Below are 513,240 nucleotides of genomic sequence, written 5' to 3' on the forward strand. Positions count from 1 at the left end.
TTGTGCCCCGTCAAGAACAGCCATCAAACTCTTTTTTTTATTTTGAGTCTGAAGGCCGTAATTTGGACTGGGCACAATGGGCAACAGCGGGTCCCAATGTACCCCATTATAGTCAAGCAGTAGTGATTGATAGAGTGAAAGGGGCCTTAGCTGGACTTCATACCTAGTTTGTTATAATTAAAGGGGTATTCCGGGCAAAAACCTTTTATCCCCTATCCAAAGGATAGGGGATAAGATGTCTGATTGCGGAGGGCCCGCTGCGGAGACCCCCGCGATCTCCCTTCAGCACCCGCATTCTATGCGGGCACTGAATCTCCAGTTTCGGAAACCTCCGGGTTTCCGGGACTGGGGACGTGGCCGTCACGCCCCCTCCCATAGACATAGGCGTGACGTCCCCGGTCCCGGAAACCCAGAGGATTCCGAAACTGGATATTCAGCACCCACATAGAATGCGGGTGCTGCAGGGAGATTGCGGGGGTCTCAGCAGCGGGCCCCCCGCGATCAGACATCTTATCCCCTATCCTTTGGATAGGGGATAAAATGTTTTTGCCTGGAACACCCCTTTAAGGGTAATATGCTGCTTGAAATGGGTCTATGCGTGTTCCTGTATTTATGTGCAATGTTCTGTTTTTTATGGAGATTAATTAAATGAAAGAAGATTTTATCCGTGTGTACTGGAATTTTTTTACTATTATCTATGTAAAATCTATGATACAGGAAGGTATAGTATGTGCCTCATAGGTTTAGATAGGTGATGCATTCCAGATACTTACCGTCATAGATTGGTACTTTTTTACATTAATGCACTGCATTGATCTTGGACATTACAACACATTAGAACATTCTTGAACACATAATAAACGTATGACTGAAACCACTTCATAATTCTTCCATTACTAATAGGACTGCCGTATAATTTGCATTATAATGTGACTGTCAAGTCGGCCATTTTATACAGCCTTAATATATGTTCTATATTCCCGGTATTGTCACTGCTGAGCTTTTAATATATGTATCAATCAGAACTATTGTGCTGCTGTTCACAGTTTTTGTGATATTTAAATGAGTGTTATTTACTGTTGTGCGGTAAATTGATGCTGCCTGTTGAACACATTGTCAGTCATCTGCTGGATAGAGTTATCTGACTACTCATTTGGTATTCGGTACATATAATGATGGCTATTGTTGAGGCAGAAGAGCACATCACAGAGTCAAATATCACTCAGCACATATACCTCTCCAGGTACGGGTGTTATATGGTGGTATATTGGGCAGTGCCGCCCCAGACCTCTTTTCTGTTGTAGTATGTACTCTATACAGTCATGGCCGTAAATGTTGGCACCCCTGAAATTGTTCAAGAAAATGAAGTATTTCTCACAGGAAAGGATTGCAGTAACACATGTTTTGCTATACATGTTTATTCCCTTTGTGTGTATTGGAACTAAACCAATAAAGGGAGGGAAAAAAAGCAAATTGGACAAAATGTCATACCACACTCCAAAGATGGGCTGGACAAAATTATTGGCACCCTTTCAAAATTGTGGAAAAATAAGATTGTTTCAAGCATTTGATGCTCCTTTAAACTCACCTGAGGCACGTAACAGGTGTGGGTAACATAAAAATCACACCTGAAAGCAGATAAAAAGGAGAGAAGTTCACTTAGTCTTTGTATTGTGTGTCCGTGTGTGCCACACTAAGCATGGACAACAGAAAGAGGAGATAAGAACTGTCTGAGGACTGGAGAACCAAATAAAAAAAATATCAACAATCTTAAGGTTACAAGTCCATCTCCAGAGAGCTAGATTTGCCTTTGTCCCCCGTGCACAACATTATCAAGAAGTTTGCAACCCATAGCACTGTAGCCAATCTTCCTGGGCATGAACGGAAGAGAAAAATTGATGAAAGGTGTAAACGCAGCATAGTCCGGATGGTGGATAAGCAGCCCCAAACAAGTTCCAATGATATTCAAGCTGTCCTGTAGGCTAAGAGAGCATCAGTGTCAACGCAAACTATCTGTCAATATTTAAATGAAATGAAACGTTATGGCAGGAGACCCAGGTGGACCCCACTGCTGACACAGAGACATAAAAAAGCAAGACTATATTTTGCCAAAATTAACTTGAGTAAACCAAAATCCTTCTGGGAAAACGTCTTGTGGACAGATCAGACCAAGATAGAGCTTTTTGGTAAAGCACATCATTCTACTGTTTACAAAAAAACAGAATGAGGCCTACAAAGAAAAGAACACAGTACATACAGTTAAATATGGTGGAGGTTCAATGATTATTTGGGGCTGTTTTGCTGTCTCTGGCACTGGGTGCCTTGAATGTGTGCACCGCATCATGAAATCTGAGGATTACGAACGGATTTTGGGTCGCACTGTACGGCATAGAGAAATGTCAAGGAGCAACCTGTCCATTTTAAGAACTAAGAGTAGGAGAAAATCCCCATAGCAAACATATACTGCTCTGGACAGTTCCTAGCAGAGAGCACTGTGCTCCAAAAAGAAAATATTTTCCTCTGTAGTATTCAGCCGCTAATAAGTACTGGAAGGATTAAGATTTTTTTAATAGAAGTAATTTACAAATCTGTTTAACTTTCTGGCACCAGTTGATTTAAAAAAAAAAAAAAAAAAAAAGTTTTCCACCGGAGTACCCCTTTAAGGTTGATTTAAATGTGTAAAAGAAGTCAAAGCCATTTCAGGAGAAGTGACACTTATTGACAGATGTCCTGAAGATTTACAGTTCATATTTTCTGCTCTATGTTATGCACTGTACTTGTGGAGTGTCTCTGTACGACTATGAATTACTCCTGTGTGTTACATTGGATATATAGAGTCATTGGGGGAGATTTATCAAAACCTGTGCAGAGGAAGAGTGGTGTAGTTGCCCATAGCAACCAATCAGATTGCTTCTTTCATTTTCCACAGGCCTCTTTAGAGGCCTGTGGAAAATGAAAGAAGCAATCTGATTGGTTGCTATGGGCAACTGCACCACTCTTCCTCTGCACAGGTTTTGATAAATCTCCCCCATTGTACTGTGGCCTAGATATACTAAAACTATCTAATTCTTAGACTTCAAATTTAGAAGATTAAACAAGATGATGTTTCAGTTTGTGTAATATAGATCTAGTGTATCTGAAGATTGTCTAGTCTAGTTTACACCATCTATTAGCTGGCTTACTTGAAACCAAAATTGTGCACCAAACTCTTGATGCATTTTTGACCCATTTGGTCCTCATCACTTTTGTTGGACCCAGTGAATTTTTTTCCCTAAAAAGTATCTAAAACTCAATGTTGTAGAAGTCATGTAAGACAAAATTCTGGCACATTTGTGATAGTAAATCTGGGCCTATGTGTATTTCTATCTCTAAGGCATCATTGCAGCATAAAAACAACAATGACATGTTAAAAGACAAATCGTTTATTATAATAGGGATATTCCCATCAGAGACATGTTTGGCATATCTACAACATATACTATACTAAATGTTTGAAAGATGCATTTCTCCCCTCTGGGACTTTCACTTATATATAAAATGAGGGGAGGATATTTAGGGTCCAGTCTGGCCATAGTACCATAGACTCGGGTACTATTACATCCACCTGGCCCTGCATTACATCTCCCATGCTTGCTGTGGGCAACACTATATTATATCTTTACATAAATATGTAAATTGACTCTTTAAAAACAAAGGTTATAAGTTATTGTTTTTACAGACCTCACAGAAACCATAAGGTCACTATTTGGGGTTAAAGAAAGAAAACCTTTTATTATAAAGTTTAAAGGCACTGCAGCAAAGTAGGGCACCACTGTTAAGTTTCAATGTGATAGGTGCAAGCTCCAGGGGTTGGACCCAACTACGAATTACCAATCCACATGAAGAAGACAGCAGGATGTAAATCCAAATGAAACTGTCATTTATTAATCCAGTGTGAACAGCAACATTTCAATCTTTGAATAGGAGCACATCATATGAATGGGGCCTTTTGTCATCTTCTAGGACAGTGATGGCGAACCCTCTGTGGGCACGTGGCCATAGTTCGCCATCTGACCAAATCTGGCGATTACTTGCTTAAACGGTCACCGGCTCATGCAGCAGCTCGGCCAGGCTTCCCATGGTGGCTCTGCCCGGCATCACGCGGCATCATGCACAGCATTTAAAAGCCCTGCGGTGGAAGCCGCCTCCCGTACAGTGTGCCAGGCTGTGGCTTTCTCCCAGCAGTGCTTAGCGCTGGCAAGAAGTCACTTCCTCCCAGCGCTCTATGGTCCAGCAGGAGCCGCATGGGAGGAAGTAACAGAGTGCAGGCCAGGTACATGAAATTAAGATTATTCCTCCCTATTTCATATTCAAATATTTAATAATGACAAGGAGAGGATTAGTTGTATGAAGGGAATGGGTTGTATGAGGGGGAACATAGGTTGTGTGAGGGGGGACATAAGTTGTGTGAGGGGGAACAGGGGCTGTATGAGGGGGAACATAGGCTGTATGAGGGGGGGACATAGGTTGTATGAGGGGGGACATAGGTTGTATTAGGGGGAACATAGGCTGTATGAGGGGGGACCGGGGCTGTATGAGGGGAAACATATACTTTCTGAGGGGGACATAGGTTGTATGAGGGGGGGACATAGGTTGTATGAGGGGGGACATAGGTTGTATGAGGGGGGACAGGGGCTGTATGAGGGGGAACATAGGCTGTATGAGGGGGAACATAGGCTGTATGAGGGGGGACATAGGTTGTATGAGGGGGGACATAGGTTGTATTAGGGGGAACATAGGCTGTATGAGGGGGGACCGGGGCTGTATGAGGGGAAACATATACTTTCTGAGGGGGACATAGGTTGTATGAGGGGGGACAGGGGCTGTATGAGGGGAAACATATACTTTCTGAGGGGGGACATAGGTTGTATGAGGGGGGACATAGGTTGTATGAGGGGGGGGACAGGGGCTGTATGAGGGGAAACATACTTTCTGGGGGGGGGACATAGGTTGTATGAGGGGGGACAGGGGCTGTATGAGGGGAAACATATGCTTTCTGAGGGGGGACATAGGTTGTATGAGGGGGGACATAGGTTGTATGAGGGGGAACATAGGTTGTATGAGGGGGGGCAGGGGCTGTATGAGGGGGAACATAGGTTGTATGAGGGGGGACAGGGGCTGTATGAGGGGGAACATAGGTTGTATGAGGGGGACAGGGGCTGTATGAGGGGGGACATAGGTTGTATGAGGGGGGACAGGGACTGTATGAGGGGGAACATAGGCTGTATGAGGGAGGACAGGGGCTGTATGAGGGGGAACAGGGGCTGTATGAGGGGGAACATAGGTTGTATGAGGGGGAACAGGGTCTGTATGAGGGGGGACAGGGACTGTATGAGGGGGAACATAGGCTGTATGAGGGGGGACAGAGGCTGTATGAGAAGGGGAGAGGGGTAGTAAGAGGGGAACATGGGCTACATGAGGGGAAACATGGGCTACATGAATTTCGTATAGCAGTACCCCTCATATAGCTGGTGCCTCTCCTATAGTCTATATTCCCCATCATATGACTGTGTCCTCCCCCTCCTTCTCCAAAGGTAAGAAGAAGAGAGGAGGGGGGGGGGGGGGGGTAACTGTTAAAAATAAATAAATGAGCATTTCAAAATTTATTAAAAATAAATAACCTGCAGCACCCCTACCCCCCCTCCCCACTCACACAGCACCTACCCCACACAGCACCCCATCCCCCCACACACACAGCACCTACCCCACACAGCACCCCATCGCCCCCACATACACAGCACCTACCCCACACAGCACCCCATCCCCCCACACACACAGCACCTACCCCACACAGCACCCCATCCCCCCCCACACACACAGCACCTACCCCACACAGCACCCCATCCCCCCCCACACACACAGCACCTACCCCACACAGCAACCCACCCCCCCACACACACACAGCACCTACCCCACACAGCACCCCATCCCCCCCCACACACACAGCACCTAGCCCACACAGCAACCCATCCCCCCAAACACACACAGCACCTACCCCACACAGCAACCCATCCCCCCACACACACACAGCACCTACCCCAAACAGCACCCCATCCCCCCAAACACACACAGCACCTACCCCACACAGCAACCCATCCCCCCCACACACACAGCACCCCATCCCCCCCACACACACAGCACCTACCCCACACAGCACCCCATCCCCCCACACACATACAGCAACCCATCCCCCCACACACACACAGACCCTACCCCACACAGCACCCCATCCCCCCACACACACAGCACCTACCCCACACAGCACCCCATCCCCCCCCCCACACACACAGCACCCCATCCCCACACACACACACACACACACACAGCACCTACCCCACACAGCACCCCATCCCCCCACACACCTACATAAACGCAGCAGACCCTCATACAGAACCCCTCAAACACACAACACAGTTGTGTTCTTCTTTTAAAACTAAAGATGTTAATTCGTTATGACAACTGTATGAATTGTTTTTTCTAAACTTAAACCTCAGTATTCTGATTTAATTGCTGTGCTGGCACTTTGAGGGGAAAAAAGTTGGCGTGCATTACGGTTTGGGCACTCGGGCTCAAAAAGGTTCGCCATCACTGTTCTAGGAGAAGGACAATATATAGGGCTACTTGTATTTATGGACAAGGTTGATCCAGGTATCTGTACAGTTGCCAGTAGGGATCAGGATATTTCCACTTTATGGCAAATAGTTTCATGCTATTCAGGTGTACTTATGGAGCTAAAGTCAATGTTTACATGTTAAGTTTATGCATAATTGTCTTTCACAGACAGCATTACATGATACTACTGCCTGGATGAGGCATTGCTTGTATCATAGGCAGCTACCTATAAAGGCAATGTAGGCAATAATGTTATATGTAACAGCACTTCACTCTTACAACAGGTATACACAGATAGATATATTGTATTTGTGAACGCTAAGGATGGGGTCAAGCCAATGAATGGGAGGTATATCACAAAATAAACATTTATGCCTCAGAATCTTCAATCTATCCCAGACTGATTACCGGCGACTACAGAGCGGGCGGCGTGTGACGTCACGCCCCTGCCCCCGTGTGACTTCACCCTCCGCCCCTCAATGCAAACCTACGGGAGGGGGCGTGACAGCTATCGTGCCCCCTCCTGTAGGCTTGCATTGAGGGGAGGAGCATGACATCACATGGGGGCGGGGGCAGGACATCACACGCTCCGGGGACTGATTACAAACGGGGTGCCACGTGCAAGACTCCCGCGATCAGGCATCTTATCCCCTATCCTTTGGATAGGGGATAAGATGTCTAAGCACCGGAGTACCCCTTTAAAGTTTTTTTTTTTTGCAGCCTTCAAACCCATTATGCAGAGTTAAAAAAAAACAGTGCAATATGCTTCAATTACCTTAGTGCGCTGCTTTGTCCCGATTTCACGCACAGGGCCCATACCCGGAAGTACTGTATTACGAAGCTTTTTATTTTAAAGGGGTTATCCAGCATAAGGTGATTTTAGTATGTACCTGGCAGACAGTAATGGACATGCTTAGGAAGGATCTGCGCTTGTCTTGGGGCTAAATGGCTATGTTGTGGCTTTTTGTGAACAAGTATTCCCTGTTTGACTTTTTATTTTTTGACTACAAATCCTACACTTCCATTTTCCTCCCTCCCACATATCAGCCACCCCACCCATTGAAGCATAGATGAGCTGCATCCATTTAAAAGACCTATGGTTTTCAATCAGGGTGCCTACAGCTGTTGCATTAGTTGCAGATTGATCTCTCTCCCACCAAGCGATTTCTCCACCCATTGAAGCAGACAGGCTCCCTGTCATCAGCTGACTAGTGAGTCAGGTCTCGGCCGCATTGCAATCTGGGAAAAATCTGAGAGGACAGTAATTTTGTATGCTGATAAAAATAAATATTGGAGTGAAAATCACAGAAGAATTGCGAGAAAACCGTCACACACAAGTACAGACACTATATTATCAACTACACTAACTTTATAGCCCCTGTAGCATAGTCACATAAAAAAAAATATACTGGAATACCCCTTTAATGTTGTCTCTGACCTTTTTCAGCATTCCATACAGCTGGAGACAATTTGTCATAAGTCACATGGTCTACTTAGGGTGTGGCAATCCTGCAGTGGGTGAGTGGATAGCAGAGTGGAAGGAGTAATGCTATCCACCCACCCACTGCTGCATAGCCATGCCACCTGGAGATCATGTGACTTATTACTTACTGTCTCTGGCTAAATGGAAGGATGGGAAAGGTCGGAGACAACAGTTAAATAGAAAGATTTGCCATACAGCACTCCCGAGTGTGGGTCTTATGCATGAAACAGGACAAAGCGCAGCATGGAGGTAATAGAAGCAAATTACACTGTATAGTAACTTGGTATCATGGGCACATAGGCTGAAGAGAAAGCATAAACCTTATAAAAAAAAAACATTTAACATGTCGGTTTGCAAAAGAGAAGTGCTCTTTAAAGGGTTACTCCCAAATACATCTTATCCCCTATCCAAAGCATAGGGGATAAGATGTCTGATCGCAGGAGTCCTGCCGCTGGGGACACCCACAATCTGTCATTTAGCACCCACCTTTGCAAGCTCCCGCAGCGCTGGAGGCTCCGAGTGTGCAGCATGACGACCACGGGGCCAGATTATCGTGATCTCACGACTCCACCCCTTTGTGATAATGGGGTATGTGGTGCAGGGCAGATGTTGTTACTGTAGGGGCAGATGGTATTAACCCCTTGTGTTTGTGATGCCAGGACGTGGTTTAGCCTTAACCACCCGAGGGTATGCCGCTGGATCCTGGGCTATGCATGGGGGCTAGGCATCGGTATACAACCGTAATGGCTAACAGTAGTCTGGATACCCCAGGATGGGTGGTTCTGTCAGTAGCCGTTTGAGAGCTCTGAACACTGTCTCTTGCTCTTTGGCCCATTCAACAGGTAGTCTTCCATTGTAGGTCTCCTTCGGTGTACCCCGTAAGAGAGCTGTGAGGGGTTCTGCAATCTGGGCAAAGTGGGGAATGAATCGGTGGTAGTAGCCGGCAAATCCGAGGAAGCTCCTGACATCTTTCACCGTGCACCTGAGGTTTAAGCAAGTGTCACTTTTAAGGCTTGATCTTCAGCCCATGCTTGAGCAGGACTTGGAAGACATCTGATAGATGACTGAGATGTTCCTGGTAGGACTTGGAATACACAATGACATTGTCAAGGTACAATAGGACACTGAAAATTTAGATGGCCCAGGCACCTTTCCATCAGGTGCTGGAATGTAGCAGGAGCATTACATAGCCAAAATGGTATACTTTTAAACTCAAACAGTCCCATGGGAGTCACAAAGGGGGTCTTCTCCCGGTCTTCCATGGCCATGGGCACTTGCCAATAACTCCTGGTTAAGTCCAGGATGGAGAAATAAGCAGCAGACCCGTGGGCTGTGAGTGACTCCTCGATTCTTGGCAGAGGATAATCATCCTTATGTGTGACGTTGTTCAGTTTCCTGTAGTCGACACAAAAGCGGATGGTTCCTTTTTGGATTCTTGGATAACATCTGCCTCTTTCATGTCGACAGTATGATACATTCCTGGCGCGACCGGGCGGTGTCTTTCCTTGATAGGTGGACTGTCGCCTGTGAGGATTCGGTCTTTGATCATGGACGTGTGCCCGAAATCTGTGGGGTGTTTACTAAAAGCTTCATGGTACCTTTTGGTTAATGATTCCTTTGACTTGTTCCCTTGGGGGGGGGGGGGGGTAGTGGAGTTGTGCCCACCAGAGCTCGGAGGACTCGTACTGGATCCTTCAGCCACTTGGGCAGCACACTGTCGGGCCACCATACGTTCCGTTTAGATGTCCTTCGACTCCATGAGATACAACTGGGCTACTGGGGTGTATTTTTGTAGCACAGTAGCAACTTCAGACAAGTTGACTAACCGGACTGGAACTCTCCCGTTGGTAACAGTGACAAGGCTCCTTGCAGTTCGGACAAGAGGGTGGTCTTCTAGTTGCAGAGGCTCCAGCAGGGCTTGATAGTCTCTATTCTTGACTTTGAGACTTGCACGACACCAGATGATAGTCTCTGTGTTAGATTGCAAGGTCACTGACCGGATGTCTTGTACTCGTACTCCGCAGATTTCCCTTTGCTTGTTGGCAAACTTCCGCTCCGCTTGTAGAACCTTCAAGTGGTGCTGCGCAGCCCGCTGGCCTGAAGGGGACATGTGGGGAAGAGAGGCATGCAAAGCATCTACTATCTCCACAAAACAATTTTTCATAATATAAACAATATAAACTCAGCAGACCCCTAATCTGTCACATTAGCTACAATCACTCCCTGCCCACTAAGTACATGCTCTCCCAACTGAATGTTTGGCTCCCAGTATCCATGTCTGTCGACTGGTTGCCCATTACCCCAACTACTGAGAAGTTAACACCCTCCGGTTCACACAATAAAGTAGCATCCCAATGCTGATAGAAAACTTTTTTAGTTATAGTAGACACTTGTGACCCTGTATCTATCAACGCCTCCAATGGTACACCTTCTACAATAATTTTTATATAGGGGCAGGAGGCAACATAAAGTGAGAGTCTTGACTTAGGTCGTTCTGGGATTGGACCTGACGACTGTTTTGCTGAGGGCTGGTCCGCGACAGTGATCCGTTTAAATCCCAACACTGCATTTTCCAATGTCTGGATTTGTTGCAGTGGGTACAAAAGGGGCTTTGAGTACCTGGGGGCCTACTAGGTGGAGGGTTGCGGGGGTTGAAATTGCAGGAGCAAGGGTAGGTTTTCTATGCAGGGGCAGTTCAGTCAGGTGGAGCAGACAGGGTGGTAAGATCCTTCACAGCTTTAGTCAACAGTCCTAACACTCTGTAAATCCGAGGCGGCGGTGAGTGACAAAACCGATGACACTGGGCGGGGACTGGTGATGGTGGTAGAAGAGGTCTAGTCTAGTGGTTCTTGGACAGGTGGACAAGCTCCTTCTAACTCAGTCCAGGACTCAATCATTTGGATAGCCAGTCTCTTGAAAGCGGGGAATTACATATTGGGGTTTTGGACTGCTAACATTCTCAGCTGGGCTTTGTCCCACTTATTAAGAGCCTCATCAACAAATCTGTCTAGTAACACTTTATCGCCCTACTTGGGAGTTATACCATCTAGTTTTTGGACAGTCTCTAGAGCATTCTGTAGGGCTACAGCATATGCTCTCAAGGTCTCACCTGGCTTTTGTCGCCTTTCTTACAGCCGGAGACGTACCTCTGAGGGAGAATGTTGTGACTCAAATACCTGATACAGTCTTTCAAAGATCTGCTCTACAGTTGCCTTCTTGGAGGCTGGCCAGGTGCGAACTACCTCCAACGCTGGTCCTTGTAGTTGTCCTGTGAGCATTTGCACCTGTTGATTAGGAGGGAAAGTGTAAAAGACGAACAAACTCTGGATCCTTTCCTTGAAATCCCTCAGGGTAAAGGGGTCTCCACTGAAGGTAGGGAGGACAGGGTTTCCCATGAATACCCTGCAAACACTGGAACACCAGGGTTGTTGATGTGTACTTCAGGCAAAACTGGCAACATTCCGGCAGCTACACTACTGATGTCAACTGATGCACTTCTGGCATCAGTTGTGTCATCAGTTGTTGCTAGTTTCGCCTAGATTCCAGGCACCCGATATATGTATATCTAACCTAACTTCTACAGGCATTGAAGAATTCCTGCAAGACAATAAGATAATTAAGTTTCTTAAAGGAATCATACATTTAAATAAAATGTAATATTTTGAACCTGTCCAAATGAGGCTTTGGGATGAAGTGGGGACATCCTGTTCTCATAAGTGTAGAAAAGTGTTTTCCTAACAATGGGGGAAATGTATCAATACTTCGGTCTTGTGTTTCTTTTTATCGTTTTTTTTATGCTTTTGTTTTGGCTGTCCTGGTCCAAATTCATCATATGGCGCACACCATTTGATGAATCTAGTGTATTTCTATAAAATGTGACTTTTAATATCATTTTCAATGTTCTTTTTTCTGTGTAAAAATGTTTGCGTACGACAAGGGCATCGTTCTGTATGGGTATGTAACGTCGCAATTGTGGCTTTTACCTCACAGTTCCATTTTCTACACCAACTTCTTGGTGGGAAAATACGCCAAACTTGCATGAGATGCACCCAAACTTTGTAGGTTTGTCACACATAATGAATTCATTACCACTGCAAAAAAATAAAATAAAAATAAATAAAAGATGAACACCTATCGTATTCAAGATGAAAAAACGACATAAATGGTTTGGTGCATGTTTGGTGCTCGCTGTCTGGGCATGCTGGGAGTTGTAGTTTTAGAACGGCTGGAGAGACACTAGGGATAATTCATCAAGGGTTTTTTCCCCATCTTTTTCTGTCTATATTTGGCACATATGTATTATATGTGCCAAATATAGACAGAAAAAGATGGGGAAAAAACCCTTGATGAATTATCCCTAGTGTCTCTCCAGCCGTTCTAAAACTACAACTCCCAGCATGCCCAGACAGCCGTTGACTGTCCGGGCATGCTGGGAGCTGTAGTTTTGCAACAGCTGGAGGCGTATTGTTTGGAAAACAATGGTGTAGAAGTCAGTGGCGGATCCAGGGGAGGGGCAACGGGGCAATTGTCCCCCGCCCCCTAGCATGGTGGAGCCGAAGTTGTAATCTCCCGCTCCACCAGTCACTAACCTTTCACACACGCTGTGAGTACACAGCGTGTGAGCTGCGGTGACGCGATCCACTGCAGGCCGGCGCGATGACGTCACATCATCAGGCCGGCGCCCAGAGATCCCTTCCCTGCGGCCCGCAAAATGTAAGTAAGAAGAGTATGCTCAGGGGATTAGGGGAACAGAATATATGCCGCTGTTAGGGGCACTATATCATACAGGAGGAGGGGAGGGGGATTTAAAAACTTGGGGGGCAGAGAAAAGGGAATATTTAATGTGAGGGGCTGCAGGGCAAAGCACAGGGGGCATTATATGTAAAGAGCACATGGCATGGGGCCCCCTGTGCTGTGCCCCTCACATATAATGCCCCCTGTTCTGTGCCCCTCACATATAATGCCCCCTGTGCTGTGCCCCACACATATAATGCCCCCTGTGCTGTGCCCCTCACATATAATGCCCCCTGTGCTGTGCCCCTCACATATAATGCCCCCTGTGCTGTGCCCCTCACATATAATGCTCCCTGTGCTGTGCCCCTCACATATAATGCTCCCTGTGCTTGGGCCCACACATATAATGCCCCCTGTGCTGTGCCCCTCACATATAATGCCCCCTGAGGGGACAGGACAGGGGGCATTATATGTGAGGGGCACAGCACAGGGGGGATTATATGTAAGGGCACATGATGGGGGGCATTATATGTGAGGGGCACATGACAGGAGCATTATATGTGAGGGGCACATGATGGGAGCATTATATGTGAAGGGTGCATGATGGGGGCATTATATGTGAGGGGCAAAGAACAGGGGCATTATATGTGAGGGGCAAAGAACGGGGGCATTATATTTAAAGGGCACAGTGCAGGGGGCATTATATGTTAGGGGCACATGACAGGAGCATTATATGTGAGGGGCACAGCACAGGGGGCATTATATGTGAGGGACGCATGATGGGGCATTATATGTGAGGGACGCATGATGGGGCATTATATGTGAGGGGCGCATGATGGGAGCATTATATGTAAGGGGCAAAGAACGGGGGCATTGTATGTAAAGGGCACAGTACAGGGGGCATTATATGTTAGGGGAACCGGACAGAGGGCATTATTGTTATGTGGGGGGAACAGGACGGGTCATAATTATTATATGTAGGGGCACAAGATGGGACATTATTACTATATGTGAAGGCACAGAGTGTTTTGCATTTCAGAAGTATAGTGTATATTATGAGGAATTTCTGGGGTGGTACGGTTTTTATGGGCCACAATACATTACGGTATTTTATTCAGAGGGTGTACTGCAGAGCAAGTTATATTCAGAGAGTGCAGTGTGTGGTAGTATTACATTTAGAGGGCGCAGTGTGTTGTAGTATTATATTCAGAGGGTACGTGTGTGGCGGTATTATATTCATAAGGTATAGTGTGTTGTATATTCAGGGGGTACAGTGTGTCAGAATTATATTCAGAGGGTGTGTGCCAGTATTATATTCAAAGAATACAGTGTTTGGCACTATTATAATAATTATTCTTTTCATATAGAGGATCAGAATGCGCTGACATAGAGGAGACATCTGGGCATCAAGTTCTGCAGAGAGAAGATTTAGCTGGAACAAATCCTGGCGGTATGTACCAGCTGAATTAGATAAGGAAAGACTATAGAGAAGACGTCACCTGTAGTCACTGATATCATTGTGTATTCTCCACACTATGGAGAAGACATCACCTGTAATCACTGTTATCATTGTGTATTCTCCTCACAATAGAAAAGATGTCACCTGTAATCACTGATATCATTGTGTATTCTCCTCACTATAGAGAAGATGTCACCTGTATTCACTGATATCATTGTGTATTGTCCTCACTATAGAGAAGATGTCACCTGTAATCACTGATATCATTGTGTATTCTCCTCACTATAGAGAAGACGTCACCTGTAATCACTGATATCATTGTGTATTGTCCTCACTATAGAGAAGATGTCACCTGTAATCACTGATATAATTGTGTATTCTCCTCACTGTAGAGAAGACGTCACCTGTAATCACTGATATCATTGTGTATTCTCCTCACTATAGAGAAGATGTCACCTGATATCATTGTGTATTGTCCTCACTATAGAGAAGATGTTACCTGCAATCACTGATATCATTGTGTATTCTCCTCACTATAGAGAAGATGTCACCTGTAGTCACTGATATTATTGTGTATTCTCACTATAGAGAAGACGTCACCTGTAATCACTGATATCATTGTGTATTCTCCTCACTATGTCCCATCAGAGCTTTAGTCACTTGTAAGTTCTGCAGTTATGAAGGATGAAACAACAACTCCCAGCATCCCCTTACCACTACTTAGGTCATACTGGGAGCTGTTGTTTTAAATGGTAAAAACTTCTTTAGCACTTGCCCATTCTGTGACAATTGGTATATTTGCTTATTATTCTGACATGTGAGCACAGCCTAAGAGTCTTAAACAAGGTTAGGACTGTATGATGCATTTAATAATATTGTAAGCAACATCTTATTTTCTGTCCGCCAACACAAAATACTCTAATGGTGCCCCTCCCGAGAGTAGACTCTCGATCCGCCCCTGGTAGAAGTTAATCTAGTGTTGATATACTTTGGTGTGTTAGGCTATGTTCACACTATGTTCGCACAAACTGCGGGGTGCCAGCATAATATGCCAGCACTAGGACAGCACAGGAATGCACCGTCTTATAGATGGCTATGCATTTCGTGCAGACACTGCACAAAGAATGAACTCCTAAGGAAGAGACTTCTCGAAACACGTGTAGAGGTGAGACAGGGTGCAGTAGGACTCCGGATGTCTCAATCAGGTAATAGATTGTGACTTTGCATATACAGCATTGCTATTGTATTGTTATACTATATTCAGCACATTGAGGACTGTTCTCCGCTTATCCTTGTGATGTCCCTGTCAGTGTTTTGTGGTTTATGATTTTAAGGGTGGGTAGCTTTTAAAGGGTAGGTCCTTGTTGGTATTTTGTATACATAGTGTGATTTTAAATAAAGCTTTTTTTGATTATGAATTGTCAGTTTTGTAGGTTTTTCTGTTTTTGACATTGTTGTAATCCTAGGTCTCCTAGGATATAATCCTTTTCTAAGATTAGTGCTAATCCATCTACCTAGGAGTATGTTTGTATCTGTACCCGTATTTACATGTACTTTGGATTTTTGTTCCCTCCTAGGCTAGTTTATGTTCACACATCAGAGTGTGCCCTCTAGCTAGGAGCCCATTTGGATTTAGTATTGATGCCCTTCCATGTTTGGAGTTAGGGTGTGTTTGTGTCTAGAGTGAATAGTGCTTTTGATGTCCTGACCTGTTAAGTGTTCTACTTCAGTCTATAGATATTTCTGTGTGTTGCTGTTTAGCATTTCTGTTGTGTATTTTGACCTTAGTCCTGTTTGTTGGTTATTGCATTAACCTTCTGTGTTCCTGACTTGTTCCCCAACATGTACTGTTCCATTTGTTTTGTTTGACTTGACACCCCCAGCACTTTAGCGCAGTGTAGGGATTGTCTTTGTGGTTGTCAGTCCATCGCACAGGGTGGATGGGCAATAGGAAGGGACAGTTAGGGCACACTAACTCCCTGCCCCCCGATCATGACAGTGACCTTCTGCTATAGGGTATAGTTGCCATGGAGCGAGGAACAGTTACCAGCTATAATATCTGGTAACTCCTACTGTCAACAGGTATAAAAGAGCCCAGGGTGTGCCAAGAAAACAATCCCCACACCATCATGCCAGTGTGACACCTGAGAGGAAGGGTTCATTAATTCATGCTGCTTGTGCCAAATTCTAACCCTCTGTAGGCATGATGTGATGTGGACCAGGCAGTGTTTTTCCTCTGCTCAGTGATCCATTACTGTGCCCTTTTTTTTCTTGAATCTTGCCTTTTTGTTTCCCTTTGGAGGGGCTAATGGGCTCCTGATATCGAGCATCGATTTTGGCCCTTATTTACTGCGCCTACACAAAGCTTGATCAGTCGTGTGGTCCTGAACTTCATCGTTGTTAGCCGCACATCCCCCGTTTACACAGGCATTTTCTTATTGAATTATCGCTGATAACTTTTGTCGATGAATTGATACTCTATAACTTTTGGAGATGAATTGTTTACATCTACAGGATACCCGTTTACCATTCTCAGACGATTCTCCACACTGTTGCTTGTAAACCCCACAAGGCTAGCAGTTTTTGAGGTATTGGTTCAGGTCTTGCACTAATGACCCATTACGGTCATTAAAAAACTTACACATCTTTTTTACAGTTTCATAATATGCCCCTCCTTCCCTAAGATGTATAGTCTGTCTGACAAATTAGGGAATCAGTCAAATGGGCGTGAACAGAATTTAAATAATGTAAATGAATACTGTGTGATGGGTGGGATTATACAGTTTGGGGGTATGAATGTTTTCCATTAAGGGGTATGTATGCCTAATTACCCCCCCCCCCCTTTATATATATATATATATATATACATACATACATACATACACCCTCCTCCTTTACCATGTTCATTTTCTTTATGTATATAAAAATTTCTATCATTCTCCCAAGCTATACATGTTAAGGTCCTTTAAATGGGTATTCCAGGAAAAAACTTTTTTATATATATCAACTGGCTCCAGAAAGTTAAACAGATTTGTAAATGACTTCTATTAAAAAATCTTAATCCTTAGAGTACTTATGAGCTTCTGAAGTTAAGGTTGTTCTTTTCTGTCTAAATCCTCTCTGATGACACCTGCCTTGGGAAACGCCCAGTTTAGAAGAGGTTTGCTATGGGCATTTGTTTCTAAACTGGGTGTTTCCCGAGAAAGGTGTCATCAGAAAGGATTTAGACAGAAAAGAACAACCTTAACTTCAGAAGCTCATAAGTACTGAAAAGATTAAGATTTTTTAATAGAAGTAATTTACAAATCTGTTTAACTTTCTGGAGCCAGTTGATATATAAAAAAATGTTTTTTTTTCCTGGAATACCCCTTTAACCTTTCCTGGAAAGTTTTATCCTGCAATCCATGTACTTGTTTAGTAGCTGTTCTCTGAACTCTCTCTAAAATATCTATATCCTTCTGGAGATACGGTCACAATACTCCAAGTGAGGTCTCACCAGCGTTCTGTACAGCGGCATGAGCACTTCTCTCTTTCTACTGCTTATACCTCTCCCTATACATCCAAGCATTCTGCTAGCATTTCCTGCTGCTCTATTACATTGTCTTCCTACCATTAAGTATTCTGAAATAATTACTCCTAAATCCCTCTCCTCAGATACTGAGGTCAGGACTGTGTCAAATATTCTATATTCTGCTCTTAGGTTTCTATGCCCCAGGTGCATCATCTTGCACTTTTCCACATTAAATTTCAGTTTTCAGAGTTCTGACCTTTCTACTAGTTTACCCAAATTCTTTTCCATTTGGCATATCCCTCCAGGATCATTAACCCTGTTACAAATGTTTTTGTCATTAACAAAAAGACATACCTTACCATCGAGACATCCTGCAATATCACTGATAAAGATATTACACAAAATTGGTCCCAGTACAGATCCCTGAGGTACCCCACTGATGACAAGACCTTGCTCTGAATATACTCCATTGACTACAACCCTCTGTTGTCCATCACTCAGCCACTGCCTAATCCACATAACTCAAGAATGGAAGGGTATATCAAGAAACTGTAAAAAAGATGTGTGGTCAGGGCACCCCAATCTATTTAATGACAATGCAATCTATTTTTGGGGTTGGTCACATGTTCTCTTTTATTCAGGCATAGGAGCACTTGTGAGATGAGACACTGATGTCCAATAAGAACGTTTGAGTCACAATCAACATTTGTATTAATCCCAAAGGAGTTTGATGGGTCATCCACACCAACCTCATCATACAATGTCTTCATACGCCCCACTTTGTATACAGGGGCACAGTTATACAGGTGCAGGAAGAAGTCTCCTCTAAAACTGTCCCCACAATGCTGAAAACAAACAGTTGTCTAGACAGTTGAATAACATATTATAGTGTGCTGTAGCAAGAAGAAGAAAAAAATTATGTAAATGGAAATAAGGGGCCTAGCTCTAACTAAGAAAAAGTATACCATTATTCTTCCTCCTTCATTACGCTTTTGGATAGGCAATGTTTTTGGGTCCTTTCTTTTCCATTTTGTGGCATGGCTGTGTACCTGATTTTATGCCCCTGAACTCAATTATAAGAAGGGGTGTCAACATACTTTTGCCCAAACAGAAGGGAATTTATCCTTTTGAGCCAATTGTGAACAATTTCTCATTTTTGCGACACGATGTTTGTTGAATTTGCATTTTTTTTTTTCATGCCAAGAGTTTCTAAAAGGTTGCATGTAATAAATGTGGCTTAAAACTGACTACACTTAACTATTCCCCTTTGATACTAAAGACGTGCTCCTTTTGTGGATTAGGTGTGAAAGGTTACTAAAACACAGAGAATTTGCTAATTTATGAGCAACATGAGGTATGTACAAAAATGTGTGAGTTTTTTCAGCCAGAAAACTAGCATGCAAACCTTGATAAATTCCCCCCATAGTGTATATAGGCAGATAGATAATAGCTACAGATATATACAGTGATGCAAGTATTCAATGTATTTTAACTGTGGACTTTTGCAGTGTCTGTAAAATTCCCTTCTTAGAGCAGGAGCAAGCAAAAGTTAATGGGAAATTATTGGTGTTTTGGCTAGTGTTGCCACCTGCTGGTTATTTATGGTATAGTTTTATTTTTCATTTCCTTTTTTAAAAATCTTATTTCCATTCTTCTGGGTTTGAAACAAATAGTATAAAAAAAAGCATTTTGTCTAATAATTTATATTACAATGTTTCTTATATTTGCTTGTACTATTGATCTATGCATAGTTTGTTTAAATGACAGTGCCTATTTCAACTCTCAAAGTGTCCTTGAAACAAAGAACAGAGACATGTAAAAAGTTTTGATCATTAAAATGAGCAGAGAGAAGCGTGGCCGTGCGCTTCACTCCCCTGCTCCCTGTGATCTCTGTCCAGTTGCACTAGATGGGCTCCAGAGACTTGGAGTGGAGGTCTATTGTAACTGGATGAAGATTGCACCAAGCTGTGAAGCAAACAACTTATTCATATACCGTATATACTCGAGTATAAGCCGACCCGAGTATAAGCCGAGACCCCTAATTTCAACCCAAAATCCCAGGAAAAGTTATTGACTCGAGTATAAGCCTAGGGTGGGAAATACCTCATCCCCCCCTGTCATCATCCAGACCCGTCATTAACATCCTCATCATCATCCCCTTGTCATCATCCCACACATCCCCCCTTCATCATCCCCTTATCATCCCACACATCCCCCCCTTCATCATCCCCTTGTCATCATCCCACACATCCCCCCTTCATCATCCCCTTATCATCCCACACATCCCCCCTTCATCATCCCCTTGTAATCATCCCACACCCCCCCTTCATCATCCCCTTGTCATCATCCCCACACCCCCCCTTCATCATCCTCTTCTCATCATTCGCCCTCAGTGGTCTTCAACCTGCGGACCTCCAGAGGTTTCAAAACTACAACTCCCAGCAAGCCCGGGCAGCCATCGGCTGTCCGGACTTGCTGCGAGTTGTAGTTTTGAAACCTCCGGAGGTCCGCAGGTTGAAGACCACTGCGGCCTTCAACATCATCCAGCCCCCTCTCACTCCCTTTAGTTCTGAGTACTCACCTCCGCTCGGCGCTGGTCCGGTCCTGCAGGGCTGTCCGGTGAGGAGGTGGTCCGGTGGGATAGTGGTTCCGGGCTGCTATCTTCACCGGGGGCGCCTCTTCTCCGCGCTTCCGGCCCGGAATAGAGCCGTTGCCTTGACAACGACGCATCTGCGTCGTTGTCAAGGCAACGTGACTATTCTGAGGCCGGGCCCGAAGCGCTTAGAAGAGGCCTCCCCGGTGAAGATAGCAGCCCGGAACCACTATCCCACCGGACGACCTCCTCACCGGACAGCCCTGCAGGACCGGACCAGCGCCGAGCGGAGGTGAGTACTCAGAACTAAAGGGGGTGAGAGGGGGCTGGATGATGTTGAAGGCCGCAGTGGTCTTCAACCTGCGGACCTCCGGAGGTTTCAAAACTACAACTCCCAGCAAGCCCGGACAGCCGATGGCTGCCCTGGCTTGCTGGGAGTTGTAGTTTTGAAACCTCTGGAAGTCCGCAGGTTGAAGACCACTGCGGGTGGGGGAGTTCACTCGAGTATAAGCCGAGGGGGGTGTTTTCAGCACGAAAAATCGTGCTGAAAAACTCGGCTTATACTCGAGTATATACGGTAATTGGTGGGGGTCACTGAGACCCTGTCAGATCAAAACTTTAGATATGACATTCACGTGAGGCCAAAAGTTGCTTTTGAATGACAGAGACCCTTTAAATGAGTATTCCCATCTATTCTATTTATTCTCATCTATACCTAAAAAACATGGACCCCCCCCCCCCCCCAGGTCAATTCAACAAACTTGTGGTGGCTTGTGTGCTTTCCATTAATAGTCGTTTTACACGCTTTATGTAACTCAAATTCCATAAAAATTATTGGACCAGCACTATGAGCTATGCTGTTTTTATAACCCCTGAGTTCCAGAAACAGTGTAGCTGGATTGGGGGTCCTTTTTTTCGGTGCTGGTCCCAGGAAAGACCACACATCCAGAGGCGGCTCTCCTATAAGGCGAGTAAGGTGGCCGGGCCGCCTAAGGCCTCGCGTTCAAGGGGGCCTCGCAGCCTTACTTGCCCCCTCTGCAGAGTCGGATGGTCATGGACGTATTTAACTATAAGCGTGTCTTACAGACCTGCCTATAGTTAAATGCGGGTTGATCTGCTGTTTTGACAGAGCGAAGAGCCTTTGGCTCTTCGCCCTGTCAATCGCTCTTATGACTGGGCATTATGCAGGTCATCCTTATTGCTCTGGTGCATGAGTGACATCATCATGAGAAGACAGAAGAGGCCACGCAATGGACTATGCAAAAATAGGTGAGTATCTTTATTCATTTTTTGTTTTTTTTACTAGGAGGCTGCCATTACTACTTATACCACTTAAAAAGGGCTACTACTTTTACTACATAAAGAGGGTTGGGGCTGCAGCTTTTACTACCTAAAGGGGGCTCTTGCTACTTTTACTAACTAAAGGGGGAGTGCTCCTTTTATTACCTAAGGGGGCTCCTGCTATATTTACTATCTAAAGGTGGCTGCTGCTGCTTTTACTACCTAAAGGAGGCTGCTGCTGCTTTTACTACCTAAAGGAGACTGCTGCTGCTACTTTTAATACATAAAGGTGGCTGCTGCTACTTTTACTACCTAAAGGTGGTGGCTGCAACACCTTTTACTACATAAAGGGGGGCTGCTGCTGCGCCTTTTACTACCTAAAGGGGGCTGCTACTGCGCCTTTTACTACCTAAAGGGGGCTGCTACTGTTACTTTTCCTACCAAAAGATAGCTGCTGCTGCTACTACTGCCTAAAGAGGGCTGCTGCGGCTACCTCTACCTAAAGGGGGCTGCTTCTACCACTGCCTAAAGGGGCTGCTGCTGCTACTACTACCTAAAGTTGGTGGCTGCTGCTACCATTGCCTAAAGGGGATGGCTGCTGCTACTACTGCCTAATGGGGGCTGCTTCTGCTAATACTACCTAAAGGGGGCTGATACTTCTACCACTGCATAATGGGGGAAGCTACTACTACCACCGTAAGAGGGGTTGCTACTACCAATAGCTAAAGGGGCTGCTGCTACCTAAAGGGGACTACTACTACTACCTAAAGGGGGCTGCTATTACTACCTAAAAGGGGCTTCTACTACTATATGCAGGGGGCTGCAACTATATATGGGGGTTTCTACATACTGGGAGTAAGTCCTATTTATAGGGGAAAAAATGAAAAAAGACTGGGTTCGGCATTGTGAATGAAGTGCCGGAGGTAGTGTGAACTGCAGTCTTTTACCTGGAGACGCAACATGGCATTTTCACGGTGCTCAATCTAAGCAATCAACAAATGGAAAATCCTTAGAAGAAGAATCGAGGAGGCTAAATATAGCCATAAGATTTATTCCAGTCTGATCACAGATATAACATAGGCCGATGGGCCATTTCACATGCGCTTAATAATGACCTATCAATAGCCTATCATGTGAGCGTGAAACGGCTCGTCGGCCTATGCTGTATCTGTGACCAGACTGGAAAAAATCTTGGCTATATGTACGAGTGCCTCTTCGCTTCTTCTTTTAAGGATTTTCTATTTATAGGGGGCTGCTACTGCCTACATGGAGCAACTACCTACAGAGGGACCTACCTACCTTGGGCACCTGTGTAATGGGGGAAACAAAGTGTAGGGACCAGTCTATCTTCTTGAGTGATCTGACTACCTAATGGTGGACATCCTACCTACTCTTAGCCCAACCCATTTATCGACCCACCCTACTTTGTAGGACACCCAGGGGGTAATCATTACTGTAAAGAGCGCTAGAGGTGCTGGAAAAGCCTAAAATGTTTGTCTGGCAGGTCTTGTGTAGACGAGTTGTGGCAGGATATCATCATGACAGTGAAAGTGAACAACTCCTATTAAAGAAGACATCACCAGATATAACTGTATGTAATCACTTATATGGTTTGCAGAGCCTGTGTAGAGCTAGGGTTACACTGACTGTGTACAGAGGTTTTTATTCAGTGTCAGTGTGTTGGTATTATCTAGTCACTATGTGGTGGTAATGGTAGTGATCGGGGGGTGGCAGTATTATTTGTCCCTTGTATAGTGGTGTTGTTGGTGATACTGGTCTATGTGTAGTGGTGTTATTCAGTATCAATAAGGTGGTATTAGCCAGTCACTATATCATGTAATGTGTAGTCATGGTGTTTGTCCCTTGTATAGTGGTGATATTGGTCTCTGTATGGTGTTTCATATAATAACAGTATGATAGTATTAGTCACTGCAGTAGTAATATGTCATCCTGGTGTGGAGATACTATTTAATGTTTCTAAACCCCAGCCCTTTAGGGGACACCTCCCAATAGCAGACAGTTTTTATTCCCTGGCAGTGTCCAATAAGACAATATATTTGCACCCTCCAAATAGGGGACACACCCAATAGGGGACAAAACACACCCAGTAGGGGACACCCAGGCATTTGTGCCAATTTTGTACACAGGGCCACCATCAGGGGGGTACAGCCAATACCCCAATAAGGGGCCCGGGCTCCCAGGCACCCCCCTGCAGCAGCCTCAGCACAGAATCAGAAGACCACTGTTGAAACAGTGGTCTCCTGTTTTTGTCCGTCTGCTGGCCACATCATTCGCACTGCCCCCCCCCCGATCCCCCCATACCACTTTATTCCCCATGTTTAAATCATCCCCCCTTTATTACCCCCTGTGCCACATAATTTTTCCTTGATTTCATCCATGCCATTTCATTCCCCTTTATTACCCTGTGTGCAAATTCATCACCACCTCTCTACCACCACCCCCTGTGCCATTTTATCCCTCCTGTGCCAATTCTCCCCCCCCCTTTATCCCACCTGTGCCATTTCATCCCCCCTTGCCATTTCATTCTCCCTTTATACCTCTGTGCCACTTTATTCCCCCTGTGCCAATTTATCCCCCCTTACCCCTTGTGCTATATCACTTTTCTCCTTCCCTCCTCCCCCTGTTGTTCTTCTTACCTGGCCAGCAGGCTCAGGTGCAGGGGCTCTTAGCGGGTTTGTCATTCTCCTGACGTTCTCTGCACTGCACTAACAGAGCAGCAATGGCGGCTGCGGGCACTGAGAAGTGACATCAGGAGCTTCACTAGTCACTGCTGGCAGCGGCCGCTGCTCACAGCCTCTCAGTCAGTGCAGAGGACGTCAGGAGAACTTTATACCTGCTGAACTCCCCTGCACCTGAGCCTGCTGGCCAGGTAAGAAGAACAACAGGGAGAGGAGGGAAGGGGAACAGTAATGTGACACAAGGGGTAAGGGGGATGATTTGGCACAGGGGGAATAAAGTGGCACAGTGGGATACAGGGGAAATAAAATTGCATGGGGGGGAAATGGCATGGGGGAGGAATGGAACGGGGGGTGGTAAAGAGGGGGTATTGAATTTGAACAGAGGGTAATAAAGTTATTACAGGGGAATTAAGGGTAAATGATGTGGCACAGGGAACAGGGGGAATAAAGGGGCACAGGGGGATAAGGGGGAATGAAATGGCACAAGGGGTTCAAGGGGGGTTGAATGAAGTGGCATTGGCAGGATCAAGAGGGGGGATAAAATGGCACGGGGGGATGAAATGGTACAGGGGTGTTAAGAGGTGATTAAACGGCACTGGGAGATTCTACTGTAATATTGCTTTTTATCATGTTTTATAGGTAATTACACTTCGGAGTGAATACAGTACAATATTCAGTCATTTAGAAAGATTTTTGAGTCTTTTTTCCCAATGGAGGACATGTCCCGATAGTGGAGAGTTTATTTTTCCTGTGAGTGTCCGCTAATGGGATATTCTACTGTAACTATATTCTGCGCATTTGTACAATTACACGCCCGCATGCGAATCCCAGCCCGTCACTCACCACGCTCTGCTGTCCCTCCTTCGCCGGAGCTCTGAAATTTTAAGGGCCAGTGCGCCCATAATTAGTGTTTGCACCTGACACCACATTATAAATCCCTGCACCTCCCAAACTTCCCTGCCGGATCTTCAGTGCCCCTAGCCTGAGATTAAGTGTTCCCTATTGCCTGTTTGTCTTTCCCATGTATCCAGACCTTCCGCTACGTTACTAGACTCCGCACCTTTGCCGCCTGCCTTGACCTTCTGCTACGTTTGACTACGCTACTGCCTTATCCTTCGGTACCTCACCTTGCTCAGCTACCTGTGTTGTCGAGCCGTGCCGGGGGGTAGTGACCTGGGTGTCGCCTGTTGCAGCAAGCCCATCCTGCCTTGTGGTGGGCTCTGGTGAAGACTACCGGCACCTTAGACTCAGCTCCCCGATACAGTCGGAGTCATCAGCCAGGTTAAGGGATCCACATCCAGCTCCGTTACACATAGTTCTTTTTGTTTTACTACTTTTCACAATAAAAATACTTAAAATGATCATTCTTAGGTCACCATGTTCCGAAACCCTTCACATTTAAAATTTTCCATCAACATAACTGTGTGAGGGCTTTTCTTTTCAAAAAACAGGGAACACAATAGCAATGATGAATAATGTTAGAAGTCAAAATTGCTTTATGGGCAAGAGTGAGAAAATATTCTTCGAGAGGTACCCATCAAAACAAAAATGGTACCAATAAAAACTACTGTTCACCCCACAAAAAATGAGCCCTATACAGCCCCGTAAATGGAACAAAAAAAAGTTATAGGGGTCATAATTTTAAGTAGTGTACTGATTTTATTTCACTACTTAAATGGGCACTGTCATATACAAAAAAAAAATTATATGTTGTACATCTTGGCAAAACATTAACCTTTCTAATATACTTCATAAGAACATTTTATTTCCTTTTTATAGAAATCATGGCTTATAAAACCATGGCTTTGTCCAAGCTGAAGCACAGAGGACCACTATAAGACAGGAGAGAGCACAGATGAGTCCTATCAGACAGGAGAGAGCACAGAGGAGTCCTATCAAACAGGAAAGAGCACAGAGGAGTGCTATCAGACAGGAGAGAGCACAGATGAGTCCTATCAGACAGGAGAGAGCACAGAGGAGTGCTATCAGACAGGAGAGAGCACAGATGAGTCCTATCAGACAGGAGAGAGCACAGAGGAGTGCTATCAGACAGGAGAGAACACAGAGGAAACCTATCAGACAAGAGAGAGTACAGTGGATTACGATCAGACAGGAGAGAACACAGAGGAGTACTATCAAACAGGAGAGAGCACAGAGGAGTGCCATCAGACAGGGGAGAGCACAGAGGAGTCCTATCAGACAGGAAAGAGCACAGAGCAGTCCTATCAGATAGGAGACAGCACAGAGGAGTACTATCAAACAGGAAAGAGCACAGAGGAGTGCTATCAGACAGGAGAGAACACAGAGGAAACCTATCAGACAAGAGAAAGCACAGTGGAGTACTATCAGACAGGAGAGAGCACAGAGGAGTGCTATCAGACAGGAGAGAGCACAGAGGAGTACTATCAGACAGGAGAGAACACAGAGGAGTACTATCAAACAGGAGAGAGCACAGAGGAGTGCCATCAGACAGGGGAGAGCACAGAGGAGTCCTATCAGACAGGAAAGAGCACAGAGCAGTCCTATCAGATAGGAGACAGCACAGAGGAGTACTATCAGACAGGAGAGAGCACAGAGGAGTCCTATCGGACGGGAGAGAGCACAAAGGAGTCCTATTGGACATGAGAGAGCACAAAGGAGTCCTATCAGACAGGAGAGAGCACAGAGGAGTCCTGTGAGACAGGAGAGAGCACAGAGGAGTCCTATCAGACAGGAGAGAGCACAGAGGAGTCCTATCAAACAGGAGAGAGCACAGAGGAGTGCTATCAGACAGGAGAGAGCACAGATGAGTCCTATCAGACAGAAGAGAGCACAGAGGAGTCCTATCAGACAGGAGAGAGCACAGAGGAGTCCAATCAGACAGGAGAGAGCACAGTGGAGTCCTCTCAGACATGAGATAACACAAAGGAGTACCATCAGACAGGATAGAGCACAGAGGAGTACCATCAAACAGGAGAGAGCACAGAGGAGTTTTATCAGACAGGAGAGAGCACAGAGGAGTCCTATCAGACAGAAGAGAGCACAGAGGAGTCCTATCAGACAGGAGAGAGCACAGAGGAGTCCAATCAGACAGGAGAGAGCACAGTGGAGTCCTATCAGACATGAGATAACACAAAGGAGTACCATCAGACAGGATAGAGCACAGAGGAGTACCATCAAACAGGAGAGAGCACAGAGGAGTGTTATCAGACAGAAGAGAGCACAGAGGAGTCCTATCAGACAGGAGAGAGCACAGAGGCGTACTATCAGACAGGAGAGAACACAGAGCAGTGCTGTCAGACATGAGAGAGCACAGAGCAGTCCTATCTGATAGGAGACAGCACAGAGGCATACTATCAGACAGGAGAGAGCACAGAGGAGTCCTATCGGACAGGAGAGAGCACAGAGGAGTCCTATCAGACAGGAGAGAGAGCACAGAGGAGTCCTATCAGACAGGAGAGAGCACAGAAGAGTGCTATCAGACAGGAGAGAGCACAGAAGAGTGCTATCAGACAGGTGAGAGCACAGAAGAGTTCTAGCCCACTCAAGAATAGATAAGGTGCACATCCTACTCATGCAGTAATATATATTAAGTTAAATTTAAGTAATTTAACTGAATCGCAGTCGTCCTCTTTCCTTTTCTTCTCCATCAGGCTCAGACCGCCATGACGACTTCTTCTAGCCAAAACTCATCTCTTCAATAGTAGTAATGAATCCCGGCAGTCGCAAAGTCTTGATGCAATTTCTTTTTCTTTTATTCAAGCATTATCTCATGCAAAGATGAAAGCAGCACGTATTCCAGCTAGGTAGCATTTCTCAACTGCATGAGAGTACATGCAATTTAGAAAGGCTACCGATCCGGAAGGAATGCTGCGTTCATTTTTGCATGAGATAATGCTTGAATAAAAGAAAAAGAAATTGCATCAAGACTTTACGAGTGCCGGGATTCATTATTACTATTGCATATTGTTGTCCACGTGCACCGATCTGTACATCAGTGCCGACCAACTACTTACTTGCAAAACTCATCTCTTCAGCATCTGCAGGACAAACATATTAGATTATGCATTTTTCCACTGCTCTCCACACCTCTATACAAGCTCTCCATCTATAGGTCCCCAACTGCAATAATGCCCCCTTGGTGTCCTGCACAGAAAAAGTGGGTAGGTTAGCAAGTCCCCCATTAAGTAGTTATATCCTCTACAGTAGGCAAGTAATTCCCCCTTAGGTAGGCAAGTCCCACAGTAGTTACATAGTTCACTTATTAGGTAGTCCTCCCATATGCAGGTATGTTTTAGGTAGGTAACCCCCATTAAATAAATACATCGGTAGATAGTTAGATAGCTAGGTAGGTAAATTGCTAGGAAAGTAGGTAGCCAAGTAGGTATCTAGTTATATGAGTAGGTGGGTAGTCAGGTGAGTTGGTCACTAGGTAGGTAGTCAGGTAGACATGTAGGTAGGTAGCCATGTAGGTGGGTAAGTAGGTAGGTAGCTAAGTAGGTGGCTAGGTAGCTAAATAGGGATTTAAATTTAAATAGAGGAAACATACATCGTTGCACATCCACAACATGCACCTTAATCTAATGCTTATCAGCAATATTTATTAAACTGACAGGTCATTAGTGTACTTTATGATCATGAAGTGCAAGCCCGCTAGCCACATCACGGCCACCTGTAAGTAGCGGGTCCCTAACATCCCTAGCATAAAATGGCACAGCACTGAGTGGCGACCACCACCGCCTCAACACCAGTGCCCACAGGGAACGACCCACTGGCAGAGCAGCCCCAATGGCACTCAAACCAGTCCCTGGTCCGCGCCTCCCCACAGATATGGTGCTGTGGCAGCAACGGACGCCGCACAGCACTGCACCAGTGTGAACAGGTGTAAAATCTCACCATGTGCTCTCAGTCAGAGACTGGGAGGTTGCCAGAAAGAATAGGGCCCTTTGCAGCTTCCTGCCAATTTATAAAGGCCTGGGCTGAGGGGCTGACCAAGTAAAAACAAAAAAAGAGGGGGATAGAAAACACAATGTGAGTTCAAATAGAGAAAACGGACATGGTCACACATCCAGAACATGCATCTTGGTCTAATGCTTCTCAGCATGGGATTTAGCTATCTAGATGAGGAGGTAGCCAGGTAGCAAATAAGCTAGCAAGGTAGGTAGGAAGTTAGCTAGGTATGTACGTAGCCAGGAAGGTATGTAGCCAGGTAGGTAGGTAACTATGTAGGTAGCTACAGCAGATGAAATGAGTATGAAACATGTCCCCAGATTTCTCACTAAATACTGTTTCTTGGAGGCAACAGTATCTTCTGATTCCAGGTCTTTTTGAAGTGGACCTTGGCTCTTGGACAACTCTTGTGCCAGAAATCTTGTGAGGAGTACCTGGTTGAGGTACTTTATGGTGACATGATTGTCTTTCCACTTTCATATTATGGCCACAACACTCACTGGGTCATTCAGAAGCTTACAAATGCACCTGTAATCACATTTGTTATGTTTTGCAACAATTGGTAATGAGACCTTTCTGTAGGCCATCATTTGGGACTGAGCCAACTGATGTTATTTTGCACTGACAAGGTACTGAATTGCTGTTTAAGTACTGACAGATTTCAGCTGTTGTCTTGGCTTTCCATGAATTTTTGCACCTCCCTTTGAGTTCAATACCTTTTCCTGTGGCATTTCAAATTTTTACACATAACTTAATTTCGGAGCTTATTTGTTTTGGTTTCTTGGTATTGCTTGGGTTGTTACCAACATCTGGTAAAACTTTCCTCTCAATGGCACATTTGAAATATATTTAGTGAGGGTGGGTAGCTATGTAGCTATGTAGGTAGGTACTTAGCCAGGTAACTAATTAGGTAGCCAGGTAGGTAGGTATTTAAAACCCGTGGAGAGCAGCACATAAGAAAAAAACAAGGCCAGGTGTACTCTGATAGAGTCCAGGTCACAGATTCCAAATATAAGTAAGGAAAAAAGTTTGGTAGCACTTCCATATATGGTAAATTAAAAAACTGTGGCTTTATTCAGTGCATAAGTTTACAACAGTGACGTTTCAGTTGCCTTACACAATTGCATACAACTCTCTTGGTTTTAGAGAATGCTCACACGTGGCTTTTTTTACCCTTCTAAAAATGAAAGAAAAAAAATATATAATGGATGGAAAAAATGGATGACAAATATATTCATATAATTTTTACAAAAAACACACACAAAATGCCCCTTTAACATTGATATTGAAATACCAAGAAGGATAAGTTATATGATTATGCAAATCATGGAAGTAGCAGGTGTTGCTAAGATCTGCAAATTATTATATTTACAAGCCCCTAGCTCCAATCTTTTACATGTGTGAGGGACTTCAGTGGTATAAAAGCCAGATCGAAAGCAAACTTTTTCGGCCACCTGAAACCTCAGAAATCGAATTAAGTCATTACAGTATGATTGAGCGATGGCTTCTGTTCTTTAACAGAATTCATAAACTGAGAGACCTTGGTTTATAACTACGCATGTAATTAAAGGAGAACTGCGGTGTACACGTTCCCCCGTTGCAGAGATATTGGCGTCCCGTTCCTCCAGTGCTGCTGGCTTCTTAGGCTCGAAACGTCACAGCGTAGGCAGCGTATCGCCAGCCACAGCGATGTCCCACCTTGGCCGGTGATAGGCTGAGCACACGGTCATGTAAGGAGCCCAGGCAGCAGGGATAAGGTGGGTCGGGCTCCTTACATGACAGTGCACTCAGCCAAATCACCGGCTGAGGCGGGACATCACTGCGGATGGTGATATGCTGCCTGCATTGTGACGTTTCGAGCCTAAGAAGCCAGAAGCCAGCAGCACCGGAGGAACGGGACGCCGATATCTCCGCAACGGGGGAACATTGGAAGGTGAGTTAAAGTTTGTTTTTAATGTTTTTGCAGCCTGGGCACAGGGGGACTTAAGAAATTTACGCTGTTGATCTCCTTTAATCTTCTTTTCTATCAGAGTGCAGCACTCACAAATCTCGAAAAATTGTTTTGCATTGAGCCCAAGTTGAGGAGTGCCAAAATCTAGCTATGAGGAGGCAAAAGGAACTAAATATGTGGCATAAAGTAGTATGAATATTGACAGGGAAATCTGCAACACCAATTAATGATAATACCATTTCCAGGTCTGTGGATGCAGGGAAAAACAATTTTGTTAGAAAATCTGCAACGTTTTCCAAAATTTCCTCAGACGTGGACATCTCCAAAATATGTGTGAAAGAGAACCCAACATGTAATACAGTATTGAGCAGCCGCTCTCCGCTCTGCCAAACATTAAATGTATTGGGCAGCCCATGGAGGTCTGGATATGGAGTCACACTCAAAATCAAAGTGGAAAACCACATTACAGGGTGATCCAACTTTGATGTAGTGTCCTTAAAACAAGTCAAAATGTAATGTGTGTGTGGCCTCCACGTGCTCGTATGACCTCCCTACAATGCCTGGGCATGCTCCTGATGAGGTGGTGGATGGTTTCCTGAGGGATATCCTCCCAGACCTGGACTAAAGCATCTGTCAACTCCTGGACAGTCTGTGGGACAATGAACGTAGCGTTGGTGGATGGAGCGAGACATGATGTCCCAGATGTGCTCAATTGGATTCAGGTCTGGGGAATGGGCGGGCCAGTCCATAGCATCAATGCCTTTCTCTTGCAGGAACTGCTGACACACTCCAGCTACATGAGGTCTAGCATTGTCTTGCATTAGGAGGAACCCAGGGCCAACTGCACCAGCATATGGTCTCACAAGGGGTCTAAGGATCTCATCTCGGTACCTAATGGCAGTCAGGCAACTTCTGGCAAGCACATGGAGGGCAGTGCGCCTCCCCCCCCCCCCCCCCCCCAAAGAAATGCCACCCCACACCATTACTGACCCACCTCCAAACCGGTCATGCTAGAGGATGTTGCAGGCAGCAGAACGTTGTCCATGGCATCTCCAGACTCTATCACGTCTGTCACATGTGCTCAGTGTGAACCTGCTTTCATCTGTGAAGAGCACAGGGTGCCAGTGGCGAATTTGCCAATCTTGGTTTTCTCTGGCAAATGCCAAACGTCCTGCACGGTGTTGGGCTGTAAGCACAACCCCCAGCTGTGTACATCGGGCCCTCATACCACCCTCATGGAGCCTGTTTCTGACCATTTGAGTGGACACATGCACATTTGTGGCCTACTGGAGGTAATTTTGCAGGGCTCTGGCAGTGCTCCTCCTTCCAAAAAGGTGGAGGTAGCAGTCCTGCTGCTGGGTTTTTGCCCTCCTACGGACTCCTCCACGTCTCCTAACGTACTGGCCTGTCTCCTGATAGCACCTCAATGCTCTGGACACTACGCTGGCAGACACAGCAAACCTTCTTGCCACAGCTCGCATTGATGTGCCATCCTGGATGAGCTGCACTACCTGAGCCACTTGTGTGGGTTGTAGACTCAGTCTCATGCTACCACTAGAGTGAAAGCACAGCCAGCATTCGAAAGTGACCAAAACATCAGCCAGGAAGCATAGGAACTGAGAAGTGGTCTCTGGTCACCACCTGCAGAACCACTCCTTTATTGGGGTTGTCTTGCTAATTGCCTATAATTTCCACCTGTTGTCTGTTCCATTTGCACAACAGCATGTGAAATTAATCATCAGTGTTGCTTCCTGAGTGGACAGTGTGATTTCACAGAAGTGTGATTTACTTGGAGTTACATTGTGTTCTTTAAGTGTTCCCTTTATTTTTTTTAGCAGTGTATTTTTATAGGCAGCATAAAACATTTTGCTTTGATTTTTCAAGACAAAAAGCCAGACAGGCCAGTGTGCACAAGACTATTTATCATTGTAAGTGTTACTTTCTCTGATGACTTCTTCTGGCTGTAAAATAATGAACGTGTTAATCATTTTTCTTGTACATGACAACAATATTATTCAGTACAGATCTCTTCCATTATTATACACATAGTCGTGAGAAAGAAAAGAAAAAAATGATGACTTGGAACACAGAAAATATACCGCTCATTAAAACGTGTGTCGGAATCACAATTGTTATTTATAATTTATTTATTTTCAAAGTTCTAAAAGTAAGAAACTTTTCTAAAGTATCCTTTCAAAGCCAACCCCACAGCAGTGGACTGAATACAAATCACACTTGTCAAACTTCTGGAAAATGTTTTTAGGGAGGTTTTGGAATGCTTTCCTTTATAGCTGAATGTATGCAAAGAAAAGCTGAGTGACAGCTGTCAGATAAATGATGTTATCCAGCTTTCCTGAACACTAGTTATATGCTACTTAACAACGTTACTGTATGGTTATTATGTGTCACCGTAAAAGCATGTAGGGTTATGCATATATTGTATGTTTTTACTTAATGTCTGATGTTTATCTATGCCATGATGTGTTGAACTTCACAGTATGTGTACATTGAGCCACGTTGTGTGTGTGTGTGTGTGTGTATATATATATATATATATATATATATATATATATATATATATATACTAGCTGAGTACCAGGCGTTACCCGGTTTTTCCTAACTAATCCTTGTGGGGGAGGAAAAGCAAAATAGGAGGAGCTCTCGTCCTCATATCCCTCTCCAGATATCCCAACCTCATATGCCATGCTCATATTTTGTCCTCATATCCCGACCTCATATTCCCTTCTTCATATCTTGACCCCATATCCCGTCCTCATGTCCTATTCTCATATCCCGACCCCATATCCCATCCTCATATCCTGTCTTAATATCCAGTCAGTCCTCATATCCTGCCCTCATATCCCTTTCCTCATATTCTGCCCTCATATCCCCGCCCTTATAGCCCGACCTCATATCCCTCCTTCAGTTAACATTTAAGCAACATGTGTACCAAGTTTTATCAAAATATCTTCAGCCATTTGGAAGTTATGCTGGAACATACACACACACATTGGGGGAGATTTATCAAAACCTGTGCAAAGGAAAAGTTGCCCAGTAACCCATAGCAACCAATCAAATCCCTTCTTTAATTTTAGAGAGGCCTTGCTAAAAATGAAAGAACAAAGCTGATTGGTGATTTCTATTGTGTAAGCAAAACTACAGATAAAGGATGTGTGGACATGCTGGGAGCTGTAGTTTTACAACAGCTGGAGGCAACACTGCTCTAACACAGTTATTTACAAACATTGCAGCTTCAGTTGTTACTAAACTACAACTCCCAGCATGCTGAAATAGTCAAAGCTTTCCCGGACTCCTGAATGACAAAGAAGTTGATCAGACATTCAGGAGTCTGTGAAAGATGAATGACACACATAGTGACAGCTATGATGATTAGCATCCAGCTTTACTAGGAGAAGATAAAACAGATACAACATGTATTCATAAAAATGCTGTACTTTTATCTAAAAAATCCTTGCACTAATTTTATAAAGATCTATTCTTATATTTATACATTTTATCCTGTTATGAATTCACCATAATGTCTTCTGATTACTGCAGGCAAGCAGGTACTATGCACTATGACAGGTACGCTTTAAGTATTTCTCACAGAAAAGGATTGCAGTAACACATGTTTTTCTATACACATGTTTATTCCCTTTGTGTGTATTGGAACTAAACCAAAAAAGGGAGGAAAAAAGCAGATTGGACATAATGTCACACCAAACTCCAAAAATGGGCTGGATAAAATTATTGGCACCCTTTCAAAATTGTGTAAAAATAAGATTGTTTCAAGCATGTGATGCTCCTCTAAACTCACCTGGGGCAAGTAGCAGATGGGCAAAAAAAAAATCACACCTGAAAGCAGATAAAAAGGAGAGAAGTTCACTTATTCTTTGCATTGTATGTCTGTGTGTGCCACATGGACAACAGAAAGAGGAGAAAAGAACTGCCTGAAAATTGTGGAAAAATATCAGCAATCTCCAGAGATCTAGATTTGCCTTTGTCCACAGTGCGCAACATTATTGTAACGCTGAGCGCTCCGGGTCCCGCTGCTTCCCCGGAGCGCTTGCGGCGTTACTCTGTTTGCAGCGCTCCGGTCGGCGCTGCTGACCGAGAGTGCTGCTGCCCTGTCATCGGAGGGGATGCGATCCACGGGTCGGGACGTGCCCGCTCACGGATCGCATCCCATGTCTCTTCTCACCTGCCCCGTCCTTCCTCTGTCCTGTCCCGGCCCGCGCGGCCCCGCTGTCTAGGGCACACGCTCTGGCTCTCTGAAATTTAAAGGGCCAGTGCACCACTAATTGGTGCCTGGCCCAATCAAGTTCAAACACTGTTTTCCCTATAAAACTTCACTTCCCCTTCCTGTCCCTGCCGGATCTTGTTGCCTAGTGCCTAGTGAAAGCGTTCCAGTGTGTCCTTTGCCTGTGTTTCCAGAATCTTTGCTGTTGCCCCTGACTACGAACCTTGCTGCCTGCCCTGACCTTTCTGCTACGTCTGACCTTGCCTTGCCTCGTCCTTTTGTACCGCGCCATCTCAGCTGCCAGAGAGGTTGAGTCGCTACTGGGGGGAAAGACCTGGGGGTTACCTGCCGCAGCAAGTCCATCCCGCTTTGCGGCGGGCTCTGTTGAATACCAGTAACCCCTTAGACTCCGTTCCCCTGGTATGGCCCACGCCATCACCTCTCTGGCACAGAGGATCCACTTCCAGTGTCCTCACCCTCTGCCAGTCCGGATCCTGACAGTAGATCCGGCCATGGATTCCGCTAAGGTGCCGCTACCAAGCCTTGGAGACCTTACCTCCGTTGTGGCCCAACAGTCTCAACAGGTACTCCAACAAGGTCATCAGTTGTCACAACTGACTGCAATGGTCCAGCAACTTCTGCCTCTACAGCCATCTTCTTCCCAATTCCTCAACCGCAAGCGCCAGAGTCCGTCTTTCTCTTCCGGACAAGTTTGATGGGGACTCTAAGTTGTGCCGTGGCTTCCTGACCCAGTGTTCTTTGCACTTGGAGCTGTTGGCTGACCAATTTCCCACTGAACGGTCAAAGGTGGCATTCGTGGTCAGCTTATTCTCTGGAAAGGCGTTGTCTTGGGCTACTCCACTTTGGGACATCAATGATCCTGCCACCGCTTCAGCCCAGACCTTCTTCTCAGAAGTACGCTCTGTCTTTGAGGAACCAGCCCGAGTTTCTTCAGCCGAGACGGCCTTGTTGAATCTTGTTCAAGGAAACTCTACAGTGGGCGATTACGCCATTCAGTTCCGGACTCTTGCCTCAGAATTAGCATGGAATAATGAGGCTCTCTGCGCGACCTTCAAGAAAGGTTTATCCAGCGACATCAAAGATGTTCTGGCCGCACGAGAGATACCCTCAACCCTGTCTGAACTAATCCATTTGGCCACCCGCATTGATATGCGTTTTTCAGAAAGGCGACAGGAGCTACGTCAAGAAAAGGATCTTGTTCACACCAGGTGGTTTCCCCGCCTAACACCTCTCTGCCAGCATCCGCTGCAACCTGTGACTGTGCCTTCCGCCGAGGAGGCTATGCAAGTGGATTGGTCTCGCCTGACCCAACTTGAGAGGACTCGCCGCAGGAATGAGAACCTTTGCCTTTACTGTGCGAGCTCCGAGTATTTCTTGAAGGACTGTCCTATTCACCCTCCGCGTCTGGGAAGACGCACGCACCTAGTAAACGTGGGAGAGGTGTTACTGAGTGTGGATTCTACCTCTCCACGCCTGACTATTTCTGTACGGATTTCTTTGCCTGCTAAATCTGCGTTTTCTGCCGTGGCCTTTCTGGACTCTGGTTCTACAGGTAATTTCATTAAGGCCTCTTTAGTCAACAGATTCAACATCCCTGTGACCCGTCTCGACAAGCCTCTCTTCATTTCCTCTGTGAGCGGACAGAATCTGGACTGCACCGTGCGCTATCACACAGAGCCCTTGCGCATAAACGTAGGTGTCCTCCATCATGAGGTGATAGAATTTCTTGTGCTTCCCAACTGTACTTCTGAAGTTCTACTTGGCTTGCCTTGACTCCAGCTCCACTCACCTACGCTCGACTGGTCTTCTGGGGACATTAGAAGTTGGGGTCCTACCTACCATCTGCGTGGAGCAAAAATTTTTACCAAACTCGATCTAAGAGGGGCTTATAATCTTATCCGTATTCGTGAAGGAGACAAGTGGAAGACTGCATTCAACTCCCGTGACGGACATTTCGAGTATCTTGTCATGCCTTTCGGCCTTTGCAACGCCCCAGCAGTTTTCCAGGACTTTGTCAATGAAATTTTTCGTGACATGCTATATACCTGTGTAGGAGTCTATCTGGATGACATTTTTATTTTTTCTTCTAACCCTGAGGAACATCGCCTCCATGTCCGTCAGGTTTTAAAGCGCCTACGCAAAAATTACCTTTATGCTAAGATTGAAAAATGTCTCTTTGAACGCAGCAGTCTACCTTTCCTGGGTTACATTGTGTCCAGCCAAGGCCTTCAAATGGACCCTGACAAACTCTCTCCGGTTCTGGATTGGCCAGGCCCCTCTGGATTGCGAGCTATCCAACGCCTTCTCAGGTTCGCTAACTACTATCTTCAATTTATTCCCCACTTCTCCACCATCGTTGCACCTATTGTAGCATTGACCAAAAAAGACGCGAACCCGAGGTCCTGGCCACCAATGGCAGAGGAGGCCTTTAATCTTCTCAAGGCTGCCTTCGCTTCTGCACCTGTTCTGTCCAGGTCTGACCCCTCGAAGCCTTTCATCCTTGAAGTAGATGCTTCTTCTGTCGGTGCCGGTGCCGTTTTAACTAAAAAAAAACACTACTGGGAAAAATCGTGCGTGTGGCTTTTTCTCCAAGACATTCTCCTCTGCAGAAAAAAATTTCGGACAATTTTCGCACAATTTTAAAAACTCTGAGACTTCTTCCAAATCCCCATTTTATGTGGTGTACGGCCGTCACCCGCTCCCCCCCCCCCCTCCCTATCCCCACTTCCTCTGGGGTTCCTGCCTTGGATGAATTGACGCAAGATTTTTCTTCCATTTGGCGTGAGACTCAAAAGTCGCTTCTACTGGCCTCTTCTCGAATGAAGAGGCATGCTGATAAAAAGAGAAGGGTTCCTCCGGTATTTTCCCCTGGTGACAAGGTATGGCTTTCTGCTAAGTACATTCAATTTCGTGTACCCAGTTACAAGTTGGGCCCCCGATTTTTAGGCCCTTTCAAAGTCAAAAAAACAAATCAACCCTGTCTCTTACCAACTTCATCTGCCCTCCTCTCTCCGTATTCCTAACTCTTTCCATGTCTCTCTACTCAAACTTGTTGTTCTTAACCGCTATTCTCCCAAAGTCACTCTTCCTGCTCCTGTCTCTGGATCCTCTGATATCTTCTCTGTGAAAGAGATCCTCGTCTCCAAGGTTGTCCGAGGTAAAAGATTTTTTCTTGTTGATTGGGAGAATTGTGGCCCCGAAGAGAGGTCTTGGGAACCCGAAGTCAATATCCTTGACAAAGAACTCATTTGTAAATTTCTGGGTTCCAAAAAGAAGGGAAGACCCAAGGGGGGGGGGGGGGTACTGTAAAGCCGAGCGCTCCTGGTCCCGCTGCTTCCCCGGAGCGCTCGCGGCATTACTCTGCTTGCAGCGCTCCGGTCGGCGCTGCTGACCGAGAGCGCTGCTGCCCTGTCACCAGAGGGGATGCGATCCGCGGGTCGGGACGGGCCCGCTCATGGATCGCATCCCATGTCTCTTCTCACCTGCCCTGTCCTTCCTCTGTCCCGTCCCGGCGCGCGCGGCCCCGCTCTCTAGGGCGCGCGCGCGCCGGCTCTCTGAGATTTAAAGGGCCAGTGCACCACTAATTGGTGCATGGCCCAATCAAGTTCAATCACTTTTTTCCCTATAAAACTTCACTTCCCCTTCCTGTCTCTGCCAGATCTTGTTACCTAGTGCTTAGTGAAAGCGTTCCAGTGTGTCCTTTGCCTGTGTTTCCAGAATCTTTGCTGTTGCCCCTTACTACGAACCTTGCCGCCTGCCCTGACCTTTCTGCTACGTCTGACCTTGCCTTGCCTCGTCCTTTTGTACTGCGCCATCTCAGCTGCCAGAGAGGTTGAGTCGCTACTGGGTGGAATGACCTGGGGGTTACCTGCCGCAGCAAGTTCATCCCGCCTTGCTGCGGGCTCTGGTGAATACCAGTAACCCCTTAGACTCCGTTCCCCTGGTACGGCCCACGCCATCACCTCTCTGGCACAGAGGATCCACTTCCAGTGTCCTCACCCTCCGCCAGTCCGGATCCTGACAATTATCAAGAAGTTTGCAACCCATGGCACTGTAGCTAATCTCCCTGGGTGTGGACGGAAGAGAAAAATTGATGAAAGGTGTCAACGCAGGATAGTCCCGATGGTGGATAAGCAGCCCCAAATAAGTTCCAAAGATGTTCAAGCTGTCCTGCAGGCTCAGGGAGCATCAGTGTCAGCGCGAACTATCCATCGACATTTAAATTAAATGAAATGCTATGGCAGGAGAGCCAGGAGGACCCCACTGCTGACACAGAGACATAAAAAAGCAAGACTACATTTTGCCAAAATGAACTTGAGTAAGCCAAAATCATTCTGGTCTTGTGGACACATGAGACCAAGATAGAGCTTTTTGGTAAAGCCCACCATTCTACTGTTTACCGAAAGTGGAATGAGGCCTACAAAGAAAAGAACACAGTACCTACAGTGAAATATGGTGGAGGTTCAATGATGTTTTGGGGTTGTTTTGCTGCCTCTGACACTGGGTGCCTTGAATGTGTGCAAGGCATCATGAAATCTGAGGATTACCAATGGATTTTGGGTCCCACTGTACAGCCCAGTGTCAGAAAGCTGGGTTTGCGTCTGAGATCTTGGGTCTTCCAGCAGGACAATGACCCCAAACATACGTCAAAAAGCACCCAGAAATGGATGGCAGCAAAGCGCTGGAGAGTTCTGAAGTGGCAGGAAATGAGTCCAGACCTGTGGAGAGATCTTAAAATTGCTGTTGGGAAAAGGTGCCCTTCCAATAAGAGAGACCTGGAGCAGTTTGCAAAGGAAGAGTGGTCCAACATTCCGGCTGAGAGGTGTAAGAAGCTTATTGATGGTTATAGGAAGCCACTGATTTCAGTTATTTTTTCCAAAGGGTGTGCAAACAAATATTAAGTTAAGGGTGCCAATAATTTTGTCCAGACCATTTTTGGAGTTTGGTGTGACATTATGTCCAATCTGCTTTTTTTCCTTCCTTTTTTGGTTTAGTTCCAATACACACAAAGGGAATAAATATGTGTATAGCAAAACATGTGTTACTGCAATCCTTTTCTGTGACAAATACTTCATTTTCTTGAAAATTTTCAGGGGTGCCAACATTTACGGCCATGACTGTGTATATATTATATATATCTACATGTGTGTCTTTTACTTTATGCCTGTTACTATTTTATGAACTGTTGTCTAAAATTTTTATTGTGCCCACAAATTCTGCAGCGCTTACATATCTTGTCATCGCTCTTATTGGCCCTTGTCCCCATTGAGGCTCAAAATCTAAATTCACCTATCAGTATGTTTTGAAATGGGTCAGAAAATCTGAGTACCCAAAGGAAACCTACGCAAATATTGGGTGAGCATACAAACTCTGGTCAGATGTTGTCTTTGGTGGGATTTGAACCCAGAACCCTGGCGCTGCAAGGCAACAGTGCTAGTGGGCTGGATTTACTTAGTCATCATAGCAGTGCTACTGGGCAATGCAGGGGTACACTGAGTCTTTCTGCTGCAAGGCAAACAATGAAATGACACCCCTCCCTTTCCCATAAAATGACAAAAACTACCCTCGCACTCCTGTGGTGCAATGTACATACATGAGCAGGGACTCCTGTCTATTGTTGCTCCTGTAGGTACTGAGTGAGGATTCATACAGTATTGTATGCATTGCTGCTCATTTACAGTAAAGTTTGCTGGGCTGATTGTTATGGCAAAAACAAGTAGGTCCTTGGGTTCAGCATGGAGAGTGGTTGATACTGGTTTGAGTTTCAATGCAGGGGAACAGAAGAAGGCACTTAAGAGCTAAGATAAAAAGACATGTCACATAAATGCTGTGTGGTAGCTCAGAAAGTTTGCTGTAGGCCCTCTATGTTTCTCTTATCTGTTTGTATGTCCTTGCTCTATTCAGTGAAAGTGCTAAGTAGGTGTAAAATGGTAAAAATGTAAATCTCAGGTAACAATCTACAGCATTTAAACCAAATGCGAGTGGTCAACATCAAAGGCACCAACCACACAGTGTTAGCTCTCAGGAAAGAACTCTGCACTCTCTATGCCTAAATCGTATCTCAGGAACTGTTTGAACAAAATAATAATGTTCCAGTTTTCTACTCTCGTCAATCTCCAGCCTCCAGGATTGTCTGTATGTTAAGCCCACTGCTTCATTGTCTGACCTGTTATAATGTGATATATTGTTATGGTATGTTATGTCTTAATTTATGCACTGTACCTTTAAGGGATTGTGGCAGAGTGACCAGGTGACCCTGATGCCCCAATGGGGACCCCTAAACCTCGCCCTTATGTGGTGTAAGTGGGAGGAGCAGTTCAGTTTAGTCTCGTCTAGTCTAGTCTGGACCTGTTCAGTTGTTTAGTGTGAGATTCAGTAAGGAGAAGAAAAGCGTATTTCAGCTAGCAAGCTGAGGCAAATCCTACAGAGAAGAAGTTTATTAAATTCCACCGCCATGCCAAATCTCAGGGAAAAGACCCCAGCGCTCAGGTGAATTGTCAAAGCCTGGCAGTAAGCAAAGCTCTTGGGGAAAATCTCTACTTTGGTCAGTCAGTCAAGTTGAGTCTTTAAAATCAGCATGTGCTTCTAATAATCTTAAAGCTGCATTCAACAGAAACTGCAACTTCCAGCAAGGCGACAGGCTCCCCGGGTTCCACTCTGCCCATCCCTCTGCACAAGAGACTGTATTGTTCAAAGCTGCTACTTTCAGCCACAGTAAAGATAGTTTATCTGTAACCTTGCTTCGGTGCATTCATTATCCCGCGCCTGGCTCAGGAGAAGCTAGCTAAATCTCAGACTGTGTAGGTTAACGGTGTTCTGGCGTCAGGAACTGACAATTATGGCTTACACCCCATGACTACCACATTCACATTTTTTGTAAATATTTTATTATATCTCTTTATGTGAAAACACTGAAGAAATGACACTCAGCTACAATGTAAAGTAGGGAGTACACAACACGAGGCCCTCTGCCTGCCTTCTTAAGCCCTGAACGCATCCTAACTTATGGGGAAGACCTCCCGTAAGCCTTCCACGAGACTCCCTGCTGCCAAGCATCCCCCTCCTGTGCCCTGCGGCATTCAGCACTACACCTCTGTCCATGTCCTGCTCCTGGCGCTGCCGGCCGGCCTGCCATTGCTGGTCCCGCCTCCGGCCTGCTCTCCCGCTCGGGGACTTCATCAGCGAGCTCTCAGCTCACCATCACTACAGGGAGCCGACAGTTGTGTTGCCTCCTGTGCACCGCAGGACTGCTACGGGACCTGCCTCTCAGTGTTGTGCACGCCAGCACAGTCGAGAGGCCACCTGATTGACAAGCTGGACTGGGCCTCTCCCCCCACCTCTTCTCTGGAGCTATCCTGGACTTCCCATCGGCAGGCTCCTTGTACTCTCCAGTCTGTGCTGCTAAGCCTCCCAGGGCCATGTCTACAAGCAGACCGTCTGTCAGAGGCGGACCTGGATTGCTCTGGGATCCCCACTCCTACACCTACGCCCCTGGATTTATGTCAGATTCTCTCACAAATTCCTACTAAGAAGGACTTTCGCTCTTTGATCTCTGAGGTTAAGGATGCTTGCCGGGCTGAAATCTCCTCTTTCCACCAGGATTTACAACATGTTTCGGACTGAGTTGAGAACCTGGAGGATGCACACTATTCCACCAGTGCATATATCGATCAGCTGTTGCCTTGCAGTCAGAGTTCCTCTGTGATTTGCATAACCATGTGGAGGACTTGGACAATAGGGGATGCTGTAATAATATCCGAATACGGGGCCACTAGGGATGAAGCTGGAGGCACACTGGTTGGAAAATACTGAGTTAGGTAACAGAACCTAACTGAAGGTTTTCCCACCAGTGTGCATCCAGCTGTTGCAAAAGTACAACTCCCAGCATGCACGGTCTGTCAGTGCATGCTGGGAGTTGTAGTTTTGTAACAGCTGGAGGTTTGGGTACAGGGTACATTCACACAGGCAGGTTTACAGTAAGTTTCCTGCTTCAAGTATGAGCTGCGGCAAATTTTTCGCCGCAGCGCAAACTCCTAGCGGTAAACTCACTGTAAACCTCTGCCAGTGTGAATGTACCCTAAAAACACTACACTACACTAACACATAATAAAGGGTAAAACACTACATATACACCCCCTTACACTGTCCCCCCCCCCAATAAAAATGAAAAACGTATTGTACAGCAGTGTTTCCAAAACAGAGCCTCCAGCTGTTGCAAAACAACAACTCCCAGCATTTCCGGACAACCACCGACTGTCCCAGCATGCTGGGAGTTTAGCAACAGCTGGATGCACCCTGTTTGGGAATCACTGGCATAGAATAACCTTATGTCCACCCCTATGCAATCCCTAATTTAGTCCTCAAATGCGCATGGTGGTCTCTCACTTCGGAGCCCTGTCGTATTTCAAGGAAACTGTTTAGTGCCACATATGGGGTGTTTCTGTACTCGGGAGAAATTGCACTACAAATTTTGGGGGACTTTTTCTCCTTTTACCCCTTATGAAAAGGAAAAGTTGGGGTCTACACCAGCCTGTTAGTGTAAAAAAAAATTTTTTTTACACTAACATGCTGGTGTTACCCTTTACTTTTTATTTTCACAAGAGGTAAACGGAAAAAAAGACCCCCAAAATTTGTAACACAATTTCTCCTGAGTACAGAAATACCCCATATGTGGGCGTAAAATGCTCTGTGGGCGCACCTTGTATATTTGAGGCCTAAATTGGTAATTTGCACAGGGGTGGCAGATTTTACAGCGGTTCTGACATAAACGCAAAAAAATAAATACCCACATGCGACCTCATTTTGGAAACTACACCCCTCATGGAACGTAACAAGGGGTATAGTGAACTTTAATACCCCACAGGTGTTTCACGAATTTTCATTAAAGTTGGATGGGAAAAAAAAATGCTGGTGTTACCCTAAATTTTTCATTTTCACAAGGGGAATTAGGAAAAAAGCCCCCCAAAATTTGTAACCCCATTTCTCTTGAGTATATAAATACCCCATATGTGGATGTAAAGTGCTTGTCACGACTCGGCTAGCTGGATGTGGATCCTCTGTGTCAGCGAGGGATTGGCGTGGACCGTGTCGGTGGACTGGTTCTAAGATGCTACTGGTATTCACCAGAGCCCGCCGCAAAGCGGGATGGTCTTGCTGCGGCGGTAGCAACCAGGTCGTATCCACCGGCAACGGCTCAACCTTGCTGACTGCTGAGAAGGCGTGGGACAGAAGGACTAGGCAGAGGCAAGGTCAGACGTAGCAGAAGGTCGGGGCAGGCGGCAAGGTTCGTAGTCAATATGGATAGCAGGAGATCTGGAAACACAGGCTTTGGACAACACTAAACGCTTTCACTGGCATAAGGCAACAAGATCCGGAAAGGGTGTGCAGGGGAAGTGAGGTATTATAGCCAGGGAGCAGGTGGAAGCTAATTAGGCTAATTGGGCCAGGCACCAATCACTGGCCCTTTAAATCTTAGAGAGCTGGTGCGCGCGCGCCCTAAGGAGCAGAGCCGCGCGCGCCAGGACATGACAGCCGGAGGCCGGGACAGGTAAGTGACTTGGGATGCGATTTGCGAGCTGGCGCGTCCCGCTATTCGAATCGTATCCCCGCCGGCAATGTCAGTGCAGCGCTCCCGGTCAGCGGGTCTGACCGGGGTGCTGCAGAGAGAGGAACGCCGCGAGCGCTCCGGGGAGGAGCAGGGACCCGGAGCGCTCGGCGTAACAGTGCTCTGTGGGCGAACTACAATGCTCAGAAGAGAAGGAGCGCCATTGGGATTTTGAAGAGAAAATTTGTCCGGAATTGAAGGCCACCTGTGTTTACAAAGCCCCCATAGTGCCAGAACAATGGACCCCTCCCACATGTGACCCCATTTTGGAAACTACACCCCTCACGTAATGTAATAAGGGGTGCAGTGAGCATTTACCCCCCACAGGTGTCTGACAGATTTTTGGAGCAGTGGTCCGTGAAAAGGAAAAATTTCATTTTTCATTTGCTCAGCCCACTGTTCCAAAGATCTGTCAAACGCCAGTGGAGTGTAAATACTCACTGCACCCCTTATTAAATTCTGTGAGGGGTGTAGTTTCCAAAATGGGGTCCACTGTTCTGGCACCACGGGGGGCTTTGTAAACACACTTGGCCCCTGACTTCCATTCCAAACAAATTCTCTTTCCAAAAGCTCAATGGCGCTCCTCCTCTTCTGAGCATTGTAGTGCGCCAGCAGAGCACTTGACATCCACACATAGGGTATTTCCATACTCAGAAGAAATGGGGTTACAAATTTTGGGGGTAATTTTCTCCTATTACCCCTTGTAAAAATGTAAAATTTTGTGAAAAAACATAATTTTTGTGAATTTATTTTTTTCATTTACACATCCAACTTTAACAAAAAGTCGTGAAATACTTGTGAGGTGTTAAGGCTCACTGTACCCCTTGTTACGTTCCTTGAGGGGTGAAGTTTCCAAAATAGTATGCCATGTGTTTTTTTTTTGCTGTTCTGGCACCATAGGGGCTTCCTAAATGCGACATGCCCCCCAAAAACCATTTCAGCAAAATTTGCTTTCAAAAAGCCAAATGTGACTCCTTCTCTTCTGAGCATTGTAGTTCGCCCGCAGAGCATTTTACGTCCTAACATGGGGTATTTCCATACTCAGAAGAGATGGGGTTACAAATTTTGGGGGGCATTTTCTCCCATTACCCTTTATAAAAAATGGTAAATTTGGGAAAATAAAACTGCACTTTAGTGAAAAACATTTTTTTTTTCATGTACACATCCGACTTTAACGAAAAGTCATCAAACACCTGTGGGGTGTTAAGGCTCACTGGACCCCTTGTTACGTGCCTTGAGGGGTGTAGTTTCCAAAATTGTATGCCATGTGGGGGGTTTTCTGCTGTTCTGGCACCTTAGGGGCTTCCTAAATGTGATATGCCCCCCAAAAACCATTTCAGAAAAACTCACTCTCCAAAATCCCATTGTCGCTCCTTCCCTTCTGAGCCTTCTAGTGCACCCGCCGAACACTTGACATACACATATGAGGTATTTCCTTACTCGAGAGAAATTGGTCTTGAAGATTTGTCTCCTTTTACCTCTTGTAAAATTTCAAAAACTGGGTCTACAAGAACATGTGAGTGTAAAAAATTAAGATTTTGAATTTTCTCCTTTATTTTGCTGTTACACCTAAAGGGTTAACACACTTACTGGATGTCATTTTGAATACTTTGAGGGGTGCAGTTTTTATAACGGGGTCATTTATGGGGTATTTCTAATATGAAGACCCTTCAAATCTACTTCAAGCCTGAACTGGTCCATGAAAAACTCTGATTTTGAATTTTTTTTGAAAAATTGGAAAATTGCTGCTGAACTTTGAAGCCCGATGATGTCTTCCAAAAGTAAAAACATGTCAACTTTATGATTCAAACATAAAGTAGACATATTGCATTTGTGAATCAAAACATAATTTATTTGGAATATCTATTTTCCTTACAAGCAGAGAGCTTCAAAGTTAGAAAAATGCAACATTTTCAATGTTTTCATCAAATTTTGGAATTTTTCACCAAGAAATGAGGCAAGTATTGGCAAAATTTTAACACTAACATAAAGTAGAATATGTCACGAAAAAACAATCTCGGAATCAGAATGAAAAGTAAAAGCATCCCAGAGTTATTAATGCTTAAAGTGACAGTGGTCAGAAGTGCAAAAAACATTCTGGTCCTACTGTGAAAATTGGCCTGGTCCTTAAGGGGTTAAGGCAGTGCTGGCTGCTATACTATTGGACACACAAAATATTGAAACTTTGGGCCCGATTTGAACATTTTCACTTAGAGGTGTACTCACATTTGTTGCCAAGGTTTAGACATTTATGGCTGTGTGTTGAGTTATTTTGAGAAGACACAACATTAAACACTGTTATACAGGTTGTGCACTCACTACTGTACATTGGAGTGTCATTTCTTCAGTGTTGTCTCATGAAGATAAAGGCCCTCATTTACTAAGCTAAAACCCACTAGTTTTAATACGGTTTTTCCAAGTTATTTTGGTGCACAGTGTCTGTGACATCCAGGGAAATCCAACTGACCCAACATTGCATTGTGGAAAGCTGAAAAGGGGGCGTGGTCTGTCACAAAGGGGACGTGGCTGGTCCAAAAGGGGCGTGGTTTCACAACCCGACCTATTTACTATTAAATTCACAGAAAATCATGTGAATAAATGGCTGGAAATTTCCACCTAGAAAATTTATCTGATCAGAAAATTTTCCCGACTTGTAAATCCGTGATCCCTATAGTAAATATAGTGGAATCCTGCAAGTCTGAAACAACAAGTAAAACTAGTAAAAACCCGACACTCGTAGTAAATGAGGCCCAAAATATATACAGAAATGTGAGGGGTGGACTAACTTATGTGAGATACTGCACATCTGGCTAAACAGCCCAGAGAGAATGACACTATTTAGTGCAGTGGTCTTCAAACTGTGGCCCTCCAGCTGTTGCAAAACTACAATTCCCTGCATGCCCGGACAGCCCAAGGCTGTCGGGGCATGCAGGGAGTTGTAGTTTTGAAACATCTGGAGGGCCACAGTTTGAAGACCGCTGATTTAGTGTATAGGACCTGCAGGAAGGCTGGGCTTTGTAGTGTCACAGCCTTGTCACAGGCTAAAGGGTTCCAACAGATGTTTCTCAACCAGGGTGCCTCCAGCTGTTGCAAAACTACAACTCCCAGCATGCCCAGACAGTACAGATTTTAGTAAACAGGAACAGCTTATGAGGCCAGAAGAAGGGTACTCCCTGATAGTAGAAAAGTATACAATATGGTGGTCCCTTAGTCTCTCCTGCTCAGTCTGTAGACAGATAAATATACTCTTGTTGTTACGTTTCTCTTCTCCTAAGTGTATGTTCACACGGCAGAATGTCCATGTAGAATTCAGCCGGGGGTTTGTGTGGAATAAACTGAAAGTTTTTGTATTTTCTAATTAAACAGTACATATCACCAAATAAAACTTTTAATATATTATGTAATTAGCAGTCATGTAATTAATATATTATGTAATTAGCAGTCACAAAATTGAAGAAAAATAAAAAAACGCCCTTTGCGGTAAAAATGACACCATTATATTTATTATGTAGGTCTATATGGTTACAGGGATACCCAATAAATGTAAGTTTCATTTAAGTTTGCTACTTTAAAAAATTATAACTACATGCACCAAAATTTGTATGTTTAAAATTGTGATCTTCTGACCCCTATAACTTTTTTATTTTTCCATAGTGGGCGGTATGAGGGCTCATTTTTTGCATCGTGGTCTCTAGTTTTTATTTTGTTTTGATGGGACTTTTGATCGCTTTTCATAATTTTTTTTTATTTTTATTAAAGGGGTTATCCAAGAAAAAACTTTTTTTTTATATATCAACTGGCTCCTGAAAGATGAACAGATTTGTAAATGACTTCTATTAAAAAATCTTAATCCTTTCAGTACTTATGAGCTTCTGAAGTTAAGGTTGTTCTTTTCTAAGTGCTCTCTGATTACACGTGTCTCGGGAACCGCCCAGTTTAGAAGAGGTTTACTATGGGGATTTGCTTCTAAACTGGGCAGTTCCCGAGACACGTGACATGGAGCCAGTTGATATATAAAAAAAAAAGTTTTCTCCTGGAATACCCCTTTGTGTTTACATATTTTTATATGGAATTTGGTAAAAGGGGGTGATTTAAACTTTTAGTATGGAAGGGGTTAATTCATATTTATTAACTTTTTTTTTTTTTTACATTCCGATCAGCCCGACTGAGCTGCTGGGAATGCTTTTTTTTTTTTCATTTTAGACGCAGAGATCAACTGTGATCGCCGCGTCTAAGGGGTTAATGCTGGGCATCGCCACGAACGATGATGTCAGGCATTAGACACGGGTCCCGGCAATTGACATGGGTCCCAGCTATGACGCGGGGTCAGCTCGTGACCCTGCGTCATAGCAGGGGAGCTGGGACAGGGCATTTAAATACGCCCTGCATCCTTAAGAGGTAAAAATTATGAACATAAATATGTTTAAAATGTAATAGAAAAATTACCACTAGCTGGCTCTGTTCTATTCCCTGCCACAATTAATACAGTAAATTTGGTCTCCTCCCGGCCTGGCAGGAGACCAAACTCAGGAAATGTTTCTCTGCACTGAGCTTGATTGACGGCTGCACAGAGCCTCATTGAAACATGCACAGAGCTTCCCTGAAAGTTGCAAAGCACCTCACTGAAAGCTGAAAAGAGCCTCATTGAAACATGCACAGAACTTCACTGAAAGCTGCACAGAGCCTGAGGTTTTCTATTTATCACAGCACTGCAACCATGTGAGGGCGGAAGTGGTCCCCCAGCAGGCTTTAGTGATGTCACTTTCTCCTGCTGAGAGATAGCACTATGTGAGCAAGTAGAATGGTATGATAGACAGCTTTTTAAAGCTCTGAATTTTTTTTAAGGGAATTTTAGGAGTAGTTAGGGAACATAGCCTGAGTTAATTTAGAAAAGTTTATTTGGTGACAGGTACTCTTTAACCCCTTTACGACCAAGGACGTATATTTACGTCCTTGGCCAGCTCCCGCGATGTAACAGGTCGGTCCCGGCATGCCGGGACCCGGGGCTAATAGTGCGCGGCAGGGATCGCGGTGCCGTGCGCTATTAACCCTTTAGACGCGACGTTCAAAGTTGAACGCCGCATCTAAACCGAAAGTGAAAGCTGCCCTGCTGCTCAGCGGGGCTGATCAGGACTACCGCACTGAAAATGCGGTGTCCCGATCAGCTGGGGCACGAGCGGAGGTCCTCTTACCTGCCTCCGGCATGTCCCCTCGGCGATTGATTGCTCCAAGCCTGAGATGCAGGCTTGAGAAATCGACCGCCGATAACGCTGGTCATTGTACAGCTATTGCTTTGCAGTGAACAGTGCTGGCAATCAGTGTGTGCAGTGCTATAGGTCCCTATGGGACCTATAACACTGCAAAAAAAAAAAAAGTTAATAAATGTGATTTAACCCTTTCCATAATAAAAGTTCAAATCACCCCCCTTTTCCCATAAAAAAAACACCATGTAAATAAAAATAAATATAAACATATGTGGTATAGCAGCCATCATATGGATTTTTAGGTGCAAAATTGAAAGGGTTATGATTTTTAAAAGGTGAGGAGGAAAAAACAAAAGTGCAAAAACGGAAAAACCCGTGGTCCTTAAGGGGTTAAAGACATCACATAACTTTAAAAAAAACTTGACTGGTCAGTCAACTGTATACTTAAGAAAAATCTTCACAAAATCAAACAAAAATGAAAAAATATTTTTAATCAGACTTGATAAATTAACTTTTTTTTATGGGCAGAAGAAGTTTCAAGAGGGAGGCAGGCCCAATTGTGCAAAGATTACTGGCGAGAGTAAAACATCCAGCCAAATAAAAGCTGTGAGAGATATAAATGGATCGACCGTACAGGAGGAGAATGAGAAAATATATGTTGATTATTTTTTCGAAACTTTATCATTCTGAGCTCCACAATGATCAATCTGAAATAGATTCTTTTTGGGTGGTGTCACTAGAAGAGATGGAGGGGGCTCTTAAATCTTTTATAGGGTATTCTGCCACAGGGAAAAATGGATCCCTATTCGAAACTTACAGAAAATTCAGTGCGGTTATGTTACCTATGTTAACCGAGGCAATTTTTTTTCTTGTTGTTTGTATTAATGTGTAAATTATTATATGTTTTTCAATATTATGCTGAAGATATTTGCCAACAGAGCACTGTAAGAAAAAAAAAAAAAAAAAAAAATAATAAAAAATATATATATATACAGTTAAAAGAAAAAAAAAGAATGCTGAGGGATATGAACTGATTCAGGAAGTTTCTATGATGTTTTAAATATTTTTGTGCACTCCTTGCCTTTTAACATGAGGACATAAATATTTGTGTGTTTTAATACGTTCTAGATGCTGGAAAACTATTTTTATTATACTTAGAGGGCTAAAAAGTAATTGAAACTCAATACTTTATGTATTTGAAGGGGATTGTGCATAGTTAAGTTGTTATATGATATATTCCACATGCTGTAGCTGATTATTTTCTCTGCACTCCATTTGCATTACCTACATACACCACCAGATGGCGAAAGAGTCATAGTGGAGCATCAGCAATAAATAGATCAGTGACTGTAACATACTAGATACAGTGCTGTTAGAATATTACAAATACATGTCAGAACTTGGAACAGCTTAAGGGGTTTTCTGAGCAATAATAATTCATGGTCTCTCCTCAGAATAGATCATCCATCGTTGAATGTAAAGGTGCCGACACTTGGCACCAAAGAATGGGCTCTTTTCACTGCCTAGTGACTGTGCAGGGTTACTTCTCTGCTCAGCTCCTGTTCCACTGAGGATAGGCCACCAATTGCTTTTACCTGTAAATCCCCTTTAAGCCCTTTTTTTTCACTTTTTACTCATAAATACATAGAACACTACATTGTGGGTTCCTCTATTATTCCTCCTGGCAATGTAGTTCTATTGGACAACTGGGTGTTACCAATCCCCTTGTTTATCTTGTTCTGACTGATAAAGAGGGTCCTGAGTAGGGGATTCCTCCTGTGTTGTCAATATTATATTTGTTTGCGCAGTGTTTTATGGTCTGAGAATAACACCACAAAACCTTTCCCCTATTTTCTGTCCTTTGTGATGCAGTTTTTATTGTTTACATTTGTACATTTGTGGTGTTTTCCTCCTCATTGCAGTCGTAATTCTTTCTTTATTTGAATCAAGGATTTCTATTGAACGATGAGGAAGAAACACAAGTAAAAATGCCCACATACATATACACATGCATTCTTTTCAACCTTTAGGGGTCTGTGGGGAAAGCCACAAAATTGGCAAAAAAATTAAAGGATGAAAAAATGCTGCAAAAACCCTAATGACTCCCACATCTGGTTTCAGCGTTTTGGCCCCATAAAAAATTCATAGATTGACATTTGTCTGATTTCGCCCTAAGGGTATGTTCACACGTACGCAGATTTGTTGCACAGGATTTTCTGCCGCAGATTTCAATGTAAACTAAATGACCGTACACAGCTTCTTATCTGAAGTTACAAATCCTGCGCATCAAATCTGCACAGGATCCTGTATGTGTTACCCTAAGGCAGATACTACAGATGAGCGAACTTACAGTAAATTCGATTTGTCACGAACTTCTCGGCTCGGCAGTTGATGACTTTTCCTGCATAAATTAGTTCAGCTTTCAGGTTCTCCGGTGGGCTGGAAAAGGTGGATACAGTCCTAGGACACTCTTTCCTAAGAATGTATCCACCTTTTCCAGCCCACCGGAGCACCTGAAGGCTGAACTAATTCACGCAGGATAAGTCATCAACTGCCAAGCCGAGAAGTTCGTGACGAATCAAATTTACTGTAAGTTCGCTCATCTCTAGCAGATACCAAAAGGGATTGGTATTAGATAAAAATTATATTCACTCTTTTTTATATATCATAGTTGTCATACCAGAAAATCAGCCATAAAAACTTCTATAGGACCAAACAACAAAAGGGCCCATTATAACTAGGATGTAAAGTGCAGTTAGTGATGACTAGAGATGAGCGAATCGAAGCTGAGGAACCCGAATTAGTTAAGAATTTCATGAAATATTCTCGTCATTTCATTCATTCATTACACTGCATAGAGAAAAGTTTGTTGCAGCAGCGTTTCACCTCGGCTTCTATAGGACACAGAGCACAACGTTTTTGAACATAAATGAATTTTTACTGCAGCGATTAACCCCTCAGTCACTGTGAACAGCATTGTATTACAGAGAGTGTCAGAGAGCTGTGTGTTGCCTCAGCTGCAGAAAATTTTTCACAGGAGGGACAAATAATTTTTTAGGGCAAATCTGTGTCTTAGTTCCACAACAACTGGTCTGCTGTTTATACTAGTCTGTGGACGGTATAATCCATACCCAGCAGTCCATTCCTAATAGTATTTTGCAATGTTGGGTTTAGTACACAGTGACTGTACTGTAGCGCATTTTTCTTCCCTCATAAGTGCATACCACATACCTACATCTAAGTAGTGTACTATTTTGTACCTGTTAATCTGTCAAGGGCCTACATATGGGGAAAAGACACCCAAAAGTAATCACCGGCTGGTGTTTTACTCAGATAATTTTTTAAGTGTACTGCAGCGCATTTTTCTGCCCTGTTTGTTCCATCATAGTCTGTGAAAGAGTGTAATTTTGTGTTTAGTACACAGCGAATGTGTGCTGCAGCACTGTTGAGTACTGCTGGTGTTGTGCAAAAATATGTTTTTTAAGCGTACTGTAGCGCATTTTTCTGCCCTTATAAGTGCATACCACATACCTACATCTAAGTAGTATACTATTTTGTACCAGTAATCTGTCTAGGGTCTAGATACTGTGAAAGTCCAGGCAAAAAGTAATCACCGGCTGGTGTTTTACTAAAAAAAAGGTTTTTTTTAAGCGTACTGTACCGCATTTTTCTGCCCTCATAAGAGAATACCACATATGTACATCTAAGTAGTGTACTATTTTGTACCTGATAATCTGTCAAGGGCTTAGATACTGTCAAAAGTACACACCTGCTGCTGTTCTAGACAAATACTATTTTAAGCGTAGTGAAGCGTATTGTACTCCCCTAATATATAAGGCTCTGTCATTGTGCCACTCTGCGGCAGTGATTAGAGATGAGCGAACTTACAGTAAATTCGATTCGTCACGAACTTCTCGGCTCGGCAGTTGATGACTTTTCCTGCGTAAATTAGTTCAGCCTTCAGGTGCTCCGGTGGGCTGGAAAAGGTGGATACAGTCCTAGGAGACTCTTTCCTAGGAATGTATCCACCTTTTCCAGCCCACCGGAGCACCTGAAGGCTGAACTAATTTACGCAGGAAAAGTCATCAACTGCCGAGCCAAGAAGTTCGTGACGAATCAAATTTACTGTAAGTTCGCTCATCTCTAGCAGTGATTCTAAAAGCGATGCCTGTAATCTGCATGTTATTCTGAATAACAGTATTATTTCACTACCCCAGCACACTCCCTATGCGTGTTAGAACAAAGCAAAGTATTCTACACCCTATTGAGGCTCTCTGTAGGCCAGAAATAGCCATTTTTATATAGATTCACCGCAAATAAATTTGGATCTAACCAAATTTTTTCGGAAAATTCGGTGAATCGGCCGATTCACATTTTTCAAAAGTTCGCTCATCTCTAGTGATGACTATAGATGATGGCATAGGGTGGGGAAAACAGAATGCGTCCCTTCCTATGTTTTACTATGGAACCTCATGGTTATCCTTGCTGTGTTCATTATGTCTTCTTTGCTGCATTACTTTTAGCATTATTACTAAGCTCTGGCATCATTACATTATACTTGCACTGGGGCATCATAATGCCTGTATGTGGCATTATTATATGTTTCTTTCTGACTGTTTTGTGCATGTGTAGAATAGCTTTGTACTGTGATGTCATTGTGTGCATTATTTCTGTACTGTTATATGTGTGTCCATTACCTCAGTACTGTGACACCACTGTGCACAGTATAACGGTGCTGTAACTTGACTGTACATGTTATCCTGCTGCAGTGACATCACTACATTCTTCCTGTACTGTTATGTCACTGTGGACATTAGGCCTATACATAAGGAAGACCTAAACACAAAATCCATAAAGGAACGAAGCACCTTCCATTCCTCTGTTCTTCCTGAATGTGAATTTTCCATGTGTCACACTGGTTTAGGAAAGTAAAACAGATGCAATCTTGGTTTTGTGATGGGCATCCTGCCAGTCCACATCCTTCCTCAGCAGAGTAGATGTGGAAGCAGGAGTTCGGTGAGACATCCTTTGTGTAACCTCTCAGGGCTGTTCTTCATCAGTTTTCTGGAGGACCTTGAATTCTGTCTCGGTCCGTCATCTGGCTTGGATTGTCTACATGTTCCGCAGTTACAACTTCTTATGAATTACTAGGTCATTCTCATTCCTGCTCCTTCTAAGATCCTAACCCAGACACACCATGTGAAAGGACAAAATAAACTTCTATAAGAAAGTAAAATAAATTGCCATCTTTTTTTACTTGCTACTACAGTTTATTATGGTCACTTTGATGTAGTATTTTTCTATACCATGACTGTATTTTCTCTTTGATCCACTTCATAGGAGACGTAGATGTGGCAGTCGCATATGGGCCACATGATAGGAGGGGGGCCCTGTCCTGTGCCCCCCAACATATAATGCCCCCCTCATATAATGCCCCATGTCCTGTGCCCCCCCCGCCCGTTTTTATAATTCCCCTGTACCATAGCGCCCAAGCAGTTCTCACTTTTCTCACACGCTGCTCCGTTCTTGCAGTGGGAGCCGCGGGGATGTGATCTCCGGGCGCCGGCGTGATGGTGTGACATCATTGCGCTGGCCTGCCGTGGATGGCGTCCCCGCGGCTAACGCTGTGTGAACGGAGCAGTGTAAGAGAAAGCTGAGGGAATTGTGGAGACAGGACAGCTGACAGCTCCCGCCCGTCCTGCTCCAGGCTCTCGCACTGCTGGCCCGGCCGGCCGACAGGGCGAGCTGCCGAACTGGGATGGGGGCAGGAGGACGGCCCGGCAGGACAAGCACCGGCTCTGCTCGGGGCCCTGGGCCAGCTCAGGGCCCCAAGCAATTGCTTGGTTTGCCTGTCCTATAGCGACGGGCCTGGCTATGTGGCATTACAAGGTTTGCCCTCACTGCAATGTGATGATACGGTCTTATAACTCAATGGTTGGTGATATTAACTTCCTGTTTGTGGCTCATTAGTATATGTGAGGGGGTAAACTTTTCAAGATGGGTGGTGACCATGGTGGCCATTTTGAAGTCGGCCATTTTGAATCCAACTTTTGTTTTTTCAATAGGAAGAGGGTCATGTGACACATCAAACTTATTGGGAATTTCACAAGAAAAACAATTATGTGCTTTGTTTTAACATAACTTTATCCTTTCATGAGTTATTTACAAGTTTCTGACCACTTATAAAATGTGTTCAATGTGCTGCCCATTGTGTTGGATTGTCAATGCAACCCTCTTCTCCAACTTTTCACACACTGATAGCAACACCGCAGGAGAAATGCTAGCACAGGCTTCCAGTATCCGTAGTTTCAGATGACTCACATCTCGTATCTTCACAGCATAGACAATTGCCTTCAGATGACCCCAAAGATATAAGTCTAAGGGGGTCAGATCGGGAGACCTTGGGGGCCATTCAACTGGCCCACGACAACCAATCCACTTTCCAGGAAACTGTTCATCTAGGAATGCTCGGACTTGACACCCATAATGTGGTGGTGCACCATCTTGCTGGAAAAACTCAGGGAACGTGCCAGCTTCAGTGCATAAAGAGGGAAACACATCATCATGTAGCAATTCCGCATATCCAGTGGCCTTGAGGTTTCCATTGATGAAGAATGGCCCCACTATCTTTGTACCCCATATACCACACCATACCATCAATTTTTGTGTTCCAACAGTATTGGAGGGATCTCTCCAATGTGGGTTAGTGTCAGACCAATAGCGTCAGACCAATAGCGGTGGTTTTCTTTGTTAACTTCACCATTCACATAAAAGTTTGCCTCATCACTGAACAAAATCTTCTGCGTAAACTGAGGGTCCTGTTCCAATTTTTGTTTTGCCCATTCTGCAGCACCTGAAACTACGGATACTGGAAGCCTGTGCTAGCATTTCTCCTGCGGTGTTGCTATCAGTGTGTGAAGGGTGGGAGAAGAGGGTTGCATTGACAATCCAACACAATGGGCAGCACATTGAACACATTTTTTAAGTGGCCAGAAACTTGTAAATAACTCATGAAAGAATAAAGTTACGTTAAAACCAAGCACATCATTGTTTTTCTTGTGAAATTCCCAAAAAGTTTGATGTGTCACATGACCCTCTTCCTATGGAAAAAACAAAGGTTGGATTCAAAATGGCCGACTTCAAAATGGCCGCCATGGTCACCACCCATCTTGAAAAATTTCCCCCCTAACATATACTAATGTGCCACAAACAGAAAGTTAATATCACCAACCATTTCCATTTTATTAAGGTGTATCTATATAAATGGCCCACCTTGTATTTTATATAATGAGTAGGAGAATGTTTCATTGTGTTTGTGTCGTGCTGTGTTTTTACTGTGTTTCTATTTGCTTTGCAACTATGGCAGCTTCCACCAATTCATTTATGTTTAGAGATGCTGATAAATTTATTTATTTATTTTTTTGCATTTTAACAGACATCACAAAGTCTGATAAAGCTTTTAATACCTATAACATCACCAAGACTTAAAGGGGTTATCCACCATAAGGGGATTTTAGTACGTACCTGGCAGACAGTAATGGACATGCTTAGGAAGGATCTGCGCTTGTCTTGAGCTAAATGGCTATGTTGTGAGATTACCATAACACTGTGGCTAGCTTTTTGTGAACTGACATTTCCTGTTTGACTTTTCATTTTTTGACTACAAATCCCATAATTCAATTTTTCTCCCTCACACACATCAGCTACCCCACCCACTGAAACATAAATGAGCTGCATCCATTCAAAAAGACCTGTGGTTTTCAATCAGGGTGCCTACAGCTGTTGCATTAGTTGCAGATTGATCTCTCTCCCACCAAGTGATCCCTCCACCCATTGAAGCAGACATGCTCCCTGTCATCAGCTGACTAGTGAGCCGCATTGCAACCTGGGAAAAATCTGAGACAAAAGTCATTTTGTATGCTGGTAAAAATACATTTTGGGGTAAAAATCACATAAAAATTGTGAGAAAACAGTCACACACAGGTACTGACACTATATTATGAACTACACTAACTTTAGAGCCCCTGTAGCATAGTCAAATAAAAAAAATCCTGGAGTACCCCTTTAATCTCCTAAAATGCATTTACTAACTAAGCATCAGTGTAAAAAACATATTATCAAAGAATTCAGTTAATCTGGGTCTTTCAATAAAGTATTGGTAGAGAATAGGTGATCATTAATAGACAATAAAATACAGTATTATAGACAATACAGTATTATAGACAGTACAATAATAAAAGGGGCACTCCACTAACTTGCTTATTTATTTTCTCTTTGTCATTCCACAAATTCATAATTTTCATTGTAGAAAACCGCTCCTTCCGTGATATCCAGTCACTGTTAGGACAAGTTTTAAGGGAAACAGGAAAACACCTCCTATATAAACAGCACGCCCAAAAAAGGTCATCATATGAAAAATAACTTTATTATACAAAAAATATACACAAGGAATATGTAAGGACAGACAATTAAAACCACTTAAATTAATTGGGAAATCCTTCCACAAGAGGGGGCTACAGAGCACAGCCTCTAATGAGCACCCACCCTCAATGCAGAGCAAATATGACACAACTTCCCCTGTCCTTGAATAACAGTATTGTACCTCTAGAGAATAAACATGTAGCTTGAAACGAGCAATAGGCAAACCCCTCAGTAGGGCATCTTCTACTGAAAAACTATGTTTCTCAAACTAAAATAGATCTAAATTCAAGATGCAGGTAGTAAACTGGCAAATATACTAGGAGGACAAGGCAGGACACATTTGGAGAGACAGAAAATAGAATAATATACTCAGCATGGATGTATGGGCACCACAAGTATAGCACCACAGCAACAATGGGCGACGCACAGTCCCATTCCAGAGTGAACTAAGTGCACTCTACCATGTGCTCCCTGCCAGATGACTGGGAGAAGCAAAACTAAACCAGAAAATGAGGGGACAGAATACAAGTGTAACACAAATGTATATAAAAAGACATGGAAATTTAAATATAAAGCAAATCTATGATAACGGTGTGGTGGGCTATAATGGTGTGTTGTAATGTTAGTGTTGGGGTGCAACAAACAGACACACCATTACTCGTGATGCCAGGGTAGCGTTAACCACCAGGCTCCAAGGTAAAGCAGTTCTTCTGGGCCAGGCGCTACGCAATAAAGACATCAGATGCAAGGAGTTTACTGAGGAAAATTGCAGGAAGATATTATAACCATAGCAATACAGTCTTTCCACAGCAGGGTAGGACAGAGAGTTGCAGAGGTAGTCAGTAGTAAAATGGCTGGGCACATTGGGACGTGTAGTATACTCAGCTTTTATGTACAGCGGGGCAAAAAGTATTTCTCTCACTTAAAAAGATGAGCGAGGCCTGTAATTTTCATCATAGGTATACCTCAACTATGAGAGACATAATGAGAAAAAAAATGCATAAATTCACATTGTCTGATTTTTTTAAAGAATTTATTTGCAAATTGTGCAAAAAAAGTATTTGGTCACCTACAAACAAGCAAGATTTCTGGCTCTCACAGACCTATAACCACTTCTTTAAGAGTCTCCTCTGTCCTCCACTTGTTACCTGTATTAATATCACCTGTTTGAACTTGTTATCGGTATAAAGGACACCTGTCCACAACCTGAAACAGTCACATTCGAAACTCCACTATGGTCAAGACCAAAGAGCTGTCAATGGACACCAGAAACAAAATTGTAGACCTGCACCGGCTGGAAAGACTGAATCTGCAATAGGCAAGCAGCTTGGTGTGAATAAATCAACTGTGGGAGCAATTATTAGAAAATGGAAGACATACAAGACCACTGATAATCTCCCTCGATCTGGGGCTCCACGCAAGATCTCACCCCATGGTGTCAAAATGATCTCAAGAGCGGTGAGCAAAAATCCCAGAACCACACAGGGGGAACCTAGTGAATAACCTGCAGAGATCTGGGACCAAAGTACCATCAGTAGCACACTACGCCGCCAGGGACTCAATTCATGCAGTGCCAGACGTGTCCCCCTTTTTAAGCCAGTACATGTCCGGGCCCGTCTGAAGTTTGCTAGAGAGCAGTTGGATGATCCAGAAGAGTACTGGAAGAATGTCATATGGTTAGACAAAACTAAAGTAGAACTTTTTGGTAAAAACTCAACTCGTCCTGCTTGGAGGAAAAAGAATGCTAAGTTGCATCCAAGGAACACCAAACCTACAGTGAAGCATGGGGGTAAAAACATCATGCTTTGGGGCTGTTTTTCTGCTAAGAGACCAGGACGACTGATCCATGTAAAGGAAAGAATGAATGGGGTGAAAACCTCCTTTCATCAGCAAGGGCATTGAAGATGAAACGTGGCTGGGTCTTTCAGCATGACAATGATCCCAAACACACCACCCGGGCAATGAAGGAGTGGCTTCATAAGAAGCATTTCAAGGTCCTGAAGTGGCCTAGCCAGTCTTCAGATCTCAACCCCATAGAAAACCTTTGGAGGGAGTTGAAAGTCCGTGTTGCCCAGCAACAGACCCAAAACATCACTGCTCTAGAGGAGATCTGCATGGAGGAATGGGCCAAATTACCAGCTACAGTGTGTGAAAACCTTGTAAAGACTTACAGAAAACATTTGACCTCTGTCACTGCCAACAAAGGGTATATAACAAAGTATTGAGATTAACTTTTGTTATTGACCAAATACTTATTTTCCACCATAATTTGCAAATACATTTTTTTAAAATCAGACAATGTGATTTTATGGATTTTTTTTTCTCATTATGTCTCTCATAGTTGAGGTATACCTATGATGAAAATTACAGAGCTCTCCCATTTTTTAAAGTGGGAGAACTTGCACAATTGGATGACTAAATACATTTTTGTCCCACTGTAACTGGACTTAAAGGGGTACTCCGGCCCTAAGACATCTTATCCCCTATCCAAAGGATAGGGGATAAGGTGTCTGACCGTGGGGGTCGCGCCACTGGGGACCCCGGCAATCTTGCACTCACGACTTCGCCCCGTGTGTTTCCAGGACTGGGGATGTGATGTCACACCACGCCGCCTCCATTCATGTCTATGGGAGGGGGCGTGATGGCAGTCACGCCCCCTCTCATAGACTTGCATAGTGGGGGCGGAGTCGTGATGTCACGATACTCCGGCCCCGTGGTCGGCACCCGGCAGTTTGCGAGCTGGCAGCACGGCATGCAGCTCAAAGAGGTGGGTGCTGAATGCAAGATTGCGGGGGTCCCCAGCGGCAGGACCCCCGTGGTCAGACATCTTATCCCCTATATAGGGGATTAGATGTCTTAGGGCCAGAGTACCACATTAAAGGGATAGTCCGGGCAAAAACATCTTATCCCCTATCCAAAGGATAGGGGATAAAATGTCTGACCGCGGGGGGCCCGCTTCTGGGACCCCCCACGATCTCCCTGCAGGACCCGCATTCTATGCGGGGCTGCGTCTCCAGTTTCGGAAACCTTCGGGTTTCCACGACTTGGGACATCATGCCACACCCCCTCCATTCATGTCTATGGGAGGGGGCGTGATGGCCATCACGCCCCCTCCCATAGACATGAATGGAGGGGGCGTGGCGTGACATCCCGTCCTCAGTCCCGGAAACCTGGAGGTTTCTGAAACTGGAGACACAGCCCCGCATAAAATGCAGGTGCTGCAGGGAGATCGAGGGGGGTCCCAGCAGTGGGCCCCCCGCGATCAGACATCTTATCCCCTATCCTTTAGATGTTAGACTTTAAATTTGAGACAACTTACACTGACTGGAGACTTACTACAGTGCATTCACAAAATTAACTTACTTGGACTTTAGACTTTTTGGACTAGAGCTGCCTGAGGCTTTCTAATCTGATTCCTGACATGTGCTATGGGGCCCCTGTAGGCAATTTTCCTTCTTCTCCACGTAATATAGGACTTGGACTTTTCCTGGATGGCGAAACACCTGTAGGTAGTATTGTTGCTCACTTGCAGAACGTGGACTTGACTCCACGACTCCTCTCCTCACCCTGTATAGCGCTCAACTAACTTACTTCTCTCCACACTACTTCTCTTCTCACAAACTCCACTCCTTACTGAACCCCTTCCTGCCTAGACAGGTCACTAAACCCAGGGCAGGTAGATCCTTATTGGCCAAAGCTGATCACATTACTCCTCTGCAGGTCCCTCTTAAAGGTACAGCAATCCTACTAATAATACAATATTAGTATACAGACATGATGAATATAAATTAATTATACAAAAGCATAAATAACATGAATCAAACCAAATACAATTTAACTAAGCATTCCCCTTCCTGGAGATGTGGGCTGAAATCTGCCGGACAGGACAGGCAATACCAAGACACCACAAAGGTATTAACTAAGATAGCAATTTAAACCCTCTATATCAGTGTTTCTCAAGCGCAGTCCTCAGGACCCCCAACAGGTATTTTTTCAGGATTTCTTTAGTCTTTCACAGATGATATAATTATGGTCACTGAATGAGGCATCACCACAGTTATATCACCTGTGAAAGACTAAGGAAATCCTGAAAATGAGACCTGTTGGGGGTCTTAAGGACCGCGCTTGAGAAACACTGCTCTATATGATGCTATGGCTGTAATAACCTCTACTAACCTTTCTTAAAAGAACAACACCCTATGAATAAATTATGACACCAAACTATGCAGGCAATACCTTGAAAATCAAAAATATATAACCCTCCGTGCTCTCTGATATGGGACTCCAGTTTTCTCAGTGAGGAGGGCGTGTCGTCTACAGGTAAAAGGCACGGGCTCCATTCATTTCTATGGGAGCGCCAATTAGCCCAAACGATCCTCACCGAGTCCCGTTCGGAAGATCGAGGGGGTTCCAGCGGACCCCTCGCAATCAGTTGCTTATCCCCTATCCTGTGGATAGGGGATAGGTTAATTTTCACTGGAGATCTCCTTTAACAACACCTTTAAAGCAGACCTTTGAAGTCTTCAAAAAACTTCAGCTCCCATCATCCATGTTAGTAGGCCTAACACTACCACTCAGTTCTCAATGGGGAGAGAGCTCAGGTTCACAACCAATTAACAACTGAGCTGGAGAGACTGCTCCTTTGAAAATGTATGGATATCATTGTAGTGTGTGGACTGACAAAATGGCTTCCTTCTGAGCACATCCCTGTTGAGAACCGAGTGGTGCTGATCACCCAGTTGACAGTCTGTCAGCTCCTTAGCATATCGGGTGCTGAAGCTCATGAACTAATGGTACCAACAGAGGGAAAAGAAGAAAATAAACAAAAGCTTGAGAATTAGTGGGGCCATGGTTAAGCATAACTGAGGAGGGCATACATTTTATTTCCCCTTTAAAGAGGGATATATCTGCCTAAAAATAGTCCAAGTGGACAGATTGACCCTGGCTGCAGAATATCAGTATAAAATTCTTGGCAGCTTCAGAGCTCAAAACTTGCTCTAAGACTATTGCCAAGCAGTCTCCAGACTATGATAGCAGATACCCTGCCACTGTGACCATCATAAGAAGTACCCTTACTATAATCTGGATTATGGTATTTAGATCATAGAAAGAGTTCACTTCCATTTTTTTGTTCTACTGATGTTGCTCCTTATAGACAGTGAGCGCGCTCGTTGCACTAAGCTATCCATGGACTGGTGGTGTCAGGAATTGTACATCTAAGTCAATTTCATGCTCCAGTCCTGTATAAAAGCCAATACCCGATGAAGCCAAACCAACATTTTGAACAGGATTCTAGGCAACTAGAGACATTATTTGTTTTACTCAAGTATCCCACACATAGAAGCCCTTGCTCAAAATCTGCGGTCAATTTATTGCCAACAGGATTCAATTTTGGTTTACCACCTACAGTACATACAATACTGTATCATTTCTAGGTTAAGGCTACAAACAATTCTCATATTGTCCTTTGTAGTATGGTAAAATTTATTCCCTGACAAGCTGCAGACCAATTGGCTCCAGGTAGTATTTGCTTATATAAATCACAGGTTACGCTCAGGGCTGCGGCATAAAGAAATGCTCTTAGGCTTGCTTTGCCCTTTGTGTATTCATTAGGAATAACATTGTCCGTTTTTGACCTCAGCAACATAAACGCATATGTCACAAGCTTTACTCTTAAAGTGACATCAATCAGCAGTAACCAAAAGATGAGAACATAACAACGTGTTATCCAAAATGTCCATTTGAAAGGTCCATCACATCATTCGTTATCTTTAGAAGAAAGGATGGCAGTGGCCATACGAGGACAAGGCCTCAGCATCTATGTAGGGTGGACTGCAGGTGTCTATGAGCCGTATGGACCAGTCCCTTAAAATGTTATACCAGAAGTAGTAGGTGGGGGACCTCAGAAATACATCATTTATTAAAGAAATTGTAGTGAGCTCTGGAGCTAAAGTCAACAGAAAATCCTCATCAAAGTCTCCTCATCCAACACTCTATAAGCTGTCAGTCTGAGCGCTCGCTTTATGCCCCACATGTACTAATGGTGACACTTCTGCATTACCTCAAAGCCACATAGGTATAAATCACACGTTAAATGACCGAAGAATTCACCTGTGAGGGTCACTCTATAGGGTATATTCACATTTACTCGTAAAGCCCTGCTGCTACTGAACTCTGCAATGTATACAGGAATCCAGTGGTATGTTATTTTTAATGTGGGCAACCATCCAAACCACTGTAGGTCCAGCAAATGTTTGCTTATTTTTTTTATCAACAGAACTGGCATGAATAATGGTGCAGCTACAGTAGATCAGTTTTGCAAGTGTGAACACTTTGCTTTGCATATTTTGTCTAGGAATGATCTCTCCCTAAAAGAATCTTAGAACATTAAATCCCCTATCCAAAGGATAGGGGATAAGATGTCTCACCGCGGGGGTCCCGCCACTGGGGACCCCCGCAATCTTGTGTTCGCCACCCACCTGTTTGAGCTGCACGCTGCAGTGCCAGCTCACAAACAGCCGGGTGGTGACCACGGGGACGGAGTACGGTGACGTCACGACTCCGCTCCCGTATGACGTCACCCCCCGCCCCCGCTATGCAAGTCTATGGGAGGGGGCGTGACGGCCGTCACGCCCCCTCCCATAGACTTGCATAGCGGGGGCGGGGGGTGACGTCACCATACTCCATCCCCGTGGTCGCCACCCGGCTGTTTGTGAGCTGGCACCACAGCTCAAACAGGTGGTTGGTGAACACAAGATTGCGGGGGTCCCCAGTAGCGGGACCCCCGCGGTGAGACATTTTATCCCCTATCCTTTAGGGGATAAGATGTCTCAGGACCGGAGTACCCCTTTAAAGACATTTCATGAATAATTGTTCATCCTATGGTTTGTGTCATTGAACTTGTATGGGGAGGTTGAATGAGTATAGAAGTCAATACGGATGATAATGTGTATAGGTGTATTGGTGCCTACATCTACCTGCTGCATATAGCCACCTTTATTATTGCAGTATGTAGATTGTTATCCCTTGTGGGCAGGGTCTTCTCTCCCTCTATCAGTCTGCAGTTTATACAAATGCAGAAACAATGCACAGATTAATGTATCATAACCCTTATTAATAGTAAAGTTCCCTGGGGCCAAGGGTGCTATATAAACAAACACAAAAAAATAATAGTAGTTTAGGTAGAAAATAACTTTAAGACTTTCTGTTCTAGTCCTATTCAGCGATTTATGAAGGAACCATAATAGCTTTATGATACCGAGGTACATGACCTCTAAGTAAGAATGAGTGTTCAGTGGGAAGAGACCATTGGCCATTGCACAGTAAATAAAAATAAAAGCAAACCTTTATTCACCTCCATTGTCCCACTCCGGTCCCGGCTGTTGTCCTCTTCCTTCTAGAAATCATGACGCTTAAGCCCAGAGTGACATTGGGGCCCAGAGCGCCATACTGTTTCTTAATCAATGGCTGGCCGCTGTGATGTCCTGCCTTGGCAATGATTGGCTAAGAGCAGTGAGATACTCTGGGTAACGTCGTCATTCACGTCACTTTCTGACATGAAGAGGATCACGCCCAGGGACCGGAGTGGGACACCGGAGGAACCACAGAACGCTGGAGGTGAGTAAGGTTTTTTTTTTTTTTATATTTACTCTGCAATGGCCAAAGGTCCCACCCGCCTAGGTAACCCCTTTAGGTTTAGCAGCGGATATTCACAGTCATGTAGACACAGACATGTAATTTGCCATCACAAACTGGCATCAGCAGGGTTATTCATGAGAATTATTGTTGACCTGTTTAATAAGCCAACATATACCAAGTCACACCAACAGCTGCCTATGTACCAACTTTCTATACCAGTGTTTCCCAACCTTTTTCGGCTCGGGGCATCCTGCGAAAAAAAAAATTGTGGGGTACCCCTACCGAAGTTGACGAGCAATTTATCTATTGATCAGGGGGTATGTAGTTTAAAGTGCTGCTTTATACAGCAACTCACACGTGACGTCTTCTCTGATGAGCGTCGTTCCCTGTTCTTCTATGTCTGGTCCGTACTGTCCTGACCATTTCTTCCAGCCACAATTCTTCACTGTTAAGCCTGCAAAACAAATCTATTAGGCTCCACACTTTACCAGCATTAGCCTCCAGACTCCCCTTTTACAAGTGAAGAGGAATAAAGGGGCGTATAGGTGTAAACGGGTAACAGAGGGGTGCAGAAAGGTGTACATGGGAGACATGTATGTAGAGGAGTGTACATGGGTGACCGGGGGGTGTAGGGGGTGATAGAGGGGTATACAGGGGTGACAGAGGGGTGTAGAGGAGTGTACATAAGTGGCAGAGGGGTGTAAGGAGTGTACATGGGTGGCAGAGGGGTATAGAGGAGTGTACATGGGTGGCAGAGGGGTATAGAGGAGTGTACATAAGTGGCAGAGGGGTGTAGAGGATTTTTCATGGGTGGCAGAGGAGTGTACATGGGTGACAGAGGGGTAAAGAGGAGTGACAGATGGGTGTCAAAAGGACAGAGGGGTGAATGGGGGGGTGGACATGAGTGACAGGGTAGACTGGGGTGTGGACAGGGGGGGTGATCATGGTGTAGACTGGGGGGGGGGCATGGGTGACAGGTGGTAGACTGGTGTGTGGACAGGGGGGTGAACATGGGTGAAAGGGGGTAGACTGGGGGGGCAGACAAGGCGGACATGTATGAGAGGGGCGATGGACATGGGTGAGAGGGGGATGGACATGGGTGACAGGAAGGGGGGGGGGCTGGACATGGTACAGTACCTTAAGCAAGCCATTTTTCGGCCCCATTCTTCCCCTCTCTGGCAGGGCACTCATTCACTGCGCCGCATGGGGGGAGGGGGACACTGGGGCACGGATTACTACACCAGCCCCAGTGTGCCGGGCCACCCCGGTTTGGAATCACTGTTCTATACTATACCTACTGCTGGTTTTCTCCACTACTTATTGTTTGCTTCATTACTAGCTCTTTATAATTATGTTTGTATTATGAGGGATGCCTCACATTTTCACTGTGTGGTTATATGTTCATATTACTGGTTGTTTTAGAAACCCATTAATGTTGTTTTAGAGCTTAAAGAGAAACTGACAGCAGCATCACCCGCACTAACCAGAATATACAGGGTAATAGTTGGGGGGGATGGTGTCTAAAACACATTTTACCTTAGGAAAAGCGCAATTGATTTTTACAAGTAACCTGTATTTATCCAAACATGCAAATTTTATTATCTGAGCAATGGAGGCGGTCTCTAGTCTTTTGATTAATGTTTCTCCTGCTTTAGCCCAATATCCCCTCCCCCTTAACTCTCAGTGGAGCTGGGATACATATTTATGGAGGGGGAGGAGATACCAGGCTGGAGCAGCCGGAAAAGCATTGCTCATAAGGCTGGAGGCTGCCTCCGTCAGAAAATGAAATTTTCATATGTGGCATCCCAGCACCAGAAGCTGTCCAGGGCTTTGGACTGTCTCGGGCAGCTTGGCAGCACAAGGTGTTGGGCCCACTAGAGTTTTATTGTGACAATGATTATGTGAGAGTTATGCCATATTATAGAGTTTTATAAATTAATTTTGTATGTACATAGGTGGTATGGCGGGGTGTGAGGTGCCGGTCAGATGTAATTACCCTAGGGGTAGATGGCATTAACACCTTGTGTTCGTGATTCCAGGGCATGGTTTATCTTTAACCACCTGAAGGTATACCGCTGGATTCTGGGCTAGGCGCGGGGGCAATGAAGACACAGACGCCAAGTTACGGACAATGGTAGCTTTACTGAGGGTAGACAGTTGTTACAGTCTATGCAGTATAGCCGGGGCCCAAGGAGGTGACCAGTGACACAGAGACCTCGCAGGCTTGCTGGGACTTGTAGTTGGACAGAGATTTAGATGACTTGACTGACTTGTGACTGACTTGTGACTGACAGGACGGTAACTTTAGCTTACTTGCACTTGACTTGTGGCTGCAGGACTTTACTTGAGGCCTCCATTACTCTGGACACACACATGAAGCACGACTTTACTGGACCTCAGCAGGAAGCAAGAGAGAAAAGAGAGAAGCTAGCTCCACCCAGGGATTATATGGGTCGAGACCAGCAGGGAGCCCATAGGTCACCTTTGCAGTCAGCTGGTCACTGTACACTGATACGATATATACAAATTGGGAAACAACTACAGGGGGCCCTGGGACACTGTGAGACACTGCCTGACAGGGCAGGAAAGGTACGGGGCAACACTATCCCGTATTGGGCCACCACACATGTTTTCTTGTTACTGTGCCTTTAATTGTGAGCAGTGAACCCCATGTGACCCCCCAAAAGTTTCCACTGTATAGTGAGGTGCAGGGGAAGAGCTAGTCAGTCCAGTGCTAGACATTGTTCAGTTTAGTTCCAACAAGGCTCCTGACCAACAGCTTAGCTCAGGTGTGCTGTGTGTCGTGTGCTCTGAGGAGAGAGGCCTACTTAAAGTCTAATCTCTCAGCTGGTCATCCTCACAAGTATTACTCACAAGGAGAAAATTCATCCCTCTGCAGAATGTTTTTGAGAACTTTGACAGGACCCTAACTACTAGGATTTAATCTTCAGTCTCAAGTCAGTATAATTCTGTCCGGTGAAAGCACCACAGGTCTCAGCAAGGCAACAGGGCTCCCAAGGGTTTACACTGCACTCTCACACTAAGGCCAGCTGTTTGTGTATTACCAACTGCACCAGCTCAGTAAAGACAGTTATCCATAACCTGACATCAGTGTGTTCATTTACTCCCCTTGTCAGGCCCAGGAGAAGCTGTCTCCAACCTCAGACTGTGTATAGGATAACGGTGCCCTGGCGTCACAAAGTGATCAGGTATTTTCACTAACACCACCTCATGTCACCACACATATAAGGAAAAATAAAGATTTCTCTTGAAGGCAGCATCAACATCACTATGTGGATATGTTCACACGGTAGAATGTCCATGCAGAATTCTGGGTCACCACTGGACTACTCCTTTAAGAAATTCATTACTCCATTTTGCATATCTAGGATTCCCTTGATCCATATATGTGCCCTAAATAGTCCCCTAAAGAAACAGTTTGCACTAAGTTTTTGAGTAGGAATTGGATGTGTATTTGCATACAGTGATCCCTCAACTTACAATGGCCTCAACATACAATATGTCTTTTCTGGACCATTGTAACTTGAAAGCAGACTCAACATACAATGTACAGACAGTCCAGATCTGTGATACCGGTCAATGGCTGGAAGAAACGACCAATCAGAATGGGCATTTTACTGGTAAAACTCCTGTATTACTGAAGTGTATGTACTGACTGATGTCTGGTAGCGCCCCCTACAGTACAGGGAGGTATTACATGTTCTGTACTCCTTACCTGTATTACTGAAGTGTATGTACTGACTGATGTCTGGTAGCGCCCCTTACATTACAGGGAGGTATTACATGTTCTGTACTCTTTACCTGTATTACTGAAGTGTATGTACTGACTGGTGTCTGGTAGCGCCCCCTACAGTACAGGGAGGTATTACATGTTCTGTATTCTTTACCAGTACTGCTGCTCCTTTGGACACCAGGTGAGGACGGCTCCATTTTACTTTTTTAGGACATCCCATGCTCTGTACAGGACCCCGAAGAAGCTACTGTCCTCTACATAGACCAGCGTTTCCCAACTAGGGGTCCTCCAGCTGTTGCAAAACTACAACTCCCAGCATGCCCGGACAGCCTTTGGGCATGCTGGGGGTTGTAGTTTTGCAACAGCTGGAGGCACCCTGGATGGGAAACACTGACATAGACAGTGATTACAGCTCCCAGCAGATCTTTCTTACTTTTATATGTAAGGATTTGCTTCATCTATATTAGTTATCTACTTATTTTTCTTTAATCCTGACTTTTTCCAATTACCAGGTTTCCATAGAGCTATGGTCTCAACATACAACGGTTTCAACATACAATGGTCGTCCTGGAACCGATTAATATTGTAACTTGAGGGACCTCTGTATTTGCATGACTTGACACTAGACTGGTCTATGATGAGTAAAGGGCGATACAATGATGGAGAGCTGCAGTTGGCATATGATATAGATGTATGATTGGCAGCTGTCAGACACTAGAACAGATGTTAAGACCACTGACATTTAATACCCAGAACACATAAATATGTAGAACAGATGGATTGATTGAGGATTATTAACAGTCATCCATGTCTGTGAAATTCACCAACAAGCTCTGGGACGTTCTATACGGTGTCACAGCTGTCTTCCAATTCCTGTGCATTAGGGCCAATAAGACTGATATGTTCATAGGGATTACTGAGCTGTGCAGCTATCTCATATTTAGTGTGGAAAACCCTTTACTAAACTGGAACCATCAGAAGCAGGTGGACTGTCTACTGGTCTCATAGGAGAGATACTTCGATGCACAATGACATTGAGGACATTTCAGGGATGGTATTTTGGGCTTTTAGATAATATTGGTGATGGTATCCATTACAGTTTATCTCATTATTCTCTTACTTCATATGAAAAGTATGCCCAACCAGAATACCCATCTGTGCATATGATAGGCCTAAGAAGCCCTTTGGCGAGAAGTGTAGTGTTGACAAAGATCATTTATCATCACGCTCATCAATCAGCGCTCTGAGCTTCTCATATGTTATTGGAATCAACTATTCACACATTAAAGTCCATTGGAAGCCACAACTATGCCGGCGTACAATACACTGCTGTATGTGCACACGTGCCAGCAGCGCTCTCTCTCTCTTGCAGATTTTGAAATTGCTCCTGTAAAAATACCCAAGGTATCATATTTGGTGGAAAGTAGAATAGAGGAAAATGTCTATACAGGATTGTAACATTTTAGCACTGAAATACAAACGAAGCACATATTGTATTAGTATCGCATTGTGCACCTCCAGTTTAGAGGTACAGTATTTGGGTTCATTGCTATTTAGAGTCGATCTTTCTATCAGGGCAGAAAAAAATTCACTTGGTGCCCAAATCAGTGGTCCAGAGAGCTCCTCACCCATTCTCGGTCTCTTAAAGGGTACCTCTCATCTTGCTCCCGGCAGTAGGATATGTCAGAAAATATTGGGGCCATTTCTGATCACATGACTTGCTTGTAGACTATTGCAATCTATAGGTGGAGTTACCTGAAGTCCCATACAAGTCTATGAGACTTCTGGAAACTCTGTCTCCAGATTGCGATAGTCTGCAAGCAAGTCACAGGAGCAGAAATGGCCCCAATATTTTTGGACATATTAAACCAGCGGGAGTACAATGTGAAGTCCCCTTAAAAGTTTTTTTTTTCAAAGTTGGACGTTTATCAGCTACGAACAGGATCTGTCTGATCACTTGGGGTCCCATCACTTTGTAGTGTGCAGCTTGGATTACACACGGTAGGACTTGTGGCTTAAAGGGGTACTCCACCCCTAGACATCTTATCCCCTATCCAAAGGATAGGGGATAAGATGTCTGATCACAGGGGTCCCGCCGATGGGGACCCTGCAATATAGCACGCAGCACCCACCTGTTACTGCTCCAGAAGCGCTGGAGGGTCTGGCTCTCGACCACGGGGACGGAAGTTTGTGACATCACAACTCCGCCCCGTGTGATGTCATGCCCCGCCCCCTCAATGCAAGTCTATGGGAGGGGTCATGACAGCTGTCACGCCCCCTCCCATAGACTTGCTTTGAGGGGGCGGGGCGTGACGCCACACTGGGCAGAGTCGTGACATCATGATCTTCCGTCCCCGTGGTCGGGAGCCAGACCCTCCAGCGCTTCCGGAGCAGTAATAGGTGGGTGCTGCATGCTATATTGCGGGGGTCCCCATCGGCGGGACCCCTGTGATCAGACATCTAATCCCCTATCCTTTGGATAGGGGATAAGATGTCTAGGGGTTGAGTACCCCTTTAACATGACAAGTTTAGTCCCCCAAAAACCATAAACTCTGAATAGGTGATAAGCATTTATTTTTGGAAATCCCTATAAGTTCAGAATAATTGCTTCTGGATGGTCAATTATTCATTTTATTAACCCCTTCCTTAGTAATCTATAGAATTATATTTTTTTCATCATACATGTCATGTTCACATTTTTAATACTTTAACTGTGCAATTTAATCCTGGCCCAATGTTATGTTCTCATAAGTCACTACAGAAGGGGTACCTGCACTTGCTGCCCATATAGTGCCACACCAAAATATTCAGATACTTTTAAAACAGTTTTGTGAATGCAGTTATTTTTTTTATTGATAGTTCTAGGAAAATGTTTCCAATAAAACTTCAATAAAATCATTGCATTACTCCAAACAAATGACACGTGCTGCAAAACATGTGGGTGCAGAGGATTTCAAGGTTCTGTATTCTAGAATTTAGGCAAACTGTACTGTTGCATTTAGCTTTTATACATTATACTGTAGGTCAGCATGCAGAAAATAACGTTTTTACAGATGTCCCACAAACTATCAGCATAGTCACAGGTTCTATTTATTACAATTAAAGGGGTACTCCCATGGAAAACTTTTTTTTATTTATTTTTTTAATCAATTGGTGCCAGAAAGTTAAACAGATTTGATAATCACTTCTATTAAAAAAAAATCTTAATCCCTCCAGTACTTTTTAGGGGCTGTATACTAAAGAAAATTCCAAAAAAGAAATGCATTTCCTCTGATGTCATGACCACAGTGCTCTCTGCTGACCTCTGCTGTCCATTTTAGGAACTGTCCAGAGCAGGAGAAAATCCCCATAGCAAGCATATGCTGCTCTGGACAGTTCCTAAAATGGACAACAGAGGTCAGCAGAGAGCACTGTAGTCATGACATCAGAGGAAATGCATTTCTTTTTTGGATTTCTCTTTAATATACAGCCCCTAAAAAGTACTGGACGGATTAAGATTTTTTAATAGAAGAGATTTACAAATCTGTTTAACTTTCTGGCACCAGTTGATTTAAAACTAAAAGTTTTCCACGGGAGTACCCCTTTAATACTCTTCTCAATCCTATACTGTACTTCAAGCAGAAATTTCAGCCAATGGTAATAACAAAGAAGTCTTTTTCCATGTAACAAGAAAACTGACTCCTGTGGACTGTATTCTAACACATGCATACTGTATACTCTATCCCATGTCCAACCTAGGCTAAGTGTTATGTGGCTTTTTAAGAGGAGGTCCCTCAGGGATCCTTCTGTGCAACCAGAAGAAAATCTAAGTGGTTTGGTTCTAATGCAGCATTTATTTATAACAGGAGACAAGCTCCTAAGTAGAAAAACCGCACCGTGTAATGGTGACTATGTCATTTCTTGTGTGGGGCTCCCACAGAGAAAGGAAATATCGGCTCCTTGTAACGTCCCCAACTCTGTCATATCATTTTTTCTAGTTCTCGTATTGTGCTCATAAGGCTTTGAGTTGCACGGAGGCCAAATAATGGAGCTCTCTATTTCAGCCAGGGAACCCAAAAGAAATAAATCAGGTCATGTTCCTTTAGAGTCTGCCCTGTGGAGATCATTGAATACAGTGGTCCCTCAAGTTACAATATTAAAGGGGTACTCCGGCGCTAAGACATCTTATCCCCTATCCAAAGGATAGGGGATAAGATGCCTGATCGCGGGGGTCCCGCCACTGGGGACCCCCATGATCTTCCACGCCTCACCCTGTTAGAATCAGCCCCCGGAGCGTGTTCGCTCCGGGTCTGATTACTAGCGCTCACGGGGACGGAGCATAGTGACGTCACGGCTCCGCCCCCGTGTGACGTCACGCTCCGCCCCCTCCATAGGCTTGCAAAAGTAAGTATATAGCTAATATAGATAAAGTAAGTCCTTACATATAAAAGTTAGAAAGATCTGCTGGGAGCTGTAAATCACTGTCTATGTCAGTGTTTCCCATCCAGGGTGCCTCCAGCTGTTGCAAAACTACAACCCCCAGCATGCCCGGACAGCCTTTGGCTGTCCGGGCATGCTGGGAGTTGTAGTTTTGCAACAGCTGGAGGACCCCTAGTTGGGAAACGCTGGTCTATGTAGAGGACAGGAGCTTCTTCAGGGTCCTGTACAGTACACGCAATGTCCTAAAAAAGTAAAATGGAGCCGCCCTCACCTGGTGTCCAAAGGAGCAGCTAACCCTGGCACAGGTAAAGAGTACAGAACATGTAATACCTCCCTGTACTGTAGGGGGCGCTACCAGACACCAGTCAGTGCATACACTTCAGTAATACAGGTAAAGTGTACAGAACATGTAATACCTCCCTGTACTGTAGGGGGCGCTACCAGACACAGTCAGTGCATACGCTTCAGTAATACAGGAAAAAGAGAAGTAAGGTAAGGCACAGTGAAGGGCTTGAAGTCCTAAGTGGGTGCACAGCTCCAAGGGATCCGACTCACTATCCCGAAGGTATAACAGAGAGGAAAGGATGAAGCGGCACTCCAGCGGATTACAATCCAAATGTGAATTTATTCACCCATCAGTACAGATGCAACGTTTCGTTCCACAGTCAGGAACTTTCTCAAGCTTGAGAAAGTTCCTGACTGTGGAACGAAACGTTGCATCTGTACTGATGGGTGAATAAATTCACATTTGGATTGTAATCCGCTGGAGTGCCGCTTCATCCTTTCATCTCAGTAATACAGAAGTTTTACTAGTAAAATGCCCATTCTGATTGGTCAGTTCTTCCAGCCATTGACAGGAATCACAGATCTGGACTGTCTGTACATTGTATGTTGAGTCTGGTTTCAACTTACAATGGTCCAGAAAAGACCATTGTATGTTGAAACTATTGTATGTTGAGGCCATTGTAAGTTGAGGGATCACTGTATAAGCGAGAATTGCTGTGTAAGGCTACATTCACACTACGATTATGCAATACGGCTTCCGCATCCCATTCTTCTGAATGAGCTGGCCGGAGGCAGATAGTGACTCCAGTCGGCTCATTTTTTAACCATATCCATTTTTATTGCCGGACTAAAAACTGAGCACTGTCTCGGCAGCTGTATTGCATAATTGTGGTGTGAATGCACCCTAACATGGACATACACAGAGAACCATATAAAATAATGTTACACCAATATGTACATGGTGACCTTTCCGCCTGGTAATTGATATGCCCTATTACGGAGATATTCTTCACAAGAGAGGACATGGAACATGTATACGGAGATATACACTACAGTAAGCCACTCCCCAATATGACATGGCAGCTGACAGGGAACTATAAGGTATAAGTGTGAATTCACACGTGACTGATATGTTTCAGCAATTTCTTTAGTTAATATAATCTTAAAATGTAAGCTGGCTATATATTGCTCCTGAATGCCTAATAAACATATATGGTTGGCTGAATGCACATGTTTATTTACATAGGAAGAGCAGTATAAGCCTTGGCCATACACCTCTGCCAGTAGTTTATCACCCATGTAGGAAAATCATGGCACCCTAGTATGTATGAGGTGCTTGGAGAATGTGAATAGAGATGAGCGAACTTAAAGTAATTCGATTCGTCACGAACTTCTCGGCTCGGCAGTTGATGACTTTTCCTGCATAAATTAGTTCAGCTTTCAGGTGCTGCGGTGGGCTGGAAACGGTGGATACAGTCCTAGGAGACTCTTTCCTAGGACTGTATCCACCTTTTCCAGCACACTGGAGCACCTGAAACTGAACTAATTTATGCAGGCTAAAGTCATCAACTGCCGAGCCGAGAAGATCGTGACGAATCGAATTACTGGAAGTTCGCTCATCTCTAAATGTAACCAAATCGGCTCAGGATATGCATAGAAAACTCTCCTCTTTTAACAAAGCAAAAAAATCCTTTCAAATTATTATCTATGAGGGTAGACTAATAAAAGTCCAACTACAGTGACCCCCCGACTTATGTTGGCCCCGACATATGATCATTTCAACATATGATGGCCTCTCAGAGCCCATCGTATGTTGAAGGCAGCCTCGACATATGATGCTGCTGTGTGTCGGGGCCATCATACAAACAGCTATCTGACAGCGCTGACAACTTCAGTAACTGACAGATAGTTGTTTAATGTCCCCGTGTGCCCCGTTCTGCCTCCTGTTACTCACATGCTGTCCTGCTAACTCATACAGGCTTCCACTGTGAGCTCCGTGTAAGCCCCGCCCCCCAGTGCAGCCATAGCCAATAGCCTGCAGCATCTTGCTGCAGACATCCAATGAGCTGCTGCCTGCCCTCCCCTTCCTTTCCAATAGAGCTGTAGTCGGCAGGATCGTAATGGAGGACATTCTGCCCCCCCTGAAGGTATTTAAAGAACTGTACATTACTGTATGCGATGTCACACATCACATACAATACATATACACACTATACACCCCATACATCAATGTTTCCCTATCAGTGTGCCTCCAGCTGTTGCAAAACTATAACTCCCAGCATGCCCAGACAGTCAATGGCTGTACATGCATGCTGGGAGTTGTAGTTGTGCAACAGCTGGAGGCACTCTGGTTTGTTAAACACTCCCCATACACTCCACATACAATGGTCATCCCAGAACCAATTAGCAGTTTCCCATAGAGATATGTATTCAACATACAATGGTTCCGAGGCCCCAGAACCAATTACCATTTTTACATAGACATATGTACTCGACATATGATGGTTTCAACATATGATGGTTCTCCTGGAACCAATTAATATCATATGTTGAGGGACCACTGTATTGCAAAAAATATATAAATAAATAAATATAAAAAAAAATATCCCAAAGGACCCATACACACAGCAGAGCCTGAATAGTGGCATGTGGAGTCCCTATGTTTCTGTATTATTTGTTGAGCAACCCCACATTGTACAGATATCCTCTACTAAAGGGCAATGCTGTCTGTAATGTGGCATACGATGGAATATGGCATCATTTCTATTTTTCAGATTCTGTGAGGATAAAAAGATTTGTATGTCTCTGGATTAAATTGGAGGCACACAGAGTATTCATAGACAGTGTTCTGACTTAAGGCTCCATACAATTCTGACCTTTTTACAGTGGTCCCTCAGGTTACAATATGAATTGGTCCCAGGATGACCATTGTATGTTGAAACCATTGTATGTTGAGACCATAACTCTATGGAAACCTGGTAATTGGTTCTGAAGCCCCAAAATGTCATCCAAAAAATAGGAAAAAGTGAGGATTAACGATAAATAAGTAGATAACATACATATAAAGCAAGTCCTTACATATAAAACTATGAAAGATCTGCTGGGAGCTGTAATCACTGTCTATGTAGAGGACAGGAGCTTCTTCAGGGTCCTGTACAGTACACATAAAGGAAAATGGTGCAACCTTATGTAGTGTCCAAAGAAGCAGCCAACACTGCTACAGGTAAAGCGTAGTACAGAACATTTGGTACCTCCCTGTACTGTAGGGGATGCTACCAGACAGCCAGTCAGTGCATGCACTTCAGTAATACTGGTGTTTTACCAGTAAAATGCCCAATCTAATTGGTCAATTCTTCCTGCCATTGACACATTTCACAGATCTGGACTGTCTATTGTATGTTGAGTCTGGTTTCAAGATACAATGATCCAGAAAAGACCATTGTATGTTGGAAATATTGTAACCTGAGGCCAATGTAAGTTGAGAGACCACTGTACAAAGCCGGAATATGGCCGTGCATATTACTTTCATATACCGAGTGTTATGCACATACACTTATATTATGTAAATAAGAGCACAATGTAATACCCAGTAATATTAAAGGAGTACTCTGGGATATGAAAACTCATCCCCTATCCTAAGGATAAGGGGATAAGTTTTCATATCCCGGAGTACTCCTTTAAAGAACTCCTTAAAAGTACTACTTTAAATCTATATAGTCTTAAAGTGTACCTGTCATCAAACCATATTTTGTAAACTAACTCAGATTATATTATCTAACTATTCCCCAGCAGGCACAACGTCATCGAAGCCTGCGAGAGCTGTGCCTCACCATGCCCCGCACGCACATCCTGAGTTTGGACTTCTGCAAGTCCAAGTGGAGACCTAACTAACTGTTTGACTTGCGGCAGGGAACAGAACAGAGCAACCTAGTGGCCATTTTTTTCAATCACATTAAAAACATATAAATGTTGAGAATTTTAACAGCAAGTAAATAGCAAAGTGTCTTATAATAACGTAAGGAACAATATATTAACCACATAGGCACCCAGGGCGTACAGGTATGCCTTCGTTCCCTGGTACTTAAGGATCCAGGGCATACCCTGGGGATATCTATCAGCAGGCACCCTGCAAAAATGCCCAGTGGGGTCATCAGACCCCCCCATGTCGGCGATCGACGCAAATCGCCTGTGAATTCACACTGGCGATTTGCCACGATTCCGGGTCATTACGGGTCTATGGTGACCCGGAATATAAGGGGGATCGCGGTTGTCCAGACACCCACGATCCCCCTGAAAGGATAGGAGTGAGGTGGCAGGGGTGCCACCCCTCCTATCCCTGTTATTGGTCGTCAAAGAGCGACGACCAATAGCAGATCGGGGGCGGGGGGGGTTAACTTTTGGTGTTTGCTGTGTAGGCATGCTGGGATTTGTAGTTTTGCAACACCTGGAGGGCTGCAGTTTGGAGATCACTTTGCAGTGATCTCTAAACTGTGGCCCTCTAGATCCTGCAAAACTACAACTCCTAGCATGCCCACACAGCAGTTTGCTGTCTGGGCATGCTGGGATTTGTAGTTTTGCAACATATGAAGGGCCACAGTTTGGAGATCACTGTGCAGTGGTCTCTAAACTGTAGCCTTCCAGATGTTGCAAAACTGCAAATCCCAGCATGCCCAAACAGCAAACAGCTGTCTCGGCATGCTGAGAGTTGTAGTTGCGTACCTCCAGCTGTTGCATAACTACCTCTCCCAGCATGCCCTTCGGCGATCAATACATCCTGGGAGTTGTAGTTTTGCAACAGCTAGAGGTACGCTGGTTGGAAAATACTGAGTTAGGTCATAGAACCTAACTGAAGGTTTTCCAACCAATGTGCCTCCAGCTGTTGCAAAAGTACAACTCCCAGCATGCACGGTCTGTCAGTACATGCTGGGAGTCGTAGTTTTGAAACAGTTGAAGGTTTGCCCCCCCCATGTGAATGTACAGGGTACATTCACACGGTCGAGTTTACAATGAGTTTTCTGCTTCAAGCTTTCATTTACACATCCAACTTTAACAAAAAGTCATCAAACACCTGTGGGGTGTTAAGGCTCACTATACCCCTTGTTATGTTCCTTAAGGGGAAAAGCCAAATGTGACTCCTCCTCTTCTGAACATTGTAGTTCGCCCCCATAGCATTTTATGTCCTAACATGGGTTATTTCCATACTCAGAAGAGTTGGGGTTACAAATTTTGGGGGGCATTTTCTCCCATTATCCTTTGAAAAAATGGTAAATTTGGGGAAAAAACTGCACTTTTGTGAAAACATTTTTTTTTTTCATTTACACATCTGACTTTAACGAAAAGTCGTCAAACACCTGTGGGATGTTAAGGCTCACTGGACCCCTTGTTACCTGCCGTGAGGGGTGTAGTTTCCAAAATTGTATGCCATGTGGGGGTTTTCTGCTGTTCTGGCAACATAGGGGCTTCCAAAATGCGACATGTCCCCCAAAAACCATTTCAGAAAAATTCACTCTCCAAAATCCCATTGTCGCTCCTTCCCTTCTGAGCCCTCTACTGCGCCCGCCGAACACTTGACATACACATATGAGGTATTTCCTTACTCGAGAGAAATTGGGTTACACATTTTGGGGGGCTTTTCTCCTTTTACCCCTTGTAAAAATTCAAAAACTGGGTCTACAAGAACATGCAAGTGTAAAAAATGAAGATTTTGAATTTTCTCCTTCACTTTGCGGCTATTCCTGTGAAACACCTAAAGGGTTAACACACTTATTGAATGTCATTTTGGATACTTTGAGGGGTGCAGATTTTATAATGGGTCATTTGTGGGGTATTTCTAATATGAAGGCCCTTCAAATCCACTTCAAATCTGTACTGGTCCCTGAAAAATTCCGATTTTGAAAATGTTGTGAAAAATTAGAAAATTGCTGCTGAACTTTGAAGCCCTCTGGTGTCTTCCAAAAGTAAAAACATGTCAACTTTATGAGGCAAACAGAAAGTAGACATATTGTATTTGTGAATCAATATATAATTTATTTGGAATGTCTCTTTTCCTTACAAGCAGAGAGCTTCAAAGTTAGAAAAATTCAAAATTTTCAATTTTTTCATAAAATGTTGGATTTTTTCACTAAGAAATGATGCAAGTATCTATGACATTTTACCACTAACATAAAGTAGAATATGTCACGAAAAAATAATCTCGGAATCAGAATGAAAAGTAAAAGCATCCCAGAGTTATTAATGCTTAAAGTGACAGTGGTCAGATGTGCAAAAAATGGCCGGGTCCTTAAGGTGAAAATGGGCTGGGTCCTTAAGGGGTTAAAGTCTGGTTTGGTGACAGGTACTCTTTAAAGGGGTACTCCGCTGTAAACATCTTATCCCCTATCATTTGGTGCATGGTGTGAAATCTGCTCCGTGCCCTATGACTGGCCATACTGGCCACCACGCCCCCTCCATTCACATCTATGGGAGGAGGCGTGACGGATAAATACTAGTCGTCATGACCCCTCTCATAGACATGAATGGAGGGGGTGTGGCGTGACGTCACAAATGCGGAAGCTGCAAGCTTCCGTGTTCCGGATGCCGACACTGCCGGGAATTCCCAGCGGCAGGACTCCCCTGATCTAACATCTTATCCCCTATCCTTTGAACAGGGGATAAGATGTTTACAGTGGAGTACCCCTTTAAGGTTAGATTTAGAGTCAGCAGTTTGTATGCAATGTGTCTAATAAATCACATCTACTGTTCAGGGCTTGATGGTACTTTATTTAGATGGCGGATGACAAGTCTCTTTGGATTTCCTGTCAGGACTTGGTATCTTTATGACCCCGAGAGAGGAAAGAAGTCGTTTCTTTACAACATTGATGTATGAACTTAGCGACACTCTTTGAGTTTCCAGAAGATCATAAAGTATCTCCTGGGAGGTCACTGGGATGTGACTTTCATGTTCTTGAAGAAGGCTCTGAGAAAAATACAAGATTGATAATAGAAAACAAGTCCGATGGGAGAAGAGAAATACTGGAATTATCAAAAAGGCTTTTCACACAAAATGTAAAAAAAAAAAACATATATTGGAAAACCAGAAGCTGAAGCAACAGGTAAGGCTAGTGGCACTTGTCAATTTTGCAATATCTGCTGCAACTAAATGGCAGAAAACCAATACAGTAAAACCACTCCAGTAGACCTAATTTTTAAGATCATCCCTAATTTTCCTTTATTTATTTTCCCTCTTCTTTGAAAGGACTGTACCTCTAGGACAGTGGTCTCCAAACTGTGGACCTCAAGCTGTTGCAAAACTACAACTCACAGCATAACCGGACAGCCGTTGGCTGTCCGGGTATGCTGTGAGTTGTAGTTTTGCAACAACTGGATGGCCGCAATTTGGAGACCATTGCTCTAGGAGATCATTTTTCACTCCAATTTTGAGTGATTGTCTCAAAGATTTTTTACATACTGTATTCATCGGACTTTGTCAGCTGGTTTAACCTCTGAAGAGTTGTCTGGAGACCTTTTAGTGGTGGCAGTAGTGTGGCACAGAAAAAAATCTCAATAAAACATCGCTTTTATTCGTTTTTCAACAGCATAAAAATCTTGCGCAGATAGCGCTCACAGCACACCACCTAACCAGTGATACACAGCCACATGGACGCGTTTCGAGCGCATGCGCCATGGTGATCAAGAGCGCGCATGCGCTCGAAACGCGTCCATGTTGCTGTGAGTCGTTGCGGTTAGGTGGTAAGATTTTTATGCTGTTGAAAAACGAATAAAATTGATGTTTTATTGGAATTGCTGGATCCATTCTGAATTTCTTCATACACTACGTATCAAGCTGGGCCAGGCTGAGGATCTGTGCAAAACCATTGGGAGGTGAGCGGAAGATGTTCCTTTTCTTTTCATTATAACTAGAGATGAGCAAACTTACAGTAAATTCGATTTGTCACAAACTTCTCGGCTCGGCAGTTGATGACTTTTCCTGCATAAATTAGTTCAGCTTTCAGGTGCTCCGGTGGGCTGGAAAAGGTGGATACAGTTCTAGGAAAGAGTCTCCTAGGACTGTATCCACCTTTTCCAGCCCACTGGACCACCTGAAAGCTGAACTAATTTGTGCAGGATAAGTCATCAACTGCCGAGCCGAGAAGTTCGCGACGAATCGAATTTACTGTAAGTTCGCTCATCTCTAATTATAACAGAAAAAATCTACCTGTCCCTGATATGAATTTGCAGACACCATTGAGTTGTTATCATATGAAATCAGATCTCCATGGTGCAGGTATGCTCTATACTCATCTCCGGGCAGTTGCATCTGGCTGGTTAGACTACCATCAACAGACCTCATCTGCAAAAAAAACGAAAAAAAATAAAATAAAATAGCATCATAAGGAAATAAACGTATAGGGCTCCTTGTGATCAAATTATTCAGTCCAAAGAGTACATGCGTCTTCTGCTATAGAAACGTAGGGAGCTGCCATGATGACATATGCCATGGTTACTATTGGATGTTACGCTTTTGTCGCATTACCTTTTGGGAGTCGATCGTAGTCTAAAATACTCATAATGACTTGTGAAAGGTTTGGGCTGCTGCTCATACGTTCCGCCATACTTTACACTGAAGCTGTGCTTAGATTGCTGCTATGTATAAACACAAGCCTGCTATAAGCACAAAAGGCCACGGGACACGCTCTATTACAGTAAGGATAATGATTATAAACCTCAAGTGACTAAACAAAAAAAAAAAGAAGTTTTTTTGGCATCAGTTATGTGCTTAACATGTGCTTAAAGGGGTTCTCCAACCTTGGACATCTTATCCCCTATGCAAAGGATAGGGGATAAGATGTCTGATCACGGGGGGGTCTGGCTGCTGGTACCACCCGTAATCTCCGGACCGTCCTCCCTGGCGTTCTGAACATTTATGTTCAGAACGCCGGGTACGGGTGGCCGTGACATCACGCCCCCACCCATCATGTCTATGGGAGGGGGCGTGACGGCTATCGTTGTTCATCCCGCCTCCTCCCATAGACATGAATAGAGGGGGCATTGCGTCACAACCATGACTGCCCAAAACCGGAGTTCTGAATATAAATGTTCAGAACTCCAGGGTGCCGGCCCAGAGATTACGAGGTCCCACTGGATAGGGGATAAGGTGTCATGGGCAGGGTTCCCCTTTAAGAAAATAAGCCTTAGGGTTGTATTACTGAGCCTGACTCCCTTCTGATCTGATCATTGTTCTTCTATATGGGTGCCTGTTTACTCAGCCTATTACATGGCTCAGTATTTGGTGGGCAGATCACTTTTTCGAAATAAACACGGTGGAGATTTATCAAATCCTGTCCAGAAGAAAAGTTGCTGAGTTGCCCATAGCAAGCAATCAGATCACTTCTTTTATTTTTCAGAGGCCTTTTTAAGCCCTTAAGGACCAAGCCCATTTTCACCTTAAGTACCAGGCCAATTTTAATTTAGCATTTTCGTTTTTTCCTCCTCGCCGTCGAAAATCCATAACTCTTTTATGTTTCCATCTACAGACCCATATAAGGGCTTGTTTTTTGCGTGACCAATTGTACTTTGTAATGAAACCTTTCATTTTACTGTAAAATGCAAACAAACCTAAAAAAAAAATTTTTTTTGGGAGGAAATTTAAATGAAAACCACAATTTTGCACATTTTGGAGGGTTTTGTTTTTACACTGTACAATTTACGGTAAAAATGACATGTGTTCTTTATTCTGTGGGTCAATACAATTAAAATGATACCCATGGCTAGATTCTCTTATATTTTTGTACCGCTTAAAAAAAAATCTGACTTTTTGTACAAAATCAGTAATCTAAAATCGCCCTATTTTGACCACCTATAACATTTAAATTTTTTCGTATATAGGGCGGTATGAGGGCTAATTTTTTGCGCCGTCATCTGCAATTTTTATCGATACCACATTTGCATATTTCAAACTTTTATATAATTTTTTAATTATTATTTTTTTTTAAATGTGACAAAAAAGCTGCATTTTTTTATTTTTTTTTATTTTTTACGTTTACGCCGTTCACCGTACGGGATCGTTAACATTATATTTTGATAGTTCGGACATTTACGTACGCGGTGATACCAAATATGTTTATAAAAAAAAAATTACGCTTTTTGGGGGTAAAATTTTTACTTTTTATTTTTACATTTTTCAACTTTTTTTTTTTTCTACACTTTATGTCCCCATAGGGGACTATCTATAGCAATCCTTTGATTGCTGATACTGTTCAGTGCTATGCATAGGACATAGCACTGATCAGTATTATCGGCTATCTTCTGCACTGGCCTGCTCGATCTCAGACCAGAGCAGGAGATGCTGGGAGACAGCCGGAGCCAGGTGAGGGAACCTCAGTCCACCATTACAGATGATCAGATCACCGCGGCAGCGCTGTGGGCGATCCGATCATCTATTTTATCATGCGCATTGCTGCAGATGCCGTGATCTGTACAGATCCCGGCATCTGAGGGGTTAATGGCGGACATCCACGCGATCACAGATGTCAGCCGTTACGGGTGGGTCCCCAGCTGCTGATAGCAGCCGGAACCTGCCGTGTATGACGTGTAAATGTACGTCCTGGTGTGCGAAGTACCGCCAAACCAGGACGTACATTTACGTCCGTGGTCGTTAAGGGAATAAAAAATGAAAGAAGCGATCTGACTGGTTGCTATGGGCAACTCAGCTACTTTTTCTCTGGACAGGTTTTGATAAATCTCCTCCATAGTTTTTTTGTCGAACTTGTGCAGTGATACGCTACCACATTCCAGCCACATGTGGCCAAAAGTTTGTTTGTTTTAACCCTTCAGCTGTTATTTGTCATCTGCAAACTTTTTAAAATCCTGCGATCAGATGACAAATGAGCGTTTGGTTATTCACTGGCTAACCATTGGCCCTATTACAAAGGGCGATTATTGATCTATTTGGCACTCGGAGATTGGCATCAATTTAATATAGTTAAAGTAAGTTACCACAAATGACTTCAATGGTGAATTGTGAGACAGTAACAAGAATGGTTGTCAGGGATCACTATATTTTCCCAAGGTACCTGTCATATGTAACCACCAGGTTTCAGAAAGTGCATATCCCATCCAGAGAAAGCTTGGTGACATATGGGAAATCTAGAAAATAGTTAAAATCCCTGGTGGGACTTAGCTTGTAGGGAATTTTGGTAAGTCCTGTTATCGGGCCTGGATTTTTATGGGATAAAAGGCAGGATTGGTGGTGGGGCCTTTCATCCCCTTCATGGGCCAGTCCAGGTTTTGTAGATTGGCTTCAAGTCAGCACAATAGTGTGTTGTACGTTGTTTTGCTCAGGTGGCTGGTAGGCTGTCACCTGTACAGATAGGGAACATTCTGTATAGTTTGCGCTATGACAAGAAAGATACATTTTTCTATTTTATGTCTAAAGGTAAATCCTATATTTTGTTTTATGCTGGAAAATAATGACAGGAGAAGCTAAGTTCAAACTGTATGTGTGTGCCACTGTCTCTGACTGCCGTTTGCATGTCTCTTCAGAGCCAACCTCCCATACCATCTCCTGTATATCAATGTATTCCAGCAATTCTATCATGCTCAACACATAAAAGGTGAAATAGGCTGCATGATCCTAAAAGAAGGATCTGTAAAGCATAAGGAACCATACCTGTCGCTGATCTGTGTTTCTGGAGACCCCCTTTGCATCATCAGAACTGCTATCACTTGTAGACATGTCTAGGTGACACATGCGTGCCAGGTATAAACTTGGAGACAGCTGCATCCTTCCAGTTCAACTCTTCTGACTGCCAGGACATAAAACATCAGAATCAATGGTGGGGGGGGGGGGGGGGGGGGGTAATTATTAATTATTTATTAATCTGTCTAAGACAGAAACGCACAGCCCTATGGTTCAAATTTTTTAATCTGTCCGTGACAAAAAATCTGTCTTGTTTAGCTCATAGCAACTAATCACAGCTCAGCTTTCATATCTTAAAGGGGCTTCCAGCTTTTATAAACACATCCCCTATCCACAGGGTGTGTCCTCTGGGAACCCTGCAACGTGGCTCTGCCAGCATAAAGCAGGCCTCGACTCAGCCACTACTGTCTGCATCAGTGTCCCGCCTCAGTCAGTGATTGGCTGAGCAAGCTGTCACTACCAAGTTGAGTCACAGAAAGTGGGGGCTGCAGCATTCAGTGGGGAGAGTTCTTGAGATCACGGACAGTCCCAGAGGGCAGACCCCCAATGATCAGACACTTATCTCCTCTATCCTGTGGATAGGAGATCAGTTCCTTTCACTGGATTACCCCTTTAATGAGCTCTGGTAAAATAAAAGGTGAGCTGTGATGTGTTTTTATGGTGGCCCAGTAAAGGAGTAGCACCCCTGTACCCTTGCTGTCCTGTCTGGTGGACTCTATTGTGGTGTCCCGAGTCCCTCTTTAATCTATGTAATGTAAGTGGTTAATTATACCTTGTGTTATCTATTATAATGTCTTTATACTGTTATGTGCGTTTAAATACTGTTACCAAGTGTTGTAACCAAGGAAGGTACCAGTGATCACGTGACAAATAGGGTGACCTATGGGACCCCACCAGAGTCTCCACCATATAAACCCTGGGAGGAGCTAACTAGTCAGTCTAGAGTTGAGTCTAAGCTAAGCTGAGCTACAGTGAAGTCAAGTCCCGAGAGAGAGTGTCTGGTGTCCTGAGGAGGCCCAAGGCCTACCACGCAGCCATGCTTTCACTAATCCAATGCCCCACAGGTGAACGTCAAAACCTGGTAAGCTACATACGGTGTGAAGTCAGTCTAGTCGAGATCAGTCTGTATCAAGTTAGTGTGGGCCTGCAGAAAATTGTCCTAATCCACTATAAGTCACAGCGAGCCCTAAAGTCTCTGAAGTCACTGGTCACCTCCTTGGGCCTAACTGAGCTGTCAAGACTATTACACCTGTATACCTCAGTAAAGCTTCCGTTTTTCCGTAACTTGGCGTCGGAGTCATTATTTTCCCTGTGCCTAGCCCAGGATCCAGCGGCATACCTTCGGGTGGTGCAGAGGGTAAACCATGCCCTGGCGTCATGAATACAAGAGGTTAATGGGTTAATGCCATCTGCCCCTGGGGTAATAACATCTGCCCTCATCACATCCTCCCCACATGTTGCTATGGGCAAAACTAGATTTATCTTAGATTGTTGAAAAAGCTAGGAAATAGATTTATCTAAATAACACTACAAAACATTATGGTTTTTGTTATAATTTATTTTATATGCGGCTATTGATCTCTTATATAGTGAGGAAGAGCAAACCAACAGTAGGAATAGGGGTAGCATTCTGCTTCCAATGAAAGAAGCAATCTGATTGGTTGCTATGAGCAACTGCACTGCTATTCCCCTACACAGGTTTTGATAAGTCTCTCCACATGGTTTACAAATGGTTAAACAACCATTTGTATCTTGTATTTGGTTATTTTACCTACATTTTTTTTTACACATGCTCTGAGCTGTCTGGTTTAAATCCACCACATTTTAAGTGGAAACATTAATAAATTTGTAGGTTTATTTCGAAAACATTTTTTTTATTTTTAGATATGCCTTTTTATATTTTTGGTAAAATTCTGGCACACAACATCTACTCAGAAAATGAGGCCCACTATGTGCCAATATACCTTAGAATAACCAGCCAAAAACTATTCGGTTTGAGCTTAGTAAATGAGGGCTATCTTGTCCAGTTTAGCCAAGTACCCTGCAATATTGATCCAGAGGTCTGAGCACATTTGCTAAAAATACTGTAGTTTATAAGATAAACATATAACATAAAAGGTATCTTCACTGATTTCCTAATGGCCATATGGTGGTAGATTAAAACAATGGAACAACATTTAAATAATGATTATATCAAAGAAGAAATGCACCTACCCGTCCGTGTCTTACATCTGTAGTGCTGCTGAAGACAAATTCCCTAGTATGCGCAGAACATCGATATATTGTGATGTCAGCAAACAGAACTGTGGATCTATTAAAGGCTATGGAAACATTTTTAAAGCATTTTTAGTATTGTTTTGTACTTATTATGGTGCAAAAAAATCTCCACAAATCTATATAATAAATTATGGTTACTTTTGTTTCTACAACATCTACAGTTTGCTGTATGAACTCTATTTTCTCTCTGGACTTGTACACTGTCTGTATTATTATCTCCAAAAGACTGCCTTGTATCTGCTTTCCTCTTTCTACAGCCTGTGATAGCTGTCTTACAGCCTTTACTCTCTCCCTTATCCACTATCTGAGCTGGTCTGTAGCCTTCCTGGTGTTATCTCTAACACAGAGAGCAGACGTCAGACATTGACATACTTATCTAATCTTTCTCTGAATAATAGCTACATGGAAGGAAATATTTAAACGGGTTGTGTATAGAAAGAAATATCCTGTGTATGGTGTGAAAAAGGATAATAAAGCAACTTACTAATATAATGTTATTAGCCATAGCACATAAACTTCCATTATCAGCTATGCTGTTTGGCCTGTAGTTGTGACTTCATGTCATACTCCCTGAATGCAGAGCTCCCTTGCCTGCATCCCCCTCCTGTCTGCTCAGGACCAGATCAGTGATGTGAAGTGGGAAGCTTGTATTACTGCTCATTAGATTTTAAGGCAGCAGCTAGCCTTTCTCAGTCACAGTAGTTTCCGTCAGAACAGGCTCATTGCTGTCTTATCTGAGAAAGGCTTCCTTCTGCCTTATAATCTAATGAGCAGAATGCTTTCAGAGAATGTGATGTAATGTCACAGCTACAAGGGAGAGAGCAGAGCTGATCTGGAAGATCTGTGCAGTATGGCTAATAAAATTATATCAGTAAGTTACTTTTTCACACTTCTTGACACCATATACCCGTTGTTGTTTGTTTTGTTCCTTGGACAACCCCTTTAATGAAGACCATTTAGAAAGTTGCTTTATTTTTCAGGAAACAAAATCAACAATCAGTGCAAAGGTTTCCATAAACTTTAGAGGGCCTTAAAGATTCTCATCCAAATCCCCCTGCTCTGTAAGCCAGTAATGTTACCTATGTGTAATTTAATACTGTAATTACTTCCTATTAGGATGGACTTACTTGAGTTGATGATATCACGTGGTCAGATATTTGATATATTCTGATTGACAAGAAGAGTTTAGGTGCAAGGTTAAAGGACAATACAAATGTCCCCTACCCCTAATCCAAATGTCTATAGTGCCATGTGGTTCCCTTTTCTGGTTGTACTGTGTATAAGGAGATGCTGTGTCTGGTTTTGATAGACTTTTTGTAGACTTTTGATCCACTCTTCTATATGGGGATATGCTCTAGCTGCAGCTATGTTCTTAGGACACTCAATGACAAGCACAGTATATATGGGGTACACTTTAAAATATTCTGTTAATGTGTATCCTTTTATGGGGTACTCTCTAGTAGACTTTGTTTATATGTATCCTTTATAGGGGTACTCTCTGGTAGAAACTGTTTATATAGGGGAACCTGATGGACACTCTTTACGGGGGGGGGGGGGAGTGGAAGGGGTAAATACCCTTTTATAGGGAGAATAATATGTCTTTTATGGGGTACTACAGGGAACAGTTAAAGGGGTACTCCGCCCCTAGACATCTTATCCCCTATCCAAAGGATAGGGGATAAGATGTCAGATCGCCGCGGTCCCGCTGCTGGGGACCCCGGGGATCGCTGCTGCAGCACCCCGCTATCATTACTGCGCAGAGCGAGATCGCTCTGCACGTAATGACGGGCAATACAGGGGCCGGAGCATTGTTACGTCATGGCTCAGCCCCTCGTCGACATCATGGCCCGCCCCCGTCAATACAAGTCTATGGGAGGGGGCGTGGAGGTCATCACGCCCCCTGCCATAGACTTGCATTAAGGGGACGGGCTGGGATGTCATGAGGGGCGGAGCCATGACGTCACGCTGCTCCGGCCCCTGTATGGCCCGTCATTACGCACAGAGCGAACTCGCTCTGTTCAGTAATGATGGCGGGGTGCCGCAGCGGCGATGCCCTGAGGTCCCCAGCAGCGGGACCGCGGCGATCTAACATCTTATCCCCTATCCTTTGGATAGGGGATAAGATGCCAGGGGCGGAGTACCCCTTTAAATGGCAATGTGTGGGTATGTACTGACAGATCTTGAGAAACTAAAAGTATGTTCACATGTAAACACTGCAGATTTTATGTTGTGTTAAAATATTTATTTACATTCATTTATTCTTTTAGTATAATTGAATACAGAATAAAATCTGCAGTGTATATGGTAAATGTGAACATCCCCTAAGGTGCCAAAGATGTCAGTTAGGAGTCACTGAATGTCACTGTCACATTTCCCTATGTGTATGCTCTGCTGAGTCTTGGTCCATGGGGTGTGCTGGTTGTGTTTAACAAATCTCTGGGCCCTGCTTGTCTGCAAAAGAGGATCCGCGGGGGGCACTCTGTGGATGATGAAATTAGGGAGAGAAATGGTATGTTCACACTGAGGAATTGGAGAGGAATTTGCTTGAGTATTCCACTCGCCTATTCCTCTACAATTGAGTCAGCAGTGAAAAACCCAATAGAGTTTAACTGTATTTCCACTCCTCAGTTCACACTGAGGAATTTCTGCAAGCGGAATTTCTGCATGAAGAATGAACATGGTCTTTCTTCATGCAAATCCACGTCTTTGTCCCATAGAAATCAATTAAACTTTTTTATCAGCATGATGCTGTTCCGTGAGCAAAAAAATAAATAAAAAAGGGAACTTCTAATTGGTGGTTGTCATGCAGCAAAAAAAAAAAGTTTCCTCCTATATTTCCACGCAAATTCGGTGCAAATTTCGCGCGAAAAGAAAAAAGAAATTCCGAGGCTGAATTTTTAAGCGAGCATTCCTCGCCAATTCTTCATTGTGAACATACCCAAACACAGAATTCATCAATTTACACATATTGTTAGAAATCTATATAACATTGTACTTATCATAATAATGTATACTTTGCATTTTATTATCTTGTATTTATATTCTGATTACCGTATATACTCGAGTATAAGCCGAGTTTTTCAGCACGATTTTATACTTATACTTGAGTGAACTCTCCGCCTTCAGTGGTCTTCAACCTGCAGACCTCCAGATGTTTCAAAACTGCAACTCCCAGCATGCCCAGACAGCCGATGGCTGTCCGGGCATGCTGGGAGTTGTAGTTTTGAAACATTTGGAAGTCCGCCGGTTGAAGACCACTGCGGCCTTCGTCATCATCCAGACCCCCACCCCCTTTAGTTTGGTCTCACCTCCCCTCGGCGGGAAGGAAGGGTGAGCTGGTCCGGGCCATCTGTGCTGCAGGGACCGTGCGGTGGAGAGGGATAGTCGTTCCAGGCTGTCCATTTTCACCAGGGGATGATGACAGGGCGAGGATGATGAGGGTGTTAATGACGGGGGGTCTGGATGATGACAGGGGGGATGATGTATTTCCCACCCTAGGCTTATAGTCGAGTCAATAACTTTTCCTGGGTTTTTGGGGTGAAATTAGTGGCCTCGGCTTATATTAGGGTCGGCTTATACTCGAGTATATACGGTATATAAAATATATTACATTACTGAGATAGCTTCACTGTTCCCCACAGATTCTGGTTATTTTTACTACAGAGAGTTAAGATCTCAAACAAATGTAAATAATAGAAGGCTTTGTATACTGCAGAAACACTAGGTGGCACCAGAAGACAAAGAAAATTCATTGATGAATTTATGTACTATAAGGTACTATAGTAAATGTTACTAGTACACTAACAATCCACCTTGTAATAAAAAATACTTCCATCCATTTCTTGTAAACAGGCATTGCTCTGAAATTATTGTAAAATGAAAATTCATATGCATGAAACAGACTGGGAATACCAGGTAAAGATTTGCATCAAATTCCAATGGTAAAGTGCTCAGCTATGTTACGAAGTCCTCCAGAGTATCAATGAAGGGTGCACATTGCAACTCCGTGCAATTGTGGTTCGTGGGAGTCTTTGGCGTTGAACCCCTTGATAAGCAAATTATCACCTATGTTTGAATCTTGGGATAACTTCTTAAATGTTATAGAAAAGAGAGTCACATTTGTTATATCAATTATATGCAATTTTTAAAGTGGACCTGTCAGGAGTATTTTAGGGTATAAAGTAAAGCCATGGCTGTAGAGAAGTTTTGACCATGAATCTGTACATACCTTTCTTAGTTATTTGTCCCCTCATTTATGGGATATAAAAGTTCTTCTTAATCATGTCTCTATGTGTAAAGCATGGCAGCATTAATAGACTTGCAATTGGCTTTATTTATCAAACTTGCCTGGTTGTGTAGATATCTCTTCTTCTCTCCCCTCTTAATGACATCTGGTATTGATGGCTCCTGTCCACCAGCTCTATTTTAAAAACTGTGGTGACATCACTCCCTGTGGCCACAGCTCCAAAGCGCACATCAGGCTCCCTGCTCGGGCGTATCTCAGCCCATTCTTTACGTCTGACAGCTGCAGGCATAGTACTTTAGGTTGGGAGCCTGTCCACAAGCAATCCCAGCAGTGTTAGCAGAGAACAGGAACTGACCAAAGACGAGATGAGACAACCCCTTTTAAAAGGTTGTGCAAATTAGGTTTTGGAGCCCCCTGGGCATTCCCTAGGCACAACCCATGGGCAGATATGGGGCAGATATGGTGCTGTAAGTAAGCAGCCATCTTTTCATAATTCTGTAAAACCCTTTTAAAACCCTTTTAGGGCCCATTTACACAATGGAAATTCAGCAAGGAATTTCTTTGCTGAGTTCATTAAATCACGGATCCACACTACCTGGCATTAAGATTAATATTGTGCAGAATTTGGTGTGGGAATTAAAGGATTAAAGGGTACTCAGCCCCTAGACATCTCATCCCCTATCCAAAGGATAGGACAGTGTTTCCCCACCAGGGTGCCTCCAGATGTTGAAAAACTACAAATCCCAGCATGCCTGGACAGCCTTTGGCAGCCCCTTGAGTAGGCTCGACGGAGCAAAACATATGTAGGGGTTCGGCATATACCTGGGTAAGGTTTCTTATACCATCTGGTACTGGTTTATTACATTATTTACCATGCCTGGCTATTCACCACTGTGGTGTTATATTCTGTAGCCCAGCATGAGGTATGTATCTTTACCATGAGCTTTAATGTGTGTTACTACCTTCCCTGCTGTATGCCCAGTGGCGTAGCTATAGAGGTCGCAACGGTCTCCATGGTGACCGGGCCAGTTAGCCAGGGGGGCCCGCCATCATGTTAATTAATCAGTATAACAGCCGCTGCTACCAGACCTGTCCGTCAGGCAGCAGCGGAGTCAACATGACCTGGGGTGGGACCTGAGCCACTATCCCACCCCTGCCTCTCCACCACATTGAGTGAGTGGAGGAGGAGGGGCAGAGCACGTACGGCGCCAACAGGAAGTCCAGCTTCTCTCTCCTTCCGTTATGCATGGCCGCCTGCCCGCAGGACCCTTATGCACGGCCGCCCGCAGGACGCTTCCCTTCCCTCCCGCTAGCGGATCCTGCCCGGTATGAGTAGACCCTGCGCACTATAAATGTACGGCGCTGCAGCGTGCAGCGCCGTTCATTTATGGCATGGCTATGAAGTTAGCGCAGGAACTCCTGCGCTCACTTCATAGAAGTTGCGCATAGTGACATCCTCTGACGTCAGAAGCCAGTGTTTTCCAATCATGGTGTCTTCAGCTGTTGTAAAACTACAACTCTCAGCATGCCTGGACAGCCAAAGGTTGTTTGGGCATGCTGGGATTTGGAGTTTTGTGTCTCCTGTTGTTGCAAAACTAAAACTCCCAGCATGCCCGGAAAGCCAAAGGCTGACTGGGCATGCTGGGAGTTGTAGTTTTGCAACAGCTGGAGATGCCATGGTTGGAAAACACTGGCTTTCAGTAAATGTCTTAAAGGAGTACTCCAGGATGCAGAAATTGTCATTCAGACTGCCGGCAGTAAAATAATAAATATACATACCTGCTGTTGAGAAGTTTTGACCATGAATCTGTACATACCTTTCTAAGTTATTTGTCCCCTCATTTATGGGATATAAAAGTTTAAAGTGGTATTCCCATCTTCTTAATCATGTCTCTATGTGTAAAGCATGGCAGCATTAATAGACTTGCAATTGGCTTTATTTATCAAACTTGCCTGGTTGTGTAGATATCTCTTCTTCTCTCCCCTCTTAATGACATCTGGTATTGATGGCTCCTGTCCACCAGCTCTATTTTAAAAACTGTGGTAACATCACTCCCTGTGGCCACAGCTCCAAAGCGCACATCAGGCTCCCTGCTCGGGCGTATCTCAGCCCATTCTTTACGTCTGACAGCTGCAGGCATAGTACTTTAGGTTGGGAGCCTGTCCACAAGCAATCCCAGCAGTGTTAGCAGAGAACAGGAACTGACCAAAGACGAGATGAGACAACCCCTTTTAAAAGGTTGTGCAAATTAGGTTTTGGAGCCCCCTGGGCATTCCCCAGGCACAACCCATGGGCAGATATGGTGCTGTAAGTAAGCAGCCATGTTTTCATAATTCTGTACAACCCTTTTAGATTAAGGCTACAAAATGACTTTAGCTGTAACATAGGTTACACACTCAAACATCCCCCGTAAGTGTCTGCAACCTATATCAGATCAAAGTCGCTGTTTACCAGTAGCCTTAATGTCCCCACTTATATGTGCCCCATTAGGGCCCATTTACACAATGGAAATTCAGCAAGGAATTTCTTTGCTGAGTTCATTAAATCACAGATCCACACTATCTGGCATTAAGATTAATATTGTGCAGAATTTGCTGTGGGAATTAAAGGATTAAAGGGTACTCAGCCCCTAGACATCTCATCCCCTATCCAAAGGATAGGACAGTGTTTCTCAACCAGGGTGCCTCCAGATGTTGCAAAACTACAAATCCCAGCATGCCTGGACAGCCTTTGGCAGCCCTTTGAGTAGGCTCGACGGAGCAAAACATATGTAGGGGTTCGGCATATACCTGGGTAAGGTTTCTTATACCATCTGGTACTGGTTTATTACAATATTTACCATGTCTGGCTATTCACCACTGTGGTCTTGTATTCTGTACCCCAGCATGAGGTATGTATCTTTACCATGAGCTTTAATGTGTGTTACTACCTTCCCTGCTGTATGCCCAGTGGCGTAGCTATAGAGGTCGCAACGGTCTCCATGGCGACCGGGCCAGTTAGCCAGGGGGGCCCGCCATCATGTTAATTAATCAGTATAACAGCCGCTGCTACAGACCTGTCCGTCAGGCAGCAGCGGAGTCAACATGACCTGGGGTGGGACCTGAGCCACTATCCCACCCCTGCATCTCCACCACATTGAGTGAGTGGAGGAGGAGGGGCAGAGCACGTACGGCGCCAACAGGAAGTCCAGCTTCTCTCTCCTTCCGTTATGCATGGCCGCCCGCCCGCAGGACCCTTATGCACGGCCGCCCGCAGGACGCTTCCCTTCCCTCCCGCTAGCGGATCCTGCCCGGTATGAGTAGACCCTGCGCACTATAAATGTACGGCGCTGCAGCGTGCAGCGCCGTTCATTTATGGCATGGCTATGAAGTTAGCGCAAGAACTCCTGCGCTCACTTAATAGAAGTTGCGCATAGTGACATCCTCTGACGTCAGAAGCCAGTGTTTTCCAATCATGGTGTCTTCAGCTGTTGTAAAACTACAACTCTCAGCATTCCTGGTCAGCCAAAGGTTGTTTGGGCATGCTGGGATTTGGAGTTTTGTGTCTCCTGTTGTTGCAAAATTAAAACTCCCAGCATGCCCGGAAAGCCAAAGGCTGACTGGGCATGCTGGGAGTTGTAGTTTTGCAAAAGCTGGAGGTGCCATGGTTGGAAAACACTGGCTTTCAGTAAATGTCTTAAAGGAGTACTCCAGGATGCAGAAATTGTCATTCAGACTGCCGGCAGTAAAATAATAAATATACATACCTGCTGTCGCTCTCCAGGTGCCTCCAGTAACCCGCTCCGGTCTCCGCCGCGATCCTTTTCCTGGTTGTCTGTGAGTAATACTGCACTCAGCCAATCACCGGCTGCAGCAAAGTCCAACCTTGGCCGGCGATAGGCTGAGCGGCAGTGTGACTCACCGACCAACAGCAACTAGGAAAAGGATCGCGGCGAAGGCCGGAGCGGGTTACTGGAGGCACCTGGGGAGCCACAGCAGGTATGTATATTTATTATTTTACTGCCGGCAGTCTGAATGACAATTTTTGCATCCTGGAGTACTCCTTTAAGTTAGAGAAAAAAATATATATCGTGGAAACCTCATCATAAATCATCCTGTACAGATTAACATTAGGGTAGGGTTACATGTAACAGATCAGCAGCGTATTTTATGCTGCGGATCCGCCGATGACATGACTCTATAGAGTGCCTCCTGCTGTTTTCCCCCCTATGTGCTGCTCAGAACAGCAATCGGCTACTAACAAGCAGCCACACAGGGACCTGCGATTTACCGTGGGCACATGCAGAGTACCCTGAGACATCGTGGAGCGGCAGATTGCTGCTGTAAGCTGGACACGGAAGCACAGCTGGAGGCACACTATAGGGTCAGGTCATTGACGGATCAGCAGAGTAACATACACTACTGATCTGTTACATGTGACCCTACCCTAAGGGTACGTTCACACGCGCTGATTTTTTTTAGAGGGTTTTCCGCTGCGTATTTGAAAGTGGGCGGGCTCTTCTCAGCTGTCCGCAGCCGATTTTCCACGGCGGAATGTACACTGCGGAAAATCCGCTGCAAGCCCCATTGAAGTCAGTAGGGACTGTGGCGGATTTTCCGCAGCGTAAATTCTGCCGCGGAAAATCTGCTGTGGACAGCCAAGAAGATACCGGCCACTTTCAAATACGCAGCGGAAAACCCATGCGTGTGAACGTACCCTAAGGGTGCATTCGCGTATTTTTGCTACAGATTTGCTTCAGCAGATTTTGCTGCCCATTGACTTCAATTGGTGTGGGGAGGAAATGGGGCAGCAGTGGCGGTGGTCTCTGAACGGGGCGGTGCGGTGGGGGTGCGGTGGGGGCGGTGCTAGGGTTGGGGCATTATCGGATTATCGGCAAGGTAATTGCCAATACCGATAATGTCCAAAATCGATAATATCGGTCAAACAGATAATCGGTCGATCCCTACTGGGAACCCCCTCAATCTCTTCTGCATATTATATACTTACCTATCGTGCACTACCAACTGTGATCGTATGTATGTGCCGTATTATCTTATGTCATTTGTATTTTTATCATTATATTTGTATTTAATAATTTTTTTTTTTACATTATTCTGGTAGTAGTGCTTAATTTTGGGGTATATTAAGTATGGAACACTACAACTACATGTGTTGGTTGGTGAGGTGAGATTCCCCACCGTTTGCTTGATTTGGTGTAAAATCAATAGGATTTTGCCGGAAGTATTCTCTTTGTATTAATATCGAGAGGAAAATCTGTAGTGTGCATGGGCCCTAAGAATCAGTTAAAGGGAATCTGTCAATAGTTTCATGCTTCCTGAACAACACCCAGCATGAAACACTAACAGGTCTCCCTATCACAATGATATTGATTGATTGAAAGGGTTCACTGTCTCAATGTAATCATAGTTCTTTCTATAGCCGGGAACAGGGTTCCGAGTCATCGGAGGCATGAAACTAGTGACAGGTTCCCTTTAATTCAGTATAGTGTCCTGCCATGCTGTATGCATTTATAACAAATGAAGATGAAGCAGCCGGACCGATTCACACGGCATTGTCTTTAGGGATCATTTATTATCTCACTAGCTGACAACCACCAGAGAAAGCGCTATTTTCAGGGGATAGTAGAAACATGTAGAGCCAATGTTATTGTTTCTGTGACTTTAATTGATTGCGGTAAGGAAATCTACATGAATAAGCACTGTGTGCCTATGGGTACAAAGGAGAAATTAAAGGGGAAGCCTTCTAGATGTTCTCAAACTCATTAAACTTCATGTAATTTGCTGGTCCGTCTATTACTATAGTATTTTATTACTTATTCTTTTTCCACAACATTCCACGCGTCTAACACTTCATTACATGAAATAAATAATGTTTAACTCTTAATGTTTAACTGGTAAGCTCCTCAATAGACTAGTTAACCCCTTAACGTCACCAGCTTTTTTAGTTTTTTCCCCCTCCTTGCACTTTAAAGAGCTTTAACTCTTAGAGCCTTTTAGAGTTGTATTTTTTAAAGGCACCCTTTGTTTTACCATCAATTGTAATTCAACTGCAAATAAAAATATGAGGGGTAGAATTAATTCAAAAACGTAACTGCGATGTTATGGGGCATGACATATTTTTTTTAATTTTTCACAGCTTTTTTAAAAATGTAATCATTTTAAAAAATGTAGCTGTGCTAGGGCTCATTTTTTAACGTTTTCTGTAGTTTTTATTGGTGCGATTTTAGGGTAGATTTTTATTGCTACATTTTTTTTTATTTAACAATTTTTTATGTGAGCTTACCAATTCTGGCATTGGATATGTTTTTGTTGGTAAACAGTGACATAAATCGTGGTATATTTTAATAGTCCAGACGTGTCAGCGCGCAGCAATATAAGTTGTCCTAATTTTTAGAGAATTGTGTCACAAAGGGCAGATGAAATCCCAGAAGCGACAGTTGGCTAACTGTTTGGATAAAGCCATCACCAATACCAGCAGCACCTAGATGGTTAAACGAGACTGACAGACTGTGGCTGTTAGTTGCATCCTTAGCCCCTTAAAGAAACAGCCTGTTTTGGCCTCCCGTACACAGATCATTTTCTTTTTTGCGGTTTAGTTTTTTTTTCACATTTTTTTTTTTACTTTTCTATCCACAGACACAAATGGCTTGTTTTTTGAGCAACCAATTGTACTTTGTAATGGCCCTTTACTATTAAATGTGTGTCAAAAATGATACAAATTATTATTGCTATTATTGTTAAAGGAGTATTTCGGCTTTAGACATTTTATCCCCACCCATAGACATGAAGGTAGGGGGTGTGATATGACGTCTCGAGAGGGGCGTGGTGTTATGTCACATCTCCAGTCCCGAAAACTTCCGGTTTCCGAGCCTGGAGATGCAGCTCTGCACATAATGCGGGTGCTGCAGGGAGATCGCGGGGGTCCCAGCGGCTAGCCCCCCACGATTAGACATCTTATCCCCCATACTGTGGGTCAGTATATCTTTGGCAATATCAAATTCATAAAACCTTTCTATGTTTTATTACTTTTGCAAAATTAAAACCCTTTAAAAATAATTTGCTTTTAGGTTACCATATGATAAGAGATGTAACCTATACTTTGTCTTTTAACACATTATGTGAGGGATCATTTTTTGCCATATAAATTGTTGTTTTCATTGACATCATTGTGGGGTACATGCAACTTTTTTTTAAATAGCTTTTTATTCCATTCAAGGAAGTTAACCAAAAATCATCAAATTATAATTTTTTTATTCACTCTATGTGATAAATCAGTAAATAATTTTATGTGGTTTTAACAATTAAATATAGCTTTTTTTTTTTTTTTAAACAATAGCAGAGTTTGATACACAAACAAAAATGTTTTTTTTATCTTGGATTTTTTTTAACCTTTAAACCTTAAAGGGGTATTCCGCCCCTTGACATCTTATCCCCTATCCAAAGGATAGGGGATAAGATGTCAGATCGCCGCGGTCCCGCTACTGGGGACCCCCGGGATCCCCGCTGCGGCACCGCACTATCATTACAGCACAGAGCGAGTACGCTCTGCACGTAATGATGGGCGGTACAGGGGCCGGAGAATCGTTACGTCACGGCTCTGCCCCCTCGTGATGTCACGGCCCCTTTCAATACAAGTCTATGGGAGGGGGCGTGGCGGTCGTCACGCCCCCTCCCATAGACTTGCATTAAGGGGACGGGCCGTGATGTCACGAGGGGCGGCGCCACAACGTCACGCTGCTCCGTCCCCCGTATCGCCCGTCATTACGCACAGAGTGATCCCGGGGGTCCCCAGCAGCGGGACGGCGGCGATCTGACATCTTATCCCCTATCCTTTGGATAGGGGATAAGATGTCTAGGGGCGGAATACCCCTTTAAAGGGGTGGTCAGGCGGAAAGCAACTTATTTCCTATCCACAGGATAGGGATAAGTGTCTGATCGTGAGGGGTCCTGACTCTCTGCGAGGAGCATGTGCTAAAGATGGCACATGCTCCATTCATTTCTATGGGAGCGCCAGAGATACCCAAGTTCAACACTTAGGTCTCTTTGGTGCTACCATAGAGAATGAATGGACTATGTGCCATCTGCAGCACGCGCCCATTCAGGAAATGGCAGTGGGTCCCAGTGGTTGGACCCCCTGCGATCAGACACTTACTCTACATCCTTATTCCCCGTTAAGTCGTGCTATGGTGATTTAACAGTTAACAATGCTAAATTTAAGGTAGGTAGCAAAGTTAGTGAAAAACTGGCTTAATAAAGAAATCTAGGATTTTTTTTTTTTTTTTTTGCTAATATACAGTGGGGATCAAAAGTTTGGGCACCCCAGGTAAAAATTTGTATTGTGCGTAAAGAAGCCAAGGAAAGATGGAAAAATTCCCAAAAGGCATCAAATTACAGATTAGACATTCTTATAATATATCAACAAAAGTTAGATTTTATTTCCATCATTTACACTTTCAAAATAACAGAAAACAAAAAAATGGCGCCTGCAAAAGTTTGGGCACCCTGCAGAGTTAATATCTTGTACTGCCCCCTTTGGCAAGTATTACAGCTTGTAAACGCTTTTTGTAGCCAGCCAAGAGTCTTTCAATTCTTGTTTGAGGTATCTTTGCCCATTCTTCCTTACAAAAGTCTTCCAGTTCTTTGAGATTTCAGAGCTGTCTGTCACGCACTGCTCTTTTAAGGTCTATCCCTAAATTTTCAATTATGTTGAGGTCAGGAGATTGTGAAGGCCATGGCAAAACCTTCAGTTTACACCTCTTGATGTAATCCCCTGTGGATTTCGAGGTGTGTTTAGGATCATTATCCATTTGTAGAAGCCATCCTCTCTTTAACTTCAGCTTTTTCACAGATGGCATCAAGTTAGCATCCAAAATTTGCCAAAACTTTATTGAATCCATTTTTCCTTCTACTCGTGAAATGTTCCCTGTGCCACTGGCTGCAATACAACCCCAAAGCATGATTGATACACCCCCATGCTTAACAGTTGGACAGAGGTTCTTTTCATTAAATTCTGTTCCCCTTCTTCTCCCCTTTGCTCATTCCGGCCAAAAAGTTCAATTTTAACCTCATCGGTCCACAGAACTTGTTTCCAAAATGTTCATTTGCAAGGTTCAAGTGCTGAATTTTGTGGTGAGGACGTAGAAAAGGTTTTCTTCTGATGACTCTTCCATGAAGACCATATTTGTACAAGTATCTCTTTATAGTGGAATAGTGTACCACAACTCCAGTGTCTGCCAGATCTTTCTGGAGGGATTGTGCAGTCAAACATGGGTTTTGAATAGTTTTTCTCACAATCCTGCGAGCTGTTCTGTCTGATATTTTTCTTGGGCTTCCAGATCTTGCTTTAACTTCCACTGTTCCTGATGACTGCCATTTCTTAATTACATTGCGAACAGAGGATATTGACATCTGAAAACGTTTTGCTATCTTCTTATAGCCTTCTCCAGCTTTGTGAGCATCAACTATTTTCAGTTTCAGATTTCTAGACAACTGCTTAGAAGAACCCATAAGTTTGATTGTTGAGGCAAGGTCAGATGAGCCTGGGCATTTAAAACCTTCGAGATTGACATCACCTGGTCTTCCCAGATGATGATTGAGAACAATCCATGACACTGGCAGGTCTCAGCTTTGCAAAGGGGGCAGTGCATGCTGTAAATCCTGTAGGGTGCCCAAACTTTTGCAGACCCCATCTTTTGTTTTCTGTTATTTTGAAAGTGTAAATGATGGAAATAAAATCTAACTTTTGTTGACATATTATAAGAATGTCTAATCTCTAATTTGATGCCTTTTGGAGATTTTTCCATCTTTCCTTGGCTTCTTTATGCACATTAATACAAATTTTTACCTGGGGTGCCCAAGCTTTTGATCCCCACTGTATTGGGAATTTTTCTAGGCATGCTTTGTGACCCGTGCAGACCGTGAGATTTGGACATCACCTATTGCCAATGGCATGATTCCCTCCTATCTATATAATCTCAACTCTCACTGTAATTCTGTCTGTGAAGATAATCAGGGCACTGATGGGAAGTTTTCTACACAGAACATAGTAACATAGTTCATAAGGTTGAAAAGAGACCAGAGTCCATCAAGTTCAACCTATAACCCTAATGGGTCCCTACTGAGTTGGTCCAGAGGAAGGCAAAAAACCCTCATACTAGAGGTAAAAATTCCTTCCCGACTCCAAATATGGCATCAGAATAAATCCCTGGATCAACGTTCTGTCCCTATAAATCTAGTATACATAACCAGCAATGTTATTATTCTCCAACAGGAAGTGCTGGCTTGTTATTAGGCTCAGTGGCCAGAATGTTTTAAATACAGAATAAAATAAAGGAAAATTAAAATAAATCGCCAACAATTATTAAAAATATATTTCAGATAAAAACGTGATTCAAACAATAAGTCATTTTCTGGTGACAAATTACCATTAAGGGTAGCCTTATTTTATACAATGAAAAGGCAAATGTAAAATGTATCTTAGAAGTTTGCAGATTGAACTTAAATTTCCCATAGCTGACCTTGATTCAAACCCTACATTTATTTCTAAACTTGACAGCTTTATTGCATTTTCTCAGTTCAATAGAAACAAAGTATTGTATTTTCTTTTTCTTTGTATATTACAATATTAAGGATGTGCAAATCCTCTTGACTTAAACAATGTTTGTCCAGTCTTCAATCTCTGTATTTCTTTCATTAACACTACATTTATAATCTTTCTTACACTTGCTCTGTATTGATGTATAGATCATATGGGATATGAATAAGCAGATTGTACTTTTTGTTTTATTATCTTTTTTGCCCGAATAACAGCTTTATGTGGCATTTACTTCAGGGACTATTACTTTATCCACCCCAGGGGACGTCCTTCCTTTCACATATGTATATTACAGGAGAGAAGTAATGTCAATTGCTGTAATTGTCGGCTTTGCTTGCGTTTCCTTATTTAAAGGGATGTTTATTTAATATACTTATACGCGGCCGGTAGTGTCTTGACCTTGGTAAAATGCAATAAACGTTCCATATGATGACTGAACGGAAAAAAAAAATGTCAAAACAGTGAAAATGAACAGTCACGAGAAGTATTATTGTTGTAATATATACTGTGCTGCACGTAAAAAAGCAGCGTTTAGACAGAGGAAATTATTCATTAAAATGGGTAGCACATTTATCAAGTCTACAGAGACCAGTTCCCTGAACACTTACACTTGATCTCAGGCTTGTTCATTTCCAGGCCACTATGTGAAAGCTGTCATTAACTTTGCATTGTTACCAATGTCCCCGGCATAGCTCATAAAACAGACTCTCATCGGCTCAGTTGAATTCCGTGTATGTTTTTTCCAGAGCCCCCATTCGGTTCTAGAAGTTTACATCAGTTCTCAGCAGGTTGATTCCCCTACGGATAAGATGGAGTTATTAAAACAATGGTAAATGAAATTGTCAACATGCAAGATGAATTCATCACGGTTCATTTAATGTTAGAAATAAGGCCTTTTGAACACATCATGCAGTTCATCTCACGCCGAGAACTAAGGGGGTATGGGAAAAAGTGAACCCAACATCTTATTATGTAATGTATAGTGAAGCTGATAGCTCCCTGGTGTTCTGGATGTTGTGAGCCATGGGCTTCATGCTCAATCTGAAATATGGAAATAAAAAAATTGGATGCAGATGTTGGACTTCATGGTCAATTTGTAACATGTATAGGCTCCATGCTGGTGGTTCCACTTGTGTTCTTAAAATTCTTCTTATGCCAAATTATATGTTCTCAGAATATACAGACTAAAATAAGGTCAAATTCACTCTGTCATGTTTATGCCATCTAAATGTGATTTCCCAGCTGTTAGCAGCTCCAGATACTGTTATACACTAGCAACTGGGGATGGGTATTTATACAACTTGGTTTCAATATATGAACCATATTACTGGCAGATAACATTGGGATAAGATCTATACATATACAGCGCTATTTTACACTATATGTAGAATTTTGGCTCATGATTGACAAGTGATTGGGAACCCTGTATTATGGCATGGCCTTTCATTTACAACATATAAAAAGTTCTTTCCGAGTTGAAGCATTGTTATGCAAGTATGGAGCATTACTGAAGCATGTGAACTAGGTGTGGCTGCTATCAAGGAGCTTTAGCCATGTAAATATGTGTATATATATATATATATATATATATATATATATATATATATCCATAAAGTTCTGCAAGGGGTTGGTGGTGTGAAGAAATGAGCCACAACTAGAGCAGCAGCACCATCTTTCTCTATTGCCCTCCATTCTCTCCACTAGTAGGCATTACACACTCCCAGCTACCTTGTCTTATATATCTTACTTACTCTGCCAACCTCAACAGGGCCCATGGTCCAATGTGATCCCATCCCAATGCGACTGTTACACAATTTCTCAAGCAAGTAAACTTCATGAGGTGTCCTTCAATAGTAAGAGCAAATCGATTCGAAAATGTTACCACAGGTCATTGGAGATTGTATTTTTTGGTACCGTTTGATTTTTTCTTATCCTTTGCTGGGACTTTATTACATCCATGTCATATACTGTTTTCTAATTCACTGCTGGATTCACAAATCTGTTGGCTTCTTCACATCATACATCTTCCCAGCACCCACTGCACATTCTGTCTCTGTGAAGAGTTTTCCCTTCTTTTTTGCATTTTTTGGCATGTGGTCTTTACACCAAAAACCGTCCAGTATAGGGAAATAACAATAACATTTCATAGAGGGTAGCAGAGAAAGATTAATATAGGATATAGAATCCATGGTATTCACAGCACTGGTAAAATGTCCATTTATTTAATCCATTAAAATCTACATAAACAAAGTAAGATGCAATCCAACATGTTCAAGGTCAGAAACCTCCCCCTGTGACACATTTCTGCCCTACCGGGCCTTAATCATAGATACAGGGAATAGTATTCACAAGTATTTAACACAGTTCGCTCTGCCTATACAGGGTGTAGAGATTCCACACATATTAAAAACACGGCAAATACAAAAAACTGTCAATAACTTGTAACCAAATCTAACCTATGATTCATGCCTTTCGGGTACGAGGTATTAAACATGAGAATCCAGAAAACTTCATGGTTAAGTATTTTTGCCCGTCTGTCTCCTCCTCCATAATGGTTTAGTAACCATTTCAATTCCAGTGATCACAAGGGCACTGACATCACCTGAGTGAGTGTGCAATATGCTTGGAGACATTAGAAGGATTTCTGGTAACATGAGTGGCTCCACAGATATGTTCCCGTAATCTATCTTTGATACGTCTACTGGTACATCCTACATAGCCTAAATTGCAACTTGTACATTGTATATAATAAATAACCCATGTTGTGTTACAGTTTATAAAAGATGGAAACAATGATCCCGAATTAGTTTCACTGATTTCTTTGGTCTGATTCATAAACGCACAGCAACCACATCGGTTACCGCTGCATTTAAAGCGCAACTGTCATGAAATTTTGGTGCAATAACCTGCACACAGCCTTTGTACTGTGTGCAGGTGGTGTGTATAGCAATATTTTTACCTGAAATTTGTCGGCTTTCATGACTGCAAAAAAGGCTTTTATTCAAAGCCACTGACGGTCGGATAGGTGTGGTGAGGTACGCGATGCCCCGCCGCCATTACGCCTACCCATATGTCCGCGCTGGGACCTCTGTGTGATTGACACACAGGTCCCAGCGCATGCGCCCTTCAGCTAATCTAACCTGCGCGCCGCTGTGTGCCATCCAGCAAGCCTCCTCCTCAGTGCGCCTGAGCAGTGCTAGGTGCAGAGAGCGCGCTTCCTCTCTGCACCTAGTATCGAGAACTAACCTGATTGTGCGCTGCTCTGCGCAGGCGCACTGAGGAGGAAGACGGCGGCGGGAGCGATCGCTTGCTGGATGGCACACAGCGGCGCGCATGTTAGATTAGCTGAAGAGCGAATGCGCTGGGACCTGTGTGTCAATCACGCAGAGGTCTCAGCGCAGACATACGGGTAGGCATCGGGGTGGGCTTGGTGGCGGCGGGGCATCGCGTACCTCACCACGCCTATCCGACCGTCAGTGGCTTTCAATAAAAGCCTTTTTTGCAGTCATAAAGCCGCCAAATTTCAGGTAAAAATATTGCTATACACACCACCTGCACACAGTACAAAGGCTGTGTGCAGGTTATTGCACCAAAATTTCATGACAGTTGCGCTTTAAGGCAAACCTTCACACTAAGCCACATGATCCCACAATAGTTTAGATTTTTTTGCACACATAAGATCCTCTCTACTCATAGTTTTAACTTTATTCATAGCGGAGTCAATCAAATTATTAGGATAATTTATTTGTTTTAATCGTTCTGATCGTTTTATACTCTCCGATTCAAAAATCTCTGCCGAGGAGCAGTTTCTTTTGCTACAAATAAATTACCTATAAGGCGATGTTTTAATCAGAGTATAAAACTATCAGAACGATTAAAACAAAGAAATTACCCTAATAATTTGATTGTCTCCGCTATGCATAAAGTTAAAACTACGAGTAGAGAGGATCTTCTACAGTCATGGCCGTAAATGTTGGCACCACTGAAATTTTTCTAGAAAATTAAGTATTTGTCACAGAAAAGGATTGCAGTAACACATATTTTGCTATACACATGTTTATTCCCTTTGTGTGTATTGGAACTAAACCAAAAAAGGGAGGAAAAAAAGCAAATTGAACAATATTTCACACCAAACTCCAAAAATGGTCTGGACAAAACTATTGGCACCCTTAACTTAATATTTGGTTGCACACCCCTTGCAAAAAATAAGTGAAACCAGTCATTTCCTATAACCATCAATAAGCTTCTTACACCTCTCAGCCGGAATGTTGGACCACTCTTCCTTTGAAAACTGCTCCAGGTCTCTGTTATTGGAAGGGCATCTTTTCCCAACAGCAATTTTAAGATCTCTCCACAGATGTTCAATGGGATTTAGATCTGCACTCACTACTGGCCACTTCAGAACTCTCCAGCGCTTTGTTGCCCTCAATTTCTGGGTGCTTTTTGACACATGTTTGGGGTCATTGTCCTGCTGGAAGACCCAAGATCTCGGACGCAAACCCAGCTTTCTGACACTGGGCTGTACAGTGCAACCCAAAATTTGTTGGTAATCTAAGACTCAGATTTCATGATGCCTTGCATACATTCAAGGCACCTAGTGCCAGAGGCAGCAAAACAACCCAAAACATCATTGAACCTCCATCATATTCCACTGTATGTACTGTGTTCTTTTCTTTGTAGGCCTCATTCCGTCTTCGGTAAACAGTAGAATAATGTGCTTTACCAAAAAGCTCTATCTTGGTCTCATCTGTCCACAAGATGTTTTCCCAGAAGGATTTTGTCTTACTCAAGTTCATTTTGGCAAAATGTAGTCTTGCTTTTTTATGTCTCTGTGTCAGAAGTGGGGTCCTCCTGGGTCTCCTGCCATAGCGTTTCATTTCATTTAAATGTCGATGGATAGTTTGCTCTGACACTGATGCTCCCTGAGCCTGCAAGACAGCTTGAATATCTTAGGAACTTGTTTGGGGCTGCTTATGCACCATCTGGACTATCCTGCATTTACATCTTTCATCAATTTTTCTCTTCTGTCCACACCCAAGGAGATTAGCTACAGTGCCATGGGTTGCAAACCTCTTGATAATGTTGCGCACTGTGGACAAAAGCAAATCTAGATCTCTGGAGATGGATTTATAACCTTGAGATTGTTGATATTTTTCCACAATTTTGGTTCTTAAGTCCTCAGACAGTTCTCTTCTCCTCTATCTGTTGTCCATGCTTAGTGTGGCACACACAGACACACAATGCAAAGACTAAGTGAACTTTTCTCCTATTTATCTGCTTTCATATGTGATTTTTATCATCACATGCTTTAAACAATCTTATTTTTCCACAATTTTGTGTGACATTATGTCCAATTTGCATTTTTTCCTCCCTTTTTTGGTTTAGTTCCAATACACACAAAGGGAATAAACATGTGCATAGCAAAACGTGTTACTGTAATGCTTTTCTGTGAGAAATACTTAATTTTCTTGAAAAATTTCAGACGTGCCAACATTTACGGCCATTGCTGTATGTGAAAATAAATCTAAACATAGAAGAAGCCAGAAAACTAAACAGCCGAAAGAGGAGTCAGTTACCTTTGTTACGACTTTTAGTAAACAGTACAGTAAGAATAAAACAAGATGTTACCTTGAAATCTGTTATCTGTAAAGGTTGTAGATTTTCTGCGAGGCGCCCTCCAAATCTACAATCTATTCTGGCACCCTCGCATGTACAGGAGGATAACACTAAGAATACGTGGTTTTGTGTGAAGGGTTGCTTTAAATGCAGTGGTAACCAATGCGATTGCTGTGCATTTATGAATCAGACCAAAGAAATCAGTGAAACTATTGCGGGATCATTGTATGTCATTCCATCTTTTATAAACTGTAACACAACATAAGTTATTTATTATATACAATGTACAAGTTGCAATTTACTCTATGTAGGATGTACTAGTAGACGTATCAAAGATAGATTACGGGAAGATATTTGTGGAGCCACTCATGTTACCAGAAATCCTTCTAATGTCTCCAAGCATATTGCACACTCACTCAGGTGATGTCCGTGCCATTGTGATCAGTGGAATTGAAAGGGTTACTAAACCATTATGAGGAGGAGACAGACGGGCAAAATTGCTGAACCGTGAAGGTTTCTGGATTCTCATGTTTAATACCTCGTACCCGAAAGGCATGAATCATAGGTTAGATTTGGTTACGAGTTATTGACATTTTATGTATTTTTGTATTTGCCATGTTTTTAATATGTGTGGAATCTCTACGCCCTGTATAGGCAGAGCTAACTGTTTTCAATACCTGTGAATACTATTCCCTGTAACTATGATCAACTAGCACAATAATAGATACACCTCTGGACTCTAGACCAGTGTTTCCCAACCTTTTTTTGGCTCGTGGCACCCCTCTGAAATTTCTTTTTCGCGGGGCACCCCCTACCGAAGTTGATGAGCAAAAAAAAATAAAAAAGGGAAAAAGCCGCGATGCACAATATCTATTTATCTGTGGGTATGTAGATTACAGTGCTGCATTATACAGCAACTCACAAATGACATCTTCACCAATCAGCATTGTTCCCTTTTGTTCTCCATCTGGTCCAGGCCATCATCGCCACAAATCTTCACCATTTCACTGTTAAACCTGCAAAACAAACCTATTAGGCTCCGCACTTTTCCAGCATCAGCCACCAGATTTCCCTGGGGCGTATAGGTGTAAAGGGGGTAATAGAGGGGTGTAGAAAAGTCTACATGGGTGACGGGTAAGTAGAGAAGTATACAGGGGTGGCAGAGGGGTCGTAGGGCGTGACAGAGGGGTGGACAGGAGTGGCAAGGTGGTAACAGAGGGGCAACAGGGGTGAATAGGGGGTGGACAGGGGGTGACAAGGATGTGGTAAGAGGGGTGGACAATGGGGGGGGTGAATATGGGTGACAGGGGGATAGACAGGGGTGACAGAGGGGTGGAAAGGGGGGTGGCCAAGGTGGACATGGATGACAGGAGGGTGGACAAGGGAGACAGGAGGTCAGAGGGGTGGTCAAGGGGGTAAAAGAGGGGTGGACATGAGTGACAGAGAGGGGTGGACTGAGGTGATAAAGGGACAGGGGTGTGAATAGGGGGGTGGACGTGGGTGACAGGTGTAGACTGCGGGGTGGTCAGACGGGTGGGTGAACATGGGTGACAGGGGGATGGACAGGGGTGACAGAGGGGCGGCCAAGGTCGACATGGATGACAGGAGGGTGGACATGGGAGACGGGGTCAGAGGGGTGGACAGGGTTGACAAGTGGGTAAAAGAGGGGGTGGACAGGAGTGCCAAAAGGACTGAGGGGTGAAGAGGGCGGTGGACAAGGATGACAAGGGGGATAAAAAAAAAGGGGTGACAAATAGACAGAGGGGTGAATGGGGGTGGACATGGGTGACAGGAGGGTGGACATGGGTGACGGGGGGGGACATGGGTAGGAAGGAGTAATACAGGGTTGGAAAGAGTAGAGTACCTGCAAGCCGGCATGGGAATGCTGCGCAGCTTCCACGGCCAGTTCTTCTCCTCTCCGGCAGGTCACCATTTTCGGCCTTAATCACTGTGCTGCAAGGGGGAGGGGACACTGTGTGCGCACGCACAAGCTTCCCTCCCCCCCCCCCCCTACGGCGCCAGTGCTGTGAGTCACAGGCACGCAGGCCGGGGCAGTACATTTAAAAACATATATATTTGGTGGCAAAATCCCGTGGCACACCGGTTGAGATTCACTGCTCTAGACTATAACTCAGGATAAGTACAGGGTACCTAATGCAATGTATTTACAGTGTTGGCGAACTTTTAAGGTCAACTTTATCTGGCTGTATAAAGAGGAACCGGCATTCTAAAATTGTCTCAAATGTGACGGGCATTATCTAGATAAACTCTGTCATGAACAACGCGACTGTGAATTGTCAGTGTAATGGGACATGGATTGTCATTCTGTAAAGGACCCTAGGGCTTGCATTGGAAATCCCTAAGAAAGTCCCTGGAATTCGTTTCCTTCTGTAATGAGACTATATGTGAGTCTTTATGTAAAGAGTTTGGAAACGCGGTGACAGCTGAGGAACCGTCAATGAAACATGATTGACTAGATGAGAAAATGCCCAGCGCAGGTCATTAAAATACCCAGTGTTTCTGCTCATTCAGTAGCATTGTGGGGAATTCATGGCACAAGCTTTCTGACTTTTGACAAACTTAAGGAACCTCAAGGGCCCTTCAAGTAAAAGGTTTGCTATTATTATTTTGCATGTTACAACAAAACAATTTCCCATGCATACAAGTATGAGTGTAGCCATTGTATACAGTCCTGTTAATGAGCAAGTTCTCTTCCAAAGTAGCTGCCTATTATCCCGACCACTAAGAATAGGTCAGAAAGCGCATGGGAACAGATGTCCCATTTTCTCAGGCCTCTTTCTCCTACATCAAGCATGTCAAACTCAAAGGCTAACATGGGCCAAAAAAACAAGGTTTAAGTTTATGTGGGCCGCAAAAATCACTGCACAACACCCCATGTCCCCTTTGCACAACAACCCATGCCCCCCCCCGCACAAGACCCCATGCCCACCCTACACAAGACCTCATAACCCCATGACCCCCCTTCACAAGACCCCATGCCCCTTTTTGTACAACACTCCATGCCCCCTTTGCACAAGACCCCATACCCCCCTGCAAAAGACCCTGTCCCCCTGCACAAGACTGTGCAGTACAGTTCCTCCATATTAGGTGCAGTATAGTTCCCCACATTAGGTGCAGTACAGTTCCCCCATATTAGGTGCAGTATAGTTCCCCACATTAGGTGCAGTATACATTAGGTGCAGTGACATCCTTGCGTGCGCTACCTCCCGGCAGCCCCTGCATTTTTAAAGTTAACGCGGGGCCGCAGAGAGGTAACCAGGGCATCCTTGTGTCCTGAAAAGATTTTTTGGGACACAGGGATGCCCCGAATGTGACGAGGGCCCCCTGCGCCAATGATGATCCGGCCCTGACCAGAGCAATGAATATCTTTGCCAGGCCACAAAGATATTCATTGTCCGGGCATGCTGGGAGTTGTAGTTTTGCAACAGCTGGAGGCACCCTGGTTGGGAAACACTGATCTACATGGTAGGAATTTGGAATCTTCAACATGAACCTATTAAAGAAAGTCCTTAGCATTCTATCCTTCAGATTCCTTAAAGGGGTACTCCACTGAAAAACTATATATTTTTTTTTTTAAATCAACTGATGCCAGAAAGTTAAAGGAGAACTCCGGAACATAAAAATTGTCGCCCATAGTGCCGGCAGTAAAATAAATAAAGATGTACATACCTTCCTCCGCTCCCCCGGGGCCTCCGGTAACCGTCTCCGGTCTCCGCCGCAATCCACTTCCTGGTTGCCGGTGGTCGGATGAATCAGCCAATCACCAGCCGCAGCGAAGTCCCGACTCGGCCGGCGATAGGCTGAGCGGCAGTGTGAAAACGCTTCAGGACACAAAATTCTTCAATACACTGGCACCTGCGGCCGGGGCCGAAAACGTCACACTGCCGCTCAGCCTATCGCCGTCCGAGTCAGACTGCGCTGCAGCTGGTGATTGGCTGATTCATCTGATCACCGGCAACCAGGAAGTGGATCGCGGCGGAGACCGGAGCCGGTTACCGGAGGCCCCGGTGGAAGGTATGTACATCTTTATTTTTTTACTGCCGGCACTATGGGGGACAATTTTTATGTTCTGGAGTTCTCCTTTAAACAGATATGCAAATTACTTTTCTATGTAAAAATCATAATCCTTCCAAAACTTATTAGCTGCTGTATGCTCCAGAGGAAGTTGAGTTGTTTTTTTTTTGTCTGACCACAGTGCTCTTTGATGACACCTCTGTCCATGTCAGGAACTGTCCAAATCTATAACTTTCTGGCACCAGTTGATTTGAAAAAAAAAAAAAAAAAAAAATAATAATAATAATGATATATATATATATATATATATATATATATATATATATATATATATAATAGTTTTCCATCTGAGAATCCCTTTTAAGAAACCAACTGAATGAGTGACCGCACAATTATCACATCCATATAGAGCAGAGTTGGCAGCTCATGTCACTTTTTTGGACACAGGGTAAGATGGATAACAGCCCCCACTGTTGGCGTCTAACCTGCCCTTGTATCAGCAACCATTAAATGGGCACTGTCAGATACAATAACTTTTGATATGTTATATAGCATACAAAAACAACATGTTTTGCAATTGCTTTTATCAGAAAATGTTCAGTATTTCATACTGAAAAAGCCTCTAAAAAAAGTGGCCACTAGGGGTCCCCCTGTCTCCTGGGACACAAAACAGTCCTGCAGTGTCCAGTGGTTATCGACTTGTCATGGACACCATGAGTGATTGACAGGGCTGCAGGCAGGTCCAGAGCTGCTGTGCTTGCTCCCGGCCCTTAGAGTGAGGGAGGGGGAGGAGTTATGACAGTGAGGAGAAGAGAGGGACACGCCCCATGCCTCTGTATGGACAGAAACCTCACTGAACAATGACAGCAAGTAAATAAAGGTAATTTTGAGAGAATTATAGGTCATAGACACATAAAAATTAAATGTACGTGATCAGGATGAGGTACTGAGCAAGAAATAAAAATCTTTTTGGGGGGTGGTGGCTTGGGGATGGGTTCTGACATGTACACTTTAAGAATGGCCTTTTTTCTGTGATTTTTTTTCTATAATGTTAGTGTAGGGATCCTATGTTAGTGTAAGGACCCTATGGAGTTTATATATATTTTTTATGTTGGCGTCTAGCCTTGTGATGCTGGGGAAGCCATGTGTGGAGTGCACATAAAAGAGGCTGGGCAGCCCGCCTGATCGAATAGTATGGGCATCACTAATAGGTTGTAGGCCAGCATGGTGCACTGCATGCTATCATGCAACTTGCACCCTTTGTATGCCTTATCTGTGTGCAAACTATTATATTAAGCAGATATCTCCCTCGAGAATAGTAGGTGTGGGAGTGGTTGTTTATCAGAATTTTGCACCTGTGTGACCTCCCCAATATAACATTGTGGCTGATCTGCATCATGGTGGGAATAGATGTTTAACCTGTCCTTGTAGTAACCAGTAAATATGGAATCTTTTCTGTAATTTTTGGTCTGTGGAGGGGTAATGCTGGTACCCATAGTGTTTATGATGTTAAAGTGTTTAACGGTAGCTTCCTTTGTGGTCTTCAGTAGTGATCTAGGGTAGGGAATGAATCAACACTTACATACTGACGGTGAATGGCCAACTCAGCTGTATTTAAAGGCTACTAACATCTTCGACATGGAAAAAAATATTTTTGCATATGTTGGTATCTCTACCATTGCACACAGCCCATGTGATTCTGCCCTGTAAACTTCCATGTATCTGCTTCACTCCATATTTACAGCCTGTGTGATTTGCCTTCCATGTGTGTTCTAAGAGAGTAGAAAGTCCATCTCACCAGCTGTGTTGGCTTTTTTGTCATTGTCCGGAGTTAGCTGCTTGAAATGCATTAGCGCCACATTGTGTACCAAATCTATGGACTGTGTACCAAATAAACTTAACACAAAATTTCCTTGCCACAATCTTACAAAAATTTCAGTGGGCTACATAATTATGGTCTATGATTCATAGTTTTAAGGGTTATCCACCATAAGGGGATTTTAGTACTTACCTGGCAGACAGTAATGGACATGCTTAGGAAGGATCTGCGCTTGACTTGGGGTTAATGGCTATGTTGTGAGATTACCATAACACTATGGCTAGTTTTTGGTGAACTGGTATTTCCTGTTTTAGTTTTCTTTTTTTTTTTTTTTTACTACAAATCCCATAACTCCATTTTCCTCCCTCCCACACATCAGCCACCCCACCCATGTAAACATAAATGAGCTGCATCCATTCAAAAGACCTGTGGTTTTCAATCAGGGTGCCTACAGCTGTTGCATTAGTTGCAGTTTGATCTCTCTCCCACAAAGCGATCACTCCACCCATTGAAGCAGACAGGCTCCCTGTCATCAGCTGAGACAGTGAGTCAGGTCTCGGCCGCATTGCAACCTGGGAAAAATCTGAGACAACAGTCATTTTGTATGCTGCTAAAAATAAATATTGGGGTGAAAAACACAGACGAATTGTGAGAAACACACAGGTACAGACACTATATTATGAACTACACTAAATTTACAGCCCCTGTAGCATAGTCAAATAAAAACAAATCCTGGAATACCCTTTTAAATAAACAGCACAGAAAAAACCCAACGCTGCTACTTTAGGCTAGGTTAAATGCAGCCACAGATAAATCAATAAATAAAAGCACATAATGATATAATATAACTACCTCCATGACAACAATCTTCTATGTATGATAATACTGTAAACCTCTAAATAATTCATACAATCACCAATAATGCCAGTATACATCGACAAATATTAGCACCATACAGTTTACCATCATACTGTTCCTGACCAAATCCAGTATAATGAGACCAAGATTACAATATACAACAGACATATAATACCCCTGCACCATGACCACAAATTGCCACTACATAGTGACTGAATATTACCACCATACTAAAGAAAAATCACTATCCACAGACAAACATTACAAATAGTAACACTGTAACTGAATAAAACCTTACAATTTATATACTAATATCATTTGCCATACACTGATCATAAACTAGTACCACACAGGCTCTTCAGACCTTATAAGTGATTACAGTGCAGTTACACATGGTGACTCATAGAAGACATTTTCTATGATCGCAGTCGTTCACTTTTCTTTTTTCTACTGCCCCACACCAACATGAAGACTGCTTTTGGCTACAACTTGTCTCTTGAAAATCTGCCAAATATCTTAGGCTCTGCACTTTTCCAGCCCCCATCCCATCTATACAAAAGGCAAATCAACAAACCCGCACATGGTAATAATGCCTCATTTGGTGCCCTGTACAGAAAAGTGGGTAGTTAAGAATGTCCCCATTAGGTATGTCCTCACAGCAGCTAGGAAGTTCCTCATTAGGTAAGTATGTCTCCCTAGTAGGTTGGTTCCCCAAAGGAGGTGAAAAGGCCCCATTAAGTAGGTACCTCCCCTGCCCACAGTAGGCAAATATGCAGGTATGCCCCCTATTAGGCAAGTAGATCCCCAGTAGGCAGGTATATTCCCTATCAGGCAGGTAGTTCCCCCAGTAGGCAGGTATGTAACCCATTAGGTAGGTATGTTCCCTATTTGATAGAGAGCTCCCCCAGTAGGCAGGCATATCTCCTATTAGGTAGGCTGCTCCCCTAGTAGGCAAGTATGTCCCCTATTAGGTAGGCTGAAGCACCGCCAGTAGGCAGGTTGCTCCCCCAGTAGGCAATTATGTCCCCTAATAAGTAGGCTGAAGCACCGCCAGTAGGCAGGTATGTTTCCTATTAGGTAGGTTTCTCCTATATCAGGCAGGTATGTTCCCCATAATAGCTCTCCCTTTCCCATAAATAATGTGTGCCAACATTGTGTAAAAAAAAATCATGCTTCCTCCTCCTTTCTCGTGTAGGCGCCGATGACTAGTTACGTTGTCTGCACCAGTACGCTCCACACATTCTGCTCCCAGTGTTAGACACAGCTTGAAGTTGCCTGCAGCCTACACCCTACACAGCTTTCATCTATTTGCATATAGGCATGTGTCCTGGAGTGCCTAGATAACAAGCAAACCAGCCTAGGCTGTGTCCCACTCGTTGATCATGTTTTTTTATATGACAGCTCCCATGCTAAGTGGTGCTGTCTGAGGGGAGTCCTTCAACTTTCCTCCTGGCAGAAGCACCCCTGACTGCACCCACATGGAATGGTATCGGTACCTATGAACTGCACTCACTTGAGTGGGCATCTGTAAATGGAGTTGGTCTGATGCCGGCTGACTGTTGTGTAAACCATAGATCTTCACAGGAATTGTTAATGCTCATACATACGAGGCAAGATGTTTTTGGAACCCACTACTGCAGTGCCACTGGCTAGTAATGACTGACTCAGTGAACTTCTTTGGCTAGCACTAACAGACATCGTATTGCAAAACGCACTGGATATATGTAAAAAAGCAGATAAATTCTGGCACCCATTATGATCCGCAGCTTGATGACCAGACATTAGAGAATTGTTATGCCTACATTCATTTATTCAGAAGTGTAATGTAAAGCTTCTGGGCTCCAGTGCACAATCTATACCAGCCATTCACAAAGCTTATTATACCGAAATTCATAGAATTGACCTTCTTATATGTGGCAGATAGACCTAAAGGCCCCCTAAGGTTCTCCGGACTGGATGCACCTCTGTCATTTTAGTCCCACCCTGCAATAATTTATTTTTGCTAATTTTCTTTCAAAACAACAATAAAAAACCTGCTCGAGTCCAGCAACGTGCAGAAAACTAGCAGTCCCGTTCCCCACAGTCCCCCTACTCAGGCCTGCAATGCTTCCTGCTTATTAAACGAGGCCTCATAATGACTTGCTTTGCCCTTGGATATTATCAGGTGCCTCCAAGGCCCTAAAATAAAACAATTCACATGCAGCTCCCGTGTCCTGTATGAACAAAGTGATTTGCAATGCAAAGTCTGCCGGCTAATATGGGAGGCCACTAATACAGGAGGCAATACCACTTGACCTTCATTACGCTGACCTTCTGGAGCCGCCGATAGTATCAGCGCTAATTAACTCTTGTAACTACAGACAACAAAATACATATGGGGAGAAAATCCATTGGAATGAAAAGCAGAAAATTCAAGCTGGCAGGATCCCTGCTGATAATCTAGCACCAGGTGGTCACCCGCACTCTAATACATTATTCCTATAAATTATTTAGCGCTGCCATCCATTTTTATTTGCATTTACGAGTGTCTATAATAAATTGGTGCGAGGGATTAGTTCAACATTTATTTCCGGGAACCACAAATCCAATGACACCACTATCAGCCTGATATATATCCATTTTTATATATACATATATATATATAGGCTTTAGGGTACGTTGTAAATGTAAAGGAAACTGCCTCGGGAGTGATGAATGAGCTTTCTCTTCTTTCAGCAAAACCCACTTCAAATTAGGCTGCATTTAGAAATAAATAGTGAGTAATGAGGGGGGCTTGTATGCCGGATTCCATTGTGAGTGGGCTCCCAGGGGAGGCAGAGCTCAGCCTCTATATTGGTGACAATGGCTAGTAGTGAGTGGCAGGGAGCTCCTCTCATTAGCTGCCTTGTGACCCTGGGGGCTGGGAGTGACAGCCAGGGGGGCTCTAGCAGGCTGCCAGACATGCACAGAGGGAGACCACCAGAGGATGTATGCACATGAGAGAAGGCAGGAGCAACCCTCAAGTTGAGATAGACCCCCAGCCCCCCTAGCCAGCTCTTATACAGCTACAGTATAGGCAGCAGAGAGCAGTCATGTCAGGTCCTGGAATCAATGCTCAGCACTGGAATTTCCAAAGAACTCTGCAAGTCGCTCTGTGAATCCTGACCTGCTTTTCTTTGCTCTGCAGAAGTCAGAGACCACCAGAAGCTGACTGCAAATGAGAGGGAAAAAAAACTCCATCACCCAAACTCTGGAGCAAAAGGAACCCCATAGCAGTGCCACCCAGTATGCCATGTCCTGAGATCACTGCCCTGGAGGACAACCCTTGAATTCTGACCATGCAGGCTTGAGAGACCAACACAAGATCAGAGAAGAAACACTATGTCTTGGATGTGCTGGACTAGTTTTGGGCTGAAGGATCTGACAGTCTCTTCCTGTGCCACATGCCCACCTGCTTGCCATGTATATGGAGCTGTGGGTGATTTCTAGGAGAATCCATATCTAGCTTCTGCTGCTGCACCCTGACACTTTTCTTATCCTTAGTTTGGCTGCGGTGGAATAACTATGAGGTTACTGGGATGCTACTTGATGCTTTTCTTCTTTACTTGGGGAAATGCCAGGGCACAGGGGGAGTACTGTCATGGTTGGGTGGATGCTGCTGGAAATTACCAGGCGGGATTCCAGTGTCCGGAGGATTTTGATACTGCAGATGCTACTATCTGCTGCGGCTCCTGCTCCCTGCGCTATTGTTGTGCTGCGTCAGATGCTAGACTGGAACAAGGCAGCTGTACCAATGACAGGGAGCTGGAGAATACTGGAGTCACTGCACGTGAGTATCAATGCATTACAGCAGTGTTTTTCAACCAGTGCGCCTCCAGCTGTTGCAGAACTACAACTCCCAGCATGCCCGGACAGCCTTTGGCTGTCTGGGCATGCTGGGAGTTGTAGTTTTGCGACAGCTTGTGGCACACAGGTTGAAAAACTGCACTACAGCTTGGAATAACTCTAGTGGGCACTACAAGTCCCAGCACACTAGAAAAATATGTCATAAACACATGGCTGGCCACAGATGAAACAGTATAACCAGCTTCTAATTATTGTATACATTTACACCTTATTGGACACTACTGTGCAGAAGTGATGGAGCAGATTGGTACCTACCTCTATGGCTGCTATAAAGAAGGGCATTACCAGTAGTCACCATCCAGGAGAGTAACCTAGAGGCAGATCGTTTCTTCAAGTACAGATAATAAAACAGCAATATTTTACTGAACAGCAGGAACTTACAGAAGAGTCCGAAACATATGACAGGTCTTTCTAATGGATGATCATGTATAGATAATCAGGAAAATAGAGAGACAGGAGTAAGTCCAAAACGGTGTCCAACACTCAGATTGGTTGATACATACAAGTCCAAATACTGACCAATAATTTACAGAACATTCTAATACATTTTAGAAATAAGTGAAATGCATTCATTTGATTTGATCATTCTGAAATTTTCCTTTGTCTATCTATCTGGATTTAACGCTATCTTTCTCCTATCTATCTATGTATCTATCTATCAATCCATTATCTATTTATCCATCAATCCATTATCTATCCACCAGTCCATTATCTATCTATCAATCAATCCATTATCTATCTATCCATCAATCCATTATCTATCTATCAATCAATCCATTATCTATCTATCCATCAATCCATTATCTATCTATCTACCCATCAATCCATTATCTATCTATCCATCAATCCATTATCTATTTATCTATCTATCAATCCATTATCTATCTATCCATCAATCCATTATCTATTTATCTATCCATCAATCCATTATCTATCTATCTATCTATCCACCAGTCCATTATCTATTTATCTATCTATCCATCAATCCATTATCTATCTATCCATCAATCCATTATCTATCTATCCACATTATCTATCTATCCATCCATTATTTATCTCTCGCTCTTTCTTGTATCTAACTATCTATCTTGTATCTATTTATTTAGTAACTATCTTTCTTGGATATATCTATCTATCTCATATCTACAGGTGAAACATTTATCTATTTATTATCTACAGGTGAAACTCAAAAAATTTGAATATAGTGCGATGTTAATTTATTTCAGTAATGCAACTTAAAAGGTGAAACTAATATATGTGAGATTCATTACATGCAAAGCAAGATAGTTCAAGCCGTGATTTGTCATAATTGTGGTGATTATTGCTTACACCAAAGCCCCCGCCCAATTACTATGATTTGGGGAGCCATGTCATCTGCTGTGTTGGTCACTGTGCTTCATTATGTCCAGGATCAACGTATCCGTCTACCAGGAGATTTTAGAGCACTTCATGCTTCCTTTCCTTTTAAGTTGCATTAATGAAATACAATGGAGTTTTGCACCATATTCTAATTTTTCAAGTTTCACTTGTATCTCATATCTCTCTATCGCATCTATCTATGTGTCTATCTATCTATCTCATCTATCTATGTGTTTATCTATCTATCTCATATCTCTCATATCCATCTATCTATCTCATATCTATCTGTCTATCTCATATCCATCTCATATCTATCTATCTCATATCTATTTCATATCTATCTATCTCATATCTATCTATGTGTCTATCTCATATCTATCTCATATCTATCTATCTCATATCTATCTATGTTTCTATCTCATATCTATCTATCTCATATCTATCTATCTCATATCTATCTATGTTTCTATCTCATATCTATCTATCTCATATCTATCTATCTCATATCTATCTATGTGTCTATCTCATATCTATCTCATATCCATCTCATATCTATCTATGTGTCTATCTCATATCTATCTCATATCTATCTCATATCTATCTATGTGTCTCTCATATCTATCTCATATCTATCACTGTCTAATTATCTATCACTGTCTAATTATCACTGTCTATCTAATTATCTATCACTGTCTAATTATCACTGTCTATCTAATTATCTATCACTGTCTATCTAATTATCTATCACTATCTCTATTTCTCTCTCTCGTGTCTATCTGCCTCTGTAGTACAGCTCATCCTCATTGGACAGTAGAGGTTAGGGAAGTCCTGTCATTTCACCCAGCTCTACAGCCATACAGAGTTGCGCGCTTTAAACTACTGATATATTTGGGTTTGGCCTGAAAATGAGGCCTAACAAACCATCATATGTGGTGATCAAGGGTCATAGGGAAAGATATAATAAAATCTGTTCAGAGGAAAAGTTGCTGAGTTGCCCATAGCAACCAATCAGATCGCTTCTTTCATTTTTTAAAAGGCCTCTGAAAAATGAAAGAAGCGATCTGATTGGTTGCTATGGACAACTGGGGACCTTTTCCTCTGGACGGGTTTTGATAAATCTTCCCCATAGAAACCCTGGCCCTGACACCTTGGTACCGGGTAACCCACTGTCCCCAAAAGGTTTAGGCAGCAAATATGCACGATTTTCCTATATCTTTCTATATTATTCCTGGTTTGCCTCCCACCTGCTGAACTGTTGTAATATAAAGCCGGTTCTTCACCAAGTCTATTGCGACCTAAGGTAAAAAACAAACAAAACCCATTATATATTCTAAAGAAGAAAATGTATTTTATAGCCCTCCTCCTGTATACGTGTAAGCAGTGACATCATTGCAGAGGACATTTTATGGAATGAATAGGTTTTCCGATTACTTTTCACTTCAAAATCAATGTGATACCATGCTTTGTCGTCTTTGGGGTTACATGGGACTGCTGATTTACCTAGAATTATCACTTTGCACAGTCCATCAAGTCTCAAAGAGTTAAAGGGGTATTCAAGGAAAAAACTTTATATATATATATATCAACTGGCTCCAGAAAGTTTAACAGATTTGTAAATGACTTCTATTAAAAAAATCTTAATCCTTTCAGTACTTATGAGCTTCTGAAGTAAAGGTTGTTCTTTTCCGTCTAAGTGCTCTCTGATGACACCTGTCTCGGGAAACGCCCAGTTTAGGAGAGGTTTGCTATGGGGATTTGCTTCTAAACTGGGCATTAGCCGAGACAGGTGTCATCAGAGAGGACTTAGACAGAAAAGAACAACCTTAACTTCAGAAGCTCATAAGTACTGAAAGGATTAAGATTTCTTAATAGAAGTCAATTACAAATCTGTTTAACTTTCTGGAGCCAGTTGATATATATATAAAAAAGTTCTTTCCTGGGTAACCCCTTTAAATGACAAATTCCGCTCTGCTCCTTGTGCATACAGTGCACGTGTGTATATATATATATCTGACAAATACATCATTCTGTATCGCAGATTTTCTTATATACCGCCTTGCGGTATTTATGCAAGTACTGTATATTTTTATATCTTGATCTAAATCCCAAAAATCATCTAAAAAAAAAAAAATATTATAATAATCTTTTCTTTGTGAGCCCTTGGCACAGCCTCAGTCAGTCGTAAATTTCGGTAAAAGCACTTGAGTTAAGCAATGCATAGAATCTCTTGTGCAGCAATGTGTACTGCTCTAACCAAATTACCTAGGGTGAGGCCTGTAATACTATACCCAGACCTCCTGTACAATACTTCACAGCAAAATAGTCCCAGCGGAGCGCCTTTTATGCCCCGTCTGAAGCGGATTTTAATATGTACAGTGCAAAGGGCTATTAATTTTAAGCTCAGTGACAGAAGTAGCACTATGCCTGATAATGTTAGATTGAATTTCATACAATAATATCCTTTTATTATATACCTAGAACAGATATCCAAACACACTAATGGCCTTATAACAAGCTAGGCCACAGATTCCATCGCTATATGACTTAACAGGCTACATACAGTGAGTGGAAGGGAGTCACGGATATGTCTGCGTCTAATAAGGTTGCTGTTATTAGCTTTCCTGGGGCCATAAACAACCCCCCTAATATGTAGACTGGAGGGAGAAGAACAATGTCTCACTAGTGCCACCTACTGGAGGTAGCTACCTTGTAAAGTCAGTGTTCCCCAATGTGTGGCTTCCCAACTGTTGCTAAACTACAGCTCCCAGCATGCCCGGACAGCCGAAGGCTGTCCGGGCATGCTGGGAGCTGTAGTTTTGCAACAGCTGGAGACTCGCTGTTTGCTAAATATTGGCCTGCAGATCCTTTATATAGACTTCTGTAGACTTTCTATGCTGGGAGTTGTAGTTTTGCAACAGCTGGAGACTCACTGTTTGCTGAATATTGGCCTGCAGATCCTTTATATAGACTTCTGTAGACTTTCTATGCTGGGAGTTGTAGTTTTGCAACAGCTGGAGATACGCTGTTTGCCAAATATTGGCCCGCAGATCCTTTATATAGACTTCTGTAGACTTTCTATGCTGGGAGATGTAGTTTTGCAACAGCTGGAGACACACTGTTTGCAAAATATTGGCCTGCAGATCCTTTATATAGACTTCTGTAGACTTTCTATGCTGGGAGTTGTAGTTTTGCAACAGCTGGAGACACGCTGTTTGCTAAATATTGGCCTGCAGATCCTTTATATAGACTTCTGTAGACTTTCTATGCTGGGAGTTGTAGTTTTGCAACAGCTGGAGACACGCTGTTTGCTAAATATTGGCCTGCAGATCCTTTATATAGACTTCTGTAGACTTTCTATGCTGGGAGTTGTAGTTTTGCAACAGCTGGAGACACGCTGTTTGCTAAATATTGGCCTGCAGATCCTTTATATAGACTTCTGTAGACTTTCTATGCTAGGAGTTGTAGTTTTGCAACAGCTGGAGACACGCTGTTTGCTAAATATTGGCCTGCAGATCCTTTATATAGACTTCTGTAGACTTTCTATGCTGGGAGTTGTAGTTTTGCAACAGCTGGAGACTCGCTGTTTGCTAAATATTGGCCTGCAGATCCTTTATATAGACTTCTGTAGACTTTCTATGCTGGGAGTTGTAGTTTTGCAACAGCTGGAGACACGCTGTTTGCTAAATATTGGCCTGCAGATCCTTTATATAGACTTCTGTAGACTTTCTATGCTGGGAGTTGTAGTTTTGCAACAGCTGGAGACACGCTGTTTGCTAAATATTGGCCTGCAGATCCTTTATATAGACTTCTGTAGACTTTCTATGCTGGGAGTTGTAGTTTTGCAACAGCTGGAGACACGCTGTTTGCTAAATATTGGCCTGCAGATCCTTTATATAGACTTCTGTAGACTTTCTATGCTAGGAGTTGTAGTTTTGCAACAGCTGGAGACACGCTGTTTGCTAAATATTGGCCTGCAGATCCTTTATATAGACTTCTGTAGACTTTCTATGCTGGGAGTTGTAGTTTTGCAACAGCTGGAGACTCGCTGTTTGCTAAATATTGGCCTGCAGATCCTTTATATAGACTTCTGTAGACTTTCTATGCTGGGAGTTGTAGTTTTGCAACAGCTGGAGACACGCTGTTTGCTAAATATTGGCCTGCAGATCCTTTATATAGACTTCTGTAGACTTTCTATGCTTGGAGTTGTAGTTTTGCAACAGCTGGAGACACGCTGTTTGCTAAATATTGGCCTGCAGATCCTTTATATAGACTTCTGTAGACTTTCTATGCTAGGAGTTGTAGTTTTGCAACAGCTGGAGACACGCTGTTTGCTAAATATTGGCCTGCAGATCCTTTATATAGACTTCTGTAGACTTTCTATGCTGGGAGTTGTAGTTTTGCAACAGCTGGAGACTCGCTGTTTGCTAAATATTGGCCTGCAGATCCTTTATATAGACTTCTGTAGACTTTCTATGCTGGGAGTTGTAGTTTTGCAACAGCTGGAGACACGCTGTTTGCTAAATATTGGCCTGCAGATCCTTTATATAGACTTCTGTAGACTTTCTATGCTTGGAGTTGTAGTTTTGCAACAGCTGGAGACACGCTGTTTGCTAAATATTGGCCTGCAGATCCTTTATATAGACTTCTGTAGACTTTCTATATGACCCCTCTTTTGTTACAGATAGGCTAGCAAGTAGAGGTGAAAGGAAGCAGCACATGGCTGCAGGATCAGACTACACTCAGGGTTTGTTTGTAGTCTGTAACCATGGAGACACTTGGGTCTGCCACTGTAGCAGCTGTAGCCACAAAAGGAAGGAATGTATTAAAGGGGTACTACGGTGGAAAACTTTTTCTTTCTTTTTTTTAATCCACTGGTGCCAGAAAGTTAAACAGATTTGTAAATTACTTCTATTAAAAAAATCTTAATCCTTCCAGTACTTATTAGCTGCTGAATACTACAGAGGAAATTATTTTCTTTGTGGAATACAAAGCTCTCTGCTGACATCACGACCACAGTGCTCTTTGCCGACATCATGACCACGGTGCTCTCTGCTGACATCTCTGTCCATTTTAGGAACTGTCCAGAGTAGCGTATGTTTTCTGTGGGGATTTTCTCCTACTCTGGACAGTTCTTAAAATGGACAGAGGTGTCAGCAGAGAGCACTGTGGTCATGATGTCAGCAGAGAGCTCTGTGTTCAAAAAAAGAAAAGAATTTCCTCTGTAGCAATCAGTGGCTAATAAGTACTGTGAGGATTACGATATTTTAATAGAAGCAATTTACAAATCTGTTTAACTTTCTGGCACCAGTGGATAAAAAAAAAAAAAGTTTTCCACTGGAGTACCCCTTTAAAGCCCTCTCACATGATGACGTGTCTTACTGTCTGTACGCCAGCTATGAGATGGTGTTTATATTAGGGAAAAGTTAAGACTTTTTCTAAAATGATGTTAAATCTGTCAGATTGGGGGAGGGCACTCCTGCTCCCACTAATTCAGATCAGGTTTGAAAAAAGTGGCGCAGAAAAAGTTTAACATTTCTGAGGAAACCACGGCATGCGCCAACATTTCTTCACAAGAAAACTGTTACAACCTTAATAAATTTCCCCCAAAATGTGTAAACAAATATATATATTTATTTATTTATATGGTCAGGTTGCCTTAAAGGGGTACTCCAGTGGAAAACAATTTGTTTTCAAATAAACTGGTGCCAGAAAGTTAAACAGATTTGTAAATTATTTCTATTAAAAAAAAAAAAAAAATCTTAACCCTTCCAGTACTTATCAGCTGCTGTATGCTCCAGAGGAAGTTGTGTAGTTCTTTTCTGTCTGACCACAGTGCTCTCTGCTGACACTTCTGTCCGTGGCAGGAACTGTCCAGAGAAGGAGAGGTTTGCTATGGGGATTTGCTCCATCTCTGGACAGTTCATGATATGGACAGAGGTGTCAGAAGAGACGTTGCGAGACCAGGCATACTCGGAGTTGTAGTTTCGCAACATCTGGAGGGCCAAAGTTTGTTGGGAGGCGTAATTTTGCAACATCTGTAGGGCCACAGTTTGGAGACCACTACACTGGGATCATGGTGTCTCAGTGGCTCATAGGCCCCTTTGCAACATAAGACACTAGTATTATGAATCGTACTTAGAAGATGAGGAACAGGAGAAAGAATCATTTTTGTCTATTAAGATATAGTACAACGTTTTTCATATTCACTTGCTCTATTTATCTGTGCAGCGCCTATTTAAGTCATAAGCAATAATCATGAACCCACTTTGCACTATACTCTGTCTGTATTCTTTCTCCCCTCCTGTATTTCCCTATGGGGTTCCAAACTGCATTCGGTTGATTTTTTTCTCCCATGACCCAAGTAGAAGGCATACTCCCCCTAAACACGCCGTATTGCTCAGCGGCTTATTGAAGGCAATACGCTTTCTATATAGAGCAGTGTTTCCCAACCAGGGTGCCTCCAGCTGTTGCAAAACTACAACTCCCAACATGCCCGGACAGCCTTTGGCTGTCCGGGCATGCTGGGAGCTGTAGTTTTGCAACAGCTGGAGGCACCCTGGTTGGGAAACACTGATCCAGAGGGATGTTATTTGCACAGTCATTATATAACATTAAAGCTGGTAACAGTCTCTTCTGTTCTAGTGTATAAGCAGGAGTCAGTAAAGCAGCATAGCGGTAGGCCGACTTCAGTGGGATGTTTTACTTGGAATGTGTCAAATTGGCCCTGCAAACTTTATAGAAACCAGGCTGTCTGACGTGTTTAACTCCTGTGCTGCTAGACAGATGTGGAGCGGTAGGAAGCCAGTCATGCATTCAGAGAGTGGAAACTGCCTCCATGAAATGAATAGTAGAGGCGCATGAGTTAGAATGTGACTTTACTGAGCGTCTAATACAGCGTTTAGAAATGGGAGAGAGTCGAGTAACAAATCAAAAGATTCGGTTGCATATTATGTTATAGCATCGTTAACGTCTGTGATACAGTAATACAAGGGTTAATACCGTGTCCACTATAACACGTTGTCACAGTCCTATCCATGCTGTCACCGCATTGTCCCAGGCTCAGGGCGCTTATGCCTCTATGTGCGGTTTCTTCAAAGCAGGTATAATGCATTACACCAGTGTTTCCCAACCAGGGTGCTTCCTGCCTTTGGCTGTCCGGGCATGCTGGGAATTGTAGTTTTGCAACAGTTGGAGGCTCCCCTGATTGGGAACCATTTCATTACACCATTACCTGTGTTTGCAGTGGATGCATCTCAACGACAGCAAAGGATTTGCAATGGGGATCTCTAAATTTGTTATGTAGCAGTGGTGGCTTGGCATAGAAAGGTAAGCCAACATATACCACTAGCCCATTAGCATTAATTAAAGGGGTGCGCCGGAGGAAAGAAAATGTTTTCAAATCAACTGGTGTCAGAAAGTTAACCCCTTAACGACGCAGGACGTATATTTACGTCCTGCGCCGGCTCCCGCGATATGAAGCGGGATCGCGCCGCGATCCTGCATCATATCGCGTCGGTCCCGGCGCTCATCAATGGCCGGGACCCAGGGCTAATACCACACATCGCCGATCGCGGCGATGTGCGGTATTAACCCTTTAGAAGCGGCAGTCAAAGCTGACCGCCGCTTCTAAAGTGAAACTGAAAGTGACCCGGCTGCTCAGTCGGGCTGTTCGGGACCGCCGCGGTGAAATCGCGGCGTCCCGAACAGCTGACCGGACACCGGGAGGGCCCTTATCTGCCTCCTCGGTGTCCGATTGAAGAATGACTGCTCCGTGCCTGAGATCCAGGCAGGAGCAGTCAAGCGCCGATAATGCTGATCACAGGCGTGTTAATACACGCCAGTTAGGAGATTAGTGTGTGCAGTGTTATAGGTCCCTATGGGACCTATAACACTGCAAAAAAAAAAAAGTAAAAAAAAAGTGTTAATAAAGGTCATTTAACCCCTTCCCTAATAAAAGTTTGAATCACCCCCCTTTTCCCATAAAAAAAATAAAACAGTGTAAAAAAAATAAAAAATAAAAAATAAAACATATGTGGTATCGCCGCGTGCATAAATGTCCGAACTATAAAAATATATCAATCAAACCGCACGGTAAATGGCGTACGCGCAAAAAAATTCCAAATTCCAAAAAAGCGTATTTTGGTCACTTTTTATACCATTAAAAAAATGAATAAAGGGATCAAAAAGTCCGATCAAAACAAAAATCATACCGATAAAAACTTCAGATCACGGCGCAAAAAATTAGTCCTCATACCGCCCCGTACGCGGAAAAATAAAAAAGTTATAGGGGTCAGAAGATGACATTTTTAAACGTATAAATTTTCCTGCATGTAGTTATGATTTTTTCCAGAAGTGCGACAAAATCAAACCTATATAAGTAGGGGATCATTTTAACCGTATGGACCTACAGAATAATGATAAGGTGTAATTTTTACCGAAATATGCACTGCGTAGAAACGGAAGCCCCCAAAAGTTACAAAATGGCGTTTTTTTTTCGATTTTGTCGCACAATGATTTTTTTTTCCGTTTCGCTGTGCATTTTTGGGTAAAATGACTAATGTCACTGCAAAGTAGAATTGGCGACGCAAAAAATAAGCCATAATATGGATTTTTAGGTGGTAAATTGAAAGGGTTATAATTTTTAAATTATGAGGTAAAAACGAAAGTGCAAAAACAGAAAAACCCTGAGTCCTTAAGGGGTTAAACAGCCCTTCTAGTACTTATCAGCTGCTGTATACTACACAGGAAGTTGTGTAGTTCTTTCCAGTCTGACCACAATGCTCTCTGCTGTCACCTCTGTCTGTGTCAGGAACTGTCCAGAATAGGGGCAAATGCCCATAGAGAACCTCTGCTGCTCCGGACAGTTCCTGACATGGACAGAGGTGGCAGCAGAGAGCAATGTGGTCAGACTGGAAAGAACTACACAACTTCATCTGGAGCATACAGCATCTGATAAGGACTGAAAGGATAAAACATTTTTAAATAGAAGTAATTTACAAATCTGTTAATTTTTTTGGCACCAGTTAATTAGAACACATTTTTTCTCTCCAGAGTACCCCTTTAATTAGTGGTCCAAACTTAGTCTACCAGTACACTGCTCTTTGGAGTCCCTAAAAGTATACCTTCAAGAAATGCACAGAAAATAGTCATGAGTAGACTACGGTCAGTCCATTAAACTTTATAGTATGCTAACGTGTACCACAGATGTAGAAACCTTTTCTAATTTGAACACTTCTTGTATTTAACAGTTATACAAATATAGTACATTAGAATAAATAGTTCAAGGATGAAAATATTATATCTTTAGACAAATAGGTTGTAAAGCCTCCAAGATATCATCCCAAAATGGGAAAAATAAGCAGATAATACAGATAAAGCAAGTCCTCCCATGGCTGCTGGAGATGGTAAATTGCTTTCTATGTAGATAACACGACCTTCTCTAGTACTGTACAAAAAAAATAACACGGAGACGCCCTCATTTGGCACCCAAAATAGCAGCACACTTCGGTACAGGTAGAGATCAATACAGAACATGTAGTACCATACCGTACCATACTGTACAGAGGCGCAGCTAGACCGCCTATCAATGCACATACTTTGTATACAAGGGGTTTTATTAGTGAAATGCCCACCCTGATTGGTCAGATATTCCAGCCATTCATGTGCCGCAGATCCAGACTACCTATGGCATTGTATGTATCATATGTAAAGGGCGCTACATAAATAACAAAAATAATAATAAGGACCACTGTAAGTGCAATATACAGGGTGGGCTATTTATATGGATACACCTTAATAAAATGGGAATGGTTGGTGATATTAACTTCCTGTTTGTGGCACATTAGTATATGGGAGGGGGGAAACTTTTCAAGATGGGTGGTGACCATGGCGGCCATTTTGAAGTCGTCCATTTTGAAGTCGGCAATTTTGAATCCAACTTTAGTTTTTTCAATAGGAAGAGGGTCATGTGACACATCAAACTTATTGGGAATTTCACAAGAAAAACAATGATGTGCTTGGTTTTAACATAACTTTATTCTTTCATGAGTTATTTACAAGTTTCTGACCACTTATAAAATGTGTTGGATTGTCAATGCAACCCTCTTCTCCCACCCTTCACACACTGATAGCAACACCGCAGGAGAAATGCTAGCACAGGCTTCCAGTATCCGTAGTTTCAGGTGCTGCAGAATGGGCTAAACTAAAATTGGAACAGGACCCTCAGTTTACGCAGAAGATTTTGTTTAGTGATGAGGCAAACTTTTATGTGAATGGTGAAGTTAACAAACAAAACCACCGCTATTGGTCTGACACTAACCCACATTGGATAGATCCCTCCAAGACTGTTGGAACACAAAAATTTATGGTATGGTGTGGTACATGGGGTACAAAGATAGTGGGGCCATTCTTCATCAATGGAAACCTCAAGGCCACTGGATATGTGAAATTGCTACATGATGATGTGCTTCCCTCTTTATGCACTGAAGCTGCACGTTCCCTGAGTTTTTCCAGCAAGATGGTGACCACCACATTATGGGTGTCAGGTCCGAGCATTCCTAGATGAACTGTTTCCTGGGAAGTGGGTTGGTCATTGTGGGCCAGTTGAATGGCCCCCAAGGTCTCCCGATCTGACCCCCTTATACTTTTATCTTACGGGTCATCTGAAGGCCATTGTCTATGCTGTGAAGATACGAGATGTGCAGCACCTGAAACTACGGATACTGGAAGCCTGTGCTAGCATTTCTGCTGCGGTGTTGCTATCAGTGTGTGAAGAGTGGGAGAAGAGGGTTGCATTGACAATCCAACACAATGGGCAGCACATTGAACACATTTTATAAGTGGTCAGAAACTTGTAAATAACTCATGAAAGAATAAAGTTACATTAAAACCAAGCACATAATTGTTTTTCTTGTGACATTCCCAATAAGTTTGATGTGTCACATGACCCTCTTCCTATTGAAAAAACAAAAGTTGGATTCAAAATGTCCGACTTCAAAATGGCCGCCATGGTCACCACCCATCTTGAAAAGTTTCCCCCCTCACATATACTAATGTGCCACAAACAGTTAATATCACAAACCATTCCCATGTTATTAAGGTGTATCCATATACATGGCCCACCCTGTATTATTCCGCCATTTGGCAGAATTGCTATATTTAAATTTTTACGGGATTGGAACCAACAGAATTCTTCCATTGTTTATTTTGTTCACATGCATCACAATATAGTGCATGCTACACTGTTCTTTTTTTCTCCTTTCCTACAGCATATCATTTTTTGAACCCTATTCACCTTTATGGTACTGTACACAAATGTGGATTTTCGATCCGTCTTCTGTAAGCCATAATATCTTTAAGATGCCTTTCACGAGTCATCTGGTCTTACAGCAAGTTAAAGGAACTAAAAAAAAAATAATAATACATACGCACATCCATCACTATGTTTCAAGCCCAACACAGACAATTTGTTATCCTTATATAGTGACTTTTCAGGGTATCATCCTTCATCCATATGCTCCGTCTGCTGGAATGTGTCCTTTGAACACATGGTTATCTCCACCTCCCTGTATTACATGATATCACACATAACCTATGTGCACAGCTCCTTGCTCCTGTTGTATCTAGTAGAGCAGATTCTCGTGACTAGAATGAACCTAGAAGAACAACAAGAGGTACATGATGAGAAGTCGTCCTGACCCCACAGTATCCTTACAACTCATGTCCAGGACATTAACAACCCACATGCTAACCACCAAGAAAAATCATACAAGGGACCACACGGAAGCCTTTAGAAAGGGTCTCACAGACCCAAAAATGCAGCACTTTACTTGCCATTACTTTAGCTGCTGTCAGAGTGTCATGTGACCACCTCACATGTAGTTCTTTACATGGTAACCTGCTGACATCAAGCCATGGCAGCATCAAAACAAAGGTGCAGCACAGAGCCAGCCAAGATAACTACAATTAAAACATTTACAATTTCAGATCTATGGCATCACCTGGTAAACATTCAGAGACAAGGTATCTTTATATAATTTGTATTATATTGGAAATCTTCTTTAAAGGGGTACTCCAAATGCCTGATCGCGAGGGTCCCGCCGCCGGGAACCCCCGTTATCTTGCACGCCGCACCCCATTAAAATCGGCCCACTGCTCCGCCCCTCAATGCAAACCTATGGGAGGGGGCGTGACGCCCCCTCCCATAGGTTTGCATTGAGGGGCGGAGCCGAGATGTCACACGGGGCGGAGCGTTGTGACGTCACAACGCTCCGTCCCCATGATTGACAGTAATCAGACCTGGAGCTCCGGCTCCGCCCCTCAATGCAAACCTATGGGAGGGGGTGTGACGCCACCCCTCCCATAGGTTGGCATTGAGGGGTGGAGCCGTGACGTCACATGCTCCAGGGACTGATGTTAATGGGGTGCGGCGTGCAAGATCACGGGGGTCCCCAGCGGCGGGACCCCCGCAATCAGGCATCGTGTCTAAGCGCCGGAGTACCCCTTTAACCCAAAACTGACTGATTACATTACACTTCTTAAAGACATAAAGGAGCTCTCCCACATCCCTAGTTCTTCCAGCAAACATCTGTGGAGCAAGTGTAGATCATTTTCATAGATCATTACATTCACAATAGCTTCAATCTGGTTGACACAACGGGGGAGATTTATTAAAACCTGTCCAGAGGAAAAGTTGCCCAGTTGCCCATCGCAACCAATCAGATCGCTACTTTCATTTTTAACTAGGCCTCTGCAAAATGAAAGAAGCAATCTGATTGGTTGCTATGGGCAACTCAGCAACTTTTCCTCTGCACAGGTTTTGATAAATCTCCCCCAGAGTATGAATAAGTAGGCACATTGCCCTATAGTCATTTCTTGGCAGGGATCTAGTGACCCAAACATCAGACCTCGTTTTACCTGTATTTTACTTGTCTAGAACTATCCAGAAATTCTGACAAAAATTATTCAGTATTTGCCCAGATATATCCCTACATTGTACATAGAATTCACATAAAAAAAGCTCCTATGTCATATCCCTTTTGTTTTTGTTGTTTTAATTCTACCCCTGTATTTTATACTTGAATATCTCTTGCTTTTCTCTTTGTATGGAAAAAATGTGAAAAGTTCATAAACAAACTGCTAAAATATCAGGATTTTTTTTTTTTTTAACTATGTTCCTCTGAAAACAGAAGAAAACTATAAAAACGAAATGTTTATTTTAAAGGATATATACACACACATTTGCCACTTTGTTAGGTACACCTGTTCAATTGCTTGTTAACACAAATACCCAATTAGCCAAGCACATGGCAGCAACACAATGCATTTAGGAATGTAGAGGTGATCAAGACAACTTGCTTAAGTTCAAACTGAGCATCAGAATGAGAAATAAAGGGAACTTAACCCCTTAAGGACCCAGCCAATTTTCACTGTAGGACACGGCCATTTTTTGCACATCTGACCACTGTCACTTTAAGCATTAATAACTCTGGGATGCTTTTACCTTCCATTCTGATTCCAAGATAGTTTTTTCATGACATATTCTACTTAATGTTAGTGGTAACATTTTGTCGATATTTGCATCATTTCTTGGTGAAAAATTCCAAAATTTTATGAAAAAAGTAAAAATTTCGCATTTTTTTTTTAACTTTGAAGCTCTCTGCTTATAAGGAAAATGAATATTCCAAATAAATTATATATTGATTCACATATACAATATGTCTACTTTATGTTTCCATCATAAAGTTGACATGTTTTTACTTTTGGAAGACATCAGAGGGCTTCAAAGTATAACAGCAATTTTCCGATTTTACACAAATTTTTCAAAATCGAAATTTTTCAGGGACCAGTTCTGTTTAGAAGTGGATTTGAAGGGCAAATACCCCATAAATGGCCCCATTATAAAAACTGCACCCCTCAAAGTATTCAAAATGACATTCAAAAGGTTTGTTAACCCTTTTGGTGTTTCACAGGAATAGCAGCAATGTGTAGGAGAAAATTCAAAATCTTCATTTTTTACACTCGCATGTTCTTGTAGACCCAGTTATTGAATTTTTACAAGGGGTAAAAGGAGAGAAATCTTCCTAAAATGTGTAACCCAATTTCTCTCGAGTAAGAAAATACCTCATATGTGTATGTCAAGTGTTCGGCGGGCGCAGTAGAGGGCTCAGAAGGGAAGGAGCGACAATGGGATTTTGGAGAGTGAGTTTTCCTGAAATGGTTTTTGGGGGGCATGTCACATTTAGGAAGCCCCTATGGTGCCAGAACAGCAACCCCCCCCCCCCCCACATGGCATACTATTTTGGAAACTACACCCCTCAAGGCACGTAACAAGGGGTCCAGTGAGCCTTAACACCCCACAGGTGTTTGACGACTTTTCGTGAAAGTTGGATGTGTAAATGATTTTATTTATTTTTTTTCCACTAAAATGCTAGTTTTCCCTCAAATAAATTTTTTTTTACAAGGGGTAATAGGATAAAATGCTCCCCAAAATTTGAAACCCCATCTCTTCTGAGTATGGAAATACCCCATGTGTGGACGTCAAGTGCTCTGCTGGCGCACTACAATGCTCAGAAGAGAAGGAGCGCCATTGAGCTTTTGGGAAAAAATTGTTTGGAATGGAAGTCAGGGGCCATGTGCGTTTACGAAGCCCCCCGTGGTGCCAGAACAGTGGACCCCCCCACATGTGACCCTATTTCGGAAATTACACCCCTCACAGAATTTAATAAGGAGTGCAGTGAGTATTTACACCACACTGGCGTTTGACAGATCTTTGGAACAGTGGGCTGTGCAATGAAAAATAAAATTTTTCATTTTCACGTACCACTGTTCCAAAAATCTGTCAGACCCCTGTGGGGCGTAAATGCTCACTGTACCCCTTATTACATTCCGTGAGGGGTGTAGTTTGCAAAATGGGGTCACGTGGATATTAATTTTTTTGCGTTTATGTCATAACCGCTGTAAAATCGGCCACCCCTGTGCAAATCACCAATTTAGGCCTCAAATGTACATGGTGCGCTCTCACTCCTGAGCCTTGTTGTGCGCCCGCAGAGCATTTTACGCCTACATATGGGGTATTTCCGTACGCGGGAGGAATTGCGTTACAAATTTTGGGGGTCTTTTTTTCCTTTTAACGCCTGTGAAAATAAAAAGTATGGGGCAACACCAGCATGTTAGTGTAAAAATGTTTATTTTTATACACTAACAAGCTGGTGTAGCCCCCAACTTTTCCTTTTCATAAGGGGTAAAAGCCCCCCAAAATTTGTAGTGCAATTTCTCCCGAGTACGGAGATACCCCATATGTGACCCTAACCTGTTTCCTTGAAATACGACAGGGCTCTGAAGTGAGAGCGCCATGCGCATTTGAGGACTAAATTGGGGATTGCATAGGGGTGGACATAGGGGTATTCTACGCCAGTGATTAGCAACAGCTGGAGGCACCCTGTTTGGGAAACTCCCAGCATGCCTGGACAGTCAGTGGCTGTCCAGAAATGCTGGGAGTTGTTGTTTTGCAACAGCTGGAGGCTCCGTTTTGGAAACACTGCCGTACAATACGTTTTTAATTATTGGGGGGGGGGGGGGGGGGGACAGTGTAAGGTGGTGTATATGTTGTGTTTTACTCTTTATTATGTGTTAGTGTAGTGTAGTGTTTTTAGGGTACATTCACACTGGCGTGTTACAGTAAGTTTCCCGTTAGGAGTTTGCGCTGCCGCAGCCCAAACTTTAAGCAGGAAACTTACTGTAAACCTGCCTGTGTGAATGTACCCTGTACTTTCACATGGGGGTGGGGGAACCTCTAGCTGTTTCAAAACTACAACTCCCAGCATGTACTGACAGACCGTGCATGCTGGGAGTTGTAGTTTTGCAACAGCTGGAAGCACACTGGTTGGAAAACCTTCAGTTAGGTTCTGTTATCTAACTCAGTATTTTCCAACCAGTGTGCCTCCAGCTGATGCAAAACTACAACTCCCAACATGTGCTGATCACCAAAGGGCATGCTGGGAGATGTAGTTATGCAACAGCTGGAGGTACGCAACTACAACTCCCAGCATGCCGAGACAGCTGTTTGGGCATTCTGGGATTTGCAGTTTTGCTAAATCTGGAGGGCTACAGTTTTAGAGACCACTGCAAAGTGATCTCCAAACTGTGGTCCTCCAGCTGTTGCAAAACTACAAATGCCAGCATGTCCGGACAGCAAACAGCTGTTTGGGCATGCTAGGAGTTGTAGTTTTGCAAGATCTGGAGGGCTACAGTTTAGGGACCACTATATAGTGGTCTCAAATTGTAGCCCTCCAGCTGTTGCAAAACCACATATTCCAGCATGCCCAAACAGCTGTCTGGGCATGCTGGGAGTTGTAGTTTTGCAACATCTGGAGGGCTACAGTTAGAGACCACTATCTAGTGGTCTCAGACTGTACCCTCCAGATGTCGCTAGGCAACTCACCGGCTTCCGTAGGATCCAGCCGCACGACGTCGCCGCCCGCCGATCGCCGGCCGCCGATCTCCATCGCCCGCAGCCTCCGGCTCGGTAAGTGGATCTTCGGCGCCGGTCCCTGTCGGGTTTCCCTGTCCTGTCCCGCCTATTGTGGGTGGGCAGGACGGGGAAAACGAAAGTAACCCCCCCCGCCCCCGATCTGCTATTGGTGGTCGCGTCTAGACCACCAATAGCAGGGATAGGAGGGGTGGCACCCTTGCCACCTCACTCCTATCTCTTCAGGGGGGTTGTGGCTGTCATGGACACCCGCAATCCCCCTTCTATTCCGGGTCACCATAGCCCCGTAATGACCCGGAATCGCGCAAATCGCAAGTGTGAATTCACTTGCGATTTGCCGCGATCGCCGACATGGGGGGGGTCTGATGACCCCCCTGGGCCTTTGCACGGGATGCCTGCTGAATGATTTCAGCAGGCATCCCGGTCCGATCCCCACCCGGTGTGCGCCGGAATTGTCCATGACATACGCGTACGTCATGGGTCCTTAAGTACCAGGGTGTCATGACGTAGGCGTACGACAAGGGTCCTTAAGGGGTTAAAGGGGTACTCCCTTGGATTTTTTTTTTTTTTTTTTTTTTAAATCAACTGGTGCCAGAAAGTTAAACAGATTTGTAAATTACTTCAATTAAAAAATCTTAATCCTTCCAATACAATTTATGGGCTGTATACTACAGAGGAAATGCTTTTCTTTTTGGATTTCTCTGATGTCATGACCACAGTGCTCTCTGCTGACCTCTGCTGTCCATTTTAGGAACTGTCGAGAGCAGCATATGTTTGCTATGGGGATTTTCTCCTGCTCTGGACAGATATCCAAAAAGAAAAGCATTTCTTCTGTAGTAACAGCCCCTAAAAAGCACTGGAATAATTAAAGAATTAAGATTTTTTAACCTGTTAAGGACCAAAGATGTACAGGTACTTTTTTTTTTTTTTTTAAAGCCGAGGAACGTGCTCTCGATTTACCCAAAGTCCAAGAAAAAGTGCAAACGTGTTACACTAAAAAAAAACGTGCACAAAGGATGCGGTCTATCGCAAGCCCTTCTCCGATAGGAGAGAGGCCCCCCAACAAACCTTACCCTTCGCCTACAGACCAAAAGGTACCTGCGAGGTTCCAGGTTCGATGTCCCTTTTCGCCGAAGCTACTAGGGGACCACAAATGCTCCCGGCATCCCCCTTGGCGTTAGCCAAGGTATCTGCCCGCAGAGCCGATAAGGGTAGGTACCCTGCCAAAGCAGGAGTACCCGGGGTGTTTGCAGGGAGGTGCGGAACCTAATGGCCACACACACCTCCCCTAGACCGCCAGGAGGGACACCCAGAAGGGCTACTGCATCCTGACAAATCCTGTGAACACACAACACGCAAAAAGTGACACAGTGAGACAAAAAGAAATAAATAAGTGAATGTGTGCAGATATACTGCCCGGACATCCGGCCGGATCTATAAAAATTTCTCTGATCCTAGCCAGAAGGCCGGGAATCAAGAGGTGAGTGCCACAAGGTGAAGAGATTATGGTGCCCGTGCTTCCACTCAGTGAGCCAATACTCCCAGTGAGTTTCGGCACCTCGGGGTCACCACTCCCCGAGGCACAAAAGTACCTCGGCTCTAGACCCTCTCAGCCCCATGGCGAGACCCTGAGGGAACAGGTCACATCGGGGCAGCCGTCGAGCTGATTCCTCAGAACCAGCCCCGGAAAGCCCTGGTACACCTGCATCCTCCATGCAGCACCTCCACCAGCCCCATACCGGCGTAGTTTGCCACCGGCATGAAAACTGATAAGAACAGATACTACACTTGATCTTAGCCAAAAGGCCGAGAAGCGAGTACGTCCTGAGTCCTTTCCCTTTCTATAATGCGGGGCCAGTCATAGCGTGTCGGCCGGGACCAGTGTCTAATCGCGCACAGCACTGATCGCGGTGCCGCGCGCTATTAACCCTTTAGACTCAGCATTCAAAGTAAATCACTGCCGGTTGGCTCAGGGGGCTGTTCTGGATGTCCGCGGCGAAATCGCCGCATCCCGAACAGCTCTGGGACACGAGGAGGGTCTCCTACCTTGCCTCCTGGTGTTTGATCACCGAATGAGATTCAGGCATGAGCAGTCAAGCGGCAGAATCATCGATCAATGGTTTCCTATGAGAAACCATTAATCGATGTAAAAGACCAGTGTGTGCAATGTTATAGGTCCCTATGGGAGCTATAACACTGCAAAAAAAAAAAGTGATAAAAAGGGTATAAAGATCATTTAACCCCTCCCCTAATAAAAAAAAAAGTGTAAATAAAAATAAACAAATGTGGTATTGCCACGTGCGGAAATGTCCGAATTATAAAAATATATAATTAAATTAACCCCTTAAGGACTCAGACCATTTTGGCCTTAACCCCTTAAGGATGCAGGACGTAAATGTACGTCCTGGTGCGGTGGTACTTAACGCACCAGGACGTACATTTACGTCCTAAGCATAACCGCGGGCATTGGAGCGATGCCCGTGTCATGCGCGGCTGATCCCGGCTGCTGATCGCAGCCAGGGACCCGCCGGCAATGGCCGACGCCCGCGATCTCGCGGGCGTCCGCCATTAACCCCTCAGGTGCCGGGATCAATACAGATCCCGGCATCTGCGGCAGTTCGCGATTTAAATGAACGATCGGATCGCCCGCAGCGCTGCTGCGGGGATCCGATCATTCATAACGCCGCACAGAGGTCCCCTCTCCTTCCTCCGTGCGGCTCCCGGCATCTCCTGCTCTGGTCTGTGATCGAGCAGACCAGAGCAGGAGATGACCGATAATACTGATCTGTTCTATGTCCTATACATAGAACAGATCAGTATTAGCAATCATGGTATTGCTATGAATAGTCCCCTATGGGGACTATTCAAGTGTAAAAAAAAATAAAAAAAAATGTAAAAGTAAAAGTAAAAAAAAAGTGAAAAATCCCCTCCCCCAATAAAAAAGTAAAACGTCCGTTTTTTCCTATTTTACCCCCAAAAAGCGTAAAATTTTTTTTTATAGACATATTTGGTATCGCCGCGTGCGTAAAGTTCCGAACTATTAAAATAAAATGTTAATGATCCCATACGGTTAACGGCGTGAACGGAAAAAAATTAAAAAGTCCAAAATTCCTACTTTTTTAATACATTTTATTTAAAAAAAATTCTAAAAAATGTATTAAAAGTTTTTTATATGCAAATGTGGTATCAAAAAAAAAGTACAGATCATGGCGCAAAAAATGAGCCCCCATACCGCCGCTTATACGGAAAAATAAAAAAAAGTTATAGGTCATCAAAATAAAGGGATTATAAACGTACCAATTTGGTTAAAAAGTTTGTGATTTTTTTTAAGCGCAACAATAATATAAAAGTATATAATAATGGGTATCATTTTAATCGTATTGACCCTCAGAATAAAGAACACGTCATTTTTACCATAAATTGTACGGCGTGAAAACGAAACCTTCCAAAATTAGCAAAATTGCGTTTTTCGTTTTAATTTCCCCACAAAAATAGTGTTTTTTGGTTGCGCCATACATTTTATGATATAATGAGTGATGTCATTACAAAGGACAACTGGTCGCGCAAAAAACAAGTCCTCATACTAGTCTGTGGATGAAAATATAAAAGAGTTAGGATTTTTAGAAGGCGAGGAGGAAAAAATGAAAACGTAAAAATGTAATTGTCTGAGTCCTTAAGGGGTTAAGGACTCAGACAATTTAATTTTTAAGTTTTCATTTTTTCCTCCTCGCCTTCTAAAAATCATAACTCTTTTATATTTTCATCCACAGACTAGTATGAGGGCTTGTTTTTTGTGGGACCAGTTGTCCTTTGTAATGACATCACTCATTATATCATAAAATGTATGGCGCAACCAAAAAACACTATTTTTGTGGGGAAATTAAAAAGAAAAGCGCAATTTTGCTAATTTTGGAAGGTTTCGTTTTCACGCCGTACAATTTATGGTAAAAATGACGTGTTCTTTATTCTGAGGGTCAATACGATTAAAATGATACCCATTATTACATACTTTTATATTATTGTTGTGCTTTAAAAAAATCACAAACTTTTTAACCAACTTAGTACGTTTAGAATCCCTTTATTTTGATGACCTCTAACTTTTTTATTTTTCCGTATAAGCGGCGGTATGGGGGCTCATTTTTTGCGCCATGATCTGTACTTTTTTTTGATACCACATTTGCATATAAAAAACTTAATACATTTTTTATAATTATTTTTTATAAAATGTATTAAAAAAGTAGCAATTTTGGACTTTTTTTTTTCGTTCACGCCGTTCACCGTACGGGATCATTAACATTTTCTTTTAATAGTTCGGACATTTACGCACGCGGCAATACCAAATATGTCTATAAAATGTATTTTTTTACGCTTTTTGGGGGTAAAATAGGAAAAAACTGACGTTTTACTTTTTTATTGGGGGAGGGGATTTTTCACTTTTTTTTTTTTACTTTTACATTTTTTTTTACACTTGAATAGTCCCCATAGGGGACTATTCATAGCAATACCATGATTGCTAATACTGATCTGTTCTATGTGTAGGACATGGAACAGATCAGTATTATCGGTCATCTCCTGCTCTGGTCTGCTCGATCACAGACCAGAGCAGGAGACGCCGGGAGCCGGACGGAGGAAGGAGAGGGGACCTCCGTGCGGCGTTCTGAATGATCGGATCCCTGCAGCAGCGCTGCGGGCGATCCGATCATTCATTCAAATCGCGCACTGCCGCAGATGCCGGGATCTGTATTGACCACGGCACCTGAGGGGTTAATGGCGGACGCCCGCGAGATCGCGGGCGTCGGCCATTGCCGGCGGGTCCCTGGCTGCGATCAGCAGCTGGGATCAGCCGCGCATGACACGGGCATCGCTCCGATGCCCGCGGTTATGCACAGGACGTAAATGTACGTCCTGGTGCGTTAAGTACCACCGCACCAGGACGTACATTTACGTCCTGCGTCCTTAAGGGGTTAATGGGTTCTCTAGGGGGCTTTGGACAGTCTCTACTCATAGAATGGTCCCTGCTGGGACCCCCAATAATCAGCTGTAATCTGTAGATAAATCGATCACAGACCAGAGCAGGAGACGCCGGGAGCCGGACGGAGGAAGGAGAGGGGACCTCCGTGCGGCGTTCTGAATGATCGGATCCCTGCAGCAGCGCTGCGGGCGATCCGATCATTCATTCAAATCGCGCACTGCCGCAGATGCCGGGATCTGTATTGACCACGGCACCTGAGGGGTTAATGGCGGACGCCCGCGAGATCGCGGGCGTCGGCCATTGCCGGCGGGTCCCTGGCTGCGATCAGCCGCGCATGACATGGGCATCGCTCCGATGCCCGTGGTTATGCACAGGACGTAAATGTACGTTCTGGTGCGTTAAGTACCACCGCACCAGGACGTACATTTACATCCTGCGTCCTTAAGGGGTTAAAGTCCAAAATGGTGTATTTTTGGTCACTTTTTATATCATGAAAAAATGGATAAAAAAGCGATCAATAAGTCCGATCAATACAAAAATGGTACCGCGAAAAACTTCAGATCATGGTGCAAAAAATGAGCCCTCATACTGCCCCATATGCAGAAAAAAAGTTATAGGGGTCAGAAGATGACAATTTTAAACGTATAAATTTTCCTGCATGTAGATATGATCTTTTTCAGAATTGCGACAAAATCAAACCTATGTATAAGTAGGGTATCATTTTAATCATATGGACCTACAGAATAAATTTTGTCTCAATGATTTTTTTTTCCGTTTCGCAATAGATTTTTGGGTAAAATGACTGAGGTCATTACAAAGTAGAATTGGTGGCGCCAAAAATAAGCCATCATTATGTGCAAAATTGAAAGGTAAGGAGGAAAAAATGAAAGTGCAAAAACAGAAAACCCCCTGGTCCTTAAGGGGTTAAGAGAAATAATTTACAAATCTGTTTAACTTTCTGGCACCAGTTGATAAAAAAAAAAAAAAAAAAAAAAAAAAAAAGTTTGCCACGGGAGTACCCCTTTAAGGAGACTTTGAATGTAGCATGATTGTTGGTGCCAGACAGGCTGGTTCGAGTAATAATTTAGAAACTACTGATCTACTGGGATTTTAATGCACAACCATTTCTAGGGTTTACAGAGAATGGTCTGAAAATATTGAGGGAGTGGCAGTTGTGTGGATGGAAATGCATTGTTGATGTCAAATTTCAGAGAAAAATGGGCAGACTGGTTCGAGATGACAGAAAAGCAACAGTAACTCTGTACGCACAAGCCAAGCTACAGCAGCAGCAGACCACACCGGGTGCCATATTGTCAGCTAAGAACTGGAAACAGAGGCCTCAATTCACATAGGCTCACCAAAAATTAGACAATGGGAGACTTCCATTACCTTCAGGAGACTGCAGTTGAGCATGTGTGACCACCTCAGCGGGTCGTAACCAAGGGCAACAGTTATTAAAACAAAGCAGGCCTGTGAGGGATTAGTAAGCTTATCTCTCTCTAACGAGACATTTCAGTAATGCTTGTACATTTGAAATATGTTTAATTTCGCATAATGCATCAGTTTCACATAAGTGTAGCATGTCTAAATGTCCTAGACTGACCTTGTAGCATTGAAAAGGTGCTTATAATATTATCCACTCATGTGAAACGAGCCTAAAGACCATTTTGAGTCACAATAAATCATCTTAGTAGTGACTATGTACAGTATGTGGCACAAATTACCACATGTAGTATTATATAGAGAGAATGTGATGGGTCACAGGGGCCACAGAGCAGTGTCCACAACATAATTCAGACAGCTAGTGCAGTGGTCTTCAACCTGCGGACCTCCAGATGTTTCAAAACTACAACTCCCAGCATGCCCGGACAGCCGATGGCTGTCCGGGCATGCTGGGAGTTGTAGTTTTGAAACATCTGGAGGTCCGCAGGTTGAAGACCACTGCTTTAGAGCATAGAACCTTTTTCAATGTACAGAACTAGATGAAAGGCATAAAACTAGATGAAAATATTTTGTGCAGGGACATACAAAGAAAAGAGAAAATGGACCATACGATGTAATGCCAGGTTCTAGACCAGGGACTAGAGATGAGTGAAGTTACAGTGATTCGATTCGTCACGAACTTCGCGGCTCGGCAGTTGCTGAAATTAGTTCAGCTTTCAGGTGCTCCGGTGTGCTGGAAAATGCCGAGCCGCGAGGTTCGTGACGAATCGAATCACTGTAACTTCGCTCATCTCTACCAGGGACAGAAGAGTCTGTGGTTTCCTCCTCCAATCTTTTTCCATCATCCTTTAGGCCATTTGCTGACCCCTTGTTTGCTAACAATGTACCGTATATACTAGAGTATAAGCCGACCCGAGTGTAAGCCGACGCCCCTAATTTTACCCCAAAAACCCAGGGAAAAAATAAAAAATAAATAAAAGTTATTGACTCGACTATAAGCCTAGGGTGGGAACTACATAATCCCCCCCCCCCCCCATTCATCATCTCCGCCTGTCAATCCCTTCATCAGTGGTCTTCAACCTGCGGACCTCCAGATGTTGCAAAACTACAACTCCCAGCATGCCCGGACAGCCATTGGCATGTCCAGGCATGCTGGGAGTTGTAGTTTTGAAACCTCTGGAGGTCCGCAGGTTGAAGACCACAGCGGCCTTCGTCATCATCCTCCCCCTTCATCATCACCGCCTGTCAATCCCTTCATCAGTGGTCTTCAACCTGCGGACCTCCAGGTTTCAAAACTACCACTCCCGGGCATGCTGGGTGTTGTAGTTTTGAAACCTCTGGAGGTCCGCAGGTTGAAGACTACTCCCCCCTTTTGTTTTGTACTCACCTCCCCTCGGCAGGAAGTTAGAGTGAACTGGTCCGAGCCATCTATGCTGCAGGAACCGTCCGGTGGTGAGGATTAGTCGTTGCGGGCTGTCCATTTTCCCCAGGGTGGCCTCTTCTCCGTGCTTCGGCCCCGGACTAAAGACGTTACCTTGACGACGACGCACAGGGACGTTGCGCATGAACGTCCCTGTGTGTCGTTGTCAAGGCAACGTCACACACCGGGCCCGAAGAAGAAGCCCCCCCCCCCGGTGAAAATGGACAGCCCGCAATGACTAACCATCCCCACTGGACGGTCCCTGCAGCATAGATGGCCTGGACCAACTCACCCTTCCTTCCCACCGAGGGGAGGAGAGTACAAAAAAAAAAAAGGGGGGGGGGGGCTGTATGATGACAAAGGCCGCAGTGGTCTTCAACCTGTGGACCTCCAGAGGTTTCAAAACTACAACACCCAGCATGCCCAGACAGCCGATGGCATGCTGGGAGTTGTAGTTTTGAAACCTCTGGAGGTCCGCAGGTTAAAGACCACCGATGAAGGGATCGACAGGCGGAGAGTTCACTCGAGTATAAGCCGAGGGGGGCGTTTTCAGCACGAAAAATCGTGCTGAAAAACTCAGCTTATACTCGAGTATATATGGTAGTCCTTACAGAGGTGGACTCATACACAGATTCTCCCCCCCCAGAAGCAAGGTGATGGGACAAACTGGGCCCTCTCCCACCAAGGGCCCCATGGTAGTCACATGGTCTGAATCTGTGGCAAGTAGTTAGATCTTTTCAGTGCTTCTAGCAATGATGATCAGTGATCTAGTACTTTAAGCAGCTCTGGTAAAATAAAATCATTACTTCTGATCTAGAATGAATTCAAGGCTTTTCATTCAATGTTTGAATTGGCATTGACGAAACATGCCAGTCGTGCCCCAAGGATGCAGTCACCGGGAGTAAATATGAAGGGATGTTGCAGAAGTGTTACACAGAAGAGCAGTTTGATTCTTGTGTGGGTGAAGGAGATTTCTCAGCATGTTTTATACATGTGTTTCTCCTTCTGCCGGTGTGTTGATGTTGGAACACAGCGCAGCCTCATTATTTATGGTGTGAAAGTGTTCACTTCCTGCTCACAGGCTCAGGTAGCTTAGCAGCTTGCCCGGAGTAGATGGGACGTATGAGTCAGGGTAGGGTGCAGACCATGGAGGCTATAGAAACCCACACTACTCCGTTTATTAGTGTAATATATGTAAAGAACAGGGGGGCAACATTTCAGAATTAAAATACTAAATAAAACAATACGTGCATGAATAGCGTGAATTACCCAGAATTTGTGTTCATTTCTACTATAAAAATATGTATTGATACTATTACTCCCCAATAACCTTTTTTTGTTGAATATGGTCTTTTTTTCCGACCCCTCTTGCTCCCTCATCCCACCTGCTCTTATTTTTGGTTTATAAAAGGTCCAGACTTTCCCTTATAGTTTTGTTGTTAACAGTAACTCATTTGTTTTGTGCACACTTCATATTCCTTAAAGGGGTTATCCAGGAAAAAAAAATTTCAACTGGCTCCAGAAAGTTAAACAGATTTGTAAATTATAGTAAATAAAGAAAAAAGGTGTCCTGCACTCACCGCTTCTATCCAGGTAATCCTGCTCCCATCTCGGGTCACGACTCGAACACGGAGGACATGGGTTGTGGAGCGCTCCACAACCCATGTCCTCCGTGTTCGAGTCGTGACCCGAGATGGGAGCAGGATTACCTGGATAGAAGCGGTGAGTGCAGGACACCTTTTTTCTTTATTTACTACAATTTAGTGACTACGGTCTTTATTGTCCTAGCACCTCCGCTACCAGGGTGGATTTCCAGTCTAGCGGGACGCCGTCTCCATCTCGTGGTCTTAGGAGGCCTAAGGTATCGGTGCCACTGTTGTTTCTTGTTTACTTCTAGATTTGTAAATTACTTCTATTAAAAAATCTTAATCCTTTCAGTATTTATGAGCTTCTGAAGTTAAGGTTGTTCTTTTCTGTCTAAGTGCTCTCTGATGACACCTGCCTCGGGTACCGTTCAGTTTAGAAGCAAATCCCCATAGCAAACCTCTTCTAAACTGGGCGTTTCCCGAGACAGGTGTCATCAGAGAGGATTTAGACAAAAAAGAACAACTCAAATTCAGAAGCTCATAAGTACTGAAAGGATTAAGATTTTTTAATAGAAGTAATTTACAAATCTGTTTAACTTTCTGGAGCCAGTTGATATATATATATATATATATATATATATATAAATAAAAAGTTTTTTCCTGGATAACCCCTTTAATATTACAATATCGTTTTGCATTAAAGGGATGTCCGGGATTAAAGAAACTGAGCACAGGCTGGAACCATGCTAGAAACTTTCCTCCCTTTTAATTCTGCTATTGCTCCCGTGTCCGCCACCGGGCCTGCTGATCTGCATGATCTCTGCTTGCATGTATGGCACATCAGCAGAGGACAGTGCTCACAGCAGGCCTAAATGGGGACACTGGAATAGTGACGGATTCAGGAGTCAAGTTTTTTTTTATTTATTTATTTTTATTTTTTAAAGGCCAGCCCCGGGCTGTATTTAATAATAATAATAATAATAATAATAACAAAACAAAAAAACAACCTTTTTAAATAACAAAAAAATATGCATTCAATTGAGACATCTAGAATAGGGCAAATATTTTTCATATGACAGAACCTACATGTATCCATGGCAGCATGCAACTAGGGCCATTAGTAGTTATGGGCTCAAACAAAGCACACCCATTTCTGACTACAGTGCAAATAAATATTGACAGCTTCTTTTTTTCCCTTGAATTTAATATAAACTTACATGTTTATTTTGCAGAACCTGTATATGTTCCATTCCTTGTTGTTGGCTCCATATTCATTGCCTTCATCATCGTGGGATCCCTGGTAGCTGTCTACTGCTGCACATGCTTGAGGCCGAAGCAGACATCTCAACAGCCAATGAGATTCACCTTACGCAGCTATCCTCCGGAATCTCTACCTATGATTTTAACCAGTAGTAGCCTAAGGACTCCGTCTAGACAGTCCAGCACTGCAACTAGTTCCACCTCTACTGGGGGATCAGTACGTAGACTTTCCTCCTCCAGAGCAGATCCTGGTTATCTAGTAACGTCACCTCCACCTCCATACTCTTCGGCACATTCCATACATCTCAATCCATCATCTACATTTCTGGTGTCCACACAGTACTTTTCATATCCCCTCCAAGCAGATGGAAACACAAATAAGAACTGTCCCGACTTCCGACAGTAAGACTATTTGGAAACTAGTGACAATCCTTTATATTTGTGGAATGGATGATACAGAGAATGCAGTTTGTACATTTATTTAGAAACAAATACTTTTGTTCAATATTTAGCAAAGAAACTGTCATATTGTGCAATAGAAGGTGTATAATATAGCCAACATTTACTTTCCTACCGGTGAATAAGCTGCTGTAGTAGTTGATTTGCTTCTGACTGTTGGGCAGCAAAGGTTTTCTAAAAATAAATACAATATTTGGGTTCTAATAGAACATGTTCTTTATAAAAACAAACTCAATAATGAAATGAATAATTAGTGTGGAATTGTGATTCAACAGCTGACACGATTTTATTGCACTGGTGGTCATCCTGGTGGATCCTACAATGAGACTAAACCTGACAATCTTATTTCACGTTAAAAGAAAAATACTACATATATTACATGGACATATATAATAGAGTTGTGACTTACAGTCTTACACAGGGGTAAACATTTTAAAAGCTGTTACGTCTTCCAAATTACGTATAAAATCGTGGATCTAATTTTCAATTGTTTGCAGATTTACCAATTTTTGGATCACATTGTACAGTGCCACAGATTGTGACAGCGCTATATAAATCAAGATTAATAAAAATTTCCTGTCATATTTTCCATCTGACTAGTGTTCTATGGTATGTTAATTGTCCAGAACAGTTTTTTTTTCACTTAAAAAATTAGGCATGACAGCTAGATCGTACAGCAAACATTATAAGGAATTCCTGGTGTTCTGTACCATCAATGATAACTAATGTTATGTTTGTGTACTATTCAATATATTTGGTTGTCTTTTACATGACTTAAATGAAGATCTGATCACTGATCATTGAAGAGAATACTTTTGTGAATTGGTTAACAAATTTTCTTGGCTATGTAAATGTGATAGGAATGGTTTTGTAATATTTAGAGGGGAGACAATGTGTTCAAACCTTAAAGCATTTCTGTCATTTGTATAAACTTTTAACAAGTTCTCCAAAAGTCAAAGTTCTAAGTCCTCCTGTAATCACGAGTTAAAGCGCACTTTACTCCCTGATCTGCCCCATTACAGTCTATCATGCACATTAGTCAGATCAGGTGGCCATTGCACTATTGCAACCCCATACGACCTAAACTTTTGACATGTCTGGTCAACAAGTCTAAAGTTTATACAAATGACAGTAACGCTTTAAAGGGGTACTCATGAGGAAAAAAAATGCTGTAGAAGCCTTTATCATTGCTTACATGTCTGCCCCATTCCTGAAACCACCAACGAACCATTGTTTGGGGGGGTTCCTTAATCCTGTACATCCTGGTTGAGCAGTTGCTTAGCACTACAATTGCTTCCCCTCTGCTTTCCATCACAGTTCTCCCACCTTGCCTACTTCCCTACCACAGAACTCCTGTCAGTTCCCCACCCAGAGTTGATGGAGAAAATCACATTTTACAGCAGACTATTGCACAGTATGCCTGCAAAACCGGCTTTACTCACTCCGTTTGCTCCTCTACCTGTGGTATTGGTCAGCGCTGTAAACACACCACATTCTTCCTAAATTTTCGTTTGTGTGTATATAACAGGGAGATGGTTGTATAGACTGCAGGGCTGGTCAGAGGTAATGGCATTATTCGGGGTGGGGCTAGAGCTCCAGTCATACCTTCTGAGATAGAGGATAACGCGTTGTCTTGGGAGAAAGGGAGGAGGTGGAGAGCTAGAGACAAAGCGATTAAAAAAAACTAAAAATAAAAAACAAAACCCATATTCATGTTGAAACTATAACTTTTATTAAATTTAAACAATTGAGACAAAACATTGAAAAATACTGCGTTATCCATGCACATTCCTAAATTAATAGACAACATAGATGTTAACAAAAAAAAAAAAAAACTGTGCCAATTTCTTCAAGTTGTATCCTTGCTTGCCTAAAAGACTATAAATGTGATGTAGACCATACTTCAGAAAAAAAATATAAATCACAAAACAAAACCTGAGTTATGAATAAAACATACAGAACAGACATTAGTCATGCAGCACCAAAACTTCTAGTGACAGCAGCAGGAGTCAAATATTCCATACAACCCATGGACATTCATAGAAAAAAAAAATAGAACATATAATACAAAATATACAGTAAACAAACAAAACAAAACTTACTATAAAGTAACGACCAAATCGAAAGAACGAGAAAAACAACCTTTAATGGCTTATTTTATAATGTCAATATAATTCTGTTGTTCTGCCTGATCAGACAAGTATGGAGAGAGGGTGTAAGTAGGCTGTTCTAGTTATTGAAACAATAGTGAGACACCCCAAGGAATCTCATGCAGGGGCCTTATCCAGATTAAAGGGAACCTATAATTTTTAGACAGCCTGAACCACTGTCATCCTTGATTGACAGTGCTCACTCTCTCTGGGTATAGGTAGAGATCTATTAATAAAGGCTGGCAGGGTTGGGAGAAGCGGCTTGGGGGCCACCCTGTAGGCTGGCAGGGTTGGGAGAAGCGGCTTGGGGGCCACCCTGTCAACTGGTGGCTTGGGCAGCATGAAAATGATAACAGATTCACTAATGAACAAGATTCTTCAGGTGTAGTACAGCTATCTTTGCATTATTCTTCCTAGCATGTCCCCTGGGTCTCTCGATGTCTGATGTCGTATCAGGCACAAGTGGAGGAATAAATGACCACTTTAAAAGGGGATCGGTCAGCTATTGATCAGGCTTGGAGCTGAAGTGTCAAGAGGTTGTGCTGAGCCTCCACCCTTCCCATCCTGACGTGCACAACTCAGTGCTGGAAGAGGAGAACTGTATGTCAATCAAGGCAGGGAAGGGAGGGGGAGGAAGAAGACTTGCACAGCCTCTGACACTATCTCTGAGTGTGATCAAGAGATGACAGATTCCCTCTAAAGGAAATTAAGCATTTATTCAACATTCAAATACAAGATGATTATTTTACAAAAAATTTAATGCAAGGTCAAACAGTTCAGTGCCAACGGTTAAAGACAAAACAAAGACACACACAGAAAATCACGTCAATTGGGTTAAACTATAACAATTTTTTAAATTAACATTCCCCCAACACACATAGTACTAAAGCATAGTGCAAGCCTGCATGTCAACAAAACCCAAGAACCAGGGTTTACATTAGTCAAATATTCTAAAAACATTTGCACTTAAAAATATGAACTCATGCAGACAAAACAGGTACACTCAATCTCAACTACAAGTATTTAAGTAAGTCACAAAAAATAAATTAATCTCATTATCAGGTGCCGGATGTCCATACATCCAAAAGAGAAACAGAGAGGAATGATTCGAAAACAAAGTAAAATCAGTCCAGTCATAGGTGCTGTTTACTTATTAAAATATGGATCAAGCCGTCAAATTAGAAATGCAGCTTCCAATAACACAGCAAAACACTTTACATAAATATTCAGTAGCGCATTCACCTTTCCTGACCTTCAACGTAAAATAAATAAGTTCAAAATGATGCAACAACTAGACTTTTAAACATTCGAAAAATGCTAATACATGTAAAATTCTTTAGCAGAACAAGGTGCTGATTTAACTCCAAATGACACACGAAATATAAGGGGGATTGACCTAAAATTAAAATCTATTCTGTGTTGGCACCTATTATCATATTTAGAGAAATGTGAATTAATGTAAGATGTGGAAAAGCAGTTTAAAACCTAAGGCTTTCAGAACTAATTCACAATTAGACACTGATAGGGTAAGACCGTGTATGGACGCCCCATTACCAGTGGAAATAGTAACAAACAGTTGGTTATTTATTCTTACATTCTCTAGGGGAAATGACAATGCAAAGTTCTAAGAAAAGGTTGTGCAGCTATCTTACGGGGTATACAAGTATTTACTAAAACAAAACGTGTCAGGAGAGATTGCTGCCCCTTCACATAAGCAGCTATATATAAATCATTTATCCAACACATTCTTCACTTTAAAAAAAATCCCGTTCTATTTTCGAAATCTTTGTTCATTTTTAGGAAAAAAATAAAGGGCTACCGTTCGAAATGTCTAGGCTCCATACAGTTAAAGTTTCAGGGCTCATAGGCTTCCTCCATTGTCAGTGTTCTAAGAAATCAAGAGGTAAACAAAGGTTTATAATTAATCTATCATTTAGTACAGTAGGGGGATCTATATTATAGATCAGAAATTTAGACACGTTTGCTTTATTAAAACCGGTCATGGAGGCACTTAGAAATTGACTGCATATTACAGTAAATAGGCATTTAGTTTAGGTTAGGTTCATTTTTATTTCTTTCATCTTCTATGCATCTACATAAATAAAAAATATAAACTATGAGTATTCTTATAAAATTCATAAATATTTTTATATTTAGAATCATTCTGTATATTTGCAGTCCTTGATCTTCCAAACATCCTGTTACTGTATCATTGTCTACATATATTATATTAATGTTTATAGAGATAAAATGTTTCCAAACTTTTTAGTCTAATTTTCAAGCAAATATTTGAAATGTTAAAAAAATGCATTTTGTTATTATTTCATAGTTTTTCTATATTTTCCGCAATATCTTTATAGTGATAGGTACAATATCTTATGCAATCACAAAAAAGCAGTGTAAGGCTGGGTTTATACCACGTTTTTGCAAGACAGTTCCCGTATACGTTTTTAATTTGAAAACCGTACAGAACAGAATTGAAAACAGTCTACTCTCCATTGAGCATCGTATGCCAAATTATGCATCCGGTTGTGTCCATTTTGCATCCTGTACGGTTTTGTCAGTTTTTTTCCCGTACCCAAAATCGTAGCCTACTACGGGTTTTTGGTCCGGGTGAAAAACTGTATTGAAACTTTTTTTTTTTAAACATGGGAGTCAATGGGAACCGTACAGAATTGTATGTGCATATGTTCCATCCGGTTTTCACCATATGGTTTTTGACTTGCAAAGTTTTTTTTTCTTGGAATTTCAATAAAAAAGTGAAACTTAATTCATAATGGAGTGAAAAGTTAAAAATATATGTATTTCTTAGAAGACGGATGCAACCGGACATAATTTTTCAACCGTATACGGATTAAAATTTGTACACAAGTTTTTGATACGTTTAGTCAGGTTTTGAAGAATCCATTTTTTTTATTTTTTTTTAATCAAAAACCTGATACGGGAACTGTATTGCAAAAATGTGGTGTGAACCCAGCCTAAGTAAGGCTAAAAAGTTAAGATTTTTTCTTAATTCTAGGGTGGTAGAAAGGTTATATTAAATAAAAAATTAACTTTAATAAAAGGACAACAAAAAAGTCTAACAAAACATGAATATGTAGTTTACAGTCTTGTGTTGGTTATTAAAATAAAAAATTTAAAGAAGAGAAATAAATAACAGGATGAGACCGATGTGTCATTGAAAAAGCTTAGTTCCACTAATTCAACAGGTTTTATGTCAGTATTATAGGATAAAAAACAAAAACCCCCAAAATGTATACATATCTGGCTGATTAACAAGAAATATATTAAATAGACAGAAAACAAATGTTTTTGCTTGAAAGATAAAACGTTTTCATTTTTGCTTCTATTATTGAATACCAAAAACTGTTAATAGAAGAAGACTTTCTAAAACTACAACAAACAACCATAGTGAAAATACAACAAGGATGAAATTACAATAAGATCGAACCGAACTGCAAAAAACGTGAAGACATGAAAAAGGAATGTATCACAAGACACAGCAGTAAAAGTCATGACAGTCACGGGCCCCATCGAAACGCATCAACTCTAGTGTCTTAACACATAGGCAAGCGCAGCTACTCTACAAGATAAACAGAAAAGCATGAATAAGGCGGAAGGTGTAAAATATCACAGATCATAAAAACAAGGGCCCTCGTGGCAAATGGACAGAGCCTTATGGACTGGATAACAATTTCCCTTATTGAGAAAAATGCATCTTACTGCTTCTATCTCTGAAATCTCATGGAATAGGGACGCAGGATAAATAAAAAACCCATTATGTCTTTGGCAAACATATTTATTAAAATAGTTTGACACTCAACCATCTACATCTGTGCCCAGATCAGTGAGGCAGGAGGGCCTCAGGTCTTTCGCTTCTGATTGAATTCCAGAACTGTCAACCTTGAAGACCCATGGAGGTTGCACTTCGATGGTCAGTAGAAGTAACTTGCTGGTTACTAAGGCAGCAAGGCAATCTTTCCTTCATAATACTGAAACATCTTTCCATCTACAACATTTAGTATCACAGTTGTGTTAGTCTTCTTACTGACAAGCTTAAAGTAAGAATCACAATTTTAAATGGTTAGGAACAATTTGTTCGATGTCATCTTCTTCAGTAGTTGGGAGACAGTCTGGACCACAGATCTTCTTGAAACCTGAATAGAAGTTTTGATATTTCATTATTATATCTCAAGAGAGCTGATGGACACGCTTCGTTTCACCATTCGTCTGGTTTCTGCTTCGTGGTGTCATAAGCTCGGATTACTTCAGACTGTGAGACAATCCCATTCTCATCCTGGGAGAAAGCGTATCCATCTGCGGAACATGAAAAACACTTTTTGAAATGGTAGAGCCCATTTAGGCTCCGTTTACACACAGGTGTTTTACAGGTACCATAATAAAGTTAAAAATAACTTAATTTACACTAAAGACACTGATTCCCCCTAGAGTTTATAGGCCATACTCCATAAAAGTTTATAAATGTAGAAGGCCAGACAAGAGAAAACTATAAAAGAATTAAAATAAATGAATTGCTAAATAGTCCATTAGGCATCAAACAGTCCTATAGTATGTTGTGCACTTTAAGTGATATATCAACGGAACAGGGGATAGTTACTTCGCGCAAAGAACAGCAGCTAGCTAAGGGGGTCTTACAGACAAAGCCCCTTGAAATCAGTAGGAAAATACTAGAAATGAAAACTGCCTCTCTGAAGTCCCCTATGGGTAAGAACCCTAAAACAACTGTCTATAGATGGGTGTCTCTATGTGGGATACTTTCTAGTTGGCTTACCGGGTGGCTACCTTAAAGGGGTACTGCCGTGGAAAGCTTTTTTTAATTTTTTTTAAATCAACTGGTGCCAGAAAGTTAAACAGATTTGTAAATTATTTCTATTAAAAAAGAGCTAATGTTCATATCCAGCAGCAAGTGAATTAGCATTTTCCTGCATTTTGTTACAGGTAATCAATATAAGGCTGGGTTCACACAATATGTAGTCAGTATTTTTTGTCAAAATCAGGAGTGTGCCTACATACCAAGTGTTAACCCAGTCTTATACTGCAATGTAAGTAAAGTATTCCATAGTTGCTATTGAGCATGAAGGGAACAGATTTGGACTATTAGCGCTGTGTGTTGTTGGGCTCTCCTCTAAAAGGATCTCTCTACTAGACATCACCTTTTCATAAATAGTACACCATAGTGATCAGCCGATTTCTCTGAGTTTGGAAGCTAAAATCCCTGTGGGTGACCACATATACCGTCTAATATTACATGGCAACCAAGTCCATCAAAGTTGGAACTATTCTTTTCAGTGGCTACAGCCTTTTGTTTTCAATGGGGTTTCCAGGGAAGAATTTTTTAAAAGGCATCAGAAAGTTCTCAGGGGGACGTCATTCCGAATAACTTCAAGCTCTCCGCAACAATCAAAAAAGTGGAAGGTTTACCTACACTCAGATGATAAAAAAAATTTTTAATGGATGGGCGAGGGAAAGTCCTAGGACAACCCCCTTACACAACCGTAATAATTTCAGGTAAACTTCCCTTAGCTGCAATACTTCTATTTCTGTAAGGGTATGTTCACACTACGGATTTGTAGCCTGGCAGCCAGCGGTGACGGTAGGACCGCGCGGCACTGCACAGTCACCATTGACGACTATGCAGTGCTCACGGACATCCGCGCAAAGAATGAACATGTTCTTTCTTTGCGCGGAACAATTTCAGCGGCGGAATTGTCCGCCGCTGAAATTCCGCAGTGTGAACAGGTCTCACGGAAGACCCATTCACATTGATGTTAACGTTCACTGTGCGGAATTTCACTCGCAGAATTCCGCAATGTGAACATACCCTAAAAGATTAAAATCTTAAAATTGCCTTTTAGCAGAATGTTCCAGGCTGTTATAAATATAGTGTATGGGTACTTACGAAGCAGGTTTTGTTGTACAGACTCTGAACGATACATGTTTACTGTATTTTTCTTGAAAACATTTTTCAGCAGTTGCGCTCTCTCTGTTAAACTGGAATGGACACAAGAAAGTTGTAATCATGATAAATACTTTGTAATAAAACATTTTAGCATTACAAAAAACTTTAACTCAAACACAAAACCTAAGATCACCCCTAATTCAGAGTCTGTGGTGCCCCAAAGTGGGTACAAGAGTAATCTACACTTGTATTGCATATTTTTTTCTCTCCAGGGCCTCTAACAAATGCTAGTACTTGAGGGTGTTGACATTAAATGACAGAAACTGTGACAGGAGTTGGTGAACGGGAGTGACAATTTTACCCCTGACTGCTGGTAATACAATAGCTTATGTCATTAGCAATCTAATAAAATACATAGTATTGCTACAAAAGTCCTTCTGTGGTGATAAAATAAGGGGAAAAATATATATTTGTTTGGCGCTACATTTTATTCTGGTTTATGCTGCACTTAGGGAAAATATGACAGGCATATATATAAACAGACATACAAATGTATACAGCTACACAGCTGTGTATATTTTATGTATTATATATATACACACACACACACAGCTCAAAAAAATTATGTAACTCCAAGTCAATCACACTTCTGTGAAATCACACTGTCCACTCAGGAAACAACACTGATTGACAATCAATTTCACATGCTGTTGTGCAAATGGAACAGACAACAGGTGGAAATTACAGAAAATTAGTAAGACCCCCCCAATAAAGGAGTGGCTCTGCAGGTGGTGATCACAGACCACTTCTCAGTTCCTATGCTTCCTGACTGATGTTTTGGTCACTTTTGAATGCTGGCGCTTTCACTCTACTGGTAGCATGGGATGGAGTCTACAACACACACAAGTGGCTCAGGTAGTGCAGCTCATCCAGGATGGCACATCAATGCGAGCTGTGGCAAGAAGGTTTGCTGTGTCTCTCAGCGTAGTGTCCAGAGCATGGAGGCACTACCAAAAGACAGGTCAGTACATCAGGACACGTGGAGGAGGCTGTAGGAGGGCAACAACACAGCAGCAGGACCGCTACCTTCGCCTTTGTGCAAGGAGAAGCAGGAGGAGCACTGCCAGAGCTCTGCAAAATGACCTCCAGCAGGCCACAAATGTGCATGTGTCCACTCAAACGGTCAGAAACGGACTCCATGAGGGTGGTATGAGGGTTTGATGTCCACAGGTGGGGGTTGTGCTTACAGCCCAACACCGTGCAGGACATTTGGCATTTGCCAGAGAACACCAAGATTGGCAAATTCACCACTGGTGCCCTGTGCTCTTCACAGATGAAAGCAGGTTCACACTGAGCACATGACAGAGTCTGGAGATGCCATGGAGAATGTTCTGCTGCCTGCAATATCCTCCAGCATGACCGGTTTGGCATGGGGGGGGGGGTCAGAAATGGTGTGGGGTGGCATTTCTTTGAGGGTCCACACAGCCCTCCATGTGCTTGCCAAAGATAGCCCGACTGTCATTAGGTACAGGGATGAGATCCTCAGACCCCTTGTGAGACCATATGCTGGTGTGGTTGGCCCTGGGTTCCTCCTAATGCAAGACAATGCTAGACCTCATGTGGCTGGAGTGTGTCAGCAGTTCCTGCAAGAGGAAGGCATTGATGCTATGGACTGGGACGCCCGTTCTCCAGACCTGAATCCGATTAAGCACATCTGGGACATCATGTCTCGCTCCATCCACCAAAGCCACTTTGCACCACAGACTGTCCAGGAGTTGGCGTATGCTGTAGTCCAGGTCTGGAGGACATCCCTCAGGAGATCATCTGCCACCTCATCAGGAGCATGCCCAGGCATTGTAGGGAGGTCATACGGGCACGTGGAGGCCACACACACTACTGAGCCTCATTTTGACTTGTTTTAAAGGACATTACATCAATGTTGGATCAGCCTGTAGTGTGGTTTTTCACTTTGATTTTGAGTGTGACTCCATATCCAGACCTCCATGGGTTGATAAATTTGATTTCCATTGATAATTTTTGTGTGATTTTGTTGTCAGCACATTCAACTATGTAAAGACGAAAGTATTTCATACAATTAGTTCATTCAGATCTAGGATGTGTTATCTTAGTGTTCCCTTTATTTTTTTGAGCAGTGTATGTATACATATTTGTACGTACGAGGAAGGAGACTGCAGAAAACCAGCGTATTCAAATAAGAGGTACGGTAGCTTTATTCAAGAAATACAAAGACTACGTTTCTGTGGTCTCCCCACCACCATTTTCAAGATTTGAAATCGCCTTCCTCGTACCTACAGTACTGGACCCAGGACCTGAGTCTGCTTGCACACACAACCTTGATTTGATTACCTTGGTGTGCTGCTCTCTCCTGTTTTTGCTATATATATATGTGTGTGTGAAAAATCAGACAGTGCCCAAATAAGAGTTGCCACATTATGTATAGTAGCTCAGTGGAGGTCAAAATGATTCTGTTTTAGCCTCAATTAGCTGAATTGGGCACTATGGCTATATTTTGCATATATGCTTAGAATAGCTCTTAGCACGTATTTTAAACACAGGGCTGCAAATTATTATATATATATATATATATATATATATATATATATATATATATATATATATATACACATACACACACACACACACACACACATATATACATATACACATATACATATACACATATACACATACATATATATATATATATATATATACACATATACATACACACACACACACACACATCACCTTATGCTTTAATGCAATAAAGATTTTTTAGATTTTTTTTTTTTTTTTACCTGCATTCCAACCCGGACCTCGTGATTGGTGCTGTTTCCCTGAGGGGAGAACTGTATATGTATTGTGTGTGTGTGTGTATATTTATTTATTTATTTTTTATTAAATCTACCACAGAATTTTTTTTTTATTGGATCTTTGATTTTTTTTTATATTGCATTTAATTGGGCTTTTAGATTAGTTGCTACTAAAATGTGTGTGGAATTGATGATACTTGTAGCACAAGAAGACAGAGACAACAACTTTTCCACTGGCATAACTCCTGACAATATTTTTGTCATTTTGGTTGTTGTCCGTCACAATGTCCCAGGGAACTATTAACTAGTGCATTGGTCTTCCTAATGATAATCATGTTTCTCCCATACAGAGTTTATAGAAATCAAAACAAATACAGAACCCAACTCTTACAGTCCTATGTGATTATTTGGTCACACACATCCCTTTTATAAGAACTCAACAGGTGTTGCTTATAAATAGATAGTTATGAACCTATCTTCACATTTCTGAGGTGCCCCTAGCTATATTGAACCATCCTGATGCAATACACATGTCCAATGTGGTCTAACCTAAGTTTAAAGTGCCTAAAATAATAATGTAACCCAATTTTACAAATATTTAGCACAATTTCATTATTAATTTTACCATTTGCTATTTAGTCACACTAATACATTATGTCCCCCAATAAAAGTAACTGGAAAAAGTGTCAAATACAATTTCCAATTTCAAAACATTTTTCATTTTTTGTAAATAATAAACACTTCGATATAGAAAAATGTCAGAAGTTCCAAAAAGATACATTATTGATGTATGATCTGATCACCACAAGCCCTCTACATACTGCTAAAACAAAGAAAGAAAATGATCTTGCACTCTTACATTTAATTAAATAAAAAATTACCTTTTCCCATGTACAACAGACCCTGGGTCTTGGGATTTGGCTTCAAGCTCCTGAACTTCATCGACCAAATTTTTAAAGCAGGTTCTTTTGATGCTTAAAGATAAATGACAATACTTAAATAACCTTATCATAAGTCTTTGATTAGAAGAGATAGAAAGGAACACAAAAAAAATAAATAAAATATATATAATAATAATAATAATGAACATGAGCTATGTGTATTAAAATTAAAGAGAAGTTATTTAACGTCTAGAATAATTTTACACCATAATCCTTGCATATATTTACATTATATCAAGATCTGCGTCTGTGTATATATGTGCATATTAACTTTATAACATTATTACTATGTTTAAAAAAAAGTTTAACCCAGCACGAAAACAACACAAAAACCATCAAAAAGAAACCTTCAAGACCCCCACGGAAAAGCAACAACACTTACACTTTATAAAACACATCATAAAGCAATGATGTTACAGGAATGAAAATTAGACCCATCCAGAACACCCCAGAACTGAACATCATATCTGCCTGCAAAACAAATACATCTATTAATGTTTTAGAATTCTGCATAGTACAATAAGCTACTTTATAATGCCAGACAAAAGCAATTGTGAAACACCTAAATAACAAGCCTCACATCCTTATAACACTTGTATCATTTTATAGCCTTCCTTTGCAGAAATAGTTTCGCAATCTTGTCAATAGATCTTCTATTTTCACGCAACTATACATTGAGCAAAAATAAATAAATTGTAGATTTGTTTGCAGAAGTTCCTTTGTGTTAATTGTGGACATTTTGTACATTTCTTAAAAAAAATTAATAAATAATAAAAACAAAATTTACACAAAAGCAACATAATACATTTTATAAAGCTTCTAGAAATGCACATAATCTGCAATCTGAGAGGTACCCTTCTAGAATAACTACTGGAAACAACACATTTACCTTTCCATATGCAGTCCCTGGTGCTGCAGTTTCCAGAAACAATTTAGGATTTCCTAGATTTGAGCTACCTCTCATTCCGACAAGTATAATGGAGGAGAAGCAATAATGTAGGCCTTAAGATGTTAATACTGACCATTGTAATGCTAACTATGAATGGACGGCCAACCAGAGTTACTATTCAGTCCACCAGTCTTTGGCTTTGCAAATTAACATGAGTTGGGGGGAGGTTTGAAGTTTTTTTTTCGTTTTTGCGTCATATCTGAAAGCCTGTCAGATTTCTTATTGTTCAATTGCTGAGTTAATCCAAACCTAAAAGATTTAAAGCTGACATCCGCATTTAAGACAGAAGGCTTCTTTGTATATTTTGGATCAAATAGGGGGGGAAGTAAAATCCCAAAGAATTTTCTTCTTCTTTCTGGTGGAGAAAAGGGAGAAAAAAAAAATCTACCCCTCATTCTGTAGAAACCATTTTTGTTTGTAACTTTTCACATCTCTACACACACAGGCTGGTCAATCTGGGAAATGGCAAACTCCTGCCTTTCAGACAATGGCAGAAACAGGAGCAGCCTGTTCTAAGGATGGGCTGTGTCAGGCCGGGTCTGTGGTTTACAAATTGTTCCTAATGTAAGAGATTTGCAGCTCATGCCAAGTTTCCTCTTTCTTACGAAACCAAATGAAATCTGCCACAAAAGTGGCCCTTGTGGGAATTCATAAGGGGCTCAGAAATTAGACTTGAAAAGCCTGAAATAACTAAAGGCTAAATGGAAGAAATCAGACATTGTACTTAAATCTGGATCAACCAAAACATGGCACCAATTATTTGGCACCTCCTATAGGTAGAACTGTCATCCTATAAAATATCCCAGAATATTCCTAACATTTTAGTTCATACCAAAACATACAAGTCACCGTATGTGAATTCATCATGTGCAAGGTATAAAGCCTAGAAATTTACAGCATCAGGACCCCCAGGTACCAATCCATCAGAAGGAATGAAAAACATTCCTGACAGATCTATTTTAATGGGATTGTCCAGTTTTGAAAACCCATTTCCATACACCCCATAAAGGAGTGAATAGAAGGGGGTCCTCTGTTCAGAATCCTCATTTTTTGGCCAGGATAGAATGTGGGTAAAATGTACATCTCACGAGGAAAGACCTGTTCTACGCAAACAACCCATTACATTTGGATGTGCACTATGTAATGCTTATTTTACCCTGTGGTGGCGCTGAATACTTATTGACAGATTTATCTACAGATTACAGCTGATTATTGGGGGTCCCAGCAGGGACCATTCTATGAGTAGCGACTGTCCAAAGCTCCCTAGAGAACCCATTAACCCCTTAAGGACGCAGGACGTAAATGTACGTCCTGGTGCGGTGGTACTTAACACACCAGGGCGTACATTTACGTCCTGTGCATAACCGCGGGCATCGGAGCGATGCCCGTGTCATGCGCGGCTGATCCCGGCTGCTGATCGCAGCCAGGGACCCGCCGGCAATGGCCGACGCCCGCGATCTTGCCATTAACCCCTTAGGTGCCGGGATCAATACAGATCCCGGCATCTGCGGCAGTACGCGATTTAAATGAATGATCGGCTCGCCCGCAGCGCTGCTGCGGGGTTCCGATCATTCAGAACGCCGCACGGAGGGCACGGAGGTCCCCTCACCTTCCTCCTTCCAGCTCCCGGCGTCTCCTGCTCTGGTCTGCGATCGAGCAGACCAGAGCAGAAGATGACCGATAACACTGATCTGTTCTATGTCCTATACATAGAACAGATCAGTATTAGCAATCGTGGAATTGCTATGAATAGTCCCCTATGGGACTATTCAAGTGTAAAAAAATGTAAAAGTAAAAAAAAATGTAAAAGTTAAAAAAAAATGTAAAAGTAAAAAAAAATGTAAAAGTAAAAAAAAAATGTGAAAAATCCCCTCCCCCAATAAAAAAGTAAAACGTCCGTTTTTTCCTATTTTACCCCCAAAAAGCGTAAAAAAATAATTTAATAGACATATTTGGTATCACCGCGTGTGTAATGTCCGGACTATTAAAATAAAATGTTAATGATCCCGTACGGTGAACGGCGTGAATGTAAAAAAAAAAAAAAATTCCAAAATTGCTACTTTAATACAATTTATTTAAAAAAAATTTATAAAAAATGTATTAAAAGTTTTTTAAATGCAAATGTGGTATCAAAAAAAAAAAGTACGGATCATGGCGCAAAAAATGAGCCCCCATACCGCCACTTATACGGAAAAATTAAAAAGTAAGAGGTCCTCAAAATAAAGGGATTATAAACGTACTAATCTGGTTAAAAAGTTTGATTTTTTTTAAGCGCAACAATAATATAAAAGTATGTAATAATGGGTATCATTTTAATCGTATTGACCCTCAGAATAAAGAACACATGTCAGTTTTACCGTAAATTGTACGGCGTGAAAACGAAACCTTCCAAAATTAGCAAAATTGCGTTTTTCTTTTTAATTTCCCCACAAAAATAGTGTTTTTTGGTTGCGCCATACATTTTATGATATAATGAGTGATGTCATTACAACTGACAAATGGTCGCGCAAAAAACAAGCCCTCATACTAGTCTGTGGATGAAAATATAAAAGTTATGATTTTTAGAAGGCGAGGAGGAAAAAATGAAAACGTAAAAATTAAATTGTCTGAGTCCTTAAGGCCAAAATGGGCTGAGTCCTTAAGGGGTTAAAGCAATGTCCATCGGACATGTTAGCTTTGCACACTAGAGAACCTATAAAAGTAATTATAACTTTTTTTTTATATATCAACTGGCTCCGGAAAGTTAAACAGATTTGTAAATTACTTCTATTAAAAAATCTTAATCCTTCCAATAGTTATTAGTTTCTGAAGTTGAGTTGCTGTTTTCTGTCTAACTGCTTTCTGATGACTCACGTCCCGGGAGCTGTCCAGCTCCTATGGTGATATTCTCCCATCATGCAAGGGATATTCTCCCATCATGCACAGCTCCCTGGATGTGACATCATCATTGAGCAGTTAGACAGAAAACTTCAGAAGCTAATAACTATTGGAAGGATTAAGATTTTTTAATAGAAGTAATTTACAAATCTGTTTAACTTTCCGGAGCCAGTTGATATATAAAAAAAAGTTTTTGCCTGGATAACCCCTTAATGTTCACATTATCTTTTTCTACAACAGGACCTATGTGGGGAAAATGTGGAAACACGCACTCGTACAAATCGCTATTTTATTGAACCAGTAATACAGTATGCTTTGTACGTGATCTGTAATCTGTTAATATCCAACATACTGAGATTATATACATTTTTTTAAAATACTTTTTCCCCATTAACTGCTTGGCACACAATTGAGAAACAATCTAAATAGGCAACATGTATGAAATTAATTTATAGTATTGTAAACAAATCATTGCACGCTTATATTTCTGCCGATGCATGCTTCCCAACAATCACACAACGTGCCCAACTGCTGGTGGTGGACCGGACCACCGATTGGTTTTAACTTGCATTTTGTGTTTTTTTTTTTAAATATAAAGTAATCGTTATAACTTTAAATTCTATACAATAAAGTAAATATACGTACAAACTTTTTTTTAAAGGTTTACATCAACCCCTTATTTTATTTTCTTCAACGCCTCTTCTCCCCCATTGCACCCAAGGATACTAACACCCCGCTGAATTATTCCAGGCCCCTAGGGGAGCAATATGTTCCACTTGCTATGTAGGGATAGGGTCAGCACTCGCATGCCCAGGAAGGATAGCCAATATAGGCAAGTACTCACCTGTGGCCTTCATTAGGATATGAATAAAGGGGGTAAGGCCAACTGGGGATTATGGAGAAGACACAGTTCAGCCAGCCTACTTCCCGCTTCCAATGCGCGCATGGGCGCATTAGGAATACAGCTGTTTGCATGCCTAACTCTGCACAGAAGGCAGTAAGTGATCCCTTATTTTAAAGCTGTATACTGGGTTTAGTGTAGGTGAGCTAGCTGTCAGATTCTCTAAAATCTTGAATCTCCTTAGTGTTTATTTACACATATGTATCCATTTCAAAGTTGCGACACGCAGTGTCGCAACTTTGAAATAGATACATACGTGTAAACACTAAGGAGATTCAAGATTAAATCGCGAATGCTGGGATTTCTTTTTAATCACCAATATTTTCCACTTTACTTAAAGATGCTGAAATTCTGAACAGACATATTCCTGCTCACAGCAATAATGCAAACATTTGTATCCAGTCTTTGAGAGGTAACTACATCAGAAACACAAATCGTTTTCTTGACATGAAGATTTGGCACAATGTATCAGCACAAAAAAAAATCAGCCTGGAGCACTGAGTATTTAGCTCACGGAGCATTGTCTAGACGGAATGCAAATATATCTGCTCTCAGTTGTGCTCTGGAGAATCTTCTTTTCGCTGATAGAAATCAAGGTGTCTGGGCATGCTTGATGACCTATGCAGAGGTAATTCTAGAGGAAAGGGGAGGATGATCTATGAGCAACAGCTATTGTGTGTGTCTGTTAGGGCTCGTTCACATTGACGTCTGTCCCCGTTAATTAATATCAGTTATTAAATGGATTCAGGCCTTTCACAAACGGTCTACAAACTGTTGTAAATAAATACCATTGATGTCAATGGGATTGTTTTACAATCCTTTGTTATCCTTTTGCATCCATTTGGTTTTTATTCTGGCTTTTTTTTTTATTTTATTTATTTTTTTAACAGGAAAAAAGAAAGTGCATGCAGTATTTTTTCCTCCAGTCAAAAAAATAGGAAGAGAAACTGATATTATAAATTTTACATTGAAGTCTATGGAAAACAGATGAGCCTTTAATGCATTCGTTTTTTCCAATCCATTTTCGATCAGTTATTACTTCTGAGCATTCTCAGAAGAGATGTGAGCAAAAAAAAACAAAAAAAAAACTGACACAAACGGACAATAAAGGATATAAACTGATGCAACGGGATGCCACGTCTTTTTTTTTTTTTTTTTTTTTAAATAAATAGTCTGTTAGAATAACAGACAAATGGCATCCTGTTGCATCAATTTGCATCCGTTTGTTAGGGTGCATTCACATCACGCTTTTGCAATATAGTTCCCGTATACGTTTTCAATTTGAAAACCGTATGGAACTGTATTGAAAACCGTATGCATTGATTCTCCATTGAAAACCGTATGCCAAATGGTGCATCAATTTGCATCCGTTTTAAGTCTTGTAAGGTTTTATCCTTTTTTTTTTCCTGTACCCAAAACTGTAGCCTACCAAGGTTTTTGGTCCGGGTGAAAAACTGTATTGAAACCTTATACTTTAAAAAAAAAAAAAAAAAAAAAAATTTAACATGGGAGTCAATGGGAACTGTACAGAACCACATGTGTGTACGATTCCAACCGGTTTGCACCAAACGGTTTTTGACTTTCCAAAAAAAAAAAAAAAAGTGCAATTTCAATCAAACAAGTGAACTTTATTCATAACTGAGAGAAAAGTTAAAACGTATACGTTTTTTTTCTTAAAAACTGATGCAACCTTCAAAATCGTATATGGTTTTTAACCATTTACGGGTTAAAATTTGGTCACATGTTTTGATACAGTTTAGTACTGTTTTGAGGAATCAGTTTTTGCAGGTCCAAAATTAGTATGTTTAAAATTGTCATCTTTTGACCCTATAACTTTTATTTTTCCGCATACTGTGATGTATGGGGGCTCATCTTTTGCGCTGTGGTATGTTGTTTTTATCGGTGCCATTTTTGTTTTGATGGGACTTTTTATTCATATTTATGGTATATAAAGTGACCAAAAATACACAATTTTGGACTTTGGTATTTTTATACGTGTACGTCATCGACCGTGCGGTTTAGCTACCCTTATATTTTAATAGTTTGGACATTTACGCACACGGCGGTACCACATATGGTTAACAGGCATGGAGCAGTAGATCACCGATCGGACGACGAGGAGGCAGGTGAGGACCCTCCCATTCTCCAGTAAGCTGATCGGGACATCCCGTATTCTGTCGCGATAGTCCTGCTCAGCTCCGCTGAGCTGCCGGGATAGTTTCACTTTCAGTTTAGACACCGCGATCTAAAAGGGTTGATGCCAGGCATTGGGCCCGATCGGCGGTGCCCGGCATTAATGGTGGGTGCTGGCTGCCCGTAGCAACCGGGACCCACGGGGTTTAACCAATTCTCCGCTCGTGAGAACGGTTTAAACCCAGTTAGCAGGATTAGGACGTACAGGTACGCCCTCAGTCCTTAAGGACTCGGGAACGGGGCGTACCAGTATGCCCCTCATCCTTAAGGAGTCAAGGTCATTAGCTCTGAGGTCGGGCAGCATCATTCCTGTTTTTCTGCACACATATTACTCTTATGGGAAACTAGCCTAAGGCTACGAACAGACATGTTTTTGTGTAGCGTTTTCTTGGCCTAAAAAAAATGCCACATAAAACTGCCCCTCTTTTAAAAAAAAATATTTTTTTAAAACATAGTGCAGTTTTTGTGGCGTTCCCCCCCAAAATAGTGTGTATTACGTTTGGTATTTCATATTTCCCTATTAACTAACCAGATAACATCTGTCCGCAGCACTTTTGCCCACAGTCAGATGTAACCAATCTGAGGGGAAGCTTACAGGAATTAAATCCACATCTGCTTTAAATAGTAGAACTTAAAGGGGTTGTGCAGAGAAAGATACAACCTGTGTATGGTGTCAAAGAAGTTTAATAAAACAACTTACTAATAGAATGTTATTAGCCATAGTACACAGATCTCTCCATTATCAACTAAGCTGTCTGACTTAGTTGTGACATCACGTCACACTTTCTTAACACAGAGCTCCTGTCCCTGCCACCTCCCCTCCTGTCTGCTCGGGACCAGACTAGTGATGTGAAGAAGGGAGCTTGTATTACAGCTCAGACTTTAAGGCAGCAGAAAGCCTCTCTCAATCACAGTAGTTTTTTGTCTAATGAGCAGTAATACGAGCTCCCCTATTCACATCACTCTTCTCGTCTTGAGAAGACCAGAAAAGGGGAAAGGAGCTCTCTGCATTCTGAGTGTGTGACATGATTTCACAAGAGAGAGAGCATAGCTGATAATGGAAATTATGTGCAGTATGGTTAAACGCGTTATACAGTAAGTTGTTTATCATACTTTTTGATACGATAAACAGGTTGTATTTTTCACGGGACAACCCATTTTAAAAGAGGCATTCCAACATTTATGCCCTATCCTTTGGATCTTTTTGGACCACTGTGAACGTTTATCCCCCCATCCTTTTAGAGGTTGGAATGCCCTCTGGAGATGATCCTTTAGCACTGATCAAGTACATTAAATCATGTATACTGCCACATGAAGATCCTGAGGTTAACAGTAAGACTATATCACAGTCCAGGCATATAAAGGATACATCAAACATATTTACAAGTGTAATGGTAGCAATGACTGCAATTAACTACTGCTTAATAAAAACTAAAAGCATCATACCTCTCCAGACATGTCAGGTGCTATAGCAATTGTTGGCCACAACGAAGAGTACACTCCGAAGAATACAATCCATAGCAGAATACTGCCCCATATAGCCACATGGCTGAACTATTGAAAGAGAATTAAACCGGTCATGTATTTTGAAGAGAAGCATAAATACTTATATAATTAAATTACTTTTACATATATCTTCATTAAAGAACTAAATATATAAGCGCCCGCTTTAAATCAATGATCTGCAGCGGTGTCGCCCGGGGGGGGGGGGGGGGGGGTCAGATAAATAGCCGATAACTTATACCGGAATATCGGTATAAATTATCGACTATCGGCCCTAAAAAAAAACTATATCGGTCGATTATATATATATATATATACATACATATATATATATACACACACACATACCACATACATACATATATACATATATATATATATATATATATATATACACATACACACACAGAGATATTTGATATGGTAGAACCTTAAGTTATTGAGACATTTGATCCATATCAAATCTGCAGCCACTATACTGAAAGTCCCATTCTGCAATTAAATCTTGTGTAACCACACAAAAAACAAGAATGGATAATTTATTCATGTAATTCTCTGCTCATTCAAGTCAAGTGGGCGGTCCTTCTCAGTGATTGACAGATCACTCTATATAGACACTTATTTACTGAGATTAACAATAACAAAAATGTTATGGCTCTTCAAATACAGTGAAATAAGTTTTTTTTTTTGTCCAAGAAATATTTCCTTATTGCACAAAAACCCCCAATACATATTTGACATAGCTATAATCATTCCCACTGAAGGAATTACAATTATCGGTATGATTATAGCAATGGCAAATATGCATTATTTCACACAAGCCCTTATACAGCTACACTGACTGAAGAAAAAGTTAAGGGTAAGTTTACACATAGTATTACTTATCATAGTATAGCTGCTATTTATTTTTTGCTGTGTCCACTTATTTATTGATTATTATTGACAAATTAATTAAGTTGGGGAGGGGAACATGATCACCAAAAACCGGCTATGGTTACCGGCTATTTTGCACAAAGGCGAACAAAAAAAGACACCGCTATCCATGTATATTTGGAAAGGGAGTTCAAATGATGATTTACAGGAGTATTCCGGTTAACAAAAACTTCTCTTAGCTGGTGACTCAGTGGGTTGTATGATTTACAGGGAATAAGTATTAGTTACCTGGAGTACCCCTTTTAAAAATTCTGTGTTTGCCAACCAGTATGCCTGCAGTTATTGAAAAACTACAATGCCCAGCATGCCTGGACAGCCACACTGGTCAGGAAACATTGCTCTATACATTGAAAACGGCGGTGTCGGTTTCGGCCATATTAAAGATAACAAAGGATGTTTTCATTGTATTCACATTCTAGATAAATGTTTCATCACATTTTCTTTTTTCTTACCATGGTCCAATGTGCCGTTTCTAACCCCGCTTTCAAGCAGACTGTTATTACCACAAACTAGAAAAAGAACATACAATATCATTACATCAGCTATGACAATGATAAAGCTTTAGAAAGAAACACAGGAGAATAAATAAGTGTCCAATTGCGGGTGATCCAACTGCTGAGACCCCCCCCCCCCCCCCGCAGTCTCCCATACGGTGCCCCGGCTGTCCTCATGAATGGAGCCATGCTGACCATGGCATGAAGCAGTGGCCGTGTCATGGAGAGGTGGGGGTGGTAATCGTTTTCGGACCCCTCACAATCTGACACTAAAGATAGGGGATACATTTCTCTAACTGGAGGACACTATTAATGTCTTACTCCCGGACATAATTGTGTAATACTGAAAAATTACATACAATATTTTAAAAGGATATTTGTATGTATACTGATTTATAGCTATAATAAATCTTCCACACTCACAAATAAATAAAATTAAAAATGACATAAATGGCCAATGCCCATGTTAGGTAGGTATAATGTGTTAAGAGATAGAGGATAAAGTACAGTGAAACCAACTCTGAGACGACCACCCCCTTATCCGGACCAGATTTTCAGTTCCACATTTATGCATTCTTTTGAGAAGTCCATAGCTGTATCCTCCAAGGCATTAGACTACAACTGTTCCCAAACCACAGCGCATAGCATGGGCATGCCGAGACTTATAGCTGGAAAGCAACTGCGCTAAGGAAAACAACCAGACTGTATAGAATCAGTTTTAAAGAGTAGCCCAGGGCAGAAACAAACATTTCCACTGCAGAGTAAGCATGCTCTTACACCCATAAAAGCTTGTTTATATATTGCTCCTATTTGTGCAGCTATATCCTGAATTCTGTTTACTTGCCAACTCCTGCATATGTCTACCATGGGGCATGGAAATACTAGCTCTGCTGGGTAACGTAGGATATAACATATAGTGTTTCTCATGCAAAGGCCCATGGGCTCAGTAGTCATGTGCCAGAAACAGGCAAGACCTCAAGTAGACGGAAATTTCACGAGCAAGCACAATAACTTCAGGCATAAACTAAAGTTTAAGTTTGTATCCAAAATTACACTTAGAATAACGACAACGTGTTATTTAAGGGAACGCTTTAAACTTACAGTGTAAACAATGTTTCCCAATAAAAGGTAATCCGATGTTTTTCCATTTGCAAATACATTATCTGCGTAACACATAAATAAAAAAGTTAGAGACTGACAGATAATCAAAACCATACAAACCAAGCGAGACAGAAACAATTATAATGCGAAGCTTAGGGCTATGAACACCTTGGAATACTATTTTAATATTGCATTGTATTTATTAGTGTCATTTTTTCTCCCCATAGTGCTATATAAAATTTGTTTAGTTTCTCTTCTGCAGCCTGAATGTTTTTGCAGCTGTCTGACAGGTCAGTCTCCAGCTTCTCTGTCTAGTCTCCTGAATGCGCTTCTAAGTGGATATATGACGAGACCAAATTTTACTTTTTATCTGGTTAAAAATCAGTTTAGAAGATTATTCAGAAGAGAGCGAGCTAAGGTCTGGAGACCAAGCAGTCAGGCAGCTCTTCTGACGGATTTCACTCTAAGACAAAGCAGCCCGCACAGTATATGAAAATGGAGAGGACTGAAAGCCAATAAAATGGCAGATACAGGGGATCAGGGCAGATGAGTATTATTTTTAAAATTTATTTTTAGCACCCTGACTTGCTTTATAAGGGTACATTCACGCATACAGGATCTGCTGCATATTTTTTGTGCAGCCGATTTTGCTATCCATTGAGGTTAATGGGTAGCAAAATCAGCTGCCCAAAATATGTAGCAGATCCTATACGTGTGAACGTACCCCATTACTCCCTCAGCTGGAATACATCTTGTAGTCTATCACCCTCTTTTAAATCTCCACCCAAAGTTTAGTCTCCTCTAGCACAAAAAGTCCACTCTAACATTGCAACCTCTTTATACTGTGCTCACTTATTTGTATTCTCTATATGTTGGACTATAACTTGAGTGTGTACAACTTGTAGAATTGTGTTAAAGTAAAGCGATCAAGTGAAACATGCTGCCCACGGTTTGTATGGAGCTGTCAATCACTGACTGAGGACAGGAGACTTTAGACCCAGCATACACAATGATTTCAATTAGTAATAATTTATAATGACGTGCTCTGGCAGCATGTCCGACCTGACAGCGCCACTTTAGCTTCATATAATACTGAATAATGAATATGGAGAGATTCCATTCTGAAATTTATATTCAGAATATAAATAAATATTCAGAATAAGCTATGTATTCCAAAATAGTGCAGTGCTGCAGTAAGATGTGCTTCCATTAGGTTATAAGCACTGCAGGAAACCTGGAATAAGGTTTCCTTATGAAAATACAGTTAAGCGATATTTGGACTGTGCAGTGATAGTCAGCCAAAATTTGGTTTTAGGACAAACTTCAAAAAGGAAAATCACCTGCTTCTACATTAAAGTGCTAGGAAAAAAAAAACCTTTAATAGTTGGTAATTTGCTTCATGTTGTTTACATAAATGACGCACTGGAAAGTTATGATTGTTATCACAATTGCAGGCATCAATCGGTCACTAGCTTCCCAGGGCATGGTAAAAGGATGCTGTACACTTAGGCCTAGGCTACTACAGACTTTGCAGTGCTGACTGATTTAACCCCAGAGTGACAGCCGCAGTCCATGACATTGCATGCATCTTAGTCTATTTTGTTGGGCTGTAGCTGAGGCATGTTAAAATCAATACATAGTGCTAAAAATGTCACTTTTACAATAGGGCCACACAGACTTCTTTCCAAATTCCCAATGGGTCATGCCATATAAAGCACCAAGTACTGTACATGCCAGTATGGGTGTAGCTGTGGGAAGGGAAAGGCAGACAAATGCCCAGGATAACATACCACTCTTGCATTAATCATGGTCATTACGGCTATGGCAGCACCCTTAAAGGGGTACCCCTTTAAAGCATAGGGGATAAGATGTCTGGGGACCCCTGCGATCCCGGCTGCGGCACCCTAGACATACGGTGCACTGAGCAAACGTCGCTCCATGCTGGATGACTGGCGATGCGGAGGCTTTGGATAGGGGATAAGATGTCTAGGGGCGGAGTACCCGTTTAAGTTTTGCTTGGGTGTGGAAAAGCCTGACTACGACTCTGCCTGGCAAAGCCATGTGCATGAAGATACAACTTTATACTATGTTGTTGTAAGCTTGGTGTGTGCAGCCAAACCCTACATACAGCACCACCCTGTAAGTTTATTATTAGCTAGTTAATATGGCATCCCATTGAGCATTTTGTTCTCCTGGTTTCAGATAGAATCTGACAAAATTGTGTCTAAAATCCAGACATATAGAAGTACAGTAGAGCCTCACTGAAGTCAATGGGTGCCACATTACAGCTCAGTATGGAGACTATATGAAGCTATAATACAATCATATGCATGGCAACAGTACGTGTAGGTACACTGCTTAGAAAAAGCAAACCAATGGTCTGGGATTCTAGGTAGCCCATTGCCGATATATCAGCAAACAAATGGTCTGGGATTCTAGGTAACCCATTGCCGATATATCAGCAAACCAATGGTCTGGGATTCTAGGTAACCCATTGCCGATATATCAGCAAACCAATGGTCTGGGATTCTAGGTAGCCCATTGGCGATATATCAGCAAACCAATGGAGCATTGGGTCATAGGCAGAGCCATGTGGGCTGGAGACATCCTGGGACAGTACTTTCAAAGAATTTAATAATGTGGTAAATGTAATAGTGTGGAATCTTGCTGGTCCTGATCATATCATTTTATCAGTATTTTACAGCTATGACAAACTGCTAGGACATATTACCCATGAGCAAATTATTTAACAACTTTGCACAAATCTTAAGGAAGTGCTCAAAAAATAATTGTTGGACCAGGCTACTTCATGTTCTCGATTTGTCAGAGAATGTGTCTTACCATGCTGCAGAGCTTTCAATGGGAACCAAAATAGGATAACACTATGGAAAAGACCATTCAGGCAATGAACCCAAAAAACCTGGAAGAAAAAAAAAAAAAAAAAAAAAAAAAAAAGAGATTCATTTGTAAAGATAGAAGCTGGTGAACCATGACCTCCCTTTATTTGTGTGCACAAAGTGCACACCAGCCTAAAGCTTTATCATATGGCAGGCAAATAGGAAACCCTTTTCTAAAAGAAAACAAAAAAAAAAAAAAAAAAAAAAAAAAAAAACAACCATACTAAATTATAAAAAGACTTAAAAAATCTAAGCAAAACTAAAAACAAAAAAAATCTAGAAATCATCTGCATTAACAATGATCTCTGCTATAATGACATGTGAGTTGTGGTAAAATTACTGCATTCATGCCCATAACCCTAAATTTACAGTCACTAGTAAAGTTGCAAAAATATAATACATCATAATGTAAATAATTAAATTAAATATATGGGCAAAATGGCTGGAAAAACATTGATGCCTGTTATAAAAATAAATACAACAGAGAAATCCTCTACAGCTCAGCGCAGTGACATAGCATCTAGTGACTGCAGATTAGAGGCACATTCTGACACAAATGGGCCACCATGTTGTAGGTCAGTTCCTTGCTGAGAAAATACACCCCCATGGGGCTTCCATCAATTTTTAACCAAAAAAATCCACTTTGCTCCTCTTCCATTCATTAGTGACTGAGCGAGTTCTTCTTTATTCAGAGTGTGCATTAGTGCTAATCTCATTTAACGCTTGCCACCTATTAACCCCATAACTGGCAGATGGCCGAGCAGCCGTAGACATTCCCTGCACCTCGGGTTACTGCATGGTTACCTCCACATTTTCGGAGACAGCCAGCACAGGTGGGTGCAAGATAAATTAGTTTCTGGGCCCCTTTTCTCTTGGCCACACCAGTCACATACTAATCCTGTAACCCCTGTGGGGCCTTTTTAACCTTTCACCCTTCTTTCCATAACAAGCATCTCGAATACCTCACACTATAAATGAAATGCATATATTCCCCATCCTATTCATTCGGCATAACATTAAATACAAATAATGATTGGGGAAAAAGGAGGTGGAATATGAAATTTCAAGACTCCATCCAGAGAAAACAGTTTGGGGAGCGCTGGGTGGTTTGCTGGACTTTTGATTAATTGCATCATTCCCCATTTGTCAGCTTGTGAGTTTCAAATCACTTTCACATAAAATACTTTTTCTCTTCTTTCTCTTTTTTTTTTTTTTCCAGCCCATAGCAAGTGTGTAACCCTGGAAAATTCTACATTACATAGGCCAAGATAAACAACATAATACTTTAATTTTTTCAGCATAATATTGAAGCAAAAGCATTCTGTTTTATGAAGCTCTGGCCTATTGTAATATTAGCGGTATGAATTGTATTTTTATAATATATGACACACAAGACTATTTCTTTTTAGCTCTGATGGAAAGTTCCAAAATTTTTTGTTTGTCACTTTTTCTTTGTATTAATAAAATGGTTTACTAATAAGCAAAGTAATGTCAAACAGTTGGTCAGTGGGGTAAGTGAAGCAGGGAAATAGACGCTGAGGGTTGTTTTTGTGGTTTTTTTTTTCCTTCTTTTTTCTGACCACAGTATACAGGATTTGTGTTCACGGTAAATTGTTCTACAAGAATTCTTTCACTTTCTACATGCAGACCATGAAATCCCCAGGCTGAATTTGATTGCACTGAAGTGAGCTCCTTTCTTATGTCTCCGATGTGAAATGTGTTTTTCAAGCATTTGTTTGAAGAAATAATAACAATAAATAACAAAAAAAGAAAAAAAAAAAAAATATTCCAAGCAACGTAATGACAAAGCCTAACACGCGTCTCCTCATCTTCTCTTTATTCCTTCGGACAATTCTCCAGAGCGGTCCGTAATCCATTAGCACACATAATGACAAATACATAAGGCATGACATCTAAAAGGACAGGTTATATTTGCCTATTGCAGACAGCTTCATTTGCTTCAGGAAAAGGGCCATTGTAAGTCATCTATTGTAGCACACAATATAACGTAATATTTGTTTTAATGAATCTCAGAATTTTATCTTCTTGTATTAAGATCCAACATTCTGTGGAGAATAATCTTTTAATATATTTACAATATTCAGAGTATTTTTATGAGCTCCATATCCCCGGCATACAGATAACATTAAATGGTAAAATTCTTGTTGCTTGAATTTGACACTAGAAGCTCAATTTTTGATTAATAAGTTAAATGGTCATTTAACTTTAAGCATAAGGTGTGTGTGTACATAAGGAGTAGCACTATTTCTGCCAGATAAACAATTTGTGTATTGCATTTTTCACCAGTCTTTTCCGCTGCAGGCTCCATTGTTAATATTCTGTAGTCACTGAGCTAGTGGGTATAGAGTGGCTGCTATGTTATCTCCCATACATTGCACACACACAGAAGAGGGGTTCCTGTCCACCTATATCTCTATAGCACAACCTCAGAAGCAGCAGCATGGAAAATATTATAGAGTAATATTGAACAGTGCAAGACCCTGTTTACACCTGCGCCAGAGGTTAGTTGCATATTCAGGCAAAAAATCCTGGTAAAAATAGTGCAGTTGCAGTAGTACATTGTCTAGTAAAAAACATCCCAGACATTTGACCTAATTACATCCAATAAAGTCTGTTGGGTACAGCATATTTCCTTTATTTATTGAACCTGGCACCAACAAGGCCTTTGCTGTGAGTTAGATACTCCTACTATTCTATGGGCAGCATGTAACTAGATCCCCAAGTGAGCCGATAGACCATCTCTACTATTAAGATGGATTTTTAACATTTTTTTTTTTTAGATTAAATGAAGAGTTTAAGGGGGTGGTGGGGAGGAAAGGTGAGGGTTGGGAGTCATAATGAACAGACTACACGGACCCTGTGATATTTATCTAACCTCAGTATTCTATCTTTAGTGATTGCTGGTTAAAAGGAGTTATTCAGGAAAAGAATACCAGAGCCGATATCGTAAAAAAAAAAACTTTCCTCAGGTTGTATTCTGTTACAACTTGGCTCCATTCTCTTCAATGGAACTAACCTGCAATACCACACACAACCCAAAGACAGTGTGGTGCTGTTTTTTGGAAGAAATTAACATCCTGAGACAAGTTCCCAGATCTAAAGTGGCAAACAGAAGATTTATTTTTTCTAAAATGAAGTCAGAACTGGCATGGGGCCAAATAAAATAACACTGTTCTAATGAAGCTAGGTTTGTTGGTGGTCATGGCTTTATAGATCTGATATTTTTATTGTGAAGAAGCAATTCAGAAGTTATTTATTAGGTGACTGAATGAAGCTGACACTTTCTTCAAGAAGAGTTTCTGCAGCAGCTTAAGTGTATATTATAAGGAAAATTGCAACCTATACTGTACATATTGTAATCTGCGGCTTCATGCTTTTATACACTGTAGTTACATTTTCAGTTTTGATTCTACACACAGTATATGGGACCTGGGGAAGTCTGCAAAACCAACTATACTTTCCATTTAACAGAGATAAATCATCACTGGCTTCTACACGAATGGTTTTGCTTGCCTCCTACGTGACAGGGTGAGCGCCATGACTTTAAGACCTATCACACACACGTCTCTGACAACAGCTCCTGTCACATTCACAGAAGGAACCATCAGGTGAAGAGAGAATGCCAATGTATAACCTAACACACATGGCTTGGTATTTTACAGTCTATTCATGGAACTTCTCAGATATCCTACGAACTTATGCAAAATTATGAACTAGAATGAGCTGTAGAGAAGAATAAAATGACATTCAACAAGCACATTTATATCTGATGCCATGAAATTCAACTAATCGCAAACTTTTCACAATTGTTTTGTGTCTAAATTCTGTGATGGTTACCATGTTACAGGTTCCGTTCACTTTAAAAGTAGTAGATTTTTAAATACATTTTATCTACATATACATAAGATGGATCCCCATTAGGAGTTATAGCCTGGATTCTACTACATTCATATGCATGGCGGCATTCACCATTCTGCTGACTTTGGAGTTGATCAGCACGCCCTACTTATTCAGGTCTGCATGGCTTGCTCTAGTTATTTGCATTCATTAGCCACCAATGGAAATCTTATGGTAACGTGCAATATATTTGCCTGTAACTTTTCTGGTATAGGATAAATAACAATGCATTACACAGTTTATGAAGATTATTTAAAAGTACAACATTATTCAGATATATTTGATACATTCCAACATATGCAAGAGGAAGTTTCCACTTCCTCTGGCCGTTCGTTAAATTGGTACAACCCATACACACACACACACACACACAACAGATGTGCAATACCAATAGGACTCTACCCCCGATGATAAGACCAGAGTATGTAAGTGAGGGTGTATGTGTGTATATCTATCTTTTACATGTTTCCATGTTGCCCAAATTAAATGCAGCATAAAACAGGTATGGGCTCCATTAAAATAATTCACTGTGATTTACTCTGAAATGAAGTTAAAGAATTAAAAAATGAGTCCTCTGTTTGAGAAAGATAGAATTCTAACTTACCAATAATTTGCTGTTCATGAATCCACCATGACACAATGTACGTATAGGTCTCTGGTGTCTGTCAAGTCATCATTTTGTGTTTCTTTCTGGAGGATCTGGTATGTCTACTTGATTTCAATGTGTATGATGTAATGCTGAAGGAAACTGAACACTTGCCCCACGGTTCAATTTTTTGTCACCCTTCCAGCATAGAAGGTTGATCCAAAGTGTAGCACCACAGAAGAAAGAGAAATCACTGCATAAAAGTGCACACCCACTAGAAGGATATCACAAATATAAGTATCTTTACTGTACAAAAATTAATTAACACACACATAACATTAGATGAGACAACAAGGACATCTAAAAACAATTAAAAGCTCACAGAGTGAGCAAACCACAACCTGGGGAGGGGCCATGAACCCCCTCACTCAACCTGTCCTGCAAGATCACAAAAGTCAAAGCTGCTACTGTAAGAATACACACTACAATGAATCAAAAGAAATACTAACATAAATAGTAAATACCCAGAATGATGAAAAAAAATTAACAAAATAAATAAGTGGCAAACCACAGACGAAGGAGCAGAAGTACATTAGTGCAGGACAGGACAACCAGGACCCCACGCGTTCCGTCACTGCATGCTGACTTCCTCAGGGGCTCTCCCCAGACCCCATGAAAGGCTAGGACGCCCCTGAGGAAGTCACCATGCAGTGACGGAACGCGTGGGGTCCTGGTTGTCCTGTCCTGCACTAATGTACTTCTGCTCCTTCGTCTGTGGTTTGTCACTTATTTATTTTGTAAATTTTTTTCATCATTCTGGGTATTTACTATTTATGTTAGTATTTCTTTTGATTCATTGTAGTGTGCATTCTTACAGTAGCAGCTTTGACTTTTGTGATCTTGCAGGACAGGTTGGGTTAGGGGGTTCATGGCCCCTCCCCAAGTTGTGGTTTGCTCACTCTGTGAGCTTTTAATTGTTTTTAGATGTCCTTGTTGTCTCATCTAATGTTATGTGTGTGTTAATTATTTTTTGTACAATTAAGATGCTTATATTTGTGATATCCTTCTAGTGGGTGTGCACTTTTATGCAGTGATTTCTCTTTCTTCTGTGGTGCTACGCTTTTAGTGTCGCTGTTAGTAGCACCCCACACATTATTATGTTTGGTTGAGTCCCCCTTTCACTTTCCTCTACATTAACTGGTTCATCCAAAATGGACAAGCACCTTAACTTATAGACACTGGATGGACTAAAAGGTTGATGTTACTAGTATGGGATCTGACTGAAGAAGAAACCATGATACCCCAAATCTGATTTAAGGAAATATTATTTTACATTAGTAGCTACTATCACAGAGCTCAGAGGGTACTGTTTCTTACTGAAGAGACCCAGTGGCATATAAAGACTTCTTTTTAGGCAATGCTCCATTAGGGAATTTTTTGTTGTTGTTGCAAACAACCACTTATCTAGATAGGAGAAAAGTAATTCAATACTAGCCAAACTGTAGTCAGGAGTCTCATCCTTTTGCTAGAGACTCTGTTTAGCATGAGTGTTATCTTCCATAACTGTTCATCAGTTTATTTGCATATCTGTATCACACAAAAGTTTTTTTTTTTTCCCCCCATCAAAACTGCCTGGCATAATAGTCTTAACTCACTGCACTTACCTTAGTGTTAAAGGCTAGTGCCTTCTGCGATGTCTTATATAGTTCAGGGTACTTTAACATATTCTCTTTGCGACAGGATCTTTCAAATATTCCAAGTGTCAAGGGAGGAAGTGCTGTGAACATCTAAAAAGGAAAGTGAAACAACACAACTTAACAACTGCGACTTAAGTATTGTGCAGCACTGTCATCATCCAACAAATGTCAATACAGAGGTGGCTTGAAACCTACCACATTATATAGACCAATGCACCATCGTTCAAAGAGGATCTGTCCTGAGAACCCATTCATAAATGCAAACCATATCTGGGGGGAAAAAAAAAGTAATACATTTATGTCATGCACAGGTAAAAGACACACATACACTAGTTGTAATGCACGGTTCCAAATCTTCAGATTTATAAAAAAAAAAAGCTTGAACCACTATGATAATTCTAAGTTACTTAGATTATTGAACATAATGGGGCAGAGGGACAAAATTACCCAAACTGCAAAAAATCTGTAATTTGTACAATTGTTGAGACCTGTAATCTCATAAATGCAGGTTACACATGATCATCTATATAGCAACACCTATAAACATGCAGTGTACATTTAACTAACCTAATACGGTCACCTATGTGTTGTTGCTTGGTTTTATAAATGGGGGGTGTTCATTGTTCTTAAATAGGTATTTCTATCTTTAAAGGGGTACTCCACCGGCCAGCGTTAGGAAGTAAATGTTCTGAATGCTGCTTTTTTGTGCTGCGGGGTCGGCCACACCTCTCGTGACATCACAGCCATGCCCCCTCAATGCAAGTCTATGGGAGGGGGTGTTACTGTCGCCACGCCCCCTCCCATAGACTTGCATTGAGGGGGCATGGCTGTGATGTCACAAGGGGCATGGCCATCCCCCGCAGCGCAAAAAACAGCATTCAGAACATTTACTTCCGAACGCTGGCCAGTGAGTACCCCTTTAAGCTCTTTTGGACGTGGTTAATCATGTGGCTGGATGGTAAGTGCAGTCCCTAACCTTATCGTAGGTCCGTTTACGTCGTGTGGTCAATAACATGATTTGTTGGGACCAGTCAATGATTTAGTGCTTTCTCGTTCCTCAGCTTATCAGTGGCCCTTTTACATGGGTCAGTTATTGGGGACAAAGGGTCCTAGGAATGCTCATTCATCTGATAATTGGCCCCTGTAAAAGGTAGGGTCACACACAGAGTATAAACAGCTTATTTCCCGTTGTACAGGGGATTTTACACAGCACAAGATACGCGGTGTATACGTTCTCTGTGATCCTACCCTAATAGAGCATTTACACATTTAAGGCATTACCTTAAAATATGCCAGAAATGCTTGATAAGCGTGGGTCCTGCCCAATGGACCCTCACCTATTGGGAGAACAGGTGTCCTGATTCAAAATGTTTGCTTCCACCACCGGGGTGGAGGCTGCTCTTGTACAAGGCTCTCCCCAGACCCCATGAAAGGCTAGGAGAGTTGGCCCATGTGCAATATTCTGAAGAGTGACATGAACAGCGAGTGTGAGCTTTTAGTATCGGTAACTTTCATAACATGACCGATATTTTGTTGATAGACATAACTCATTGTCGCATGTGATGACATACTGATGGTGACTATGATGATTATGAAGAATAAGTAAACCTACAACCAAGGTAACTCCTCAATATAACATTGTTGTGACAAACAACACACTCAGCTCTGCTACTTCTGTAAATTCAACTGAAAATTAAACCCATTGCTGGTTAAAGGGGTATTCCAGGAAAAAAAACTTTTCTTTATATCTACTGGCTCCAGAAAGTTAAACAAATTTGTAAATTACTTCTATTAAAAAATCTTAATCCTTTCAATAATTATCAGCTGCTGAAGTTGAGTTGTTCATTTCTGTCTGGCAACAGTGCTCTCTGCTGACATCTCTGCTTGTCTCGGGAACTGCACAGAGTAGAAGAGGTCTGCTATGGGGATTTGCTTCTAAACTGGGCGGGTCCCGAGACACGTGTCATCAGAGACCACTTAGACAGAAAACAACTCAACTTCAACAGCTCATAGGTACTGAAAGGATTAAGATTTTTTAATAGAAGTAATTTATAAATCTGTTGAACTTTGCGGAGCCAGTCGATATATAAAAAAAAAGTTTTTTCCTGGATAACCCCTTTAACAACCAACAATGGATTGTTTTCATTTAGGTAATAATTCACATTAAACCAACAATCAGCTGAGGTCTTGCAAATTTAACAGAGGAGAAAATATATTGTAGAATCCTATGTGTAACTGTCAATTATTCCCTGAATACAACATAACGAACAATAATTTCACATCCTTAAGTTACAACATATACAACTTAGTTTGGTAAATTACTGGTAATAATTCCCAATACCCTCACTGAACCAGCACAACAGATCCTGACCAGCAAGGAAAGGATTAAAGAAATGAGCGGAGGGGGAGCACACCCCCACTGGTGATACAAAAAGTGCATGACATGCTGTACAAATGAATTTTAGAAACAATGTCCTGGGCTTTGTCACAGTGAACGCTTCATTTAGCCACATTATGGAAGCATGAATTGCTACAAATTCACCGTTTATCAATATATACCCAAGCTGGCTTCCTGATGAATAGTTGCTTCGGACAAAACCGTTCTTTCACCATTACCAACACCAGTTCTTTTTATTAACAAAAAGAAAAAAAAACCTGAAAAACAAATTGCTACATGCGGACAAAAAATAAAGGAGGAAAATAAAAGCTAAAGTCACTCCGCACACATTGTTACTTATATAGTGTTGCGCACATTGTTTATTTGTAATTTATAAAACATGGAGTTATTAAACATAGTTTACTGTTTTGGGGTACACAGCTGCTGCAGCCCTTTTTGTTTTCTATGCAATGATAAGAACTATGGCAAAAGTAGAATCCTGTCTTAGGGTGCGTTCACACAGAGGAATTCACGCCGAAAAATTTACGTGCGGGAAAAAAAAAAGAATTTTTTCGCACAAAATTTGCATGGAACTGAGCGCGGAAATGGGGAAGAAAGTGAAGGGTTATCCAGCCTTTTCCAAGCGAATTCCGCGCGTAAACGATGTCGGGCGGAATTTTTTTTTACCTTTGACTTCTATTGATTTCTGCTAGCGGAAAGGAATTCAGCGTCAGAATTGTGCTAGCAGAATTTCCAATGTGTGAACAGGACAGCAGAAAAAACATTAAATTCAATGGGCAGAGGAGATGTGCATTCATTTCAAGCGGAGAATTGAAGAGGAATTACTCGAGTAAATTCCTCTTGAATTACTCTGTGTGAGCGCACCCTTATGAAACTTTTAGAGATGAGCGAACTTACAGTAAATTCGATTCGTCACAAACTTCTCGGCTCGGCAGTTGATGACTTTTCCTGCATAAATTAGTTCAGCTTTCAGGTGCTCCGGTGGGCTGGAAAAGGTGGATACAGTCCTAGGAGACTCTTTCCTAGAACTGTATCCACCTTTTCCAGCCCACCGGAGCACCTGAAGGCTGAACTCATTTATGCAGGAAAAGTCATCAACTGCCAAGAAGTTCGTGACGAATCGAATTTACTGCAAGTTCGCTCATCTCTAGAAACGTTACAAAAATTATAAATATTTAATTTCATAATATATAAGCAAATAGTATATTAACATAACCCACAGTAATGATGAATAAGGAATGAAACTTCCTAGCAATTTACATTGATTCAGTTACTCACGTTCAAATATATATCTATATATTTATATACAAAACCATGGATTTCAAGCATTTTTATTGTGTTATTTGTTCTTCTCTGAGTGATTTTTTGGTGGTGTTTTAGTACATTTGTTATCTGACATTTTTAGTTATAAAGAACTGGACTCCGGTGCATGGAAAAGAAACCAAAACAAGCTGAATTTTTAAAAAAATACAAAAAGACACTCCCAGAAAAAAACAAAAAAATAAATGCATTGCTTGTAGTTTGGTTTTATACTTCACAACAGAATTTGATGTAACATCTAAACACAGCAATTTTGGACATAACACAAAAACTGTATTGTTCCCTCTTCCTCAGGTGCCTTGTTGCTTCTGAGGACACTAGATTTATCAAAACCTGTCCAGAGGAAAAGTTGCTGAGTTGCCCATAGCAACCAATCAGATCGCTACTTTCATTTTGCAGAGGCCTTTTCAAAAACGAAAGAAGCGATCTGGTTGGTTGCGATGGGCAACTCAGCAGCTTTTCCTCTGGACAGGTTTTGATAAACCTCCCCCCCCACTGCCTTTCTTTTTTGTCATGAAGGTTTTTTTCCCTTCTGCACACTGCCAGTCAAAAAGAGCACACACAGTCTCTTCGGATGGTATTTGAAGGCACAAGAGGGGCGTAGCAGTCCAACCCCCCAGAGCCACTTTCCTGATGCAGCATTTCTGCATATTAAACAGCAGCTTACACACAGTCAGTAACTTGCTGCTCCCACGCCTGCTCAGCACAAAAAACAAGTCAAAGGCAAGAACAGTCGGTTGTCTCCGCTCTACAAACTCCTTGATGGGCTCTTTGCCTCCTCTCCCCAAGCTATAGCCCTGTCAACATCTGTAAAACGTTGTTTTACTTGGCAGGAAATGGCTAACTGGGGAAATCATCAAAATACCTCGGAATTACATCAAATCTATTTTCTTTATAGCTCTATCATTTTGGCTGTCTGATATTAATGATTTCTCACCGTCTTTTTAATGTGTTAAATGGTCTAGAGCAGCGTTTCCCAACCAGGGTGCCTCCAGCTGTTGCAAAACTACAACTCCCAGCATGCCTGGACAGCCAAAGGCTGTCCAGGCATGCTGGGAGTTGTAGTTTTGCCACAGATGGAGACACCCTGGTCGGGAAATACTGGTCTGGAGTAGAGATGAGCGAACTTACAGTAAATTTGATTCGTCACAAACTTCTCGGCTTAGCTGTTGATGACTTATCCTGCATAAATTAGTTCAGCTTTCAGGTTCGCTGGTGGGCTGGAAAAGGTGGATACAGTCCTTGGAGACTCTTTCCTAGAATGTATCCACCTTTTCCAGCCCACCGGAGCACCTGAAAGCTGAACTAATTTATGCAGGATAAGTCATCAACTGCCGAGCCGAGAAGTTCGTGACGAATCGGATTTACTGTAAGTTCGCTCATCTCTAGTCTGGAGGATAAAGAACTGATACAATAAGCCAAAAAACACTGGAGGGTGGATTTACTAAGGGTCCATTCACACCAAGCTTCGTGCTCCCCTCACAGGTAGATGTAGTTAACCCGTCGATAAGGTTCTTGGATGTATAACGTGATGTGTTTCCAGCTGGTCCCCTGACTAATGGACCAAATGTGGTCTAATAGTAACTGTGTTTTGCTCTATTTTTTGTGGTCTTCAGGACTTTTGAGTCCTGACAAAGAAACATTCAAAATGGATTGAGTGTCGTCACTATTCGGCTATGTTCACACGACAAATCTCTGTGCGCAGAGCGCCGGCAGAGCCGCGCTAGGACAGCTCAGAAATGCACCATTTCATAGACGGCAATGCATTTCCATGCAGAATCTGCAAACACATTAAACATGTTCAAGGTTTTTGCGGATGGCGGAAACAGGATTTCCTCAAAGGAAAAATCCGGCGCAATTTGCGTGCGGAATTCTTCTGCGGAATTTTGCACTGAAATTCTGCCGTGTGAAAATACCCTTAGACTAAGCTTGGTCCAGAAAAGTCTGTGGGACTGCTGGTAACACATTGCAAGGTTTGTCAGCAAATCCTGTTAATACGTTGCACAAATTGTGGTGTGAAAGGCCCCCTAAGAAGACTTTTAGCACAAATTGCACCAAAAAAAGTGGAGCACCGGTCGGTCCTCACCTTCTTCCTGTTTGTGGTCTTGCCCCTCCCTGTGTTCTCTATGTGTCCTTCTGGTTCCTTTCTTTTGCATTTCTTGTTCCCCTTCTTGCTTTTCTTTTGGTTGTCTTCACTTGTGTGTTCTTCTCTATAGCGTTGTATTTATGTGTTTTCCTTACCCTTTAAGTGGCGTGATCTGGCTCCCTGCTTTCTCCTTGGCTTGTTCTTCTTTATATCCTTGCTCACAGCTGCTGGCGCCCTGTGGTGCCTGGCTCATTTGCCCTGTTACCCTTCTCACTGACTCTGCTGCTTCCTCTATACCTCTGCGTGGAACGCACTGGGCACTTGTACCGTTTAATAATGATAACTATGTTGTTATGCTCTTTGTCCTTTTGGGCCTTTCCTGGCCTCTGGACCCTGTTGTGTTCCTCGATTACTCTTTGCACTGGTTTTGTGTAATGTTTTTGGAATGTTTTCAATAAAATTTATTTTGAATTGAAAAAAACTAAAGTGGAGCACCACCATGCGCCACATTATGCATTTTGGAGACTTTTTTTTGCCTCATCATGACTAGTTTACAAGTGCCAAGGAAAAATAAAAGGATCAGCTATCCACAGGATATGTGATAAGTATTTTATCAGAAGAAGTACGACTGTTGGGACCCTAACAGATCCGAAAGTCTAATTCCCACCAAACAAAACCATCCTGCGGATAAGCGATAAGAAGGTCTCTTGGATAAATCCCTTTAAAGGACATCTGCAGCAATAAGACAACTTATCCTCTATCCACAGGAATAAATGTCTGATCGCGGGGGGCACGACGGCTGGGACCCCCATGATCTCCCAAACGGAGCCCCCGTATTACCGCTCTATGTGGCCAATGTGCGTAGCATCGACCTCTCTCACAGACATGTCCACTTACCTCAATTATATATAGCACAATATTCTTGTAGAAACAGTACAAAATACACTTGGCCACTCGATTGTAATTCCAAGCACCATGGACCAGTAATAAATTTTTCAGGTATTTAAACTGCAAGAAAAAATAAAATAAAATTAAATTAAAAAACACAAACTGATCTTTTACTATATAACAACAAACTACTATATTCCAAACTTGAGAGTAAACAATACTTGAATATACAGCTTAAAAGAGCTGATGCCAATGATATTTTCATTGACATGTTAAGTCAACAGAGCTGCTAATGTATGAATCTAAACACATCTAGAAGTTAATGGTGCAGCCGAAATAGCAGGACACGTACTACATAACCCGCATATTTGGCATCAGGATAGACTGGGGTAAGTGAATTCATTGGGCCCATTGTGAGGCTTTCATAAGCAAGTATGGTACAGAAAAACATTTAATGCTTTACAGAACATCTGAAATATTGTACTGAACTTACACAGAATACAAGCTAAACAATCTATGGAGCTAAAAGACAAAACATTGAGCACTAATAAGACTAATAAATCAGTAACTTTTGTCCACCACAATACCTGTGCTATGGAGTAGTCTGAGGAGTTGGCCGCTTGACGTCCTTCATTACCACTTATCCCGACACCGACATGTGCAGTCTGGATCATGCTGACATCATTTGCTCCATCTCCGATAGCCAAAGTGATGACTTTCACTTGTTTTTTCACCATTTCAACCACCTCAGATTTCTGAAGGGGAGAAACCCTTTAAATAAACCATAAAATTTAGGTTAAAAAAAATTCTCAATGGTCCAGCAGCACAATCTTCAATCCTTTATATGTAAAGTTACTCAATAGTTTTCTTCTTTTTAATCAAATAACATAACAATGCACATCAATATTTTTTATGGAATGCTACTTTGTAAACACAGACTGCCTGTATTTCAATGCACACATTAAATGGTGTTATCCAGGAGGAGAAAAAAGTTATCCCTTTTCTCAATTCTGGTGCTCCACCTCCGCCCCAGTCCTGTGTCGAAAGTAACTGGAGAGGAAGTGGATTTCCGGGAGCAAGGAAGAGTAATGCTTTTCCTTTTCCAGTATAAAACCTATAAAAAAATAAATAAAAAAAAATACCCCCCCCCCCCCTCCTTCAAAAAAAATTAATAAATAAATAAATTTAAAAAATGGGCATGTTTAAGCATAAAACATGCTCTTAATGATGGCTAATAAACAATTAGTAAGCGTGTGTTACACGCTCGAAGCCCATTGGTGGAATTGTGACTGAAAAATTAAAAGAAACATTTTTTTTGGATTTTAAAAGAAACTAGTGCTGGAGCATTTTATGTGACACGTGCAAAAGTGTTTATAGCCTTTAAAGTGTACCCGTCATTAGCAAAAACTTTTTATATAATGTATAAAATAACATATGTATATTTGTAATATGCTCTGTGCACCGAGGACCAGCAGGGCTTGTGACTTATTTTATTTCATCTCCACACAGAGAAACACATGCAATAGCTGCAGGGACAGGACTTTTTTTTTACTCAAAAAGCAGCAGCAGTACAGCACTAAATGCAGTGTTTCCCAACCAGGGTACCTTCAGCTGTTGCAAAACTACACCTCCTAACACGCCCGAACAGCCTTTGGGCACCCTGGTTGGGAAACGCTGGCTTAATATAACCCCTTTTTAACTGTGCTGCGGTTTTTCATTTCTACTTACATAGCACCCTGTAACAACAGGGCATCTGTATTCCCTTCTCCATCAACATAATATCTACAGTAGTGTGATATAAATTATCGCACAGCACAGTGCCAGCCTTTCAGTTAACGGCCCTTTTGTCAGCACTCTCATATTGTATAACAGAAAAGAGTAGGTCCTGTGATGTGATTGGCCAGATAATTAAGGGAGGAAAAACCTGTGTGTGTGCGCGCAAACATCTCAGCTCTGGTCCCATCCCCTGAAATGTGAAGAATGAGAAATAGCTGTGCATCATGGAGGAGGCTCTCAGAAGCTTAAGAGCAAAAGAGACTTCTAAAATCCCCTTGTTACAAGCCTGAAGTGTTTATGTAACAAAAGCATTCATGTCTTTAAATGCCTTTTTGACATGACAAGTACGTTAAAAAAAAAATAAAAAAATAAAAATAATCATTCTGATAAGATGAAAGGAAGACATAACAGTATTGTTACCTGCAGCAAATGACAGCTTTACAGGACAGAGCAAGGTCAAGGAAATACTGTCTTACTCCAAATGTCAACGCGTACTTCAGGGATTTGCCATCGATAATTAAGGCAAAGTCATTTTCCTTCCTTAGTGATTCTCCAAGATTAGTACAGTGATGATTTAAAATTTCTCGAGTTGTCTAGAAAAGTAAAAAAAAAATATATATATATATACATTTTAAGTTAAAAATACTTGAAACTTACTGAAGATGTACTTTGCAACCAATTGTTGATGTGCCTATGAATCTATAACAAAAAAGCAACATCGCAAAGCGGCCCTAATTTAAGATTTAATACAATTTTGGGAATTCTGCCCTTTTGCAGAATGTTGTGCCTCCATGGTTAGATTACAAGCAAACCCTGTATAGTCTAAATATGCAGTCCTATTCTGCTCAATTTGCTCCCTAGGTGTTATGAAAAGTGTTTTTACACACTCTGTTAGGGAAGATGATGATAATTCGTACGGGTCCCTGTTCATCTGTTGGCCAGAGTATAGAGTGGTAAAGATCACCTCTTGCTCTGGAGGACCTGTTCTATACTGCATTACACAGACATCTTTTAATATATTGTTCTTTATGTAATTATATGACACTGTAAATTTACTTGCTGTTGAAATTCTCAACCTTTATATGTTTTTAATGTGATTGAAAAAACTGCCACTAGGTGGCTCTGTTCTGTTCCCTGCACAAGTCAAACAGTTAGTTTGGTCTCCTCTCGGACTTGCAGAAGTCGAAACTCAGGAAGTGGGTGCAGGGCATGGCGAGACAGGTCTCACAGGTATCAGTGACGTCGTGCCTGCTGGGGAACACCCACTTTCTCTGTCCGGGAGCTCACACAATGTGAGCAAGGGGAAAGGTAAGATACAGAGCTTTTTAAAGCTCGGAAAAATTAATTTAAGGGCAGAAGGGGTGTTTGGAGTAGTTAAGGAATATAATCTGAGTTAGTTTATAAAATATGGTTTGATGACCGGGACTCTAATTTGAATGGGCACAGTGTAATGCTTTATGTCCCCAGTGGTGGCGCTGCAGGAAAAGTGAATACTTACTCTCAGCTTTCCTCACAGGTAACAGCTGATCGCTTAAAGGAGTAGTCCAGTGGTGATTCAGTGGTGAGCAACTTATCCCCTATCCTAAGGATAGGGGATAAGTTGCAGATCGCGGGGGGTCCGACCGCTGGGGCCCCCTGCGATCTCCTGTACGGAGCCCCGACAGCCCGCGGGAAGGGGGCGTGTCGACCTCCGCACGAGGCGGCGGCCGACACGCCCCCTCAATACAACTCTATGGCAGAGCCGAAGCGCTGCCTTCGTCAATCTCCGGCTCTGCCATAGAGATGTATTGAGGGGGCGTGTCGGCCGCCGCCTCGTGCGGAGGTCGACACCCGCTATCTCGGCGGAGAGCCGGGGCCCCGTACAGAGAGATCGCAGGGGGCCCCAGCGGTCGGACCCCCCGCGATCTCAAACTTATCCCCTATCCTTAGGATAGGGGATACGTTTTTCACCACTGGACTACCCCTTTAAGCTCCAAGCAGATGGACACTGGGGGATTTATCAATGGTGGTGTAAGGTAGTAAATATTTTACCCGTTTGCTTGGTGTATTGTTTGCACAGTTGCTCAAAATTTACAGGTATGTGCAATGTGATGTAGGTATGTGCAAAAAAGTAGGCTTTGCGCAAAAAATGTGCGCAAATAAAAAATTTGCTGCATATGATAACTTCATGGCTATTGCATAAAGTTCTCCACTGTGCTGAAATACACTGTTTTGAAAAAAATCTAAAAATGCACAAAAAAAGCCACAAAAATGGCAACTGCGCACAATTTAGCGACCAAAATACACAAAAAAAAAGAAAAACCGTGTATATCCATTGTTAAATGTCCCCCCCCCCCCCCACTGCCATCAGCTTATTGTTACGGAAATTTTTTTTTTTTTTTAAACAAGTATTTTCTAAATACCACTAGGATACCGCTAGCGGAATTACGAGCAGTGAACTTTAACATCAGTGTGAATAGGTCTTCCGCAAGACCCTTTTACACTGAGCAATTTTAGCGGCAGACAATTGTTCTGCTCAAAGAAAGAACATGTTCATTTTTCGAGCGGAATTCGGCGAGCACTGCATAGCCGTCAATGGTGACGGCCAAAGAATTTTGCCGGCGGCTGCCAGACAATCTCTGAGCAGAGATTCAGGGAGATTTACCCAATGTGAACACACCCTTAGGTAGAAATATTGTCTGGAAGGTCTGCACTTTATACTGAGCTTTAAGTCTAAATGCAGGGTGCTCTGCTCCCTGCGGTTCTGACTCAAAAACAAAGGTATCCAAGAAATAAAAAGTAGAAGAGCCGCACTCCGTTCAAATATATGTGGTTAATCACCTATTCATATTTCAAGCAAAATGCCTCATAGTGAGGCTGAAACGTTGCACTCTGTAACATGAACAGGTGAATAAACCACATACCGTATTTTCCGGCGTATAAGATGACTTTTTAACCCAGGAAAACCGTCTCATAAGTCTGGGGTCGTCTTATAGGGCGGGTGCTGCAGTCGGCTGGGACGACCGGGGTATGGATAGAGATTAGGGCTGCACGATATATATCGCAAAAGCAATAAAATCGGGGATTTTTGCTTTTTTGCGGTATAGCGATACAGCCCCCTGGGAAAACTTGCGATTATCTGCTGCTGCAGGCGGGGGGGGGGGGGGGGGCGGCCAGAGCAGGTAAAAACAAATTTAAATACTAAAAGTCAGTGTTTCCCAACCAGGATGCCTCCAGTTGTTGCAAAACTACAACTCCCAGCATGCCTGTACAGCCGATTGTGACATGGGGGGAGAATGTGACAAGGGGATATATGACAGAGGGGGGGGGGGGGGATGTGACATGGAGGGAAGATGTGATGGGGAAGATGTGACCATGGGGGGGGGGGGGGGGATAATGTGACAGGGGGAGATCAAACTTAAATGAAGTAGATGTGAAATGGGCGGTGGATAGATGTGAAATGAAGGAGATTGGACATGAAATGGCAGGATTTCACACTTTATTATATCGCATATCCATATCGCAATATTTAGGCCCATAATCGCAATCTCACATTTTCCCCAAATCGTGCAGCCCTAATAGAGATAGAGCGGCGCTGTGCCCAGAAAAACATCTTTCACCCGTCCGGCTCACCCTTGTATGTATCTTATTACTGTATCTCTTTCTCTGCCTCTCGCTCCTGAGGACTGCAGTGAAGTGGCGCATTCAGGTGCGCATGTGCAAAATCTGACAGGCGGCGCTGGTGCGCATTTGCGAGATCAGAGAGGCAGAGAAGGAAGTACGGTAATGGGATACAAGGGTGGCACATGTGCGAGATCTGAGAGGCAGAGAAGGAAGTACGGTAATGGGATACAAGGGTGGCACATGTGCGAGATCTGAGAGGCAGAGGAGGAGGTACGGTAATAGGATACAAGGGCGGGCCAGACGGGTGAAAGAGGCATGTACCACTCTGATAGTCTTGGAGATAAGAAGGGCTGGGCAGGCAGGGAGAGCTGACCAATCCAAGCAGGCTTTGTATACAACAACCAGCCAATCATTGGTAAGGTACTGTACATCGCGGTAGAGGGGTAGTCTTATACGGAGAGTATATCCCAAACTCTATATTTTAACTTTAAAAGTTGGGGGTCATCTTATACGCCGGAAAATATGGTATATTTGAATGGAAGAGAGACTAGAGACTGAAATTTTATAAAACATTTCACATTTGAACCAACTCTTCAGGATTGATTTGTATGAAAGAGTAACAGTCCTTGCAGACTTTATACCCTATGTTGGCATATAGACATAGAAAAGAAGATGAAATTTATGAACTTTGTTGTTTTATTTATTTACCTCTATTTTTGTGAAATCATGGGGAAAGGGGGGAAAGGGGGGAAAGGGGGGAAAAAATGTCGTTTTGTGAGTTTGCTGCATATTTTTTTTGCTGGAAAAATAATGGTAAAAAAAAACCACTAACATGTGTGAATACCTTTATGTCAGAACTTGTAAGACTTGTTATTACATTTTGTTGTTTGCAGTGTGGGGAAATACCATACACAGCATTCTCTCACTTTACTACAAAAACTGAACTCTGCGTAGTGTTATCCTTAAATAATGTTATGAGAAAGATGTGGATGTTGGGTAATGTGCCTCTAACATAATCATTTCTGACATTGTTGTCCTTGAGAACTCGGCAGCCAATCTCTGGAATATTTGCTCTATGAAACCACACAACATAAACATTGGCGTCGACAAGTGGTAATGGAAAGGGAACCGCTGCAGGAGTAGGAGCACTGGATACATCTCATTTTGTATACACACTATAAGATTACATTCAGGAGCGCCATTAACCAAATGTTAAACCACAGGACTAGTTACATGTATACAAAGACAAATCTAAGAGCAAGTTTAACCTTCACCCTACTAATCTGAACATCAGATATTATATACATATATACACACACACGTCCAAATGCAATTGCATGCTTTTTAGGTGATCATGATATGTGAGTATATGTGCACACACACACACACACACACACACACACACACTATGCACTCCCAAGTATGCAATCAGGTGTAGATTTATTCACTCATGTCACAGCATTACAACATTAAAGCTCTTCTGTAGATCCTTTTTTAAACATAGTGATACACAGTATTGGACATATGCATACTCCTACGTGCGGCGCAGGCGATCAGTGATGGGACCTGGCTGTCACTCTCAGCCAGGTCCCATTCTGTGGATAGGGGATAAGTTAGAGTTATAATGTAGTAGTAGCCTGGTAACATGTCTTAAAAGGGGTACTCCAGAGACCTCCCTGCTGCACCCGGTGTTGTTTTTTTTAGAGCGTCGGGTGCAGAGTCGCAGGGCTCTGGCCGCTGGGGCCCCCCGCGATTTCTACTGTGGCACCCCAGACAGTCGGTGCACGGAGCGAACTTCGCTCCCTGCCGGATGACTGGCAATGTGGGGCAGAGGCTCGTTATGCCCTGCTCGTCACATCACGAGCAGGGCCTGGCAGTGATGTCATGAGCCTCCGCCCCGCATCGCCAGTCATCCAGCACGGAGCGAAGTTTGCTCCGTGCACCGGATGTCTGGGGTTCCACAGCAGAATTCGTGGGGGACCCCTGGGGCTGGAGCCCTGCGAACAGACATCGTATCCTCTATTCATTTGGATAAGGGATAAGATGTCCAGGGGCGGGGTACCCCATTAATGTCTCAGTATAATCCATTCCAACATTTTGTCAAGAAATAGGAGACGAGTACAAGTCAATCACTTCCAAAATGAATCTGGCAAACACTAACTATGCCTTCTTTCAACCACATAATGTACGGTAGCTATGGATCACACAAGAGGACAACTTTAACATAATATTTACCAAACAGAGCCAAACAAGCACCAGATAACAGATGAAAACCAAGATCTGTACCCGATACAACACAAAAATACTATACAGTAACAGCAAATTATACTCACATCAAGGGATCCTTCATTTATTACTATTAGTCCCATATTCTTGGTCAGCAGCCGGCATGAATGTCCTGGTAAAAGGTATAGAAATGTAGTTGTTTTTAAAGTAGGCAATTTTTAAAATAACAGCAATTTATACAAGAAATGCTTTACAACTTTTCTGAAATCCACAACATCTATTAAAGATGGATTAGGTAATGTCTTCATAGTAATAAGTAAGAATCATGTGTTTTACTGGTCTATAATAATCACATAAAATATCAGCAACCATCATGGTAAATTTCTTTAGGTCTCAGGATAAAATTGCAAGTAATAAAAACCAACTGCAATAAATTTTAGGCTGTAAAGTTTTTTTATGATTCCATGTTAATAAAAGCATAAAAAAAAGCTGTAATTTGAGATGTAGGATTTCGAAGTCGACTTTTGTAGAACATTTAACATTTTGATTAAAGACATCAGAAAGGTTATAAATGGTACAGCAAACCTGACAGTAGTCCAAAGTATGAGATTCTGCTAAGAATTTGCCTCTTCCTTTAAGATATATTATTCTCTAAATCACTTTCAGGTTCTACTGACACCAGTGCTAGGCTCTGTTCACATCTGCATTAAAGACGCCATCACAGATTGTCATAATGATTGACAACCTGACGGAACCCAATGACTCCTTTATCAGTCAACTGGGTCTGTTGGACACTGCTGCTGTTTGCAATGAATCATTTACCCCCCCACACAAATGCTGGGTTCACATGTAGTATTTATACTCTAAAAGAAATGTTATTGAAGAGCCATCAATAAAGCCTTAGCCTATGTTCACACACCAGAATTTCCGTGCGGAATTCCACATGGAGATTCTGCAGCAATGATTTCAGTGGCATTCTGCTGCACTATGCACATGGCAAATCTCCGCGCGGAAACTCAAATTCCTGTGTCCGCAGAGAAAAAAAAAAAGGAAGTCTTTTTTTTTGCGGACTCCGCATGGGAGTTTTTAAAGGGGTACTCCGGCACTTAGACATCTTATCCCCTATGCAAAGGATAGGGGATAAGATGCCTGATTGCAGGGGTCCCGCCGCTGGGGACCCCCGTGATCTTGCATGCCACACCTCGTTAAAATCCGTTTGATTACTGTAGATCACGGGGCTGGAGCATTGTGACGTCACGGCTCCGCCCCTGAGTGACATTACGCTCCGCCCCCTCAATGGAAGCCTATGGGAGGGGGCGTGACAGCTGTCACACCCCCTCCCATAGACTTACATTGAGGGGGCGGGACGTGATGTCACACGGGGGCGGAGTAGTGACATCACAATCTTCCGTTCCCGTGGTCGGGAGCCAGAACCTCCAGCGCTGCCGGAAGCAGATACAGGTGGGTGCTGCATGCTATATTGCGGGGGTCCCCAGCGGCGGGACCCCCGTGATCAGACATCTTATCCCCTATCCTTTGGATAGGGGATAAGATGTCTAGTGGTGGAGTACCCCTTTAACAGCCTGTTACTGGCCATACCAAAATCCAAAATGCGCATTCCAGTTTTCCCCTGCGGCTCCATACAAAATGGGTTATTAACCACAATCAGCAGTTTGGCTAACATTTCTAACATGATCAGCTTAAAGGGGTACTCCAGCGGAAATTTTTTTTTTTTTTTCAAATGAACTGATGCCAGAAAGCTAAACAAAATTACTTCTATTAAAAAAGTCTTTACCCTTCCAGTACCTTTAAGCAGCTGTATGCTACAGAGGAAATTCTTTTTTCTTTTTGAATTTCTTTTTTGTCTTGTCCACAGTGCTCTCTGCTGACACCTGATGCCTGTATCAGGAACTGTCCAGAGTAGCATAGGTTTTCTATGGGGATTTTCTCCTGCTCTGGACAGTTCCTGATACGGGCATCAGGTGTCAGCAGAGAGCACTGTGGACAAGACAAAAAAGAAATTCAAAAACGAAAAGAATTTCCTCTGTAGCATACAGCTGCTAAAAAGTACTGGAAGGGTAAAGATTTTTTTTAATAGAAGTGATTTACAAATCTGCTTAAACTTTCTGGCACCAGTTGATTTAAAATAAATAAATAAAGTTTTCCACCAGAGTACCCCTTTAAGTCGCACACAGCCAGAACATATTAAATCCCAGGATTAACCAATTAAGTCTATTACATCAGCTGATCCTCGGTTTTTTGGAGGGGTTCAGTTTCAGATTACGTACATGGTTACATTGGGCACATGGCCAGATTTCAGCTGCATTATCAAAGTGTGTATGACAGATGGCAAGAAGGGCGGCAAGAACTTTACAGAGAGATAGCTACTGGTGCGAGTAGTAGTCAGTTTAAAAAGTGATGACTACTTACTGTGTAGAAAATCAAACTTTTATTAGTGTCCAAGAGAGAACACTCGGCTGAATAGATCATTTTTATAGTGTTCCAGTAACCAATGAGGTTCATTTCAATGAAAGCTACCAGCACTTACAAAAGGAAAAATGGAATGAGAGATCTGACAGGAGAATCAGATGATTTCTTACTCTTCCCCGGCCGTGCTTTTTGGGCATTACATTAAAAGCAGAGCAGAAAGCGGATATATCCTCCTTGTATTACAGACTAAAAAAAAATTCCCATCTAAGCTATATTCTCTATAATACATTAGCAAATGGCTCCACTGCTTTCCTCTACACATGATCCACATATATCCTAGATCAATATTCCCCAACCAGGGAGCCTCCAGCTGTTGCAAAACTACAACTCCCAGCATGCCTGGACAGCCTTCGGCTGTCCAGGCATGCTGGGAGTTGCAGTTTTGCAACAGCTGGAGGCACCCTGTTCGGGAAACACTGTCCTAGACACAGCATATCATCTTGAGATCAGTCATTTCTGTAATTACCAATGACATATGACTGGTCATTAAATATTCACAGAAAAATAAATGTCAACAGGATTATAAAACAGACGTCTCCCAGCTGAAGGTCTCAAAGTGTCTCAGTATTAAGCTAATGTATTGATCTACAATGATACAGTATAACGTGATAAATTATTAAAGAACAGAGCAAGCGAGGCCTCCAGAGAGTTATATGTTATGGCTGAATCAGGCCACATGCAGAAGACATTGCTGCTTAGTTTAGCAGTAAGTTTATAGGCTGCAATGTTATAGAGGAACTGGCCCCAATCCGGACACCTCTGTTTTAGTAAATACTTGCATTTACCATGACATCATTCTAGAGCACATGCACGACTAGGCACTGTTCACACCAGGCAGGAGTAGACAGCTGCATCTTGAACCGCATCTGAAGCCCAAACACTAGTGGTGCTCAGTCTGAAGTACCGTATTTATTGGCGTATAACACCCCCCCCCCCCCCCATTTTAACAGGGAAATTTAAGTAAAAAAAATAAAATGTTAAATAAATGACTGACTAAATGTCACATCATCCCCCCAACTTCGTTTTCTTCTGCACCTCAGTTTGGTCCCGTCCCCTCCAGTGCCACATCATTCCTTCCCTTTTATCAGTCCCTGTGCCACATTTACCCCTCTCATCGCCACCCCCCATGTCTCCTCCTTTCCCCCTGTCATAGACTACTACTAGCCATACAGACATTAAGCCTTTAGTGCCTCCCCCCACCATCATTCCCCCCTGTCTCATCATGTCCCCCTGTCTCATCATCCCCCACCATGTCTCATCATGCCCCCCCATCATGTTCCTCCTATGCTATTCTTCCCCCTCCCTCATCATTCCCCCTTTTCCCTGCTTTTCATAGTTTTTTTTTTTTCTTTTCCTTACCTTCAGCAGGCCAAGGTCAGGCAGCGGGTCTTGTGGGCTGCGGTCAGTGAAGCAGATGAGTGACGTCCTCTGCTGGCTTCTCTGCGCGGCATCAGGGACGTCACTTCATTTCCTGCAGTCGTTCCTAGTCAGAGTTTGGCGACTACAGGAAATTAAGTGACGTCCCTGGTGCCGCGCAGAGAAGCCAGCAGAGGACGTCACTCATCTGCCTCACTTACCACAGCCCACAAGACCCGCTGCCTGGCCTTGGCCTGCCAAAGCGCAGCCAGGTAAAGGAAAAAAAAAAACGATGAAAAGCAGGGAAAAGGGGGATGATGAGGGGGGAGGTAAGAAAAATTAAAAGCAGAGCGGGGAGGAGACGCCGCTGGTCACTGATTTAAAGTGGCCACGGCCGTGCTGCTAATACTTCACAAGCTGCTGCGGCCGCTTTAAATCAGTGACCAGAAGATTTATCGGCGTATAACACGCAGGCAGGCTTTCTGCCTTAAATTTAAGTTTTAAAAGTACGTGTTATACGCCGATAAATACAGTAGGTATGCAATCCAATGAGACAATAGATGAGAGAGATGGCACTCTCCGAAAGGGTCTTTATTCAAAAGGTAGCAATAAGAGGGTAGGAGTGTCCGGGACAGACTGTTTTGCACGCTATACTACATGCTTCCTCTAGTCTGTGTATCTGTAGTATACGTGGCAAACAGTGTCCCGCAGGCCCCTGCATCTCACTTCTACCTGCCCTTATCTGTATGCACTGCAGAATTTGAATCAAGATGACCCTTTTGGCGAGTGCCGTCTCTCGTCTATTGTCTCAATTCTAGAGCATCTTTTCTTAGAATTCCGCATTATGATGTTCCTCTATTATTACTTCTGAATATTTATGAATAAATAGACAGCTGGGTGTTACCATGTTATAGGGGTGTGTCCATGTACAGTGATACTGCCAGCACTGATTGGACAAGAGTGTAGGACCCCCTTACAGAACAGGTCCATGGTAATGGTATTCTGCTTTCTGTGCTCATTACAGACACATACAATCAGGTTATCTTGTTATATGTACACTGCAGAGATAGAATTTCATCACTCTGCTATTTGTGGAGTAGGGTTTTGAAACTGTAACAAGAGAGTACCCCTTAACACAACTTTCTACCCCAATTGAGAGCTAAGGTTTTCAATAAAGAAGACCCATAGGATTACATGCTCTCATTATAAACAACACAAAGTTGTCTTAAGAACACCCCCTCCCCCCCACCCCATCCTGAGTCGAACCCCAGCAGCCTACCTAATGTGTATGGTGGTCTCCTGACTCTCCCCTAATAGAATCATGAACCTGCATGCAGCACAGATTACTATGCAGACTATACTACTAAGGGATTGTCCACACTGCCGTTGTGCTCTGGTAAATCGCGCTTTTCCGGCTAGTCCATCATAACAAGAGTTCATCAGAGAAAAAAAATTGTGCATGTCCTATTTTTCTTCTCTGCTCATACCGGATCCCTGACAGAACCCATTCAAGTCAAAGGGATATGTTGGGACCTGGTGGTGTCAGCTGTGCCCCAACACGTAATTAGTGATGATTAATATACACTCGTATTCTGCAATTTATTTAGCAGTTGAATAGCAGGTCTATAAAACAGAGTATACATCAGCAGTGCCACCTAATGGCGTCTGATATCTATTGCAGCAATACAAGTGGTGCTGAAGGTAACTTGTACTTGATATGCTGACCACAAGAATTATCAGCATTTTATATATTTTTTCCCCCAATAACTGTATAGATATAAAGAAAATAAACTCCTTAACTGATTAAGCCTGGGATTCCACACTAAGCTGAACTTCCGTAAGGCCGTAAGTTTTTTTTTTTTTTTTTAAAGATGCCTTTCTCTAAGTGCACTGTTTGCGAGACCCTAGTCACCAAGTCAGCGCTCATAGGAGAAGGGCAAATCCAAAATTGGACAAGAAGTTTTTTCGCCTACTAAAGTCTAGAGTCAGGAGAACCCCGAGTTCCATCCCAGTCAGTTTGTCAGTAGAACCTAGAAGCCCCAGTAAACCACATTTCAGATCTAAAGACAGCGATGGGAAAAAAAACACCTCCCCATACAGATGCTAGCACATCCCACCAAAATGGAGAAAATTATTATCTTTAAGCGATCAAAGAAATGATGAGCCCAGAGCAGAAGATACCGAAGAGGATAGCCGGAGAACCTACAAGACCCGGTAAGTATAGTAGTCAACAGTGTCACCTGCACTACCTATCTGTACCGACCGGTTAGTGCAGGTGACACTGATGACAGATTTCCTTTAATGTTAACTTCTGGAAAACCAGAGGTACTTGACTTGCACCCTACTGATTCCTTTTTATCCAAGTATTACAGTAAGCGTAGTAAACATTAGCCTAGCATAGAAATTAACTAGCTTTGCTTAAGAAAGGCAAAATTCTAGTTAAAAGCCAATCTTGACCTACAAATGCTTTAGTATCGTATGATGTAATATAAATACATACATTTTATTACATCAGACTCCTCTACCATATGTAATTTACACTAGTGGTAAGTGTCATTATCAATAAAGAGTCCTGATGTGGTGCAGAACTAAGAATTCTCTAAAAAACACAAGTAGAGACTTTAATATTATAACTCCCCACCACACAAACCCATGAGGGATGCACCATGTGGTGTTTCTCTGCCATTAAAGGGGTTCTCCGTTGCTCAGTGTTTGGAACAAACTGTTCCGAACGCTGGAGCCAGGAGCTTGTGACGTCATAGCCCCGCCCATTATTATGTCACGCCCCGGCCCCTCAATGCAAGTCTATGGGAGGGGGCCAGACGGCTGTCATGCCCCCTCCAACAGACATGCAGAGGGGGCGGAGCGTGATGTTGTGATGGGGCGGGGTTATGACGCCACGAGCTCCTGGTGCCGGCTCCAGCGTTTGGAACAGTTTATTCCAAACGCTGAGCAGCGGTGTACCCCTTTAATAGTCTATGATAATTCTCTTCTCGGTTGTTTATGTTTATTATTTTGCTGAATGGTGATTGTAATGGTGCTGCAGGGAAACTATTCCCTTCCAGGCAATGCATTATTAACCTACAGTGGCGAGTATATGTAACCTGCTCCGCTGATCAAACCTTGGTGTGAACGTTGTTACCTCACATTGGAATGAAGACGACAAGACGTACATGATAAATTTGCAGACATGTGACTTGCTTTCTTATGACTGAGTAACCATACACAATGGATGTGGAGTTTAGAGGACTAGTTATTCCTATGCTGCCAACTATAATGTCTTCGGACAGAGATTTTCCATTTCAGAATAAGATTCCCCTTTAGGGTAGGGTCACACAATTTATCCCTGGGGAGTCTTCCACAGCTTTAATTCCATATATGACAAAAGATCCATACAAATATATGGAAAGTATCATACTAAAGAGGTGTTCCAAAGTCCTTGAAGTGCTGATGGCTATAACGCCTCTTTGTTCCCTCTCCCATCCCTGACCCTGCTTGACTGACTCGTGGCTCGGTTTTCAGCTGACTGTCAATCATTTAAGCAAGGACAGGGATGGGAGGGGAATCAAAGAGGCCTTCCCAGGACCCTAAAGTGCTGAGGAACGCCTCTTTGCAACGAAGAATAAAAGCATACATTTACATTATTGAAGCATATAAAACCGACATATAAAAAGTTACCATGTGTCTCCTTGTCCTAACAGCAATCTGTGTGTTTAGGAAACATCTTTAAATGGAGCCTGGCCTGTAGAACTTGTAATTCATTCATTTATTAACATCTCTGATAAATCAGTACTTCGGAGTCAAGTGGGTGGTTAAAATAATGCCTGTATACATCTGTACAATCACACTCTTCATAATAATGAGTGACAGATATGTGTAGTGTCAAATCTAATACTTCTATACAATCAGTATAATAAAATTATATCCACAATTCTAGTCTAATAGCATTCATCAGGGCCAACTAATAAGGGATTAAAGGGTGTAAATGAATTGAGAAAGATCTGGCTACTTTACTACATTAATCCAACACCATCTGGATGATCTCATTTAGGAGGATTAAGAAATCACTATTGCCCTCAAATATATTAATGTGTACTTCTAATCTATAATTTAGACGGCATGATAGGTCTGTATGCATGTGTCTAAGTTACTATACCATGCCAGGTAATTTGTGTCACAAGATATGTTTTGGGCTATGTTTTGGGATAGTTTTGCTCTTCCTCAGGCTAAAAGCATACAGTTAAATTGGAGACAAAGCCAGAAATAGACATCACAACGTGTTCATAGGGCGGATTACGCTGTGTACTTACTGTGCCACAGCGCATCTGAGATAGAGTGTACAAGGAAAGTGTGTAGCTGTATCTCATAGAACTATAGAATCTGCACACAGCAGAAACATGCAGTGCGAGTCAGTGGACTATATCACTGCACTCCTGGTGTCTTAGGGAAGTGTACATGGGGGACAGAGATGGAGGGCAGAGACTGGTGGGGAGGGGCAGGGCCAGAGAGCTGCCAGAAGGGATTTGATCGAGGATGACAATGTAGTTCCCAGGAAGCGAGCCACTCTGGACAGATCCCTTCTTGTTACACATGTTATTTTTCAGATGGCCTGCTTGGTGACCACAGCTGCAAAAATGAAAGGGCCCAATATGTATGGATGTAACAGAGCTGGGATGAAGCAAATTACACTGCATTACTGGTGAGCATTATAGGTGTAAAAATAAATTCCTGAGTGCTTCTTTACATGTCCTCCTTGTAGGTCACCTCCAAAATTAGTACGGAAAACAGTTCAATCTAAATGGTTACTATGATTAGATTTGTGTCACATGCCTATGACACTCCAGTTACACTACTGTTGATTTATTCGATTTAATAGTCATCAGAACTATTATTGTTGTAGGAGGGCCACCTGTAAAATATTTAGACTGTTTCTGGATAAAGCTGCCTGATAAAGTCTAAAATTTCTAAAGGGAAAAATAAACCATTAAAATCTGATTTCCTTTCTGCAAATATTGCTCTTTAACTACATTATTTCATGTAGAAACTATAATATGAAGCTGAGCACCTCCAAGTAAATGAAGATTTTAAGAAAATATTACACAAAACAATGTGTAATGGTAAAATAACTGTACCAATGTTAATAGCCGTCTCTTGTTTATCTCCCGTTAGAATCCAAATTCTGATATCCGCTTTCATCAAGGTCTCAATGGTTTCTGGTACGTTGTCCTGTAGCTTATCTTCAATGGCTGTTGCCCCAAGTAAATGGAGGTTCTAAACGGTCAAATAAAAAGTTATATACAGTTAAAGCTTTACATATCAAGATGGATCATCGATATCAGATGTTCTATAAGGAGATGTTCTTTTAGTGGACTTGAGCCCTGAACATAAAGTCAAATGAAAAGTTATATTCAGTAAAAGCTTTACATATCAAGATGGATCATCGATATCAGATGTTCTATAAGGAGATGTTCTTTTAGTGGACTTGAGCCCTGAACATAAAGTCAAATGATATATTGGGGGGGGATTCATCAAACTGTGTGAGAAAAAGTGGAGTGATTTTTCCACAGTAACAGCTCAGCTAACGAGTTCTGGTAAAGTGAAAGCTGAGCTGTGATTGGTCGCTGTAGGAAAATAACTCCACTTTGTGTCTCACACAGTTTGATAAATCTGGGCCATATGGATTTGAAACGTGATTGAGTGTGTCTAAAAAACTCAGTGTTAAAGTGATGCGTGACCAAATACTGCATCAGGGTACGTTCCCACACGGCGTATTTTGCTGCGTATTTGCTGCGTATTTGCTGCTGCGTATTTTCCTACCCATTGACTTCAACAGGGAAAATAAAATACGCAGCAGCAAATACGCAGCAAATACGCTGTGTGGGAATGTACCCTCAATGTGTAGAAGCAGAAGCACCATTGACTTTTTTTTTTTTATTATTAGTCCTATCAAATTTAGATACACACTTCGATACAAAACAGAATATACAAAAGTATCAGAGGAGGTGCAAAAATGTAACTTTTACTGTAGTCATAAAAAGCTTACCAACATAAACACCAGACAATTAAAATATAGACCAGATAAAGTTGGCTGGTAATACCGGACAAATTCAGAAATGAGTGATGAATAACAAAAGAATACTTTGTGTTGCTATGTGCCAAGGGGACTATGGAGGATCCCGACGCATTTCAGTCACATGTAGTGTCGTCCTCAGGAGGAATAGGTAGGTCCCCAACACTAGAATAATACCATAACTTCATTACTTTAAATGTATTTATTTAATGAAAACATCATTTTATTGGTGTTATGTTAATATTCTAGAGCTAGGACCTATCTATCCCCCGAGGACTTTATTACATGTAATAGAAACGCTTCGGGACCCTCCATAGTCCAAATGGCACAAAGCCCCATACTGGTTTTGTCCAGTATTACCATCTGATTTTATCTGGTGTATATTTTAATGGTTTTGGGTACACATGTGAACTTTTATTCTGATTAAAAAGGTACGAATTTCTGCGCCCTCCCTGATAGGGTGCATTCACACCACGTTTTGGCAATACAGTTCCCATATACGTTTTCAATGTGAAAACCGTACGGAACCATATTCAAAACCGTATGCATTGACTCTCCATTGAAAAGATGCATCAGGTTGTGTCCGTTTTGCATACTGTACGGTTTTGTCATTTTTTTTTTTCCCCCTGTACCCAAAACCGTAACCTACCACTGTTTTTGGTCCGGGTGAAAAACTGTTTTAAACCTTATACGTTTTTTATTTTATTTTTTAAACATGGGAGTCAATGGGAACCGTACAGAACCGTATGTGCATACGGTTCCATCTGGTTTTCACCATACTTTTTTTGACTGCACGGTTTTTTTTCTTGGAATTTCAATCAAACAAGTGAAACTTTATTCAAAATGGAGTGAAAAGTTAAAAACCGTGTACGGTTTTTAACTGTATATGGGTTGAAATTTGTACTCACGTTTTGATACAGTTTAGCCAGGTTTTGAGGAATCAGTTTGTCATCAAAAACCTTATATAGGAACTGTATTGCTAAAAACGCAGTGTGAATGCACCCGTACTGTTGGATTTATTGCTGGAAGTATTTTCTGCCAAGCGAGGCCTATTGCAGGGCCCTATATGCATCTGTGGTGTACTTTTGTAATTTTGTGACATCAATAATCCCTCCTACCAACTTCCATCAGTGGTAAATAGTTTGGCTTGTGTGGTGACTTGTCGGTAAACCTATTGCATGTACATTGACGACAGGTTCCGTATAAAGTGGGTACCTGGTCAACTAGGTCAGTGAGTGTTAGTTGTACATAGTCTATATGCTTAAACCATTGGTCTCTTAACTGCGGACCTCTGGCCGTTGCAAAACTACAACTCCCAGCATGCCCGGACAGCCGTTGGCTGTCCGGGCATGCTGGAAGTTATAGTTTTGCAATGGCCAGAGGTCCACAGTTTGGAGACCACTGCACTAGACTGTTTTATGAAGATATCCGTACGTTACAATATACAGGAAACTATAGTGTGATTTGTTAGGGTCAGCCCTGCAAATCATCATAAAGGAAGTCTAGTCAACTCAGCCAAATACATGAAAGTGAGCAAAAAGATCTTTTTTTTTTCCATTTCAGAACAGCAGGTCTTAGCACTTTGTGTGCCGATGAAATGTCCTACATAGTGCAGACTCCTGATTGAATTACGCTTTACAATAACACCAGGTCTGCTGCGGGACGTGGAAATGAGTAAAGGCATAAGCTCAGGGCATGACAGAGTTCACACCCAGGCATAAATAAACCCACCGAATAAAGAGGAGACTGTGCCCAGATTCTCTGCTAATTATAACTTTTTATGGAGTAATAATTGTTGTACTGATCTAATTCATGCAGCTGCTTCGGGGTTTCAAAGGACCATGTAAAAGTGAAATATGACAAACAAAATTCTCACTATTACACAACATTTCATTCTTAACAAATGCTACATGCAAAAACAGGTAATAACCTCATATTCAGATGTTTGATCCTGCAAGGCACACATATGAATGAAATATTGGTATGCTTTATGAACCCAGGCTTTAGAAAGATAATATCCAAACAGCCACGGTCCTTTTATCGATTGGCAAATGATCCACCAAGACTTTGACTATTTTAAAGGGGTATTCTGGGATTTTTTTTATTTGACTATGCTGCAGGGGCTGTAAAGTTAGTGTAGGTCATAATATAGTGTCTGCAGCTGTGTATGAAGGCTGGTCTCGCAATTCTAATGTGTGTGTTTCAGGTTTTCCCAGGTTGCAGTGCGACCCGAGACATTGCATCACTAGTCAGGTGTTAAAAGGGAGCCTGTCTGCTTCAATGGGTGGAGCAACCACTCGGTGGCCATGAGATCAGTCTCCACGGAGGCTGTACTGCAATGGGTGGGGTGGCTGATGTGTGGGACGGAGAAAAAGGATCTCACATTTACAAACAAGGGATCCTGGGACTTTTAGTTGGAGGGAACGAACTCAAACAGGATATAGCCATTTCACAAAAAGATAGCAGCATTATAGTGGACTCCCAACACATCCATTTAGCCTCAAGACAAGCATGGATCCTTCCTAAGCATGTCCATTAGTGTCTAGCAGGCAAGTTCTAAAGTAACCTTATGGTGGATAACTTCTTTAGGGTTGGCAATCAATGTTAATAAATGATTGGCGTCGAACAAAACTCTGGGTCCCTCACCATTTATCACAAGAAAGGAGTCACTGCTCCGATCAGTGACTGCTGCAAATCATTTTGGAATGAGATCTGGGGAATTTATACAGTAAGTCAACACCTTTAACTCTTCGTCAGGTTCCTCAAACCATTCCTGCACTGTGGCAGAGTGCAATATCCTGCTGATAGAGCCCACTGCCATTATGGAATATATCAGCCAGAAAGGGGTGGGCTTGGTTTGTAACAATGTTTAGGCGGTACAGTACGTGTTAAAGGGTAACTCTCATTAAAACTAATATTTGTTATTGCACTCCTTATGGTAAATAAAAAAATATTTCCAATATACTTTACATTTTTTTTTTAATTTTTCTATGTTTTATTTGTGTGCCAAAAAGCTCAAGAACACATTTTCCCCCCATCTTATACACAGACTTTAGACCGAAGTCCAAACACAGAAAGTGCAGCCTGGAGTGCTGAGGGGGTGTGTGTCCAGCCTCAACCAATCGTAGCTCCTCTCACACTTAACTGCCATATGCTGTTGGTTGAACCCCCCCCCCCAGCACTCCATTCTGCACTTCCTGTGTTTTGGCTTCGGTCCAAAGTCTGTGTATGAGATGGGGGAGAATGTGCTCTTGTGCTTTTTTTTAAGCCCAAATAAAACATAGAAAACATCATTAGTTTTAATGAGAGTGCCCATTTAAAGTAACATCCACATGTATGGCAGGACCCAAGGTTTCCCAGAAGAACATTCCCCAGATGGGTGTCCATGAACCTGTCACTGGTTGCCCTGCCTATGATCGCTATTGGTAGGTACTAACCACTGCATTATGTATGGGAACACCCACAAGACCCCTATTTTATTTTTTATTTTTACTGACCATGTAGTCTAACATCACCATTTGGCCCTTGTCAGTGTCCATGAGTTCTATAAAGTTGGCAATTTTACCTGCTTTCAACACATTAACTTTTCAGGTTTACCATAAGAAAAATAAATTGTCCATTATGTGAAATTGACCATATTTGAAAATACTGAAAAAAGTAATGATCAAAAATCTATTGTTTTTATAAAGACAGCCCTACCAATATATACTGGGTGCTTTCTCTTTTTTTTTTTTTTTTTTTTTTTTTTTTTTGCAGTTTTCTCTTCTGGTCTGACATGGTCAGTCACCCTGATCTTCTCACACTCAATGACTATTCAGCCATATATATTGCAGCATATACAGCTGATACACTGGCCTCATACGTATTTTGCAGTAAATGGTGTACTTCAAAAGCTGTATGACAGTCTGGCCAAATATTTACTGGCCAGGATGAGGTAAATATACATCATAATATTATGTACAGCTATAGCTTCTACATTAGTCTGTAACACTAAAGTCACTTGGCAGAAGGAAGGATATTATTCCCTATAATAACACTGTACAATGTGTGAGAAGAGAAGAGATAATGTTACTATTATGAAGAATAGATCTCCTGATGGATGCCTCACACTCTGCAGCACAAGAATGAACATCTTCAATTAAGACTGCAGGGAAATGAAGTTCAAAGCAAATCATATGACAGAAGCCCTCTGTCCGCCACAAAAGGTTTGTACATGAAAAGAGGAGAGGATAAAAAGAAGGCAGAGAGAAGTAAATATGGTCATATCTGCATTATTTTTCAGAGGTAGGAATGTAATTTCATTCAGCCAAACAAAATATTAAGACTGCTGTGAAAAGTGAATCATAGTTAAAACCCTTAAAGGCTCGGTTTACATAGGTCAATTGTGTCAAGGTTAGCTTTTTACATAAACTGTTCACAACTGATGCTCAAAAAGTGCATAAATTGTCATCAGTCAAAACCATCAGTTGCCTGACAGGTATATGCGGCATGGACGTGGAAACAAAGCAAGATGTCAAATCATCCGATGTCTAAACAGATGCTGGATGATTGTGAATTGTCCCATTCAAAAGAATGGGATCAGTTCTGGCTTCATTTTTCCTCCTGCACATTTTTTTTTGCAGCGCCGGAGGGAAAAGAAAACTGACAACGGAAATAAGTAAAGAGGGCCTAAGGAGACTGTTTCACCGCTTCCTAATATATCCCACCTCTCTACGAACACATACATCTCTCTATGATTAGAAAACAAATTAACAGCAGCACTCAAAAAGTATGAAAAATATAAAAGCATATATGTGTGATGCTCTCTAAAATCTCTTCTAAACCCCCAAATCAATTACATAGAAATAAATCACCATGTCAAGACACACCACAGAAACCATGTAATGAATAAGGGGCTGTTTTTGAGCATCAGCAGTGTAAATCTGTGAATGACTTAATCACTAACTTGTTGTTTTAGTGATTTATGGTTCCACTACTGTTGTCCCATGTCATGGAAAACAAGATGTTAAAACCGACCCAGCATGTACAGTACAATAGGTGGGTACTCTATGACCGTGCTGATCATAAAAGCAATACTAAACAGGTGCGAAAATAGTTGACACCACTGCAAGGGACTAAAAAAAGCAAAGCGGCAGGTGTGTTTCCATTAACACACGAATCTGCAGAATAAGTAAAATGACATCACCCAGAACTTCCAGAAGAATACGTGTCCCTGCAAAAGTGCCATGCGCAAAACTCAATCTGGGGCCTAAGCAGAGTTGGTGCTAGTTCTGTGCATAAATATTTTACATTGGGGATATACACTGCACTGGCATTGGGAAATGCAGGGAAACATCTGACTGAAGAATGTTTTATTTATCCTGCAGAATAAATAATTTAGGAGGACGAGGATTTCGTGGGTCAGAGTGGGGATGTACTGAGTGCTGTCTTCAGATCGGGGGAATAGATCTCTTATTAATGATGACCCTGCACCTTTAATAGGGAAACAATCTATTTTTATTGCATTTCTTTGAAGAACCGCACGTTCTACATTCATAACCAGTATATTTAACTCTAACAAAAAACAAAGAAAACTAACAACAACAATGTTTACTGTGCTGAAAGCAACACTTATTACATTGTCATGAAGCTCACATTTAATCATCAAAAGACTAACTTTTTTCTGGCTAAAAGTGTAAGGCTCTGTTCACACTAGCACCATATGAAGTTATGAATGGTATATACTGAATAACAAAAGGGATCCTTTTAGCTGCAATTTATATTCCAAACTGCTGACACTGTAAAATAGGGGTTAGGACAAGGAGACATCTGGTACCTTTAACATATCAGTCTGTGTTTCCATAATGTAGAAAAATTATTTTATTCTCTGTTGCAGTGTTTTCCAAACCGGGTGCCTCCAGCTATTGCAAACCTACAACTCCCAGCATGACCGGGCATGCTGGGAGTTGTTGTTTTGCAACAGCTGGAGTCAACCTGCTTGGGAGACAATGCTTTGGTGCGAAGTGTCAAAGAGGTGTTCCCAGGACACCGAATTGATAAGGGCTGGAACGCCTCTTCAATCCCTCTCATCCCTTTCCCTGTTTGACTCAAAGCCAGCTGGAAGCCGAGCCCTGATTCCAAATCTCGCACCTGGGCAAAATTTGGAAACAGGGCTCAGCTTCCACATTACTGTGTATCAAACAGGGCCAGGAATGGGACGGGGCGAGGAGGAGTTCCAGATCTTAGCACTTCAGGGTACTCTTTCAACCAGAGAAGAAAAGCATTATGAAAGCACAGACATACACATACATATATACACATATTATATGTATATATATATAGGTACTATGTAACCACAGAACAAAAAACTATCCGCACTCACCGCAAAGCTTCTGACTCTGTATTCCTAGACGGAGATGCCGACAGACCCAGGCAGGTCAGGATGCATTGCGCTCGGAGGCAAAGCCTCCGAGCGCTATGCATCCTGACCTGCCCGGGTCTGTCGGCATCTCCATCTAGGAATACAGAGTCAGAAGCTTTGCGGTGAGTGCTGATCGTTCTTTTTGTTCTGTGGTTGCATAGTATCTGACACATCTTAGTATCAATTGTCTCCAGCACCTCAGCTGACTCCACACTTCAATGTCTCCTCTGCTGCCTCACTCCTGAACATATGAGTCTACTCAGTCAACCCCTGACACTCCACAGTAAGTGGTGCCATCCTTTAAGCCTTTTTACACTATATATATTAGCTTACAAAGCTGAAAATTAACAGAAGGGGTAACACACCCTTGCTGATGCCTGTAGTCAAATGGCAATGCCCTCCTACCTTCAGTCAGGTACAAAGAAAGCCAGCCTGTAAAGCTCAAGTCTAAACCCAGCATATAAGCATTGTACTGACTGGCTGGCTGCACATACAAAGGGAGCATGTAACACAGCATGTAATACACATGAACACAATCATTTACCTTTTCTATCAATTCATAGCACTCCTCCAGCTTTAGAGACCTGTTTTGTACAGAGGTGGAGGCTCTGTGGTACACATCGAGCCATTCTTCATACACACTGTCCGGAATGGAGGCCACAGCAAAACATAGCGTTCTTAATCCTGTAGACAAGATATCATGAAGCAGAATGATGTTTACAGTGCACTTTATTATATTTGCCAGGATAAATCTCCAGACGTATTGCATGCCTTACACAAAGAAGTCACCCAACGGCTACCACAGTGTAAAACACAAAAAATATATCTTTTTATTGTAAAGAGTGGTCAAAATGGTGCTGGAACGAATTCGAAAGGCGTACTTTGTTAGAATACATCAGAGCAGGCCATGGACATGGTGGGTGTAAACATCTGAAACATTTCCTCACAAATATACACTGTAAGCAAGGCCAAAGGGCACACTGGAGAGTATATATTTTTTTTTAAACAGAAGAACGTTGTTATGAAACCCAAGAAGGTTGCTCCAAATCAATGATCAAATACCTACTCATACTTGATATTTTAAGGCAATACCGCAATATATTACACTGTATCCAGTTGTCAGTAGAGGCCAGTGACACTAACCAAATCCCTATAAACCGTATGCTACTGTTTATTGGCTTGTCAAGTTGTTCAGGCAAGATCCAGGGCACTAGCTGATATTAAAGAGCCTTCCTTAAAGGGGTACTCCGCTGCGCAGAGTTTGGAACAAACTGTTCCGAACGCTGGAGTCGGGAGCTTGTGACATCATAGTCCCGCCCCCTCATGACGTCACGTCCCACCCCCTTAATGCAAGTGATTGCATTGAGGGGGCAGGGCGTGACATTATGAGGGGGCGGGGCTATGACATCACTAGCTCCCGGCACCGGCTCCAGCGTTCGGAACATTTTGTTCCAAATGCTGAGCAGCAGAATACCCCTTTAAGTAGGTGGTTTTGCCATGTGAGATATACATAGACAAAGTGGAAGTATTTCTCTTACCTTCTGTAGCAAACTGTTCCAGATGTTTTAGTGTAATCTCTTTGTACTTGGATGTTTCAGCCAGACGGTCATAAATGACTGTGTCCTATTAATAAAGAAAAGACAAAAGCACACAACATAACTACAGCTATTAAAAGACTGTAACCACCCAAGTAGCTGGAATTTAGCATTAAGCTTTATTTATGACTGCAATTTTTATTTTTAATGAGGCAGAACATCAAAAATACAAATTTTTGTCAAATACATAATGGTAATGATGAGATCAATGCAATACACGTTCCTTCACCTTCCCTATAATCTAACCAATGAAATACTGTGCAACCAAGTAGTACGTCAGTGTTAGGGTCCCATCCTATATGGAGCCACCTCAGTGCTGGTGGATGGTTGACAGAACTCGATCAAAAATGTGTTCTAACAGCGCCAATATTACTTGGCAACTTCAGTCGTGTCGAAGCTATAATATCAACTTGTCACTAGCCATAAGTACAGTACTCTTCTATTAGGATCAATTTGAGAGGAAAGAACTAGAAGAACGGAGTGGAAATCTAATCCTTGTGGCTCTATGTAGCCTGTCGGCGCAAACAGGACAACAATTCTTTAAAGGGAGAGGTTTTTATGATGGAAAGGTTAAAGGGGTACTCCGGTGGAAATTTTTTATTTATTTATTTTTATTTTTTAAATCAACTGGTGCCATAAAGTTAAACAGATTTGTAAATTACTTCTATTAAAAAATCTTAATCCTTCCAGTACTTATCAGCTGCGGAATACTAAAGAGGAATTGGTTTTCTTTTTGGAACACAGAGCTCTCTGCTGACATGAGCACAGTGCTCTCTGCTGACATCTCTTTCCATTTTAGGAACTGTCCAGGGAAGCATATATTTGCTATGGGGATTTTCTCCTACTCTGGACAGTTCCTAAAAGGGACAGAGATGTCAGCAGAGAGCACTGTGGTCATGAAGTCAGCAGATAGCTCTGTATTCCAAAAATAAAATAATTTCTTCTGTAGTATTCAGCAGCTAATAAGTACTGGAAGGATTAAGATTTTTTAATAGAAGTAATTTACAAGTCTGTTTAACTTTCTGGCACCAATTGATAAAAAAAAAAAAAGTTTTCCAGGGAGTACCCCCTTTAAAGCAACTAGCCTTGTATTCTAGTGCATGGGGACAGGAACTGTGCAAAACATGTAAACGTGTATCCTTAATGTGTGTACAGTGCCCTGGGAAAGGGAACTCCAAGATATATATGCGTTTATTTTTGTATATGTGGATAACTTTGAACATGTCATTCTACTTAAAAGGGGTTGTTCAGATAAATATTTTTACACAGTATTTAAAAAATGCTCAATAGCCGCAGTGGTGACCATGTCAGCCAGTAATTGGATGAGGGGGCATTTCCTAGGTCTTAAGACAAAAGCTTATTTTCCCTTACCATCAAAACTGTTAAATACGAAAATATTTAATTAATTAGACAGCCTCATTAAAGGCACATCCGAATACATTAATTGTCTTTTTTCATTACTTGTTCCTTTCTACCTATTCCAGTACAACACTGTTTTGCTCAGCTTCTCTTCTACAGCCTCCTCCTGTGTCCCATTCAGAGCAAAGTCTGTAAGTCAGTCTGTTTCCAGCATTTATCTCCTCTGTCCTGATCAAACATCTACATTTATTTGTGACCAGATCAAGGGTCAAAAAGTTAATAAAGCAGAAACGAAGAATCCATTCAAAATGTGTAGGCTTTATTGATGATAAACAATAAGCAGTCTCAGGAGCTGGCACAATCACAGAAATAAAAAAAACAAAGTCTACCCAAAAGCAGAGTCCTGTTTGCACATAAGATTCACAAGACAAGATTGTAAAACATCCACAGGGACGAGATTTGCTCACTCATTTGCACATCATCTGTACATGTGGGATTTAGGCTATGTTAACACCTTGGAATTTTTGCCCTATTGAATTGAATGGAATTCTGCTGCACTGTGCATACGGCCGAATTTCCAAGCCAGATGAGTAGATTACATTTACAAGCATTGCAGAGACGACTTTCTAATTATCTGGGAAGGAGATACTGGTTCACTACCTGAATTTGTTAAACTTCTTAACATCGAATGATTGGGGCCTTACTTTCCCCAGAAATAAACCTCAGAATAAAATGGAGTACCGTATATACTCGAGTATAAGCCGACCCGAGTATAAGCCGAGACCCCTAATTTCAACCCAAAATCCCAGGAAAAGTTATTGACTCGAGTATAAGCCTAGGGTGGGAAATACCTCATCCCCCCCCTGTCATCATCCAGACCCGTCATTAACATCCTCATCATCATCCCCTTGTCATCATCCCACACATCCCCCTTCATCATCCCCTTGTCATCATCCCACACATCCCCCCTTCATCATCCCCTTGTCATCATCCCACACATCCCCCCTTCATCATCCCCTTATCATCCCACACATCCCCCCTTCATCATCCCCTTGTCATCATCCCACACATCCCCCCTTCATCATCCCCTTATCATCCCGCACATCCCCCCTTCATCATCCCCTTATCATCCCACACATCCCCCCTTCATCATCCCCACCCCCCTTCATCATCCCCACACCCCCCCCCCCTTCATCATCCTCTTCTCATCATTCGCCCTCAGTGGTCTTCAACCTGCGGACCTCCAGAGGTTTCAAAACTACAACTCCCAGCAAGCCCGGGCAGCCATCGGCTGTCCGAGCTTGCTGGGAGTTGTAGTTTTGAAACCTCCGGAGGTCCGCAGGTTGAAGACCACTGCGGCCTTCAACATCATCCAGCCCCCTCTCCCCCCCTTTAGTTCTGAGTACTCACCTCCGCTCGGCGCTGGTCCGGTCCTGCAGGGCTGTCCGGAGAGGAGGTGGTCCGGTGAGGAGGTGGTCCGGGCTGCTATCTTCACCGGGGGCGCCTCTTCTCCGCGCTTCCGGCCCGGAATAGAGGCGTTGCCTTGACAATGACGCAGAAGTACGTTGGCAATGAACGCACCTCTGTGTCGTTGTCACGGCAACGTGACTATTCTGAGGCCGGGCCCGAAGCGCTTAGAAGAGGCCTCCCCGGTGAAGATAGCAGCCCGGAACCACTATCCCACCGGACCACCTCCTCTCCGGACAGTCCTGCAGGACCGGACCAGCGCCGAGCGGAGGTGAGTACTCAGAACTAAAGGGGGTGAGAGGGGGCTGGATGATGTTGAAGGCCGCAGTGGTCTTCAACCTGCGGACCTCCGTAGGTTTCAAAACTACAACTCCCAGCAAGCCCGGACAGCCGATGGCTGCCCGGGCTTGCTGGGAGATGTAGTTTTGAAACCTCTGGAAGTCCGCAGGTTGAAGACCACTGCGGGTGGGGGAGTTCACTCGAGTATAAGCCGAGGGGGGTGTTTTCAGCACGAAAAATCGTGCTGAAAAACTCGGCTTATACTCGAGTATATACGGTATTTGGATTTGTTTCTCCTATACAAAGTTTTAAGTATATTAACCGGGACACACTTTAAAACCGTTGATTGTAACAGTACTAAATTTGAAAAGTGCTCACCATAAACAATAAGGATAACATGTCACCTATGGTTAAGTCCGAAGGCTAAGACAAAATTGCACACTTATCAGATTACAATAATGAGAATCAACAAATGAGAAATAGATTTAAAGGGGTTATTCAGGAAAAAAACTTTTATATATCAACTGGCTCCAGAAAGTTAAACAGATTTGTAAATTACTTCTATTAAAAAATCTTAACCCTTTCAGTACTTATGAGCTTCTGAAGTTTAGGTTGTTCTTTTCTGTCTAAGTGCTCTCTGATGACACGTGTCTCGGGAACAGCCCAGTTTAGAAGCAAATTCCCATAGCAAACCTCTTCTAAACTGGGCCGTTCCCGAGACACGTGTCATCAGAGAGCACTTAGACAGAAAAGAACAACCTTAACTTCAGAAGCTCATAAGTAGTGAAAGGATTAAGATTTTTTAATAGAAGTAATTTACAAATCTGTTTAACTTTCTGGAGCCAGTTGATATATAAAAAAAAGTTTTTTCCTGGATAACCCCTTTAAGGACAAAAAAAGATATCCTATGGGTATTATTAGTGCTGCAAAGGGCTAGATGCCATACACAGCTTAAATGCTTAAAGCCCAGGTTTAAAATCGCACCCACAATTCATAATTTTGGACTGCACTTTATCACATCCTATTAATGTTTCTTATGAAGTACTACAAGACAATCTAACGAAAAACTGATCTATCATTCTTATTTACACGATTTTAAAACCTAGGGTTATTTACAGAAGAGCCAAAACAATTAACAGCATAGTAGCTCCAAGTCACTTAAAAACATCCATCAGTGACTCAACTACCAAACTAATACAGTCATTCAAATGTAGCATCCAGAGGTGCAAAAGCTGTACTAGCCATGGCAAAAAAAAAAACGCTGTGTGTAATCGGAGTACAGGAGAGACTTTTCCCATAAAACTCTTTAGGATTTGTGGAATGTCTTAAGTTGTCTATCTACACGACTGTTCTTGTCACTTTCAATGACCATCAGTGCAATGCAGCTTCCGCGTTCGTGATGTCACGCCACGCCCCCTCCATTCATGTCTACTGGAGGGGGGGGTGACGCCCCCCCCCAATAGAAGTAAATGGAGGAGGCGTGGTGGCTTGTATTGCCAGTCATAGGGCATGGAGCGGAGTTCGCTCAGTTCACTGAATGACGGGGTGCCGCAGCAGAGATCGCGGGGGTCCCCAGTGGCGGGATCTAATCCCGGATTTGGATTGGGGATAAGATGTTTCCAACGGAGTACCCCTTTAATGAGACTATCAAAATTAATTTTTAGGTACCTTTTTTTGATCATGTGCCCTTGTTGCATCTGGCCTTTGGTGTACAGAAAGGAACACATGGTTTTTTTCACGATTTCCATGGAGTTTGTTACAGCTGTTCTCTGGCGTTCTGATCGCATCTCCTTGTTAAAGTGTAAGATCATTATGCATACTGTATGTTTTATTGTAGGTGCGCATATTGAGCAATTACATTAAATGGGCACTGTCAGATGCTAAAAATGTTCACATGTTGTACATCTTTATAACCTTTCTAATATACTTCATAAGAAAAACGTATGGGTGTGTAGAGATATATATATATATATATATATATATATATAAAAATTTAAAGAACTTATATGTTGGACAACACTTATTTTGAATGTCTATTTTTGATGTCCGTTTGCCAGATCTGTTTTGTTACATGCCTAAGCTGGTAGTAAGCCATTGATGGTGAATGACATACCGTATTTTTCGCCGTATAAGACGCACTTTTTCTTCCCCAAAACTGGGGGGAAAAAGTCGGTGCGTCTTATACGGCGAATACACTCCTATCGCGGTGGTCCCTGCGGCCATCAACGTCCGGGACCCGCGGCTAATACAGGACATCACCGATCGCGGTGATGCCCTGTATTAACCCTTCAGATGCGGCGATCAAAGCTGACCACCGCGTCTGAAGGGAAAGTAACACTAACCCGGCTGTTCAGTCGGGCTATTCGGGACCGCTGCAATCTCACCGCGGCGGTCCCGAACAGCCCGACTGAATAGCCGGGTTAGTGCTTACAGGACACCGGGAGGGACCTTACCTGCCTCCTCGGTGTCTTCTCCGTTCAGGGATCCCCTGTATGGCCGGCGCTCTCCTTCCTCGTCATCACGTCGTCGCGTACGTGCGTCGGCGTGCGTAACGACGTGATGGTGGCGACGGAGAGCGAGGATACCCGGCCGGCAGCAGAGACGTTCCAGAGCGACAGGGACACGGCGACAGCGATGGAGCGACATCCAGGGCAGTGGTGACGGGTCTGGAGCGGCGGGGACACGTGAGTATTACCTCCTCCTGCAGTGGTCTTCAATCTGTGGACCTCCAGATGTTGCAAAACTACAACTCCCAGCATGCCCGGACAGCCAACGGCTGTCCGGGCATGCTGGGAATTGTAGTTTTGCAACATCTGGAGGTCCGCAGGTTGAAGACCACTATTGGGTTCAAAATCTTTATTTTTTTAGATTTTGCCCCTAAAAATTGGGTGCGTCTTATACGCCAGCGCGTCCTATAGGACGAAAAATACGGTAGCAATCAGAGGCACGCACATGATGCAAATAGTGTAATGTATCAAGACTTACAGCCCCTTTGCAGTACAATCTCAGTTTCCCAGCAGAGTTGCGGACGATCACAGACATACGTTTTCGATTACTGCAACAAAAGAATTACAGGACATAATATTTCCAAAGTGTTATCAGGCAAGTGTGGTAAATCATACATAATTTATATTATTTTATCAATATGGCACATATGGAAATTAAAGTTGGAAAGGGATAAGCTCACTATAGACATTTATGGCAATTCCACAGAATAAGCAAGATAAAAGTATGTCAATGTAGTCAGCCACTGAATTCAGGAGTCTATGGAAGTTCTATGTGCAAAAAAGGCAAAGAAATGGTAATCCCAGAGATGAGCTCCCCCCTACTAGACATGTGTGATGTCATGAACAGATTAATCAAGTCTTTTCTTCACTTTAGAGAAATCTGCAAATAATCTGAAGCCAAGCATTACCTCAACATTATAAACCCTAACCTCTCCGATATTTATCAGATATTTGTCTGTTCTATTAAATACAAAAAAAATTATAATATATATATATATATATATATATATATATATATATACACAAAAATTCTGTCTCAACTGGATTTTTACAATTCTCTGTTCCTCTAGGAAACGTAGGAATAAACACATAACAGAATGATAGCATTATATAGGCTTCTTTCACTAGTTTACTTTACATGTATCAGTATTGCATCTATTTTTGCAGCCTGTATTAAGTAGCTATTGTTAGAAGGGTGTTCCGGTATTCGATAATTCTATTTAAATAGAAAAACTAATCTAGTTATCACAGATTGTACTGGTTTCAGCATGTTTTTGCATGATTCAACCCTAATAGAAAGTTGTGTAGTTCTCTCATTCTCTGTGGTATTGTCTCCCCAGCTCCTCTCTTTCTCCCAAGACAACACATCATCCTCTGCTGTCTTGAAACACTTAGCTGGATCTGGTCTGAGTTCTACCGCCGCCCCCTGAGTGATGTCATCAGTTCTGACCAGTTCTTATAGCCTACATCACCATCTCTCACATACACATATACCTATATACGCTGCTCAAAAAAATAAAGGGAACCCTAAGATAACACATCCTAGATGTAAATGAATGAATCGCATGAAATACTTTCGTCTTTACATAATTTTTGTGTGATTTTGTTGTCAGCACATTCAACTATCAATGGAAATCAAATGCATCAACCCATAGAGGTCTGGATATGGAGTCACACTCAAAATCAAAGTGGAAAACCACACTACAGGCTGATCCAACTTTGATGTAATGTCCTTAAAACAAGTGAAAATGAGGCTCAGGAGTGTGTGTGGCCTCCACGTGCCTGTATGACCTCCCTACAATGCCTGGGCATGCTCCTGGACAGTCTGTGGTGCAACGTGGCATTGGTGGATGGAGCGAGACATGAAGTCCCAGATGTGCTCAATCGGATTCGGGTCTGGGGAACGGGCGTCCCAGTCCATAGCATCAATGCCTTCCTCTTGCAGGAACTGCTGACACACTCCAGCCACATGAGGTCTAGCATTGTCTTGCATTAGTAGGAACCCAGGGACAACTGCGCCAGCATATGATCTCACAAGGGGTCTGAGGATCTGTTAAGCACATGGGGGGCTGTGCGGCCCCCCAAAGAAATGCCACCCCACACTATTACTGACCCACCGCCAAATTGGTCATGCTGGAGAATGTTGCAGGCAGCAGAAAGTTCTCCTCGGCGTCTCCAGACTGTCACGTCTGTCACATGTGCTCAGTGTGAATCTGCTTTCATCTGTGAAGAGAACAGGGCACCAGTGGTGAAATTGCCAATATTGGTGTTCTCTGGCAAATGCCAAACGTCCTGCACGGTGTTGGGCTGTAAACACAACCCCCACCTGTGGATGTCAGGCCCTCACACCCTCCTCATGGAGTCTGTTTCTGACCATTTGGGTGGACACAGATTTGTGGCCTGCAGGAGGTCCTTTTGCAGGGCTCTGGCAGTGGTGCTCTTTGCACAAAGGCGGAGGTAGCAGTCCTGCTGCTGGGTTGTTGTCCTCCTACAGCCTCCTCCACGTCTCCTGATGTACTGGCCTGTCCCCTGGTAGTGCCTCCATGCTCTGGACACTACTCTGACAGACACAGCAAACCTTCTTGCCACAGCTCGCATAGATGTGCCATCCTGGATGAGCTGCACTAGCTGAGCCACTTGTGTGGGTTGTAGACTCCATCTCATGCTACCACTAGAGTGAAAACACCACCAGCATTCAAAAGTGACCAAAACATCAGCCAGGAACTGAGAAGTGGTCTGTGGTCACCATCTGCAGAACCACTCCTGTATTGGGGGCATCTTGCTAATTGCCTATAATTTCCACCTGTTGTCTGTTCCATTTGCACAACAGCATGTGAAATTGATTGTCAATCAGTGTTGCTTCCTGAGTGGACAGTGTGATGTCACTGAAGTGTGATGTCACATAAGTGTGATTGACTTGGAGCTACAACGTGTTGTTTAAGTGTTCCCTTTATTTTTTGGGCAGTGTATTTTTATTGGGACATTAAGGTAGAATAGGGTGCATTTACAGCATGTTGCCTTGTGCTGAGCAATGACACAGGCAGGGGAAAAGACAATGAATGAATACAGCAGCGACAGTAGGCTTGCTGTCTGGGTGGAGAGATAGTCCACTTTGTACAACAATGCCCTGCAGGGGCATTGGGCAGGGGACTTTCAGGAGTGCTGTGAGGGGAATGGGAAGACTGATGAAGAGCTGACAAAAACCATAGCATTTTGGGAATTGTAGTACTGAGCAACTGCTCATTATCTGACATAGGAATAGACCGACAGACACACAAAACATTGATTCCTAGTGGTTTTAGTACTGGGGCAGACAAGTAAACAATGCTATATGCTTCTGCTGCATCTCATTTTTTTTTCTACCAGACATCCTTCAATCTATAGCATAAAATCTATGCACATAGCATGAGCTAATTGTATATGTTTATCTCAACTGAAGGCTATGAAAAGGGATTCAAATATCCATGTATCCTTAGGTGTTCTAACTGCATCCGTATTACATTTGTAGTTTAGTTTTCTGCCTAAAAGACAACACATGAGTATTTACTGTGCAGAAATATGGACAACATTTTGAATTAGGATCTAAAATAACAGATTTTTACCTATACACTAGTCTGAAACCTGCCTAGAGTGCATCCCTATAAAGTCTCAATGACAGAGCTGACCGCACAGCATTCTGATATAGATACAGCTCAATAGGGGGCCTTCTCTACCCCATAGGCTGGCTTAGAAGATCAAGAACAAAAACATAAAGAATTTACCTTGTAAATTCCAGCACATTTAGCAACTCAAATCTTTCCTCCTGGCCAAGCTGCAAAAGATTGCAAATGAGAGTTATTGCTAGAATATTAAAGATACATAAAAATCTTGTGTTTCAAATGACACCCACCTAACAGACTTGTCTTTTCCATATTAAAGCTGTTCACAGCAGTGCTATGCTAAGAGATTCTGAGTGGAATGACACTGCCATATACCATCATAATGGCTGGCAAAATGTTCACTTAGCCAAAAGGTAATACATCCCCACTAGAGATGAGCGAACTTACAGTAAATTCGATTCCTCACGAACTTCTCCGCTCGGCAGTTGATGACTTTTCCTGCATAAATTAGTTCAGCTTTCAGGTGCTGCGGTGGGCTGGAAAAGGTGGATACAGTCCTTGGAGACCGGGACTGTATCCACCTTTTCCAGCCCACCGCAGCACCTGAAGGCTGAACTAATTTACGCAGGATAAGTCATCAACTGCCGAGCCGAAAAGTTCGTGACGAATCAAATTTACTGTAAGTTCGCTCATCTCTAATCCCCACCAAAGCTTATACCTGTATGCTTGTGTTGCTTATACCTGTATGCTTGTGTTGCTTATACCTGTATGCTTGGGTTGCTTATACCTGTATGCTTGGGTTGCTTATACCTGTATGCTTGGGTTGCTTATACCTGTATGCTTGGGTTGGCAGAGCGTTCATGTGTTGGTATTATAAGTGAGGAAGGAATATGCTACTTCAGGACACCTCTGGTGGTGGCCAATCCTTAGTCCGATTTCAGAATGTTCAATCCTTGGTTCTCTAGGGTCTGATCCTTCTTTCCCTAAATGTCTGCCCCCCGACCCCCATCATATACATCAGCTGTTATCGGATTTGTCTGCCATTCGTTTAAAATGTATGCCTACTTTTAAATACAGTGATCCCTCAACTTACAATGGCCTCAACATACAATAGTCTTTTCTGGACCATTGTAACTTGAAACCAGACTCAACATACAATAGACAGTCCAGATCTGTGAAACATGTCAATGGCTGGAAGAACCGACCAATCAGAATGGGCAATTTACTAGTAAAACACCTGTATTACTGAAGCGTATGCACTGACTGGTGTCTGGTAGCGCCCCCTACAGTAGAGGGTGATATTACATGTTCTGTACACTTTACCTGTACCAGGGTTACCTGCTCCTCTGGACACCAGGTGAGGGCGACTCCATGTTACTTTTTTAGGACATTGTGCGTACTGTACAGGACCTCGAAGAAGCTCCTGTCCTCTACATAGACCAGTGTTTCCCAAGCAGGGTGCCCCCAGCGGTTGCAAAACTACAACTACCAGCATGCCCGGACAGCCAACGGCATAGACAGTGATTTACAGCTTCCAGCAGATTTCTTAATTTTATATATAAGGACTTTATCTATATTAGTTATCTACTTATTTTTCTTTAATCCTCACCTTTTTTCCTATTTTTGATGACATTTTGGTGCCTTTAGAACCAATTACCAGGTTTCCATAGAGTTCTGGTCTCAACATACAATGATTTCAACATACATTGGTCGACCCAGAACCAATTAATATTGTAACTTGAGGGACCACTGTATTGCATTACTTATCTTACCCGCAGGCCACTGAATTTAATGCAAAAATAGATTTTCTTTTAGATTTTATATACAAATATACAATTCCATTAACCCTAATTGTTATTTATTGTTACCTAGCCTCCTTGTGCAGCTCTATACTTAAGGTAAGTGCCACACTATTCACATTTTTGATGTACTGGATGCTGGTTTAACAGAACTTTCCCATCTGTAATCATTAATATGAACTGCAATAATCAGTGGAACAGACTAAGTTCTGAAAAAATTGACAACACTTAATGTAAACCGACGTCATGACCTCGTTAAGCCATGCCAAGCCCCCTCAATGGAAGTCTACGGGCGAGGGGGTGGCAGTGACATCACGACCCCCACAGCCTGCACCCAGCGTTCAAAACAGAATGTTCCGAACACTGGGGCAATGAAGTACCCCTTTAACTATCATTTCTGATGACATAATAGACACCTGCAATACATAATATTCACAACAATGTATCCTCCACAGTTTAGTTCCCAGTGATTAATATAAAGAAACCTACAGAAGTAGCTTTCATCCATACTGACTGGGGGGGGGGGGGGGGGGGGAAGAGATATCCTAATATCAGCTCTGAGCTTGTAAATGAAGCTCTGAGCTTGTTGAACTTCCAGCGACCAGAGAGTGTGAGAGCGATAACACCAAATTTAAGACACCTGCTCCCCATTCACACCTGAGATCTTTTAACGATTCACATGACACCTGAGAGGGAAAATTGCTAATTGGGCCCATTTCCACTTAGGGGTGTACTCACTTTTGTTGCCAAGGTTTAGACATTGATGGCTGAGGGTAGAGTTATTTTGAGGGGACATAACATTAAACACTGTTAGGGTGGGTTCACACCATGATTTTCCTATACAGTTTTTAGATACTTTTGTTAAAATTTTTTTTTTTTTAAAACGTACAGCAAACCGTGGCCATAGACTTTCCATTCAAAACCGTATTCAACATATTGTATATGGTTGTCTCCGTTTTTCAGACCACACTTTTTTTTTTACTTTTTTTTCTGGACAGAAAGCCGTAGCCTACCACGGTTTTTGGTCAAGGTGAAAAACCGTATTAAACCGTATAAGTATTTTTATTTATTTTTTTTTACATGGGAGTCAATGGGAACCATACAGAACTGTATGTGTGTACGGTCCCATACGTTTTTCACCATACAGTTTTTGACTTTGCAGTTTTTTGTCTTGGAATTTCAATCAAACAAGTGAAACTTTATTCATAATGGAGTGAAAAGTTCAAAACGAATAATTTTTTTTCTTAAAAAACAGATGCAACCAGACATCCTTTTTCAAACCGTATACGGTTTTCAACCGTATACAGATAAAACTTTGTACACACGTTTTGATACAGTTTAGTCAGGTTTTGAGGAATCTGTTTTTTTAATCAAAAACCTGATAAAAAACTGTATTGCAAAAACGTGGTGTGAACCCACCCTTATACAGGCTGTGCACTCACTACTGTACATTAGAGTGTCATTTCTTCAGTGTTGTCACATGTAAAGATATAATAAAATATTAACAAAATTGTGAGGAGTGGACTCACTTGTGTGAGATACTGTATATGATAGCTTACCGATTCTATTATGACAGAATTGGGGGTCCTTCCCGTAAACACAAACCGCAGTTGCTTTGCTGCTCTTACTAGGGCCCCCTCATCTACAAAATGAAATAACAAATGTTAGCTAAAAGATCGCAAACATGGTCAAACAAAGCAGGACTAAAGAGGATAAAAGTACAGCGGCAAAATATCCCGCACCTCTTTACACAGTTTACTATCACTCACCTGGGTGCTGTCTCCATTGGGGCTCTTATTCTGAGTGTTTTGGGGGGGGGGGGGGTAGCCCTCACAAACACAGGGAGAACATACAAATATGATACACTTAATATCCCATAATGACGAAGTAAAAAAAAAATTTGCATGGACAACATGATGGCATATGATCTGTGTATAATTAGTGCAGGAATGGAGGTGGACGTCCACGCTGTATCTCCTGCTCTCCCATACAGATGCATTGAGCGGGAATGTTGGCCAATGCTTCATGCTTCATGTGCGGGGGTCTGAACTATCGGACACTATACTTTGGACATGGGATACAATTTAGTAAACTGGAGTACTCCTTTAAATAGGCATGGCAGTCCCTAGTACTGTACCTAAAGACCCAGCTAACCATCTAATGTGCATGGTGCCCTGGCAAATCTTCCACAATAGACAATGACAGGGAGAGAAGGAACGGACGTGCTGGATTGCAGCTGTCCAGTCCTTTTGTGCTTGAGCTGCTGCCAGGTAGCAGCTACATCCCATCCCGAGAAAGAAAAGCGGTTGTCAGCTGAAAAAAATAAATGAATCTGACCTGGACAGCTCCTTATTCAGGGTTAGGCTGGGTTCACACCACGTTTTGTACTTACGGTTCCGTATATGGCTGCGGGGAGGGGGTTGGGGGGGGGGGGAATCGCGGCGCCCGCACTCAGCCGTATTCGGGAACCGTATTTAATGTATGTCTATGAGCCGACCGGAGTGAACCACAGCCTCTGGTCGGCTGAGTTTTAGGCCGTATACGGTTTCCCGACCGTAGGCAAAATCGCGATTGACCACGTTTTTGCCTGCGGTCGGGAAACCGCATACGGCTGAAAACGTAGCCGACCGGAGGCTGCGGTTCACTCCGGTCGGCTCATAGACATGCATTAAAGGGGTTATCCAGCAAAAAACATTTTTTTTTTATATATCAACTGGCACCAGAAAGTTAAACAGATTTGTAAATTACTTCTATTAAAAAATCTTAATCCTTTCAGTACTTATAAGCTTCTGAAGTTAAGGTTGTTTTTTTCTGTCTTAGTCCTCTCTGATGACATGTGTCTCGGGAAACGCCCAGTTTAGAAGCAAATCCCCATAGCAAACCTCTTCTAAACTGGGCGGTTCCCGAGACACGTGTCGCCAGAGAGTACTTAACGACAGGAAAGAACAACCTTAACTTCAGAAGCTCATAAGTACTGAAAAGATTAAGATTTTTTAATAGAAGTAATTTACAAATCTGTTTAACTTTCTGGAGCCAGTTGATATATATATATTATATATATATATATATATATATATATATATATATATATATATATATATATATATATATATATATATATATATATATATATATATATATATATATATATATATATATACACACACATTAAAAAAAAAAAAAAGTTTTTTCATGGAATACCCCTTTAAATACAGTTCCCGAATACGGCTGAGTGCGGGCGCCGCGATCCCCCCCCCCCTCCCCCCAGCCGTATACAGAACTGTAAGTACAAATGTGGTGTGAACCCAGCCTTATCCAGTAAGAAAACAACAGTACCCGAGTGCAGCACTGGAGATCACAGAGGGTCCAAGTGGTCAATCCCTCCCCTTCCCCATTGTCTAGACTAGTGGTCTACAACCTGCAGACCTCCAGATGTTGCAAAACCAACTCCCAGCATGCCCGGACAGCCGTTGGCTGTCCGGGCATGCTGGGAGTTGTAGTTTTGCAACATCGGGAGGTCCGCAGGTTGAAGACCACTGGTCTAGACAATGACAAGCCAGACAGGCCCTGTTCCTCAGATTGGCTTTCAAAGCTGATAAATCTGTTTGTTCAAGGTGAGAATCTGTCTGTATTCTTTCATTCCATAACATTAAGAACATGACAAGGTCACTACTTCATTTACATCATACCTAAAAGGCAGACAGATTGGGGACAGGAGAGACCTGCTTACTAAAGACAACAGCCAAGTTTGTGTCTTTTCCTTACCGGGAGATGACGCCTGATATATTATCTGGTCTCCGTCACGCTCTGGAACGGCGGTATGACAGACTGCCATCATTGTGAGAAACTCGCATATGACAGGGGCAGTGGGCTGAAAAACAGATTAAAAATCACCCCACAGTTACTCATATATTATAAACCTTATTCGTCATTATAAAGCTAACACTGAGAACAAACATCGGAAAATAGAGAAAATAGAAGGATGCCGCTCTGCTGCTGCATCCGCCCTAGATTTTATCTGTATCTTGTAATATAAACAGGTCCTTCTTCAGATGAATAAGCAACAGAGGTGGCATAACAGCAATATGAAGATCATTTTCCATCAATTTCCTACCAAGTTTGATTATATCCCATTATATAGCGCAGTGCTTCCCAACCAGGGTGCCTCCAGCTGTTGCAAAACTACAACTCCCAGCATGCCCGGACAGCCGTTGGCTGTCCGGGCATGCTGGGAGTTGTAGTTTTGCAACAGCTGGAGGCACCCTGGTTGGGAAGCACCGACATAACCCCATGTTATCCAAAGCTGCAGAAATAACATTGCTACTTGAAAGCAGCACTAAGCAGCCTCAAAAGCGTTCTGTATCACAGGTCGGTTTGTATCCGACCGCCCCTGAACATGGATTGCCCGACCTTGCGGATCTAACCGTTTCGTGTCCGGGCTCTTGAGTACCGCTGGCTTCCCCCTCCTATCCTTTTAATAACTGTTTTAGTGACTCTTGACTGATAATGCTCTAGCCTTATGACTTGAAGCTGTAGAAAAGGTGCCCATATAATCTCTGATGCCACATTTTATCATGGTCTGCCCAAGGCTGTAGCTGGTCACCTATAGAGACTAGTCCCAAGCTGAGCAGACCGGTAAAGTGATGCAAGCTGTGAATCTCCTGCAGAAAAGGTCAAAATCATTAAAGAGGAACTCCGGTGGAAAACAAAATGTTTTCAAATCAACTGGTGCCAGAAAGTTAAACAGATTTGTAAATTACTTCTATTTCAAAATCTGAATCCTTCCAGTACTTATCAGCTGCTGTATACCACAGAGAAATGTGTGGAGTTCTTTCCAATCTGACCACAGTGCTCTCTGCTGACACCTCTGTCCGTGTCAGGAACTGTCCAGATTAGAAGCATATCCCTGTAAAAAACCTCTCCTGCTCTGGACAGTTCCTGACACGGACAGAGGTGTCAGCAGAGAGCACTGCGGTCAGACTGGTAAGGACTTCACAATTTTCTCTGTAGTATCACTGTAGTATACAGAAGCTGATAAGTACTAGAAGGGTTAACATTTTTTAATAGAAGTCATTTACAAATCGGTTTAAGTTTATGGCACCAGTTGGCTTGAAAACATTTTTTGCGCGACCAGTTGTCCGTTGTAATGCCATCACTCACTTTACCATAAAATGTATGGCGCAACCAAATGTGTGGGGAAATTAAAAAGAAAAACACAATTTAGCAAATTTTGGAAGGTTTTGTTTTCACAAGATACAATTTACGGTAAAAATGACATGTGTTCTTTATTCTTTGGGTCAGTACGATTAAAATGATACCCATGATAACACACTTTTCTATTATACCCATGATAACATACTTTTTCTATTACTGTTGCGCTAAAAAAACTAAAAACGCAAACTATTTAACCAAATTAGTACGTTTAAAATCCCCCAATTTTGAAGACCTATAACTTTTTCATTTTTCCATATAAGCGGCGGTATGAGGGCTCACTTTTTGCGCCGTGATCTGTACTTTTTATTGATACCATATTTGCTTAAATACTAAATACTTTTTTAATTAATTTTTTTGGAATAAAAAGTTATAAAAAAGCAGCTATTTTGGACTCTTATTTACATTCACCATACGGTATCATTAACATTTTACTTTAAGAGTTGGGATATTTACGCACGCGGCGATACCAAATATGTATATGAAATATAAAAATATATTATATATATATATATATATATATATATATATATATATATATATATATATATATTTAAAAATATATATTTTTTTTTTTACACTTTGGGGTTGAAATTTGGAAAATGGGCCAATTTACGTTTTTATTGGGGGAGGGTGTTTTCCACATTTTTTTTAAAAAAATTTTCACTTTTATTTTCATTTTTACACTTATGTCCCCATAGGGGACTTTTTATAGCAATCATTCGATTGATAATATTGATCAGTGCTATGTCCTATGCATAGCACTGAACAGTATTAGCAGTCATCTTCTGCTCTGGTCTGCTCGATCGCAGACCAGACCAGAAGACCCGTGGAAGGCAGCGGAGGCAGGCGAGGGGACCTCCGGCTGCCATGCTGGATGATCGGATCGCCGCGGCAGTGCTGCAGGCGATCCGATCATCCATTCGAAGTACAGCGATGCTGCAGATGCCGTGATCTGTATTGATCATGGCATCTGAGGGGTTAATGGCGGACATCTGCGCGATCGTGGATGTCCGCCATTACGGGCTTCGATGTCCACCATTATCGCTTCGATGCTCGCGGTTATGCATAGGGCGTAAATGTACGTCCTGGTGCGTTAAGTACCAGCTCATACATTTACATCCTGCATCATTAAGGGGTTAAAGAGTCTTTGGCTCATCCTATAAAGCTCCCTGCTCCAACTAAAGCTAGTGTTTGCCACTGGATGCTCCGCTAGCTGTTTCTATTAACCATGTATGTTGTTGACTCTAAGCTGTCATAGCCCTGGAGCTGCAGCAGAAACACTATCCCTCTTTATTCTGAAAATCAAAATTTTGTGATTGATACAACAAAACAATAATGTTTATTAGCTTACTTTTACATTGTGTTTCAACTGCTCCATGTTACAAGCCCAAACCCTGAGGCTGCAGGACTGCTAATTTATATGCAACTTCTAGGGCAGGAGTGGTGGACCTGCAGGAAGCATGCCTTTCGGCAATGGAGGCTGAGGCATAGAACATGATGACCACCTATGAAGTGACTATATACTCTACTCATGGACCACATCCACTACCTTTCTCTTCTATATTGCCACTGTCCCTTCTTTAGGTTAGGGCTTCACTGAGACTGTGTGTAAAGTTAATAAAATTATTTTAAACTACCAATACAGTTTAAAAGGAATAAATAAAGTGTAGAGCCTACATGGTGCAGCCACATGTTGATGTGACCATGCCCACATGCTGCGGCCAATGACCGCATGATTTACTGGCAAAACTGTGTTGCCATTGCATGTGGTCATGACTTTGTCTTCTTGCATCTGCTGCCACATGTGGCTCTACCCCATAAGGTACCGAGGAATTAATATTTGGCTGGCTGACATCTCTCAGATTTCTACATACACATGAACGCTCAGCTTTATGTTTATATGTTGTGTAGTGAGAGGTGGTAGGCTGCTGTCAGTCTCCTCATGCTGTCAGTCACCCTTCTCAGCTGTCAGAAAAGAGTCAGAAGGCCCCCATATACATTAGACACTTGGCTAATCCCATTGAATTTGGCAAATTGGGCAATGTAATGTGGACTACAGCTGTCACTTGATAATGCTTAGTACTTGGTGTACAGATACTTACTAGTTCATCATCATCTGTATAGTTGCCATTTTCTATACTGCAGCTAGCCAATAATAATAATACCATGATCTATACAGATCACGGCATTTAAACATTGAAATGCCACTATTCCCTGGTGTCTATTGGTCCCATAGCGTCTCCCCCCCCCCCCCCACCATGTAATCGCGGGAGGGCTATAGGTTGCTAGGGAAGCCTGGGGCCTTACCTTGTCCTCTGCGTCTTCCCTGGCTCTGAGATTGCTTAGCTTAGGGCTCCCTTTGGAGAGCACAGATTTCATGCGTCATTGTAATGCAATAGTTTATGATAGGCCAAAAAGTGTGTATATAAAAAAGTAGTAAAAAATCCCTCCCCTAAAATCTATCCCCTTTTCCAATTTATAAATAAACCACTGTACAAAAATAATATATGTAAATAAATAAAAATCGCCGCATGCATAATTGTCCGAACTATTAATTTATTATGTTTCTGATCCTGCACAGTGAACGGCGTAAATGCAAAGAAATTCCAAATGCCAAAATTGCTGATTTTTGGTAACATTACATCCTAAAAAGATCGTAATAAAAAGTGATCAAAAAGCCAGAACTACACAAATGTGATAAACTACAGCTCAAGGCGCAAAAAACAAACCCTAACACACATAAAAATGGAAAAATTAAAAAAGTTATTAGCGGTGAGAACATGGTAATTAAGAAAGTTATATTTTTTTTGATTTTTTTTTCAAGGTTTACATTTTTTTTTTTTACATCATAGAACGAAACAAAAATTATTAAAGTTTGGTATCATTGGAATTGTACTGAATGATAGAAGACAGAATGTCATATTTACTGTATTTTGAACTCTGAAAATAAAAATAAAAAATTCCCTACAAAATTGTGCAATTCCATATTTTTTCTTCAATTTTGCCCTGCATATAATTTTTTTCTGGCTTTGTAATACATTGTATGAACAAAAGTGAACCAGTGGTAAGTTCAACTCGTCACGCAGAAAATAAGCCCTAATACAACTGTCAGTCGAAAAATAAAAATGTTATGGGTCTTAGAAGATTAGGAAAAAAACATGAGCCAGAAAAAAAATTAGCTGGGTCATGAAGGGATTAATTATGGCTCAAATTTTTTTTTACTATAATATGAAAAACAAAAATCAGTGACCATGGTACACAAATACACCCTTAGACCACTGTGCCTACTTTATTGCCATCAATTCCCGGCTCCATTAGACCCTTTTCTGTTAGTTTGGGTGATCAGATCCATAGCTGGACAGGATTTATGACTTCTGTAATACGTGCTCAGAATTATGCCCCATTGCACAAATTTTAAACTGGCATTATTGTGATTATATTGCAATATATATATATATATATATATATATATATATATATATATATATATATATATATATATATATATATATATAATGTATGCACACGGTTTTTGAGTCTTTACACGTTCAGACTTCTGCTACCATATTAAAGCCATCTTTTGCTACTATTGATTCTACACAGCGTCCATTAGAGAGACCATTCCCGCTTTAGCAGTATCATTACTAGTTAACTTATTGATGAAATTATTCGAGTAACAAATGTGACTGCCCCCAGATGTACTGGGACTGGCGCACAGACCTATTTTATAACAATTATTTATAACCTCCTCTGACAGCAGCATGTGCCAGGTCCCTCTGTGCCCAATTTAATTTCGTGCCATCTACACAATGCTGAAATGTAGCTTTAGTTCAGCCCTGCATAAAGCAGCCATAACATATGATAACAGGGTGTATTAGATTATAAGTCAAGTAGCAGGAGAGTACTATACAAAATTGACAAAAAAAAGGTTGTTTTGTACTGAAAATAAATATGTCTTTTAGGCTAGAGTGGCCCTGATCTACTATGGTCTTCCTGACTGGTTTTCATCCAGCTCCACATCACAATTGTGTCTGCACCAGAACGTGTGCCAAAAAATAAACCAACTTTCACACCACAATCACTAGAAAACCCAAAAAAGTGATGTGGCTTCATGACTTTCGATCAACCCAACGTATTTCCTATTAATTCACCCAAAATCATGTGAATATATGGCTAAACACTTCTGACCTGTGTGTCCCAATTGTATATGGAGTGGAATCAAGCATGTCTGATACAACAGTACACACAAAAAAGGCTCTTAGTAAACTGGTGCCAGTATCTGGGTCAGCATTTCCAATAAAATCAGCAGGGGGTCTAAAACACAGAAAAAGGTGAAAGTCTTCCCATTATAATCAATGCCATGAGTACTATAAGCTTGGGCACCTGAGGCAAAAGAACAGCAAGATATCATAAAAGGTTGGATACAAATCTATGTCATCATCTAAGAAAAGAAATGTCTTGTTCCATGTCCCTGACTGATTTACTGCAGTCCCTTCACAACTGCTGGGATACTACAAACAGCACCTTCATTTTAGCCTAGGTAATCAAAGTGTTAACCCCTTAAGGACCAAGCCCATTTTGGCCTTAAGGACCAGAGCGTTTTTTGCACATCTGACCACTGTCACTTTAAACATTAATAACTCTGGAATGCTTTTAGTTATCATTCTGATTCCGAGATTGTTTTTTCGTGACATATTCAACTTTAACATAGTGGTAAATTTTTGTGGTAACTTGCATCCATTCCTTGTGAAAAATCCTAAAATTTGATGAAAAATTTGAAAATTTAGCATTTCTCTAACTTTTAAGCTCTCTGCTTGTAAGGAAAATGTATATTACAAATAAAAATTTTATTTAGTCACATATACAATATGTCTACTTTATGTTTGCATCATAAAATTGACGAGTTTTTACTTTTGGAAGACATCAGAGGGCTTCAAAGTTCAGCAGCAATTTTCCAATTTTTCACAAAATTTTCAAACTCACTATTTTTCAGGGATCAGATCAGGTTTGAAGTTGATTTGAAGGCCTTCATATTAGAAATACCCCATAAATGACCCCATTATAAAAACTGCACCCCCCAAAGTATTCAAAATGACAGTCAGTCAGCGTTCTAACCCTTTAGGCGTTACACAGGAATAGCAGCAAAGTGAAGGAGAAAATTCACAATCTTCATTTTTTACACTCGCATGTTCTTGTAGACCCAATTTTTGAATTTTTACAAGGGGTAAAAGGAGAAAATGTGTACTTATATTTGTAGCCCAATTTCTCTTGAGTAAGCACATACCTCATATGTCTATGTAAATTGTTCGGCAGGCGCAGTAGAGGGCTCAGAAGTGACGAGGGGATTTTGGAGAGTACGTTTTTCTGAAATGGTTTTTGGGGTGCATGTTGCATTTAAGAAGCCCCTATGGTGCCAGAACAGCAAAAAACCCTCACATGGCATACCATTTTGGAAACTAGACCCCTTGAGGAATGTAACAAGGAATAAAGTGAGCCTTAATACCCCACAGGTGTTTCATGACTTTTGCATATGTAAAAAAATAAATAAAAAAATTCACTAAAATGTGTGTTTCCCCCCAAATTTCACATTTTTCCAAGGGTTAATAGTAGGAAATACCACCCAATATTTGTAACCCCTTCTCTTCTGAGTATGAAGGTACCCCATAAGTTGACCTGAAGTACACTACGGGCGAACTACAATGCTCAGAAGAGAAGGAGTCATATTTGGCTTTTTGAGAGCAAATTTTGTTCGGGGGGCAGGTCGCATTTAGGAAGCCCCTAAGGTGCCAGAACAGCAAAAAAAAAAAAACACATGGCATACTATTTTGGAAACTAGACCCCTTGAGGAACGTAACAAGGGGTACAGTGAGCATTTGCCCCCCACTGGTGTCTGACAGATCTTTGGAACAGTGGGCTGTACAAGTTTTCATTTTCACGGAGCACTGTTCCAAAGATCCGTCAGACACCTGTGGGGTGTAAATTCTCACTGCACTCCTCATAACATTCCGTGAGGGGTGTAGTTTCCGAAATGAGGTCACATGTGGGGTTGTTTTTTTGCGTTTGTCAAAACCGTTGTAACAATCAGCCACCCCTGTGCAAATCAGCTCAAATGTACATGGTGCACTCTCCCTTCTGGGCCTTGTTGTGCGCCCACAGAGCACTTTGCGCCCACATATGGGGTAGTCGGGAGAAATTGCGTTACAAATTTTGGTCTTTTTTTTTCCCCTTTTACCTCTTGTGAAAATGTAAAGTATAGGGCAACATCAGCATGTTAGTGTAAAAAAAAAAAAAAAAAAAAAAAAAAAAATTTTTACACTAACATTCTGATGTAGACCCCAACATTTCCTTTTCATGAAGGGTTAAAAAAGAATAAGTCCCCCAAACCTTGTAACGCAATTTCTCCCGAGTACGGCGATACCCCATATGTGGCCCTAAACTGTTGCCCTGAAATACGACAGGGCTCCAAAGTGAGAGCGCCATGTGCATTTGAGGCCTAAATTAGGGATTTGCATAGGGGTGGACATAGGGGTATTCTACGCCAGTGATTCCCAAACAGGGTGCCTCCCGCTGTTGCAAAACTCCCAGCATGCGTGGACAAGTCAACGGCTGTCCGGTAATACTGGGAGTTGTTGTTTTTCAACAGCTGGAGGCTCTGCTTTGGAAACAGTGGTGTACCGGACGTTCTTATTGGGGGAGGGGAGGGGAGCTGTGTAAGGGTATGTGTATATGTAGTGTTTTTAACTTTTCATTTTATTTTGTGGTAGTGTAGTGCACTGTTTTTAGGGTACAGTCACACAGGCGGGGGATTACAGCGAGTTTCCCAGCGCAAAATTTGCTGCATCTCAAACTTGCAGCGAGAAACCCACTGTAAAACCCTCGCCCATGTGAATGTACCCTGTACATTCACAGGGGGGGGCACCAGCTGTTGCAAAACCACAACTCCCAGCATGCATGGTCTGTTAGTGCATGCTGGGAGTTATAGTTTTGCAACAGCTGGAGGCACACAGGTTAGGAAACACTGAGTTAGAAACAGACAATGTTTCCCAACCAGTGTGTCTCCAGTTGTTGCAAAACTACAACTCCCAGCATGCTCAGACAGCTGAAGGGCATGCTGGGAGTTGTAGTTCGGCAACATCTGAAGGGCCAGATGTTGCTGAACTAAAACTCCCAGCATGCCTGGACAGTCAGTGCATGCTGGGAGTTGTAGTTTTGCAACAGCTGGAAGAGCACAGATTGGAGACCATTATACAATGGTCTCCAAACTGTGGCCCTCCAGATGTTGCAAAACTACAACTCCCAGCATGCCCAGAGAGCCAAAGGCTGTCTAGGCATGCTGGGAGTTGTAGTTTTCAGACTCCTAGAAGCAGCAGTGAAGAACTTCACTGCTGCCTCTGAGGACCATATACTTACCTGACGGTCCCGTCGCTGCTCGTCCACGTGGCCGGTCCCGCGCTGCTCCTTGGTCCTGCCGCTGCTCCAGGTAAGGCCCACGGTCCCCTTCTGTTCCCCCCCCCCCCCCCCTATGCCGCAGGTCCCCGCAGCCATCGTCCCCCATTCTGCCCGACTTCCAGGGGCGGGCAGTGCGGGGGATCTGAACTTTCACCCCAGGTCACTGTGATTGGTCCACAGGGACCAATCACAGTGATCGCTGACCAGGACCATCAATGGATGGTCCTGGGGGGTGAAGCAGAAACAGCGGGACTTCTGCTGGTTAACCCGTGCGATGCTGCGCATCGCCAGGTTAACCGAATGTAATTTATAAACGTCGGGATGCGCGAACGCACTGCACAACCTGGCGTTTATATATGACATTCTGCGGGAAGGGGTGAAACTATCCCGTTATCCCAATATGCCATGTCCATGTTTTCAACCATTTAGGATTGTGTCAATAAAAAATAAAATAAGAAAAATAACACAACTTTGCAAATTGTTCTGATAAACACTTCTACCGGTTTTGTGTCAACAGCTCCGAACATTCATTTGTGTAGCTAGCATAAAGTTGGGAATCCGACTACGCAAGGTGGTTGTAGTCTGTTACCATGGAAACACTGGTCTGCATTGCAACTTTTGTTTTCAAGATGCATTGGAATAATAAAATAATAATTGTAAAAGCTGGACATTCGCTTAAAAATGCAGGCGATAAAGAGTCCTACTGGTAGGCACGCCATGCTCCCAGTAGGCCGCCAGCAAAAACCGGAGTCTGTGTACTGCACACGGCTATGGTTCACTCAGGTTAGTTGCGTAGACCATTCAGTCTGAGAAAACCTTGCTGGACTCCAGGCCATCACATCCTGCCTCTTACATTCCCAATATAGACTGTATAGAGGGTGCACATACAGTGAAAAATACATACAAGCACTGGTATAGACTCTAACATAAGAATGATGTATAAAAAGATTTTAAGCAGCAGCTGCTGCGTGACCAAGGCCTTATCTATATTTGAACCCCAATAGATGTTAAAGGGGTACTCCACCCCTAGATCTCTTATCCCCTATCCAAAGGATGGGGGATAAGATGTCAGATCGCCGGGGTCCCGCCGCTGGGGACCCCCACAATATAGCAAGCAGCACCCACCTGTAACTGCTTCCGGAAGCGCTGGAGGTTCTCTGGCTAATTCCTCCCGACCACGGAAGCTCGTGACGTCACAACTCAGCCCCGTGTGACATCACGTCCTGCCCCCTCAATGCAAGTCTATGAGAGGGGACGTGACGGGGAGTCATGATGTCACGATCTTCCGTCCCCGTTGTCGGGAGGAATTAGCCAGAGAACCTCCAGCGCTTCCGGAAGCAATTACAGGTGGGTGCTGCTTGCTATATTGCGGGGATCCCCAGTGGCGGGACCCCGGCGATCTGACATCTTATCCCCTATCCTTTGGAGTACCCCTTTAAACCTAATTCACAGCCAATAGCACTTACATGATTGTTTTCAAGATTTTCTAATAAGGTTGTGTCATGAAATCCTTGACCATCACTACTTGGTGGTTCATGCCTTAAAAAAAATAAAAAATAAAAAAATTAGTAAACAAACATTGATCACATTTCTAGAATATGAAAGCATCTCTTCCAAAGAGAAGCAGTTGCCCATAGCTGCCAAAAGGACTTTATATCTGAAATCTAATTGGTTGCTATTGACAACTACACTTTTTACTTGTACTTCTTTTCACCCATCACCCTCTGTATGGAGAGCATGGACTGTAAATACAGCCAATTTTGAGTAACCCATTGCTATTACACAATCCAACACAAGTACATGCATGCATACATACACGGCAGATACCTGCACTACAAGTAAAACAGCCTGCAGTCTGCTGAAATGCTGACAAGGCCGACAAGTAAGGAGCCCAAGAGTTTCTCTGATTATTAGACTTTTTCAAGGACAATTCAGATATTACATTATATTTAGGAAACTTATGTTCGTTAAAAAAAAAAAAAGCTGATGCTTGTATAAACTAAATGGGCATATAGACAAGGGTTGTCATTATGAGACAAAGGTTAGGGCTTCCCTGCATGGGAATCCCTTTATGACCCTTTGAGAATGCTGGGAGTCGTAGTTTTGCAACAGATAAAGGTCCTGGATCTTCATAGTAACGCCTTCCCATGCAGAAACTCTAGTGTTCTTTACGGTGCTATGTTTTTTTTTTTTTTTTTTTTTTAAACAAGTGCTGGGTACAAGACAAGAAGTGTGTCAGGGATTTTGAGACTTCAATAAATAAATTTCAAAAAAGTCCCAACAGAGGAGGATTTTGATAACATTTAGACGTTAGCATACACCCCAAAGGTCTGTCGTCTGCAGAAACTCTAGTGTTCTTTACGGTGCTATTTTTGCCATCAAAGACCATTAAAACCCTGATGAAAACCTTAGAGATCTCAGTATAAATCAATGTGGTCTGTCACGAATTCTTAGAAAACACATTTATCATAGCTTCAGTATGAAGAAAAAGACGAAAATGATGTTAGCCTAAATGTTAAACTATTTAGAGCCACGACATCTTTTTCAAGTACACGTGGACTCCACTGATCAATACTTCTGACATGTAACTAGGACATCTGAGAAGCTTGATGAAATGATAGGGACACAGAAAGGGTTACTGGTGCCAAAAAGGTAAACAGATTTGTAAATTAAGTCTATTTAAAAATGCCGATAAGTGTCATGAAGAAAAACTTATCCCCTATCTGAAAGATAGGGGATAAGTTTTAGATCGCAGGGGGTCCAAGGCTGCCATGCCCCCTCCATAAAGCTCAATAGGAGAGCAGAAGATTACTGAACGGCTCTCCCATAGAGCTTTATGGAGGGGGCATGGCAGCCTCCGCTTCAGGGGGGAGTCATGACATGCTCCTGTCCAGAGAATAGGGGATACGTTTTTCTTTATAATATTTTTTAATCCTTCCAGTACTTAGCTGCTGTAGGCTCTAGAGGAAGTTGTGTGACAACAAGTGCTCTCTGCTGACACCTTTGCCCATGTCATGAACTGTCCAGAGCAGGATAGGTTTGCTATGGGAATTTGCTCCTACTCTGGACAGTTCCTGACATGGACAGAAGTGTCAGGAGAACTACACAACTTCCTCTGTAGTATACAACAGCTGATAAGTACTGAAAGGATTAAGATTTTTAAATAGAAGTAAATTACAGATCTATATAACTTTTTGGCACCAGTTGATAAAAAAAAATAATAATAATTATATATATATATATATATATATATATATATATATATATATATATATATATATATATATAATAATTTCCACTGGAGTACTCCTTAACAGTACTAGCAGATCTTGCCATAACTAACACTATGTATTGTATGCTACATAGCAAGCAAAAAGGCAGTAAGTAAACAGATAGGACTTATACACTAGAGAGTTACTGCAGTCAGGAAAATTATACCCCGAATGCCACAAGGGACAGACGTTACAGAATCACTTTATTGTATATTTAATTTGCACAGCAAGGAGCTCTTGTTTTCAAGAAACACCTTGAGAACATATTGCACATGAATTATTTAGAAAGCGATTATAGAAATTTTACTACTGAGGTGGACTAAGGTATTTACATGCATAAAACTCCTCTCTATTAACTACAATTATTATAGCGCTTTAGCATTGCTTCTGGCAGAAAAGTATTTTTTGTCTGGTCACCGAGGGGCAAGTTAAAAAAAAATGAACGCTCCCTTTACCATTCACAGAGCAATGATCCCCGCTCTCCGGCGTGATGATGTCACTCAGCCGTACATCCAATCAGTGACCACAGCCACTGACATGAAATGCATGACATCACGTTGCCAAACCCGGGGGCACAGAACAGAGGGATTTTGAGTTCCATAATAGAATATTTACTTTCCCCCACCCCAACAAGATAAAAACAAATTTTTTTATGCCTGCATAATCCCTTTAATTCCCTATTTAACCAACTTAAATTTAACATGCTTAAGAAGAGAACAAGCACAGCATGCAGGAGGGGGGAACCTGCTCCGCTTACCAGTCATCTTCACAATACCTATTGTCCTCAAGGTCTGGACAGTGACTGCGCAAGAAGGAAAGAGGAAAAGCAGAATTCTGGGGCATTAAACTGACTGAGCAGCATCACAAAGAGAAGGCATTATCCCCCTACCATTCACACATCTACACTGTTCCAATGGTCAATTACATGTTTCCTGCTCACTTAAGCTTCAGAGCGAGCAAAAAATACAAGAAACAAATAAGGGAAGATTTATGCTCATATATCAATGTACAAAGAGATAAACTTAGTAATGACCAAAAATAAAGTGTCCTCTTCATAAAAAAAACACTCGACAAACTAATGATCGCTGTGAGCTGGGGAGTGAAGCACGTTACCCCTCATTTTACTGATTGGTGGGGACTCAGCACTGCAACCCTGACAGATCATAACTTTTGGCATGTCTCTGATCACAACTTTTGGGATGCTTTACTTGTTACCAATCCTGGAGTTTTAATATTATGTTTTTTTTTGTTTATTTTGTCTACTTGCTTCTTAAAGAGGACCTTTGGCCACCCCCAAAAATGTAGATTTTACAGGTAATAAATAGCGTAGTGTACCCTGAGCACACACTTTTTTTTATAGTTTTTGGATACTACTGGTAGTGTATACAACGTGATGGGCAGGATATGTCAGGAGATGTGTATTAGGCAGACAAGCCCCTTCGTGCACAACAACCACACCCCTTAACTGTATAATCCTGCCCATCACCTGATCAAAGTCAATCCCATTTTTAAAATTAAGCTCACGCCCTGACAGATTCCCTTAAAGAGTTTATCCAGGAATCAAAAAAATAACGGACCTAATTTCCTTTAAAGACCACTCCCTGTCTGTCTCCAGGTTAGGTGTGGAATTACAATTTGGATCCATTCACGTCAATAGAACTGAGCTGCAAAACCACATCCAACCTGGAGACTGATAGGGAGCGGTCTTTGAAATAGATTATCCCTGTTTTCTGATTCCTAGATAACTCCTTTAATTGTCAGACAAATTATAAACCCTTATGTCTCTGGAATGGAAGAGTGTATCAAGATAATGTAAAAAGGCGTCTGATCAGGGCACCCCAAGCTATTTCATGATAATACAATCTCACAAAGTCAAACAAATTACTAAATAAGCTTCATTAAAATGGTCTTCTAATGTTGCTACTACAGAGACTGGCTGTGCTGCTTCTACTATAGATCCGTCATCACTCTGCCCTTGACTGTGTTGGCTTATGGCAATCTGCACTCTTCCTCCTCTCATGGTGTAAAGGGTTGATATACACAGACAGAAATAGGGAATAAAAAACTGCAACAGTATAAAGAGAACCAACAGCAGAGTTTGCAGGAGGCAGGGAGATAGCAGTACATCAATGTAGAGGAGAGCGGGGGGGGGGGGGGGGGGGGGAAGGAGCAGAGAAACAAAAAAAGGAGGGGGGGGGGGTGTTAAGATCACACACGCAACATCAGTGTATGTGTCAGTAAAGGGGTATCACACATGGGCTGTAGTAGAAGATATCAGCCAAAGAATGAAGCTGCACAGATAAATGGGAGTTGTTGAAGTTACAAAGAACTTACATAGCTTTGGTGCAGATTAGATGAAGGGAGTTTTATAGAACACCAATCACATTCAGTAGAAAACCTAAATGTATATATAAGGGCATGCTGCAGCATTTTGTATCCACAGCTTGTTATTAGAGATGAGCGAACTTACAGTAAATTCGATTCGTCACAAACTTCTCGGCTCGGCAGTTGATGACTTATCCTGCATAAATTCGTTCAGCCTTCAGGTGCTCCGGTGGGCTGGAAAAGGTGGATACAGTCCTAGGAAAGAGTCTCCTAGGACTGTATCCACCTTTTCCAGCCCACCGGAGCACCGGAAAGCTGAACTAATTTATGCAGGAAAAGTCATCAACTGCCGAGCCGAGAAGTTTGTGACGAATCGAATTTACTGTAAGTTCGCTCATCTCTACTTGTTATATAAAGGAAAACCTATGATGTACATTTTGTGATAATTTGCAGAAAAATTTTCCAGCCATATCTGAACACACGAAGTTATATTTACAGTATAATAAGCTTAACTTACCCATAGGCATTTCCTGCTATGCTACACTTTTTGAATTGCATGACATTGCAGGTCAGCGTCCCCGTCTTGTCAGAAAATATATATTTAACCTTAAAAAAAAAAAAAAAAAAAATAATGACACAAAAATGTTATATTGGAAAATTGTGAAGAAAGCAAATACCTAAATAAAAACGGAATCCAGAAGTCAGTGGGGGAGATTTATCAAAACCTGTGCAGAGGAAACCTTGACCAGTTGCCCATAGCAACCAAATAGCTTATTTTAACCCCTTAAAGGTGTACTCCACCCTAAGATGTCTGATCTTGGGGATCCCGCTGCTGGGAACCCCCACTATCTCGCATGCAGCACTGCAGCCTCAGAGTTTGTCAGGTCACGACTAAAAGGCCGGAGTATAGTGACGTCACACACCACCCCCACAATGCAAGTCTATGGGAGGGGGCATATGCGCAAAAAAATTCCAAGGTCCAAAGTAGCGTATTTTTGGTCAATTTTTAATACCATAAAATTTTTTATAAAAAGCAAATCAAAAAGTCAGATCAAAACAAAAATGGTACCAACAAAAACTTCAGATCACGGCACAAAAAAAATTTGCGCTCTCATATGGTCCCGTACGCGGAAAAATAAAAAAAAGTTATAGCGGTCACAATTTTAAACATATTAATTTTTCTGCATGTAGTTATGATTTTTTTCCAGATGTACGGCAAAATCAAACCAATATAAAGTAGGGTATGATTTTAATCGTATAGACCTACAGAATAAAGATAAGGTGTTATTTTTACCGGAAAGTGAACTGCGTAGAATCTAAAGCTCCCAAAATTTACAAAATTGCGTTTTTTATTTCCAATTTTGCCCCACAAATATTTTCCGATTTTGCCGTAAATTTTGTAGTGAAATGATTGATTTCTTTACAGAGTACAATTGGTTGGGCAAAAAATAAGCCCTCATATCAGTCTGCAGGTGCAAAACTCAAAGAGGTACGATATTTAGAACGTGATGAGGAAAAAGCGAAAGTGCAAAAACGGAAAAACCTGTGGTCCTTAAGGGGTTTAAAAGTTATTTGATTGGTTGCTATGGGCAACTGGGCCACTTTTCCTCTGCACGTGTTTTAATAAATCTCCCTCAGAGTTTTTGCTTTTGTTTACAACACACCTGTCCCAATTCCTCATTGAGGTTTGATGTTCTGGCCATTGCTGAGGTATCTGATGGTTCATAGTGCATGTCCATATCCTAAAAGGAAGAACAGGGACTTGGATAACATGACATAACCAATGGAAATATTTGGAGGACATGGTGCTTAGATCCAATGAAGAAAAGAATGGGCGTAGACTTAGAGGGGGTCAGGAAACATTGGCCAAATGACCAGCATTGCAGCCTAACCAGAGAAGCCATTCCTACGAAGAAAGAGTTAATATTAATTTCATCTAATATGGACTGCTGGGAACATTGTCTGTCCTATCTGGTGATTCTGGCTTTAGAAATCATTTCCTTATGCTTCTAATAGCACATTCCCAACACGGATGTTCTGAGGACTAATCTGCATGTCACTAAATTCATTTATGTTAAGGTAAAGTCACCAACTATCTTATCCATGACTGTCTAAGTGAAGGAAATGTTCTATTCAATGTCATTCAGGATTAAGAGGAGGATTCTTTATTCACCCTTCCTCAAGCATTCATATAGTAGAAAAAGGTATTAATGAGAATACTAGGATAAGTTAAACGGAGCCATCAAAACTGCAGACCGCTCAAAACAGAGGTCTGGGAGGGGGGTGCTATGTTTCATAAATCCGCCATGACCTCTTCCTCTAGCAGAAAGTTCCATAGTCTCACTGCTCTTACAATAAAAAATCTATTTCTATGCTGGTGTAGAAACATTTTCCACTAGATCTAGGGAATGATCCATTGTTACTGTTAAAGTCTTTGGATAGATAGGGAGATATTGAAAAAAAAAAAAAGTAATAATTATAAATAAATAATTATAAAATATTATAAAATAATAAATAAATAAATAAATATATATATATATATATATATATTTATATATATATATTTATCTCTATATATCTATATATTTATTATGTGTGTATAGAAGGAAAGGATGACTGCAGCACTCAGTAGTAGCAAAAAAAATAAAAAAGTGACTTTATTCCAAGAGCAAACGGGAGCGACGTTTCCGTGTTCTCACACCATTCTCCCGTGTGTGTGTGTGTGTGTGTGTGTATATATTATTTTTTTTTCCGAGGGCTGATCTAATGACTGTATAAATTTGAAGGGACAGTACAGTACAGAGATCTCTTTTGAGATTGTACAGAGATCTCTTTTGAGATATATGTCTGTACTGTACCGTCCGCTCAAATTTATACAGTCATTAGATCAGCCCTCTTTCTAAATAACCCCAATTTTGATAATCTGTGTACTGTAGTCCATCAGTTACATTTATTACTCTGCCAATCTTTGAACCAGTTTGAACTGTATTAAATCTTTCTGGTGTACTGATACCCATAACTGTACACCACAGTCCCTGTGACTTGTGATTTGTAAAGCTGTAGAGCTATGCTTTAGTCATATACAGTAATGGCCGTAAATGTTTTCACCCCCATGTTTTGCTATACACATGATTATTCCCTTTGTGTGTATTGGAGCTAAACCAAAAAGGGAGGAAAAAAAAAAAATAGTAAATTGGACATAATGTCACACCAAACTCCAAATATGGACTGGACAAAATGATTGGCATCCTTACCTTTTGGATGCACACCCTTTGGAAAAAATAACAAATCAGTCGCTTCCTATAACCACCAATAAGCTTCTTACACCTCTCAGCCGGAATGTTGGACCACTCTTCCTTTGCAAACTGCTCCAGGTCTCTCTTATTGGAAGGCGCCTTTTCCCAACAGCAATTTTAAGATCTCTCCACAGGTGTTCAATGGGATTTAGATCTAGACTCATTGCTGGCCACTTCAGAACTCTCCAGCGCTTTGTTGCCATCCATTTCTGGGTGCTTTCTGACATATGTTTGGGGTCATTGTCCTGCTGGAAGACCCAAGATCTCGGACGCAAACCCAGCTTTCTGATACTGGGCTGTACAGTACGACCCAAAATCCATTGGTAATCCTCAGATTTCATGAGGTCTTGCACACATTCAAGGCACCCAGTGCCAGAGGCCGCAAAAAAAAAAAAAACATCATTGAACCGCCATCATATTTCACTGTAAGTACGGTGTTCTTTTCTTTGTAGGCCTCATTCCGTTTTCGGTAAACAGTAGAATGATGTGCTTTACCAAAAAGCTCTATCTTGATCTCATCTGTCCACAAGACGTTTTCCCAGAAGGATTTTGGCTTACTCAAGTTCATTTTGGCAAAATGTAGTCTTGCTTTTTTTTATGTCTGTGTCAGCAGACAAGCCCATTTTTGGAGTTTGGTGTCACATTATGTCCAATTTTCTTTATTTCCTCCCTTTTTTGGTTTAGTTCCAATACACACAAAGGGAATAAACATGTATATAGCAAAACAAGTGTTCCTGCAATAGTGATCATATATGGTTTGACAGCAGATGCCTGACACTAGTAGCTACGGTTACTAAATTCTGAGGAACAGGCAGGAAATAATATTGGCATATCAGGGACATCAGAGTTAAGGAAACATGTATATATATATGGCTATAAACCTACCACCACTGTTGAACAGCTTACCCAGTTTATGAAGTATGCTTGTATAAATTTCACCACTTCCAAAGTCACAAGCAAACTGATGGGTATGAGATTGTTGAAGAGTATGATAAATGTTAAAAAATTCAGTCCAAAGTTGTTAGCTCCACCATCTGTTCAGTGATTACAGATAAAGAAATATGTTACGATTGCTTCCAGACAAGTGCCTTGCTTTTCATACAAAACAATCTGCCAAACAGCCCACAGATGTGTTGTTAACTCTTCTTGGAGCCTTCATAGCAAATATACTTGGCATTCTGCATCAGAGTCTGTTCCCTTTATCAAATGAGATATATTCGACCCAGTTTATATCATGTTTTGTCTTGATCTGGTTCGTAATCAGTTTGGCATAAACAAGGCAACCGGATACACTTGCCTTTCTAGAAAGACTGGACAGCTTAATATGATGGACAAAACCTGATTTAAACATAGCCATAATATGATGGACAAAACAGATGTAAACATAGCCATAAGATTTATGCCCAACCTAATTACCATGGGGAACCCTCCAAAAGTGTCTCTACTGCCATGCCTACCTCAAAGAAGCTTGCTGTATGGACGGACAAAGCATTCTATACATTTAGAAAAGCATTCTAAAAATGTTGACCTGTGTTATAACTTTGCCCCAGTTATAGCACAGGTCATTAAAAATAATTTTGACATGTCCCAATTTTTTATTGGCCAGGGTCTGGGTGCAATGACCCCCACTGTTTGCTAGAACAAGCGGGGAGAAAAGCTCAGCTGACAGCATCTGCCCAGACTCTCTGCTTCAGAAGTTTATAGAACTCTTATTGGGAAATATTGCTTTACCAAAACCTTTAATACTAAGAGGACAAAAAAAAAAGACCACATCGTAAAAAGGAGATTTTTTTGTACCGCAAAATCTCTCTCATAACCTTCATTGGGGGACACCGATACTGATGGGTATATGCTCTTGCCACTAGGAGGTGCTGTCACTGAGCCAAACACTAGTGCCTTAACTCCTCCTACAGAGGAGAGTGCCTCAACTGCATGAGGCTCATGCAGCCAGAACCAAGAAGCAGCAGGAGATCCAGAAAGATCTCAGTGAAACAGGTCCCCTGGTGGAGGAAAAAAACAGGGGTGGTGGAAAGGAAACTCAGGTACAGACCATGCCTGGCTCCCAGATCCCCATACACCCTGAGAAAGGAGGATTGCCCAAGTGCGCCAGGTACTGTAGGCGCGGGGAAATGTCGTCCCATGGCGAAAGTAGGGAACCCTGCGAACCACTACTTGGTGCATTGTATAAGGCCCATGGAGCAACATGGGATCACGCACTATGAACCACAGCATGGCAGTGGGTTACATGAACTTCTGCCACGGTGCGGGCCATGTGTGGTAGGTGACCTGACGTAGTAGAAACTTATGCAGACAACCGTCTGGCTGACTGACTGGAATAGGTTTTCTGAAGGCACGGGATCACTCCTTTGAAGCCTCCCACAGAAAGCGGGGTACTGGAGTGCGGCCGATCCGATGTTCGACCTGGTGGTGCAGGAGACCACGCAGATGAATGTCTGGCTGACTGGCATCAGTCCAGTGTACCTTCAAAGGGACCCTGTTCCAGATTTCTCTCACCAGCAGAGAGGTACAGGACACCCCAGCCATGCACGCGGCCACCTGAAGGTGGGAGACCGACTGCAGCGGAAACCGTGCAGAAAACGGTCTGGCTTAACGATTACACCTCCAGGTGCTGGCAAAAAGGGGACAACAGTCAGACAGTTACTGTGCCCCTATAGTATACAACGGGTCACTCCTTCGGGAACCTTGCACTAGCAGTGGGGTACAGGAAAGCCAGCCCTGCATGCGGCCATGATGAGATTGTTCACTGGTGGAAAAGGGACTCAGTGTATGCACACGAAAAGAACCCTTCCCAATGGATGACCGGTGGATAAGAAAACCCCTGCTCCGGATGCCCAGTACCCTCCCAGGAATAAAACCCCCTGGCGGACTCCCTAGGCACAGGGGCGTGGTAACAGGCAATAGGGGAAAACAAAACTAAAAATAAATTAAATTAAAAAAAGTGAATCCCAAGGGTCTTCCAAAGGAGCAGACATCGCTGGAAACGACCCACCACAGCGGGTCTCATAAGTTCTGCCTGTGGACAGGGGTTCGATTACATAGGTAGGAAGAATGCAGCACACAAAGTTGCCACCAGAGGGAACCCGTTTTAGAAGAAAACCAAGAGGTAGAATGCAGTAGACTACCACAAGGGGGCGTTTGAACACAATTAAAAAAAAATAAAAAATTTATGCTGTCTGCTGCGGCTGGGGAATATAAAAGAATGTCCCCGGCTGCAAAAGCAGGGGAGAGAGTGCATCAATTTCCCCCGTACAGAGACAATGGCCGTCGGCTTACACTGTAAGCTGCGGCGGCAGAACAGCGGGCAGTGGAATGCAGGGGAGGGGGTGGAGAGGCAGAGCTAAGCCCAGAGATAATGGCCGCCGGCATATAGTGTAAGCTGCGGCGGCTAGTGCAGCGAAACAGCGGGAAAGAAATGCCAAGCAGGGGGAGGAGGGCAGAGCGAAGTCCCGGCTCCCCCTACACTGAGATAATGGCCGCCAGCTTACAGAGTAAGCCGCTAGGGAAACAGCAGGGGAACAGGAAGGAACATCCTTGGCTACCGAAGTGGGGGAGGAGGGCGGAGCTAAGCCCCGACTCCCACTGCTCAAAGACAGCGGCCCCCGGCTTACAGTGTAAGCTGCGGCGGAGACAGAAGGGAAAGTAAGAAATGGCCCTGGCTGCTGAAGCACGAAGGAGGGCGGAGCTAAGCCCGACTCCCCCGGGTCAAAGACAGCGACCGCAGGCTTACAGCGTAAGCTGCGATGGCGAAGACAGCAGGAAAATAAAACTGAGTGTCCCTGGCAGCTGAATAGTTGGGAAGTGAGGGCGGTAGCCAAGACCCGACTACCCCGGCTCAGATATAATGGCCGCTGGTTTACTTAGTAAGCGGCAGGGGGGGAAAGAATAAAATCCTCTGCACTAGTTCCCACACTGCAGGAGTGGGGACTGGGGACAGAGCCATGCTCTGTTTCCTTGCCTGACCATCATGGCCGCTGGCAAAGTGCAAGTGCCGGGCAGTGGAGAGCAGTGCAGGGTTAAGTGCAACAACCCCGCTGCTGAAGCAGTCGATTTAAGCACAGTAGAAAAGTCCCCGGCTGCCTGGGAAGGGAGGGAGGGAGGGTGGGAGAGATAAGGGAAGGAATACTCACCTACCAGGAAGATGTTACCTCATACTCACCTTATGGAGCCTTCGGCCAGCTTAACGCCACACTGCATCATGCCAGGCTGCATTAGCACGGCGAGCAGGGGCAAGAGGGGACCCGGACCCGAGGTACTTCCCTAGCGCTGGCTGTTGGCAAAAAGGGGTTAACGGTCCATACACTATGTCCCGTGCCCCTTCATCGCAGAAGGGGGAGAACAGGTAGCGACATGCTCCTGAACCCCCACTTGAAAACGGACAATAAAAGGAATAAAAAATTTAAAAAAAACTAACATCCCTAAATACACTGCTCACAAAAATTAAGGGAACACTAAGATAACACATCATAGATGTGAATAAATTAACTAATTGTCTAAAATACTTTCGTCTTTACATAGTTGAACGTGCAGACAAAAAATAAATAAAATCACAAAAATTATCAATGGAAAACAAATTCATCAACCCATGGAGGTCTGGATATGGAGCCACACTCAAAATCAAAGTGGAAAACCAAACTACAACTTTGATGTAATATCCTTAAAACAAGTCAAAATGAGGCTCAGTAGTGTGTGTGGCCTCCACGTGCCCATATGACCTCCCTACATCGCCTGGGCATGCTCCTGATGAGGTGGTCTCCTGAGGGATGTCCTCCCATACCTGGACTAAAGCATCCGCCAACTCCTGGACAGTCTGTGGTGCAATGGAGCAAGACATGATGTCCCAGATGTGCTCAATCGGCTTCAGGTCTGGGGAACGGGAGGACAGTCCATAGCATCAATGCCTTCCTCTTGCAGGAACTGCTGACACACTCCAGCCACATGAGGTCTAGCATTGTCCTGCATTAGAAGGAACCCAGGGCCAACCGCACCAGCATATGGTCTCACAAGGGGTCTGAGGATCTCATCACGATCCCTATTTGGCATTTGCCAGAGATCACAAAGATTGACAAACGTCCTGCACGATGTTGGGCTGTAAGCACAACCCCCACCTGTGGATGTCGGGCCCTCATATCACCCTCATGGAGTCTGTTTCTGACCGTCTAAGTGGACACATGCACATTTGTGGCTTGCTGGAGGTCATTTTGCAGGGCTCTTGTAATGATCCTCCTGCTCCTCCTAGCACAAAGGCAGAGGTAGTGGTCCTGCTGCTGGGTTGTTTCCCTCCTACAGCCCTCCACGTTGTTGCCCTACACATCTCCTGATGTACTGGCCTGTCTCCTGGTAGCGCCTCCATGCTCTGGATACTACGCTGACAGACACAGCAAACCTTCTTGCCACAGTTCGCATTGATGTGCCATCCTGGATGAGCTGCACTACCTGAGCCACTTGTGTGGGTTTTAGACTCAGTCTCATGCTACCACTAAAATGAAAGCACCGCCAGCATTCAAAAGTGACCAAAACATCAGCCAGGAAGCATAGGAACTGAGAAGTGGTCTGTGGTCACCACCTGCAGAACCACTCCTTTATTGGGGGTGTCTTGCTAATTGCCTATCATTTCCACCTGTTGTCTGTTTCATTTGCACAACAGCATGTGAAATTGATTGTCAATCAGTGTTTCTTCCTGAGTGGACAGTGTGATTTCACAGAAGTGTGATTGACTTGGAGTTACATTGTGTTGTTTAAACACACTAGCTAAAACGGATTAAGTCACTTCCAGTGGGCAGGTATATCCTGCCAGGGAGGAGCAGACTTTTTTTTTCCTAGTGTCAGCGCCTCCTTGTGGCAAGAGCATCTACCCATCAGTATTAGAGATGAGCGAATTTACAGTAAATTCGATTCGTCACGAACTTCTCTGCTCGGCAGTTGATGACTTATCCTGCATAAATTAGTTCAGCCTTCAGGTGCTCCGGTGGGCTGGAAAAGGTGGAGACAGTCCTAGGAAAGAGTCTCCTAGGACTGTATCCACCTTTTCCAGCCCACGGGAGCACCTGAAAGCTGAACTAATTTATGCAGGATAAGTCAGCAACTGCCGAGCAGAGAAGTTCGTGACGAATCGAATTTACTGTAAGTTCGCTCATCTCTAATCAGTATCTGTGTCCCCCAATGAAGAGCGACCGAGAAAATGTAGTAATAATCGATAGTGATACTGCAGCAATAGTTGTAGTTTCAGCTGATGAATGGAGTAAAGGTGTCAACCCCATTTCCAATGTCTCGCCAACATGGTCCCTATTGATCCTACAGACTGTCTGTGTGATGAGGTCCTAGGAAATGTGTATAAAGAATGTCCCACTGCATACACAAGCCTAGACATTACAGAGAGTTATTCCCATGATGATTTTAAGAGGATATTCATTAAAGTAGAAATATCTGGGCTGGTAATCACTTTTTCAATAACACCTACATACACAGAGTAGAGAGAAAGGTCTTGTGAGGAGGAGATGACCCTGGGGTGGGGGAAGGTGTAATCAATGGCTGGCACCATATGGTCTGCTACATATTGTAGAATAGCACAGATGGCTGATTGCCAGAGCCCAATGCCTGGCTGCAGCATTAAAGGGGTACTCCGCTGGAAAACTAATTTTTTCTCATCAGCTGGTGCCAAGTAGTAAATAACTTCTATTTAAAAATCTTTAGCCTTCCAGTACTTATCTGCTTCTGTATAATACAGAGGAAGTTGTGTATTTCTTTTACTAGAGAGGAAGTTGTGTAGTTCTTTTCCATCTGACCACAGTGCTCTCTGCTGACACAGTCAACCATGTCTGGAACTGTCCAGAGCAGGAGAGGTTTGTTCTGGGAATCTATTCCTGCTCTGGACAGTTCCAGACACAGACAGAGGTGGCATCAGAGAGCACTGTGTTCAGACTGGAAAGAACTAAACAACTTCCTGTGGATCATACAGCAGCTGATAAGTACTAGAAGGATTAAGATTTTTAAATAGAAGTAATTTACAAATCTGTTTACATTTTTGCCACCAGTTGTTTAGAAACTGGAGTACTCCTTTAACATGTATGCTTAAAAAGTGTAACTATGCCTATTACAGCTGAAGAATCCCTGTACATATTTTTTCTTGTTTGCTCACAAAGCAGATTTTAAATTTACAACTTTTACAAGAAACAGATTTTTTTTTCCTCTTACAATTCAGATTTAGATACCAGTCTTTCTCTTCATGACTGGCATTCCAGATTGAAGAACCGATCGAGCACACTAAGGAGATTGTGATGAGAGTCCCAAACAGGAGCAGGATCTGCATGTTGGTGATACGCTCCACATTGGACAACTTCAACGGAGGCCTGGTAGAGTTCTAAATAGGTGTGAAAGAAATGATTTTAAACTTTGCGGCAAAGGGTTAAATACAGATATCTATAGGTCACAATACTGATACACTGGGCGGTTTTATAAGATTTAATATGCACATTATAAATAGGACAGTAGGCCATAGCAAACTATACAATACCAGCTCTTCTATTTTAAAATCCCTTTGGAAAATATATCAATTGGGTGCTCCACCTAGTTTTTATCAATCTCACCCATTGATATAAAAATTACATAAAAAGGTATTTTCAGAAATTCATTAGGGATCGACCGATTATCGGTTTGGCCGATATTATCGGCCGATATTCACGATTTTGGTCGTTATCGGCAGTTACCTTGCTGACAATCCGATAATGACCCGCCCCCACCGGACTGCCCTAGCCAGAAACCACCTCCGCCGCTGCCCCATTGCCTCCCCCATTCCCGATTTTATAATTACCTGTTCCCGAGGCCCACGCTATTTCTGGCTCCTGCGCGTCCTGTGTTGCGCTGCACAGCGACGAGTGACTTCCTCAACGAGACGTCACCGTCAGTGCGCACAGTGACAGCTCAGGAGGACGCCGCAGGAGCCAGAAGAAGCGTGGACCCCAGGCCCCGGTAATTATAAAACCGGGGATGGGGGAGGCAATGGGGCGGGGGCGGTCTCTGGCCGGGGCAGTGTGGTGCGGCACAGTGCGATTGTGGTGGTGGTGGGGTTTGGGTGCAGTGCGGTGGTGGTGGTGGGGGGCGGTCTCTGTGATAGGACTCAGGACCCCAGGACAGGCAGGGGGAGAGAAGCAGGTGGCGGCCGCAAAAGCCGCTGCAGTTCATTGATTTAAAGCGCTTGCTTTAAATCAATCATCTGCAGCGGTGTCGCCCTGGGGGGGGGGGGGGGGGGGGATTGGGATAAATAGCCGTTAACTTATACCGATATTCCAGTATAAGTTATCAGCTATCGGCCCTAACCTCCACAGAGAATCGGTATTGGCCCTAAAAAAAAACGATATCGGTCGATCCCTATAATACATGCTAATGACTTAAAGATAACAAAGAGGTCCCCACAATAAACCATAGTGCCCAAACATTATATCCCAAGTGATCCTTCAGCATACTGTGTAACAAGTATGGACATCTGAAAATGTTCAGGTCATAATAAAGATAACAATACACATTACAGACAGACACATTCTGCCCGAAAATTGAAGTAGTGAAAAAAAAACGTTAACATGCATGACTGCCTTGGTAAAATTATTAGCAGAAAATTATTAATTAGTTCAATTATTGGCAATTATTACTACATCGCTGTCAAGTACCCTTGTACATTGTTGGAGATAAAATGGATCACCTGCACAAGCTTTGTGTCGTGTCCTGTGTAGACGACAATGCCGTGTACCCATTGAGTGTTCCTTAGCTGTGCTCCTCTCAAAAGAATTTGGTCTGGACCTAATGGGACAGTTCTAGAAGACAAAGAATACAAGAAAAATCCTGAAAAATTCAGAAATGTTGCTTTTATACTAAATTACAATATTTCCAGAAATATAATGTGTTGATTTATCAAAACATAAAATAACTTTGGATAACTTTGTAGCCCCACTTATGGGTTTTAAAACACTAAAACTGGCCCTTAAAGGGGACTCTTGTGGAAAAATTATATTTTCAAATCAACTGGTGCCAGAAAGTTTTATCGATTTGTGAATTATTTCTATTTATATATCAAACGTCTTCCTCTGTATGCTCTAGAGTAAGTTGTGTAGTTCTTTCCCGTCTGACCACAGTGCTTCCTGCTGCCACCTCTGTGTCAGGAACTGTCCAGAGCATGATAGGTTTGCTATGAGGATTAGCTCCTTTTCTGGACAGTTCCTGACACTGACAGAGGTGTCAGCAGAGAGCACTGTGGTCAGACTGAAAAATATATATACAACTTCCTCTGTAGCATACAGCAGCTGATAAGTACTGGATGGATTAAGATATTTAAATAGAAGTAATTTACAAATCTGTTTAACTTTCTGATTTTAAAACATTTGTTTTTCACCCCTTTAGATCCAGTATTGTCACATTTACAAATGTAGTTTTACAAGACAGTTAAGACCCTTTTTGTGCTACAGGTTTGTAGAGAAATGCATATACTTGTTCTCTGCATACAAAACTTGAATTATACCTGTAACTACATAAAAAATTATAAAAAAGAAAAAAAAAATAATAATTAGGATGCCCTGATCACACACCTTTTACAGTTTCTTCATATACCCTTACCTTCCCAAGATGTGGGTTTATAATTTGTCTGATGGGTGTGAATTTTATTTTAATAATGAGAGTAAACCTCATGGTCAGGAATATACAGCAAACAGTAAGACTGATCAGGAGCCCTCCCCTTTTAATTAGGGACCCCCCCACACCTCAATGAGCCAGAAAAAACAACCAGCTGCTCTCCCTCTGTAGAAGGCTATCCATGTAATAAATGGGTGGCGATGTAACACTACATTACCCCTGCAGAGGAAATTATAAGCTGACAGGGGGTCTCAGGACAGGACCTAAAGTGATCAGCTCATTGATAAGGTGATGCCTATTGATAACCCTCCTTTAAAAGGGTTCTGGAGGCAACGCCTGTTTTTCCATGGTACATATGATGCTATGCTATGGTGCTACGCCTACAGGTCTATGCAGGACATCTTTCTACTTCCGGAGACAGATACTCTCCAGCGGCAGACTACTGTAAATGGAAGGCAAGATTCCTCAAGCTGCAATGTTCTGTATTCAACTGCTAATGGTATACATGTCAATAATTATAATTCCCATGCAATCCTGCAAATACTCCGATGTTCAGATGAGAATAAAGTATTCTAAGTGACACTGCACAAAAATATACCTGAAGCATGCTTCCAAGGAAGCAGAAACTGAAAATCCTACAGGATGGGGCATGGCCTGCATGGAGAGCTGAGTGGTCACACATCGCTGTGCTCCCGCTACCAACTCCTGTAAAATATAACCCTGAGGGCTCCAACTCGCCCCATCTGGTGTCCGGGCAGTGAAGACGACGGCGAGTGGTGAGCAATCGGTGGGTGAGGGGGGCGGCATAGAGGCCTCGCTTTTATAAGGACAAGCCACAATTTTCTGGCCTTCGTGGCCAGGGATACACGGTTGCTGTGGCAACTCCCGCACCTATGCAGTGTGGCGGACGGAAGTGCTCCCCTGAAGTGTGCTGCTGCTGGGAACTGGTGTTAACTTCTGCTGTGCAGTTTACTGAATTTAGTCTCCGCCTGCGTTCCAAAGGATACAGTTATGCCATGCTGTTTCCGGCCCGCCTTAGGGTGGTGAATGGGACTACTACTTGGTTCTTCACTTCCCCGTCTGAGGCTCTGCAGTGGGTGGATGCAGCTCCTGCTGCGGCCCCTCCGGACCGAGTAGCTGACAGACTACTTCTATTGCTCTCTTATATGCAACATTGTATTAGTTAGTGTAGGGCAGCGGTACTCAACTGGGGGACCGGTGTCCAAATCCGGACCAAAGCCGCAAGTCATCTGGACCTCTGGCCGGTTCAGGGAACCGCCCTAAGGTGGCAGCCACTGTCCCGGCATTCATATGTATTGGTGTCTTTTAGACACCGATACAAAAGAATAGCTGAGCACTGCCGGAGCAAGGCACACTCTGCTCCCTGCCTGGCCATGCTTTTCCTATGATGCAGGCAGCGCGATCATCTGCTCTGGCCAGGCCTGACAAGAAGAGGCCAGAGCAGCCAGAAGAGGGACGTGGTACAAAGAAGCAGCAGGATCCAGCCGTCCGCGGGGCTAGCCATCCACATCCAGCGCTAGCAGGTGTCTTGGAGGAAGGGGGGGGGGGGGGGGGGGGGCTCTTGGTGGTGTTAAGGCAGAAGGGGATAAAAGAAGGGGGGGGTGCATAAAAGTGAAAGTAAAAATGATGCAGGGGTCTGGGGGGCAGAAAATTTAAGAAGAATGATGCAGGGGTCTTGGCAGGTGGGGAGTGTTAGTGCAGAAGGGGATAGAGGGGTCTGGGGGGGGGGACAGAAAAGTGTAGAGAAGGATGATGCAGGGGTCTTGGGGGGCAGAGGAGTCTGGAGAAGGACTTAGGGGTCAGGGGGGGCAGAGGAGTCTTGGAGAATCTGCAGGAGGAGGGGAAAGATGGGTCTGGAAGAGTACCTAGGGGTCTGGAGGAACTTAAGGCCCATCCACATTGAGGACATTCCTCCGGCATAAATCTGCTTGCAGCAGAGTCCTAAAGTTTTCAATGGTATTCTGCTGCTCGGTGCATACTGTGGAATCACCACAGTGGAATTCCCCCAGCAGAATGGAGGTAAACCCCAAGAACAAACATATTCGTTCTTTGGGTGGACGTCCACTCTGCTGGTGGAATTCCACTGGACTGCATTGTCATCTATAGAGATGGTGCAAATCCACTCAGTCCTATCGCCAATGGCTTTGGTGGTGCCTGCAGCAAGTGGACATTTCACAACTAAATGTTCACAGTGCGGAGATGCCCTTAGGGGTCGGATTCTGACAGACAGAGGAAAGAGTTTCTGGCAGTTTTATTTTAGGGGTCATGATGTCTGGCAGGGTTATAATGATTGTTGTCATACAGAGGAGGAGGATCTACTAACAAAGTAACCAATGATGTCCGGGCATCAGACTCTGCAGAGAAGATGGAGCTGAAAGAAGACAGACCAGAGGAAGAAGTAAAGAAAACAGAGACATCTCCTGTGAGTCATTATACAATTATGTATTCTCCTGACTGTCCCATCAGAGCTAAAATTAGGGATCGACCGATCTAGATTTTTTTTAGGGCTGAAACCGATAATCTGTGGAGGTTAAGGCCGATAGCCGATAACTTATACCGATATTCCGGTCTAAAATTATTGGCTATTTATCCCCTCAAAAGCCCCCCCCACCCCCCTCTCGGCAACGCCGCTGCAGATCATTGATTTAAAGCGGGCGCTTTAAATCAATGAACTGCAGCGGCTTTTGCTGTGCCAGAGACCGCCGCCGCCACCCGCTTCTCTCCCCCTGCCTGTCCTGGGGTCCTCTTCCCTAGTCCAACCACCACTGCCCCATTGCCTCCCCCACCCCCGGTTTTATAATTACCTGTTCCGGGGGCCCGCGCTACTTCTGGCTCCGGTGGCGTCCTGAGCAGTCACTGTGCTCACTGACTGTGACTTTGCGTTGAGGACGTCACTTGTCATTGCGCACAGCGTAACACAGGATGCCGTAGGAGCCAGAAGTAGCACAGACTCCGGGAACAGGCAATTCTAAAAAAAAAGGGGATGCAGTGGGGGGTGTGGTGCGGGGCATTATCGACAAGGTAATTGCCGATACCGATAACGTCCAAAATCTGGAATATCGGCCGATAATATCGACCAAACCGATAATCGGTCGATCCCTAGCTAAAATCACTTGTAATTTCTGTAGTGATGATGGGTGACACTGTACCCCAATCTGTGGCTCTCCAACTGTTACAAAACTACAACCTGAAGCTTTCCAGGCATGTTGAGAGATGTAGCTTTGTAACAGCTAGAGAGCCACTTAAACAGAGGTGATTTTAGAGTATGCAACTTATTTTATTTTAATGAGTGTCTACTGCAACACACACCCAAAAAAAAAAAAAAAAAAAGGGCTGCATAGTATAATATGCCCGGGAATATTGTTGCTCCCAGTCCAGCCCTGGAAGTGAGTGTATTACAGGAATTTCCCAACCTTTATCTCTATATAGTTGTGTCAAAACTACAGCTCCCACCATGCTCTTCTGTCTGCATGATGGCAGTTTTAGTTTTGCAACAGCTGGAGAGTTCATATGGGGGGGGGGGGGGGCACCTCATTCATTGTTTTAAGGGACACAGTGACAATATAATATTTGGGGGCCCAGCATGTGGTAGTTTTATATTCCGGGGCACAGTGTGAGTCAGCATTATAATCAGGGGCACAATTTGTGGCAGTATTATACTCAGGGGAACGGTGTGTGGCATTGTTATATCAGGGTCATAGTTGGTTATTATATCAGGGTCCATTGGTTAGTGTTAGTGTTGGGCAGGGTTTTGTTGGGGATGCATTTGTTATGCTTTGCATTTGTTTCTGTGTTTGATTTCCAGTTTGTCTGTATGCCTGGTCGTTTGTTGTGTGTGTGGTGTATGTTCCCGGAGTGCCTCAGGTGGTGGCATTATGTTCTGGGTGCCCTTTCACTACTACTCTGACATTTTAGTGGAGAGGAGGGGGTTTTCTGCTGCCGATTATTTTTCCAGGTATTGATATTGGTGTCACTTAAGATTGAGTTGGAACGTTAGAGGCCTTAACTCTAAACAGGCTCTGTGTTTGGACTTTGTTTAAAAGCAGTCCCCGCACCTTATTTTCTTACAAGACACCCATCTTACTGGTCAGAAAATTTTGGCCCTAAAAAGGGCTTGGATAGCAAGGGGCTACCACTCAACTTATTATTCCGCTGTGAGGGGGGTGTTTATTTTGGTAACTAAATCCCTCCCCCTTGATCAATGACAATTTTGGTGGGTTTGTGATTGTTCAGTGTTCATTACATGCCTTCAGTTTTCTTTTGGTGTCTGTGTCTCTCTCCCCCCCCTCTCTCTCCGTCTAAATTACTGACATTTCCCTCTTTGCCTGTTCTCCTCATAGGGGACTTTAATGTGGTCCCAGATCAGAGTGTCGGATCGCACTGGATTCTGGCTCTCCTGGACTCTCCAAAAGGATAGGGGATACGATGTATGATCACGGGTGTCCTGCCGCTGGGGCCCCACGTAATCTGTCACACGGGGGCGGATTCGTAACGTCACGATGCTCTGGCCACGTGGTCATCACGCTTCCCACTCTGAGCCTCCAGCGCTGCGGAAAGCTCACAAAGGTGGGTATGGAATTACAGATTGCGGGGGTCCCCAGCAGCGGGACCCCCGTGATCATACATCTTAGCCCCTATCCTTTGGATAGGGGATACAATGTATTAGTGCCGGAGTACCCCTTTAATAGGCAACAAAGACTTGAAAATCAATAGGTCACCAGAGCTTTACTTCTATTTCCCACATGCCTCCTGATCTACACACATTCTCATTAGACAATGTCAGTACATTATTAATAGATAGCTGGATGAGTGATCCCCCATATCTAGGCCATCTACTTTGGAAAGCAATGAAGTCTCCTGACCTTTAGAAAGTGAAACGTGAGTGATCTCTTCATTAAGGAAGACAGGAAAAAAAAAGACTGAAAGAGAAGAATATTTTTCTTCAGATGATCTAGCACCTTTTCCAGCCAGGAAGGAAGAACCTCTCTAAGGCTGGGTTCACACTACGTTTTGTCCCATACGGGAGCGCATACGGCAGGGGGGAGCTAAAAGCTCGCGCTCCCGTATGTCACCGTATGCGCTCCCGTATGCCATTCATTTCAATGAGCCGACCGGAGTGAAACGTTCGGTCCGGTCGGCTCATTTTTGCGCCGTATGCGCTTTTACAACCGGACCTAAAACTGTGGTCAACCACGGTTTTAGGTCCGGTTGTAAAAGCGCATACACTTTAAGGTAACAACAAACTGGTAATAAAACAAGTTTTAAAATAACCAAATGTTTTATTTCTACAGTTCTTATTACATGTAAACAGCTGCTTTATGGAAAATATATTGAGATTATGGAGGCAAATATTGCGAAATAATAAACAAATGGTGAAATCCTCCTCCCATTTCATGTCCAATCCCCACCATTTCATGACCAATCTCCCTCAAATATGGTGCTGAAGTGCAGGGGAGAAAAAAAACCTGATGCTTACCTAGTGCTGGTTCCCTGTTCGTCCATCACCGATCCCATTCTCCTCCAAAGAGTCTTGATGTCTTCTGTGCTTTTCTTCTGAGACAAGCAGCTGGTTGCATGACCTTCCCACTTAACCTATCACTGGCAGAGATAGGTCACCACTGCAGCCAGTGATTGGCCGACTGAGAAGGCTCTGCAACCAGCTGCTTGTGTCAGAAGAAGGGTATCACAGAGAAATCACCGGAACCACTCGAAGGCAAACGGGATCAGAGGCAGACCAATGGGGGACTGTGGCTAGGTAAGCATCAGATTTTTTTTTTTTTTTTAATGTTTCCCCAGCACCATGTTACACACACACACACACACACACACACACACACACACACACACACAGGGGACGGGTGAGAGGTAGCAGATGCCGGGCACACCCTAAAGTTGGGTCTGGGGTCAGGCCACCAAAATCCTAATGCAAGGTAATGATCGCAGGATTTTGCAGGCATGTAATCACAAGTGGATGAATTTGATTGTTTTTGCAATAAATCTTACAGCCCTTATTAAGTTATAATAAGAAAATAAGAACATTTTTACTTTGCTTCATGCTTACCCTTGGCCATCAAGCCTAATGTTTCCATTGAAATCATACAGATGTCTATTGGGGCTTTCACATTCAACTCTGCCAGATAAGCTCATTAAAGTGTCAATGTCTCTCATGTCTGCTGTCAGGGAAAGAGCCTGGAAAAAAAAAAAAAAAAAAAAGAAAGAAAATACAGATATTTAAAGAAAAAGAAAAAAAAAAAAAGGACATTAATCCACAAACAAATCCTTTAACCCCTTCAGGACCAAGCCCATTTTGGCCTTAAGGACCGGAGCGTTTTTTGCACATCTGACCACTGTCACTTTAAACATTAATAACTCTGGAATGCTTTTAGTTATCATTCTGATTCTGAGATTGTTTTTTCGTGACATATTCTACTTTAACATAGTGGTAAAATTTTGTGGTAACTTGCATCCTTTCTTGGTGAAAAATCCCAAAATTTCATGAAAAAATTGAAAATTTTGCATTTTTCAAACTTTGAAGCTCTCTGCTTGTAAGGAAAATGGATATTCCATTTTTTTTTTTTTATTATTCACATATACAATATGTCTACTTTATGTCTGCATCATAAAATTTATGAGTTTCTACTTTTGGAAGACACCAGAGGGCTTCAAAGTTCAGCAGCAATTTTCCAATTTTTCACAAAATTTTCAAACTCGCTATTTTTCAGACACCAGTTCAGGTTTGAAGTGGATTTGAAGGGTCTTCATATTAGAAATACCCCATGAAAGACCCCATTATAAAAACTACACCCCCCAAAGTATTCAAAATGACATTCAGTCAGTGTTTTAACCCTTTAGGTGTTTCACAGGAATAGCAGCAATCTGAAGGAGAAAATTCAAAATCTTCATTTTTTACACTCGTATGTTCTTGTAGACCCAATTTTTGAATTTTTGCAAGAGGTAAAAGGAGAAAATTTTTACTTGTATTTGTAGCCCAATTTCTCTTGAGTAAGCACATACCTCATATGTCTATGTTAATTGTTCGGCGGGCGCAGTAGAGGGCTCAGAAGCGAAGGAGCGACAAGGGGATTTTGGAGAGAACATTTTTCTGAAATGGTTTTTGGGGGGCATGTCACCTTTAGGAAGCCCCTAGGGTGTCAAACCAGCAAAAAAATAACACATGGCATACCATTTTGGAAACTAGACCCCTTGGGGAACATAACAAGGGGTAAAGTGAACCTTAATACCCCACAGGGGTTTCATGACTTTTGCAAATGTAAAAAAAAAGTAAAATTTTTTACCTAAAATGCTTGTTTTCCCAAAAATTTTACATTTTTGAAAAGGGTAATAGCAGAAAATGCCCCCCAAAATTTGAAGCCCAATTTCTCCCGATTCAGAAAACACCCCATATGGGGGTAAAAAGTGCTCTGCTGGCGCACTACAGGTCTCAGAAGAGAAGGAGTCACATTTGGCTTTTTGGAAGCAAATTTTGCTTTGGGGGCATGCCGCATTTAGGAAGCCCCTATGGTGCCAGGACAGCAAAAAAAAAACATATGGCATACCATTTTGGAAACTAGACCCCTTGGGGAACATAACAAGGGGTAAAGTGAACCTTAATACCCCACAGGGGTTTCATGACTTTTGCAAATGTAAAAAAAAAAGTAAAATTTTTTACCTAAAATGCTTGTTTGCCCAAAAATTTTACATTTTTGAAAAGGGTAATAGCAGAAAATGCCCCCTAACATTTGAAGCCCAATTTCTCCCGATTCAGAAAACACCCCATATGGGGGTAAAAAGTGCTCTGCTGGCGCACTACAGGTCTCAGAAGAGAAGGAGTCACATTTGGCTTTTTGGAAGCAAATTTTGCTCTGGGGGCATGCCGCATTTAGGAAGCCCCTATGGTGCCAGGACAGCAAAAAAAAAACACATGGCATACCATTTTGGAAACTAGACCCCTTGGGGAACATAACAAGGGGTAAAGTGAACCTTAATACCCAACAGGGGTTTCATGACTTTTGCAAATGTAAAAAAAAAGTAAAATTTTTTACCTAAAATGCTTGTTTTCCCAAAAATTTTACATTTTTGAAAAGGGTAATATCAGAAAATACCCCCCAAAATTTGAAGCCCAATTTCTCCCGATTCAGAAAACACCCCATATGGGGGTAAAAACTGCTCTGTTGGCGCACTACATGTCTCAGAAGAGAAGGAGTCACATTTTGGCTTTTTGGAAGCAAATTTTGCTCTGGGGCATGCCTCATTTAGGAAGCCCCTTTGGTGCCAGGACAGCAGAAAAAAAACCACATGGCATTACATTTTGGAAACTAGACCCCTCGGGGAACGTAACAGTGTTACAGTGAGTTCTTACACCTCACAGTTTTTTTGAAAAGTGGGCCTAAATTGAAAAATTTGATTTTTTTACACTAAAATGCTGGGTCTACCCAATTTTTAACATTTTCACAAGGGGTAATATGAGGAATTGGGTTACAAATTTTGGAGGGCTTTTTCCCCTGACTATAAAAATCCATCCACATATGGGGTAACGTGCTGGGCGGGCGCACAACAAGGCTCAGAAGTCATAGAGGTCACTTTGTATTTGTGGCCTATGGCATATCAGTAGCTGACGGTTACATACATTCCGAGGAAAATACAAAAATGAAACACCCACATGTGACACCATTACAGAAAGTACCCACCCTGAGGAATGGGTATAGGGGTAAAGAGGACATTTCTAACGCACAGGGGTTTCCTAAATTTATTTTCCAGGAATGGATGAAGGGTAGCTTTTGAAAATTGCAATTTTCAACCTATGCTCTGCTTCATCTTTTTGGGAACAACTAACATGTGACTCTGAATTGTCGCCTGGAAATACGACAGAGTTCAGCGAGAACTCTTCGCATTTGAGGCGGATGTTTGTTACGGACCTAACAGTTACATACATTCAGAGGAAAATACAAGAAAGGAACACCCATATGTGAGATTATTACAAACAGTACACCCCCTAGGGAAGGTGTATAGGGTGAAGTGGAGATTTGGAACAGATGGGTGTTCCCTTCATTTATTTTCCAGGAATGGATGAAGTGTACTATGGGGGGAAGAAAATTGCAATTTTAGAACTGATATGCCAATTATTTTCCCAGAATGATGACCCAGAGTACAGCCAAAAGTAAAAAGGATGCCCGCCCCAAACCCTATACTCTGAATCATCATTCTGGGAAGGGGATGTGTGGGGCCGTCCCTATTCTGTTACCTCAAATGCGCAACCCGCTCAGGTGGGGAGAGAGAGCGTTGCGCATTTGAGGCAACTGCAAACCTCCAATGCTGTTGACTCTGTGTCCCATGACCCATTTTTTAGGGGGAAGAAAAAAAAAAGATATTGGGGGTATTGAGAAAAAGGTTATTTTTTTTTTTTGGGGGGGGGGGTTTGGTATAAAATTTGGAAGACAGTGTACCCTGGACTGGTACATTGGAGTCGAATTGTGGGTAATTAAAATTAGGGCAAATTACGGAAAATTTAGTACTCCATGGAAGTGTGATACTCCCTGAAGCAGCCTATGCAGAGGCCCGGATGATCGGGGCAAGTGTCGCATTGAGTGGTGGTGTCCTTCCGAATCCCCCTCTTGCGACACACTCTGCATTTCTTCTGAGATCGTCCCTTCTTTCCAGTGTGGGGATCACACATGGAAAGTGTTGGCCGGGGACGATCCGGGGACCTGAAGTTACAGAGGTGCTCTGACCCGCTCTTTGGCGGTCACCATAGATGAGGGCCTTTAGAACTTCCTCTTGGAACTCCAGGTATGTCCCTGTGTTGCCAGCGTTCTTGTACAGTACAAAAGAGTTGTACATGGCAACCTGTACCATGTAGACCGCAACTTTTTTGTACCATATCTTTGTTTTCCGCATGGCATTATATGGCTTGAGGACTTGATCAGAAAGATCAACTCCCCCCATATACCGATTGTAGTCCAGAATACAATCGGGCTTGAGGACCGGTCCCACGGTACCTCGCACAGGGACAGGGGTGCTGCCATTCCCATGAATTGTGGTGAGCATAAGGACATCCCTCGTCCTTATACCGGACCAACAACAGGTTATCATGGGTGAGGGCACGGGACTCACCCCGGGGGATAGGAGTCTGCAGGGGATAGGAAGGAAGGCCTCTTTGATTCTTCCGGACTGTCCCACAAGCGAGCGTGGATCTGGCGGCGAGGGATGTGAAGAGAGAAATACTAGTATAAAAGTTATCCACGTAAAGGTGGTAACCTTTATCTAGCAATGGGTGCAAAAGGCCCCAAACGATTTTCCCGCTAACACCCAGAGTGGGGGAACAATCTGGGGGTTCAATGCAGGAATCTCGTCCCTCATACACCATAAACTTGCAAGTGTACCCGGAGGTACTCTCGCAAAGTTTATACATCTTCACGCCATACCGCGCTCGCTTGGTAGGGATGTATTGCCGGAAGCTGAGTCTCCCCTTAAAGCTGATGAGCGACTCATCAATAGCGACCTCCCTTCCAGGGACATAGGCCTCCCAAAATCTGGCCCCGAAGTGATTGATGACCGGCCTGATTTTATACAGGCGGTCATACGCGGGATCAGTTCGGGGGGGACATGCCGCATTATCAGCATAATGCAAACATCTCCGAATGGCCTCGAACCGGGAACGTGCCATGGCCATACTGTAGAGGGGTGTCTGGTAAAAGACGTCCCCACTCCAATATTGCCTGACACAGGGTTTTTTAACTAGACCCATATGCAGCGCAAGGCCCCAAAAGGTCCTCATTTCGGCTGCATCGACTGGAGTCCAGCCGCCGGGTCTAGCTAAAAGTGAGCCCGGGTTAGCGGCGACGAACTGTTGGGCATACAGATTCGTCTGTGTAACCATTAGATTAACAAAGTCGTCACTGAAAAAATGACCGAAAAAGTCCTTTTCAGTGAACCCGGCGATGTTAATCTTGATTCCTGAGTCGCCAACAAACTCAGGAATCACGGGCTCGTGGTCCGCTGGCTCAGCCCAGACAAGTTCTCCGGTACGAGGTACCAGTGACCTTGGCAGGGGGGCTTCACTAGTATGAGCGCCAGGGGGACTCATACTAGCATGGGGCACAGGGTCAAGGGCAGAGGAGGTTTGCGGCACCGCACGGCGGCGTCTCCGCCACCTTGGTGGCTCATCATCTGAACTAGATGATGAGGAGGACGATGAAATAAGGAAGGTGGGGTCTTCATCGTCCTCTGAGCCGCTCTCGGTGTCGGAGGCAATTATGGCATATGCCTCCTCCGCCGAAAACGCTCTGCGGGCCATTTCCCTACTCTAATGGGGATACGGGTATGTGTGTGTGTGGGGGGGGGGGAAACTTTATTGGTGTGTGTGCTGCGTGTGGTGTGGTGCGATACTACCTCCCTAACCCGCCCTAACCCGCCCTAACCTAACCTAACTAAACTAACCCGCCCTAACAGAAAAAAATATAAAATAAAAAGGGGACTTTTAAAAAAAAAAGGGGGGACTTCTAGCGCAAAAAAAACCCTGCGCCAAAAAAATAAGCGTTTATCTAATCAGTGGTGTGCGCACTGATTAGCGCTTGTGGCGGCAAGGGGCGCAGAAGTCAGAGGGGGGTCCGGCCACTCAGCCCAGAACAGTGGCTGGTGGCTTGTACTCAGACCCCCACACAAAAAACCCGAAAAATAAAATAAAAAAACGCTTAACCCCGGAAAAAATGCACCCGCCTGAACAAAAAAAAAACGCTGATCAGTGATAAATCACTGACAGCGGTGGGACAGGCTGCACACACAGGTACGGTCCGTCCACACAGTACACGCCTGCTACTGGTGGCACGGACCGCCTATGGGTGCAAAAAAAATACGCGTTAACCGAAAAAAGTGCCTTTACCACAAAAAAAAACGCTGATCAGTGATAAATCACTGACAGCGGTGAGGCACGCCACACACACAGGTAAGGTCCGGCCACACAGTACACGCCTGCTACTGGTGGCACGGACCGCCTATGGGTGCAAAAAAAGCGCTGGAAAACGCGTAAAAAAGCGCCGGCACCACAAAAAAAAAACGCTGATCAGTACTACGGGACTGATCAGCGGCGGGTGGGCTTTAACAAACGGTGGCGGACCGCTCTTTTATAACTAAGAGGGTCCGCACACACGCTTAGGGAAAAAAGAAAAAAAAAAAGATCTGCGCCAAAAAAAAAAGGCTGGCGGCAGACCGCAGCGACCCAGCAGGGCCGGGGTCACGCAGCTAAAGGTGCTACGGACCCACGGACACCCACTGAGGTACGCCGAAAAAAGAAAAAAAAAGAAAACTTTTTTTTTTTAACCCTAACCTGTCCCTACCTAAATCTAAAGCTATCCCTGGGGATTTCTGTGCCAAGGGGCCACAGAAAGGGGGCAAGGGGCACTTTTTTTGGACTCAGGGGATGGTGGGCAGCACGGGGCTCCGTCCTGCACACCAGATCTCTGTGGAATGGTGGGCAGAACGGAGCAACGTGCTCCTACCCCCCACCATCCCCTCCCATTACACTGTGATTGGTGTGGCCACTTTGGCCACCCAATCACAACTGTACTGAGGGGGGTGGCCACAATGCCAGCCCCCAGTACAGTACGGATGGTGATTGGTGGTGTATACTACACCACCAGTCACCATCTATATCCGGGTAACAGGGTCACACGTGACCCTGAGGACCCGGAACCGCTGCAGAACGCCGGTTAGTAGTTACCGGCGTCCTGCAGCGATCGCCGGTATAGGAGGTCCTCCGGACCTCCTCCGGCACACTGCCGGGATGTCTGCTGATAGAAATCAGCAGACATCCGGCTCCGATCCCCGCCCGGTGAGCGGCGGGGAACGGAATCGCAGCGCATCGCTCATCTGAATTGATGAGCGATGTGCTGCGATCGCCGACATGGGGGGACATAATGACCCCCCTGGGCGATATGCCGGGATGCCTGCTGAACGATTTCAGCAGGCATCCGGCTCCGGCGCCCCTCCGGCTAGCGGTGGGGGCCGGATTTCCCACGGGCGTATGGATACGCCCTCGGTCCTTAAGGACTCGGAATGCAGGGCGTATCCATACGCCCTATGTCCTGAAGAGGTTAAAAGACGTTGCCTAGTTTGGGTTAGGTTTCATTAGGTAAGGTTTATTACTAGGAGCAAATTATGTGCTAAAGCTTTACAAATGTGCCCCCGTTGTGCCCATGTTGTCAAGAAGTATTAACAAGATTCCTTAGTGCACAGTTATTTATTTCATACACTGCCAACATGTAATATACAATGTTTCAGGTGTATTATTTCTGTTCTTCATTCACCAATGAATTCCAGATACATATGGGAGAATGGGGGCGGTAGGACTGCTGCCCCCTCCCATCTGTATGCAGCCTTCACCACTGATGGAGGAAGGGAAATAATATGCCTGAAACTTTGCATGTTACAAGTTAGTGATGTATTAAATACAAATTGTTGTGACATCATGAGGAACACAAGTGGAGCTGCCAGTAATTGGCTCTTTAACCCCTAATTTGGCAATGTGTCCCTTGAATTGAGTAAGCAAATTGGCTTTACACCTATCACACCTGTACAAGTCATGTGGCATATACCAGCGGTTAGACAAGCATGTGTCCACTTTCTTCCAAAAACAGAGTCATACATGTCAACAGGTTACATGTTTGTATGTCCCCTCCCTATACACAGAGCACTGCTGAAGAAATCAATTCAGTGTTACCTAAGAAAGCAAGAGTGCAGTGATATAGTAGAGAAGTCCATACAATTATCTGCAACTCAATTGACTGACACTGCCTGTCTCTTTCTTGTGCAGTCTAGTATGTTCTAGTATATTCTATGAGATGCAGCTTGGCACTGCTTTCCGCTGCCTCCTGCATCAAAAGAAGACAGTCTAAAGAGCTCACATGATGTTTCACAGTGATCTGTCTTAGATATACGGTAACTAAAAGCAAGGGCAGTGATTAGACTCTACCCCTCTACAAAGCCAAGGGCACCAGGGTAAAGGTTTGCTGCTTTAAGAGAGCCATATCAGAGGGGGGAATAGGAATAAAGATAGAAGAAAGCCCATGCATGTCACATCAACTAAAATATGTATAACATGAGACACTGCATTATTATAGCCTAAGCTGAGAAAGAAATATCTAAAAAGTTGCTATTTTTCCATTGTTGTTAAGAGAAGTGCAAATTATCACATACCTGCCGAATCTTAAGATTGGTCTCCCCATCAAGGTTTGAGGTTTCAATGTAGCACATGGCTTGTGGCTCACTGGGGTAGAATAAGAGATGTATAAGGACCAATAAATATAGAAAATGCAAAAACTATGGAATTTGCTTTATTTATGTTTTAACTTAAATAGTAAACGTAGAACACACTTCTCACAAACTGCAGAGGAAGCACTCAATTACTAGATGCATTAAAGAGGCAAATAAAAAGCTAAAAGAAAAAAGCTAAACTTCAGACTAAAGCCTATAAACATACATCTAATTTACCTTAAAAGGGTTTTTTCCCCCCCAAACGGTGACGTATATGGTATATGCCATAAACGTCTAACAAAGCAGAATCCAATCTATCTCCAGAAGAGGAGTCCTCCAGCCCCCATCTCACCTGAATGGAGAGGTGGTAACTTGTGTGGTGCTCTATGGGAGCTCTAAAAAAAAATCTGAGCCCTCGGGACCCCCATTGTGGAAACAGGGATGGATCACAGAGGAACGCTGTATCTTAGCCATGTCGAAAATGAGTAACCCTTTAATGGAAATCCTGTAAGTGTTAAGTATTTCAGACTGAAATTTTATAAAAGGGACTCAAGATAAATGGTGACAAACTTAAATGTGTTCCTGTTTCATATATGCAAGTGCCCAATGCACATATCGATGGCACTACAGGGCAAGTTAGGGCCACTTTACACTAGAGGAACTGCATCACCAGCAGTGTATCTTTTAGGCCAGCTTTATACAAGTGTACTATTGCACCATTCAGAAGTCCTATAGTTAGAGCTAAGGCTTGGAATGAGACTGACCTTACCCATCTATATCTCCTACATGGAATCATAGTACACTTGTAGGAATCGGCTCTCATCCTTCTAATTACATGTATAGCGTCGATTTGGCTTATAGGTGGCCACATGGACGTTACTATATTGATAACTGTTCACAGGAATCCTAGAATAAAGCAGGTAGCATATCATAGTAAGCAGGCTAGATATACCATGCATTTAAATACAGCATGGCATGTGCCAAAAAACAGCATGCCCCCTCAAAAAATAAAATCCACAATATCTTATGCAAATGCATTTATTTTATGATTAAAAATTAGCAACAAGTGACATTAAAACATGCAAGCACATCAAACAAGACAAAAAAGGAAAAATACAATCATAGCAAACAGCCATGGGTGTGGATCAGTGAAAGCCAAGTACCTGTGCCTTATACATACATGCAAAGGTAAGTGCCAAGTCAGACTGGACTAACATGCTACATTATAAAGCAGATATCTGCTCTGTGCAAGGGATCCTCTAGATTATGTACAGAAACCATCAGACTGGTTTTAATTTAAAAATGTATTTATTTTTTGTAAGGCTATGGTCACACAATTCAGTTAAATCTGACATGTACTTTACCAGAGGACCTATGGCAGAAATACACAGTATTAGTAATTTCTGCTGTTCTGATGTGTGTGCGCATACATTAGGGTCAGATATTCATGATTTCAGAAATAGTATCCTATGAATAAAATACTGTGATTTAAAGGGGTACTCCGGTGGAAAACTTTTTTTTTTTTTATAAACTGGTGCCAGCAAGTTAAACAGATTTGTAAATTACTTCTATTAAAAAAAATCTTGATCCTTCCAGTACTTATTAGCTGCTGTATACTACAGAGGAAATTATTTTCTTTGGATTTCATTTCTGTCTGTCCACAGTGTTCTCTGCTGACACCTCTGTCCATTTTAGGAACTGTCCAGAGCAGCATTTGTTTGCAATGGGGATTTTTACCTGCTCTGGACAGTCCTTGACATGGACAGAGGTGTCAGCAGAGAGCACTGTGGCGAGACTGAAAAGAAATCCAAAAAGACAAGAATTTCCTCTGTAGTATACAGCTGCTAATAAGTACTGGAAGGATTAATATTTTTTAATAGAAGTATTTTACAAATCTGTTCAACTTTCTGGTACCAGTTGATAAATAAAAATAAATAAAAAGTACCCCTTTAAATAGGATCTCTCACTTCTCCTGACCTGTCTGTTTAATAAATCCTTAGCTTTTTGCATGAAAAAAAAATCTGGAGCATAATTTTTTACATCTCTGTGCTATTCTCCTCTGTTATTCCTTCTAAAAATGTAAATTTATAAATAGAGTGACAACTGGGTGTTTTCCTTCACACTGTAAAAAGTGTGTGTCCCTATAGGTCTGATACTGTAAGCTCTAAATGGACAGTGACAAAGAGAATAGGGACACATGTTCAACTGTTAAAGGGGTACTCCTCCCCTAGACATCTTATCCCCTATCCAAAGGATAGGGGATAAAATGTCTCATTGCTGGGGTCCCGCCACTGGGGACCCACACAATCTCCCTGCTGAACCCGGCATTCATTTAGAGCATCGCGTGCAGCGCCGGAGGCTCGTGACATCATGGCCACACCCACTTATGATGTTACGGCCACGCCCCCTCCCATAGACTTGCATTGAGGGGGCGTGGCTGTGATGTCACAAGCGGGGTGTGACCGTGACGTCACGAGCCTCCATGGCGATACATGCACAGATATCTGGGGGAGGGGTGCAGCTGAGATCACGGGGGTCTCCAGCAGCGGGACCCCTGTGATCAAACATCTTATCTCCTATCCTTTGGATAGAGGATAAGAGGTCTTGGGGTGGAGTACCCCTTTAACTCGTAGCTATCAATTAATTCAGAAATAGAGGAATGGAACAACATAGGATAATGAAGGTGATCCAGGATTGGTACATTCAGAGGAACACAGACATTTACTAAAACAGAAGTGTCAGGAAAGCTGACAGGTCCTCTTTAAAAATGACCATAACATTGCAGTGTTTCACTACAGGAAGCTGCAGCTATGCAATACATCTGTTTTTTAGTATGTAGGATGTATAAATATAAGAGGACCCCCTTGCACAAGTTCACCTCCAGTGTTTCTCTGACCTTGAGGACAGACTGATGAGGTCAGCTGGGAGATGTTCCCCATTGGTCACTTTCACTATCTCCCCTATAGCCACCTATTTGTCCCAATACGAACATAATCAGAATGGAGAGATGATGGAAAACAAAAGGAGACAGACACCAACAAAGACAGAATTGATATGTTAAGCAGGAAACTTGTAGAGTAATAAAATAAGGTTTGATGTTTCAATCTTCTCTTCCTACCTGGGTCTTGAGCATAAACGTCATGGTACAATGAATGCACTGGATATAGACATTTCTATGAAACCTCAGGATTAGAAGGCTAGTGACAGATGGAAGGATGGCTAAATTGTTTTCTAGACCCAGTGGTTAAGGTCTGCCAAGTGTTTTTTTTCGTAGGCCGTGTCCATCTGCATTCAGATTTTTGTTTTAGGATGGAATTGTAAAATGAAAAAACCAAATTGCGTCTGTTGGCTCACCCTTGAATATCCCTTTGAAGGGGTACTCCGCTGCTCAGCATTTGGAACAAACTGTTCCGAACGCTGGAGCTTGCGACGTCATAGCCCCGTCCCCTCAATGCAAGTCTATGGGAGCGGGCGTGACAGCCATCACACCCCCTCCTATAGACTTGCATTGAGGGGGTGGGGCATAAAGTCACCAAATGCTGAGCAGCGGAGTACCCCTTTAAGAATTTCCTAAGGCTCTTTTTACACTGTTAGCTGTATACATTTACTATATGCTTTCCTGGTGTATACAGAAAATGCAATCATAGACGTTCATTAACAAATGAAGGACAAAAGAGTTTAATCTTGACCTCCATTTGGGTTTAATGCATCAGAGTTTAGGTTTATTTAAAAATAAATAAAAATTGTTTAAAAACTAACAACCTCCATGGTGATAAAGGACACCAACACTGGAATCCCTCATAGGAATATATTAAACACTGGGAGCTTTTATTAAATGCGTTTTAACAGATTTAGTACCTATTCCACAGTATATGCCATAAATAACTGATATGTTTTGGAAGGCCTATGCTGTTTACACAATTCAAATTTAGGTCAATGGGACCTATGCAAAGTAAGTAGAACAGTCCAATTGGCTTTTTTGGCTTCAAGACCCCCCTCTGGTGGCCAAAATCAGGCCGCCGGAAAGCTCTTGAGGTGGAACCTGGATGTATCAGACATTTATACTCCACTAGGGTGGGGTTGGCGGAATATGACCATGAATCCTCCAGACTGCCTTGACCCTCAAGCTCTCCAGACTGTAACCCCATTGGACATGTCTTGGATGTGAGAAAAGACTCTGAGATCTACTTCTACTTCTCCAGAAAATGTTCACAAACTAATGGGGCTGCTGCAGGGGGCATGGGTTGAGTTCAGTATATGTACACCCCCTTTGTGGAATCTGTGCCCTGCAGGCTTTGGTCTAGCAGAAAGGTGGACCAAGCAGTTATTGGGTATGTATGCCTAATGCAGTGAGTTCAGTGCACACTGACTGTTCGGTCATCAGACCTTAGGCATATGATCTGGCCAACTTCCAGGCATGGTCAGGCATTTATAATAATCTTGGGAATGGTGGTTTAAAGTGTGAGATATTATAGGAACGAAGAAACAAACCAGGATGAAATTCCTACATCTATTATACAGACCCAGTTAGGAAGCAGAATCTGAAAACATCTGTTTATGAGAAGAGTTTACTTGTACCATCTTAAGGAAATAATGATGACTGACTTTTGTTACAGTGTGCTGGAAGGTATTTGACCAATAGACCAATATTTTTCTATCATTTTTCTTATTCTCTAATAGCATTTTTCAGTCAGTACATTTCCATGCTACACTGAGTTCATCCTTATTTCCTTTTCATAATGGAGACCAAAACAGTAGAGAAACCAGACTTCATAGTGTTAGCAACAGTAGGCATCTCTACCTTGATGAGAGAAGTATAATGTCTGCGGGTATATACTCTGTGCCATTTATTTTAACTATATCGCCAACATTTACCTGAAAGAAACTAGCAACCGGTTAACAATCTGTAAATTCATGTTAATAGCAAGGCTTTATATATATATACATAAAATGCATGCATCATAATAAACAGTGGAAGCAATGGCATAAGCAGGTTGAGCAGAGTTTATTGCACTGCACCCTAAAACAATGTGTTTTGTGTTATTAATTCACTTGCGGTTATTTAGATCCTTATTCAGACCAGATATTATAAGAAAGATTTTTAGTCCCACAGTCATCATCCATAGTGGCCATTTTCTTTGAGAAGACTACCCTTTATAGAAGAAAACTCTTCTACAAATTCATACGGCCATTTCAATTTTAATCTTGACTGTATGTTTCTTCGAAAGTTGATGACAACAATGTGTTTAGCTTTTGCTTATTAAGCAAGCAAGGAATGTTTGGGATCCAAGGTGTAAGATGAATAAACAAATCCAGCTTTATTAAAAAGGTTCATATGTAGGAGTACAGGCACTATGAAATCACTGACGCGTTTCATGCTAACTGCACTTAGTCATCGTACTCTATGACTAAGCCCTGATAGCGCGAAACGTGTCAGATTTTATCTTGTCTGTACTCCTACATGTGAACCTTTAATAAAGCCGGATTTGTTTATTCATCTTAATCCTTGGATGCCGGACATTCCTTGTCTGCTTGCTTGCTTTGTATCCCGTTTGAAGCCGGTAACAGCGGATCCAGGCACAATTGTCGGACAACTGCTGGGTGAGCTGTTGCTGCATTATCACATGAACTAGCTTTTGCTTATTAACCAAAACCACGACAGAGCTAAAGAACCTCATATTTAGCTGACCACCATAAGTCCTGCCTCCCTGTGATCTGCTGACAAAGAAAGCCAAGAATCAGCAGCACAACCACAATGTCAACAGCTGCTCATCCACAGGTCAGCGGTGGACATGTTGTCAGGCTCCAGTGCTCAAAAAGTATCACAATACTGGGAAAAGTAGAAAAAGAACTGCGTCACTCGCTTAAAAAATGCAGTAAAAGCTGAAAAGCTTTATTTACCATATGTCGCAAAGGTTTGACCCTAAGACAGGATTTTTTAAGCAAACAATAGCAGTACACAGTATGGTATATAAAGGTGGTATGGCATAATGCAATCTATCACAACTATGTAAATCCCTACTGGTCACAATAAAGCGACTGACAGACCTCCTCATGAAGCAAAGCAATGGCGCGGGATGTGGCCAGGCTGTTAATCACAGTGAGGAAGAGTGATCACAACCAGAGAAGACGGGACAAGGTGAGTATATCTCCCCGCCCAGGGGACTACTTACAGGGCCATGGGGGAACACTTTCTATCATCATATACTCACCATCTCTGCAGGTAGGAACGTCCCCCAGGGATGGTGAGGAAGCAGATTTTACCATATATAGCACGTTGCCACACATTATAAAAATGTAAAATCTGATGACAGGTTCCCTTCAAAGTGACTTCACGCCTATCTAAACAGTTCAAGCTTTCTTCTATATTACAATTAGTTCTATATTACATTTGTTACCAAAAGAGTATCAGAATAGACATGGCACTCAACAAGGCAGATGTCTTGAAAGTGCTGACACGTTGCGAGAGAGTCAGAGTCAGGCCAGAAGAAGCGTCATGTGATGTGAAACAGGCGTTTCCTTGCCCCCGCCCCCGCCCCACTCTCCCGCAGTGTGTCAGCACGATTGTTTGATGTCTGTACAGTGACACTATAATAAACATTGCTTTTAAGATGTCTGCCTTGGTGAGTGCCATGTCTATTCTGATACTCTTGTGGATCCAGTTTTGTTACTAATTTGACATTGAGCACCTCGATTACTTGTTAGCTGACCGCTATAGTTACCATATGTGGCCAATGAATTAATAATTGGGCTATATTCATAGTTGCAGTGCCTAGTTTTTTCTTTTTTGTACATTTTCTTTATAAAATTTTAAACTTTGCTGAGGTCTTGAACACTGAATTTCCGAGCCCAGAGCACTCCCCAGTCTACTGTTATCTAGCATAAGCCCCAAGACCAAGTGATTCCAGATAGAATAATAAAGCAGCAAGCTTTTTATTTAAGGGAGAGAAAACTGCATCTATTCAAGTAACAAAACTCAATTACGTCCCCTTGTCCTCAGGCTAGGATGTTCTGTGGGGCTGAACAGTGATGCATTATTGAGGACGGGATTGTGTCAATGTGACTAAGCGCCATCGCCTTGTTCCCATCACACAGCACCGTTGCTTTCTTGATGAGATTCTGCCAGAAAAGCACAGATCCATTTACAAAGACTGAGCAGTTTTTTGCAGACTACTTGATAGGAAGAGGTTTGTGGAAAGAAATGTCAGCATAGAGGCAAGAAGGTAAATGGCACTGGCTTGGCTAGATTCTCTTAATTATATAAATGATGAGTATCCCGCGGTAGTAGGAAATATTTGTTAAAGAAAATCTTGTAAGCCAATAGCTTGAAGATATCCTTTTAATTGTAAACTAGCTGAGTACCCAGCGTTGCCTGGCTTTTCCTTCCTAATCCTTGTTGGGGAGGAAAATCAACAGGAGGAAGGAGGAAGCTTTTGACTTCATATCCCATCCTCAAATTATTGCCATATCCCAACCTCCTATCCCGTTCCCCGGTCCCGACTCCCTACCCCATCCCCATGTGGGACTGATTTGTGATGAAGATATTGTAAGCTGAAAATAGAAGGGGACATGGCTTAGTGGGACTGGGCATGATTTGCAAGCCAGACCGATGCACAAAAAGGGGTAGAGAATAAAAGAGGTGGGGCTTAAACAGTGGGCATGTCTGTGTGAGATGGGGTGTGGCTTGCAAGCCGGACTGACATTTACCAGGAGATGCAGAGCGGAGCTTGTGGAGTAAAGTACTGGAAGTCCCATATACTTGCATTGGACTTAAAACAAAACCCCCATTTTTTATATAAGGGTATAGGTAAGGGTTAATTTAACTATCATACTTTTATTTGACATAAGTAATATGTGTACCAGGTATTATCTAAATATCTCAAACCACTCAAAAATGCACCATCTCAATAGACGTTAATGCATTTTAGACTCAATTCTGACAAAATCTGGGGTCCAGAAATTCCATGGTGGAACTTCCACCGCAGAAATTCCATAGTATGAATGGTGCAGCAAATTGCCATTTAAAAGCAACAGGAGGCTGCTGTGTGAAATTTTGCTCAGAAAATATGTAGTGAGCTCACTAGCCGTTTTTCTGAGGTCACATCATCACTAATGTGATCTCATCTGACATTTCAGTAGCACCACTCTGATTGGCTTGTCCCTTTGAGCTGTCCTAAGATAACTCTATAGCCAAGTCTAGTATTTTTATCTCAAATCAAAGCACCCTAGGACTAAGCAACTCATAAGACTATGAAAATGTTGTGCACATTGAAGGCACAGCATGAGGACAATACAAGTTACCCCTGGAGACTGCATTTAGCCCCTTGGATGCCACTGGTTGAGAACCTAGGCTCTAAGATAATAAGTGGTTAGGCTTTGTATAGACTCAGTGAAATCTGAAAGGGAAATAAACAGAGCTGCATCTCGAGTGATGGACCTGGCTATGCATTGTAGCCTCTAGTATACACAGAAACATTGCAAATGTGAAGAATGCTTATAAAAAGGGGTTATTGCTCAGCTTTTCTAGACTACTGAACATCAAATCTGCCTTGTTATGCACAGATATAAGAAATTGGTAAATAACAATGGGTAAACCGGTAAAAGGCTCTGTGGAGGTAGTAATAGCGTCTCTGTGGAGGTAGTAATCATCATATACAGAAAGTCTCAGCTTAGTTTTTGACTTAGGGGTAAAATTGAAAACTGCCAGCTCTCAGGATTATTTTAACCCCTTGATGACACAGAATGGCCCTCATTTACTTAGAAAATCGGGTTGTAAGTCTATCTTGCTTTCTTACCCGATTGCTTTTTTCCCCTGGTATTTATTATTTTGTCGCATCGTGATTGTCGCACGTGGGTTTTGTTGGTTTTGGTTTCCAACTCCTCCGAGTTGTCGGGAAAAAATCCACAACAATTCAACAAATTCGGGTTGGAAACCTTTATAAATACAGTGGTCCCTCAACATATGATATTAATTGGTTCCAGGAGAACCATCATATGTTGAAACCATCATATGTCGAGTACATATGTCTATGTAAAAATGGTAATTGGTTCTGGGGCCTCGGGACCATTGTATGTTGAATACATATCTCTATGGGAAACGGCTAATTGGTTCTGGGATGACCATTGTATGTGGAGTGTATGGGGAGTGTTTAACAAACCAGGGTGCCTCCAGCTGTTGCACAACTACAACTCCCAGCATGCATGTACAGCCATTGACTGTCTGGGCATGCTGGGAGTTATAGTTTTGCAACAGCTGGAGGCACACTGATAGGGAAACATTGATGTATGGGGTGTATAGTGTGTATATGTATTGTATGTGATGTGTGACATCGCATACAGTACTGTACAGTTCTTTAAATACCTTCAGGGGGGACAGAATGTCCTCCATTACGATCCTGCCGACTACAGCTCTATAGGAAAGGAAGGGGAGCAGCTCATTGGATGCCTGCAGCAAGATGCTCCAAGCTATTGGCTATGGCTGCACTGGGGGGGCGGGGCTTACACGGAGCTCACAGTGGAAGCCTGCGTGAGTTAGCAGGACAGCATGTGAGTAACAGGAGGCAGAACGGGGCACACGGGGCACATTAAACAACTGTCAGTTGCTGAAGTTCTCAGCGCTGTCGGATAGCTGTTTGTATGATGGCCCCGACACACAGCAGCATCATATGTCGATGCTGCCTTCAACATACGATGGGCTCTGAGAGGCCATCATATGTTGAAATGATCATATGTCCGGCCATCATAAGTCGGGGGGGTCACTGTACGTGGGAAAGCTCAGAAATGTCGGGTTACGCCCCTTTTTCGGGTTTGTGAGAATCCACATCGTGTCGCAGACTGGCACACGATGTCTGCGACATGTCGCAGACAAAGATGCGCCAAAAAAAACCCGACAAAAGAAGTCGGGTTTAGAATAGTAAATGAGGGCCTATGAGTATTTACATCCTTTGAGCCCTAAGAGGCTTTAGGGTGTGCTTAGGAGCTGAGCTCACTTCTGTCCCAGTGAACAACATCGGCCGGTACTCACCGCTAATGCTGGACATAAGTGATCATGCTGATGTCAAACATTTAACTCTTTAGATGCTGTGATCAATGCTAATCAACATTTAAAGCATAAAATTACAATTACAGTTGCTGGATATTTGAGGGCACTCATTAGCGTTATTGTAGAGGTTCAAGGAGTCAAGATCGCAGCTAAAAAATCTCTTCTTATTCACCTCAGTGCTATTTCTTGTATTGTCTGCCTAAGGCAGACTGCACAAGTAGATGGCTGATATTACTGATATTACTGTAGAGTGCTAGTACTCATATGATTACTAATATCCAACGGATAGGGGATATGATGTCTGATCTCAGGGGTCCCGTCGCTGGGACCCCTGCAATCCGGCATTCTGTGCCGGGCGCTGCCTCAGAGACGTGACATCATGGTCACGCCCCCTCGTGAGGTCAAATCACACCCAATCCATGTCTATGGGAGGGGGCGTGATGGCATCACACCCCTCCCAAAGACATGAATGGATTTGGCGTGACCTCACGAGGGGGCGTGGCCGTGACGTCACATCTCTGAGGGAGCGCCCGGCACAGAAAGCCGGGGGCTGCACTGAGATTGTGGGGTTCCCAGTGACAGGACCCCTGCAATCAGACATCTTATCCCCTATTCTTTGGATAGGGGATAAGATGTATAAAGCCGGAATACCCCTTTAAACTACCTGATGCATGTGGTACTGCATGAACGAAAAGCAATAATGTGGAAGAACCTCTATGTTGACGAACATGGTACAGACTCTTGCAGGTCTCTTGCCTCAGCAAGGAAGAATAGATACTTTACTTATGGCTGTGTAGGAGTACGAAGCAGATGATAACCGAGCCCTGTTGATTCAGTAAATTTATAGATGTTCTAATAGAAATCATTCTAAAGCCTACATGGCTGCATGTGTTTCTTCACAAGCTGCCAATATATAAAAAGATAAAGTTCAGCTGACACCCAGTCTTTACACAAGAGGCAGAAGCTATAAATACGCAGTACATCCTGTTCATGTGGCCGTGTAATGAGCATCTAGTAAGGTCAGCTACCTGGAGAGACCCCATTAAGCCTCAGCCAAACACATGGATGGAACTACTGCAGGTTTCTTAGGGGAGCACTGAGCTTTAGGACTCAACATTTTGGCAGTCTTCCTTTTTAAAGGCAATTTTCAATGTAAACTGAGCAGCTCGCGGCAGCATGATCCACTCATGTCATCTGCAGCTTGGAGAACTTTACCACAAACTCCTGCAAGTTGAATACCATTGGTCATGTTTGGTGGTGCAGCTTAGGGCAATTTGATCCAAATCTTGACTACCACAGGGAAAAACAAGCATTAAAGGGGTACTCTGGTGGAGAAATTGTTTTTATTCAATTGGTGCCAGAAAGTCAAACATATTTGTAAATTACTTCTATTTAAAAATCTTAATCCTTCCAGTACTTGGCTGTTGTTGTATAGGTCTTTTCTGTGTGACCACAGTGCTCTCTGCTGACACCACTGTCCATGTCAGGAACTGTCCAGAGCAGGAGAGGTTTGCTATGTAAAATTTGCACCTGCTCTGGACAGTTCCTGACATGGACAGAGGTGTCAGCAGAGAGCACTGTGGCCAGACAGAAAAGAAATTAAAAAAGAAAAGAACTTCCTCTGGAGCATACAGCAGCTAATAAGTACTGGAAGGGTTAAGCATATTAAATTTAAATAGAAGTAATTGACAAATCTGTTTAACTTTCTGGCACCAGTTGATTTAAAAAAATAAATAAAATGTTTTCCACCCGAGCACCCATTTAAATGGTCCTCCAGAAAGAGACTTGGTAGCAGTCTTAATGATGCCCCCCCCCCCCTAATTTATTAACTTAGAGTGCAAGATTGTTGAAAAAAAAAATTATCAGAAATCAGGAATTTAAGTCTGAAAGTTCCTACTATATTCTTTTTTGTTCCTACTATCTATTTTTTTTAATTAAAGAATTTGTCTTTAAAACAGATATTTGAAAGTAGAGAAAATATAAGTATGTAGAACAATAAAGGTCATTACACATTAACAAGACCAAGTTACAATATGGTAATCTGCATAGATCCGGCTGTCAAAATGTTGTAAAGTCCAGATTTTCTCAGGTCGGCTCTGTGAGTATCTGGGGAAGGCCCCACATTAGGGACATTAAGTGTAGATAGAAGCAGTTATCTGATAAATAATGAAGCTAGGGTTGTATGAAGTGGTATTAGTGGGTACTAGTAATATCTCTAGAGTTCCTCCGGATCTATTACACCTCAGCTGATGGGCCATAATCCAGGTAACATGCAATGAAGATCTAAAATAATGTACATAAAAGCAGGAGGTAGAGGGGTTGTAAGAGGTAGAAAGGGGGAAGTTATATAGTTCCTACTCTATTCTATGTTCCTTAACATCATTTAATTGTATACTGTATACAACTAATTTACAATGCAGTAAAAGTGTGAAACCATAGGCACTAAATAAAATCTTCTATTGACATTTCAGTCACTGACTTACTACCTTGGGCCTCCTTCATTTTTTCTTCTCTGTGTACCATGGGGGCCAATGGAGTGGTTCACAGTGAAACTTTTCCAACACTGGTCTCTCTACACAGAGGAAATGCCCATTATGCCCATCAGCCTGTTACTGGATGCTGGATCCAAGGAGGTGAAGATCAATGGGGACCTGGGCAGTGTTGGAGCAGCATCAACATGGGGAAAAGTGATCAGTAAAGGACCTATTATATGGGGCGATTATCTGCTGAACGGGCCAGTTCTTTCCCTGTGTAAGAAATCCAGTGATTCTAGAGCAACCGGGTAAATTCTTATTCATCAGCTGATACTGGGATCAGATGGACGTAAAAATAATTTATGTATATCAAGGGCCGCACGGATGATTCAGGTATAGTATTTACGGCCCTGCCAGCACAATAATAAAGCTGTGGAAAAGGCTCCTTTAACAAGTGCTGATCTACTCACACCTGTCTAAGAGAACACTGAGGCACTTTTGCTTTTTACTATCAGTACGCCATTTTGAAATAAAAAAATATATATATACTGTATATACTTGAGTATAAGCCAACCCGAATATAAGCAGAGGCCCCTAATTTCACCCCAAAAACCCAGGAAAAGATATTGACTCTACTATAAGCCTAGGGTGGGAAATACATCATCCCCCTGTCATCCAGACCCCCATATCACTGCCTGTCATCATCCCCCCGTCATCATCCACCTGTCATCATCCCCCCCCCTTCATCATCACCGCCTGTTATCATCCCACACCCCCCTTCATCATCACCGCCTGTCATCCCCAGTCATCATCCCACAACCGCACCCCTTCATCATCCCCCCCCTCCATCATCACCGCCTGTCAATGGCTGAACAGTGGTCTTCAACTTGCGGACATACAGATGTTTCTAAACTACAACTCCCAGCATGCCCGGACAGCCATCGGCTGTCCGGGCATGCTGGGAGTTGTAGTTTTGAAACATCTGGAGGTCCGCAGGTTGAAGACCACTGAGGGCGGATAGTTCACTCGAGTATAAGTCGAGGGGGGTGTTTTCAGCGAGAAAAATCGTGCCGAAAAACTCGGCTTATACTAGAGTATATACAAAAAAATATATACCACCAGTCAACCCCCTCAATTTTTATTTTATTTAACAATAACTTCTATCTGTATTTTGTTGCATTAGGTTAAACAGAACACAATGCGATTATATCGCTCCAGGCTGCAATGTCCCTTAACAATTATGCATGATGCAGTAGCCTTGTAAAATGTTTAAAAAACATCAAAAATCCATTGAAATGCCAGTTTAAATTCAGACATGCACTGTTTGTATAGGAGTGTCCGTATATACGACATCCTAATTCAGTCCAAAGCAATGACGTTTTCGCTGTTATTTATTCATAAGAACTGCTGTTCTCTTTTTGAAAAAGACAAAAAAAAAAAAAGAAGTGAAACGAAGCAGTGAAGGCAAATAAAGAGGCTACAATACTCTGTCTTAATGAATATCAATTATTTCCAGTTAGTGAACTCAGAAGAACACATTAAAGATTTATCTACGCTGCCATTAACATAGCGGCATTACCATCCGTCCGCCAGCTACATGTGTCTCATGGCACTTCCATTATAGCAAATGAACAACTCCGTAATGTCTTTGTTACTGCCCCATTAGAACTCGCACCCTCATCACAAATTCCTTTCATTTACAAGAGTCTCAACATTTCCTGGAATATGGGACATATTCCAGAAATGTATCTCCATTACCAATAAAATACAGTGTATCATTCTTCATTCCACTGTCAGATACCATTTAAAGAGGGGTATCCCTCATGGCACTGGCTTCTGAATGGGGAGAGTTGGGCAGGAGGAACTGGTAACAAGAAAGGATTTCCTAGTTGCCACTATATAAACCAACACTATATAAACCAACAGTCTATAAAGCCCCCCCCGATACAGACCTCAAAACGGGGAGTTTACAGGATCTTGTAGAGATCTAGACTTACAGGCAATGTTCCCTAAAAGAACAGCGGAAATTCCACATTCTGGATTCAACTAAAGATAGAACATATGTCTTTAAATTTTGTGGAATTCTATTCAGAGCCCCATTAACGTTAACGAGTCTCCAAAGAGCAGAATCTGTTTTGATAGCACCGAAATTCTGCCCAAATTCCGCAAAACTGCAAAAAAAATAGGCAGTCCACTTTTCTGTGCAGATTTTGAGTGGAATAGCAGAAACTCCTCCATGTGAACACAGCCTAAGGAGAACACTAAAACAACTGTAAAGATGTTAACCCCTAGTCATGGTTCAAGGGTCTTTAATAAGTCATTACTTAAAGGGTTAACTACCTATAGTGGCACTGGAGAGATCATTTTTATCCTTCTGTAGGAAAGATAATTTGCCCAGTGAACATTGCTTGTAAGACTCCTCACACCAGCTGGACCTCTAAAAGGAAAGCCAGTTGTGTTAAGGGAGTACTCTGGCAAGAATGTACCTGTCCTCCCATCCACAGGATAGGGGATAAGCAGCTGATTGCTAAGGGTCCGATTGCGAGGGCCTCCCGCAATCTCAAGGATGGGACCCTGGCGCGCTATGTGAGGAGCGTGTCGTCTACCAGTAGATGGTACACGCTCCATTCATTGCTACAGGAGCACAGATAATGCCCCAGAGCTGTACTTGGGTCTTTTCGGCGCTCCTCACCGAGCACCGGGTCCCATCTCTGTGATCGCAGGGGGCCTCAGTGGTCGGACCCCCCCTATCCTGTGGATAGGGGATAAGTTAATTTGCACCAGAGATCTCCTTTAATGTTCTAATTATTCTCATGTAGAAAGCAGAGAAAAACAAGCTCACATCCTCCCTCCCTGCCTGGATACTTGTAGAAAATCCAGCTCTATTGCAATTTAGAAGAAAGTAAGTAGACCAAAATCACACCTACACAGAGCACATGTTCACATCTTGACGCGTTTCGTCAAGATGTGAACGGGTGGTCTGTGCAGGTAAGATTGTGTGTACCTTCTGCTAACTTTGAATAAAGCTGCATTCAGTTAAAGGGGTACTCCGGTGGAATTATTATTATTATTTTTTTAAATCAGAAAGTTAAAACAGATTTGTAAAATTACTTCTATTAAAAAAATCAATCCTTCCAGTAATTATTAGCTGCTGAATACTACAGAGAAAATTATTTTCTTTTTGGAACACCGTTCTCTCTGCTGACATCATGACCACAGTGCTCTCTGCCGACATCTCTGTCCATAGCAGCATATGTTTGATATGGGTATTTTCTCTTACTCTGGACAGTTCTTAAAATGGACAGAGATGTCAGCAGAGAGCTGTGTGTTCCAAAATGAAAATAATTTCCTCTGTAGTATTCAACAGCTAATAAGTACTGGAAGGATTAAGATTTTTTCTAATAAAAGTAATTTACAAATCTGTGTAACTTTCTGGCATCAGTTTATTAAAAAAAAAAAAAAATAAATAAAAAGTTTTCCACCAGAGTACCCCTTTAAGTGCTGGCTAATCCGAATTTTCTACAGGAATGTTTGCTCTACATGCATCCATGGAGATATTAGGGCAGCACACAAGGAGTGAGGCCCTATCTATAGGATATAGCAATGCTAAACCTGCAGGCAGAACAATAAAATTATTTTGTACCCGGACATCAGTGTATTCTCTTCTTCCCAAACAGCTGAAAACATGTCCTTTTGGTGTAAGAGACACCAAGGTCAGGTCCCAAGTAGATATACAGTCTCTGATCTCAGTCATTACAAAGTGGTCCTTTAAACTTCCTCACAGTCAGGCAGATAAGTTCCTGCGAGACGCATAAGATCATAAGATAAAAAGGGATTTTGCCAGGTTTTTACTTTTCTTACACCGTAGGGTATTCTGAAAATATTTAAATTCTCAGCGATCTTAGAAGACTGATCAAATAGCTCTTGAACTATGAAAGCCTAAATGGAACTGATATGAACATTGCTGACACGGCAGTCGCAGGGCTTTTAGTATGAAAATGAGCTATCTTCTAAAGGGAAGAATAGGCAACTGTCCATAGGTGGCACTAGAGAGACCGTATTCCTTCTCCTACTAATTTGTATATTTTTTTTCTCCAGGAAATACTGATTGTAAACCAGGGTTAAAAGGAGTTATGCAGGAATGGAAAAACAGAGCTAATTTCTTTCAAAAACAGCTTCACGCCTGCCCCAGGTTGTGTGTGGTATTACAAATTGGATTCATTCACTTGAGTTGCAGAACCACACCCAACGTGGAGACAGACGGGGAGTGGTTTTTGAAAGAAATCAGCTCTGTTTTTCCATTCCTGGATAACCCTTTTAACATGTGGTATTTTGCCAAGCCATACTGGTCAGTATTTTTATCTAAGAAAAAAAGGAAAAAAAAAGAAAAAAAAAAAGGCCAAACTTTTTAATTATAGATTTTCTTTTGGCTCCACTCCTTGCTTTTGCTTAGAAGGGTACACCGGGTTAGGGAAATCTATTCCTTATCCTAAGGACAGGGGATAAGTGTCTGATGGGGGACCCCCAAGATTTCCTGTATGAATGGAAAGGTGTCTACCACTGCACGAAGCGGTGGCCATCACATCCCCACCATGCACCTCTATGGGAGAGACTGAATACGGCTCTCCCACAGAGATGCATGGAGGCGGCCCCATTCATGAGGGAAGCCGGTGTGCCGTGAGTGAGATTGCGGGTGGGTCCTAGTGGTTGTGCCCCCCGCGATCAGACATTTATCCTCTATCCTTAGGATAGGGAATAGATTTCCCTAACTCAGAGTAGTCCTTTAAAATACTGACCAGTATATAATGTGTGAACCCATCCTAAGATGCCCTACATCAGCAATATCTCTGCAAGTAGAGCCGGTACCACTCCCAGAGCTGCATCAAAGACATTACAAACAGGCCGGTACCCCGTTGTGTACTGAGGAGGGGACAGATCCTTGAAATAGCGGTCTATAAATAGAGGTGTCTAGTTTGACTGATATCCCTAGTCATATTTAAAAGCCCTTTACAGGCAACACAGACTTACATGGTGCTACCTATAGATGGCGATACAGAGACAAATCTCTGCTTTCAGTAGAGGAGACAATTTGCATATTTTATTTCCCAGACATCCTTGCCTATAAAAGAAAGAGCAGTGGTCTCCAAAATGTGGACCGCCAGCTGTGTCAAAACTACAACTCCTAGCATGCCCAGACAGCCAATGGAGAGTTGTAGTTTTGACACAGCTGGAGTTCTATAGTTTGAAGACCACTGCTAGAGGCTTCTAGAGAAGAACACAAGACCTTCTAGAGACTTTGACTACATTCAATGTTTAATTTGTTACAATTATATTTATTCAGAGGAAGTCAAGTTAATAGTGTCCCAAACCACTTGTGTCATTGCTTCTCTCAAGTGACTACATGACATCACCTGGTGCCAGGAGCCCAAAACGGACTTCATTTTGCAACATGTAGTGACAGCCGGCAATGAGGCACCAATAAAGTAGAACCCGCTGTTATGCCAGGTTATCACACACAGTATTGTGGACAAGCTGCACTGTCCTGCTCAACCTGTGGTCTCATCTTGTGTTAGGTCAGTATTTCCCAACCAGTGTGCCTCCAGCTGCTGCAAAACTACAACTCCCAGTATGCCCGGACAGCCAAAGGCTGTCCGGGCATGCTGGGAGTTGTAGTTTTGCAACAGCTGGGGTCACACTGGTTGGAAAAACACCACGTTATGTAGTAATAAAATACACTATATGAACGACAAAACAAATTTCTCAGCAAATATGTATGATTTTAATATAAATTATCTCTTCCCATCAATCTCTTTCCACGGCAATGCTTTTATTTATCATGTCTTTAAAAGGGGTACTCCGGTGGAAAATGTATTTATTAATTTTTAATTCAACTGGTGCCAGAAAGTTAAACAGATTTGTAAATTACTTCTATTAAAAAGATCTTAATCCTTCCAGTACGTATTTGTAGCTGAATAGTACAGAGAAAATGCTTTTCTTTTTGGAACACAGTGCTCTCTGCTGACATCTGTCCATTTTAGGAACTGTCCAGCAGCAGCATATGTTTGCTATGGGGATTTTCTCCTTTCTCCTTCTCCAGTTCTTAAAATGAACAGAGATGTCAGCAGAGAGCACTGTGCTCGTGAGAGATGTGAGAGAGCTCTGTGTTCCAAAAAATGGGTTTTTTCCTCTGTACTATTCAGCAGCTAATAAGTTCTGGAAGGATTAGGAATTTTTAATATCAGTAATTTACAAATCTGTTTAACTTTCTGGCACCAGTTGATTTTAAAAAAAAAAAAAAAATAATAAAAAGAAAAAAATTTCCACCGGAGTACTCCTTTAAATGCTGTAGTTTAAGATTCCCTACACAGCATCATAATGCAATTGCTACAAACAAGTTCTCCATTTCCCTTATGTTTCTAGTGCTAGAAATATGTTGCCCTTTTGTTCTTCACTGTCAGACATTTCTAATTGCTCCATAGAGACAATGGAACCTTACAGAAACAGGTAGCAAGACATGCAGAAGACACAAACCTTTTCCCAGTGCACAATCTCCCAGGCTCCATTCCGTAAAACTGAAAAAGGTAAAAATATATTCATAAAGGCTGGGTTTACACCAAATTTTTTGCAATACAGTTCCCGTATATGTTTCCAATTTGAAAACCGTACAGAACCGTATTGAAAACCGTATACACTGACTCTCCGTTGAAAACCATATGCCAAACGATGCATCAGGTTGTGTCCGTTTTGCATCCTGTACGGCTTTATCATACTTTATCATCCTGTACGGCTTACCATAGCCTACCTCTGTTTTTGGTCCGGGTGAAAAACCGTATTGAAACGTGTACTTTTTTTTCTCTTTTCTTTAACATGCGAGTCAATGGGGACCGTACAGAACCGTATGTGGGTACGGTTCCATCCGGTTTTCACCATACGGTTTTTAACTTTGCACAGTTTTTTGGAATTTCAATCAAACAAGTGAAACTTTATACATAATGAAGAGAAAAGTTAAAAACGGATACTTTTTTTTCTTAAAAAAACAGATGCAACCGGACATTTTTCAAACCGTATACGGATTAAAATGTATACAAATGTTTTGATACAGTTTAGTCAAGTTTTGAGGAATCCGTTTCCCCCCCAAAAAACTGATATGGGAACTGTATTGCAGCCTAAGAAAATGGGTGTCAGCAATGGAACACAGCTTAGCTTGAACTAGGTCAAATTCAACATCTAACACCAGGATTTAAGGGAAAGGGATGATGCAGGTATTGCAAATTAAAACTCCTCGTGAAAGCCCCTCAGGAGATATCCATCTTGTTGCTAGTATTAGTAATTTCTTCTCAACTGCACTAGAGGCGGAGTTTGCTGTATGTGCAACCTTTTCTTCCGCCAACCCCAGTGAAACCCAGCCCCTTCGGTCCAAAACTCCGCCCCTTCACGAAAAGAATGGGAGGATGAATATTTGTGAAGGGGTGGAGTTACCGTGCAAAGGGGGCAGGGTTATAAGCCGAAGTGGGCGGAGAAAATGCATTGCTCATACAGCAGCTGCCTCCAGTGCAGATATGAAGTTAAAACCACAGCAACAGGTCATGTTTTCAGAATTTCCTTAGTCTTTCACAGGTGAAATAATAGTGCTGATCCCTGATGCACTGACCACAATTAGGTTACCTGTGAAAGACTAAGGAAATTCTGAAAAAATGACCTGTTGGGGGGACTTGAGGACTGGGCTTGGGGAACACTGTTCCAGATCATGGTGTACCAATTCTCACCAGTGTACCGTATATACTCGAGTATAAGCCGACCCGAATATAAGCAGAGGCCCCTAATTTCACCCCAAAAACCCAGGAAAAGTTATTGACTCGAGTATAAGCCTAGGGTGGGAAATACATAATCCCCCCTGTCATCATCCAGACCCCCGTCATTAACACCTTCATCACCCTGTCATCATCATCACCTGTCATCATACCCCCCCCTTCATCATTACCCTGTCATCATCCCACACCACCCCCTTCATCATCACCGCTTGTCAATGTCTGATTTAACAGTGGTCTTCAACCTGCGGACCTCCAGATGTTCCAAAACTACAACTCCCAGCATGCCCGGACAGCCATCGGCTGTCCGGGCATGCTGGGAGTAGTAGTTTTGAAACATCTGGAGGTCCGCAGGTTGAAGACCACTGCTCGGGCCTTCGTCATCATCCAGCCCCCCATCCCCCTTTAGTTTTGTACTCACCTCCGCTCGGCGGGACATTCGGGTGAGCTGGTCCGGGCCATCTGTGCTGCAGGACCATCTGGTGGGGAGGGATAGTCGTCCCGGGGTGTCGATCTTCACCGCGGGGCCTCTTCTCCGCGCCCAGCCCCGGAGTAATGACATTGCCTTGACAACGACGCACAGGGAGGCAACGTCCATGTGCGTCGTCGTCAAGGCAACGTCATTATTCCGGGCCCTAAGCGCGGAGAAGAGGCCCCCCGGTGAAGATTGACAACCCCGAATGACTATCCCTCCCAACCGGACGGTCCTGCAGCACAGATGGCCCGGACCAGCTCACCCGAACGTCCCGCCGAGCGGAGGAGAGTATAAAACTAAAGGGGGGATGGGGGGCTGGATGATGACTAAGGCCCGGGCAGTGGTCTTCAACCTGCGGACCTCCAGATGTTTCAAAACTACAACTCGCAGCATGCTGGGAGTTGTAGTTTTGAAACATCTGGAGGTCCGCAGGTTGAAGACCACTGAGGGCGGAGAGTTCACTCGAGTATAAGCCGAGGGGGGTGTTTTCAGCACGAAAAATCGTGCTGAAAAACTCGGCTTATACTCGAGTATATACGGTAGTTGCTGGGATGTGAAAATTCACACTTTTTTGTATCTCCTTAAGGGAAACCATTTCTATGCAGGAAGCTCCTGTGTGTGGTTGAGTACTAGGAGCTGGATATCCTAAGAAGCCTTCAGGGAACATTGCTTCCTTGTAAAACATACTCCGGCTGCATGCCAGTAAATTCTTCTCTCGAATATAAAACCAGCTGAAGCATATACATCGTGACCTTGTCACAAGACTGGCTCCATAAACTGCTACAATCGTATCTAATGGATCCAAGTAAAAGTGTTACTTTACCCTGTGTGATCTTCTTGTTCACGTAATTATCGGCCTTGTGTCGCTTCTGTAACAACAAAAGAGGGCATTGATGGGATTAGTAACAATATTGTGTGCATAGATCTGACAAAAACTACCACTCTCCATTAGGTTTTTCATCTAGTACACTACTCATCCCAATAAGTGCAGGAAAGGGGGAGAGTGTCTAATGGGAAAGGGGTCCAACCGCTGGGAACCAACCACAATAATAGGTGTGTACTCTAACCCTGTCTCCTCCCCACTCCATTCAACTCCATGGGCTGGACAATGACAGCCGAGAGTATTTCAGGAGATATCCCTTTCAAGTGGACCTGTCGGAAGGTCAACGGGAGTAATTGAGCACATTGATAGATAGGGCTTTATATGTGGATTCCAGCCAAACTTTTGTATAAAACAGTCCTCTCCATTGGCAAGATATAGGCCATTTTGTTATTATGCAAAGTAGGATTAAGGGCCCACGGAGCATTCCACAGCATGGTAGAAGCCCAGGTAGGTCCAGCCCATGTCCTCTTTACAAATGCCCCCTGGCCGCATTCACCCTGACTGACAAAAAAGAAATAGCCTGGACTTTGCTGGGGAACGCCACATCCCCCCCCCTCCCCCCTGTTTTGGAGGCACAATATTTCAGTAGTTGCACCATTTTTGCATGAGATAGTTTCAGGAAGAAAAATGTGTTTTAAATCTTATGTAGAATGCATGACCATGATTCGTTTAGCACAATCTGAGCCAAAGCAAACATCTTTCTTGTCTTCCATAATATTACTAGGTCGAAAATAACTTTTAATAAACACTGCAATGAGTCAAATACTAACCAATACCTACAAAAAGCCCCACAAAAGGAGTAAATAACAGCAAAAATGGATTTTTAAGCAATGAAAGACCCTACAAAATATGTTACTACCGAACATATTACATTTCAATACTAATACAAGTACCTTGCAATTACAAATGAATATATAGTGGTAGGTGCAGCCCAGCAATTAACCTAACCCAGATATACATTATTAAGGTACATGTGACAGTGTGCCACTAAAAATTGTGAACACCCCCATTGATTCATACCCATATTAAAAGTAGTATAACCAAGCTCCATTGGTGATGTGAAACCCCATGCACATTTCACCTCAAGGTTCTTCAGGGGGAACTGAGGTAGATGCTGTTGGACCAACAACTACTGAATAGAATTCGGTTCACTGCACTGCTGCTGGTGTGTCATTGCAATTGTGACATTTTATTCAGGTACCAGAAAGTAAAAAGGACCCTCCAAATTTAGAGGTGCTGATGTAAAGAGCCTTTCCCCCCAATAAGACATGACTATCATATAATGTGGCACCTATGGCTGCACTATAGGGGGAACTACTCTATAGTTGTTTCACCCATGCAGTTTATTTTAGGCCATTATAACCTGCCTTACACTACATATATACACATATATCCTAAAAAAAAGTCAATAGGTAAGGGACGGCTTCTCTACTTAAGTAAAAGCGATGCATCTTTGTGCATTCAAAGATCAAAAGGATGTTGTAGAAAAATCCATACAATAATGGAAGGTCATCTATTAAATAAACTGCTGTATGCAAAGGCACAGGCCGACTGACAAGCCTGGCAGCAACACGCCATCGTCCTCCTCAGGTATTGATTATGTGAGAAGCATAGGAAGCATTGGTGAGTAATTCTGGCCAATAATCACACCACAACAGGGAAAAGGCATAGAGGCTTCCTAAACCCAAGCAGCAATAATATCAAGAGCTTGTTCTAGTACATAATAAGCATCGATCTTAAATAAGGAAGTTCTGTGCTTGCAGGTTCCCTGACTGGGGCTCCTTCACTTTTATTTACTGCTCAATCTCCGTTTATCACAATGTCAGGCTACCCCAACGTTAGAGATGGTAAGTCTTCCTTTAGTGCTCAACCCGACTGTCCCAAAATACATTTTGGCTTATGCTAAACTGGCACATCTTCCTGCTCTTTGATTTTGAAAGCAGCAAGAGCAGAGCCTTTAGGCCATTTTACACAAAGTATCAACCATATGGGGCAAACATTACCCCAAAATAAGGCACAAAATTAAAAACGAAAAAATGCATCGACTGTACAAGCCTATAAATCATTTGTCAGCAGCTCCTGGTGTAAACAGTGGATGTGCTTCCAACAATATGAGAAGTGCCAACCAACACCTCAATCCAGAGGTCATTCACTAGTCATATGCTCCTAATACTTGGCCAGGTCCTTTCATCGTGCACCAAATTACTTTATCAGCACTTGTACCTAGCATCGGTCTGCAGAAGGAGCCCTACAGTGCACAATGAACCGTCTGTATCCATTTTCATATCATTCTTGTATTTACTTGTTTATAATACAAAAATTCTGATGAAAAGTCACTGTAGTCATCTGTGAATGTTCAGGAGCTGTAAGACACCACGTGAAGGCTGGCACTGAACCAGGGGCTCGGCTGCAGCATCATGAGGTCACTGCAGTCAGGATTAGGTTACCGGATAATTGTGCAATGTGAATGGAGTAAGCATTCAGGAATAATACTGGAATAACACAGATCCATCCTCTCGACTGACTTCTGTTCCCAGACCTGACACATATGCACACAAACAATACAATGGATATGCATATAATATTACTGCAGACAGGATACTTTGACTTTTAGCAGTAGCCATTGATTGAGGAACCCACCAAAGTAGCAGTCAAATGTCCTAAAAGACAATTAATTGCCCTGTACCTCTGGGGCTGGGAGGGGAGGGCAAACACTGGGGTATTCCACCCTTAGACATCTTATCCCCTATTCAAAAGGAGAGGGATTAAGATGTCTGATCGCAGGGGTCCCGCCGCAGGAGACCCCATGATATCTGCTGTGGCACCCCAGATATCCAGTGAAGTGAAGTCACGGTCACACCCCGCTCGTGAGGTCATATCCATGACCCCTCAATGCAAGTCTATGGGAGGGGGCCCGTCACGCCCCCCCTCCCATAGATTTGCATTGAGGAGGCGTGGCTGTGAAGTAATGAGCGGGGCAAGGCCATGATTCCATGAGCCTCCAGCACGAGGTCATGAGCCTTCGGCACCTGACGCTTTAAACAAACGGCAGTGCTGCATGGGTCCCCAGCGGCAGGACCACCTCGATCAGACATCTTATCCCCTATCCTTTGTATAGGGTATAAGATGTCTAGGGGCGGAGTACCCATTTGAAATACCTTAGCCCCACCTCCTTGACACTTCGCTAAAATAAAAAGGCAATTTTATAAGTTTGGCAACTGCCCTCAGCTCCACGGAGGGTACAGTTTAGTTTTATACCCAAACGTTATCAAATTGTGTCTGCAGCTCCTAATAGCAAATGCAGCTGACAGCTTCCTTTTAAAACTCAGTTACAAAAAGTGTACACCTACACACTATACACAAACGTATATTTATTGAGAGATATTTTTAAGAGCAAAGAGTAATGGCAATGGCAGGTAAAAGGATCCACTTTATTGAAGCATAAATATAAAATACAAGCTGAGCACAGCAGCCTACGGGTTTCGGACAAGCATGTCCTTAGTCATGGCATGACTAAGGACATGCTTGTCTGAAACGCGTAGGCTGTTGTGTCCAGCTTGTATTTTATATTTATGCTTCAATAAAGTGGATCCTTTTACCCGCCGTTGGTGGCGGATTACTCTTTTCTACTTATACTGAGGGAGGTGAGGCGCTACCCCACAGACTGAGCACAACAGAGGTAGTGAGGTTCGGAGCGATCACTTGCTATATGGAAAATATTTTAAAGGAGCATTGTAAAGTTATCCAGCCTGGCACATGTATCAGAGTTTACAAAGTCAGGACAAGCGCACATTAATAAATCAGGAGGGAAAATCCACAAGAAGACAAAGGTCTCCCAGAACGCCCAGCGACTGGCAGGAAAAGCTCTGCTCTCAAAAGCATTCTCTGCTGCCGCTACCTGAGCTGCATTCATTATGTGAAGATATGCAGACACATTTACAACAACAACATCAGAGAGAACATTGCAGTACTGAATCCAGCACTGAAGCTCGGGAAAGGCTCACAAGACAACAATGAGACGGCAGTCAGGTTCAGGCTGGAAAATCACACTCCTCTATATACCGCATGAAGTGTATAGATAATGTTATGGGAGAGTCATGGGTGGGGAGATCAAGGTAGAAGAGCGAGAAATATTTACTAAATGTACAAGGATTTGCTCACAAATTGTTTAAAAAAAATAAAAATAAAAAAAAGTGTAGTATGCCTATTTGTATGCCTACTGTGCCAAGAATTATTATTTTTTTTTTTAGATGAAATGCAAGAAGCTCTACCTACTCAGGGAACATATTTACTTGTGATGTACACAAATTATGGCTGTAAAATACATACAAGTAATGGTGTGGCATAAGGGAAAGTGTGCCCTAATGGTTTGCCAGCCCACTACTGATCGACTGGTATAGGGAGGGTAAAGCATGTCATAAGGAAGACCAGATTTCCCCATACAGAGTCCAGAGGCAGCCGATTCTTGGTAAATTAAAGTGGTTTTCCATTAGTTTTAAGTACAGACTGGAAACAAACCTCAGTGTCCTAAAATGTTATAAGTGGCAGAAAACCTCATTAACCCCTTAAGGACCGGAGGTTTTTCCGTTTTTGCATTTTCGTTTTTTGCTCCTTGCCTTTAAAAAATCATAACTCTTTCAAATTTACACCTAAAAATCCATATGATGGCTTATTTTTTGCGCCACCAATTCTACTTTGTAATGACGTTAGTCATTTTGCCCAAAAATCTATGGTGAAGCGGGAAAAAAAATCATTGTGCGACAAAATTGAAAAAAAAACGCTGTTTTGTAACTTTTGGGGGCTTCCGTTTCTACGTAGTACATTTTTCGGTAAAAATGACACCTGATATGTATTCTGTAGGTCCATACGATTAAAATGATACCCTACTTATATAGGTTTGATTTTGTCGGACTTCTGGAAAAAATCATAACTACATGCAGGAAAATTAATATGTTTAAAATTGTCATCTTCTGACCCCTATAACTTTTTTATTTTTCTGTGTATAGGGCGGTATGAGCGCTCATTTTTTGCGCCGTGATCTGAAGTTTTTAACGGTACCATTTTTGCATTGATAGGACTTATTGATCACTTTTTATTCATTTTTAAATGATATAAAAAGTGACCAAAAATGCACTATTTTGGACTTTGGAATTTTTTTGCGCGCACGCCATTGACCGAGCGGTTTAATTAATGATATATTTTTATAATTCGGACATTTCCGCACGCGGTGATACCACATATGTTTATTTTTATTTTTATTTACACTGTGTTTTTTTTTTTATTGGAAAAGGGGGGTGATTCAAACTTTTAATAGGGGAGGAGTTAAATGATGTTTATTCACTTTTTTTTTTCACTTTTTTTTTGCAGTGTTATAGGTCCCATAGGGACCTATAACACTGCACACACTGATCTTCTATGTTGATCACTGGTTTCTCATAAGAAACCAGTGATCAACGATTCTGCCGGATGACTGCTCATGCCTGGATCTCAGGCACTGAGCAGTCATTCGGCGATCGGACAGCGAGGAGGCAGGTAGGGGCCCTCCCGCTGTCCTGTCAGCTGTTCGGGATGCCGCGATTAGCCGCGGCTATCCCGAACAGCCCGACTGAGCTAGCCGGGAACTTTCACTTTTAGCCGCGCGGCTCAGCTTTGAGCGCGCGGCTAAAGGGTTAATAGCGCGCGGCGCCGCGATCGGCGCTGCGCGCTATTAGAGGCGGGTCCCGGCTTCACTATGACGCCGGGCCCGCCATGATATGACGCGGGGTTACTGTGTAACCCCGCGTTATATCAGAAGAGCAGGACCAAGGACGTACCGGTACGTCCTTGGTCCTTAAGGGGTTAATCCCCCTGACACAGACTGAGAAGTATAGTAGAAATGTGCTAGTCCTGACTATGGGGGGGGAAGGCTTATTCTAGTAGCCCCAGTTCCTATTATACCTCCGATAGGCTTGTTTGGTGCCACGCCTGAGGAAACAACCCATTATCATTGTTGCAGGTTTCTTTAGGAATCAAGCATTCGGACCAGGAAAAGAATAGCTGTTAGGTAGATTGACCCGAAAACCATACGTTGTCTGATTAACAAGGTTATAACTTTTGCTAATATTTACAAGAATAGGAAGGCGCCCCATTGAATTCCAGAAGGTGTGGAGGCCCTGGTTTACTTTGCTAGAATCGATGACCATTCTCGCATCTAAATCCATGCAGTTTTTGGATGAAAAATTATTTCCCATTTTAATGTGAAATTCCACACCACACATCTTTGTGTTTAAATTATTATTATTATTATTATTATTATTATTATTATTTTTTTTTTTTATTGGTCACAGGAACCCACTTTTTGGCCTTAAAGGGGTATTCCAGGGAAATTATATATTTTTTTTTATATCAACTGGTTTCAGATTTAAACAGATTTGTAAATTACTTATAAAAAAAAAAAAAAAAATCTTAATGCTCCCAATTAGAGATCGATTATCTGTTTGGCCAATATTATCGGCCGATATTCACGATTTTGGAAGTTATCGGCAATTACCTTGCCAATAATGCAGGCGCTTTAAATCAATGAACTGCAGCAGCTTTTGCCGGGCCAGAGACCGCCGCTGCCCGCTTCGCTCCCCATGCCTGTCCTGGGGTCCTGAGTCCAACCACCGCCGCTGCACCATTGCCTCCCCCATCCCTGGTGTTCTAATTACCTGTTCCCGGGGTCCACGCTACTAGGAGTGGGTGGTGGCGGCGGTCTCTGGCCCCGCAAAAGCCGCTGCAGCTCATTGATTTAAAGCCCCGCTTCTACGGGGCCAGAAACAGTTTCTCAGGCTATACCTGCACACACACACACATTTTACCAAGGACATTTTCCTGGAATATATCGGTATAAGTTATCAGCTATCGGCCTGAACGTTCACAGGTTGTCAGTATCAGCCCTAAAAAAAAAAAAATCAATATCGGTCGATCCCTACTTCCAATAATTATCAGCTGCTGAAGTTGAGTTATTCTTTTCTGCAACAGTGCTCTCTGCTGACATATCTGCTTGCCTCAGGAACTGCACAGAGTAGAAGAGGTTTGCTATGGGGATTTGCTTCTACTCTGGACAGTTCCCGAGACAGGTGTCATCAGAGACACAGAAAAGAACAACTCAACTTCAGAGGCTGATAAAAAAAAAAATCTTAATCCTTTCAGTACTTAATAGAAGCAATTTACAAATCTGTTTTAACTTTCTGGAGCCAGTTGATATATAAAAAAGAAAAAAAAATGTTTTTCCCTGGATAACCCCTTTAACGTAGCAAGTGGGCTTGCACAGTTTGATCAAAAGGTCCAAAACAACCAGATTATTTTTAAATTATGCTAAGAAACAATTACCATATTTATCGGCATATAGCAAGCACTGGGGTATAGCACACACACACCTTCATTTTAACCCCTTAAGAACATTGGACGTAAATGTATGTCCCGATCCGCTGGGACTTCGTGCACCAGGACTAGGACTGGGCGGCATACCGGTTCATACCGAATACCGAAATTTTTGTGCTGCACGATATGAATTTTTCCCAATATCGCAATACCGGTTTGGCCCCTCCCCCTCTGGAATGAAAGAATTATGAGCCCAGCGCAGCGCTGTCCCCACATCGGGGAACTAATCATATGTGGCCCGCAAGCGCTGTTCTCCCCCCCCCCCATTAATTATCAGCCCAGCGCTGCCGCTGTCCCCATGGGGGTACTACTCACATGTCACCCGCAAGCGCTAACCTCCTCGTCTTCCTGTTTACTGCGGGCCGCCGGCGCTGACACTCTATACTGTACGCCAGTGGTCTTCAACCTGCGGACCTCCAGATGTTGCAAAACTACAACTCCCAGCATGCCCGGACAGCCGTTTGTTGTCCTAGCATGCTGGGAGTTGTAGTTTTGCAACATCTGGAGGTCCGCAGGTTGGAGACCACTGGTGTACGCTGTATCCCTATGCCCGGGCTCAAAAGTTAAACAAAATAAACTTTTACTCACCTTTCCCCGTCAGTCAGGACCAGCTACCTGGAGACAGGAACGCCGGACAGCCGTCAGCCTATCACCGGCCGCAGCGATGTTCCGCCTCGGCTGGTGATAGGTTGAGCGCACTGCCATGTAAGAAGCCGGCTCCATACATGACAGTGGGCTCAGCATATCACCGGGAGTGGCAGAACATCGCTGCCGCCGGTGATAGGCTGATGTCTCTCCGACGTTCCCGTCAACAGCGTAAGGTCGACGTCAGAACATGCGTTTATTTTGTTTACCTTTTGCAGCCCGGGCATAGGGATACCGCACAGTATAGAGGTCAGCGCCGGTGGCCGCAATAAACAGGACAAGGAGGGCAGCGCTTGCAGGTGATGTGAGTATTTACCCCGAAGGGGACAGCGCAGTGCCGGGCTGATAATTAATTTTGGGAGGTAGGGTGGGGGGGGATACCGTTCTATACCGTGGAACCGCCAGATGTTACAAAAATACCATGATACACATATTTGGTCATACCGCCCAGCCCTAACCAGGACGTACATTTATGTCCTGTACATGGCGCGAGCACCAGACTGGTGCTCGCATCATGCGCGGCAGGACCCCTCACCTGCCTCTACAGCTCTCACGGGGTCTTCTCCTCTGGTCTGACATCTAGGAGACCAGAGAAGAAGATTGCCGATAATACTGATCAGTGCTATGCCTATGTAAACGATCCCGTAGGCTGAATGGCTTAAATGTTAAAAATGTAAAAAAAATTGCTAAATTGCTCAGACTCAGTTGGCATTCGGGCTGGTCTGCAATGCGCAGTGATGAGTCGGAGACGTTACTTGTCAGTCCTGGCAGCTGCCGCTGGTCCCTGTTTAAAAGTGGCCGCAGCATTTTTAAGATCAACAGTCCAGCCGCAGCCACTTTGGAACAGTGACAAGTGACGAATGCTGGATTTATCTGCGTATAACACGCAGGCATAGTTTTTGGCTCTGATTTTAGTTTTAAAAATGTGTGTTATATGCCCATAAATACGGTAGATCATTGTACAAGTGGTGGACGTACGGCCATCTTCTGTTTCTCCATTTTTGACCAGCAAACATATGAAAACATACAAGTTCTAATTACGTCATAATACTAAGTATGTAATTGTACTATACTTACAGGGAGGAAATACATTTTTATAAATTTGTATTCATACTATTAACGGGCTAAAGTTTACTAAAAGGTATGACAAAGTGTTAAGGCTTTTCCTTTAGTCTTACTTGTCAGCGATGTAGTTTCAATCCTAGTAACAAGTTCTAGCCTATTATGCCATCTCATAATAAAAGTGTCATAATATACAGTGGGGATCAAAAGTTTTGACACCCCAGGTCAAAATTTGTATTAATGTGCATAAAGAAGCCAAGGAAAGATGGAAAAATCTCCAAAAGGCATCAAATTACAGGTTAGACATTCTTATAATATGTCAACAAAAGTTAGATTTTATTTCCATCATTTACACTTTCAAAATAACAAAACAAATAAATGGCGTCTGCAAAAGTTTGTGCACCCTGCAGAGTTAAAGGAAATCTGTCATCAGAATCACCCGCACTAAACCTGTTACACAGGCTTGTAGTGCGGTTGATCCTGATTAAAACGCTTCTTACCTGGTTAAAAATGGTTCAGCGCTTCTTAAGATATCTATATTTTTAGTTTTCTGTTATTCCCTGGCTTGGGACTCAGTGGGAGGTGTTATCATCTGGGACTCGGCTACACGTCATTCTAGCTGGGCGGAGCTGCCGCCCGGCTCATGAATATTCATGACCTTATCCTCATGCGCGGTCCTCCCCACCAGACCTAGAAAAAGGAGTTAGATTACGAGGATAAGTTCATGAATATTCATGAGCCGGGCGGCAGCTCCGCCCAGCTAGAATGACGTGTGGCAGAGTCCCAGATGATAACACCTCCCACTGAGTCCCAAGCCAGGGAGTAACAGAAAACTAAAAATATAGATATCTTAAGAAGCGCTGAACCATTTTTAACCAGGTAAGAAGTGTTTTAATCAGGATCACCCGCACTACAAGCCTGTGGAACAGGTTTAGTGCGGGTGATTCTGATGACAGATTTCCTTTAATATCTTGTACTGCCCTCTTTGGCAAGTATCACAGCTTGTAAACGCTTTTTGTAGCCAGCCAAGAGTCTTTAAATTCTTGTTTGAGGTATCTTTGCCCATTCTTCCTTACAAAAGTCTTCCAGTTCTTTGAGATTTCTGGGCTGTGTCCTGCACTGCTCTTTTAAGGTCTATCCATAGATTTTCAATTATGTTGAGGTCAGGAGATCATGAAGGCCATGGCAAAGCCTTCAGTTTACACCTCTTGATGTAATCCCCCGTGGATTTCGAGGTGTGTTTAGGATCATTATTCATTTGTAGAAGGCATCCTCTCTAACTTCAGCTTTTTTACAGATGGCATCAAGTTAGCATCCAAAATTTACTGAAATTTTATTGAATCCATTTTCCTTCTACTCGTGAGATGTTCCCTGTGCCACTGGCTGCAATACAACCCCAAAGCATGATTGACCCACCCCCATGTTTAACAGTTGGATAGAGGTTCTTTTCATTAAATTCTGTTCCCCTTCTCCAAACGTACCTTTGCTCATTCAGGCCAAAAAGTTACATTTTAACCTCATCGGTCCAAAATCCATTAGGCTTGTCTATATGTTCATTTGCAAAGTTCAAATGCTGATTTTGTGGTGAGGACGTAGAAGAGGTTTTATTCTGATGACTCTTCCATGAAGACCATATTTGTACAAGTATCTCTTTATAGTGGAATAGTGTACCACAACTCCAGTGTCTGCCAGATCTTCCTGGAGGGATTGTGCAGTCAAATGTGGGTTTCGAATAGCTTTTCTCACAATCCTGCGAGCTGTTCTGTCTGATATTTTTCTTGGGCTTCCAGATCTTGCTTTAACTTCCACTGTTCCTGATGACTGCCATTTCTTAATTACATTCCGAACAGAGGATACTGACATTTGAAAATGTTTTGCTATCTTCTTAGAGCCTTCTCCAGCTTTGTGAGTGTCAACTATTTTCAGTTTCAGATTTCTAGACAACTGCTTAGAAGAATCCATGGTGCTGATTGTTGGGGCAAGGTCAGATGAGTCTGGGCATTTAAAACCTTTGAGATTGACATCACCTGGTCTTCCCAGATGATGATGGAGAACCATCCATGACACTGGCAGGTCTCAGCTTTGCAAAGAGGGCAGTGCATGCTATAAATTTTGCAGGGTGCCCAAACTTTTGCAGACGCCATTTTTTGTTTTCTGTTATTTTGAAAGTGTAATGATGGAAATAAAATCTAACTTTTGCTGACATATAAGAATGTCTAATCTGTAATTTGATGCCTTTTGGTGATTTTTCCATCTTTCCTTAATTCCCCACTGTGTGTGTATGTGTATATATATTGTGGCAGTGTGGCAAGGAAAGGGTGTATTTCCCTTGCTAACTCTGGAGAATCCACCTGTGGCCTGTTCAATGAGGTATCAGGAAGGGGAAGTGTGTTTAAAAGGAAAAGAAACAGAATAGTTGGGGCTCTCCCTTGGAAACAGTATGCTGGCTGTTAGAGGGGGAGACACACGGGCCCTGTTTAGATAACACGCAGAAGGTGCTGCGAGTGGTCCAAGAAATGGTGTGAACTGTGAGTAACAGGTTGCAGGAGACACATGTTTAACTGGCTGAGGGTAGCTCACCAGTTCGTAGTCAGGGCATGCTGATATGTGTAGTCAGTGACCAGACGGTCTAGGACTTTATTTTGTTCCTGTTTATGTTTTGTTTTACCTGCAACCTGTGGAAATAAAGCTGGCGAGGAGCCAGACTTGTATGCGGAACTGTGGTCTGTGGTGTTATTGTGTGGAAAGTGTCCCGTGGCAAGTGACCTGGACGATCCCAGAGCTAATCCCCAAGGAGGAATCCTTACAATTTATAAATAAAATGAGCTTATGTAAAGGGAACACGTGATAATTAACAACGGCCGCCACCAGTGTTTAGTGATCACAGTCTATTGAGAACTGTACCACTCCATATTGTGTGCAGCACTGATGGTACGGTCGCCATCAGTGCTGCAAATGATGTAAAACAAATAAGATGACCGTACAGCCAAAAGATCCCTGATGAATTAGGGCGAAAGAAACACGTAGGTAAGAAGGACTTACAGCCAACTGTATGGTCCTCTGGACACACATAACTTCAAGATACAGCTAAGTGCCAAAATGCAAAAATGTGGATATCTATGAAATGTATAGGATTGAGTGACAATACACCTGCAAATATACATGTGCAATAATCGGGACTGTATGCATTAAACCCTATGTGCAAAATTTGGAAAGTGGGCATACAGACCAATGTGGAATATCGGGGCTGTGCATGTAAGAGTTGTGTGCATTTAGGTCCATGAACTATATGGTGCTATAGAAGGGACTATGTGCAATTTTCAATACAGCCTGTCACGGCACTCATGCTATACAGGGGCCATGTGCAATATCTCCTGTATCTTGACAGTGCCGAATAAGACCGCACATAGAGCAGGCATAAACAGGATTTGTGTGGTACATCCCATGCATATACAGACTTATTTAACTGCACCTTATTGAAAGGCCAATATGGAATGGTACAGTTCTCAATAGACTATGATCACAAAACACTTTGTTGTACAACTGGGAGACCTCAATCAAAATATAGGTGGAAGAGCACCTTTCAGTATGATATAAATACATGTATACAACATAATATATATACACATATACCGTATTTATCGGCGTATAACACGCACTTTTTAGGCTAAAATTTTTAGCCTAAAGTCTGTGTGCGTGTTATACGCCGATACCGCCCCAGGAAAGGCAGGGGGAGAGAGGCCGTCGCTGCCCGCTTCTCTCCCCCTGCCTTTCCTGGGGTCTAGAGCGCTGCTGTCGGCCCTTTTCACCCCCTGGTTATCGGCACCGCTGCCCATTCTGTCCCCCTGACTATCGGTGCCGGCGCCGATAGCCAGGGAGAGAGAAGCGGCGCCGACAGACAGGGCGAGAGAAGGGGCAGCGGCACCCATTGCCGGCGCCGCTGCCTCCCCCCATCCCCGGTGGCATAATTACCCGAGTCCGGTCCGTGCTGCTCCAGGCCTCCGTCGTGCGTCCCCGGCGTCATTGCTATGCGCTGAACGGCGCGGCGCATGACGTCAGAGCGCCGCGCCGTGCATAGCAACGACGCTGGGGACGCACGACGGAGGCCTGGAGCAGCGCGGACCGGACTCAGGTAATTATGCCACCGGGGATGGGGGGAGGCAACGGGGCAGCGGCGCCGGCAATGGGTGCCGCTGCCCCTTCTCTCCCCCTGGCTGTCGGCGCCGCTTCTCTCCCCTGGCTATCGGCGCCGGCACCGATAGTCAGGGGGACAGAACGGGCAGCGGCGCCGATAACCAGGGGGTGAAAAGGGCCGACAGCAGCGCTCTAGACCCCAGGAAAGGCAGGGGGAGAGAAGCGGGCAGCGACGGCCTCTCTCCCCCTGCCTTTCCTGGGGGTATATCGGGGTATACACGCTCACACATGCACCCTCATTTTTTCATGGATATTTGGGTAAAAAACTTTTTTTACCCAAATATCCTTGGTAAAATGAGGGTGCGTGTTATAGGCCGGTGCGTGGTATACCCCGATAAATACGGTAATATATATATACATATATATATACATATATATACACACACACACACACACACACATATATACACATACACATATATATATATATACACACACACATATATATATACACATATATACACACACACACACACACATACACATATATATATATATATATATATATATATACACATATATACACACACACATACACATTTATATATATACACATATATATATACATATATATACACACACACACATACACATATATATATACATATATATATATATATATATATATATATACATATACATATACACACACACACACATATATATATATATACATATATATATATACACACACATATATATATATATATACACATATATATACACACACACATATATATATATATATATATATATATATATATACATATACATATATATATATATACACACACACACACACACATATACATATACATACACACACACACACACATATATATATACACATATACATATATATACACATACATACATATATATACACATATATACATATACCAATCTTGTCCAACCTAGTATGCTGCAGGGTTAAACCTCTATCTCAACTAAATACAGAAAATAAAGTGGTGATATAATAAAATAAAATAAAAAAAAACACACACACACACACACACACACACACACACACGTTTAAAACACACTTACCACATCTTCTATGATTTCCTTGATAGCAGCCACAGCTAAAATGAAGAGCAGTGGAACCAAAGTCGTATATCGACCAGTTGGAGACACATCAGGAATTTGCTAAAAGACAAAAAAATAAAAAATAAAATGTGCTATAAAAGATACCCAAGATAATGAAATCACATTTACTTCACAGCAGCAGCTTATTAACCTTTGCTATATTAAATTAAACCTGCCATTCACTGTAACATTTTCTCTACCTATAGTATCAGTGTGCACCAAGGCATGCTGGGAGTTGTAGTACCTGCAGCTGGCGTGCTTCCATTGTGGTTTGGTGCACAGAACAGAGAAACACAGAATTCCCCAAGGACAAAGGAATCTCAAAGAAACTGAGCCCTTTGAGGCAATACACGGGATGTGTCAAACAGTTTGTGCAGAAAACACAATTTAAGCTTAAATCATTTCCATTTGCCTGGACTATTTTTTATTAGATCAATCCAAAGTCTTTTCTAATTTTGGGCACATGGGGTATTTATACATTGCCCTTAATGTCTGTTCTGTCAATGCAGGTTATTCTGCAGGCTGTGATGTGAACCATTTGCTAACAGCAGGACAGGTTATTTGCAAGCAGCTTGAAGTTCAATGTCTATTTTATTTGCAAGTTCAGGAACACTTACGGCTCCAGTGGCAGCACATCACCAAATTGCATTTTTAATGGTCTATACGATCAGGTAGGTGTCAACTCTGGAAGCGGCACGAGTGTCAAGATTTTAGAAGGAAATGTTCTGTGTGCTGCCACTGATCAATAAAACTATCATAGTACAACCCATGCAGACAGACATTCTTATTATTAGATTCTGCCAGAGACGACCGTCTATTAGCTGCTGTAATAAGACTAAGTCAGGAGAGGCACCACTGAGCTTCCAATCTGGAAGGCATTAAAGGGGTACTCCGGCCCTAAGACATCTTAACCATTTTCCAAAGAATAGGGGATAAGATGTCTGATCGCTATGGTCCTGTCACTGGGGACCCCCCCAATCTCTCATGCAGCACCGACCTTTGTGAGCTGCACACAGCGCTGGAGGCTCAGAGTCTGAAGCCTCACAACCACAGGGCCGGAGTATAGTGACATCACGACTCTGCCCCCCGTGTGACATCACAACACGCCCCCTCCCATAGACTTGCATTGAGGAGTCATCAATGCCAGACAGGACAGACATTACGAGAGGGCAGCGTTTCTAAACCAGGGTGGCTCCAGCTGTTGCATAACTAAAACTCTCAGTATCCCCGGACAGACGAAGGCAGGTAAGAAATCCTTTTCTATACTTTCAATTTAAGAAAAAAGTTAAAGGGTACCTCTCATCAAAAAAACTTTTGACATATTATAGATTAATGTATGCAGAATAACTTCACAATTGCATGTTATTAAAAAATATGCTTCTTTCTGTTAAAATTTTCCACTTTGAAGAAATGACCACTAGGGGTCTCCCTACCAGTCCTGGCAGCAAGCATTTCAGACTCATGCTGGAGTCCTAAACACTACGAGCTGCCAGTCTGCTTTGTTCACAAAGGAGAAAACTCAGAGCTGCCAGCCTGCTTTGTTCACAGCCTGTTTGGCTGTGAACAAAGCAGGCTGGCAGCTCTGAGTGTTTAGGACTCCAGCATGAGTCAGAAATGCTTGCTGACAGGACTGATCGGGAAAAATACAATAGAAAGAAGCATATGTTTCATTAACATGCTATTGGAAAGTTATTCAACATTCATTAATCTAAAATATATCAAAAGTTTATTTGAGGAGAGGTGCCCTTTAAAATAATGTAAGCAGCAAGTGGTATATATAAGATAGACCAGAATTGATCTCCGAGCGGGACTTTTTTTTTATTCCACTCCTGCCTGTCTGCTATGTGTGTGTTCTACGGCTGCCCACTCCCACAACACATGTCCATTCCCACCTGCACACGCAACATGTGTGTCCAATCTCGCCTGCTCCTGCTAACATTCCTGCCAGCTTTTCCAGGATCCTGAATGGCACATTGGGTGACTGTTACTAGTGGGGTACCACAGGGGTCAGTCTTGGGTCCTGTCCTATTTAATATATTCATTAATGACCTTGTAGAGGGGTTGTACAGTAAAGTAGCAATCTTTGCAGATGATGCTAAACTCTGTAAAGCGGTAAACACAATAGAGGACAGTGCACTGTTACAAATGGATCTGGATAGGTTGGAGGTTTGGGCTGGGAAGTGGCAAATGAGGTTTAAAACTGATAAATGTAAGGTAATGCACATGGGGAGGAAAAATCCAGGACAGGGTTATATATTAAATGGGAGAACACTTGGGACAACTGACGTGGAAAAGGACTTAGATAACAGTAAATTTAGCTGTAGTGACCAGTGTCGGGCAGCTGCTGTCAAAGCAAATAAAATCATGGGGTGCATCAAGAGGGGCATAGAAGCCCACGAAAAGGAAATAATTCTACCGCTGTAGAAATCACTAGTCAGACCACACACAATACTGTGTACAGTACTGGGCACTAGTGTACAAGAAAGTGGAGCTGGAGAGGGTTCAAAGACGGGCAACCAGAGTAACACAGGGAATGGGAGGACTACAGTACCCAGAAAGATTATCGGTTAGGGTTATTTAGTTTAGAAAAAAGAAGGCTTAGGGGAGACCTAATAACTATGTATAAATATATCAGGGGACCTTACAGAGATCTCTCCCATGATCTATTTATACCCAGGACTGTATCTATAACAAGGGGGCATCCTCTACGTCTAGAGGAAAGAAGGTTTCTACACCAGCACAGACGGGGGTTCTTTACTGTAAGAGCAGTGAGACTGTGGAATTCTCTCCCGGAGGAGGTGGTCATGGTGAACTCTGTAATAGAGTTCAAAAAGTGGCAGGATGCATTTTTGGAGAGTAATAACATTGATGGTTATGTATACTAGATATTTTGGGACAGAAGGTTGATCCAGGGATTTATTCTGACTGCCATATTTGGAGTCAGGAAGCCTCTAGTATGAGGGTTTTTTGCCTTCCTCTGGATCAACTCAGTAGGGACCCATTAGGGATAAAGGTTGAACTAGATGGACTCTGGTCTTTTTTCAACCTTATGAACTATGTTACATCTGCCTAGTACAGCAACCACATGGCCACCATTGCAGGGATTATTATATAATTTCTGAAGTTTGCCTCTGCATACATTGATCCAGCTATAGGCAGATCAGGAGCCTGGGAAAGCCGTCTGCGACAAACGTTGTAATAGCTCTTCCCATACGTTTATACAGGCTGGTCTGCAAGTCATATGTATGTACCGAAACCTATACTATACTAGCAGATAGAGCAGTGTTTCCCAACCCGGGTGCCTCCAGATGTTGTAAAACTACAACTCCCAGCATGCCCGGACAGCCAAAGGCTGTACGGGCATGCTGAGAGTTGTAGTTTTGCAACACCTGGAGGCACCCTGCTAGGGAAACCCTGAGATAGAGAATAGAAAATCTCCCCCTGCAACCCAATACAAGGTGCACGAATCCAGACATAATACAGCTTTCCTTCTGCACAGATAAAGACCATTCACGAGAGTGATTCTATTTCAAGAATGTGCAAAAATGAGTCAAAACTAAAGGAATTCCGGAAAGGAAACTTCAGCAGCTGGACAGCTCACAGCAAAACATTCCCATAGGCTGTGGATGAACCCGGATTACTGTCACAACCATTCAAATATGTATAAAGATCAATATAAAGCCACAGACAATTGCTATAAAAACCAATAGTGGGGGCTTAGTCACATAATGTAAAGGACATAGGGCAAGATTTATCAAAACCCGTCCAGAGGAAAAGTTGTCCAGTTGCCCATAGCAACCAATCAGATCGCTTCTTTCACTGTGCAGAGGCCTTGTAAAAATGAAAGAAGCAATCTGATAGGTTGCTATGGGAAACTGGACAACTTTTCCTCTGGACAAGATATGATAAATCTCACCCTTTGCCCCTAAAAAGGAGGAACGGTATTACCTAGGATTCCTCCATTTTAGGATAATGGCCACAACTATTTTACATCACTTAATACCTCCTACTGGGTTGTACAGATGTCAAGTGTGCTACCTGCATCTCTACCTCTAATGGAAGATAGAACATAAGATCAATCGCATAACATTTCAATATATATTTTTTATTTAAAAAAACTTTTATAGAGATCATTTTGAAGTCATTTAACATCATAAAGTGGTTTGTTCCTTTTCTGATCATAATGATATCAGAAATTACCCAAATGGTCCTGATCAAAAGTTTATAATTTTAAATGTCTGGCCCTGTTACAGACACAAGATGGCACACACAGGTTAAAATGGCAATTAAAAAGGTTAATTTCCCACATGTGTGGATTTTTAAAATAGTTAGTGCCTGTATATAAAAATAGTTAATAAGATTGTTAGCTTTCACGTGGATGCACTGAACAGGCTAGATACTAAGCCATGGGGAGCAGAAAAGACCTGCAAGGTAATGGAACTTTATAAAAGATAGAATAGGGTATAAAAAAATATTCAGAGGCTTGAAAATACCAGCCAGTACTGTTCAACCACTTATTAAGGAGTGGAAAATCCAGGGATTTCTTGATATCAAGCCATGGTCAGCTAGAGCAAGAAAGATTTCCGCCATTAATGCTAGATTTTTTGGGATACAAAGAACAACCCACAGGTAACCTCAGAAGAAATATAAGCTATTCTGGGAAAAGACAATGTGGTTAATTTAAAGAGCACAATATGATGAAGAAGAAGAAGGAAAAGGGTCGTCAACAAAGCCTATGGAGAAAAGAACCCCACTGTGGGGTGTACGAGCTCTAAAGGCACGTGTAATCTTGTGAAGATTGTTGGCAACATGAAAAGTAGAATGTTATCAGAAAATAAAGGCAGACCATTTGCATTCTCCTGCACGAAATCTGCATATGGGGCATTCTTTACCTTTCCAGCAATGACCCTAAGCACAAGGCCAAGATGACCCTTCCAATGGTTACAGCAGAAAGATCAAGGTTCTGGAGCGGACAGTCTACTGACTTTATATCACTAAGCCACTCTGGGGAGATCGCAAACACGAGACCAAAGACTGCACGACCTCAAGGATTTTTTAAAGATGAATGAGCAGCTATGCCACCGGCAAGAATTCAGTGCTCCAGACAACCATTACTAAAGACACAGTATTAACAACTAAAGGGAGGCTGACTTTTCAACAGAGGTCATTTTTATTTTTTTTCGAACAAGTATTGTTTTAGGATCGTGTCAATTATAACCTAGAGATGGATGTTAATATCAAACAAAAATGTATTTTGTCACCTTACAAAAAAGTTACATATATTTCCAATTCTCCAAGGGTAAGGCTGCATTCACACCACGTTTTTGCAATACAGTTCCCGTATAAGTTTTCAATGTTAAAACCATAGGGAACCATATTGAAATCCGTATGCCAAACGATGCAACCAGTTTTATCTGTTTTTTTCCCCGTACCCAAAACCATAGCCTACCACGGTTTTTGGTCCGGGTGAAAAACAGTGTTAAAACTGTTTACTTGTGGGTTCCTTGTTGTGCACAATGGAGGCAGTTGCTGTAGTATGAACAGAGATTTCTCTCTTCTCCATTGGGCAGAACAGGGAATTTGCATTGGCCGTGAGACCTATGACCACATGGTGAGCAGCGGCAGTAACCGGGTCACCTGCATCTACCTATAAATTGAAGTTAGTGCAGATGACTCTGCTGTAAGATTACCTTTAATAGTAGGTAGTATCCCCTTGCAGACATTAGTAGCAGCCCCCCTTGTAGACCACAGCCCCCCTGTGACATTGGGCCCCAATTTAAACAGCAGCAGACCCCCTCCCCCCATTTAGACAGCAGCAGGGCCCCCCTCCTTGCAGACAGCTCACCTGCGGTTGTCCTCTGTCAGGTGCTGCCGCTCCACTGTCCCGTTCTCCCGTCCGCATCATGGCGTCCTATGGAGTAGCATGTGACATATACGTCACTCTGCTTCCTCCGTAGTGTTACGCTGGGCGCAGGGGAGGAGGCGGAGTGACGTGTGTGTCACATGCTCCTCCATGAAACACTATGATGCGGACGGGAGGATGGAAGAACGGGGCAGCCGAGCGGCAGCAGGTATCGGGGACATTAAAACGAGTCCCCGATACCATGCAAATGGCTAGTATCGGCCCCGATACCGATACCAGTATCGGTATCATGACATCCCTAGTTTCACCATACGGTTTTTGACTTTGCACAGTTTTTTTTTTCTTGGAATTTCAATCAAACAAGTGAAACTTTATTCATAATGGAGTGAAAAGTTAAAAACACACACACAGTTTTTTCTTAAAAATGGATGCAACCGGACATCATTTTTCAAAAGTCCAGTTTTGAGGAATCCGTTTTTCATCAAAAACCTGATACGGGAACAGTATTGCAAAAACTGGTGTGAATGCACCCTAAGCAAACTTTTGAGCACAACTGTAGATATATTGTAGCCTTTTAAAAAAGGATCTTTTGAATAGAAATATAATCATTTTTGCCGAGACATCTATTGTTAGTGTATGGCACCACAGCAGGTTAATACTATCTGCCGGTGGGGGAAGAATGACTTCAGGATGTAGATGGGTTCGTAACTATCATGGTACATTTAACACGTTGCAATTTCTGCACAGGAAACAATTAAATGGAAGAGTAAACTGTCCAAGAATTTACAGCCGTCTGGAAACGCTGGCTGTCATGTGGGTTTTCCTACCTTTCCCTTATGTACTGATCCAAGAAGTTGGCAATGTTACAGGGCATGACTATAAGAAACCTGAACAGTCAGGAGACAGGGTGGAAGGAGCAGAGCTTGTGGTAAACTTATGTGAAGATTATGACCAAAGGCAGTTCTTACAGTGGTTGTTCATGATAAGAAAATGATGGCTGCCAGTTTAAAAAAACAGCACCAGACCTATCCACAGTTATGTGTTATAGCAGCTCAGTCCAAGTCACTTCAGTGGAGTTAAGACTGCTTTCACACTATGAAAAGTACCAGTTATAAAATAGCAGGTGATCGCGGGGTTAAACCGCCATCAGAAAATCCCTAACATACCTTAGAAAATCCCATAATAGTTTATGGGATTTTTCTAATAGCTGTTTTAACCCGTTAACGCCCGTTATTCATAACGGGCATTATTTTATGACGGGAGATTGAACAGAAGAAATAAGGCATGCACTATTTCTCCTGTTACTACCTGCAGTCATAAAATAACGGGCAACAAGGGGTTAAAACTGCTATTAAAAAAAAATCCCATAGACTATTATGGGATTTTCTAAGGTATGTTAGGGATTTTCTAATGGCGGTTTAACCCCGCATGGGCCCGACATTTTATAACGGGTGTTATATAACGGATACTTTTCATAGTGTGAAAGCAGCCTAAGCTGCAATATTAGACATACCGTATTTATCGGCGTATAACACGCACTTTTTAGGCTAAAATTTTTAGCCTAAAGTCTGTGTGCGTGTTATACGCCGATACACCCCCAGGAAAGGCAGGGGGAGAGAGGCCGTCGCTGCCCGCTTCTCTCCCCCTGCCTTTCCTGGGGTCTAGAGCGCTGCTGTCGGCCCTTTTCACCCCCTGGTTATCGGCGCCGCTGCCCGTTCTGTCCCCCTGACTATCGGTGCTGGCGCCGATAGCCAGGGAGAGATAAGCGGCGACGACAGCCAGGGGGAGAGAAGGGGCAGCGGCACCCATTGCCGGCGCCGCTGCCCCGTTGCCTCCCCCCATCCCCGGTGGCAATTACCTGAGTCGGGTCTGCGCTGCTCCAGGCCTCCGTCGTGCGTCCCCGGCGTCGTTGCTATGCGCTGAACGACGCGGCGCATGACGTCAGAGCGCCGCGCCGTGCATAGCAACGACGCTGGGGACGCCCGACAGAGGCCTGGAGCAGCGCGGACCCGACTCAGGTAATTATGCCACCGGGGATGGGGGGAGGCAACGGGGCGGCGGCGCTGGCAATGGGTGCCGCTGCCCCTTCTCTCCCCCTGGCTGTCGGCGCCGCTTCTCTCCCCCTGGCTATCGGCGCCGGCACCGATAGTCAGGGGGACAGAACGGGCAGCGGCGCCGATAACCAGGGGGTGAAAAGGGCCGACAGCAGCGCTCTAGACCCCAGGAAAGGCAGGGGGAGAGAAGCGGGCAGCGACGGCCTCTCTCCCCCTGCCTTTCCTGGGGGTATATCGGGGTATACACGCGCACACACGCACCCTCATTTTATCATGGATATTTGGGTAAAAAACTTTTTTTACCCAAATATCCTTGGTAAAATGAGGGTGCGTGTTATAGGCTGGTGCGTGGTATACCCCGATAAATACGGTAGTTCATAGATGAGTGCAAAGGGGCTTCAGGAAGAAAGACGTTTCCTAATCCTAGAAAAAAAATTAAATTTAAGAGGCACAAAGATTGCTGACAAAGGTTTTAGTTTCTTGTCCCTAGTTCAAGTAGAGAAAAGAAAGACAAAAACATGAAAGTTTAATTAAAATGGTGAAGCACAATTATTGGTGAATTACAGTACTCTGGACTTGGAATAGTTGTTTACAATAATGCAAAACAGCTCTTCTCCAGAACTGGTGCCTCCTAAAGCAGGACACGAGCAAACAAAAGAAGTACTGTAAAGAGAAGGAGCGCCTAAACAGGTTATGGTGCAGGTAAACCAGTTGGGTTGGTGAGCCTGCCAAAAACTGTGAGCCATCCACTCAACAGGATATAGAACAGTGGTGGCACATGCCAAGGATATAATGGACAGCAAACAATGAAATCTTTGCATTGTATTTCAAGAGGAAAGCTTATAATTTATTGGGATTACATATTATCCTTCAGCCTCTTGGCTTAAACAAAAGTGCAAACAAACAAGAAAAAGTATAAAATGTCCTACTTTAATTCCCATACGCAATAAGGGCGTACAAACAAACATTCTAGAGAGGGTCCAACACTTTCGATGAGCGGACAAGCACTATGCAACAGTGGAGGATGCACACCACTCATGCACTGCATGGTCAGCAATTCACTTAAAGGGGTACTCCGGTGGAAAACTATTTTTTTTTTGTAAATCAACTGGTGCCAGAAAGTTAAACAGATTTGTAAATGACTTCTATTAAAAAAATATTTACCCTTCCAGTACTTATTAGCAGCTGTATGCTACAGAGGAAATTCTTTACTTTTTGAGTTTCTTTTTTGTCTTGTCCACAGTGCTCTCTGCTGACACCTCTGTCCGTGGCAGGAACTGTCCAGAGCAGCATAGGTTTGCAATGGGGATTTTCTCCTGTTCTGGACAGTGCCTAGTACGGGCATCAGGTGGCAGCAGAGAGCACTGTTAAAACAAAAAAGAAAGGCATTTCCTCTGTAGCATACAGCTGCTAAAAAGTACTGGAGGGGTAGAGGGGTAGAGATAGAGATCGAGACAGAAATCATTTACAAATCTGTTTAACTTTCTGGCACCAGTAAATAAAAAAAATTAAAAAAAATGTTTTCCACTAGAGTACCCCTTTAAAGGACAGCTTGTCATAGTAAATGTGGCTTGCCTCTGCAATAACAGCTGATGGGGGTTGTACAAAGCTCCACTCGCAATGCTTAGCTCATTGTCTCCCAACCAGTGTGCCTCCAGCTGTTGCAAAACTACAACTCCAAGCATGCTCGGACAGCCAAAGCCTGTCCGGCCAAGCAGGGAGTTGTAGTTTTGCAAGAGCTAGGAGGCACACTGGTTGGGAGACACTGGCTTAGCTTATCACTTGCCCCCTTTAGGCCAGTTTTAGCCATGTATCCGTATTATACTCAGGTCCCGGCCAGGACCTGCGACCATAATTAAATGGGCACTGTCAGATACAAAAACTTGATATGTTGTAAAGCATGCAAAACCAATAGGTTTTGCAATTGCTTTCATTAGAAAATTTTCAGTATTTCATACTGAAAAAGCCAGTCAAACAACTGCCCCCCTGCCTGCTTGGACACATACTAGTTCTGCTGTGTCTATGCATCATCACCTATGTCATGGACACACTTCCTTGATTGACAGCTGTGAGCGCAGGGCTCACAGCGGAAGGAAAAGTCCTACCACTGTCAGCTTGTGTCCCGCTACTGTCAGTGAGGACAAGCTGGGAGTTGTAGTTTTGATAATGCTAGGGGAGATGTGAGCAGACAGCATACTGAGGGAGGGGGCGGAGACCTGCACAGTGAGGCCACGCCCCCTCCCTTTGAGAGGAATTCAGACTAGAGAGCTAAATTAAAAAAGTGTGTAATAAAAAAAAAAAATGAAATAAAAAAAAAAGGTGCTAGATACATAAAAATTAGCTGCACATGGTCAGGATTAGGTACTGAGTGATACCGGTAAAAAAACAAAAAAAAAAAAAAAAAAAATTTTTGTTGGATCTGACGGGTACATTTTAAAGATGAAGGAATATGGCCAAACTACAACTGCATAAAACTGACCCGAGATGGAACCTGTCTATGTTCTTTAACACTAAGGAAAACTGTCATCCTGTTCACCTACACTAAACCAATACACTGGGTTACAGTGTGGATTATATCAGGACACCAATGAGGTGTCAATGAGTTAAATACGTACCTGTAGCGACGTCCCTTTGAAGATCCTCTATCCCCACTTAATTGCACACAGGAGGCAGGCTCGCCGGGTAATTTTGAATATTCATTGGCACTGGTCACCAGCGCCAATGAAAATTAAAATTCACCCGGCAGGTCTGGCTCCTGTGCGCAATTCAGAGGGGATAGAAGAGCATCTTAAGAGGGACATCAGCTCCAGACTACAGGTACGTATTTAACTCATTGACACCTCATCGGTCTCCTGTTCACCCACATTGTAACCCGGTGTATTGGGCTTAGTGTGGGTGAACAGGATGACCATTTCCCCTTTAAAAACCAGCATGTCTAGTGTCACAAAATTGCCAATAGGAAGTTTTCCCGCTCACTCAAACTTCCTTTTATTTATTAATTTTACTAAAGTAGACTACCAGACTCTCTTCCAGCAGCTTTGGCGCATGCACATTGTTTTAATGAAGCTGTGGACATTATACCTTATGCGTTGGTAGCGAAGTGAAACATACCTTCCAGTTTCATTGGCGTTGTGCCCAAAGCCACTGGAGGAGAGTCTGGAAGTCATTCCCAGTAAAATAAATGTTAAAAAAAATGTTGGATAAATGTTAAAAGATTGCTGGAACAGGCGGACTTCATATAGGGATGCTACACATCAGCTACACAGACACCCTGGTGGTTTAGGGTCTTAAAGTGCAATGTTTTCTTTCAGCATTAAACCTACACGTAATGGACTAATCAAGAGCCACAAATATAATTCCCATATATTTATGTCTAGTAAATGTTTGTGGAAACTGTAGTTTGCTTCTCCCCAGCATGAAATGATGTAGATTTAGGTTTAAGAGTAGTATACTCATCTCCTTAATTATTTCCGGCCCCATCCAGCCCGGAGGTGGTCAAAAAGCCAACAGCAGCCAAAGTCACCCAATTTGTTTAACTCCAATTGACTTCAAAGGGAGTTGCGCAAAGGGAGTAGCTCACATGGCTAATTGCGTCAGCAGCTTTTGGCTTTCTCAACCTCCTGCGGCAGTCACAAGAAGAGCAGTGAAGGCTGGAAAGGCAAATTGAGGTGATAAGAATGCCATATAACATGCCATCAGTGGCCTGCAAGTTATACAGTAGACCCAACCCCTTACTGTTCTCTAGCCAGGCAGTGACGATTGGGGTAGAACATGTTTGGCAATGCATTCTGCCTTCAGTGTTCCCTGATAAGGCAGTGTAACACTCCGATACCCATGTGTCACTACACTGATCACATGAGATCATACAGAACATGTGCTCCAATAATACAAGGGTATAAGCACTCAAAAACCTGGTCACAATGCTACACCACAGTTCTGTCCAAGCTGTGGTCTGCACAGGGTCCTGTCATGAAGCTCCCAATAATAAGCGGGACTGTGAAGAAAACGGTCACATGAAATGGGAGTTTGTGACGCAAAAATGGCTGTGGTTTTCACATCAAAAGTTGTCGGCTGTCTGGGCATGCTGGGAGTTGTAGTTTTGAAACAGCTGGAGGCGCGCTGGTTGGAAAACACAGCTAGGGAGTCCTAATCCTCCCCCCCCCCCCCCCATATAAGAGTCTAATTTATTCTGTAATATTTTAATTATCCCCTGGAGTTGTCTGGAGTTTTCTATTCCATCCATGGCCTCTCTTCTACAGATATAACTTACCGTAATGGAATAAGGTGGACTGCACACATTATCTGCTATTATTTCTAAAACCCTAATATTCAGTCAGAAAAGGAATACAATGAGCCGCAGTCATGTGCCTATATATACACATGGGAACGCTGAGGACTTTTCTTCAAGTGACATATTTGCACATGGCTATACACGTTAACAAAAACTGATTCCTTAGAAAACATAAGCAAGAGACTTCTAAACAGTGAAAACAATCTAACAACAAGACTAATCGGTGGCATTTTTTTTTTTTTTTTTTTTTTTTAAAGGGGTATTCCGGGCAAAAATATATTTATCCCCTATCCAAAAGATAGGGGATAAGATGTCTGATAGCGGGGGGCCCGCTGCTGAGACCCCCTGCGATCTCCCTGCAGCACCCGCATTCTATGCAGGGACTGCGTCTCTAGTTTCGGAAACCTATGGGTTTCCTGGACTGGGGACGTGACATCACGCCATGCCCCCTCCATTCATTTCTATGGGAGGGGGTGTGACGGCCGTCACGCACCCTCTTATAGACATGAATGGAGGGGGCATGGAGTGACGTCACGTCCCCAGTGCTGGAAACCTGGAGGTTTCCGAAACTGGAGATTCAGCACCCGCGGGTGCTGCAGGGAGATCGCGGGGGGTCTCAGCAGCGGGCCCCCCGCGATCAAACATCTTATCCCCTATCCTTTGGATGGGGGATAAAATATTTTTTCCTGGAATACCCCTTTAAGGCAAACTTACAAGTTTTTTTCTATATAAATATTAGATAAGTAGAGGACAGGCTTCTGCATTGCTGTGCAGCCTGAATACATGGCCATGATAGCCTAGAATAATGTACAATGCGTTCAGCTGATGGGTTAACATTATGCAGTTTACCTGAAGCAGGGCAATGAACAGGAAAAACGAGTTGGCTGCTCTTCTGAACTGAGAGTAGAGAAATCTTGGCAGAAATGTAAAGGGGTTGTATTTTGCAGTGCTGGAAAACAGGAGAAAAGAGCAGAATTTCAGCATCAATGCAGATATTTTATCTTCTCATTATTGATGACATTTCACAGGGCGCACAGTGGTTCTCGGCTTGGAAAAACACAGCTAGAGCAAGATTTATCAGCCTGTCTACAAGGAGCTAACCGTGTAATGGAGAAGCTATGCATCGCACTAAATGAAATTGTACCTAAACTCGGGACTTATTAGAAATGTTAAAGGGGTACTCCGGTTGAAATTATTATTTTTTTTTTTAATCAACTGATGCCAGAAAAGTTAAACAGATTTGTGAATTACTTCTATAAAAAAAAAAAAAATCTTAATCCTTCCAGTACTTATTAGCAGCTGTATACTAGAGAGGAAACTCTTTTTTCTGTCACGGCCACAGTGCTCTCTGCTGACATCTCTGTCCATTTTAAGAACTGTCCAGAGCAGGAGAAAATCCCTAAAGCAAACCTATCCTGCTCTGGACAGTTCCCGAAATAGACAGAGGTGTCAGCAGAGAGCACTGTGGTCAGACCGAAAAGAAATCCCAAAAGAAAAGAATTTCCTCTGTAGTATTCAGCCGGAGAAAAACTAATTTAATATAGGGGTGTCGCTAAAATGTAACATTTTTTGATTTCCTTTAAAAACCACCAGTATGAAAAAAGTGATACCCAGGAAAAGGCGTGTAGGGAAACACAATGTTAGGTCCAATTCTATCCCTTATGGATACAAGGGAATAATCAAAAATGGACCTAACCTATAGTAGTATTAGGAATATGAGACTCTTCCCTCATATTACTTCTTACATCACAATTAGTATTACACACATCCAAAGGTGTTCCCTTATGGGGTATCAATTGTTTCCAACGCGTTTCTATACGTGTGCCAGTAGAGACGCACAAGGATGTCCTCAGGGGAACCTTAGGGATGAGTTGCAACACCCCACAAAGCAAAGCGGGGCCCCAGGTTTAACGTAGGAGTCAATAAGATGATGTAGTGTACAAGACATATGTATATCTACAAAGATTACTCATGTCAAATATGACTATACAAGTCCTCCTAGTACATAGAAATGACTAAACAATCGGTCCTGCGGTTTGCCCAAGGTGATAATGGGGGGAAAACTACCTGCCATAAGGGTGGGTTATATGTCATGGCCCTAGGGTCCTACCGACCCCTATTTAGCCTATTATTGGGCCCTTCTCCCTGAGCGGCAGAGACTTCCTTAAAAGGTCGGTACCGATATACTGGATACCTCCTATTACACTGTATTATCTCCTATGCTAAGAGGTGGTGCTAGAGACCTGATCCACTGGGCCCCTCCCTTACTACCTATCAAACCCCCTCTAGTCACTCTTGAGGAAACCCCAGGACAAGATTAAATAAAAGGGGAAAAATTTATCTGCTCATGTAGTCCATGGGGGGCTATCGTCTGTAGGTTAAAGATCCATCTGCATTCTTGTTGTAACAGTATCCTATTATAGTCACCTCCCCATGGAGATGGATCAATCTTCTGCCCTCCCACAAACCTGAGCCCCCTCATATCTCCTGTATGGTACTCACTCATATGTGTGGCCACTGGGGTATCCCTGTTTAGGGGGGTGCGGTGCGGCGGGTCGGGGGGTGGCGGTCACGGTGCGGTGGGGCGGTGCGGGGCATTATCGGCTTCTCGGCAAGGTAATTGCCGATACCGATAATGCCCAAAATCGTGATTATCGGCCGATAATATCGGCCATACCGATAATCGGTCGATCCCTACTGTTGTTCCTTATGTCCCCTATATGCTCCAGAATTCTCTTCCGCAGTTCTCTGTAGGTCTTCCCTACATACCTTTCATACATGGGCATGTCGCTACATAAATTACTCCCTTAGTGGTACAGTTGATGAAACTCTTGATATAGTACGTCTTATTCGTTTTGTCATCTACCAAAGACTTTTTCCAGGTGGCCACAGGGTCGGCAGTCTGACAGGGGTGCGATTAAGCCAAGTCACTCTATCCCGACTGTGTAAGCATGTAAGATACATTTTTGCTTTGTGGGGTGTTGCAACTCATCCCTAAGTTTGTTCTCTAGTTTCTAGTCTGTGGGGTTATTTGGGCAGTGTAGACCCAATATCTCTACTACACATTGTATCTAGTATACAGCCGCTAATAAGTACTGGAAGGATTAAGATTTTAGAAAATAGAAGTAATTTACAAATCTGTTTAACTTTCTGGCACCAGTTGATTTAAAAAAATAAAATAAAATAAAAAAAAAAAAACAGGCATGTGTTAACATACCTCACCGATCAAAAATGCTCGCTTCCAGGATGCAGATTGTGTGGTTATGGGGTAGAGACCACAAAGTGTTATACACTGGAAAGACAACTTTGTCAGAATGATCTGGGCCTCATAACAAGATCTTCCATCTTTTAGATGGAGTATGGTCCTCAAAAAATTGGACAACTCCCTCCTCCAATACATATTATTTCGGTCCCTAGCCATTTATTGTAATGCATGAGAACATCTTAAACCCATCTAAAGGCAGCAAATCCTCCTACTTCTAGACATTCTTAAAATAAGCCTTATAAGAGAGCCCCCCGCCGTGCACATAAGCAGCTCTTATAATGAGGCGCACATCTCTTTACCTGACACGGTTGTTGCAGAACTTTATGAGCTGAGGCTGGTTGATAAAAATAGTTCTGGTTTCTTCTTGATCAGCGAGCGAGGTCTTTTCAGAAACATCGTCCGTCTTCTCATAACCTAGAGAGAAGGAAAGTGACATCATTACGGTGTCTTTCACAATCACTACAAAGTCTCCGGGCCTCGCCGCATTATCTGCTCACGAAAATTACTAATTGGCAACATGTTCCCCTCCAACGGAAAGCAGACAGCACCCAGCCACTTATGCCATGTTTCTGTCTATCCATTTCCATATTTAGCGTTTTTCCCAAGAATATCTGTTACAGTAGAATCTAGAGCTGGGCGGTATACCGGTTCATACCCAATACCGGTGTGTTTTTGGCTTATGATATTCATTTTTCACATACTACAATACCGTTTCCATAGCAACCAACTTCAATGCGTGATGGTGTAGAGAAACGTCCTGCCGCACATCGGAGAGTTACCAGGCGGCCTGACCGAGACCCTGGGTACCATGGCGAGGACCCCCCCACCACCTGACACTATACTAAGGACCCCCCGACCACAAATACAGTTAAATACCGTGAAACAACCATAATTTAGAAAAATATTGTGATATACATTTTTGGTCATACCACCCAGCTCTAGTAGAATCTCCCAATAGCAGACAGTCGCAGGGAATAAAAAAGTGTCCACTATTGAGAGATGTCCCTTATTGGGAAAAAAAAAGGCTGAAAATTCTTCCTAAATGACGGAATACTGTACTGTACTCAATGCAGAGTGTAATTACCTATAAAACATGATAAACAATATTATTACAGGAGAATCTCCCAGTGTCGTTTAATCTCCCCTTATCCCTCCCCCATATCATTGAATCCCCTCTTTATACCCTGTGCCACCATATTCCCCTGTGTCTTGTGCCAATTTATCCCCCCCCCCCCAATTACCCCCTGTGCCACATCATTTCCCCTTGATGCCCCTCTTTATGAAGTAGAACAGGGTGGGTAAAGGGGAAATGAAATTGCACAGGGGGAATCAAGGGGACATTATGTGGCACAGGAGGTAATAAAGGGGGGGGGGGGGGGGATTATTTGGCCCAGGGAGAAAATAAAGTGGCGGGGGGGGGGGGGGGTCAGGGAAGGAGGAATGATGTGGCCAGCGGACGTACTTTGTTTAAACATTGGTCTTCTGCTTCTGTGCTGGAGCTTCTGCAGGGGGTGCATTGGGGGCCTTGCTGGGATATTGGCTGTACCCCCTGACTGTGGCCCTGTATACAAGGTAGGGCCGGCACATAAGCCTGGTTGTCCCCTAATAGGAGTGTTTTGCTGCTTATTGTCCCCTATTGGGAGTGTTTTGTCCCCTTTCGGGTGTGTCCGCATCTGCTATTGGGAATGTCCCCTCTTCGGAGGGTGCAAATACATTAAGTCTTAGGGAATTCTGCCAGGGAATTAAAAACTGTCCGCTATTGGGAGGTGTCTAAGGGAGATTTTACTGTATTCCTAAGCAAACGATAATGCATCAGGTTAAATAGTATTGTATAAATGACAATATATTCCTGTGGGTTGCCACAAATAACACATTTGATGTATGTATAAAGACTTCCAGCATGTAGTATTAGGACCTGTATCAACGTACTAAACTAGCAACAGGGATGTGGAATTCCTATCGCCCGACGCCCGGGACATGCAGTTCTGGGCAGGTGAATTTTTCTGGCCCTTAGCTCAGCTTCGGGAAAGCAGGGCCGGACCTGACGAGCGCGGAGGCGCTCAGCATTCTGTATGGAGCGCTCAGCAATATGTATAGAGCGGGCTCCGGACTTGGCTGTTTTCAGTAGCTGGGGGCCGCCGCTAATAGCCAGCATGTGGCGATCGCCACGGCTGGTTATTAACCCTTTAGATCACCACTGTCAAAGCTGAAAGCAGTGTCTAAAGGGACATGTGAATGCTCCCTGGTGGGCTAGTGGGGGGTGGAGGTTTTGGGTTGTGATCCACTATAGAGGTAGCCGAGGGCTTATCTCTCTTCCCTGCTGTCCAGTGGCTCTGTCACTGATAGAGCCTGGCTGGACCAGAGATGGATCACAGAGCACACCGATCAATGGAGTTCAATAGAACTAATGATCTATGAATCTAATGATTCCTCCTAAAAGTCTAATAAATTGTAAAAAAAAAAAAAATTAATAAAACTTTAGACACACATTAACCCCTTCCATGTTAAAAGTTCAAATCACCCCCCTTTTCCTATATAAAAAAAACATATAAACAAACATTTTGTATCACTACGTGCATAATTGTACGATCTAATATAACATTATGTATCCCATACGGTAAATTAGGTTTAAAAAAAAAAAAATAAATAAATAAAAAAAAAAAACACAGAATTGCAATTTTTATAATATCCCAGAAATAAATAAAAAAAAAAAAAAAAAAAAAAAAAAAAAGTTAAAAACGATTAAAAAGTCAGATGAATACCAAAATGGTACCAATACAAAAAACAGATTATGGAGCAAAAGAATTATCCCTCATACAGCCTGGTATGTGAAAAAAAAAAAAAAAAAAAAAGCTACAGGGGTCAAAAAATGGGAATTAAAAAATAAAAAATTCTAAAAAGTTCAGAATTTTTTTTAATTAGTAAAACATGACGGAAACTATACAAATCTGGTATTGCTGTAATCAGGCCGACCTAAAGTATAAAACTAACATGTTATCTGACCACAAAGTACCGTAAATGAAAAGAAAACCACCAAATTTGCTAAATTATCTTACTATTTCAATTTCACTTCACAGAGATAGAGATATACCGTATTTATCGGCGTATAACACGCACTTTTTAGACTAAAATTTTTAGCCTAAAGTCTGTGTGCGTGTTATACGCCGATACACCCCCAGGAAAGGCAGGGGGAGAGAGGCCGTCGCTGCCCGCTTCTCTCCCCCTGCCTTTCCTGGGGTCTAGAGCGCTGCTGTCGGCCCTTTTCACCCCCTGGTTATCGGCGCCAGGTGTATAGGTTATCGACAGCCAGGGGGAGAGAAGGGGCAGCGGCACCCATTGCCGGCGCCGCTGCCCCGTTGCCTCCCCCCATCCCCGGTGGCATAATTACCTGAGTCCGGTCCGCGCTGCTCCGCTGCTCCAGGCCTCCGTCGTGCGTCCCCGGCGTCATTGCTATGCGCTGAACGGCGTGGAGCATGACGTCAGTGCGCCGCGCCGTGCATAGCAACGACGCTGGGGACGCACGACGGAGGCCTGGAGCAGCGTGGACCGGACTCAGGTAATTATGCCACCGGGGATGGGGGGAGGCAACGGGGCAGCGGCGCCGGCAATGGGTGCCGCTGCCCCTTCTCTCCCCCTGGCTGTCGGCGCCGCTTCTCTCCCCCTGGCTATTGGCGCCGGCACCGATAGTCAGGGGGACAGAACGGGCAGCGGCGCCGATAACCAGGGGGTGAAAAGGGCCGACAGCAGCGCTCTAGACCCCAGGAAAGGCAGGGGGAGAGAAGCGGGCAGCGACGGCCTCTCTCCCCCTGCCTTTCCTGGGGGTGTATCGGGGTATACACGCGCACACACGCACCCTCATTTTTTCATGGATATTTGGGTAAAAAAACTTTTTTTACCCAAATATCCGTGGTAAAATGAGGGTGCGTGTTATAGGCCGGTGCGTGGTATACCCCGATAAATACGGTATCTCTATCTCTCTCTCTATTTTTTTTTTTTTGTTTGGAGAATGTTATTGACAAAAATAAAAAGGTATCATTATAGTAGTTATTTATGGCTATTATAGGGAGAGGAGGAAGTGGATCGTCATGAGGGACAAGTAGATTTTGCTCCGTTTTAGTCCTGTGGAGAAGTAGTTTTTTAAATACATTTCCACACCCCTGATATGTATATTTGCAATACACATTGGTTACACAATTTGTATATTTTTGGGTAAAAAAGTGCTGTCCCTGCAGCTATTGCCTGCGTGTCTCTATAATGGGTCCAAATACAAGAAGTGATGGCAGGACAAGAAGGGCTCTGTGCAGGCTCCTGGCTTGTCAATCATCCTCACGTGTGAGCCCGTAGCATGTCACAGAGCCACAGTGCACAGAGCCCTGCTTGTCCACCCTCACTTCCTGTATTTGGTCTCCTCATAGAGACACACAGGCAATAGCTGCAGGGACAAAAATCTACACACTTTTTAACCAATGTAATTACAAATATACATATAATGGTATTTTCTACATTATATAAAGAGTTTTTGTTGATGACAGGTACACTTTAACAATCCCTGTTTACATAGAATGACAAGTACCATGGCCATAACTTTAGCAACCCCAATGCTGCTTGCTTTGTGTAACCTGCACTTATTACTGTGCCCCCGCCAGTCACACGGGTACTTGGTTCACTGGGTATTTGTTTGTCGATTAGAGATGTGAACACAACCAGAGAATGTTACCTTTAAGTATGTTTTAATAGGCTCCATTTGTTTGTGCTTTGATCTGCAGGCATACAGCTTGTGTTTGCACTACTAAACTAATCCAAATGAACGATGGCTGAAAGCAAACAGCCCTTCATGCCTTGCTGACAACAACCCACGCCAATGCTCTGTCTACACAGATGACGTACCAAGCCAACCAAGGTCCGCTCCGACGACAAAAAAAAAAAAAAAAAAAGTCACCTGACCTCCTGCAAACTACTCAAACACGAACAGCAAATACAGCTGAAAGGCATTACATAGAGGACATTACATAGTCACTAATAGACCTGCATGAGGAATCAGGATATCATCCAACAAGACCAAGTAGGATCCAGCACCGGACACGTCCTCTAATAAAGCAGCTGCCCTTATAGACCAGAGAGAATACAAAGCAGTGAATGACTGTGCTGGCCCAGATGTGAATAAGAAATCCACCTACGTCCACACAGAGCGCTGCATATAAAGCTGCTAAATCTTTATTTCTATACATCGATCAGCTGTCACATTAAAAACCACTGACAGAGAACAAAGGGGTATGCTGCCCCTAGACATCTTCTCTCCTATACAAAGCATAGGGCATAACATGTACGATCACGGTGGTCCCGCCACAGGGGACCCCAGCGATCTCTCCCGCAGGACACCCATTCATGAGCTGCACGGAGCGAAGAATGCCAAGTTGCTGATGATGGGCGATACAGGGGCCGGGGTATCGCGACTTCACGGCTCTGCCCCACCCCCTCAATGCAAGCCTATGGGAGGGGGCATGGTGGCCGTGATCTTCGCTCTGTGCAGCAGGAGAGATTGCGGGGGTCCCCAGCGATGGGAACCCCCGTGATCAGACATCTTATCCCCTATCCTTTGGATAAGAGATAAGGTGTCTAGGGGCAGAGTACCCCTTTAAGATCCCATATAAAAGCTTAGTCACCAAACTAGTAAAATCGATTAAATTGAAGTCAGCTCACTCCCTCCTTCTGGGCACACCTGTGCCGCGGACCCGCCGGCACCGCCCCGGCTTCACTGATACAATCCAGGTAAGAATACAATGTCCGGCACCAGGAGTTCAGATGAAAAAACTTTGCGTTTATTGAAGACAAGACATACAGTCGCAATGGTCACTCTTGGCGCCTTTCGCGCTGTGCAGAGCTTTGTCAAAGAGTGAAGACCAACACATAACTTGTTAAAATAGTGTCTATGCACATCACGTGATACATAAAAACAAAGGATGACAGGAAAACACGATATGGATCCATATATACTAACTTCATTATACTTTTTATATCTACTCTCACATCTAGATATAAGTCCCAATTGCAAACCGTGGAACAAACAATGGATATGCAGACAAATATACATATTTATATTGTTCATTTTAACAGCCTAATCAGTTGTTGATATTACAATAGACAGAGGTGTAATGTAATAAAAAAAAAAAATATAATAAGTCATACAGTATCGTCCATCAAGGGTAGCACAATCAGGGGAATCCCAACCTGAGAACAATAAACAGAACTAAAACTAAAAGTGCTGCCTCTAGGTACAGTAATAAAAAAAAAAATCGGGGCCAAGCATCATAAACCAAACACTGGAAAGAGAAGGTAAACAAGGAAAGGCTACCTACTACCGTTGCCCCATAGAGGAGGGTTAAAAGGGGGAGCCAAAGGCCCCAGACGACATTCGGGACACAGATCATTAATTTTAGTATACACTAATGAGATCTAATCTACGGTTCTAACCATTGGGGTATATTGTTTTCAAAGAAAACATCCAAAACGTCTCCCTATTCAGGAGATGCTTTCTCATATTGCCCCCTCTGATTTTTTTCCTTATTTTTTCTATGCATTTTACACTTAAGGTTGCTGCACTACCACCATGCACATCGCAGACGTGTTTTGTTAGTGATGATACTCCTATTTTCAGGCCTGTCATATCCGAGATATGCCTTCTGACCCGTACCTTTAGCTGATTATGTGATGTATCTAGCAGAATGCAGAATGTAATCTGTACAGCAATTTATATAACTCCGTATGGGGTATGATATCTTGGTAGTGTGGGATGTGAAACTTTGTTTTTTCTATATACCTGCTGGTAATACACCTACTATATCCACATCCCACACTACCCACATATCTAATCCATCCGTCCTCCCTTTGTTCCTGTTGAGTTCTAGTGTTGAACAGACTAGGCGAGAGGACCGCACCCAGTCTCGGACCCCCTCTAGGTGTTCTGTTAACACCTCCTGAAATAACCGTCCCCAGTATCTCATCCACTTCGAATACAGGTAAGTATTTTTTTTACTATATATTTAATACTGGCGAATTGTGTGCTATAGGCCGTTACAAAAGTGGGTTTATTGTCAAAATTTCTTTGTCCGTTAACTCTATTCTCCTTTTTTTCTCCCACTGTGTTAACTCTATCCTTAAATTTAACCCTTCGTGTCGCTCTCTCCAAACTTTCTCTCCTGCACCCTCTCTCTTCCAGCCTTTTGCTTAACTGTTCCGCCTCCCTATTACATACGTTTTCCAATGTACAATTTCTCCTTGTTTGGCAAAATTCCCCATATGGAATATTTTCTACTACATGCCTGGGGTGGCATGATATGGGCAATAAGATGGAGTTAGTCGATGTCACCTTGCTATAAGGGCTGAAAATGATCTTACTATCAGCAATAGACAAGGTGACATTGAGAAAGTCCATCCTCTCACAGCTGTAATGGGACGTAAATTGTAGATTTAAATTGTTATCATTAATGTAAACTAAAAAAATTCTCATATTGTTGCTCTGTACCCCTCCAAATAATGAGGAGGTCGTCTATAAAAGGGCCCACCCATTGGATGTACTCAGAAAAAGGATTATTGTCTGAAATACTGTGTTTCCCAAAATATCATGTATATATTAGCTAGTGATGGCGAGTACTTAGCCCCCATCGGTGCTCCCCTGGCCTGAAGGAAATAAGCCCCATCAAACATGAAAAAGTTATGATTTAGCAGAAATTCGACTGCCAGGATGAGGTATTCCTTCAGGTCAGGGGAGTATGCGCTATACGGATCAAGACAAATTCTGAGTGCATCCAGACCCCTTTCCCAGGGTATGGAGGAGTACAGAGCAACGTCACATGTAACAAAAGCAAAATTATCTCTCCATTTTTTATTTTCCAAAATGGCAATGGCATGTCCCGTATCCTTTATGTAGGTGGGGGTGATTTTTGTTATTGGTTGCAGGTAGAAATCTACCCACTCTCCTAGTCTCTCCACCAGAGACCCTATTTCTGCCACTATGGGTCTCATAGGTAGAGGAAAGAGGCCACTATGGGTCTCATAGGTAGAGGAAAGAGCCCCTTGTGTATTTTAGGCAATGAGTGAAAGACTGGCATTATGGGATTTTCTACTACCAAATAAGTTTCCATTTTTTTCATTCAAAATACCCATGCTCCGTCCCTCACTCAATACCTTTTTAAGTTTCTTTTTCACCCACTCCGTGGGGTTCCCTGTTAATCTCCTGTAGGTATCTTCATTCTCTAACATTGCCAAATTTTGTTTGGCATACAGTCCTGTATCCAGCACAACAATATTAACGCCTTTATCGGCGTTACGCACTATTCTGTTAGTGTTCTCACTTAACTGTTTAAGAGCCAACTTTTCTGCTCTATTCAAAGTACCCAAAGTATTGTTATTGGAGCAGGATCTATGCAATTCCACAAGATCTTTTTCCACCAACTCCTGGTATCTATCCAGGGCCTCCGTTCGGGGGGGCCACAGGATAGAAACCAGGGTTGGTGGTGAGGAACTGCTTACCCAATACCTCATTAGATATACTTGTCGATTCATTTTCCAAACCTCTCAAATGTGGGACAGTCAAAGTACAGGCTGAGAGATTGAGTACAGGGTTTAGCGGGTGGTCAGTAGGGAGCGCAGGGGGTATCTTGTTTATGTTTGCGCCCCCTCCTGATCCTCCACCTCCTTTTGCAAGGAATACAATTCCTGTTCTTACTCCTGTATGATAATGGAGATTGGAATGTTCTAAAAAGCTAAAAGTGCATTATCCCATTTCATTTCAAATTGCAGAGAGTACATTCTCACAGGTCGTTTTTTTAAGCGTAGACCTCTCGGGACAATATCCTCTGTGAGATTGGTGGGATCACAAAGCTTTGACCACCTAACTTTAAGCTCTTTAACCATAGGGCTTTCCAGTTTCCTCATTAACATCAACAAGTCCGTGGGAGCAGGCATATGATCACCCCCTCATGTCTCACAAACACTGACCTTGCTTTCATGTCCCGATCGGGTTCCATTGTCAGCGATGTTGTGGACGGGGTGCCGCCTGTAGCTCTTTGTGTGTCCGGTTCTTGTCCATCTTTGTCCGCTAAGGTCTCCATGCTTGGATCCCAGGGAGGAGCACGAACCACGGTGGTGAAGCACAGCAAACAGATTAAATTGAAGTCAGCTCACTCCCTCCTTCTGAGCACAGCTTTTCCGCGGACCCGCCGGCACCGCCCCGGCTTCACTGATACAATCCAGGTAAGAATTTTATTTTTTTTTTTTATTACATACACCTCTGTCTATTGTAATAACAACTGATTAGGCTGTTAAAATGAACTATATAAATATGTATATTTGTCTGCATATCCATTGTTTATTCCACGGTTTGCAACTGGGACTTATATTTAGATGTGAGAGTAGATATAAAAGTATAATGAAGTTAGTATATATGGATCCATATCGTGTTTTCCTGTCAGCCTTTGTTTTTTTTATGTATCACGTGATGTGCATAGACACTATTTTAACAAGTTATGTGTTGGTCTTCACTCTTTGACAAAGCGCTGCACAGCGCGAAACGCGTCAGAGTGACCATTGCGACTGTATGTCTTGTCTTCAATAAACGCAAAGTTTTTTTCATCTGAACTCCTGGTGCCGGACATTGTATTCTTACCTAAACTAGTAAAACCAGCCTAAAAATGTAGGAGGAATTAGGCCCAATGCTTTCTGATGGAAAACACAATGGCCCTCATTTACTATTGAAAACCCGACATGTTTTGTCAGGTTGTGCGCCAGAATTGAAAAAAACCCGACTAAATCTCCATTTTGCTAAGAAAACCTGAAAAAAGGGGTGTGGCCGCTGGGGAAAGGGGCATGGTGTCAGAAAAGGGGCGTGTTCGACATTTTCACAAAAACCCAACATATTTACTAAGGTTTCCACATAAAATGTGGTGGATTTCAGCTGAGGAAAACCCGACAGATCAGAGCATGTGTAAAAAAAAAAAAGCAAAGTGTAGGGAAAGTGGAAAATGTAGGGAAACCTTAGTAAATACCATGGAAAATAAATTGTAGGGAATTAAAACCCACAAAGAAACCTACACAACACTCTTAGTAAATAAGGGCCATTATGTCTCACATCGGCCCAAGCAACAGAAAGAGAAGTTCACTGGAGACCGGGTGCCAGACATTACAGCTCAGCCAATCACTGGCTACAGTGGTGGACCACCTTAGACAGTGAAGTGCTGTATGGCGAATTTGGGGAGCGGTGATATCAAGACTACAAGGACTGAGGGCAGCTGGGAGCCCTCTGGTTATTAAACGTTGTTTTGTTGGCAGAAGGGGAACCTAAACAATACAGTAAAACCTACAGGTGAAAAAAATAAGAATATCGTGCAAAAGACCATTTTATTTCAGTAATGTAAATTAAAAGGAAGCATGAAGTAATCTAAAATCTCCTGGTAGACGGACACGTTGATCCTGGACATAATGAAGCACAGTGACCAACACAGCACAGGGGTGTGGAATTTAAAAAAAAAAAAAAAAAAACTACTTGTCCACGGGACTAAAAAAAACTACTTGTCCCTCGTGACGATACACTTGTCCGGCCAATTTTCGCTTTTACCCCCTCGGTTTTTCCTCCTCGCCCTATAATAGCCATAACTACCTACTATAATGACACCTTTTAATTTTTCAATAACATTCTCCGAACCAAAAATATATATATATATTAAGGGAAGTGAAATTGAAATAGTAAAAGATAATTTTGCAGATTTGGTGGATTTTCTTTTCTGCGCCATTTACCTTGTGGTTGAGGTAACATGTTAGTTTTATACTTCAGGCGCCTGATTACAGCGATACCAGATTTGTATCGTTTACGTCATGTTTTACTAATTCTGGACTTTTTCTAATTTTTTTAATTGCCATTTTTTAACCCCTGTAGCTTTATTTTTTTTCCCGCATACCAGGCTGTATGAGGGCTCATTTTTTGCGCCATAATCTGTTTTTTGTATCGGTACCATTTTGGTATTGATCTCACTTTTTAACTTTTTTTTTCTGGGATATTATAAAAATTGCAAATCTGTGGTTTGGTATTTTTTTACATTTACCGTACGGGATACATAATGTTATATTTTCATAGGTTGTACAATTACAAAACAAAGCGATACCAAATAGGTTTATTTTTATTATGTTTGCATGTTTTTATATAGGAAAAGGGGGTGATTTGAACTTTTAACATGGAAGGGGTTAATGCAGTGGTCTTCAAACTGTGGCCCTCCAGATGTTGCAAAACTACAACTTCCAGCATGCCCGGACAGCCAACGGCTGTCCTGGCATGCTGGGAATTGTAGTTTTGTAACATCTAGGGGGGCACAGTTTGAAGACCACTAGGTTAATGTGTGTCTTTCAAACTTTTATTAAAACTTTTTTATTTTATTTTATTTTTTTAAACTTTATTACACTTATATGAGGAATCATTAGATTCCTCATACAGATTAATAGAGTTCTATTGAACTCTATTAATCTGTGTGCTCTGTGATCCATTGATAGAGCCTGGCCCAGCCAGGATCTATCAATGACAGAGCCGGGACAGCAGGAAGCAGAGGTAAGTCCTACGGCTACCTTTATAGTGGATCGCCCCCCTGCGATCGCGCTGCGGGGGGGGGGGGGGCGATCCACCCCACTAGCCCACCAGGGAGCATTTACATGTCCCTTTAGACGCCTCTGTCAGCTTTGACAGCGGTGATCTAAAGGGTTAATAGCCAGCCGCGGCGATCGCCGCATGCTGGCTATTAGCGGCGGCCCCCGGCTACTGAGAACAGCCGGGGGCTGCAGAGTATGGAGCGGGCAGAAATCCCGAGCCCGCTCCATACATACTGCAGAGCACCGCATACAGTCTCCCCGTGCAGACGCGCCTCCTCCCCTCCGCTCTCCGAAGCTACAGCTGGGGGGAGTGAGGGCAGAGGACGCAGGTCTGCATGGGGAGACATAAGCCATTCCCCCTTATCTCCCCCCGCACGTCTGCAGAGCAGGGGAGAGAAGACAAATACACAGCTTCTCATCTCCCCTGCTCTGCTTCGGAGGACACAGGCTGCAGAGTATGGAGCGGGCAGGAGTCGGCAGCCCGCTCCATACAGACTGCAGATCGCCGCCGCACTTGTCAGGTCCGGCCCTGCTTGCCCGAAGCCGGGCTAAGGGCCGGACAAATTCACCTGCCCGGCGCCCAAAACTGCTAGTCCCGGGCGTCGGGCGATAGAAATTCCACATCCCTGCAGCAGATGACATGGCTCCCCAAATCATAGTAATTGGGCGGGGGCTTTGGTGTAAGCAATAATCACCACAATTATGACAAATCACGGCTTGAACTATCTTGCTTTGCATGTAACGAGTCTCTCTCATATATTAGTTTCACCATTACTGAAATAAAATTAACTTTGCACGATATTCTAATTTTTCGAGTTTCACCTGTATTTGAAAAGACCACCTAAATTGCATCAAGAGGTGATCTTCTCAAAGAAGACAGCCTCAACGCAGAATGTATGGTAGACTGAAAATCTCCTATACAAAATCTGACCTGTACAAGGGAGAGGTCGTCTCAAAGAGGTTTTATTGTTATTAAAAGGAGGTTTTAAAAGGGGTATTCCATTGCCCCAGCATTCGGAACATTTTGTTCCGAATGCTGGGATCATGACGTCCTGGCCACACCCCGCGTGACGTCACATCACGCCCCCTTAATGGAAGTCTATGGGAGGAGGCGTGGCAGTCACCACACGAGTCTGATGTGATGTCACGAGGGGCGTGGCCAGGACGTCATGACCCCCGCACCCAGCATTCGGAACAAAATGCTCTGAACACTGGGGCAGTGGAGTACCCCTTTAATGTTATGGCTGACCCGCATAGGTCACCATGTCGGCCTTATCTCTCTGCAGCATTTCCTATCCGCTCTCCATTTACCTTTCTCCATGCTCTATCCCAGTGTTTACCAACCAGGGTGCTTCCAGGTGTTGCAAAACTACAACTCCCAGCATGCCCGGACAGCCTTTGGCTGTCCGGGCATGCTGGGAGTTGTAGTTTTGCAACATCTAGAGGCACCCTGGTTGGGAAACACTGCTCTATCCCATCCTTCCAAGTTTCCACTAACCTTTGCCAAGTCTTAAAGGAGTAGTCCAGTGGTGACCCAGTGGTGAACAACTGATCCCTTATCCTAAGGATAGGGGATAAGTTTGAGATCGCGGGGGTCCGACCGCTGGGGCCCCCTGCGATCTCCTCTACGGAGCCCTGACAGCCCGCGGGAAGGGGGCGTGTCGACCTCCGCACGAAGCGGCGGCCGACACGCCCCCTCAATACAACTCTATGGCAGAGCCGAAGCGCTGCCTTCGGCAATCTCCGGCTCTGCCATAGAGATGTATTGAGGGGGCGTGTCGGCCGCCGCTTCATGCGGAGGTCGACACCCGCTATCTGGCCGGAGAGCCTGGCCCCCGTACAGAGAGATCGCAGGGGGCCCCAGCGGTCGGATAGGGGATAAGTTTTTCCCCACTGGACTACCCCTTTAATGTCTACCTGTAGTCATTTTATGATCATGCCTGGAACCGGCAGTGCATTTTGTGAACACATGCTGCATTTCTGGCATATGCGCCTGAATCTGAAATACGGCAATAAAGTGCTGCAGATGTGTTATCAATCATCAGCAGATGGATAGGGGATACATTGTAAACATACAAATGACATTATGGAGTTTTTACTGGGTGGCTAGAACAGGGATGATGGATAGAGAACACTTCAATGGAGCCACACCAGCTGTTTTCTTCTCGGAAACATTCGATCTATCACTATATTCCGCAGCAGCTGTAGTCAATGCTCCACTATGTGACGTGGTAACAGCGGATTACAGACATATCTTGCAGGCTAGCTTTCTGTACATCACAATGATCGTTGCTAGTGCCATCTACAGCTAAAGGGATCAAAGACTAACCCGGCGTTTCCTAACCAGTGTGACTTCAGCTGTTACAAAACTACAACTCCTAGCATACAGATGGCATTTTTAAAAATGTTTTTAAATCAACTGGTGCCAGAAATTTAACAGATTTGTAAATCACTTCCATTAAAAAATAAATAAATAAATAAAAAATCTTAAATCCTTCCAGTACTCATCAACTGCTGTATACTACAGAGGAAGTTCTTTTCTGTCTGACCACAGGGCTTTCTGCTGAGACCTCCTCTGACAGTGTCAGGAACTGTCCGGAGCAGGATAGGTTTCCTGTGGGGATTTGCTCCTACTCTGGACAGTTCCTGCCACGGACAGAGGTGTCAGCAGAGAGCACTGTGGTCAGACAGACAAGAAACTAAAAAAAGAAAAGAACTTCCTGTGGAGCATCCAGCAGCTGATAATATTTAAATATAAAAGTAATTTACAAATTTGTTTAACTTTCTGGCACCAATTTATTTAAAAAAACATTGTTTTCCACCGGAGTACCCCTTTATCCCCCCTTTAATTTGGCACCAGTCATCCTTGGTTTTACGTAGGACTGCAGGCATATCTAAAGCTTGAGCTTCTACATTATTTTAGTCCTGTCCCACTTAGAGGCCAGAAGGCGCACAACTAGCGCAAAACTTTGCCAGCAGTCGCCTCGCTTCTGAGCGCCCTGCTTCGTGTCTGAGATCGGGTCGTTGCCAGAGGAGTCAAGCTACTTCAGCCCTGCAGGGAGTGCGGGTACCCTGTTTTTTTCTTTTGTTGGTACTTTGTGACTTTGGGCTTCTTTGGTCCCCAGCACCACCAGACTCACAGGCACTAGGACTCTCCTCCTCCCCAGGGACAGACCATGTTCACCATTAGTGACTGCGGTCTGAGCTCTCTAGTTACAAACTACTACAGTGCCCTCTTCTCTTTTTTTAGTAGTAATCTATATATTAATGTGCAAGGCAAAAAAAATAAAAATAAATAAATAAATAAAAAAAAAAAAATGTCAATGGCACTCACCCATAAAAACGTCATTTTATTTCTTCATATTAAAACCACATCAGCGGACATTGGGAAACGTATTTATGTGCTCAACTCCTCCTCCTTTATAACATGATGCCTACAGACTGGACTGCATTATCAATGTTATAGGTTCCCTTTCAATAAACCTTATTATTGGGGACCCAGTGGGACAGGACTAAAATATAGAAGCTCGTTAGTTAGTGAATACAATGAAGAGGTTATATTGCTCTGCAGTAACCAAATGTCGGTGTTACACTGAGCTGTGACCTGGTGCGGAACATGATCATCAATCCTGACCGCTTAATTCTATCAGCAAAGCGATTCTGGGGCCGCGCTATGTGCACACCGCAAAAAATGGCTCCCAGCTTGTATTGACCGCGAGCACACCAAGGTCCTGCTGTCCAATTATAACAATGACAAGTTATCATACGGAAGGGAACAATGCGTGTCCTGTGAAGAGATTCTGCTCTGTCCACAACATACCCTTTCCTATTGAAGCCGCCCCAACATAATCATTACATTGTGAGATACATAACATAATGCATCATAATGACTTGTAATCACATACAGACATAGAAAGAAAACATAGTAAAGAAATAATTCCCAGCACTCACCATGATTATCCTTGTAAACAAGAAGCGTTTCGGCCATTTCAGCCTTCCTGTTCCGTCTAAAGGCTGAAAGCGCCGAAACGCGTCCTGTTTACAAGGATATGCAATAAAGTATCCACTACATGCATGGAATCGTGGGGAGTGCCGGGAATTATTTCTTTACTAGGCTTTGATCCATCCACCAGACGATTGTGCCGACGCTATAACTCCAGCATAAAAATAAAAAGGGACTGTCCAGTCCGGAGATCAAAAGTGATATATAAGCCTACATTGTATGTACATCAGGGGTCTCAAACTGGTGGCCCTCCAGATGTTGCAAAACTTCAACTCCCAGCATTCCCGAGAGCCACTAGCTGCAGCAAATGGCTGTCTGGGCATGTCCAGGCATGCTGGGAGTTAAAGTTTTGCAATATCTGGAGGGCCACCAGTTTGAGACCCCTGGCCTACAGTGTGTGTGCGGTGGTCACAGACACCTCTCCTGTTTCATCATTGGCTTAGGCTGCTGCTCACTCCCTCACTATTTCTTCTGAGATCTTAAATCGCATTATGCCCTAACAGATGGTGCCTGCACCTCCGTACCTCGCATGGGAGGTGAGCGTTTCACTTTAAATTAGTGTTTTCCAACCAGGGTGCCTCCAGCTGTTGCAAGACTACAACTCCCAGCAGGCCCGGACAGCCAAAGGCTGTCCAGGCATGCTGGGAGTTGTAGTTTTGCAACACCTGAAGGCACCCTGGTTGGAAAACACTGCTCTATCCCATCCTTCCAAGTTTCCACTAACCTTTGCCAAGTCTTAATGTCTACCTGTAATCATTTTATGAGTCCTACCTGGAACCAGCAGAGCATTTTGTGAATACGGGCATGCTGGGAGTTGTAGTTTTGCAACAGCTGGAGGCACCCTGGTTGGTCAACAATGTGCCAAGTAATAATAGGGTGTGCGGGGGGCAACATAAAATGGGCATATGGTACATATCTGGCCTTAGCTGTGTATCACAATATAAAGAAGTCTTTTTAAACTCAGACAAGGTCAGACTTTATTCGGTGGTACAGATATTCTTGTCATTTTTGGTTACAAATAGAGATTGGCGAACTTACAGTAAATTCGATTCGTCAAACTTCTCGGCTCGGCAGTTGATGACTTTTCCTGCATAAATTCGTTCAGCTTTCAGGTGCTCCGTGGGTTGGAAAAGGTGGATACGGTCCTAGGAAAGAGTCTCCTAGGACTGTATCCACCTTTTCCAGCCCACCGGAGCACCTGAAAGCTGAACTAATTTATGCAGGAAAAGTCATCAACTGCCGAGCCGAGAAGTTCGTGACGAATCGAATTTACTGTAAGTTCGCTCATCTCTAGTTCCAACCAACCATTTTTTACTTTACATTATAAATACATAAATTACATATATAAGGGCGTGTTCACACTGAGGAATTCATGAAGAATAAATTGTTGCCTTCTGTAATTTTATCCATCAAGCGGAATTTGAGTGGGATTTCCATGCGGAAATGAAGAGGAAAGAAGGAGGAGGCTATTTAATCTACTTTTCTGAATTCCGCTCGAAAACTGTCGGGCAGAATATTTTTTTGCCATTGACTCATATTGGATTCTGCTCACGGATTCAGCTTGAAGAATGAACATGCTCCTTTAAGCAGAAAGGAATTCCGCATCGGAATTCTGCTAGCGGAATTTCCGCAGTGTGAACAGGACAGCAGAAAAAAAAAAAAAATAAATAAATAAAAAAAAACACATTAAAGTCAATGGGCAGAGGGGACGTGCATTAGTTTGGAGCGGAGAATTCAAGAGGAATTACTCCAGTAAATTCCTCTTGAATTACTCCGTGTGAACGCACCCTAAAAGTTTTTTTTTTATTTCTGGACCAGGCAAAGCTAGAAGACATCCAGTATGGTCACTACCGGTCACTAGATATCCAGTGCATAGGCTACCTAGTTGTACCGTGGCAGTTCCTGGTCCATATTAGCCGTCACCAGACAGATTTGGCTAGGGTTGCCACCCAGTCTGTATTTTTTTTAAAGAAATGATGTGCCCTTTAGTCCCGCTGCCCTGGCCCTACAAAAGAGTATGGCACGGTGTGGGGTGGGAGGAGGGGATAAATCAACCGGAATGGTTAAAGGGGTATTCTAGGCAAAAACTTTTTTTTATATATCAACTGGCTCCGGAAAGTTAAACAGATTTGTAAATTACTTCTATAAAAAAAATCTTAATCCTTTCAATAGTTATTAGCTTCTGAAGTTTTCTGTCTAACTGCTCAATGATGATGTCACGTCCCGGGAGTTGTGCATGATGGGAGAATATCCCCATAGGAACTGCACAGCTCCCGGGACGCGAGTCATCAGAAAGCAGTTAGACAGAAAAAAAAAAACTCAACTTCAGAAGCTAATAACTATTGGAAGGATTAAGATTTTTTAATCGAAGTAATTTACAAATCTGTTTAACTTTCCGGAGTCAGTTGATATATAAAAAAAAGTTTTTGCCTGGAATACCCCTTTAAAGGGACAAGGGGATCAGTGGAAGGGGGGGGGGAGGGATGAATCAATTGTAATTGTTATGATACAGGGTTCAGAGCGGTGGGGGGGTCAATTGAAATGAGAGGGACAAAAAAAAAGTGTATGGCATGGGGGGAATCAACAGGAATGATTATGGCACAGGAGGATGGGGGGTGGTGTGTTAATGTGATGTCACGCATATTTTTGGATAAAATGTGACTTAAAAACATCTGAACAGAACACTAATGGGCACTCATAACAAATGTTTGCTATTGCACTCCTTACGGTAAATAAAAAATTATTGTCAATGTACTTTGTTTAAATATAAAGTTAATGTTTTATTTGTGCTTAAAAAAGCTGCCACTAGGAGTTTCCCTACTTGTCCAGAGCACACTTTCTTTCTTCCCCACTTTCTCTCCTCTTTCCTCACATGCTTTGGACTCCTGCTGGCCTGGCAGAAGTCCAAACACAGGAAATGCTGAGGGTGTGTGTGCAGCCTTATCCAATCATAGCTCATCTCACACTGAACTGCTCTGGGCAGTGTGTAGCTGAGTGAGGGAGGAAGTTCTCCCCTGCATGGCTTCAGATGAGGTCACACCTGCTGGGGAACAACAATTCCCAGTCTGTGAATCTGACTGATCAGAAAATACAGAGCAATATCAAGATAGAAAACTAAAATCATGATGAGGGCAGTGAACTGGGAGGATTATAAAATTTAACAAGATCATGACAGGTACTCTTTAACAAGATGGTAGAAGGGGATATACAAGGACAAATATCCAGGAGCAATATATAGGTTTTTAGAGGAAACGACCTTTAGGCCTTCGCTTCAGCACTGCATGCTTCTCATTCCACTGCCATAACCTTAAAGCCTGTAAAGTAGGACAGCTTTACATACCAGCCACATGTACAACCAGCATAACAAGGAGAAACTGGTTTTACTGGTTGCGAGGAGAAAATTGCCACCAAGAAACAGGACCTTTCCATTTAGTAACATTTCTATGTACCTTTTAATATTTAACCAACCTATTGAAATAAAAAACCATCTAGACTTGCAAAGACAATGAAGTATAAGAATAGGAGCAATGGTTTCCCTGCTAAGATCCATATCAGCGACAAGTTCAATAGTTTAATTGAAATGTGTCATCTCGTGCTCTACATTCCAGCTTCAAACTGATGCAAGATACGCATAGATTTACATGTATTATGGATGAGAAGTACTTTAAATGGTTCCGACAGACATTTCCATAAAACTAGACTGCGACCCTACAGATCAAATATGGTTTAGAAAGATGATGGAGTTAATTATGTACGGTGACTTCCGATTGTCTTTGTAGGATTTATGCAAAACTCATTGACAAGGTCAAAAACTTTCCCTTGTAGACCATTGCTGAGTGATCCTTCCCTTTTTTTCTACTACTCAGCTGAAACCACAGGATATATCAGGATATGGAAAAGACCGAGCTGGATATTCAGCAAGAGTATCAGAGCTCGATGTCTATAGGTGGCCAGGCTGATGGGATAGTGTTTAATGCTGAATTAGTGCTGGGCGATATGACCAAAAATGAGTATCACTGTATTTTTCTGAAGTATCACTGTATTTTTTTTTTTTATATTGAGACTTGCATTGATGTGGCGTAGCAGAACTAAATGGGCTTTTGGAACTACATGATCTGAACACGGGGGCAGTGGAGTACCCTTTTAAATAGATGTAACAAACAACCCTACAGCCTCCAGCTGTTGCAAAACTACAACTCCCAGCATGTTGGACTATATAGTAGTGTATAGTATAGGTCAGTGTTTCCCAACTAGGGGTGCCTCCAGCTGTTGCAAAACTACTACTCCAAGCATGCATGGACAGCCATTGGCTGTCCGGGCATGCTGGGAGTTGTAGTTTTGCAACAGCTGGAGGGCCTCAACAGCTGGAGGGCCTACTATATGTATAGGATATTATACAGACCCCTGTCCATCCCAGAACCCTGACTCACCTTCCCAGTTGCTGCAGGGACCGTCCGGGGAGGGTGGTCCAGGCCATCCATCCTTCCTGTAGTGTCCGGCGGCATTCCAGGTGGAGGGTGAACCGGTCCGGGCTGTCCTTCTCCGGGGGTCCTCTTCTCCACTCCGGGCAGGCTCCGGCCTTGTAACGCTGCATAGACGCCGCTGCGCAGTGACGTCCGTGCACAGCGGCGCACCTGACGTCGCAGCGTCTATGCAGCGTACTAGGCCGGAGCCTGCCCGGAGTGGAGAAGAGGACCCCCGTAGAAGGACAGCCCGGACCGGTTCACCCTCCACCCGGAATGCCGCCGGACACTACAGGAAGGATGGATGGCCTGGACCACCCCCATTACGGGTAAGTTTAATTTATTTTTATTGACTCGGAGGGTGGGGGAGGGGCCCGACCGGTATAGCGGTATGGGCAAAAATCCATACCGTGGGAGAAAAAAACGGTATCCGGTTCATAATGGTTTACCGTCCAGCACTATGCTGAATCACCACAAGTTTAATGGGGTACTCCATCACAAGACTTATCATCCACTATCCAAAGGATAGGTATCCAAAAGGATAGGTGATAAAATGTCTGATCGCAGGGGTCCCACTGCAACTGGTGTTCAGAAAGTTCTTTTGGGGTGGCTGTGACATCACGCCCCCTCCATTCAAGTATATGGGAGGGGGCATGGCTGCCATCACGCCCTCCCATAGACATGAATTGGGGGCGTGGCTGGGTGCTGCACAGAGATCACGGGGGGGGGGGGGGGGGCAGCGGCGGAACCACCGCAATCAGACATCCTATTTCCCATCATTTGGATAGGGGATAAGATTTCTAGGGGCAGAGTACCCCTTTAAGGGGCCCTATGAGATCAGAAAAAGAGGTCTGCTGTCTTCAAGAAAAAGTGCCACCCTTATCCATAGGCTGTGTGTGGAATTGCAACTAAGCTTTATGCACAAGAATTGAGACCCACAAGTTTAAAGCCTAATCAGGCTGCATTTGTGAGAGGGGTAGAAGTATCCCCCCCCCCCCCCCCCCCCAGGTATCAAACGAGCATCTTACCTTGTTTTCTACATACAAAGCATCTTACCATCAAAATACTGTTTGAATCCACTGTAGCTTTCTCACGTATATGCATCTTTTAGCGGATTATGCACTCCTTACCACAACATACATGTCTTCATGCATATATTCTTTAAGAATACGTGATAATCCGGTTAATAATTAATCTCACCAGTACCAGTCATACGCTAGTTCCCTTTATACCATGCATATGCTAGTACTATATAAAAATAAAATAAAAATAACCATATGCTAGTACCCTTCATATCGTACTTCTGCTAGTACTATACCAAACATATGTTTACTGCACATATATGGTTCCATACATACGCTAGTGGTTGTTCAACTGCCGTTGTTTTCTACTGTACATATGCCAAGAGTTTGTATCTGCACATACGCTGGTAACATTTATACTGTACATACATGCTGGTAGTTTACTGTAGTAGCGGTCATGCTTTACATACACTAGTAGTTGGTCACTACAGTACAGCATTCACATTGTTCATACGCCAGTATAATTTGTACTATGCTTACGCTAGTAGTATTATTATAGTAGTTATGTTGTGCATGCTAGTCGATTACTGCATATAGGCCGTACCGTTCATACAGTATTTACACCAGTACCCGTCATGCTGTGTTTACGCTAGTGGTTGTCTATTATAGTAATTGTCATGTAGGGCAAATACTAATAGTTGGTTACTGCACACACGCTGGTGCTAAATGATTCTGTACACACGCGAGTACCTTTATGCGGGGCATACGTTAGCTTACGTTTGTACCAGTTTTCTCTTCACACTCTAGTGCTTGTTTACTGTTGTAATTGTCACACTGTTCATACACTACTAGTTGGTTACTGCACATATGCTTGTATCATCATACTGAAATACATTAATGGTGGTTCCACTCTTGTAGTGATTCTGTGTATACATGCTTGTAGTTGGGTGCTGCACACGTTTTTTGCCATTCATACGGTACACACGCTAGTGGTGGTACTATAGTAGTTATACAATACATGTGCTAGTAGTTGTTATAAAGTACATACACTTGTAGTTGGTATACGGTACATACGCTTGCATCAATTAGACTGTACATAGGTCAGTGGTTGTTACTATAGTAGTTGGTATAATGTACTTACACTTGTACGTATACGGTACATGCATTGGTAGTTTCCACGGTACTCATGCTCATCATAAGTGAGACAGATTCGCTTGTTATACTGTGCATATGCTTGTGCAAGTTATACTGTACATAAGTTTGCACTTTCACACGGAACATACGCTCATAGCTATAATTAAATTTTTGCTTTATACTATGCTCACAACTTTATACTGTCCTCAAGCTCATAGCTTGATAATGTACTTACTATACATACATTCGTAGTTTTCACACGGTACAGAGTTTAACCTCATACAGTACTTCATAAACAATCATCCTGTACACACGCTTGCGCCATTATACAACATATATGCTTGTATTTTCTTTACACTGTACATATGTTCATGACAGTTTACAGTACTTGCACATGTAGCATCTCGTGATGCATAGCATTTCTGGTAAGTAGCAATTCCGGCACAGTATATACACATTTCAAATATGGTCCTAGCCTTATATTGTAAATACATAGCATTTCTCTCCAGTCATACTGCATAGGCTTGCAGCACGTATACGATATATACACTAGGTTTAGCATTGATGTGATCTAAATTATAATTCCCTTGCATGTTTATAGTTTTACTTTGTGCATATGTACGTAGCATTTCTGGCGAATATTGGGCACACGATCACATTCAGACGGTACATATGATCACAGCTCTCAAGTTTCTGCTCGTATCATCTGTAAGATATGTTCGCTCATGCCACTCGCATGTAATTCATGCTTATCGGCGTACATGCCATGACTGTTACGGTACATACGCGATAGCTTTCATACTGTTATCATTCGGTACATAACGCCATTGCTTTAGTTCGGGCTTGCATAAGATTTAATAATTGATCATGAGCTGTGATAGCTTTTGTTTTGTTTTATTTCATATTATGCATTCATAAACAGCTTGTATATGGTACTTAGGGTCTTAGCTCACGCATCACTCATCAGTCCATGACTAGTCACCGTGCATGGACAGGTATACACCAACATCAGCACTATTATTTTGACAGTTTCATAACATCCATACGTCCAACAGCATCCTTACACGACTATAGTCTCCACCTCACACATGCGTCAGACACTTCGAAATCAGGCATGTTTATAGGGTGTTATATACGTCGACTAGGTTCAGCAGAAGTTACGGCATTTACCACTAGTACTGCGGAGTCTTACATTCTACCAGCAATACCAATCGTTACACGTACGCTATCAAGTCAGCCCTATGCAGTTGTCTCACATGTCTTCAGAGCCACATAGGCACGACACACAGGCAGTTGTTTACCCTTCGTACCTACCGTGGCTGCCGCGGGATGGACTGCATAGTTGGTTGTTACTGACATGTCTTCAGAGCAACAATATCACGACACATTGGTGGTTGTATACCCGTTATACCTGCCACGTCGGCAGGGGGAGGCACCACAGGTTGTTACTGACACGTCTTCAGAGCAATAATATTTCGACATAGGTGGTTGTTTACCTGTTATGTCTGCCATGTCTGCAGGGGGAGGAACCACACAGGTTGTTGTTACTGACACGTTTTCAGAGCAATTACTTTTTCGACACATAGGTGGTTGTTTACCTGTTATGCCTGCCACGGCTGCAGGGTAAGGCTTCACTCAGGTCTCCATTACTGACACAGCCTCAGGGCAATAGACCACGGCACATAGGCAGTCATTACTGGCTACTGACACTTTTTCAGAGCAATAGCAACTCGTCACATGGGGTTACCAATTAGGCCTGCCAGGTCTGCCGGGGATACACCAAGCAGGTCACTGACATGTTTTCCACAGCTAGCATCAGTCACACGCACGACGTTCACTTATTAGTGCCTGCCACGTCGGGACTATCATATGCACAATGGTCCCGCTTGAGGGCACAATGGCCCACGCATGGAGTGGTAGTGTCTGCAGGTACATTGCATTTGTAAAACTACAGACATGATGGCAATAAAAGGATGGGTCACTCGCAGTGGGACACCACTCCTGAGACTAGTGGAATCAGTAATGGGGTAGTTTGGGTTTTGGATGTTGTTTGATCTACAGGCAATATGACGCCACAAGGCTGTTACCGCCAAGGTCAGTTGGGTAGGGGCGATTGTGCCTTATCTTGTTAACAGTTTCTATTTGCCACTTAATAGCAGGAACATGGTAAGCTTCATTAGGCTTGACAGGTTTATAGTGTTTTCACTCTCGCCCTGATATATTAGGAAAGCATGCTAAAAAAAAGCAGATATCAGCTTGGATGTTAGCCTGACTCTGCTTAAGTGCCAACTCAGGTTTCGGTTAGAGTAGGCATGACTACCACAGCTCTTCAGTTTCTAGGCATTGATTCCTAGACCAGTCAGTTCGCCCCCACTTAACTTCTGTCTTAATGTTAGAGCTATATCTTGGGTTTGTTTTAAAGTAGGGGCATCAGTTTCATGATTATAACATTTATTTTATCTACCAGATTGATTTTTGCCCACTAAAGGCGCGGCCTCCGTCGCGGTCATTGGGCACAATTCAGACTGATATGTTAAGTTTAAATGTCTTATATGACAGGTAAGTATATACAATTGTAACCACGAGCACAAATACGTAGCACAGGCGAGACATAAGGGGTTGTGAGTGGGGGCAGGGGTATATAATGTCCCTGCCTCCTATCGGTGGGGTGTTCATGACGTTTTGCGGACCCCTCCCAACCATCCCTCTCTTTCTTCATTTCATTTCATCCATTACAGGGCATGCCCACTAAAGGCGTGGCCTCCGTCACGGTCATTGGGCACAATTCAGACCGATATGTTAAGTTTAAATGTCTTATATGACAGGTAAGTATATACATTTGTTAATCACGAGCACGAATGTGTAGCCCCGATCACAAAGTATTTTAAGCCTCATTTAAGAGATTTCTTATATTTTTTTTTTATTTTTTTAAACCAGAAGTAGAAATGGCTACTATAGAAAGATTTGCACTTCTATCACTGGTAGAAATACTTACCAAAAAGGAGCTCTAACGTGAGGCTCAAAATACAGTATGGGCATCATTACACCACACACAGCCCAAAGACGAGTGATGATGTTTATGACAAACAGCAGACATGATTTTCTAATCTAACACTATGTATAGGATGTTGGCATGCAACAGGATTACTCCACAGAAAAATTATATAATCCACAAGACAGTAAATTGCTAAGCCCTTTCTCTAAATCCTGCTTGATGCTGTGGCATTTAAAGGGGTTATCCACCATAAGGCGATTTTAGTACATACCTGGCAGACAGTAATGGACATGCTTAGGAAGGATCTGCGCTAGTCTTGGGGCTAAATGGGTATGTTGTGAGATTACCATAACACTGCGGCTAGCTTTTTGTGAACTTGTATTTCCTGTTTGAGTTTGTTCCCTTAAACTACAAATTCAATCATTCCTTGTTTGTAAGGGATAGGCCATTATTTCCCTCCCACACCTCAGCCATCCCACCCATTGAAACACACCTGTGATCTCTTCAATGCAATAGACCAGTGTTTTCTGACCAAGGTGTCTCCAGCTGTTGCAAAAACAGACTCCTTCTCCAAACCACCTCCACCCATTGAAGCAAAGACAAGCTCCCTCTGATCACCTGACTAGTGATGTAATGTTTCAAGCTGCAACCTGGGAAAACCTGAGACAACAGTGATTTTGTATACTGTTAAAAATAAATCTTGGGGCAAAAGTCACAGAAGAATTGCGAGACCTCCATGAAACACAGGTACAGACCCTATGAACTACACTAGCTTTACAGCCTCTGTAGCATAATCAGATAAATAAAAAATAAAATAAAAACAAACAACAGAATACCTCTTTTAACAGCTCGGCCCTGCCTCCTTGACACTTGAGCCATCAACACTTATAAAGTTATGTTTGTATTGTCATCCTCTCACCCAGAACTTATCTAGGGTGTTTGCCACTCTTTAGTACAAAGGAGAGTTGCTTGGCGGCTGGCTGGGAAGCCTTTGACATAGGGCTTAGAGAATAATGTATTTCTATTAGGGATCGACCGATTATCGGTATGGCCGATATTATCGGCCGATAATCACGATTTTGCGCATTATCGGTATCGGCAATTATCTTGCCGATAAGCCGATAATGCCCCGCCCCCACCGCACCGCGACCGCCACCCCCTCGACCCGCCGCACCGCACCTCCGACCCACCGCACCGCGTCGCACCCCCCACCGTGATGCTAGGCGGAATTACGGTATGGATTTTTTCCCATACCGCTATACCGGTCGGGCCCCTCCCCCACCCTCTGAGTGAATAAAAAAATTAAACTTACCCGTAATGGGGGTGGTCCAGGCCATCCTTCTTTCATGTAGTGTCCGGGGGTGTTCCGGGTGGAGGGTGGTCCGGTCCGGGCTGTCCTTCTCCCACGGTCTTCTCCACTCCGGGCAGGCTCCGGCCTAGTACGCTGCATAGACGCCGCTACGCCGTGACGTCAGGTGCGTCGCTGCGCATGGGCGTCACTGCGCAGCGACGTCTATGCAGCGTACTAGGCCGGAGCCTGCCCGGAGTGGAGAAGAGGCCCGACGGAGAAGAAGGACAGCGCGGCCGGACCACCCTCCACCCGGAACACGCCCGGACACTACAGGAAGGAAGGATGGATGGCCCGGAGCACCCTGGCAGGTAGGGGAGAGAAGCGGGTGGTGGTGGCGGCGGCCTATGGCCCTGCAAAAGCCACTGCAGATCATTGATTTAAAGCGCCCGCTTTAAATCAATGATCTGCAGATATAAGTTATCGGCTATTGGCCCTAACCTGCACCGATTATCGGTATCGGCCCTAAAAAACAGATATTGGTCGATCCCTAATTTCTATGTGAAGGTCAACAAGCTGGCATGGGAAGACATAGGTTTAGAAAGGGAAAACAAAATAAAGCATCGGGGAAAACAATTAAATAAAGTAAGCTCTTTCTATCTAGTGGCTCCTACTAGGGTAGCATTTTTGTAAATTAGGTGGTCTTCCTTTTCAGGGAAATTCTGTCATTTCCAGTTATCACCAGAACCAGGAAAACGCAGAAAGTAGTGGGGACCACGGGCCATCAAAATAGCAGCACTAGAGGATCAGGACAGGTGAGTATTAGTTATCTTTTATTTCTATTGCAATTGGAGAATTTGAGGGGGAAAAAACAAACCAAAAACATTATGCTCTTGACATAAGGTTGCGTAGCTGAAAATGTATTTCTGCTGCTGTCAAGTCATGATGGGAATGGAGGTTTTGTAACAAGACAGATTGGAGGGTTACCACTAGGTTATCTGTCTGTACTGACGTGGGCTCAGTGGGGAACAGTTTGCCTGCACTTCCAGCCTGAGAAGAGGCGACACTTACATTTACTAGTTCCATCCTATTATATGTCGTACTCCAAGGGGCTTGTCTTGTAGGTTCGTCTGCACTACAAAATCCACTGATATGTAGAAATGTGTTACAGGGGACTAGTGAGAGATGGACACAAATAGTACACGGCACACCAAGTATTCTCATATGAAATCTAATACACACATTACATATCCTTAGACGTTTCCATTTAGGAAACAGAAACCAGACGACAACATTAGTTCCTTAAATAGACAGGTCACTTCCTTAAAGTCACAGATTAGAAACAGCCCAGCGTGGTATTGGGGGTATTTGTTTACACCAGGAGTATGATGGTATTTTCGCTCTTAAACCACTTTTTCACAACCCGGGTGCCTCTAGCTGTTTTAAAACTACAACTCCCAGGATGCCTGGACAGCCGAAGGCTGTCCAGGCATCCTGGGAGTTGTAGTTTTGAAACAGCTGGAGGCACCCGGGTTGGGAAACAGTGTCTTCTACTGTATAACTAGCAGTGGTAAATACTATTAAAGGGGTATTCCAGGAATTTTTTTTTATTTGACTATGCTACAGGGACTGTAAATTTAGTGTAGTTCATAATATAGTGTCTGTACCTGTATTTTCTCACAATTCTTCTGTGATTTTCACTCCAAAATGTAGTTTTAACAGCATACAAAATGACTTGTCCGAGACCTGACTCACTAGTCAGCTGATGACAGGGAGCCTGTCTGCTTCAAACGGTGGAGGGATCACTTGGTGGGAGAGAGATCAATCTGCAACTAATGCAACAGCTGTAGGCACCCTGATTGAAAACCCCAGGTCTTTTGAATGGATGCAGCTCATTTATATTTCAATGGGTGGAGTGGCTGATGTGTGGGAGGGATGAAAATGGAATTATGGGATTTGTAGGCAAAAGAGAAAACTCAAACAGGAAATACCAGTTCACAAAAAGCTAGCCAGTGTTCTGGTAATCTCACAACATAGCCATTAACCCCAATATAAACGCAGATCCTTCCTAAGCATGTCCATTACTGCCTGCAAGGTACGTACTAAAATCACCTTATGGTGGATAACCCCTAAGAGATTTGGAAGTGGCAGCATACCCGCCGTACACACACACACACACACACACACACACACACACACACACACACACACGGCAGGCCTGCACAGCCATATCATCTTGCTAAAAAGGAAAATAAAAGCCATTACAGCACTGCAGAGACTAAAGGTTACTCAGCTTACCTACAGTATGTCAATAGTCCCAAGCTTTGCAACTCCAGCCAAGTAATAGCTATAATAAATCTATTATGACACTGCAGTAATCGTATACAGTGAAATCCAGGGAGATCATTATGTGACAGTCTGGAGCTCAGGACTCGCATGATTTTCCATAGCATGTATAAATATATATATATATATTTTTTTTTTTTTTTTTTTTTTTAAACCTTTACTGCTAACAGAGTTACCTCCTGGTCCTGCACCCTACAACTTAAAGCATGTATTCTGCCAGGGAGATAATAAAGGAATCCATATCCGCTACACTGCACACAGCCAGGGACAATATGGAGACACATCAGCATGCATCTAACATAGCACAATAAGGTAGAGTTGAAACATAACTTTGAATTAACTTTATTTAAAAACATATGAGGTCACTATATTTCAATCCAAAAGCCCTTTATTATTTTTTATTTTTTTATCAACTGGTGCCATAAAGTTAAACAGATTTGTAAATGACTTCTATAAAAAAAAAAAATATATATATCTTTATCCTTCCAGTACTTATTAGCGGCTGTATATTAGAGAAAGTTAATTTTTTTTTTTACTGTCCACAGTGCTCTCTGCCAACACCTCTGTCTGTATCAGGAACTGTCCAGAGCAGCATAGGTTTGCTATGGGGATTTGCTCCTATTCTGGACAATTCCTGATGCAGACAGATGTGTCAGCAGAGTAAAATTATATTATATATAAATAAAGAAAAAAAAAATCCAAAAGGAAAAGAACTTTCTGTAGTATATAGCAGCAACAAAATAAGCCTATTTAGTGTGAAATAAGGCGGGGAAGGCATAAAATATAAACTTTTAATATGTCTATTAAAATGTTCTTACATTAAACACCCAGTGTCAGTGTTATAAAATTGAATTAAATATGCCAACTGCAGTATACTCATAACACAGACTTCAATATCAGGTGTCCATGAGGATTTAGTGATACAAAATGTAGTATATAGCAGCTAATAAGTACTGGAAGTATACAGATTTTTTTAATAGAAGTAATTTACAAATATGTTAAAGGGGTACTCCGGTGCTTACACATCTTATCCCCTATCCAAAGGATAAGGGATAAGATGCCTGATCACGGGCATCCCCAGCTGCGGGACCCCCATGATCTTGCATGCGGCACCCAGTTTGTAATCAGTCCCCGGAGCGTGTTCGCTCTTGGACTGATAACAGTCGACCGCAGGGCCGGTGGCGTGACGTCACGCCCCCGTGTGACGTCACGCTCCGCCCCTCAATGCAAGCATATGATAGCTATCACGCCCCCTCCCGTAGGCGTCGACCGTTATCAGTCCCGGGGAATGATTACAAACGGGGTGCGGGACTCCCGCGATCAGGCATCTTATCCCCTATCCTTTGGATAGGGGATAAGATGTGTAAGCACCAGAGTACCCCTTTAAGCTTTCTGGCACCAGTTGATTTAAAAAGAAAATGTTTTCCACCGGAGTACCCCTTTAAATAAAGAACAAAGATTACTAGCAGTTAAGGCTAAAAATGCTAACGACTAACCAGGGGATACCCCCAATAATCACACTGGGGACCAAGGAGCTCATACAAAGGGTCAAGCATGCAGGCTCTGTGTATAATACCCAGTGTAACAAAAGGATATAAAAGGAAGAGATTCCTAAACAAAATTAAGTGCATACTTGTGCAGAGGAATAGTGTTGCAGTTACACATAATTATATTGCTGCTTTCATTTTTAAAAAGGTCACGAAAAAATAAAATAAAAAAAGATTGGTGGCTATGCGCAACTGCATCACTTTTCCTTTGCACAAGTTTTGATAAAATCCTCCCTATTAAGTCAGCGGGTTTCAATGTGAATCCCATCTCTTAACACATCAGAAATGTGGGGATGAGGTATGTGTTGTAAATGTGCTGTATGATACCAGTCTACAGCTAAGGATTCTGATGTTGATAAAAAAAATTTATAGACTCAAGTAACTATCAAGCCAATTTAAAAGTGAACCAATGAGATTTTACCATATATAAGACGTAGCAATGCATTATACATGATAAAATCTTCATCCTCACCCTCCCCGGGAGACGTTCCTGCTCGCAAGAATGGGGAGGACAGTTTTTGAAGTGTCCCCCCCACCAGCCCCGTAAGTAGTCCCTTAGGCGGAGAGCTATACATTCCTAGTCCCGTCTTCTCCAGCTGTAATCACGCCCCCTTAGTGTGATTGACAGCCCTCGTCCCTAAGCAGACGGAGCAGAACAACGCGGGCCGTGTATGATCGTGGCTGGAGAAGATCTGACTAGGAAAATATAGCTCCCCGCCGAGGGGACTACTTAAGGGGCTGGTGGAGGACCAAGGTAACGTCCCCCCATGGTACGATTGGCATCAATGGCTGATTCATTGGATTTCCGGATTGGGGAATCTTACTACACAGATTTACAAATTTTTATCAAAACAACTGAAATGACAAGTAGCAACTGTCAACTAAGCCTGTGGTCATTCGAGCTTTCCATGTTTTCTATTCCAACACAAGAGCAGAAAAATCCCCCCCCCCAAAAAAATGACTGATCTCCTGGTACAAACACCAATAGTGACCAATGATTCCACTGATTAAATAGTGGATGGCCCCCCCTGCGATCACTCTCCGGGGGGGGGGGGGGGGGGGTTGGTGCAATCCACCCCACTAGATCTAGCTTACCAGGGAGCATACACATGTCCCTTTAGACGCCGCTGTCCGCTTTGACAGCGGCAATCTAGAGGGTTAATAGCCAGCCGCGGCGATCGCCGCATGCTGGCTATTAGCGGTGGCCCCCGGTTACTGAAAACAGCCGGGGGCTGCAGAGTATGGAGCGGGCAGGAGTCTGGAGCCTGCTCCATATAGACTGCTGAGCGCCGCATGCTGCCTATTAGCGGTGGTGTGAGGTGGAAACTTGCGTCCGCTCCTCCCCTCAGCTCTCCGAAGCTAGAGCTGTGTGGAGCGAAGGCAGAGGACGCAGGTCTGCATGCCACAAAGAAGGCAGAGCAGGGAAGATAGCACAGCTTCTCTCTCATCTCCCCTCCCCCTGTTCTGCATTCGGAGGACACAAGTTTCCACAGCCGGGGGCTGCAGAGTATGGAGCGGGCACGAGTCAGGAGGCCGCTCCATACAGACTGCAGAGCGCCGCAGCGCTCGTCAGGTCCGGCCCTGCTTGCCCGAAGCCGGGCTAAGGGCCGGAAAAAATTCACCTGCCCGGTGCCCGAAACTGCTTGTCCCGGGCGTTGAGCGATAGGAATTCCACATCCCTGAGCCATACATAAAACGCCTAAACTAAAACCCACTATGTCTGAAAAAACAACACAAAAACAGCACCACAGAGGATAAAAAAAAAAACGAAAGCAGTTTGTGCCATTCTCCAGGGCAAAAAAAAAAATGCCAAACACAACTTGCATATATTCATAGCCTTACTACACCACTAAATTGTTTGTTTGTCAGCGTTTCCCATAAGGTAAACCAGAGAGCAAATGTCCAATAATATTCCCATGATTTGCAGGTTTAGCCGTGCTGCTGAAAATAGCAGGTCCCATCTTTATTGACACACCCAACACACTGACCATTGGACCTACAAAAAGACCTCCATGGTTTCAGCATGTCAGATGTGCTATTTTCACCTAGATGGATGTTGTCTGAATCTTTCATCTTTTTAGTCTCTCTAGTAGAAGTAGCATTTACAGAATTGCACATCCTTAAAGAGGTACTCCACTGGAAGAGTGTTTTTTTTTTTTATTATTAAATCAACTGGTGCCAGAAAGGTCAAAACAGATTTGTAAATTACTTCTATTTAAAAATCTTAATCTTTCCAGTAGTAGTCAGCTGCTGTATGCTCCACAGAAAGTGCTTTTCTTTTTGAATTTCCTTTCTGTCTGACCACAGTGCTCTCTGCTAATGCCTCTGCTCTGGACAGTTGCTAAAATGGACAGAGGTGTCAGCAGAGAGCACTGTTGTCAGACAGAAAAGGAAATTCAAAAAGAACAGAACTTCCTGTGCAGCACACAGCAGCTGATAAGTACTGGAAGGATTAAGATTTTAAAGTACAGAAGTGATTTACAAAATTTGTTTAACTTTCTGGCACCAGTTGGAAAAAAACAAAACCAAACCATGGTGGATGTGGACCTTGCATTCCCCCACCTTCCATTTGAGGATGTCCCACAGATGCTCAATAGGGTTTAGGTCTGGAGACATGCTTGGTCGGTGGAGGTGTGTTTGGAGTAATTATGCTGAAATACTGCCCTGTGGCCCAGTCGCTGAAGGGAGGGGATGTCACAGTACATATTAACATTCATGGTTCCAATAAATTGAAGCTCCCCAGTGCCAGAAGCACTCAAGCAGCCCCAGACCAATACACTCCCACCACCATGCTTGACTGTAGGCAAGACACACTTGTCTTTGTACTCCTCACCTGGTAGCCACCACACACACTTGACACCATCTGAACTAAATACGTTTATCTTGGTCTCATAGGACCACAGGCTATGGTTCCAGTAATCCATGTCCTTAGTCTGCTTGTCTTCAGCAAACTGTTCGCAGGCTTTCTTGTGCATCATCTTTAGAAGAGGCTTCCTTCAGGGACAAGAGTTATGCAGACCAATTGGATGCAGTGTGAGGCATATGGCCTGAACACTGACAGCCCTCCACACAGTCAACCTCTGCAGCAATGTTGGCAGCACTCACACTTCTCCATCCCAAAGACATCCTCTGGATATGCCGCTGTGCACTAAACTTCTTTAGTCAACCTGTCCTGTGAAACCGCTGTATGGTCTTGCCCAATGTTTCAGGGTCTTGGCTATCTTCTAATGAAGAGCAACAATTCTTTCAGATCAGAGTTCTTTGCCATAAGGTAGCATGCTGAACTTTCAGTGACCAGTATTATAGAATGTTAATGCGATAACACCAAATTTAAAAGGGGTAATCGGCACTAAGACATCTTATCCCCTATCCAAAGGATAGGGGATAAGATGCCTGATCGTGGGGGTCCCGCCACTCGGGCCCCCGTTACAATCAGTCTCCGGAGCATGTTCGCTCTGGGTCTGATTACTGGCGATCACGGGGCCAGAGCATTGTGATGTCATTGCTCCGCCCCCGTGTGATGTCACGCTCCACCCCCTCAATGCAAGCCTATGGGAGGGGGCTTGACAGCTGAATTTATATATGTATGTAGAATTGACTGAACATTGTAAACCATATGTCAAACGCATCATCCGGTTTAGTCCGTTTTGCCTCCTACAGTTTTGTTCGTATTTTTACCCGTACCCAAAACCGTAGTCTACCACGTTTTTTGGTCCTGGTGAAAAACCGTATTAAACCTTATACTTTTTTTTTTTTACATGGGAGTCAATGGGAACCGTATGTGCGTACAGTTCCATCTGGTTTTCACCATAAGGTTTTGGACTTTGCACAGTTTATCAAACAAGTGAAGCTTTATTCAAAATGGAGTGAAGTTAAAAACGTCCGCTTTTTTTCTTAAAAAACGGATGCAACCAGACATCATTTTCCAAACCGTATACGGTTTTTAACCTTTTACAGGTTGAAATTTGTACACACGTTTTGATACAGTTTAGTCAGGTTTTGATGAATCCGTTTTTCCATTAAAAACCTGATACGGGAACTGTATAGCAAAAACATGGTGTGCATGCACCCTTACCTGCATAAGGTTTGTTTACGCTGTCAAACTCTGCGCTTCGCCGACATTTTTAACGCAAATATAAATCATTGAGGAGCACACGTACCAAAGTGTCAGATGCTTCTGCCACCAGTCAAATTATCTCTGGGAAACTGAAAACCTTTTCCATGGACCTTTTAAAACAATGCAATGTTTATGGACCGCTTGTGATATGTCACCCGTTCACCTGCACCATAACCCAATACACCGGGTTATAATGCGGGTGAACAGGAGACCGATGCGGAGTCTCCACGTCTAAAATATCCAGAAATACTTCGGCACAGTTCAAACTTCCAACTGTGTAAAATTCTAACTCCCAGTTCTTTATGAGTGCAGGAGATTGCAACTGTGCAGTGTAACCATGGTGACCGTACAGCTAAGAATACCACTGTATGTGCAGGAAGGGAGACGGAGGTACAGCTGTTAGGTCTATGTATATGTGTATGCAGCAGAGCTGAGTGTGTGATCATGTGAATGCAGCAGAGGTGAGTGTGCGACATGAGCATTTACACCCCACTGGCGTTTGACAGATCTTTGGAACAGTGGGCTTACATTTTTCATTTTCACGGATCACTTTTCCAGAAATCTGTCAGACACCTGTGGGGTGTTAAGGCTCACTATACCCCTTGTTACGTTCCGTGAGGGGTGTAGTTTCCAAAATGGAGTCACAAGTGGGTATTTCTTTGCGTTTATGTCAGCAGCAGCCACCCCTGTGCAAATCACCAGTTTAGGCCTCCTGAGCCATGTTGTGCGCCCGCAGAGCATTTTACATCCCCATATGGGGTAAGTTGTGTTACAAATTTTGGGGGTCTTTTTTTCCTTTTACCTCTTATGAAAATGGGGCAACACCAGCATATTGGTGTAAAAAATAAAAAACATTTTCGCTAATATGCTGGTGTAGACCCCAACAATTTCTTTTCATAAGGGGTAAAATGAGAAAAAGCCACCCAAAATGTGTAGCGCAATTTCTCCCGAGTACGGAAATACCCCATGTGTGGCCCTAAACTGTTGCCTTGAAATACGACAGGGCTCTGAAATGAGAGAGCGCCATGCGCATTTGAGGCCTAAATTAGGGATTTTCATAGGGGTGTACCCGGATGCAAGCATTACACTTGCCTCCTCCACCAAAAATACTCTACATCAGTGTTCCTTAAACAGGGTTCCTCCTACTGTTGAAAAACTCCCAACATGCCTGGACAGTCAATGGCTGTCCGGCAATACTGGGAGTTGTTATTTTGCAACAGCTGGATGCTCCGTTTTGGAAAAACTAACATACAAGAAGTGCGCACAGTGTAAGGGTGTAGTGTATATGTAATGTTTTACTCTTTATTTAGGGTTGGAGTAGTGTAGCGTTTTTAGGGTTTGAGATGCAGCTGAAAATTTGCCGCATCTCAAGTTAGGTAACAGACTACCGCAGTGTTTCCGCACCACTATCTGTTTCCTAACTCAGCGTTTCCCAACCCATGTGCCTCCAGCTGTTGCAAAACTACAGCTCCCAGCATGCCCAGACAGCCAAAGGACATGGTGGGAGTTGTAGTTATGCAACAACTTGAGGAGAACAGTTTGGAGACCACTGTGTAGTGGTCTCCAAACTGTAGCCCTCCAGATGTTGCAAAATTTCAACTCCAAGCATGCCTAGACATGCTGGGAGTTGTAGTTCGGCAGCAGCTAAAGGGCCAGATGTTGCCGAACTACAACTCCCATCATGTCTGGACAGTCTCGGCATGCTCTGAATTGACATCTGGATCACTACAGTTTGGAAACCACTATAGTGGTCTCCAAAAAGTGCCCTTCCAGATGTTACAGAACTAAAACTCCCAGCATGCCTGGACTGTCTGGGCATGCTGAGAGTTGTAGGTTTGCAACATCTGGAAGGACACCGTTTGGAGACCACTGCACAGTGGTCTCCAAACTGTGGCCCTCCAGATGTTGTAAAACTACAACTCCCAGCATGCCCAGACAGCAAAGGCTGTCTGGGCATGCTGGGAGTTGTAGTTTTGAAACTCCTAGAAGCAGCAGTGAAGATCACTTTACAGCGATCTTCACGGCTGCCTCTGACACTGCAACTGCCTCCACTTGCCTGCCAGTCCTCGGCGGGGACCGAAATTCCCACAGGCGTACAGGTACGCCCTTGGTCCTTAAGGAAAAGGGCACAAGGGTGTACCCGTACGCCCTTGGACCCCAAGAGATTAAATCAACTGGTGCCAGAAAGTTAAAAAGATTTGTAAATTACTTCTAGTAAAAAATCTTTACGCTTCCAGAAGCTTTTAGCAGCTGTTTTTCCACTGGAGTACCCCTTTAAGTCCCGTGCAAGTGTATAGGACTTCCAGTACCTTACTCCATAAGCTCTGCATCTCCTGGTGAGTGAGTCAGTCCGGCCACACCCCTCCCACATCTCATATTACAAAGCCACACCCACCCTTTAAACCATACCCCTTTTGATTTCTACCCTTTGTGCATTGGTCCGGCTTGCGAGTCATGCCCCTCCCACAAAACCACACCTTTTTTGGGCCTACAATCTCTTCATCCCAACTCAGCCCCACCTGAGGACAGGATAAGAGGGTGAGGATATGAGGACAAGTACTTCCTCCTATGTTGCATTTCCTCCCCCACAAGCACTAGGTAGGAAAAACCGGGCAACACTGGGTATTCAGCTAGTAGATATAAAATATTTACAAAAACGTGGGGTGGACTAACTTATAGGAGATACTGTACTCTAAAATGGGCAATTCAATGTTAAACTATACTGTAATTGTATATATAAACCACAAAATAGGGATCCTACAGCAGCTAAATAAAAAGGGATTTTTTTTTTCCCCTTTGCCTTTAGCAACATATGCCTTTAAATTTTCAACCACATTGAAGATTTTATTCTTAACACTTTAACACCTCAGCCTGTCATGTGCCAGAGAATGTGTAACTGGAGCACTTACGTAAGAGGTGCGAGTTAGCACCCAGGACTATTTTTTCCTCATTATCTCCAGCAATAGATAAAATGAATGCTATGAGAAGCTGTGGCGTAGGCAGAGAAGACACAACCTTTCCTTGACACGGCCAGCGACCATGGCTTTATACTTCCCTAGGACTTCAGGCTGCAGCATCTCCTCATGTAAAGCACGTCGTCTCTGGACTATTATTTCCAGGCTGTAATCATCAGCTGCGCGAGGGTTCAAAGGAAACAACAACGCCGACCTGAGTCAAGACAAAGCATGCCGTCCCCTACATTATACCTCTTTGATGTAGTTCACCCCGTAACCCCAAGCATCTGCACTCATTTTCTCAGCCCTTCCACAAAGTCATGCCTACTCCCTCCAGATTAGCAAGGGATAGTGGTATTTAACATCATTCACAAGGTCTGTAAAAAAAAAAAAAAAAAAAATTCCTGCATGGAATTTGGACAAAATAAGGAATATAGACGTCCTGCACTCACCGTCCAAATTCTGATCAAACAGCGCCCATCTCGGGCTGGTCAGTCCGGCATGTCAAGCAAAGATAGTGTGGGGCGCTCAGAGGCGACTGCCGGCGGTTTCACGCACACAGGTGCGCTTCTTCCGGCCTGAGGCCGGAAGAAGCGCACCTGTGTGCGTGAAACCGCCGGCAGTCGCCTCTGAGCGCCCCACACTATCTTTGCTTGACATGCCGGACTGACCAGCCCGAGATGGGAGCTGTTTGATCAGAATTTGGACGGTGAGTGCAGGACGCCTGTTTTTCTCCAATACTTGTGTTGACTGGGTCTTCTATTGTCCTAGCACCGCCATCAGCTGATTTGATCTGGTTTTGTGCCCGAGTGTTCTACCATCCATCTCATGGAGCTGAATTTACACAGATACCGATGCCACTTCATTTACTACTCTTTTTGTGAAAATAAGGAATATGTTCATGTTCTGGCAGATTCACAAACAGAAAGGCCTCGGGTTATCCCCTGAATGAAATGGGGCTAATCCTTGTGAGGATCCACCAGTGCACAGACTGCACCGGCGCTGCGCCACCAGAATACTGGGTGGGCGGCCGCTGCATCACCAGAACACGGGGTGGGCGCCGCTGCATCACCAGAACACGGGTCGCTGCAGATTCTCTAGTCAACATGCACCATTTGCCACAGGCCTGAACGTGTAAACATAACCCTTAGAGTAATGCCATGGCAATTCCCTGCAAAATCCACAAGTCGGATTCATGGCCTTTCTATAACACAACAACAAAGCTGTGGGCTTGAAAATCCATACAAAGTTGAAAAATTCCACAGCACCACACCTATCCATGGACTACAACCTATTATACTTTAATTTCATTCCTATTTAATAGCAGACGCAGTCCATAAACAAGAGTGGTGTTAATCCAGAGAGTTTTTATTGGTCGGGGTCTAAGTGTTTGGACATCGATCGATCAGTAGAACAAGCTGGGAGAAATGCACGCTCAGTGTCATGTGACCAAGAAAGTCTCAATCTGGGTGTTTAATAAAAACTTTTCACATGTTTCTAGGTCATGTCAAAAGTTATTTTTTTTTTGGTTTTTTTTATATAATGAAAAGTACACTTTAAAATATCAACATTGTAAAAGAAAATAATTTTTTTTTTTCAAAAATATACAATGTTCACCAGTTACATATGTTATAAAAATTGATCCAGTGAAGATGTCAGACATCTACTTACATGGTATAGCACCCTCTAGTGTTCAGAGTGTTTAGCAATGTGCATGTCTACCTAATGAGCCAAGAGCTGGAGGACACACATGCTCAGTGACCCTACCCACAGCCGAGCCAGGTCTCTGCATAGTGATCCTCCAGCCAATAGAGATAGCTTTTTGTCTTGTCAGAATATAAAAGGATACTGATACTGTCCCGAGCCTGTCCCTAACTTTATAACATTTCAGGATTTAAAGGGGTATTCCGGGTTTATACATCTTTTCCCCTATCAAAAGGATAGGGGGGATAGGATTTATGATCGCAGGGGTCTTGCCGCTGGCGACCCCCGGGATTTCGGTGCAGCCCCTGGCATTCTGTGCCGGGCGCTGCTTCCGAGACGGGGACGTGACGTCACTTTCACGGCCCCTCTTGACTTCACGCCCCCGTGCGAGGGGTTACACCAAGGGGTTATCCTTTGGCTAGGGGATAAGATGTATAAACCCGGAATACCCCTTTAAAGGGGTACTCCGCCCCTAGACATCTTATCCCCTATCCAAAGGATAGGGGATAAGATGTCAGATCGCCGCGGTCCCACTGCTGGGGACCCCCGGGATCCCCGCTGCGGCACCCGCTATCATTACAGCACAGAGCGAGTTCGCTCTGTGCGTAATGACGGGCGATACGGGGGACGGAGCAGCGTTACGTAATGGCTCCTCCCCTCGTGACGTCACGGCCCGTCCCCTTAATGCAAGTCTATGGGAGGGGGCGTGACGACCGCCACGCCCCCTCCCATAGACTTGTATTGAAAGGGGCGGGCCTTGACGTCACAAGGGGCGGAGCCGTGACGTAACGATGCTCCGGCCCCTGTACTGCCCATCATTACGTGCAGAGCGAACTCGCTCTGTGCTGTAATGATAGCGCAGTGCCGCAGCGGTGATCCCGGGGGTCCCCAGCAGCGGGACCGGCGGCGATCTGACATCTTATCCCGTATCCTTTGGATAGGGGATAAGATGTCAAGGGGCGGAATACCCCTTTAAGCTAGTAGCTGACAGGATGCCATAGATGACAGCTTTGCTTTCTCTGCACTAGCTCTGACCTGTATCCCCAGTGTATACTGGGCAGGGCACGTGTCATTACTGTATCCATGTCTATCACTATAGAAAACCATTTAAGACTCACAAAGTCTTTAGAACAATCTTATTCTATCACGCTGTGTTAGAAGCACGGTCACACAAAGCAGCGATACACTGCAGTATCAGATGGCAATCATTGAATGTGGAGTCAGCCGGCAGAGAGATAAGGAGCGCCAGCTCTGGATTTAACGTGTACACAGGAATCTGAGGAGTCTTAGGAACCAGATGAATAAAACCATTGACAACAAGTAGCAGGCAATTCCCAGTGACCCGCTCGGAGACTAACTACATACCCATCATCACCATAAAGCGATTAAGTGAACAGACATCAGCATGTAATTCTATAGGAGTGTACTGCAGCCAACAGAGACATAACACAGCATTCATCCCGCATGACACATCTACTTCTAATCCTGTTAACCCAGAGCCCCTCTAAATAGCCAGCACAAGTGGGGCATCTGCATATGTAGCAGAGCTGCCTGTGCAGTATGTTTAAAGAGGTATTGCACGAAATGAAAAAATATATATATTTTTTTTCATATCAACTGGCTCCAGAAAGTTAAACAGATTTGTAAATTACTTCTATTAAAAAAAAAAATCTTAACCCTTCCAGTATTTATCAGCTGCTGAAGTTGAGTTGTTCATTTCTGTCTGTCCACAGTGCTCTCTGCTGACATCTCTGTCTCAGGAACTCTCCAGAGTAGAAGCAAATCCCCATAACAAGCCTCTCCTGTTCTGGACAGTTCCTGAGAAAGACAGAGGTGTCAGCAGAGAACACTGTGGTCAGACAGAAAACAACAACAACCCAACTTCAGCAGCTGATAAGTACTGGAAGGAATACGATTTTCTCAATAGAAGAACTTTACAAATCTGTTCAACTTTCTGGAGAATGAAGAAAACATGGAATACACCTTTAATCTTATAGGAAAGATGTATCCGACGATTTTTTGAACTACACGCTGCAATAAAGAATTGATTCATCCCAGCAAGATATTGGTGAGTGCGTCTTCCATTTTGCTTCTATATACAGTCTATATCTGCTACTTCTCATTGAATCGCTGCACCACCATTTGGAGAATCATAGCAAGCAATACCATCGGTACATTTTTAGATTGCCTAATTGACACCACCTATGGCGGTGTCCCAGACTAGCGGTGCCGGACATTCTCACTTTCTATTTGAATCTTACAGGAAACCACACGTCTATCAGCATGTAAAGCGACACTCCGCCCTGCTGCCGGTGACACCTCCAACCCTGCAGCACATGATGCCTCCAAGTGTTGAGGGAATAAGAGGCAGAAGATCCAAGATACTAATTTGGCACAAAACCAGATTTGGGTCAAAAACTCAAACATTTGAAGATCCTTTGTGTTGGAGCCACTCCTCATGTTCAATGAAACTAAACTGCAATACCACCCAAAACCTGAGGACAGGTGTGGTGCTGTTTGTGGAAGAAATCACCTCTGTTTTTCTAATCCTGGATAACTCTTTAAGGCTATTTTCACACTGCCGTTGTGTCCCATCAAGAATGGCCGTCAATTTTAATATTTTTTTTTTATAAAAATTTTTTTTTGGGTTTGACGCCCATCATTTTGAAGGAGCGCAAGGGGCAACAGTGGGTCCTGATGGACCCTATTATAGTCAGTGGGGTCAGTCGGGCACCGCTGTTTTTCAGCGGAAGAAGACCGCGCAAGAGGTATTTTTTCTACGTGTGACAAAAGTAGTGTGAAAGTAGCCTTAAGGGTGCGTTCACACGCTAGTAGCGAGTTTCCCGCTGTGAGTTACGCTACCATTGATTTAAATGGGTCTGCGGACAGTCCGCAAATCTGACACTATTATGGACTGTCTGTGGACCATTTCAAATCAATGGTAGCGTAACTCGCAGCAGGTTTCCCGCAGCGTGAAACCCGCTGCTAGTAATAGCGTGTGAACGCACCTAAAAAGGAAAATGGTCAGCCCATTGTCCTCCAGATTATCCACTGCTGACTTCAGTGAATTGAGCTGTGGGGGCGGGGCTTTATCAGCTCAATTTACATACTCATTGTCTGTGACTCCACATCCTAGCAAAGTGGAGTCACTAAGCCCCGCCCCCACTGCGCGATTCCCCGAATTCAACAGAGGATCTTCTGGGGGACTTATCTCAGGACCTACTGGACATATTTAAGTAAGTGACCCCTTGTTGGACTCGTGTTCACCCACTCTATAATCCAGTGTATTTAGTGTGGGTGAACAGGCTGACAGTTTTCCTTTAATCTGGAATTTAGATTGTGAGTAGAGATGAGCGAACTTACAGTAAATTCGATTCGCCACGAACTTCTCGGCTCGGCAGTCGATGACTTATCCTGCATAAATTAGTTCAGCTTTCAGGTGCTCCGGTGGGCAGGAGACTCTTTCATAGGACTGTATCCACCTTTTCCAGCCCAAGGGAGCACCTGAAATCTGAACTCATTAATGCAGGATAAGTCATCAACTGCCAAGCCGAGAAGTTCGTGACGAATCGAATTTACTATAAGTTCGCTAATCTCTAATTGTGAGCTTCAATAGAGACAGAGAAAAATCTCTGTACAGTGCTGCAGAATATGTTGGTGCTATATAAACGAATAAAATAAATCTGTAGCTTTTGGCTTGGAATCCTATGAACAGTGATGCTGAGGTCATTGAGACCAACAATAAGTCCAAAAATACGTCATGAGTACTTACCCCCTGCTCTGGACCGTAAGTCGGCTACGGTGGTCTGCACAGTGGACATGCTGATGGGCGGTGATGATGCTCCTCAGTCCTTGTAACACAGACTCAACCTGGAAATAAATTTAAAAAATATATATAAATGTAAATAAATAAATTAAAAATAAACAATAGAACTACAGTATTATGCAAATGTATCCAGGCTGGATGTTAGATGACATAACTGTGGATGAAGAATTGCAGAGGTCTTGTATAAGAAAAGAGGCTCGGGTACCTGCGGAGCACAGATGACGACGTTACATGGGACTGCAGAGGAGGTGGTGGCATGGGAAGCACGGCAGTAAATACACTGCTGAGCAAGTAACTTTAATGGGAGGAGGGAAAATAAATAAATAAATGCAATGTACTAGTGGAAAAAACAACATAATAACAGAGTATGGTTAAAAAGGGAGGAGGAATTATGTCACCATGTGAAGCGATGAGAGCGTAGACGTGACAGGAGGCGCAGGGTGTGTGTGTGTGGGGGGGGGGGGGGTCACCGGGTGACCATTAAGTGATCAATGACTACGGGGGGGGGGGGGGGGGGGCGCTATAGTCATTGATATAGTATTGCTAAATCAGTGTGCCTCCAGCTGTTGCAAAACTACAACTCCCAGCATGCCCGGACAGCCTTCGGCTGTCCGGGCATGCTGGGAATTGTAGTTTTGCAACAGCTGGAGATTCACTGGTAAGGAAACACTGCGGCAAATTAATAAACACTTTTAATATTTAATAATATTAATAAATAAAATAAATGCAAATATTTAACCGTAATAACGCCAAAAGTGATTTTGCCCCCCCCCCCCCCCCCCAATGACTGCGAATGATCGATAGTATGAAGAACATAATGAAGGATCAATACTAGATGTCACCCACAATAAAGCCATCCATTCATCCCATCCGGAGACCCAATGATCATGGCTGTGAGAGGAAATGTGAATGAATGCACATGATGTCACAGATGGGAAATGGGATTTGGGGGGGGGTGTGTGGGGGTCAGTACCAGATGAGCAGGGCCGGAAATCAGGATGTGGTCACTGTCACTTCACGCCTCAGCACGGCAGCGCAGTCCATCAGTGTGGGTCACCTCCAGCCCGGATTAGGGCACCGTCGTCGGGTCACAAGTGCCTCTAGCTATTGATTCACATGTGTGATGTAGACCAGGCAGAACCTGCAGAACACAACGACCCCCCCCCAGACACGACCTCCGCCCGGCAGCTCCGAGCTCTACTGAAGGATCAACAGCCCGGGCGCCCGCTCTCTGCTCGGAGCGTACCATTCAACAAGCGAGCGGGGGGGGGGGGTGCGGGACGTCATGGACAGTGCGGGAATGAACGAAGGACGTGGACTGAGCCGAGCTGTCGCAATACAAAGCCGTATTTTATATTCATATATAATATAATAAATGTGAGGATGAAAGAGTAAAAAAAAATTATCTGATTCATGAATCGATGTGGAGTGGTGACAGCTCTCCCCTGTATTGGTGCCGCCGGGAGCAGTCACACGGCAGATACGCAGCGCTGGTGACAGTGCGGGCTGTACAGTCATTCATACGAGTCTATTGTGCTCCATCACCGGCCCGGTACTGACTGACATGTCCGCCATCCGGTACAACCGGGGCCGACCCAAGACATTGTGCTGCATGGGTCCAAGAGAAAAAAAAAAAACAACAAACACACGTGTGCGTATGTATATGTATACACACACACATACATATATATATATATATATATATATATACACACTTACATATATATATATATTTAACCCCTTAATGACGCAGGGTTTTTCCGTTTTTGCATTTTCATTTTTTCCTTATCACCTTCTAAAAATCATAACGCTTTAAATTTTGCACCTAAAAATCCCCATTATAGCTTATTTTTTGCGCCACCAATTCTACTTTGCAGTGACATTAGTCATTTTACCCAAAAATCCACAGAAAAACAGAAAAAAATAATAATTGTGCGACAAAATTGAAGAAAAAATGCCATTTTGTAACTTTTGGGGGCTTCCGTTTCTACACAGTGCATATTTCGGTAAAAATGACACCTTATCTTTATTCTGTAGGTCCATACGGTTAAAATGATACCCTACTTATATAGGTTTGATTTTGTCGCACTTCTGGAAAAAATCATAACTACATGCAGGAAAATTTATACGTTTAAAAATGTCATCTTCTGACCCCTATAACTTTTTAATTTTTCTGCGTACAGGGCGGTATGAGGGCTCATTTTTTGCGCCGTGATCTGACGTTTTTATCGGTATATCTTTGTTTTGAATGGACTTTTTGAACGCTTTTTATTACCTTTTTTATGGTATAAGAAGTGACCAAAAATACGCAATCGGACAGCGAGGAGGCAGGTAGGGATCCTCCAGCTCTCATGCAAGCTGTTAGGGACACCGTGATTTCATCGCGGCAGTCCCGAACAGCTCCACTGAGTTAACCGGCAACTTTTACTTTCACTTTAGACGCGGCGATCAACTTTGATCGCCGCGTCTGAAGGGTTAAAACCGGGCATCACCACGATAGGTGATGTCCGGTATTAGCCGCGGGTCTCGGCCGTTGATGGCCACAGGGACCGACGCGATATGACACGGGGTCAACGTGTGACCCCACGTTCTATTGCGGGAGCCCGCTCATCACGTATGCATACGCCATATAGCGGGAAGGGGTAAACATATGTATGACAGTTTTTTTTACATATACATAAATAAACTAGTAATGCCAATTGATACCACTAAACAAGGAGCAAATATTGACTTACATTATTGTAACCTGACCACATCGGGCACACTGAGACCAACAATACCAATAATACCGGTATACCAAAATAAATATTATCAATAATACACCTATATAAGGGACACATAATACCGCCACACAAGGACCTTTACAAAGCGACGACTAGTGACTGGATAATTTCACTATGCTGTTATTATATAAAATCCACTATATACAGACCAAGATTCCCCCCCCCCCCCTATACAGTGACCATATAGCGTTATATACAGGATCTGTATACCATATAAGTGATTATATACCGGACCATATATTGGTATATACTAGCTGTACACAGGTTCTGCATACCATATAAGTGATTATACCCAGGTCCATATAGAGGTATATACAGGTCTGTATACCATATAAGTGATTACGATTACATTTAGGGACTCATAATTACATATTTTCTGATCAGCGGCATCCTCTTTCCTTTTCTTCTCCATCCGGCTCAAACTGCCATGATGTCTTCTTTCAGCCAAAACTTCATCTCTTCCGCATTTGCGGGACAAACATGAATTGGCACAGGGGGATCAGAGGGGGAATTGAGGTGGCCCCTCTGATCCTCCTGTGCAAATTTATTTACCCCCTCCCCCCTATGCCATTTCATTCACAATCATCCCATCCCTGTGCCATTGTAATTACCCGCCCCTCTGTTCCCCCTGTGCTGTGCCATTTTAATTACCTTCCAATCCGCCTGTGCCATTTCATTAACCTCCCTCTCCCCTCAGCTATTTCATTAACTCCCCCCCCCCCTCCCTGTGCTGTTTCATTGCCCCCCCTCCCCTCCTCACTAATTTAAAGAGGTAGGCAGCCCTGCGTGTTCAGCAGCCTGCGTGTTTACAACAGTGAGCTGCGACCATTTGGAATGGTGAGTGGCAGGGGCGGAGACCCGATGCAGGACTGGCCATAACATGGGTCCTGGTGGGACTCGTGGGACCCATTTTTTGTGGTAGTAAAAAAAAAAATCTCGGGCAGCAAATTGCCGCCCCTGAAAAGTGCCGCCTGGGACCAATGGTCCCACCGGTTTTCATGGTAGGGCAGGCCCTGGGTACAACTCTAAACTATCCGACAACTTCTGTCTTATTCACTGCAAGAAACTTCTGTGACGCAGCAAAAATTATATGGGTGACCAAAACAACCAATCAGATCATTGGTTATACATCCCGCACTAGAGAAATGAAAGCTAAAATTTCATTGGTTGGTTCTGCCAGCTGTGTCACAGTCTGTGCCAGTGGTGAGAATAGAGGCTGTAAGGGAGCTCAGTGAGGCTTTAGAATTTACAGATTAGGATCATGGAGTCAATAGCCAAGGGCTTCTTAAAGGGGTACTCCGGTGCTTACACATCTTATCCCCTATCCAAAGGATAGGGGATAAGATGCCTGATCGCGGGAGTCCCGCAGCTGGGAACGCCCGGGATCATGCACGCGGCACCCCGTTTGTAATCAGTGCCCGGAGCTTGTTCGCTCCGGGTCTGATTACGGTCGACCGCAGGGCCGGCGGCGTGTGACGTTACGCCCCCGCCCCCATGTGACGTCACGCTCTGCCCCTCAATGCAAGCCTACGGGAGGGGGCGTGATAGCTGTCACACGCCGCCGGCCCTGCGGTCGACCGTAATCAGTCCCGGAGGGAACAGGCTCCGGGCACTGATTACAAACGGGGTGCCGCGTGCATGATCACGGGTGTCCCCAGCTGCGGGACTCCCGCGATCAGGCATCTTATCCCCTATCCTTTGGATAGGGGATAAGATGTGTAAGCACCGGAGTACCCCTTTAAACATCTCCTATTAGAGCCTCACAATCACTCAAAACTAAGGGGATGCCTGAGCCTCACCGCACAAACCAACAGGAGCCTGAGACTCGCCGCACATACCGAGGGGATGCCTGAACCTCACCACACAGACCGAGGGGATGCCTGAGCCTCACCGCACAGACCGAAGGGATGCCTGAGCCTCACTGCACAGACCGAGGGGATGCCTGAACCTCACCACACATACCGAGGGGATGCCTGAACCTCACCACACAGACCGAGGGGATGCCTGAACCTCACCACACATACCGAGGGGATGCCTGAACCTCACCACACAGACCGAGGGGATGCCTGAGCCTCACCACACATACCGAGGGGATGCCTGAACCTCACCACACAGACCGAGGGGATGCCTGAGCCTCACCACACATACCGAGGGGATGCCTGAACCTCACCACACAGACCGAGGGGATGCCTGAGCCTCACTGCACAGACCGAGGGGATGCCTGAGCCTCACTGCACAGACCGAGGGGATGCCTGAGCCTCACTGCACAGACCGAGGGGATGCCTGAACCTCACCACACAGACCGAGGGGATGCCTGAGCCTCACCGCACAGACCGAAGGGATGCCTGAGCCTCACTGCACAGACCGAGGGGATGCCTGAACCTCACCGCACATACCGAGGGGATGCCTGAACCTCACCACACAGACCGAGGGGATGCCTGAACCTCACCACACATACCGAGGGGATGCCTGAACCTCACCACACAGACCGAGGGGATGCCTGAGCCTCACCACACATACCGAGGGGATGCCTGAACCTCACCACACAGACCGAGGGGATGCCTGAGCCTCACTGCACAGACCGAGGGGATGCCTGAGCCTCACTGCACAGACCGAGGGGATGCCTGAACCTCACCACACAGACCGAGGGGATGCCTGAACCTCACCACACAGACCGAGGGGATGCCTGAACCTCACCACACAGACCGAGGGGATGCCTGAGCCTTACTGCACAGACCGAGGGGATGTCTGAACCTCATCACACAGACTGAGGGGATGCCTGGGCCTTACTGCACAGACTGAGGGGATGCCTGAGCCTTACCTTACTGACCGAGGGGATGCCTGGGCCTTACTTCACAGACTGAGGGGATGCCTGAGCCTTACCTTACTGACTGAGGGGATGCCTGGGCCTTACTTCACAGACTGAGGGGATGCCTTGGCCTCACTGCACAGACAGACGGAAGCCTAAGCCTGGCTGCACAGACCAAGGGGATGCCTGGGCCTCACCACACAGAACGAGGAGGTGCCTGAGCCTCACCACACGGACCGAGAAGCTGCCTGGGCTTCACCACATAGACAGAGGGGATGCCTGGACCTCACAACACAGACTGAGGGGATGCCTGGACCTCACAACACAGACTGAGGGGATGCCTGAGCCTCACCACACAGACTGAGAGGATGCCTGGGCCTCACCTCAGATACCGAGGGGGTGCCTGGGCCTCACCGCACAGACTGAGGGGATGCACAAACACTGATGCTCCCTGAGCCTGCAGGACAGCTTGAATATCTTTGGAACTTGTTTGGAGCTGCTTATCCACCATCCAGACTCCCTTTTTTTTGTTTTAGTTCCAAAACACACAAAGGAAATAAACATGTGTATAGCAAAACATGTGTTACTGTAATCCTTTTCTGTGAGAAATACTTAAATTTCTTGAAAAATTTCAGGGGTGCAAACATTTACGGCCATGACTGTATATAAATGATACAGCCTCTTTAGAAGAGGTGGCAGCCCTGTTCCTTGTGTCCTTGTATGTATTACCAGTCACTTTTTACAGTGCACAATATAATGCCACCACAATCAGGGCCGGATTATCATTGGAGCTTTTGGAGCTCCTGCTCTGGGCCCCGCTCCCTCTGCATCATGCAGGTCTTGGTGGGCAGTCACTGAAAAACAGGGATCTCCACACGGAACATAATGGCAGTGACTGCCCGATCAAGACCTGCTCTGTACCTTCTGAATGCTGGAGGGGATGATTTATTTGAGGACCTGTGGTGATGTCAAGATCATGTGACTTGGGGGTGGAGCTAAAGTTCCCGAGCAGCCAGTAGAGCAGAGTGTATGTGGAGAGTTATTCTTGAAATCTGTTAGTGAGAAGTCACTGTATACAGCAGTGTTTCCTAACCAGGGTGCCTTCAACTGTTGCAAAACTACAACTTCCAGCATGCTAGAGGCACCCTGGTTGGAAGGCACCAATATACAGTATATACACGTGAGCTCCAGAGTCGCACTCACTATTCTGCTGGTGGGGTCACTGTGTACATCAGTGTTTCCTAACCAGGGTGCCTCCAAGTGTTGCACAACTACATCTCCCAGCATGCCTGGGAGTTGTAGTTTTGCAACATCTGGAGTCTGGTGAGGTCACTGTGTACATACATTACATTACTTATCCTGTACTGATCTTGAGTTATATCCTGTGTTATACTCTAGAGCTGCACTCACTATTCTGCTGGTGGGGTCACTGTGTACATACATTACATTACTTATCCTGTACTGATCCTGAGTTATATCCTGTATTATACTCCAGAGCTGTTCTCACTATTCTGCTGGTGAGGTCACTGTTTACATACATTACATTACTTATCCTGTACTGATCCTGAGTTACATCCTGTATTATACTCCAGAGCTGCACTCACTATTCTGCTGGCGGGGACACTGTGTACATACATTACATTACTTATCCTGTACTGATCCTGAGTTACATCCTATATTATACTCCAGAGCTGCACTCACTATTCTGCTGGTGGGATCACTGTGTACATACATTACATTACTTATCCTGTACTGATTCTGAGTTATATCCTGTATTATACTCCAGAGCTGCACTCACTGTTCTGCTGGCGGGGACACTGTGTACATACATTACATTACTTATCCTGTACTAAGCCAGTGTTATATCCTGTATTATACTCCAGAGCTGTACTCACTATTCTGCTGGTGGGATCACTGTGTATATACAGTACATTACAATACTTGTTGGGGGTTAATGTCAGTCAGCAGTCAGTGGTGAGAATAGGAGACGACAATACCAAAGTCTAGAATTACTGCTTTTTGGTAACATCATATACCATAAAAAAAAATTAATAAAAAGCGATCAAAAATTCCCATCTAAACAAAAATGGTACCGATAAAAACCACAGATCATGGCACAGAAAAATGGTCCCTCATATAGCCTTGTATACGGAAAAATAAAAATGTTATAGGGTTCAGAATGGGAAAATTTTATGCATGTTAATTTTCTCACAAAAAGTAGTAACATATAACGAAACCTACATTAATTGGGTATTGTAATCATATGGACCTACAGAATGAAGATAATGGGTAATTTTTACCGTAAAATATATTGTGTAGAAACAAACCCACACTCCCAAAAACGTAGCAAAATTGTGTTATTTTGCAATATTTTCTTTATGAATTGAAAAGTGTATTTATTGTATGTGGGCAGGGTATCTATATGGGTATGGGTGCATGGGGGGCCCCATGAGTTGTCAGTCCACCCCTGCTAGCCGGCAAGAAGTCTAAGTGGGAGGGGAGGGGGGACTGTCTTGGGGTTATTGTTTGGGGGCCCCATCATAATGAAGTGCTCCGTCTTCCAGGCAGCCTTAATCTGGCCCTGACCACAATGACCATTATATCACATAATTATACCGATTAATTATACCGACAGGGTCAAACTATAGGGAGGGCATCAGGGTTATGTGCCACCTTCATTTAACACCTTGGGGACCTCCATTACTCAAGCTTCCTGCCCAGGCCAGTTTTATAAAATCTGTCCCATAGTCTTCATATGAGACGGTCACAAGCAAGTGCTGCTACCTATCCTATAGGTATTGCCGTAGTAGAAGTCAGGTGGGTCAGTGTGGTACATGTGGGATGGGGTATCCCTTTAAACTGTTTGTTGCAGTAACTGATTATAGCAGACAGCAGAGCTAAAAAAAAAAAATACTCAAACATCTGACGCAGAAACAAGTATTGTATGTATCAGGTATACATACAGTAAATCAAAAGTCTAAAAGGAGACTACTGCTTCAATATAATAATATACAAGCCTTTATTCTAGGGTTTTTTAAAGGGTCAGAAATTCCCTTTAACTTACTTGGATATTTTCTCCTGCTCATATAGACAAAAACATGGGGCTCACATTTATTTTTAGCAGTATAGCCTTTGTCAGAGCAAAGTGATATTTTCAAAGGAATACATCTGTCTGTTTTGTATGAGTCAGAAGAGAAGCATTCCTATTTCAAATCTATGGTGCATGGTAGAAAATGTGTTCTCGACAGCTCAGGAGAAGAATAGAAAATATTGGATGCTTTTCCTCAGACTAGATTATGGCATGTAGAAAGTGAAAGGATAGTCTTAGAAGTGTCACTTAAGAAACAGGTTTTCTTTGAATTGGCTCAAGATCAGCCAGAGTGCTGCTGGGGTTACATGTCTGATAAATTATACATGTACATTTCACCTACTATGTGTAAAACATCAGTTTTGGGAACACTAAACTACCAGGAAGTGGAGACACTTGCTGTTTAAGTGCTGTAGTTTAGTTTTATTACAGAAAATGTTCTTTTTATTTTTTTGCTTATGAGGTTTGGGTTGTCGGTATTGTCACCTTGTTAATGATACTATTATTTACCGTATTTTTCGCCGTATAAGACGCACTTTTTCTTCCCCAAAACTGGGGGGAAAAAGTTGGTGCGTCTTATACGGCGAATACACCCCTATCGCGGCGGTCCCTTCGCCCATCAACGGCCGGGACCCGCGGCTAATACAGGACATCACCGATCGCGGTCATGCCCTGTACTAACCCTTCAGACGCGCCGATCAAAGCTGACCGCCGCGTCTGAAGGGAAAGTGACACTAACCCGGCTGTTCAGTCGGACTGTTCGGGACCACCGCGATTTCACCGCGATTAGTGCTTACAGGACACCAGGAGGGACCTTACCTGCCTCCTCGGTGTCTTCTCCGTTCAGGGATCCCCTGTATGGCCGGCACTCTCCTTCCTCGTCATCACGTGGATACCCGGCCGGCAGCAGAGACGTTCCGGAGCGACGGGGACACGGCGACAACGATGGAGCGACATCCAGGGCAGCGGTGACGGGTCCGAAGTGGCAGGGACACGTGAGTATTACCTCCTATGCAGTGGTCTTCAATCTGCGGACCTCCAGATGTTGCAAAACTGCAACTCCCAGCATGCCCGGACAGCCGTTGGCTGTCCGGGCATGCTGGGAGTTGTAGTTTTGCAACATCTGGAGGTTCGCAGGTTGAAGACCACTATTGGGTTCAAAATCTTTATTTTTTTAGATTTTGCACCTATAAATTGGGTGCGTCTTATACGCCGGTGCGTCCTATAGGGCGAAAAATACGGTATTAAAAAAGTCCTGCTTCATTTGCACCCTGTGGTGCTTTGGGGGTTAAAATATGGCATCTTTGTAATGACTTTTGAGCTTTTGATCAATGGGGATGATAAACAATGATAAAAGATGCAAATGCATTTGTGTTTATCTGTTGCATTTTAATTCAGTTCATGTTCCCGTGATGCAGTGATCACCAACATATTATTATTTTTATTATTCTTGCTTCAGATTGACCTATGTAAAACATTCAATATACTTTACTATAGACATTTCTATTACAAAATAGAAAATAATGAAAAAGTCTGTCCTGTATGGGCAGGGGAAAGGTGAAGTCCTGCACTTGTCCCTTCCGATTGTGTATCCACCCTAACTGACGAATCCACAACCATGAAGACGGTCCCTGCCTATCTACGTGCTGGGACTTAAGAGTCAAAATAACATACTACAGTAAAGGGTTAGGGAATGTCAGGAATACAAAAAGGGTAAATATACAATACAATATTCAGGGGAGACAAACAACACAGAAGATAGTCAACAAACATGGATCAGGCAGACTTAAAAGTGGTACTCTGCCCCTAGACATCTTATCCCCTGATCGCAGCGGTCCAGCCGCTGGGACCCCCTGCAATCTCTGTGTTCGTTATGTTCAGAATGCTGGGTTCGGGCTGCTGTGGTCTTGATGCCACGCCCCCTCCATTCATGCCTATGCTAAAGAAGCTGAGGGTAAAGGTGATGGACTAGACAGGCGTGTATTCAGACCTACACCCTATTGAGCATCAAGTGTAAGGTAGGGGAACGGAAGGTCTCTAACATCCACCAGCTCTGTGATGTCTTCATGAAGGAATGGAAGAAGACAACATCACTCCAGTGGCAACCTGTAAGGCTCTGCCGAAATCCATGCCCAGGAGGCTTAAGAAAGTGCTGGAAAAATAATGGTGGCCACACAAAATATTTACACTTTGGTCCCAATTTGGACATTCCACTTAACGTTGTACTCACTTTTTTTTTGCCAAGGTTTATACATTAATAGCTGTGTGTTGAGCTATTCAGTGGGAACACAACACTAAGCATTGTTATACAGGCTATACACTTACTACTTTACACTAGGCATGAGCGAAATTTGAAAAAAATTGATTTGGCCTATTCACCAAATTTCCCCCCAAAATTTGTATCAGTCTGAATTTATTCGCAGTCAATTGCTATTTAAAACGGCTATTTCTGGGCTACAGAGAGCCTCAATAGGGGTGTAGAACACTTTGCCTTGTCGTAACACGCATATGGAGTGTTCTGTCCTAGTGAAATAATACTGTTATTCAGTATGACATGCAGATTACAGGCATCGCTATTAGAATAAATACCGCAGAACGAATGGATGTGGCAGCAGGGAGACCATATGGCGTAAAAATTGAAGAGATTAAAGAGATTTCTTAATGTAATTTTTATTTAATTTTATTTGAATTTATTTTTTGAGTACCCATTCTGGTGAGCATCGAGCTGGCGGTCCCCCGCGAGGCGAGCTACCACCTGTTCCAGACCCTGCCTCTCAAGATGGACGAAACCGAATTTGTTACGAATTTCATGAAAAATAAGATTTGCAATGAATGCGAATATGGCCGCGATTCTTTCGCGCTTCATTAAACTCCATTTAGTGCGGTTCAGGCTCCAGGGCATCTAAAGTACTATTTTGTACCTTATAATCTGTCAAGGACCTAGATACTGTGAAAGTCCAGGCAAAAGTAATCACCGGCTGGTGTTTTACTCCACTACTTGTTTAAGACTAATGTAGTGCATTTTTGTGCCCACATAAGTGCATACCACATACCTGCTGTATCCTATATCAGTGCTACGTGCCTGTTAGGGTAACAATTAGTTAATTCCCCACAAGAAAAGACCATATATATTAACCATGAAGTGCCAATGCATCACATATATATGACAGGTACTGGGTAAATGCAGACATAGTCCGCAACAACTACAAGGATGATAAGCAGTAACATCAGCGTAATATCATAACCTTACCCATGTGGGAGAGCAGCCAAAGCCCCAAAATGATCCTAGGGGTCGGGGCTTTGGCTGTTCTTCCACATGGGTAAGGTTATGCTATTACACTGATGTTACTGCTTATCATCCTTGTAGTTGTTGCGGACTGCAGTATGTCTGCATTTACCCAGTACCTGTCATATATATGTGATGCACTGGCACTTTATGGTTAATATATGTGGTCTTTTCTTGTGGGGGATTAACTAATTGTTACCCTCACAGGTACGTAGCACTGATATAGGATATATATTTAGAGCACAACATTGTGATTTTTTGCATTTATGAGGAATAATGTATATATTATACCGTATTTTTCGCCGTATAAGACGCACTTTTTCTTCCCCAAAACTGGGGGGGAAAAGTCGGTGCGTCTTATACGGAGAATACACCCCTATCGCGGCGGTCCCTGCGGCCATCAACGGCCGGGACCCGTGGCTAATACAGGACATCACCGATCGCGGTGATGCCCTGTATTAACCCTTCAGATGCGGCGATCAAACCTGACCGCCGCGTCTGAAGGGAAAGTGACACTAACCCGGCTGTTCAGTCGGGCTGTTCGGGACCACCGCGATTTCACCGGGGCGGTCCCGAACAGCCCGACTGAATAGCTGGGTTAGTGCTTACAGGACACCGGGAGGGACCTTACCTGCCTCCTCGGTGTCTTCTCCGTTCAGGGATCCCCTGTATGGCCGGCACTCTCCTTCCTCGTCATCACGTCGTCGCCTACGTGCGTCGGCGTGCGTAACAACGTGATGGCGGCGACAGAGAGCGAGGATACCCGGCCGGCAGCAGAGACGTTCCGGAGCGATGGGGACACGGCGACAGCGATGGAGCGACATCCAGGGCAGCGGTGACGGGTCTGGAGCGGCGGGGACACGTGAGTATTACCTCCTATGCAGTGGTCTTCAATCTGCGGACCCCCAGATGTTGCAAAATTACAGCCAACGGCTGTCCGGGCATGCTGGGAGTTGTAGTTTTGCAACATCTGGAGGTCCGCAGATTGAAGACCACTATTGGGTTCAAATTTTTTTTTTTTTAGATTTTGCACCTATAAATTGGGTGCGTCTTATACGCCGGTGCGTCCTATAGGGCGAAAAATACGGTAAGTGTTATGTTGTGCATTTTTACAAACTTCATTATCCTTTTGTACTTGGATGATCAGCTGTCATACATATTTTTGAGCAACCATTTATTGCCCCTTCTTTTGTATTGGATACTCATCTTTGTCACTTCTTCATTGCTGCATAATACATGTTTTTAATGAAATATGTGTTTAATAAAGATGTATATTTTTTCAAAATAGGTGTTGTTTGAACTCTTATTTTTATGGTTCTAATTTATACTAGGGAGTTCCCCTGTTGTTGACAGGATTTTTTCATGCACTCCCTTATGAGTGTCATTATGACACAAGGGAGATATCCTTGCAAAAGGCTAGAACTGTGTTACTTACTTGAAATTAAAAAAGAAAAGCTAACTCCATCCCTTTTTTGGATCGCTGCAGTCAAAAAAAAGAATAAAAACCGCCTGCAATAATGCCAATGTTAAAACTCACATGGGTTTTTTGTGGTGTTTTTTCACTCCCATAGACTTCTATGGGAGAAAAACGCCAAGATTTTCCTGAAAAAAAGGCTCAACATGAGGTTGTTTTTCCAAAACTGCCAGGGAGCAGAAAATTGCAAAAAAGACCAAAAGGATTAAAAAAACACCTAACTGAAAAACACCAAGTGGATATGGCATTTTGCAATTCCCTATTGACTTGCAGCTAACATTTGGCCGCAGCCTTTTTTCACAGAAAAAAAACGTGTGGCAGAATTGGCGTTTTTATTGGTGTTTTTTTGCTAAAAAAAATGTGGAAACCTAGCCTAAATTGGTCAGAATCTCAGCAATCATTTCAACTACCCACACTTAACCCCTTAAGGACATTTTTATGTTTTCCTCCTCTGTTTTTTAGAGACATAACTGTTTGATTTTTACATCCACAGACCCGTATAAAGGCTTGTTTTGTGCTTTGTAATAACATTTTACCAAAAAATTCTTTTTGACAGGAAATTGAAATATGAGGACAGCATATGAGGATGAGATATGAGGACAGGATATGGGGACAGGATATGAGGTCGGGATATGAAGACAGTATATGAGGATGAGATATGAGGACAGGATATATAAGGACAGGATATAAGGTCAAGATATGAGCTCGTTATGTGAGGACAGGATATGATGTCAGGATATAAGGACGGGATAAAAGGTCAGGATATGAGGACGAGATATGAGGATGAAATATGAGGTCCGGATATGAACACGGGATTTGAGGACAGGATATGAGGACAAAAGGAGGACAAAAGCTTCCTCCTTTGTTGATTTTCCTCCCCCACAATGATTGGGTCGGAAAAACCAGGCAATGCCAAGTACTCAGCTAGTAACCTATGTTTATTATAAAAAATCCCTCTTTTTATTAGCTCACAGTGTTAGAAATCCTCTCAGGACAAGGGGAACGTATCCCTCCCTTGTGGTGGCGGGAGGTGATTGGTGTGTCTGCTCATGCAGCCTTGTCCATGAGTCATCTCTTGTCTATGACTCATGGACAAGCCTGATGCTGCTGCAGGACTGGTTAGTGTTCCAGTAGGTATGGGGACCCCTAGAGGTGGGATTTTCAGGAGACGTTTTCTTTATTAAATATTAAAAACATTTTAAACAACCATATTACAAAAGGTCTTTAATTTTCATCAGTAACAACATATTAAAAGTCTTTGGATCTGACAGTGCCCATTTAAATAAGCATTAAATGGGTTATGTGACCGTTACAATTTATTCCCTACAGGAATAAGTGTATGATTGCAGGAATCCAGTCACTGAGACTGCAGTCTGCGGTATGTCTTTGGGAATGCTTAACGGGTAGCTCCCACCATCATGTTTTTTTTTTTCTGTCACTGGCCATTGCCCTTCTATCCCTAACACCCTCCCTGCCTTTATTTTTTTTTTTACTATTTTAAAAATGGCATTTAGTCTGCCTGGTAGTGTGCTCACTACCAGGCAGACTTCCCCAGCAGGCACCACATCACTGATGCCTGCTGGGGGGGCCAACTTCCGCCCTTAGTTCTCCTAACAGGGTGCCTCCAGCTGTTTCACCAATACAACTCCTAGCATGCCCTGACATCTATTGGCTTTCAGGGCATGCTGGGAGTTGTAGTGGTAAAACAACTGGAGGCACCCAGGACAGGAGCTTCACGGGGGAAGGAGTGAGCCGGGAGCCGATGCTGGAGGGACGGGTGCGGGGGAGCTGCTCGGTGAGTAACAGCCGAACACCCCCCCTCGCCCCCCGTACCTCGCAACAGCGCCCCCCATCCCCCCGTACCTTGCAGCAGCACCCCCCGCACCTTGCAGCAGCGTCCCAGCCCCCCATACCTTGCAGCAGCGCCCCCCCATCCCCCCTGCACCTTGCAGCAGCGCCCCTTGCACCTTGCAGCAGTGCCCCCTGCCCCCCGTACCTTGCAGCAGCACCCCCCGTACCTTGCAGGAGCAGCCCCCCCGCGCCCCCCACACCTTGCAGCAGTGCCGTCGGTGAGTGCGGGAAGCCGATACGCAGCCCTGGCTGTTACTGCGCCTGCGCAAAATTTCGACTGATGCCCTGCCGGAATCAGTCGGAATTTTGCAGTGACGTCACTCCGTACTGCATTCGGCCACTAGGAGGGTGCCCCCTAGTGGCCGATTTTCAAATAGCTTTTAAAATGTTTTAAAAGCATTTTTTTTTATAAAAGTATATTAGAGATATGTTGTAGTACTTAAGTACTACAACATATCAAAAAAAAATTTCATGACAGTGCCCATTTAAGATAGTAGAGTACATTCCTTGATAATTTTTGGCACTCCCATAGACAATGAATGGAACAGAAGTACGCTCCATTTAGACAGGAGCTTCGGGAAACCTGTTCTTGATATCCCGCAGATAAGGGAGAAGTGTTAAATGTGGCCCAAGCCCTTTAATGATCTCCAATTGTTTCTTGCCTGAACAATAAGGATCTTGGGGACTTTTAAAAGAGCAAAAGGTGTTCTCTGGTCCTGTTGGCTGATAAGGCTTCCTACTTTTAACTCTCTACCACCTGTCTTGGTGACAGTATACAACCTTAAAGAAAAGGATCTTGGGGATTGTTGTCTGTGGAAGGCCACAGAATCTAGAAGTAGCTAGTTCCCAAAAACAAGACAGCGGTGTTATGGGGGGGGGGGGGGGGGGGGGGACACAGGACATGGCCATTTACCACCAACACAAGCACAGATCCTGGGTAAGCATGTCCTTCACTGCATGACACTTAATTACTAAAGTCACCTTAGGTTGCTACCTTAGGTAGTGCTATCACCTACTTTTAACTCCTCATTGGCATTAAACACATAGGGGGAGATTTATCAAAACCTGTCCAGAGGAAAAGTTGCTGAGTTGCCCATAGCAACCAATCAGATCTGGTTGCTATGGGCAACTGGGCAACTTTTCCTCTGGACAGGCTTTAACCCCTTAAGGACCGGGGTTTTTTCAGTTTTTGCACTTTCGTTTTTTCCTCCTCAGCTTTAAAAAATCATAACCCTTTTAATTTTGCACCTAAAAATCCATATGAAGGCTTATTTTTTGCGCCACCAATTCTACTTTGCAGTGACATCAGTCATTTTACCCAAAAATCTATGGTGAAGCGGAAAAAAAATCGTTGTGCGACGAAATTGAAGAAAAAACACCATTTTGTAACTTTGCGGGCTTCCGTTTCTACGCAGTACATTTTTCGGTAAAAATGACACCTTATATTTATTCTGTAGGTCCATAGGATTAAAATGATACCCTACTTATATAGGTTTGATTTTGTCATACTTCTTTAAAAAATCATAACTGCATGCAGAAAAATCTATACGTTTAAAATTGTCATCTTCTGACCCCTTTTTTATTTTACCGCTTATGGGGCGCTATGAGGGCTCATTTTTTGCGCCCTGATCTGAAGTTTTTATTGGTATATTTTTATATTGATCTGACTTTTTGATCGCTTTTTACACATTTTTTCATGATATAAAAAGAGACCAAAAATACGCTATTTTGGAATTTTTTTGCATGTACGCCATTGACCGTGCAGTTAAATTAACGATATATTTATATAGTTCGGACATTTCCGCACGTGGCAATACCACATATGTTTATTTTTATCTTCACAGTTTTTTTTTTTAAATGGGAAAAGGGAGGTGATTCCTACTTTTATTAGGGTTAAATGATTTTTGTTAACTTTTTTTTCACACTTTTATTTTGCAGCGCACACAGCCCCCCCCATCACTTCCTGTACTCCGGCCGACTAGATGATGTTGCTAAAGTCGGAAAGACCATAATAACAGGTGAGGGACATTTTACAAGGACCTCAAGTGGCCACTTTTATAGAAGCAGATCTACTTATTTTCTATGGCTCTAATGTTTTTAAAAATATAGGTTTGGTGATAGTGGCCATTTAAAGGGGTTATCCAACCTAAGTTGACTTTAGTAATTAAGTGTCATACAATGAAGAACATGCGTGCCAAGGATCGGTGCTTGTGTTGGTTGTAAATGGCCTGAAATAGCCGTATAGCCATATAGACCGTACAGCTGGGAGAGCTGTTTGAAAGGCATTATAGGATTCCCTAAGGTCATGTGATCTTTCCTCCTACTCCTTTATGCTATGTGGTTTTATGTTATTTTAGCAGATTCTGCAGTACCAAACCATCTGAAGTTTAAGTTCTAGCCAAACCTAACTTTTAGCTAAGTTCTGACCGAACTTAAGTTTTACGTGTACTTTTTGCTCATCTTGAGTTAAGATCCTTCAACCTTTCCTGGAAAGTTTTATCCTGCACAAATGTAATGCCCCACTGGGTGTGCCGCCGACCGTTTTGATTTTGGGCCAAACTTGGGAGCAAAGTATTCCCCTGGTTTTCACACTTAATCCTAATTCAGGATGTGGAAGCTGCACTTCTGCTGTGGGGAAGATACCAAGTTGCTGCAAGAGTGGTCCTGGTTAGGTGGTGGCTGGCCTGGCTGACCAGAACACCCTGGTGCCAAACATCAGGGATACAGGCAGGTGGGGAGAAGCTCAAATGTAGCCAGGTGGTGCAGGCTTGATGAAAACACAGGTGTGCTTTATAGTCCGGGTTATGTACTGGAGAGACAGCAAGTTACAACTGGACATAGGCTGACTTAGGAAACAGGCTTAGGTCAGGAACACAGCAGATCAAAATTTACTAGTAGACAAGCTACAATATTTACTAGTAGACAAGCTACAATATTGCTCAGACATTGGGGAGAAACTTCAGAGAAGTGCACACTGATCCTTTAGGTTACATCCAGTGCTCATGCACAGCCCCTTAAGGGCAGAGCAGGAACTGAAAAACTGGTTGAAGCTGCAGGAGTGAGTCCAGAGGAGGAATCCTGGGGCCTAAAGTGGAGACGGGGAACAGAGAATGCAGCTTGGCGCCGGTTAGTGCTGGGACATACAGTATGTCAGCAGATGCCAACCGCCAGCGGTACAACTAGTTTAATAGTCCTTCTCTGAACTCTCTCCAAAGTATCTATATCCTTCTGGAGAAGAGGTCTCCGGTACTGTGCACAATACTACAAGTGAGGCCTCACCAGTGCTCAGTACAGCGGCATGAGCATTACCCTCTCTCTACTGCTAATACCTCTCCCTATACACCCAAGCATTCTTTTTGCATTTCCTGCTGCTCTATGACATTGCCTGTCTACCTTATCTTCTAAAATAATGACCCCTGAATCCCTTTCCTGAGATACTGAGGTTTGGACTGTATCAAATATTTTATATTCTGCCCTTGGGTTTTCATACCCCAGCTGCATTATCTTGCACTTATCCACATTAAATGTCAGTTGCCAGAGTTCTGACCTTTCCATTTGGCATATCCTTCCAGGAACATCAACCATGTTACAAATCTTTGTGTCATCAGCAAAAAGGCCAATACCTTGCCATCGAGACCTTAAAATTACCAATTGCCGAGGCCCCCACTGGTAACAAGACCTTGCTCTGAATATATGTTACGCCGAGCGCTCCGGGTCCCCGCTCCTCCCCGGAGCGCTCGCTACACTCCTCTCACTGCAGCGCTCCGGTCGGTTCCACGGACCCGGGGCGCTGCGATACCGCCTCTGGCCGGGATGCGATTCGCGATGCGGGTAACGCCCGCTCGCGATGCGCACCCCGGCTCCCGTACCTGACTCGCTCTCCGTCAGTTCTGTCCCGGCGCGCGCGGCCCCGCTCCCTAGGGCGCGCGCGCGCCGGGTCTTTGCGATTTAAAGGGCCACTGCGCCGCTGATTGGCGCAGTGGTTCCAATTAGTGTTTACACCTGTGCACTTCCCTATATCACCTCACTTCCCCTTCACTCCCTCGCCGGATCTTGTTGCCTTAGTGCCAGTGAAAGCGTTTCCTTGTGTGTTCCTAGCCTGTGTTCCAGACCTCCTGCCGTTGCCCCTGACTACGATCCTTGCTGCCTGCCCCGACCTTCTGCTACGTCCGACCTTGCTTCTGTCTACTCCCTTGTACCGCGCCTATCTTCAGCAGCCAGAGAGGTTGAGCCGTTGCTAGGGGATACGACCTGGTCACTACCGCCGCAGCAAGACCATCCCGCTTTGCGGCGGGCTCTGGTGAAAACCAGTAGTGACTTAGAACCGATCCTCTAGCACGGTCCACGCCAATCCCTCTCTGGCACAGAGGATCCACTACCTGCCAGCCGGCATCGTGACAGTAGATCCGGCCATGGATCCCGCTGAAGTTCCTCTGCCAGTTGTCGCTGACCTCACCACGGTGGTCGCCCAGCAGTCACAACAGATTGCGCAACAAGGCCAACAGCTGTCTCAACTGACTGTTATGCTACAACAGTTACTACCACAGCTCCAGCAACCATCTCCTCCGCCAGCTCCTGTACCTCCCCCGCAGCGAGTGGCCGCTTCTGGACTACGACTATCCTTGCCGGATAAATTTGATGGGGACTCTAAGTTTTGCCGTGGCTTCCTTTCCCAATGTTCATTACACTTGGAGATGATGTCGGACCAGTTCCCCACTGAAAGGTCTAAGGTGGCTTTCGTAGTCAGCCTGCTGTCTGGAAAAGCCCTGGCTTGGGCCACACCGCTCTGGGACCGCAATGACCCCGTCACTGCCTCTGTACACTCCTTCTTCTCGGAAATTCGAAGTGTCTTTGAGGAACCTGCCCGAGCCTCTTCTGCTGAGACTGCCCTGTTGAACCTGGTCCAGGGTAATTCTTCCGTTGGCGAGTATGCCGTACAATTCCGTACTCTTGCTTCTGAATTATCCTGGAACAATGAGGCCCTCTGCGCGACCTTTAAAAAAGGCCTATCCAGCAACATTAAAGATGTTCTGGCCGCACGAGAAATGCCTGCTAATCTTCATGAACTTATTCACCTAGCCACTCGCATTGACATGCGTTTTTCCGAAAGGCGTCAGGAGCTCCGCCAAGATATGGACTCTGTTCGCACGAGGCGTTTCTTCTCCTCGGCTCCTCTCTCCTCTGGTTCCCTGCAATCTGTTCCTGTGCCTCCCGCCGTGGAGGCTATGCAGGTCGACCGGTCTCGCCTGACATCTCAAGAGAGGACACGACGCCGCATGGAGAACCTCTGCCTGTACTGTGCTAGTACCGAACACTTCCTGAGGGATTGTCCTATCCGCCCTCCCCGCCTGGAAAGACGTACCCTGACTCCGCACAAAGGTGAGACAATCCTTGATGTCCACTCTGCTTCTCCACGTCTTACTGTGCCTGTGCGGATGTCTGCCTCTGCCTTCTCCTTCTCTTCTGTGGCCTTCTTGGACTCTGGATCTGCAGGAAATTTTATTTTGGCCTCTCTCGTCAACAGGTTCAACATCCCAGTGACCAGTCTCACCAGACCCCTTTACATCAATTGTATAAACAATGAAAGATTGGACTGTTCCATACGTTTCCGCACGGAGCCCCTTCTAATGAGCATCGGATCTCATCACGAGAGGATTGAACTTTTGGTCCTCCCCAATTGCACCTCGGAAATTCTCCTTGGACTTCCCTGGCTTCAACTTCATTCCCCAACCCTGGATTGGTCCACTGGGGAGATCAAGAGTTGGGGGCCCTCTTGTTCCAAGGACTGTCTAAAACCGGTTCCCAGTAACCCTTGCCGTAACTCTCTGCTTCCTCCAGTAACCGGTCTCCCTAAGGCCTATATGGACTTCGCGGATGTTTTCTGCAAAAAACAAGCGGAGACTCTACCTCCTCACAGGCCTTATGATTGTCCTATCGACCTCCTCCCGGGCACTACTCCACCCCGGGGCAGAATTTATCCTCTCTCTGCCCCAGAGACTCTTGCCATGTCTGAATACGTCCAGGAGAATCTAAAAAAGGGCTTTATCCGTAAATCCTCCTCTCCTGCCGGAGCCGGATTTTTCTTTGTGTCCAAAAAAGATGGCTCTCTACGTCCTTGCATTGACTACCGCGGACTTAATAAAATCACGGTTAAGAACCGCTACCCCTTACCCCTCATCTCTGAACTCTTTGATCGCCTCCAAGGTGCCCACATCTTTACTAAATTGGACTTAAGAGGCGCCTATAACCTCATCCGCATCAGAGAGGGGGATGAGTGGAAAACAGCATTTAACACCAGAGATGGACACTTTGAGTATCTGGTCATGCCCTTTGGCCTATGCAACGCCCCTGCTGTCTTCCAAGACTTTGTTAATGAAATTTTTCGTGATCTGTTATACTCCTGTGTTGTTGTATATCTTGATGATATCCTAATTTTTTCGGCCAATCTAGAAGAACACCGCCAGCATGTCCGTATGGTTCTTCAGAGACTTCGTGACAATCAACTCTATGCTAAAATTGAGAAATGTCTGTTTGAATGCCAATCTCTTCCTTTTCTAGGATACTTGGTCTCTGGCCAGGGACTACAAATGGATCCAGATAAACTCTCTGCCGTCTTAGATTGGCCACGCCCCTCCGGACTCCGTGCCATCCAACGTTTTTTGGGGTTCGCCAATTATTACAGGCAATTTATTCCACATTTCTCTACCATTGTGGCTCCTATTGTGGCTTTAACCAAAAAAAATGCCGATCCCAAGTCTTGGCCTCCTCAAGCGGAAGACGCCTTTAAACGACTCAAGTCTGCCTTCTCTTCGGCTCCCGTGCTCTCCAGACCTGACCCATCTAAACCCTTCCTATTGGAGGTTGATGCCTCCTCAGTGGGAGCTGGAGCTGTCCTTCTACAAAAAAACTCTTCCGGGCATGCTGTTACTTGTGGGTTTTTTTCTAGGACCTTCTCTCCGGCGGAGAGGAACTACTCCATCGGGGATCGAGAGCTTCTAGCCATTAAATTAGCACTTGAGGAATGGAGGCATCTGCTGGAGGGATCAAGATTTCCAGTTATTATTTACACCGATCACAAGAACCTCTCATACCTCGAGTCTGCCCAACGGCTGAATCCTCGTCAGGCCAGGTGGTCTCTGTTCTTTGCCCGATTTAATTTTGAAATTCACTTTCGGCCTGCTGATAAGAACATTAGGGCCGATGCTCTCTCTCGTTCCTCAGATGCTTCTGAAATTGAACTCTCTCCTCAACACATCATTCCTCCTGACTGCCTGATTTCCACTTCTCCAGCCTCCATCAGGCAAACTCCTCCAGGAAAGACCTTTGTTTCTCCACGCCAACGCCTCGGAATCCTCAAATGGGGTCACTCCTCCCATCTCGCAGGTCATGCGGGCATCAAGAAATCTGTGCAACTCATCTCTCGCTTCTATTGGTGGCCGACTCTAGAGACTGATGTGGTGGACTTTGTGCGAGCCTGCACTATCTGTGCCCGGGATAAGACTCCTCGCCAGAAGCCCGCTGGTTTTCTTCTTCCTCTGCCTGTTCCCGAACAACCTTGGTCTCTGATTGGTATGGATTTTATTACTGACTTACCCCCATCCCATGGCAACACTGTTATTTGGGTGGTCGTTGATCGATTCTCCAAAATGGCACATTTCATCCCTCTTCCTGGTCTTCCTTCAGCGCCTCAGTTGGCTAAACAATTTTTTGTACACATTTTTCGTCTTCACGGGTTGCCTACGCAGATCGTCTCGGATAGAGGCGTCCAATTTGTGTCTAAATTCTGGAGGGCTCTCTGTAAACAACTCAAGATTAAATTAAATTTTTCTTCTGCATACCATCCTCAATCCAATGGACAAGTAGAAAGAATTAACCAGATCTTGGGTGACTATTTACGACATTTTGTTTCCTCCCGCCAGGATGACTGGGCAGATCTTCTACCTTGGGCCGAATTCTCGTATAATTTCAGAATCTCTGAATCTTCCTCCAAATCCCCGTTTTTCGTGGTGTACGGCCGTCACCCTCTTCCCCCCCTCCCTACCCCCTTGCCCTCTGGTCTGCCCGCTGTGGATGAGATTTCTCGTGATCTTTCCATCATATGGAGACAGACCCAAAATTCTCTCTTACAGGCTTCTTCACGCATGAAGAGATTCGCGGATAAGAAAAGAAGAGCTCCTCCCATTTTTTCCCCTGGAGACAAGGTATGGCTCTCCGCCAAATATGTCCGCTTCCGTGTCCCTAGCTATAAGTTGGGACCACGCTATCTTGGTCCTTTCAAGATTTTGCGCCAGATTAATCCTGTCTCTTACAAACTTCTTCTTCCTCCTTCTCTTCGTATTCCTAATGCCTTTCATGTTTCTCTTCTTAAACCACTTATCATTAACCGTTTCTCTCCCAAATCTGTTCCCCCCTCTCCTGTCTCCGGCTCCTCGGACATCTTCTCCGTCAAAGAAATTTTAGCATCTAAAAAGGTCAGAGGGAAAACCTTCTTTTTAGTGGATTGGGAGGGTTGTGGTCCTGAAGAGAGGTCCTGGGAACCTGAGGACAATATCCTGGACAAAAGTCTGGTCCTCAGGTTCTCAGGCTCCAAGAAGAGGGGGAGACCCAAGGGGGGGGGTACTGTTACGCCGAGCGCTCCGGGTCCCCGCTCCTCCCCGGAGCGCTCGCTACACTCCTCTCACTGCAGCGCTCCGGTCGGTTCCACGGACCCGGGGCGCTGCGATACCGCCTCTGGCCGGGATGCGATTCGCGATGCGGGTAACGCCCGCTCGCGATGCGCACCCCGGCTCCCGTACCTGACTCGCTCTCCGTCAGTTCTGTCCCGGCGCGCGCGGCCCCGCTCCCTAGGGCGCGCGCGCGCCGGGTCTTTGCGATTTAAAGGGCCACTGCGCCGCTGATTGGCGCAGTGGTTCCAATTAGTGTTTACACCTGTGCACTTCCCTATATCACCTCACTTCCCCTTCACTCCCTCGCCGGATCTTGTTGCCTTAGTGCCAGTGAAAGCGTTTCCTTGTGTGTTCCTAGCCTGTGTTCCAGACCTCCTGCCGTTGCCCCTGACTACGATCCTTGCTGCCTGCCCCGACCTTCTGCTACGTCCGACCTTGCTTCTGTCTACTCCCTTGTACCGCGCCTATCTTCAGCAGCCAGAGAGGTTGAGCCGTTGCTAGGGGATACGACCTGGTCACTACCGCCGCAGCAAGACCATCCCGCTTTGCGGCGGGCTCTGGTGAAAACCAGTAGTGACTTAGAACCGATCCTCTAGCACGGTCCACGCCAATCCCTCTCTGGCACAGAGGATCCACTACCTGCCAGCCGGCATCGTGACAATATACACCATTAACTACAACCCTCTGTTGTTTGTCCCTCTGCCACTGCCTAATTCATTCAATTATCCAATCCAAGCTCAAAGACTGTAGTTTTTTGATAAGTCTTCTATTTGGGACAGTGCTAAAAGACTTACTAAAATCAGAACCTCCTCAACTCTTCAAATTGATGTCCAAATTTTGCAAAGTATCACCGTGCTTGGTGTCCACACCTTCCCAAAATCTGTGAATTTAAATGGTTCTAGCTAAAGCCAAAATGAAAACACCTTTGCCTTCTTGTAGTTATTCATAACTTGCTAAAACAGTGAACTCAAAAGACTTTTATTTGCAAAATAAGAAGCCTTGATTTTGAATAATTAGACTCTAATGGAGCCTTTTTGGATCTTTGCGAATATAATACATACTGTTGCATAATGCAGTGCATTTACTGGCTACAAACAATAGTGAACAGTTTTTAATCATACCTTTTTTTTTAGAAATATCGTACATAGTAATTGTGCAGCAATTTCTAAGCTTTGAAAATATATTTAAACTTCCCTTACACTGTTAAATATGGAAAGAAATCTATTTTGCTTGTTCTGTGAGCGCTGAGTTTGTCAGTATGCAATTAACATGCATTCCTTTTTGAGAAGAGAATTACAGCACAACTTGGCTTCCCTATAAGTTTTGTAGGTCTGCTGCCAACTAATCCATTAAGAAAATTATTTTCTTAGACCTGCCAGTGCTTAACAAGCAATTCAAGTAGATGATTGACCGATTGTTAATGGCATAATGGATACGTATACAGCTCCAATAGGAGACAGTCATCTCTTCTAGAATCCTTTACAGTATTAAATAAGAAGCCTTTACAGAAGTGGAAGATCTCATAAACATAAATATACTGGATTCATGTCCTCTCTGTGTATTTCTATCAGTATTGCTACAGTAAAGGTATTTCCTGAATACAACATGAAGCAATCTAAGGGACTTTCTGCTCTCCCAATCCTAGATCTAAAAACAGAGGATGAGAAGTGAGTTACACACCAGCTCAGATAGCATACAAGGTAAGAGAAACCCTGGAGGACAGCTCGCACAGGCTGGAGAAAGGTAAAAGAGCAGATAATAGGCAGCCCAAAGGGGAGAATCATCTACCCTGAGTAATCTAGAAAGATAACAGAGTTCATACAACCCACTGTAAAGACAGTAGAAGCAAAAAGTAAGCAAAATTGTTAAAGCTTTTGCATAAAGACCTTTGCATAACATGTTTTTGTACCATAATAAGCATTATTTAAAAAAAAAATGCTTTTCAAAGGTGTTAAATAATGATGTTATATGCACCAATGTTATACGACAAAGCCTAGAGACCATACAGCTCCTAGTAGAGAGCCATACATCCTCTGTGTGCTATTGTTCAGGGTCTGTTAGCTATAACATTTATGGAGCTATTTTAGGTTAGGACAAACTTTTTGTATAGCATCGTATAAAAAAGATTAGAAAAAATCATAATAATAAAAATAAAAAATAAAAGGCACTGGCTCCGCTCTAATATCGGCCTGGCTGCAGTTTAGCTCAGTCCTGTGACAGCAGCCCTGCATGTCACAGGGATATCCCTCACTGAATGATGCGGATGACCCAGCCAATCAGGAGGTGTGGACCCTGGGCCAATTAGCTGTGGCGCCAGCATCTTTGCCTTTAAAGGTGGCTATTTAAATCCTTTCTGTATGTTTACACACTGTCTTTGTTAGGTGATATTCTCCCAGCAGTGGTGTTCCCTCTTGCATCTTCTGTGACTGTTTCTATTATAACTGACTTCAGCTTGTGACCTGACTACTCTTTGTGCCTGATGCCTTGTATCTCACTGCCCTTTCGGTTGTTAACTATTGACTTGTTTCTGGTTAACCCTTCTGGTGTCCTAAGGTGAGCTCAGGGAGGACAGAAACCTCCCGTGGAGCAGAAGGGCTAATTTGGTACCTTTTTTGCCAGACTGTTGCTGACTAGGACTGTCTGACTATTCTTGTCATCCCTGCACTTTTACTAGTGTAGGGATCATCACCCAGTTGGCGGCCCCATTTAGGGTGGATTGCTAGCATTTGGGCTGCACTGTTCCCTACCCCGGACTTAATCAAGCCCCATTATATGCAGCATACTATATAGAGTCATAATACTGCAGTGTGTATTAGCAATACCATACTGCTATTCACTTTTTGCCATTTTCATGTTTTTGAACGCATTTATTTTTTATGTGAATCTTTATAGAATTTAATTTACTTTTTTACTGCAAACACTTCTGTGGGAACAGCACTGGAATAGTATTTGTCTCAATCACTTTAATTATAGATTTTTTATTTTTTTTTGTTAGAGAACAAGGAATAGAGAAATAATACTAAACTATACAGTACAGCAACCCAGATACCAAGATAATCTGTCAAATAGTAAAAATAGGCAATAGTTTGTTTGGTTTAAAGAGAGCAACATCATTCTTGTAGTATATTCTCTCCCAGCAGGCAAGAAAAGATAAGTAACAAGCAACTTCAAGAAGAAACAATATATATCATCACCCCTGGTGGAAGCTAACATTTCCAGAGCTTTAGAACTTAGAGATCTCTCAGCAATAATTGTAATGGATATATTTGTCAATGCAGCAAACATATGACCTGTTACAATGAACTTTTCATTCAGTCCAGATTATGGTATTACATTTCTCAATTCACTTTTTTAATATATAAAGTTTTATTTCTGAAAAACGGTACAATCATAAAGTAGTCATATTTAATATATTCTGCCAAGGCAACAATGCAAAATTTACCCAACATAAAGATGAAGCAGAATTCACCAGGTACCGAAATCTGTAGGCAATAAGACAAATGTAAACTATGAATATAATTCTGAATTGCATTAAAGGGGTACTCCGGTGGTCAACGTGTTTTTCTGTTTTTGACTTACCCTATTTGTTTTGTTTCATTTCTATTCTTGTTGTTTAGCCTACTCTATTTCCGTTCTTTGTTGTATTTTTATCCCCCACTTTGTTTTCCTATCTTTGCTTCTATTTACTGTTTCTTGCTGTACTGAAAACTACAAATCCCAGCATGCCACATGCCTTGCTGGTTTGGGGCGGCTCCTTTTTTTTGTTTGTTTGTTCTGCCCCCTAAACCCACCCTACTATTTTCCCGAGTCAGCCCCCTTATACACAGCACACTAATATAAACAGCCTTGGTTGGGATACACTGTCATACACACACAAAAGGGACTACAACTCCCAGAACGTGACATTCAGGAGTCTTCAGTCTGTGGTAAAACACCAGCATGCTGCCTCTGTAGTCTCCTGGGGGTTGTAGTTCACCACACCTCTGTAGGGCATACACCAGTGTTTCCCAACCAGGGTGCCTCCAGGTGTTGCAAAACTACAACTCCCAGCATGCCCTGACAGCCTTTGGGCATTCTAGGAGTTGTAGTTTTGCAACAGCTGGAGGCACACTGGTTGGGAAACACTAGCATACAACATGATGTGTATGCTGAATAGGCTAGAACAGTGTTTCCCAACCAGTTTGCCTCCAGCTGTTGCAAATCTACAACTCCCAGCATGCCCAAAGTCTGTCAGGGCATGTTGGGAGTTGTAGTTTTGCAACAGCAGGAGGCACACTGGTTTGTAAACACTAGCATACACACACAGAACAGGGACTACAACTCCCAGCATGTGTCATTCAGGAGTCCCCCCTCCCCCTTCACATATAGAGATCATTCCCAGTATGAGATTTATTCCCCTGCAGTCCATACATTCCCAGCCCGTGCACCTTGTCATCCTCCCCTTCAGATAACACTTATCTTCTCTGTGAGGTCCTTCTCCTGTGCAGACCTGCTTCCTCAGAATACAGAGCAGGGGGAGGGGAGGAGCTGTGTACTCAGCTGGATGAGATGAGGGGGTGTGGCTTATTTCTCTCATGCAGACAGAGGAAAAAAAAAAAGCTGTGACATCTTGTCCACAACAGACTCAGAACTGTGGACAACATTAAAAGAAAACCCTCTGAACTACAGAACTGCCTGCCCAACAAACAGGTAAGAAAAACGCACACATGCTGCCAAAACATAGAACACATGTATATTGCAAAAAATCAAAACTTACAAAGAAGATGCCATATAGTCAAAAAAATTTACCACCGGAGTACCCCTTTAACTTCAGAAGGTCATAAGCACTGAAAGGATTTAGATTTTTTAATAGAAGTAATTTACAAATCTGTTCTTTCTGGAGCCAGTTGATATATAAAAAAAGTTTTTTCCTGGAATACCCCTTTAAGTAGCCTGAATTGACAGATGATTGGCAGAAGAAGGAGCCCACTGGTCCTTTAAAAATCCCAGAGTCAACACACACATACTAGAGCTGGCTCCAAAGGTCACTGCTAGGAGGCAGCAGCAATGAGTGGGATAGCATGCGGGATGGCTGGAGGGTACACGGACAAAGAGTGAGTGGAGAGCCATGGCAGCGAGCAGGTCAGCGTGACTATTCATCTATCCATCTGGATTGCTGTGTACATTGATAGATATTTGGTAGATATTTAAATGTATTTGTGTTTATATAAATATGCCTCTATTATTAATGTATCCTTCACAAACACAAAGCAACAAAGAAATCTCTAATGTTCCCTAGCAGGCGTGTAGGCAAGTAATATAACATCACATTATAGACAATATCTGAACTTTCCCACAGTGTGTAAATATACCTTCATCCATTCTTGGTGCTGCCAAGTTCTGCTAGTAAATTACAATAGAACAACTATTGATGTTTCCATGACAACTGCATCTAATGTCGCTTGTTCCAAGGGATGTGCTCACAGAACACCGACTCCAATGAACCATAACCTGTGGAAGTCTACAGCATGCTGGCAACATTTTATACCAATGAATGTGAACGTGAAAGAAATTTTAAGATATTTTATTTTTCTCATTATGCTGTATTACTGTTATGGACTGAAATACACTCCCTCAATAGTCTGTTATGTATTTCTACTCTATAATGTGGACGGTTAAGACAGTTCGCTTGTGAATGACCCCCCCCCCCCCCCCCCCCGCCAAAAAACAAAAAAAAAAGGATTTGTAGATGTACAGTACATGTACCTTTATATACATAGATATTACTTAGGTGTGTGAGTCTGTCTGTATCTACACGTGTTTGTGTGTGTACAGTGTGTATATTTGTGCATTTATGTGCATATACATTAAATTTATTGTTGCCCTGTGCCCCCACTGTTGCTTCCCCTATATGGTGCACCTGTGTTCCCCTTTTAATTCCATTGCACTGGCAATAATCTGTAACCTATAGCACCTCCATGCACTAACAGTACTGCTGGTCATCTGGGGATATAAGGGAAAATTTACTAAAACTGTCTAAAAAGTGCAAACTTACACTAAACAGTCTTCAAATGCAGCAGATTTATCAAAGTGTCTTAGAGTGAATGATAAACCTGGCACATCTGTAGACTGCCTAGTTTAAACCAACTATTAGTTGACTTACTGTACTTTAGAATTGTGTGTGTTTTTTTTTTTTATTTCTCGCAAGGAAGAAACATATTTTTCTGGACAAAGTGAAAAAGTTAGTTATGTAAGATTTATGGTACAATTGCAATCTGCTCATAGTAAAAGCTTTTTAGGGTAGGAACAAGGAAGTAGCAAATAGTATGGGAGTAGTACCTGTGCAGTACCTGAAGGACATCCTCAGAGAGTGTTGACCAGCAGGCCCATGTTCAGCCACCATGAGACAACCTGTTGGGTTAAACAGGTAGGCCAGTACTGCGTGCTTCCTCCAGACTAACTTTTTGCCAGCTAGCCACTGATTTAAGTATTTACTTGACATGAACATACAGTATTTTCTGTTACTTTCTTAATTGGGGTAAAATGTCACAGTTTTGCCACAATTAAGAAAACCTCCCAGGATAAAGAGGTCAGTGAAACATGCATCAGGGGTTTTTGTGGAGTGGCCTGTATTGTATACAGTATACTTTTTTGTTGATGATACCAGTCCTGTCTGTTTTATTATTTTCTGCCTTGCATTATGTAAAAAAATATATTTTCTTGGGGTTACTATTGCATTGGACTTTTTTCATTTGGTATTGCTGGGACTTTGCATGCTTTTACTACCCACAGGGTTTGTAGTACGGCACATTCACCATACAGACCATTCCACTTTTATTTAATTTTATACTTATTAATAGCTGAGTACCCAGCGTTGCCCTGTTTTTCCTTCCTAATCCTTGTTGTGGAGGAAAATCAACAGAGGAAGCTTTTGACTTCATATCCCATCCTCATATATTGTTGTCATATCCCAACCCCATATCCCGTCCTCATATCCTGACCTCCTATCCCGAACTACTATCCCGACCTCCTATCCTGACCTCCTATCCCGTCCTCCTATCCCGTCCTCCTATTTTGACCTCCTATCCCATCCTCATATCCCTTCCTCCTATCCCGTCCTCCTATCTCAACCTCCTATGCCGACCTCCTGTCCCGACCTCCTGTTGCGTTCTCCTATTCCGTTCTCCTATCCCATCCTCCTATCCCAAGGAAGTAACCCAAGTCGTGGGTATTGATGCAAAATAATTTATTCTTACAGCAACCGCCTGCAATTTAAAAAGGGAGCTGTGACTCCCGAAACGCGTCTTGCTTTATATTTGTTTATTATTTTTTATTTATTTCTTATGCTGTAAGAATAAATTGTTTTGCATCAATACCCACGACTTGGGTTACTTCCTTGGGAGCGCCAACGCAGCTTTTTCCCTCCAATACTTCTGCATTACTCTACGGACTCTCCTCTGGGCTCCGTCCTCACGCTGCTGGCCTGCATACCAAGCTACCACCACCGGCAAGGAACACGCTACCCCCACCTGGGTACCCACCTATACCGGCTAAAGACCTACACCGCACCCGGCGCTACCTCCGCTTTTTTCCCCTCCATTTTATTGCTTATTATCCTCCTATCCTGTCCTCCTATCTTGACCTCCTATCCCGATCTCCTATGCTGTCCTCATATGTCATCCTCCTATCTCGACCTCCTATCCCGGCCTCCTATCCCGACCTCCTATCCCGACCTCCTATCTCGTCCTCCTATCCCATCCTCATATCCCATCCTCATATCTCGTCCTCATATCCCGTCCTCCTATCCCGACCCTTATCCCAACCTCCTATCCCGTCCTCCAATCCTGTCCTCCTTTCCTGACCTCCTACCTCGACCTCCTATCTCAACCTCCTATCTTGATCTCCTATCCCGACCTCCTATCTCGACCTCCTATCCCGACCTCATATCCAGCCCTCATATCCCGACCCGTAATGTGTGCACCAGGTATTGAAATATCTCCAGCCATACGGAAGTTATGTGGGAACATACATTTTCATTGATTTGCATGGGACTTTAAATAAACCCCCCAACCCTCACAAATGGGGGCAGCTAAGGGTTAAATTAATTATCCTATATTTTAAGTGGACATATAAGTAACATTTGACCAAGTATTATCGAAATATCTCCAGCCGTTTGGAAGTTATGCAGTGACATATATTTCCCATAGACTTGTATGGGACTTTAAACAAAACCCCGACCCTGGCAAATGGGGGGTGAGTAAGGGTTAAATTACCTATCCTATGTTTTTTGTTGACATATAAGTAACATGTGTGCCAAGTTTCTTGTTAAAATTTTTAGCGGTTTGGACGTGATGCTGGAACATACACACACATACACACACACACACATTGGCCCTCATTTACTATTGCAAACCCGACATGTTTTGTCGGGTTGTGCGTCAGACTCTGTTGCATTGAGCCAGAAATTCTGTCTGCGCCAGATTTTGCACCATTTTGGGCCAGAATTGAAAAAAACCTGACTAACTCTGCATTTTGCTAAGAAAACCCGGAAAAGGGCATGGCCGCTGAGAAAAGGGGGTGTGGTCTCCAAAAAGGGGCATGTTCCCGACATTTTCACAAAAAAACAACATATTTACTAAGGTTTCCGCAGAAAATGTGGTGGATTTGAGCTGAGGAAAACCCTACAGATCAGAGCTTGTGTAAAAAAAGCAAAATGTAGGGAAAGTGGAAAATGTAGGGAAACCTTAGTAAATTGTAGGGAATTAAAACCCACAAAGAAACCTACACAACACTCTTAGTAAATATGGGCCATTGCGTTTTATATATATAGATTACCCTCATGATTTCTATGTCTCTTGTATATGTTTTTATCTGTATTAAATTAATACAATTGTGGTGGACCACCGGATGAATGGCAGGACCACAGGTGTTGCGTTGTGTGAGTGGTGGGATCAGATGTTATTAACCCCGGGGGTCAGATGGTATTAACCCCTATGTGTTCATGACGCCAGTATGGTTTTTGGGTTTCGGAACACCACACGCCTGGATTCTCCGCTATCCCATGGGCTAGTAGTGAATAAAGAGTCCACAACCAGTTCGGGTCAAACGGAGGCTTTACTGAATTGAAGACTGGTGTAATTATCTTCACAGCTAAGGCCAAATTTCCCAGAGAGGTGGTCAGTACCCAGAGGACCTCGCAGCTTGCTGGACCAATACTTGTAATAAACTTGACTTTGACTTGTAATTAGACTTGACATGACTATGTGCAGGACTTGACTATTTGTAGTGACAGCAGACATAGACTTGAGACTTATTGGAGAGACTTTAGCTTTGTGGCCTTCCAGACACTGAACACTTGTCCTGAGATCTCTGGTAGCTGCTGCCTCAGCAGAGACTTAGATTTTACTCTCAGAAGAATCTGAGGGAAGAGAGAGCGCTAATTGCAATGGCCGCCCCTTTATATAGTGGGGGGCCTGGACTAAAGCCCATTGGTCAAGCTGTGGGTCATAGGTTAAAGCTGGTGCTCTCTGGGAGTACATGTGACAACAGCTCATTTCACATAATATAACATGTGACAGGCTTACTCACAGGTCCTTGAGACCTCCCCCAGGTCCTTTATACTATCTAGACATAGAGTTCCTGCCCATGCATTAAAGGAACATACACCACATTCATTTATCCCACAGGATAACAAAGGGAGACCCTGCAGGGGTGCTCCCAGTTCACTGAGGGACTCAACCTGACAGGGCCTACAGGTAGTATAGGACCATATACCTGTATTGGGACATTACACAATCTATCTATATACAGGGTGATATTAACTTCCTGTTTGTGGCACATTAGTATATGTGAGGGGGGAAACTTTTCAAGATGTGGGGGGGGGTGACCATGGCGGCCATTTTGAAGTCGGCCATTTTGAATCCAACTTTTGTTTTTTCAATAGGAAGAGTGTCATGTGACAGATCAAACTTATTGGGAATTTCAAAAGAAAAACAATGATGTGCTTGGTTTTAACGTATCTTTATTCTTTCATGAGTTATTTACAAGTTTCTGAACACTTATAAAATGTGTTCAATGTGCTGCCCATTGTGTTGGATTGTCAATGCAAGCCTCTTCTCCAACTTTTCACACACTGATAGCAACACCGCAGGAGAAATGCTAGCACAGGCTTCCAGTATCCGTACTTTCAGGTGCTGCAGAATGGGCAAAACAAAAATTGGAACAGGACCCTCCGTTTACGCAGAAGATTTTGTTCAGTGATTAGGCAAACTTTTATGTGAAGGGTGAAGTTAACAAACAAAACCACCGCTATTGTTCTGACACTAACTCACATTGGATAGATCCCTCCAAGACTGTTGGAACACAAAAATTGATTCTATGGTGTGGTATATGGGGTACAAAGATAGTGGGGCCATTCTTCATCAATGGAAACCTCAAGGCCACTGGATATGCAAAATTGCTACATGATGATGTGTTTCCCTCTTTATTCACTGAAGCTGGCACGTTCCCTGAGTTTTTCCAGCAAGATGGTGCACCACCACATTATGGGTGTCAGGTCCGAGCATTCCTAGATGAACAGTTTCCTGGAAACGGGATTGGTCATCGTGGGCCAGTTGAATGGCCCCCAAGGTCTCCCGATCTGACCCCCTTAGACTTTTATCTTTGGGGTCATCTGAAGGCAATTTTCTATGCTGTGAGGATACGAGATGTGCAACACCTGAAACTACGGATACTGGAAGCCTGTGCTAGCATTTCTCCTGCGGTGTTGCTATCAGTGTGTGAAGAGTGGGAGAAGAGGGTTGCATTGACAATCCAACACAATGGGAAGCACATTGAACACATTTTATAATTGGTCAGAAACTTGTAAATAACTCATGAAAGAATAAAGTTACATTAAAACCAAGCACATCATTGTTTTTCTTGTGAAATTCCCAATAAGGCTGATGTGTCACATGACCCTCTTCCTATTGAAAAAACAAAAGGCTTCAAAATGGACGACTTCAAAATGGCCGCCATGGTCACCACCTATCTTAAAAAGTTTCCCCCCTCACATATACTAATGTGCCACAAACAGGAAGTTAATATCACCAACCATTCCCATGTTATTAAGGTGTATCCATATAAATGGCCCACCCTGTAAATTTTTCCACATTTTCCATTTTTGATCGTCCATCCTTGACCAGGACAGACTGCGTTCAGCAAAAAGCTTTAAAAAAAAAATTTAATTATTTTTTTTTTATTCACAAGGTGCTGCCTCCATAAAAGGTGCTGCCCTAGGCAGTGGCTCTCCAGTGCTTAGTGGCAAATGCAGTCCTGCATGTTGTGAGTGAAGGTGAAAGTTTTCTACGGAGTAATGTTTAGTTCTTAAAGTCTCACCAACTTATAGTAGTGGAGAGGGGTCTTCTGTGACAGTGATTAAATATTACTATAATGTGAGAAGCTTTCGAGATGGAAACGGTTACCTATCATTTTCATTCTAAAGGTGGATTAATATAGATGATTACTGTAAGGAAATGTTTGCACATTCTAATCTGTCTTCATTGTTCTCTTTTATGCATTAGTTGCTTGACTTGCTTGAATACACCTCCATTCTGAACTAGATTCAAGCTATATAAATAAGCGTGGGAGGTTCTATATTGTCATTGTCATATGGAATGGTTTATAAAAATGCATACAAGTAAGAGTTATATTAAAGACAGAAGATATTAGAAGATTACAGTAACACTTTTAAGACAATAACCTGTGCAGATTATGAGAGGATCTCTTCTATAGACCATAAATAACTGGGGTTAGTGGCTGATCAGGAATTTTAGTATACAGCAATTTCCCAACTCTTACCCTACCTACCACAGCCATGGCACAGAATATGTACGCCCTGCCTCCAATACCAGCTGTAAGGTATGAATAATAATGAAAAGTGTAATGCAGTGAAACAATGATAATTTATGCATATATAACGTGTCATGCAGGAGCTGTGTTTTGGTTGTTGGAAAATGGTTCTTTGTACTAATGAATATTTATATTGCGTTACTATTTTTGTGATGCTTTCAAACTTATTGTATATTCGCCCATTGTTTTCTCAGCCTTCTCTTGTACCAAAAAATTAATTTTATGGTATAAAAGACAGCCAAAAAACAGCCATCTTTTCGCAGTTATTGAACTAATGATGTCATACAACTACATAAAAAAATAAAATAAAATATGTACACGCAAATGAATGTATATCCATTAAGCTGTGCTCCGTGTCATCAGGGGTGGGAACCAGCTGCCACGTATTGCTAAGCAGGTGCTCCTTTATGTCTGAGGCTTGTGTGTGAAGCATGTAGTGCTCTAGGGCTACATGTGGGATATTTCTAAATATGTCATAATTAGGGGTATAAATAATGAGTTACATTTAATGTGTTAGGCCAATTTCACGCAAAAGAATTTCCAAGCGGAATCCGGAAGAAAAAATCAGCTCAGAAATTCAGTAGCAATAGGATTCTGCTGCACCACTTACATGGCAAAACTTCTGCACCATGCGTTTTTGCTGAAATTCCAAATCCATTGTCTACCGAAAGAATGAACACGATATTCGTTTGCTGGAATCCGTTTAGAAATGCATTGCAGTCTATGCAATTGATGCATTTTCAAACAGCACAACATGTTTCAATTGGCGCTCGCTATTTGCAGAATGTCCAACTTAGTTTTCCGGGTGGACATTCCGCAAATTTTTCGGTGTGTGAACATTTTTTTTTTATGCCACATCTGCAATAAAAAAATTAGCAATTTTTATCTATTTAAAGGGTTCTTACATGCATGCACGTCAAAGCAACTTCAGAACTAAACTGGTCCCTAAAAATATCTGATTTTGAAAATTCTTAAAAAATTTCAAAAATTGCTGCCAAGCTTCTAATCCCTGTTACGTCCTTAAAAAATTAAAAGGGCATTTAACAAATGATACCAAAATAAAGTAGACATATTCTGAATCAGAAACTGTTATCATAATGGGGAGCAACGGCAAACAACGGGTCCCGGCGACTCTCATTTACTTTTATGGGGGCCACCGGGACCCACTATGAATAAAGGGAGAAAAAGACGGCACATGCTGTCAATTTTCTAATGTTATGCTGCCTGGCTCTCCCAGCGAACGTCACACTGCCGTGTACTAACAGCAGTGTGAAAGGGGCCTAACACACATGCACATTAATGCTCTTTATTGCTGCCTACTGGTGAACAGCATTCCCTCTGGTGGGCTAGCACTCCTCTGTGCTGTCTGATAGTACTCCTCTGTGCTCTCTCCTGTCTGATAGGACTCCTCTGTGCTCTCTCCTGTCTGATAGGACTCCTCTGTGCTCTCTCCTGTCTGATAGGACTCCTCTGTGCTCTCTCCTGTCTGATGGGACTCCTCTGTACTCTCTCCTGTCTGATAGTACTCCTCTGTGCTCTCTCCTGTCTGATAGGACACCTCTGTGCTCTCTCCTGTCTGATAGGACTCCTCTGTGCTCTCTCCTGTCTGATAGGACTCCTCTGTGCTTTCTTATAGGACTCCTCTGTGCTCTCTCCTGTCTGATAGCACTCCTCTGTGCTCTCTCCTGTCTGATACGACTCTTTTGTGCTCTCTCCTGTCTAACAGTACTCCTCTGTGCTCTCTCCTGTCTGATGGGACTCCTCTGTGCTCTCTCCTGTCTGACAGCACTCCTCTATTCTCTCTCCTGTCTGATAGGACTCCTCTATGCTCTCTCCTGTCTGATAGTACTCCTCTGTGCTCTCTCCTGTCTGATAGGACACCTCTGTGCTCTCTCCTGTCTGATAGGACTCCTCTGTGCTCTCTCCTGTCTGATAGGACTCCTCTGTGCTTTCTTATAGGACTCCTCTGTGCTCTCTCCTGTCTGATAGCACTCCTCTGTGCTCTCTCCTGTCTGATACGACTCTTTTGTGCTCTCTCCTGTCTAACAGTACTCCTCTGTGCTCTCTCCTGTCTGATGGGACTCCTCTGTGCTCTCTCCTGTCTGACAGCACTCCTCTATGCTCTCTCCTGTCTGATAGGACTCCTCTATGCTCTCTCCTGTCTGATAGTACTCCTCTGTGCTCTCTCCTTTCTGATAGTACTACTCTGTTCTCTCTCCTGTCTGATAGGACTCCTCTGGTTAATCACTTATAGGCTGCCAACAGGCAACCCAAAAAGACCCTCTTTTCCCATATACCCAAATAATATTATTAAAAGTGCAATCTTTATTGGTTTTTATCCGCACATATAAAGATTAAAATACACAGGTGCCGCACTCTTTCTCTTAATAGTTATGTATCATGACCATCCAGTCTAATGGAAAATTCACCAGTCTAAATAATACACCCGCATTAGTGGACTTGGGACATGGACACTTGACTTAAAGGGGTTATCCAGGAAAAAACTTTTTTTTCATATATCAACTGGCTCCAGAAAGTACTTCTATTAAAAAATCTTAATCCTTTCAGTACTTATGAGCTTCTGAAGTTAAGGTTGTTCTTTTCGGTCTAAGTCCTCTCTGATGACACGTGTCTCGGGAAATGCCCAGTTTAGAAGCAATTCCCCATAGCAAACCTCTTCTAAACTGGGCGTTTGCCGAGACATGTGTCATCATAGAGCACTTAGACAGAAAAGAACAACCTTAACTTCAGAAGCTCATAAGTACTGAAAGGATTAAGATTTTTTAATAGAAGTAATTTACAAATCTGTTTAACTTTCTGGTGCCAGTTGATATATAAAACATTTTTTTTTCTGGAATACCCCTTTAACCACTTAAGGACACAGGACGTACTCAAACGGCCCCTTTTCCGAGTCCTTAAGGACTCAGGACGTTTGAGTACGTCCTGTCAAATCCGCCGCTAGCCGGAGGGGAGCCGGTGCCCGATGCCTGCTGAAACCGTTCAGCAGGCATCGCGGCATATCTTCCAGGGGGGTCATGATGACCCCCCATGTCGGCGATGGCCGCAGACCGCTGGACAATTCAGCCCAGCGATCTGCGGCGGATTCCCGGTCAATCGGGTCGCCAGTGACCCGGAATTACAGGCTGTTCATGGCCGTCTCTGATGGCCCCGAACAGCCATAGCCAGCAGGGGTGAGGTGGCACTGGTGCCACCTCACAATCGCCCTGATTCATTAGCCGGTTTACCGGCCGACCAATCAGGGCACCTGCTGCGGGTGTCACTCCCGCAACCCGCTCTGCCCCTCACGATCGGGTGCGCGAAGAGGACCCCGGCAGCTGGGGACCCCAATCCCCGGCGTCAATGTTGGGATCGGGGCCCCAGGTTTCTCCCCCCCCCTCCCCAATGTGAATGTACAGGGTACACTCACATGAGCGGAGGTTTACAGTAAGTATCCGGCTGCAAGTTTGAGCTGCAGCAAATTTTCTGCCGCAGCTCAAACTGCCAGCGAGAAACTACTGTGAACCCCCGCACATGCGACTGTACCCTAAAAACACTACACTACACTAACACAAAATAAAATAAAAAGTAAAAAACACTACATATACACATACCCCTACACAGCCCCCCTCCCCAATAAAAATTAATAATGTCTGGTACGCCACTGTTTCCAAACGGAGCCTCCAGCTGTTGCAAAACAACTACTCCCAGTATTACCAGACAGCCACTGACTGTTCAGGCATGCTGGGAGTTTTGCAACAGCTGGAGGCACCCTGTTTGGGAATCACTGGCATAGAATACCCCTATGTCCACCCCTATGCAAGTCCCTAATTTAGGCCTCAAATGCGCATGGTGCTCTCACTTTGGAGCCCTGGCGTATTTCAAGGCAACAGTTAAGGGTCACATATGGGGTATCGCCGTACTCGGGAGAAATTGTGTTACAAATTTCTGGGGTATTTTCTGCTTTTACCCTTTTTAAAAATGTAAAATTTTTGGGAAAACAAGCATTTTAGGTAAAAAATAAATTTTTTTTTTACATATGCAAAAGTCGTGAAACACCTGTGGGGTATAAAGGTTCACTTAACCCCTTGTTAAGTTCTCCGAGGGGTCTAGTTTCCAAAATAGTATGCCATGTGTTTTTTTTTTTTTGCTGTTCTGGCACCATAGGGGCTTCCTAAATGCGGCATGCCCCGGGAGCAAAATTTGCTTTCAAAAAGCCAAATGTGACTCCTTCTCTTCTGAGACCTGTAGTGCGCCAGCAGACCACTTTTCACCCCCATACGTGGGGTTTTCTGAATCGGGAGAAATTGGGCTTCAAATTTTGGGGGATATTTTCTTCTATTACCTTTTTTAAAAATGTAAATTTTTTGGGAAAACAAGCATTTTAGGAAAAAAATTATAATTTTTTTTTTACATATGCAAAAGTCGTGAAACACCTGTGGGGTATTAAGGTTCACTTTACCCCTTGTTACGTTTCCCGAGGGGTCTAGTTTCCAAAATGGTATGCCATGTGTTTTTTTTTTTTTGCTGTTCTGGCACCATAGGGGCTTCCTAAATGCGGCATGCCCCCAGAGCAAAATTTGCTTTCAAAAAGCCAAATGTGACTCCTTCTCTTCTGAGACCTGTAGTGCGCCAGCAAAGCACTTTTCACCCCCCATATGGGGTGTTTTCTGAATCGGGAGAAATAAATTGGGCTTCAAATTTTGGGGGGTATTTTCTGCTATTACCCTTTCTAAAAATGTAAAACTTTTGGGAAACCAAGCATTTTAGGGAATTTTTTTTTTTTTTTTTTTTTTTACATATGCAAAAGTCGTGAATCACCTGTGGGGTATTAAGGTTCACTTTACCGAGGGGTCTATTTTCCAAAATGGTATGCCATGTGTTTTTTTTTTTTTTTGCTGTTCTGGCACCATAGGGGCTTCCTAAAGGTGACATGCCCCATAAAACACCATTTGTCGCTCCTTCCATTCTGAGCCCTCTACTGCGCCCGCCGAACACTTTACATAGACATATGAGGTATGTCCTTACTCAAGAAAATTTGGGTTTCAAATACAAGTAAAAATTTTCTCCTTTTTACCCCTTGCAAAAATTCTAAAATTGGGTCTACAAGAACATGTGAGTGTAAAAAATGAAGATTGTGAATTTTCTCCTTCACTTTGCTGCTATTCCTGTGAAACACCTAAAGGGTTAAAACGCTGATTGAATGTCATTTTGAATACTTTGGGGGGTGCAGTTTTTATAATGGGGTCATTTGTGGGGTATTTCTAATATGGAGACCCTTCAAAACTGAACTGGTCACTGAAAAATAGTAAGTTTGAAACTTTTGTGAAAAATTGGAAAATTGCTGCTGAACTTTTAAGCCCTCTGGTGTCTTCCAAAAGTAAAAACTCATAAATTTTATGATGCAAACATAAAGTAGACATATTGTATATGTGAACCAAAATAAAATTTATTTTGAATATCCATTTTCCTTACAAGCAGAGCTTCAAAGTTAGAAAAATGCAAAATTTTAAATTTTTTCATAAAATTTCAGGATTTTTCACCAAGAAAGGATGCAAGTTACCACAAAAATTTACCACTATGTTAAAGTAGAATATGTCACGAAAGAACATTCTCGGAATCAGAATGATAACTAAAAGCATTCCAGAGTTATTAATGTTTAAAGTGTCAGTGGCCAGAATTGCAAAAAACGGCCTAAGAGTCCTTAAGGTGAAAAAGGGCTAAGTCCTTAAGGGGTTAAAATCAGTATGGAACGGCCCCCTCAAAAAACAGCACAGAGGAGTACTAGCTCACCCTCACTTTCTTGATTTTGTCCATGCCTGTGCTTCAGCTTCAGAACCATGATTTTATAAGCCATGATTTCTATAAAAAGGAAATAGAATTTTTCTTATAAAGTATATTAGAAAGGTTAATGGTTTGCCAAAATGAACACCATATAAAAAGTTTGTGTATCTGACAGAGCCCATTTAAAGATTATAGTAAAAAATAAATTGCGCTACATACACAGCGCTTTTGGTATTTTTGACATTTGTGGTGTTTCTTGTAAAAGACTTTTTAAAATGCAGCACATGTGTTTTTTTTGCTTTGCATTTTTCCCCTAGGCTTTTCTACAGGACTGGAAAATCACTAGAAAATGAAAAAGTTGATACACAAAGGGGAAGATTTATCAAAACCTGTCCAGAGGAAAAGTTGCTGAGTTGCCCATAGGAACCAATCAGATCGCTCCTTTCGTGTTTCAGTGGCCTTTCCAAAACTGAAAGAAGCGATCTGATTGGTTGCTATGGGCAACTCAGCAACTTTTCCTCTGGACAGATTTTGATAAATCTCCCCCAAAATATTTAAAACAGTTATAAAACAAAAAAGCAGAGAAATGTATGTGTAGGAGCCCTTACTAACCATTAATGTCGTAGTCCTTTTTGCTTAAAACATTGTTGTAGCTATAATATTTCTCTATTTTTGTGCTGATGTACAGTAGCTATATGAGGCTTGGGATTTTCTAACATAATGACAAAGTGAATGAAGAATGTTAAAAATCTTTGCTTATTTATTGAAAAAAAAAATATTGCATTAATATAAGGCTGATGTGACAAGGTTTACACACTTGGATTTGAGGATTTTTTGCTTTCAGGTTGGATGGGGCTATCTATGGACTGCTGTAGAAACTATTTAGCTTTCCCTCAACTCTGCCTAATCCCTGCCTAGCAAGCACAGCATGATTCTACCACCACGCGTCACTGTAGGGATGGTATTGGGCAGGTAATGTTTCCTTCAGACATTATGATTACAAGTGAAGCCAAAAACTTAAAGGGGAACTCCGGTGGAAAAACAATGTTTTCAAATCAACTGGTGCAAGAAAGTTAAACAGATTTGTAAATCACTTCAATTTAAAAATCTTAACCCTTCTATTACTTATCAGCTGCTGCATACTACAGACATACTACAGAGACATTTCTGAAGTTCTTTCCAGCCTGACAACTCTGTCTGTGTGGGGATCTGTTCAGAGAAGGAGAGGTTTTCTAAGGGGATATTATTCTAACTTGGACAGTTCCTGACACGGACAGAGGTGTCAGCAGAGAGCACTGTTGTCAGAAAGAAAAGAAATTCACAAATTTCTCTGTTTTTATTCAGCAGCTAATAAGTACTGTAAGGATTAAGATTTTTCAATAGAAGTAATTTAGAAATCTGTTTAAAGGAGTAGTCCAGTGTTGAACCCAGTGGTGAACAACTTATCCCCTATCCTAAGGATAGGGGATAAGTTGCAGATCGCGGGGGGTCCGACCGCTGGGGCCCCCTACGATCTCCTGTACGGAGTCCCGACAGCCTTCGGCAATCTCCGGCTCTGCCATATAGATGTATTGAGGGGGCGTGTCGGCCCCCGTACAGAGAGATCGCAGGGGGCCCCAGCGGTCGGACCCCCGCAATCTCAAACTGATCCCCTTTCCTTAGGATAGGGGATAAGTTTTTCACCACTGGACTACCCCTTTAACCTTCAGTCCCCAATTGATTTGAAAACATATGTTTTCTACTTGTTTCTTGAGTTCCCCTTTAAATCTTGATTTTTATCAAACCAGAGAATCTTGTTTTTTTACAGTCTTTAGATGCTTTTTTTTTGCAAACTCCAGGAGGGCTTTCATATGTCTTTTACTAAGGAGAGACTTCTTTCTGATCACTCTGCCATAAAGCCCAGATTGGTTGAGTGCTGCAGTGATAGTTTACCTTCTGGAATTTTTCCCCATCTGCACACGTGATGTTTGGAGCTGATCCATTGTGTACTTGGTCACCTCTCTTACTTACTTAGTTTAGTGGGAATTCTTCAATTTAAGAATTATAAAACCACTTTGCTCTTGGGAACTTTCAATGCAGCAGAAATGTTTTTGTACCCTTCTTTGGATCTGTGCCTGCGCACAATCCTGTCTCTCAGCTCTACAGGCAGTTCTTTACCCCTCCCCTTGGTTTTTGCTCTGATTTACATTTTCAGCTGTGAGACCTTATAGAGAGAGGGTGTGTCTTTCCAAATCCTGTCCAATCAGCAGAACTTACCCCAGGTAACTCCAATGAAGGTGTAGAAACATCTCAGAGGTGATCAGGAGGCCCCAGAGCTAAATTTCAAGTGTCAAGCAAAGGGTCTGAATACATGCAAAATTTAGTTTTTTTTAATAAATTAGCTAAAATGTCTAAAATTCTGTGTTTACATTCTCATTGTGTGGTAGTGAGTGCAGAAATTTGGGGGAAAACTAGATTATTTTTATTTTAGCACAATACCACAACATAACAAAATGTGGAAAAGTGTAAGACTTTCCAAATGCATTATACTTTTATCTTTTTTTGTGAAATGTAATAGTACCACATATTTATTATTAGGTTGTAGGGCATGAAAGGGTTAGTGATAGAATCACCTGCATAGCCAAAAAAAATGTATATTTACTATATCACTGTTAATTAATATCTGCAAAAAGATACATAAGTGCCCTTAATGTGCTGTATAAATACCACTTTATTTTCAATTGCTCTTTGCTTCTTAAATGTCCCTCTTTCTCAGTGAACAAACAATCTGATCTCTAACAAATATCCAGACTGAAAAGGAATTTGTGAAGAACTGAACAAACAGAAGAAGTAATATAAGAAGACTTTATCGTAAGCTCCACGGGCAAAGGTAAGTAAATACTCTATTTGATCAGAAAAGGACCTTGTTAGGTAACAGCCAAGAACTAGTTTTCCTTAACCCCTTAAGGACTCAGCCCATTTTGGCCTTAAGGACTCAAACAATTAAATTTTTACGTTTTCATTTTTTCCTCCTCGCCTTCTAAAAATCATAACTCTTTTATATTTTCATCCACAGACTAGTATGAGGGCTTGTTTTTTTGCGCGACCAGTTGTCCTTTGTAATGACATAACTCATTATATCATAAAATGTATGGCGCAACCAAAAAACACTATTTTTGTGGGGAAATTAAAACGAAAAACGCAATTTTGCTAATTTTGGAAGGTTTTGTTTTCACGCCGTACAATTTATGGTAAAAGTGACATGTGTTCTTTATTCTGAGGGTCAATACGATTAAAATGATACCCATTATTATATACTTTTATATTATTGTTGCGCTTAAAAAAAATCACAAACTTTTTAACCAAATTAGTACATTTATAATCCCTTTATTTTGATGACCTCTAACTTTTTTATTTTTCCGTATAAGCGGCGGTATGGGGGCTCATTTTTTGCGCCATGATCTGTACTTTTTTTTGATACCACATTTGCATATAAAAAACTTTTAATACATTTTTTATAATTTTTTTTTTAATAAAATGTATTAAAAAAGTAGGAATTTGGGACTTTTTTTATTTTTTTTCGTTCACGCCGTTCACCGTACGGGATCATTAACATTTTATTTTAATAGTTCGGACATTTACGCACGCGGCGATACCAAATATGTCTATAAAAAATGTTTTTTACGCTTTTTGGGGGTAAAATAGGAAAAAACGGACGTTTTACTTTTTTATTGGGGGAGGGGATTTTTCACTTTTTTTTTACTTTTACTTTTACATTTTTTTACATTTTTTTTTACACTTGAATAGTCCCCATAGGGGACTATTCATAGCAATACCATGATTGCTAATACTGATCTGTTCTATGTATAGGACATAGAACAGATCAGTATTATCGGTCATCTTCTGCTCTGGTCTGCTCGATCACAGACCAGAGCAGGAGACGCCGGGAGCCGCACGGAGGAAGGAGAGGGGACCTCCGTGCGGCGTTATGAATGATCGGATCCCCACAGCAGCGCTGCGGGCGATCCGATCGTTCATTTAAATCGCGAACCGCCGCAGATGCCGGGATCTGTATTGATCCCGGCACCTGAGGGGTTAATGGCGGACGCCCGCGAGATCGCGGGCGTCGGCCATTGCCGGCGGGTCCCTGGCTGCGATTAGCAGCCGGGATCAGCCGCGCATGACACGGGCATCGCTCCGATGCCCGCGGTTATGCTTAGGACGTAAATGTACGTCCTGGTGCGTTAAGTACCACCTCACCAGGACGTACATTTACGTCCTGCGTCCTTAAGGGGTTAAAGATTAATCCACCCCTAGACATCTTATCCCCTATCCAAAGGATGACGTCACGATACCCCCGTCCCCTGTATCACCCGTCATCAGCCAGGGAGCAAACAAAGCGCCAGGCTTCTGATGTACAGGGGTGCAGCAGGAGAGATCGCGGAGGTCCCCAGCGGCAGACAGATTTATAAATGACTTCTATTAAAAATCTTAATCCTTCCAGTACTTATTAGCTGCTGAATACTACAGAGGAAATTCTTTTCTTTTTGGAACACAGAGCTCTCTGCTGACATCTCTGTCCATTTTAGGAACTGTCCAGAGCAGCAAATGTTTGCTATGGGGATTTTCTCCTACCCATGACACTTCTGAAAATGGACAGAGATGTCAGCAGAGAGCACTGTGCTCGTGATGTCAGCAGAGAGCTCTATGTCCCAAAAAGAAAATAATTTCCTCTGTAGTATTTAGCAGCTAATAAGTACTGGAAGGATTAAGATTTTTAATAGAAGTAATTTATAAATCTGTTTAACTTTATGGCACCAGTTGATTTAAAAAAAAAAAAAAAAAAGTTTTCTACCGGAGTACCCCTTTAACTTTATCCAGCTTTCATCATGTCATGAACAACATATTGCAATCATGAAAATAAATATTCAACTTCGGTGCCCTCTTCTTGTCTGTCTGCCCTGCCGCCTGGGTGCAATGCACCCCGTGCACCAGCCCATGTCAGCCCTGACATGAACTACTAAGTGTAGGACAAAACAAGAAACAAGTATCACTGTACAGCAAAAAAACAATGGCATTATTGCATTTATTTTTAAATTTCACCTCACTGTATATTTTTTATTGGTTTTTCAATATTTATATATATGATAAAGAAGATAGTCGCAGCACTCCAAAAGTGTGAAAACCTGCAATATGGAGGGGCCTTCCGCATTGGATGGACATCACATCCTAGTCACATAGCAGTGACCTTGATATAAACATAAAAAATCAAATGATAATAAATCCAAATAAAGAAAAATACAAAATAAAAATAATGAAAATAATAATAAAGTAAAAATAAAATATATAAAAAGATGATAAAAAACGTGGGAAATTGAATTGAAGTGAACATTTTTTTTATTAAGACAAGATAAAGAGAAATAGAAAAATATAAAAAAAAATTTTGAAGGGTAATAAAAGAGTGCAAAAGTGACTTATACTTCACAGTAAGCAAAAACATTTTGTTGAGGGAGTGTCACGGTGAGGGTTCTAGCCACCAGCCCAACTGTAGCCCTGAAAAAAATAAAAAAGAGAAGAAAAAAAACATTAGTAAAACTATTAGTCATGGTCACTTCATGTATTACCAGGGGGACATTTAATAAACTCATCTGCCAGCATTGTAGATCTGAGGAGTGACTGTAAATTCCACATTTAGCTCCTCAGGTTTCAGGGATCGTAGATCAAAGATCCACTTAAGCTCCCTACGTTTGAGAAGGCTTACTCTATCTCCACCTCGTTTGAGTGGAGGTACATGATCTAATGGTACAAATTTTAGGTCCCTTTCTGTATGTTTGGCTTCAATGAAATGCTTAGAGACAGGCAAGTCCATGCGGCACTTCCGTATGGTGTAGCGATGGTAATTGAATCTGGTCTTGAAGTCCCATGTGGTCTCTCCTACGTAGAGAAGACCACATGGGCACTTCAAGACATACACTACAAAGTCTGAGGTACAAGTCAGATAATATTTTAGTTTATAAACCTTCCCAGATTGTGGGTGGGTGAATGTGGAACCCTTCAGCATATGTCCACAGTTCACACAAGGACAGCAGGGGAAGGAACCCTTGTTACATACCGTTAGATATCTTTGGGGACTAGTTTTCAGGGAGACATCGGACTTGACCATCTTGTCCCTCAGGTTAGCAGACCTCCGACAGGACAATAGTGGCAGATGGCCAAAGTCCGGGATCTCCGGAAAGCTGGATTTAAGAACATTCCAATGTCTATTAAGAATAGACGATACCTGTGCTGAGTGGTCTCCAAATGTAGAAATAAAAGGTACCCTGGGGGGTTTTGCTTTAGAGTCTGAATTTGTCATTAATTTGCCACTATCCATGTTTTTCACCTTAGATTTACATTGAGTCAATAATTTGCGTGGATAGCCACGTTGTTGAAAATTGTGTATCATTTGGTTCAAGGCAGGTTCAACCTGTTCATCCAGGCCAATGATGCGTCTTGATTTAAAAAATGGAAAAATAGCAGTCCTTCTAGGCTAGGAAGAAAATTTAGAATAAGGCAGAATAAATAGAGATAAATAAGAAAGAAAGGACGTGTCTGATAAGAAGATAATAAGATATAAAATATAATTACATTCATTGAATAATACTGTGAGGTCTGGGGCAGGGCCCTTGCCGCAGACAGCTCACTAAAATAGAATGGTAAAAGTTAGTTATAAACATTTAAAACATGACGTTAAAATAGTATTGCACTTAAACGGTGGGACAATGGTGGGGGTTTATAGTCCAATGTTTGAAATAGGATATGTCCAATAAACAGTTTTTGCAGTGCTGGAGGCTTGCAGTTACGAGCCCAATGAGTATACTTGTATGCGCAGTAGCGCTAAAGATCTATCCTCTATACCCCGACGGTACGGGGACAAAGTACAAGAGGAAAAATAAATCAAAGTCAGTGCCTTAGTGACTTAGTGCCTCTCACCGGCTCCGGCAAAAGCAGTGCTTAACGCTGATCCGGATTGATGCCTCTCAGCCCCGGCAGCATGGGGAAGGTGTAGGAGAGGTGACCTTGCAATGCCTGTTTAACTGATTGCACAGAGGCATATTCACAGTGTAGGGTCCGTCCCAATGAGGTCACCTTACCATGGTGGGATGGTCCAAACTATTTGGCCGCCAAATTGTGAGCTAAGCACCTCATTTTTTGCATTATACCTATATAAAATGTCATGTTTTATCTGTATCTTTGTGCTAGCAGTGTGCTGCTGTATTCTCCTGTTTATGTATATTAAGCCTAGCAGCGTGCACCTGTATGCCAGGTCCATGCAGTAGTTTCGGTATCAGTATGTGCTGGCCAACTTATCCTTGTTTGTGTTATACATATGGGGGAGTGGCTACCTCCATTTTGGCTCCTGCACCTCACCCACCTCTATTAGGTGCTGTATAAGGTGCGGATGTCTCAGACCTTGCAATGGCTGTTTAACTGATTGCACAGATGCATGTTCACAGTTTAGGGTCCGTCCCAATGAGGTCACCTTACCGTGGTGGGATGGTCCAAACTATTTGGCCGCCAAATTGTGAGCTAAGTACCTCACTTTTTCATTTTTGCATTATGCCTATATAGCATTTCATGTTTTATCTGTATCTTTGTGCTAACAGTGTGCTGCTGTATTCTCCTGTTTATGTACATTCAGCCTATCAGCATGTACCTGTATGCCAGGTCCATGCAGTAGTTTCGGAATCAGTATGTGCTGGCCAACTTTATCCTTGTTTATATATATATATATATATATATATATATATATATATATATATATATTATTTGGTGTTGGGAGAAAAAAAAGTCAATGGAAACATAAAAAATTGAATTGCTTTTGGATGATGGGGAAGAGGTTTCACTGTACAACCTATTATTTGTTTCTTTGCTTTTTGCGTGCTTGATTCCTTTTCACGCAGATTTAAGGACGGTATCATGTTTAATGAAGAGATAGCCGTTGCCAGGAAACAAATGATCACAACTTGGAGCTAATAGAAGTGGAATAATTTCAAGTCTTCGGAAAGTGTTTTCTCACTGCAGCAGCAGCACTAGCTCTGGTACATGTCTAAGTAGCCTGTGGAACTCTAAAATGATTGCATGTTTTGTGTCTACCATAAAATGTATATTTCTATAGGAAAATTGATTAGATATAAGTTACACATGTTTATTCCCTTTGTGTATTGGAACTAAACCAAAAAATGTTGGAACAGCTAATTGGACATAATGTCACACCAAACTCCAAAAATGGGCTGGACAAAATTATTGTCACCCTTAACTTAACCCCTTAAGGACCCATGACATACCAGTACGTCATGAGTCTGCTTCCGATCTATAACGCAGGGCCACGGCATTGATCGCGGTGCCGCGCGCTATTAACCCTTTAGACGTGGCTTTCAAATTTGAACGCCGCGTCTAAAGTGAAAGTGAAAGCATGCTGGTTAGCTCAGGGAGCTGTTTGGGATAGCCGCGGCGAAATAGCGGCATCCCGAATTTGAATTTAATAGTGACGTCACTGATTAACACTATATAAAAGGAAGTGATGTAAACTGATACACTGGCTTGAAAAAGGTCTCATTGAGCAGACCGAATACAGTATACCGTATATACTCGAGTATAAGCCGAGTTTTTCAGCACGATTTTTCAACCTGCGGACCTGCCATCAGCTGTCCGGGCTTGCTGGGAGTTGTAGTTTTGAAACCTCCGGAGGTCCGCAGGTTGAAGACCACTGCGGCCTTCGACATCATCCAGCCCCCACTCACCCCGTTTAGTTCTGTACAGTACTCACCTCCGCTCGGCGCTGGTCCGGTGCTGCAGGACTGTCCGGAGAGGAGGTGGTCCGGTGGGATAGTGGTTCCGGGCTGCTTTCTTCACCAGGGGCGCCTCTTCTCCGCGCTCCCGGCCCCAGAATAGTCACGTTGCCTTGACAACGACGCAGAGGTACATTCATTGCCAACGTACTTCTGCGTCATTGTCAAGGCAACGCCTCTATTCCGGGCCGGAAGCGCGGAGAAGAGGCGCCCCCGGTGAAGATAGCAGCCCGGAACCACTATCCCACCGGACCACCTCCTCACCGGACAGTCCTGCAGGACCGAACCAGCGCCGAGCGGAGGTGAGTACTGTACAGAACTAAAGGGGGGTGAAAGGGGGCTGGATGATGTTGAAGGCCGCAGTGGTCTTCAATCTGCGGACCTCCGGAGGTTTCAAAACTACAACTCCCAGCAAGCCCGGACAGCCGATGGCTGCCCGGGCTTGCTGGGAGTTGTAGTTTTGAAACCTCTGGAGGTCCGCAGGTTGAAGACCACTGAGGGCGGATGATGAGAAGAGGATGATGAAGGGGGGGTGTGGGATGATGACAAGAGGATGATGAAGGGGGGGTGGGATGATGAAGGGGGGTGGGGATGATGAAGGGGGGTGTGTGGGATGATTACAAGGGGATGATGAAGGGGGGTGGGGATGATGACAAGGGGATGATGAAGGGGGGTGGGGATGATGACAAGGGGATGATGAAGGGGATGATGTGTGGGATGATGACAAGGGGATGATGACAGGTGATGATGATGAGGGTCTGGATGATGACAGGCGGTGATGATGATGAGGATGTTAATGACGGGTCTGGATGATGACAGGGGGGGGGATGATGTATTTCCCACCCTAGGCTTATACTCGAGTCAATAACTTTTCCTGGGATTTTGGGTTGAAATTAGGGGTCTCGGCTTATACTCGGGTCGGCTTATACTCGAGTATATACGGTAGCACTTGTGACTGGATGGGTGAATAAACCACTTTTTATGCCACATTGGAGTGCCACCTCTTCCTTGGTCTACAGTTCATGGGACATTGGGTCTTGTCCTGAGAAGCAGAGCACCCACAGGACCGAGAGTCCGAACACAGTGCCGGATCCTCTCACTACGCAAATTATATATATATATATATATATATATATATATATGTATATGTGTATATTTATATGTAAACTGTGAAATTATGCTTATAAGTGCAGAAATATTAGACAGCAATGATACTGTGATGCTGTGTTACCATTAAGATGTTCAAGTCAATGTAAACATTCCCTGTGGAGCTACATTAGTGAATTACATTTAAGAGAACAGCCGTCTAATTGATCTGCTCTACCTACAGATTTCATAATGTAAATGCTATTTATTTTAACAATGATTTTTAAATTTAAAGCTTTACTGTCATTTAAAAAACTTTTGACATGTTGCCAAAATGTGTCAAAAGTTGAGATCACACAGTTTCTCACTCCTGAGACTTGCTGCGATCGCAAGTTAGAGCCAGATGATGTGCGCAGCAGTACGCGGCACTCCCCAACTTTCACTCAAATTCGACCTTTTCTGTGCACAAATTTATGCAGAAAAAAAAGATGACTCTGCTGGCTGGCTAGGGAGTGGATACAATTATAACTTGCAAATTCAAGAAAAGAAAAAAACAGAGAAAACAAAAAGACATGGTTGCACATCCACACCATGCACCTTGATCTTAAAGGGGTATTCCACCCCTAGACATCTTATCCCCTATCAAAAGGATAAGGGATAAGATGTCAGATCGTGGGGGTCCCGCCGCTGGGGACCACTGGCATCTCGGCTGCAGCAGCCCGATTTCATTACTGCACAGAGCAAACTCGCTCTGTGCGTAATGACAGGCGATACAGGGGCCGGAGCATCGTTACGTCACGGCTCCACCCCTCGTGAGGTCACGGCCTGCCCCTTAATGCAAGTCTATGGGGGTGGGTGTGACAGCGGCCATGCCCCCTCCCATAGACTTGTATTGAGGGGGCGGGACGTGACATCACAAGGAGGCGGAGCCGTGACATAACCATGCTACGGCCCCTATATTGCTCGTCATTACGCACAGAGCGAGTTTTCTTTGTGCAGTAACGAAAGAGGGCTGCTGCAGCTGAGATCCCGGGGGCCCCCAAGATCTGACATATCTCCTATCCTTTGATAGGGGATAAGATGTCTAGAGGCTGAGTACCTCTTTAAGGCTTCTCAGCAAAATTGATTAAACTAACACAACGCCGTGTCTGTGGAGGGGAATGACCCAGGGACTGGTTTGAGTGGCATTGGGGCTGCTCTGCCAGTGGGTCGTTCCCTCCCCCGTGGGCACTGGTGTTGCGGTGGTGGTGGTCGCTGCTCAGTGCTGCGCCATTTTATGCTAGGATTGTTGGGGACCCGCTACTTACAGATGGCCATGACGTGGCTAGCGGGCTTGCACTTCATGATCATTAAAGGGGTACTCCCATGGAAAACTTTTTTTTTAAATCAATTGGCACCAGAAAGTTAAACAGATTTGTAAATCACTTCTATAAAAAAATGTAATTCTTCCAGTACTTTTTAGGGACTGTATACTAAAGAGAATTCCAAAAAAGACAGTTCCTAAAATGGACAGCAGAGGTCAGCAGAGAGCACTGTGGTCATTACATCAGAGGAAATGCATTTCTTTTTTGGATTTCTCTTTAGTATACAGCCCCTAAAAAGTACTGGAAGGATTAAGATTTTTTAATAGAAGTGATTTACAAATCTGTTTAACTTTCTTGCACCAGTTGATTTAAAAAAAAAAAGTTTTCCACAGGAGTTCCCCTTTAAATACACTAACGACCTGTTAGTTTAATAAATGTTGCTGAGAAGCCTTAGATCAAGGTGCATCTTGTGGATGTGTGACCATGTCTTTTTCTCTATTTGAATACAAATAGGGTTTTAGAAATCAGCTTTTGCACATCTGGACAACATACCAAAAGTTGTTGTAAATGATAGTAATGATTTAATCTCAGAAGACTAAAAAAACATATACCACTGGAAAACCCCACACACAGGGGTCTTTGGTTTTTATTGCCACTGTTACGTCAGCCAAAGATAAGTATATCTCTAGGCTTACCCAAAAACACTTACCCTGCCTACTTCATGATCCGCCCTAAAAAGCAGACCCCCAATTTGGTTACGGTCCCTACTGTGATTATAGTGCAGGATGTGACAAAGTCGAAAACATACACAATGACATACACAAAGACATACACATATGACATACATACAAAGTCCTAAAACACACAAAGAACAGAAGTCAGGAAGCAGTTCAGGACATAATGGGTAAAACAGGCACAGACTCAGGAGCAATAACAAAACACAGAAAATAAACAAATAGATAAAGAGAAGTCAGGCAAGCCAAGTCAAAACCAAGAGAGCAGCATAGTATTGCATCAGAAAGCAGAAGGGTAGTCAGGTCACAAGTAGAAATGCAGGATACACAGTAATACAATATATGCAGATCCAGACTGTTGAAGACAGACTTAGGTTTAAAAATAGCCCACCTTATAAGGGTGTAGATGGCGAGGCTGGATGCCATTGGCTCGTAGTCCATGGCGCAGGGTTGTTGTCACGGCAACTAGCCATGCTGCAGCCAAACACAGAGGGGCTAAAACTGATTCCAGAATCAGAGGCACACACACCTGTTGCAATAACTTTTTAATATCTGAGGGCTTGTTTTTTTGTGGGACGTGTTTTTAATATTACTATTTAATGTACCTCGTCAAGTTAACTTAGTCTGCAGGTCAGTACGTTTACAGCAATTCAACATTTATATTGTTTTTATTATTTACTATTAAAACTTTAAAAGAAATTAAAAGCATGTTTTTAAAATAAGCTTTTAGTAGCCATTTTATGATAATAATTATTTTGTTTAACATTTTTTACAAAAGAACCTGTATGTTGCTTGTTTTTTTTCCAACTGTAGTTTTCATTCATACCATTTGGGTATCTGTTTTTATTTTTTTAATTTTTTTATGGTAAGTGGAAAAAGGATTTGTATATATTGTGTTTTATATTCATCTAAAATTTTTACTAAAGTTTACTAACTTGGTGAAAATAAAGGGAGATGCCTACACATTAAGAATAAGGGGATGTCATATCTGGTTGTTGAGCCAAGTTTATTACTTAAACCTCAGCTTCATTGGAGCATTGCAGATAACCAATACTTGGCTATCGGTCAAAGAATTATGATTGTCCTTCAGTATAATGGGTTTTTGACTGCAACATCAGCATTCACAACAAAAGTGGGCCATCTTTCATACACATTTTTACTAAATGAGCTATTCCACATATAGAATTTGCATTGACCAGTCATTGTATGGCTATAAGAAGATACAAAAATATTAAGTGACTCAAAGAAAAAGTATTATTGTTTAAGGTGTAAATATAGTACATCACACCTTATGACACATTAAAGAGGCTGAAAATTCTGCCTTATAATCTGCAGAATCTACATCTGAAATCCACATTTCCCTGCAGATTCTGGCATGGCTTTTAAAACTCTCATGATTTTCAGTGGGATAATTCATGTGAAAACAAGCAGAAAAGTTACATGATTATTCATGAAAATTTTTAATTTGGATGCAGAATTCAATGCAAACTCCAGATCTAAAATCAGCATGCATATTACCTGCATACTGATGCTAAGTAGAGATGGGCACATTTTTCAAAAATTCGATTTGGTGAATTGCTATTAAAAACTTCTATTTTGGGGCTACAGAGAGCCTCAATAGGGGTGTAGAACACTTTGCCTTGCCGTAACACGCATAGGGAGTGTGCTGGGGTAGTGAAATAATAATGGTATTCAGTATGACATGCAGATCACAGGTGTCGCTATTAAAATCACTGCTGCAGAGTGGCACAATGACAGAGCCTGGATGTGGCAGCAGGGTCGGGAGACAATATGGCGTCACAATGGTTGCTTACAGTCTTTGAACGGGGAGTGCTTCCTGTGATGATCTCAATAGGCAGACTCTTAAATGACTTCTAAACTCTCCCTGCCTGCAGCGATGCAGGCTTGAGGTCAATGGATTTCCCCTATGCTTATCTGTATTGTCAGTAACGCTGATTAGTGACCACACAGTCTAGTGTCTGCTCTCTCCCTAGCCAGAACGAATGTGGGCTTGAGGTGAATGGATTCGCCACTGTAAAGATTAGTGATTAGTGTGCACACACAGTCTCTGCTCTCTTAGCAAAACGGTAAATGCCCGTCTTCGTCAATGGCTGCCAAATATATAGGCCCACATGAAATGAAGCAATTCGTTACCACGAAGCGCGAGGAAATTCAGATTTTTCAGAATCTAATTTTTCATGAAATTCGGAATGAATTCGACTTTGTCAGCTTCGAATCGCCCATCTCTAATGCTAAGCATGCAGTTATGCCTCAGGCAGAAATGTAAATGATTACAGTGGTGGTCTAATTAGACACTCGGATTTGCCACAAGCATGAATGCTCCCCTACTCGCCTATAAATAGGCTCTCTGGGGCCACTTTTGGGTAGTGTACCTCTTGGTCAATGATTGTGGACCACTAGATATGCCTCTACAACATACATTTTTCCCTGTTGACAGACTTTGAGAGAGGGTGCATCATTGGGCTGAGAAGCAATTTGGATGTTTTGACTAATTGCCGGGCATCTAGACTCTTTTAAACAAACAAAAATTGTTAGGAGCAGTTGGTACGCGAGGGCATGGCGAACAGGCTCCAGACAGACCACCTGTAAAATCAATTGTTTGATCTGCCAATATAGCAGACATGGCACTTTAATTACACCCCCTGTCTCCAGACAATGTCCTGCCATTAACAGCCAGACACCGTCGCCTTCATTTGCAGTGGTGTCATGAATGAGAAGCCTGGAGTGCTATGGACTGACACTGTATTGTCTTTGGTGACAATTCCAGGTTCTGTTTGGGATCTGATGACTGTTGTTTCAATCTTGTCTTTGCTGTGGAGCAAAACACTGCCCCATCTGCTGGTATTATGATCTGAGGAGCCAACAGTCGGTCACCCCTAGTAGTGATGTGAGGGACACTAACAGCTCAGCAATATGTGCAGGGCATCCTGCAGCGACATGTGTTGCCTCTTCCATCTGGCATTTCTCAGCAGGATAATGCTCACCCACATGCAGAAAGGGACTCTCAGGGATGTCTCCACCAAACTTTAACACTTCTTTGGCTTTCCCAGTTACCTGATTTATTGGCAATCGATCATTTATGGCTAGCAAACTTAAGAAACCTACAAGTGTGCAGAATCTACAGGCCCAGCTGTAACTTCTGTAGCAAATGATCTGCAGGGTATGATATGGAACCTGTATGCCTCCATGCCTGAGTGTATCTCATCTTATATCCACCCTAGGGGCAGCCCAACAGGGTACTGGAGCCTCCTTACTATTGCACAGTCCCCCTATAAACCTATGGTTTCACTCTAATATTCCAATCACTTCCATATATATCATCATTGCATTCACATATAAAGTTTATTCCATTTCAACAACTCCTTCGGGGTACATAATTTTTTTTAATCAATAATTGTATAGTGTATATAGTGCTTAGATCAGAATTAGATCTAACTATATATAATCAGGAAAGCCAATTTTTTGGGGGGTAAGACTTTCCCCAGGACTGTTTTCTTATAAACCTTTTATTCATTCAATTTCTTGGTTAAACATGTATTTTTCCAACCCTACTAACAATGTGTGTGCATGAGCCCTCACTCAACTTATTTTTTTCCCATTTTTACCTCCAGGCCACCTATAAAATAATTGACTTTGCCAGACCATGTTGTCACCTCTGGGCAGGGAAGGAATGCAGCACTGATCTCACCCACTCCCTCTGACCCTGCCTACTTGCCTATCCGCTCTAAATAGCGGATTGGCAACCACGGTGCCGGTCCCTTCCTAAGTAAATGATGGGAGTCACCATCAACAAAACAAACAACAAAAAACAGACTTAGGTCGGGAAACAGTCAGGAGGCACACAAACTAACAGAAATAATACTAAACAAACACACACAATAAGTCATAGTCCACTAGCCATAGTCGGAAACAGGAAATGTCAAAGTACAAAATCGTTAATATAAAAGATGAGTCAGGAAGCCAAGCCAAAAGTCACAAATACCAGGTAATCAGGAATAACAAGGTATAAACTCTAGCTACTGGAGGAAACATCTTTCACTGGCAAGGGCTAAGAGCACAGTGCTGGCTTAAATAGCCAGCTGGACAGGTGCAAAACCAACGAGGTCAGCTGACCAGCCCAGAGAGCTAGGCCTAACCACAGCAACCAGAAAAACAAAAGACTCTCTACGGGTTCTTACACATGTTCATCAAAAAAATTCTAACGCAGCATCTGCTGAAGGAAACATTTAGTATTTAGATGGGTGACCTATTAATTATAGCAAAAACACTGGGGCACTTCTAAGATGGGACTCCTGAGTAGACAATATTTCATCTTATACTTTGGCCTGGCACACTAAGAAAGTGGTACTTTTAGAAACAGATCAATGTCAACAATGATGATTATATCAATGATCAAGGTCTGCAATAGCCATGGGGAAGGGGGATGTGGCCAACATGAGCCCCTCTTCATATAACCAGAATAAGCCACAGGATATTTTTTTTTTTTTGCATACGTAGCTGGTTATTTAATATTTAGTTAAGAATTAAAGGTCATTTAGGCTTAATCATTCTGTCATATAATCACTTAGATATTAAGGGGTTTTGTAGGCTAAAGTTATTGATGGCCTATCCCCAGGACAGTCAAAGCACTGGGGTGGAAGCAGCACCTTATTTTAGCAACAGCACTATACTGCAGGAAAACGTAGATAAGGTTTTATTCTTAAGTGCACTTGTAAATAAAGCCTTATCCAAGGTATTCTATCAGTGTGGTGCTGTTGCCAAACTACTTTGTAGCGTCTGTCCTCAGGATAGGTCATCGATATCAGATGGGTGAGGTGCCAACACCCAACACCTCAGATTTCAACTCTCCACCGGTGTAATTTATGACCTGTCATGGCCTGCCCATGTCCATGCAACAAATTTTTACCTGTTTTTGGGATGTAAAACATGGGTAAAATGTCTTTTTAACTGCTCAAATCAGGTAAAATGACAGCCTTAATTTCAAATGCCATTAAATAGATCAGCATGTTCTGTATTTTTTGTAACAATGCCTATAAAATGATATAAAATCGGACATTTTTATACCAATTTGTGTAAGAATTACTTTTGACAAAAAATGGCAGATGTCTTATCAGCTTTAAAAAAAATGACTGATGTAACTGTGTGTAAACATAACCTCAAAGAGTTTCTCAGAGAGAGTGTCTCAGAATGAGATAGTAATAATACTACGTATAGTTTAAAGTAACTTTTTGTAAGTACAGCGCTATTCCCGTACTTACTGTTCTCTTTATACAGTAATGATGTTTCGTTTAGTGTCATATGACAGTTGTAGCAGAAACATCAATGTGGACTCTCCTGATGCAGTTTTCAAACCCACTGCCAGGAGTTGATCATAAAGAGAGGGAGGATGTATATGAAAAAAGTATTTTTTTCCTATTTGTTCCTTTTCTTTTTTTTCCATTCCTGATGTTGGCTTCAAAAACTGAAACAAACTGTATTATGACCCTCCCTTGCGTTAACAATCTGAAAGGGGTACTACGCTCCTAGACATCTTATCCCCTATCCAAAGATTAGGGGATAAGTTGTCTGATCACGGGGGTCCTGCCAAAGGAGACCCAGCTGGAGTCTCTCTGCTGCATCCGGCGTTCTTTAAAGCGCTGGGTGCAGTGCCAGAGGCTTGTGATGTCACGGTCATGCCCTGCACGTGACGTCATGGCCACGCCCCCTCAATGCAAGTCTATGGGAGGGGCGTGATGACCATCACGCCCCCTCCCATAGACTTGCATTGAGGGGACGTGGCCATGACGTCACGAGCCTCCGCCCCACATTGCCAGTCATCTGGCATGGAGCGAAGTTTGCTATGTGCACCAGATGTCTGGGGTTCCGCAGCTGAGATCGCCGGGTCCCCAGCGGCAGGACCCCGCGATCAGATATCTTATCCCCTAACCTTTGGATCGGGGATAAGATGTCTAGGGGCGGAGTAACCTTTAAAGGGGTACTCCGGCGCTTAGACATCTTATCCCCTATCCAAAGGATAGGGGATAAGATGCCTGATCACGTGGGTCCCGCCACTGGGGACCCCCGTGATCTTCCACACCGCACCCCGTTAGAATCAGTCCCCGGAGCATGTTCGCTCCGGGTCTGATTACCGGCGACCACGGGGCAGGCGGCGTGTGATGTCACGCCTCCACCCCCGTGTGACGTCACGCTCCGCCCCTCAATGCAAGCCTATGGGAGGGGGCGTGACCCCCACGATCAGGCATCTTATCCCCTATCCTTTGGATAGGGGATAAGATGTCTAAGCGCCGGAGTACCCATTTAAGAAATGGAAAAGTAGAATGGTAATTTGCTTTCTCAAGGCTTTTGTTTAGAATGGCCTGAGCTGCAGACCATGCAGAGTTGTGAAATCTGGCAGGCTAATGCCGAGGTGCTGAAGAATATATAAGGCGACTTGCAGCTGGAGGTTGTCTCACAGTAAAATGAAGCAGTTGGTTTCTCCAGTTACTTCAGGCTGTTGTTTTGAAGACTGTAGACTCGCAGGAACAATATAATATTTATTGCTGATTATGCAGAGGTTGCCAGCCGGCAACAATAGACTACTCAGCTATTTAATAGTATATATTCTGGGGCTTTTCAGTAGGAAAATAACTGATGGGAAAGAAGATGTAATGTGAATATTTATCGCTTCGGAATAAACAAAATCAAACACCTTTCAAGTCTAAGTCATGTAATGTGATTACACCTTATTTCTAGGCAGCTACCTGCTGTGTCATTGTATTGTATATGAATACTGGATCCTGATTCAAGGGGAAATAGAAAGACCTAATATATTATCATATAAAGCTTCAGACTTTATGCCTATACCTATGCATAGAATTGTAATTTACAGTCAGGAGCGCTTTTTACCTGCCAAGGCTCCTCAGGATCTTCTGGTCTCTCAAGGTGTCATTGTGGGTCTATTCTTGTAATTATATTTGCTGCCTGAAGTTTTTTTGAGTTGCGGTCGGTTGTTGGCTGATCCTGATATCCTTCTTGCTTTGTGCCCCAGTGTTGGCTTAAGGAGCATGTTGGTGTGCCCACAGCACAACACAACAAGGTGAGTGTGCACACTACTTATGCTAAAACAATATTTTCTATCATTGGTTAACTGCACTTATAATGCCTTTCTCTGTGCTCCTTTTTTTGTTTTCTATACCTGAATTAGCACAGGATTGACATGGAACAAGTGTCCTTATTAGGCCTCTTTAACACTGCCGGTATGCTCCGGCAAATTCTGCAGTCAAACTCCCTTTTTTTTGCAGTTTGCCGACTGTACTTTTGCAGGTGCATACCGGCAAATAACGTGTCCCGATGGACCCCATTGTGTTCAATAGTCGCCGATCCTAAAATAACGGGCTTTACATTGCCGGACACTCACCAATACAAATGTGCATGATCTCCTGTAAAATGTACCGTACAAAACCTTCCAATGGTTTTGCATTTTGTCCAAATACTTTGTCACATAGAGAGACCATTGCGCCGCCGGATAGCCGTTTGTGGTGCCCCGTGTACTCCGGTGATGGTCTCCTACCTGTCCTCGGGGCTCCGGAGCGTCCTCTTCGGGATCCCCCCCATCGCCGGCGCTCTCCATCATCGTCATCACGATGCCGCACACGCCGTACCATCATGCAATAGGAGCGGCGTGCGTAGTGACGTGATGACAGCGACGTGAGAGTGACATTCCCGGGCAGCAGAGACGTTCCGGAGTGGTGGGGACATCACGGGGATGCGGCGACAGCGATGGAGGGCGACATCCAGGGCCGTGGTGACGAGCGGTGATGGGTCTGGAGCGGCGGGGACAGGTGAGTACAAATTCCTATTTACATTGCATGGATCCCTCAACATACGATGGTTTCAACAAACGATGGTTCATTTGGAACGGATTACCATCATATGTTGAGGGACCACTGTACTTAATCACAAAGTGAAAAGCCCTTTAATTTCATTTTAATGATTTTATCTGACCAACACTTCTTATGTTAATGGAAAAGTGTCAGAATAGTTACCCGCACAAACCAGTGGTACTGCCTGGTAGTGCGGGTGACGCTGAAAAAAAAAGATTCTTACAATGCCTGGATCCGTTGCTCCGTTCGTCTGATATCTCCTTCTTTCTGAATATACAAATTAGCAGTAAGTGGCACGGTCAAGGTTGCAATCCAGCCTTCGGGCACTGTGATGTCAGCGCTGTCTCTTTGGCTCGCGGCCCGGCTAATCATTATTCACTGCCTCCCTCTACCTCTCCCCCTCCTCCCCGCTCTATAATCATGTTTACTTTGCATGTGCAGCTTCCTGGCTACACTCGGAAGCAGCCTCAGAGCGGCTTCATAACAGGCTTCATAACTGCGCTGAGGCCGCTTCCGGGTGTAGCCAGGAAAAACGCGATTACAGAGCGGGAAGGAGGGGGAGAGGCGGAAGGAGGCAGCGAATAATGAGTAGCCTGGCTGAGAGCTGAAGAAACAGCGCTGACGTCACAGTGCCCGAAGGCTGGATTGTAACCCCGTCCGTGCCACTTCATGCTAATTTGCATATTTAGAAAGAAGGAGATATCAGACGTACGGAGCAACAAATGCAGGCATTGTAAGCATCGTTTTTCTCAGTGTCACCCACACTACCAGGCAGTACCACTGGTTTGTGCGGGTGACTATTTTGACATTTTTCCTTTAAAGAAGGCTTGTTACCCCTAGAGACTAAACTTTTCTTTCTCCAGACACAGGCTAATATTATAAATAATACTATTATTATACAAAGGGACAAATACAGTCATGGCTGTAAATGTTGGCACCTCTGAAATTTTTCAAGAAAATGAAGTATTTCTCGCAGAAAAGGATTCCAGTAACACGTTTTGCTATAAACGTTTGTTCCCTTTGTGTGTATTGGAACTAAACCAAAAATGCGAAGAAAAAAAGCAAATTGGACATAATGTCACACCAAACTCCAAAAATGGGCTGGACAAAATTATTGTAACCCTTAACTTAATATTTGGTTGCGGGGGGGCGTGGCCTGGCAGCCGAGGCGGATGGTCGCAGCTTAGAGCAGCTCCGCATAGAAGCCTGCTAAAGCGACGAATATACTGCAAATCACCGCTCCTTACCGACATCTACTGCCACCGGAACCCCAGCGGAGATGCCTGCACGCCGGAGAAGGCAAACCAAGCCCGGCACATTGCAGAGATTCACCTTTGTGCCCCGCACCACGGCCTCTCAAAATGGCGCCGGCAACCATGCGATCTCCTCGAGGCGGGCCCGCCAGGAGGAGGAAGACGGAGCTCACCTTTCTCCTCCGCTTCAACGCCGATCACTTTCAGTACCATCCCTGCATACATCTACGGAGCTCCTGGTTCCAGCGGGGCGCCGCTCGACCTCCCCGGACGCGACTGCGAACACCCGGCATGCCGCAGCTGCACACAGGACGGGATCCGACTCCTTGAGTCCCCCGCTTCCCCGGCCAGGAGTTCTCGGACACAGGAACCTCTGCTTGAGCTGACTTCCAGGCGGCCCAATTTGGACACTGACAAGGTAGGACTCTGGGGGGCTGACGACTATGCAGACCTAGTCCCTGACGACCCGCTAGCTAAGGTCCCAGTCTCCAACCAAGCTCTAACAGACACTGCACTTAAAGAAATGCTGCTATTGTTACGCTCCTCGTTCGTACAAGACATGCAGAACCTGGTTAACCCTTTAAAAGCCTCAGTGCAGGCACTGGAAAGCAGAATAGACCATGTTGAGCAGAAATTTGGAGAATTTGCTGGCTCTCACAACTCCCTCATAGATAAAACAAATGAAATGGAGGATGAGGTTCTTGCATTAAAGCTCAAAGTGGCGGATCTAGAAGACAGGAGCCGTCGTAACAACGTTAAATTGCGAGGGATACCAGAGTCTGTGGCTTCTACGGACATACCAAATTATGTACTATCCCTGCTTAAAGCAACCCTGCCTGATTGCTCCATGTCAGAGCTAATTGTGGATAGAGCACACAGGGTCCCCAGACCCAAACACTTAGAGGACACTGTGCCACGTGATGTTCTAGCACGTATTCATTTCTATCAAGTAAAAGAAAAGCTCATGGAATATGCACGCCGTAACAATGGACTGCCTGCCCCATACCACAAAATCACGGTGTATGCGGATCTGTCTGCCCCCACCCTGCAAGCAAGAAGATCTTTGCTGCCAATTACTTCAGCCTTACGCTCCGCTAGGATAATGTACCGCTGGGGCTTCCCAGTTCGTCTACTCATCAGATATGACAACTCCATGCATGTTATTCGCTCCCTCCAGGAAGGTGAAAAACTTTTATCTCAATGGAACATTGCTCCAATCTATCCCCCCACAGGATCTCGAGCACCCAAATCTCCAGATAAAGTGAAGGACTGGGCTCCGGCTTGATTAGCTAATTAATGGACGGTGTTTCCTTTCTTTTTCTGTGCGGGCTCCGTGCTGTGCCCTGACCGCACGGCTTCAGAGTGGACTCTTACCCCCACTGTCTGTGGGATAGCGTTTGCTTCGGCAAGCTATCCTTCCTTGTTTTGTTTTCTTTTTATTGTTTTGTATTATTCTGTTATAAGTTCATTGGTGTCTTTATATTCCTTGGTCTACTGAATGTGCTCGATGGACATCTGGCGGATGCACGCTGGCTGGGAGGTGCGTCTTGCCATCCTGATATCCTTTACCTGCTACTAAGTTGTCATCTGCTCTTTTTCATATTAGTATGGCCATAACCCTCGCTAGCTTAAATGTGAACGGTTTAAATGCTCCCCATAGACGGGCACATTTGTGGAAGGAAGCCCAGTTGTTAAAATGCGATGTATTATGTGTACAAGAATCACATCTGTTGGCTAAAGATGCACACCGCATACGTCACCCTGTGTATACTCACATATTTCATTCTCATTTCAGTTCCAAATCACGAGGGGTTTTCATAGCAATTAAGAACTCCGTTGCGTTTACATTGAAGGAATCCATAGCAGACGACCTTGGGAGGTATGTAATACTTCGTTGCACCATCAATGCCACACAGTTTACTATTGTCTCATTATATGCCCCAAACAAGAATCCAACACGCTTCCTGCAGCGTTTGATGAAAAGGGTCAATAGCACAGCCTGGGGTTCCTTAGTGGTATGTGGGGACTTCAATACGGTTGTTGATGCCTCCATGGACTCTACTTCCTCCTCCCGCTTCCATTCTGCTTCCTTGACCCCTTTTCTCTCTGCTACAGATTTATATGACATTTGGCGCATTCATCACGCTTCTGAAAGGACCTTTACTTTTCATTCTGGGGTACATAACACTTACTCCCGCATTGATCTATTCCTGGTAGACAGATCACTTATATACAAGTCTACACAAACTGACGTGCACACAATAAAATGGTCGGACCATGCAGCTGTGGTCCTGAAAATCATTGACCGAGCCTCCTCCCCCCCAATCCATGCCTGGCGCAACAATCCCTATCTTTGGTCCCATCCAACCTATGCTCCTCAACTAAGAAAGGACATAACAGACTACTTCTCTAGTAACTCTGGTTCAGTGGAGGATGCTATCCTACTATGGAACTGCCACAAAGCAGTTATAAGGGGTTTTTGCATCAAGTATGGATCCCTCTTAAAAAGGCAACGGGAGCGACTTCTCACTGACACATTAGACAGGCTCAAACAAGCAGAACTTATGAATCAGACACTACCCTCCCCCGCTAACGCCGACTCGGTGGCAGATGTACGGCGAGAATTAAGATGTCTACTACTTTCTTCGTATGAAAAATCATACCGGAAACTTCAGGCAAATTATTACTCCCAAAATAATAAAGCCGGTAAGCTATTAGCTAACCGCCTAAAACAACAACAAGCTAAATCCCGCATCCCATATATACTCCATCCAGTCACCAGTGATAGACTCTACACCCCTTCTGACATTGCTAATGGATTCGGGTCCTTCTAATCTATATAACTTACGAAATTCTGTTGCCACTCCACCAGACCTGACGTCTACTCTACAATCCTACCTCTCTAGCCTACGACTTCCTTCCTTAACTCAGGCCCAACTACAAGATTTAAATTCTGATATTACACTTCCTGAGGTTTTAAAAATCATTAAATCCTTGCCCACAGGCAAGGCCCCAGGCCCAGATGGCTTTGCTGCCTCATATTACAAAACTTTTAGCGACCTGCTGGCCCCAAATATTGTGGAGTTTTGCAGGACAGCAATCATAAAAGGCTCGTTCCCTAAAGAAAACCTGCAAGCGATCATAACCACTTTGCCGAAACCGGGGAAGGAGCCTGATAGACCTCAGAATTTCCGGCCTATCTCGCTCCTTAACCAGGACGTCAAAATCTATGCAAAGCTCTTGGCCTGCCGCCTGTCAAAAATCCTCCCATCTATAGTGCACAGAGACCAATCGGGATTTATTGCTGGACGTCAAAATTCAGACAACACGCGCCGTCTTCTTAACATTTTTCACCACTTAGAACGCTGCTCGACTAAAGCGGTTATTGTAGCGCTGGATGCGGAGAAAGCGTTTGACCGACTACGTTGGTCGTTCGCTTTTTCTGTCCTATCACATATGGGATTTTCGGGTAACATACTGTCCGCTATCACCTCCTTGTACTCCACCCCGACGGCCAGAGTATCGGTGAATGGTACCCTTTCTGATCCATTTCCCATCACGAATGGCTCACGTCAGGGGTGCCCCCTTTCCCCATTGATTTATGTCCTTTCCATGGAACCGCTGGCACAATCAATCAGACAAGACAAGAGAATACATGGGGTTACAGTAGGGGGACAAGACCATGTCATCTCGCTGTACGCAGATGATGTCATACTAACCTTGACGAACCCTGAAATTTCACTCCCAGCAGTTATGTCGAACATCTCGTATTACGGGACACTGTCTTACTATCATCTCAACGACACTAAAACACAAGCATTACCCATCAACCTCTCCCCTACTATGCTGCACAAATTGAAGGACACATACCCTTTTCAATGGCAACCATCCAGTCTCCAATACCTAGGCATTTATCTCTCCTACCCTTCTAAATCACTTTACGTGGACAATTACGAAAAATTATTGCTCTCCATACAAAAAGACATGGAACACTATGCTAACTCGGAAATCTCATGGGTGGGCAGGGTGGCAGCTTACAAAATGTTTCTCCTACCTAAACTTCTGTACCTATTTCGGACCCTCCCAATACCTCTCCCTTCTACCTTCTTTACTAAAGCACAAAAAGGGCTCTCCTCTTTCATTTGGGCAGGTAGGAAACCCAGGCTGTCCTCGCAAATACTGTCTCGTCCCAGACTGGCAGGGGGACTGAGTGCCCCAAACCTTTACTTTTATTATGTTGCTACTCTGGTATCTATGATTAAGCATTGGTGGTGCAACAAAGCATCCCTCCCTTGGGTAGAAATAGAAAACATAGACGTGGCCCCTTACTCATTAAGAGACATACTCTACACGCCCTTCTGGAGTGTCTCCCCACCCCCACTTTCCAATCCTATTGTTAAGGCGTCATATGTAGCTTGGACTTTCTTTGTATCTCATATGTCAAACCCAGTCCCCATGACATTGAACGATGTGCCTTTATCTTTCTTGCAAGCTCAAATCCCAGACCTAGATCTATCCTCCTGGACAAAGAGAGGCATACTCCAGATCAAACACCTGCACGAAGAAGGGGGACTGATGACATATTCAGATCTGGCACACAAATATGGGACCCCACCCCATGATTTTTATAAGTACCTACAGGTTAGACACCTCCTACAAAGCCTATCTCCCTCACAGGGAAGTCGGGACGGGGCGACCTTCAGATTACTTACATCTCCAAGGAAAGGGCTGAAACCTATATACGCAGCTCTACAGCACACTGAAACGCTCTCTAAACCTTATCCTTTAAGGATATGGGAAACGGAGTTACGAATGTCATTCACAATGACGGATTGGCAAGAAGCCTTCAGAAACATACAATCAGCCCTCCAATGCTCATCCCATATAGAATCGGCTTATAAAACAATCTTACGTTGATACCACACTCCTGATAAGTTGGCCATATTCTATCACTCTACATCTGACAAATGTTGGCGGGGCTGCGGTCTCAAGGGTACACTCCATCACATCCTGTGGACATGCCCTCTTATTCAAACTTACTGGGGTGCATGTGCTGACTTAATAAGAGAAGCCCTGGGGGCTAAGGTCCCGTGGTCCCCTCAGTCGGTATTGCTATTCCTCTCCATCTCACTCATACCTTCTCATGAACGTGAATTGTACTGCATTATCTGCACGATAGCTAAAATAGCACTGTTGTGTCATTGGAAGACGTCCAACACACCATCGATTACCTCCATAGTCGCTAAAATCAACACTACTTACTCTTTTGAAAAAATAATAGCTTTGGGATCCAATAGATTCCATCGTTTTGAGAAAAGATGGAGACGCTGGCGTTCATCCCCACACTGTGTAGACATATAATCCTCCTATGGATATTAACTCCTCACACCCATTCTCCTTTCCCCTAGCATTGCCGTTCACCATACTCGACATAAGAGTCGATAACCAATGCTGAGACATGTAACTCACCGAGCACACAGTTATGTACACTTCTATATATTCCTTATCAGTAATTTTGTAGACCTATTGCTTTATATCCCTGAGGTATCCAATAGTTCTCTCTGGAAATGACACCAAGGTTAAGGTTATTTGTTGACTATTTGTAACTGCTAAGTAAGAAGCTAGTGGCTGACTTCCCAATGTCAGCGTATAAACATGATGTCATACCCTGCATTGTTTCCACACCCGTTGGTGTGCATTGATTGTAACCATTCAAAACTCTTTAATAAAAATTATTATTGAAAAAAAAATAAAAAATATTTGGTTGCACACCCTTTGGAAAAAATTACTGAAATCAGTCGCTTCCTATATCTTACACCTCTCAGCCGGAATGTTGGATCACTCTTCCTTTGCAAACTGCTCCAGGTCTCTCTTATTGGAAGGTCGCCTTTTCCCAACAGCAATTTTAAGATCTCTCCACAGGTGTTCAATGAGATTTAGATCTGGACTCATGGCTGGCCACTTCAGAACTCTCTCCAGCGCTTTGTTGCGATCCATTTCTGGGTGCTTTTTGACGTATGTTTGGGGTCATTGTCCTGCTGGAAGACCCAAGATCTGGGATGCAAACCCAGCTTTCTGATACTGGGCTATATAGTGCCACACAAAATCCTTTGGTAATCCTCATACTTCATGATGCCTTGCACACATTCAAGGCACCCAGTGCCTGAGGCAGCAAAACAACCTCAAAACATAATTGAACCTCCACCATATTTCACTGTAGATACTGTGTTCTTTTCTTTGTAGGCCTCATTCTGTTTTCGGTAAACAGTAGAATGATGTGCTTTACCAAAAAGCTCTATCTTGGTCTCATCTGTCCACAAGACATTTTCCCAGAAGGATTTTGGCTTACACAAGTTCATTTTGGCAAAATGTAGTCTTGCTTTTTATGTCAGCAGTGGGGTTCTCCTGGGTCTCCTGCCATAGCATTTCATTTCATTTAAATGTCGACAGATAGTTTGCACTGACACTGATGCTCCCTGAGCCTGCAGGACAGCTTGAATATCTTTGGAACTTGTTTGGGGCTGCTTATTCACCGTCCAGACCAGTGATTCCCAGCAGGGTTTTGCCGTGAATTTAAATTTTTTTTAAATGTCTTGCCCTGGCATGCGCACTTATGACTCATGGCGCCGCAAAGGGGTCCCCCAGCGTCCCCCTTGTGGCGCAGTGAGACGAAAATGGTCCTCTGCCACAACTATAAGATGCCATGGAACTGCAAGCTGCGCTGGATTCTTTTGCCATGGAACTGCAAGCTGTGCCGGATTCCTGTGCCTGGTTGCTTAAGGTACTGTACCCTTTCCACCCCTCTGTTACCTCTTGTCAATCCTGTCCAAACCACCCCCGTCATCCATATCCCCCCTCCCCCCCGCGTCACTCATGTCCACCTTCCTGTCATCCATTTCCACTTGGCCACCTCCCTGTCCATCCCTGTCCCCTATGTCCACCCCCGGTCACCCATGTCCACCCCCCATCACTCGTGTCCACCCTCCTGTCATCCGTGTCCACCCTGTCCATCCCTGTGACCTATGTCCACCCTGTGACCCATGTCCACCCTTCTGTCACCCATTTCCACCCCCCATCACCCATGTGAGAATTACAGTTCCTGACATGGACAAATGTGTCAGCAGAGAGTACTGTGGTCAGAAAAGCACAATACAACTTCCTCTGTAGTATACAGCAGCTGATAAGTACTGGAAGGGTTAAGATTTTTAAATGGAAGTAATTTACAAAGCTGTTTAACTTTCTGGCACCAGTTGATATGAAAAAACATTTTATTTGCACTGGAGTTCCCCTTTAAGCACACATACTTTACTCCCCTCCTCCCCCACACTGGTCTGCAATTGTCTGTGCGATAAGCATGATGTCATTGGAAGAAGGAAAAACAGCACAGGATTGGGGACCAGAAGATATGACAGCCGCAGCATCGTGGGAATGGGTGAGGTAAGTATGCAGGTTTTTGTGTTTTAATGTACGGAGACACAAGAGGCTACTAAGGAACAGCCCCAGATATGGGCCTGGAGCTAGTTCTCCAAGAGCTCCAAGAATACTCCAACCCTGGCCAAATAACAAAAGTTAATTTTTTAGCATACACTCTTCAAATAAGGTATTGTGCCATAAAACTGTTAGCTGAGTTTCAAGTATTTGCACCACAGTAAGCCAACCTGTGTAGGCCCTTCACATTAGAGTCTAGACTAACTGGACTGCACCTTTACTCACTAGCAGCATCACTAAACGTGTGAGAAGCACATCCAACACTTTCAGTCAGTATATCTGCCATAAAAGAATTCTATAAGGGAACAGTGACCAACTTTCCACATATCTGCCTAAAATACTTAGCAACTTCGTGCCAAAGTGACTTTATTTCCTTGGATTTTGCACAGTGACTTTATGTAAAGTTCCACATAATTTACAAGTTACTGGAGTGTCTAGATTCCTTATTACATACATGCCCAGACACTACACAAAAAAGGTCAAGAAATGTCAAAACTGTACTAGACCCCCATTACAAAACTTGTAAGGGATCACAGAGAGACCCATTAGGTTAGAAGACCACCCTGCCACATATGACACTACCAAAGTCTTTTTGGTTGGGACTACTGCCCCCAGCTAGCCTGGACTACTACACCTATCTCCTCATTAGCACAACACAAATACAGCCAAAACATGGTCTTATAGTGCATCTGTCACCTCATATAGGCTTGTAAAGCTGCATACACAGTACAGTAGGGCTTCACAGGCATATCCTGGTCATACCTGTGCTGATAATGTGGGCTTCTATAAATTTACAAAAAAAAAAAATTTAAATCCCTTTGGACCTTCAACGCCTCTCTCGAGCTATGTCATGCCTGCACCTTCTCTTAATTGACATTGTGCATGCGCAGTCAAAGAGTGGGTGTGACGTAGTCGGAGAGGTATTGCAGATGGTAGTCTGAGCAAATCTAATATACAGGACGAGATTTATTGATATCTCTGAGATAAAAACTGATGTCATTTGCCCATAGCAACCGATCACAGCTCAACTTTAATTTTCTCAGAGCTGTGGTGAGTTATTTTGGGAATTCAGCCAGATTGATGAATCTGGGCCACTGTGTCTCGTGCAGGGTCTGGGAAGAGATGTATGACACAGGGATTCTTTCTTTGGTGTATCTCCTCTTCCTTCCCCCTCTGACTCCACTATAGGCAGAACAGAATATTGTCCAGAATGATTTGTTCAAGAAGTAATTATAATAATAGCAATATAAATGGAAATTCCTGTACTGTGTTCTAATGCTTTTGTTTTATAACAATTCCCAATAATAATTATTCATTAAGAATTCTATTTTATAGCTCATGCAAAGTCTTGGATGTTTCAAAGACTCAGTATGAGCACCAAGTCATGCAAGAATAAATGAAAGCACTTGACCTTAATGCTACTTTTTTTTGGAAGTTTCTGGTATCTGTAATTTAGCACTTAGTTAATCGTGTTCACTGCTGCATTAATGCGTAAAACACCCCGAGATGTGAAATGAACACCAAAAAGGAACTATTTCTGGTCTTCTGCCTGAAACTGTGAGAAAGCATCTAAACATAGAGCACTGATGAGAATAAGGCTTAGGCTGCATTCACATCTTGTTTTGTACATACGGGTGCCGAATCCAGGCTGGGGGAGGGGAAAACTGGGCGCTCCCGTACCCCAGCCTGATCAGCCCGTAACTCCATTTACTTTAATGAGCCACCTGTAGCTGACCGGAGTCAAACGGTGACTCCGGTCGGCTCAGTTTTGACCCGTATGAGGTATTAGGTCCGGTCCAAAACCGCATACCGGTCAAAACTGAGCCCACCAGAGTCACTGTTTGACTCCGGTCAGCTCATTAAAGTAAATGGAGTTACGGGCTGATCCGGCTGGGGTACGGGAGCGCCCGGTTTTCCCCTCCCCCAGCCGGATCCGGCACTCGTATGTACAAAACGAGATGTGAATGCAGCCTTAGATGCATGCATTTATAAGCTCTTGAAGATGTTATGAAGCCTCCTAAAATGAATGGCCTATCTTCAGGGAACAACTCTAAAAGCCCTGCTGATCAGCTGTTTAAAGGGGCTTCTGCACTTGTGGAAGTGCCTGAGCCTCTACAATGTTTGCTCGTACTGGTAGCAGTACTTATAAGCAGTGGTGCAAGGTACTGCAGTATTACCTGTTTAGTTGCCTCTTCAAATGTGGTACCCTGGTGCAGAACACACCTGCTTACCTGCCCTGTCAGGTGGATGTCACTGTAACGTGTCTGCTTCGGGCCCACTGCTCAAGTTTATATGGATTTTGTTTCATAATTTATTGCACTGTGATATCTATTGTTAAATGCACTTGTATGCATTCAAGAGTTAATCATGTCTGTGCAAGAGGATGCTTAACCCCTTAAGGACTCAGGGTTTTTCATTTTTTAACTTTCGTTTTTTCCTCCTTACGTTAAAAAAAATCATAATTCTTTCAATTTAGCACCTAAAAATTTTTTTGGGCACCACCAATTCTACTTTTTAAGGACATCAGTCATTTTACCCAAAAATCTACGACGAAATGGAAAAAAACATAATTGTGCGACAAAATTTAAGAAAAAACGCCATGTTGTGACTTTTGGGGGCTTCCCTTTCTACACAGTAAATTTTTCGGTAAAAATTACACCTTCCCTTTATTCTGTAGGTCCATACGATTAAAATGATACCCTACTTATATAGGTTTAAGGATTTGTTTATCCTTTCTGCTATGTGTATGTTCACACTGTGTTTTCTCTTGTATCCATTTATGTGAAGTTCCGTGTTTTATATTTTGGTTTTCCTACTGGGTCAGCTTCTGACCACACTGGTGAGTGTGCTGCTGGCCAGTAGTCTATTTGGATTTATTATTAATGGTTACTCCTATAGTGGAGTGTCCAGTTTGTGTGTCCAGTGTGAACAGTGTCCTATGTTAGGCATCCCTGTTTCTGCTCCATGGGGAGAATCCTGTCTACTTTAGGTTTCCTGAGGGATTGCGATTTCTGTCTTGTCTTCAGTGTGAACAGTGTTCTATATGTATATCCTGTTGTATCCGTTGGAACTGGGCATCCCTGTTTCTGCTCCATGGGGACATCCTTGTCAACCAGAGATTTCCTGTGGGTTTGCAATTTCTGCCTTGTGTTTAGTGTGAACAATGTTCTATAAATATATCCTGTGTATTTGGCATTCCTATTACCTGTCCATGGGCACTTCGTGTCTACTGGAGGTGTGCACAGGGAATGCAAATATTCCTTATTAGCTGTATATCTGTTACGCCTAGCGCTCCGGGTCCCCGCTCCTCCCCGGAGTGCTCACGGCGTCTCTCTCCCCGCAGCGCCCCGGTCGGTCCCGCTGACCGGGAGCGCTGCACTGTCATGGCCGTCGGGGATGCGATTCGCACAGCGGGACGCGCCCGCTCGCGAATCGCATCCCAGGTCACTTACCCGTCCCGGTCCCCTGCTGTCATGTGCTGGCGCGCGCGGCTCCGCTCTCTAGGGCGCGCGCGCGCCAGCTCTCTGAGACTTAAAGGGCCAGTGCACTAATGATTGGTGCCTGGCCCAATTAGCTTAATTGGCTCCCACCTGCTCCCAGACTATATCTGATCACTGCCCCTGCACTCCCCTGCCGGATCTTGTTGCCTTGTGCCAGAGAAAGCGTTTAGTGTGTCCAAAGCCTGTGTTACGTGAACTTCTGCTATCCATCTTGACTACGAACCTTGCCGCCTGCCCCCGACCTTCTGCTACGTCTGACCTTGCCTCTGCCTAGTCCTTCTGTCCCACGCCTTCTCAGCAGTCAGCGAGGTAGAGCCGTTGCTAGTGGATACGACCTGGTTGCTACTGCCGCAGCAAGACCATCCCGCTTTGCGGCGGGCTCTGGTGAACACCAGTAGCCTCTTAGAACCGGTCCACTAGCACGGTCCACGCCAATCCCTCGCTGACACAGAGGATCCACTACCTGTGAGCCGAATCGTGACAGTAGATCCGGCCATGGATCCCGCTGAGGTGCCGCTGCCAAGTCTCGCTGACCTTACCACGGTGGTCGCTCAGCAATCGCAGCAAATTGCCCAACAAGGACAGCAGCTGTCGCAGTTGACCGCCACGTTACAGCAACTTCTGCCTCTGCTACAGCAGCAACCATCTCCTCCGCCAGCTCCTGCACCTCCTCCGCAGCGAGTGGCCGCTCCTAGCCTCTGCTTGTCCCTGCCGGACAAATTTGATGGGGACTCCAGACTCTGCCGTGGATTTTTGTCTCAGTGTTCCCTGCATATGGAGATGTTGTCGGACTTGTTTCCTACAGAACGGTCTAAAGTGGCGTTCGTAGTAAGCCTTCTTTCAGGAAAGGCCTTGTCTTGGGCCACACTGCTCTGGGACCGCAATGATCCTGCCACAGCCACAGTCCAGTCCTTCTTCGCTGAAGTCCGGAGTGTCTTCGAGGAGCCAGCCCGAGCTTCTTCTGCCGAGACTGCCCTGTTGAACCTGGTCCAGGGTAATTCTTCAGTGGGCGAGTACGCCATCCAATTTCGTACTCTTGCTTCCGAGTTATCATGGAATAACGAGGCTCTCTGCGCGACCTTTAAAAAAGGCCTATCCAGTCGCATCAAGGATGTGCTGGCCGCACGAGAGATTCCTGCCAACCTGCAAGAACTCATCCATTTGGCTACCCGCATTGACATGCGTTTTTCTGAGCGACACCAAGAGCACCGCCAGGAAAAAGACTTAGATCTCTGGGCACCTCTCCCACAGTATCCGTTGCAATCTACGCCTGGGCCTCCCACCGAGGAGGCCATGCAAGTGGATCGGTCTCGCCTGACCCAGGAAGAGAGGAATCGCCGTAGGGAAGAAAATCTCTGTCTTTACTGTGCCAGTACCGAGCATTTCTTGGTGGATTGCCCTATCCGTCCTCCACGTCTGGGAAACGCACGCACGCACCCAGCTCACGTGGGTGTGGCGTCTCTTGGTTCTAAGTCTGCTTCTCCACGTCTCACGGTGCCCGTGCGGATTTCTCCTTCAGCCAACTCCTCCCTCTCAGCCGTGGCCTGCTTGGACTCTGGTGCCTCTGGGAATTTTATTTTGGAGTCGTTTGTGAATAAATTCAGCATCCCGGTGACCCGTCTCGTCAAGCCGCTCTACATTTCCGCGGTCAACGGAGTCAGATTGGATTGCACCGTGCGTTACCGCACAGAACCCCTCCTGATGTCTATTGGACCCCACCACGAAAGGATTGAGTTATTCGTCCTTCCCAACTGTACCTCTGAGGTCCTCCTCGGTCTGCCATGGCTCCGGCTTCATTCTCCCACCCTTGATTGGACCACCGGGGAGATCAAGAACTGGGACTCTGCCTGCCATAGGAAGTGCCTCTCCCCCCCTCCCAGTCCCGTCAGGCAAGCCTCAGTGCCTCCTCATGGCCCCCGTCCTGGTGTCACACTGCCCCGTGCCAGGCTTCTGCCCTCCCTCCCCATTCCCACTCCTGCTGTGCTGCCTGCCGTTGAGGAAACCCTCCATTCTTTCCCGGTGTCCTCATCCCAGGGGAGGCAGTTACCGGACAAAGAAAAGGGGAGACCTAAGGGGGGGGTACTGTTACGCCTGGCGCTCCGGGTCCCCGCTCCTCCCCGGAGCGCTCACGGCGTCTCTCTCCCCGCAGCGCCCCGGTCGGTCCCGCTGACCGGGAGCGCTGCACTGTCATGGCCGTCGGGGATGCGATTCGCACAGCGGGACGCACCCGCTCGCGAATCGCATCCCAGGTCACTTACCCGTCCCGGTCCCCTGCTGTCATGTGCTGGCGCGCGCGGCTCCGCTCTCTAGGGCGCGCGCGCGCCAGCTCTCTGAGACTTAAAGGGCCAGTGCACCAATGATTGGTGCCTGGCCCAATTAGCTTAATTGGCTCCCACCTGCTCCCAGACTATATCTGATCACTGCCCCTGCACTCCCCTGCCGGATCTTGTTGCCTTGTGCCAGAGAAAGCGTTTAGTGTGTCCAAAGCCTGTGTTACCTGAACTTCTGCTATCCATCTTGACTACGAACCTTGCCGCCTGCCCCCGACCTTCTGCTACGTCTGACCTTGCCTCTGCCTAGTCCTTCTGTCCCACGCCTTCTCAGCAGTCAGCGAGGTAGAGCCGTTGCTAGTGGATACGACCTGGTTGCTACTGCCGCAGCAAGACCATCCCGCTTTGCGGCGGGCTCTGGTGAACACCAGTAGCCTCTTAGAACCGGTCCACTAGCACGGTCCACGCCAATCCCTCGCTGACACAGAGAATCCACTACCTGTGAGCCGAATCGTGACAATATCCCTGTTTCTGGTCCATGGGGACTTTGCTATATTCCTGTCTGTTCCTAAAGTCTGTTGACTTATCCGTTTTCCTGTCTGGTGTTTTGAACTCTATATGTTTATTAGTTCTTTATTTGGATCTCTGTAGTTCTGTACATGACTACTGATCTATAGTGTCCTCTGTTCATGACCACAGATCTATAGTGTCCTCTGTTCACGACCACTGAGTCCTCTGTTCATGTCTGCTGGTCTATAGTGTCCTCTGTTCATGACCACTGATCCATAGTGTCTCCTGTGCTGGCCACTGATCTGTGTCCTCTGAACTTAATCTGTTATTAAGTTCTATGTTCCTGTTTTGTTTCTGGTTTGTGACCGACAATTTATTAGTACCGTATATACTCGAGTATAAGCCGAGTTTTTCAGCACGATTTTTCGTGCTGAAAACGCCCCCCTCGGCTTATACTCGAGTAAACTCTCCGCCTATCAATCCCTTCTCAGTGGTCTTCAACCTGCAGACCTCCAGATGTTGCAAAACTACAACTCCCAGCATGCCCGGACAGCCATCGGCTGTCCGGGCATGCTGGGAGTTGTAGTTTTGAACCATCTGGAGGTCTGCAGGTTGAAAACCACTGATGAAGGGATTGACAGGCGGTGATGATGAAAGGGGGGATGATGACGGGAGTGATGATGACGGGGGTGATGATGACAGGGGTGTTAATGACGGGGGTCTGGCTGATGACAGGGGGGATGATGACATTTGGGAATGATGTATTTCCCACCCTAGGCTTATAGTCGAGTCAATAACTTTTCCTGGGTTTTTGGGGTGAAATTAGGGGCCTCGGCTTATATTCGGGTCGGCTTATACTCGAGTATATACGGTATGTGTTTTTATTAGGCCCCTGCACTTTAGTTCAGGGAGGGACAGGCGCCCAGTTGTCGATCCACCGGTTAGGGTGGATGGGCAAGTAGGCAGGGAGAGCGGTTTTAGGGTCAGTTTAGGGCCCACTCTTCCTGTCCCCCGGTCGGTCCCTGACAGAGAGTTAGTCTGGTGGGAATCTGGAGAGGAGAGTGAGTGGAGGTCAACTCCAGACCTCTGCTGTGGGACCTCTACCTCACCACGGGAGGACAGGCCTAAAAGACCCAGTTACTGCAACCATCTTTGTTCCTGAGCGACACTCCCCTTCACAGTATCCTGCCGACCAGGTCGTCCATCTATCCAGTCTGTCCAGTTAAGTTCAGACCCAAGTCCGCTGTGGGGAGAAGAAAAAGTGAGCCCATTAGTAAAAGAAGAGGATAATGAGAGGGAAAGCCTCCGGCAGCTCCGGTCCATACGAGTCCACCCTGGTGATAAGCCCTTACACAGGATTCCACAAGTAAAGTGCAGAGTTAGTCATTGTCAGCTTCAAAGACAAGTCAAGCTTAAAGAATACCTGTCAGATCCCCCCCCCCCCAAAAAAAGAAATGTATGTTACTCAGTACCTGACCATGTACATCTAATTTTTATGCATCCATCACATATATGTATTATAAAAATCCCTCTTTTCATTATCTCACAGTATTAGAAATCCTCTCAGAGGTAGGGTACGTGTTCCTCTTTTGTGGTGGTGGGAGGTGATTGGTATGTCTGCTTATGCAGCTTTGTCAATGAGTCATCTCTTGTTAGTGTCCCAGTAGGTATGGGGACTCATAGTGGTGGGATTTTCAGGAACAGTTTTCTTTAATAAATATTCAAAAAATGTTAAAACTACCGTATTACAAAAGGTGTTTCATTTTCATCAGAAACAACATATAAAAAGTTTTTGGTCAGTCAAGTCCCAGTAAACAAGTCAGTCTTTCCATTCAAGTTCAGACCAGTCTTAGCTAAATTTAAGTCTCAAGTTAATCTGCAAGGACTACAAGTCCCATTGTGCCAATCACCAATTGTGGTTCTCTGTTGCAGCTTTCAGCAAATATTAAACTAAAGTGAACTGTTCCTGTTTGTACTGCAAATTCCTGAAGTAAAGTTAAAGTGGTTTCCCTAACCTGGCATTTGAGGCATTTCTTGACCCAGCGCTTGGCACCGGCAACCGCTTATCCTTGATAGTGTAATGGTTAACACTCCTGGCGCCAAGAACATTCTTATGGTCACATCACCCAACAGTACACAAATACTCCATTAGCCCCCAGCTTACCACATAAACAGCTGATTGACGGCCCCTTCAAAGTATTAGGCGTTGTTATCACCGTGATTTGTGCCACCTATATTGAAAAACTGCCAAAATTACATGCCAACGTATCCAAGCCTGGATAGGCAGGGGCCCTTTTCATTTCAATGTCCCAAGCGTAGTCAGCTAGTGACCATGTTTGGGTGATTTTTCAAGCATATCAGAGTTTAGCCTTAAACTGAGAAGTGTGGTTATCAGAATTAACTATGTAACTATGTATGTCATTAAGGGGGGCAGCAGGGAGTAGGGAGTTAGCGAGCCCTAACTGTCCCTACAACCGCTGACCCTTTCTATTGCCCATCTGCCCTATGTTATGGATTGACAACCACGAAGACAGTCTCTATACTGCGCTAAAGTGCATGGGCATCAAGTCAAACAAAACAAATGGAACCGTTCAAGTGGGGAACAAGTCAGGAACATAACAGTAATGCTACAAAGCAACAAACATAATACAAGGCCTGATATAGCAAACTAAAAGAGGACAGGCTAACAAGAGCACAATTCACACTAGACAAAAAGACACCCTACTCCATAAAAGGAGTGGACAGCAATAATAACTCTAAAATGGACTCCTCGGAAGTGGCACATCGAACAGTGGGGAACAGATACCAGCCAAGGAGGAAACATAAATAAAAATACATAAAACACGGGCACAGACTCCAACATACTTCTAGATAGACGGATTAGCACAAAACTCGGAACAGGATTCTATAATAGGAGATCCAGGATCAAACAAGGTCAAACAGAACTGACACAAAGGCATAATGTGAACACGGACTAAGATTCACAAAACACAGGCAGAACAGAATACAATCTAAACACGAGTCTAGACAAGGAACACTAAATATATGCAATGCAAGAAAACTAAAACCCAAGGTACTAAACATAGCAGGCTAAAATCCAGATATCTATAACATAAACAGGACAGACAACCATGCTCCAACTCATGTTGTGCTCAGACAGACAAAGGTGCATAAAGAAACATGGTCAGAGTAACAGGTGAAATTACCAGCCAGAGCAACACCAGAAGAGGCCTTATATACCCTCCCAGTGCTAAAGGGCTGGAAGCATTAAGCCCTTAAGGACGCAGCCCTTTTTCACCTTGAGGATTGAGCCCTTTTTCACAATTCTGACCACCGTCACTTTACGCATTAATAACTCTAAAACGCTTTTACCGAATATTCTGATTCTAAAATTGTTTTTTCGTGAAATATTCTACTTTATTTTGGTGGCAAATTTTAGTCGTTACTTGCATCCTTTTTTGGTAAAAAATTCCCAAATTTCGTGAAAATGTTGAAAATTTTGCATTTTTCTAACTTTGAAGCTCTCTGCTTGTAAGGAAAATAAATTTTATTTTTATTCACAAATACAATATGTCCACTTTATGTTGGCATTATAAAATGGACATATTTTTACTTTTTGAAAAAATTAGAGGGCTTCAAAGTAGAGCAGCAATTTTCAAAAATTTCATGAAAATTGCAAAATCTGAAGGGACAGATGTTACAGAACTACAACTCCCAGCATGCCTGGGCAGTCTAGGCATGCTGAGAGTTGTAGTTTGGCAACATCTAGAGGGCTACCGTTTGGGCACCACTGTAACAGTGGTCTCCAAACAGATGTTGCAAAACTACAACTCCCAGCATGCTGGGAGTTGCAGTTTGGCACCCACTAGGAAGGGCAGCAGTAAATATCGCTTACTGCCCCTTCCTCCCTCCCCCCCACCGTCACTTCCCTACCTGCGCCGTGATCTCAGCTGTCTCCAGCGACGATCGGTGGTCCCCACACATCTTCTGGTCAGGTACCGACATCCATCTTCTCCCCCCCATTCTGCGCGACATCCAGGGGTGGGCAGAATGGGGAGTTGCCATGGCAACCCACTGTCCTGCGCTGCCATTGGTCAGAATTCAGTTCTGACCAATGGCAGGGGATAGGAGGTGATCGCAGCACTGCGACCTCGCTCCTATCCCTCAGGATGATCGGGGCTGACACTGACAGCTCCAATCATCCCTATTTTCCGGGTGATCGGGTCACCAGAGACCCGATCAGCCCGGAATAGCAGAAAATTGCATGTCTGAATTGACATGCGATTTTCTGCGATCGCCAACCAGGGGGGGGGGGTTTGTGCCGGGATGCCTGCTGAATGATTCCAACTGGCTAGCGGACCGGAATTCCCACAGGCGTATGCATACGGCCTACATTATTAAGGACTCGGGATGCAGGGGCACATGCATACGCCCCACATCCTGAACAGGTTAAAGGGGTACTCCGGTGGAAAACTTTTTTTTTTTTAATCAACTGGTGCCAGAAAGTTAAACAGATTTGTAAATTACTTCTATTAAAAAAATCGTAATCCTTCCAGTACTTATTAGCTGCTGAATACTACAGAGGAAATCATTTTCTTTTTGGAACACAGAGTTCCAAAAAGTACAATTAATTATTTTAGATGCACAAACCCTAGCCACCTTAAATGAAAATCTTGACAAGACCATATATAACCAGTTATATTTATGTATCAGTTTTTCTGATACTAGCTTTGAGGGGTTGGTTTATGTTTAATTTTTACTATATTACCCAACACCAGGTGTAGGTGTACAACCTCCTTACCTCAGCTAGTTAATTGTGAGCTGCACATCCCCTTTCTTTTTTAGATTTGTAAATTACTTCTATTAAAAGATCTTAATCCTTCCAGTACTTATTAGCTGCTGAATACTACAGAGGAAATTCTTTTCTTTTTGGAACACAGTGCTCTCTGCTGACATCATGACCACAGTGCTCTCTGCTGACACCTCTGTCCATTTTAAAAACTGTCCAGAGTAGGAGAAAATCCCCATGGAAAACATATGCTGCTCTGGACAGTTCCTAAAATGGACAGAGATGTCAGCAGAGAGCACTGTGGTCGTGATGTCAGCAGAAAGCACTGTGTTCCAAAAAGAAAATAATTTCCTCTGTAGTATTCAGCAGCTCATTGTACTGTACTGGAAGGATTAAATGGGTATTCCAGGCAAAAACATCTTTTTATATATCAACTGGCTCCGGAAAGTTAAACAGATTTGTAAATTACTTCTATTAAAAAATCTTAATCCTTCCAATAGTTATTAGCTTCTGAAGTTTTCTGTCTAACTGCTCAATGATGATGTTACGTCCCGGGAGCTGTGCATGATGGGAAAATATCCCCATAGGAGCTGCACAGCTCCTGGGATGTGAGTCATCAGAAAGCAGTTAGACAGAAAACAGCAACTCAACTTCAGAAGCTAATAACTATTGGAAGGATTAAGATTTTTTAATAGAAGTAATATACAAATCTAAAAAAGAAAGAGGATGTGCAGCTCACAATTAACTAGCTGAGGTAAGGAGATTGGACACCTACACATGGTGTTCGGTAATATAGTAAAAATTAAACATAAACCAACCCGTCAAAGCTAGTATGAGAAAAACTGATACATAAATATAACAAAATCTTGTCAAGATTTTCATTTAAGGTGGTTAGGGTTGTGCAGCTAAAATAAATAATTGTACTAGTTTGAATGTTGCTCTTTTATTTTTATTTTATTTTTATTTTTTATTTTAATTTAATTTTTTTATTTTTGTCTTTATTCTTTATTTTATTATTATTTTATTTTTATTTTTATTTAGTTTTTTTATTTACTTTTATTTTTATTATTATTATTATTATTTTTATTTTATTTATATTATTTTATTTTATTTTTGTTCTATTATTCACTGTTTAGCATTTCCTATCTAGTTTTATTTATTTTCTTTATTTCTTTATGTTATTTTATTTTCTCTATTTCATATTTTTACTTATGTTATTATTTTCTATATATTTGGTATCCTCATCTGTTATCACAAAATTTGTCGCTAAATTGTATTGTTTCTATTCATTTACAACTGTTGTATTGGATTGCTATATATGTGTATACACACAGTGCGTTTAACCCCGCAAGCAAATATCTAGTTATCATATGACCATCAATTCCAGGTCGGGTTTTTCCAGGTGTACAACTACACTCTGCAATCCATTACAAGTTTTACCTACCTTCTGAAAAGAACATCACCTTTATTGTATTATTCTGATTACATCTGTATTACTATATAAAGGACCTGGTGCTTCAGAAATCATATATGCCTACTGAGGAAAGGGCCGTTTTTATCTACAAGTGCCCTGAAACGCGTCTAGGTGTTTTCTAACAAATTTTATTGTATCACTGATACCTATTGAGCACACATTTACCTGAGGACTTCCAGACTAGCCCGAAAGCAGCCAATGGTTCTTATCCAGCCAACCGTATTATCCTGATCCAGCATCCAGGTAATCTTGCCGATTGCCTGTGACGTCACACGCCATAGAACGCCACGAGGTCCGTATCCAGAAGCCGCTTGTTACCATCTATCAGCGAGCACCTTGGGAGCGGCATAATTCCAATTGCATCTCGGTCTGTGGCAGGCAGACCGCCGCGGTAACGCATGCCAGCATTGTACACCACCCAAGTGTTGCGGACCTCACTTATTGTCCTACGGAGACCACGGCTGAGCCATCTACCAGGCTGGTAAATATATTTCTATCCTATCATATCAGGACTTTAAATACGGGACTCTAAATACGGGACATTCTATCATTGTCTGGATTATCAGATACCGGATTACTGGAAAAACTCATCTTCTCTATGAACATAGTGCTAGTTATTGGTGTTTATTGAGTTGTTGTTACGCCTAGCGCTCCGGGTCCCCGCTCCTCCCCGGAGCGCTCACGGCGTCTCTCTCCCTGCAGCGCCCCGGTCAGTCCCGCTGACCGGGAGCGCTGCACTGTCATGGCCGTTGGGGATGCGATTCGCACAGCGGGACGCGCCCGCTCGCGAATCGCATTCCAGGTCACTTACCCGTCCCGGTCCCCTGCTGTCATGTGCTGGCGCGCGCGGCTCCGCTCTCTAGGGCGCGCGCGCGCCAGCTCTCTGAGACTTAAAAGGCCAGTGCACCAATGATTGGTGCCTGGCCCAATTAGCTTAATTGGCTTCCACCTGCTCCCAGACTATATCTGCTCACTGCCCCTGCACTCCCTGGCCGGATCTTGTTGCCTTGTGCCAGTGAAAGCGTTTAGTGTGTCCAAAGCCTGTGTACCTGAACTTCTGCTATCCCTCTCTGGCACAGAGGATCCACTTCCTGCCAGCCGAATCGTGACAGTAGATCCGGCCATGGATCCCGCTGAGGTGCCGCTGCCAAGTCTCGCTGACCTTACCACGGTGGTCGCTCAGCAATCGCAGCAAATTGCCCAACAAGGACAGCAGCTGTCGCAGTTGACCGCCACGTTACAGCAACTTCTGCCTCTGCTACAGCAGCAACCATCTCCTCCGCCAGCTCCTGCACCTCCTCCGCAGCGAGTGGCCGCCCCTAGCCTCCGCTTATCCCTGCCGGACAAATTTGATGGGGACTCCAGACTCTGCCGTGGATTTTTGTCTCAGTGTTCCCTGCATATGGAGATGTTGTCGGACTTGTTTCCTACAGAACGGTCTAAGGTGGCGTTCGTAGTAAGCCTTCTTTCAGGAAAGGCCTTGTCTTGGGCCACACCGCTCTGGGACCGCAATGATCCTGCCACAGCCACAGTCCAGTCCTTCTTCGCTGAAGTCCGGAGTGTCTTCGAGGAGCCAGCCCGAGCTTCTTCTGCCGAGATCTGCCCAGTCATCCTGGCGGGAGGAAACAAAATGCCGTAAATAGTCACCCAGGACCTGGTTAATTCTTTCTACTTGCCCATTGGATTGCGGATGATAAGCAGAAGAGAAGTTTAATTTAATCTTGAGTTGTTTACAGAGAGCCCTCCAGAATTTTGACACGAATTGGACTTCCACCTGCTCCCAGACTATATCTGCTCACTGCCCCTGCACTCCCTGGCCGGATCTTGTTGCCTTGTGCCAGTGAAAGCGTTTAGTGTGTCCAAAGCCTGTGTTACCTGAACTTCTGCTATCCCTCTCTGGCACAGAGGATCCACCTCCTGCCAGCCGAATCGTGACAGTTGTGATATTATTTTATATTACCTCTGCACAAGGGCCCTGTGCTATGAGGTTTAATTTGCTTATATTTGTATTTTAATACATTTTATACTATTTGCATCATATAATTGAAGCACGGTCTTTATTTAACCAGTTATATTTATATATCAGTTTTTCTGATACTAGCTTTGAGGGGTTGGTTTATGTTTAATTTTTACTAATTTACAAATCTGTTTAACTTTCTAGCACCAGTTGATAAAAAAAAGTACCCTTTTAACTCTCACAATAACAGAGAGAAGTTAACACAGAAACTGTTCAGACATAAACAGCATGTCTGAACAGGTCCCAAAGAAGCAAATATCAAAACACAGAAAAGCAGGCATTACAGTAACTAGGTGGAATAAAATACAGATTGCAAAAGTATTCACCCATTTGGATTTTCTACATATTGTCATGGTATGGGGGCAATTTCATAATTATTTACAAATAAAAGCATTATTACAAATTACAGCATTACTGAACAAACAGCAACCAAAGAGCTCTCCAAACAGGTCAGTGATTGTTGATAAAGTTGTGGAGAAGTACAAAGCAGGGTTAGGTTTTTAGATAAATTACCCATTACACATCTAATGGAGCACCATAAAATCCATAATCAGAAAATGGAAACAATAGTGCAAAACTGCTAACTAACCAAGACAAGGCCATCTACCTAAACTGACAAACCAGGCAAGAAAAAATTAAAAAGCAACCAAGAGGCCCATAGTCACATTGGATGAGCTGCAGAGATCAACAGCTGAGGTGGGAGAATCTGTCCACAGGACAACCATTAGTCTTGTACTCCACAAACTGGCCTTTATAGAAGAGTGACAAGAAGAAATCTGTTGTTAAAAGTGAGCCACAAGAAATCCTGTTTGGAGTTTGCCACAAGTGGGAGACACGACAAACATGTGAAAGAAGGTGCTCTGGCCAGATGAGACTAAAATGTAACTTTTTGGCCTCAGTACCAAACGCTGTGTGTGGTGAAAACTCAACACTACCTATCACCCTGAGTACACCATGCCCAATGGTTGTAGTAGCATCATGCAGTGGGGATGATTCTCTTCTGAATAGGAAAACTAGTCAGAATTAACGGAAAAATAGATGGAGCCTGATGCAGTCAGCAAAAGTCTTGCTACTAGGAGGGAGGTTTATCTTTTAGCAGGACAATGACTCTAAACATACAGCCAAAGCGACAATGGAATGGTTTAGATCAGTGGTCTCTAATGGTGGGCCTCCAGCTTTTGCAAAACTACAACTGTAATTTTGCAACATTTGGATGCCCACCATTTGAAACCACTTCTTGAGATCAAAGCATGTTTATATCCTAAAATGGCCAAGTCAAAGCTCAGACCTAAATCCAACTAAAAATATTTGACAAAATCTAATTGAAAACTATTGTTCACAGAAAGTCTTCATCCAATCATGCTGAGGGTCAGATTTTTTGTCAAGAAGAATGGACAAATATTTCAATCTCTAGATGTGCAAGTTGGTAGAGACTTACCCAAAAGACTTACAGCTGTAATTGCAGCAAAAGGTGGTTCCCTATCGTCAAGTCAGCAGCACAATGATGGGGTGATTCTCCACCCCTGTGAGCTGCAGGACCCAGGAATCTGTAATGAAAAAAATAAAGAAATATTTTTTTCTGTCCTGTGAGCAGGACATAGGCTGGCCAGACATCCTTTTTTTCTTGTCTGGCGGTTTTTCTCCATTTTAGTTTCTCTTTGTGCTCCCCTTTCTCCTGTGGTCTTACCTTGCGCTTGCACTGTAGTTCTGGGAGTGCTGCTGCCCTGCTAGTGTCTGTCTTTTCTGGCAGTCTTCTTATTCTTCCCATGTATGCTGGCGGGGATGGGGGAGCTTGCTTGCTCCAGCGGTGTCTCTAGTGCGCATGTGGCACCCTGACGCTGGCCTTAACCTGTGGGGGGCGGAGCTGCGATAATGTGATCGCTCCTACCTTCCTTTCTGTTCTTATTAATCAAAGTTTAGTTTATTGATTGCTACAAGGTTTCTTTCCTTCCCAGTGTCCTGGGAATATCTTTTTGTACTATTTTAATCTTCTTAAATTTTCTTGGAAGTTTGTCATTACTTCCGGGTGAGGGGGCGTATTTTCTCTGGGGATGCCGATTTCATCCCTGTACTGTCAGCACTCTGCCTCTTCGGAGTCTGCAGTAGCTGCTGACACTTTGCTCCTTGCTGCACTGTGTTGTTAGCTTCTGATTAAGCTTGCATAGCAGTGTGTTTTTACCCCACCTCCCCCTCTCCTCATTTCTAGTTAGTGTTTTTCCTCCCTAATTTATACTTCTCCAGATGTCTTCTAGAGAGTCCAGTGGGGCTCATCCACCCATATCTTTGGAAAAATAAAGACATCTCTCCTGTTGGAAGTGCGATGTTCCCCTTCCTGCCTTTACTACTTGCGGAGCCTGTCGTCCGCCTCCTCCTCTCCTGTCATTGGGTGAACCTAATATCAGAGACATGTATGTCTGAGTGAAGGACCTTGTCACCGGATCCATTAAAGATCTTAAGGATTGCTTGAGTACACCTAAAATAAGGTTGCGCTATAGTCATCCTTCCCCAGCCCCTATGGAGGTGGACGATCGTCAGGATAGAGTCTGAAGTTGACTCTTGTGAGGAGGATGAAGTAGAGGATGTATCTAAATTATATTTTCCTCAAGACAAGACTCAAGACTTTGCAGGCTGAGAGCCAGCCTAGTTCTAGGGGTGATACCCCTTCTTCATCTAGAGGACTTAGAGCCTTTTAAATGGATGATGTCCTCTCCGCACTTATGTCTGCGGAATGGCAGAAGCCGGAAAAAGCTCCGGTAACCTCTAAAAGGTGCAAGATGATGTTTCCCATTGAAGAATCTCAATCTAAGGCTTAGTTAATCCCCCCAAAGATGACATTGTGAAAATGTCTACGCATACTATTTTTTTTTTAACATGTGAGTTTTTATTGTAAAAAATAAGAATTTTACATAGGAAAATAACATTTAGACAGTACATCAAATTACTATTGGTACATAAGGAGAAATAGCCAATTCGCGGCTAGATGGACATAAATGTTAGATATACAAATCTGGAGGTAGAACCTAACAAAGTTCAGAACTAAACAAATAATGGAAACTGAGTATAAACCATTTTGAAGTACTCGTCTTCACATAACATGTGTCATATAGTTGTAGAGTGGATGAGGTCAAGGAAATAGTAGGCCATCTAGACAAATGTGTATGCAGAAATGTTAGTCATATTTGTACTGTGTTATGAGAGCTATTCAACCATATATCCCCCTGGATAAAAAGGTTTGATCTGATCCTAGGGTGCATGCTGTTTTATATTCATGCCAACAATTCAAATTAATATTATGTATAATTTCTTTGACAGTGGGGATCGTCGCTGTTTTCCATTTCCTAGTAATAATGTGTTTTGCAGCTATATGAGCATGAACAATAATAGTTTTATGGAAGAAGGAATAGGTGTCAATACCAATGTTGAGTAATGCCAGGGCAGGGTTTAGTATTACTGGGAGACCACAGATCCGAGATAGGAATCTGCCCAATTTTCTCCAGAAAATAATTAATCGTGGGTAGTCCCACCATATGTGTATGAAAGAACCAGAATTTGGGCATCTCCAGCACTTATCTGGAGTAGAAGAAAATTGAGCAAGGCGAGATGGGGTTAAGTGCCACCTATATAGCAATTTTTTGGTAGTTTCCAAGTGGCTGATACACTTGGAAAACTTAGGAACAATAGAATGAGCTTTTTTGCATTGATAGTCTGTGAATGTACTATTTAAATCAGTTTTCCATTTACTTTTATATGAGCTAGAAATTTTTAAGGAACATTGTAGGAGAAATGCATAGCTCCATGAAATGTTGTGTTCATCAACCATTTAATAAGTTCGGAATTCCCAGTATCTCAGGACAATGTAATAGAACGCAGTGCATGACGAATCTGGAGGTATTTGTAAAATTCCCTATGGGGAATGTTAAATCTATCATGCAATGTTTCAAATGACACACAGATATCACCATCCCAAATCTCTGCAATACGAGGTATTCCTTTTGAGATCCAATTCAGTATATTAAGGTCAGGTATGTGGGCCATAAAGGTAGATAGGGGATTGGAGTATATCAATAGTGCATAACTTATGTTTCAGAACACAGTAGTTCCAACAGTGGAGAGTGGCTCCTAGGGTTGGGTGTGTAAAAAGAAAAGTAGTTTAAAAAAAGTATGCCGCTGTGAGGTGATTAATAGAGGTAACTCGCATCAGTGATGTTTCCATGGTTACCCACAGTTTAGATGTATCATATATCCATAGACTCTTGAGTTGGTCCATGTGGACTGCTCTGTAATAATGAGAAATTGAAGGACATCCAATACCTCCCTCCGCTATGGGTGGGAAAAGGGAGTTCACTAGGCTTTCTCCCAGCCCACACAAACTGCATTATGATGGATTGGATCTTCTTTAAATATGTGAGAGGAAGGTGAATTGGGACATTCCCAAATGTATATCAAATTTTAGGCAAAATGATCATCTTGATGGCTGCTACTCTCCCCATCCCGCATACTATTCTTACCTCGGAAGATAACTCTAATCTTCATGATGCTATGGATTGTAGGATGGAAGTGGCCTTTAAACGCACCTACATATCCGGTGCTAGTCAGAGCTCTATGGCAATTGCCTCTAACAATGCTGCCATATCCCTTAAAGATGGCTGAATAATATTCAGGAAGACATTAGTTCTGGAATCTCCAGAGAAGATATTCTTGCCTCCTTTGGGAAGATTAATCTAGCGGTGGACTTCCTGTGTGATGCCTCTTCTCAATAGCTACAATTTGTCGCTAAGACTATGGCCTTATCCACAGCAGGAAGAAGAGCTATTTGTCTGTTCCCTTGTCCAGGGTATAGTACTTCTAAATTCCAGCTCTGCAACATCAGTTTCTCTCCTGGAAAACTTTTTGGATCAGAACTAGACACCATTATGGAGGAACTGTCAAACAGAAAGGGGAAATCCTTACCCCTTACTCCCAGCTCCTAGGAGATATTCCCGTAAGAACTCTCCTCCTAGTAGGAGAGGTAGGCAGAATAGATATTCTAGCAGAGGAAGGGGGTCTAGGACCTCCAGAAGAGGGGGTCAGGCTAAAGGTGCTTCTGAACAAAAGAAGCAGAATTTTTGACAGTGGTCGATACTCCAGTAGGCGTCCACCTTGCTTTGTTTTTTCCTGCTTGGGCACAAGGGATCAAGGATCCTTGGGTTCTCGAAATAATAAAGAACGGTTACTCTCTCCCCCTAACTTTGTTACCTCTGGAGAGATATCTTGTGTCTGTTACCTTGCAGGAACCAAAGCAGGTATTGTTAGAGAGCTCAATTCTGGAGCTAATTTCTTTGGCCACACTGGAGCCTGTTCCCCCCTCAGAAGAAAGCTGAGGCGTATATTCCTCGGTTTTCCTTGTACCCAAGCCTTTAGGGAAACATCGCCTTATATTCGACTTAAGGTATTTGAACCATCACTTTCTAAAAAGAAAATTCCAGACAGAGACCATAAGATCGATCAAACCTCTTCTTTCCAAGGGAGAATTCATGGCATCCCTAGATCTGAAAGATGCCTACTTTCATATCCCTATCCATCCAGGGCATCGGAAATTCCTGAAGATTGCAGTGAGAATCTGAGGGGTTCTCTTTCATCTCCAATTTCTTCCCTTCGGAATCACCTCTGGTCCATTTGTGTTCACCAAAGTGGTGTCCTCTATGATGGGGGTTCTCAGGTTGTCAGGGATAAGAGTTATCCTGTACCTGGACAATTGGCTGTTGATAGCCAGGTCGGAGTTGATTTTACTGGATTCTTTCAGGTTAACCCTTGACTTACTCCAGAGCTTGGGTTGGTTGGTCAATTGGCACAAATCAGATTTGACCCCGACCACAACCAAGCAGTTTCTCGGATTCATCATAGATTCTGCAGAAATTAAGTTGTACTTCTCTGTGGCCAGGAAGGATCATATCCTGAGAGGATGTCGCTTCCTCAGAACACCTCGCTGACTCTCTCAGCTTGATGGGTTTCGTGGGTCTCTTGTCGTCCACAGCAGAGGCTGTACCCTGGGCCCTGTGACACATCAGACCCCTTTAATCAGAAATCCTGCACCTGTGGAATCGGATGTTCTCGGATCTTGACTCCCTTCATGTTCTCTCATCCAACACCAGACAGTCTCTCCGCTGGTGGACCGACATGCAGGATGGAATGCCTCTAGAAAGGCCAAGTTGGACAATTATTACCACAGATTCCTCCGACTCAGGGTGGGGAGCACATATGTTGAATGCCACAATTTCTGGAGTAAAGAAGAGATGGGTCTTTCCTCCAACACCAAAGATTTGAGAGCCATATTCTTTGCTCTGAAACATTTTGAGCCTCTTCTCTTGGGAAAGGCAGTCCGTATCAAATCGCACAACATGGCCTCGGTGTTCTACATCAACAAACCGGGAGGTACCAGATCTTGTAGACTTCTTCAGGAAGTGGTAAAGATCTTCAATTGGGCAGAGACAAGGATAACAAGGTTATCTGATGTCCACATCAGAGGAGTCCAGAATATATTTGGCGGATCACCTGAGCAGACAGCGCACAGTTCCAGGGGAATGGTCCTTATGCCTGGAAGTATTTCAACATCTTTGCCAGCTCTGGGGGCTTTGCCAACCTGATGGTGACAAAATACAACAACAAGCTAGTTCACTTTTGCTCTCTGGACATGGAGGACCAACCTTGGGCAGATGATGCGATGTCTAGTCCATGGAACTTCAGGCTGGCATACATCTTTCTGTCAACTTCAATGATATTGAGGGTATTAATGAAAGTCAAACAGGATCAGGCCTTGGTGATAGCTGTAATTACATTTTGGCCAAAGAGATCCTGGTTCTCTCTATTCAGGATGATGAGTCAGGGAATATTCTGGGGAGTCCCTCTGAGGCAGAGCCTGGTGTCTCAGGGCACCCAGCTTTGCCACAATCTGACATCACTCAACCTGGCAGCTTGAAGATTGACAGGTCCATACTAAAAGCCAAGAGCTTTTCTGACCGTTTATTGGATACGCTCTCTCACTCTAGGAGTGAGGCTATCAATAAGTCATATGCAAGAGTAAAGAACATTTCCTCTAAATGGTGTGCTGCGAGGCAGCTGGACAATACTGTTCCTACTACTCCGCAGATTTTAGAATTCCTGCAAGAAGGCTTCGACAAAGGATTGTCACCAAGTACTCCAAATGTGCAGATTGCTGCAATGTCAGCCTTTCTAGAACAGAAACTTTTCCGGATCCCTGAAGTTGGAAGTTTTGTTAAGGCCATCACTGTCACGATGCCGGCTGGCAGGTAGTGGATCCTCTGTGCCAGAGAGGGATGGCGAGGACCGCGCTAGTGGACCGGTTCTAAGCCACTACAGGTTTTCACCAGAGCCCGCCGCAAAGCGGGATGGTCTTGCTGCGGCGGTAGTGACCAGGTCGTATCCACTAGCAACGGCTCACCTCTCTGGCTGCTGAAGATGCTGAAGATAGGCGCGGTACAAGGGAGTAGGCAGAAGCAAGGTCGGACGTAGCAGAAGGTCGGGGGCAGGCGGCAAGGATCGTAGTCAGGGGCAACGGCAGGAGGTCAGGAACACGGACTAGGAACAGACAAGGGAACGCTTTCACTAGGCACAAGTGCAACAAGATCCGGCGAGGGAGTGCAGGGGAAGTGAGGTGATATAGGGAAGTGCACAGGTGGGAGCCAATTAAGCTAATTGGGAAGAATTGGGCCAGGCACCATCATTGGTGCACTGGCCCTTTAAATCGCAGAGACCCGGCGCGCGCGCGCCCTAGGGAGCGGGGCCGCGCGCGCCGGGACAGGACCGAGGGAGAGCGAGTCAGGTACGGGGGCCGGGGTGCGCATCGCGAGCGGGCGCTATCCGCAGCGCGAATCGCATCCCGGCTGAAGGCGGGACCGCAGCGCACCCGGTCAGTGGATCTGACCGGGGCGCTGCAACAACGAAGATGAGGCGAGCGCTCCGGGGAGGAACGGGGACCCGGAGCGCTCGGCGTAACAGTACCCCCCCCCTTGGGTCTCCCCCTCTTCTTGGGGCCAAAGAACCTGAGGAAAAAAAACTCAATTTTTCCGTGATGAGGTCCGATGCAAATTAGGAGGGGTTCTGTGTGGAAACGTACGAGACAGTCCAATCTTTTATTGTAAAAACAATAGATGTAGAGGGGTCTGGCGAGACTGGTCACAGGAACGTAGAACCTGTTGATGAGAGAGGCCAAAAAAATTTTTCCTGCAGATCCGGAATCCAAGAAGAGCATAGCAGAGAAGGAGAAGGTAGAGGCAGATATCCGCACAGGCACAGTAAGGCGTGGAGAAGCAGAGTTGACATCAAGAACTGTGTCACCTTTGTGCGGAGTCAGCGTACGTCTTTCCAGGCGGGGAGGACGGATAGGACAATCCTTCAGGAAGTGTTCGGTACCGGCATAGTACAGGCAAGGATTCTCCATGCGGCGTCGTGTCCTCTCTTGAGGTGTCAAGCAAGACCGGTCAACTTGCATAGCCTCCGCGGCGGGAAGCACAGGAACAGATTGCAGAGGACCAGAGGAGAGAGGAGCCGGAGAGAAAAAACGCTTCGTGCGAACAAAGTCCATATCCAGGCGGAGCTCCAGACGCCATCCGGAAGAACGCATGTCAATGCGAGTGGCTAGATGAATGAGTTCATGTAGGTCAGCAGGAGTCTCTCGTGCGGCCAGAACATCTTTAATGTTGCTGGATAGGCCTTTTTTAAAGGTCGCGCAGAGAATCTCACTATTCCAGGACAACTCGTAAGCAAGAGCACGGAACTGAATGGCGTACTCGCCAACGGAAGAAACACCCTGGGCCAGGTTCAGCAGGGCAATCTCGGCTGAAGAAGCTCGGGCAGGTTCCTCAAAGACACTTCGAATTTCCGAGAAGAAGGAGTGTACAGAGGCAGTGACGGGGTCATTGCGGTCCCAGAGCGGTGCGGCCCATGACAGGGCTTTTCCAGACAGAAGGCAGAACACGAAAGCCACCTTAGACCTTTCAGTAGGAAACTGGTCCGACATCATCTCCAAGTGCTGGGAACATTGCGAAAGAAAGCCACGGCAATACTTAGAGTCCCCATTAAATTTGTCCGGCAAGGACAGGCGGAGGCTAGGAGTGGCCACTCGCTGCGGAGGAGGTGCAGGAGCTGGCGGAGGAGAAGATTGCTGGAGAAGTTGCGACTGAAGTTGGTGCGAAATGGTGGACATTTCCGACAGCTGACGGGTTAGAAGGGCGATCTGTCGGGCTTGCTGGGCGGCCACCGTGGTGAGGTCAGCGACAACTGGCAGAGGAACTTCAGCGGGATCCATGGCCGGATCTACTGTCACGATGCCGGCTGGCAGGTAGTGGATCCTCTGTGCCAGAGAGGGATGGCGAGGACCGCGCTAGTGGACCGGTTCTAAGCCACTACAGGTTTTCACCAGAGCCCGCCGCAAAGCGGGATGGTCTTGCTGCGGCGGTAGTGACCAGGTCGTATCCACTAGCAACGGCTCACCTCTCTGGCTGCTGAAGATGCTGAAGATAGGCGCGGTACAAGGGAGTAGGCAGAAGCAAGGTCGGACGTAGCAGAAGGTCGGGGGCAGGCGGCAAGGATCGTAGTCAGGGGCAACGGCAGGAGGTCAGGAACACGGACTAGGAACAGACAAGGGAACGCTTTCACTAGGCACAAGTGCAACAAGATCCGGCGAGGGAGTGCAGGGGAAGTGAGGTGATATAGGGAAGTGCACAGGTGGGAGCCAATTAAGCTAATTGGGAAGAATTGGGCCAGGCACCATCATTGGTGCACTGGCCCTTTAAATCGCAGAGACCCGGCGCGCGCGCGCCCTAGGGAGCGGGGCCGCGCGCGCCGGGACAGGACCGAGGGAGAGCGAGTCAGGTACGGGGGCCGGGGTGCGCATCGCGAGCGGGCGCTATCCGCAGCGCGAATCGCATCCCGGCTGAAGGCGGGACCGCAGCGCACCCGGTCAGTGGATCTGACCGGGGCGCTGCAACAACGAAGATGAGGCGAGCGCTCCGGGGAGGAACGGGGACCCGGAGCGCTCGGCGTAACAATCACTAGGCTATATCCCAAGATTGTTAAACCTGTTTCTGCATGGGACTTGGGTTTGCTCCTTAAACATCTGTGTTTTATTCTCCTTTGAGCCTCTGCAAGAAGAGGACTTCAAGTTTCTCTCTATGAAGGTCAGTTTCCTCCTTGCAGTTACCACAGCGAAAAGGATTGGAGAACTTCAGGCTTTCTCTTCTTCAGAGCCCTACACTTCCTTCCTACCGGATAGAGTTCTTCTGAGATACTTACCAGGTTCCATCTTTTTCTAATCGAAATCACTTGATTTCTCTGCCGAAATATGTTCCTGATGCCTCGGTTGGTGAATAGAGTCATCTGAATAATCTGGACTTGGTGAGAGCTCTTCAGATTTATATTGAAAGGACTAGTTCTTTTAGGAAGGATGAGAACTTGTTTGTTTTGTATCATGGCTTAAAGAGGGGAAAGAAGACCTCTATGCCCACGCTGGCCTTTTGGATATGTGACTGTATCCGGAATGCCTACTGTGTTGCCAACCTTGAGCCTCCTGAATTCACAGCTCATTCTACCAGAGCTTTATCAACTTTTAGCGCTGAACATGGCTCAGTTCTCTTGGATCATATTTGCCAGAGTGCTTCATGGAGCACTCCTAAGACCTTCTTTAAACATTATAAAATGGACTGTTCCTCATCTGACAATTTTTCTTTTGTAAGGTCTGTTATTAATTCTGTTGACTCTTGATTCCACCCTATATTTTGTGATGTAAATCCCCATCATTGTGCTGCTGACTAGACGATAGGGAAGTAAAAATTTAAGTAGTTAATTTGTTTTAATTTGTCAGCAGTACAAGGTTCCTTTATTTTTTTGCTTACTATGTAATTACTCAGGGGGTCTTTGTTAGAGTGGAGTTTTATGCCCCAGGGGGAATGTCTTTCTTTATTTTTTCTTTAAAGATTCCTGGGGCCTTCAGCTCACAGGGGCGGAGAATCACCCCATCGTTGTGCTGCTGACAGACTAAGGGAAAACAAATTAACTACTTAAATTTAACTTCTATCAAGTCCTGACTCAAGTAGGGAAAACTTATGCATCCAACAAATATCATTGTTCTTATTATTGTTTTGCACTTTCAAATCCTGTACATGTTGTATTGATCAAATGATAAAAGTCTATTTAGGTATATTTGAATTCCAGTTTGTACCAGCAGCAAAATAGCCAAAAATTCCTGAATACTTATGCAAGGCAGTGAAACTTTATTTAACTATGTGTAAGTCTCTTTGTTATGCAAACGTTAAACTTCCAAATTTTGTAAAGTATGATACATTGTGGGTTTTTGATAGAATACGCTAGCAGTTTTTGTTTTTCTGATGTGGTTTCTAAGTTAAGTGAAAGTAATTGTGTGAACTGAATGATTCTGCACATAAATGTTTCATGCTCTCTCTTTGCCCATCTGAAGGGTTGTGAAGTAGGTTTAAACAGTACAGTTTGTTTTCTATGCAATACTTTGCCAGATTCCTATTGCTTGTTAAGATGCTGAATGGAGGTTTAAATAACTGTTAGCCTTTTGCTACAATAACTTCCCAAGTGACTGCAAACCATGTAAAGAATGGGAAATGGAGAGAATAAAAAGACTTAAAAATGTGTTCCATTTTCTTTTGCCAAAAACAAAACATTATAAATATTAATGCTTACCTTCAGCCAAAAATGAATACTTGACTATGTCCTATGTGTAGAAAATGTGTGCAGCCTAAACTCAGTAGGGTGCGCCTAAACTTCTTCTAATTTGAGTTTTTGATATAGGAAGTTAAAGGAGTACTTCAGTGAAAGTTAATGTATCCCCTATCCACAGTATAGGGGATAAGTAGCTAATCGTGTGCCCCCCCCCCCCCCCCACGATCTCTGGGACCGGACCCTGGCTCTCTTTTACTGAGGAGCAGGTGTCATCTACCGGTAGATGGAATGCACTCCATTCATTTCTATGAATGGAGCGCATGCCTTCTGCAGCACATGCTCCTCACTGGGAGCCGGGTCCCGTGTCGGAGTTTGCGAGGGGCCCCGGTGGTTGGACCCCCCGAGAACAGCGACTTGTCATGTGGATAGGAGATAAGTTCATTTTTACCAAAGTTATTCTTTAATACATGAAAGCTATAACAGCTGCTAGATAGGTGTATATTAGTAAGAACACATAAAGCGTTTGAAACATGGACTGTTTTTCCATAGTGTGATCATTGCTATCGTATTACATTTTTATAGAGATTGTGGAAACAGACCTGAATACAGACTTTAAATTGAAAAAGTGATGAGCTTTTCTGTTAATGCTGAACTGTCAGCTAATGCCATAATAGCCAACATAGGGCTGATGTTTCTGTCACCTGATCACCCAGAGAATCAACGTCCTCTCTCATCTCTTCCGGTAATCAGTAACTGAAGTAAATTTATTGAATATAAACTTTCAGCCTGTAAAATGTTACCAGGGCCAGACTGAGACTAAAAAGCAGCCCTGACACACAAGGCTTACCAGCTCACATACAACGTTGGAGAAAATTCCCTAGAAAATCATTATTTGCAGCCATTGAACCTGTAAGAAGAGGCCAAAATGCACTAAAGAAGTAAAATGCTTTAAAACTATACAGTTTTAAGCCTTGGCAGGATCTAATTATTTATTCTTTGCTTCACTTAACTTTATTGGAATGGATTATTTAGATGTGACCATGTCAACACTAATTTCTGGAAATGCATTCCAAACTAGGGCCTCACGCATTTCAATTATTAAATACAAGGAAGAAAACAAAGATACACAGTACAGAATACATGGCACGCATACAAAGAGGTACTTTCCTTTATCAAACCTGAAGGTAATGCTAGCAAGAAGTGCCAATTTATTTTCATATTTCCATTGGCTGGTTTTATTGCTCACTTCTGACATTTGAATCAATAAGAAAATGTACAGTGCTGCTGTGTTTAAGTGCAGCTTCCCTGGAAGGAGAGAGGTATGAAACATTAGTTAAACCTTATGCTATTAGGATCTTAAAGGGACACTCTGGTTTAAAGCAACATTACAGTGTACACTGCACTCTACCCTTTCTCCATGCATAGTTATTTATAGGTATTTCTAGGTCTGCTTTTTGTGCATTATTATAGATGTAGATTGCAACATGTCACTGCAATGTTACCATGTGTTCTGTGTATGGGTTTCAGTCTAATTTAAAGTCATTGCTAAATGAAACAAGATGTGCAACAGCATGGAGAGTGTCATGCTAACAGAGTGTAATGCCGAGCGCTCCGGGTCCTGCTGTCCCCTGGAGCAGTTGCGGCGTTCTGCTGACAGCAGCGCTCCGGTCTTTGTCTCTGACCGCGAGCGCTGCTGTGTTCGTGCCAGCTGGGACGCGATCCACGTGGCGGGTCATGTCCGCTTGCGGATCGCGCCCCGTTCCACTCACCCTCCTCCTCCGGTGTCGGTCTCGTCCCGTCACGCGTGGCCCAGCTCCCTAGGGCGCGCGCGTGACAGCTTTCTAAGATTTAAAGGGCCAGTGCACCGCTAATTGGTGCCTGGCCCAATCAGTCTAATCACCTCCCTAACTCATAAATACCCACTTCCCCTTCCTGTCCTTGCCGGATCTTGTTGCCTTGTGCCCCGAGAAAGCATTTAGTGTGTTCCCTTGCCTGTGTATCAAGACCTTCTGCTGTTGCCCCTGACTATGAACCATTGCCGCCTGCCCTGACCTTCTGCTACGTCTGACCTCGCCTCTGTCTAGTCCTTGTGTACCGCGCCAGTCTCAGCTGCCAGAGAGAATGAGTCGCTACTGGGGGACACGACCCGCAGCAAGTCCATCCCGCTTTGCGGCGGGCTCTGGTGAGCCTACTTAGAACTACTTAGAACCGATCCTTCAGTACGACCTGCGCCATCACCTCTCTGGCACAGAGGATCCACCTCCTGTGTCCTCACCAGCTGCCAGTCCGGATCCTGACACAGAGTAGCTGATGGGTGAGTGTATGTGGGTTGTTATAGTCTTTGGATCTCATAGTCTGATTACAGTGTAGTCCATAGTGTTCATGTTGGCTTGGGTCTTTCACAAGACTGAGACTCCTTGACCTGGTGCAGTGAAGAGGGCATTACACTGAGATGGTGGTGGTAGTAGTTCCGTAGGGTATGTTTGTGTGTCTCCTGTTAGGTGCCTTTGATGATAGCATGGAAAGAGTAAGGTTGGGTTCACACTACCGAATTTCTTAACAGAATATATGAGAAAATATTAGTCATTCTTTCAGCGGAATACCACGTGGAATATATTGCATCATATGGGGACCGGCAATGACCTGCAGTCCTAGCGCCAACTTGTTCAACTGGCACTGGCTTCCCCCGGAATCTCCGGCCAGAACGTTTCAGGCTGAATATTACGTAATGTGAACCCATCTGAACACTTCCACTTTTAAGATATAAGCACAGTCAGTAGCAGAGGTTTCAGGCAGGCTTTGCTTAGGCTGGAGCAGGGTTTCTTAATAAATCCAATCAGTCAATAGTAAAACGGACATGTTTCTTAATACTAATAATCTTGTTTACATAGTTTTTGTATTATTTTACTACTTTTAAAAAAGTCAAACTTTAGTCAACATATATTTTTTAAATTGAAATAAATTTTAGGTTTCCCTGTCTAGACATTGCCGTTACATATTTCATAAGGCATTGTGTTTTTTTTATTCCCTTTGGGTACATCTACCTGTCTGTGGTTACACATCTTTCATAGCATGTCAGACTACAGATCTGCCGCACAGTGATTCATGTGAGTCTGCAAGCCAGCTCTAAGACATTGTCGCACAGAAATCAGCTTCTCCTCACCAGGTGGACATTCTTAGATGGAATAAAAAAACAGCATAGGCAGCCTAGATGTCATGTGATATGGATCAACTGATAAAGTAAGTTTTGGACACTCCGTAAATCACAATAAACATAGAACACAAGCTATAGTCGAACTGCTGTTATGCAAGATGGAATGCTATATAAATAGAAAAAGATGACTAAAATAAATGTATACAGTAAATGTGTTCTGAAATTAAAGGAGTTATCCAGGAACAGAAAAAACTGAGCATTTTTTCCCACAAAAACAGCACAACATGACTATTCACTTCAATGGAACTCAGCTGCAAACCCACACACAACTTGAGGACATACTGCATGGCACTATAAATCAGCTCTGTTTTTCTATTGCTGGATAACCCCTTTAAGCTCCCATGGGTAGGGCCAGACAGGGACTGAAAAGCAGCCCTGCAATCAAACCCTACCAGCCCTCGTACTATATTGTCCTACACGTACCATGAAAAAATAGCAATGTGCAACACGTGAATCCTGCTTTATTTGGTCATTCCTACTTAAAAATGGGAACCTACTTTTAAAACAAGAAGGAAAATAAGAGTACAACATAAAATCAACAGATATAAGTGTGGTGTCCCGGCACCGTATTTCATACTGTGCCTTGGTGGGGGGTCCCCAAAGTCAGAGTCCCTAGGACTGTCGGGGTCCGCTTCCCTAGTTAGCCCCTAGTCACCCCTTAGTAAGTTAATATTTATAACAATTATCATTGTAAATATGTATATTGCATTACTCACTTGTTTGGCGTCGCAGGACCTTAGGTCGTGTGACCCGTTACTCAGAACTCTATGGTATGGTGAAGGACCTTAGGTGGTTCTTGTGTCACGTGTTCACCCACAATGCCGTGTAACGGTGAGTAACAGTTGTTATGGACCAATCCAAAACGGCTCAGCCCCTGTCCATATAAGGGAGCTGTGGCCATTATTCGCTCTCTTGGGTTGCTGTCACTGAACAAGGTAGGACCTCCGCAACTTTCAAGTACATTTACTAGGCCAAAGCCTTGCGGCCTTGGCCTATAGCAAAGCTGTTGTACATCTACAATTCCCCGCTACTCTCCGCAAGATCACTGGACCTAAATGCACCCCTAAATCCAGCGGATCTATGCTACGGAATCTTCTAAAAGCTAAATTGAGCTTATCTGATCCCAACCAACTGTCAATCGCTGCTCAACTAGAAATAGACTCTGTTATCTGGACTGTTATTGATATTGCCTGCTACAGAAAATCTTCAGTAAAAGTTCCTGCAAGTTTTTAGTTAAACAGTGGTTGTGGACATTCCATTTATTACGCACTCACCTATCGCTCTTGGGAAGGGTTGGGGATAGGCCCAGCACCATTACAGTATTTAACCCATCACCCTGGCATCACTAGTGACAAGGGTTAACAGCACCCTTTATTATCCAGAAGAGCAACACCCTAAGTACCCTACAACCCCCGAGGCGTACCACATAAGTACGTTTTGGACACTGTTTATCACAATGATAGAAAGCAATCTATAACATCCACACAACTTTCTAGCGGCTTCTATGAGGAGAGATCATGTGACCTGCCTCTCACTTTCACATGTAATCCTACAGAGGTGGCAGTACAGATAGTATAAACCATTGCACATTTATCCATCTACAGTGTATGTTAGACATGTTCTGACTCTTAGTACCCACAGGAAGGTACTGTGAGGAACCTACTGTCATACAATTCCTTTTTCCATTTACAGCCCTTGTCAGCCATGCATATAATTAGAGATGAGCGAACTTTTCAAAAATTTGATTCGGACGATTCGCCGAATTTTCCAGAAAAGTTTGTTTCTATACGAATTTTTTCGCGGCGAATCTATATTAAAAAAGGCTATTTCTAGCCTACATACAGCCTCTATAGGGGTATAGAACACTTTGCTGTGTCCTAAAACGCATATGGAGTGTGCTGTGTTAGTGAAATAATACTGTTATTCAGAATAACATGCAGATTACCGGCATCGCTTTTAGAATCACTGCCGCACAGCAGCACAATGACAGAGCCTGGTGGTGGCATCAGTGTCAGGAGACCATATAGTGACTGAATGACATCGTGGAGGTTTTGGCAGCATGAGGAGACCATTTAGTGGCTGAATGGCACAACGTTGAGGTGTTGGCAGCATGAGGACACCATATAGTGGCTGAATGACACAGCTTGGAGGAGGCTGAAGCATGAGGACAACATATAGTGGCTCAATGACACAAAATGGAGGTGTTGGCAGCATGAGGACACCATATAGTGGCTGAATGGCACAGTGTGGAGGTGTTGGCAGCATGAGGACACCATATAGTGGCTGAATGACACAGATTGGATGAGGCTGAAGCATGAGGACACCATATAGTGGCTCAATGACACAGCATGGACAGCTTGTCAGCATGAGGACACCATATAGTGGCTGAATGGCACAGCGTGGAGGTGTTGGCAGCATGAGGACACCATATAGTGGCTGAATGACACAGCTTGGATGAGGCTGAAGCATGAGGACATCATATAGTGGCTCAATGACACAGTGTGGAGGTGTTGGCAGCATGAGGACCCCATATGGTGGCTGAATGGCACAGTGTGGAGGTGTTGGCAGCATGAGGACACCATATAGTGGCTGAATGACACAGCATGGGCATGTTGTCAGCATGAGGACACCATATAGTGGCTGAATGACACAGCTTGGATGAGGCTGAAGCATGAGGACACCATATAGTGGCTGAATGACACAGCATGGGCATGTTGTCAGCATGAAGACACCATATAGTGCCTGAATGGCACAGTGTGGAGGTGTTGGCAGCATGAGGACACCATATAGTGGCTGAATGACACAGCTTGGATGAAGCTGAAGCATGAGGACACCATATAGTGGCTGAATGACACAGCATGGAGGTGTTGTCAGCATGAGGAGACCATATAGTGGCTTAATGACACAGCATGGACATGTTGGCAGCATGAGGACACCATATAGTGGCTGAATGACACAGCATGGACATGTTGTCAGCATGAGGACACCATATAGTGGCTGAATGACACAGCTTTGATGAGCCTGAAGCATGAGGACACCGTATAGTGGCTGAATGACACTGCATGGAGGTGTTGGCAGCATGAGGAGACCATATAGTGGATGAATGGCACAGCCCGGAGTTGCCAGCAGCATGAGTAGGCACTAGGCCTTCACAATCCCTAAGATTAAAAGATGAATTAAGAAATTTAAACCAAAGATTTTGGATAGCGGGTGCTACCTATGAGAAAATTTAAAATTACCAGACCCAGGCCCCACAGCGGCATCAGTAACCCATATATTGCCTGAATGACACAGCCTGGAGTTGGCTGATGCACGAGTACACACCAGGGCTTCACAATCCCACCAAAAAAACGCCACAATTTTAGAAATTTTTGAAAAAGATTTTGGATAGCGGGTGCTACCTAGGAGAAAATTTGAAATTAACAGACCCAGGCCCCACAGCGGCATCAGTAACCCATATATTGCCTGAATGACACAGCCTGGAGTTGGCTGATGCATGAGTTCACACCAGGGCTTCACAATCCCCCCCCCAAAAAACACCACAATTTTAGAAATTTTTGAAAAAGATTTTGGATAGCGGGTGCTACCCATGAGAAAATTTGAAATTAACAGACCCAGGCCCAGCAGTGCCATCATTTTTTTATTTGAAATTTAAAACAACCTTTGCGTGTCCCGGACCCCAGCTTGTGGGTACGAAGGACCAAATCCAACAAGCCCCCACAGGGCTCATGTGGCCGTGAGAGTTAGGCGAAACGTCTCCATTGCAAAACAAACACAACAAAAACGTGGTCTAAAATGTCAGGAAGTGCTCGAGCCCAAATGCTGATGTGCATTTATAGGGAATAGCAAGTCCTGCACTTGTGGTCCGTTGCTATGGGCAATCCCCAGCAAAAAATTCATACAATGGAGGATGTCTGCAACCAACCACAAGGACCAACATATATCATCCTTACCCGATGAATGGGTGTGTGGATGTGAACATACAGAAACACAACATAAACATAAATGCACTGGTGTGGTGGATGTAACAATGACATTAGCTAAGTTTCTGTACTTCTCTATGTTCACATCCACACACCCACTCATCGGGAAAGGATGATATATGTTGGTCCTTGTGGTTGGTTGCAGACATCCTCCATTGTATGCATTTTTTGCTGGGGATTGCCCATAGCAACGGACCACAAGTGCAGGACTTGCTATTCCCTATAAATGCACATCAGCATTTGGGCTCGAGCACTTCCTGACATTTTAGACCACGTTCTTGTTGTGTTTGTTTTGTAATAATATACCAATGCGCCTTTATTATTATGTATAGGTAGCATTTAGATGCACCTGTGAGGCCGGCAACTCATCAGCCTACTTAGGTGGGGCTTGTAGCCTGCTTCCTCCCTCCCATTGTTGTGTGACCACACACTGGAGTTGATACTGGGAGCAGTCTGTAAGTCGGACCAAAAGCTTTTGTAATTGTGCATTTGCCCCTGTTTTCTTGCTTATCATGCACAGGCAGGTTTAGGTTAGGTCCCGCATCACTTGAGAAACCTTGGCGTTGGTATGCGGCCTCAGGTATGTCCTTCATATAAGGATATACTGGCTAATGTCTCAATTTTACATCAGTTTTGAGGGTTAGCTAATGTCATTGTTACATCCACCACACCAGTGCATTTATGTTTATGTTGTGTTCCCGAAACGTCTCCATTGCCTTGACCCGCCATTGTTTCCAAGCCTTCTCGCCATGGTAAACCATGTGAAGAACAGCGTGACACCGCCGTGACCTGCACACATGGAAGGGCCACTGAGACTTGTCTGGGCAGTGGAGGCTTAAGACACAGAGGAGGATGTGGAGGCGGAGTAGCACACTGTCGCAGGACCAACGGGCTGACAGAGTGTAGCAGGAAGCAGCATTGAGTACACACCAGGACTTCAGAATCCCAAAGAAAAAACAACCATTTTTAAAATAATTTTAAGAATATTTAGGACAGCGGGTGCTACCTATATGTTGCATGAATGACACACCCTGGAGTTGGCTGATGCATGAGTACCCACTAGGGCTTCACAATCCCTCAAAAAAAAAAAACACAACAATTGTAGAAATTTATGAAGAAGACTTATGGATAGCGGGTGCTACCTATAAGAAAATTTGAAATTCCCAGACCCAGGCCCAGCAGCGCCATCAGTAAACCATATTTTGCCTGAATGACACAGGCTGGAGTTGGCTGATGCATGAGTACGCACCAAAGCTTCACAATCCCTAATAAAAAAGGCAAACATTTTTGACGAAAAATTTTAACGAAAATTTAGGACAGCGAGTGCTCTCTATATATTACAAGAATGACGCAGCCTGGAGTTGGCTGCAGCATGAGGAGACCATTGAAATGTGTGATTTTTTTATTTGAAATTTAAATCAAAATTTGTGTCCTGGACCCAGCCGTGTGGGTACAAAGGACCTAATCTCACAAGCACCCACAGGGCTCATGTGGCCGTAAGATGTAGGCGCAACGTCTGCATAGCCCTGACCGGCCATTTTTGGTTTTTGTACCTTTGTTTAAGAACAAGCGCATATCCAAGAGTCCAGAAGACTCTATAATGCAGGACGGTGGACCACCAAAAGACATTCTTCTATAGAAGAATTTTTTATGAAATAAAGAAGCAGAGTTCATCCCTCTGCATATTTAAAAAAAAAATTTTACTTAAAAAATCACACGCAACAATTGTTCAATGGTGTAATGGTTATTATTGTGGACAATTCAAGTTTAGTACTGTGATAATTATCACAAAATTTGTAAAAAAACACTACCCAAGAGTGTTTAATAATGCCCATACATTGCACCATAAATGTAGAAATTTTAATTTAAGCATGTATGTATATATTTCAAAAATCCTAAAATTAAAGGCCCAAGCCCAGAAGCATCAGGAAGTCAAGTACTTCCTGAAAGACACAGGAGCAGTCAGGAGTAGGCATCAGCAGTACCCAAGAGGCTTTAATAACCCCTTACATTGCACGATCACTCGCGAGATCGAGCAATAACAGGTGTGTTATGCCCTCAGATGTCCGGGGCTGCACGCGCGCTACACTGAACGGACCAGCGTGTGTCTATCTTTCACCAAAAGGTGCGGGTAACCCACTGAACCCCCTTCGTCAGGGTTTGCAATTATTTGCCAGGAAAGAAGAATCACAACTAAGCGCCGGTCATAAGCTCGGGTTCATTAAGTCCCTGCCCTTTGTACACACCGCATGTCTCTACTACCGATTGGATAGTTCGCACACCAGTCTCATACAGTAGTATTAGAGAATTCTTTACACCACACAAGCTGGAAGCAGAGAGGGGTGATCACTGTGATGTGTACTGTGAAAAAAAAAAAAAAAGAATATTCGTCATTACAAATATATAGCGCTATATTCGCGAATATTCGCGAATTCGCGAATATGCGATATTCACGAATAAAATTCGTATTGTGAATATTCGCGAGCAACACTAATTCGCAGTACCCAAGAGGGTTTCATAACCCCTTACATTTAAAGATCAATGTTGACATTTGCATTAAGCATATATTTAGCTACTACTGCTAAACATCCAAAAATTAAAGGCCCAAGGCCAGAAGCATCAGTGAGGCAAGTAGTTCCTGAAAGACACAGGATGAGCCAGGAGCAGGCAATCACAGTACCAAAGAGGGTTCCATAACCCTAATTGATAACCCAAGATGGTTTCATAACCAACCATAATTGGGAAATGTTGGTGTAGCAGCATGGTCAATCTACTCGGAGGCATCTGGCATTGGTGGCTGGAAATCCTGGCTGATCCATCCCTGATTCATCTTGACAAACGTCAGTCTCTCCACATTTTTGGTGGACAGACGAGTTCGCCTTGGGGTGACTATGGCCCCGGCCACACTAAACACCCGCTCTGATGGCACACTACTGGCCGGGTAGGACAGCTTTTCCAGGGCAAACTCTGCTTGTTGTGGCCATAAATCAAGTTTGGCTGCCCAGAAGTCTAGCGGATCTTCAATGGTTGTTGGCATGGCCATGTCAAGGTATGCCACCACCTGCTGGTTCAGGTCCTGCTCCATGTCTACCTGCTGCTGATGAGTTGCTTCACTATGCGGGTGAAGAAAGCTACTCATCAGCGACTGTAGACTCAGGCTGCTGCTGATTGAGCTGGTACTGCTCCTCCCACCCCTCCCCTCCCCAGCAGCCATGGCAGTGGAAGGTGAGCGCAGAGGGCCCCCTGAGTCAGACCTGCGAGTGGATGGACCATGTGGCTGATAGGCATCAGCCAACTGACTACGTAGAATGTCTCTGTAGTAGGTCAGTTTGTCCTCCCTCTCAGTGGGTGTAAAAAAGGCCCCATTTTGGGACGGTAGCAAGGGTCTAATTAGGTAGAGATCCAGAAGTCATCCCGCTGACGAATTTTGACAATTCGGGGGTCACTACGCAAGCAACTGAGCATGCCTCGTGCCATTTGCGCCAGTGACTCGGAGGGACTACCTGCCTCCATCTCCACTGCATACTGCCACGGTGTGTCTGGGTCCTCTGTCTCAACTTCCTCATAACCCTCCAGCTCCTCTGGCTGCTCCTGCTCCTCCTCTCCTGTCTGAAGACTAGAAACACTGTCCATCTCATCCAACCTAAATTGTGCTCCGCTCTGCCCCTCATCATCCTCCTCCTCCAGTTCAGCCCCCACAGGGCTCATGTAGCCTTGAGATGTGGGTGCAACGTCTCCATTGCCGTGACCAGCCATGGTTTCAATTATTTGTTGTAGGAAATGTAGGAGTGGAATTACGTAGTTCATGGCGTTATCCAGGCGACTCACAAATAATGTGGCTTCCTCAAAGAGCCTCAGCAAACGGCAGGTGTCACGTATGAGCTGCCACTGGTTCACATTGAAGTTACACAGGGGAGTACTCCTATATGCTTGGATCATCAAGAAATCGGTGATGGCTTTTCTTTGTTCGTATAGTCTGTCTAACATATGGAGGGTGGAATTCCAAGGTGTGGCAACGACACAAATAAGACTATGTTGTGGGATACCGTTCTGATGCTGCAGCTCAAGGAAGGTGTGCTTAGGGTGTACGAGTGGCTGAAGTGCATGCACAGTTTCCTTGCCATTTTCAGGATGTTTTGCAAATGGGGTGAAGACTTGAGGAAGTGCTTGACAACCAGATTCAACACGTGTGCCATGCAGGGCGCATGTTTCACACTTCATTGTCGCAGCGCGGACACGATGTTCTTCCCGTTGTCTGTCACCATGGTTCCCATTTCCAGATTTCGTGGAGTAAGCCATACTCGGATTTCTTTACGAATGAACTTTAGCAGTTCCTCCCCTGTGTGACTCCGTTCGCCAAGGCAAACCATGTGAAGAACAGCTTGACACCGCCGTGCCCTACACACATGGTACGATGAATGGCCACCGAGATTTGGACGTGCAGTGGAGGCCGAGGACACGGTGGAGCATGAGGAGGCAGCGTCACACACTGTAACAGGACCAACTGCCTGGGAGCGAGAAAGTGGAGGAGGAAGCGGTGTGACCTGTCCAAGTTGCTGTTGTGGCTGTGCAGGAACCACATTTACCCAGGGAGCTGTAAAAGACAAGTATTGTCCCTGCCCGTAGTTACAGCTCCACACGTCGGCGCTGCCGTGTACTTTTGGACACACCGACAGGCTCAAGGACTGGCCCATCTTCTCTTGTACAAACTTATGCAGGGCTGGTACTGCCTTCTTCGCAAAGAAATGACGGCTTGGGACTTTCCACCTCGGCTCGGCACAAGCCATCAATTCTCTGAAAGGTGCAGAGTCCACCACTTGAAAAGGGAGGGACTGCAACACCAGCAACTTGGACAGGAGCACATTCAACTTCTGTGCCGTTGGATGAGTGGGCGCATACTGTTGTCTCTTGGACATGGCTTCAACGATGGATTGTTGGCAGAATGGCTGACTAAAAGTGGGAGAAGCAGGAGCGACAGAAGGAGGATTTGACACACAGCTCCCTTCGACTGAGGTGGTGGAGCCTTGGCTGGATGAAGGAGGGAGCGGATGGCCACTGGGTGATGCAGCAGGCTGGACCTCTACATCGGAGCCACGGTTTTCCCAGGCCGCTTTATGGTGGCGAAGCATGTGTTGACGCAGGGCCGTGGTGCCGACATTGGGACCCTGGCCACGCTTCACCTTCTGCCGACAGATCTTGCATGTGGCTACGTGAACCTCCTCCGGATGCCTTATGAAAAACTTCCACACCGCCAAGTAGCTGATTTTCCCACCCGCAGTCTGCACTAATTGACTGCTACTGGCGCGGTCTCCAGGAACCCCTGTTCCACTACCTCTCGGAAAGGTAGGCTGCCGCAAAGCAGGTGGTCTTCCCCGAGCACGTTTGGCTCTTGAATTTCCACTACTGCCACCACGCTGACTGCCAACCGTGCTACCGCCTTGCTGCCTCAAGGGCAACCTGCAACTCTCTTGTCCTGATGATGATGAAGCCCCTTCTGCACCCGGCTCCCAATTGCGATCGGCTTCATCATCACCAACAGTTGTGTGCACGTCACTGATGTCCTCCTCAGGTTCCCCAACAGTGTCTGCTTCAGGACCCTGAACACTTGGAACACCGCCTCCCACGTCACTCTTCACATCACTACTTGGCCGCCTGGCGGAGCAAGCGGCGCATGTCTCCTTCCCTTCTTGGCTGTCCAGTAGCTGCTGACTGTCCTCTATTGGATCGTCCTCAGTAAATAGTGGAGCTGAACCCACAGCATAAGATACTTCTTTAGGAGAGGGAACAGCATAGGACAAAGGCAATGGGAGGACAAGGACTGCTTCCGGGCCATGCCAACTGAGGGTTGTGTCTGAGGAACCCACCGACTGTTGACTGGGGGTGTCAGATGTCACTTGTGATGATGAGGATGAGCGTGTTAACCAATCGACGACGGCAGATGGGTTGCTGGTGGAGACACAACCGCTGGCTGATAACGGGAGCTCAGGCCTCTCGCTGTGACTCCTGCTGCCACTCGCCCCAAGTCTGCTGCCAACTCTGCCTGAAGTATTTAGGCCTCTTCCACTCCTCTGTGCACGTCCTGGCACTTCTCTGCCTGACATACTTAGTGCGTTTATGAGGGTATTACAATACGCTACACTACTCTTTAAACAGTATTTGTCTAGAACAGCAGCAGGTGATTAGTTACGGCTGTCCTTGAACAGTATGTAGGCCCTTGACAGATTAACAGGTACTAGATGGTACAATACTTGGATGTACCTATGCGGTATGCACTGATGAGGGCAGTAATATGCCTAACTATTAGAAGAAAAAGTTCTGTATTTTTGTAAAATACCAGCCGGTGGATACTATTGTTTGGACTTTGACGGTTTGGAGCACCTTGACAGATTAACAGGTACTAAATGGTACAACACTTGGATGTACGTATGCGGTATGCACTGATGAGGGCAGTAATATGCCTAACTATTAGCAGAAAAAACTCTGTATTTTTGTAAAACACCAGCCGGTGGATACTATTGTTTGGACTTTGACAGTATGGAGCCCCTTGACAGCTTAACAGGTACTAAATGGTACAATCCTTGGATGTACGTATGCGGTATGCACTGATGAGGGCCTATTAGCAGAAAAAACTCTGTATTTTTGTAAAACACCAGCCGGTGGATACTATTGTTTGGACTTTGACGGTTTGGAGCATCTTGACAGTTACTAAATGGTAAAATACTTGGATGTACGTATGCGGTACACACTGATGAGGGCAGTAATATGCCTAACTATTAGCAGAAAAAACTCTGTATTTTTGTAATACACCAGCCGGTGGATACTATTGTTTGGACTTTGACGATAGGGAGCACCTTGACAGCTTAACAGGTACTAAATGGTACAATACTTGGATGTACGTATGCGGTATGCACTGATGAGGGCCTATTAGTAGAAAAAACTCAGTATTTTTGTGAAACACCAGCCGGTGGATACTATTGTTTGGACTCTGACGGTTTGGAGCACCTTGACAGCTTAACAGGTACTAGATGGTACAATACTTGGATGTACCTATGCGGTATGCACTGATGAGGGCAGTAATATGCCTAACTATTAGCAGAAAAAACTCTGTATTTTTGTAATACACAAGCCGGTGGATACTATTGTTTGGACTTTGACGGTATGGAGCACCTTGACAGCTTAACAGGTACTAAATGGTACAATACTTGGGTGTACATATGCGGTATGCACAGATGAGGGCAATAATATGCCTAACTACCGTGTTTCTCCGAAAATAAGACCGGGTCTTATATTAATTTTAGTCACAAAAAACACACTAGGGCTTATTTTTTTTACGGTATGGGGGATGCAGCAGTGTGGAGGATGGGAGGCTGCAGGAGTGTGGAGGATGGGGGGCTGCAGGAGTGTGGAGGATGGGGGGCTGCAGGAGTGTGGAGGATGGGGGGCTGCAGGAGTGTGAAGGATGGGGGGCTGCAGGAGTGTGAAGGATGGGGGGCTGCAGGAGTGTGGAGGATGGGGGGCTGCAGGAGTGTGAAGGATGGGGGGCTGCAGGAGTGTGGAGGATGGGGGGCTGCAGGAGTGTGAAGGATGGGGGGCTGCAGGAGTGTGAAGGATGGGGGGCTGCAGGAGTGTGAAGGATGGGGGCATCCTCCACACTCCTGCAGCCCCCCATACTCCTTCAGCCCCCCATCCTCCCCTTCCCCTGTCGTCCTCCACACTCCTACCGTACCCTACAGCAGTGTTTCCCAACCAATGTTCTCCAGCTGTTGCAAAACTACAACTCCCAGCATGCCCGGACAGCCTTTGGCTGTCCGGGCATGCTGGGAGTTGTAGTTTTGCAACAGCTGGAGGCACACTGGTTGGGAAACACTGCCCTACAGTGCCCCCCACCCCTCTGCCATAATAAACTTGGGCACGGTACCCTCCGGCGAGATCTTCTCCTGTTGCTTAGCAGCCGGGGGCAGGGACACGTCCGTGACGTCGGCCGTGCATACGCGCCGACGTTTTAGAACGTCAGCGTCCCTGCCGGGGCTGGCCGAGGAGGGCTGTGGGGTCGGCGTGCATTACTGGGGTGGCCAGGGGGATGTGGAATCTGTGGGCATTACCGCAATGTGGTGGTCGGGCGCGGTGTCGGGTCTGCGGGCATTACTGTGGCGGCCGGGGGGGGGGGGGAGGTGTGTGGAGTCTGCGGGCATTACTGTGGTGGCCATGTGGGGTCTGCGGGCATTACTGGCGGCCGCGGTCCGGATCTGGACCGCGGTCCGCCAGCAGATTACCCCTGAACTAGGTCTTATTTTCAGGGTAAGGCTTATATTGCAGCCCTACCCCATAATCCTGCTAGGGCTTACTTTCGGGGTAGGGTTTATTTTCGGGGAAACACAGTATTTTAGCAGAAAAAACTCTGTATTTTTGTAATACACCATCCGGTGGATACTATTGTTTGGACTTTGACGGTATGGAGCACCTTGACAGCTTAACAGGTACTAAATGGTACAATACTTGGATGTACGTATGCGGTATGCACTGATGAGGGCAGTAATATGCCTATTAGCAGAAAAAACTCTGTATTTTTGTAAAACACCATCCGGTGGATACTATTGTTTGGACTTTGACGGTATGGAGCACCTTGACAGCTTAACAGGTACTAAATGGTACAATACTTGGATGTACGTATGCGGTATACACTGATGAGGGCAGTAATATGCCTATTAGCAGAAAAAACTCTGTATTTTTGTAATACACCATCCGGTGGATACTATTGTTTGGACTTTGACGGTATGGAGCACCTTGACAGCTTAACAGGTACTAAATGGTACAATACTTGGATGTACGTATGCGGTATACACTGATGAGGGCAGTAATATGCCTATTAGCAGAAAAAACTCTGTATTTTTGTAATACACCATCCGGTGGATACTATTGCTTGGACTTTGACGGTATGGAGCACCTTGACAGATTAACAGGTACTAAATGGTACAATACTTGCATGTACCTATGCGGTATGCACTGATGAGGGCAGTAATATATGCGTAACTATACGCAGAAAAAACTGTTTAAAAAAAAAAAAAAAACAGCCAGTGAATAGTATTGTTTGGACTTGCACAGTATGTAGCCAGCCCCTTGACAGATTAACAGGTACAAAATGGTGCAAATACACTACAGTCCACTGAACAATCACAAATTTCTGAACAGCAGCAGGACCCAACAGTGCAGCACCACAATTCTGAGCAGCAGAGGTTTTGTGGAGCAAATAAAAATAAACTCAATTGGGCTGAACAATGAGGAGATAAGATGCTTCAGAAAGTTCAGGCAGCTTGGAGATCTGTATGAGGCAGCTGACAGCTATCTGCCCCTCCCTGCTGCAATGCTCAATAACGTGAATGGGAGGTTTAGCAATCAATGATCCTTCTCAGTGTAACAGCAAAGCACTCTGCACTCCTGTCTTTCCCTAATGCTGATGTGACTAGCAGTTGCAGTGTAACGCTGTGGTATGAGCTATTCACACACACGCAGTCCCGTCCTCTCCATCTGAGTGCATAGATGAAATGAAGAGAGGCAAGATGGCCGCCGATTATATAGGGCCTGTGACATCACAGGGGTCAGTGCACACTGATAGGCTACATCTCACATGTGATTCAGGGTCAGCCCGCCTACCTTCATTCCCGCCACTGTTTCCCGCCCTCCCATAATCCCCTGCCCCATGTACTCATATGTGGATCCACCATCTTAGGTCCCCAATAGCCTGGAACGCTGTAAAATGGAGTTTAATGAAGCGATTTGCGCGATAGAATTGCGGCGATATTCGTATTCGTTGCAAATCGAATTTTTCATGAAATTCGTAACGAATTTGGGTTCGTGAACTTCGATTCGCTCATCTCTACATATAATATAATTTCAATTCAAATATAGTTGTTACATGTCTGTCTAATGTCTAAACCAAAAAAAGCTATCACTGATAAATGGTAGCACACCCAATATAATTGATTGACAATATTTATTGATACAAAAAATACATTAGAACATGCAATATCACACAAAAAAGTTAAAAGCAATAAAATCTCTGGCTAACTAAACAGACGCCGACAGTTCACACACCGGAGTGAACAGAGCTGGACGGAGCCAGCTCCCTGTGCCACAGCAGGTTGTCGCGCCCACCCCGGTAACTAGTGTTGAGCGGCATAGGCCATATTCGAATTCGCGAATATTCGCGAATATATGGACGAATATTCGTAATATATTCGCGAATATTCGCATATTCGTTATATTCTCGTTTTATTTTCGCATATGCGAAATCTGCGTATGCAAAAATTAACATGTGAAAATTAGCATATACAAAATTAGCATACGCGAAAATTCGCATATACGAAAATTAGCATATGCGAATGTTCGCATATGCGAATTTTCGCACGCCAGTCTCACACAGTAGTATTACAGCCTTCTTTACACCACACAAGCTGGAAGCAGAGAGGGGTGATCACTGTGATGTGTACTGTGAAGAAAAAAAACAAAAAAAAAACGAATATTCGTAATTACGAATATATAGCGCTATATTCGCGAAATTCGCGAATATGCGATATTCGCGAATAATATTCGAATTGCGAATATTCGCGAGCAACACTACCGGTAACCAGGGATCCGTGGACCAACGGACAGAGTCCTGGCATATAATATAGGGACAGAGCCTTATCATTTATGTATATCTGCTGCTTCTCCCTACAGGATTTATAGGGATAGGAGAATATTCTTATTTCAGATGGATGACCTGTTTCCTATGCCAAGGACCTTTTTAATACTTTTGGTTTGATTTGATACACTGATTGTATACATATAAAACCTATTAATCTGACATACCTATTCTGTACATACTGTATGCCTCCCTGAGGACGCCATTTAAATATATGGCAGAAACGCGTCGGTGGTATAATATATTAGTGGTATGACATGCTGCTAGTTTTGGTAACCCATAGTTACTAATTAGCTGTGGCACAGTTTCAGCGTCTCCTTTGTTTCTAGAAGGTTACTGCTCCTGGTGGTCTACACATATTCAATCTTTAATGGTGTTGGAATCAAACACATCTTTGGGTGATTTTTAATGATCCAAATAAAAGCTCATTTTTAGGCACTACCCTGAACACTTTTATATTTTTTGTTCTTTTGATATAACTAAAGCCAGCACACAACTAGGGGAGGGGGTTCATGGCCCCTCCCCTAGTTGTGTGCTGGCTTTAGTTAGCCAGAGATTTTATTGCTTTTAACTTTTTTGTGTGCAATTGCATGTTCTAATGTATTTTTTGTATCAATAAATATTGTCAATCAATTATATTGGGTGTGCTACCATTTATCAGTGATAGCTTTTTCTGTTTTAGACATTCTGTTGTTTTTTTCACTGGATAGCACCCCGCTTGTATTAGGTTGAGCCCCTCCTGTCTTTTTGTGTTTTTTGTTTTTTTGTTTTACATGTCTGTCTAACACATTAAAGTGACTACTATAACATCATTATTCATCATTTATCAGTTATTTGAGATCTTGTTCTACAGCAACTTGGAAATGATCCAGGGCTTCAACTCTGGAATTGACAGGATAAAAATATGGATTTTATTCATCAGATTCAAAAGCGCAGTATATTTATCAATACCTGTGCAGGGGGAAAGTTGGCCACTTGCCCATAGGAACCAAGCAGATTGCTTCTTTCATTTTTAACAAGGCCTCTGAAAAATGAAAGAAGCGATCTGATTGGTTGCTATGGGCAACTGGTTAGCTTTCCTATACACAGGTTTTGATAAATCTCCCCATCATGGTAATCCCTGGATTGATATACGTACAGTGGCTGTTGCTCTGCATGTCTTTATAACATAAATGCTGCATATTCTATTTGGATGATTTTGATTTGCAATCACCATAATCCTACTGATATGCCATTTACAGGGGCGGACTGACAACACTCAGGGCCCCGGACCAAAATAAGTAAGGGCCCCATGTGATGCTCTGCTGCTGGTCACACTTCTGCCCCTATTCTACCCAAATCCCTCCACCACCACTACACACAAAATACACTAAATTGTATATATAAGAAACATTTTAAGGTAGGTGGCTACCTCTATAGTGGATCTTCCCCCCCCCACCGCAATCGCGCTGCAGGGGGGGGGGGGGGGGCGATTCCCCCCATAGCCCACCAGGGAGGATTTACATGTCCCTTTAGACGCCGCTGTCAACTCTGACAGCAGAGATCTAAAGGGTTAAAAGCCAGCCGCGGCGATCGCCGCATGCTGGCCATTAGTGGTGGCCCCCAGCTACTGAAAACAGCTGGGGGCTGCAGAGTATGGAGCAGGCACCAGTCAGGAGCCCTCTCCATACACTCCTCTGAGCGCTGCCGTGCTTGTCAGGGACTATCAGGTCCGGCCCTGCTTGCCCGAAGCAGGGCTAAGGGCCTGAAAAATTCCCCTGCCCGGCCCCCGAAACTGCATGTCCCGGGCGTCGGGCGATAGGAATTCCACATCCCTGTGGTAGATATCAGCTGTACACAGGATGTCCCTGTACAGAAGTTTTTGCAGCTCAACAGATAGACTATGGGATAGGGAGCAGAGGTTGACTGTAAGCACGCAATACCCATGGTGCTATGATTGAAACAAACTAGAAATGTGAAGAGGGATTAGTCCTCAAAGCTCTCTATAGGGATATGCTGAGACATGATGAGAGTAGGGATACTGATAATGGTGTTGCAGTAATGGTGATGATAGTCTAGTGATAAAAATATAGATATAGATGGGAATTTGTGAAGGGCGGGGGGGGGGGGGGGCAACGGAATTTGGGAAAAGAGATAAAGAGAGTAAATAGTAAATAAAGAAATGAAGTAAAGTAGCAAAGAAGGATGATTTGACCACTACTACATGTGATTGTAGCTATGCAGCTAGCATTTGAGTTGCAAAAAGATGAAAGATGTTGGGACTGTTTTATCTTTTTGCAACTCAAATGCTCGCTGCATAGCAGCCAATACTGCATATTTAGTGAACTTCTGTTAAGACTATGCCATTGTGATTACAGTCTTCTTTATCCAGCACTACTACTTCTCACTATAAGATATTGGTGTAACGCCGAGCGCTCCGGGTCCCGCTCCTCCCCCGGAGCGATCGCGGCGTTCTGCTCCTGCTTGCAGCACCCCGGTCAGATTTACTGACCGTGAGCGCTGCTCTGTGTCCCCCGGCGGGGATGCGATCTGCGCGGCGGGACGTGCCTGCCCGCGGGTCGCATCCCGTTCCATTCACCTGCCCCGTCCTCCTGCTCAGTCCCGGCACGTGCGGTCCCGCTCTCTAGGGCGCGCGCCGTCTCTCAGATTTAAAGGGACAGCGCACCATTAATTGGTGCATGGCCCAATCAGTTCCAATCACTCCCTACACATATAAACCCACTTCCCCTACCTGTCCTTGCCAGATCTTGTTGCCCTAGTGCCCTGAGAAAGCGTTTAGTGTGTATCCATAGCCTGTGTATCCAGACCCTTTGCTGTTGCCCCTGACTACGAACTATTGCCGCCTGCCTTGACCTCTTGCTACATCCGACCTTGCCTTAGCCTTATCCTTGTGTACCGCGCCAGTCTCAGCTGTCAGTGAAGTCGAGTCGCTATCAGGGGATACGACCTGGGAGTTACCGCCGCAGCAAGTCCATCCCGCCTTGCGGCGGGCTCTGGTGAAAACCAGTAACTCCTTAGAACCTGTCCCCCGGTACGGCCCACATCATCGCTTCACTGACACAGAGGATCCACTACCTGTATCCTCCCTGCATACCAGTCCGGATCCTGACAATTGGTATACGTCTCTTCACAGGATTGTTTGATTTACAGGGTGGACATATTTTTTTGTCCTCTTTTGCCATTGTTTTTCCTTATAGGAACAGACATCATGGTGAAGATATATATCTGAAGAACTTTTGCACAATTTGCACAATAGGGGATTGTAATACTTTCCATTATATTGTTTTTACTGCCTATATTCCATTTTTTACCCTTTATCACCATTTTATTGTTTTATGTAGAAGAGAATCGCAAGGGACCTACGATATCCCTATCCACTATAAAGATAAATAAATTGTATATTTTATCAATCACATACAGTAGTGGTCAGATGATCCTTTTTTACTACTTTACTTCATTTCTTTATTTACTATTTACTCTCTTTATCTCTTTTCCCAAATTCCGTTGACCCTGCCCTTCATAAATTCCTCTGCCCTTCATAAATTCCTCTGCCCTTAATAAATTCCCATATATATCTATATTTTTATCACTAGACTATCATCACCATTAGTGCAACACCATTATCAGTATCCCTACTCTCTTCATGTCTCAGCATTTCCCTATAGAGAGCATTGAGGACTGATCCCTATTCACATTTCTAGTTTGTACACAGGATGTGTATACCATATAAGTGCTTACAGTTACATCTAGGGACTCACAATAACATCTTTTATGATCAGCGGCGTCCTCTTTCCTTTTCTTCTCCATCCGGATTAGACCGTCATGTCCATCTCTTAACATCTGCAGGACAAACATGTCAGACTTTACATTTTTCCAGTGTCCTCCCCTCCTCTACACAATCTTTCCATCTATAGGCCCACAAACTGTAATAATGCCTTCCTTGGTGTCCTGCACAGTAAAAGGGAAGGTAGGTAGGTAGCCAGGTAAATAGGTAACTAGGTAGGTAGATCAGAAAGCCAGATATGTAGGTAGGTGACTACAGTAACCAGGTACGTAGGTAAATTGCTAGCTAGGTAGTTGGCAGCCATTTATGAAGGCCAGGCATGTTCATAGTTAGGTAGCCAGGTATGTAGATAGGTACCAAGATATGTAGGTAGGTATTTAGGCAGCCAGGTATGTAGGTAAGTACTTAGACATCCAGGTACAAAGTTAGGTAGCCAGGGTGTTAGTCAAGTAGGCAGCCAGCACCCCCTTCACCCAGTGGCGGATCCAGAATCTAGTTTCAGGAGGGGCACTAGGAGAATCCCCAATGTAGGTAGTAGATAGCCCTCCTATTAGTTTAGTAGTTTGTCCCCATATTAGCTAGGCAGGAACATAGTCCCTCACATTAGGTGTAGGCAGCAGAGTTCCCTCACATTAGGCATAGGCAGCAGAGTTCCCTCACATTAGGTGAAGGCAGCAGAGTTCCCTCATAGTAGGTGTAGGCAGCAGAGTTCCCCCACAGTAAGTGTAGGCAGCAGAGCTCCCTCACAGTAGGTGTAGGCAGCAAAGTTCTCCCACAGTAGATGTAGGCAGCAGAGCCCCCCCCCCACAGTAGGTGTAGGCCGCAGGGTCCCCCCACAGTAGGTGTAGGCAGCAGAGTTAGTGCCCCCCCCCAGTAGGCGGCTTTAAACAGCAGAGTTAGAGTCCTCCCCAGTAGGTCTAGACAGCAGAGTTAGAGTCCCTCCCAGTAGGTGTAAACAGCAAAGTTAGAGTTCCCCCCTGTAGGTGTAGACAGCAGAGTTGGAGTCCCCCCACAATAGGTGCAGGCAGCAGAGTTAGAGTCCCCCTCCCAGTAGGTGTAAACAGCAGAGTTAGAGTCCCCCCCAGTAGGTGTAGACAGAAGAGTTTGAGTTCCCCCCAGTAAGTGCAGGCAGTGCCCTTCCCGAGTTGAAAATAAAAAAAATGATGCTCACCCGTATGTGTCCCACGCCGCGATCTCTTCAGCAGCAGGAGCCGCGTCTGTTTTCCTCCACAGTGCTGGCTCACACAGAGGGACGCCTTCTCCTGTATGTGTGTGTACCACGCATACAGGAGAAGGCAGTGCTGTTTGCTGGGGATCTGGGACATGCATCCTGGAACCTCAGTAGCGGCGGCAGCGTGCCCCTTACCCGACCGGGCCCTCGGACGACGTCCAATCGGATCGACCGGTCAGTCCGCTCCTGGTCATATATGAGGAATTGCGTAAAAATGAAGAATTGGTGGGGAGGGATTTACTCAACCTCACAAAATGTTAATATGGTTATATGATTACATAAAAAAATACTCAATCCACACAAAAAAATAAAAATAATAAAAAAAACGAGATCTCAGATGGTTATGCTGAAGAATAAAAATAATGGATAACATTTTGATTTGCCTTTGATTCAATTGCAGAGCACCGGGTCCAGAAAGTCCCTTACATACTAAACAGCGTTGCCTACACTGTATGCCTCACAACATAGTCAACATCTGCTGGGCTGGAAAATTCAATCCATACAATATCACTGCTTTCTTGGAGACCCAACACATTAGAACTGGGCTTTGAGTTCTGTGTGTGTTTTCATAGTGTCGTACGCTATCAACTAGGGTACCATGGAAACTCTGTATAGGAGCAAAGACTCATGATGAATTCATGAACTAGCTCAAGTGGGCTCCAATGGGTGGGGTGGCTGATGTGTGGGAGGAAGAAAAGTGACCCCACACTTACAAAGTCCTGGGACTTGTAGTTGGAGGGAGAAAACTCCAACAGGAAATGGCAATTTCACAAAAAGAAAGCAGCAACATTATGGTGGACTTACAACACAGCCATTTAGCCCCTAGACGAGCACAGATCCTTGCTTAGCATGTCCATTACTGGCTGGCAGGTAAGTACTAAAGTCACCTTATGTTGGATAACCCCTTCAATTGTAGAAATATGTTGTAGTCCAATAGTAAAAGTAAGCTAAATGATAATTGTTTGCCTTTGTAGTCTGAAGAATACCATTTCAATCCAATGAATATTTAATGGTAGAGAATAAGGACGGAGGTACCTCCAATTATCATCATTTTTTAATTACAGACAGATGGTAAGGCATGCGTGTAATTAGGAAACCACAAGACTCATGATACTGGAGGAAATGTGTAGGTGGATATACAACAGCTTATCACCCAGTAAGTCCTTCTGTAAACTACAGCGTCATGCAGGATTCACTGAGCATATTGTCACTCAGAAGTCACCAGTGAAGCTGTGCATAGACGTAAAGATTTGGCAATGAGACAACAATTTTTTTTAATAGGAACAGTTAAAAGAGAAGGGGTATACAAAAAAAATAAAAATAAAAATGAAATAAATCTCAAAATAATGTGTATGTTGGTATCATGGGGAATATTATACATTTGCATTGCTCAATTTTTTATAATTTTATTTTTTTTACAAAAAATAGGTAAATGCTCCCTTTTTTTGTCACCAATAGAACAAATTTTAATTGACTAAAACAGGCAAAATAAGCGTTTTTGTCTAATAAGATATATTACAAAGTTTAATATATTAGCTTTTACTACTGATCTATGAAAAGTTTGTTGGAATGACAGTGTCAATGGCAGTAGTAATAGATAAGAGTGCAATTTAACCCCTTAACGACGCAGGACGTATATTTACGTCCTGCGCCGGCTCCCGCGATATGAAGTGGGATCGCGCCGCGATCCCGCATCATATCGCGTCGGTCCCGGCGCTCATCAACGGCCGGGACCCGCGGCTAATACCACACATCGCCGATCGCGGCGATGTGCGGTATTAACCCTATAGAAGCGGCGGTCAAAGCTGACCGCCGCTTCTAAAGTGAAAGTGACCCGGCTGCTCAGTCGGGCTGTTCGGGACTGCCGCGGTGAAATCGCGGCATCCTGAACAGCTGACCGGACACCGGGAGGGCCCTTACCTGCCTCCTCGGTGTCCGATCGGCGAATGACTGCTCCGTGCCTGAGATCCAGGCAGGAGAAGTCCAGCGCCGATAACACTGATCACAGGCGTGTTAATACACGCCTGTGATCTGTGTAAAAGATCAGTGTGTGCAGTGTTATAGGTCCCTATGGGACCTATAACACTGCAAAAAAAATGTAAAAAAAAAGTGTTAATAAAGGTCATTTAACCCCTTCCCTAATAAAAATTTGAATCACCCCCCTTTTCCCATAAAAAAAATTCAACAGTGTAAAAAAAAAAATAAATAAACATATGTGGTATCGCCGTGTGCGTAAATGTCCGAACTATAAAAATATATCATTAATTAAACCGCATGATCAATGGCGTACGCGCAAAAAAATTCCAAAGTCCAAAAAAGCGTATTTTGGTCACTTTTTATGCCATTAAAAAATGAATAAAAAGTGATTAAAAAGTCCGATCAAAACAAAAATCATACCGATAAAAACTTCAGATCACGGCGCAAAAAATTAGCCCTCATATCTCCCTGTATGTGGAAAAATAAAAAAGTTATAGGGGTCAGAAGATGACATTTTTAAACGTATAAATTTTCCTGCATGTTGTTATGATTTTTTCCAGAAGTGCGACAAAATCAAATCTATATAAGTAGGGTATCATTTTAACCGTATGGACCTACAGAATAATGATAAGGTGTAATTTTTACCGAAATATGCACCGTGTAGAAACGGAAGCCCCCAAAAGTTACAAAATGGAGTTTTTTTTTCGATTGTGTCGCACAATGATTTTTTTTCCGTTTCGCCGTGCATTTTTGGGTAAAATGACTAATGTCACTGCAAAGTAGAATTGGCGACGCAAAAAATAAGCCATAATATGGATTTTTAGGTGGAAAATTGAAAGGGTTATGATTTTTAAAAGGTAAGGAGGAAAAAACGAAAGTGCAAAAACGGAAAAACCCTGAGTCCTTAAGGGGTTAACAATATACCAGTGCCATTTATATTCATTACAACAACTACTCAGGTAATGCTTCATCAAACTATATGAACACCTATAAGGGGACACTGCACCTGTGCAATTCGGCCATTGAATCTGAATGGAATCTAACTGGTCATCTCTAGTGGAATGGCCATAAGCTAGGCATAGATGTATTGATTATGATGAACCATCCTAACAACTTCATGTACATTAGAAATAATCATTTCTGCTGTTATCAGCTTTCTTCTCTCTCACCCCATTTGACTGTTTTCCTCTCTGAAAATAAGCGTAGCTTTGGAGGGGAAGAGGTAGATGCTTGGGGGAAGCACCTGTAAACACACAGGCTGCTGAGAGACAAAGAGAGACAAATCTGTAAGAGATCTAACCCCACGGCTGTATACACAGTTTAGACTGCTCACTGTTTCTTTATCATTCCTATCAGGCTTCAGCTGCTGTTTAGGCTGTGCACAGAGATAAAGAGGTTCCCTTCCTCTGTGTGTGCAGTGTATGGTCAACACCATAGACATTAGGTTCCACCCACTAGTTCTGGGAGAGCTGAGAATTATAGATAAAGCCTGCAAATCGGGAATCTAGAAAAAAAAAAAAAAAAAACACTTACCAAGGTATATAGTGGCTAGAAATAGTGCTGCTCCTCATGTACACACCCAGGGCTGCTCATCCTGAAAAGTCACCTAAAACGACTGGTACACTTTATAGGGGTACTCCGGTGAAAACCTTTTTTTCTTTTAAATCAACTGGTGGCAGAAAGTTAAACATATTTGTAAATTACTTCTATTAAAAAATCTTAATCCTTCCTGTACTTATTAGCTGCTGAATACTACAGAGGAAATTCTTTTCTTTTTGGAATGCTCTCTGATGACATCACGACCACAGTTCTCTCTGCTGACGTTATAATAATAATAACGCTTTATTTATTGTTGTCCTTAGTGGGATTTGAAGCCTAGTCCCCAGCACTGCAAGGCAGCAGTGCTAACCACTGAGCCACCATGCTGCCTTTAGCATACATCCGCTATGCATCCGCTATGCATCCGCTATGCATCCGCTATGCATGGTTGCTAAAATGGACAGAGATGTCAGAAGAGAGCACTGTGCTCGTGATGTCATCAGTGTTCCAAAAAGAAAGGAATTTCCTATGTAGCATTCAGTAGCTAATAAGTACTGGAAGGATTAAGATTTTTTTAATAGAAGTAATTTACAAATATGTTTAACTTTCTGCCACCAGTTGATTTAAAAGAAAAAAGGTTTTCACCGGAGTACCCCTTTAAGCTCATACACACAGTTTCTGCTCATTGCTGCCACTTCTGGCGAACATCATTACTTTAGTCTAAACTTTCAGAATACCCTCGAACTTTGTGTTATAAAGATGGGGTTTGGGTAAATAACACCCTTAAAACTAAAAGGACATTCAGCAAATGATGCCAACATGAAGTAGACATATTGTAAATGTGAACTATTAGCTAAATTATGTGGAATGCCTATCCTTCTTAAAAGCAAAGAATGTCAAATTAAAAAAAAAATAATAATAATTTTTTGTGTCATTTTGAATATTTTTTTTTAAAAAGAATTTATAGCTGAAGGTATTGACTAAAATTCGAATATCAGAATCACTTGGATAAGTTAAAGCACCCCAAAGTTATTAGAATTCAAAATGAGACTCTCTCCGATTGACACATAAGGCTTCCCTGCCTGCGATGGCCCTGTGTAGTTCTGCTGCGTGCATGCCGGTTGTCATTCAACTGCAAGATGTAAGTAGAGAGAGAGAGATTGTGCATCCCCGGAGTAGAGTGGACCCGGGCTCCGCCTCTTTGACTTTTGGCCTGACTGCTGTTGGAATTATAAAGCTCTTTTTTGTAAGTATGTTTGTGAAGCCCTAGTGCACTGTGTGTGCAGCTCCACAAGCATATTCGTGGTGACAGTAGTGTTTTAAGGCCAAAGTAAGCCATTAGATGTCATTAAGGGGTTAAAGGGAATCTGTCATAGGTATCACCCGCACTAACTTGCTGTATATGCTTTTAGTGAGGATGACACTGATAACAATAAAACCTACAGGTCACCGCTCCGTACCTCTGTTCCGCTGCAGTCCTGATCCTTCAGTATGTCAAAATGACCTGCTGGGTGGCACGGTAACGTCCGACCAGAATATTCTTGTCAACATCTCCTCCGCCATGTTGAGCCTCTGCATAGTAAAGCTCCATTCTGGAGCAGAGGACGCTCAGCACATGTGAGGAGGTGTTAATAGAAAGATGCTGGCTGGACGTCTCCGTGCACCAAGAAGGCCATTTTCACGCACCGAATTGGGATTGTGGCAGAATGGAGGCACGGAATGGGGACCAGTAAATATCATTGTCATCAGTGTCACCCGCACTACAAGCCTATACAATAGGTAAGTGATAGGTAGGTGATACTGATGACAGATTCCCTTTAAGCTTTAAAAAATCCTCTGACTGCATTGGAATATATATAACGTTTACTGCACCCTACAAGTAGTTTTTTTTTCTCTTGCTGAGTCTTGGCATTCCAAATGGTCTAGTGTCCAATTTTCTATGGCACCAAGTATGGATATGGAGTAGCATATTGCCCTTTATACTGGTGTTCACTGATTCATTGCCCCCAGTTCCTCAAGTCCCTGTTCTGCAGTGGTCACATATGTGCTGCTCTGATGACTGAATGTGATCAAAATACTACAGGATGATCAGGGAAACTTCTTGCTCTGGGTGTACCAACCTTCAGACACTTGTGCAGTAAGCAGATAACACATTTTGGAGGAGCAGGGGTCATCTGACAACTGTTTCCTACACTTTATGTGGGGATTTAGTTTTAGGCTATGTTCACACGTCCAGAATGTTCACACGGAAAATCTCTGTGCGGACATTCCACAGATTGCAGGTGCCAGCATAACAAGCCGTTGCTAGGACCGTATGGGAATGCTCCATCTGATAGACGACAATGCATTCCGTGAGAATTCCACAAAAAGAATGGACAGGTTCATTCTTTCTCCATATATGAAAATTTGAGTTTCCGACGTGTGCACAGTGCAGCAGAATTTCATTGAATACAATGTGACTCTGCTGCTGTGGAAGCTCAGTTGAAATTTCAATGTGGAATTCCGTTTAGAACTTCCAGACATGTGAACATGGCCTTAGAGTTACTCACTATCACTTTAGGAGGCCTTTGAAATGTAAGTAGGAAGCTGGGCCATGGGCACCTACTTTAGAAGGTTTGTATTTTGAAGAATTGTTCTATTATAAAATCTAGAAATAATCTAAAACTAGATAATAGTACCCTGTATACTGGCATTGTGCTGCCTAGATCTCTCAATAATACTCTAGCAACATGAAGCATCCTCTAGTGTTTTATCTTCTCTCTTCATGCAGCATACCCAACTTGAATTTTCTCTTGATGTAGAGCAGCCTCTAGTGGCTTGTTTTATAACTGAAAATGTTCCACTGGAAGAAAAGAGTTTTACAACACAGGGCCCTAACTACAGCCCGTGCTTGCCAAGGCAGTAAACCTAAATGCACTAGAATTAGAGGCCCATTTAATCATAATGATAATTGTCCACCGTTAGTAAAAGATAAGATCATAAAACCATCAATTGTCACTGATCATCAATTGTGACACCATAAGGCTATGTTCACACAGTGCGGCTAATTACCGCAAAAAGTACTGCTACTAATTACCATGTGCGATTTTGCTGTGAATGTCTAAAATCACGGTAAAATTGGTGCATTTTACAGCGGCTATGCAAATTATGTAAAATTGCAATTTTACATAATGCAGTGATTATGTGTCCATTTACAGTGATTTCACATTATCAGTGGCACAATTCATAAATGTTAATTCCACTCATCAAGTCCAGGAATTTACTGGCGTTCCCCAGAAAGTTGGGTGCTTTATTGAGGAATATAAGACAAGCTATGCTATAAAATTTTCTGGAATCTGTATACATAATGTTAAATTCAGTGACTAAATCAGTGTTTCCCAACTAGGGTGCCTGTTGCAAAACTAAAATTTCCAGCCTGCCCGGACTGCCGAAGGCTGTCCGGGTATGCTGCGAGTTGTAGTTTTGCAACAGCTGGAGGCACCTTGGTTGGGAAACACTGGACTAAATAATACCACCATACAAGGACTGAGAATTACCAACATACAGTGACTAAATAATACCACCATACAAGGACTGAGAATTACCACCATACAGTGACTAAATAATACCACCATACAGTGACTAAATAATACCACCATACAGTGACTAAATAATGCCAAATTCGGGCCTGTGGTTCCATGCTTTACCAGCACAAATACAGCCTCACAATAAGCCCTCTTTAACTAGAGGAGTGCTAGCCCACCCTCACTTACTGGACTTTCTCCATACCTGTGCTTCAGCTTGGACAAAGCCATGATTTCTATAAAAAGGAAATAATATTTTCTTATAAACTATATTAGAAAGGTTGTTTTGCCAAGATGTACAACATATAAAAGTTTTTGTATCTGACAGAGCCTAGTTAAGGACACAGCTACCGTATTTATCGGGGTATACCACGCACCGGCCTATAACACGCACCCTCATTTTACCAAGGATATTTGGGTAAAAAAAGTTTTTTACCCAAATATCCTTGGTAAAATGAGGGTGTGTGTGCATGTGTATACCCCGATACACTGTTTCTGACCCCGCAGAAGCCCCCAGGAAAGGCAGGGGGAGAGAGACCAGCAGCGACGGCAGATCTCTGGACCTGCAAAAGCCGCTGTAGCGGCTTATCGGCGTATAACACGCAGATAGACTTTAGGCTAAAAATTTTAGCCTAAAAAATGAGTGTTATATGCCGATAAATACGGTAATTTTATTTTTGCATTTTCTTTTCCCCTCACCTTCTAAGAGTCATAACTGTTTCATATTTCCATCCACAGACCCATGTGAGTTTTTATTTTATTTTTATTTTTTATGTGATGTGACCAAAAACCAGTCAATTTGGACTTTTTTTTTAACGTTTACGCCGTTTACCGTGTGGAATCATTAACATTATACATTCACTTTTTATTGGGGGAGGGGCTATTTCACATTTTTTTTAAACTTTTTTTCACATTTATTTTACACTTTTTATGTCTCCATAGGGGACTATCTATAGCAATAATCAGATTGCTAATACTGTTCAATGCTATGCATAGGCATACTGTAGCACTGATCAGTATTATCGGCAATCTACTTCTCTGGTCTGCTCGATGTTAGACCAGAAAACAAGACCCCAGGAGAGCAGCAGAGACAGGTGAGAGACCTCCATCCACCATCTTGGCTAATCTGATCCCCGTGGCCACGCCACGGGCTATCAGGTCAGCCATTACAAGTGCCGCATTGCTGCAGATGCCGTGATCTGTATAGGTCACGGAATCCGAGGGGTTAATGGCAGGGATTACTACCGCCAGGGATGGTGAGGATATTAAGTTATAAAGTCACCCTGGCACCCCCCCCAAAAAAGGGTTATAAAAGTCATATAGAGGTGGTTGTTATAAATATTTTAACCAACTATTTATAACAACCACCTTTATATGACTTTTATAGCCCTTTTTTAAACTTTTTTTTTGGTCTGGGCAGCACTGCAGTACCCCATTTATCGGACCACTGCTGATCGTGAGCGCAATCCTCTTTTCTCCAAAACACGAGGATGCCAGGGACTGCGGTTTACCTACCACCTTGCTACATCTACCTCAATTGGCCGGACGCTCTCCATACCAGCCTGCACATTGCCAGGATCTACCTCCCTGAGACTGCTTACCTGTACGGAGGCCGGACGCCCTTCCGTGCCTGCGCCGATACCTGCCCTCACTCTGAGACTGCCACTCTCGAGAATACCGGCAGCATATTGTCAGAAAGTGAACTATATCCCGGTTTACAGATACTATGGAATACTATTGAATATACCAAGTGTATTGTAAACTACCGCTCCCTGAACTTATCACACTGCAACTTACCGTGATATCATATCATTGAACTTTCTTATATATGGACATTCACAATTTATATATATATATATATATATATATATATATATATATATATATATACGGACATTTTCAGGCCATCTTTATATACTCATCTTTTAGGTGGTTGTTGTATTCATATATTCTTACATTAATATATTCATATGTTTTTATATGCTAACATCTGGTGCAAGGGCCCTGCCCAGATGTGATATTTATTAATACTATTAAACATTGTTCATATTATTCCTAACCTTGATTGAGGTTTTCTATAATTCTACTGTCTATATTTACTACATTATATTGAGTAAGCTTAGTTATTTATGTAAACCTCTGCTCATTCTGGGCTAAGTAGTCAAGTGGGCAGTCCTATGAGTGATTTACAGTGCTTTTTGTATAAGTGTGAGACATCATTAACTGACTTGCTTATGGAAACTTGCATTTCATTGCAATACTGTATAGCTAATAAGAAGTAGCTAAAGTTAACCACTTGCCACCCACTAATAGACTTTAAATGCCCGAGCAATCGGTAAATAACTCTACATGGCCATTTTTAAAAAGGTCATGCAGAGTGATTCAGGAGCACAGAGATCGGGTCGCTGCTAGAGCGGAGAGTCAGCTGTAGGTATTACCATCCCTGCCTTCCCAATCACTGTATACACAGTTCTCTCCTGCACTCACCGCTAAGATGATGACTCAATGCTCCTAAATGGAACAACCAGAGGGCTGGGCGGCCAGGTCCAGCGTGGGGCACTCAGAGCACCCCATGCTAAACCTGGCTGCCCTGCCCTCCGGTCGCTCCATTTAGGAGCATTGAGTCATCATCTTAGCGGTGAGTGCAGGAGTGTTTTTCTTGTGGCACCGATGTTGGGTTATGGCTAACTGCCTTTTACTGAGCAGGATGAGCAGATGTTATTTCACACAGTATGGGGCAGAGTGGAACGGATGCAGTGTAATCCTTTGGGAGCCCTGTTGCCTTGGTAAACAAATGGTAAACATAATAAAGTATATATTAAAGCGCATTAACATATTAATATAACAGACAGTTTCTCAGTGGGCCCAACACATGTGCAGCAGACATGCCCGAGGAGATCAGCAGGGACACCACCGGATCATTGATGTCGGGTAACTGCAGAAGCTGCTGGGTCTTACAAGACAAAGTATTAGTCTTTAGCTAGGACCTTTACATAATGGTAGACCTGAATAAGAAGACCTAAACCTTTCGATTCCAGCTAATTGGGCACAATCGATGCATCAGTTCACTTATGTCATGTCTTGGGCATCAGTTAACTTATGTCATGTCTTGGGCATTAGAACAAAATTTTATTTTTCGGTTTCATTATTAGTCACCATTATTTCCACATCCAGAACAAGAACCTAATAGTGTTGGTCATGTGTTTAGCTAGTTTATCAGGATATGAATGACCCTTAAGTTTTTCCTTTCCAGAACTTCTTCAGGAAATCTAACACTGTCCTCTCCTCTGCAGCCGCCTCTCCTGCTTCTTCCTCCTAAATGACTTTACCATGTAGTTTGTTCTGTTGAGCTCCCACCAGGCAATCTCCAGACATTGGTCAATACAGTTTGGCAAAAATGTTGTAACGGTCTGGACAGGTAACTGAAAGTGGATCCACTGGACCAAAGGAGTGATGACGTGGGCCGTACCCAGGGAATGGAATCTAAGGAGCTACTGGTCTTCACCAGGGCCCGCCGCAAAGCGGGATGGTCTTGCTGCGGCAGGTAGCCCCCAGGTCATTCCACCAGATAGCGACTCAACCCCTCTGGTTGCTGAGATATGTGCGGTACAGGAGGAACAGGCAGAATCGTAGTCACTAGCAACAGGTCAAGGCAGGCAGCACGGGTTCAGAGGCGGAGGTCACAGGCAAGGATTGGCAACAGGCAGGGAACACTATAATGATATAGAACGCTTTCTCTCGGCGCGAGGCACAAAGATCCGGCGAGGGCAGGAAGGGGTTGGAAACCTTTATTAGAACAGTGAGGGCCAGGCACCAATCAATGGTGCGCTGGCCCTTTAAGTTTCATGAAGTCGGCACGCGCGTTCCCTATGGAGCGGGGCCGTGCGCGCCAGGAGGCAGAGGCAGTGTATGAGGATGGGGCCGTGGGTAAGTGGACATGGGATGCGGCGTGTGTGCGGGTACCGCCGCCACACTAACCGCATCCCTGACGGAGGAGACCCTGCGCTCCCGGTCAGTGTGTCTGACCGGGACGCGCAGGGACACCGCGGACCGGGGGAGGAGACTGGAGCGCTCACTGTTACAAATGTTACTCCTTGCTTTGTATCTGCCGTTCCCTTCAACTTGATCTTTGTGTTGCTGTGTTTTGTAAGTAATAAATATTGGATCTTCCCTTGTCTGTGCTGGTTTTCTCTGACACTCTGTTTAAGCATACCGATCTGTAAATTGAATTCTTATAAAAATGGCCCTAATATTTATGTATAACATAGCGAATTTTGATTGTAAACCTATTGAGCATAGGAAATGATCTTGGTACAGCACTACAGAATGTGTTACAAATAAATATTTAGTAATTTAAAGTGTAAGCTATTACTGGACAGGACTGGAACATTCTGCTGTTGGTGGCATGTGTGACACCTTTTATGAATGAAAAGAGCTCAATGAATGTGTATGTGCTGTTAAATTGCAATTGGATATTCTTCTGCATTGATTTGAATGGGATTCTGCTGCACTGTGCAACCAGTGGAATTTCCACAGTAGATGTTTCTTGTTTCGGGCATCTGCAGAAAGAATAGATATGTAAATACTGTATAAGTCTAGAGTGTTGTACGGTGTGTGAGAATAAAAAATGTCATCTTCTGAAACTGAAAGTGTGATGTTTATACTATTAAAATGTACGGCGCTGCAGTGAGTAACTTAACTTTGTTAAGTCCCCTATGGGGAATTACAAAGTGTAAAATAAATATTCAAACATGTTTTAAAAATATATAAAAGCCCCTCCCCCTAATAAAAATATAAATGACCTCCCTTTTCCTATAAAAAAAAATAAAACAACATATTTAGAATTACTGTGTGCAAACATGTCTGCACTAATAAAATATTGGCCCAGAATAATTCATCTAAAACCCGAATTGTTTGATTTTTCTCATAACAGCCAATCACAGCGCAACTTTTACTTTACAAGAGCTTGTTCAGATATGAAAGCTGAGCTGTGATTGGTTGCGGTAGAAAAAAAGACAGTTAGGGTTTCAGGCTGATTGATAAATCTCCCCCATCATGTTAATGGTGAACGAAGTAAACGTAAAAAAATATCAAAATAAAAAAATACTATAATCAACATTTTTTATTAAAACAAAAATGGTACTGATTAAAACGACAAATCACTGCGCAAAAGTGAGCCCTATTACAGTCCCGTATTCACAAAAAAAGTTACAATGCACCAAGACGTACATTTACATCCTATACATGAAGCGAGCACCAAAGCAATGCTCGCATCATACACGGCAGGTCCCGGCTGCAATACTGATCATGGCATCTGCGGCAGTGCAGCACTTGAAATGGATGATCAGACCGCCGCGGCACGGTCGCAGGGATCCGTGCCTCCAAGATGGTGGACAGAGGTCCCTTTACCTGCCTCCATCCGTCCTCCTGGCATCTCCTTCTCTGATCTGCCTTACAGCAGCACTTCTTTATGCATAGCACTGATCAGTGATGATTACAAAAAATAGTTCCCTGTGGGGACATAAAAAGTGTAAAAAAAAGTACAAAAAAGTTTTTAAAAAATGAGAAAAAGCCCCTCCCCCAATAAAAATTTAAATGGCCACTTTTTCCCCTTTTTACCCCAAAATGCACAAAATAAAAAAATTATGAATAAACATATTTGGTATCGGCGTGTACGTAAATGTCCGAAATTTAAATTTCCCCTTGAAAATGTTTTTTTTTTTTGTTTGTCCATTCATTTTATGGTAAAATGAAAGGTGTCATTACAAAGTACAATACAGCCAAAAACGCTCCAAAAAATGCCCATTCTGCAGCACAGCGTTTTTTCACAGACTCTGTTCAATGCTGGGAGTAGTAGTAGTACCTAAATAATGACAGAAATATAGCTAATAAAGTTGAACAGTAGTTAAAATCAAACCCTTTTTTAAAATACATTAATGAAAAGTAAAAAAAATAATAATAAAAATATTAGTATTACAATAACATGGCCCCTTTATCCATTTTTTATATTTCCGGCTACATTTTTATATCCTTGCCCGCTTAATTGGTCCCTGATTAACCCCTTCCCGCTATTGGACGTATGCATACGTCCAGGCGAATTACACGTTCGCGCAAATGGACGTATGCATACGTCCAAGCGATCTCCTGCTCTGCCGCGGGCAGCGCAGGAGATCGCGGGTGGGACTCAGCTGTCAATCACAGCCGGAGTCCCACCGCAGCTGCCGGGGCCGCGATCGCGCCGGTCCCGGCAGCATTAACCCCATAGATGCCGTGATCAGTCTGATCACGGCATCTATGGTGTTTGCAGGGGGAGCGCTCTCCCCCTGCCCATCAATCGCGGCGCCGCGATAAAATAAGGAGGATCGGGGGTGTCCAAGACACCCTCGATCCCCCTTGAAGAGATAGGAGTGAGGTGGCAGGGTTGCCACCCCTCCTATCCCTGCTATTGATCGGCGGAGCGGCCGACCAATAGCAGACTGGGGGCGGGGGGGTTAAAGTTCGGTTCCCCGCGCTATGCCCGCCCATCGGTGTCCGGGCACAGCGGGGGGAACCGTGCAGTAGCGGCGGCGGCGGCGGCGATCACTTACCCGGCGGCTGTGATCACGGCGGCGGTGGAGGTGAGTATGGCGCCGCGTGTCCATAGTCTGTTGCCTAGCAACATCTGCAGGGCGACAGTTTAGAGAGTGGTCTCTAAACTGTCGCCCTCCAGATGTTGCAAAACTACAACTCCCACCATGCCTTGACAGCTGTTTGCTGTGTTGGCATGCTGGGAGTTGTAGTTTTGCAAGATTTAGAGGGGTTCAGGCTAGAGATCACTGACAGTGGTCTCTAAACTGTAGCCCTCGAGATATTACAAAACTACAACTCCCAGCATGCTCAGACAGCAGTTTGCTGTCTTAGCATGCTGAGATTTGTAGTTTTGCAACATCTGGAGGGCCACAGTTTAGAGACCACTGTCAGTGATCTCCAGCCTGAACCCCTCTAAATCTTGCAAAACTACAACTCCCAGCATTCAGGAACAGCAAATGGCTGTCTCGGCATGCTGGGAGTTGTACTTGCGTGCATCCAGCTGTTGCATAACTACATCTCCCAGCATTCTCCTTGGCAATCAGTACATGCTGAGAGTTGTAGTTCTGCAACAGCTGGAGGCACACTGGTTGGGAAATACCGAGTTAGGTAATAGGTTCTATTACCTAACTCAGTATTTTCCAACCAGTGTGCCTCCAGCTGTTGCAAAACTACAACTCCCAGCATGCACGTTCTGTCAGTGCATGCTGGGAGTTGTAGTTTTGCCCCCCCCTCCCATGTGAATGTACAGGTTACATTCACACTGGCGGCGGATTACAATGAATTCCCTGCTTCAGGTTTGAGCTGCAGCAGTCGCAGCTCAAACTCCTAGCGGGAGACTCAGTGTAATCCGCCGTCAGTGTGAATGTAGCCTAAAAACACTACACTACTAGTGTTGAGCGGCATAGGCCATATTCGAATTCGCGAATATTCGCGAATATATGGACGAATATTCGTCATATATTCGCGAATATTCGCATATTCGTTATATTCCCGTTTTATTTTCGCATATGCGAACATTCGCGTATGCGAAAACTATCATATGTGCATATTAGCATATTCAAAATTAACATACGCGAAAATTCGCATATGTGAAAATTCGCATGTGCTAATTTTCGCATATGCGAATTTTCGCGCGCCAGTCTCACACAGTAGTATTAGAGCCTTCTTTCCACCACACAAGCTGGAAGCAGAGAGGGATGATCACTGTGATGTGTACTGTGAAAAAAAAAAAAAAAAAAAAAAAAAACGAATATTCGTAATTACGAATATATAGCGCTATATTCGCGAAATTCGCGAATTCGCGAATATGCGATATTCGCGAATAATATTCGAATTGCGAATATTCGTGAGCAACACTATACACTACGCTAACACAAAATAAAGAGTAAAACACTACATATACACACGTACACTGCCCCCCCACCACCACCCCTTCCCCCCCAATAAAAATGAAAAACGTATCCTACAGCAGTGTTTCCAAAACGGAGCCTCCAGCTGTTGCAAAACAAAAACTCCCAGCATTTCCGGAAAGCCATTGACTGTCCAAGCATGCTGGGAGTTTAGCAACAGCTGGAGGCACCCTGTTTGAGAATCACTGGTGTAAAATACCCCTATGTCCACCCCTATGCAAATCCCTAATTTAGGCCTCAAATGCGCATGGCGCTCTCACTTTGGAGCCCTGGCGTATTTCAAGGCAACAGTTTAGGGCCACATATGGGGTATCGCCGTACTCGGGAGAAATTGCCTAACAAATTTTGGGGGGCTTTTTCTCCTTTTACCCCTTATGAAAAGGTAAAGTTGGGGTCTACACCAGCATGTTAGTGTAAAAAAAAAACATTTTTGTACACTAACATACTGGTGTTGCCCCATACTTTAAAATTTCACAAGCGGTAAAAGAAAAAAAGCCTCCAAAATTTGTAACGCATTTTCTCCTGAGGACGGAGATACCCCATATGTGGGCGCAAAGTGTTCTGGGGACGCACAACAAGGCTCAGAAGGGAGAGTGCACCATGTAAATTTGAGGTCTAAATTGGTGATTTGCACAGGGGTGGCTGATTTTACAGCGGTTCTGACATAATTGCAAAACAATAAATACCCACATATGACCCCATTTTGGAAACTACACCCCTCACGGAATGTAACAAGGGGTACAGTGAGCATTTACGCCCCACAGGTGTCTGACAGATCTTTGAAACAGGGGTCTGTGAAAATGAAAAATAAAATTTTTTATTTACACAGCCCACTGTTCCAAAGATCCGTCAAATGCCAGTGGGGTGTAAATTCTCCCTGCACCCCTTATTACCTTCCGTGAGGGGTGTAGTTTTAAAAATGGGGTCACATGTGGGGGGTCCACTGTTCTGGCACCACGGGGGGCTTTGGAAATGCACATGGCCAAATTCTCTCTCCAAAAGCTCAATGATGCTCCTTCTCTTCTGAGCACTGTAGTTCGCCCCCAGTGCACTTCACGTCCACTTATTGGGTATTTCCATACTCAGAAGAGATGGTGTTACAAATTTTGGGGGGTATTTTCTGCTATTATCCCTTGTAAAAATGTAAAATTTGGGGGAAAACAAGCATTTTAGTGTAAAAAAAAATATTTTTTTTTTTACATATGCAAAAGTCGTGAAACACCTGTGGGGTATTAAGGTTCACTTTACCCCTTGTTACGTTCCCCAAGGGGTCTAGTTTCCAAAATGGTATGCCATGTGTTTTTTTTTTCTGTCCTGGCACCATAGGTGCTTCCTAAATGCGGCATGCCCCCAGAGCAAAATTTGCTTCCAAAAAGCCAAATGTGACTCCTTCTCTTCTGAGATCTGTAGTGCGCCAGCAGAGCACTTTTCATCCCCATTTTGGGTGTCTTCTGAATCGGGAGAAATTGGGCTTCAAATGTTGGGGGGTATTTTCTGCTATTACCTTTTTTAAAAATGTAAAATTTTTGCTAAACCAAGCATTTTTGGTAAAAAAAAAATTATTTTTTTTACATATGCAAAAGTCGGGAAACACCTGCGGGGTATTAAGGTTCACTTTATCCCTTGTTACGTTCCTCAAGGAGTCTAGTTTCCAAAATGGTATGCCATGACATTTTTTTTGCTGTCCTGGCACCATAGGGGCTTCCTAAATGCGACATGCCCCCCGAGCAAAATTTGCTCTCAAAAAGCCAAATATGACTCCTTCTCTTCTGAGCAATGTAGTTCGCCCGTAATGCACTTCAGGTCAACTTATGGGGTACCTTCATACTCAGAAGAGATGGGGTTACAAATTTTGGGGGGTATTTTCTGCTATTAACCCTTGCAAAAATGTGAAATTTGGGGGGAAACACACATTTTAGTGAAAAATTTTTTTTTTTTTTTTACATATGCAAAAGTCATGAAACACCTGTGGGGTATTAAGGCTCACTTAATTCCTTTTTACGTTCCTCAAGGGGTCTAGTTTCCAAAATGGTATGCCATGTTTTTTTTATTTGCTGTTTTGGCACCATAGGGGCTTCCTAAATGCAACATGCCCCCAAAAAAACATTTCAGAAAAACGTACTCTCCAAAATCCCCTTGTCGCTCCTTCGCTTCTGAGCCCTCTACTGCGCCCGCCGAACAATTTACATAGACATATGAGGTATGTGCTTACTTGAGAGAAATTGGGCTACAAACTCAAGTATAAATTTTATCCTTTTACCCCTTGTAAAAATTCAAAAATTGGGTCTACAAGAACATGCAAGTGTAAAAAATGAAGATTTTGAATTTTCTCCTTCACTTTGCTGCTTTTCCTGTGAAACACCTAAAGGGTTAAAACACTTACTGAATGTCATTTTGAATACTTTGGGGGGTGCCGTTTTTGTAATGGGGTCATTTATGGGGTATTTCTAATATGAAGACCCTTCAAATCCACTTCAAACCTGAACTGGTCCATGAAAAATAGCGAGTTTGAAAATTTTGTGAAAAATTGTAAAATTGCTGCTGAACTTTGAAGCCCTCTGGTGTCTTCCAAAAGTAAACACTTGTCAATTTTATGATGAAAATATAAAGTAGACATATTGTATATGTGAATCCAAAAAAAATTATATTTGGAATATCCATTTTCCTTACAAACAGAGAGCTTCAAAGTTAGAAAAATGCAAAATTTTCAATTTTTTCATCAAATTTTGGGATTTTTCACCAAGAAAGGATGCAAGTTACCACAAAAATTTACCACTATGTTAAAGTAGAATATGTCACGAAAAAACAATCTCGGAATCAGATTGATAAGTAAAAGCATTCCAGAGTTATTAATGTTTAAAGTGACAGTGGTCAGATGTGCAAAAAAGGGCTGCGTCCTAGAGGTGAAAATGGGCTGTGTCCTTAAGGGGTTAAAAATATATAAAAATTTTGTTCTAAAAATGTAAATTTCATTCCGTACAATTTTTTCCATCTATGCTGCATCATTTATTTTTTTTTTGTTTTTTGTACCCAACAAAATTCAAAAGAATTCCTGCAGCGAATCTGCCAAAGGGGCAAAAAAATGCAATTTACACAGAAATGTAAAAACACCATAAAAAACGCCAAAATGCAGGGAAATCAATGGCAGTATTTCATGTGTTTTTTCATGTGTTTTTTTTTTTTTTGCCTGAAAACCCTCAAGGACCAAACCTCAGTGGAATCCTAGCCTTATATCGCTCTGGGAATGGAAAAATAAGAGTTTTGGCTCTTAAAAGGCGAGGAGGAAAAGCGAAAACCACTAAAATGAAACCTGGTTAAGGAATAATTGATGAATGATTGTTAGTAACAAAGCAACAGTTGTATCATTTTTTGTTAGTTTTTGTTAGTGATTAGAATGCAATAAAGTATAGTAAATGATGATTGCCATTTTCCATGGATAGCAGTACCCTTGCTTTTTATTAACCATAATTATGACCAATATGATGATTGACAGTAAATTCTAATTTCCTATTATCTATGTTATCGTGTCCACATTACATTAGGTGTTTTTTTCCATTAGCCAAGTCCCATAGCTTGGGAAGGTCTATAAGCACTTTCCCTATTATCTGCAGATTAATGTACCGATTAAAGAATAAACAGATTAAACATACCAAAACAAAAGTCTTGAAGTGCAGTCAGACAAGCTGAGTACTGAGTTTAGAACAGGCAAATATACCTCATTACAGGAGATGGGTTGAAGGTCAGAGGAGGTGAAGTTCCCTTAAATTAGACAGAGTAAAGCTTAGGCCAGTTGGAATCCTCTCGATATAGTAGACAGAATGGTGGTCCTGGGCAGCCCAGCCTTTCCTCAGAGTGTGTAATACACTGATTTCCGGGCCTGGATCTGAGGCGGTCAGTTCAGAGTGACAACCTTTCACTCTTCTCAGGAATGGTTTCAACATTCTTATCCTCTGGCTGTGTCAGACCTGAAGCCCCTGAGGTCTACTTAGGTGTGCCACTTTCTTGCTTCCCTCCCACCACCCTCTCATTTTGCTGCTGATGGCTCACAGTTTGACTCAACATGTGTTTTCCATGACTTACTAATTGTTGATCTTTTGCCCAAACCAACCACCTCCAACTTTCCTGACAAAACAGTAAGTGGATTTGTAGCTCTCACTGACCCCTGAGCAGGGGTCCTGAATTTTCCATCTGATCCACTACTCTTCTATAAATTCATGCTTTCACGAAGAGGGATATAATGTCTTGTCCAGATGGCACAGAGTACCCACCCAGCTCCATGCTATCCGGCCACTAGTGGATCCTATGTGTTGGCGATGCAGATCTTTGGAGGGCTCGTTTCTCCGAACTTTCTGGTCTTGCCCAACCCTCACCTAATTTTAGGATGGAGTCCCTGCTGTATTCGCCAAGTTATGAGGTTGAAAATGGCATTGAAACCTGCATTTTTCCTGCTGCATCACTGTTATATAGTCATGGCTGCTAGGACCTGTATTCCTCTCCTATGGAAATAACCTGAGGCTTCATCCTTATCTCTTTGGGTGTCCAAAGTGAACCACCTTATGCAAATAGAAGACCTGACCTCATCTCTGTCTGCATCTCATGATGAGTTTTACCGTACCTGACCCTCCATTATATGGATAAAGACTGGCGTATACAGCCAGACACAGCCAAGTAGCAAGTTAAGCAATGAGGCCAACTCTTCACAGAAAAACAGAAGATCGTTCAATAAAACACAAAAGATAGTCAGTTTCCTTCACTCCAAGAAATGTACTATTATAAGTTGGATGGCAGAGTAGGAGGCAAATGGCGAGTGTTCTTCTCCTGTGTTTTCCCATTACTTAGAGCTTTTCTGATAGTATGTCTACCATAATAGGGATACAAATTTGGTATTTATACTGCACATGGAACCTGAACATAGACAAAGTTACTGTCATGATCATGTCACGTAGGGCAGGGAAGAAGTGTGCCCTAGTTTTCCCTAAAGCCTACTTGCAAAGACACCCTAGCAGTGAATCACAACTTGGAGCCGGTCCATACACTGCGCTAATGTGCTGGGGTGTCAGAGTCAAAATAATAAACAGAACTGTACATGTTTGGGGTACATGTCAGGAACACAAGGGGTTAATACGGTAACTAATAAGGGCCTAAAACACAGCTGGAAAGCTGTCAGACAAATACGCATTCAGCTGATATTCCCCTATACACATCCCCCCATACTCATGTATGCTCTGGCTGACACCTCAGTTGGTGGCTTACCTCCCTTGACATGGATTGCGAGCTTGTGTATTTAATATATATTGTGATGTGGTCTGGGCTTGTGATGCTGGGGGAGCCTGGGGTATCAGTGCGTTGTGGGGTGCACATATTAGATGCTGGGCAGCCTGCCTGACTGAATAGTAAGGGCATCACTAATAGGTTGTAAGCCAGCATGGTGCACTACACGCTATCATGCAACTGGCACCCTCTGCAAGCCTTGTCTATATGCAAATATAATACTAGGCAGCTACCCCCCTCATGAATAGGGGAGTGTGAGTGGTTGTTCATCAGTATTTTGCACCTATGCAACCTCCCTTTCCTCATTTTTTTGTGATTTCTTACTTCCCATGTGAACAAAAGGATCAGGTGCTAACATTCAACATGCCCAATCCTTCTCTCTCCCCAACATCATCATTTGGGGGAGAGTTGGTAACATCACATAACAAAGTCAGTGTGTTCCAAAAGATGTTAATAGAACAAGATGATCAATGTTATTCACTTCACTTGTCAGTGCCTTTAATGCTCTGGATATTTCATTAACATTTTTTGCAATAAAACAAACCTTTCCAATATGCAATATATACACAATATGCAATAAACATTTCATCCATCTTGTTGCCAAATATCTTTATAGAGGGAAGAAAAAGCTTTGTCTGTGGATGTGGTGTTCACAGTGGGAATAAATGATAAGCAGTGTAGCGAAGCACTGAATTTTTCCCACATGCAATCAAATACAAATGTCCTACCGAGCTGGAGAAATGAATTGTCTGTGTGAATGAAGCATTCGATGGGCCTGATAGTGGTGACCACTGAAGCATAAATATCACACTGTAACCTTGGTGAGATTGAGGATCAAGCCGCAATTTACTAAGTGGACGTGTCCTGCCTGGTACAGAGTGCTCCCTTATAGTCTTCATGTTTCAGGATTAAAACATGTCATCTCAGTGGACGTTTTGTGGGGTAGCCATGGCATATAACTATGGGGTAAGATGGCATATCACTTGACTTAATAATCTTTCAAAAAATTTTTTTTTCAAAGGTTACAATGAGAGATACATGAGTTTCTCATGAACAGAAAAAATCTCTAATAAAATATAAACTCTACGTTGTGACATTCTGAGCATGAATATTAAAAAAATATTAAGGCAAAATTAATGTTAAAATGATGGCCACATGTATTGCTATGGAAAAACAGTACCTAATGGTAACAGCTTATGTTTAAAAACACACTGCACTAGCGGCTTTTTAATATGCACACAGAGGTATCAGAAGCAACAATGGCTTATTCCAAGTGGTCCACAAATTATCCCTTTTTTAACCCCTTGGGGACCGAGCCCATTTTGACCCTAAGGACCAGAGCATTTTTTGCACATCTGACCACAGCCACTTTAAGCATTAATACCTCTGGGATGCTTGTACTTATACATTTTGATTCTGAGATTGTTTTTTCGTGACATATTCTGCTTTATGTTAGTGGTAAATTTACGTCGATACTTGCATCATTTCTTGGTAAATTTGGGAAACTACACCCCTCAAGGAACGTAACAAGGGGTGCAGTGGGCATTTACACCCCACTGGCATTTACGGACCACTGTTCTAAAAATCTGCCAGTCACCTGTGGGGTGTTAAGGCTCACTATACCCCTTATTATATTCTGTGAGGGGTGTAGTCTCCAAACTGGGTTTACATGCGGGTAGTTATTTTTTTGTGTTTATGTCAGAACCGCTGTAACCAGCAACCACCCCTGTGCAAATCACCAGTTTAGGCCTCAAATGTACATGGTGCGCTCTCACTCCTGAGCCATGTTTTGCGTCTCGCAAAGCATTTTACCTCCACATATGGGGTATTTCCGTACTTGGGAGAAATTGTGTTACAAATTTTGGGGGTAATTTTTTTCCTTTTACCTCTTATGAAAATGAAAAGTATGGGGCAACACCAGCATGTTAGTGTAAAAATAAAAATATTTTACACGAACGTGCTGGTGTAGAACCCAACTTCACCTTTTCATAAGGGGTAAAAAAAAAACCTCTACGCACTACTTTTTCACAACAATTATTGTACCACAAAAAAAATTCTGTAACACTAAAACGTGTAGTCTGGCGATAAACTTCATTTTTTAAAGAAAAGAGAAAAAAAAACTCACTTTTACTTTTCTAGCTCCTACGCTGACACAGGTATAACAGGTCTCTGCTCCCCACTGTCTGGCACTTCTGAGTTTGGGAATGTAATGTCACAAACCTGCTCAGCCAATCAGCAACTGAGGTGGGACATTGCTGTGGCCGCTAATTGGATAAGTGGGCTTATGATGTCACACCATCAAACTCAAAAGCCATGATCTTCCTCACCCTTCTGCCTCACCCTTCTGTTTTTAGAAATATAAGCTGCGACAAGAGCTTACCCCTTCTGTTTCCATTCACAATACATAAACGTTGATGTGTATGAGGAGCTGAGGCAGCTCTACCCTTAGCAGTGTTTTGCCACTTACCATGCAGGGCACCATGGAGGCATTATTTGTGCCACTATGGGTACGGAAAAGGTGGGAAATGTGCTAAAGAAGTATAAAGAAGCTATAGAAGTCTTCATGGTGGTCTGAGTTAGATAAGAAAAAGAGAAGAACTGCAAGAAGATTCTGCACCATAATCACTCTACAGCTGGTATCTACCACAATATGGGCACTGTATGGGGGGGGGGGGGATATTGATCTGTATACTGGTTTTTATTTAGTATCAGTATGTTGGTATTACCCAGTCACTATGTGGCGCAATTATTTGTCCCTTGTATAGTAATGTTATTAATAATATTAATCCGTGTATAGTGTTTTTTATTTCATAACAGTGTGATGGTATTATTTAGTCAATAGCGATATGTCATCTTGGTATAGAAGTATCATTTTATGTTTCTACATCCAAGCCCTTGAGAAAATCTTGCATGTGCCCCTGGTGTGCAGTTATGCATACACTGTATGCATTGCCACTCTCTTACATTCACGGGCCAAAGGGTGGGCACAATACTTGCCCCAGGTGCTGACAATCCTTGCCACTAAATTGAATTATTTTATATCTGCCCTGCCGCTGCCTGAAATTGGTGCTGTGGCAACAAAGGGATCATCTCACAGTATGCATAACTTTTTTTTTTTTTTATCTAAGACTGTCAGTGAGGGCCTCATGTTCAAGTTTCGCCAAAGGACGCACAAAGTCTAGAGCCGCCTCTGATGGGAAGATCAGGAAAGATTCTGACCGAACGAATGTTCAATCAACAGCTATTGAAGGTGAATGGCCAACTTAGGAGAACAAAGACAAGTAAAAAACCTTTACAGCCCTCGGCATGGGACTGAAAGAGAAGTGTTTGAGCAACTAGCCAGTAAAAACTAAAAGCTCCAGCCAATAAAAAGTTCTATTGAAAAATAATCAGCAAAAATTTTGAATCTTTTGTAATTAGGATCTCTATAGTTTGACATGGCTAAAAAACCCAAAGCATTTAGCCTGTTAGGCTAAAATAACGTACCCTATATAGCCTTTGTGTATTACATATGAGCTTACCTCTATAGATAACTGACATCTAGTGTTGAGCACGAATATTTGTAATGCACATTTTTATTGCGAATATAGGCACATCGCGATTTCGTGAATATTTAACCCCTTAAGGACCGGAGGTTTTTCCGTTTTTGCATTTTCGTTTTTTGCTCCTTGCCTTTAAAAAATCATAACTCTTTCAAATTTACACCTAAAAATCCATATGATGGCTTATTTTTTGCGCCACCAATTCTACTTTGTAATGACGTCAGTCATTTTGCCCAAAAATCTATGGTGAAGCGGGAAAAAAATCATTGTGCGACAAAATTGAAAAAAAAACGCTGTTTTGTAACTTTTGGGGGCTTCCGTTTCTACGTAGTACATTTTTCGGTAAAAATGACACCTGATATGTATTCTGTAGGTCCATACGATTAAAATGATACCCTACTTATATAGGTTTGATTTTGTCGGACTTCTGGAAAAAATCATAACTACATGCAGGAAAATTAATACGTTTAAAATTGTCATCTTCTGACCCCTATAACTTTTTTATTTTTCCGTGTATGGGGCGGTATGAGGGCTCATTTTTTGCGCCGTGATCTGAAGTTTTTAACGGTACCATTTTTGCATTGATAGGACTTATTGATCACTTTTTATTCATTTTTAAATGATATAAAAAGTGACCAAAAATGCACTATTTTGGACTTTGGAATTTTTTTGCGCGCACGCCATTGACCGAGCGGTTTAATTAATGATATATTTTTATAATTCGGACATTTCCGCACGCGGTGATACCACATATGTTTATTTTTATTTTTATTTACACTGTGTTTTTTTTTTTATTGGAAAAGGGGGGTGATTCAAACTTTTAATAGGGGAGGAGTTAAATGATCTTTATTCACTTTTTTTTTCACTTTTTTTTTGCAGTGTTATAGGTCCCATAGGGACCTATAACACTGCACACACTGATCTTCTATGTTGATCACTGGTTTCTCATAAGAAACCAGTGATCAACGATTCTGCCGCATGACTGCTCATGCCTGGATCTCAGGCACTGAGCAGTCATTCGGCGATCGGACAGCGAGGAGGCAGGAAGGGGCCCTCCCGCTGTCCTGTCAGCTGTTCGGGATGCCGCGATTAGCCGCGGCTATCCCGAACAGCCCGACTGAGCTAGCCGGGAACTTTCACTTTCACTTTTAGCCGCGCGGCTCAGCTTTGAGCGCGCGGCTAAAGGGTTAATAGCGCGCGGCGCCGCGATCGGCGCTGCGCGCTATTAGAGGCGGGTCCCGGCTTCACTATGACGCCGGGCCCGCCATGATATGACGCGGGGTTACTGTGTAACCCCGCGTTATATCAGAAGAGCAGGACCAAGGACGTACCGGTACGTCCTTGGTCCTTAAGGGGTTAAATTTTTTATGCAGATTTTATGCAAATCTTTCATGCAAATTTTCGCATGGAACAAATAGTGAATGAACACAGCGAATATGCAAATTTCGCGAACATAGGGCGAATAATCGTCAACATATTCGCGAAATATCACTAATTCGAATATGGCCCCTGTTGCTCATCACTACTGACATCATGTGAATAAATGATCATTTGCCATGCACAGTCCACAAGATCTCCACCCTGTGATTGAATGTTACACATCTCATACAGTATTAACAATATGTGTTCTAATGTTTCTGCTCAATGTCTATGAAACTATAAAATTCCTTAAAGGACAAGTCTCATGCTCAAAAACCAATTATACTGTTAGTTTTAGATTACGGGGGGTCTGAGTGCTGGGGCTGAGTTCCAAATTATTATGCAAATTATATTTTTCTCATTTACCAAAATAATTGATGTAAATAACAGTCAGCATAATTCTCATGTTATAAACTATTAAGAGTACAATAAAACATTTTCTGAACAAACTTCCTAATGACAACAGTATTTTTTTTAAACATGACAAACTTACAAAGCACTTGTTACGCCAAGTGCTCCGGGTCCCTGCTCTTCCCCGGAGCGCTCGCGACGTTCTTCTGCGTGCAGCACCCCGGTCAGACCCGCTGACCGGGAGCGCTGCACTGTTATCACCGGCGGGGATGCGATCCGCGTAGAGGGACACGCCCGCTCGCGGGTCACATCCCAATCACCTAACTTGCCCCATCCTCCTGCTGTCCTGTCCCGACGCGTGTGGCCCCGCTCTCTAGGGCGCGCGCGCGTCGGCTCTCTGAAATTTAAAGGGCCAGTGCACCATTACTTGGTGCCTGGCCCAATCAGTACCAAACACTTCCACATTATATAAACCCACTTTCCCTTCCAGTTCTTGCCGGATCTTGTTGCCTTGTGCCAGTGAAAGTGTTCCTGTGTGTCCTTTGCCTGTGTATCCAGACCCTTGCCGTTGCCCTTAATTACGAACCGTTGCTGTCTGCCCTGACCTTCTGCTACGTCTGACCTTGCCTTTTGCCTAGTCCTTCTGTACCGCACCTGACTCAGCAGTCAGTGAGGTTGAGTCGTTATTGGGTGTAACTACCTGGGGGTTACCTGCTGCAGCAAGTCCATCCCACTTTGCGGCGGGCTTTGGTGAAAACCAGTAACCCCTTAGATTCCGTTCCCCTGGTACGGCCCACGCCATGACCTCACTGACATAGAGGATCCACTACCTGTGTCATCCCTGCATACCACTCCGGACTGTTACGCCGAGCGCTCCGGGTCCCCGCTCCTCCCCGGAGCGCTCGCAGCGTTCTCTCATTCGCAGCGCCCCGGTCAGACCTGCTGACCGGGTGCGCTGCGATATTACTCCCAGCCGGGATGCGATTCGCGATGCGGGACGCGCCCGCTCGCGATGCGCATCTCGGCTCCCGTACCTGACCCGTTCCCCGTCTGTGTTGTCCCGGCGCGCGCGGCCCCGCTCCTTAGGGCGCGCGCGCGCCGGGTCTCTGCCATTTAAAGGGCCGCTGCGCCATTGATTGGCGCAGCAGGCCTAATCAGTATTCTCACCTGTGCACTCCCTACTTATACCTCACTTCCCCTGCACTCCCTCGCCGGATCTTGTTGCCATTGTGCCAGTGAAAGCGTTCCCTTGTGTGTTCCTAGCCTGTGTTCCAGACCTCCTGCCGTTGCCCCTGACTACGATCCTTGCTGCCTGCCCTGACCTTCTGCTACGTCCGACCTTGCTCTTGTCTTCTCCCTTGTACCGCGCCTATCTTCAGCAGTCAGAGAGGTTGAGCCGTTGCTGGTGGATACGACCTGGTTGCTACCGCCGCTGCAAGACCATCCCGCTTTGCGGCGGGCTCTGGTGAATACCAGTAGCAACTTAGAACCGGTCCACCAGCACGGTCCACGCCAATCCCTCTCTGGCACAGAGGATCCACCTCCAGCCAGCCGAGTCGTGACAGTAGATCCGGCCATGGATCCCGCTGAAGTCCCACTGCCAGTTGTCGCCGACCTCACCACGGTGGTCGCCCAGCAGTCGCAACAGATAGCGCAACAAGGTCACCAGCTGTCTCAACTGACCGTGATGCTACAGCAGCTATTACCACAGCTCCAGCAACAATCTCCTCCGCCAGCTCCTGCACCTCCTCCGCAGCGAGTGGCCGCTTCCGGCTTACGATTATCCTTGCCGGATAAATTTGATGGGGACTCTAAGTTTTGCCGTGGCTTTCTTTCGCAATGTTCCCTGCACTTGGAGATGATGTCGGACCAGTTTCCAACTGAAAGGTCTAAGGTGGCTTTCGTAGTCAGCCTTCTGTCTGGGAAAGCTCTGTCATGGGCCACACCACTCTGGGACCGCAATGACCCCGTCACTGCCTCTGTACACTCCTTCTTCACGGAGATCTGAAGTGTCTTTGAGGAACCTGCCCGAGCCTCTTCTGCTGAGACTGCCCTGCTGAACCTGGTCCAGGGTAATTCTTCTGTTGGCGAGTACGCCATCCAATTCCGTACTCTTGCCTCCGAATTATCCTGGAATAATGAGGCCCTCTGCGCGACCTTTAAAAAAGGCCTATCCAGCAACATTAAAGATGTGCTGGCCGCACAAGAAATTCCTGCTAACCTGCATGAACTTATTCATCTTGCCACCCGCATTGACATGCGTTTTTCCGAAAGGCGTCAGGAGCTCCGCCAGGATATGGACTTTGTTCACACGAGGCGGTTTCTCTCCCCGGCTCCTCTCTCCTCTGGTCCTCTGCAATCCGTTCCTGTGCCTCCCGCCGTGGAGGCTATGCAAGTGGACCGGTCTCGCTTGACACCTCAAGAGAGGACACGACGCCGCATGGAGAACCTATGCCTGTACTGTGCCGGTACCGAACACTTCTTGAAAGATTGTCCTATCCGTCCTCCCCGCCTGGAAAGACGTATGCTGACTCCGCACAAAGATGAGACAGTTCTTGATGTCTACTCTGCTTCTCCACGCCTCACTGTGCCTGTGCGGATATCTTCCTCTACCTTCTCCTTCTCTGCTACGGCCTTCTTGGATTCCGGATCTGCAGGAAATTTTATTTTGGCCTCTCTCATCAACAGGTTCAACATCCCGGTGACCAGTCTCGCCAGACCCCTCTACATCAATTCTGTTAACAATGAAAGATTGGACTGTACCGTGCGTTACCGCACGGAACCTATCCTAATGTGCATCGGACCTCATCACGAAAAAATTGAATTTTTGGTCCTCTCCAACTGCACTTCTGAAATTCTTCTTGGATTACCGTGGCTTCAACGCCATTCCCCAACCCTTGATTGGTCCACAGGAGAAATCAAGAACTGGGGTACTTCTTGTCACAAGGACTGTCTTAAATCGGTGCCCAGTACTCCTTGCCGTGACCCTGTGGTTTCCCCTGTATCCGGTCTTCCTAAGGCTTATATGGACTATTCTGATGTTTTTTGCAAAAAGCAAGCTGAGACTTTGCCTCCTCACAGGCCTTATGACTGTCCTATTGACCTCCTCCCGGGTACTACCCCACCCCGGGGCAGAATCTATCCTCTGTCTGCTCCAGAGACTCTTGCCATGTCGGAGTACATCCAGGAGAATTTAAAAAAGGGGTTTATCCGCAAGTCCTCCTCTCCTGCCGGAGCTGGATTTTTTTTTGTGTCCAAAAAAGATGGCTCCCTACGTCCTTGTATTGATTACCGCGGACTTAATAAAATCACGGTAAAAAACCGCTACCCCTTACCTCTTATCTCGGAACTCTTTGATCGCTTACAAGGTGCCCACATCTTTACCAAACTGGACTTAAGAGGTGCTTATAATCTCATCCGCATCAGGGAGGGGGACGAATGGAAGACCGCATTTAACACCAGAGATGGACACTTTGAGTATCTGGTCATGCCCTTTGGCCTATGCAACGCCCCTGCCGTCTTCCAAGACTTTGTTAATGAAATTTTTCGTGATCTCCTATATTCCTGTGTTGTGGTTTATCTGGACGATATTCTGATTTTTTCTGCCAACTTAGAAGAACACCGCCAGCATGTCCGCATGGTTCTTCAGAGACTTCGTGACAATCAACTTTATGCCAAAATGGAGAAATGTCTCTTTGAATGTCAATCTCTTCCTTTCCTAGGATACTTGGTCTCTGGCCAGGGACTACAAATGGACCCAGATAAACTCTCTGCCGTCTTAGATTGGCCACGCCCCTCCGGACTCCGTGCTATCCAAAGTTTTTTGGGGTTCGCCAATTATTACAGACAGTTTATTCCACACTTTTCCACTATTGTGGCTCCTATCGTGGCTTTAACCAAGAAAAATGCCAATCCCAAGTCCTGGTCCCCCCAAGCGGAAGACGCATTTAAACATCTCAAGTCTGCCTTTTCTTCCGCTCCCGTGCTCTCCAGACCTGACCCATCTAAACCCTTCCTATTGGAGGTAGATGCCTCCTCAGTGGGAGCTGGAGCTGTCCTTCTACAAAAAAATTCTTCCGGGCATGCTGTGACTTGTGGTTTTTTTTCTAGGACCTTCTCCCCGGCGGAGAGAAACTATTCCATCGGGGATCGAGAACTACTGGCCATTAAATTGAGGAATGGAGGCACCTGCTGGAGGGATCAAAATTTCCAGTTATCATATACACTGATCACAAGAATCTCTCCTACCTCCAGTCTGCCCAACGACTGAACCCTCG

The 513,240-nt window shown here is 43.4% G+C and overlaps 2 protein-coding genes and 1 non-coding gene across 6 annotated transcripts; 1 reads left to right on the forward strand and 2 right to left on the reverse strand.

Moving 5' to 3' along the window:
* The first annotated feature begins 3,581 nt into the window (after positions 1–3,581).
* Positions 3,582–150,791, forward strand: SHISA3 (shisa family member 3). 2 transcript variants are annotated; one of them, XM_056557238.1, is made up of 3 exons: positions 3,582–4,312; positions 14,236–14,318; positions 148,386–150,791. In XM_056557238.1, exons 1-3 carry the CDS (start codon positions 4,284–4,286, stop codon positions 148,817–148,819), a joined length of 546 nt encoding a protein of 181 aa, XP_056413213.1. In that variant the 5' UTR covers positions 3,582–4,283; the 3' UTR covers positions 148,820–150,791. The 2 variants fall into 2 exon arrangements, with proteins under 2 accessions (XP_056413213.1, XP_056413203.1); XM_056557228.1 differs by lacking the exons at positions 3,582–4,312; positions 14,236–14,318 and adding an exon at positions 118,907–119,807.
* On the reverse strand, positions 139,368–139,550 carry LOC130343795 (U2 spliceosomal RNA). The gene has a single exon (XR_008882995.1). It is a non-coding gene; the product is annotated as a U2 spliceosomal RNA (small nuclear RNA).
* Positions 150,792–152,439: 1,648 nt separating the features above from the next.
* On the reverse strand, positions 152,440–365,224 carry ATP8A1 (ATPase phospholipid transporting 8A1). Of its 3 annotated transcripts, none has more exons than XM_056557206.1 (38): positions 364,994–365,224; positions 363,967–364,064; positions 321,290–321,404; positions 318,575–318,674; positions 305,479–305,577; positions 291,067–291,112; positions 288,492–288,532; positions 272,341–272,414; positions 269,388–269,457; positions 261,259–261,386; positions 254,254–254,365; positions 252,753–252,918; positions 246,447–246,574; positions 243,909–243,986; positions 242,762–242,850; positions 240,677–240,721; positions 238,114–238,186; positions 227,750–227,855; positions 225,544–225,626; positions 222,348–222,397; positions 219,065–219,134; positions 212,918–213,002; positions 211,924–212,063; positions 204,042–204,180; positions 195,171–195,235; positions 189,655–189,827; positions 188,046–188,229; positions 187,468–187,578; positions 180,962–181,036; positions 180,734–180,856; positions 174,510–174,588; positions 171,669–171,730; positions 170,526–170,582; positions 169,084–169,191; positions 161,100–161,188; positions 160,658–160,750; positions 156,943–157,034; positions 152,440–155,339 (listed from the first exon to the last, which is right to left on the reverse strand). In XM_056557206.1, exons 2-38 carry the CDS (start codon positions 364,013–364,015, stop codon positions 155,242–155,244), a joined length of 3,495 nt encoding a protein of 1,164 aa, XP_056413181.1. In that variant the 5' UTR covers positions 364,016–364,064; positions 364,994–365,224; the 3' UTR covers positions 152,440–155,241. The 3 variants fall into 3 exon arrangements, with proteins under 3 accessions (XP_056413181.1, XP_056413189.1, XP_056413198.1); XM_056557214.1 differs by lacking the exon at positions 272,341–272,414 and adding an exon at positions 274,246–274,319; XM_056557223.1 differs by lacking the exons at positions 240,677–240,721; positions 272,341–272,414 and adding an exon at positions 274,246–274,319.
* Positions 365,225–513,240: the final 148,016 nt, after the last annotated feature.

Source organism: Hyla sarda, chromosome 1 (genome assembly GCF_029499605.1).
Source record: "Hyla sarda isolate aHylSar1 chromosome 1, aHylSar1.hap1, whole genome shotgun sequence".
NCBI classification, from domain to species: Eukaryota; Metazoa; Chordata; class Amphibia; order Anura; family Hylidae; genus Hyla; species Hyla sarda.

Bases quoted from the DNA above. Each gene is read 5' to 3' on its own strand.
- ATP8A1 (XM_056557206.1), bottom strand. From the start codon at position 364,015: ATGTCCACTGTGCAGACCACCGTAGCCGACTTACGGTCCAGAGCAGGG. The intron at 243,987-246,446 runs GTAAGCTGTTCA...TCTTCCTTTTAG, and splicing joins AAGCATACTTCATAAACTGG to GATATGGACATGCACTATGA. The intron at 181,037-187,467 runs GTAAGTGGACAT...TTTTCCCCCCAG, and splicing joins TTGTGCTATATATAATTGAG to ATATGGTTTGCATTTATGAA.
- SHISA3 (XM_056557228.1), top strand. From the start codon at position 119,543: ATGAGGTTACTGGGATGCTACTTGATGCTTTTCTTCTTTACTTGGGGA. The intron at 119,808-148,385 runs GTGAGTATCAAT...TTTATTTTGCAG, and splicing joins GAATACTGGAGTCACTGCAC to AACCTGTATATGTTCCATTC.